A 498,531-nucleotide genomic window follows, 5' to 3' on the forward strand; every position below is an offset into this window, starting at 1 on the left:
TTAACATCTGAAAATCAAGCAATATAATTTACCATACTAACAGACCATATGAAAAAACATGATTATCCCAGTCAATGCAAAAAACACATTTGGGAGAAGCCAACACCTTTTCATAATAAAAACACTGAACAAACTAAGAATAGAAGGGAATTACATCCATCTCATAAAGGGCATCTCCAAAAAACAACCCATAGCTAACAGTATACTTCATGTGAAAGACTGTATGTTTTCTCCCTAAGATTGGGAACTAGACAAAGATGTCTGTTCTCACTGCTTCTATTCAGCTTTGTATGGGGGGTTCTAACCAGAGCATTAGGTGGAAAAAAAGGCATTCAGATTGAAAAGGAAGAAATAAAACTGTGTTTATTCACAGATGACATGGTCAAATATAGAGAAAATCTGATGGAATCTATTTTTAATAGCTACTAGAATAAGTGATTTTAGCAAAGTTACAGGATATAAGATTAATATACAACAGTCTACTGTATTTCTATATACTAGTAAGGAACAATTAGAAATTGGAATTTTTTAAATACTGTTTTCTTCTTTTTTTTTTTTTTTTTTTTGATATAGGGTCTTACTGTGTTGTCCAGGCCGGACTGCAGTGGAATGATCATAGTCCACTGCAGCCTCAACCTCCTGGGCTCAAGTGATCCTCCCACCTCAGCCTCCTGAGTATTTGTGACTTCAGGCATGCACCACCATGCCCAGCTAATTTTGTAAATTTTTATTTATTTTTTCTTTTTTCCCCTCTTTTGTAGAGAACACGGTCTCGCTATATTGCCCAGGCAGGTCTCAAACTCCTGGGCTTAAGCTATACCCCACCTTTGCTTCCCTAAATGATAGGATTACAGGCATGATCCACTATGCTTGGCTATTTTTATTTCTTTTGTAAAGTGGAGGTCTCACTATGTTGCCTAGGCTGATCTTGAACTCCTAGGCTCAAGCAATCCTCCTATCTCAGCCTCCCAAAGCCATGCTGGGATTACAGGCATGAGCCACCAGGCCCAGCCTAAAATACCATTTTCAATAACACTTAAAATATACTTAGGGATAAATCTGACAAAAATGTGCAAGATCTGTAAACTGAAAACTAGGTATGAACATGTATTGTGCAACTTGCTCTTTCCCTTGAACATCTGTTTGTGAAATTCATCCATATTGATACATGCAGCTCTAATCCATTCTTTTTCATTGCTACATAGTATTCCATTGTCTCAATAAACCACAATTTACTTAATCATTTTCTTATTGATGGACAGGCAGGTTATAGCCAAAATCTTACTACAGCACCATTGCTATAAACTGTCCCTCTGTACATATTTGTGAGTTTTTCTAAGGTATATCTCCAGGAGTTGCTGTGTTATATGTATACCCTATAACACAACAACCCCTGGAAAACTGCTTAGAAAAACTTAAAATATTAAATATTGCCAAATTGCTTTCTAAAGTGATTATAACAATTTACCTTCCACTCAAGAGAGTATAAAAGTTCTAATGTCCCCACATCTTTGCCAATACTTGGATCATCACACTCTTAAAGATTAGTCCATTAAAGAGATGTAAAATAGTATTATATTGGGGTTTTAATTTGCATTTCTCTAATTAGTAGTGAGGTTTTACATCTTTTCATATGTTCATTGATCATTTGAGTTTTCTCTTCTGATAATTGTTTATTCATATTTTTTGCACATTTTTCTATTAAGTTATTTTTATTTATATTGATTTGTAAGTGTTCTTTGCAGAATCTGGATACCTATCTTTTGTCAGTTAAGTGTTATGAGTAATTGTGTTTTCAATCTCTTTAATGTGTCTTTTGATAATCAAAAGTTTTTAAAATTTTAATGGTGTCAAATTCATAAATGTTTTCCTTTAAGGTTTGTGATTTTGTGTCTTATTTTAAATTTTTTTCATTACCATGAGGCCACAAAAATATTCCCTTCTATTTTCTTCTAAAAGTCTGTATTAGTCCCTTTTCACGTTGCTATAAAGAAACACCTGAGATGGCGTAATTTACAAAGAAAAGAATTTTAATTGGCTCACTGTTCTGTAGGCTGTACAGGAAGCATGGTGCTGGCATCTGCTCAGCTTCTGGGGAGACCTCAGGAAACTTATAATCATAGCAGAGAGCAAAGGGCGAGCAGGCACGTCACATGGCCAGAGTGAAGCAAGAGAGGTAAAGAGCTGCTACACACTTTTGCATGCCCAGATCTCACATTAACTCACTCACTATCATGGAGAACAGCACCAAGATGTTGGTGCTAAACTATTCATGAGAAATCCCCCTCCATGATCAGTCATCTCCCACCAGCCCTCACCTCCAACATTGGGGATTACAATTCGACGTGAGATTTGGGCAAGGACACAGATCCAAACCATATCATCTTAAATCCACTGGAACAGACTGATTTGTTTGAGGTAGAGATCCAGTTTTGTTTTTTTTCTCATATAGATGACAAATTGTACCAGCCCCATTTATTGACTACTCCATCCTTTTCCTGCATTACCATCTCTGCCATCTACAAAGTTTCTATTTATGTGTGGGTTTATTCTGGGATCTCTAACTCTGTTCCATTGGTCTATTTATTTACCCCTGTGCCCATGTGTCTTTATTATTTATTATAGCTTTACACAATTTGCTCCAATCAGTCTTTCACCCTTCCTACTCCAAAATCGTTCTTATCAAAGTCACCATGATCTGTATGTTGCCAATTTTGTTAATTCTTAATATTTATTTAACTTAATCTCCATTGTCAAATAATAATTATTTCAAAAAGTGAAATCATGGCTCACATACAAATATAAAATGAATACATGTAAATGATTTTATTTTACTCACTAATGAGGGAACCGGTAAGATGTTACAACCAGTTTAAAGAAGTTAATGAAACTCACATACAAAAGCAATAAGGAATGCTATTCTAAATTTACAAATACAGTTGCACATTGCAAAACAACATTTTGGTCAACAATGGACCCCATATATGTTGGTATTCCCATAGGGTATAATGGAGCTGAAAAATTCCTGTTGCCTTGTAACATCATAGCTGTCCTAACATCATAGCACAATGCATTACGCAATGTATTTGTGGTGATGCTGGTGTAAACCAATTCACCGTACTACCAGTTGTATAAACGCATAGCACATACAACTATGTACAGTGCATAGGACTTGATAATGATCATAAGCAACTGTATTACTAGTTTACGTATTTACTATACTGTACATTCATCATTATTTTAGAGTGTACTCATCGTACTTATAAAAAAAGTTAGCTGTAGGCCGGGCTTGGTGGCTCATGCCTGTAATCCCAACACTTTGGGAGGCCAAGGCAGGCAGATCACCTGAGGTTGAGAGTTTGAGACCAGCCTGTCCAACATGGAGAAACCCCGTCTCTGCAAAAAATACAAAATTAGCCAGGCGTGGTGGCGGGTGCCTGTAATCCCAGCTACTCGGGAGGCTGAGGCAGGAGAATCGCTTGAACCCGGGAGGCAGAGGTTGCGGTGAGCCAAGATCACGCATTGCACTCCAGCCTGGGCAACAAAAGTGAAACTCTGTCTCAAAAGAAAAAAAAAAGTTAGCTGTAAAACAGCCTAAGATAAGTCCTTCAGGAGGTGCTCCAGAAGATGGCATTGTTGTCATAGGAGACGACAGCCCCAAGGATATTATTGCCCTTGAAGACATTCCAGTGGGACAAGGAGTAGAGGTGGAAGGCAGTGATATTGATAATCCTTACCCTGTGTGGCCTAGGCTAATGTATGTGTTTCTGTCTTCATTTTTAACAAAAAAGTTTAAAAAGTAAAAAAAAAAAAATTTAAATTAAAAAAGTTTATAGAATGAGGATATAAAGAACAAATATTTTTATACAGCTGTACAATGTGTTTGTGTATTAAGCCAAATATTATTAGAAAACAGTCAACAAGATTGTTAAAATTTAAAAGTTCATAGGATAAAAATGTTACGGTAATCTAAGGTTAATTTATTATTGAAGAAAGAAAAAAACGTTAAATATATTTAATGTAGCCTAGGTGTACAGTGTTTATAAAATCTACCATCAGGTACAATAATGTCCTAAGCCTTCACATTTACTATCTCTCACTCACTGGCTCCCCCAGGGCAGCTTCCAGTCCTGTAAGCTCCATTCATAGTAAGTGCACTACATACATGTAGCATTTCAAATCTTTTTTACTGTATTTCTACTGTGCCTTTTAAATATTTAGATATGTTTAGATGCAGAAATATTCACCACTGTGTTCCAATTGCCTACAGCATTCAGTTCAGTAACATGCTGTTCAGGTTTGTAGCCTCGAAGCAATAGGCTCTACCCTACAGCCTGGTGTGTAGTGGGCTATACCATCTAGGTTTGTGTAAGCACACTGTATGATGTTTGCACAATGACAAAATTGCCTAACAATACCGCATTTCTTAGAACATATCCTTGTGGTTAAGCATCACATGATTATAGATGCAAAACTGGTTTATTCACAGGGCAATTGCATTCTACCAATTCCACCAGTGCAATTAATTGCATTGTACTGGACATAATTTGTTTTCATAGACAAGAATCATTTGCATTATTGTCAGTTTTCTACAACTTAAAAAGTTGTAAAATAGCTCAAAAGCAATGAAAAATAAATATAACCCTGAAGGGTATACTAGACAGAACACTCAATTTTTTTGTCCATTTCAGTGTATTTCACAACGTTTATTGGCACCATAATATTGGTTTGTCCTTCTTGAAACATCTTCCATCTCCCATGCCACCCCAATCTCTTAATTTGCCTGTTCCCTTGCTGCTTGTTATATCTCATTCTCTTAGATCCCTCTCCTCTTCCCAATTTCTAAGTGTTGGGTGCCCCAAGGCTCTGAGTTCTTCTCTTTTCTTTTTACAGTCTACCTAGGTAATACCACCTCGTCTAAGATTTGGCAAACTATATCCTATGGGCCAAAATCTGACCCACTATCTGCTTTCTAAAATAAAGTTTTATTGGAACATGGTCATGATCATTCATTCACATATTGTCTATGGCTGCTTTCATATTATAATGGCAGAGTTGAGTGGTTGGGACAATCCTAAAACACTTACCATCTTGTTCTTTACAGACAATCTTAATGGCTTTCAAAACATACATTGATAATCCCCAGAGTTACATGTCCAACATGACCTCATCCCAGCACTCTAGACTTGTTAACACCTCCACCTTCTCCACATCTCCACCACACATCCCAAAGCCACATTTCACCGTGGCCACCCTCACTCCTGTTCCTCTCCAGCACTTCCCATCTCGGTAAATGACATCCCTGTCCTTGAGTTGCTCAGGCCAAAACCCTTGGTGTCTTTTACTACTCCTCTTTTGCTTTCACACTCCATATCCTTTTCCATTAGAAAATTCTGGTTGCTCTTCCTTTATAATAGACCCCGATTCTGTTATACTCTGTCTCTCCCAGCTGCTCTCCTTGCTTCCTCCCTCACCCCACATAGCAGGAAATAGAATCCAGATCAAGTCCCTCCCTTGCTCAGCTGCTTCCTATCATGCTCAGAAAAAAATGCAAAGTCCGGCCACAGCTCTGGCTGCTTCTTTGACCCACCTCCCTACCACTCTTTCTCAACTCCTGCTCCACTCCAGCCACACTGGCATCCTTGCTCATCCTCAAAGACAGCAAACACAGTAAACACCCACCTCCCTAGTCTCTGGATTTTTCGCGTGCTATTCCTCTGCCTGAAACTTCTGGTCCTGGAGAGCCACGTGGCTCATTTCCTCACTTCAGTCAGGTCATTGTTCTCTGCTCCTCCTAAAATATCAGTCCTCATCATTTTCTAGCCCCTTACCATGCTACCTTGTTTTGTTTTTCTTCAACCTAATTATATATATATGTAATACATATATAATATGTGCATTCTGATATCATTACTCTCAAATACGAGCTCCACGAGAGCAAGCATTTTGACATATAATAGGTGCTCAATAAATATATGTTGAATAAATGAATGAATGGACATAGTCCAAGCAGAGGGAATAATAAAACAAACTGTAAGCAATTTCCTAAAAGCAGTTTCTCCACACATGAATGGAAGAAGACTGGGGTCCTGGCTCTAACCCCACCCAGCACTCAGGCAAGCCTTTCAGCTTCCTAAAAGGGAGCCTACCAACAACACACTTGCCCTTTAGAAATGCAATAAAGTCATCTTAACACAATACAGGGTGGATATATTTCTGCCAGTAAGTGGAAGGGAGGTGGGAAGAAAGGGAGGGGAGAAAGCAGGGGCCTGAGAGGAAACTATGTATGTGCATTCTTCTAAATCTAGAAGGTGTAGTTGTTCAGTTGGGTGACTTAGAGTCCCTGGCACGTGAGTAAATGTTCTGATGTCCAGTGGTCCAAGGGGCCTCCAGGCCCAACCCTCATCTCAGCCTGGCCTTTCTATTCAAAGTGTCCCTGGAACCACATCTAGGTCCATACAAGGTATCCAGAAAGTAGAAAGAGGACAGACAACAAACACCACAATTGAGTTAATTGATGGGCAAAGAGTGACCAAGAGCTCTACTTATAAAATGACAAGTATGCATCCGATTATAAGGTTAGCTATAAATGGACCGGAAGCATCCAGAGCTAAGAAATCATCAACAAAGTGGGAAGGGGAGTTTGTGTGGTGGGGGAGGGGGAGGATGGCAGCTCACTGAGTTATTGCAGTAAGAGTCTTGCAGCCATTCTCATAGGGTCTGCCCCACCCTGTCCTCCCCTTGGCCCAGGGAACCTGCTCCAGCTACCAAGCCGAAGTCCTTCCTCAGGAGAGCCCAGTCAGAGCCTGCCTGGGGAAATTCCAGAGTCAAGTTTGTCTCAGCACCCTCTCACTTCACTTCCCACACTTCTCTCCAATTCCAGACACCCCATCACCTGTGTCCCACCATGCATCAGGCTGGGGCTGGTTTCTAATTGCCACCCTCACCTGTACCTAGCACTCACTGTGTTCTACCCATCTGAAGGCTCCTGGTTCCAAATTACCTCCTCTCCATTTCTCAAAGTCCTGCTTTCCAGGGCCTGTGAATCTAGATGGAATTTAGGCTAATACTGGATTCTCTGTCGAAAAATTACCTTGGCTCCCCCACTGCCTTTGAATGTTGATGTCCCCAGCATTTCTTTTTTTCTTTTCTTTTCTTTTTTTTTTTTTTTTTTTTTTTTGAGATGGAGTCTCACCCTGTCACCCAGGCTGGAGTGCAATGGCGCAATCTTGGCTCACTGCAACCTCTGCCTCCTGGGTTCAAGCAATTCTCCTGCCTCAGCCTCCCAAGTAGCTGGGATTACAGGCACATACCACCACACCCAGCTAATTTTTTTTGTATCTTTAGTAGGGACGGGATTTAATCACGCTGGCCAGGCTGGTCCCAAACTCCTGACCTCGTGATCTGCCCACCTCAGCCTTCCAAAGTGCTGGGATTACAGGCGTGACCCACCACACCCGGCCGTCCTCTGCATTTCTTATCCCTGGCTCTTCTTCCCCTATTTCCTCTCTCTCTCTTTTCGTAAAATTAGAGACAGGGTCTCACTATGTTGCCCAGGCTGGACTCAAACTCGTGGGCTCAAGTGATCCTCCTGCCTCAGTCTTCTAAGTAGCTGGGACTACAGGTGCTCGTGCCACCATGGCTGGCTCCCTCTTCTGATTGAGCAGATTCTCCAGGTCCAGATCCCAGAAAATACCACCCAAACTGTAACAACCTAATGGGTTCGTCTTGCCCACTGTCCAGAAAAGCTAATGCACTAAGAACATCAGGTGTTGCAGCAAATAAACAGTTTAATTAGCTGGGCATAGTGGCTCACACTTGTAATCTCAGCACTTCAGGAGACCAAGGCAGGAGGATCACTTGAGCCTGGGAGTTTGAGACCAGCCTGGGCAGCATAATGAGACCTCATCTCTACAAAAAATAAACAAAATTGTCAGAGGTGTTTGAACCAGAACAACTCCATTTTGAATAGGAGCTGGGCAAAATAAGGCTGAGACCTGCTGAGCTGCATTCCCAGCTGGTTAGGCATTCTAATTTACAGGATGAGATAGGAGGTTGGCACAAGATACAGGTCATAAAGACCTTGCTGATAAAACAGATTGCAATAAAGAAGCGAGCTAAAACCCACTGAAACCAAGATGGCCATGAGCGTGACCTCTGGTTGTCCTCACTGCTACACTCCCACCAGCGCCATGACAGTTTACAAATGCTATGACTATGTCAGGAAGTTACCCTATGTGGTCTAAAAAGGGGAGGCAGGAATAATCCACCCCTTGTTTGGTGTATATTTTAGAAATAACCATTAAAAAGGGTAACCAGCAGCCCTTGGGGCTGCTCTGCCAATGGAGTAGCCATTCTTTTATTCCTTTACTTTCTTTATGTACTTATTTTCCCTTTATAGACTCACCCTGAATTCTTTCTTGCACAAGATCCAATAACCCCCTCTTGGGGTCTGGATCAGGACCCCTTTCCAGTAACAACTTTCTGGAGAGCCATGAAAAGACTACACTGAGGAGACCCTCGACTCAAAGGAAATAGACTAGCACTGACTGACTGATTTTGGGTACATGGTGGAGTACCCGGGTCAAGGATGGGATTGGGTTAGGGGCCCAACTTAGGGGAGTTAGAGTCTCTCCTAAGACAGAGAGGGTTAAAGACCCCTCTTAAGAAAAGGCAAGGATGCTTGACCAAACCTTGGTTCACGGCCCAACTTAGGAAGATTAGAGTCCTTCCTAAAATTTAGGGGGTTGGAGGCCTGTCTTGGTAAAGTCCCTCTCAGCTAAGAACAGGTTTGGCATTACAGGATGTTAACTGCTATTTCTTTGGATAAGTCTGCCTTGCACTCTTTGCTGGTGGCTGTGGGTGACAGAATTAGTCATGTACAGGATCATGGGACATGGGGAGCTTTTTCCTCCCTAAAGGAGGAAACTTGAGAGCTGGTGAAACTGCTGGAAAAGATCCCTTCGTGACTGACAAGAAGCCACCTGAACTTTTGATTCAGCATCGCTGGGATGGGTGGGTTTTTCTCTGGCCTCTCTGAGCTCTTCACCTTCCCCACCCTACTGCAGACTACGCTTCACTCCTTTTCTCTCCTTTCTCTTTCTTATCTTTTCTATTACCCAGGGCTACCATCTTGCCCAGAGACCACAAATTGAAACTCCTGGTTGGAGACTGGATTAACAATTATGGGGCCAACCGGGGGCAAGTTTGAGCTTTGCCAGTTTGATATTGGGTGCTAAGCAGAGTGGCTGATGTCTGTGTTTTGTCACACATATTTTGCTCCAGCCAGAATGGAAAAAGATAATTTTCCTTTGTGTTGAGGGTTGGCCCCCAGCGCTATGGTGCAGCAAGCCAGGTCACTAGGGCCACTCAGGCAAAGGGAACCCAGAAGCCTGGCATGCTGGCAAAAGGGTAAGAATTTCTTACCAGTCAGACTTCTGGCCTCTCTCTCTTGCTGTGCAAACTGATTGAATGAATGGTAAAAATCTCTGTTTATCTTCTGTAAAGTTTTAATTAATGAGAAAAAGGATTTGTGAGGGTAATCTTATGCTGTAGCAAATCTGGTGTGCTTTGTGTGTCTTTCTGTATTGTTCTGTCATAAAGATGGGTACCGTAGGATAGAATGCAAGCCTAGGACCCCTGTAAACCCACTGTTCAAGATGGTCCAGCAAACTGGTCAGTTACAAATTTTGCTGCAGGTCTCTGAAACCAAAAAAACTGGATAAAGTTTCCCTCTCATCTTGTTTCATGTCCTTGGGAGCTTGACCTTGTAACCATGTGGCAGTACTGTCTCTTGGTCTCTGCCATTTTACAATGATGGCCTGGGTTCAATTCCAGCTTAGGAGATGACCCCTTTCTGGTTTGATTTCTGCATGACCTTTAACATTTGTTGATTCTCTTCCCCTCCATGTACAATTTCTGGTTCCCTTCTTGAATCTTCCTTTCTTTTAGCTACCACTGGAGATTCTAGATCTTGTAAAAACTGCTTACCACCTTTTTGAAAATACCTCATACACTCGTGATTAAGCCATAACTTTAGTTAAGACTTGTTGGTTTCACCTGTGAGGTTGCTTTTGGTAAAGTTCAAAAGCCAGGAATCTTGGCCGTTTGGCCTGGCTAAAGTCTGGTAATACGAGATTTAAAAGGACTTTTTAAAAGAGCACTGTGGTTAAGTCAGCTTATTCAAGCTCTAACAGCCTGGAAATCCTTGGGGAAAACATAGGAGGAGCCACAGATCCCATTTTGGGAAAAACCTCTGTTTTCCTCATGGAACCCCAGGGATTAAAAAGTGGATAGATTCCTCTCAAAATCTAAGGCTTTGTACTGTTTTGCATTGCATTAACTGACATTTTTTACTTTTGGGGGTATTAAAAATTACTTCCCATTATGAGAGAGCTTTGGTGTATAATAACTAGGTAGGCAAATATTTTGTCAGAAAAATAAAAAGTGTGATGCATTTTAGTTCACATGACTTGAGTAATCTTTGAGAAATAAAAATGGTTTTAAAGATTACTGGTAAAATAAAAATATCTTCAAAAATGTAGACATTTGGTCTAAATTATGCAGGTCATATATTAGGTTTGCTAAATGCTTTAAGGTAATGAACTGCTTCTTTGACTTTTTGGAAGGTTTCTGAAAAATTGGTCTTACAAAAGAAATTATGTGTGTGAACATATTGGCTAAAGTTAAAGGAATTAATCTTCAGTTTTTCAATAAATTGAATATTGGAATAAAAGCACAACCGGTTTTTCTTAGAGCACTGATCTGCTCTTTAACAAAAATTATAAATTATGTCTTTTTCTGACTTAATTAATCTTTTAAGATATTAGGTTTCCTAAAGTCCAAAAATAACATAATTTGGCTTATTTGGCATAAAAATTATACAGGAAGCATTGTCAAATATGAAATAATGTTTGACTTTCTTTGGGCTGTATTTGTAGAAGTATCTTACTGGTATGTGTTCAAAAGTTATGTGAAACTCCTATAATTCTGGTAGGACTTAGTATACATTATCAGTAATAACTGTTACGTTAAATTATTGTGTGCTACAGAGGTAACAAATTTCTTTGTCAACCGTGGTTTTTTGTTTTTGTTTTTGTTTTTGTTTTGTTTTGTTTTGTTTTCTTGAGACAGAGTCTTGCTCTGTTGCCCAGGTTGGAATGCAATGGTGTGATCTTGGCACTGCAACCTCTGCCTCCCAGGTTCAAGTGATTCTCCTGCCTCAGTCTCCTGAGTAACTGGGATTACAGGCGCACACCACCACACCCGACTAATTTTGTATTTTTAATAGAGATGGGGTTTCACCAGGTTGGCCAAGCTGGTCTCAAAATCCTGACCTCAAGTGATCCAAGTGATTTTTTTAAAAAAATTAGAAAAAAAATGTTAATTATCACCAACCGAGCAGAAGTACAGGAAACATTTCTCAAATTCACCTCCCCAAAAGCTCTGAGGCTAGGGTTTTTAGGTACAATTTGGCAGGCAGGGGGCTAAGAAATGGGTGCTGCTGATTGATTGGGAATGAAATATGTTAGTGTCCGAAGTGTCTTCGCATGCTGAGTTTGTTTCTGGATGGGAGTTTCTGTGTGGGTGTCATGTTCCTTGGTATGAGTCACGGGTCCAGGTGGAGTCAGTTGGTTGCCAGAATACAAAAGTCTGAAAAATATCTCAAAGATCAATTTTAGGTTTTGACAATAATGATGTTATCTGTAGGAGCAATTGGGATTGGGGAAGTTACAGATCTTGTGCCCTTCAGCTACCAGCTACGTTACTCTTGAGCTGTAAGGATTTACAGAAAAGCAAGCTAGGGAACAATAGCTGTTAATCATTTAACTACGCCTACATTTTAGCAGAATTCAGGCCCCTCCCATAATCCTAATCTTGGGGACTTTCAGGAGTCTTACAAAGACTGTTTCAGTTCCTGGGCAAGGAGAATATTAGTTTTGGCTGTTATTAGAAGAGGCTGTTATTCTCTTTGTTTTACAGTTAACAAAGGGGATTAGCTTGTGAGGCTAGAAGCCAGATGACGCCAGCTATATCAGATTTCTCTCACTGTCATAATTTTTGCAAAGGCAGTTTCACTACTACTTGATAAAGCCAAGCCTCACAGCAGTAAGGGAAACTACTTACTTGCCAGAGTCTTAATAGTGTTCAGAAAGCAGAGGACGAAAGGAGATGAGGTTTTGGAGTCTGGTTCCAGGCAGGTATTTCAACGGAGGGGCTGGATTGGGGTTTGATAATGATCTTGATATGAGTTTAGGATTGGAGGACACAGTGAGGTGGGGATTTTGAGGCAAGGGGTTCAAAAGATTCTGGGGAGCAAACTGTTGTTTCACACTTTCTACTGAAAAGTTTAACCATTTGATATTCATTTAAATGAGTTTGGGAAATTCCTGAAATGAACCACAAGGTATTTGTAACATATATCTTTCTGGGAAAGAGTTTCCTGGAATAGTAAAGTCATGTTAATGAAGACAGCGCAATAGTAAAATGATGTCAATGTAGAAAGCCAGCTGTGTGGAGGGAAATTGTTTCAGTTCTCATCACACACCTACAGGCTCCTCAGCCCACCTCTTCCTCATCGGCTTAGATCCTAAGCCCCAGCTCTCCACCGAATGAAGTAACTCTCTAAGATTCCCATGCGAATAGGTCACCCTGTCTAATATCCTCCCATGGCTCCTTGGCTTTCAGAATTGCGTCATCTCCTCATCATAGCTTTGAAGGACTCCCAGGACTAGATTCCTGCTCCCCTCTCAGGTATCACCTCCAGTCACGTTCCCATACAACTCCTCTGCTCTAGAACTGCAGGGCTCCGTCAGTTCCCATGATGCATGGTGCCCACTCACACCACCACACCTTTGTCCATGTCAGCCTGTCAGCCTGGAAATCCCTCCCTACCTCACTGGATAAATCCTATTCATTCTTCAGGATGCAGTTACAGTGCCACTTGATGTTTGGTCTCTGATGACAACCAAATAATTTCCAACTCCTTTCTCCAGCTTCAGAAAGTGAGCTGTGGAGTCAGAAACACTACCTAACAGCTATGTAATCCTGAGGGATTCATTTAGCCTCTCTTTCTCTTGAAGGTAACAATAGTGCCTACCTGGTTATGATTATTAAATAAGACCAGTGTTTCCCACACTTCAGCATCCCACCACTGATGACCACCTTCATATCTGTCATATCGCTATAATTTTCTAAATAAATTGACTCACATTGTAAAATTCCTTTTTTAAAAAGAGATGGAGTCTTGCTCTATCACTCAGGCTGCTGGAGTGCAAGTAGCGCTGTTACAGGTAGTTAGACAAGCATGAGTGGGGCTGGAGAGGGCTCTTCCCCCACCCGCTAGGAATGTCAGGTGATGTTTTGGCAATGATCACATTGCCTCTCTAAAAGGGATACATTGGCAGCCTGCACCAGGGAGAAGCCATGTCCTGATGGCCTGCACCTGTTGCACTGAAGTGTTAATTGAGCGCAGGCACCAGGGAGACACAACTTCCTGGGCATGTGCATTAAGAGATAAAATGGAGGCCAGGCACGGTGACTCATGCCTGTAATCCTAGCACTTTGGGAGGCCAAGGCGGGCGGATCACCTGAGGTTGGGAGTTCAAGACCAGCCTGACCAACATGGAGAAACCCCATCTCTACTAAAAAAAAAAAAAAAATACAAAATTAGCCGGGCGTGGTGGTGCAAGCCTGTAATCACAGCTACTCGGGAGGTCGAGGCAGGAGAACCACTTGTACCCGGGAGGCGGAGGTTATGGTGAGCCAAGAGCGCACCACCGTACTCCAGCCTGGGCAACAAGAGTGAAACTCCAACTCAAAAAAAAAAAAAAAAAGGGAGACAAAATGGCAAAGGATGACCTTCTGAGGGCACTCCACCAGAAAAGGGAAGAAAGCCTCAGATGGGCATGTGTACAACTTCCTAAGCACTGTGAATGCTCATCTCCCAAGGATAAGGAGGGCACTGTGCATGCGGGCAGCCCACTCTGAGAGAAGAATCATGGGAAAGGGGCCAGCCTATAAAGTCCTAGGATCAAAGTTCAACACTGCACTTGACCTTCAGGTGCCTGTTTGGGTGCAAGTGAATTTTCCTTTCTTTCCTGTTCTAAAGCCTTTTTTTTTTAAATAAGCCTTTTTAAATAAACTGCTCTGAAACTTGCCTCAGTTTCTTTTTCTGCCTTATGCTCCTCGGTTGAATTCTTTCTTCTGAGAAAGGAAGAACTGAGGTTGCTGCAGACCCATACAGATTCACCAGTAACTCTGATATCTTCCACCGGTAACAGTGCAATCATAGCTTGCTGCAGCCTCAAACTCCTGGCCTCAAGCAATCCTCCCACGTCAGCCTCCTGAGTAGCTGGGACTATAGCAGTGTGACCATGCCCAATTTAAAACTAGTATTTAATATGCTTGTTTTTATATGCTATGTGTATTCATCAGAGCTAAGTAGTGGAAACAGAAACCCCTCTAAGTATTTCAAGCAGAGAGGGATATAAGTAAGATAATTATATGCTTTCAACATTGTTGGAAGAGCTGGAGGAGAAGTCAGGGGTCATAACATGAGTACTGGTTTCAAGGTCACACCACCAGAGTTTCAACCCAGAGATCAGGAAGCTGCTGGGCAGCTGCTGTTACCGCCATGGCAGCACCACCACTGCACCACTGCCTCACTCCCGCTTATGAGGAAGATTGAACTGGGAACACTGCACAATTCCAAAAGGAACAATGCAGCCTATGTCATTGGTCATCTCACCCTGTGTCCTCTAAGAAAAGACAAAGTAAGGAATGAAGCGTGGGTCATCTAAGGAACAAAGCTAACCCTGGTTCTTGCCTCGCTGGAACACCTGCACTGCTCTTATGATGGCCTTTCTTAAAAGGACGTTTATTTTCTGACTCCCATTTCCCTCCACCTCTCTTCCATCCTGCTGCTTCCAATTCTCTTTAGCTTCTTTAAGCAACTACAAGTGGCCAGTTGCTATCAAAGACTAGGAGAAGGTTTAAAGGAGGGATATTCATAAGATTTGGTCCTTCATTTAATAAGTACGTGTGTTACCTGCATCTTCTCTGCGTGCAGGGGCAAAAATGAGTTTAAGATGTAATCCTTTATGTAAAAACATACATACATGGCACCAGACACTGTGCTAAGCCCTTAGCATTCATTATCCCATTTACTTCTCTCAGATCTCTAAGATCAACACTGCTGTCATCCTCATATTCAGATAAGAAAAATGAGACTCAGAGAGAATGGGTAGTCTTTTTAATGTCACCCAAGCTCTAGAGTTGCAGAGACAGATTCAAACCCAGCCCTGTCTTACCCCAAAGCCACTGCCCATTCCATGACAGTGGCATTTCTTGTTATCGAAAAGTGTGGTGTTTTGCCGAGATGCCATCAAAATAACTAGAACCTAAATCTGGTAACTTCAAACTGTCAGTTCCCCACTCTCCCTAAGAAATGCCTACAAGTTCCTGTGCCATCAGCGCTCAAAGGCAGCCGACTGGCCTGGGGGTCAAATCAAAAGCCTTAAGACTCCAGGGAGGAAGTACTTGCTTCTGAGTATGGTAGACTTCCAGAAAGACTCAACATTTGATCCAAGATTGGAAAGATAAGTAAACATTGCCAGGCAGAGGTGGGGCAAAGAGCATGTTCCAGGTAAAGATGCAGATGTGGGAAAACCCAGGACCTGTTTGAGGGGCGTGTGGAACACGCTGGAAACAGCAGCAGATGAGGAGAGGACAAGTGTGTGGCGCTTAGCCTAGTGCCCGGCACATAGGAAGTACCGGGTACATTTTCCTGGAAGGCCTTGGAACTCATCGTTAAGAGAGCAGCCTCGGAGTCAGAGGCCTGGCTGTAAATTCTGTCTCTACCACTTAAAAACTGTGAGGCCTTGGGCACTGGCTTATCTCTCAGGTGTCACTTCCCCATCAAAATGGTGAACTAACAGTCTTGCCTCATGGTGGTCATGAGGATCAAATGACATAGGCCCTCTTAAGTGCTCTCTCTGGCGTCCTAATTAGGGAAAGGGAGTCAGGCTGGTGGGAGCAAGGGAAAGCAAAAAGAAGAAGCAGATAAGCTACAAGTCTGCCTTTCTATATGCTCCAGGACACACAGCCCTCCTACACAAATAACTCACAATCTTCCTACACCGAGCTATCACCAGACCTTCAGCTGATACGAAAAAATGCAAGTTAGCTCCCTGCAACCTTGGCGTTAATCAGTACTGAATGAGACACTCTGCAGCCTCAGAACCAACCTATAAAACCTCCAGCAAGCCTTTGTTTCTTTGCAGTCAGCGCCTCTTCTGCTGAGCCTGCCCGTTGCTTCCTGGAAAGGTATTTTCATACTTTCTCTAATGAATCTGCCTTTTTCTACCTACAACTGCCTTGGTAAATTTTTTTTTTTTTTTTTTTGAGACGGAGTTTCACTCTTGTTGTCCAGGCTGGAGTGCAATGGCGCAACCTCAGCTCAGAGCAACCTCCGCCTCCCGGCTTGAAGCGATTCTACTGCCTCAGCCTCCCGAGTAGCTGTGATTACAGGCATGCGCCACCATGCCTGGCTAATTTTGAATTTTTAAAGAAGCAGGGTTTCTCCACGTTGGTCAGGCTGGTCGCCAACTCCTGACCTCGGGTGATCCGCCCGCCTCAGCCTCCCAAACTGCTGGGATTACAGGCGTAAGCCACCGCACCCGGCCTGTCTTGGTAAATTCTTTTATCTCCCCGCCACCTGTCCAGATAGTCGTCGCTCGCCTCCGACACTTTCTTCATGGCTTCAGCTGCAAGTAACAGCAAACCCAACTCAAACAGGCCGAAGAAAACAAGGGACGTTTTTGACTCACTCTGGGAAAAGTCCAGAGGTGGAACAAGCCCCACGTGCCATGGGATCCAGAGAGACAGTGTCATCAGGTCTCCCTTTCTCTCTCATTCTCCATCACTTCTCCTCTCTGCTTCTCTGTGTAGATTTCAAACCCAGAAGAGAGAAGCCCCCTCTCCACCACACCTACACATCACATTTCAGAAAGCTAAGGATGGGGCCGGGCGCGGTGGCTCAAGCCTGTTATCCCAGCACTTTGAGACGCTGAGGCAAGAAGATCACCTGAGGTTAGGAGTTCGAGGCCAGCCTGACCAACATGGCGAAACCCTGTCTCCACTAAAAATACAAAAATTAACCAGGCGTGGTGGCACTTGCCTGTAATCTCAGCTACTCTGGAGGCTGGGACAGGAGACCAGCTTGAACCCAGGAAGCAGAGGTTTCAGTGAGCCAAGATAGTACCACTGCACTCCAGCCTGGGCGATAGAGCAAGACTCCATCTCAAAAAAAAAAAAAAAAAAAAAAGAAAGAAAGCTGAGAGTGGCGGTGGGGCGGCAGAGAGTAGAATGCTCGGATTGGCTGGCCTGTGGCCAGGCTGTGAAAAGCTCTCATTGGCTGGCCCATGGCCAGGCTGTGAAGGGTTCTGATTGGCTGGCCTGTAGCCAGGCCGTGAAATGCTCTGACTGGCTGGCCTGCATCATATGCTCATCTCTCATCAATAGCAGCGCAACACTTCAGAGACTGGGAGAGGAAGTGGGGGAGAAAGCACATTCCTGGAAAGGGATTTTAGATGGACAAATTAACATTTAGATGCTTTTAACAGAGTACCTGGCTTGTGATAAGTCAATAAAGTTGGGGCCACAAGGAGGAGGGGAGCCTTGAATTCTAGGCCAAGACTACTGAGCTTTAGTTAATGGACAGTGGGGAGCTTACTGAAGTTTTTGTCCAGAGTGGTGCTGTCAGAAGATTGGTCTGATAATGGGGTGTAGCAGAGAGTGGAGGAGGGTGGAGAAGCTGATGGCAGAAAGATTCTCTGGGAGCCTAGTATTCACCATCCAGGTTAAAGAGATGATAGTAGATACAGAATAAAGGGCTTCACTCAATGATGGAGAAGAATGACAGGCTATGGGAACCTACTCCCTGGGGTCAGCAAATAAACGTGAGGAGGGGAGAGGAGGTTACAAGCCTGAGTATCTGACAGGATGGTGGTCTGACCTTTCCAGCTTCTCTCTTTCCTCCTCCCTCTTTTCCGCCTTTCCCTCCCTCCCCACTCTCTTTCAAAATGATGCATGTTTCCCTCTTATCCTGGACAGCACAGTCTTTCTCTGATGTATTTCACGTGCACACCTGCTGAGGGCTCTACCTGGAGCAGTTTTGAAAGGATTGGTTCCTAAACAAATGCAGTGAATTAAGAAAGGTTCCAGTGAATGAAATGTTTTCCCTCTTAGCATAAAAAAAAGAAACAAACAGGGGATCTGTAGAATGTGCAAAAGACCTGGAATACCTACTATCAGTCTCTTTCAAAGAACATGAAATGGATAAAATTTTGGCCTAGGAACCTTGAGTGTTATAACATGTTGATGTTAGAAATGCAAAGAATGTAGCAGAAGATGGGTTCTGCCAGCATCAGTAGAGAGGTGAAAGGTGTGTGTGCATCTGTGTGTGTGTGTGTGTGTGTGTGTTTACAGGTCTGTGAGTGAGCTGAAGAATAACAACTAACACCTTCGAGATAGCTAGCTGCTTCCCACAGTGACACTGACCAAAGTTATCAAAAAAATAAGGAGCAGGTCTGAGGAAGGCAACAGAGAAATTTTTCGAGCTCTGCTTCCAAAGTGTATTTCTTAAGGGGCTGGGGTGTGAAGCAGACGGTTGCGGAATGTGATGCACTGAAGCTACCTGGAAGCAACCTGTCCCTGCTCCACGGAGCCCTCAGCCCAGGCAGAGGCCACAATACATTTTTTTAAAGCAGTGATGAAAATTTGCTCTTGTGTTTCGCCTTTGAAACTTGGGTGTGTTACTGAGTCTTTTGACAATCTCAAGAGGAATGCTAATCCCCCTCTTCATAATCTGGGAAGTAAAACCGACTATAAACCACCCAAAGAAGTAGTTATGGCATGGCCTATTATTTGTCTGCCAGCTTCAATCTTTCACAACATAGCCTCTTGCATAAAGACCACATAGGGGATGGCAGAACAGCAAGTTAGAAGGTGCCTATGACTCTGAAAATCTGATAAAGACATTAATAGGGTAGTGACAGTTGGGAGCAGGCCCCCCAAAATCTGGCCATAAACTGGCCCCAAAACTGGCCATAAACAAAATATCTGCAGCACTGTAACATGTTCATAATGGCCCTAATGCCCACACTGGAAGGTTGTAGGTTTACGGGAATGAGGGCAAGGAACACCTGGCCCACCCAGGGCGGAAAACCGCTTAAAGTCATTCTTAAGCCACAAACAATAGCATGAGCGATCTGTGCCTTAAGGACAGGCTCCTGCTGCAGTTAACTAGCCCAACCTACTCCTTTAATTCAACCCATCCCTTCGTTTCCCATAAGGGATACTTTTAGTTAATTTAATATCTATAGAAACAATGCTAATGACTGGTTTGCTGTTAATAAATATGTGGGTAAATCTCTGTTCTGGGCTCTCAGCTCTGAAGGCTGTGAGACCCCTGATTTCCCACTTCACACCTCTATATTTCTGTGTTTGTCTTTAATTCCTCTATTGCCACTGGGTTAGGGTCTCCTCGACCGAGCTGGTCTCAGCAAGTGGCATCCATCGTGGGGGCTCAAATCTAGGTCAAAGGGTCACCAGAGCGACAGTTGGAATGGAAAACTAGCTGGAGGATACCCGAGTACTCTTAAAGCAATCACCGTGGTGAGTAAGAAGGGGAGCTCAGAAGCGTCAGGGTAACAATGGGACAGATGTGGGGTCTGGTTGGTTTCACCTTGGAACTTTTTCACACTGATGATGAGGAGGAACAAGAGTATAGAGTATAGCGAAGTAACAGAAGAGGTTACAGAGCATGTTTATTTACCAGCTAAAGCTAAAGTGGCAAAGGAGGGAGAGGTTCATCCCTACCCTTCTGCACCCCCTCCTTATTATTTTGAAGAAAATGACCCTCCAGATCTTTCTTTTCCAGAGGACACTGGGCAAAAATTAGTTGCCCCAGTGACTGTTCGAGCAGCGCCTTGAGCAACCACTCTTAGTTCTATTCAGGCAGGAATCCAGTAAGCTAGACGAGAGGGTGATTTAGAGGCTTGGCAGTTCCCTGTTAGAATACAGCCCCCAGATCAACAGGGAAATATTATAGCTACATTTGAGCCTTTTCCTTTTAAATTACTCAAAGAATTTAAACAAGCTATAAATCAGTATGGACCACGTTCTCCTTTTTTAATGGAACTGTTAAAGAATGTTGCTGTTTCCAGTCAGATGATTCCTACTGACTGAGACGCTCTTACTTGAGCTTGTCTAACTCTTGCTCAGTTCTTACAATTTAAAACTTGGTGGACAGGTGAAGCTACCATTCAGGCTGCTCACAATGCCCAGGCCCAACCTCAAATTAATATAACTGCAGACCAACTTTTAGGGGTTGGTGGCTGGGCTGGTTTACATGCACAAGTGGTCATGCAGGATGATGCCATAGAGCAGCTTAGAGGAGTATGCATTAGAGCTTGGGAAAAAATCACTTCAGGTGGAGAACAATACCTTTCCTTTAGTGCTATAAAACAGGGACCAAGAGAACCATACATTAATTTTATAGCTCGGTTTCAGGAGTCTCTTCGAAAGATGATCGCAGATTTGGCTGCTCAGGATATAGTGCTGCAGTTATTAGCTTTCGACAATGCTAATCCCAATTGCCAGGCTGCTCTGCGACCTATCAGAGGGAAAGCACATTTAGTTGATTATATCAAGGCCTGTGATGGCATCAGAGGTAATCTGCATAAAGCTACTCTGCTAGCACATGCAATGGCAGGACTGAGAGTGGATAAAGGAAATACTCCATTTCCTGGAGCTTGTTTTAACTGTGGGAAGCATGGTCATACTAAAAAAGAATGTAGAAAAAATCAGCGAGTCAGGCCGTCAGACAGGGGAGAAAAGAAAACTGCTGATCCTGAAATATGTCCAAAATGTAAAAAGTGAAAACATTGGGCTAATCAGTGTCACTCTAAGTTTGATAAAGAAGGGAACCCAATTTCGGGAAACGCCATGAGGGGCCCATCCTGGGCCCCATTCTAAACTGGGGCATTTCCAGCTCAGGCCATTCCCTCACCCCTGTACAATGTCTGTCCCTCTCCACAGCCAGTAGTGCCACAGTAGATTTATGCTGCACAAAAGCTGTGAGCCTTCTACCTGGGGAACCCCTGCAAAAGGTCCCAACAGGAGTCTGTGGACCCTTGCCAGCAGGGACAATAGGATTACTTTTAGGAAGGTCTAGTTTAGGTTTAAAAGGGATACAAATACATACAGGAGTCATTGATTCAAATTACAATGGGGAAATTCAAATTGTTATATCTACTTCTGTTTCCTGGAAAGCAGAGCCGGGAGAGCGCATAGCACAGCTCCTGATCGTGCCATATGTGGGAATGGGAAAAAGTGAAATTAAACGAACAGGAGGATTTGGAAGCACAAATAAACAAGGCAAAGCAGCTTATTGGGTAAATCAAATTACTGATAAACATCCTACCTGTGAAACAACCATTCAGGGAAAGAAATTTAAAGGTTTGGTAGATACAGGAGTGGACATTTCGATCATTTCTCTGCAGCACTGGCTGTCCACGTGGCGAATTCAACCCACTCAATTTAACATAGGTAGAGTTGGTAAAGCCCCTGAAGTATATCCAAGTGGTTATATTTTGCATTGTGAAGGGCCCGATGGACAACCTGGGACTATTCAACCAATTATAACTTCTGTACCTATAAATTTATGGGGAAGAGATTTATTACAACAATGGGGAACACAAGTTATAATTCCAGAACAATTATATAGCCCTTGAAGTCAACATACAATGGATGAAATGGGGTATGTCCCTTGTATGGGACTAGAAAAAAATTTGCAAGGTTTGAAAGAACCACTTCAAGCGGAAAATCAAAGTTCCTGCCAAAGATTAGGAAATAAGTTTTGATGGTTGCCATTGTTAAGCCTCCAGAATCTATACCTTTAAAATGGTTAACAGATAAGCCAATTTGGATAGAACAATGGCTGCTAAGTAAAGAGAAACTGGAGGCTTTAGAGAAATTAGTTACTGAACAATTAGAAAATGGGCACACAGCTCCAACATTTTCCCCTTGGAATTCTCTAGTTTTTGTAATTAAGAAAAAATCAGGTAAATGGAGAATGTTAACTGACTTAAGAGCTATCAATTCAGTTATACAACCTATGGGAGCATTACAGCCAGGATTGCCTTCTTCTGCTATAATTCCAAAAAATTGGCCTTTAATAGTCATAGATTTAAAAGACTGTTTCTTTACTATCCCCTTAGCTGAGCAAGACTGTGAATGGTTTGCATTTACAATTCCTGCAGTAAACAACCTGCAGCCTGCTAAGCGTTTTTATTGGAAAGTGTTGTCACAGGGCATGTTAAACAGTCCCACAATTTGCCAGGCCTATGTGGGGCAAGCAATTGAACCTACTCATAAAAAATTTTCACAGTGTTAAATTATTCACTATATGGATGATATATACTTTGTGCTGCCCCCACTCAGGAAATATTACTCCAATGTTATGATCACTTGCAAAATTCGATTTCTCATGCTGGTTTAATTATAGCTCCTGGCAAAATTCAGACTACTACTCCTTACTCCTACTTGGGGACCTTAGTAAATGACACTACCATTGTGCCACAGAAAGTAACCATACGTAGGGATCAACTGAAAACATTAAATGACTTTCAAAAATTACTAGGGGATATTAATTGGATACGACCTGCTCTAGGCATTCCTACCTATGCCATGAGTAATCTGTTTTCTATCCTTAGAGGAAATCCTAGTCTCACTAGCCCTCGGCAATTAACAAAGGAGGCTGAGGCAGAGTTACAACTGATTGAGAAGCAAGTCCATAAAGCTCAAATAAATAGAATAGATTCAGAGAAGACTCTAGACTTGCTATTTTTTTCAACTCAGTATTCACCTACTAGTGTTTTCGTCCAAGAACAGGACTTAGTAAAGTGACTTTTTCTTCCACATACTAATTCATGGACTCTAACTCCTTATTTAGATCAAATCGCTACTATGATAGGGATTGGGAGAAATTGTATTGTTAAATTACATGGATATAATCCTGGAAAAATTATTATCCCTCTCATGAAGGCACAAATACAGCAAGCTTTTATAATTAGTCTTACTTGGCAAACCCATTTAGCTGACTTTGTGGGTATTGTTGATAATCACTTTCCTAAAAAGAAGCTGTTTCAGTTTTTGAAATTAACTAATTGGATTCTCCCTAAAATAACTAAATTTAAACCAATTGAAGGTGCTGAAAATGTTTTTACAGATGGGTCTACTAATAGCAAAACTTCTTATTCTGGATCAAAAAGTAAAGTGTTCCAGATGCCCTATATTTCAGCTCAAAAAGCAGAGCTTGTAGCAGTAATTGAGGTATTGACTGCTTTTGATATGCCTATTAATGTGATTTCTGATTCTTCATACGTAGTTCACTCCACACAATTAATTGAAAATGCTCAGTTATGATTTCATACAGATGAACAACTGATGACTTTATTTACCCAATTGCAAACAGCAGTTAGGAGTAGAATGCACCTTTTTTATATCACTCACATTAGGGCTCATACACCTCTTCCAGGACCTTTGACTGAAGGGAATCAAATGGCTGATCACCTAGTTGCTAATGCAATATCTAATGCTAGACACTTTCACAATTTAACCCATGTTAATGCCTCTGGTCTCAAACACAGATACAGCATTACCTGGAAAGAAGCTAAAAATATTATCCAGCGATGCCCAACTTGCCAAATGGTACATTCCTCATCTTTTAGAGGAGGAGTTAATCCTCGAGGACTGGAACCTAATTCACTTTGGCAAATGGATGTCACACATATTCCCTTGTTTGGGAGACTAGCTTATGTACATGTATGTGTGGACACCTTTTCTCACTTTGTCTGAGCTACATGCCAGCCAGGAGAGTCTTCTGCCTGTGTTAAATGTCATCTTTTGCAGTGTTTTGCGGTGATGGGCATTCCAGCTTCTACTAAAACAGATAATACCCCAGGCCATACTAGCCAAGCTCTAGCTACATTTTTCTCTATGTGGAATATTAAACACATTACTGGTATCCCATACAATTCTCAAGGACAAGCCATAGTGGAAAGAATGAATCTCTCCCTAAAACAGAAGTTGCAAAAGCAGAAAGGGGAAGACAGACAATATGGAACCCCCACAGATGCAACTGAACCTAGCATTATTAATTTTAAATTTTTTGAGCCTGCCCAAAGGCCAGATGTCATCAGCAACTGAACAGCATCTACAGAAACCAGCTGCAAAGACAGAAGCAGAACAACTGATTTGGTGGAGAGATCTGATAACAAAAAGTTGGGAAATAGGTAAAATAATAACTTGGGGTACAGGCCAAAATCAACAGCAAATTTGGATACCATCAAGACACTCAAAACCTTATCATGAGCCAGATGCTGAGGAAGAGATTTCGGGAGGATCCCAAGGACCCCCCAGTTGCAGCCATGTCAAGGCTGACGCTGAGGAGGACCCCAACTGTCAATGAGTAACTCCCGTTGAACACAGTCACCCACCTGGGGACAGATCAAGAAGCTGTCACAGATGGCGGAAGAAAACTTGAGGAAAGCGGGACAACCAGTCACAATGAATAATTTAATGGTAGCTATGATAGTGGTTATCACCACTGTCATGAGTATTCCTTCAATAAGGGGTGACACAGAGAACAATTATACTTACTGGGTCTATTTATCAATCTTGGCTGGCAATAATGCCTGGATGCAATCACTTTATGACACAGTTACACATGCTTTCTGATCTCAGTATTTACCATAATCAATCTGCTCCTATAATTGAGGCATACTGCCCTCAAAAACCTATTTGTAAACAGGATTGGACCCAGTTAGAAAAAATGAACATACTTGTTTAGGAAGATTGCATTGCAGAACAGGCAGAGGTGTTGCACAACGATTCCTATGGAATCATTAGTAGTTGGTCCCCTAAGGGGATGTTTAGCTCAAATTGCACCTCTCAGTCTGTGTGCCATGGCCACACTATGTTCAGCTGGTCTGAACAAAACGGTCAGATGGTAGATATAATAATAAGTATAGCAAGAGTTCCTATTATCTGGAACCATGGCAGTATAGTGGCACCTCAACCTCAAAAGATATGGCCCACTCTAGGAGCTTAGCGTAAGGATTTAAAATTAAAAGAACAAATATTTAAAGCATCCCAGGCACACCTGACCTTAATGCCAGGAACTGGTGTGCTTCAAGGAGCTGAAAATTGATAAAAACACTTGGAAGCTCTGTGATTTCAATGATGATTGTGCTTTTAATCTGTGTTGTTTGTCTTTGTATAGTCTGCAGATGTGGATCCTGACTCCTGCAAGAAGTAGCTCACTGTGACAAAGCTGCCTTTGAGTTTATTGATTTGCACATCAGAGAAGGGGGACATGTTAGTAGCAGGCCCCTCAAAATCTGGCCATAAACTGGCCCCAAAACTGGCCATAAACAAAATATCTGCAGCACTGTAACATGTTCATAATGGCCCTAACACCCACCCTGGAAGGTTGTGGGTTTGTGGGAATGACGGCAAGGAACACCTGGCCCACCCAGGGCGGACCACTTAAAGGTATTCTTAAGCCTCAAACAACAGCATGAGCGATCTGTGCCTTAAGGACATGCTCCTGCTGCAGTTAACTAGTCCAACCTATTATTTTAATTTGGCCCATCCCTTTGTTTCCCATAAGGGATACTTTTAGTTAATTTAATATCTATAGAAACAATGCTAATGACTGGTTTGCTGTTAATAAATATGTGGGTAAATCTCTGTTCTGGGCTTTCAGCTCTGAAGGCTGTGAGACCCCTGATTTCCCACTTCACACCTCTGTATTTCTGTGTGTGTGTCTTTAATTCTTCTAGCGCCACTGGGTTAGGGTCTCCCTGACTGAGCTGGTCTCAGCAGTGACAAACAATCTTAACCAAAAAGGGTTGAAAGATCCCTCTACCCAAAAGTTTCTGTCTCCCAGTCTACCACAGACAACTGACATGGCACCCTAAGTATCCCACTTAAGGATGAAATATTGTCTCCTGAGAGCACAGGCCTTCCCTTTCTTTATACCAAATACCTATTCATCCTTCCTCGTTCAGCTTCAGTGATGGGCCTTTTCCAGGAAACTTGCTCTGTCCCCGATACTGTTTGTCCTCCTTCCTCCATCTCTGTTTCCAGCAGGGAGCTGACCATGAGGCTCTGTAAGCATTCATTTTCTCCAGCCACTGTCAGCCCCTGGAGGGCAGGAGGCTTATCTTTTTGGTTTTGCATCCCCAGCACGCAGCATAATACCTTGTACTCAAAAGACGAATGAATGTGTATGAGACAGTGGAAAGGCCACTAAACTTGGAGTTAAGTGCCCATGCTAAACAGGCTCCTTGCCTGGTGCTATGGTTTGAGTGATCTCCTCCAAAATTCATGTGTTGAAACGTAATGGTTCTTGTGATAGTATTGAGAGGTGTGGCATTTAAGACGTGATTATTTTTTGTGAATGGGATTAAAGCCCTGAGGCTCCATGTAGCACTCAGTCCTTTTTTGTTCTTCTCTCTTCCACTATGTGAGGGGACAGCATTCATCCCCTCTGTAGGATACTGCCCCAAGGTGCCTTCTTGGAAGCAGAGGAACTGAGACCTCATCAGCTGCCACCTTGATCTTTGAATTCCTAGCCTCAAGAACAGTGAGAAATAAATTCTGATTTTTTATAAGTTACCCAGTCTGTGGCATTTTGTCATAACAGCTCAAATGGATTAAGATAGCTGGTGATCATGGAACTCTTGAATCTTGGCTTCCTTATCTGACAAGTAAGAAAAATAGTCTCCCCTGTCCTTCCTGCCCTTCCCAGGTTTTCCATGGGATGCAAGTGAGATAAGGGATTTGAAAAATCATTTAGCCAGAACAGAGCTCTGAAGGAAGGAAATCTGAGGACACACTGGTCCAGCTCACTCGTTTTACAGATGACAAAACCGAGAGAATGCGTGTGGTGGCACATGCCTATAGTCTTATCTACTTGGAAGGCTGAAATGGGAAGATCCCTTGAGTCCAGAAGTTCAAATCCAACCTGGGTAACATAGTAAGACCCTGTCTTTGAAGAAAAAAACAAAGATCCTCAGATCATGTGTGTGTGTGTGTGTGTGTGTGTGTGTGTGTGTGTGTGTAGAGACAAGGTCTCCCTATGTTGCACAGACTGGTCTCAAACTGCCGACCTCAAGTGATCCTCCCACCTTGGCCTCCCAAAATGCTGAAATTATAGGCATCAGCCACTGAGCCCACCCCTCAGGTGCTTTGTTTTTTAAATCAAAATTTATTATCCCTTTGTAAACCAAAAAAAAAAAAAAATTCCAAGACCCCCCAGCCACTTGAATGGACTTCCTACTCAGCCAGGGCTCTTTTAAAATTTACCCTGAGAGATTGTTTCAGGCCATGATGGGAAGTAGTGGTTGGACATGGCTCATTATACCTCTCCAGCATTAACATCAACACAGACTTTAAGTCACATAAGAAACATTTTACAACCTATTCTCTCTGAAGCCGACTACCTGCAGGCTTCCTCTGCCAATAAGAAATTTGGCCTCCACAACCTGTTATCTTAATCCAAACATTATTTTCTATTGATCCCAGGTCTTTAGATAAACTCAACCAACTGCCAACCAGAAAATTTTAAAATCTACTTATAAGCTGGAAACCCCTGCTTCAAGTTGTCCTACCTTTCAGGACCAAACCAATGTATTTCTTTTTTTTTTTTTTTTTTTTTTTTGAGACAGAGTCTCACGTTGTTGCCCAGGCTGGAGTGTGCAGTGGCGCAATCTCGGCTCACTGCAACCTCCACCTCCTGGGTTCAAGCGATTGTTGTGCTTCAGCCTGAGGAGCCAGGATTACAGGCACACACCACCACACCCAGCTAATTTTTGTATTTTTAGTAGAGAGGGTTTCACCATTTGGCCAGGCTGGCCTCGAACTCCTGACCTCAGGTAATCCACCCACCTCAGCCTCCCAAAGTTCTGGGATTACAGGCATGAACCACAGCACCTGGCCTCCAATGTATTTCTTAAATGAATTTGATTGAAGTCTCATGTCTCCTTAAAATATATAAAACCAAGCTGCAGCCTAATCATCTCAGGCACATGTTCTCAGGACCTCCTGAGGGCTCCTTCATAGGCTATGGTCACTCAAAGTTGGCTCAAAATAAATCTCTTAAAATATTTTACAGAATTTGACTCTTCATCAACCACTTGTCCCATTTCTGTAGGAGCCTGCTGTTAGAATCTGACCTGCAAGTAGGAATCTGATAAATTCATTTTTTCAGGAGTTAATAATAGTTGTTGACAGTGTAAGAGTGATATGGACAGGAGACAGAGAAATACTGGGTAGAAGAGGGTGGTTCCCCAGCAAAGGCCCCATCCTCAAGCCTGGATACTCATGGCCCTAAATGGGAACAGGCATTCCTGTTTTCATGCCCCAAAAGTTGTCTTTTGACCCCCCTATCCTGTACCCATATAAACCACAGACCTCAGGTTCCAGAAGCAGATGAGCAGACAAGGAGATGAGAAGATGAACAGAAGAGCAGAAGAACAGCAGAATGATGTGGCAGAGAAGAGAAAGAGCATCTAAACTCCAAGGGAAGATCATCTTCCCACACCATCTCCCTTCTAGCTCCCCATCCATCCCACTGAGATCCACCTCTACCACCCGATAAAACCCCCACATTCACTACCCTTCAAGTCCATGTGTGACCTGATTCTTCTGGGATGTTAGACAGGAGCTTGGGATACAGTAAGCTGTCACACTGGCCCTCTGCCCTTGCAAAAAGGCAGAGGATCCACTGAGCTGGTTAACACTTACACCATCTGTGGACATCAAAGCTAAAAGAGTGCACTGTAACACATGCCATGCCCACTTGGGTTTTGGGAGTCACAGGCACCCACTCCAGATGCTGCTATGGGGCTGGAGCCTCAAAGCACTCGCCCCAGCTCCTGTGCCTGCCCTGCTGTGTGCTCCCACTCCTGTTAGGGGTTTGAGTGTGTGGTGACCAAACACATGAGCCATACCCCTGTTGCATGTCCTTTAAGGGTGGTCAGGGAACTCTCCCATTTCAAGAGCACTTCTCCTAGAAATATTTGCAATTTACTTAAGAGATACTACACAGTAGTGGGATTTCTTCTAAGTTTTCTTTCATATTTCTTTGAGCAGATTAATAGATGAGTACTTTTGGATGGGACAGTTTCCAAGTCTTTCTCAATTTGCATGATATACATGGTTGCCTCTCTATATACCATATCTTGCATTGAATATTGGAGAAAAATTGCATTAATGTGTGAGGAAATATCATTGACCTCCCACAAGTGGCCCCCATGCCCCTAAATCTAAAGGATTCCCCTTTAGATATTGAAAACTAGAATACTCAGACATTCTGAAGTCATGAAAGCAGTAAACATCTTCAAAGAGATGAGAAAGTAATCACAGCATATTGGAAAAAACCTTCAAACAGAAGTAAGGAAACCTGAGGTCCATCTCTGACCATGGCAAATTATGTGAACTTGGGTAACTCAGTCTTTCTGAGCATCCCCCCAACTCTCAGTATTACTCAGTATTAATACTTCTGTGTTTGTGTGTGTGTGTGTGTGTGTTTGTATACATAGGTCAAAATTCAAAAGGTACTGTTGTCAGAGGCATTCAAACCAGAGCAACTCCATCTCAAATAAAGGCTGGTTAAAATAAGGCTGAGACCTACTGGGCTGCATTCCCAGGAGGTTAGTCATTCTTAGTCACAGGATGAGATAGAAGGTCTGCACAAGGTACAGGTCATAAAGACCTTGCTGAAAAAATAATGTGGTAAAGCCAACTACATCCCACCAAAACCAAGATGGTGATGAAAGTGACCTCTAGTTGTCCTCACTGCTCATTATACACTAATTATAATGTATTAGCAAGCTAAAAGACACTCCCACTAGTGCCATAACAGTTTATAAATGCCATAGCAACATGAGGAAGTTGCCCTATATGGTCCAAAATGGGGAAGAACCCTCAGTTCCAGGAATTGCCACTCCTTTCCCCGGAAAACTCATGAATAATTCATTCCTTGTTTATCATATAATCAAGAAATAACCATAAAAATGGGCAACCAGCAGCCCCAAGGGTTGTTCTGCCTATGGAGTAGCCATTCTTTTATTCCTTTACTTTCTTAATAAACTTACTTTTACTTCACTGTATGGATTCACCTTGAATTCTTTCTTTCATGAGATTCAAGAACCCTCCCTTTGGGTGTAGATCAGGACCCCTTTTCCTTAACACTGTGGTAAAATATAATAGAAAATATATACTGAGTCTTTGTCCCTGGTTCATGACACAGAGCTCCTAAAACACTTGGAGTTTTCCTCTGTGATAGGGAAAATTGGAGCATCTTTTACTGTTCATAACAAGCCCCTTTCAACTGTACCTGAGTTTATGCTAATAAAGTGACTCCTGGAGGACCTCTGGATAGCTTGAGGATAGGGGCCCTTCTCCTGAAAGACCAAGTCTTGATTAGATGATTGGAACCTTCACTCTCCAACCTCTAGAAAGGGAAAAGGGGCTGGAAATTGAATCGGATCACCATTGGCCAGTGATTTAATCAATCATGCCTATGTAAGAAACTCCATAAAAACCCCTTAACAACAGGGTTTGGAGAGCTCCTGGGCTGGTGAACACATCCAACCCACGCTGGGAGGGTGGCTGGCTCCAACTCCACAGGACAGAAGCCTCTGCTCTTGGGACCCTGCTGGGTCCTACCCTCTGTACCTCTTCCTCTGGCTGTTCACTTGTGTCCTTTATAAAAAACTGGTAAACATAAGTAAAATGATTTCTTGAGTTCTGGGGGACATTCTAGCAAAATACTCAAAATGAGGAGGGATTCATGGGAATCACCAATCTATAGCTAGTCAGAAGTATGGGGCCAGGCGCAGTGGCTCATGCCAGCACTTTGGGAGGCTGAGATGGGCGGATCATGAGGTCAGGAGTTCAAGACCAGCCTGGCTAATATGGTGAAACCCTGTCTCTACTAAAAATGCAAAAATTAGCTGGGCATGGTGGTGCATGCTTGTAATCCCAGCTACTCGAGAGTCTGAGGCAGACAAATCGCTTGAACCCGGGAGGCGGAGGTTGCAGTGAGCTGAGATCGTGCCACTGCACTCCAGCCTGGGCGACAGAGAGAGACTCCATCTCAAAAAAAAAAAGTATGAGTGGCCCATGACTTAAGACCAGCATCTGAAGTTGAGGCGGTTTTGTGGGGCTGAGCTCTTTAACTTATGGAATCTGACAGTAACCCTAAGTATATATGAGGTAGAATAGGAATGGGATGTGGCTCCTCCTACATAATGTTTAACTATGCCTTTTACTTAAAGAATTCTAGGAATTGCCCTTAGGAAATCTACACATCAAACCAAGGTTGTGGAGTGTCCCACCTGGGAAGGAATGCTGAACAATGGATTACAGCCTTGTTGCTGCTGGCCAGACCACCAGGTGGTCCATTACACAAGATAACCATCCTAAGCAGATAATGCTGACCTGCATACCCTACCCTTCAACCTGCATAATCTACCCCAGTGTCTCTCTCTCTCTCTCTCTCATGCTGCCTTCCTGTCTGGGCATAAGCTCCAATGAAGTCTTATCTGGAAAAACTCTTTCAGCCTCATGTTACTTTCTATGGAGAGTCCAAGAACATGTGGTCAGTGACACAGTGGGTCAGAATTGAATTGAATTGTTGGACACTCGGTTGATATCAGATAGAGAATTACAGAGGTACAAAGAGCAAACAATGAAAAATCACCTTTCCAATTCTATTCTCCTACATCTTGCTTTCTTCCCTGGGCCCAGCAGCAACTACTATGATCAAATAACTTGGTACTGTGGACTGAATTGTGTCCTCCTCAAATTAATATGTTGAAGCCCTAATTCACAGTGTGATGGTGTTTGGAGATGAAGGCTTTGGGTGGTAATTAGGTTTGGATGAGCTGATGAGGGTGAGACCCTCATGATGGGATTAGTACCTTTGGAAGAAGGGATACTGGGCCGAGTGCAGTGGCTCACGCCTGTAATCCTAGCACTTTAGGAGGCGGAGGCAGGCAGATCACCTGAAGTCAGGAGTTCCAGACTAGCCGGGCCAACATGGTGAAACTTGGTCTCTAATAAAAATACCAAAAGAATAGCCGGGTGTGGTGGCACACGCCTGTAATCCCAGCTTACTCAGGAGGCTGAGGAACGAGAATTGCTTGAACCCGGGAGACGGAGGTTGCAGTGAGCCAAGATTGCGCCACTGCACTCCAGCCTGAGTGACAGAGCAAGACTCCATCTCAGAAAAGAAGAAGAATAAGAGGAGGAGGAGGAGGAGAAGGAGAAGGAGAAGGAGAAGGAGAAGGAGAAGAAGAAGAAGAAGAAGAAGAAGAAGAAGAAGAAGAAGAAGAAGAAGAAGAAGAAGAAGAAGAAGAACAAGAACAAGAACAAGAAGAACAAGAACAAGAAGAACAAGAACAAGAAGAACAAGAACAAGAAGAAAGAAGAAGAAAAGACACTGAAGAGCTTTCATACTCTCTCCCCCTCAACAGAACCCAACCATGCTGGCACCCTGATTTTGGACTTCCAGCCACCAGAACTGTGAGAAGATAAATTTTTGTTGTTTACACCACTTAGACTATGGTATTTTGTTATGGCAGCCCCAGCTAACTAAAGTATTTGGATATCCTTTCAGAAATATTTTATGCATAAATAAGCAAAAAAATCAATATATTTATTTCCTTCTTTGTTTTACACAAATGGTTCTGCAACTCACTCTACTCTCTTAGAGGACAGTTCAAACCACTATATTTCTCTTTCTGAATAGTTGCACAATATTTTTCCATTATTTAAAAAAAGAAACAGTAACCAAAAACATTGTAACCAAACTTCTATTGTTGAACATTTGGATTGTTTCCAGTCTTTCACAATTACAAATAAAGCTACCATGAATAATTTTGCCATAATAATATGTGCTATTTGCACATGTGAGAGCTATTGTTGGCTAAATTCCCAGAAGTGAATTGCTGGGTGAAAGTATATTTATATCTATAATCTTGATGGATATTGCAAAATTACTCTTCATAATCATTGTGCCAATTTACACTCCATTCAGTATGTTGTAATACTGTTTATTTTTCTCTCACTTTCACCTACACAGCATGTTAGCAAACTTTTGAGATTTGCCAAATTGGCATGTAAAATGTTACTACTTTATAGTTTGTATTTTCTCATACTTTCTTATGTATGTAATTGAGCATCTTTACATATGCTTAAGACCCTATTGTGCTTTTCTTCTACAGTTCACATCTCTTTTTTTTTTTTTTCATTTTTCTGTTGGTTGTTGGTATTGTTCACTGTTTGTAGGAGTTTTTTATATAAGGAATATAAAACCTTTATATATGATGGAAATTGTATACTTCCCCCCAGTCTGTTGTTTGAATTTTCACTTTCCTTATGGTTGTTTTTGTCATATTGAATTATTTTATTATTATATAGTCCAATTGATCAAATTTTTCTTTTCTTTTCTTCTGGGTTTCATATTATGCTCAGAAATTTCTTCCCCATTTCATGATGAAAACATTCCATATTTTCTTCTACTTCTCTTTACTTCCTGTATTTAAATATTGGACCCATCTGAAATGTATTTTGGTATAAGATGTAAAATATGAATTCAACTTATTTCCAGAGAGTATCTGGTTTTTCTCACTTCCATTAACTAAGTAATCCACTTTTTCCTTCTGTATTTGAAATGCACCGTTATCATATTGCAAAACAACAGTATATATCATAAACGATGTCTGATATGCATTTCAGGATTTTATACCCTGTTCTGTCAAGCTGCCTATAATATGTCAGCACTGTGCTACATAAATTATTCTGGTTTTATATAATAATATGCTTTAATACTTGAGAGGCACCTTAATTGGTCTCAAAAAAAAAAAAAAAACTCCTTACAGAGTTTTTACTGAGATTGCATTAAAATAAAGACAGTTGACATGATTATGATGAGTCTTTCTACTCAAAAGCAGAACCTTCCAATTGTTCACATTCTCTCCTGTATTTCTCAGTAGGGTTTAAATGTTTTTGAACTGGAACTTCTATATTTCTCTTAAGCTTAATCTACTTTTTCAGCTACAATGTAAGTAGGATCCTCTATTCCATCTACTCACTGATTATTGTTTTTGTATTTAAAAGGCTATTTCTGGGCCAGGTGTGGTGGTTCACACCTGTAATCCCAGCATTTTGTGAGGCCAAGGCGGGCAAATCACTTGAGGCCGGGAGTTTGAGACCAGCCTGGCCAACATGGTGAAACCTAATCTCTACTAAAAGTACAAAAATTAGCCAGGTGTGGTGGCACATGTCTGTAATCCCAGCTACTTGGGAAGTTGAGGCATAAGAATCGCTTGAACCTGGGAGGCAGAGGTTGCAGTGAGCCAAGATCACACCACTGCACTCCAGCCTGGGTGACAGAGTGAGACTCTGTCAAAAAGTAAAAGACTATTTCTCTGTATTTATTTATTTTTACCAAGCCAAATTACTTCCCATATTGTTTGACATAATTTTTCAGATGACTCTTTTTAAGTTTTCCAGATATATCATGATATCATCTGCAAATGATGGTTATGTGACTTTTTTTTTTTGAGATGGTGTCTCTCTGGAGTGCGGTGGCAGCATCATGGCTCACTGTAGCCTCAATCTCCCCGGGCTCAGGTGATCTTCCCATCTCGGTTTTCTTATGTTTAGTAGAGATGGGTTTTGCCATGTTGCTCAAGCTGGTCTTGAACTCCTGGGCTCAAGTGATCCATCCACCTCAACTAGTGCTAAGATTACAGGCATGAATCACCACGCCTGGCCACTTCCTCTTTTTTTAATTGATGCCTAGTTTCTTTTATCTAATTGAATTAGCTAGTATCTGCAGAATAATGTTAAATAATTGCAGTGTGCCTGGACACCTTTGCCTTGTTTCTGACTTTAATGGAAACATATGGTGTTCCTCCATTCTCCATTATGCTCAATGCTAGGTTTTAGACTAAGATAGATATATTTACTCATGCCGAAAGTATCCACCTACTGCTGGTTTACGAAGTTTTCACCAGGAATGAATACTGGATTGTATCAAATGCCTTCTTAGTACCTGCTGAAAAGATAATATTAATTTTCTCATGTCGTAATAAAAGAGTTCAAAATAAAGAATGGTCATTGGCTAGACACAGTGGCTCACATCTGTAATCCCAGCACTTTGGGAGGTTGAGGCGGGCGGATCATGAGGTCAGGAGTTTGAGACCAGCCTAGCCAACATAGTGAAACCCCCATCTCTACTAAAAATACAAAAAATTAGCCAGGCGTGGTAGTGGGTGCCTGTAACCTCAGCTACTCAGGAGGCTGAGGCAGGAGAATCGCTTGAACCCAGGAGGCAGAGGGTGCAGTGAGCCGAGATTGTGCCATCGCACACCAGCCTAGGCAACAAGAGTGAGACTCTATCTCAAAAAAAAAAAAAAAAAAAGAATGGTCATTGCATTCCTGTAATAAACTCTAATTGTTAATTTTATTATCCTTTGACGTGCTGTTGAAGTCTGGTTGCTAATATTTTATGTTAGATTGTTGTACTGATATTAATAAATGAGATTGTCTAGAATTTTCCTGTGCAAACATTGTTGCACACTGTTTTCAATGTTACGTTGGCTTCCTATAAAATAACTTGGGTATTTTCTCTTTTTATGCTCTGAAACAATTCAAATAGCTTTGAAGTCATCTGGGTCTTTCATAAAATTTCTTTTTTTATGATTCTTTGCTTTACCAACTTTTTCAGTTAATCGACTATCTACTGGTCCTAATTGCCTCAGATAAAAGTATTTTTATTATTTTTGTATTTTCTATAATAAATACTGTATACAGTATATTACCCCTATAATCACAAGGGTATTAAAATGAGGAAATAATCAGAGAAATGTGCAATTGTCTATGTGCAGCATTTTCAGTATAGTATTATTTATAAGAAAAGCAAAAAGGAAGCAACTTAAGGGCCAAATGTTCACAGGGGACTGGTTAAGTAAATTATGGTGTTTTCTATATAAGAAAGTACTATGCAGCTATTGAAAAGTATATTTTGGCATAGGGGAATATACAGCCCTGAATCGTCTGAGGTTTTTATACTAGGATGTTATTACTTCTGTAATAAATAATGTATATTTTTTCTTTTTTTTTTTTTTTGAGACAGAGTCTTTGTTGCCCAGACAGGAGTACAGTGATGCAGTCTTGGCTCACTGAAGCCTCTGCCTCCCAGGTTCAAGCAATTCTCACGCCTCAGCCTCCTGAGTAGCTGGAACTACAGGCGTGCACCACCACAGCTGGCTAATTTTTGTATTTTTAGTAGAGACAGAGTTTCACCATGTTGGCCAGGCTGGCCGTGAACTCTTGGCCTCAAGTGATCCACCAGCCTCGGCCTCCCAAAATGCTGACATGATGGGTGTGAGCCACTGCGCTTGGCCAATAATATATAATTTTAAAATTAAAGTAAAAATGGTGGCCTAGTTGCATATTTATTAACATGGAAAGATGTTCACAATATATGACAATGCATACACCTGTGTTTAATAAACCCCAGGTATTCTGAAGCACACTAACCACTTACTTAAATATCCTTAATCCAAAATGATTGTCTGAAAGGATGGACAGACTGCTGGTAGGGAAGAAAGGTCTCTTCCCTCTAAGAAATCTTGAAAAACACTACTTGTTCCCAGAAATTTCTAGAAAAGTTTAAAATCAGTACTTTAACTTCTTTAACAGTACAGTACTTTAACCTCTAAGTTTTGAGGAACTATTTCCCATGTTAACCAAGCCTTTTAACATTTGTCTGAAAGTATCTGTGTTCCTGAAAACAGAATCCTAGAATAAGAGAATGTTGCAGTTAACTGGACCTCAGATTCATTCTGAAACAACCCCCTGGTTTTTACCAGGGGACACTGCTAAAAAAAAAAAAAAAAAGAGGACACTCTGCTGAGAGAGGTGATTTGACAAACAGCAAAGCACGAACAAGGCAAACAGAAGGTAGATGCCAGTTTATTTGGATTTGTTCCCAACAAACTCCAAGAGGTCAAACTACAGTTACTTAATAATGTACCAATGTGTCACCCAGTACTGCCAAATGAGGACATTCTGGAAGAAGACAAAGATTCTACGGGAGTAAGATCCTTCCCTCTCCAGACCAATGACAACAGTCTCTGGACAAACCTGACAAAATCCCAAAATCCATTCTCAACACGCTTTCTCACTGCAAATGAATTTCAATTTACAGCAAAACCTAACATGAAACCCAAACCTCCTGGAAAGGCCAAGGGGAAGAGTCTAATTTAACTATTTACCTCCCAAGTAAATGCACATTAACGTTTCCTAAAACTCATTTTCCAGATTAACCTTTAAAACAAATATATGCTCCTCAAGGATGTTAGAAAACACTGAGTTACATTTAGCAATTCTTAAATTAATCATAATCTTTCATCAGGCAAGATTTCTTACTGTAGCTGCAGTTCTGTTCAACAAATACTAGAGACGCAGCCAATAGATAATTATTTGAAATTAGTGGGTCCACGTCCAAGACTTGAGTCATTGTTTTGTTCTGCAAACATGTTTTGCTATTGTTGTAATAATCTTTCTCTATACAGCCTTTTGAGTTTATGATGTAACTCCTTTATGGAATTTGGACTCCTCCATGAAAATTTTATGTGTTCAAGTAAAAAAAAGTACAGTCGACCCTTGAACAACACAGGTCTGAACAGCACAGATCCACCTATACGTGGATTTTTTTCAACCAAACGTGGATTGAAAATACAGTACTTGAGGGATATGAAACCCACCTGTACAGACAGCTGAGTTCTCCTATGTGCAGGTTCGACATGGCTGACTGTGGGACTTGCCTTGAGCATGCATGGATTTGGTATATAGGTGAGGGGGTGGGTGAGGCGGAGAGGTCCTGGAACCAATCCCTTGTGTATACCAAGGGACGACTGTATAATCACTTTGAATCACTGTACTGGAAAGAAGTGTTAATATATCAATATGTTCTTCCATACAAGTTAGTTCGCTGATTACTGGGTGCACAACCAGAGAGGTTTAACACATAATCCCTGCCTTAAAATAGCTTCATTGCCAATTAAAAAATTTATCAGCCTCATAGAGGCAGAATTCAAAGCAAAGAAAGTTCAGAAAAGGTTTAAAACTTTACTGGTCATGCCCTGTTTTTGCCATTAGGTGTCCTTTCTCCTGCGTGTGCACAAAATCTTTCCTCTGGGAGCAACCTCACCCTTTGCTCAGCAGAGACAGATCCAGGTTTTGTGAGACTTAAAGTTTATACAACTTGGGGGAACCATTTTAGAAAATTAAAAATTATAAATACAAAGTTATTTAGAATAAGAAAAGAAATCACAATATTTTGCACATTTTAAAAAGCTGACAAATACATATGTGAAGTAATGCATATGTTAATTAGCTCAATTCAGCCATTCCACAATATGCGCGTATTTCTTTTTTTCTTTTTCTTTTTTTTTTTTAGACGGAGTCTCACTCTGTAGCCCAGGCTGGAGTGCAGTGGTGCGATCTCGGCTCACTGCAAACTCCGCCTCCAGGACTCAAACGATTCTCTTGCCTTAGCCTCCCAAGTAGCTGGGACTACAGGCCTGTGCCACCACACCCAGCTAATTTTTTGTATTTTAGTAGAGACGGGGTTTCACCATGCTGTCCAGTGCGGTCTCGAACTCCTGCGCTTACGCAATCTGCCTGCCTCAGCCTCCCAAAGTGCTGGGATTACAGACGTGAGCCACCACGCCCAGCCATAGGTACATATTTCAAAACTACATGTACACAATAAATACATGCAGTTATCATTTGTCAATTTAAAAAATTAATAGGGCCAGGAGCATCACTAATGCCTGTAATCCCAGCACTTTGGGAAGCCGAGGTGGGCAAATCTCTTGAGCCCAGGAGTTTGAGACCAGCCTGGCCAACATGGCAAAACCCCATGTCTACGATACATACAAATATGAGCTGGGCATATTGGCATGCGCTTGTGGTCCCAGCTACTCAGGAGGCTGAGGTGGGAGGATTGCCTGAGCCCAGGGAGATTAAGGCCCCAGTGAGCTTTGATGGTGCCACTGCATTCCAGCCTGGGCAACAGAGTGAGACCCTGTCTCAGAAAAAAAATTAATTAATTTAAAAAATATACATAATGTTAAAATTTTAAAAAAGAACACAACATGAAGGTAGAGGCACACAGAACCTGCAAACCAATTCAGATGCACACATGTGGACACACGCCCACCTGCAGCAAAAAAAAAAAACAAATGCTGACAAATAGTATTTAAAAATCACACAATCTCAAAAACTAGCCTAATATTTGTATTAATGAATGTCCTGGTCCTCTATATAACATTATAACATTTTTATCCTACATAACATTGTTTTCTGGATCAGACCTTATCTGAGTTCAACTACCTGTGAATTTTCTGTTATAGAAACCAATATGTTTCTTTGTTATTTGAACTACTTTGAGTTATTTATTCATGCACAGATATACGAAGAATTCATACTAAGCTTTAAGGATAGATAGACCTACAATCATGAAGAAAAGCACTTCAAGATTTATCCCAGCTTACAAAATACAGAATGATTTGCTCAATCACATACCAATTTCTTCCAACAGCAGAAAAAACTTAGAATCACTTAATTTTTAGCACTGTGTGATTAAATATCATTGAACTATACAAGAATACATGGGAAAATAAGAATATTTGTAAGGCCAGAACAAGAAAACAAAACATTATTATTGCCTTTACCAACTATTTAGTAATGAGACCTTAATAGAAAGTGCTAATACAGCTTCTTTGATGTGGTTGCCTAGAATTAATGATTGCCAAGTACTGCTTTGTGTCCAGTGGAATAAAGAAATAATCAAATATCCAAAAAAAAAAAAAGATAGAAAAACGTTTGACAAAAAACTGTACTTTCTAAAAATTCATTAAGGAAGGGCATTTATAAGAAGCAAATGAAAATCATAACGTGCAGTAAGCATTAGGTAATGTACCTTTGAGATATAAATGTGCCATGGGAAAACAATAGCGGCTCTTAGAAAATGCCGCCCCACTTTCTGCAGTGTGGGGAAACAGTCGTTTTGAAAGTGTGTGAGCTCAGTGGGATTCTGTTTGCAATAATGAAAGAAAGGAGTCAGAACAATAACTGCAGAATATGATTTGGAACGGAGTCCTGCTGGGGTTCATTGTTTTATTACTGCCGGCTAAAGAGCAGAGGCGGCCAAGCACACTAAGTCTTAGCATGTCTTTTATAATTGGGGCTTATTTAATGATGACCTTCTTGGATTTACTTGGAAACATAAAAGAGGAAAGGGACAGAATGACTTAAGAGGTTTATAAAAACGGTTAATATTTGGGATGGATTTTCTTTATGTCTATTTTAAAAACCAACTTCTCCCATTATTGCTCAGGAAAAATAGGTCCCGTGGCAGAATCACTGGGCTGTGGGCTGGGGCCTCAGAAAGCACCTCTTCCAGGACGTGCTTTGCACATAAAGGGACTTGTCAAAGTCCACCCAGGCACCTGGTAGCACAGTGTGTGGCAGCTAGCTCTGCATAACTCAAGTAAAAAGGAGAGTTGATCCTAACGAGGAGAGCGCATGTGTGTCCCAAGCTGTAAAAATTGTGCCTCCCATTTTCCTGCAAATTCATTCTTCAGTTCTCCCAACCTCCCTTCTCTCTTCTACCTGCTCTCACCAGATACCTGAGGATATCATCTTTTTCCCCCCAGTTATTTCGATTATAAAAATCAGATTTATTCTTACAGAAAAATATATCTCCATAGATTACCCAGTCGAAGAAGGGGTGGCCTGTCTCACCCGCAATCACACCTCACCATCCTAGCCTAGTGCCGGCTCTCAGCCGGTGTTTAAGGGAGTTGTTCAGTAAAGGGGCCCTCCCCGGCACCGCACCGCCCAGCTGGCCTTATGCTTCATTGGTTTTTGGTTTGCTAGGACAGCTTACCAGCTTGCCTTGCCAGGGGACATGACGGTCTTCACTTGCCAATTCAGGTTCTTCTATGGCACAACCGTGACCATCTGTCCTTCGTCATAGGCAAAACTTAACATTCACCCCTTACGTGACCGCCTTTCATCACCTAGCCAGTCGGTCTCAGCTGATCCTAACTTCCTATTGCGCCATGAAAATAGAAACAGTACAGAACTTCTACACGTTCCCAGCTCTACATTTAACCCCTCTCCTGCGTTTATGCTCATGTATTTTGTTTTCCCATTGCTATGAAGGACAAACTCTTGTGCTCCTACCTAAGGCCAGCCCTACAACCTGTGCGCTGGATCCCTAGCTTCTCTCACATACTCAAGGACATCAATCCTCAGTTGAATCCTTAGTGCCTTTCTTCCCTGCATTTTCCTCCTCTCGACTTGGAATCTCCCAACATCCTACAAGAATGGTGTGATCTTAGCATCCTCACTTGATTCCACATACATCCCTTCAAGCCACTGTCCCTTTTTTCCTGTTCCCCCTTTTTTTTTTTTTTTGAGACAGAATCTCGTTCTGTTGCCCAGGCTGGAGTGCAGTGGCACTATCTCAGCTCACTGCAACCTCCGCCTTCCAGGTTCAAGTGATTCTCCTGCCTCAGCCTCCCAAGTAGCTGGGACTACAGGCACGCGCCACCACGCATGGCTAATTTTTGTATTTTTAGTAGAGAAGGGGTTTCACCATATTGGTCAGGCTGGTCTCGAACTCCTGACTTCGTGATCCGCCCGCCTCGGCCTCCCAAAGTGCTGGGATTACAGGCGTGAGTCATCGCGCCCGGCCTCCTGTTCCCTTTTAAAGCAAAACTCTCCAAAGAGTTGTAATTCTAATGACTGTCTCTAATTCTTCTTCTCCCATGTTCCCTTGAACCTACACCAGTCAGGCTTTTGTCCACATCGGTGAACTCCACTTTGCCGATTCCTGTAGTGCTTTGTACATCTTCTCTTATTTTACCTGTCAGCAGCATTTAAGAAATTAGATCACTTCCTTTCCCTGGAAACCAGGACTCTATGCTTCCTTGGTTTCCTCCTGTCTCACTGGCTGCTTTTTCTCAGTGCCTGTTCCTGGATCTTTTCCTTCTTTCTTAGTTTCTTGACATCTCACTGGGAAGTCTGATTGGCAACCTTAATATGTCCAAAACAGATTTTGTGACATGGATCCTGTCCCCAAAGCTGCTCGTCTCCCAGTGTCCCGTATCTTGGTAATTGGTAACTTTATTTTCTTGGTTGTTTAGGCCCCAAACTTTGGAATCTTCATTGATGTCTCTTTTCTGCTCACACTCTACACCTAAGGGTCAAGAAATCATGTTACCTTACCTCCAAAATGTGCCCCATTCCAACCACTTGTCACCACCATCCTTGCCACCACTGTCTAGTACAAGCCACTTAGTCACTTATCTGGACTATTTGCAATGGCCTGCCACTGTCACTGATTTTGTTCTTGATCCCCGATGCCATGGCTATTCTCAACACCATAGCCAAGGTGATCCTTTGACTGTATGAGAACTGCTGTCTTAGGGAAATTTTCATAAGAGGACATGTACTAGAAACTATTGTTTGTAATAGAGAAAAGTTGGAAACAACCTGTCAATGGACTAATACGTTGTGGTATATTCCTAGAGTGGAATAGTATGCAATAGGACAAAATAAGGTAGAGGTATCTCCCATAATGAGATCCATATGGGCTATATGGGAAGACCATGAAACATTGCCATATGAGAAACGCAATTTAGGAAAGTGTTTAAATAAATATGATGCCTCTATACAGTGAGATACTAGGCAATCATTAACAATGAGTTGATAGAACAATATGTACTAAGTGGAAAGATGTTCAATATATTAATATTTTGCCAAAAAAGTGAATAGAATAATCTTGTCTATCCAATAGAATGTCTTTTAATAAAAGTATACACATATATGCTTAAATATATACAGAATATCTCTGGAAGGACATGCAAGAATCTGATAACTTGTTTTCTCCCTGGGAATAGAACATGAAGGTTGGGTGAAGAAGGGGACATTTATTTTTTACTTTACACCCTTGGGTGCTACAAAATTTTTACATGAGTACATGAATATATGTATGTGTGCACATGCACATATGTACACATACATATATATGGGTTTATTCTGTTGCTTTTAGGTTTGTGTTTCTTTGTGTTTTACATATAAAACTTCATCTGTGATATGGTTTGGTTCTGTGTCCCTGCCCAAAACTCATCTTGAATTGTTATCCCCACGTGTCAGAGGAGGGGCCCAGTGGGAGGTGATTAAATCATGGGGCAGACTTCCCCCTTACTGTTCTCATGCTAGTGAGTGAGCTCTCATGAGATCCGGTTGTTCAAAAGTGTGTGGCATCTCCCCCTTTGCTCTCTGTCTCCTGCTCTGCCATTGTAAATGTGTGCATACTTCCCTTGACCTTCTGCCATGATTGTAAGTTTCCTGAGGCCTTCTAGTCATACTTCCTGTTGAGCCTGCAGAACTATGAGTCAATTAAACCTATTTTCTTTATAAGTTACCCAATCTCAAGTAGTTCTTTATAGCAGTGTGAGAACAGACTAATACAATCTGGAATTTTTATTGGTAGAAAGAGTAAGATCACAAGGAGCAGTGGCTCACACCTGTAATTCCAGCACTTTGGGAGACTGAGGCGGGAGGATCACTTGAGCCCAGGAGGTCAAGGCTGCAGTGAACTATGATTGTGCCACTTCACCCCAGCCTGGGTAACAGAGTGAGATCCGACTAAAAAAAGAAAGAAAGAAAGAAAAAGGTAAGGATACATAGATTACATTCTTCCAAATAATTGCCAATTGTCCCAAGACTGTGGAGTGACACTAACCCATTTTTTCTCCATTGATTCAAATGCTGCCTTTATCATATACTACATTGCTATTGCTACTATTTTAATTATTACCCTCATCATCAGGTTTTTAAAACTCAAGTAAATTACCAGTTTAAAAAATTTTCCCCTGGGTTTAAACTACAAGGTTATAAAAAATATCGACCCCAAACAAAGGTACATATGTATATACACATCATCAATTATGTATTAATTTATTTTAATAAAAAATGTGTCTCAAACTATAAAGACATTCAAGCATAAATATTGGCCTTTTCCTTTAAAAAAAAAAGTGAAGGAGATCCTGTATTTCTTTTATAGCCATATTATTAACTGTGCTCATTGCCTGACTACGTGCTTTCAGTCCACTCTGTGGGGGTGTAATTGTGTGTTTTACAAGCACTCACCTGGATTTATATAGTCATTCTGCAGGAAAGTGCCTCGGAACCAGCATGTGGTTAAGATTGTTCATCTCCCATTTAAATGCTGCTATGTAACATTCCCCAGCTGGGAGGTTTAGTACTTAGTACTCACAAGAGCTACATCTAAGTATTGAAAAGGACCTAGAAATGTTCAGATTTTACTGAGATCTGAGCACTTTTCTTCTTCCCAATATATTCAAAAGGCAAAGTATTACTCTATTTCTTCTGCCTCCCCAAAAAGGATAGTTCTGTGTTCTGTGACAAGATTGCACTACAGAGAAACAATTTGTACATTCCATATGATTGATCGATAACTATAATGGTAACAGGAAGAAAATAGCAGCAATAATGGGTAAGCAAATAATTGCAAACTTCCGTTTCTGGGACTATTGCAAACTCAACTCCCTGAACATCCCTTCCTCTATAAAACAACTAAAAATTCTAGATGAAATTATCTAAACGTGTAACATTTAAATTTAGATGAGTAACAAAACATTGAATTGGAAGTGTTGAGTGAAACACCAAGACGTGATAAATATTGGACACAAAGCAAATTTTGAGACAGACCAAGATGAAGACATTCAATGCAAGTGGCCAAGAATACAGGCCACATAGAAGGCACAAAACAGTCTCGTGGCTCTCCCCTTGGAACTCCACTGGGAGTGGGCTTACGGGAAGAGTTCCTGGTGAGAGCTGCTGCTACCCTGTGAGGGGTGATGACACTTTCTCACCATAAGTCTGAAGAGGAGCTTCAAGGAAACCTCTCAGAGAGCTTGACACATGTCCCCTGAAATTGTGAGCCACGGGACAGGTTATCCAGGGTTGAGGAAACTAAAGCAAAGAGGCTATGGCTCTTGGCCTGGGACAACAGGGCAGAAAAGGGGATGCTCTGGCGTGGCAATGAACTTGCATTCTAATATTTTATGAAAATGTTAAGCATCTAGAATAGCCAAATATCTTTGGTGAAAAAAGAACAGATGAAGTTGGAAGACTTATTCTATCTGATTTCGGGAATTATTAAAAAGCTACAATAAGTAAAACAGTGTGCACTGGCATAAAGGCAGATACATAGATCAGCTGAGCAGAGAGCCTAGAAACATGAGGCCAGACACAGTGGCTCATGCCTGTAATCCCAGCACTTTGGAAGCCCAAGGTGGGTGGACTGCTTGGGTCCAGGAGTTGGAGACCAGGCTGGCCAACATGGTGAAACCACATCTCTACTAAAAATACAAAAATTAGCTGGACATGGTGGTGCGTGCCTGTAATCCCAGCTACTCAGGAGGCTGAGGCACAAGAATCACTTCAACCCCGGAGGTGCAGGTTGCAGTGAAATAGACATATATATGGCCAATTGTCTTTTGACAAAGACTTTGATATGGTTTGTCTCTGTGTCCCCACCCAAATCTCATCTTGAATTATACTCCCATAAATTCCCACATGTTGTGGGAGAGACCCGGTGGGAGAGAATTGAATCATGCGGGTAGTTACCCCCGTAATGTTTCCGTGGTAGTGAATAAGTCTCATGAGATCTCATGGTTTTATAAGGGGCTTCCGCTTTCGCTTCTCTCGTTCTCTCTTTCCACCACCATGTAAGAAGTGCCTTTCAACTTCCACCATGACTGTGAGGCCTCCCCAGCCACATGGAACTGTGAGTCCACTAAACCTATTTTTCTTCCCAGTCTCGGGTATGTCTTTATTAGCAGCGTGAAAACAGACTAATACAGATGCCAAGGCAATTCAGTGGACAAAAGATATATTTGCAACATTGGTTATTGGAACAATTGGATACCCATATGCCAAAAAGAGAAAAAAGTCAAAAAAAAAAAAAAAAAAAAAGAGAATGTCAGCCTGTACCTGACAGTGGGAAACTTGCACCATCTATAAAAATTAACTTGAAATGAGGCCAGGCATGGTGGCTCATGCCTGTAATCCCAGAATTTTGGAAGCCCAAGGTGGGCAGATTGCTTGAGTCCAGGAGTTGGAGACCAGCCTGGCCAACATGGTGAAACCACATCTCTATTAAAAATACAAAACTTAGCTGGACATGGGTGGTGCATGCCTGTAATCCCAGCTACTCAGGAGGCCAAGGCACAACAATCACTTCAACCCCAGAGTTGCAAGTTGCAGTGAGCTGAGATCCTGCCACTGCACTCCAGCCTGAGTGACAGAGCAACACTCTGTCTCAAAAAAAAAAAAAAAAAGCAAAAAGCAACTTGAAATAGATCAAAGACCTAAATGCAAGATTTAAAATTATAAAACTTTAAAAGATAAATGTACTAGTTATCTATTGTTGAGTAACAATGTTACTGCTCAACTAGAGGCACTTATTGGCAGAATTCAGTTTCTCATAGTTTTGGGACTAAGGACTTCAATATACTGCCCTCAGCTCCTAGACACCACCCACACAGTTCTTTGCCACGTGTTCCCCAACGTAATCACTTGCTTCCTCAAAGCCAGAGAGAAAGAGACCCCAGCAAGATGGGTACTAATATCTTATGTAACATAATCATGTATTCACACATAATCACACACATCCCAACAGCTTTGCCGTATTCTATGGCTTAGAAGCAAGCCACAAGTCCTGCTCACACTCAAATCCAAAAGCAATAGGAGAGTAACTGCAGAAAGTATATAGCTCTACTGCTCTGAAGGGGAGAAGTGTACATGACTATACAGATCTTTTGTGTATTTGTTTAAAAAATAGTTCTACATGGCCGGGCGCGGTGGCTCATGCCTGTAATCCCAGCACTTTGGGAGGCCGAGACGGGTGGATCACGAGGTCAGGAGATCGAGACCATCCTGGCTAACATGGTGAAACCCCATCTCTACTTAAAAATACAAAAAACTAGCTGGGCGTGGTGGCGGGCCCCTGTAGTCCCAGCTACTCGGTAGGCTGAGGCAGGAGAATGGCGTGAATCCGGGAGGCGGACCTTGCAGTGAGCCAAGATCGCTCCACTGCACTCCAGCCTGGGCAACAGAGCGAGACTCCGTCTCAAAAAAAAAAAAAAAAAAAAAGTTCTACATGGATATTCCTTGTATGCTGCCTCGTATGGCAGTTTCTTTTGCGTGTATGTTTTTATTTCCCTATTTACGCCATAAGTTCCTGAAGGATAGGAGTATATTACTTACACCTTGTCAATTCCAGGGGACCCAGCAACAGAGTCTCACATGTATTCAGTATTCAGGAAATATTTGTCTAGAGAGTCAGCTTGGCAGAATGGAAAGTGCATAGGCTTATGGAAACATGGGAAGTTAAATCAAATCCCAGCTCTTCCATTTACTAGTTAGGTAAACTACAGCATTAGTTAATATCTGCGATCTTCAGTTTCCTTATATTACCTTATAGTTTTGAGATTAAATGAGATACTGTGCATCAACTGCCTGTTTCACTAAATAATAGCAATTACTGTTATTTATAGATGAGGATAACTAGTAATAAAATATTTTAAATGAGCAAGTGTAACATTAGACAGACAATTGAAGCAGCATTCTGTGATGGGTATTTCTTAGCATGTGTTAAAACATCAGGAAACCTTTTGACAGCTGCTCCCCTGGCTAAGAACGGCCCCTTCCAGGTGTGCACCCTCTAGAGTGCCCCAGAAACAACTCTTTGCCAACTACCTTCTGCAAACCATCTTTTCACTTGAACTGACTTCCCCCAAACAAACCTGATTAATTACTGAATAAAATACACCAGGGCGTGTCCTCGGAGCACAACAATATTTCTGCCACAAGAGGGCACAATGTGACTGTGTATACTGTAGTTTCTTAACAATTACAATCCTAAAAGTTCATATTCATTACAGGATACACTGTGTTCCAGTAATTGTTTTTATTTGAATATTGTTTTTTATATACTTGAATTAATTTTATTTCTTAAGGCAAAAATAATGGAGAGCAGGAAATTTCCACAATTTCCTTGTGGAAAATTGTTCTCAGGCTATAACTGGTTAAGTACAAACATAACATCATTATTTTCTGTTTAAAATACTGTGATTCATCTGCTTTCTGGGAGTCATTTCCTGTAGGGCCTTAAGAGGCTTTCTAGCTCCAAATTACTCTACATTCCTAGTTCTTGTTATGTTTCCTGCAGGCCATCAAGTTCATGGATTTTATTATAGCCTTGCAAATTAGTAGAAAAAATTTACTAGCCCATAAATATTTTATCAGCTTCATCTTGCTCCTGGGGGCAGATTGGTAATGAAATCGCTGAAAGCACTATTATTCATAACTTACTCAGCTATAAAACTAATGATTGTTACATAACCAGTTTCTAGCTTTTTTTTCCCTCTCCTTGGGAAGAGTGTGCATGTCTAGTGGATGTGGGCATGAATGTAGCCAAATAAACCTGTTGCCCAACATCACATGCAAACCATGGTATGGATGGCAAGAGTGATACGTACACAGTCTGGTTTCATTGACAAATGGAAGTCACTCTCTGCTATGACCTGAATATTTGTGTCCCCCTCAAATTCGTATATTGAAATCCTAACCCTCAAAATGACGGTATTAAGAGGCAGAGCCGTTGGGAGGTTGTTAGGTCGTAAAAAGCCCTCATGAATGGGATTAGTGTCCCCATAAAACAGGCCCCAAGAGACCCCTCACCCCTTCCGCCTTGTGAGGTTACAGTGAGAATTTGGCCATCTATGAGGATCAAGGCCCTAACCACACACCGAACCAGCTGGCACCTTGATCTTGGGGGTACCAGCCTCCAGAACTGTGAGAAATAAATTTCTGTTGTTTGTAAGCCCCCTAGTCTATGGCATTTTGTTATGACAGCCTGAACTAAGATACCTTCCTTTGAGAAGTCCTGCTGGCAACAATACTCATCCCGTTTGAGAGAATTACTGGCCAGAACGCGCCTGTTTCCTCCTCCTCCTCCTCTTTATCCTCCAGCCACCCATTTCCCCGGACACCTAGTGGGAAACTGGGCAGAATCTTGTTACACTGTTTTACAAACATTTCTATCGCTGGGCTGGAGATGGATGTTTCTGTGCTCAGGAAGCTGGTGTGCTTCTGGTATGGTACAGTTGTCTGAGTCACTGTCCATCTGTCTCTCTTTGCAAAGTCACATGTTTCCTTGTGGTTGCCATATCCATTTCAACTAAGACTTTATGTTCCATGCCAGCCTCCACCTGGCTAAGGGGAAGTGCCCTTCCCCTTGTACTTTGGGGGTGCCTGCCTTTTTCTGGAAGAATAGCTGTGGGTCAGCATCCTTCTTCACGCATTATGTCTATGCCCCGCTCCAACTGGTCCACAACTAGAATAGGATGGCAAAATAACTATACAGTTATTAATAGTGAAAGCAAATGTGCCACACAAGAGAAGCAGCCCCCTGTAGGCAAGAGGGTGGGTGAGGACAATCATGGAGAAGAGGCAGCTTTTCCCTCCACCGTCAGCTCCCCTCCCCTCTTAGTTTAAGCTCTGAGAAAGTGTGTGGGACCCTGATCTTCCCCATTATTGAGCCCTGTCCCATAAACAAAGGGAGTCGGTGAGGATCAGTGGAGAGAGGGCAGCAGCAGGATGGGGCAGCTGAAACCAGGATTCCCGGTGGGTGAATATGCCTGAGGATGCTGAAAATTTGAACTTCAAGACAGATTTCAGGACATGTTTTCCTCATGACTGTACTGAGAGAGGTTAATAGATGTCCTGTGAAAACAGAGTTCCACAAAATGTCTTTGTCACAGGACTTCTTGGAGCCTTTAATATGCCAAAACTCTTATCTCCCAAAGGGAGGTATTATTTTAACCACAAAACTTGTTTTTGAAATAGTGTCATACAAACCTACTGTTTTGAGTTACATCTATGGGAACTATTTTTCTAATTATCTAATTTGGACCAACTATTCTAAAAGCAACAATCACAATGTGTTTTTCCCTTATTAAATAAGAGCAAAATGTGTTTAGTTATGTGTGATGCAGAATAAGACGGAGGAGTACTTTGGGGAGGGTTGTTGGGGGATTGGAGGTGGCATTGTCACTATAGATTTGCAAATTCCTAGAGTCTCTGTGAAGGGTACAAAGCTTGTCTGTTATCCAGGTATATATTTATTTCAACATGTAACACCCAGTGAATTCTTCTTGCCCACTGCCCAGATAAAGCCGACTTACCAAGGCAGGGGAATTGCAATAGAGGAAGAGTTTAATACACATAGAGCCAGCTACATAGGAGACCAAAGTTTTATTATTACTCAAATCAGCCTCCCAGAAAATTTGGAGGCTACGGTTTCTCAAGGAGAGTTTGGTGGTCAGGGGGCTAGGGAACAGGTGCTGCTGATTGGTTGGGGATGCACTCATTGGGGTGTGGAAAATGGTCCTCTTGCTCTGAGTCCACTTCTGGGTGGGGCCACAGGACTGGGTGAGTCATGAGTCTCGGGTCCAGGTGGAGTCATCCAGTCATCAGAAATACAAAAGTCTGGAAAAACATCTCAAAAGGGCTACAATAGTGAGGTTATTTATAGGAGTAATTGGGGAAGTTACAAATCTGGTGACCTCTGGAATGATGGCTGATAATCCTTTATGCCTACATCTTAGCAGAATTCAAATCCCTCTCATAATCCTAAACTTGTGAACTTTTATTAGTTTTATAAAGGCAGTTTCATTTTGGGAAGAGTTATTATCATTTAAACTATAAACTAAAATTCTCCCAAAGTTAGCTTGGCCCATGCCCAGGAATGACCAGGGCAGTTTGGAGGTTAAAGGCAAGACGAAGTTGGTCAGGTCAGATCTCTTTCACTGTCATAATTTTCTCACCATTATAAGTTTTGCAAAGGCAGTTTCTAACAAGCTTGCAGTGCTTCCCTGGTGTCACCTTGTAAGAATTCCCAAGTTCATCAGGTGTGGTGGCTCACGCCTGTAATCCCAGCACTTTTGGAGGCTGAGGTGGGAGGATCGCTTGAACCCAGGAGTTTGAGACAAGCTTGGGCAACATGGCGAAACCCCATCTCTACTAAAAATACAAAAATTACCTGGGTGTGGTGGTGCATTCCTGTCACCTGAGCTACTTGGGAAGCTGATGTGGGAGGGTCACCTGAGCCTGGGGAGCTAGAGGCTGCAGTGAGCTGTGAGCTGTGATTGTGACACTGCACTTCAGCCTGGATGGCAGAGTGAGTCCTTGTCTAAAAAAACAAAAAAAATTCCCAAGTCCTAGAAACTGGTTTAGAGGTGGCCCAGCCCATGGTGTGATGGATGGGTAAATGAAGGGGCTCATGTTCGTTAGGCAGGATTTGAATGTCTAAGATCTCAGGGAGATATAACCAGCCCCTGTGTCTTCTTAGTGAGGTATAAGAAGCTGTCTTTTCCAGAAATCACAGGTTAGACTATTCCCCCATATGTAAATCAATACAAGTTGATGATCTGAAAGAACAGAAATTGATTAAAAGGAGGCAGACTGCAGGCAAATAAAATCCCAGGAAAACCTGGTATAACATGTAACTTGATGGTGTTACCATTGTCTTATATAGTAGGAATTGCTATGGCAGCACACAGCACAAGAGTGCTGAAAAACATTTTGGCTGGTTCCTTTTGCAGGCTAGGGAGTGTTTTCACTCATGTGCAATATGTCCCTGAGCCCTGCTGATCTTGCTTGCTTGGGACCATGAGGATAATGAGCAATGGCAGTGTCCTCAGAGCACGTTCCAGGATGAGGGGATTGGAAAGCACTATCTTCTGAATTCCTAATAGAGGAAAGCAAACCAACGATGTTCAGGGCTCGAGAATAGAGAGCAATAACTACGTCTATATCTAATTCTGCCCATGCCATCTAGCCACAAACCATCAACACTTTGCACCTATAGAAGCTTCCTCTAGAGTGTCTTCTGTGAATACCTGTGTAGAGTTGGCCCAGAAGGATTCTGGCCTGGGACTAAATTCAGCCATCTATTCTGAGAGACCAAAGTCTGAATTCAAAACCAAAAACCAGAAACTGAAGAAAGGAAGAAAAAAACAACAACCCTTAGTCTCCTGAGAAACCTAGGGAAAGGGAGGAGGTGCATACAAATACCCAGGGCCACACCGAGAGAGGACTTAACTGGCCTGAGAAAAAATGTGCCATTGTAAGTGGAGAAGAAAACAGCTATTGTCTAACACTTAAATAAAAAATACTCTATAAACAGCTAACAGCTGTTTTTCAGCCTTTGCTTTTTAGAGCAAAAGCCAATAAAAGAGAAGACATGTGCTTTCAAATGTGGTTTTTGTTCAGAGCCCAGATTTTCTACAACTAATTTACAACCCAGAAGTAGACCCTGTTTCAGATAGTTTTGTTTTGAAGAATAGAGAAAACTACAAAGTTCAGTAGAATGCCACAGGCCCAGATGGAGGTTGAGCCAGACAGACTTTGCTGTACCAAGGAAAGACTTTGCTGACTTGATGGACAAGTCAGCGGTGATTTTAGTGTTAAAAGACAGAAACCAGAACTCTCAAACCCCACCTCAATAAGTGGACAATGAAAGGAAAAAACAGCAACTTTGCATGCAAAAGTAGGAAACAAGGTGCATCTCTCTGAGATGCTGTTGCTTGATTGATTTCAGCACCCTAGCTACCATGATCATCAAAGGAGTAAATAATACAGTCCTTACATTGTCCACATGTAAAAGCCACCTGATAAGACTATGAGGACTTTAATGGGCATCCATATTGTAAATAAGGAAATTATAGGGGACTCTCAAAAGGGATATTTGTATACAAAATTACTAGCTAAATTCTGCAATTATGAAGCCAGAAGGATAACAGTGAGGCAAGGCCCTTGTTATAAACAGAGACACAGAGATGATCCCATACTTATTCCCTCCTAGTGCCTCTGTTCATGCTGTTTCCTCCACCCTGAGTACCAGCTTCAGGCCCTTAAAGGAAATCCTACACTTACTCTGGGTATCAGTTCTTCACCCATCTCTACCTTTGTATTACATGTGAGGACATTTAGATGATACAGCTGTAGATATAGACATAGATAGACAGATGCAGACAGAGAAAGAGAGATAGAGCTTTGAAATGTGCTCTAGTTCTTTCCTATGTCTATGTCTTATTGTTTCTAAAATTTTGAAGTGTGGGCTACACCTACTTGTGCCTGTCTAATTCTTGCAGTTGTGTTCATATGCCTTGAACATTACGAACACACACCATCCATTCTCACTATTCTGACAAAACTGATCCTTTGAAGGCCTCCTGCTATAATTCTACTACATTCTGGATACAACATGTTTTTTAATGCGCAGCTGGGCTTGCAGCAATGGCAAACAAACTCTCCAAGCAAAGAAACAATGGCAGTGAGCTGAAATCCAGGAAAGAGCTAAAAGGTAAGTGTGGGACAAAATCTGACACTAAGCCCCAAGCCCATTACAAGGTGCAAAAGTCAACTTCAGGTCTCCCACTGTAAACCATGACCCCTGAAGGAGGCTCAACCAGTCCTCTGGGCCATGGAAGAAGCAAGTGACAACCTCTTCTGGAGTACATAACTTCAACTTAGGACCCCAAGACTCCCAGTGATCAAGCACAATGTGTTCAGGATCAAAGACCACCACCAAACAGCAAGAGAATAAGCCAGCATATGGAAAAGAAAGCAAAAATAATAAACAATAAATTTACACTCCCAAGACTTTGGTATTAGAATTATTAAATGCAAAATAGTGCATTTTAAATGCAAAATCATGCATACCAAGTGTTGTATAGGAAATATTTAAAGAAATCCAAGATGAGATCATAAATGTATGGAAGTAACCCAGATACTATGAAATATGACCAGGCAGATTTGAAAAAGAGCCAAGTAAAACATTTATAAATGAAAAATATAGTTGTTGACATTAAAAACTCAATGACCAAATTAAACAGTATATAAGAAACAACTGAAAAGAGAATTATTTAACTAATATATCTGAAGAAATTACCTGGAATATAACACAAAGAGACAGGAAGATAGAACATCAAAGAGGGGTCAAGACATAGAGGATAGAATAAGATTTAATATAATAGGAGTGGCAGAAAAGACTAGAGAAAATAGATGAAAAACCAATATTAAAAAAGATAATAAAAGAGAATTTCCAGAACTGATAAGAGATGAGTTCCCAGATATAGAAAGTTAAACTACCCTTGCAAAAATTACAACAGTGAGAAAGTTATGACAGTGAAAGAGATCTGACCTAACTGACTCCATCCTGCGTTTAACCTCCAACCTGCCCCTCTTCCTTCCTGGGCATAGGCTGAACTAACTTTGGGAGGAATTTAGTTTATAGTTTGAAACAAAGACGATAACAGCCCCTCCCTGAAACAAACCTCCTCCTTGTGTGGGGACCAAACTGCCTCTGTAAAACTAACAGATTAACCACAAGATTAGAAATTATGGCTTAGGAGTTATACAGCCAGAGGGCACCAGATTCCTAACCTTCTAATTGCTTTTGTGAATAACATCTAAGATTGGTGTTTGGAATATTTTTCAGACTCTGCACTCTGATGGATCCAGTGGCGCCACCCAGACCAGTAAACTGGCTCCTCTGGTCTTGTGGCCACCATCCAGGAGCTGACTCAGAGCAAGAGGACAGCCTGGACTCCCTGTGATTTCATCCTCAACCCAACCAATCAGCACTCCCCATTCCCTAGCCCCCTGCCTGCAAGACTGTGTTTCAGGGAGGCTAATGTGAGTAATAATAAAGCTTCAGTCTTCCATTTAGCCTGCTCTATGTGTATTAAACTCTTCCATTCAGCCAACTCTGCACGAATTAAACTCTTTCTCCATTGCAGTTCTCCTGTCTTGATAAATTGGCTCTATCTGGGCAGCAGGCAAGAAGAACTTACTGGGCAGTTACAGATGCACACCATATACCATGCAAGATAAAGCTTTTAAAATCCACACCCAGTCTGCAAAAGATAGTAATAAAATTGCAGAATGCTAAACTCAGAAAGATCTTAAAGCAGAAAAATGACAGATCATCTACAAAAATTATTAGCAACATACCTTTATACAGCAACAGAAACTAGACAATTGTGGAACAATATCTTCAAAGTGATAAGCGAAAATAAATGAGAATTGCATGTGCAGCAAAACTACTTTAAAAAAAAAATAGGGGAATAGATGGCCAGGCACGGTGGTGCTCGCCTGTAATCCCAGCACTATGGGAGTCTGAGGCAGGTGGATCATTTGAGGTAAGGAGTTCGATACCAGCCTGGCCAACTTGGTGAAACACCATCTCTACTAAAAATATACAAATTCACCAGGTGTGGTGGGCACCTGTAATCCCAGCTACTCAGGAGGCTGAGGCAGGAGAATCGCTTGAACCTGGGAGGTGGAGGTTGCACTGAGCCAAGATCACGCCATTGCACTCCAGCCTAGGCTACAGAGGGAGTCTCCGTCTCAAAAATAATAATAATAAATAGGGGAAAAGGTATACAAACTTATTTAGTGTGTACACATGGGAACCTTCAGAATGAAGACCCAACTTCTCAATGTGGTACAGCAGCTTACCTGCTATCTTGAGGTTACAGAAAGAATGGGGGCTTGAATCCGGATAGAATGGGTTATGGGAATGGGGAGGAGAATAATTGTATTGAGGGGCAATAAATGATCACCAGGGAAAATGGTTGGATCAGGGAGCAGAAATTAACTTGTAAGTAGTTCTTGGAATGTAAATGATCCTTAGAGACAGTCATTATCTCAAAAAGGTTCCGTTCAGGTGTGGTTACATTCTTGGTCTTCTTTCCTGTAATGGATAATGAGATAACGGAGGAGAACAAGAGCAATTGTTCTCCTCGGTGGATCATTCCTATCTTTATGTAGGTGGGAAAAGCCTCTTCTAGTGCTTGTTGATCTCTAAGGGTGTTGAATTCAACATACTCACTATACCAGGGAGCCATATTTTGGGGTGAAATATTTCAGTCATCACTTTGAAACTTAAAAAAATTCACATATTAAAAGACAAGCAGATAGCTTTGGAGAAATTTGTTTTAGAGCTTGTTAGAGATAGACAAAGAAATGGAAAGACAAATTGGAAGGAACAGAAAAGAGCAAATTTAAATATATCATCCTCGTATCTTCTTTAGTCAGTCTCTTAGTCCTGAGAATAGATCAGTTAAACAGCTGTGTCTCATTCTAGGAGGTGGCATTGCAGACAGGGTGGGCCACTATATATGATGCAGGCAAACAGATCTTTAATAGGAGGCATTTCTACAGAAACAGAAGGAAAGCAAAGGTGAATGTCCTGGAGCAGTTGATAGACTAGTTTTTCTAGAGTCTCTCAAGCATCTTCAGGTTGCAGTAGCAACCTGACAGATTTTTCTGGATTGTGGCTCGAATCGGGTGTTCAAGTGAACTTTCTGAGAAGTCCATACATCATCAGGCAGGCACAAAAGTTGTATATATATATATATTAATTACATATGTTGCTATTGTTTCTCCCGAAGTTTAAGTTGCTAGCTTCAGTTTATAGAGCTTTAAGAAAAGCACAGTTTTAATTTCTAGTGATTCCAAGTCAGAAAAATGGAAGAAAATTTTGAAAACAGTTGTTTGGAGACTCAGCAAAATTACTTTTAAGAATAAGTGTGAAATAAAGAATTTCCAGGTAAACATTATGTATGAACAAGAAAATGAACAATACAGGGGGTGCTATGCTTAAGCTTCTTTCTGGGCTTTATACCAGGAACACTTTTATGTGAAAAAGAAAAAGATTTAAGTATGAGATTAACATTTACTCCACTGAGTGACAAAGAAGGTTTTTTCATGTTCTCTGACTCTCTGGGAATTCAGGAAACAATTGAGTTATTGGTGGTTTAAAATGTCAGAGAGCAGTAATCACTTGCACAATGTGCTTCCCACTCTCAATTACTTCAGGCATTGTCTGATTTTGAGGCTATTCTTGAGAACTAAAATGTTTTTCTAGTGTATATTGTGTAGTTTCCACGTGCTCAGTATGACTAATGCATTAGTCACAGGTTACACTATGAGAGACTGAAGAAAAGACAGTCTTGATCTCTAGAACGACCTTGCTTCCCAAGTCTAAATTCCTCCTCTCCAACCAATGATTCCCCTCTGCCTCCACCTCTGAGACTGGTTCTTTTCCTGGCAGGAGATACTTACTGAGCAGGTATTTGCCAATTCTTGAAGCCTTTAGTTCAGTAAGAAATCTCCACCCTCCTTCTTATGCAGACATTCTCTCTGGATTCCTCACCCCTTTTCTGGTAATCTCTTGTCTATCGGTGGGAAAATATGTGAGCCCAACTGTTAGAGAATCGAGAAAGGAAGAAACAAGAGAAAAAATTAGGTGGGGTTGATGCAACTTGAACAAAAATATTTTGATCTGTGCTTTTTGTAATATGGAAAAGCATGAACCAACCCATGTATCCCACAATCAGGAACTAGCTTAGCAAATTTGAGCACGTGAAGAAAATGGAATATTATATTGCCTTGCCTGATGACAAATGCAAGGACTATGTGACCAGTGGCTACTTGGGGACTATAGGGCTATCAAACTGCTTACGTAAGCTAAAGTCAACTCATAAACTTAGAGTGCAGACTCAATTATGCACGCAGGTTACAAATACGGAAAAATCAGACAGATAGCCAAGAACTGAAAGAGAATATAGAATCTTCTAACTTAGTAAATTAATAGTGAAAGTGTTTTCATATTGTTTTTGTTGCTTCCATGTTTCTTGCAGTGTTTTTCATGTAAAGGGAGTTACATTTTTATTTTAAATGGTGGGCTGAAAAAATATGGTGAATGTACTAAACTCTGAACAGGAGACAAATCAGTAATTTCTACAAGAAAATTAACTATAACAAATTAGTAACAGGGGATTGAAGTGATGAAAGACTGGCTAGTAACCGGTAAAGAGAGCTCTAAAGAATATAGGAATAGCTGATACAGACAGCAGCTATCTCCCCTAGGACTGAGATAGAGCATTCAAGGAAGAGCTGAGATCCAGGCCTCATGGAAGAGGGTCTGGCCAGGGCTTTCAGGATGGGGGAAAAGTTCATGAGGGGCCTCACTGCTGAGGCTGTCCAGAAACCTGTCTCTGGAGTGCTTAGGAAGGCACCCACTGCAAAGCTGCCCAAGCGGGTGCCAGGGAAGCCATCCAAGGGGCGGTACCCCATTTTGTGCACCCTACTGCAAAGCTTCCTGAGGGGGATCTGGCAGAGGTCATTCACAGGGAGGTGCCCAGGGAAGCTGTCTGCAGGAAGGCATCTCAGGCTGCTGGCCACCTGGGGCTGCAGAGAAAGCTGTCCAGGCTGCAAGAGCCTGAGAAAGCAAGCCCCCTGGAACTAGGAAGAGCAGCCATTTTCTCTCACAATGTCCCTCCAGGACTTCCTGCTGACAAAGCCTAACCCTCATCATTCTCGAAGAGCGAGTAATGAAGGGTGAATTTGGAGCTGAGAGGCAACCAATTGATAATTGTCACAGTGAATTAAGCTGCTGGTGGAGCTTGGGCCATACATATGTTCATTCCAGGCTCAGAGCCCTGGATTTTCCTATCAGAAAGCCAAGCTCATGCAGAAAGCCTGAGCTAGTGATCAGACAGCCCAGCAAGCTGGTTCTTAACTTTCCTTGTGTGCAATATCTTATGAAAGCTCGCTGGCTTTCCATATGAGTCATTAGTATCATGTGCCAGGCCCTAAAATATATATACTTTACATATAATATATATGTTTATATATATTCTTTTTTAAAAATATCAACTGTTATTTTAGATACAGGGGGTACACATGCCAGTTTGTTACATGGGCACATTGCACCTAGTTTGTGAGCATAGTGCCTAATAGGTAGTTTTTCAACCCACATCCTGCTTCTTCCCTCCTCCCTCTAGTAGTCCACAGTGTCTGTTGTCCGCATGTTTATGACCATGTGTGCTCAATGTTTAGCTCCCACTTATAAGTGAGGACACGGGTATTTGTTTTTCTGTTCCAGCATTAATTCATTTAGGATTATGGCCTCCAGCTCCATCCACATTGCTGCAAAGGACATGTTTCATTCTTTTTTATGGCAGTATAGTATTCCACGGTGTATATGCACCACACTTTCTTTATCCAGTCCACTGCTGATGGGCACCTACATTGTTTCCATGTCTTTGCTACTGTGAAGAGTGCTGTGATGAACATACAGGTGCATGTGTCTTTTTGGTATAATGATCTGTTTTCCTTTGGGTAGATACCCAATAATGGGATCGCTGGGTCAAATGGTAGCTCTGTTTTAAGTTCTTTGAGAAATCTCCAAACTGCTTTCCACAGTGGCTGAACTAGTTTACATTCTCATCAACACTGTATAAGCACTCTCTTTTCTCCACAGCCTCACCAGCATCTGTTGTTTTTTACTGTTTCATAGAAGCCATTCTGACTGGTGTGAGATGGTATTTCACTGTGGTTTTGATTTGCATTTCTCTGATGATCAGTGATGATGAACTTTTTTCATATATTTGTTGGCTGCTTGTATGTCTTCTTTTGAGAAGTATCTGTTCATGTCCTTTGCCCATTTTTAATGGAGTTATTTGGTTTTTGCTTGTTGATTTAAGTTCTTTATAGATTCTGGATATTAGACCTTTGTCACATGCATAGTTTGAGAATATTTTGCAACCCATTCTGTAGGCTGTCTGTTTTACTCTGTTGATGGTTTCTTTTGCTGTGCAGAAGCTCTTTCATTTCATTAGGTCCCACTTGCCAATTTTTGTTTTTTGTTGCAATTGCTTTTAAGGGCTTAGCCAAAAATTATTTGTCAAGGTCAATGTTGAGAAGGGTATTTCCTAGGTTTTCTTCTAGGATTTTTATAACTTGAGGTCTTATATTTAAATCTTTAATCCATCTTGAGAAAACTTTTGTATACGGTGAAAGGTAAGGGTCTAGTTTTATTCTTCTGCATATGGCTAGCCAGCTATCCCAGCATCATTTATTGAATAGAAAGTCCTTTTTTTTTTTTTTTGGTCAGCCTTGTTGATCAGATGGTTGTAGGCACACAGCTTTGTTTCTGAGCTTTCTATTCTGTTCCATTGGTCTATGTGTCTGTTTTTGTGCTGGTATCATGCTGTTTTGGTTACTGTAGCCTTATAGTATAGTTTGAACTCAGGTAGAGTGATGCCTCTGGCTTTGTTCTTTTTACTTAGGATTGCTTTGGCTATTTGGTTCCATATGAATTTTAGAATAGTTTTTTCTAATTCTGTGAAGAATAACATGGTAATACGATAGGAATAGCTTTGAATCTGTAAATTGCTTTGGGCAGTAGGGGTATTTTAATGATACTGATTCTTCCAACCCATTTGCATGGAATGTTTTTCCATTTATTGGTGTCATCTCTGAGTTCTTTCAGCAGTGTTTTGTAGTTCTCCTTGTAGAGATCTTTACCTCCTTGGTTAGCTGTATTCCTAGGTATTTCATTTTGTTCATGGCTATTGTAAATAGGACTGTGTTTTTTATTTGACTCTCAGTCTAGATATTTTTAGTGTATAGAAATACTACTGATTTTTGTACATTAATTTTGTATCCTGAAATCATACTAGAATCATTGATCAGTTCTAGTAGCCTCTTGGCAGAGTCTTCAGGGTTTTCTAAGTATAGAATCATACAGTCAGTGAAGAGAGGTAGTTTGACTTGCTTTCCTATTTGGATGACTTTTATTTCTTTCTCTTGCCTTATTGCACTGGCTAGGTCTTTCTATATATATATTCTTATCTTCCCCAAGGCAGACTGAACCAAATGGGTCTTTCCATTCTTGTGATTTCAAACATGCTATATAACAGTACAAATATGCCTTTCAGGTATTAATATACTATGTTAAGGAAAATAATGAATAAAGAACACTGTAAAAATATTTAGTGTCTGCATAAATGCACATGTCATGGTTTTAAAGTTTCTGTCCCATACTCTTTGACAATGGAGTGATCAAGCACGTGGGCCCTCAGCTACTTACTGTGTGACCTTGGGCAAACTATGTACCCTTCTGTTCCTCAATTTCCTCGTCTGTAAAGTGGATATAATAATAACATTTACTTCACAGGATTGTTGGGAGGTTTAAATGAAGTAATATATGTAAAGCTGTTAGGACAGGGCCTAGAGAGAGTAAGCACTCCACATGTTAGGTATTTGTATTAATATTTGAGAATGTCAATACGCAGACCCTTCTGTGCCCAGACCCCTCTCGAGTCCCCTACAATCTCTGCCAGTCTCCTTCCTTAGAATGTTCACCTTCCTCACAAACTGTGTGGCTTCTAAACATTGTGTGCCTCCTAAGGGGCACCTGGGCATGGTGCCACCACCAAGCCATGCTGATAGCCCATCACTGGCCACGCAGGACACAGGCCCACTCTTCTATCATCAATGCTGAACAGAAAGGCTGAAAGCCAAAACAAGTAAACTGGCCTCCACACAACCGATCCAAACAGCCTGGGGCCTGGCAGTGCCAGGGGAAGAGCTTGAAAGGAAAAACAACCAAAAACAACACACAAGCTTATCTTTGTCATGGCTGACCCAGCTCACAGCCAGGCACGGAAACAGAGTGGCTTTATAAGAAAATGCCTTTCTTTCCACGCAGTAATTGAATCCAGTTGTGGCTTGAGGTTATACATTAGTGGGGTTTTAAAAAGGTTTGTCTCTTAGACAATTCTGCTCCAGCTGAGCAATCTTATATTTCTGTTAAATTCCTGTGAAGCAGCGTGCTAAATCATCCATCATATCATATAATCCTTTGGGATCTGACTCTCACACTCACCCAACAGATAAGCCAGGAATCCTTTAGGCTCTTTAAAAGCTAAACCTCTTGAGTGGAGTCCAGGACAACCCCTCTGGATACAGAATTCTGCTTTGCAGTAAATAGCATTTGGGGCAGTTCTAGGGCCGCTGAATTTTCAGAAGGCTTCAGGTTGACTTTAGCACCATTCCTCTTCAAGAGGGCTCTCTCTCCTTGTCCAATCAATACTCTTCTGGCGACCCCCTAAGGGGGAAGAGCTCAGCGGTGGCTAGGACAGGATGTTTCAGAGTCAGATTGGGTTGCATCTTGTCCCATGGCTATCACTGCCGGCTGACAGCACACTTCACTGCTAATGAAATGAAACAGTCCCTCTTCTAGCAACTGCCACCCACATCAGGACAGCAAGTCTTACACCACCAGTTGGAGTCCTGCCCTGGAGCCCTCAGGGGCACAGATTCAAAGGCCGTCGCCAGAAGCTCTTCACTAAAGCAGGCTTTTTACGAAGTTTTAATGACTTTGGTCATCCTGCAATGATAAAAAGATCCACATGGGCACTAGAGTGGGATATGGGTTGAATTAAGAAGAGTGAAGTGTCTTTTGTAGACATGAGTACGCACTCTGTGCACTGGACTCTGGTTGTGTGAAAGCTACAAAGAGTGTGCAGTCTCTCCTGTCCTCGGCACCTTATGTGCCTCTGTCCTCCAGCTTCTCCCTGGTTTCAAAACACTTTCACTCAGGGTGCTGGGCGGAAAGGAAATGGCACATATAGACACTTGGGAGAGTTTAGTAAAGACGCTATTTGCAAAGGTGTGAGCAGGGTATGGGGTTGGGGGCTGGGGGGAGGGCTCCACCCCTGGCCTGAGGGTGAAGGGAACAGGCACTAGATCCAGAGACAGCAGAGTGGGAACTAACAGGAATCGTGACACAGCCGACAGGGTGACCCCACAGCGAGGTGCAGGGGAATCCAGCCCCTGCAGCTTCAACCTCTGCTCTCCTGGGGGGGGCTCCCTAGCCACAGCCCACCAGAAGCCAGAGGGCAATGGGGCCTGTGGATGGCGCCATACGAGTCAGCCTCTGCCCTGCTCATGCCAGCTCTCCCCTGGCACTGCCAGGCCCCAAGCTGTCTGGTTTGGTTATAGGGGAACCAGTTTGCTTGTTTTGGCTTTGGGCCATTTTGCCCAGGGCATGAGCAGAGCAGAGGCTGGATCTGGAAGAGCCAGTGGGAGGCACGCAGCATACACACCACACCTGGAGACGTCTAGAACTCAGGGACTAGGTTTTACTCATCTTTATATTCTAGAGCCTGGTGCATAATGGCACATGATGTATTTTTTTCAGAACAAATGTTAGAAAGAAAGAATGAATGAAAGCGTACATACATACGTGGACATGTAGCAGCACCAGGTGGCAGGTGAGGAAGTTCCAGAGGCGATACTATTGCACAGGAAGGAAACTGTCACGGGAGAGAGAACTCTGTGGCCTGGAGCAAGTGGAAGTGGCTCTATGGGGGAAGAAGGAAAGTTCGTTCTTAAAGGAGTGTGTGGTAGGTCAGCAGAGAGGGCATTCCAGGTGGAGGAAGCAGGAGCATGGAGGCAGGAGTGGGTGCCGTGTGTCCAGGAAACAACAGTGCAGTGTGGTCAGAGTGGGAGGTTCATGCAGAGACCAGGAGGTATTAGGGGGAGCAGAATACAGAAGGGTCTGGGTGGTGGCCAAGGAGTCCAGGATGTCCCCTGAATATGGTGGGCAAGCACTGGGACCCAGGCAACGGAGCAGCTGAGGGCAGGCCAGGAGGTACAAAGACCAGAGGTTCCAGATAAGGACTCTTGGGCAAGCCAGCTCGAGAAAGAAGGGCAGAGGTGCATGAAGTGAGAAAGAAGCAAAGGACTCAGTGCCTCGCTGGCCCGGGGAAGATGGAAGAGAAAGGCAGGCACCAGGACCAGTGAGGCTGGGTCTGGGTGGCTGGGAAGTGACAGTGTTGGCAGCGCAGAACCCTGCTGCAGTCTCTCCCAGGGCCACCCTGCCCAGCAGTCTCCCCTAGGGCTGCCAGACAACAGCACACAAGAGGACTGGAGCGGCTCCTGGAGGTTCTTACACCTTGAAAGTCCCCAAGGAAAAATGTTTCCCAGGCACAGGAGGGAGGGCAGCTATGTCAGCTCTCCCTAGACCAAGATCCCTCACCTCCTTTGGTCCTCAAAAATAGAACCTCAGGTCTGGCTTGGAGGAGGATCTCAGCCAGAGCAACACCTATCTCCACCCAGGCAGAGTCAGGGGGAAGACAGGGATCGCCATTCCTCAGGTGCCTGGCCCTGAGGTCCCCTGTGCAGTCCAGTCTCCCTGGTTGCTGAGAGCTGACACCTCATGACCCTTAGAAGGGTTGGGACAATCCCCATCAGCAGCTCAAATGCACAGCAGTTATCAGAGGGAGGTCTCCCTGGCACCCTGCCCTTTGCCACATGCTGCCCTGCTCGGTCACAGGCCCCCCGTCACCTGGTCTGTGTGCCAGGGCAGGAGTGGGACTCCAGGGAGGAGCTCCCCTTGCAAGCCCTGGGCCCCGCTGGCGCCAATGTCCCAGCTTAAAAAATGAAAGTAAAAGAGAAAGATATCAGTACGAAAATATTTGTTGACTTTCTATCTTCTGGGGTAAAAGTGTGAGAAAAAAATTTAAAAAGAAATAAAATATCTGTGGATTTTCTAAAACCCACTGGGAACGAGACAGGAAAAAAATGAAGACAAAGTTATCACTATGAGAGAAATACTGTCCTGTGAATTTAAGCCCCAAGTGAATAAACTCATAATAAATGATTGTGTTGGCCCCGGGTGGGGTGTGGAAAATGAGAAGCCTGAGACACAGCCCCACTGCTCAGGACCTCAGACTGTGGCCAAGCTCCCCACCCCTGTTAGATTCCTAGGGCTGCTTTAACAAATCACCACAACAAATATGGTGGCTGCAGACCACAGAAATACACTCTCCCACGGTTCTGAGAGGGCAGAGGTCTGAAATCAAGGCGTCAGCTGTGCCATGCTTCCTCCAAAGGCTCTAGGGGAGAATCCTTCCTGTCCTTTCCAGCTTTTGGTGATACCCAGCTTTCCTTGGCTTGTGGCTGCATCGCTGCCAACTTTGCCTTTATCTTCACATGGGCTCCTCCTATTCTCTCTGTCTTCTCCTCTTCTGCCCTTTATAAGGACACTTGTCATTGGATTCAGGACCCACCTGGATAATCCAGATGATCTCATCTCAAGATCCTTATGAATTACCTCTGCAAAGATCCTCTTTCTAAATAAGGTCACATCCACAGTTCCAGGAGCTAGGACGTGGACGTACCTTTTTGGGGGCCATCACTTACCCACCACCTGGCCCCCATCTTCAGTCTCACCTTCACCGTGTTGTTTCTAGGTTGAGTTGTTTCCAGGTTGAGTTGAGTGTGAGACTCCACAATGAAGGCGGGAACAAAGGTAGGGGGCAGCTGGTGGGTAAGCGATGGCCCCCAGAAAGATAAACAAGTTGCCTCATCGAAACAAACGAAAAAACAAGTTCTTTCTTTCCTGTTACCCGTTAAGCTGAGTCACTCATGCTTTCCCTCCTTCACTTAGCTATCACATTTCTCCAAAGTGTGGTTTGTATCAATACTTCTGTTTTTGACCTACCACTTACTTTTCAAAGCAATTTATTATGTTTTAAGCATACAGAAACATGTAGAGAACAATATGATTTTTTTAAATGTTAATGTTTTTCTCTCATTTACTCATTTATAGAGAAATATAACATAGAATTTTCCATTTTAATCATTTTGAAATGTATGGTTCCATTAATGATTCCCACTCACTTTTAAATGTTTGGAATTGAGAGAACTCTTACTGGACAGGGATGAGGGTAAAAGCCAAAGTCTGCCAGTGTCCATCCTCAACCTTCTCAGCCCTTTACTAAATCAGATACTGCTAACCACACCACTCTTTTTTTTTTTTTCCTGAGACAAGGTCTCATTATGTCACCCAAGCTGGAGTGCAGTGGTATGATGGCTCACTGCAGCCTCGACCTCCTGGGCTCAAGCAAGCCTCTTGCCTCAGTCTCCTGAGTAGCTGGGACTACAGGTGCCCACCACTGCCCCAGATAACTTTTTTTTTTTTTTTTTTTTTTTTTTTTTTGTAGAAATGTGGTCTCAGTATCTTGCTCAGGCTGGTCTTGGACTCCTGGCCTCAAGTGATCCCCCTGTGCCTTGGCCTCCCAAAGTGTTGAGATTACAGCCACCACACCTGGCCCACCCTTTTCTTAAAACTCCTCCCTCAGCTTCGCAGATCTCTGTCCTTTCCTTTCTCTACTATTTCTCTAGCCCCCTTCCTCTACTATTTCTCTAGCCCCCTTCCTCCTCATCTTCCTGGACTTGTCTGAGTTCCACTGAAGGCTGGACTTGTCTCTGAATCCACATTTGTATTTCCAACTGTCTTCTACGCATCCCTACAAAGATGTCCTATTGAAACCTCAAACTCAGTATGTTCAAAAGTGGACCCATGATCCCTTCTTTCAACACTTGTGCTTCCTCCACGTTCGCCCCAATCTGTACACAGCACCACCACCCATGCAGTCACCCAGTGCAGCACCATCTTGTCCTTCGTTATCCACTCTGACCCATAACTTCCATCTCTATAGTAGCTTCTCCCTCCTGACGTCTTTTCCATTCTGACTCTTGATGCTAACGCCTGCCTTCCAGTGTCAGCCTGGGACTCTATAGTAGACATCTCACAGGCTTGCCTATGTCCACCCTCTGTTTCTGTTCTATTTCCTATATTGTTAATAAATTGTTCTCCCTAAAACAGTTCTGGCCAGGCACAGTGGCTCACACCTATAATCCCAGCACTTTGGGAGGCTGAGGTGGGTGGATCACTTGAGCCCAGGAGCTCAAGACCAGCCTGGACAACATGGCGAAACCCCCTTTTCTACAAAAAAAAAAAAAAAAAAGTACAAAAATAAGCCAGACTTGGTGGCATGCACCTGTGACCCCAGCTACTCGGGAGGCTGGGGTGGGAAGATGGATGGCTTAAGCCCAGGAGGCAGAGATCGCAGTAAGCTGAGATCGTACCACCGCACTCCAGCCTGGGCAACTGAGAGAGACTCTGTCTCAAACAAACAAACAAACAAACAGACAGACAAACAAACAGAAAACACAATTCTGATACATCTAGTCAAAAACCTTCATTAACTCCCACTACTTTGAGAATAAAGCCTGAACTCCATGGCTGAACCTTCAATGCTCCCTGAGGTGGCCCTGTCCCTCCACCCCCATGCCACATTTCCTTTGCTCCAGTCAAACAGCCATGCTGCCTTTTCTCTGCACACATCCCAGGCTTCCCTCCTTACCTGTCCCCATGCAGAGTGTGAGTTTCACATTATTCTAAAAGACCTCTTTTCTTTCTGTTAAAATAAGCATAACAAAATAAGAGATACTGACTGAACAGAAGACTGTCAAATTCCACAAACTGGAATCATCCACCTCTTATTTCCTGTACCAAATAAAAAACACATCCCAGATTCTTCTTCTGTGACAGGGTTACAAACAGAGCTTTGTATGCTCATGGAATTCACCAGCTAAGAGTGGAACCATCGCCTTTTGAAGACTCAAACATTTTCTTGGTGACTCACCTGTGGGGGAATGCATCAACCTTCCTGCTTCTAATTTCTTTGACAGAAAAGGGGCTCTGGTAGCAAACACTATCACTTCAAACTTGAAATCTTGTGAATGAGGTTTCTAGGATGTCCAATAGTGCTAAAGATGTGATGCAAAAATTAAATGGAAACTTCAGCCTGCAGAAATGATGGGAGACACAAAGAGGATAGACTCTCAGGTGTTTCACTGCATGTTTATTTCTTGTACATTTCAGTTCCCAAGCCCTAGGCTTTACCAGGAGATGACATCAGAATGCTTTTAAGAAGCCCCTACATCTCACCAGTTCAGCCACACCAAAAGGAATGAATTCTTTGGAAAACCTAGGTGTGGCATCCTTTCATCCATTTGGAAAGACCTAAGTAGTATATCTTTGTGTCTATATAATAGCTGAAGTTTTAGATTCTTCTTTTGGATCCTTTTTCCACTTAGTGCTATTTCTGTCCCTGCAGTCGCTGAGATGTTCAAAAGCAGCTGAAGCTGCAGCTTTTGAAGCAGCAGGAGCACTCTGGGCACTCAAAGCCCTCAGAAATTCAGCCAAACACAAGTTAGGGAATTTTAGGTTTTCTTAGCCAAGAAGGGCACTCCGGTACATACAACCTGGGCTTGACCACTTGGTGGGCACTACTAGTGCTGTCACTGTTGGAAGGTTATACAATCTCTCTCAGCCTCTTTTTCCTCCTTTGGAAATGAAGAGTACTAAGATTGCTTTGTAGAGTTGTTGTAAGGATTAAAAATAACAACACATCAAGAGCCTAGCTCAGGATCTGGCACTGAAAAGGTTCTCAGTTAATAGTAAAATTGTTTATTTATTTATTTATTTATTTATTTATTTATTTATTTATTCATCTATTTATTTTATTTTTTTGAGATGGAGTCCCACTCACTCTGTCGCCAGGCTGGAGTGCAGTGGCAGAATCTTGGCTCACTGCAACCTCTGCTTCCCAGTTTCAAATGATTCTCTTGCCTCAGCCTCCTGAATAGCTGGGATTACAGAAGTGCTCCACCAAGCCCAGTTAATTTTTGTATTTTTAGTAGAAATGGGGTTTCAGCATGTTGGCCAGGCTGGTCTCAAACTCCTGACCTCAAGTGATCCTTCCACCTCGGCATCCCAAAGTGCTGGGATTACAGATGTGAGCCACCACACCCGGCCATAAAATTATTTTTAACACTGTAAATTTTGGGTGAAAAGGAAGACTAGGTTGTCCTTCCTTAAGAATCCCTTGTGTATATATAAGATATAAGGGATTTTTCTTTAAAGAAAAATAACCCGTCTATTAGTTAATGTATACCCTTCAGATTTGTGTCCTGGGAACACACGTTTGCAGTTGATCTATTTTAACACTCTTAAATTTTTAATATTATTTTCCGTCATTTCTTAGGTATGACACTGACAATTCTTACATTTAAAAGCAAAATCTTCACGTTTGTCATATCCTTCCATAGGCAAGGAGAGTTTCACTGTCTATGGGAGATGAATGCCTCAAGGATATTCCCACTATTCCCAGAACAGAGCTCGACCTTCATCCAAGGGCCCTCCTCTGCCCCCACTTTTACTTCCTGTGGGCTGGGTGAGGCTTCATCCCAACTCCAGGGATCCACCAGGTGGCCCAGATGAGGCCACAGTGAAGATCGGGCATAGTCATTGGTTCAGAGATGGGCATGTGACCTACACCAAGCCAATCAGAGAGTCCCTAGGGCATTGTGGGAGCCACTAGAAAAGACCTTCACTCTTCCCTGCAGGACACAAACCTGAGAGGGCAGGAAGTCCACGCTGCCACCACGGGGTCACCACAGGGAGCCTGGTGGGGACACAGGTAGGAAGGCAGGCCAAGCAGTGAGCGACATTCAATGAGGGACATTCAATGGAACAGAATGAGGTTTGAGCACTGGAGGAAAAATCCAGAGTTGAAATAGCAGAAGGGGCAAAGGGTGAAGGAATTAAAGGATGAAAGAGAAGACCAGGGGAAGAGGAGCCTGAGAACGGAGGGAAGGATTAAACAGGGAAACCGAAGGAGGCAAAGGAGAGGAGCAGCCTCCCGAGCCTCCCCTGAGGCCCAGCTCCTCCCATGCCTCCACCTCCTTCTCAAGGTCCTCCTCCTCCACCACTACTAGCTAGAAATTCAGCTACTAGAGTTTAAAAACTTGCAACTTCCCTGGTATAGCTTCCTTTTGGGAAGTTATTCGAAGGAATTATAAATTATGCACAAAAAATTATGAGTAAAGGTGTTCATCACACCTTATTTAAGATAACAGAAAGTTGTAAACAATATAAATGTCCCACATATGCGTATGGAATATTAATCCATTTTGTTTGTATATACATATATATATGTATATATATAAATATTTCATACTCGATCTTAGAGGAAATACACAAAAATGTTATTAACAGTGGCTGTTTGGTAGTGAGATTATGAGAAGTATTTGTTTATTTATTTGCTTATTTGTACATTCTACCTGATTGTATAACGAACATGTATTATTTGCAGAGTAAAAAGAATAGAAAATAACCAAATGTCAAGACTGCAACTGGGGTGGAGCCAAGCTGCTGCGGATGTTGCCAAGGGCCCTTCCCGGGAGAGCCAGGTGGGGTACCCACATGCCACCTTCTCCTCAGGTGGAGCCACCGCCTGTGGCCTCCTGTGGGGCCAGCCTGGACTGCAGCTGCCAGGACCTAGTGATGGCCCCAAACCTGAGAGTGGGCCCAGAGTCCCACCCCGCTAACCATGCTGAAAAAGGCCACAGGGCACATGAAGCCTTTGCTCCCTGGATCAGGTCACGCTCTCCAGTTTTCCTTCCAGGAGGACAGGCCATGCACTAAAAAACAGCTGCAGAGGAAAGGCTGGACCAGGTGTGCTGGGAGTCACCAGGAGCAAGGTGGTGAAGGTGAGTTTTCTCCTGAGCCCCTCCTGGGACTCATTAGCACCTCACCATCTGCTGGGAACCATCTTTACAAATGTAATTGTGCCTGTTGGGGGAAGACAGGTTTTTTGTTCTTTTGTTTTGTTTTTTTTTGTTTGTTTGTTTTCTTAAAGACAGAAAAGGCTTTTTCATTTTCTGAAGCCCTTTCAAATGTGCTCAACCTTATCCAGAGGGTAGCAGATCTGTTAATTACATCTTGGGCGGGTCCAAAATTTTACCACTGTTTTCAGGTATTAACCCTCAGTCCACTTTAAAACATTAATTCCAAACGATTCTACTCTCACCTCATCTCCCAGCGCCACTGCCCTCTCCCGGTCCAGTGCAAGCTTGGACCTGGACCCTGAATGAGGGAGGTCTATTTCTGGGACACTCCTCCACTCTCGCTTTCCGCTTTGGGAAATAGTTCCTCTAGTGCGCTGGGCTGAGAGGTAGGACAGAGAAAGGGCAGAGGGTCGTAAACTAACAGGGCAGCGGTAGCCTTCTCTCTAGTGGTAGCCTTCTCTCTAGTGGTAGCCTTCTCTCTAGCGGTGTCCCACTGGGACTGGCTGTGAGGCAGGCATCGACGTGCTAGCCTTCTCTGGAAGACACATCTGGGTTCTTTTAGAGAGACTTGCAGGGCACGGATATGGTAAATCCAGGCTCAACCACCTCCATGCCCCTCAACTCCCATGACTGGATATGTACTCTACGGACTCTTTGAGCTCCCCGGTAAATAGGAGAGAGAACCCTGTTGGGGTAGGGATGGAACAAATCCAGCTGCCTTCTAAGTAGCATCCACTTGAACTGCAGGAAATGCGTTTTCTGGCCCTGACCAACTGGGTGAGTTCAGACTGCCCCTGCAGCTCTTCTTTGTGCCCTTTCTTCTTTCTCCAAGACCCTCCTCTATCCCTAATGATGTATGAATAAGCCAGCAAATCCTTTTCCTAATCAAATGTCCAACAGGGGAGCTACTTTACATTCCAATATTTGTGGAATCATTTTATTAGAACCTTACTAGGGAGGAAAGCACAGCCACCCCATTTCCCATAACCACAGGAAGGGCAGGAAGTCCCCTCTCCTCACACGTCCTGTGCTCCAGTGACCCTTAGACTTATTTCTCTCTCTCCCTCCTTCCCAGTCTTACTGGGTAGAAGGTGGAGTTGGCGGTAACACAGCCACATATGTCACCTCTTAGGAATCCTTGGTTCTCAGCTCTGGTGGGTGTCAGCTCAGGCAAAGAGTACTTCTCTGTCCTCACTTTTGGGTCCTGGAAGCCTCCACAGAAAGACTCCCCATTCATAGCTTGTTGCATGTTTAGAGTAGTTGAAGTTCCACTTCCAGAACTCTTCATTCTTTTTGTAGAGCCAGAATTTTATCTGGTATCATTGTCCTTCTGCTTGAAGGACATCCCTTAACATTTCTTATAGTATAGGTCCTCAGAGGATCATTTTTTAAGCTTTTGTATGTTTGAAAAAGTATTTTGCATTTGTTTTTGAAAGACATTTTTGCTGGGTATAGAATTAGTGGCCATTTCATGTGAAAGACAAAAAAAAAAAAACACCCAAAAACCTAGAATTCTAGGTTGACAATATTTTTCTCTGATTACTTTAAAGATTATTGTTCCTCTGTCTTCTCACTTGCTTGCTTCTGACATGAACTCTGCTGCCATTCTTATCTTTGTTCTCCTGTTTCTAACATAATTTTTTTCCTGTTGTTAATTTTAAGATTTTCTCTTTATCACTGGTATTGAGCAATTTGATTATGATGTGTCTTGTTATAATTTCCTTCATGTTTCTCTTGCTTGAATTTTATCTTGCTGAGTGCTGGATATTCTTTTTCTTTTTATTTTTTTGAGACGGAGTCTCACTTTGTCTCCCAGGCTGGAGTTCAGTGGCGTAATCTCAGCTCAGTATAACCTCTTCCTCCCAGGTTCAAACGATTCTCCTGCCTCAGCCTCCTGAGTAACTGGGACTACAGCACCTCCCCCACCACACCTGGCTAATTTTTGTATTTTTAGAAGACACAGAGTTTCACCATGTTTGAGGCCAGTCTGGTCTCAAAATCCTAACCTCAAGTGATCCACCTTCCTCGGTCTCCCAAAGTGCTGGGATTATAGGTGTGAGCCACCATGCCTGGCCTGGATATTCTTTAAAAAACAAACAAACACACAAAAAAACTTTTGAGTGTTGTTCTAGAACACAGTTAATTTACTTGAAAACAGTTCGATCCTTTCATGACTTGTTTTTTGTTTGTTTGTTTGTTTTGTTTTTTAGATGGAGTTTCCCTCTTGTTGCCCAGGCTGGACAGCGATGCGCGATCTCCATTCACTGCAACCTCTGCCTCCTAGGTTCAAGCGATTCTCCTGCCGCAGCCTCGCGAGTAGCTGGGATTACTGGCCTGTGCCACCACGCCCGACTAATTTTGTGTTTTTAGTAGAGACAGGGTTTCTCCATGTTGGTCAGGCTTGTCTCAAACTCCCGACCTCAGATGATCTACCCACCTCGGCCTCCCAAAGTGCTGGGATTACAGGGTTGACACACCGTGCCCGGCCTTTTTTTTTAAAAAAAAAAAAAAAAAAAAAAGATACAGAATCTCACTATGTTGCCCAGGCTGGTCTTGAACTCCTGGCTTGAACAGTCGTCATGCTGCCTCAGCCCTCACCCTCCTGGATAGCTGGGACTGCAGGCACGCACCACCGTGCCAGCCAAGACTTGCTTTTAAGCCTTGTCAGGAGGGACCACAGGAGACTTTAGAGTAAGCTGAATTGGGCTGCATTACTGAGACAATACTCAGAGTGTTCTACTCAGTGCCCGATGAATTAGAAGGTTTTCAACTGTGGTTGGTGGCCACAGGGGCTATTCTCTGGCTGGTGGGAGCTCTAGGAATGGTTCCCTCTAATCTTTTTGGGTGATTCTTTTTCTGGCCTCATTTCTTTTCCTCACATGCATGTGCTGATCAATACTTTGCTGAAGACCCAAAGATGACACTCTGCAGAGCCCAGAGTTCTCTCCGTGTGCAGCTTTCTTCTCTCCAGTATTCTCTCCTGTGAGTTCTAGGTGCACAAGTGTCCCTGGGACCCCAGCCCCATCCTTCTACACAGGGATATGGCTGTGCTCCACCTGTATTCCATGTCCCTGTTCCATGGCCTGGAAAGTCTCTCCAGGCAGCAAGCTGGGGCAATCACAGGACTCACCTCACTTGTTTCCTGTGCCACCTGTGCTCCAATGTCTGAAAATCGTTGGTTCGAACATTTGGTCTGTTTTTTTACTTGTTTCAGAACCTTAGTTTTAGTGTGCATTTCCTGGAATTCCTGGAATTGTGGATGTTAGCTCTGAGCTTGGCTTTAAAAATCATCTAATTGTATACCTTCCATTTGCCAGTGAAGAAACTGAGATAGGAGAAGGGATGGTGCCTGAGTCTGCGGCAGACCCTGAACTGGGCCACATCTCCCAACTTGAGATTGAAGTCGCTTTGAAAGCAGTGAGTGCCTGGGAGAAAAGAAGGAGCTTGGGGAACTTCAAGTCAAGACTCTTTTGGGTCAGAGATTAAGGAGGCTCTGTTGCTGCCTGTGTCTCACTGTCTTCTTCATTCCAACATCTGCCATGTTTTGTGCAATAATGTTGGCCTCTTGCCTCAATTTCTGCATTGATAATGTAGAGGCTTCCATTCCCTCTGATGCCTTCTACTAAGTCAGTCCCACAATAATTGAAGGATATCATGGAATCTCAGCACCAAGAAGAGGTAGATAGCAGAGCTAGGGTTTGAGCTGAAGCCTCAAGGACCTCCCAAGGGAGCCTGAAGATCATCAGAACCAAGCTATCATTTTATAGAAAAGGAAACTAAAACCTGGGCAGGTTCACTGGTACACTCAGGCAGGCTAAGATCTGGGTGATGCACCTAGACACTCATCTCTGAAAGATACTGGGCTTAAGTCTTACCCAGTCAGCTCTTAAGGGTTTGTATTTTTAATGTATGTTCAGCTCACTGCATCCTTTGCCCGCAAGAACCACTCCAAACCCAATGGAACTCGATATCAGCTTTTCCATGTGTTTTTTGTCCATGTTATCTGAACACTTTTAACAGTTGCTTTGCTTGTTCACCCACACAGTGGGTGAGACTTCCCAACAGGAGCCTGGGGTCACTATGAGGGGAAGTTTTTAGAGAGGAGGGCCAAATGTCAGAGAAGGAGGAAGAAGAAGGAAGGAAGCAATGAAAGCAATAAACCTATTTCTCAGGTCATTTTAAAAACTTCTACTCTGGGACATTGAGCAGATAGTATCTATTTTTCTTTGCTTTGGGTATTTTTAAAGACACTGCCCCTCCCCATTTACTTTAATACAATACTAAGCACACATTTCTCAGCACGTAACAAGTCAGGATGTTCCAGGTTTTGATGCACGGGTCAAACTTTGCTTTGCCTTGTTGACCAGCCTTGTTGACAATAGGGCCTTTCATTGCAGGAGCACATGAATCCGGGCAACGTGACTTAAGAGCTGGCTGATGTTCCAGGACAGCACAAAAGAACGGAACTTGTTTTCATGCTATGAGTGCGCAAACCAATGGGCAGTTTTTGGGGTTACTCGTGATTGCTCCTCGGTCCAGAGTTCAGGCAGCAATCTGAGCCACTCAACTGCTCTTCTTTACCCCTCTACCTCTGCAGTTCATTGGGGGACAGAGCTGGGCCAGGATCCTGGGACAGAAGGAGGAGGCGGGCCCAGGAAAGTCCACTTGGGGTAACACACAATTTGTACATAAAAAAGAAATGTTCACCTCTTTGTATGTACCGTAGTAATTATTTCACCTTCTTTTATGAACTTGCACATTTTCAGAGAGAGTTAAATTAAGCAGAGTCTGAAAGTGGAGAATTCTCACATAGATAAAAGAATGGGGACCTGAAATTGGGTCATCAGGAAGTGTCTTGTGGCAAAATACACTTAGTATCGAACTGAAGGAAGAAATATTTCAAACATTTTCTTTAAGGAAAACTTAATGGATGTGACTTAATATTGTCTAGACTGACCTAGCAGCACAAGGTGGTGCGTTCAAGGACTTTTCATCTCAATCCACAGGAAAAGGGTTCGATTTAGATGAGAAAGAGGGAGCGGGGCACAGCTAGACTGGAGAGGCATCCTGTCCACGGATTAGTCTTCACTCTTCATGTGGGCAGTAGAATGGTAAACGGGACCTTCTTAAAACAGCAGCTCCCAAACACTGGGAGGTTGATGTGCTTCCTAAACCCTCACTGATTCATGATGTTCGGCACAGTGTGGGGCCTCCCGAAAACGGTGCTGATCATATGGAGTTTGTGGAACATCTCCTATGTGTACTACCGGGACTCTACTATCCTCCGTGATCACAATTTCACTGGGGGCCAGTCGCCTAGAAGATCTCACGGGGTGTCCAATCTTTTGGCTTCCCTGGGCCACATTGGAAGAAGACGAATTGTCTTGCACCACATATAAAATACACTAACACTAACGATAGCTGATGAGCTAAAAAAGAAAATTGCAAAAATATCTCAATGCTTTAAGAAAGTTTACAAATTTGTGTTGGGCTGCATTCAAAGCCATCTTAGGCCACATGTGGCCCGTGGGCCATGGGTTGGACAAGCTTGAAGATAGCCATGAGACTACTGATGACAAGAATAAAGGTGGTTTATTGAATCCGTACTGTGTACTAGACTCTTCACATGCAGAGCCTCATTTAATGCTCGTAACAATCTCTTGAGGCTGAGACAAGCATATCCCCCATCTTACAGAGGAAGAAGCCCACTCAGAGAAGCTAAGGAACTAACCCAAGATCACACAACTAGAGTAGGGATTCAAACCCAGACAATGTGGAACCACAGACCACAACTTACCCACCAGCTGTTGTAAGTACACAGGGAAACCAGAGCAGGAGGGCAGAAAAAAGGAGGAGATATATGGGGGTTATAAGCAAGGTGTGGGTTATATGGAAGGTCAGTTGACATCTTCTATGAATCCCCTGAAACCAGGATGAAGAATTTCAGACCAAAAGACTATAGAGAGAGAAAAAAACTCCTGCTCCAAATGAGAGAAGAGAAAGAGTGTTGACGGTAAAATATCAGTGAGACGCTGTGATTTGTGCCTTTTGTCTTTTTCTATCTGGCTCCCCTAGCAACAGTTAAGTAGTAATGAATGTAAATGCTCAGTAACACGCCGGCGAGACTGTTCCACCAGGCGCAGCATCCCTGGTAAACAGAAATGCATGCTAATTTCTGCTCCGTGAAGCATAGGAAACATCACTAGGGGCTGCCCAGTGGAAAGGAACAAAAAGCAGATGGAAAAAATGTTTAAATCTCAAGTTTATGTGAGAACAGAAAAGAAGGAACATGTTGTAAATTATTTTTTGAAATATTAAGCTACTAACAAAATCCTAACACCAAGACAGACAACAGGGGTGGTAAAAGGGGAAGGAGAGACGGAGTCACAATGGAGACGGTTTTGCTACAGCACATCATTAACCGCCACGTTTTTCTGCAGTATCTGAAAATATCAGTCTTGGAAATACCTATGCATTATTTTTTCAGAGGTGTGTGTCTATGGCCTCGGGGCTGGAGCTGGAAAACAAGCTATTGCCATGAGCTCATGCTGGAGTCTGTGTAAATTGTTTCCTCTCCTTATGTATAATGTTTCTAATTAGGACTGTTACAGAGGATGAGCTCTGTGGGCTGTTGAATTGACTCTTTGTGCTCACTGCAAATCTAGGGCTTTATGCCTGCCCATGCTTGGGCCGACCTGCTTCTTAGAGGCATCGCTAAATGGGGAAGGTGACCCTGTCCTGCTTCCTGATGTCTGATATCAGGGCTGTTGGGGAAACACCCAAGAGATCTGCTGTCACCCCTGGAGTGAATAGATACATGACTCTGGTTTCTAGATGCATAACTCTTGTTTCTAGTTGGCCCTTTTATCCAATTATACCTTTAATAAACAAAAGTCCATTTTGAGGTCCTTTCTCTAAGAGACAACTATTTACCTAAAAGTTGTAGGGTGAGCAGTAGACACTAGTTCCTCCCTCTGCATCAAGAATTTAAGAAATGGGCTGGGCACAGTGGCTCACACCTGTAATCCCAGCACTTTGGGAGGCCAAGGTGGGTGGATCTCTTGAGATCAGGAGTTTGAGACCAGCCTGGCCAACATAGTGAAACCCCGTCTCTACTAAAAATACAGAAATTATCTGAGTGTTGTGGTACATGCCTGTAATCCCAGCTACCCGGGAGGCTGAGGCAGGAGAATCATTTGAACCCGGAAGGCGGAGGTTGCAGTGAGCCAAGATTGTGCCACTGCACTCTAGCCTCAGTGATGGAGCGAGACGCCATCTCAAAATAAATAAATAAATAAATAAATTTTAAAAGAATTTTGGAAATGTTTAGGGAAAGTGGAGTAGGACTCTGCTTCCCCAAGATGCTGAGGCTTTGCAGAGAGGATGTGACCCAGAGGGTATGAGTCTCCCCGGCTTGGACCCACTCCTGCTCCCGACCTCTGACATGTTTCTAGGTCAGACACACTTAGAAAATTAATCCTCAGCCATCTGAGTAGCTGATTGTCAGCAGGCAATTCCCTTCCACCGGTAAAACTTCAGTCAGCTACGCTGGGCGATGCATAGAAATACAGTATTGGCTTGGCTTAGAGGTCTCCAGACACTTGGTCCCAGAGGACCAAGTAAAGGTTGCTTGTTAATCTAGTACGACATTCCCACTGTGGGACCTGTTAGGCTCCACACTGAAGAGGTGCCAGGAATTCAAGGAGAGTGGAGGCTGGTGCTGAAAAGCTTCCCCCAGTGATTCTGATATGCTCAGAGGGGGTGATGGTGGTGGTCTTGGGCAGGCTTCCCATTGTGTCAGGCCCATGGTCACTAATTCTTGTCCAGACCTGCAGAGCCAGAATAGCCCAGCCCACAGAGCAGAAGCCACAGTGTAAGAAGCCCGACCTGGGCCAGAAAGCCTGACGATGTCAGAAAAAAATCCCCATCAGTGTGATGCCATGGAAACCCTAGACAGCAGGCAGATCTTTCTTCCTACGAGCCCATTGGCACCTCCCTGGGAACTGGGAGCTGAGTAGGGAGGTAAATCCCAGAAGCCAACAGAACACAGGTTTCATGGAGAGCCTGGATGCAAACCAGCAGTAGAGGACTGCTGCTCGGCACTGCGGAGGTGCTCATGCCTTGCACCTGGTGGTTTGCCAATGGACAATTTCTCCATGACCTAGTTTTCTACCTGGTCTGAAATGAGAAAAAATAAGTACAGCATAGCAAGTTTTTCATTAAGCTAAATTTGTTCTATTTAAAGAACTGCCATTTGTTCTGGAACTATGTCCTTTCTACTTTTTTTGGTGGAAGAAAAGTACTTTTAAGAAACAGATGTGACAATGTGGTAGTGGATGACAACATTTTTTGGTGTTGCTTTTTAATATTTCTATTTTTCAAAATAAAACCTGGCAACACTGTGTTAGTCCTCTGTTTTGTTTGTTTGCATGCTTGCTTTTGCTTCTGTGTGTGGCGGATTAGGGATGGACACAAACTCTTTGGAACTTTTCATACTGAAAGGTGCACCTAATTTGCCTTCTCTTAAATCTGGGCTGGCCTTAGTGACTTACTTGACTAATAAAATGTGGTGCGCATGACCGCATAGGTCTTCTGAAACTAGATCACGGGAAACCCTGCAGCTTCCTTTCCAGGCCTCTTGGAACACTTACTCTTGGAACCCAGCTGCCATGCTGTTAGGAAGCCCAAGTGGCCAAGGCAGAGGCCCAGACAGAGAGGAAGCAAATACCTACATGTTTTGCTTTGGTTAATCACTCCAGTAAAGTTACTAAAAGACACAAACCACAACAATTTTTTTTCTTTCTGAGACAGAGTCTTGCTCTGTCACCCAGAGCTGGAGTGCAGTGGTGCAATCTTACCTCACTGCAACCTCTGTCCCCCTGGGTTCAAGCAATTCTCCTGCCTCAGCCTCCCGAGTAGCTGGGACTACAGGCACTCGCCACCACACCTGGCTAATTTTTGTATTTTTAGTAGAGATAGGGTTTCACCATGTTGGACAGGCTGTTCTCAAACTCCTGACTTCGTGATCCGCCCACCTCGGCCTCCCAAAGTGCTGGGATTACAGGCATGAGCCACCGTGCCCAGCCCACAACATTTTTAGAGACAAAAATATCTACATTACATATTCTACTTTACAGATTATGTGGCTTTTAACAATGCTCTATTTTTAAATCTCATCATTTCCTTTAATTACACATTATTATGTTTTCATATGCGTGTGTGGTACAAAATTCAAAAGGTACAAAAGAATACAATGAAAAGTAAGTTTACTTTTCATCCCAGCCACCCAAAGGTAACCAAAGTAGTCAGGTTCTTGTGTATTCTCCCGAAGATACCAAGCCATATAAAAATATATATACATCTATTTTTTATTTTTAATGAAGGCCAGCCCCTGCGCTGTGGTTGTTTCACCAGTAATACTATCCTGTGAGGCCTCTCAAGAAACAGCCACCTTTCTGTTGGCCAGGTGAGAGCATGTTTCCTTGTATAATACTTTTTTTATGCAAATAGAAATTTACCATACCCAGTGTTCTGCTCCTCACATTTCTTACCTAACAATAAATTTGGGAGATAAATAACTTATCATCTCTCTTGTCATAACTATATTCCCTATCACAGCACCTTCTGCATGCAACAGGTGCTCAGTAAATGCTTTTTAGCTAGTGGTAATGACAGTTTCCTGTTGAGAATTGAAGTATGGAAAAGCTGTTTACAACCATAAACCACCATAGAAAGGTAAGCAATTGTCACGACTGTGTGTAGCTGCTATGAAATGAAGTAGGTCCTGTGTTGATCAATGTTCCTTCTGTTTTAATGGCCAAACTCAAACTAGAGTGTCCACTTCTTCCTCTGGGTTCTACACTCAGCAAAGCGGAGGCTGTCAGTCCAGACAATACTATTTAACAGAAGCCAGAAGGTGAACTTCCTGTTAAGTCAAGCTCATAAAGACACAGAGAAGGTGAAATGGTTGGGGCAGAAAAGGACCTCAAGAGAATTGTTTATTTACTCTAGAGGAGACGCTGCAGAGTGACTTTTATACCCTAAGGGAGCCTCAAACAGGAAGGAAAGGGCTAGAACCACAGGAAAAGTAGAGTGAGCTTCAGAAAGATCTCTGAGCCAGGTGCGGTGCAATGCGCCTATAGTCGCAGCCACTGGGGAGGCTAAGGCAGGAGGATCTCTTGAGCCCAGGAGTTCAAGGTTGCAGCAAGCTATGATCACTCCACTGCACTCTAGCCTGGGTGACAGAGCAAGACCCTGTCTCCGAAAATAAAAAATAAGAATAAAAAGATCTCTGGGATAGCACTATGGACTGCAGCCTCCACCCCAACATTTTGGCAGGATCCCCCTACCTCTGCTAGCACATATGGCCCTTTTGTAGGATTGAGGCAGACCCAGCTGAGAGGACTCGGGTATTCAGTGGAGGAAGGCTTTGTCCCAGGACAAGACTTCAGTGCAGGGCGCCAGCTGGATTTCAGCCCCACTCGCCCCATCCCTGTGCAAAGTGCAAACTCCCACCCCTAGGCAAAGGGTCGTGTCCCTTCCCCCAGGTGTCATTCATGTGTTCATTAGATATATATGTATTGATACCCACTACATGTCATGCACCATACTAGGTACTGGGAACACAGCATGAACAAGGCAGGCTCCCAGCTCATAAGGAGTTTATTTCCTAATGGGAAAGATACAACAAATCTGCAAGAAAGGCAATTTCAGAGTGAAAAGTGCAAAGAATGTATATGGGATAACCTGAGAGTGATGTGAGGGTGGTGGGCAGTGTTTGGCCAGAGTAGTCAAGAAAGGCCTTTTTGAAAAGGAGACCCCTCAATTTCCAGGCTCCAGGCTGGAGTCCTTTGAGACTCTTTCCCCTCCTTTTCCATCCCTCAAGTGGGTTTGAGCCAGGGTCTTATGTTTCCTGGTGGAAACAGCCTCCAAGATAGCCCCTAATGAACTTCCTTCTTGGTGTCCATGCCCTTGAGTAGTCTCTTTCCACATAGACTCAGGGTTGGTCTGTGTGGCCAATAGAACACAGTAGAAGTGATGGTTGTCACTCCCAAGGCTAAGTCATCAGAGACTTCATGCTCCCCTGCCCTGCCCTCTCTGTCTCTCTCTCTCAGGTTGCTTGCTCTGGGGGAAGTGAGCTGCTGTGTTATAAACAACCACATGGCAAGGAACTGAGGCCTCCTGCCAACAGCCATGCACATGAGTGAGCTTGGAAGCAGATTCTGCAGCCCCAGTCAAGGCTTCAGATAACTGAAGCCCCAACTGACAATCATGATTACAACCTCATGAGATTCCCTGATTCAGAACCATCCAACTAAGCTGCTCTCAAATTCTCTTTTTTTCTTTAATGAATGAAGCAATTTATTAACCCAGGATCATTTGTTTTAATGCTTCTTGTTGGCAGCTGCCACCTATCCAGTGATTCTGTCCAGATCTTTCTGACCCTGAGGTGTCAGTTTATGGCCCCTATCTTGGTCCTTTTCCACCATTTTCAGCCCCTCCAGGGCTTGGAGGACCCAGTGGGCCACACTCTTGGAGACTCGGCTGACGTGGCTGGGCAGGACACCATTTATCTGACATTCCCCATAGATCTTGGTCATGGAGCCAACCCCAGCGCCACCTTGGTGGTATAGGTGCTATGTTGTGGAAGCAGCTCATGTGTAGAACCACTTCTCATCTCAGAGAGTAAGCTCTTTGCGCTTGGCCAGTTTGGTGGTATCCACCCATTCAGGGACTTTCAGCTTCCTGGACTTTTTGAGGAGGGCTACCAGAGCTCTGATGAACTCCTGCTGATTCATGTCTTCTACAGTAACTCCAGGAATCATGACACCTCTGCGCTGCCAGCCAGGGGAACAGCTGTTCTCAAATTCTCAAAAGAACACTTGTTATTTTAAGCCACTAAGGTTGGAGGTTGTTTGTTACACAGCACTAGATAACCAATACACAACAGATAGCCCTTACACATCGATCTCACTGCACCCTGCAATCCAGACTTCCTTGTCTCCTGTGTCCTGTCCAGCATCTAGCCTGCCCAGTACTCAACTACAGCATCTAGCCTGCCCAGTATTCAACTGTGACACCATCCCAACCCCCTCAAAGACCATCCCCCACCCCATATTTCTCAATCACCTCCAGGAAAAAGGTTAAATCAGCCTGGTTTCTAAGTCTGTCCATAAATCTAATTCCGCAAGCATTTATTGCAAATTTTTGATATGTTTAGCTTAGTGTTTCATGCTGCAGGGAAAACACAAGAACTAGTTATTATAGTCCCTGTCCTTGGTGTTGTTGGTAAGATAGACTAATGTCTCTGAAACAATCAGAAGACAGTGCAGAATAGTTAATCAAAGGCTTGTGGGGTTGACAGAAAGTGTTAAGTGAGAGGTTGGAGAGCTCCATGTTGGCCAGAGGTGGGGAGCAGGGAGAAGCTGGGGCCTGGGTCAGTCCAGCACAGGCAAGGGAAGAAGGGTAGGGCCCAGACAAGCAGAGGGGCTGAGAGCAGAGGTCGGTTTAGGGAAACAAAGCCTGGGCCAGCTGAAGATGTAGAGGGCCTTGAAAGCCTGGTGGAAGAACCCAGCAGGTGGAGGTTGCAGAATTCACTGCAACCTCCGCCTCCTGGGTTCAAGCAATTCTCCAGCCTCAGCCTCCCTGGGTTATAAATTGGGTGGATTTATAACCCAAACCAGTGGGCAATAAACAGTGCTGTGAACCTATTTAGATCGATGAGATTAAAGGTAGGGAGTGAGATCGAAAGAAGATGGAGAGGAAAAGAAGGTGGGAAAAGAGATCGGGGCTGGGGCAAAATGAATTTGGAGTGATTTGCCATCACTGAGATGTGAGCACCTGAAGCTAGACAGCAGGAACAAAACCAGGGGCATTGCTCTGATTTGAGGCTGAACAATTGAGGTGTCACCCCCACCCCAGGCCTGGCAGCCACCTCTTACCTGGGGGAGCATAGATTCTATGAGACTGGAGTCAAGAGCAGGTCAGGCTCCTGCTGAGTCTATAGCAGAGGTGCTTAACGCTCTATGGACACCTGGGGAGATGTGTAAGTGCACTTGGGGGCCAATTTGAAGCACTTTAGCATAATAGTCTAGTGCAGAAACTGACAGACCACCTGGCTCTACCCCTCACAGACTGAGGGACCTTCAATCAGTCACTTAACTCCCCAGAGCCCCATAATCCTTATCCAAACATGAAGGTAATGAGAGTACCTACTCCATAGGGTTGTGGAGATTCAGCAAAATGAAAAGCACTTAGAACGGTTAACTTCTTTGTTATGCAAATGTTCTTGCACTGACCTGGGTTGCAGTTTAGGCATAAACATTTTTAGATTCCTGGGTACAGCCAAGATTAAGAATCAAAAATTCAGCCAAGTACATTGGCTCAAGCCTATAATGTCAGCACTTTGGGAGGCCAAGGCAAGAGGATCACTTGAGTCCAGGAGTTTGAAACCAGCCTGGGCAACATAAGGAGACCCCATCTCTATGAAGAATAAATAAATAAACAAACAAACAGAAATAAAAATGTAGCCGAGCATGATGGTGCTTGCCTGTAGTCCTAGCTTCTTGGGAGGCTGAGACGGGAGGATTACTTGAGCCCAGGAGGTCAAGGCTGCAGTGAGCCATGATTGCACCACTGCACTCCAGCCTGGGTGATAGCACAAGACACTGTCTCAAAAACAAACAAACAAACAAACAAAAATAAAAAACAACAACAACAGGCCAGGTGCAGTGGCTGGTGCCTGTAATCCCAGCGCTTTGGGATGCCAAGGTAGGAGGATCACTTGAGCCTTAGAGTTCAAGACTAGCCTGGGCAACATAGGGAGACCCCGTCTCTACAAAAAACAAAAATAATTTTTTTTAAAAAAAATCAGAAATCCACAAGGACAAAGAACTCACCCCCCCCCATCCTTCCTACCATCCTCCCTACCATCAGAATAGGAAGTTAAAACTATCACTTCAGACATGCTCTTTGATTCAGATGAAGGTGAGACTTGGCTAGATTATGGCTTTGACTCAGAACCATGGGCAAAGTTCATGGTTTGGGAGTTTCTGCAGGAAGCTTGGGGACGTTCAGCTGTTTTAGCTGAACTTGACTCTGAGTTCCAAGTCTATGAAATTCCAAAACTCAAAGCAAAACAAAGGCACCCTCAAGGTTAGGGATCATATGCTATCCATCTCCACCCCCTGGCACCCAGCGTGGCACCCACACTTGCTGGTTGGCTGGAGGAGCGAGGCAGGCCTTAACTCGGTTGGTGTACAGAGCTGACTGGTCTCAGATATGGACCACAGAGGGCAAATTTGATGAAACAAAGACAAAGCCATAAAGGAAACAGGCTTTGTGCCATTTAGGAATGCAAATTAGATTTTCTTCATTGCTGAAGAATTCTCATACTGCTAAACCAGGAATATTCAGACACCCACCTTCCACCCCCAGTTTAGGATATTTATGTTAACGGAAGACTCAGAGGGAGATGACTTTTTGGGTCCTTTGAGTTGGTACAATGCAGATACAGGTGCCATATTTAAAGCACACCTGAAACAGGTGGGCAGCCTCCCAACACCCTTCAGGCCAGTGCTTCTCAAACACTGATGCACACGCCACTCACCAGGGGAGCTTGTTCACATGCAGAGTCTAATGCGGTAGGTCTGAGGGAGAGCCTGAGATTCTGCATTTCTTTTTTTTGTTTTTTTTTCTTGAGACAGAGTCTCGCTCTGTCATCCAGGCTGGAGTGCAATGGCGTGATCTCGGCTCACTGCAACCTCCGCCTCCTGGGTTCAAGCAATTCTCCAGCCTCAGCCTCCCGATTAGCTGGAATTACAAGCACCCCCACCACCACCACGCCCGACTAATTTTTGTAATTTTAGTAGAGACGGGGTTTCACCATGTTAGCCAGGCTGGCCTCGAACGCCTGACCTCAGGTGATCCACCCACCTTGGCCTCCCAAAGTGCTGGGTTTACAGGCATGAGCCACCCCACCCAGCCGAGGTTCTGCATTTCTAACAAGCTCCCGGGAGATGGTGATGTTGCTGGCCCAAAGGCCAGCACGTTGAGTGGTGAGGCATCAAAGTCCACTTTGGGGCGGAAGCCAGCCCAGGTTTGGCGTATCGCCTGGACAGTAGCCCCGACTTGGGTTAAAAGAATTAACAAATCCCTGCCCACTGGTCACATATTTGTCATTTTTTCTGCCTTAAAAATATCCCCGCTGGGTGTGGTGGCTCCAGCCTGTAATCCCAACACTTTGGGAGTTTGAGGCAGGAGGATCGCTTGAGTCTAGGAGTTGGAGACCAGCCTGAGCAATATAGTGAGATCCTGCCTCTACGAAAAGTAAAAAAATAAAAAATTAGCCAGGCATGGTGGCATGCACCTGTAGTCCCAGCTACTCAGGGGGCTGAGGTGGGAGGATCACTTGAGTCTGGGAGGGCAAGGCTGCAGTGAGCAGTGATCGTGCCACTGCACTGCAGGGTGGGCCACAGTGCAAAATCTTATCTAAAAAAAAGAAAAAAAAGAATCCTTAAAGTTGAGAGTCTGAATAGTTTTAATTATCTAATGCGCTCACTGGATTTTTAAATTGTCCTTGTCACTTCTGGTGTGGTTTGGCATTTTGAGCTTTGCTGACTCTGAAATACTCTCTGTAACTGGGAAGGACATATCCATGAACACTCACCCTGCTTGCTGCATAATCAGGGGTCTCCTTGGGCTCCAGGGCTAGGACAGACCTCTGGGTTGATGATTTAACTCCAGGGCTGGTTAATAAAGGCCCAGCTGAATCTGGAGCCTTGCCCCATGTCTCACAGCTAGTGGAAGAGCCAGGAAGATCTGAGTTGTGTTTTCCTGGTATGCTGTTTGTGGTGGTGGTTTATATAATATCCTGCTTCCATCTCAGGGCACTGGTTTAGTTCAGGAAGCAAACTGGCTCCTTTTCAGGGACCAGAGTCCAAAGAGTAGCCAGTGATTATCTCAAAATGCCAGGTGAGAAGATGGGAAATGAATGTCTGGCCTCAGACATTTCACCCCACCCTGGGTGAGATCTATTAATATTACACTCTCTCAGCACCGCACTGAAAGCACTCTCACAGGGTTAACGAGAATGTCAAGCCAGGCTCTAGGCAGAGTTATAGCTAGGCACTGACCAGGGTGTGCTGGTGCACTTTGACCCACTTCCCTGCAGTTGCTCGCTAACCGAGAGTCACGTAGCACACGGACCACCTGCTCCCTCATTGTTCCTATAGAGAGAATCTGTGACACTGGACCTTTTTACTAAAAAATTGCTTAAGGTATTTTTCAGATCCTGCATTCCAGCAGAATGCCTGATGTCAACGAGTCTGCAGAACCCCAGCCCCAAGGTGCCAATCCAGCACAGAAATGTGATTCCTTCATCTCCTTGTCCCATAACTGCACGCATCACTTCTCGACCAATCAGCAATCCCTAGCTCCTCAGCCCCCTACCCACCAAAATTCACTTAAAAAGTCCAGTCTAAAACTCCTTAGGGAGGCAGATTTGAGGTTCCCTCCCACCCCCTTGTTTGGCTGCCATATGATTACTACACTGTTTCTCTGCTACAACTCCCACCATTTCTGTGTATTGGTCTGTTACTGTCCAATGTGCAGTTGAACCTGGTGGTCCTATAACAGCACCTCTTCTTAAAGCACTGTGTACCGTTATTTACAGTACAATTATTGATTAAAGTCTAAATGTCCCTCATTTAGACTAGAAGCTTCCTGAGGGCTTCTTTGTATTCACCATTGCATCTCCATCACTTGATGCAGCACATAGCAAGTGGGTGTTCAGTACACATGTGCTGAATAAATAAATAAATGCACAAGAGCCAAGCCTTATGCCATATGCCAGTCATTATTCAATTGTTTATATGGGCCGGGCGCGGTGGCTCATGCCTGCAATCCTAGCACTTTGGGAGGCACTTGAGCCCAGGATTTGGAGACCAGCCTGGGAAACATGGCAAAACCCTGTCTCTACAAAAAGCTCAAAAAATTAGCTGGGTGCAGTGGTGCACACCTGTAGTCCCAGCCACCTGGGAGGCTGAGGTGGGAGGATCTCCTGAGCCCAGGAGGTCAAGGCTGCAGTGAACTGTGATCACACAACTGCACTCCAGCCTGGGCAACAGAGTGAAACCATGTCTCAAAAAATTGTTTATAAATATTTACTCTTTCTATTATTACAAGCTTATGAAAACAGGTGGTATTATTATCCCTTTCACATAGAAGGAAACTAAGGCAGAAGGTGCGTAAGTAACTTGCCCATGATTGCACAGCTAATAAACGCCTAGCACCAGAGCCTATCTTCTTAACTGCTGCATGATTCATTGCCTTTAGACAATTGAATTTAGACAGCTGCCTGAAGAGTGAGGCTCAGGTGGCAAATAAAGCAACATGCGCTTGCAGAGCCCAGAAGACAGAAACATATGCAAGACCAAGGACACGGAAGCAGAGTGAAGAAGCAGGAAGACCAGTCTTGGCTCTGTGAACAAGGACACAGGTGCTGGAATCGGAAGACTTGACCTTTAAGCCATCTCAGTTTCTTCATGTGTGTCCTGGCCATGGCAAAACCCTAGCTGAAGAGATTCTGAGGTGACAAGGGGTGGGGAGTGATATTTAGGACTTGCAAAGAGAGGCCAGAAGGAAGTCAGGCAGCCTCAAGGGAGTCAGGGCCTTCTCCACCACCACAGCTGGGCTCAGGGAAACTGCTGACACACAGGCACACTAGTGACTCCAGGCCCTGCCCTCAGCAGCTTCCACATCCTCCTTGCGGGCACCTTGTCACCTTGTCATCTGCTGTCCCAGGGCAGCTCTCAGTCTCCCTGCCTGCTTCCTCCCGCCCAGTGCTTCTCACCTCTCTGACTTTTTATTTTATTTTTATTTTTTAAAGACAGGGTCTTGCTCTGTCATTTCACTCTGTCACCTAGGTTGGAGTACAGTGGCATGATCACAGCTAACTGCAGCCTTGACCTATTGGGCTCAAGTGATCCTCCCCTCTTAGCCTCCCAAGTAACTAGGACTATAGGTGTGCATCAACACGCCTGGACAATTTTTTTAATTTTTTATAGAGACTGGGCCTCACTATGTTGGCCAGGCTGGTCTCAAACTCCTGGGCTCAAGCAGTCCTCTCGCCTCAGCCTCCCAAAGTGCTGGGATGACAGGCGTGAGCCACTGCACCCGGCCTAATTTTGTTTTTTGGTAGAGACAAGGTCTCAATATGTTGGCCAGGCTGGTCTGGAACTCCTGAGCTCAAGCAATCCTCTTGCCTCAGCCTCGTAAAGTGCTGGGATTATAGCTGTGAATCAACCACACCTGGCCTCATTCTGACTTTTGTCCGAGGGACATCCTTCACGTTATTGTTCCTCCTGCTGAATCAGGCCTGACACCTTCTCACTTATAAGTGGGAAGCTCACTACTCTTGTGGTGCTGAAGGGGCCCTGCAGTGTGGTACCTTGTGTATGAAGTCAGCCATATCACCTCATAGAATTGCTTATACTGCCCAGAGTCCCCAGGAACCTTAACCTGTTCTTTGGCAGAAATATAGACATGGGTTTTAGGTCTGATGAAAGATGGCATCCAAACACAGGCAGAATCGTGTAGGCAGGAGGCCTCCGTTCAGACACCTAGAACTCTCAGCAGGCTGCTCCCTGAACTGGCTCTGTATCAATCGCTGCATTTTAGTTTGAACCCCAGCCTATGGTTCTCCTCTCCTGCAGTTAGCATTTTAGACTTTCTGTCTCTAATGTAAGTAAATACTTTTTGTTAAAGGAATTTGGGGCATCGTCAAGTACGTGAGGAGGCACATAGGGCCCAGGGAGGGAGGGATCCCACATTGCTCAGGCCCAGGGATACCCAAGCCTGTGACTGCGGGTTCTCACCAGCATCAGCTCAGTGAGTTCTGCCTCAGCTGTCCCAACACTAAGTCTCTACACCTGCCCACTCTGTTACAGACTGAAGCAGGGGAAGAAGTTGTGTCACCAGAGCTCTGAGCCAGAATTTTGGGAAAGATGGCAGATTGGTAAGGAAATAAATTGCTCAGTTTATATCACCCATCATTTCCTTTTTCAAATTGCAAAATAAAATAGGAAATAGAATAGAAAATTAAATAAAATATCCCTCTTGGTGATTTTGAAGGTAGACCAGTTCTGGTTTCCTGCCAGCGGAGATTACCCTTCCCCGTGGCACAATAGTCTCATTCAGCTTTTGGTACTAGAGTAACTATTTAGAATAAAGTCCGAGGTCCCAGCTAAGAACAGAGAATGAAGAAAAACTTACAAATTTCTTTTTTCTGCACATGCCATGCCATTTACAAACATGGCCACTTTGATGACTTCCTCACTGCTTTGCCCTTGAAAAAGGAGTTATTATAACATACCTTGCAAATGACAAAACCTGATTGTGTCCTTGTGCAAATGTCCCTGTCATGCAGGGGAGGTGGTTCCTCTGTGTGATTGGGGCCTCAGAGGCCCCTGCTTGTCACTGAGGACTCTGCTGGACCCCTGCTTGGTCATGGGACAGATGAGGGGGCATCCTGCTACATTTGCTGTTTTTAATTTCATGCTTTCATCTTTTCCTTATGGATCACGAGGTCAAGAGATCAAGACCATCCTGGCCAACATGGTGAAAGCCCATCTCTACTAAAAATACAAAAATTGGCTGGGCGTGGTGGTGCACGCCTGTAGTTCCAGCTACTCGGGAGACTGAGGCAGGAGAATCACTTGAACCCAGGAGGCGGAGGTTGCAGTGAGCCAAGATCGCACCACTGCACTCCAGCCTGGGTGACAGACCAAGACTCCATCTCAAAAACAAAAACAAAAACAAAACAAAAAAGAGAGAGAGAGAGAGAGAAATGTGTTCTCTTTTACCGAAATCAGCATTTCCACTCACTGTGGAAAATATTGGAAGAAATATTTGGAAGAAACATTTCTCCAGAAAATATTGGAACTCCAGAAAATATTGGAAGAAAATTCATTGTATTTCTTTTAAATTGCAATATTTAAATTATCATTAAAGAACTAAACCATGTTCATTATTGAAAATTTGGAGGAAAAAGACTCCCCATAATCTCATCATCCAGAGACAAATTATTCATAATTTAGATTACCAAGATAAACCCCTCTAGGTTGTGATGTATTATCTTTTTATTTATATTGCTGAATTTGACTTGTTAATATTTTGTTAAGGATTTCTGCATCTATGTTCATGAGGAATTTGGGCCTATAATTTGATTTTTTTTTGTAATATCTTTTTGTAGTTTTGGTGTTAGGGTATCATTGCCCTAATTAATTGAGTCAAGATGTGTTTCTTCTGCTTTTATATTCTGGGAAAGACTGTAGAATTGGCATTATTTTTTCCTTAAATATTAATAGAATTTACCAGTGAAAACATTTGGGCCTAGAGTTTATTTTGTCGGAAAGTTTTTAGCTACAAATTCAATTACTTTACTTGTCATAGATGAATACAGAATTTCTGTTTCTTCTTGAGTTAGTTTTGGTAATTCATGTCTTTCATAACCGTCCCCTAAAATCCTTTTAATTTGTTTTAAATTAGTAGTGATGGCCCTCATCATTATTGATTTTGATCATTTGTGCCTTTTCTTTTTTTTTTCTTATTTAGTCTAGCTAAAGGTTTATCCTTTAAAAATATTTTCATACTTTTCATTCAATTAAATTGATTTTCTGTATTGTTTTTCTGTTTTTATTTTACTGATTTCTACTATAATTTTTATTCTTTCTTTCCTTCTGCTTACTTAGAGTTTCATTCGTTTTCTTTTTTTAATTGCTTAAAGTGAAAGCTGATTTGTAATATTTTAGTAATTTTTTTCTTTTTTGATATAGGTGGTCAGTATTTATGAGCTGTGCTAAACGTTGGTTGGTCTGGAACTCCTGGTTTTAAGCAAACATTTTTATTTACTTTTTATTTATTTTATTTTATTTTGTTTATTTATTTATTGAAACAGGGCTTTGCTCTGTTGCCCAGGCTGGAGTGTAGTGGCATGATCACAGCTCATTGAAGACTCAACTTCCTGGGCTCAATTGATCTTCCCATCTCAGCCTCCCAAGTAGCTGGGACTAAAAATGGACACCACCATGCCTGACTAATTTTTGTGTTTTTTATAGAGATGGGGTTCCACCACGTTGCCTAGGCTAGCCTTGAATTCCCCAGCTCAAGCAATCTGCCTGCCTTGGCCTCCCAAAATGCTGGGATTACAAATGTAAGCCACCATGCCTAGCAGCTATTTTAAAATTTTATTTTAGTAATGGTTGCTCGACAGATGAATATATACATCTTACCTTGTCACAATCTACTTCAAGTTAATACTGACTTAGTTCCAGTAAAATATAACAACTTTTCTCCACTATAACTTTATTTCCACCTTCCTTTATGTGATTGGTATTTAGATGTTACACATATATGCATTACAAGTTTAAAACTGAGTTGTAATTATAGTTTTACAGAATGTTATGTTTTTCAAAGTAATCATGATAAGAAAAGATCAATGTTTATATATCTTTACATTTATCCACATATTTACCATTTCCTGCATTTTTTATTTCTTTATTTTTTGTAAACAGGTCAGTTAGCAACAAATTATCTCATTCTTTCTTTATCTGGGAATATATTTTACCTTCATTATTAAAGATTAGTTTTTCTAGATTTTGAATTCTTGGTCAACAGTTTTTTGTTTTTTGTTTTTTGAGATGGAGTTTCACTCTTGTTGCCCAGGCTGAAGTGCAATGGCACGATCTCAGCTTACCACAACTTCTGCCTCCTGGGTTCAAGCAATTCCCCTGCCTCAGCCTCCCAAGTAGCTGGGATTATAGCCATGTGCCACTATGCCTGCTAATTCTGTATTTTTTAGTAGAGATGGGGTTTCTCCATGTTGGTCAGGCTGGTCTCGAACCCCCGACCTCAAGTGATCCACCCGCCTCAGCCTCCCGAAGTGCTGGGATTACAGGCATGAGCCACCACCCCCAGCCAGTTTTTTTCTTTTTCTTTCAGCAATTTGAATATATCATTCTACTGTCTTTTGGCCTCCGTGGTTTAAAGACAAGAAGTTGACCATTAATCATATTGTCCCCTTGTATGTGATGATTTGTTTTTCTCTTACTAGATTTAAGATTTTCTCTTGTCTTTGGTTTGGCTTCCAGTGGTTTGACCATGATGTGTCCAGGTGTGAATGTCTTTGTATTTATTCTACTTAGAGTTTCTTGAGCTTCTGGAGTTTGTGAAATGATTTTTTAAAGTCAAAACTGGGGAATTTTCATCCATTATGTCATTAAACATTTTTCTTTCATTTTTCTGGAGTCCCCTTCTGGGATTCCAATTACATGTATGTTGGTATGCTTCATGTTATCCCACCAGTCTCTGAGGCACTGTGTATTTTTCTTCTATCTTTTCCTCTCTTTTTTCCACACTGAGTAATTTCTAATGATCTATCTTCAATTTCACTGACTCTTCTGTGACCTCCTCTAGTACTTTTATTTTTGCTATTATTTATTGCAACTCAGAATTTCCACTGGGTTCTTTTTTAAAAAATAATTTCTGCATTTTAAGTGAGATCATCTATTTGTTGAATCATTGTCATTACACTGATTTAGTCATTCTTAAGCATGGTTTTCTTTAGTTCTTTGAACATATTTATAATAGCTGCTTTGAAATCTTTGTCCAATAATCTAATTTCTGGAACCACTCATAGTATATATTTGCTTTTTTTTCCTGAGTATGGGTCAGATTTTGTTTCTTCATGTCTCATAACGTTTTTTGAAAACTTGACATTTTAGATAATATACTCTAGCAACTCTGGACTCTGATTTCTTTTCCTGAGGCAGTTATTATTGTCTTTATTTGCTTTCCCAGAGGTAATCTGCAGAATCTTTGCCTCCTGCAGTACATGGCCACTAATGTCTCTGCTCAGCTTTTTTGTTTTTAAGTCTTGTGTTTAACTTTCAGCCTGGCCTTCTAAGAGTAGTCCCTGTAGCTTAGTTTAGTGGTCAGCCAATGATTGGGCAGAGGCTGTGCTCAAACACCTTAAGCCTACAAGATCCATCCTCTGCTAATGGATCTGTGTGTGGGATGAAGAATACATTTAAAGTTCACTCTGTTTTCAAGTCTGCCTAACTTTTACTTTTGTCAAGGCACTCGTGGCTTTCCCCTGTGCATATGCATAGTTTCCTGGTCATTCGGGGTCTGTGGAGAGATTTCATAGCATTTCTTTTTTTTTTTTTTTTTTTTTTTTTTTTTGAGACGGAGTCTCGCTCTGTCGCCCAGGCCGGACTGCGGACTGCAGTGGCGCAATCTCGGCTCACTGCAAGCTCCGCTTCCCGGGTTCAAGCAATTCTCATGCCTCAGCCTCCCGAGTAGCTGGGACTGCAGGCGCCTGCCACCATGCCTGGCTAATTTTTGTATTTTTAGTAGAGACGGGGTTTCACCATGTTGGCCAGGATGGTCTCGATCTCCTGACCTCAAGTGATCCACCCACCTCGGCCTCCCAAACTATTGGGATTACAGGTGTGAGCCACCACGCCTGGCCAGTAAATTTTCAAACTAAAAACTTCTTAATTCCTTGTTTCCTTTTGGTTGATTTCCATAGCCCTGAAATTGTTTTTCACAATGTTGCCCAGTTTTGTGGTGAGAATTTGTCAACCTCTTCACTCTGCAATAGCCAACAGTCCCACCCTATATGTACTTTATAAATGCAACCGCACAGTATATCCTGTTTTCTACACTAAAAAAGTCTATATATTCTAGATTTTGTTTGATTTACAGATTTGATAACTGGGCTTTTTTTTTTTTTTTTTTTTTTTTTTTTGAGACGGAGTCTCACTCTGTCACCTGGGCTAGAATGCAGTGACTCGATCTTGGCTCACTGCAACCTCCACCTCCCAGCTTCAAGCGATTCTCCTGCCTCAGCCTCCCGAGTAGGTGGGATTACAGGCGCCTGCCACTATGCCCAGCTAATTTTTTGTATTTTTAGTAGAGACTGGGTTTCCCCATGTTGGCCAGGTTGATCTCGAATTCCTGACCTCGTGATTCGCCTGCTTCAGCCTCCCAAAGTGCTAGGATTACAGGCATGAGCCACCACGCCCAGCTGATAACTAGGCTTTTTTTAGTTGATTTTCTAAATTCTCACATTAAACTTTTGGGATCATTACCTCCTATTAAATAAAATTTATAGGAGGCCACTGATTTGGACTAGGTTCCTGCACTAGACCCCATCAGACCAAACCAAAATGGAGTCACTCATGCTAAAGTTTCATATCACCAAACTGAAACTAAGTTGTTTATCTAACCTTCCAGATAAATCAGGGGAGAGATAATAGCCAAATCCTCGAACAGGCCAGTTTTAGCCAGCATAACAAGGAAATCCCCCCCCCAGCTTTAACCCTTTCAAGGAAAACAACTTTGAAATGATCACTCCATCTTTTATTCTTTGATTCTGCATTCTTCAGCCTTTTCTTGTCTATAAATACTCACTGGCCACATTGCAGAGCAGAGCTCTCTGAATCTCTTCAGGTTGTGAGAGCTACCTGATTCTTGAATTATTATTTGCTCAAATAAACTCTGTTAAATTTATTTTGTCTAAGGTTTTATTTTATTAGATGTATGGTCAAAAGCAATGGTTCAAAGGAGATCCACATTGATGAACTCCAGGATTAACAAGCAAACAGACTGGCTACTCTGCTGAGTTACTTGTGCTCACTGCTTCTCTTTGCACATTTGGAGGGTGTCACTGGTAAGTCCCCCTTGGATATGAGCTCCATTATTTGTGTCCAATTTTATATGAACAGTTTTGATCCAGACTATCTGTGGAAGTCACAAGAGAAACTGGATTAGGTTCTATAAGAAGGCTTTAGGTATCCGACTAAGTTAGACAAAAACCGAACCGGGTTTAGTAAAAGACCTCTAGTAGGAAAGGTTTCAGGAAGACAGAAAATAATGAGTTCATTTAAATTCAGGGAGTCTGGGACTCTGTTGGGGCAAGAGAAAAGTTCTCTTTGGCCCCTGAAGATTTGCTGAAAAATCAACTCACAGAAGATAGAGTAATTGGATAAAAGGCAAACAAATTTATTCAACAGGTATACATGGGAGCCTTCAGAATGAAGACTCAAAGATACAAGGGAAATTTCTGTTGACCAAGAATTCAAGTGAAGTTTTATGCTTAGGTTCAACAAAGTAGGAACAGCTATGTAGAAACATGATTGGACAGAAAGGGTATGATCTGATGCTAATAGACTGAGCGGGGAAACCCAGCACGGCCCGTCTAGATTCCTGTTGGCCTCTCTGAGCACGCATTCCTGCCTCTGGGTGTGGGGCAGGACCCCCTCTGGATTGAGGGTCTCATGACCTACAGTCAAACAAGATGGATCAGATCATTTCTTTACAGCCAGTTTTTACACAGAAAGGTGGAGGGAAAGGCAGAGTAATATGTTTTGTTTTCACAGCTGGCTTTGAAGAAAAGGGGTTCTGGTTTCTATGACCTGCCTTGGGGAAGAGTGATTCTAGTTTTTATAGCTACCCTTGGGGGAGAAAAGGACTGAAGCAAGAGGGGAGAAAAAGTTCAGAAGAAAACTTTCGTTTCTGAGGCTGCTTCTGCTGCCTTCATTTTGGGGTATTGTTTTCTGAGCCCCAACATGTGTATTTATGTATGTCTGTTTATATGTTATGTATATCATATTTTCCTACCTCAGATACTATTTCCAAATTAATTTATAAAATCTCTTAAAGAAGATCCATTTGATTGGCTTAAAGGAAAAGATGTACTCTTATGAATTAAGGATTCCTTAAACTCTTTGGAAGTTCAGAAACTAACCCAAATGCTTTCAGAGTTTACATGACTTTGGTAAATAAGATTTGTTTAATATTGTTGATTTTTCTAAGATAATTGTTGTAAAAATAAAGAGAATTTTTAAAAATATTTTTGGGTTAATGATAAACAGCTGTGTCTCCTCTCCTGACTTACATGTAAAAAAACATGCATGTAACTTTTAGTTTCTTGCTTTGATGATAACTGCCTAATATGCACATGCTGTAAAAATAGTTAACAGGGAAATGACTTAAGATAATGGCTAGTTTTTGTTTGTTTGTTTCTGAGACAGAGTCTTGCTCTGTTGCCCAGGCTGGCATGCATTGGTACCATCTCAGCTCACTGCAACCTCCGGCTCCCTGGTTCAAGAGATTCTCCTGCCTCCGCCTCCTGAGTGACTAGGACTATAAGCGCATGCCACCATGCCCGACTAATTTTTGTATTTTTAGTAGACATGGGGTTCCATCATGTTGGCCAGGCTGGTCTCAAACTCCTGACCTCAAGTGATCCACCTGCCTCACCCTCCCAAAGTGCTGGATTACAGGTGTGAGCCACCACACCCAGCCTGATAATGACTAGTTTTGTTTAATGTCTTGTGAAAATTTTCATGAGCAATTCAAGCATAACTGTTAAGAATAAGGGAATTAGGTGAATGTAAGTGAGATAAAAGTTTATAAGTAAACTTTTCATAGTTTCAAAATTCTCTTTGGTAGCTCAAAAGCTTTAAAGTTATGGTAAGTTAATTAGGTAATAGGTATTCATTAAATGCCTGGGTCATTTCTAATTAAGTTTAAATAGGCCAGGCACAGTGGCTCACACCTGTAATCCCATTAATTTAGGAGGCCAAGGCAGGCAGATCACTTGAGGCCAGGAGTTCAAGACCAGCCTGGCCAACATGGTGAAACCCCATCTCTACTAAAAATACAAATATTAGCAGGGCGTGGTGGTGCATGCCTGCAATCCCAGCTACTTGGGAGGCTGGGGCACAAGAATTGTTTTAGCCTGGGAGGTGGAAATTGCAGTGAGCCAAGATCACACCACTGCACTCCAGCCTGGATGAAAGAGCAAGACTCAGTCTCAAAAAAAAAAAAAAAGTTAAAATACTGAAGCATTAATGACTAAATGTTAGTTTATGTTTAAATATGGGGAGAAAAGAACCAAGTTGGGAAACATACTTCAGGATATCATCCAGGGGAAGTTCCCCAACCTAACAAGACAGGCCAACATTCAAATTCAGGAAATCCAGAAAACCCCAGTAAGATATTCCATGAGAAGATCAACCCCAAGACATATAATCATCAGATCCTCCAAGGTCAAAACAAAGGAAAAAAATGTTGAGGGCAGCCAGAGAGAAAGGCTGGGTCACCCACAAAGAGAAACCCATCAGACTAACAGCAGACCTCTCAGCAGAAACCCTACAAGCCAGAAGAGATTGGGGGTCAATATTCAACATTCTTAAAGAAAATAATTTCCAACCCAGAATTTCATATCTGGCCAAACTAAGTTTCATAGGCAGAGAAGAAATAAAATCCTTTTCAGACAAGCAAATGCTGAGGGAATTCATCACCACCAGGCCTGCCTTGCAAGAACTCCTGAAGGAAGCACTAAATATGGAAAGGAAAAACTGTTACCAGCCACTGCAAAAACACGCTGAAGTGCAAAGACCAATGACACTATGAAGCAACTACATCAACAAGTCTGCAAAATAACCAGCCAGCATCATGATGACAGGATCAAATTCACACATAACAATATTAACCTTAAATGTAAATAGGCCAAATGTCCCAGTAAAAAGACACAGAATGGCAAGCTGGATAGAGTCAAGACCCATTGGTGTGCTATATTCGAGATCCATCTCAGTGCAGACACGCATAGGCTCATTATAAAGGGATGGAGGAAAATTTGCCAAGCAAATGGAAAGCAGAAAAACGCAGGGGTTGCAATCCTAGTTTCTGGCAAAACAGACTTTAAACCAACACAAATCAAAAAAGACAAAAAAGGGCATTACATAGTGGTAAAGGGTTCAATTCACAGGAGGAGCTATCTTAAAAATATATGCACCCAATACAGGAGCACCCAGATTCATAAAACAAGTTTTTAGAGACCAACAAAGAGACTTAGACTCCCACACAATAATAGTGGGAGACTTTAACACACCACTGTCAATATTAGACAGATCATTGAAACAGAAAAGTAACGAGGATATTCACGACTTGAACTCAGCTCTGGATCAAGTGGACCTTGATAGATATCTACAGAACTCTCCACCCAAAAATAACAGAATATACATTCTTCTCAGCAACACATGGGACTTACTCTAAAACTGGTCACATACTTGGAAGTAAAACACTCCTCAACAAATGCAAAAGAACTGAAATCATAACAAACAAACAGGCTCTCAGACCACAGAGCAATCAAATTAGAACTCAAGATTAAGAAACTCACTCAAAACCATACAACTACACAGAAATTGAACAACCTGCTCCTGAATGACTCCTGAGTAAATGATGAAATTAAGGCAGAAATCAAGAAGTTCTTTGCAACCAATGAGAACAAAGAGACGACATACCAGAATCTCTGGGATGCAGCTAAAGCAGTGTTAAGAGGGAAACTTACAGCACTAAGTGCCCACATCAAAAGGCTAGAAAGATCTCACTTTCTAGCTTTTGTTAGAGAATTGACACCCTAACATCACAACTAAAATAACTAGAGAACCAAGAGCAAACCCCAAAGCTTGCAGAAGACAAGAAATAACCAAAATCAGAGCAGAACTGAAAGAAATAGAGATATGAAAAACCCTTCAAAAAAAATCAGTGAATCCAGGAGCTGGTTATTTGAAAAAAATAAAATAGATAGTCCACTAGCTAGACTAATGAAGAAAAGAGAGGAGAATCAAATAGACACAATAAAAAATGAGAAAGGGGATATCACCACTGACCCCACAGAAATACAAACAATATTATAAACACCTTTATGCAAATAAACTAGAAAATCTGGAATAAATGGATAAATTCCTGGACACATACACCCTCCCAAGACTGAACCAGGAAGACAATGAATCCCTGAATAGACCAATAGCAAGTTCTGAAACTGAGGCAGTAATAACTAGCCTACCAACGAAAAAAGGCCCAGGACCAGATGGATTTACAGCTGAATTCTACCAAAGGTAAAAAGAGGAGCTGGTACCATTCCTTCTGAAACTATTCCAAACAATTGAAAAGGAGGGACTTCTCCCTAATCCATTTTATGAAGCCAGCATCATTCTGATACCAAAACCTGGCAGAGATACAACAAAAAAAAGAAAACTTCAGGCCAATATCCCTGATGCAAAAATCCTCAGTAAAATACTGGCAAACCGAATCCAGTGGCACATCAAAAAGCTTATCCACCATAATCAAGTCGGCTTCATACCTGGGATGCAAAGCTGATTCAACATATGCAAATCAATAAATGTAATTCATCACATAAACAGAACTAAAGACAAAAACCACATGATTATCTCAATAAATGCAGAAAAGGCCTTCAATAAAATTCAACATCCTTTCATGTTAAAAACTCTCAACAGACCTCAAAATAATAAGAGCAATTTATGACAAACCAACAGCCAATGTCATACTGAATAGGCAAAATCTGGAAGCATTCACCTTGAAAAACTACACAAGACAAGGATGCCCTCTCTCAGCACTCCTATTCAACATACTATTGGAAGTACTGCCCAGGGCAATCAGGCAAGAGAAAGAAATAGAGGGTATTCAAAAAGGAAGAGAGGAAGTCAATATATAATATATACATTATATACTATATGTAATTATATATAATATGTAATATAATATGTAATATATATTATAAATTATAATTAATATGTAAATACAAATATTACAAAGACACATGCATGCATATGCTCACTACAGCACTATTCACAATAGCAAATACATGGAATCAATCCAAATGCCCATCAATGATAGACTGGATAAAGAAAATATGGTATATATACACCATGGAATACTGTGCAGCCATAAAAAAGGAACAAGATCATGTCCTTTACAGGGACATGGATGGAGCTGGAAGCCATTATCTTCAGCAAACTATGAAGGAACAGAAAACCAAATATCGCATATTCTCATTTATAAGTGGGAGCTAAACAGTAAGAACACATGGACACATGGAGGGGAACAACACATACTGGGGCCTGTTGGTGGGGAGAGTCGGGGGAAGGAGAGCATCAGGATAAATAGCTAATGCATGCAGGACTTAATACCTAAGTGATGGGTTGATAGGTGCAGCAAACCACCATGGCACACGTTTACCTACTTAACAAACTGGCACGTCCTGCACATGCATCCTGGAACTTAAAATTCAAAAAAATTTTTTTAAGTTTTAGAAGGCTTTTGAAAGAGAAATTTTATATGTGGTCAAGATGGTCAAAATTGAATAAAATTATTTAAGGGTTTTAAAAAAACTGAACCTTATATCAAAAGTACCTTGGTACAAAACTTGAAGCCGGTTTCTCTAAGTTAAAAAAAAAAGTTTTATTGGAAAAACGTTTTCTTAAGTGCTCTGCCTAGAAAACAAAGAATTGATGTTTCATCAAAATGATTTCCTGTGCTTTATGCTGTCTTTTTTTTTTTTTTTTTTTTTTGCATACGTATGAACAGTTTATTTCAGGCATAAGGCATGCACACATATTACAGCTTCATGGAAGTCCACACTACCTCAGATTTATTCAACATTCAACAAGTTTTCTACTGAGCTTCTACATGTGCTGGGCTCCAGTAGACCTCATGAGGAAGGACACAAAATCCTGAGTAGGATATTTTCAGATCCTATGCCTGGGGCCAGACTAGCTACATAAGTGTCCCTCAAGCTTCCGACTAACGTCTGAAACTAGAAGTGATTAAAATGACATAGCTCTTCTCCAGTATTTAACTTTTCTTGTTTAAATAATTATTTATCCATATGAGATAAAATTCACTATTTCACCAACAATTGATAAGGAAAATCTAACATGAACTAGTTTAAGCAAAAGGGGAAATTTTGCAAAAAGTTCACAAGTAAATTTGACTTCTGGCTTGACAGGGTTCAGGAACTTAAATTATGTTCTCAGATCCAAGTGTCTGATATATCAGCTCTGTTGGCTTCTTTCTTAGACTCCACATGTTTAGCAAGATGGCTGCCCACAGTGCAGTTTCTTATATTTTCTTCTATAAATGTTCTGTACCTGACTCTTATTGGCCTATATTGGGTCACAGGCCAGGGGAATGACATCTCTGATTGGCCAGTCTGAGTCACATGTTCATCCCTGGAATCAGGGATAGAGTTAAGTCTAGTTGAAGTACTTAGGGTGGTTCTCCTAGAAGTTCAAATTATTAATAGCATTAACTAAAAGAAAGGAAAATATATACTGCTTAGCCAAAAAAGAGCATATATGTTCACCACATGATACACTTATGTCTCTCAGGAGGTAAAAATTTCTATCTGTAAACAGGGTGCTTCAACAGAAAGAACTAAAAATTTTTTAGTTCTAATGTTAGCTTAACTGCTTTTAGTTTCATGACAGAGTTCTTGTAAGAAGTAAATGAGTATGCAGTGAAAGTATTTCATTAACATCTGAATAATGCTTTATAATTAAATACCATCACCATTACTCGAGAGGCTGAGAATGTATCTGTTGGAGAGGTATCTTTTGAATATCTGAATCTCATCAAAGCCACCCAGTAACAAAGTTTATGAACATAATGAAGAAGTTGTAGAAGATATTTTGTATTGCCCATTTTGTCTTTTATTAGAACTTTTAATTAAGAAAACAGAGCATTCTCAATGTTAAATTTTTTTTTTTCAACTGTGTAACTTTTCTGTATTTGTCTTTAAAATCCTTTGTCATTCTGGTACTGTCCCATAATGATCTGTGATCCTAGTTAATGAAGTGTTTTGATATTTTTGACAAACTTTCCAAACCAAGCCTTTGATATTGATAAAAATCAAACCTTTAACATTGCTATTAATATTGACAAACATTTTGGTATTTTTGACAAACTTTCCAAAATCAAATTCTTAAAATTAAGCCTTTTTTACCCCACATTGACTTTGGAACCTCCCAGGGGCCCTGGAAGGTCTTCTTATAAAAGAGAAATGTTAAGCTAATTAGGCTTAATTGATACATTAAATTTGCAGAATAAACATTGTCAAATAAGCAATCATGATTGAGTGTTTACGTGTTCCAGAAATTATGTGAAATTCCGAGAAGTCTGATATGTCCTGGCATAATGTTATCAGTCATAATTCTGGTTATTATGTTAAAATGTTGTATGTCACAGAAATAATGATTTTACCTGTCAGTTGTGTCATTATCATAATAAACTCTCATTAGATCTTTAACCATGACCTTTTTTTTTTTTTTTTTTCAGATGGAATCTCACTCTCTCGCCCAGGCTGGAGTGCAGTGGCGCCATCTCAGCTCACTGCAGTAGCTGGGACTACAGGCGCCCGCCACCACACTCGGCTAATTTTCTGTATTTTTAGTAGAGACGGGGTTTCACCATGTTAGCCAGGATGGTCTCAATCTCCTGACCTCGTGATCTGCCCGCCTCGGCCCCCAGAGTGCTGGGATTACAGGTGTGAGCCACCGCAACCATGACCATTTTAAGTCTTGTCATCCATAGACAGTAAATTGTTTCACTCTGATGCTCTCCTGAAAGGTTTTGCAAGCAGCTATAATCCTAAAATAGTGTATCTCTAAGGATAAGAACTTCCAGAACTCTAAGTTCTTACACAGTCCAATAGTATATTCCTATGTTACCGGAAACCTGTACTTGTCAGAGTTCTTTCCATAAATTTCCTAGGAATATACTATTGGACTGAGTAAGAACTTCCAGAACTCTAGTGGCCGGGTGTGGTGGCTCATACCTGTCATCCCAGCACTCTGGGAGGCCGAGGCAGGTGAATCACAAGGTCAGGAGTTCGAGATCAGCCTGGCCAACATGGTGAAACCCTGTCTCCACTAAAAATACAAAAAAAAAAATTAGCTGGGCGTGGTGGTGGGCGCCTGTAATCCCAGCTACTTGGGAGGCTGAGGCAGGAGAATCGCTTGAACCCGGGAGGCGGAGGTTGCAGTGAGCCAAGATTGCACCACTGCACTCCAGCCTGGGCAACAGTGTGAGACTCTGTCTCAAAAAAAAAAAAAAAAAAAAAAAAAAAGAACTTCCAGAACTCTTATGAAGAAACAAATTGGTTCATAAGTTGCTAGCCCAACATCAAGCAAAATGAGAATTAATTATGTGGAACTAAATGAACTGATGAAAAAGAATCAGGCTGGGTGCAGTGACTCATGCCTGTAATCCCAGCATTTTGGGAGGCTGAGGCAGGCAGATCACTTGAGCCGAGGAGTTCAAGACCAGCCTGGCCAACACAGCAAAACCCTGTCTCTACTAAAAATACAAAAAATTAGCTGGGAATGCTAGTACATGCCTGTAATCCCAGTTACTCAGGAGGCTGAGGCATAAGAACCACTTAAATCCTGAAGGCGGAGGTTGCAGTGAGCCACGATTGTGCCACTGCACTCCAGCCTGGGTGACAGGGCAAGACTGTCTCAAAAAGAGAGAGAGAGAGAAATAATTCAGTTTTTGTTTTGTTTTGTTTTTGTTTTAGAGACATGTTGCCCAAGCTGGCTCGACTCAAACTCCTCGGCTCAAGCAGTCTTTCCATCTCAGCCTCCTGAGTAGCTGGGACTACAGGCATATGCCACCACATCCAGCAGTAATTTTTTAAAATTATCTTTTGCATATTTGTATTTCAGATTTAAGGGATTTTTAAAATCTATCTATAGTTTACAAGAATTTGGTAAATTATACCTTTGTAACATAATTGAAACAATCCCTTTTTTCTCCCTACTTGATCTCTCCATAATTCAGAAACTGTTAGTGAGAAAGGGTTGTGCTCTGTCGCCCAGGACAGAGTACAGTGCCATCATCATGGCCTCCTGCAGCGTTGACCTCCCAAGCTCAAGTGATCCTCTTACCTCAGCCCCAGGTAGATGGGACTACAGGCATGTAACATGATACCCAGCTGATTTGTTTGTTTTTTGTAGAGACAGGGTCTCACTATGTTGCCCAGGCTGGTCTTGAACTCCTGGGCTCAAGAAATCCTCCCACTGAGTGTAAACTAGTTCAACCATTGTGGAAGACAGTGTGGCAATTCCTCAAAGATCTAGAACTAGAAATACCATTTGACCCAGCCATCCCATTACTGAGTATATACCCAAAGGATTATAAATCATGCTACTATAAAGACACATGCACATGCATGTTTATTGCGGTACTGTTCACAATAGCAAAAACTTGGAACCAACCCAAATGTCCATCAATGATAGACTGGATTAAGAAAATGTGGCACATATACACCATGAAATACTATGTAGCCATAAAAAAGGATGAGTTCATGTCCTTTGCAGGGACATGGATGAAGCTGGAAACCATCATTGTCAGCAAACTATCACAAGGACAGAAAACCAAACACCGCATGTTCTCACTTATAGGTGGGAATTGAACAATGAGAACACATGGACATAGGGAGGGGAATATCACACACCGGGGCCTGTTGTGGGGTGGGGGGCTGGGGGAGGGATAGCATGAGGAGAAATACCTAACGTAAACGATAAGTTGATGAGTGCAGCAAACCAACATGGCACATGTATACCTACCTAACAAACCTGCACATTGTGCACATGTACCCTAGAACTTAAAGTATTATAATAATAATAAATAAATAAAATAAAATAAAAAGAAATCCTCCCACCTCGACCTCCCAAAGTGCTGGGATTATAGGCGTGAGCCACCACACCTGGCTGAATATTCTTATTTTATGACAATATAGTTATCTGCATAAGTTCAATAAGAATTTGTTCTCTTTATAACAGAATACAATTGGAAACATTGGTTATTTTACCAAGGCTTTGGCTGGAGCATCATATTTGAAAATGTGCATAGACTACTGGGTTTTTTAGCCTTATGAAAAGAAGGCCCAGAAACTTTAAATATATTTTAAAGATCTGAAGAAGAGAAGAATTCATCCAAACCTATTGGCATTACAGGTATGATGGCATGAGAGATGAGTCCGTGGCTTGGCTTCCTAGTCTGGAAAGGTGATATAGTTTGGATATTTGTCCCTTCCACACCTTATGTTGAAATATGATCCCCACTGTTGGAGGTGGAGCCTAGTGGGAGGTGTTTGGTTTATGGGAGTGGATCCCTCATGAATGGCTTGATGCCCTCCCTGAAGTAATGCGTGAGTCTCATTCTATTAGTTCATACAAGAGCTGGTTGTTTAAAAGAGCCTGGCGCCTCCTCCTCTCTCTTTTCTCTTGCTCCCTCCCTTGCTATGCGACACATCGGTTCCCCTTGCCTTTCACCATGAATTAAAGCTTCCTGAGGCCCTCACCAGAAGCCAAGCAGATGCTTGCACCATGACTTTTGTATAACCTGCAGAACTGTAAGCCAAATAAACATCTTTTCTGTGTAAATTACCCAGCCTCACGTATTCCTTTAGAGCAATGCAAAACAGACTAGACAAAAGGCTTTTAAAAGTCTAATCTGAGATTCCTGACCAAATGTTTCAGTAAAGTAGGCATAAAAAGAGCTTGTGTGGTCAATCACTATTCTTGTTACACTTGTATAGCTGATCAGCCCATGTTAATGAGATTAGACTTGTTTTGCAGGCTGATTGATCTTCCCATGATTGACTTTGGTGGGGATGGGGATGATTGAGAGAATAATTATGTTTCAGGAGAAAAACTATTGTGCACTCATTATTAGATTCTAGCTCTGTTCATTTTGTAAAGCTTTTACTTGTAAACTGGACTAGATCCTGGATTCTTTTAGTTTCCTTCAATATCTGGTTGTAACTCTTCAAACTAACATTTCCAATTTTCTCCTATCTTTCTGACTTGGAATCACTAAGAACAAAAACTGCCCTTTTCCGGAAGCCCTGCAAGCTGAAGCTGGACAACTTAATCTAGACTTAAAGAGAACTCACCACCACAGCTTACGTATGGACAACTTTTGTGCCTGTTGCTGTGAGCTGCTCAGACATCACTGGAAACATTCAAACTGCAAAAGATGCTTCAAAGTCAGGTATGATGGCTCATGCCTATAGTCCCAGGTACTCAGAATGCTGAGGTGGGACAATCACTTGAGGCCAGAAATTCAAGACCAGCCTGGGTAACATAGTGAAACCCCATATCCAAAAATAATAATAAGAAGAAGAAATAAATAGCTAGGCATGGTGGCATGTGCCTCTAGCCCCAGCTACTCAGAAAGTTGAGGCAGGAGGATCCCTTGAATCTAGAAGTTCAAGACCAGCCTGGGCAACATAACGAGATCCTGTCTCTGAAAAAAAAAGGTTAAAAAATATAAGATGCTTCAAATCCAACATCTGGTAATCTTCTTGACTGATTGCCCTCTGGACTCAGAGACCATGTTTCTAGCCATTAACCTTTGTTTTTACTTTGTCTGTTTTAGTTGGTTTGGTGCATGGGAGCCCTGGCTAAGGGGCATACACCACACTCTTGGTATTATCTTCCTGACAGTCATAATAGTAGTCTCCCTCTCAAAAGGTCTAAAACGTTTGCGTGCAGCATTAGTTGAATGGCAAATGGTCTCTATGTGATTGGAATGATTTTTAAAAATCAAAGAAAAGCATGATATCAAGGTCACCAGGACCTATGAGTGACATGTTGAGGTCAAGAACTGGGAATGATGGTGAATGAGAGTAACACTGGTGCCCTAAGTTTTGGTCACACTCACCTAGGTGATAGCCTGACCAAAATGGGAGACTATTGTTACATAACATTTATAGGAGGCCGTTAATTTGGACTGAGCTCCTGCACTAGGCCCCATCAGACCAAACCAAAATGGAGTCACTCATGCTAAAGTTTCATGTCACCAAACTGAAACAAGAAATCAGGAGAGAAACATAATTAATGCCAAATCTCCAAACTGGCCAGCTTTAGCCAGCATGATAAGGAAGTCCCCTCTGCTTTAACCCTTACGAGGAAAGTAACTTTGAAACAACCAATGCACTTTTTGTTCCTTGTTTCTGCTTTCATCAAGCATTTTCCTGTCTTAAATACTCACTGCCCATGTTATAGAGCGGAGCTCTCTGGACCTCTTCTGGTTGTGAGTGCCACCTGATTCATAAATTGTTCTTCACTCAAATAAACTCTGTTAACTTTATTTTTTCAAAAGCTTTTCACTCCCTGGACCTAGAATCTCTTTAAAAACCTGAAAAAAACTTTAAGCAGTCCTAACAAGACCTAAGGGTGGGAGAAGGTAGTAATAGAGACAGGGAACAACACTGATAAGTTATTTTCAATATTTGAAAGATGCCACATGGAAACTGTACAATTACTAGAGATAAGGTGCTAAGCTAACCATAATGTCCTGTTTCTAAGTTTGGGTTGGAACTACTTCAACTCACTATAAGAATTCTGATAATCGTATGCTGATCAAGGGTTTTTGTTGGTAGTTATAAATAGCCTTCGTTAACAAAAGTGGGAGGGTAAGCCAATCATTACCTAATAAAGCAGTTCATTTCCATCATGGGTGTGGGTCCAAGAGAACAAAGACACAATCACAGGGACCCTCGGAGATAAAGTAGATGGAAACCTCTGATGTGACTGAACCTCCCTGGTACAGAGGAGGGAATGTAAAGCCAGTCAGGTAGGCTAATAGCAAGTTAATAAATAGGATTCAAACCTACATCCATGGACAACTCAACTTACCCTTTAAGCCCACAAACATATTACAGCACAGGGAATACAGCCACTGTCTGTCTACTAAGTCCTGTGACTTAAACAATAGAAAATACAGACCCAGAAACGTCTAACAGAACTTTCTGTAACTGAAGCTGCCTTTGCAAAAATTATAACAGAAAATTATGACAGTGAAAGAGATCTGACCTAACCAATTCCATCTTGCCTTTAATCTCCAAACTGCCCTTGGTCATTCCTGGGTGTGGGGCAAGCTAACTTTGGGAGAAATGTATAGTTTAAATGATAATAGTCCTCAAAACTAAACCACCTTTGTAAAACTAATCGAAGCTCACCAGGTTAGGAGAATGAGAGGGGCCTGAACTCTGCTACCATGTAGGCATAGCTAAATGATTACCAGCCATTATTCCAGAGGTTACAAGATTTGCAGCTTCCCCAATTACTCCTGTAAATAACACCACTGTTGTAGAACCTAAGATTGGCCTTTAGAGATGTCTTTTCAAGCTTTTGCCTTTCTGACCAGATGGACCCACCGGGACCAGCAACTCTTCCGTGGCTCCCACCCAGAAGCCAACTGAGTGCACCAGGACCAGCTTCCACACCCCGATGGTTGCATCCCCAACCAATCAGCAGTACCAATTCCCTAGTCCTCTGTCTGCCAAACTATCCTTGCAAAACCCTAGCTTCCACATTTTCGAGGAGGATGATTTGAGTAATAATAAAACTCCCATCTCCCCTTTAGCCAGTTCTCTGTGTATTAAACTCCTTCTCTTTTGCCATTCCCCTGTCTTGAAAAATCTGCTCTCTCTGGGTAGTAGGCAAGATGAACACATTGAGCAGTTACCTAATGATAAGAATGTTCATATCTGTGCTGCCCAAAGTGGTAGCCAGTAGCCACATGTGGCTGCTGAGTACTTGAAATATGAACAGTGTGGCTGAAGAACTTAGAACTGAGTTTTTAATTTAATTGTAATGGCTAATGTTTGGGACAATGAAGATGGAGATAGACATTTGCATCATTCATAAAATTAAATTCCTCCTCTAAACTATTCAAAGCATAGGCAGTTATTTTCAAACTTTTTTTTTTTTTTTTTTTTTTTTTTGAGACAGAGTCTTGCTCTGTCACCCAGGCTGGAATGCAGTGGTGTGATCTCGGCTCACCGCAACCTCAGCCTCCTGGGTTCAGGTGATTCTCCTGCCTCAGCCTCCTGGGTAGTTGGGATCATGGGTGTGTGCCACCATGCCCAGCTAATTTTTTGTGTGTATTTTTAGTAGAGACAGGGTTTCACCATGTTGGTCAGGCTGGTCTTGAACTCCTGACCTCAGGTGATCTACCCACCTCGGCCTCCCAGAGTACTGGAATTACAGGCGTGAGCCACCATGTCCAGCCTATTTTCAAACTTTAAATCACAGAATTCCTTCTTCAAGGAAGAAAATATTATTCCTATACCAATTTAAATGCAAACTAGCAGTGTGAACATAGGGGCAGGCCTAGAGCCCAACTCATCCCACTCCCCCACTGTCCACTCTTATCAGTTCTCACCTACCCTTGCTGGCTTCACCCACCCTGGCCCACTTGGGCCCTCAGGCACCTCGTCAGAACTCCTAAAACTGCACTGAACACAATGTGAAAGCCACCAATTAAAAAAGCAGAAGAGACCAGCATCAGGTAATTCCCCTAATAAATATTTACTGAGCAGCAACTGAGAACCAGGAACTGGGCTAGATGATGTAGGGGTGCACGGGAAATAAGGCCCCTGCCATGAAGAGACAGGAAAAGGTGATCATGTTTGTCAATAACATCTTAGCTGGATGCTGGATGATCCTTAGCTCATTTTGCCCTGGCATGAGCCCTGTGGTCTTCCTTTCACAGTTTAATACACACTGGGCTCCAAAGAGCTCACCGAGGGGCATACACACCATGCACCAGGGAGGGGCTGGGACCCAGATCTTCCTGACCAGAGCTGTGCTGTGCCCTCCAGAGCTCGCCATCAAGATGGGGAATTTCTCTGTACCCAGATACGCAAACACAGGCCCTCGGGAGCTGGAAATGTGAGAAATAACATGACTCTCTGAGGGTTATGCTGTCAATAGATCAAAGAGAAGATATTCACAAGTAGCTCCCAGGCTGAGGGCCTCTACTATAAACAGATAGAATATAGGCAGTGTTTAACTAAATAGAGTTGTTAGATGCAGGGGCGGTGGGGGTCAGCCACGAAAGGACAGGAAAGGAAAGGCCGAGGCAGATGTATACAAGGTGGACACAAGCACAATAGGGGACCAGAAGCTGGCTGAGGAGTTAGGTATGTCTAACCCATCCCAGGCCCCCATGGCATCCTGACTGTGGGATGAATTCATCAGCTCTTGAGCTTGAAGCCAGAGAGTCTTGTGTCTTTCCAGCTCCTATGTTCTGAGTCCAGGCCCGCTGCATCCTCTCTCTCTGCTGGCAAGAGGAAGAAGTGCTAGTGGGAGGGGTCTTCTTTCTTCCTGGAGATGCCCAGCATTGCAGTGCCTCCAGAAGGCCCGGACCACCAAGCCAGGCCACCCAGCCCTGCTTAATACTTCTTTCTCAGCCCAGAGTCATCTCTCCTCAGCTGTTCCATCATCAGAGGTTTCTCTCCTTGGACAGGGATTTCTCATGATGAATTTTAAAAGTGGTTATGAACAATGATGTGGTCTCCCACGAAGTTTTGACCACAGGAAGTGAATGTGCTGACTGAACCCTGAGATATGAGGTTCAGATGAGGGACCAGCAGTACTCATTGACCCTGCGTGGGCCCAGAAGTTAGTTTCAGCAAAGACTTCAAAGCAGCTATTACATATATGTTCAAATAATTAAAGAAAACTATAATGACAATGACTCAACAGACAGGGAGTCTCAATAGAGAGGTGGAAACTATAAACAAGAATTGAATTGAACATTCACTTCTGGCATGATGGGGTGAGAAGATAAACATGTCCCCTCCCAGAAAGGCAATTATAAAGCTGCACACAACTGCCAAAACATATGTAACACTTCTTAAAATGGAGGAACCCTTTGTTCAAACAGAAGTATGCATGGGAACTCAACTGCTGCATGGAACAAATGGAAACCTGAGGGGGAAGCAGACCATCCTTCTCTCCTAGTTTGACCTGCTGTCTCCTTTGATGGGTCTCAGCACCCCCTTGAGAACCAGGGCAGTGAACCGGTAAACTGGCATTTGGGGGCTCACCTTAGGCCCTTAGGGTAAAGCTGGATTATATGGTAATAATCCTATCTCCAGGGGGTCTTGGTTTAGGTCAGTGGATCTTACTATAACCATTACATCCCAGGAGCCTTTCTAGAAATTTGTAGGGACTTTTGAGGTTATCTAAAAATAGGGGGTTAGTGTTGGCCTGTAGAGGGTGAGGGCCAGAGTTGCTGGGTGTGCCAAAATACGCCAGACTGTGCCCCACAATGAATTATCCTGCAGCCTTTACAACTTTTGAATGTCCTGAAATCTGTTTATAATTTTATAAACTAATAAAGTGAACCTAACTCACTTTTCATATAAACAAAATATACTTTTTGCATAGTTTTAATATATGCTGAATTGCTAGAAATAAGACTACCACATAAATCAAGCTAAGCTGATTGGCTTCTTTTTTTCTTTAACGTCACCAAAAGTTGATCCTCGTTTCAGAAAGTTGCACCATGACCACAGAAAAGATCTACAGAAAAATCATAATAAATAATAAAGCCACATCACTGATAGTACCATGGCTTGTGGCATCTGAGTTGCCAATACAATACCTCATATCAATCTGCATTTTCTTACTAGTTAGTAGTAGCTTCTAATGAAGTCATGCCAAACATCTATACAATGAAATACACATTGTAGACGGTCTCCAACTTATGATAGTTTGACTTACAATTTTTCAACTTTATGATCCTGCAAAAGTGATATTTACTCAGTAGCTCCTAGATTTGTGATGGATGTAATCCTGTCATAAGCTGGGGAGCATCAGCATTTTATCGTAAGTTACTTTCCTTTTATTCTCTCTTATAATATTAACACCTAGAGTATCGTATCAATGTATTTGGAAATTGCATGTGGAGGTCAATTATATTATCTATGATTTTCATGATAGATAAAGGGCATAACAAAAATATTTCTTGTAAAAAGGGGAGGAAGGTCTGACAGAGAACTACTGACTTAAACAGTACTCTTATCATTTCCACCATCTCTACTACTTTCTTTCAATGGGGTGGGGTAGAGAAAACATGAGCTAATATGAGAAAAATATAGGTGTATACAATTAAATGCCAAACCACATGGTTCAGCCTGGGTATCTAGGATAAATTCTTGAAAAAGGTTGCTCAATGGGAGCTGGAGTAATTAGGGAGGCTTCATGGAGATGAGGCTTAAGCAGGACTTTTGGGGTGGGGGATTAGGGTTTGGAGGGCAGAAGAGAGGAACCTCTTCTAGTGCCTTGCAATATAGGAAGGACTCAGTGCAAATGTGTTGAAGGTGAAGGGGAGAATAGTCTTAGCCTAGGCACTGCAGCACGCGAACAGACAGCCGTGCAGAGGCACAGGGCTGCTAAACGTGTTCTGCCTCCTCAGAGGCTCCAAGGGAATTCAGCACTTAGTTACGGATTTCACTGTTACAGTGCTTTGAGAATTGTTTATCATTACAGCCTGTCACTGCTGCTAAGGAATAAATGTTTAATTTCCTAATTCAGAGGCACTAGAAATAGTAATATTAGAGTCATTCATCTAAACATAAAGATGGCAGCCCTTAGTAATAATAGCAGGAGACACTCAGTTTGTAATCAGCCACTGCTTTGTAACAATAAAGATTTCCAAACAAAATGCTTTGAATGTTCTGTAATCATGCTAATGGCATTAAATAAGTCTCTGACTGGTTAAACTCCCCGTATCTGAATGATTTTGACTGCTAGTATCAGAAAATCTAAATAAAATTTATTTTTAAAATAAGGTCATTTATAATCTCCCAGAAAGGAAATCCAGAGATAGGGCAGTTCCAGGACTGATTAGATCACAGATTCGATGCTGTTCTTAAGGATCCCAGCTCTTTCCACCTTTGTTCTCATTGGTTCTCACGTTTCAGCTTGGCCTTTGAGACTAGCTCCCTTCATGGCCCTGACATGGCTGTCACAGTTCCTTAGCTCATTTACAGATATCCACAGGTAGAAAAGGGAATTTTGGTGTCTTGGTTATCTTTTTAAGCTGAAACAAACCCTACTAGAACCCCCCTAGAAGATTTTCCCTCCAATTTTATTGGCCAGAATTTTATTACATTCCCTGTGATATGGTTAGGAGGCTTGCCCCCTCTAAATCTCATGTTGAAGTGACCCTCAATGTTGGAGAAGGGGGGCCTAGTGGGAGGTATTTGGGTGATGGGGGTGGGTCCTTCATGAATGGCTTTGTGCGCTCCCCATGGACATTAGTTCACACAAGAGCTGGTTGTTTAAACAGCCTTGGACACTGCCTTCTTTCTCTCCCTCTCTCTCCCTAGTCATGTGACACAACTGCTCCTCCTTCACCTTCTGCCATGATTGAAAGCTTCCTGAGACCTCCCCAGAAGCAGATGCCAGTGCCATGCTTCTTGTACAGCCTGCAGAACCATGAGTGGTATAGTTTGGCTCTGTGTCCCCACCCAAATCTCATATAAAATTGTAATCCCTATGTGTTCAGGGAGGACCTGGTAGGAGGTGATTGGTCATGGGGGTAGTTTCCCCTGTGGTGTTCTTGTGACAGTGAGGGAGTTCTCATGAGATCTCAGGGTTTAAATGTGGTATTTTCCTCTGTGCTCTCTCTCTCTCTCCTGCCACCTTGTGAAGAAGGCACCTGCTTCCCCTTCCACCATGGTTGTAAGTTTCCTGAGGCCTCCCCAGCCAGGCAGAACTATAAGTCAATTAAACCTCTTTTGTTTATAAATTACCCAGTCTCAGGTAGTGTCTTTATAGCAGTGTGAAAATGGACTAACACAGTGAGCCAAAATAAACCTCTTTTCTTTATAAATTAACCAGTCTTAGATATTTTTTAATAGCAATGCAAATGGACTAACACACCATGCTTAAACCAATAGCTTGGCAAAGAAAACATGATGCTGCAGTTTGAATGTCCACTCCAAAACTCATGTTGACATTTAATTGCCATTGTGATAATATTAAGAGATGGGTTGGCCAGGCATGGTGGCTTATGCCTGTTATCCCAGCACTTTGGGAGGCCGAGGTGGGCGGATCATGAGGTCAGGAGATTGAGACCATCCTGGCTAACGCAGTGAAACCCCATCTCTACTAAAAATACAAAAATTAGCTGGGTGTGGTGGCGGGCACTTGTAGTCCCAGCTACTCGGGAGGCTGAGGGAGGAGAGTGGTGTGAACTTGGGAGGCAGAGCTTGCAATGAGCCGAGACAGCGCCAATGCACTCCAGCCTGGGTGACAGAGAAAGACTCTGTCTGAAAAAAAAAAAAAGAGAGATGGGACCTTTTAAGAGGTGATCAGATTATGAGGGCTCTGACTTCATGAATGGACTAATGCCATCTTCACAGGAGTGGGTTAGTTATGGCAGGAGTGGGCTCTTGATAAAAGGATGAGTTCACCCTGTTTCCTCTCTCTGTCTCACGCACTCTTGCCCTCTTTGGCCATGTGATGCCTTCTACAATGTTATGATACAGCAAGAAGGGCCTCACCAAACATGGCTGTTTGATTGTGAACTTCCTATCGTTTAGAACCATGAGCCAAATAAATTACCCAGACTGCACTATTCTACTATAGCACAGAAAATGGACTATGACAGAGTTCAGTGTATTTGGTTAGGTCCAATCAGTATTTATCTGGAGCTGAGGAAGGGGCCCACCCTTCTCAGAAGGACATGGCCACTCTGGACAGAGTGAACAAATCAAGCTTCTGACAGCAAGGAGGAAGCAAAGGATGGCTGGACAGGAGGCAACAACAGCATCTGTTGCAACCAGGGATTTCCAAATTGTTTCATCAGAGCATTCTTTGGAGGTACAAGAAAAAAACAGTTCTTTGGCCAAGTAAGCTTAGAAAGGTTGCACTATATCACCTTCCTGGAAATGCACAATGTTATCAGCATATTAAAGGCTTGGCCGGGCACCATGGCTCATGCCTGTAATCCCACCATTTTGGGAGGCTGAAACGGGTGGATCACTTGAGCTCAGGAATTCGAGACCAGCCTGGGCAACGTGGTGAAACCCCGTCTCTATGAAAAAAACAAAAATTAGCCGGGTGTGGTGGCACACGCCTGTAGTCCCAGCTACTTGGGAGGCTGAGGTGGGAGGATCACTTGAGCCTGGTAGGCAGAGGTTGCAGGGAGCCAAGATCATGCCAGTATACTCCAGCCTGCATAACAGAGCAAGACTCTGTCTGAAAAAAAAAAAAAAAAAAAAGGGCTCTGATGAAGTCCTATTCTTTTTGTTTGTTCTGAAACTGGGTCTTGCTCTGTTACCTAGGCTAGAGTGCAGTGGTGCCATCACAACTCACTGCAGCCTTGACTTCTAGGCTCAAGGGATCCTCCTGCCTCAGCCTTCAGAGTAGCTGGGACTACAGGCATGAGCCACCATGCCTGGCTATTTTTTTTTTTTAACTTTTTGTAGAAATGGGGTCTCGCTTTGGTCAGGCTGGTCTCAAACTCCTGGGTTCAAGCAATCCTCCCAGGTCAGCCTCCTAAAGTACTGGGATTACAGGCGTGAGCCACCACGCTGGCCTGGTCCTGTTCTTTTTAATGGTGTTAACCCACAATTTTCCAGATGTATTTGGCCATGTAATTTTTTGCTTGTGAAAATCTGTGAACAAGACAATAAAAGCAGTGTTTCATGAAACATTCATTTGTGACACACTAGGATGGATATTGAATATTTGTTTGGCTTTCTGAACAATATTTTAAGTTGGATTTAGATGTTAATAAGTTTCATGTGCAGATACATTGATAAGGAGGATTTTAGGTAGTTTTAACTTGAAATGTTTTGCTGATTTTTTAAAACAGCGTAAAATGTTGCAGAATCCATTTGCTGCTTTCTCTGAATTAGAAAGGGTGTGGTGGCCGTGGCAGGCTGGAGATTGGCTTGTTTGCTGAAACTATATCTGATGAAAAGATCTAGATTCTAGAGCCATTGTTTTTATTCCTTAGCCTTGGGAGCAAACAAAAGTTCATTCTGTTGGCCAGGGCAAGTCCCAGATAAGATGTTCAGCCTTTCTATTATTTTTTTTTTTCCACAGAACATAGGGACAGGAACAATACAAAGAGCCTGTCAAAAGCCACGTAGTATGTAAACCACCCCAAGGGCAACGGAATGGTTGATGGTTTCCAACAGTGAGGTTACATGGCCTTGTGTAGATTAGTAACCAATTAGAAAAGTTTCAATTTAGGAAGTTATTCCATATGCCCAATCAATCTTCTATAGCTCACGTAAACAATGTAATTGGACATTCATTATATGTACAGGGCCCTGGGGAGATTCAAAGGTGAACAAAAACAGAAATACGGTACTTGCTCTAACAAGTACACTATTTAGTTCATGTCAAGATACAAGCCTAAATGTTAAATGAGAATAGAACAACTAAATAATGCAGGGCAATTATACGAGAAAAGTCACCAGGCAGTTGTAAGACTACATGAGGCTGGGCACAGTGGCTCACGCCTGTAATCCCAGCACTTTGGGAGGCTGAGGTGGGCAGATCACTTGAGGTCAGGAGTTTGAAACCAGCCTGGCCAATATAGTGAAATTCCATCTGTACTAAAAATATAAAAATTAGCCAGGCCTGGTGGTCGGTGCCTGTAATCCCAGCTACTGGGGAGGCTGAGGCATGAGAATCACTTGAACCCGGGGGGGGTGGAGGTTGCAGTGAGCCAAGATCGTGTCACCGCTGAGCCAAGATTGTGTCACTGCACTCCAGCCTGGGTGACAGAGCGAGACTGTGTCTCCAAAAAAAAAAAAAAAAGACTACATGAAACACACACAAGAATTTCTGCTTCAAAACCTATTTTTCCTCATTGAGAATTTGCTAGAAAAAAAAAAGAACGTGTTACAAACAATTGCAGGAGAACTTTTCATACCATTTAGTTGGTAGAAGCCTCCATTTGGCCTGTAATTCTTTTTTGAGTCATCTTGTTCAAGTTCCTATTAAGCAAATAAGTAATTATATATGAAAATATGTATACTCATATATTACAATTAATGCTAAGCTCCTTGCTCAGGTCAAAAAAGCTTTTATAAACATAGTATGAGCAGAAAAGCAAATACAAATATATTCCTTGCCTATGTGAAAATATGTGTGGATTTTTTTAAGCCATTGGAAAATTGAGAAAGTGTTTTTTAGAAGATGTTTAGATATGTGTGGGTAGAATTGAAATGCTCCTGGTTAGAAAAACTTAGAAAGTTTCTACAAATTCTCTAGGGAGAAATATGCCTTTGGGTTTTCTGGATCCACCTCTTCTCCCTTTTCCACTTGCATTTGAACCTTCTCTTTCCTTTGCCCTGCTCAATTGGGATGATGCTTCCAGCAGTTTCTCCTAAGGGCAGGACTTTGGAAGGGAGCCCTGTTTTATTGGTTTAGAGTTTATAGACCTTGACTGCTCCAACTCCATCAGGCCTCACCGAGTGGTGCTTACCAGCTAACTGAAATCTGAGAGTTCCTACTCCCACCCACTCGTGCACTAGGGGCTGCTGTAATCAGAGGGACCCCTTGTGCTGTCTACTTGCAGATGGATGATCTCTTTTTCTCTCAAAATTCACAAGTTATTTTTGTTCCTGGCTGTCTTTCTCATATAAACGGTACAAAAGTACTGGCAACTGAGAAGTTTTGTGAATCTCTAGGCCACGCCTTATAAGATATGATCACTTAGGAGTTGGAAGTACGGATGGTAATTTATGAGAACCACAGTGTAGAAATAGAGGAATTATGTTCCCTTTAGAATCTCAGATGCAGGTGGATCCAGACTAGCTGGGTGGCTTCTTTTTAATGTTGCAATTGAACGTCCAGAAAAGATAGTTGCTCCTTGGTAGAACCACAGCTATAAATGGTATAGAAATACAATTTAGTGAACTTTTCCTTGCTGATGTAGGAGGAACAAAAGGAGGTGATGGGTGATGTCACCAAAACACAACAAAAGAGTGCCTCATTTTTTCAAGAGTTTCGTTAATGAAGCCAGGTCCTGGTGCTTGTTGGACAGCCCGCTGCTTGTGGGAATGCCTCCAGGCACGAGGAGTGGTGCCCTTCTTGGCATTCACTCATGCAAAATGGCTAACCCAGTCATCTGTACAGATACAGATGTCATCCTCTGTCAAAAGAGTGATCATCAAATGAAGGAGATAAAGAACATTGAACTTTGTATTTATACTAGAAACACAGATTCAAACACAGAAGTTGGAGAGGAAAGTGCAAACCAAAGGAAATCATATTTATTCAGAATCTACTTTGGGGCAGGCACTCTGGTCAGCACTCATCTCATTTATTCTGTAAACTCTGTGAGGTAAATAATATTTTTGGCATTTGACAAGGACTAAAACAAGATCACAGAGGTTCAGTAACTTATCTAAGATCACACAGCTCAGAGCCCTGTGTATAGAAAGGGCTGGGCATCAAGCCTAAGTGTGTCTAGTCTCCAAAACCCGTGTAATTTTTGTCATGCTGTGTTGATACAGCTGAGGCAGAGGTGAATATCACAACTCAATCATTACTAGGAAGTATAAGTAGAAATCATCCCTGTGAGATTTAAGCAGCTCAATGTTTATGGTCTTTTCTGCAATGTGGGAAAAATACAATGGGAAATGCCATGAAATCAACTGATAGGGGCCCTGGGTCAATCAACTTTTTCCTGTTCTTGGTCATAAGAAAGGTAACCACCCTGAAAAAAATGTTGGGATCAGGGAGTAGTTTTCCCCAAATACTTGAGAGGTTATCCCTTGGTGCTATGGTTGGAATGTATCCCTCAAATTTCATGTGTTGGAAACTTAATCTCCAATGCAACAGTGTTGAGAGGTGAGATAAGAGGTGATTAGGTCGGCTGGGCGCGGTGGCTCACGCCTGTAATCCCAGCACTTTGGGAGGCCGAGGCGGGCGGATCACGAGGTCAGGAGATCGAGACCATCTTGGCTAACACGGTGAAACCCTGTCTCTACTAAAAATACAAAAAAAATTAGCCGGGCGTGGTAGCGGGCGCCTGTAGTCCCAGCTACTCGGGAGGCTGAGGCAGGAGAATGGCGTGAACCCGGGAGGTGGAGCTTGCAGTGAGCCAAGACAGCGCCACTGCAGTCCAGCCTGGGCGAAAGAGCGAAACTCCGTCTCAAAAAAAAAAAAAAAAAAAAAAGAGGTGATTAGGTCATGAAGTCTCTGCTCTCAGGAATGAATAGACTAATGTCTTTATTGCAGCATGGGTTTGTTACCACAAGACTGGATTTGTTATCAAAGCAAATTCTGTTCCCTCTTGCTCTCTCACACTCTCTGGCCTTTCTGCAGTCTGCCATGGGATGATGAAGCATGCAGGCCCTTGTCAGATGCCAGCACCTTGATCTTGGACTTCCCAGCCTCCAGACTGTGAGAAATAAATTTCTTTTCTTTATAAATTACCCAGTCTGTGATATTCTGTTATAGCAGCACGAAATGGACTAAGACACTTGGGATGACTTCAAAACTCCTCTGCTCCTCTACCTATGATCTTCATTCATGTTCAGCAGCTGGCACTCATAAGTACACAAAGATCTAAGAAAAATGTACAATTTAGAAAAAGATTTTCATTGACAAAAGTTGAACTAAAAAAGATGTTGTATTTTATGCTCAGCAAACAAAATGAGATTTTTGTATTTATGTAAGATCACCTATTTTCTTCTCCCTACTCCCAAAGACTAAGATTAATTTAGTGCTCAAGCACCCATAGTTGCCTGTCAAGGTTAGTAGTGTTAAAATTGAGAATCCTCAGTGGAGCCAGAGACTAGGAAGGAAAGGAGGCCCAAGCAGAGGTAGGAGAAGGGACAGAACCTGACTCTCTCATTAGAAGGAGGACCAAAATTTTTTTTTAAGGCACAGGACACACTACTTTTTGCCAATCAGATTGGTTCGTAATTTAAAGATTGCTCACAGTGAGTTTTGGTAAGGCCAAAGGATATGGGCATTCTCATACACTGTTAGTGGGGGTGTAATTAGTACAGCCATTTTCGAAAGTAATTTGGGAGAATGTGTGAGAAGAGTACTCATAAGTCACTGGTTCTTAAACTCCAGCATGCATCAGAATCACCTGGAGGCTCATTAAAGCAGATTGCTGAGTCCCACCCCCAGAGTTTCAGATTCAGTGGTTTAGAGTGGGGCCTGAGAAGATTTAGTTCTAAAAAGTTCCCAGGTGATACTGATAGCCAGAATCTACAAAGAACATAAACAGATTTACAGGAAAAAAACAAACAACCCCATCAACAAGTGGGCGAAGGATATGAACAGACACTTCTCAAAAGAAGACACTTATGCAGCCAAAAGACACATGAAAAAATGCTCATCATCACTGGCCATCAGAGAAATGCATATCAAAACCACAATGAGATACCATCTCACACCAGTTAGAATGGCGATCATTAAAAAGTCAGGAAACAACAGGTGCTGGAGAGGATGTGGAGAAGTAGGAACACTTTTACACTGTTGGTGGGACTGTAAACTAGTTCAACCATTGTGGAAGACAGTGTGGCGATTCCTCAAGGATCCAGAACTAGAAATACCATTTGACCCAGCCATCCCATTACTGGGTATATACCCAAAGGATTATAAATCATGCTGCTATAAAGACAAATGCACACTTAGGTTTATTGCGGCACTATTCACAATAGCAAAGACTTGGAACCAACCCAAATGTCCATCAATGATAGATTGGATTAAGAAAATGTGGCACATATACACCATGGAATACTATGCAGCCATAAAAAATGATGAGTTCATGTCCTTTGTAGGGGCATGGATGAAGCTGGAAACCATCATTCTCAGCAAACTATTGCAAGGACAAAATACCAAACACCGCATGTTCTCACTTATAGGTGGGAATTGAACAATGAGAACACTTGGACACAGGAAGGGGAACATCACACACTGGGGCCTGTTGTGGGGTAGGGGGAGGGGGGAGGGATAGCATTGGGAGATATACTTTATGTAAATGACGAGTTAATGGGTGCAGCACACCAACATGGCACATGTATACATATGTAACAAACCTGCACGTTGTGCACGTGTACCCTAGAACTTAAAGTATTAAAAAAAAAAAAATTAGCCAGGCCTAGTGGCACACACCTGCAGTCCTAGCTACTTGGGAGACTGAGATAGGAGGATAACTTGTGCCCAGGAATTCAAGGTTGCAGTGAACTGTGATCATCCCACTGCACTCCAGCCTTGGCAACAGGGGCAAGACCCCCATCTCTAAAAACAATAACAATAATAATAATAATTTAAAAATTTTTAAATGGGGATAACCTGGGCAATAGCAAGAACCCCATCTCTAAAAACAAAAAATAATTGAAATAAATTTTTAAGAAATGGGGATAATAATAGTGTCTACTTCATACACTTGTGAGAATGAAATGAATTAATATATATAAAGTGCGTATCAGAAGTGCTCAATAAATATTAGCTCCATAAATGTTATCATAATTAAAGGTGCTCATTGCCTTTCAGTTGGTAATTTCATATCTACGTATATATCTTATGAGAAATATTTATATTACAACATAGATGAAGGCATTCCTTGCCTTGTGGTCTCATCATTCCAATCTCTGCCTCCACCTTACCATTGCCTTATCCTCTGTGTTTCTCCCAGGAATGAATGCAAGGTTCTTCCAGCATTCAAAAATCAATGTGATTCATTACATTAACAACATAAAGGAGAAAAAAGTTATGATCATTTCATATATAGAAAAGGCATTTAACAAAAGTTAGCATCAGTTCATGATGAGAACTGTTATCAAAATAGGAGTAGAAAAAAACTTATTCAATTCAATAAAGGGCATCAGTGAAATTTTTTTTTTTTTTTTTTTTTGAGATGGAGTCTCGCCCTGTCACCCAGGCTGAAGTGCAATGGCACAATCTCGGCTCACTGCAACCTCCACCTCCCAGGTTCAAACGATTCTCCTGCCTCAGCCTCCTGAGTAGCTGGGATTACAGGCACCTGCCACCATGCCCAGCCAATTTTTGTATTTTTAGTAGAGACGGGGTTTCACCATGTTGGCCAGGCTGGTCTCGAACTCCTGACCTTGTGATCCACCCGCCTTGGCCTCCCAGAGTGCTGGGATTACAGGTGTGAGCCACCTCGCCCGACCAAAAAACTTTTATCGAACACCATACCTAATGGTGAAATATGAAACACTTTCCCTCCAAGATTCAGACCATTACAAGGTATTCACTCACACCAATTCTTTTGATATTGTATTAGGAGTACTAGCCCATGCATTTAGGGAAAATAAATAAATAAATAAATAAAAGTTATACAGATTGGAAAGGGAGAAGTACCAGTGTCTTTTTTCACAGATGACCTGTTTGTGTATGTAGAAAACTAAAGGAATCCTTCCTCACACACACATAAACACTTCTAGAACAGTGAATTTAGCAAGGTTGCAGGCTATAAAGGCAAAATGCAAAAAACAATTGTACTTCTATTTACTGGCAACAAATAAGTAGAAAACGAAATTTTAAAAGTGCCATTTCTAGTAGCATCAACATCTAGGAATAAATTTAACAAAAGATCTGCAGACCTCTACACTGAAATTTGCAAAACATTGCTAAGAAACATTGAAGAAGACCTAAATAAATGGAGAGATACATCATGTTCATGGACCAGGAAACTCTATATTATTAAGATACCAGTTCTCTCCAAGTTGATTTATAGATACAAGGAAATTCCAATCAAAACATAGCAGGTTTTATTTGTAGAAATTGACAAGCTGATTTTAAAATATATATGGAAACGTGTAGACTCTAGAGTAACCAAAATAATCCTGCAAATAAGAACAAAGTTATAAAGCTTACCCTATCTTGTTTTAAGACTTATTTTAAAATTCCAATACTTAAAATAGTGAGGCCAGACGTGGTGGCTCATGGTTGTAATCCCAACAGTTTGGGAGGCCGAGGCAGAAGATTCACTTGAGCCCAGGAGTTTCAAATCAGGCTGAGGAACATGGCAAGACTTCATCTCTACAAAAAATAAAATAAAATTAGCTGGGCGTGGTGGCACATGCCTGTAGTCACAGCTACTTCAGAGGCTGAGGTGAGAGGATCACTTGAGCCTGGGAAGTTGAGGCTGCAGTGAGCTGTGATCACACCACTGCACTCCAGCCTGGGCAACAGAGTGAGAGCTTGTCTCAATAATAATAATAATAATAATAATAATAATAATAATAATAATAATAGTGGCTTAGGATAGACAACAGTTAAATGGAACAGAATAAGAAGTCCACAAATAGATTCACACACATACAGTCAATTGATTTTTCAACAAAGACACAAATGCAATTCAGTGAGGCAAAATGACATAGTTTGGTTATTTGTCTCCTCCAAATCTCATGTTGAAATGTGATTCCCAGTGTTGGAGGTGGGACCTGGTGGGAGGAGATTGGATCACGGGGACCAATCCCTCATGAATGACTTAGCACCATCCCCATGGTGATAAGTGAGTTCATGTGAGACCTGGTTGTTTAAAAGCCTGGGATCTCCCTCCTTTCTTTCTTGCTCCCACTCTCGCCATGTAATGTGCCTGCTCCCACTTTGCCTTCTGCCATGATTGTAAGCTTCCTGAGGCCCTCACCAGAAACCGAGCAGATGTTGGTGCCATGCTTGTATGGCCTGCAGAACCATGAGCCGATTAAACCTCTTTTCTTTATAAATTACCCAGTCTCAGGTTTTCCTTTATAGTAACGCAAAAATGGACTAATGCAGAAAGGAATGTCTTTTTATCAAATAGTAGCTAGATAACTGAGTATTCATATGAAAAAACTGATCCCTGACCTCCACCTCACATATTACACAAAAATTATTTCGAAATGGACCTGAGACCTAAACAAAAATGCTAAAACCATAAATCTAGAAGAAAGTAAAGGTATCTTCATATGATAGTCAAGGGTTTCTCAGAATACACACAGACACAGAAAAAAGGGATGAACTCTACCTCATCAAAATTAACATTTTGATGTTAAAATTGACATTATTAAAACAATAAAAAAAATTTTACGCTGCATGCATCTGACATAGGACTTATATTCAAAACATATAAAGAATGCTTACAAATCAATAATAAAACTTTTAAAAGTGGAAAAAGTCTTAGACACTACAGAAAAAAAAAGATAATACAAATGGCCAAAAAGCACGTGGAAAAGTGCTCAACCTCATTAGTTAGTTGGGAAATGTAAATTAAAGCTATAACGACATACCATTACAGACCCATTTGAATTGCTGAAATTAAAAACATTGACAACATTAAATGTTATTAAAAATGTAAAACAATTGAAATTCTTATGCACTGCTCGTAGATTATAAAAGGATACAATAATAATATTGGAAAATGCTAGACATTTTTTAAAGATGAAGTATACAGCTGTCCTATAACTCAACAATTCTAAGTATACCCAAGAGAAATGGAAACATTTGTCCACAAAATTTATACAAAAATGTTCACAGCAGCTTCATTCATAATAGCCCCAAACTGGAGACAACCCAAATGTCCAGTAACAGACAAATGACTAAACAAATTGTGGTATATTTATGTAATGGAATATTATACAGCAATAAAAAGAAACAAATCACTAATATACTCAACATAGATAACTGTTAAAAACAACATTTTGTACAAAAGAACCTAGACAAAATGAGTACAAACTATATGATTCCATTTGTATGAAATTCTAAAAAGGCAAAATTAAAATATGATGGTAGACATCAGAACGGTGGTTGCCTCTGTGGGTGAGGAGGTATTGACTACAAATGACAATGAAGGAATTTGAGGGGATGGTAATGAAAAGATTCTATTTCTTGATTTGGATTTTGGTTATATGGGTGTGCACATTCATCAAAATTCTTTGAACTGTACACTTAAGATCTGTGCATTTTACTACTTATAAAATATATCAATAAAGAAAAAAGAAAAATTTAATCAGACGTTTACAACCCAAACACGGCATCTGCAGCTGAATTCAGTGAAATCTGGCACCATCTGGTTTATAACTTAAGGCCTACAAGTTTGAATTAATGTAGGTTAATCTTCCAACCAAAGAGGAAAGTTCAGTATAGGATAGCATTTGCTTGGAGGACCCAGATCTTTCATTCATTCATTCATTTGAGACTGAATCTTGCTCTGTCACCCAGGCTGAAGTGCAGTGGTGTGATCATAGCTCACTGCAGTCTAGAACTCTGGCCTCAAGCAATCCTCCCACCTTGGCCTCCCAAAACACTGGGATTGCAGGTGTGAGCCACTGTCCCCAGCCTATGGGCCCAGATCTTTTTTTAAAAGAGGATTTTCTCAGGACCAGCGAATTCATGTAAGAGAATAAATGCAGAGGACAAGGCTGGAGGAAGGTACAAGTCTGAAATATTTGAAGCTTGTCTGCCTAGTCTCCAGTCTGCCTTCTGATATGCTGTGAGTTGGACCTATTCAGCCCATCCTCCCCACCACCATGAAAGAGATCTTCCTAAGATGCAAATTTGAAATTCATGTGGTCTTTCCAGATTCATCTCCAGCCTTTCTTCTCTCCCCCACCCAGACACACATACACACACATCATTCTCAAGTTCTTGCTGTTCTCACATACACCTCACTCGTTCATGCTTCTTTCTTTGCCTGGAGTCCTTACCCTCTGGTTCACTCTGTCAAACATCTGTCTTTGACACACGCTGTGACCCCCCAGGCAGCTGTCCCACTCCTCCATGCTCTCTTGTTTAGTCCTTATCGCACTGTCTTGTTGTCTCATGACCTGCCTTAGGTCTTTGCCCTTCTTCAACTCTAGTTACAGGGCTGGGAATATCTTACACACATTGGCCATGTTGGCGTCTCCAATTTTCCAGCATAGTGCCCAGTTCACAGTAGGTATTTATGGACTGACGATCTGGACAGGGGGTGATGGGGACACATTTACAGTTGTTCTTCCCAGGAACATTAGTAATTTTTAGGAAGACAGAAGAATAATCTCCAGGTGTGTGCAGTAGGTGCATGTACCTGTTCAAATGTGAGGATAATCTTTGGGCAGGAGACTCTTGGAGACCCTTTGAATTCACACCAGATTGGTAGGAAAGAGGGGTTCAGAATTCAGTTAAAATTAAGTCAGCAAAAACCATGTTGGAAAAGACAGGAAACAGAAGGTAAGGACTGTCTTACCAGTTCAGGGACAACTGACCTCTATAGAGGAGGGAGAGAAGTCAGAGACCGAGCAAGGTGTATTACTCCATTCTCACACTCCTATACATACCTGAGACACGGTAATTTATAAAGAAAAGAGGTTTAATCAGCTCATGGTTTTTCATGCTGTACAGCCTTCTGATTCTGGAGATGCCTCAGGAAATACAATCACAGTGGAAGGTGAAGGTGAAACAAACGCGTCCCACATGGCTGGAGCAGGAGGAAGAGATCGAAGGGGGAAGTGCTACACAGTTTCAAACGAACAGATCTCGTGAGAACTCACTATCACGAGAACAGCAAGGGGGAAATCTGTCCCCTCCACCCAATCACCTCCCACCAGGTCTGTCCCTTAACACTGGGGATTGCAATTCAACATGAGATTTGGGTGGGGACACAGAGCCAAACCATATCACAAGGGTAACTGGTTTTGCTAGCTAAAAGGTAAGATGTCACATCAGTCAGCTCGGGCTGCCATGACAGAATACTATAGACTGGGTGGCTTAAACAGCAGAAATTTACTTTCTCACAGTTCTGAAGGCTGGAAACTTCCAAGATTTGGTCTGGCAGAATCCGCTGTCTTCCTGGCTTGAAGATGCCCACCTTTTTGTTGTGTCCCCGAGGGAAGAGGGGAGAGGGAATGAGCTCCCTGGGGTGTCTTCTTATAAGGGCACCAATCCTGTCAGTTCAGGGCCCTACCCTTATTAATCCTACTTACCTCTGTAAAGGCCCCATCTCCAAATATAGACGCATGGGGGGTTAGGGCTTCGTGCGAATTTGGAGAAAACACAAATATTCAGTCCACAGCAGCTTCATCGTGCAAACTCAGCAGCAGTTTTTGAAAAAGCTTGTGCAGCAAAGAATGTGCTGAAGAGATACATTTTGATGTTTTAAGTCAACATTTTCATTTCTTTCCCCGATACTATATTCTCTCATTTAGATAAACAAAATTTCCTTTTAGGTTTGTATGTTGCTTGTCCAAGCTGGTTTCCTATTGCCTACTAGATAAAATGATGCTATACAAGGCTTTAAAATGCCTACCTCTAGGTAGCCAAAACAAAGACGGCTTCTGGCCGAGTGTGGTGGCTCAGACCTGTAATCCTAGCACTTTGAGAGGCCGAGGTGGGCGGATTGCCTGAGCTCAGGAGTTGGAGACCACCCTGGGGGCAACGTGGTGAAACCGTCTCTACTAAAATACAAAAAAATTAGCCGGGCTTGGTGGTACATGCCTGTAGTCCCAGCTACTCGAAAGGCTGAGGCAGGAGAATTGCTTCAACCCGGGAGGCAGAGGTTGCAGTGAGCCAAGATTGCACCACTGCACTCCAGCCTAGGCCACAGAGTGAGACTCTGTCTCAAAAAAAAAAAAAAAAAAAGATGGCTTCTAAAGAAGAGTGGCAAGTATGGCTAATTTATCTTTTTTTTTTTTTTTTAATAAGACAGGGCCTCATTTTGTTGCCCAGGCTGGAGTACAGTAGTGCGATTACAGCTCACTGCAGCCTCAACCTCCCAGGCTCAAGTGACTCTCTCACCCTAGCCTCCCAAGTAGCTGGGACTACAGGTATGTGTCACCATGCCTGGCTAATTTTTTTTATTTTTTGCAGAGATAGGATCTCACAATGTTGCCCAGGCTGAGCTCAAACTCCTGGGTCTGAGTGATCCTCCCACCTCGGCCTCCCAAATTGTTGGGATTACAAATGGTGTGAGTCACAACACCTGGCCTTACTTCTTTTATTCAAATGCAATTTGAATTGTTTGTTTGTCCCTTTGGGGTGAATTTTATTATGACTCTGCAGTCAAACATAGAAATAAACCTATTTTAAGAAAGTGAACCAGGCCAAGTGCAGTGGCTCACACCTATATCCTAACACTTTTTATAGAGACTCCATCTCTATAAAAATTTTTAAAAAATAACCAGGTGTGGTGGCATATGCCTGGATCCCAGTTACTAGGGGGGCTGAGGTGAGAGGATTGCTTGAGCCCAGAAGGTTGAGGCTGCAGTGAGCTATGATCAGGCCACTGCACTCCAGCCGGGGTGACAGAACAAAAGACCCTGTCTTAAAAAAAAAAAAAAAAAAAAAAAAAAAGCAAGCAAGCAAGCAAGCCAGACATAGTGGCCTGTGCCTGGGAAGCTGAGGAAGGAGGATCCAGCGAGGCCAGGAGTTTGAGGCCACAAAGTGTTATGATCACACCTGTGAATAGCCACTGCACTTCAGCCTGGACAACACAGATGCCATCTATCCAAAAGAAAAAAAAGGTGATGCCTGTTTCTAGTATTTTTATTATTCATGGAACAAAATTATGTTCATCCTTATCCATAAACAAATATTACATGACCCAGGAATTCTATGCAAGTGTACAAGTGATGCTATGACTTACCATATTAAGCAACTGCTCTGTGTTGGGCATCTTGACAGCTGCTGGGCAAGAGGGGAATAAAACTCAGGCCCTGTTCCCAAGAATTTACAGTCTGTTAAGGTGATGGACATCACCTTCCCAGTTCTCCCAGGAGTGGTAAAGGGTTTGTCCAGTCATCTGCTTTGTCTTACCCAGATGGCTGGTGAGAAACGCAGCCGAGGCCAATGAACAGCTTTGCAGAAGATCTATCCTACAAATAGCACAGCACTGAGTATGAAATCTGTGCCAAAAAGAGAAGCAGCCAAGTGGGATGTGATTATTTTAAATAGAAATGAAAGCTCTGTATTCATGCCACTTAAACATTGTTCAGTTCACTCTGTGATGCCTTTGGATATTGGAGTAACAACCATAGAAGATTCATCAAACAAATTATAGAAGGAGCAGCCAGGTACCACAGAGTGCTCTTATAAAACAAGAAACTCCCAATCCAACCCCATCCACAAAATGCTTATTAGTCTTTTCTAATTCTCATTTATATTTTTTTAAAAAGATGTTTCTCCTAAAGATGTATAAAAACCTGCAATTTTACTTATGAGGTATTTGCAGGCCTTGCTTGCTTTGCAGTATTATGACATCATAGCATCCTGAACAAAATAACATATTAGAACTCACAGAAAGACTTCGTATCTCTGCAGGAAAAGTGTAATTATAAAAGCTTCTAGGCACACAGATAAAATTTTAACGCTAGATGGGGTCTCACTATGTTGTCCAGTCAGGTCTCCAACTCCTGGCCTCAAGCAATTCTTCTACCTCAGCCTCCCGAAGTGCTGAGATTACAGGCATGAGCCACTGTGTCCAGCCACTAAGCCTTATTATAAGATTTTTTTTATATTTAAAAAATCCACACAGAAGCAAAGTCAATTAAATTTTATTTCAACCAAGAATATAAAATAAATGCAATGTAATTTATTTTAGTTTTAACAGTCATTTCAAGAAGGAAGTCAGGTCAACTCAAAAGCAGGAAACCCTCGCTCCAAAGCAGTAGCTCGTCCTGCACTCCATGGAGCAGGCCTCGCTGGGGTGCAGCGGCTCTGAGCACAAACCTCGCAGTGGAGCACGAAAAGCTACAGTCATCTCTATAACCATATAAAGGGGGATGCGTGCAGAAAATGACTGAAAAAAGAGACAAGAACAGGTACACTTCACAAATAGGAATTATAGGAATATACAAACTAGGCAGTTTAGAAAGGATATACTACATAACATATATAAAAAGTACTTTAAATTGTTGTTAAAAAGGACACCTTCAGTCCAGATTTTGTGTAATACTTTTAGTGTCTACACAGACAAATCTTTAAAAAAATTAAATAGTATTAATTTACTAAATATTTAGGAGATAACAGTGCATTAAGGGTTTTTTTTTTTATATAATACATACATATCACCCCTTTGCAGTGATAGCATAGAAGAGTAAGTATGGCCTTAGGTACAACACGTTTTTTAAAAACCCTAAAACAATGAACTTTGTTATATTTGTGACTATTTTTGAGGATTATGGGGACCTAAACTGCTATGTTTTATACAAAATATTACTTGTACTTGAATCCTTCAAGCCTCTGTTGGTCTAACTGCCATTTCACTGCCTTTCTCTACTCCCTAGGAAGACATCATCATAGAGTTTTGGATTTGTAATTTCCATAGAATTCTTCCTTCATTGTATAGTTTCTGCTGCATAAATTTACTCAAAAGCACATCAAGTTGCATGTCTTATTTTCCAACTATTTTTTTCTTTTCTTTTACCTTTAGCAGAGAAAACAGCATCATTTTAGAGGCATAGAGAACAAGTAGCAGTTGCTTCACCAGGAATGAGGCAGCACACATAGGTAAATGTCATCCCTTTCCATTCTTAAGAGTCCATTATGTTCGTAAGAGCAAAAGAGTAGTGCAGAAGGCCAAAATTCTAAGTACTAAAGTTTCAAAACCACAGAGATATAAAAATATACATAATCCTTGGTCTTTGTATGTCACTGCATGATCTACTTCATCACAAGGATTGTTTCAGCCTCATAGTATCAGCCCTGCTGCCAAAGCTACCTTACCTTGAGCTCATCTGTCCTGCAACACTTGAATTCCTTTCACAAACACACACCTCCCCAGAAAGCTAACTCTGAAACTGGTTTGTAACACGAAGAGCAGAAAGCCTTCACTTGGATTCATTCCTTCCTGTCAATAACCCCTCCTAGTTTGGGTGTTCCCATAGGCTGAGGGATGCCCCTCCTGTACCCTTGGGGGACATAACAGTATCTAATAAATTTCAAAGAGAAATGCCATCATTTGGGGACCACAAAGGTAAAGTTTGCCCTCAAAAAGCTTCAAAGGTCTCCTTAGAGGTCCCACGGTTTGAGGGCCCTTACGTGTGTTAAAAAGGCTTTGTTCCCAACTGGGTGCGGTGGCTCACACCTATAATCCCAGCACTTCGGGAGGCCGAGACAGGCGGATGACCTGAGGTGAGGAATTCAAGACCAGCCTGACCAATAGGGTGAAACCCCATCTCTACTAAAAATACAAAAATTAGCCAGACGTGGTGGTGCGTGCCCGTAGTCCCAGCTACTCGGGAGGCTGAGGCAGGAGAATCACTTGAACCTGGAAGGTGGAGGTTGGAGTGAGCCAAGATCGTGCCACTGCACTCCAGCTTGGGTGACAGAGCAACACTCCGTCTCAAAAAAAAAAAAGGCTTTGTTCCCCTTTAAAGGAAAGAAAATGATCCAAAATTATTACTAAGGGTAAAGGGAATCAGTGGGTAGCACGAACCCTGAGGCAAGGAAAGAGGAGAAAAGAGCCAGTACCAGTGCAGGGATAGGAACTCAGTCATGTGTGGAATGGAGATTTCTGGCTATGTCCTGGAGGATATTGTATACTGGGAGCAACTGACGAAATCCCCTTACAGTTTATATTTCAGTTCTGCCAGCAAAAGTCATTATATACAAGGAAAACAGGGTAGTTCTGTGAATGTATAAGCGTAAGAACTATTTAACAATGCTGCTTATAAAGTATTAAGGGGCATAGTATTTTGGTTTACATATCTATCTGGGTTTGTCTTCTTTTATTAAAGGTAACCTCCTTGAGAGCAAGAACAGACCTTCTATTTTCCTTGCAATTTCCTACAACCACTTAGGAGAGTATGTTCTGCCTACAAGGACCACCCAGTTGTTGTTAAAAGGCTGCTGTGAACATTTCAAAGATACGTCAATGCCTTTTGTGATATTGAATCACTGGCTTTCTCTAAGGTAGACTGACATAGAAACCCTTCCATAATATTATTTACAGAACAGATTTGGGGATAGTAACTACCCAAGTGGGTTTAGAAGTAAACAAAAAGACCTTCATATTATAAGACAGTTTCACTTGTAAGTCAATCACATGGCACAGACATCCCAGGAGGGCTTACTGTCACAGATCACAAGCTCCTTAAGGACAAGAAGTATGCCCTGTCCTCTGTGTTCTCTACCCAGCAGGGCACCAGGCACATGGTGAGGGTGCAATAAGCATCTGATGACCAACAGCTCTGGACAGTGAGGCTTTAGGGCACAGGATAAAACTGCATATAGGCAGCTACATTATGCAGAGGGCTGCTAATTTCTTATTTTAAAAAATGGAAGGGGTAAAACAGCAGGAGACTATCAGAAACTCCTTCCAATGGAGCACGTAACCTGCTTCATCTTCAGTCTTGATGAGTGTCACTATGCAGACTTCATTATTAGTGAGCATTATTATGCTGAGATCAGTAAGGTCCTGGCTGGCTACAGTATCACATCAATAGTGCAAAATGTATACTGGCTTCTGTCTAATCTTATTTTACTTGTGTATGGACCCACAGTATCATAACCAGGTAGATAAGTTCAGAAAGAATAGTTTTTAAAAATGCATGTAATTTGCATATACAATAATCAGCTATTTCTTCTAGCTCAAGAAAACATTTAAAACAAGGCTGGTGCTGCTAGTAGCATTCAGAAGAACACAAATTTCTTGCCCCTTACATTACAATGGGAGCTCTAAGTTTTTACATTTCCTTTTGACTCTGGGGAGTGAGGGGCTCCTTAAAGCAGCTAAGAAAGAACTCAGCCACTAATTCATAGATAATGGAAATGCAAATATTCACTTTGTCTAGTATAGTCTTATACTATCCGCCCATAGTTTTTAGGCACAATTATTAAGTTTTCTCCTAGGGGCAAAAGAAATCATTCAGTGCAATGAAAAAGATTCTTGATAGAATTAAGTTTCAGTAACAACAGCAAAATTATGCATACATAATACATACTTTAAACATGAATAAAACCTAAATTTTTAACATGCTTTAAAAATAGTCACTCTATATCTAATACAAATACGAATGGAGAACACTGCTCTTTATTTTAAAAGCAGATTAATTTTCAGGCTTCTACTTGAGTAACCTTGATTATGCAAGAAAGTTACTCACGCAGACCCAGATGTGAAGAAACCAATGGTTCTTTAGAGAAGCCGACTTTATGTACAATACACACTAAAAACTTTTCCTTCAAAGGGAAGTAACACGTCTTTTGATCAAAATTACTCCTTACAGAAATCCTAGTGCAGTTGTTACTCTCTTCAGCGTTTTGGTGTGGGCCATCGAGACTGTACAAAGCTCTTGAAACCCTTTTTAAGGTAGACTTAGCTACATGAAGGTTAAAATTGTAATTCTTAATTACTGAATGCTATTCAGAATAAGATGATGCTGGGAACTCAGTTCCATATGAATGATTCTATAAAAATTACCACATACTTCAGTTCTTCGTGGCATAAAGCACATAACTGCAAAGATCTAGGCAGTTTTTGGTTGTAGGTTCCCTCTGTCCCACCGCTTGTCTTTTTATTAGACCTTCCCTGAAACTAGATAAATACGAACGTAATAGTAAAGTACTTTGGGACAGTAACAGTTTCTGTTTAAGACTTCCATGAGCAGAACAGTTATTGTCTGTGAAAACGTAGTGCTTTAAAAGGTGCATTTTTACCTGTGTTGCTAAATCAGTTCATGAAGTATAAAACTATACACCACTGGAATCCTGTTTCTAAAACATTAAAATCCTATTAAAAGAGCTTTGAAAAGATAAACCATAGTGATTGCTACAGCATGAGAAAGGTGCACCAGGAAATCCTTCAAAGAAATGCTGAAGGTTACAGAAGTGCTGGGATTAGATCAGACGCTTTATCAGAGAAGTCACAATGGAACACATGCAGGGAAGGGGTGCTGGGGAAACTTCACAAGAATCTTCTTTAAGTCAATAAAGAAGAGCTATCAGTCCTGCACAATGCTCAGTATATAAGGTTTTCCTCCCATGTGTATGAGTTTTAAATGGCATCATAGTTTGCATTTTTTTGGTTCTTTTCAATGCAGACATATTGCTGGAGCCTGTGCTCTGGGCTGGGCTGGCCTGGCCCAACGGGAGCTGGTCAGTACCGGTGGGCCTGGTGAGATGGGTGGTACTGTGAGCTCTGCTGAGACGAGGAAGAGTAGCCAAGTGTGCTCTGGGACTGAGAGGATCCCTGAACGCTGCTTTGGTAATTCAGGCGAGAACTGGAGTGCTAGGAGAAGGAAACAGGAAAAGGGAATTACTGATGGAGGAAGAGGATGACTCAAGATGCTCATCACAGTAGGATAGAGATATAAGCCGTTTTCATTAGGTTCCTGGTTCAGACACACATAGCTGACAGCTAACTTAAGTTGTTAACACATTTTGCTTATTTGAAATCACAGCCTGCCACCACTGTAACCACACATTCTGGCAGGCATGAAATTTGGCTAGATTTTTGTGGGAGATAAGCTACACTGGAAAGAAAGGAAAAGGGGAAATTTCAGCGGACCCATTTCTCTTTATTCCAATTCTGGGGTGTAACAATCCTTTGCATAACTGAGACGTGCAAACAAGAATAATCAATTTGGCATACTGAAATCAATAGTATTCATAATGTATACTGACATGCTATTATTTTTCCCATTATAAATAACAAAGCTGTGATTAAGAAATCATTATTTTAGAGCAAAGGGTTTTCAGAGGTAGAAGCTAGGGGTATCAGGAGTTCTACCTACGAGACAAAGTAAGGCAAGATTAGGTGGGGTGCGGCAGCAACATGTGGGTTTTATAAACTTCAGGTAACATTTAGAATAAAGCAATTTTCACATATGATTGTCTTCAAGAGAAGACAGAAAAATGCATTTCAATTCAATGTATTTTTATTACATTAAATGAAACCTTCATCTTCATAGTACCTAACGCAAATACAAAAAAAATGTGTAAAAGGAAAAATCATCTATAGAATAAGAACAGTATGTAAGAGACAAGCATAGCTGGAAGTAGTATCTTTGGCTATATTCAGAAGGCTGGTTTTTCTTGTAAGCAAAGTGGGAAAGAATATATGTAATAAAGCTATTACTTTTGAAACTTCCTTAGCAAAAATTAAACAGCAAGAAAATTATGACAGTGAAAGAGATCTGATTTAACCCACTCCATCTTGCCTTTAACCTCCAAACTGTTCTTGGTCATTGCTGGGCATGGGCCAAGCTAACTTTGGGAGAAATTTAGTTTATAGTTTAAACGACAATAGTCCATCCCAAAACTAAACTGCCTTTATAAAACTACTAAAAGGCCACAAGTTTAGGATTATGAGAGAGGCCTGAATTCTGCTAAGATGTAGGTGCAGTTAAACAATTACCAGTCATTGTTCTGGAGGTCAATTGGCTACTCCCCAATTACTCCTGTAAATAACATCACTATTGTCAACCTTTTCAGAAGGCTTTTCAGACTTTTGCATTTCGGATGACTCCACCCAGACTGAGACTCATGACTCAACCAGTCCTGTGGCCCCCACCCAGAAGTGGACTCAGCACAGGAAGACCATTTTTCACACCCCTTTGATTGCATCCCCAACCAAGCAGCAGTAGTCATTCCCTAGACCCCTGCCCACCAAAGTATCTTTGAAAAATCCTAGCCTCCAAATTTTGAGGAGGCTGATAATAAAACTCTGATGTCCCATTTAGCTGGCCCTATGTGTATTAAACTTTCTCTATTGAAATTCCTGTCTTGATAAATTGGCTCTATCTGGGCAGCGAGCAAGAAGAACCTGTCGGGCGGTTACACTTTGAGTTAAACATGTAAATTATCTTGAGGTGGCACTGGGGGTTTAGGAAAGAACAGATCAGCAAGGTCCTCCTGCTCAGTGCTCAAAGGCTGCCAAACGACTTGGAATATCTGGTCCAAGATAACAGGGCACTAAGGTAGTTTTGGTTAAAAACAACTCAGTTGTGGCTAGGCACAGTGGCTCACACCTGTAATCCCAGCACTTTGGGAGGCTGAGCTGGGCAGATCACCTGAGGTCAGGAGTTCAAGACCAGTCTGGCCAACATGGTGAAACCCCATCTCTACTAAAAATACAAAAATTAGCCAGGCATGGTGGTGGGTCCCTGTAGTTCCAGCTACTCGGGAGGCTGAGGCAGGAGAATCGCTTGAACCCAGGAGTCAGAAGTTGTAGTGAGTCAAGATTGGCGCCACTGCACTCTAGCCTGGGCGACAGAGGGAGACTCCATCTCAAAAAAAAAAAAACAAAACAAAACTTAGTTTTGCCCCTTCCTAAGTTGCACAACTGAATAGTCACATTGGTTACAGAAGTCTTTAAAAATTCCAAATTTTAATTACGTGTTTTATTTTGAAGTTTATTATGAAAAATGTTCTTTCAACTCATACGTTATTTGGGGCAATTTTGCCATAAAGTATAATGTAAACATGTAAGAATCTAATGTGCTGTAACATAGCTTTTTTAATGACAAAGGGTTTTTTAGACAGAAAATAAGCCAATGTCCCGCTTTTCAAAGCGCTAATTGTACTTGCTTACAATACATTGATGAAGCAGCTCAAAAGCCTTGAAACTCTACTAATGGAACTGTTGGGGCACAGAAAACAATACCCCAAAATGAAGGCCTCAGGAGCAAAAGTTTTTCTCTGACCTTTTTGTGCCCTCTTGTCTCACAGTCCCATTCTCCTCAGAGCCAGCCATAGAAACTAGAATTCCCCTTCCCTAAGGCAAGCCATAGAAACCAGAACCCCACTTCCCCAACACCAGCTGTGAAACCTAAAAATATTACTCTAACTTCCCCCTACCTTTCTGTGTAAAAACTGGACATAAAGAAATGATCTGGCATATCCTGTCTGACTGTAGGTCATGAGACTCCTGTCCCAGAGGGGGTCCTGCCCCACACCCAGAGGCAGGAATGCACGCTTAGAGAGACCAACAGGAACCTAGACAGGCCATGTTGGGTTTCCCCCTCAGTCTATTAGCATCAGATCATACCCCTTCTGTCCAATCATGTTTCTACATGGCTGTCTACACTTTGTTGACCCTAAACCATAAAAATGGACAATTTCTGGCCGGGCACAGTGGCTCACGCCTGTAGTCCCAACACTTTAGGAGGCCAAGGAAGGTGGATGACTTGAGGTCAGGAGTTTGAGACCAGCCTGACCAACATGGCGAAACCCTGTCTTTACTTAAAAAAATAATAATAATAATAAAATTATTTATATATATATACACACACACACACACACACACACACACACACACACACACACAAATTAGCCGGGAGTGGTGATACATGCCTGTAGTCTCAGCTACTTGGGAGGCTGAGGCATGAGAATCACTTGAACCCAGGAGGTGGAGGTTGTAGTGAGCCAAGATCACGTCACCGCACTCCAGCCTGGGTGACACAGTGAGACTCTGTCTCAAAAAAAAAAAAAAAAAAAAAAAAAAAAAGACTACATGAAACACACTTTGAATTTCTGCTTAAAAACCTAGGACATCATTATATGCTCATTAACATTCTAAATCACACACTCACCAGCACCATGACAGTTCCAAGAACATCCATATTTGGCATAAAAATGGGTGGCACCACAGTTCCAAGAAATCTCCCCCTTTTTCCAGGAATTTTCATGAATATTCCACCCTTTGGTTAAAGAAACCCATAAAGATAGAAACCCAAACCAGACTGCATGACTCTCTATTCATTTATTTTTTTTCAGATGGAGTCTCACTCTGTCACCCAGGCTGGAGTGCAGTGGCGCGATCTCGGCTCACTGCACCTCTGCCTCCCAGGTTCAAGCAATTATCCTGCCTCAGCCTCCCAAGTAGTTGGGATTACAGGCTTGCACCACCACAACCAGCTAATTTTTATATTTTTAGTAGAGACGAGGTTTTGCCATGTTGGCCAGGATGGTCTTGAACTCCTGACCTCAGGTGATCCACCCGCCTCAGCCTCCCAAAGTGTTGGGATTACAGGCATGAGCCACTGTCCCCAGCCAGATTCTCTCTTGCGTATACCCACACTCCCCTTTCTTGAGTTGTGTACTTTTCCCTCTGCAATAAATCTCCATACTTTTGCTATTTTTGACTCATCCTTTAATTCCTTCTCCCGATGGTGTTAGGAGCCTGGACACAGGGTGGGGTTGAGGTCCCACCAGCATCTGGGGACCTCCCTCAGCCCACTGGTATCAAAGTTGTATGCCTTTCTGTCCTGATAAGTAAGCAACAAGGAGGAAGGGGCTCCAGGTGGGGAAAAACAATGAACAATTGTTCTGAGACACTGCTAGTCACAAACAACTGGTGGGCACAATGACCTCATTTGGCACATAGCTCCCTCCCGCAAGACCCTGTAAAACTTCCTTCCAGCCCCTGCTCTTTGCAGACAGCCCCTCCCTCTGCTATGCTGTCTGTTGCAACAACATGTTTTCATACATTCTGTAATAAATCTGCCTTTCTTTACCCAGAACTCTTAGTAAAAACCTTGACTGCCTGAGACACTGGCCCTAGCTAGTCACACCCATGACATTTTCTCCAATTAACCTGCCTTTTGTGAGTTGATTTTTCAGCGAACTTTCAGAGAGTGAAAGGAAAGTTTTTCCCTTGGCCCCTAGATGGTGTATGAGTTGCAAGTTCGGTGTAATGGGACACCTGACTGCCCCTCATGCCAGTCTCTCCAACTAAATAGCTGTATCTATTCATTTAATAGATATGTTGGAAGGTTTATTATTTTTTTCCACAGACATCAGGACTCAGCTATGAAAGGTTTATTTTTAAGTCAACAGAACAATATGGACATAGAAAAGCATTTCAAAGAATGTTTGAATTTGGGGAAAAAAAGAAATACAGTAATCTGTCTATAATTGACTACAATTGGGTGACAAAGACTCTTTCCTTTGACAAAAACTGCAGTCAGGCTGCTCTCAGGCAGTCAAGGTTTTAACCAAGATGGTTTTGGGTAAAGAAAGGCAGGTTTATTACAGAAGGTATGAAAACATGTTGTTGCCTGGGGCAGCACAGTAGAGGAGGTGTTGTCTGCAAAGAGGCTGGAGGGAAGTTTTACAGGGTCGTGTTGGAGGGAGCTCTGTGAGTCTTCTGCTTGACTAGGCCTGACCTTGGGCTTTCCTCTGTCCTTGGAGAATCCTGTTAGAGCAAGAATCTTGCTAAGTTGGCTTGGCAAAAATCCCCCACCTTTAAAAGCTTATTACCCAGGCCTCCCTTCAGCCTAATACTATGCAGTCAGTTTAGCCAGAGACCTTTTATCCTGGATGTTTCCTCTTGGTAACTTTCCATCCACTGATCCCCACCCTGCTCTTTGGCTATACCTCTCCACTTGTCATGTAGGAGTCTGAATTGAGTCCAGTCTTCCTCCCCAACTGCCAGCCCCTGTTGCAGTGGTCCCTTTATGCACTAACATGGCCCCGCCTTGAATAAAGTCTGCCTTACCAACTTTAACAAGTGTTTAGGCAAATTATTATTATTTTTTAACACAGGTTAATATAATTCAATCAGACACACAAAGATGAACCAGTATATAGTAAGCATTTGTTGCTCATATAATGGAGGGGAAACAGATTTTATAACAAAATTCAAATATGCTCATGCTACTACCCAGCTAGCAAGCTGTTTTTAGTAGATCAAACTGAAGCCTAAATTTGTTTAATTGGAACCAAGTGGAAGTATTATGTACTCTTCTGCTTGCAGGGATATTCTGAAGAGAAGTTTTTCAGAGTAGTTGTGTGGAAACACATTAGTTTGTTGAGCTATTCAAAATGTGAAGGCAGTTTATGCAGCTATTTGTTATGTCTTTCTTGTTAAAGTTTCTCTTTATTGCAGTTCCTTATCAGTGAGTTTATGGTTCCCTTGCCAGAGGTTTTGTTTTCTATTATCTCTATCCTATGCACTCATCTGCAAGAGTTCCCGGAGGGACTGTGGTTCTAAACTTAAAACAAACAAAAAAACAAACAAACAAAAAACTTAAGTTTTCCCTTCTTCCTAGATGGTTTCTTAACTTGTTACTACCTTGAAAAAAAATTTTTTTTTCAAAATTTCCTATGGTTATCACAATGGGTATTTTTACCTCTCTCCAAATACCAATCCTTAGACTTAGCTCCTTTAATTTCCTGAATTAGCACTGCAATTGGTGTTCTCTTTTTATCTGAATAACAAAAAGTATTTTCTAGTCTCAAAATTATTTCTAATGAGACTTAACAGTTATTTCAGAAAAGCCTCAGTCTTAGCCCCCTTCTCTTCTTTATCTATGTAGCTACTTCCTCCCAGAAAGAGCATATCTTTCTAAAGAATGCAATTAATTTTGTCCAAAGTAAGACACCACTCCCCTTCCCTTTTCAACTGCGTATCTACGTATCTTTTTCTGATACACCAGAACTGCTAAGGCAGCTATAAGGGTAAAATGATGAAATTTTCTTTAAGGATGGGGGCACTGGCCTCCCTACCTTCCTCTCCTCGGGTGTCAGGATAAACAAGTCAGAATACGAGATATCTTACAATTACATGAAATATGATGAAAATCTTCCTCTTCATAGAATGCCCTAGAAACAGGATTGCACAGTCAAATGTAAGAGTTAAGTGTTACTTAACTCTAAAAGGATCTAGGATAAATCTTTTCCCCACTTCATAAAGCATATGAACATTAGACATTCAGGGAGTACCTGATAATCCGAGGGCATCACAGGTCCACCTGAGTTTGCGCCTGAAGGCCCTAGCCGTGGCTTCTTGTTTGGAGGCACCTGGTTCAGGCTGGAGTCCTGGCTGTGCTGCAACCCTGCTCCGGTGCCCCCGACCCCGGCCCCAGCCCCACCTGCGGTCCCGTTGGTCTGGGTGCTGTTCTGCTGTGGTGGGGGCGCCTGTGGAGGGGCTGCTGCCTGCTGTGGAGGGGCTGTGGGCTGCTGATGCTGGTTCTGCTGCTGTTGCTGATTCTTTTAAGGGGAAAAAAGCAAGCTTGGTATGAAACCAAATTAACAGGAGCTTTCTTTAATTATTTGATATGCACATGTGGCTGCTGACCAACCTGGGGGAGCAATCTATGTGGGACACTAGAGTGATGGGGAGGACTGGAGAATGGAGCAGCCAGGGAACACAGTGTTCCCAAAGGGCAAGGCGCTGAGCCCCAAACAGGACTCTTTCCCTGAAGTTCATTTAGACTGCACAGTGATCCTCCAAATCAGTCACAGACATCTCACTGAAGGCCACAGGCACATTAGAAATACATTTCTTATAGCTCATTAAAACAGCTAGAAGAAATCTTTTCAATCGTGATTCTGGAAAGGCAGAGCGGTCTGGAGAGTGAGCCAATATATCCAGTTAAGACGAAAGAACAGAGTGATGCTAGCAAAAGCCAGCCTGCATAAAGGGGTGGTAGTGACACCAAACAAACAGAAAGAGCAAGAAGTGGGAATCCGGGAGTAGAACTGGCTGTAACACACACCGGAAGCTCAGGTATCTGTGAGCTGGTCATACTTCAAACTTCAAGGTACCTTTACAATCCCCAAACTTCCACAGAAAATAAGATACATTCAAATTTAATTAAATATTAGAAAAGGTGGTTAAATGTATAGGAATTATGGAACGATACCTAAACTATCTTTTTGCCTCCCTTGCTCTTTGGAAGTGAAAGTATACCGTGCAGTTTATACCTTGTCACCTTTTTCTTCAGGATCATCTTCATTAAGGAATTCTCGTTTGGGGTATGGAATCTGGCAGCCGGCAAATACACTAAAAATCATTAAAAAGAAAAAACATATCATGATCTAAAATCTGTAATATCATTACCTTGTTAATTTAAAATTCCAATTTGTTTTTCTTCACTTATTTCCTACTCTTCATCTGTGGCTAGTGTTCAAATCTTGACTGCTGCTAGCTAGTTGACATATAGGACACAGAAGTTTCTCTATACTAACTTCATTAGCGCCAAAAATAACTTAATTTGTATTTGCCTTAACAAGAAAAACTACACCTCTTATAGATGAAAACACAAAGTCTATACTTGGGGTTAAGAAGGATGAAGGAGTAGAGAGGTTTTGTAGTGCAGTGGACATGCTCTGAAAGACAGATTAACTTCTGTTGCCTACTGGTTTGGCTGAATTTCTGATCTGGCCAATTGGTCTGTAAAGGTCTTATCTGTTATCAGCTTTAGTTTTCATCTGTAAAACTGACAAATGGTCGTTCCTAAAATACTTGTTTTCATTCATCCCTCTCTGCAGCTTTGCCTGTTTCAAAATGTGGAAGCTTGCTCTTGAGCAGTCTTTAGGTGGTATCATTGAAAAAGTTAAATACTTCAGTAGCAAGTGCTTCCCTTGCTTTCAACCACCATGCAGCCTCCTCAGCCTGGAGCAAAGGACACAGAAAAGACAGGATACATACTCTAATGTTGGCAAAGGGTCCTCCTGAAAATAGGGATCCTGCAGAGCTTGCTCCGAGGTAATTCTCTTGGTTGGATCCATGGTCAGGAGTTTCTGAAGCTAGAGTGACACACAGGAAATGTACAGCACATGAAAAGGTTATTTACAAGTCAACACCTTGTCTTTTGTATTACTGTGTAACAGGATTAATATAAAATACATTTGGTGTAGCTCACTGCAGATTATGCATACTACATACTTTTATGTGAAATTGGCAGAAATCATCAGCATTAAAGCCCTTATAAAGTTCATTTTCTGCTGATAAATCATTTAAAGTGAAGGCTGAAAGACAGGGTGACATCTCAACAAAAAAAATATTTAATTTTACCCCAGCATCCACTAATTTCTTTTGTTTCTAAAGAGGAGGAATAGCTGAGTAAATAGAAGGCGAGATTTGTGCTGAGAATCAGATTTTAGTCTGGGAGAGAAGCACCTACCAAGAGGAACACTTTGCTGTCAGGCTTGACCTTGTGTTTCTCCATGTACTTTATGAGGCTACTGTTGGCATACCTGCAAGGACACGCACAGTCACACATCACTGGGAACACTCATCCAATTGATATTTCTTAATGATAAGCTCCAGGATTGGCTTTCCTATAAGGTATGTGTTTAAGTCATTGTTTTTTCTGAATAAGAAGAAACACATTACCAAATATTAGCAAATGTGTGAAGAAATAGGAACTGTCACACACAACATGAGAGTTTATACTGTTACAATCCCTTTGGAAAACAGTTATGCATTAACCATTAGTGTTGAAAATGTGTATAGCTTATGACCTAGCAACTCCATTTCTAGGCACATACCTGAGTCAAAGAGATGATTTTGTACATGTATATCAGGATACAGGGATAAAAATGTTCTTAGCAGCCTTTTAGTAATGGCCAATATATATATATATACATATATATATACACATATATATACATATATACACATATATACACACACATATACACATATATACACATACATATACACATATATATACACATATATACATATATATACATATATAGTATATATACGTATATATATATGTGTGTGTATATATATATACGTATATATATATACGTGTATATATATATATGTGTGTATATATATATAGACAATCCAAATGTCCATCAACTGAAAAATGGGTACATTTTTATACATTCACAGAATGGAATGTTATACAACAGTAAAAATGAATATGCAAGGTTCAGTGAGGAGAAAAAGCAAGTTGCAGAAGAAAATACATAATATGTTACCATTTATAAAAAGTTGAAAGACAATAAACTGAACAATAACTTTTAGAGGTACATAAACATGTGGACTAGAACTATAATAAAAACTGTGGGGATGATAAACCCAAATGCAGAACACTCAGAGTCTACCCTCTGGGAGGGATGTGGATAGGGAGGTGGGGCACACAGGGTACTTTAGTAATCTTAGTGATGTTCTAATTCCTAGGTTCAGAGGTGAGCAAAGGGGTATTCATTTTATTATTCTAAATATACTAGATATTTTTTCATTATATATTCTTTCCTACATATGAAATATTTCAAATTAAAAGGTCTAAAAATAGGTAATGTATGTTCATGATAAAAAGAATTACAGAATATAGAAAGTATAGAAGAAAATTAAAATCACTCACAATCAAGCCACTCAGTGACAAAAAAACCACTGACAAAATTTTTATAATGTCCCTTTGGTGTTTTGCGTGTGTGTGGCATATACATATATGGTATAAACACAGGAATTTTTGCTTTGTTTTTATAAAATTGGAATCCTACTAAAAAATTGTCTTAGCTTTTTATTTAATATTGTTCCATAAACATTTTCTTTTGTCAAATAATCTTCAAACTTATTATTTTGAGTGGCTGCCTATCTCCTACTGGTACGGGTATTACTTGTTTCATAATAGCTGTGGCATACAAGTCCTTGTAGCTAAATCTGATGTGCATGGCAGGGAGCCAATACTGCCTAGCAGGTGAGACTCAGAGACCCCTACTAGACCCTGATTGTCATTCACCAATTGTGTGATCTTGGGCAAGTTAGTTAACCTCTAAGAAAGCCTTAGGTTCTGAATCTGAAAAGTGGAAATTATAATTATGCCTATCCTATAGATTTGCTAGGAAGATCATATGAAAAAATGTAGGTAAAGGGTTTAGCACCACCCTGGTATATAAGAAGTACTCATCTATTTGTGGCAGCTCTGATTACTTCCACAGGATAAATTCCAGGAATTATCAGGTCAAAGGGCATACATATTTTAAAGCCTTTTTTAGGTGCTCTAGAATCTCGCTACACAAATGTAGCTTTTACCAGCAACCTGAGCATCACCTGAGAGCCTGCATTAGAAATGAAGGTTCTCAGTTCTCACCCCTGATTCTGACTCAGAATCTACATTTTTAACAAGGTCTCCAGGTGATTTGTAGGTACACTGAAGTTTGAGAAGTACTCATCCTCACCAGTAGCATATGCGTAATAATTTTTTTTTTTAATAAAAATAGAGATAGGGTCTAACTATGTTGCCCAGGCTAGTCTCAAACTCCTGGGCTCAAGAGATCTTCCCACCTCAGCCTCCCAAAGTGTGAGGATTACAGGCGTGAGTGAGCCACTGTGCCTGGCCAGAATGTCCATTTTATTGTACCCTTGCGAACAAGGGTACAATAAAATGTTAAATGAAAATAACTAGTTTGGTTTTGAATGTTTGAAGAATTTATAGAACATTCAGGTTGGGATTCCATAAGGCAATTAGATAAATGATTTTGAAACTTGGAAAAGTGAACTGAGTAAGATACATATTGGGAGTTATCCACATAATTGATGGTAAATTGTGGCCATCAAAATCATAGAGTCTGAATGGGAAAATACCTAGAGTGAGAAAAGAGCCCAGGATAGAACCTTGATACCAGCACTGTCCTTAAGAGATGGATACAGGCAAAGGACCCCACCAAGGACTGTGAGAAAAAGGGGTTAGAAATGATCAATGCCATTCTCTATTTCTCTTTATGATGTCTGATTTTGTTCCTATAAGCCATCCTGTCCTGAAATTTTCCTGGTAAGTTGCCCATAGAGAAGCTCTTCCACAATTTTCGGTAAGTGTGCATATTTATAACAAACACCTCACATGCCATCACCCTTAATCTCATTTCTGCTCAAAGTAAATGCCTTCATCAGTTTGTTTTACTCATATTCCAGGCCACGTGTTCTTCCTTCTGCCAGCCTTCCAGGTTTCCTAGTCCAGCATGTCAGTCACCAGTCATTACTCAGATAAAGATAAAACCACAACTGTGGCCTAGAACTGAGAACTTTATTCATGCTAAAACATAGCAGATATAAACTACCTATTGACCCTTAAATTCTTAAAAGTTTTTAATACTGCAGCCTAAACCTGAACTATATATGTTAACAGTATCTGGAAAATCTTCTTTAAATCACAGGCATAATTAATATGCTAAAATCTCAGTTTCTAGTTTAAATAACAATCTACATCTGTTTTTTAAAAAGATTAATTTAACTATTCTCATTGAAATTACTACCTATAATTAATGTACACTATGGTTTGAATGTTTATGTCCCCTCCAAAATTCATGTTGAAACTTAATTCTCAATGCAACAGTATTAGAAGATAAGGCCTTCCAGAATTGAGGGCTTTGCTTTGAGGAGTGGGATTAATGCCTTGTAAAAGAGTAAAAGAGGCATCACACAGCATCTGCCCCTTTTTGCCCTTCTACCTATGTGAGGACACAGCAACAAGGTGTCACCCTGGAAGCAGAAAGCAACCTTCATGGGATTACAAACATGCCAGTGCCTTGACCTTGGACTTTCCAGCCTCAAGGACTGGGAGAAAACAAATTCCTGTTGTTTATAAATTACCCAGTCTAAGGTATTTTTTTATAGCAGCACAAAAAGACTAAGACTGTGTGGAATTACTTACGTTGTTCTTCTAAAGTCTTTTTGAAGTGTGGGATATTCTGGCATCTTTCTAATATCTTCCCAGTCTTTATCTTACAAAAAAATTAAATATTGTTATAGAAAATAATGTGTTAATTTAAAATCTCCTAATTATGTTAGTTTATAAATATACATTAAAATATGCTTTTGAGAAGAAATGATTTTGAAATATGACTCAAAATATGACTTTAAAAAGGAAAATAAATTACCTGCAGGAAACCCCATGACACTAAATATCCGATCCAGTTGATCATGATGAAAGGGATTGCTTGTTTTTATATCTTCCTGACGACAGTGAAAAATAGGTTCCGAAGTCAACAATTCAGCAAATATACAACCTATTGCCCATATATCTGGGAAGGAAGAAACATAAGTTTTTGTATATATTTCCTTGGTTATAATTCCTAGATATAATCCCAGCCTACTTATAAAAATACTTTTCAGTAAATCAATATACAAAGTACAATAAGTACATTAAGAGAACATTATTGTACTTTGTATTTTGACATATGTGTGGGTATGTGTGTATATATAGGTATGTATATATATGTGTGTGTATGTGTATATATATATACATGACATGAAATAGCTATATCATCATGTAACAAATTGAAAGCCAAGTAATAAAAAACATTTACTTGTAAATTTTCTGATGACAATAAATGGGGACAGTCAATTTAGCAAGCAACAAATTCTTTAGATTTAGGCAAAGGTCTTTCTAACCACTTTTTTTGTTGTTGTTTTTAGGGTCTCTGTCACCCAGGCTGGAGTACAGTGGTGTAACCATGGCTCCCTGAAGCCTTGACCTCCTGGGCTCAAGGAATCCTCCTGCCTCAGCCTCCAGAGTAGTTCAGACTATGGGTGTGTGCTACTTGTACCTGGCTAATTTTTTAAAAAATTGTTTTGTAGAGACAAGGTCTTACCATGTCTAACCACTGTTAATAATTTAATCATTAAAGTACTCAATTGATAATCTAATACCAGGCGTAATACACAGATCTGATATACTGAAACAATATCATCATCAGACATGGTGACGTAATTCTTTTAAAGCCATCCAATGTATAATGATAGAGTAGAATTTATAAGTTTTGAGTCTAGACAGACAGTATAGACCATATAAAAGAATTGGGGAGGCTGGGTGCAGTGGTTCATGCCTGTATTCCAAGTACTTTGGGAGGCTGAGGTGGGCGGATCACTTGAGGTCAGGAGTTCGAGACCATCCTGACCAACATGGTGAAACCCTGTCTCTATTAAAAATACAAAAAATTAGCCGGGTGTGGTGGCACACGCCTGTAGTCCCAGCTACTGAGGAGGCAGATGCAGAAGAATCTCTTGAACCCAGGGGACAGAGGTTGCAGTGAGCCAAGATCATGCCACCGTACTCCAGCTTGGGCGACAGAGTGAAACACCATCTTGGAAAAAACAAACAAAAAACTATGGTATAGCATAAAAAAGTACTGTGTTTAGTAGCCTATTAAATATGTGAATCACATTCTGCAATAAGCTAAACAAGGAAAAAGGTTAATTACACTATTCCTTCCTCATCTAAGTTTTTGCCCTCCAGTTTCAGTTACCTGCAGTCAACCACTGCAGTTCGAAAATATTAAATGGAAAATTCCAGAATAAACAATTTATAAGTTTTAAATTGTGTACCATTCTGAGCAGTGTGATGAAATCTCATGCTACGCTCTCCATCTTCCTGGGATGTGAATCATCCCTCTGTTCATCCACACTGTATACTCACTACCCACTGGTTAGTCACTTAGTGGTCGTCTGGGTTATTAGATCAAAAAAACATAGTATATACAGGGTTCGGTGCTATCTGCAATTTCAGGCATCCCCTGGGGGGGTCTTGGGACATATTCCCAGCAGATAAGTGGGGACTACTGTATATCCATTAGCTAGAAGACGCATCAGAATGCTCTCTCCTAAAACAAATTGTCAAATGGAAAAATCCATACAGTAATGCCTTACTTATTTGACCACATTCAGGTACAGTTTCCTTCCACATAATTTAGCCTTCTGGATAATGGAAACATATTCCTTTGACGACCATTTTTTAATTACACCATTGCCTGCCACCATAAAAGGCTATAAAAAATGTAATCCTCCTTAATGATGCAGCAAGGTCATCATCATCATGAACATCCATCACTACAGAGTAGAGTAATAATACTGCTCAGCATCCATTTCTGAATTCTTTTCTGTCTCCCATGTCATACTGGTTGTCACTCTTCCCCCGATATGGCTGCCTCTGATGGTCCCATCTCTCTTCCTCATTACCACCTCTACTATGCAGTATACCAGGACTACTACTGCATGTGCCTGGTCATGCCAATTCCTGGTTTGTCCTCCATTCAAAGGACAAGAGCCAGGGTCTTGAGTTCCCAGTGAACTGCTAACATAAGAAACCTCAGATAGCAGGTGGCAGTACATTCAAAGGTTTTCTGCCTCATATTAGCCTATAATTTCAAAAGGCCATCTGGCTCCTGCACCATCTGTAGCTACTTCTCAGGTTTCTTTCCTCTATCAATGATTTGTTCTCCTGACACACCCATAAACACACCTGCCCCAACACTGCTTGTCACCATCACTGCCACTCCCCTCCCCAACTGTCACTCCACAAACCTCCACTGATATCAAATGCCTCCCGGGTTCAAGGGGTTCTCTCACCTCAGCCTCCAGAATAGCTGGGATTATAGGCACACACCACCATGCCTGGCTAATTTTTGTATTTTTGGTAGAGACGGGGATTCACCATGTTGGCCAGGCTGGTCTTAACTCCGGACCTCAAGTGATCCACCTGCCTTGGCCTCCCAAAGCGCTGGGATTACAGACATGAGGCACCTTGCCCGGCCCTAAGTACTCATTTCTAACATGGACCATGTATGGAGAAGAGTACGAAAAAGTGAATAAGTATGTACTTATAAACATCTGCTATTAACATATTTGAAGCCCTAAGATAACTGATTTGGGGATTATTCTTTCTTTCTGTCTTAACTTTCTCCTACCTTCTATCCAGAATGGATAATTGGGAATTGACTAAAATTAGAAATTAGTGATTATGTTTTTATCTTTAAGCGGTAAATTTCATTTACCAAGCAAGTGAGTTGCAAGCTGGTTAAAATTCAATTTCATTTTTCCTTACCCTGAGGAAATAAGAAGTATAATTGGTTTTCAACTCATATCCGATTTCATTTATTTAAAAAAAAGCATCTATTTTCATTTCAACAAGAGAAAAATAAATCAGAAAATATTCATAAAATTGTGCTTCTCAAAGTGTGGGCTCTCAAAGTATATGGGTCCCGCACAACAGAATCACCTACCTAAGGGCATGGACCCGCTGTGTTAGCTTCTCTGAGAGTGGGACAGACATTGGTGGGAAGTCATTTAGCTTAACAGAAGGTTTTGACTGAATGTGTCTTTTCCTAAAGGAAATCTCCCTTCTAGAGCTAGACTGTCCTAGTGTTTGGATTAAGTCTAAGGTATATGGATTTCTATGGAGATTGCATCCTCTTCTCCCTTCCTCGTGTCCTGGGTTATCTGTCATTAACCTGTTCTAAGGCATCACCTTTTACTTTCAACTAACACTCTTCCCTTCCCTGGCTTACTTTCAGTCTCTTCCTATCCTCTGGTTCCTTCTGAGGTTGTCTAAGGGATATGACTGTTTTCAATAGTGGGTAAGGAGAGACCTAAATGACAGAAAAAACAAACTTATGATTCTAAAAGTCTCAAAAATACAGCTCCATAGTAAAAGTCACTGGTTGGAATGTACACAGGCAGGATCACAGGGCCACTCCATCCCTTCCACTTGCTGTCTGTAGTTCTTCCCTCACCTTTTGCAGACGGCTGCCACTGTCCACTGATGACAGCCTGGCCTTGGTAGCCTCTGATCTGCTGCCTTACCAGAGGCCCAGCTGCACAGGTAAGGGTTTTATGTCACTCTCACATTTCTCTACTGTCAAACACATACCAGTTTACTCAGAGGCTTTTTCACTAATTTAACAAAACTATTCAGCAGTATTTATCAATAATTTACAATATTGCAGCACTGTGCTAGAGTCTGTGTCTCTGGACAAAATCTAAATGTGTTCTGGTGTCTGAGTTTTGCAGAAATCAGACGTCTTGATGAATGAGGACTTACTATATTTTAATTTTTGTGTTCTTTTTTAACCCATGAGTAGGCTAATTATCAGTCTAATCTTTCCAAGTGTGAGAGTTTCCTTTGTAGCTCTTTGGGTATCACCAGGTTTTTCATAAGCTTGTTTAGCAGAGAAAGGATTGTGCTTGTCTATTTTTAATAATTTTATACTTGCAGTGCCTTTATTAAATAGAATTCAACAAAAGCAGCTAAAGGTAGCCAAAACTGATATGAGACTAATGCCAGTAAACAGAAAATTCAATAAAAGGAAAATTTAAAGAAATATACTTAGGAAATTTGGATACCTTGTAGAACTATCCCTTCTAACAGCTACAATGTACTCTCCCCTACTCTCTCCTTTTCCTTCCTTTAAAGAAATCTCTAGGTTTGAGGAGGGCCAGCTCCTACTGACTCCCTCCATTCACAGCTGGGCCGTGTGAGGATACTGCAGTCACCAGGTAGCAAATCTCTGAAGCCACTGTTCTGAGGCAGACTTTAAATTTTACACAGTGTGTTTATAACAGATTTTCTTACTCAGTTTTTTTAACTTGATGAGATGGCAAGACGCTGAGCACAGCTAATCTACCCAGACTCTATTTCCTACCTTAATGGAGAAACTGCCATTCTCATAACTGTAATGGCAAGAGAGAAAGATTAGTTATATTGCTTCTTGCTTAGGAAACAATGTGACTAACTTTTCCCCAAATAGAAGGGGTTCTTTCCAATACTGCACTACTCCTGTTTTTGTTTTTCATTTTGTGAAGAAAACAATTCTCAACTTCTCTCCAGTTCTTCTGATCAACAGCTACTAAGTACAAAATAAAATGTGCATGTTATTGTTTCCATAGCAACTCAACAGGATCAGATACTGATACCTCTATTCTCTGAAAGAAAATGTTTTCTTCTTTTAAAATAACCATATTCTCCTATACAGTTAACAATCTAAATCTACCAGAAATCTAGGAATACAGAAGACAATAGGACTTTTACAAAAATGTATAAAATGGTTTTTATCAAGTAGCTTTATTATTATACCATTTTATATTTATGATCGTTAGATGACAAGATAGTAAATCATTTTAGACCAACTTACCAATGGCCTTTGTATAATGCCTTGCACCAAGCAAAAGTTCTGGAGCCCGATACCAAAATGTCACAACTACTGGATCCAAATCTGCTAGTGGCTTTAGAGGAGAATTGAATAATCTGGCAAAACCCATGTCAGCTAAAAAAATAAAATAAATTAACATAAAATTCAGTTTGATTGTTTCTCGTCCTTTTGGCTAAGATCAAGTGTAAAATTCAGTTTGACATGCTATTAGAACCATGCAAGGTTGACAACAATAGCTGCTGACCTTATAAAGCAATCCTTTTCCTCCCTTTTTAACCAGAGGTCTACACCAAGTACCAGAAAGGAATTAACTTCATTTACCTTTATTATCTACCATCAGAAGGACATACTATTATTGTGCCTGTTTTACTGATGAAGGAATTGAAGCTTAAAGATATTCTGGGCTGGTGGGGTGGCTCACACCTATAATCCCAGCACTCTGGGAGGCCGAGGTGGGCGGATCACCTAATGTCAAGAGTTAGAGACCAGCCTGCACAACATGGTGAAACACCATCTCTACTAAAAATACAAAAATTAGCTGGGCATGGTGGTGCGCACCTGTAGTCCCAGCTACTCGGGAGGCTGAGGCAGGAGAATCGCTTGAACCAGGGAGGCGGAGGCTGCAGTGAGCCAAGATCACACCACTGTACTCCAGCCTGGGCAACAGAGTGAGACTCCATCCCCTGTCCCCCAAGAAAGATATTCTGATTTGCCTAAGGTCACACAGCTAGTAAGTGCAGAGGCAGAATTAGAATCCAGGTCTGACTTTAGATTCCTGGCTTTCAGAGAGTTACAAAAACATTCTTAAGTGTTTTTGAAATCTAAAATAGTTCAAAAGTATCCCTGATTAATAATGACTTCTGTATGCTTATACATTTAAAAACTGACTATGGCCAGGCGCGGTGGCTCACGCCTGTAATTCCAGCACTTTGGGAGGCCGAGGCAGGTGGATCATGAGGTCAAGAGACCAAGACCATCCTGGCCAACATGGTGAAACCCAGTCTCTACTAAAAATACAAAAATTAGCTGGGCGTGGTGGCGCGCACCTGTAGTCCCAGCCACTACGGAGGCTGAGGCAGGAGAATCACTTGAACCCAGGAGGCAGAGGTTGCAGTGAGCCGAGTTCGTGCCACTGCACTCCAGCCTGGGTGACAGAGCAAGACTCTGTCTCAAAACAAACAAACAAGAGACAGAGCAAGACTGTCTCAAAACAAACAAACAAACAAACAAAACCTGACTACGTCTTAGTTCAGTGTGTGCTGCAGCCAGATCCAACAAACTCACAAGAGCTGACATATATATATCTTTTCCCAATTCTGCATTCAATGACAGCATACTGATGATTTGGAATTGGCTATGGTAGGAGTATCTACAACATGGAAAACAGCAAATGCTACAAATTGGGACATTTTTTGCTCCAGAGAGCCAGTTGCTGAATGGTAATCAGCACATTACATGCATGTTTTCAAGAGCATACACAGAACACATAAAAGATAATTTGTTATAATTCGGCATTTAACAAAGGTCTAAACCAAAGCTAATCAATTGAAATATTGGGGGTATATAAAAGTAATAAAAAAAATTACTACTGCAATAAGATCCTGGAAACTAATTTTCTTAAGATATCATAAATAACCAACATCTTTTATCTACAAAGTCCTTTGCAGTTTACAAATGGCTTTCATATACATCATATTTCACCTCATTGAATCCTCATAAGAACACTGGTTTAATCAGTATTTTGCTCCCTATTTCAGAGATGAAGAATCTAAGGCCCAAAGCAGTTAAATGACTTGCCTGTGGTCACAGGGATAGTAAATAAACATGCCAGTACTCAAACAAAAACCATGTTATAATTTAGGAGCTACCTCCTTAACTACTAAATCTGACATCCAACAAATTATACATATGATAATTGCAAGTCACAAAGGCAAAGTCACAAGAATAAGCCTCTATAATTTGAATACATAATATACATAACAAATGTTGATTGTATAAGGGGCCCCAATGTACTATAAAATGCATAAATGCACATAAAACTTTCAACCACAGAATGTCATTTAATCTAAAACTAATGTGCTACGGTATAACATATTAAAATTTTAATTTACATTTACATAAGCAGAACAGGCAAAAAATCTTTTTAATTTATAGAAATTTCGGGTCTTTGTCTTGTGTTTTTGTTTTGAGATGGAGTCTCGCTCTGTTGCCCAGGCTGGAGTGCTGTGGTGCCACCTCAGCTCCCTGCAACCTCTACCTCCTAGGTTCAAGCGATTCTCCTGCCTCAGCCTCTAGAGTAGATGGGATTACAGGTGCGCCACCACCATGCCTGGCTAATTTTTGTATTTTTAGTAGAGATGGGGTTTCACCATGTTGGCCAGGCTGGTCATGAACTCCTGACCTCAAGTGATCTGCCTGCCTCAGCCTCCCAAAGGGCTGGGATTACAGGCATGAGCCACTGAGCCCGGCCTGTAGTGATTTTGTTTCTTTGGATTTTGAATAATTTGTAAGACTTTTTTGAGAATGCTTTGGAGTATCCAGCTCTTAAAAACTAAAGCTATCCAAAGGAAGCCTGTGCTGATACCTACTCTTTTTAAACTACATTTCCCTACAGCAAACAAAAATATTCAAATTCATTCTACCAATATTACACCTATTATTCTACAATATTACACAATATTCAAGGCACTGTTTTATATATTTAATAGATGCCAATTGTTGTTGATGACAAAGTAATATGATGGAATGCTGTTTCATCCATTGAAAAACATTCTAAAGTAAAGTTAGCTAAAGCCAGTATTTCTCCCCTTATTCTCTACCTCCTCAGTTTTACCTAAGCCTCATCTACTCACTCGCAGATGCAATCAAGGCCAGAAGGAAAAAATACATACTTTTAAAAACAATTCCCATCTATTTTATGAACTTTAAAAGAGTTTCAAACTACTTTTCAAATAAATACTGATTTAGACAAAAGGTAATTAGCCTAAAGATTACTGTAACAGTTGACTTTCTAAAATTACACATGGATGAAATTGTTCCAGTTCACAGATAAGGTTAGTAAAATTCTGGTGTGAGTGCTAATTAGTATCAAATGAAAAGCAGCAACAAACAAGGTCTACCACTAAGGAGTTTACAGGAAGGTGAGATGACAAAATATACAGAGTAGAAGCAAAAAAGTGATAAGTACTGTGAGAATAAAGGAAGTTGTTACCGGTTTCTACTAGATGCTAAGTCCCCTGGGGGAAGGTCTATTTCTCTTTTATTATGTTATCTGGAACAATGTATAATAAACATTTGTAAAAGCAGACTAAATTGAAAGTGGGACTTGGGCTGGATCCTGCAGGATGAATTATTTTGAATAGCAAAAGAGGAAGGCAATAAGCATTTTAGGTAAGACCTGGGAAGTTTTTAGGTTGCTGAGAATGGGAAGGCTTAGATACAGCAAAGGGCAAAATGTGTTTTCCATGCAAGTATCCTTTTCTTACCCACTCCCCCTCCCCCACCGCCTCCCATATGGAGTCTTGCTCTGTCGCCCAGGCTGGAGTGCAGTGGCATGATCTCGGCTCACTGCAACCTCCGCCTCCCGGGTTCAAGCACTTCTCCTGCCTCAGCCTCCCGAGTAGCTGGGATTACAGGCACGCACCACCACGCCCAGCTAATTTTTGTATTTTTAGCAGAGACGGGGTTTCACCATGTTGGCCAGATGGTCTCGATCTCTTGACCTCATGATCTGCCCGCCTTGGCCTCCCAAAGTGCTGGGATTACAGGCATGAGCCACTGTGCCCAGCCCAACTATCCTTTTCTTTTAAGCAAAAAACAACACTGTATCAAAGCATTAGGCATAGGCATTGGTATTACTAATGTTTAAAAAACAATAGTGGCTACTAAAACAAAATTTAAAATCTATTTAATAAACTATCTTGATTGTCCATTAGATCTTTATCATTAATTATTACTTACTTTTAACCCTAGTTTTATCCCTAATCTTGGCAGAATTACAATCTTAAAACTCTTAATAGTAAGGTAACTAACTGGCCTGGCCAGAGTACAGAATTTTGCTAAGGAGTACTAAGAGAACAAATTAGATTGGGGTGACTGGGAGAAATGTGACGAATGGTACAAACAAGGGGAATACAAGATGATGATGATGAATTTGGTTTGGGACAATGGAGGATAAGTTACCACAAGATATCCAAATAGAAATAAAGACTTCGGCTAGGGTGAGAGATTAGACTCTGGTATCAAGATCTTAGAATCATTTTCATAAATCCATGATCCTGAGGCCATAACTTATCAATTTCCTAAAGAAGTAATTTTAGAGGGAAGCCATGTCCTAAGCCAGTGCCTTGAAACAATAGGTTAGTAGAAGTAAGAGGCAAGAATGAACAGAAGGCAAAGTCACAGCAAAAGTGGGAGGCAGAAAAATGGAATTATGGTATGCCATATAGACCAGCGGAGAAGACACCCTCAAAGCCAGGACTGTCAGAAGAACAAATGGTTTACTGCAGTAAAGGAGAAAGTTGATTAATACAGGCCACTTGATTTGGTAAAGTAGAGGTCACAGGTGTCCTTTCAGAGAGGACTTTTGATAGAGGGATGGAATTAGAGGCCAGGTTATAACAAATTAGAGTAAGTGGAACCAAAGAGTGAACATCATGTGTTCTAAAAGTAGAGGAACAAAAAGGGAAATGAATAGAGCAAGTGCTAAAGAAAAACAAGATGGATATAAGATGTATTTTAAATTGGGAAAAGGACGATGAAGGTTTAAAGGTGAAAAAGAGAAACTTGAGAAGGGGAAATAGCAATATTGTACTATGAGGTAGGAAGACATTTAGAAGCTAGGAAGGGCACTAGTAGATAGGACTTAGGAAAGGAAAGTCTGTCTTTCACAGAGGCTTTCTCAAGGGCAGGGCTGTACAGCCAAAGAGTAGAGGTCAGTGAGATCACACCAGACAGCTCTGATATCACTAGGCAGGGATGTTTGTAGGGAAAGAGCCTCAGGACTTAGAATTCAAGTTCTAGCTTTGACAGGCTGAGGAAGCTACAACCTCTCTAAATCTTGTCTTCCTTATTTTCAGAGGGTGGTTGTGTAAAATAAATGCGGTAACATCAAAGTACATATTGCAATGTATAGTAAACTGTTCATTTTACTGTCTCTCACAGAAGGGACCATCCTTTATCTCCCTTTCGCCTGTATCTGGCAAAAAGTAGGCACTCAATAAATGCCTCTAAGAAAAGGAGTGCAAGAGTAAAATAAAAATAGACAAGTGAGAAATTATGGTGGAAGTGGGGGAGGGAAGAGAAGGAAAGCTACCAGCTACTTAATTAACATCAACAAACTTCTGAATGAATCTGATAATCTCAGCAAACTTAGGCTAGAGGTGTTTAAAGAAAAGGAAGTTGGTTTAGAACAGCTTATTTAGCAACTGGGCTAGGGAGTTAACTGAAAAAGTAGAAAACTAAACAGCAGGGTGGGCTTGAAATAGGGCAGCATGAATTTGTAGTGGGTCAAGTGAGCACAATTTTGCATCACCTTTAGCATGGTATATTCTAATAGCAAAGAAACCAGGCTGATTAACACATTTTAACATATTTCTAAAAAGCATTCAACTTTCAATAAATATAATTTCTAGTAAAAGAAACCAGAATAGGCCTAGCGTGGTGGCTCATGCCTGTAATCCCAGCACTTTGGGAAGCCAAGGCAGGCAGATCACCTGAGGTCAGGAGTTCGAGACCAGCCTGGCCAACATGGTGAAACCCCATCTCTACTAAATACACAAAAAAATTAGCCAGGCGTGGTGGCGGGAGCCTGTAGTCCCAGCTACTTGGGAGACTGAGGCAGGGAGAATTGCTTGAACCCAGGAGGCGGAGGTTGCAGTGAGCCAAGATCGCGCCATTGCACTCCAGCCTGGGCAACAGAGCGAGACTCCGTCTCAAAAAAAGAAATTAGAATAAAGCATTTCTTAGCTCATCTTCTCCCCAAATATGTAATAGGTATAAATGATGCTGATTTTTTTTTTTAGAACATTCAGGATTATAAAGGAAATCTTAATATACAAATAAGAATCCTGCCAGTGCCTCAATCTAAGAGAGGCAGCTAAGAGAGTCTGTAAACATATATATCTATTTGGAAAAGGTATGTTAGTACTTGGTGCAAGACATGCAGGCCAGGTGTGGTGAAGTAGGGAGAACCTGTGAAGGTTTAAATATATTCGCTCAGGGTGGGGAGGAAAATATTCAGGAAGAGAATAGTTGGTAAACCTGAAACAGAAGTGAGATTTAGAGGATTATATTTAAGGTGGCTGTGCAGGACAGTGGTGGTGACATAAACACATGCTTGGGTTACTGTATGGGAATGAATGCTTTTGTGAACTAGCTTGTCAATTTCCAGTGATGCCTCAACTTAGAACTAAAGAATCTTATTTTGGGAAAAAACCTAGGAGTTTTGTAGACTATCTATCTACATTTTCCAATATCTTTTCTAAAAATAATGAGAAAGTAATTTTAAAATTAACTACCTAAATAAGGGCATTAAAAAGGGAAACCATCTTTGCAGTTAACTTCAGTTTTTAAATAAATTATTTTAGGAATAATTACCTACCTATTTTGACTCTCCCCCTCTCAGGACCTTCTCCCATTACTAGGATATTTGCTGGTTTCTAGAAATAAAAATAGAGCATTCAAATTACCATGTTTATTCTTTTGACATGCTCTAAAATGGAGAAAAGTTCTTATCATATAAAAAATCATTTCTGTATTTTCATCAAAAGTAAATCAAATATTAAGCACCCTCTACATAGTTAAAGCATTTGACATAATTGAAGTCAGCACTAACTTTATATGAACATCCTTGCTATGGAAACACACCTTATTTTCAAAATTATATCATACAAATAATTACAAAGCAATTAAAGCTATCATTTCTAAATAGATTCATCCCGCAGAAAAAACTAATAATAATTTTTAAACCTGCACAGTTTATGTGCTTGAAAAATTTTATATAAAATTTCAAACCACAACATAATCGCCTTCATATGAATAAGTTGAATGGAATATTCCTTCCTAAATATTTCTAAACTACCGTAGAAAAACATGATCAGCATTCAACAACTCTATTAAAATTCATGCATCAGCTATCATACATGCAAAAGTAGGAAATTCCAAATATAATTTCAAGATGTAGGAAAATAAAAACCAAGGCTAATACAGAACTATAAAAAGAAAAGAGTAGGCTGCAAATGTATCTACCATATTTTCAGTCACCCTTATCTGTAGACACTTGGAAACAGAGAAACTGTTGAGATAGGCTTTGGAAGGGGGAGAGAGTGAGTCTCCTTTGTAAAGTCTTTGAAGGAAAATGTATGTGTTATTAACTTACTGGATTCATTTATTCAATCAACGAATGCATTTTTTGTATCTTCTAAGGATAAAGAACCATGCCAATCTTTAAGAGGGAAAACAAAAGCACAGTAAAAACCAAGTTCCTAACCTCCAGACGCTTACTACATAAGTAGAAAGAAAACTAAGAAGGATTGTATAATATTAGAAGCTAGTGCTATGTATGAGTTATAGAGAAGACTGAGGTTTTGTGTTCAAGATTAAACTGGATTACTTTAAAGATCCCTTTCAATTTGCTGATTGTTAAAAATGTTTCAATGAAAACAAAAAGCACTTAAAAAACAAATTCAAAGGAGGAAGTGATGAATTAAAGATTCCACTGTTAAGGGAAATGCTCACTGGGGATGGAAGTGGGAATGGTGTCCATTAGACGGATATGAAAATGAACAGGAACCATCATGGCAGAGTAGAGGAAGGGCAAGGACACCATAGGAAGTGGAAAAAGGATATGACCAGGTATGCATAAGACGCAGAAGTCTGACTTGGGCCAGGTGCAGTGGCTCACACCTGTTATCCTAGGACTTTGGGAGACCGAGGCGGGAGACTCACCTGAGTCTAGGAGTTCAAGGCCAGCCTGGGCAAAACACAAAATAGTAAGATTCTGTTTCTACAAATAATTTTTTAAAATAGCCTAGTGTGGTGGCATGCACCTGGAGTCCCTGCTACTCAGGAGGCTGAGGCGGAAGGATTGCTTGAGTCTAGCAGATTGAGGCTACCAGGGTACTACTGTGAGCCATGATTATGCCACTGCACTCCAGGCTGGGTGACAGAGCAAGACCCTGTCACAAAAAAAAAAAAAAAAAAAAAAAAATCTGAAAAGGGCTCATGTTGAGGGTAGTAGGATGAACCTAGACTCTGGATAGTCTTAAATGCCAAGTGAAGTAATCAGACCGTTATATTACAGTCAGTGAGTTTACAGGAGAGGATGAGGGAGTGGAATTGGATGTGAGGTGGTAAGAGCTCTGTCCAATGTCTTGTCAGCAGAAATGGCAAGGGAGGTATGGAGCTGAGAAGCATTTTAGAGGAGAAAATTAACAGGACTTTGTGACTGGCTTAAGCTAAAAGATTAAGAAAAAGGGTGGTAAAGATTTTACCAAGGTTTTAAGTTTATGTGACTGGAAGAATAATGGTGCCTTTCATGGACACAGAAAAGTTATAAGAGGTAATGGTTTAAAAATAAGGAACAATAAAGAGAAGGCGACAACATATTGAGTTTGAAAAATGGTTAGGCGTGGTGGCTCAAACCTGTAATCCCAGCACTTTGGGAAGTCGAAGCAGGAGGATCGTTTAAGCCCAGGAGTTTGAGACCAGCCTAAGCAACCTGAAGAGACCCTGTCTCTATAAAACATAAATTAAAAAAAATTATCCAGGCATGGTGGCACATGCCTGTGGTCCCAGCTACTTGGGAGGCTGAGGTGAGAGGACTGCTTGAGCCCAGGAGGTCGAGGCTAGAGTGAGCTGTGAGCGTGCCATTGCACTCAAGCCTGGGCAACAGAGTGAGACCCCGTCTCAAAAAATATTAAATAAAATGAAAGAGTTTGAGAAATGTGAAATGCCTAAGTCATACTAGCCAGAGGAGTGAGAAGAGGAAGATTTGGATTTGAAAGTTATTATCACCAGAGTGTGATACCTGAAATGAGATTGGTTCACCATACTAGAAAGAAAAAGAAAAAGATTGGTTCACCATATGAGATGAGATTGGTTCACCATACTAGAAAAAAAAAACTATTTATCAAAGGTCCATTATGTAAAAAGTGTTGTACTTCAGGCCTTTAGGAAACAACAGGAAATAAAACATGAAGATCTTGACTTTAAGGAGCTTAAATCCAGGAGGAAAAGACAGACAGCTTTTAAGACTACAAGGAAGAGGCTGGGTGCAGTGGCTGACACCTGTAATCCCAGGAACTTTGGAAGGCCGAGGTACGTGGATCACCTGAGGTCAGGAGTTCAAGACCGGCCTGGTCAACATGGTGAAACCCCATCTCTACTAAAAATACAAAAATTAGCCAGGCATGGTGGCAGGCACCTGTAGTCCCAGCTACTTGGGAGGCTGAGGCAGGAATCGCTTGAACCCAGGAGGTGAATGTTGCAGTGAGCTGAGATCGTGCCACTGTACTCTAGCCTGGGCAACAGAGTGAGACTCCATCAAAAAAAAAAAAAAAAAAGAAAAAGAAAGGAGAGGAAAGGAGGAAAGGGAAAGAAAGGAAGGAAGGAAGGAAGGAAGGAAGGAAGGAAGGAAGGAGGGACAAGGCAGAGGGCAGATTATGAAAACTATCAATATAGAAAGAAAAATTGCATGGAATGAATGATTCTTCTCATTGAACATCAGAATAGTCTTTAGGAAGATGACTCTGGATGACTTTAAGTGAGGATAACTAAGATTTGGATAAGCATAAACAACAAAAATGAAGAGTTTTCAGGCTCATGGAACCCTACAGGTAAGGACATAAAAACACAGACATGGCATATTGACAGCCTAGACATATTTTGATGTGACAAGAGCAGTGAATGTTTGGTGTAGAAATGCAACTGGAAAACAACTTTGGGAATAAAATACCAGATTAAGGAAATTGGAGGCTGGGCGTGGTGGCTCACGCCTGTAATCCCAGCACTTTGGGAGACCGAGGCGGGTGGATCACGAGGTCAGGAGTTCGAGACCAGCCTGACCAACATGGTGAAACCCCGTCTCTACTAAAAATACAAAAATTAGCTGGGCGTGGTGGTGTGCACCTGTAATCTCAGCTACTCAGGAGGCTGAGGCAGGAGAATCGCTTGAACCCGGAAAGCGGGAAAGCGGAGGTTGCAGTGAGCTCAGACTGTGCCACCGCACTCCAGCCTAGGCGACAGAGTGAGACTCTGTTTCAAAAAAAAAAAAAAAAAAAAAGGGTTCAAGACTTGGCATTGCCTTTTCACACTATCTTCTCAACCCTCATTCATTCAACAAATATTGTTTGATCACAAACTAAGTAACAGGCAGTGATTTAGATGCTACAGAAGCAGCAGAAAACAAAAACAGGAAAAATCCTTGCCCTCGTGGAGCTTACAGTCTAGTGAGAAGAGAAAGGCAATAAATAAATAAGTATACAACATATCATATACTGATAAGTACCATGGAAAAGAAAACAAAAAGAGAATACAAGAGATTGTCAAATCTGCTATTATGGCTGACTAAGTGCTCTGAGGGACCCTCCCCTTAACAGAACAGCTATATGCTATATAAGAAACAAACCAGGCACGGTGGTCCACACCTGTAATCCCAGTTACTCCAGAGGCTGAGGTGGGAGGATTGCCTGAGCCCAGGTGTTCAAGGCCAGGCTGGGAGAAACCCTGTCTTTGATAGGAGGGGAGGGGAGGGGAGGAGTCAGGAAGGGGAAAGGAGAGTAGAGGAGAAGGGAGAAGGAAAGGGGGAAGAGGGAGAGAGACAGCAGAGGAGAGGGAAAAGAGAGAAAAAGGAAAAAGAAAGGAAATATTCCTTGAAGCATCCCAGATTGCACAAGAGATAACAAACTTTACCCTCACTCCAAATAAGGTATCCTTATGGCTGGAGAGTTAAGGAAAGGCAAGGTAGGCCTGAGAGCAGCTGCCAATAATGCACTTCAGCAAGGACACTGAGCCTTGGGCCACCAGCAAGGTAAGGAAGCTGAGCCTGCTACCCCACAATCACTAAGACCTTCAAGGGCACTAAAGGAAACCTAGATGCTACCAGTAGAAGCCAAAGCAAACCCCTTCTGGAGGAAACACTTACCAACTTAGGCCTGACGAGTAAAACAATACATTTTCCAGCTAAAAGACACAGGTATTTCCATAGTGGATTAAAAACAAAATCCATGCTATTTAAAAGAGGTCCACCTAAAGGTAAGAACCATAAAAGCTGAAAGTAAAAGGCAAACTGCCAAAGGAAAGCTGAGTCAACTATGGTAACATCAGATAAAATAGCTTTTAACACAAAAACATTATTAGGATAGAACTGGAGATCATCACATTAAATTAAATAAACCAGGCATAGAAAGACAAACTTCGTATGTTCTCACTTATTTGTGGGAGCTAAAAATTAAAACAATTGGCTGGATGAAGTGGCTCAATAAATAAAAAAGGGATACTAAGATTTTGGGGTTATAGCTAAGGATAACTAAGATTTTGATAAGCATAAACAACAACAACAACAAAAAAGTTTTCAGGCTCATGGAACCCTACAGGTAAGGACACAGTCACATAAAAACACAGACATGGCATGTTGAGAGTTTATATATATTTTGATGTGACAAGAGCAGTGAATGTTTGGTGTAGAAATGCAACTGGAAAACTATCTTGGGAATAAAATACCGCATTAAAGAAATTGGAATTTACTCTATAGGCAAAGCCAAGACAGGACAGTGATCCCAGCACTTTGCAAAGCTGTGGCAGAAGGATCACCTGAACCCAGGATTTCAAGACCAGCCTGGGCAACATAGTGAGACCCCATCTCACTATTAAAATTTAAAATTTTAATTAAATTAATTAAAAATTAAGTTAATTTAATTTAATTAAACATTATTAAAAATTAAACTTTTAAAAATTAAAACAATTGGCCAGGCGCAGTGGCTCATACCTGTAATCCCAGCACTTTGGGAGGCCAAGGCGGGCAGATCACAAGGTCAGGAGTTTGAGACCAGCCTGGCCAACATGGTGAAACCCTGTCTCTACTGAAAATACAAAAATTAGCCGGGCATGATGGCCCGTGCCTGTAGTCCTAGCTACTTGGGAGGCTGAGGCAGGAGAATTGCTTTAACCCCAGAGGCGGAGGTTGCAGTGAGCCAAGATGAGGCCACTGCATTCCAGCCTGGGTGACAGAGCGAGACTTCATCTCAAAAAAAAAAAAAAATTAAAAAAATTGACTTTATGGAGATAGAGAGTAGAAATATGGTTACCAGAGGCGGGGAAGGGTAGTAGGGGCAGGAGAGAGGAGGAAGTGGGGCTGTAATGGGCACAAAAAATAGAAAGAATAAATAAGAAGTAGTATTTGATAGCACAACAGGGTGACTACAGTCAATACTAATTTAATTGTACTTTTAAAAATAACTAAAAGAGTATAATTGGATTGTTTGTAACACAAAGGATAAATGCTTGAGGTGATGGATACCCCATTTACCCTCTTGTGATTATTACACATTGCATGCCTTTATCAAAATATCTCATGTAACCCATAAATATACACATCTACTATACACCCAGTCCCTCGCAGGCTGGAACCTCGGCACACTTCTTGCCCCCGACCATGGAACAGAAAGCCATGATGTTTTTAAGCAGAACCAGCGAAACCCAAGTCCCTCCTTCCTCTGGTGTTTTAGAACTACAGAGGAGGTGAAGGGGGCCAGGGGGAGGGGAGGCAGGGGGGAAGATAAAGGACAGGAATCTACTATGTGTCTGTAAAAATTAAAAAATTTCAAAACAAATTAGGGGTAGAGATGATCACTATATAATGATACAAAGTTCAATTCACCAGGAAGAGGCAATAATCCTAAACCTGTTATGTACTTGAAAAATATATATATGAAGCAAAATAAATATAACTTCAGGGAGTAAAAAGGCCAATGATAACATACTTTCCTCAATTATTCATATGTCAAACAGACAAAAGATTAGTAAAATATAGACTATCCAAAGGATACAATTAACTAGGATGATCTAGAGAGCATATACACAACTTTCTATCCAGTAATTAGAGAGTACACATTTTTCTCAAGCACACATGGAACATTTACAAATACTGATCATATACTAGCAGGTCTCAAGAAATTTCAAGAAATTTTTTATCAAACAGACTATGTTCTCTAACCACAATACAATTAAAACTCTACATATTTGAAAATTTTTAAATATTTCTAAATTACTCAGAGTAAAAGGAGAAACCATAAAAGTTTAAAATATTCAGAATTGAAATAATGAAAATACTATCTACAAAAACTTTGTGGAAGACATCTAATACAGTACTTACAAGGAAAATGTATAGCCTTAAATATGTTAGGAAGAGAAAAAGGCTGAGAATAATGAGTTATGTGCTCAATAAGTTTAAAAAATAGAGAAAGAGAAAAGGTCAACAGAATAAACCAAAAGAAAGTAGAAGTAGAAAGATAAAGGGTAGGATGGGTGGGCAAGTGGAGGGGACCGTTCAGATGCACATCATCCTCGGTCCCTCGGGACTACAGGGACTCACGAGCCGGAGCCCAGAAATCCAGGGGTGGATAAGACACTTTGTCCCCTCCAATTTCCGAACTCTTGACGACGGCTGGAGGCCAACAGAGTCCCTACAGGTGGTGTCCACGGTAATGCATGGACAATGAGCGGCTGTTTTCCAGTTTCTGGCCTCTGGTGCCTATCTAGAGACGGAGGGATGGCCGCGCACGACGCGCCGCGCTTCCTCCTGACCTTCGATTTCGAAGAGACTATCGTAGACGAAAACAGCGGCGACTCAGTCCTGCGAACTGTGCCGGGACAGCAGGTGCAGGAGAGCCTGCGAGCCACCGACCGCGAGGGCTTCTACAACGAGCACATGCAGCGCGTCTTCAAGTATCTGGGCAAGCAGGGTGTGCGGTCGCGGGACCTGCGTGCCATCTACGAAGCTATCCCTTTGTTGCCAGGCATGGGCGACCTGCTGCAGTTTGTGGCTAAGCAAGGCACCTCCTTCGAGGTGATTCTCATCTCTGATGCTAACACCTTCGGCATGGAGAGCACGCAGCGCGCCACCGGCCACCAGAGCCTGTTCCTCCGCATCCTCAGCAACTCGTCGGGGTCCGACGCGCAGGAGCTGCTGGCTCTGTGGCCGTTCCACACACATAGTTGCGTGTGCTGCCCCGCCAACATGTGCAAGCACAAGGTGCTCAGCGACTACCTGCGCGAACGGGCCCACGACGGCATGCACTTCGAGTGCCTCTTCCATGTGGGCGACAGCGCCAACGACTTCTGCCCATGGGGCTGCTGGCGGGCGGCGACATGGCCTTCCCGCGCCGCAGCTACCCCATGCACCGCCTCATCCCTGAGGCCCAGAAGGCGGAGCCCAGCTCGTTCTGTGCCAGCGTGGTGCCCTGGGAAACCGACGTGCGCCTCCACCTGCAACAGGTGCTTAAGTCGTGCTGAGTACGGCCACCTGCAGGGGGTCAACCGGGCCAACGGCGGAGGGGGCGGGGAGGGGGGATTCGGAAAAGACAAAGTTAGTTTTACTACTCCCTTTTCCCTTTGGCTTTGCTATATGTCTCTCTGGGAATTTCTGGAATCTCGTTCATCATCCCTATCGATGCAGTTAACCCACCTCGGCTGCCTCCCCTGTTCCACTGCGCACGGTTGAGTTCTGGCGTCTGACTCATCGTGGGGTGGCGGGCAAACCTTGGAAGGCAGCAGTGTTTCCTGGTCCTCCCAAGTGGGAGGAAGGGGCTCCCCGGCAGGTGAGAGAAGGAAAATCTCCCACTGCTGTAATTGCTGCCTCGGGCCGCGTGACCGCCCGCCTCCAGTCTTTTGTGGAGGGAACCCAGGATCCTGAAATCCTCGTGGCTGCAAGGACTCCCCACAGAGACAGAGGAGGGTCTCCACCTATGCCCCAGGCCTTCGCGATCTTGCTTCACCCACCACGACCCGACACTATTTCTGCGCTGTCTACACCCTCCTGCCTCCCGACCCCTGCACTCCCCTCTATCACCCCCAAAGGAAAAGCCAGAGGGAACAACCGCCTCCTGGTGGTGGTACGAGGTAGCGCACCGTCCAGCTGGGGTCCGGCCGGCCAGTAACCTCGAAGCATGCGACGGTGTCTCTCTCCTTGCACCCCAGCCTTGTCTATGCAGCAAGAGACCAGCGACTTCACCAAAATCCCCCAACAATGGAACAGAAAGCCATGATGTGTTTAAGTAGAACCAGCGAAACCCAAGCCCCTCCTTCCTCTGGTGTTTTAGAACTACAAAGGAGTTGTGAAGGGGGGTGGGGGGGAGGGAAGATAAAGGGTAGAAATCCATGAACCAGAGAGAATTATGAAGCCTTTGGGACGACTGGAGCAAGAAGAGAGAAAGTGCAAATAAACTACATTAGATCCAGTAGAGGACAGAAAAATCTAAAAATCCCATGAATAACTTCATATCTATTAATTTGAAAATGTAAAGTCAAAAATGTAACCTACAAATTGATTCACAATGAATTAGAAAAACTGAAGAAACTAAGAAATGCTAAATAAACTAAAACTGTAGTTAAAAATCTTTCTGAGAAAACACCAACCACAGATGATCTTAGAGGGGAGTTCTCAAAATTTTCAACAGATTGTTTCAATATGATTCAAACACTGTCAAATAACAGAAAAAGATTAAATGCTCCAAACATATTCTAGAAGGTCAATATAATGTTGGTTGCAAAACCAAAGAATGAAAAAGAAAAACTTCAGGCCAACCTTACTCATGAATATAGTTGTAAAAATATTAAACAAAATATTAGTAAACCAAATCCATCCAGATGGCTTAACATGAGAAAATCTATGGAAGTTTATCACCATATGAACAGATTAAGAAGAAAATTATAAAATCATCTTGATAGATGCTGGGGAAAAAAAACAGCTGATAGAATTTAACACTCATTCATGATAAAAATTTTCAGCAAGTTAGGCTAGAAAAAATCTACCTTAACCTGACAACAGGCACACACTAAAAACTAAGAAGGAAACATTAGAAGTATTTCCTTTAAAATCAGAAATAATACAAGGATGCCTACTATCACCACTTATAAAATCAACATTGTAATATAAACCCGGTACTATAAAACAATAATTAAAGGTATATAGATTGAAGGGCAGAAACAAAAGTATTATTATTTGCAGATGCTATAATTATCTACATAGAAAACCAAAGTATTTACAGACAAATTGTTGGCAATAGTAACAGAGCTTAGCAAGATGTCTGGCTAACTGAATAATATGAAAGAGTCAACTGTTTTTCTATATACCAGGAAAAAAAGAGCTAGGAAATATAATTTTTCAAAGGTAACACTTCTATAGCAAGAAAAACCATACAATGCCTAAGAATAAATATATCAAAGAATGTACAAGATTGGTATGCAGAACACCATGAAATCTTTTTTCTTTTCTTTTTTTTTTTTTTTTTTTTGAGAAGGAGTCTCGCTCTGTTGCCCAGGCTGGAGTGCAGTGGCACGATCTTCGCTGACTACAACCTCTGCCTTCCAGGTTCAAGCGATTCTCCTGCCTCAGCCTCCTGAGTAGCTGGGATTACAGGCATGTGCCACCACACCTGGCTAATTTTTGTTTTTTTGTTTTGTTTTGTTTTGAGATGGAGTCTTGCTCTGTCGCCCAGGCTGGAGTGCAGTGGCGCGATCTCGGCTCACTGCAAGCTCCACCTCCCGGGTTCACGCCATTCTCCTGCTTCAGCCTCCCAAGTAGCTGGGACTACAGGTGCCCGCCGCCATACCCGGCTCATTTTTTGTATTTTTAGTAGAGACGGGGTTTCACCATGTTGGTCAGGCTGGTCTCGAACTCCTGACCTCGTGATCCGCTCGGCCTCCCAAAGTGCTGGGATTACAGGCATGGGCCACTGTGCCTGGCCGAAACCTTATCTTAAATGACATTTTGAAAGTCTTAAATAAATTAACCCATATATATAGATAAGAAGATTCGATACAGTAAAAAAAAAAATCAATTCTCCCCATACTTATTTGTAAATTCCATTTACAGTCATTTCCATCAAAATCCCATCAGGGATTTTGTTCCTATGGAACAAATTGATCAGTGGGATAGAGCAGAGACCCTCAATGGAATCATGATACCAAGAGAAAGGAAACCTGAGATCAGTAGAGAAAGGAGGATCTGTTCAATAAATGGTGTTGGTACAACAAGTTATCTAAATGTGGAAAAAATCAATTAAATGAATCTTCACCTTATACCATAAACACATCAATTTTAGGCAGATTAAAAAAGTAAATGTGAAAAAGCAAAACTTTAAAACTTTTGGAAAAAAATATAGAACATCTTTTTGATCCTAAGTTAGGGAAGAATTTCTTAAACAAGATACAAAAAAATCCTAATAATAAAAGAAAAGACTGATAAATTTGGCTGTATTAAAATAACTTCCAATTATCAAAAGATAAAGAAAATAAATGACAAAGCACAAACTGGCAGAAATATATGCAACACATATAAGCAACAAAGATTTAGTATCCAAAATAAAGAACTCCTACAAGTCAATATGAAAAACAACAAAATAGAAAAATGGGCAAAATGTCTGAACGGGCATTTAACTAAAGTACAGACAGGTTTAACCAATACACATATTAAAAAATGTTCAACCTCATCAATAATGAGGGAAATATAAATTAAGATCACAATAACATACCATTTTATACCTACTAGATGGGTTCAAAATTTAGAACTACTGAATAGGAAGTAGGTCAGTCAGAATTCCAGTACATAGCTGGTGGCAGAATAGTTGTTGGTACAACTTCTTTGGAAAACAATTTGGCATGACCTTGCAAAAGGAACAACTATATATAGCCTTTGAATCAGTAATTCCATTTTTAAAAATGCCAGATTACAATTTTTTAAAAAAATTGTGGTAGAGTCACACAATGAATTTTAAAACAGCAATAAAAAAATCACTGAATTACAAATAAATGTAAAACCATGTTCAAATCTTAGAAGCATTATGTTGGGTGAAAAGAAAGCAAGATTTAAGACTATATAGAACAGGATGCCATTTCATAAAGCTTAAAACCAGACAAAGCTAAAGAATATACTGTTTAGACATTTATAAAAATGTGATAAATCTATCTTTAAGTAGAAGAAAGTAATAGATTCAAAATCCAGGATATATGTTACCTCTTGGGAGGAGCCAGGAGGATAGAACAGGGGAAACATAAACATAAGCATGCTACTGGTAATCTTCCACTTACTGGGTAAGTGACAGGTTCTCTTATGCATGCTACTGGTAATCTTCCACTTACTGGGTAAAGTGACAGGTTCTCAACAGTTCACTGTATTTTTATGCTTTGTAACATCCATAAATATTTCAAATATTCTTGTATATGTATCATATAATAACAAAGACAAAAAATAAAGCAAGGCATGGGGACAGGCATTGTTGGGAGTGGGATGGGAGGGTATAATTGTCAGCATTATTTAAGCATTATTTTAAATTCTTCGGAGAAAGCCTCTTTGAGAAGATAACATTTGGGATAACACCTGAGTCAGCTGGGTGTCTAAGGGAAGGGCAGTCCTGGCAGAGGGAGGAGCAAGCTGGAAGGCCCAAAGCAAAACGGGGGATATCTGGAGACAAGACTAAGGAGAATAGAACGGGTCAGGAAAAATAGAGTGACACAGCAATAGTAATTATAAAGAGAGGAAACCCAAGGAAGGGCTTGCTTGCTGTTTCAAATGGTTCTGTTTTCATCCAAGTCATTTTAGTACCAGAATTGGGCAGGTTCTCGAGCACCTTCTGGCCTGTGCTTTGGCAGTTGGGGAGGACTGCTACTGCTACAAGGTTTGCAGGAGGGCAAGGGCAAGGTCAAGGTCATGGTGTTTAGAGTGGTTAGGAAAAACTTGGGTGAGCGAGCAGACTGGCTAATGAGAGAAACAGCAAAGAGGTCAATGTAAGAACAGGAGAGTAAGGACCGGAAATCAAGAGCTCAGGCAAAGGGTTGGGAAGGGGGTTGTCAATTATACAGAATCACATAACTTGGAGAGACTTCGGGTTTTACATGACTAGAATTATCATCACTTGTTATATTATCTTCTGTCTTATCCATAATTTTTAAATAGTTGAAATAGATCTACTATCTATCTATCTATCTATCTATCTATCTATCCGTCTAACACCTATTTATGTATCTGTCTGTCTAACTATCTTCCTCCTGCCCAATTTCTGATGGCAGAGGATTTGAAGAGACTATCACTTCTAGTACACTAAATATTTCTCTAATGTTTGCTTTTGTCTATTTTGGTATTGCTTATAATTAGAGAAATGGCATTTTAAAACACATAATAAAAAATAGGCCGGGCACGATGGCACAACTCTGTAATCCCAGTACTTTGGGAGGCCGAGAAGGGCAGATTGCTTGCGCTCAGGAGTTTGAAACCAGGCTGGGCAACATGGTGAAAACCCCATCTCTAAAAAAAATACATTCGTATTCCTGGATTTGGTTTACTAGTATTTTAATATTTTTACAACTACACTCATAGGTGAGGTTGACCTGAAATTTTTATTTTTCATGCTTTGTCTGGTTTTGCTATCAAGATTATACTGGCTTTCTAGAATATGTTTGGAGCATTCCCTCTTTCTCTATTATTTGACAATGTTTGAATAATATCAAAACAATCAGTTGAAAATTTTGAGAACCTGCCTCTAAGATCATCTGGGGTTGATGTTTTCTCAGAAAGATTTTTAACTACAGTTTTAGTTTATTTAGCATTTCTTAGCTTCTTCAGTCTAAGAAAGAAATAATAAATAAATAAATAAAGCAAGCAAGCAAAGGAGAATAAAGGGAGTTGAAGGAACAAGAGTCGATGAAAGATTCTGTGAAGGGAGAATCACTTGAACCCAGGACATGGAGGTTGCAGTGAGCTGAGATCACGCCATTGCACTCCAGCCTGGGCAACAGAGCAAGATCCTGTCTCAAAAAAGAAACAAACAAACAACAACAACAAAAACAAAGAAAAAAAGAGAAAGATCCTGTGAAGGAACATCAAAGGTAAGAAAACCAAGAAAGTAAAAAATAAATAAATAAGCTAAAAAAGAAAACAAAGGTAAGAAAACCTAGATAGCACAGGGTTCTCGAAGCTAAGAGAACCTAAAAAGTAGCCATCAGGTGCAACATAATGAAAGCTGAGAAGGCTATTGGAATGGACAATTGGGTCATAGGTGATTCCAAAAAAATAATTTCTGTGCATTTACAGAAGCCAGACACAGTAAATGAGATCCAAATAAATGGGGAAAAGGTAAAGGCAGATTTTAGAGTACATTTTTGAAAGCCTTAGTGAGAATGGGATCTCTAGGGGACATAACAATTTTTTAATTGTAAAATTATCAAATAAGCTATCTTATTTTTTAATTATTTTTCATTCCTTAAGTTTGAGCTTAAACCCTTTAAAAATAAAGATAGTAAGATAAAAACACTACGAAGTATGAGATCTGAGAGCAAAAATTGCTTCATGTAAGAAATGAACATAGATTATAAGCTGCTGAACGCAAGTAGTACAGGAAGGTGGTTTTAGATCACTCAGCTATCTCTTGATAGAAGTTCTTGCAGTCACACTATGTCGAAACAGAGAATATGAGCAACACAATGGAATGAAGACACAGAGAGAGAAAGGAGGAATATCTCTTTTCTAGTACTGAAGTTAGTAGAGAATACCTTTGATTTAACATACTTGAAGCCTATGGAAGCTCTAAGTGTGGACTCTCCATGTAAAGTCTGAGATGAGGGCAGAGGCAGTGACATCGTTTAAGGGAGTAGTAGCTTATGAGCTCTTTTGCACAGTTTGAGAACAGAACCTAGAGCTTGGGCAGTAACCACAGAGAAGGGCTCCTGTAGTCAAGTTAAGACCTGGAATTGCAGAAGGAAGTCATTTTTAAATGTGCATTTCTTTACTGGGATTGCCTGTTCCCTTTAGAACAAGTAAATAAATGTTAAGGTCTCAAGATACTTGATGTTTCAAAATATGAATAATAACAAAATGAATAATATAATCACCATCAAAGTGTGTTTAATTTTTCAAAGCATTTCACATCCATCATTTCATCTTTCTTAATGGAAATATTCAAGGGTATACAAGGCTATGGGTCAAGTCTCAGGGCAACTCCATCCAATCCTCAAGATTCTATATTAAGTTGTGTTTGCAGATGTTATGCTTAATTTTCAAAAGACTAATGGTGATTAATTTTAGTGAAAGTATATGCTCTTTTTTAAAAAAAAGAAAACTACAGTTCATGCATACACACCTTCACCCACATAAAAAACCTAAAAGGATGAAGAAAGGATACCAAAATTGTTCTGACCTAGTTACATCCCAAGTAACACAGACTATGCTTTACTAAAACTCCTCTTCTTACTGTGAACACAAAATGCCAGCTGTGAAAGAAAGTGATACTGCTGGGTTTGCACACTTTGGTTACCATAGAAACAGTAGAAATGGCAAGAGTTGGATGCCTCACATTTAAGTTATCGGCAATAAAATCAGATAGATAAACCAATGCCCAGGGTTCATTTTAGTTAAATTGTATTTTAAAGGCAAAAGTCAGGGAAATAATGTGATAAGTAATATGATTACTCAGAAGCTACTCCTGAAATATCTGCATTTTAGCAGAATTTACTTAATGCTTTAATTTATATTCATGATACTTAACATGTACTCCAGATTTGCTTTTTCCTTCTATAGAATCAATTTTTTCACAGGGTTAAATATATTTCAGTTAATTGGCACATTATGAGTAGCACAGCCTAAAGATACACAATCTTCCTACTACATTTGCTTTCTCCCACCCCAAGACATTTGGGACAAAAATATGAAACTCATAATATGACTCTTATCAGTACCAATAAAGAGAGAAAAAGACAAACACAATTGTCTACAATCCTGAATAATAGGAACAGAGACAATCAGAATATCAATTGGAGTAGTTTCTGAAACAATGAACAGTGCCGGCTTGATATTAATGGCTACAACTATACTTTTATTTAAATATTGTTAGTGGTGACACAACTTTCCTCACATTTGATACAAACATACATTCCCAGGAAAAAACCCTCAGTTCATGCTCCTTTCTTTACACTGTTCTTCATTGTTTACCCTGAACAAATAAGATTCTGCACTGTAACAAATAGGGCAAAGAACTACCTAAGAGTAAAATCTATGCCTTTTTCTTCTTTTTTTCTTAAGCAGTTATTTGCTAATAGCATTAGTCTATCATAACTGCTTACCCCTTAAAACAACTTCATTGATTAGATAGTAGATGATTTAAAATATGGAGAATCTGATCATTGTGGTTGCAACTTCCTAGAGGGCAGGGAGAGTCATTCTGTCACAACTTTATACGTCTGCTGAGAACTAGGTACATACTGTGTTTAATACATATTTGTTGAATGAGTAAACAAATAAGTGAATGAGCTAAATTGCCAGTGGTTTGTACTCATAATCCATCCAGCTATGGGGTAAGGTATAAGTGTCCTCTGAGAGGCAAGTTCCCAATTTGAAAAGAAGATGGCTGCGTGCAGTGGCTCATGCCTGTAATCCCAGAACATTGGGAGGCCAAGGCGGGCAGATGACCTGAGGTCAGGAGTTCGAGACCAGCCTGACCAACATGGAGAAAACCCACCTCTACTAAAAATACAAAAAATTAGCGTGCATGGTGGCGCATGCCTGTAATCCCAGCTACTCGGGAGGCTAAGGCAGGAGAATCACTTGAACCCGGGAGGTGGAGGTTATGGTGAGCCAAGATCATGCCATTGCATTCCAGCCTGGGCAATAAGAACAAAACTCTGTCTCCAAAAAAAAAAAAAGAAAGAAAGAAAGAACAGAAGTTGAAGGAAACTAGAATAAATACTCCAAAACATGCCAAGCTCACTTCTGAATAACGGTTTTTAAAAGTTATTATTTTACTTTATTCTGGGGTTTCAAAAATCCTCGATAGGCCGGGCACGGTAGCTCACGCCTGTAATCCCAGCACTTTGGGAGCCTGAGGTGGGTGGATCACGAGGTCAGAAGTTCGAGACCAGCTTGGCCAACATAGTGAAACCCTGTCTCTACTAAAAATACAAAAATCAGTCGGGCATGGTGGCACGCACCTGTAGTCCTAGCTACTTGGGAGGCTGAGGCAGGAGAATTGCTTGAACCCAGGAGGCAGAGGTTGTGGTGAGCCGAGATCGCGCCACTGCACTCTAGCCTGGGCAACAGAGCAAGACTCCATCTCAAAAAAAAAAAAATAAATAAAAATAAAAATCCTCTATATGCTAATGGCACCAAAATCTATACCTCTAGGTCTCTAACTTTCCATATATCTCAGAGATATGTTGACAGTAGCCATTACCACAGTCACCTCAAACTCAACTTGTCCAAACTAAATTTTTACTTTTCCCTGTCAAAACTCCTCTTTTTTTGGTTAATCCTTTCTCAGTCACAAAGTCAACAAAAGCAGAAGTCTGAACTTGCATTGACGCTCTCTTTTCTCCCTCAAATCTAACCAATCCTCAGATCTGACTACTTACATCCTACATTTTTGTCAACTATCTCCCCTCCTCTCAATTTGGATCACCTCTGTCATAGTTCAAGCCTTCCTTATTTCTCCACCAGCTGACTTCAACCACCTGATAAGGCTACTATCCCTGTGTCCTCAAACCAACTCTCCATAGCCCTGTCTGAGTGGTCTTTCTTTAACAAAAACCTGACCAGCTCAGGAAACTGGACACAGGAAAAATCCACACTTCTAAACAGGACAACTAAGATCCACCATAATCTGGTCCTCTTTCTCCTGCCTCTTCTTTTACTACTTCTTGCCTTGTCCCAGTAATATAAAGTGCTTGTACTTTCTTCTCTATGCCCTTATTCATACTCCTCTGCCTGGAATGCTCTCCCCACCCACCTCTCTTCATCTTACCAATTTCTATGAATCCTTTCCTATTCAGCTCAGTATGAATTATCCAAGGTACTTAGTACCTTATGCTTAGCTCATCCTTGAATGTACCTCATAATTTCTTTTGTAAACCTTGTTGCTTTATGATTATGTTTGTTGGCTCTTCCCCACCATGTACTCGTTGGGGGAAGGGATCGTATTCATTAACTCTGTATTCCCAGTACCCAGCATACTATCTGGTACATATTAAGAAGCCAAATATGTTTGTAATGCAAATATTCTGTATTTTGTCTGTAAACCACTACTTCCCCCCACAGAAATCCAGTAATAAATAAATAGCTAAAAATGACAATTAGGTTCCATAATTACATTAGTGTCATAACTTTAGGTACACTATAGGCTAAATAGGTCTTTCTATTCAGAGACTCTAACTACTGTTTAAAATGTTATTTCTAATGAAAATGCCTTTCCAGTTTGAAATTATGTATTTACAACTATATGTAGGCTATCTGTAAATCAGGAGAAACCTGTAATATTAAATGCTATGACTAATTTCATTTTAGCTTAAACTGGTTTAACAGTATCTGTAATATAACACCTATGTTAATCAAACTTCAGTATTCACAGTAAACAATGCTTGCCAACCCAGCACTGCCAACAGTTAACAATGTGTTTCTTTGTCTTTCAGGAGTAGTTACTGGCCTGGACAACAGAGATAAGGTTTTCTTTTCTCTAACAAGAACCAATAAAAAGCAACCATTATAAAAAGTTCAATGTAAAACAAATACATGTATGTAGAAGGCTATTTACCTAACTAACTTAAAGGTCATTATGCGAGTATAATCGCGATATATTCCACATTAACATCCATGGTAGGAATAATGCTACAAAGGTATTTGGATTTATTCCTGTTCATTAATAAGTACAATTCATCCTTAGAGAAGCAACACTGGTAGAGAGTAGCTTTCTATTTATGTTTGGAATACCCACATCCAGATCAAATAATTTGGTCTTATTATCATGAGAAATTAAGAATGTCAGAGATAGAAATTCTCAGACTGAGCTCTCTTGTTTTACTGATGAAGAAAGAGAGGCCTAGAGAAGAGAAAGACCTACAACTTGACCAAGTTCACTCTGTGCGGAGAGTAGCAGGTCCAGATGAAAACCCAGTTCTCTCAGAGATGCACTCCAAGCCAGAGTTGTGACAGCCACAGCACCCTGGGAAAATGAACAGTACTTAACTGATTATGGCCCTCCCTATAGAAGACTTCTACCTGATGTGTGCTTAGTTGAGGATATGATCCCACAAAATAACTATCATATGTAATCTCTTGGTAAAATGAATCATCAGTCCTTGCATGCAAGATTCCCTTATTCTTATAAGGTATCTATGTTGCTAGTCTAATAGAATACCTGTGGTGTTAATTGCCCAGGTATATATTTATCAAAACTCATCAATTTGTAATTAAAATGGGTATACCTTACTGTATATAAATTCCACCTCAATAAAATTAATTTAATAAAATAGCGTGCCTAAATTGATTCTTCAGTAATAGCCAAAGGCCTCAAAGTACTGGGGCTCTGTCTGTAGCCTTTGGTTCTCAACTAGTTCCTGCCATTGCTATCAATGTGGGATGTATCTTAATTAGACCCTCTTAGTGACCTTGAAGTTAGTTTGGTAAATAGTCTTCTTAATACATGTGTTTGTCAGCACAGGCCACTAAAACTTTATGCTTAAGTCAGTGATTATCAAATGAGCCCTGACCCTGAGTTAAACCTTAAGAGAGTTTGTATGTCACTGTGAGTCAAACCATGGCTCCTTGCAAGCTGGCCCTCTTGGAAGTGGGATTCTTGGTGTGTACCCTCTCACTATGGAATAACTGGTGAAGCATTAATTCAAACTGACAGATAGATGTGCAGGACTCTGTTGAAAGCTCCAACTACAGGGCTATGAACTCAGATGATGAAAAAAACTGTCATGCCAAAAAGAAAAATCATAGCCCATGTCTAGAAAACACATCAATATTACCTTCTTACACATGTAAGGTGTGTGTCACCATATCCAGAGCACTGTAAGAAACATTGTGTCTGATCTTCACAAGGCCTGTGTAGAGGCAGCAAGACAGGAGCATGGATGGCATCACTACCATCAAAGGCCTCCAGACTGCAGACATGAATGGCTAAGCCCTAGACTATCAAGGACTCAGCTTTAAGGAACTTCTTAGGAACCAGAGGTCACTGGCAGGAACACTAGTATGATTCTTCAGCATGACAAGATTTGCAATTGTCCAAAATCACCTAAAATAGCAGGTCAGAAGATATCCAGGCCATACTTTGCTTTCTGATTGCTAACTATGCATTTTAAAAGAAATCAGAATGATTAAGTCATATTAAAAGAAATACTACTTCTTGTCATAATCCTCTTTAAGTAGAATGTTAACTGATAAATCAAATAAAAATAACAAATAATTAAGTCATTTGACTAGCATGGAATTGCTACCTCCAAAGCCTCTCTTAGTAATATATCATTCAAGAAGGAAGAATGAAAAGTACATTTGAAGCAGTTGCTAATTGTGATCTCATTTAATCAAGCTTTTTAAAAACTTCCATATTTTAAATATGAAGACTTGGCAAAAATATTTGTAATATTTAAATATAAACAGGATAAAACACAGCCTACTTTTTTTGTTTTAACACCAGGAGGCATATTTCACATATTTACACTAGATCTCTGCTTTGTAAAGCTGAAGGGGCTAGGAAGAGTATGAGACGACAGGCATTCTGGGGGGAAAAAGAGGTTAAAGAAAGGGCATCTTTGGATTACTGGCAGGATCAAGAAAGAATGTACAGAAGCTTCTGCAGAAAGAAAATGAGATATTCAGGAACTCTGGAGCTACATTCAGGAACTTTGGTGGAACTGAGGGTCAACAACCATATAAATTACTTCTCAGTATTCCCCATTTTACAGATGAGTAAACTAAGGCTTAAGGATCAAAATCTTAGAAATAATTTTTTAAAGTGTAGGTTCTCAAAGTTTCTATATCTTAAGGACTAAGTAAGGCTAAAACTCTAGAGAACGATATTAAATGCCTGCAAAATGCTGGCATAATGGTTACAGTAAGATTTTAAGGGTTTTGCCTTATCAGGCCCTATTTAGCAGAGACAAAATTAAAGACCTGCTGTATCTCCTTGTCAGACAACTTATGAAGAGAAGCTATGCTGCATGCAGAGATTTCTAAGCACTTATTTTTAATCAAATGTTCAGAAAGATGAACAGTACAGCATTTTTCTTACAGCTGAGTGAAAACAGAGGGTGGTCTTTGACTTTTGCATACATAGTATTAGACTTTCATACAGAGATATCTTCACTCTCTTCAGCTAAAGGTCTTTTTCATGTTTCTGCATAGTGTCCTTTCAATGCCTCTTGGCTAGCTGTTACAATTCAGCAGAAATACCAGCTTTGGAAAACAATGTTTTGCCATTATTTAAATTTTTCTTCGCATTTTTGCCTCTGCTTTACACAAAAGAGTAGAATATAGAAATAAGAAAGTACTAATACTAGTGATAAGCACAGGCCTCAGACTGCATAAAAAGATGGAAATGTCTAGGTATGTTCAAAGTGATAAATTCTGGACCTCAATTGAATATATCCTCTGAACTTAAGTGGATTAAATCTGTGGTTCGACAGCAGGGAGGGGAAGAAGAGAAGGGGAGAGGAGAGGAGGGGAAAATTAGGAAACATATTTTGAATTCTGAAAATCACTGAACAATGTTTCTAAAAGGGAAGAGATAACTAGTACATTATAACTATTTTTTAGCTCTTTCCAACCAGAACCGCCGCTAGATCTTACCATCCATGTAACTTTTACACATGAAAAAATTATATATGAAAGGTGGGGACTTTTTGCATTTTCTTCATTGCATTTCCACTAAATAAAAAATGACAATAACAGGATCCAGGTATCATTTAATTTTTGCTCTGTTTTGTTTTTTAGAGACAGGGTCTATGTTATGCAAATTGGACTGGAACTCCTGGGCTCAAGGTATCTTCCCACCTTATCCTCTTGAGTAGCTGGGACTGCAGGCATGTGCCATCACAGCTAGCCCCAAATATCATTTAAAACCTTCCTCAACTCTGATAGTGAAACAGGATATTTCCCTGACCCCTTCGCAGGCTGGAACTGGAGTGCATGGGTGCCAGCAGGGGCAAACTCCACTCACTCGACCTGCTCTCAGGAGGGGAAGCATGCAGGCGAGTGGGTACAGGAGCCGGGGCGAGTACTTTTGGGTGCCAGCAGGAGCAAAACTCTGTGCGGGGCCCATGGCAGTGTCTAAGGGGTGTGCCCATGACCCCTTAAGCCACAGAAGGAATGGTACAGTGCCCTTTTAGCTTTGCCATCTGTAGACAGCTTAAGTGTTAACAGCTCAGTGGAGGGTTGGTGTGACAGCCTTTTGCACCTGCACTCGTGGCACCCGAGTTCTTGTCCAGCATCCAGGAGGAATGAGGTCGCCTGGGCAAACTGAAGATGGTAAATGTAGGGGATCTGATTGCCAATAAAAGTGGCTCTCAGCAGGAAGGGGAGCTGAAAAGGGGATGGAGCAGGAAGCTAATCTCCCCCAAAGTCCAGCCATCTCCAACTAGACTCTTCTCCAAAGCTACACCATCAAGCTGTCCTTCTGAAGTCAAGCTGCTTATCTCCAATATGCAACCAGTCTCCAACCTCCAGCTGCTTCTCCTCTCTGCCGGCTGAGCCTGAGGTTTTTATGGGCACAGGATGGGGAGCAGGGCAAGTCATGGGTGGTTTTGGAAAAGGCAACATTCAAGTGGGAAAACAGGGATGTAAGTTCTCACTTTGGGCCACAGTATCAGGCCTTTAGGCTTGAGGGTAGGAACTTCACCAGGGACCCACCCTCTTCTGCCCAGAATTTCCCTGCCTCCTGTCCCTATCAATAGGTAGCTTCAGACATAGTTTCCAATCTTTCCCACCTCCTGGTATACACACTATTGTGTAAACTCCTCTCCTTGAGTGTGGACTATACCTAATAACTTGCTTCTAATAAGTATGAAAAAATATCCAAAGTCATATAATATATAGATGGTTCCCAACTTTCAATGGGGAAAATTAGGAAACATATTTTGAATTCTGAAAATCACTGAACTTACAATGGATCAATGTACTGATCTTTCGACTTTAGGATGGTGCAAAAGCAATACACATTCAGTAAGCTCCTTAACTTACAAAGAGGTTACTTCTGGATAGGCCCATTGTATGTTGAAGATACTAGAAGTTAAAAACATACTTTTGCCTTATAATATTTTCAACTTATGATGGTTCCAATGAGATGTAATTCTATGAAAAATTGGGGAATATCTGTACTTTCCTCTGCAACTAGAATATCTATTGCAACATTTCTTTTTTATTTTATTTATTTAGAGATGGGGTCTCACTATGTTGCCAGACAGGTGTATAGTGGCTATTCACAGATACAAACAGCGCACTACAGCCTTGTACCACTGGCCTCAAGCAATCTTCCCACCTCAGCCTTTGGAGTAGCTGGGACTACAGGTATGTGCCACCCTACCCAGTTTGCATCATTTCCTTTAATCAGATGAAGAAATCATATCTGACTCAAAGTATTGGCAAGGTTTTTTGTTACTTCATTCGGATAGACCTCTAATAGAATAAGTTTTTACTTCTGTGACAGAAGTAACAGCTACTAGACATTTTAATAGCTGTTAATTAACAATAAAAGCCAAAAGATTCCTGGATACAAAATTATTTTCTCTCTCAACTGGATCTCACAAAATTTTGATATACTGTACCATGTTTGCAGATCATATACTTATTTGTGCCCACAGACTTCAAAAGACTGCAAATTCACCCACTAATGTGAAAAGAGCTTTGGGATGGCAACTCCACACATTTTATTTATTTATTTGTATTTTTATTTTTTGGGGGGGGAGACTGAGTCTCGCTCTATTGCCTAGGCTGGAGTGCAGTGGCACGATCTCGGCTCACTGCAATCTCTGCCTCCCAGGTTCAAGCGATTCTCCTGCCTCAGCCTCCCGAGTAGCTGAGATTACAGGCATGTGCCACCACACCGAGCTAATTTTTGTATTTTTAGTAGAGATAGGGTTTCACCATATTGTCCAGGCTGGTCTCAAACTCCTGACCTCAGGTGATCCACCCGCCTTGGCCTCCTGAAGTGCTGGGATTACATGCATGAGCCACCACACCTGGCCTCCACACATATTTTTTAAAAGACAGACCTAAGGTTGAGACCCTAAAGCATTCATTCAAATCCTTCATTCAATAAAGACTTCGTGCTTATTGTGTACTAGGTTCTGGGATATGATAATGAAAAAGAAATAGTCTAACTGATAGTTCAATTTATATCACTGATCTAGTAGCAAGATTCTGAAATGAAGGAGTCATAAATCCACTTAATAATATTATCATTTAGCTGGCATTTCTCTATCATTGCTAAAGAATAATGTGAAATTGCCAGATGCCTTGCTGAAATTCAATTCAAATAACTTATGAGCACAAACAATATGCCAATGCTGGGACTACAAAAATTATTGAGATATGAACCTTGCTCTCAAGAAGCTCATAATTTTGAAAAAGAGATAAACTATATCTTGGCATTCTTCCAATCTACCAAAATAGTAATCCCATAAAAATGAGTCATCCTATATTTCATTTTCTTACTCTTAGCTATATCCTGCTATAAAATTAAAATACATCTTTTCTCCCTTGGTGTTTACAAGTTCCAAATATTTATAGACTTATGCCTCTACTTCACTGTCTCTCAGCCAAGATGAACATATTTAGCTCTCTTTCTCCTTTCCTTTTAAAGCAATTCTTCATTTTAAGTTATTTTTGGTGACTTTATTTACATTCTCTATTTCTGTATTAAATTCTAGGATTCGAATGACATAATTAAAATATTGATTCAGATATAAAATCAATCATAATGAAAAACACCAACCTTTATGATGATGTAATGCCTCTGTGTGTGATGTCCAAAACACTGACTTTTATTTACTTTAAATTTTTTATATTATACTGTAAATTTATATTTACTCTAACACATTTAATTATATGGATTTTCCAGGTTTCTCACATCAAATGAAATTTAGAGATGGTGAGCACTCAGTTGTGACTATCAAATAGTGTCAAGCCAAATTTCTTACAGCAATAGAAAATGAAGCATTAAGAAAAACAAAACTAGTCACTGACTACAACAGCAACTCTTAAACTCACAAAACATAATTTTTCAAATGTCTCCATCATCCTCTTTTTAAGACCATATTCATATTTCATATACTTTATATTTCTGTATCTACTACAGAATGTATTTATAAAGCAAGCATACAGTTTAAATCTACTCCTGAAAGTACTTTGGCAAAACCATGACAATATGGCACAGATATCAGGACTCAAGATTAGTGAATCAAGAATTGAAGAGGCTATCACAGACTAGATTCCTGTTGGTTCAAAGTTTCTTTTTCTTCAGACAGGGTCTCAATTTGTTGCCCAAGGCTGGAGTGGAGCGCAGTGGCACAATCGTGGCTCACTGCAGCCTTGACCTCCTGGGCTAAAGCAGTCCTCCCACTTCAGCCTCCTCAGTAGCTGAAACTACAGGTATGCACCACCACACCCAGTTAATTTTTTATTTTTTGTAGCGATGGGGACTCACTATGTTGCTCAGGCTACTCTTGAACTCCTGGGCTCAAGTGATCCTCCTGCCTTGGCCTCCGAACATGCTGAAATTACAAGCATGAGCCACCATGCCCAGTCAGTTCAAAATTTCAAATCTTATTAGAGTTACTCACTTGAGGAGTTGGAGGCATTCAGTAAATGTGTGGGTAAAATATAAACCAGTGCTATACTACGTAAGAACCATATTCAGAATGCATTTTCAACATTGTGTTCATGCCATTGATGAGGTAATAATAATCAGTGGTGGCTTTTCTAGTGGGGGAAAAAATCATTCTGTTGCTCACAAACTGTCAGTACTTAAACAAACAAAAAGACCCCAAAAACTCTCTAACTCTAGTAGGCTCCAACCCATATCTTCTGAGCATGACCTCACATTACTGCAATTCAGCTTATCCATATTTGAGCCAACCAGAACTGCACATCCTTTCTGAGATAATCCAAGTGCTTCTTTACCTCAGAAGTTTTACATCTAAAACTCCCTTGGGTTACCCTCATCACCCAAGTCTCTATTTAAATTCTAGTCATCCTTCAAAGTCCAGCTCAAATGCAACCTGCTCTTTCAAACTTACCCTTATCCCCTACTCAGAAGCTCTTCTGGCCTTGCATAGATTCAGTCTGTACTTCTCATGTAGCTACAATCACATTCTCTCTCATCTATCTTATAGTATAATTGTTTGTGTGTATGTCATATTTCTTCAAGGCTCCTTGAGAAGAAGGTGTTTGACATGGTCATATTTGTGTTGTTCCCATCCCTCTGTGCTTTACACATACAAGAAAACAAAAAATGTTCATTAAGGATAGTGTATTCAAATGCCTGATCCCCAAAATGTCAGTACTATTCTCCCTAATACTCATTCACTGAGGAAATACTTCCTCAACACCTATTGTGTACAGGGGCAGTAGTGTACAAAAAGAGTCAGACATAGATCTTGCTCTCTCAAGAAGTTCACAGGCTACGAGATGTTCTAAGAGATCTCTAAACTGCTATAATACTAATAGATAAATGCCATAACAGAAGTAAAGATGCAGTACAACAGGAACCAACAACAAGAAGAGATTGGTTCCAAGTAGACATGGATATGAGGGTAAGTTTTAATTAACATTTGTGTTGGGCCCTGAAAGACAGATAGTATTTGAATATGTTGAGACAGGGATAAGGGGTTTTAAGATAGGGGAAATAAAGGCCATTAAGGCAGGAAATCCCAGGAGGAGACAGGGAACACTCAATAGTTCAGTAGTAAAGTATACATGAAAGATGACAGGGATAGAGAAAAATTTTAAAGGCAGTTAAAGTTATAATTGGTAAAACTCTGAAAGCCAAATAAGGAAGTAGAGTTTTAGTCTGTAAGCAATGAGGAACTATTTCAAAGTTCTTGAGCAGGAGCTGAGTAATTAGTCAGAAGGTCGAAAGTAGATTGGAAGGGAAACAGATTGTTGACAACAGACAAGTATAGAGGCTAGTATCACAATGCAAGAAAGAGGTAATAAAAGCCTGAACTAGGAATGAGGACTAGAGATGAAAATAGATGAGTGCAAGGCATATTTTAGAGACAACACTGAAAGAACTTGACAAGTTCTGAATGTGGAGTGCAAAGAAGGGTCTGCAAAGAGGTAAAATAAATTTCTAGGCTAGGAAGAGGGTGGTGCCATAACCAAAAGAGAGGACACTAAAGCAGCAGCAAATCTGAATGGGAGGAAACTGAGTCCTGGGCATACTAAATTTTGGTATCAGTGGACATTCAGGTGACAATATCATGAATAAAATATGTTAAGCTATGCTGTTTAGAACAAAATATAGAATTTTATGAAAAAGAGAGAGGAGCTCAGATAAATTAATCTTCAATAAAAGATTCTGATCAATGATTCAAACATGAACATAACCTCAAAAATATAACCTGCATAAGTTTCATTAAGTGCACAGCAGATTAAAATCTAAAAGCCCGTTTATGAAAGAGTTCTTCTCATGATCTAGAACAACATCATGTACCCAATAATCTTTTTGTTTATTTGTTTTGAGATACGGTCTGGCTCAGTTGCCCAGGCAGAGTTTGCAGTGATCTCAGCTCACTGCAACCTCCACCTCCCAGGCTCAAGCCATCCTCCCACCTCAGCCTTCCAAACAGCGAGGACCACAGGAGCACACCACGCCCAGCCAATTTTTCTATTTTTTGTTAGAGATGGGGTTTTGCTATGTTGCCCAGGCCGGTCTCGAAGTCCTGAGCTCAAGTGATCCACCCACCTCGGCCTTCCAAAGTGCTGGGACTACAGGCATGAGCCACCACACCCAGCCCAATAATCATTTTAAAACATGCTGATTCAGAGCTAATAGTAAAGTGGACACATGGAAGCCTCAAAGAATCTTACAGTTAAAAATTATGAGAGGCTGGGCACGGTGGCTCACACATGTAATCCCAGCACTTTGGGAGGCCGAGGAGGGTGGATCACGAGGTCAGGAGTTCAAGACCAGCCTGGCCAAGATGGTGAAACCCTGTCTCTACTAAAAAATACAAAAAAAAAAAAAAAATTAGCCCAGCATAGTGGTGGGTGCCTGTAATCCCAGTTAATTGGGAGACTGAGGCAGAGAATTGCTTGAACCCAGGAGGCGGAGGTTGCAGTGAGCCGAGATGGCGCCACTGCACTCCAGCCTGGGCGACAGAGAGAGACTCTGTCTCAAAAAAAAAAAAAAAAAAAAAAAAAAAAAATTATAAGGAGAAATGCTTCCATTAATATGGTAAATGCATCTTTTGTGGTCACTATCATTTAACCCCAATTTATACAATATCACAGCAAGAATGGTCAAGTCAGATGAGTAGCCCTGACTGACAAGGTCCCAACGGATACTAACTAGATCCTTTCGTCAATAAACACTGCTCATCAGTTAATAAAATGGAATTTACCTAGATGTATCCCTACCATATCCCCAGAATTCTCAAAAGCCTAAGAAACAAAAGATCATGAAATCACGTTGTGGGGCCAAAATAAAACCTCCAACATAAACTGAGGAGAAAATGAGGATTACAGCTATTCCATAACCATATCTTCTTAAGAACAAACAAAAGAAACTTGCATCAACATAAACTAAAATAACAACAATGTGAAGATGAATATCTAGCAATATAATCTGATATCAGTAAATAATGGTTACATGTATACTGAATAAAAAAAAGTAAAATCAAACACTAACTTGCAGCTAATTTGCCTAATAAGTATATACCACCTGTTAGATTTATTTATTCATTTGTTTATTAATATTGATAACATTCTTTTTACTAGATGCAATGTCATTATTTCAGTTTAGATCTTAAGGGAAAGAAAAATGAGAACTCAGTATTAATTACATTTTTACTAATGATGAGCAATAATATGAAGAACAAATTGGATTGAAATGTGCATGCTTCACATGTGACTACTCCATTAAAATTGTACAGTAATCATTTGTTCAAAATCACACTGATATTTTACAGCTATGCATAAATATAATGGAATGATACCCACCAAATGTTAAATAGTGTTAATCTTTTTATTATAGGTTTATGGGTGATTTTTATCTTCTTTTTTGCTTATGTATATTTTCAAGTTTTTCTATAATTAATGTTTTATTATAATGGTACCAAGAAGAAAATATATTTTTTAAAAGAGTAGGGAAAAACATATTGATGAATTTAAAAGAAAAATACTTACCAAGTCTCTGTGAAGCACCCAATTTGCATGGAGGTAATGGATACCATCAAGAATCTGGTAAAGTAAGGATTTAACCATAGATCTTGGCAACTGCATGGGCTTTTTATTTGCTTTTGATGCACGGTGAAACTTAATAATATGCTAAAAATTAAAAAAAAACATAATAATATAGTCTTTGCTAATATCTATGCCAATAAAACACAATCAATGCTGTAACAAATGCTCTATATTTTAAAATTACTTATTAAAGGCCAATAATGACACAAAGAAAAATAATTTGAGTAATAAGTTCAACCAAAACAATCTATTTTGAGGGTGACTGTGACCATGTTAATGAGGGGTTATAATGACTAAATTTACTGAAACCATTAAGATTTTCATTAAATAGGACCAAAAGGTAAAAAGGACTGATATTGAAACAGCTGCTGAAGAAGAGTATTATATTCTCTACTGACAGAATGAAAGATTTAAAAAAGAAAGAAAAACTGTAAATCTTCACTTTCTATAAAAAGTTAGCACTTAGTACACTTGGGTAACATCACTGATCAGGTGTATATTTGAATTATTGGAAAAGTTTCATCTTTGGCACAGAATAAATTAGAATATATTCCTAGGAGTTAATGTTAAATATGAAATTGCTAAAAAGGAAGAGAGAGAAAAAATAGGAAATTCGATCCCATTGAAATAAATACAACTGGGTCACCATATTCAAATTTTTATATCCACGTTATATTGTGGGTTATAAAAACATTGTACTGAAAGGGAAAAAATGCTACCTGCCCCCGCAGTGCTCCCACCTCCACCTCCATCCCTACCCCACCCCTGCCTCTGTCCAAAACATAAAATGGACACTGAGGACCATCAAAATCCTATGCAAACAATACTGATGAAATTGTCAATAGCGCTCCAGTAACTTTAAGATGACCAAATGGTATGTAAAATTATTAAGCTATTTATACAGCTTTTTTATTTTTATAAACTGTTCAGTAATAACATTGATTTGATTTTAAGAAATAATAGAAAAATAGAGTTTATACTACAGCAGTGATTTCCAGTAGAAATATACTGGGAGCCACATGTATAACTTTCCACTTTTTAACAGCTACATTAAAAAAGAGGCTGGGTGTGGTGGCTCACACCTGTAATCCCAGCACTTTGGGAGGCCGAGGCAGGTGGATCACCTGAGGTGAGGAGTTCAAGGCCAGCCTGACCAACACGGTGAAACCCCGTCTCTACTAAAAATACAAAATTAGCTGGGCGTAGTGGTGTATGCCTGTAATCCCAGCTACACAGGAGGCTGAGGCAGGAGAATCACTTGAACCCAGAAGGCGGAGGTTGCAGTGAGCTGAGATTGCATCACTGCACTCCAGCCTGGACAACAAAAGTGAAACTCCGTTTCAAAAAAAAAAAAAAAGAAACAGGTAAAATCAATGTGTGCACTTCAGATACTTCTGAAGTGAATTTTCTAAATATTACAAATACTATCTTCTCAGTAAAATGTCAGTTTATTGCTTAAGTTCTTTAAAATCAACATTTATGATTATATTTATTTTGAAATATGGTATTGGACAGTACAGTTCTACAGGATCTGACTATTCCAATGTACAACATCATCTTCTTTCATCACCCCACTGATGTTCAAAGTAAAGTACATACACTGTCCAGTAAGCCTTGGTTGACATATAGGGGAATATAGAAAAATGGAGAAAATACAATGTCTGTGAATATCCATGAAAAGAATTGAACAAAAAAAACACACTGGAAATTCTTGTCCATATCTGCTATAATAGCATACACTCTGAAAGTTTCTTTAAGACCTGAGTCTGTTAAAGTTATTCCTCAACAGATTTATAACTTATATAGATGACAAACCACATTATATTAAATCAAAATTTATTAGTCAGGTGTGGTCATGCACCTGTGGTCCCAGCTACTTGGAAGGCTGAGGCAGGAGGATCGCTTGAGCCCAGGAGGTCAAAGGTGCAGTGAACCATAACTGTGCCATTGCACTCCAGCCTGGGTGATAGAGCGAGACCCTGTCTCAAACAAACAAACAAACAAAAAAGGCTGGGTGTGATGGCTCATGCCTATAATCTCAACAGTTTGAGAGGCCAAAGTAGGAAAATCACTTGAGCCCAGGAGTTCAAGACCAGCTTGTGCAAGGTGGCAAGACCTTGTCTCTATAAAACATTTTTGAAAAATTAGCCAGGCATAGTGGTGCTAAATTAATTATCCATAATTTTAACTTAGTGCCAGATTTGAAGTTTGTTACTTTTAGCAGTTCCTCAGATAAAGTGTTTAAATGTTCTGATTCCTAATTTGAAAAGACAGGAATTAGAATTTTTTGCTTCTTTCATACGTTGATAAAAACATCCTTAAAGCAATCTTCACTATACATATTAGTAAACTGCCATTAATTACTTGCATAAAAGTATAGTCTCCCGCCAGGCATGGTGGCTCACGCCTGTAATTCCAGCACTTTGGGAGGCCGAGGTGAGCAGATTACCTGAGGTTGGGAGTTCGAGACCAGCCTGACCAACATGGAGAAACCCCGTCTCTACTAAAAATACAAAATTAGCCAGGCATGGTGGTGCATGCCTATAATCCCAGCTACTAAAGAGGCTGAGGCAGGAGAATCGCTTGAACCTGGGAGGCAGAGGTTGCAGTGAGCCAAGATCGTGCCACTGCACTCCAGCCTGGGCAACAAGAGCAAAACTCCCTTCCCCGTTCGTCTCCCCCGGGCCAAAAAAAGTATAGTCTCCCATTCATTAAAATCTTTCTGAAGTAAAATTTCTAAATATTACAAATACTATCTTCTCAGTAAAATGTGAGTTTATTGCTTAAATTCTTCAAAATCAACATTTATGTTTATATTGACTTTGAAATATGGCTAACAGAGCAAGCTTTCCTTTCTGTGCATTAACAATATGTATTTTATATAAATATGCTCCATACCTATATAAAACAATCCTAGAAATACAGTGAGATTATACTTACCCACAAGTCATGCTCTGCATAATCAAACAGCAGCCATACCTTCCTGTCACTGTGAGAAAGGAACACCTTCTGCAATGCAATCACATTAGGGTGCTTCAATTCTCGCAAAAGCTGAATGCAAAAGAAAGAGAGGGGTCACTGTTGTGTTAGCAAGGAGGGGGAAATGATGAATGTCTTATAACTTCAAAACGAAATTTCTGAAAATCTAGAGAATCCAGGTAAGCAAAATGAAAGAAAAAAATACCACCCAAAATACTGGCATTCAGAGATAAGCTCTGTCAATATCTTGGTGCATATCTTTCCAATCCTTTTTCTATGTGCTTAGGTATATCTGTTTTGTTTTGTTTTACTTTCTTTCTTGTCAGAGACTGCAAGCAGGAATGTGTTTTTAAAAATAGGATTTTAAATGGTAAAATGTAAAACAGCAAACAAAAGTAATATCATATCATTAAATAATTAATTACATTTTTGTACATGCATATCTTTTTTACTAAAGAAACTGTTCCTTGGGAGGCAGGACTCATGTATTAATACTGCTTATATCTACCCTAGCACTGTATTGGTGCTCAAGAAACAGGCGACAAAACAAGGAAAGATATTTAACAATCCCTGTACTTATCCATCCCTAGAGTATGTGGTTGAGGGTTTTTTTTTGAAGAGTAGTGAGTATAAGGGAATGACTGTCATGCCCACTTATAAAAACTGAAGTTGAGAACAGGTCCTGTAAACAGAAAAAAAGAAATAGGACTTCACAAAGTAAAAGCTTTAAGCTGGACTCTGACGATATGTAGGAAAGATAGACCAGAGCAGCAAGCAGAAACAGCACTTTGCGCATAACAGACAGCTGTTTGATAAAATATTTAGCAACAATGACATTATTGCTCAAGGTAAAAGCCTTAGAAATATGCCTCCCTCAGGCTGTCCTTAAACAGGGTTCAGATTTCACAGGTAAAGAGAAACATATTCAATTTAATAAATATTTTGAATACCTTTTAAATGTAAAGCTCTGTGAAAGATGCAAAAAGGGAAAGACAAAACTTCCCTTGAATATTTTATATGTGCAAGATGATTATATACAAATGTTTTTCTCTCACTTAATCTTTAGAACAATTTTATGATGCACACAGAACCCAAGGCTCAGTGTGATAAAAATAACATGACCAAAGTCAAATAGCTAGAAAGAGAAGGGGTTTGGACTTAAATAGATCTGCCTGATTGCAAAGTCCATGCTTTTTCCACTACAGCTAAAGTTCATGTCTTCAATTCCCACAATGTGGTAAGGAAGACAGACATATAAATAGATCAATGAGGCAGAGAAAAATAAACTGCTTACCCATTCTAATAACTTTAGTAACTTTTTTTTTTTAGACAGTGTCTTGCTCTGTTGCCCAGGCTGGAATGCAATGGCACAATCTCAGCTCACTGCAACCTCCGCCTCCAAGGTTCAAGCAATTCTCCTGCCTCAACCTCCTGAGTAGCTGGGATTACAGGTACGCACCACCATGCCCGGCTAATTTTTGTATTTTTAGTAGAGATAGGGTTTTACCATGTTGGCCAGGCTGGTCTCAAACTGCTGACCTCAAGTGATCTGCCCACCTTGGCCTCCCAAAATCTAGAGAGTTTGCCATTTTGAACACTTCAGGATCTCTGGCTCTGGCAAACCCTGTTTTTAATGACCCCATTGCTATGGCCAGCCTTGAAGCACTTACACTGTGGCAAGAGACTTCACCCCAGGCACAATGACTGTCTCCTTCTTTCTGACTCCTTGATATTGATGAACGTAGAGAGTTTGCCTTTATTACCTATGCAAAATATGTTCTCTTTGCAGCCTGAAGTAGATGGGAAAGTAGAACTCCACTTCCGCATCTAAACCAGGCTCTTGAAACACCCAACACTGGCACAGATCCCTGATTCCTGGACCTCACTTGTCTGGGAAAGTGGTTGTCACAGTAGCAATATTTAATCAACACTTCTAAAAAACTACATTTTCTGTGACTTCCAATTGTTGATCCCACTAGAATAAATTCATTTTAAGTCCTGTGTTAAAAAATTTGTTTTGACTAGATAATACATTCATATGGTTCAAAAATCAAAGTATATACAAGGTTATATATTGAAATGTCTCACTACCACTCCTCTTGCTTCCCTGGAGGTAACAACTTTTATTAATTGCTTATTTTCCTTGCAATGTTTCTTAATGCAAATAAAAACAAATATGAATATATATTTTATCCTCCATTGTTTACACAAAAGATAGCATAATATACACACTGTTCTGCACTTTGTTTGTTTTCTTACCCTTACTCTATCTTGGAAATCTCTTAATATTAGGACAATATCAATATTAGAAATACTTCCTTCAGGTGAGAAGTGATTTGGCATAAAAGAAAAATTTTTTTAAAGAAAAAAATAAAAATAATATTTCTTGTTCTTTTTTACAGTAGCATGGTATTTCTAGATCACCTCTTTTAATGTGGTAAAATATATACATAATGTAAAATTTACCATTTCAACCATTTTTAAGTATACTAGATATACTTAGTATATTTACTTAATCCCACTACTTATACTAGTTCAATGGGATTAAGTACAACCATCATCACTGTGTATTTCCAGAACTTTTTCATCCCAAAATGAAAATCTATACCATTAAATAATATCTCCAGGTTGCCCCCTACCCCCAGCTCCTGATAACCATTATCTAATTTATGTCTCTATGAATTTGACTGTTCTTGGTATGTAGCTCATATAAGTGGAACCATACAGTGTCTGCCCACTTGTGTCTGCCTTTTTTTCACACAATATAATGTCTTCAAGGTTCATTTGTGTTGTAGCATGTATGAGAATTTCATTCCTATTTAAAGCTGAATACTATTACATCGTATGTATAGACCATATTTCGTTTGTCCATTTGCCCCTCAACAGACATTTAGGGTGTTCTACCTTTTGGTTATTATGAATAATGTTCTCTATATATTGGTGTATAAATAACTATTTGAATCCCCACTTTCAATTCCTTTGTATATATACCCAGAAGTGAAATTGCTAGATCCTATGGTAACTCTATGTTTAATTTTTTGAGGAACCACCATATAGGTCATTTTTGTAAAAAAAAAAAAACTTTTTTTGTAGAGATAGAGTCTCACTACGTTGTCCAGGCTGGTGGAACAGCTGGTGGGTGAGGCAATCAGAATACACACAACATTTATAGATTAAGTTTGCCATTAATATTAGGACAATATCAATATTAGAAATACTTCCTTCAGGTGAGAAGTGATTTGGTATAAAAGAAAAATTTTTTTAAAGAAAAAAATAAAAATAATATTTCTTGTTCTTTTTTACAGTAGCATGGTATTTCTAGATCACCTCTTTTAATGTGGTCTCGAACTCCTGGCCTTAAGCAATCCTCCCACTTCAGCCTCCCAAAGTGCTGGGATTACAAGGTGTAAACCACTGTGCCTGGCCTAGGTCTCCTTTCCATATGTCATACAGATAGTTACTTCGTTGCTTCACAGATACTGTGTTTTTCCCAAGTAGAAGGTTTGTGGCAACCCTGCATCAACCAAGTCTACTGGCACCATTTTTCCAACAGCATGAAGCTCACTTAATGTCTCTGTGTCACATTTTGGTAATTCTTACAACATTTAAAACTTTTTCAGTATTATATCTGTTACAGTGATCAGTGATCTTTCATGTTACTATTGTAATTGTTTTGAAGCATCACAAATTGCACCCACATAAGATGGCAAACTTAATCTATAAATGTTGTGTGTATTCTGATTGCCTCACCCACCAGCTGTTCCCCCATCTTTCTCCCTCTCTTCGGGCCTCTCTATTGTCTGAGAAACAGTAATATTGAAATCAGGCCAACTAATAAAACTACAATGGCCTCCAACTGTTCAAGTGAAAGGAAGAATCTCACATATCTCTTGCTTTAAATCAAAAGCTAGAATGATTGAGCTTACTGAGGAAGGCACACTGAAAGTTCAAACAGGCTGAAAGCTAGGCCTCTTGCACCAGTTAGCCAAGTTGTGAATGCAAAGAAAAAGTTCTTGAAGGAAATTAAAAGTTCTACTCTGTTGAACACACAAAGATAAGAAAGCAAAACAGCCTTATTGTGGATAGGGAGAAAGTTTTAGTGATCTGGATAGAAGATTAAACTAGCTGCAACATTACCTTAAGACAAAGCTGGCTGGGCGAGGTGGCTCACGCCTATAATCCCAGCACTTTGGGAGGCCAAAGTAGGTGGATCACGAGGTCAGGAGTTCAAGACCAGCCCGACCAACATGGTGAAACCCCGTCTCTACTAAAAATAGAAAAAATTAGCTGGGCGTAGTGGCAGGTACCTGTAATGCTAGCTACTCGAGAGGCTGAGGCAGGAGAATCACTTGAACCCAGGAGGCAGAGGTTGCAGTGAGCTGAGATTATGCCAATGTACTCCAGCCCGGGCGACACAGCGAGACTCTGTCTCAAAAAAAAAAAAAAAAGACAAAGCCTAATCCAGAACAAGGCCCTAATTCTCTTCAATGTGTGAAGGCTGAGAGAGGTGGGGAAGCTGCAGAAGAAAAGGCTGAAGCTAACAGAGGTTGGTTCATGAGGCTTAAGGAGAGAAGTCACCTCTATAACATAAAAGTGCAAGGTGATACAGCAAGTTATCCAAAAGATCTAGCTAAGATCATTGATGAAGATGGCTACACTAAACAACAGATGTTCAATGTAGACAAAAGAGAATTCTATTGGAAACAGATTCCGTGTAGGACTTTCATAGCTAGAGAGAAGTCAACGCCTGGTTTCAAAGCTTCAAAGGACAGGCTGACTATCTTACTAGGGTTTAACGCAACTGGTGATTTGAAGTTGAAGCCAATGCTCATTTACCATTCTGAAAATCCTAGGACCCTTAAGAATTATGCTAAATGGCCGGGTACAGTGGCTCACGCCTGTAATCCCAGCACTTTGAGAGGCCGAGGCAGGTGAATCACCTGAGGTCGGGAGTTCGAGACCAGCCTGACCAACATGGAGAAATCCTGCCTCTACGAAAAATACAAAACTAGCCGGGTGTGGTGGCGCATGCCTGTAATCCCAGCTACTCAGGAGGCTGAGGCAGGAGAATCACTTGAACCTGGGAGGCGGAAGTTGTGGTGAGCCAAGATCGTGCCATTGCACTCCAGCCTGGGCAACAAGAATGAGACTCCATCTCAAAAAAAAAAAAAAAAAAAAAAGAATTATGCTAAATCTACTCTACCTGTGCTCCATAAATGTAACAACAAAGCCTAGATGACAGTGCATCTGTTGACAGCATGGCTTACCGAACATTTTAAGCCCACTATTCGGACTGACTACCTAGAAAAAAGATTCCTTTCAAAAGATTACTGCTCATTAACAATGCACCTGGTCACCCAAAAGCTCTGATTGAGATGTACAAGGAGATTAATGCTGCTTTCCTGTTTGCTAACACAACATCCATTCTGCAGCCCGTGAATCAAGAAGTCATTTTGACTTCCAAGTCTTATTCTTTAACAAATACATTTCATGAAGCTATAGCTGCCATAGATTGTGATTTCTCGGATGGATCTGGGCAAAGTAAATTGAAAACCTTGTAGAGAGGATTCACCATTCTAGATGCCATTAAAAACATTCATGATTCCTTCAAGGAGGTCAAGGCATCAACATTAACAGGAATGTGGAAAAAGTTGATTCCAACCCTCATGGATAATTTTGAGGAGTTCAAGGTATCAGTGGAGGAAGTAAATGAGATGTGGTAGCAATAACAAGAGAACAACAATTAGAAGTAGAGCTTGAGGATTAACTGAATTTCTGCCATCTCATGATCAAACAGGTTTGGATAAGGAGTTGCTTCTTATGGATGGGCAAAGAAAGTGATTTCCTAAGATGGAATCTACTCCTGGTGAAGATGCTGTAAACACCACTGAAGTAACAACAAATAATTTGGAATATTACATAAACTTAGTTGGTAAAGTAGTGGCAGGGTTTGAGAGGACTGACTCAAATTTTGAAAGAAGTTCTAATATGGGTAAAATGCTATCAAATAGCATTGCATGTTACAGAGAAATCTTTCAAGAAAGGAAGAGTTCATTGATGCAGCAAACTGTATTATTGTCTTACTTTAAGAAATTGCCACCCCAGCCTTCAGTAACCACCACTCTAATCAGTTAGCAGCCATCAATACTGAGGCAAGACCATCCACCAGCAAAAAGATTATGACTCACTGAAGGCTTAGATAATCATTAGCACCTTTTAGCAATAATGTATTTTTTAATTAAGATATATACATTTTTATACATAATGCTACTGGACACTTATAGCAGTGTATATTTATACTGTAAACTATAGTATAATAAATATGACTTCACTGGGAAACCAAAAACTTTGAGTGACTTGCTTTATTACAATATTTGCTTTACTGCAGTGGTCTGGAACCAAACTTGCAATATCTCTAAAGTCTGCCTGTGTAAGAGGGAAGAGTGTAAAGTTTATAACTACATGCATTTACTAGAAATTCTTCCCTAATCCCCAAATTTGCATTTTCTAGAGCGTCAATATGCACTTTCTATTTCTGTGTACCTCTTATGCTTTTTCTACCCTATGGGTTTCTATAAGTCACTAAATATCAACATGAAGGCCGACTGAGGCAAAGAAATAGCAAACTAATGTTACCTATATCTATTTTGTTACTTCTTCTAATTCACCTTTCACTCTGCAGCCAGGAGTGATATTTCAAAAATCCTTAACTGATCATCTGTCACTATGAACAGGTCTAAGGAATCAAAGCAAGAGATGAGGCAAAGACCATATAAAAGGAGCCTTGTAAGCCATGCAGAAGTGTCACCATTGGCAGGGCGCGGTGGCTCATGCCTGTAATCCCAGCACTTTGGGAGGCCAAGGCGGGTGGATCACGAGGTCAGGAGATCGAGACCATTCTGGCTAACATGGTGAAACCCCGTCTCTATTAAAAATACAAAAAAAAATTAGCTGGGCGTGGTGGTGGGCACCTGTAGTCCCAGCTACTCCAGAGGCTGAGGCAGGAGAATGGCATGAACCTGGGAGGCGGAGCTTGCAGTGAGCCGAGATCGCGCCACTGCACTCCAGCCTGGGAAGCAGAGAGAGACCCCATCTCAACATAAAAAAAAAAAAAAAAAAAGGAAGAAGAAGAAGAAGTGTCACCATTGAGGTTCTCTAGTATCACTGGCAACATGGTAGGGTAAATGGGTCAGTGGAGAAGCCAGCTGTTAGAAAAGGTACCACCCTTTGATTACCTTCTGTACATGTTTTATGACTCTCAGATTTGGCCTCACTGAATTATATTAGAGTATCTTTCAATGTTTTAACTGTTTGCATCTCTCCCCTGCCCTCCTCCTGCATTAGACCATAAGGTTCTTGAAGACAAATACAATTTTTACTTACTAACTTATTTATTTTGAGACAAGATCTCACTTTGTCTCCTAGGCTGGAGTACAGTGGCACGATCATAGCTCACTGCAGCCTCAAACTCCTGGGCTCAAGCCATCCTCCTGCCTTAGCTTCAGTAGCTGAGACTACAGCTGTGAGCCACCATGCCCAGCTGATTTTTTTATTTTTTTGTAGAAATGGGGTATCACTTTGTTGTCCAGGCTAGTCTTGAGCTTCTGGCTTCAAGTGATCCTCCTGCCTCGGCCTCCCAACATGTTAGGATTCCAGGTGTGAGCCACCACACTAGCCCAGAAAGACATTTTAAAATTTATTTCTATATTCCTAGGGACTAGCACAATGCCTGACACATTGAAAGAGCTCTTTAAGTGATCTCATCTAGTCTGCGGGCTTTAAATGTCACCCATATGCATTAACTCCCAAATGTTTACCTCTAGTCCACCCATCTCCCCTGAACACCAGCTATGTGTATCCAGCTGCCTCAAGAGCTCCATTTGAATGTCTAAAAGCCAAAACTGAGGTTGCGCTCTCTACCTCCACTACCCTCTATTCCAGTACCTCCAGTACCTCTATTCCCACTGCTCTTCCCTCGCCTCAGTTAATAGCAACTCCATCATTGCAGTTATTCAGGCAAAAACCTCATCTACTTTAACTCTTTTCCCAAATATCTCCTCCTCAGTGAGTCTTCCCTAGCCTTTCTATTTAAAATCGCAACCACCATTCTGCACTTTATCTTTCTGCAAGTACTAACACTTTCAAACATACCATAACTCTATATCCCTTATCTACAATTCTAAAGAAACTGTAGAAAATCAAAAGCTTTCTAGTAACTCAGGTAGAAAAATTATTTGTAATTCAATAGAAAAAAATGCATTGTTAGGGGCACATCCTTTCAGTTACCTGATTCTGATTCTAGAGAAGCTATTTTACAACTCTGTACATTACACATAACTGATAACGATGCAGAATAATTCTCAACTATAAGCATACAAATTATGTGCTGTCCGGTAGAGGTTCACTGACTTCCCTCCCCAATAGTGGAAGAAGCTGGTTTTGCCTCAATTTGCATATCCATTTCAATATTCCTGATCTGTACACGTACCTGTTTTAAAGTTTCTCCTTTGAATGGGCTATAATACCAGCTTGGTTCCTTCATTCAAAAAGTTAAATAAGCTGGATGTAGTGGCTCACACTTGTAATTCCAGCACTTTGGGAGGCCAAGGCAGGAGGACCACTCAAGGCCAGGAGTTTGAGACTAGTCTGGTCACACAGCAAGAGCCCTATCTCTACAAAAAAATAAATTAAATTAAATTATCCAGGCATGGTGGTGCAGGCCTGTAGTCCCAGCTACTAGGGAGGCTGAGGTACGAGGACTGCTTGAGCCCACGAGTTCAAGGCTGCAGTGAGTTATGATCGTACCACTGCCCTCCAGCCTGGGTGACAGAGTGAGACCCTGTCTCTAAAAAAAAAAAAAAGTCCAGGTACAGTGGCTCATGCCTGTAATCCCAGCACTTGGGGAGGCCAAAGAGGGCAGATCACCTGAGGTCAGGAGTTTGAGACCAGACTGGCCAACATGGTGAAACACCATCTCTACTAAAATACAAAAATTAGCCAGGCGTGGTGGTGGGTGCCTATAATCCTAGCTACTCAGGAGGCCGAGGCAGGAGAATCCCTTGAACCTGGGAGGCGGAGGTTGCAGTGAGCCAAGATCACACCATTGCACTCCAGCCTGAGCAACAAGAGCAAAACTGTCTCTAAAAACATAAAAAATTTTTTTAAAAAAAGAAAGTTAAATAAAATCATTAAAATGTGTTCATCTTATACCTGTATAACAGTCATAATTTTACCTTTTTTGAAAACAATCATTTAATACTCATTGTACAGAAATATGTCACTTAAACTGACAAGAAGCTGTTTATTGTCTGACATGAAGCTATTAAATGGACATGAAACTGTTTATATGTTATTTATTGTCTGTCTCTCTCCACTAACATATAAGCTCCATGAAGGCAAAGGTATTTGTTGACTTTATATCTCCAATGCATAAAATGGTACCTAGCACATAATAAGCATTCAATAAATATTTGTCAAATAAATTAAATCTACTCAACCGGTTCTTACTCACAAAATAACCAGTAATGGCCTGTAACCTAATAAAACTTTGCTACCCTTTCATAAGTTATTCTTTTTCAAAAGGTGTTTTAAATGATTTTGTTTTCAACAAATTGAATAGACAATATCTAAAATAATTATTCCAGGGACGCTAAGCCTCCACAAGCTCCATTTACTTTAGGCTTAAAAAGGAAGACTTCTTTAAATTAGCACCTACTCTACCAGAAGAATAAGAGTGCTGGCTTGAGGTAAAGAGCAGCAACACAGCTCTGAATATCTCAGGATGGGATCTTTAACCTGGTGTATAATTCGAAGAGCAAAGGAGTGCTATGAGGGTATTTCCTGAAAGGGCTGTGAGCACAATAAGTGCTACAAAATCCTAAAGAAAATAACACAAAGGAACAGGGGACACAGGGGAACACAAGTGAAGCAGATATTAACCTTATTAGTAGTTATGTCCAAGGCCAGTTTACTAAGAAAATGCTAGGCTCTAGATAAACATCACACAAGAGTGTATTCACTACCTCTGTTTACTGAAAAAAACAAAGAAGTTAACTTTCCTACTGTTGTTTACTGAAAGAAACAAATGAACAACAACAGTAAACAACCTAAATGTTCAATAATAAGAAAACTGATAAGTAAATTATGGTAAATAGCCACATATTGTAGCCTCAAATATATATACTAAAATATTTTAATTACTCGAGGAAAGACTATAACGTTGTGATATAATGTAAAAGGACCACAGGCTGGGTGCAGTGGCTCACACCTGTTATCCCAGCACTTTGGGAGGCCGAGGTGGACAGATCACTTGAAGCCAGGAGTTCGAGGCCAGCCTGGACAACATGGCAAAACCCCGTCCCTACTAAAAATACAAAAATTAGCCACGTGTGGTGGTATATGCCTGTAATCCCAGCTACTCAGGAGGCTGAGGCAGGAGAATCACTTGAACCTGGGAAGCAGAAGTTGCAGTGAGCAGAGATCGTCCCACTGCACTCCAGCCTGGGCAACAGAGTGAGACTCTGTCTCAAAATAAATAAATAAATAAAATAAAATAAAATATAAAGAGATATAAATAACAGAAAATGGGCTGGGCGTGGTGGCTCACACCTGTAATGCCAGCAGTCTGGGAGGCCGAAGCAGGCAGATCACTTGATGTCTTGAGATCAGGAGTTCACGACTGGCCTGGCCAACACGATGAAACCCCGTCTCTACTAAAAATACAAAAATCAGCCGAGCGTGGTACCGCATGCCTGTAGTCCCAGCTACTCGAGAGACTAAGGCAGGACAATCGCTTGAACCCGGGAGACAGAGGTTGCAGTGAGCCAAGATCGCACCACTGCACTTCAGCCTGGGCACCAGAGTGAGACTCTGTCTCAAAAAAACAAAAAACAAACAGAAATATGCCAAAACATTAACAATAGTTATTTCTGGGTGTGAGATTATGCATAATTTATATTTCTATTTTTTCTATTTTACAAGTTTTCTTCAATGAGCATTACTCTTATAATTTAAAAACAAATACATACACACACCAGAAGACAGAACTTTCCAGAAATCCACCTACCAAAATAAGACACTATCATACTATCTCAGCTTCTTTTTACATGGTTATCTGAGAAGGGACACAGTGAAAGGAGATGGCCATACTTGTACTTTCCCCATCTCTTGGCAAAATCAGATTTTACCAACGGACTTTAATCTCTTGTCTAACAAATGTTTGTTCAACATGACATCATACAACTACAAATACGTGTAATCATACTTAAACAGCAATTAAGTAGACCATTATTTTCCTGTGTCTCATATTATATGATAACATCTTCCATGCCAGATACTCACAGCATAGTAACATGATCCCACTGGAGCCTAATGAAGAATGTTCAATGAACATGCCAATATTTTATCTGAGCTCCTTTCAAAGCATGTAAGTAGCTATTTTTAAAGTGTCCACTTTTCACTGTCCTAAATGTAAAATAATCTACAGTTAGAATTCTAAACTTTCTCTAGATCCTGACTCAATTTAGAGAGTCTGTACTAGACTAAAAATTCCAGAATCCATTCGTATTTTTATGTATACATCTTTCTTCCCTTTTCACTTTCTGTTCTCCAAGTCTATGATGCCCTCATGGGTCCCTGACTCCTTTTTCAAGGGCATTCTGAATGGAAAGATCCTCTTATACTTCAATTACTCACTTATCTCAAAGTAAATCCAATTTTCTATTCTTTTTTGATCTCTTTTAAGTAACAGTGTGATTCATTTGACCATCAATCTTTCCCCTCAGTGAGAACAGTATCACCGACTTTATTTTAGAAAGCACTGAGTATCATTTTTTAAAATGTCTTAACACCTCTTTCCCCTTCCCAAAGAACTGAAGGTAAATGAAGTAGGGTGTTTTATGGCAAATAGGAGATTTGCCTAATTCCAAAATGTTCCAATACTCCTAAAACTGTAAATTAAGAATTAGTATTTGAAAGTTGACACTTTCACACCTACGACAGGCCTTTTGGAAGCTGCTCTTTATAAACACATGAGATTCATCATAACCTTCCAGCAGGTGGCACTCATACTCTGAAAAGGGGTCTGTACAGACTAACACAGCTCTGGTTCAAGGTGGCCCTAAATCTTCTGCTTCATTTTACTTCAGTGACACTTCCTGGTTACCAGTCATAAGCTCCAGGGAGGTCAATGTTCCCCTTTGCCACCCAGTTGAAATGACAGTGAGGCAGTAAGTAAAATGCAAAAAATATAGGTTTTAGAATCAGAGGCTGAGTTTGAATCCTGTCTTACTAGCAGCAGTTAAGACATAAGGCAAGTTGCTTAACTCTTCTGAATCTCATAGAAGAATAAGATGTCTACTTACAAACATAAACAGTTTCCACAAAGAATAAATTAATATAAATAGATTAAATACACAGCACAGTGGGCCAGGCACGGTGGCTCACACCTCTAATCCTGGCACTCTGGGAGGCCAAGGCAGGTGGATCACCTGAGGTCAGGAGTTCGAGACCAGCCTGGCCAATATGGTGAAACCCAATCTCTACTAAAAATACAAAAATTAGCCAGGCATGGTGGTGGGCGCCTGTAGTCCCAGCTACTCGGGAGGCTGAGGCAGGAGAATCACTTGAACCCAGGAGGCGGAGGTTGCAGTGAGTCAAGATGGTGCCACTGCACTCCAGCCTGGGCAACAGAGCAAGACTGTCTCCAAAAAAAAAAAAAAAAAAAAAAAGTACATAGCACGATGCTTGGAACGAATTAAGCATTTGACAAATTATAGCTTTTATTATCATTTTTAACCACCACTATTTGCAAGAATGTTATGAAGAGTAAATCGGATAATCCAGGTAGAATGCCTGGCATTGTTCTTGATAAACAGTGGCTGTTGTCATTGTTGTACTTAAGTGAAAATTTCAATGCTAACCACTCCGGTTAGCTTTGACATCAGAGATACTTAGAGAGTGAGGCTGAGTTGGAAAATGCCACAGCATTTCCTTGCCAAAGTCCATGAAACACCCACTTAGTAGTTTCTATAATAATAAAATGGCTATATGAAAGTTATTTCCTTTCCCATTTTTCAACAATCTGGTTTCATTTTCTCTCTGACTTTTAAATTCTGCATGTACTTGGTCTAAGAGAGATATCTGAAACCAAGTAAGCTTTGCGATAAATAAGAAATTCACATCTCCTTGACTATGAGAGCATACCTATTCTTTTTTAGTATAAGTATTTAATCTTTTTTTTTTTTTTTTTTGGAGACAGAGTCTCACTCTGTTGCCAGGCTGGAGTACAGTGGCGTGATCTCAGCTCACTGCAACCTCCACTTCCCGGGTTGAAGTGATTCTCCTGCCTCAGCCTCCCGAGTAGCTGGGATCACAGACACATGCCACCATGTCTAGCTCATTTTTTGTATTTTTTTTTTTTTTAGTGGAGATGGGGTTTCACCTTGGCCAGGCTAGTCTCAAATTCCTGACCTCAGGTGATCCACCTGCCTCAGCCTCCCAAAGTGCCGAGAATACAGGCATGAGCCACCATGCCCAGCCTTAATCTTTTATTAACATATCCCATGAGAAAATTGGATATACTTCTTATAAATCAAGGGCACTCTGAATATACACAATTTAAATATGAAAAATGAAACAGATACAAACTAAAACAAAGAGTTTACAAAGTAAAATCTTAATTACCTGGAATTCTGAGGGGTATTCTAACTCATTTACTGATTCATTAAGTAAACTTTTGCTTGCAACCCTCCTTGTCAAAAACCTTCCTACCTTGACAGTTAAACAAAATGAAATTTGCATTTGACTCTATGTAGTCTTCTTTATTTATTTTTGTTGTTGTTGTTGATTTTGCATTGCTATAAGACCCTAGGCAGTCTTTCAGTCCCTTGGGATTTCGATAATCAACTACTAACAAATGTTTATGTCCTTCTTATTTATCCTTTTCTCTCCTTGAAATAGAATGGTGGGGTGGGGGGTGGGGAATAAGGGGTGGGGGACGTGGGTGAAACTAACCTAAAATTCCTTATTTAGATTCTGGCTTAAAAGAAAAAAGTATCGACTTATTCTCCAAATTCTGTCCCTAGTTTTCTTGTCCTTCTCCATTCCACAGTTTTTCTTAACATCTTACCCATGGACCTGAGCTTTAGCTGCTCCTTCTATGGAGAATCCCAAATCTCAATCTCTAGCCCTAATGTCACTCCTAAACTGACATCAATTTCCCAAGATGCATCATACAATACAACCAAGAGAATATCCCACTGTAACTCAAAATCCACAGATCCAAAACTGAGTATCACTTGCCCAACTTTACCTCCTAGTGTGTTTACTATACCTGCAATGATGCCAACATTTCCCAATCATCAAGGCAGGCTGAAAACCTTATCATCAGCCAGGCACAGTGGCTCACACCTGTAATCCCAGCACTTTGGGAGGCTGAGGCAGGTGGATCACCTGAGGTCAGGAGTTAGAGACCAGGCTGGCCAACATGGCGAAACCCCATCTCTACTAAAAATACAAAAATTACCAGGCATGGTGGCTTGTGCCTGTAGTCCCAGCTACCCAAGAGGCTGAGGCAGGAGAATCTCTTGAACCTAGGAGGCAGAGGTTGCAGTGAGCCAAGATTGTGCCACTGCATTCCAGCCTGGGCGACACAGCGAAACTCTGTCTCAAAAAAAAAGAAAAGAAAACCTTATAACCAGTGTTCACTCACCAAGTGCTACATACTCTGCTTCTTAAATATCATTCATTAATTCTCACCTTAATAATTAAAATAAACCCTTAACTAGTATATACACAGGTGCTCTTCTCTCTGCCTAGAAAGGTACAGAAACATATTTCCTATCTTCTTTGCCTGATAAATGCCTACTTACTTTTTAGAAAGAACTCATTTATCACTTCTTCTAAGAGGCCTTCCCTGAAACTCTTCTTCTGAAGTGTCTCTTCTATGTTCCCATCCATACTGAATTACCCTTAACACACTGCTAATTAAATAAAGTTATGACATAGTATAATTGTCTCCCCCTAACTGATTGTAAGATGCAGGGACTGTGTCTTCCATCTATACATTTCCATTGTCTTGCACAAGCCAAACACATGTAGATTTTCAACAAATGTTGGCTAAGTGATAATCCATCTCCTATCTCTTCTAATATACTCTATGTATTGACATCAGAATATCTTCCTAAGATAAAAAGTCTGATAAATTGTTAACTCTCCTACTTCGAAATTTTAGATGGCTTCAAAGTTAAAACTCCTAAATAGACCATTCAAAGCTATTCACCCCAAAGGCTAAAACTATTTTTCCTGTAAATAATTTATTTTGGAGGACCTGAGGCTCAAGCTAAAACTATACTGTAAAGATTTTAACCAAAAATATGGCAGGTGACTAAGATCAAGTTAAGGACAAGTGGGCTTTCCCCTGCAAAAGGGAGTATCATAATTGGCGTATGTATGGCCTTTACCTTCAGGATGCTCCATATGCAATCATCATGAATTGGCTTCTAAGTCGTCACTGCACAGAATTCTGCCCATTACGTCCCATGAAGCCTTGCCCTGGGACATGGGAATGAGGCAGAAGCATGATGGAAAATACCCAGCAGATAGCAATGGGAAAAAAAAGTCTAAAAATCTACCATTAGAAAACATTTGAGTGCCAAGCATATTTGAGGCACTGAGAGCCTTGGGGACTTTACAGCCTAAAAGGAACTGAAGAGGAGACAAAATGGACAATTTTTAAATTACAGTTATGGTGAGGCTATTAAGGAAAAATACAGAGTGCATATGTAGGAAACCTAACCTAGTCACGAAAGTCAGAAAAGATGCTCCTTAGGAAGTGTGCCTTATTGGAAAGAAGAGGAAATTGAGAATTTGAGCATTAATCAGCAGAAATGAGTGCTGGCAGTTATTTTCATTATATCATGAATACACAGACGCTAAAAGAACTCCTTAACTATTCATCTTCTGGGTGCAAACATCAGATAAAATCCCTACTTTATTCTAAATTTGCTATGGCAGATTTCCATCACTACATGATAGGGTGTATCTCTTATCTTTCCATATGAATATTAATAAAATCATCTAGCACAGGACCTAACAAAGTAGAGACTCAACAAATTTTAGATGAGTAAATGAAAGTAACAGTACATGAACTGGTTTTCAAACACGTTGGTTAAATGAAATTTATTCCATATTGAGAAAATATTATTTTCAAAACTGCCATTATCAAGCACCTACAAAAATATTCAAAAAAATTAGATTTCTCAAGGAAATAATCATAGGTTTGAAAAATAATCTGAAATTGACATTTGATTAATTAAGCATAATAAAGTGTAATTTTATCCTATGTGGCCATAGTAAACCTTAGTTTTATGTCAGTGCAAACTTGGGCTATTTGGTTTTATACCTAACCCATATCTTTATAACTTACACTTCTAAAATACATAGTTTCGGCCAGGTGCGGTGGCTCGTGCCTGTAATCCCAGCACTTTGGGAGGCCAAGGCAGGAGGATTGCTTGAGCCCAGGCATTCAAGACCAGCCTGGGAAACATGGGTGAGACCTCATATCTACATTTAAAATTAATTAATTAAAAATAAAATATATAGTTTGCATTTTCTGCTTTTACTAAACAAGCTATCAGGTAAAGCCCCCTAGAATTCATACCTTTCTCTACCTCCCAGATGGCACTGGCTGAGGATCTGAAGGGAGAGGAGGAGGTCAGCTTTCTGATGGAACTTACCTAACACATGTTGAAAGTTCCACTTTTCAGGACATTGGGCATTATCAGTGGTCAGACACCCCACCCCAGACACAAGAAATGGTACTAACTTTAACAAATTACAGCCAAGGGTTTTAATTATTAATGGCTAAATTACCAGTACCAATGATTCAATGTATTTTAGATCACTATGCTTCTAGAGAAGATAAACACAGTGAAGTCAAGGCTCAGACAAATTATCCATTTGTAGTTCCTGAAGACCTCACAGGAATTTTAACAGTAGTAATAAGGAAAGCAGCTAAATGATCTGACCCAAATACAGTCCAGGAAATAGTTACTGTATTGTTTCCATTAAACAAAAATGCCACTTCCTTCCCACTCTGCTAAGAAAACTGGGTACGTGTTATGAGAAAACACAGAGGGGGATGAGCTTCCACAATGAAGTAAATGATTTCTTTTATACTAAGCATTTACTAATTTTAATCAATAAATCCTAAAAATGGTATTTCCACTAAGAGTGATAACTTTAATTTTTTAAAAGAGCTATATTATTACATGTGTGGCTTTTATGTAAATGTTAAACAATGACTAGAAAAAGAATCTAGAAATCACTAAATTATAATAATGAAGAATAAGTAACACCATAACTTTCGATAATTTTGTGTTTTGCAGTGCACCTAAGGACAACATTAATCTGAAAGTAAGCTTTCCTTGAATTTCTAAGCTTTGATATTTACTGTCTATTCAAAGCTGCTTGAAAATAAATTATGTACATATTTTTTGCAGGGAGGGGTCAAATCTCACATACACTCTCCTCTTTGAAATGTTCTCCAGTGTAAGTTCTGGTCACATACTTCGATACACTTCAAACAAACACCCACAACGGGGAAAGGTTCTTTTAAATAAAATACACAGGGAAGGCCGGGCATGGTGGCTCATGCCTGTAATCCCAGCACTTTGGGAGGCCAAGGTGGGCAGATCACTTGAGGTCAGGAGTCTGAGACCAGCCTGGCTAACATGGCGAAACCTCATCTCTACTAAAAATAAAAAAATTAGCCAGGCATGAATCACCTGAACCTGGGAGCCGGAGTCGTGCCACTGTACTCCAGCCTGGGCAACAGAGCAAGACTCCATGTCCAAAAAAACAAAAAACTATATATATATATATAAAATGCAGGGAAGTTTTTTTTCCCAAGATGGCAGATTGGAGGCAGTGTTAGCATGCCTCTCCCACTAGGAAAGACAAAATAGTGTGTAGAGACTCACTCTGGGAACTTTTTTCCAAGAAGCAACGCAGGAACTTAGGAAACCTGAAAAAATCCACAGACCCTTTGAAAGAAGTGTCAGGCTGCAGCCTACACCGTGAACCAGGCAAAAAACTGTAAGTCTCCTGAGTGTGAGAAGGGGAAAGACTGCCTCCAAGATATACATCCCCACCAGGGAACCTGGAAATCCAGGCCACAGAGAAGGGCCTTAACCCCACCCAGCACAGGAGCTGATTTAGGGAGTGGTGAGGAATAGAAAGGTAGGAGCAGCAGTGGGAAGAGCCTTGCATGCATTCTCCAATGCAGACTGAGGGAAGCCATTCTACCTCACAGGGGACCTCGTGGAAGTCAGCCAGCTAACTCAGGCAGTGGCTGCAGGTTGAAAGAAGCCCTCAACTGAATTTCACAATGTAACCTCAAGTGGGGACAAACCCCCTTGGCCAGAACTAGGCGACGAGTGGGAAGTGTGCTGCAGCCATGAGTGCAGGAGCTGGGTGCCCTGGCTTTGCCAGCAGACTGGGAGGGGCAGTTGCTATCTCCAGGTAAGGCTTATACCCTGGGGCAGTTTTGAGTTCTGAGCATACACAGCCTGAACTTAGCTCATTGCTGCTAGCAGAATACGGTGGGTGTCAGATCTGCCTTGCCAAGTGCATGGGAACTGGGTGGGGCTTACTGCCGCATACTACTCCCCACTCCCTGCATGAACTCTTCTGTGCAGCAGAGGCAGCTATGTTCCTCTCTGGAACATTACCCCAGAGGCCAGAGAACCACCTCCTGACTCCCACAGAGGCCGCTGCTTTCCTTGCATGCAGGGAATCAGAGCACAGACCTACCTGACTGAGCCCCCACCTGGCTTTGCCCCTCCACCCACCCTGGTAGCTTAACACAAAAGACAAAAACTTCTGGGAGCTTTTCGGCCCCACCCATCACCTGAAAAATCAGAGTACCTCCCCTGGGTAACACAAGGCAAGTAAAAATCCCACCACTACTACCACAGGTGGTGCTCTCTTGCAAGCGTCACTTCCTGGCTAGAGGCCAATCAACACAGTCCATTAAAGCATCTCCAGGTAGAATAACATTGACATTGTGGCCAGGAAGGAAAAAACTTGTGCATCACCACTGCCTGTACCACTCTGCCTAACCAGGAGGTCCTGAATCTGCCCACATGACAGGTTCATTACTATTACAATCAGCATTTGAGAAAGCCAACATACTAAGGCTATCTATATCTAAGGAATCTCGGAGTCTGCGTCACTCCCCGGCCACCCTCATCAGACTTGGTGCTGGTACCCACTGCTGAAAGACTTGAGGACAGGTCACATCACTGGATTCTTTGCAGACATTCTGCAGCACCAGCCTGGAGTGTGGCAGCCCCACTGGGCAGCTAGACCCACAGGAGCAACAGCATTCACAGTAATCTGGCTCTCAGGGACTCCTACTCCTAGGGGAAGGGGAAGTGCACCATATCAAAGGAACATCCCGTGGGACAAAATCATTGCGACAGCAGGCTTTGAGTCCCAGATCTTTCCACTAGTGGTAAATTTCTTTCAGCAGAGGCATAGTTGCAGTGCTGGGCTCAGTGGGGAAAGTCTGCAGCTCTACCCCAACAGTCAGGTGGCCCTGGTGCTCATGAAGGGTCTTGGAGAAGGGGACTTCTATTCCCCCTCGTTCAACACTGCAGACAGTTAGGGCTTCCCCCACAGGAGCTCAGTATGTGTGCACCTATAGACAGCCTTTCTGGAACTCTTCATGGTGACTGCATCCCCACAGGAGGAGTATCTGCCAGGTTCAGGCTTGCATAAGAGGTAGAGTCACAACTCCTCTCTACTCAGAACATCAACATTCCTGCAGATGAAGAAGCGCCCATCTGATAAATAGCCAGACTACTGGGTCAGAAGTGGGTCTAGGAGATAGATAGCTTCCCTGCTGACCTGGCAGGGGAGCTGAGATGGCTCCCACCTTTCCCCCGTAAGACCTCAGTGCATTCCACTGAAAGCTTCCCCAGCCACCTCTGACAAGGCTGTGACTTCTGCCCATCATTGGCTATTGCATTTACCCAACTGCTTGAGCACAATGGGTTTCTACCCAAGGACACCTCCCCTACTGGCCTGAAGCTTAAAATAGTCACCCTAGTAAATAAAATACTGGGGAAAAAATAAATAAGTAAGTCCACACCACAAAGGAATAAGATAAGCTTCAAGAGACCACTGCCATTCCAACCCTATAGGAGACAATGAATTTGCTCACACACTGAGCACATTGCTACTACAACCAGCATCTGAGACAGTCATCAAAGACTCTCTATAATGACAGAACTCATATAGAGTCATCACCCCTGAAAATACCAAAAGCCAAATTAGGCTATAATAAACTATAAACATTAAAGTCACATCCTTAAGGAAGGGAAAAAGAAATTTTATAAAAAGTCAAATAAAAAATAAATTCAAGAATAATTAGGAAAGATAGTTTACCCAAATGACAAGGAACCAGAAAAATAATTCTGGTAATATGATAAAACAGAGCTCAGCAACATCCACAAAAGATTACACTAGCCCTCCAGCAATGGATCCAAACCAAGATGAAATATTCGAAATATCAGATAAAGAATCCAAAAGGTTAATTATTAAGCCACTCAAGGAGATTCCAGAGAAATGTGAAAACCAACATGAAGAAATTTTTTAAAAAAAATCCAGGATATGAATGAAAAATTTTCTAAGAGATAGACATCTTAAAGAAAACCCGAGGCCAGATGGGGTGGCTCACACCTGTAATCCCAGCACTCTGGGAGGCCAAGGTGGGCAGATCGTGAAGTCAGGAGTTCGAGACCAGCCTGGCCAACATAGTGAAAACCCGTCTCTACTAAAAATACAAAAAATTAGCCGGGTGTGGTGGCAGGCACTTGTAATTCCAGCTGCTCAGGAGGCTGAGGCAAGAGAATTGCTTGAACCCAGGAGGTGGAGGTTGCAGTGAGCTGAGATCATGCCATTGCACCCCAGCCTGGGCGACAGTGCAAGACTCCGTCTCAAAAAAAAAAAGAAAGAAAACCTAGGCCAGGTGCAGTGGCTTACACATGTAATCCCAGAACTTTGGGAGGTCAAGGCAGGCTCCCGGTTCACCTGACCTCAGGAGTTTAAGACCCACCTGGACAACATGAGAAAACCTCATCTCTATTTTATTTTATTTTATTTTATTATTATTATTTTTTCTTTTTATTTTGAGATGGAGTCTCGCTCTGTCGCCCAGGTTGGAGTACAATGGCATGATCTTGGCTCATTGCAACCTCCGCCTCCTGAGTTCAAGTGATTCTCCTGCCTCAGCCTCCTGAGTAGCTGGGATTACAGGCACATGCCACGATGCCGGGCTTATTTTTGTATTTTTAGTAGAGACGGGGTTTCACCATGTTGGTCAGGCTGGTCTTGAACTCCTGACCTTGTGATCCACCCGCCTCGGCCTCCCAAAATGCTCAGATTACAGGCGTGAGCCACTGTGCCCGGCCCCCCATCTCTATTTTAAAAAAAAAAGAAAGAAAAATCAATCAGAACTTCTGGAAATGAAAGACACACTGGCTGGGCGCGGTGGCTCATGCCTGTAATCCCAGCACTTCGGGAGGCCAAGGCGGGCAGATCACAAGGTCAAGAGATCAAGACCATCCTGGCCAATATGATGAAACCCAGTCTCTACTAAAAATACAAAAATTAGCTGGGCATGGTGGTGAGCGCCTGTAGTCCCAGGTACCAGTGAGGCTGAGGCAGGAGAATCTCTTGAACCCAGGAGGTGGAGGTTGCAGTGAGCTGAGATCATGCCACTGCACTCCAGCCTGGTGACAGAGTGAGACTCCGTCTCAAAAAAAAAAAAAAGAAAGAAAGACACTCTTACAGAATTACAAAATGTAATGTAGTAGAAAGTTTTAACAATAGACTAGAACAAGTAGAAGAAAGAATTTCAGGCTCGAAGCTAAGGCTTTTGAACTAACCCAATCACAAAAGGAAAAAAAAAAGAATTTGAAAAATGAACAAAGTCTCCAAGAAATATGAGATTATGTAAAATAGGCAAAGGTAAAAATAACTGGTGTTCCTGAGGGAGAAGAGACAATAAAAAGTTTGGAAAACTTACCTGAGGGAATAATTGAGGAAAACTTCCTGGCCTTTGGCTAGAGATTTAGATATACAAATATAAGAAGCACAAAGAACTCCTGGAAAATTCATTGCAAAAAGGTCATCATAAAGGCATATAGTCGGTCAACAGGCTCTCTAAAGTTAACATGAGACTGGGCGCAGTGGCTCACGCCTGTAATCCCAGCACTTTGAGAGGCCAAAGTGGGTGGATCACCTGAGGTCAAGAGTTTGAGACCAGCCTGGCCAACATGGCAAAACCCTGTCTCTACTAAAAATACAAACATTAGCCAGACATGTTGGTGGGCACCTGTAATCCCAGCTACTTGGGAGGCTGAGGCAGGAGAATCACTTGAACCCGGGAGAAGGACGTTGCAATGAGCCAGGATCACGCCACTGTACTCCAGCCTGGGCAACAAAGCAAGACTCCATCTCAAAAAATAATAATAATAATAAACCCAAGGTAAAGGGGTGAAAAAAGATATTCCACACAAATGTAAAGCAAAAGTGAGCAAAAGCGTTAAAATCTGACGGATAGGAGACAGGACTAATGTGGAACTCCCACTTGGACAGACAGAACAGCGTGTGGAGACTCACACCGTGAACTTTTGCTCCAAGAACCACTCACTGCAGGAGCGTACCAGGAAAACTGAAAGAATTCACAGACCCTTTGAAAGAAGCAGCTGGCCACTGCAGTTCCAAAAGTGTGAGAGAGGGAAAAGTCTGCCTCCAAACACATATCCTCACTGGGGAACCTGAAAATCCAGATCATGGGAGAAGGATTTAGCTTTACCTAGAGCCGAACTGGATTTAGTGAGCTAAGCAAAATATAAAAGTAGAAGAAGCAGTGGAAAGAGCCCTGCAGGCACTCCCGGTCTCCGGCAGGTGGGAAGGGGCAAGGCTGGAAAGCCCTGCTTGCTTTCTCAGTGGAGTTATGCCCTGGGGTGAGAGTGCAGCCCTATAGGCTGGCTGCCTGGATATAAACTTGGTGCTGTTAGTGGGGCACAACAGGAATGAGGTTGGCCTTGCTGGCTGTGTGGGAGCTAGGTGAAGCCTGTCATTGCTGGCTTTCCCCTACTTCCCTGGTGACCTGAATGACACAACAGAGGCAGCCATAATTCCCCTTGGAACATAATCCCATTGGCTTAAGAACCACCCCATCCCCCATACTGGCCACAGCAAGTCCTGCCCTGAGCTCAGACCCACCTAACCCTGCCCCTACCTGATGGTTTTTCTCTACCTGCCCAAGTAGCTGAAGACAAAAGACATAAATGCTTGGGAGCTCAATGGCCCCACCCATAGCCTGAGAAACCTGAATATTTATCCATAAATGAAGGGGAGATAAAGTATTTTTCAAACAAGCAATTGCTGAGTGAATTCGCCACTACCAAGCAAGCACTACAATAAATGCTAATAGGAGTTCTAAATCTTGAAACAAAAACCTCAAAATACACCAAAATAGAACCTCCTCATAGCATAAATCTCACAGGGCCTACAAAACAATAACACAATGAAAAAAAAAAAAAAAACAAGGTGTTCAGGCAACAACTAGCATGATGAATGGAACAGTAACTCACATCTCCATACTAATGTTGAATGTAAATGGCTGAAATGCTCCACTTGAAAGATACAGGATGACAGAATGCATAAAAACCCACCAACCAAGTATCTGCTGTCTTCAAGAGACTCACCTAACACATAAGGCCTCACATAAGCTTAAAGTAAAGCAGTAGAAAAAGATATGCAAAAGGAAACTATGTTTCCATGCAAAAGGAAACTAGAAGCCAGCAGGAATAGCTATTCTTATATCAGACAACACAGACTTTAAAGCAACAACAGTTTAAAAAGACAAAGACGGACATTATATAATGATAAAAGGATCGGTCCAACAGAAAAGTATCACAATCCTAAAGATATATGCACCTAACACTGGAGCTCCCAAATTTATAAAATTACTACTAGACCTAAGAAATGAGATAGATGGCAACACAGTAATAGTGGGGGACCTCAATACTCCACTGACAGCACTAGACAAGACAGAAAGTCAACAAAGAAACAAGGGACTTTAACTATACCCTAGAACAAATGGACTTAACAGATATTTACAGAACATTCTACCCAACAACTGCGGAGAATACGTTCTTTTCATTAGCACATGGAACATTCTCCAAGACAGACCATATGATAGGCCCCAAAAAAGTGTCAGTAAATTTAAGGAAATCGAAATTATATCAAGCACTCTCTCAGAACATGGTAAAATAAAATTGGAAATTGGCTGGGCATGGTGGCTTATGGCTGTAATCCCAGCACTTTGGGAGGCCAAGGCAGGCAGATCACCTGAGGTGAAGAGTTCGAGACTAGCCTGGCCAACATGGCAAAACCCCATCTCTACTAAAAATAGAAAAATTAGCCAAGCATGGTGGCAGGTGCCTGTAATCTTAGCTACTCAGGAGGCTGAGGCAGAAGAATCACTTTAACCCAGGACACAGAGGTTGCAGTGAACTGAGATGGCGCCACTGCACTCCAGTCTGAGCCAGAGAGTAGGACAAGGAAAGGAGAAAGGGTAAAGGGGAAAGGGGAAAGGGGAAAGGAAAGAAGAAAGGAAAGGAGAAAGGAAATTGGAAATTAATTCCAAAAGGAAGCCTCAAAACTATACAAATACATGGAAATTAAATAATCTGCTCCTGAATGACCTTTGGGTCAACAATGAAATCAAGATGAAAATTTAAAAATTCTTTCAACTGAACGATAATAGTGACACAACCTAGCAAAACCTCTGGGATACAGAAAAAGCACTGCTAAAAGGGACATTCATAGCATTAAATGCCTAAAAATGTCTGAAAAAATCACAAACTGACAACCTAAAGTCACACCTCAAGGAGCTAGAGAAACAAGGACAAACTAAACCCAAAGTTAGCAGAAGAAAACAAATAAAGATTAGAACAGAACTAAATAAAATTGAAACAAAAAAATTTACAATAGATCAATGAAACAACTGGTTCTTTGAAAAGATAAACAAAATTGATAGACCATTAGCAAGATTAACCAAGAAAAGAAGAGAGAAGATCGAAATAAGCTCAATTAGAAATGAAACTGGAGATATTACAACCGATACCACAGAAATACAAAAGATTATTCAAGGCTACTATGAACACCTTTATGCGCACAAAGTAGAAAACCTAGAGGATATGGGTAAATTCCTGAAAATATACAACCCTCCTAGATTAACTTGGGAAGAAATAGAAACTCTGAACAGACCAATAACAAGTACTGAGATTAAAATAGTAATTAAAAAAAAAACTACCAACAAAAAAAGTCCAGGACCAGATGGATTCACAGCTGAATTCTATCAGACATTCAAAGAAGAATTGGTACCAATCTTACTGAAACTATTACAAAAGATAGACAAAGAGGAAATCGTCCCTAAATCATTCTATGAAGCCAATATCACTCTAATATCAAAACCAAGAAAGGATATATTGAAAAAAGAAAACCACTGACCAATATTCCTGATGAACACAAATGCAAACATCCTCAACAAAATACTAGCTAACCAAATCTAACAGCATATCGAAAAGATAATACACCATGATCAAGTGGGTTCATAACAGTGATACAGGGATGGTTTAACATATGCAAGCCAATAAATGTGATACATCACATAATCATAGTTAAAAACAAAAATGATATGATCATGTCAATAGATGCAGAAAAAGCATTTGAAAAAATCCAGTATCCCTTTAGGATTAAAACCACCAACAAAATCAGCATAGAAGGAACATAGCTTAAGGTAATAAAAGGCATCTATGACAAACCCACAGGCAACATGATACTGAATGAGGAAAAGTTGAAAGCATTTCCACTGAAAACTGGAACAAGACAAGGATACCCACTTTCCCCACTTCTATTCAACACAGTATTGGAAGTCCTAGCCAGAGCAATCAGACAAGAGAAAGAAAGAAAGGGCATCCACATTGGTAAAAAGGAGGTCAAAGTGTCGCTGCTTGCTGATATGATTGTATACCTAGAAAACCCTAAAGATGCATCCAAAAAGCTCCCAGATCTGATAAATTCACTAGGCCGGGTGTGGTGGCTCACGTCTGTAATCCCAGCACTTTGGGAAGCTGAGGCAGGCGGATCACCTGAGGCCAGGATTTCGAGACCAGCCTGGCCAACATGGCAAAACCTCGCCTCTACTAAAGATACAAAAAATTGTCAGGCGCAGTGGCTCATGCCTGTAATCCCAGCACTTTGGGAGGCTGAGGGTGGGGCGGATCACTTGAGGCCGGGAGTTTGAGACCAGCCTGGGCAACATGGCAAAACCCCGTCTCTTCTAAAAATACAAAAATTAGCCAGGTGTGGTGGTGAGCACCTGTAATCCCAGCTACTCGAGAGGCTGAGGCAGGAGAATTGCTTGAATCCAGGAGGTGGAGGTTGCAGTGAACTGAGATCACGCCATTGCACTTCAGCCTGGGTGACAGAGCGAAACTCCATCTCAAAAAAAAAAAAAAAATACAAACAATAAGCTGGGCATGGTGGTGGGTGCCCATAATCCCAGCTACTCAGGAGGCTGAGGCAGAATTGCTTGAACCCGGGAGGCGGAGGTTACAGTGAGCTGAGATTGAGCCATTGCACTCCAGCCCGGGCAACAAGAGCGAAACTCTGTCTCAAAATAAATAAATTAAATAAATATAAATAAAAATAAAAAAATAAATTCAATAAAGTTTCAAATTACAAGATCAATGTACACAAATTAGTAGCACTGCTATGCACCAACAGTGACCAAGCTGAGAATGAAAGCAAGAACTCAACCCCTTTTATAACAGCTGCAAAAAAATAAAATAAAAATACTTAGGAATATAGCTAACCAAGGGAGAAATATACCTAACCAAGGAGGTGAAAGCTCTCCACAAGGAAAACTACAAAACACTGCTGAAAGAAGTCATAGATGACATGAACAAATGGAAACACATCCCCTGCTTATGGGTGGGTAGAATCAATATTGTGTAGATGACCATATTGCCAAAAGCGATCCATAAATTCAATGCAATTCCCATGAAAATACCGTCATCATTCTTCACAGAACTAAAAAAAAAAAGCAATCCTAAAATTAATATGGAATGAAAAAAGAGCCCACATAGCCAAAGCAAGACTAGGCAAAAAGAACAAAGCTGGAGGCATCACATTACCCAATTTCAAACTATACTACAAGGCTATAGTTACCAGAACAGCATGGTACTGGCATAAAAATAGGCACACAGACCAACAGAACAGAATAGAGAACCCAGAAATAAAGCCAAATACTTACAGTCAACTGATCTTCGACAAAGCAAACAAAAATATAAAGTGGGGAAAGGACACCCTATTCAACAAAAAGTGCTGGGATAATTCACAAGCCACAGGTAGAAGATGAAACTGGATCCTCATCTCTTACCTTATACAGAAATCAACTGAAGATGGATCAAAGACTTAACTCTAAGGCATGAAACCATAAAAATTATAGAAGATAACCTTAAAAAAACCCTTCTGGACATTGGAATAGGCAAAGAATTCATGACTAAAAGCCCAAAAGCAAATGTAAAAAAAGCAAAAATAAACAAATGGGACCTGATTAAACTAACAAGTACCTGCACAGCAAAAGAAATAATCACGAGTAAACAACCCACAGAATGGGAGAAAATATTTGCAAACTATGCATCCAACAAAGGACTAATATCCAGAATCTACAAGGAACTCAAACAAATCAGCAAGAAAAAAAAAACAAATAATTCCATCAAAAAGTGGGCAAATGACAGACATTTCTCAAAAGAAGATATACAAATGGTCAATAAATATATGAAAAAAATGCTCAACATCACTAATCATCAGGGAAATGAAAATGAAGACCACAATGAGATACCACCTTACTTCTGCAAGAATGGCCATTAAGAAAGCCAAAAAACAATAGATGTTGTTGTGGATATGGTGAAAAGGGAATACTTAACACTGCTGGTTGGAATGTAAATGAGTACAACCTCTATGGAAAACAGTATGGAAAATTCTTAAAGAACTAAGCATAGATCCACCATTCAATCCAGCAATCCCACTACCAGGTGTCTACCCAAAGAAAAAGAAGTCATTATATCAAAGGCAGCTGCATACATATGTTTATCACAGCACAATCCACAACTGCAAAGATATGGAACCAACCTAAGTGCTCATTAACCAATGAGTGGATAAAGAAAATGTGGTAGATAGCCAGGTGCAGTGGCTCACACCTGAAATCCCCGCACTTTGGGAAGCCAAGGTGGGCAGATTTCCGGAGCTCAGGACTGACCTGGGCAAGATGATAAAACCCCATCTCTACAAAAAATTAGCCAGGCATAGTGGCACATACCTGTATGTTAGGGGGTTGAGGTGGGAGGATTGCTTGGGCCCAGGAGGTCGAGGCTGCAGTGAGCCATGTTCATGCCACTGCACTCCAGCCTGGGTGACAAAGTGAGACCCTGTCTCAAAAAAAAAAAAAAAAAGTGGTATATATACACCATGAAATACTACTCAGTCATAAAAAAGAATGAAATAATGTCTTTTCAGAAACTTGGGGCTGGGCACAGTGGCTCACACCTGTAATCCCAGCACTCTGGGAGGCCAAGGCAGGTGGATCACCTGAGGTCAGGAGTTCAAGACCAGCCTCGACAACATGGTGAAACCCTGTCTCTACTAAAAATACAAAAATTAGCTGGTTGTGGTGGTGCATGTCTGTAATCCTAGCTACATGGGAGGCCGAGGCAGGAGAACTGCTTGAACACAGGAGGCGGAGGTTGCAGTGAGCCAAGATCATGCCACTTCATTCCAGCTCGGGCAAGAGAGTAAGACTTCGTCTCAAAAAAAAAAAAAAAAAGCATGGATGAAGCTGGAGGCCATTATTTTAAGTGAAATAACTCAGGAATGGCAAACCAAATACCATATGGTGGGAGCTAAGCTATGGATACACAAAAGTATTCAAAGTGTTATAATGGATATTGGAGATTCAGAAGAAGGGAGGGTGGGAGGAGATAAAGAACTATATATTGGTTATAATGTACACTACTCGGGTATGAGGTGCACTAAAAATCTCAAAATTCACCACTATATAATTCATCCATGTAACCAAAAACTACTTGTACCCCACAAGCTATTCAAATTTTTAAAATATTAAAAATATAATACACAAGAAAAGGGTCAATAAATTTGACTACAGAACTATCTTGTACAGAAAATACATCCTGAACAAAGTCAAAAAGCTAACAAAATGTTTGGAAATCATCAAGTCATAAGAAAGTAGACGGCTAATTTGCTGACTTACAGCAGGGGTCCCTAACCCCTGGGCCATGGACCCATACTGGCTCATGGCCTGTTAGGAACAAGCCACACAGCAGGAGGTGGGCAGCAGGTAAGTAAGCGAAGCTTCATCTGTATTTACAGCTGCTCCCCACTGCTCACATTACCACCTGAGCTCTATCTCCTGTCAGATAAGCAGCAGCATTAGATTCTCATAGGACCACGAACCCCATTATGAACTGCATGTGCAAGGGATGTGGGCTGTGCACTCTTTATGAGAATCTAATGCTTGATGATCTGTCACTGTCTCCCAGTACCCCCAGATAGAATCATCTTGTTGCAGGAAAACAAGTTCAGAGTTCCCACTGATTACACACTATGGTGAGATGTATAATTATTTCATTATATGTTACAATGTAGTAATAATAGAAATAAAGTGCATAATAAATGTAATGTGTTTGAATCATCCAGAAAGCATCCCCCGAACCCCGGTATGTGAAAAAATTGTCTCCACAAAACCAGTCCCTGGTGCCAAAAAGGTTGGGGACTGCTAGCTTATAGAGCTTATAAAATTCAGCTTTTTTTTTTGAGAAAGATGTGGTCACAGGTGCTGGAGAGCTCTGGTCTGCCACTCCCGCTCATGACTCAATGCTGTTCACTCTCACTGAGGAACAGGTCAGTAAGGAAGCTGTGCCACATCCATGGCCTTTAAAGATACCAGAAAAACAGCTGTGGAGCCAGGGGTGGTGGTTCATGGAATTAGAATAAAACCCCTGGAGAAGGTGTGTGCTGACTTGATCACAGGCAAAAAGTTTAAAAATCTCAAGTAAAAGGACCAGTCTGTATGCCTACCAAGACTCTGAAAATCACTACAAGAAAAACTCCTTGTGGTGAAAGTTCTAAGGCACTGGGATGGTTTCCAGATGAGAATCCAAAAGTGACTCACTGACTTGCACAGTCCTTCCAAGATTGTCAAGCAGATTATTTCCATCAGTGTTGCGCCAGGAATCGATTCTGAAGTCACCAATGCAGATGTTTAAGTCAACTATTTTAATAAATTAATTGGCCGGGCGCGGTGGCTCATGCCTGTAATCCCAGCACTTTGGGAGGCCAAGGCGGATGGATCACAAGGTCAGGAGTTCGAGACCAGCCTGGCCAAGATGGTGAAACCCCGTCTCTACTAAAAATAAAAACTTAGCCAGGCGTGGTGGCAGGCGCCTGTAGTCCCAGCTACTCGGGAGGCTGAGGCAGGAGAATTCCTAGAACCTGAGAGGCGGAGGTTGCAGTGAGCCGAGATCGTGCCACTGCACTCTAGCCTGGGTGACAGAGCGAGACTCCATCTCAAAAAAAATTAATTAATTAATTACCAGTTGTTAAAGAAAAAAGAAAAAGAAAAATGGAGCCGGGCGTGGTGGCTCAAGCCTGTAATCCCAGCACTTTGGGAGGCCAAAGTGGGCAGATCACGAGGTCAGGAGATTGAGACCATCCTGGCTAACACAGTGAAACCCCATCTCTACTAAAAATACAAAAAAAAAAAAAAAATTAGCCGAGCATGGTGGCGGGCGCCAGTAGTTATAGCTACTTGGGAAACTGAGGCAGGAGAATGGCGTGAACCCGGGAAGCAGAGGCTGCAGTGAGCCGAGATTGCACCACTGCACTCCAGCCTGGGCAACAGAGCAAGACTCTGTCTCAAAAAAAAAAAAAGAAAAATAGAAAACCCTTCAGAGTCCAATGCGCAGAGAATACGAACAGACATTTCACAAAAATAAATATAAATTAAAATAGTCAAAAATTATCTAACAATATGACTATCTCAACTGAAGAATGCAAATTGAAGCAATGGAGACATATTTTTCACTGATCAGATTGGGAAAAATTTTAAAGCTTAAGAGCATCCAGACAGCATCAATAAGGAACTGGTTGAAGAAATTAAAGTCCATCCCTACAGTGGAATATTATATAGCCATTAAAAAAGAATGCAATAAGAGGCCAGGTGGATGGGCCAGGCACGGTGGCTCACGCCTGTAATCCCAGCACTTTGGGAGGCCGGGGCAGGTGGATCACAAGGTCAGGAGTTCGAGACCAGCTTGGCTAACACAGTGAAACCTCATCTCTACTAAAAATACAAAAAGTAGCCAGGCATGGTGGCACACACCTGTAGTCCCAGCTACTCGGGAGGCTGAGGCAGAAGAATCACTTGAACCCGGCAGGTGGAGGTTGCAGTGAGCCGAGATTGTTCTACTATACTCCAGCCTGGGTGACTGAGCAAGATTCTGTCTCAAAAAAATAAAAATAAAAATAAATAAGAGGCCAGGTGGCTCATGCCTGTAATTCCAGCACTTTGGGAGGCAAAGGTAGGAGGATTGCTTGAGCCCAGGATTTTGAGACCAGACTGGACAACATAGTGAGACCTCATCTCTACAAAATATAAAAAATTAATTAGCTGGGCATGGTTGCTCATACCTGTAGTCTTAGCTACTCAGGAGGCTGAGGCTGGACAACTGCTTGAGCCTGGGTGGTTGAGGCTACAGAGTTGTGACTGTGCCACTGCACTGCAGCCCGGGCAACATAGTAAAACCCCAGCTCTACCAAAAAAAAAAATTAAAATTAAAAATATTAGCCAAGTGTGTTGGCATGTACCTGTAGTCCTAGTTAACTTGAGAGGCTAAAATGGGAAGATTGCTTGGGCCCAGGAGTTTGAGGCTGCAGTGAGCCATGATCGCATCACTGCACTTTAGCCTGGGAGACAGAGAAAGACTCTGACCAAAAATAAAAATAAATTTAAAAAATGACCTTTGACTTGGGGGTTAAAAAAATAAGATCTGTATTGTCGATATGGAAAGATCACTAAGACATAATATTAAGTGATAAAGATGGAAAAGAATATATATATCTATCTCTTTGGTATTTTTAAAAGATACATATGTAATGGTACATGCACAAAAAACGTCATTATAAGAAGCCATTTTTACTAGCTACTTTTGTGCAGAATGACCAGGTGTTAAAGAAGACAAAGGTTTAACATTTTTCATTTTGTATCTTTCTGTATTAATATAACAAATAGCAATTGTGATATTGTTTGAATTCTTATTATGCATATATTTCTATTTCTGAAATGTCAACAGGAGTTAACTGGTGAATCAAATTTGGTTTGCTACTTTATGTTGCTCTGTATTTTTCAAATTATTTTTTGTAAAAGTCTACTCTAAGGTATTGTTTTTCAAACTGCATCTTATGACCCATTAGTGAATCATGAAATCCATCTATTCAGTTGAAACCAGCATTTCCCCCACCCTACCCCCGGCAAGTGAAATAACCTGAACTGGACTAAAATAGAAAATAATTGAAAACACCAGTGCACATCATAGATTATGAGCAAGAAAGAGCCAGACCAAGAATAGGCAAGCTGACTCAAAGTTTGAAAACCACTGCTCTAAGATATTATGTTAGCAGTACTTTGAATAGGGTGCTTAGGGAAATATATTAATTATGTTATAATTAATATTTCAAAACCAAGAATGATTTTATGTTAAATGGAGTTTTTATATGTCAATTCTTAGTATGACCAATTTCAAAAAATACTATTAATTGAAATGATAATGGAGAAAATACATAATTTCTGAAAATTCAGAGGCAAAACTCTAAAAGGACAGCTATACAACATACACTGATTTGAATGAAACTGAAAAAATGAACCTGCCAGGCACAGTGGTTCACACATCTAGTCCCAGCACTTTACCAGGCCAAATAAGGAGGACTACTTGAGCCCAGGCATTAAAAACCAGCCTTGACAACACAGGGAGACCTTGTCTCTACAAAAAAATTTTAAATTAGCCAGGTATGGTGGCATGCACCTGTAGTCCCAGCAACTCGGGAGGCTGAAGTGGGAGGATTGCTTGAACCCAGAAGTTCAAGGCTGCAGTGAGCTATGATCACACCACTGCACTCTAGCCTCATTGACAGAGCAAGACCCTGTTTCTAAAAAATAAAAATTAAAAATGAACCTATATACATATATTTAGAATAGTCCCACATTATAAATTATACACATTCATGTCTTTGGAATAGATAAGCTTGAAATTAAAGTTAGAGTGTTTACCTATGAAGAGGTCACCAAAATAATAAATTTTTAAAATGCTAGGCTATCTGAAAATTCCAGAATATTGACAGAAGACCACATAGTTCAAATATACATACAACAATAATCAGGGCATGCATTTTAAGTTGTTGTTTTTGGTGTCAAAGGATGTGTTTGTTCTGATTACAACACAATCTATTGCCCAATCTCCTGTTTGGTCAAGACAGATAACTCCAAAATGACTAGCCAGGATTGGGAACATAGTTCAGTCAATAATTAAGTAAAATTAAAGGACTAGTGGAGTATGAAATCAAAAGACTTTATTTTCATTAACACAGCAACCAAACCATGTACTGTGTATTTTGCAGTCAGAGCAGCCTTGGGAAGCCCTATCTTTTTTTAATTTCATGAACCCCAATGTCATGTATCTTTACTACTTACCTTACATTATCTTTTTCTCCCTTTTATCCAACTCTCCACCCCTCCTCCCCACCAACCCTTGTCTGCTTTTTACTTCCTTTGTTCCTTTCCATTCATTAAATCCATTACTCTTAATGATCTCTCACTCTTCCAAATCCCTATGGGGATTATCTATACCACTCATTTGGAAGTCAGCAAATGATCTCTTGTATTATTTATCTTTTTTATACATAACCTATTTTTACATACACTTATATTAACTATTTGGTAAAGTGTAAAGTCATTCCATGTTATGAATGCAGTCAATATCAACAAATCTTTTTAGTTATCTTTTTAAGTTCTCATATAACCCAGAAGTCAAAAGTTGTTCAGGGCATGTGTTCTACAACTATATAGATTCAGGTAATCTACACGTGCCCCAGGACTGTGGGATCATAGGCCAAGGCTAATTCTGGAAGCAATGAGAGGGAGATGGAGGGAGGGAGAATAGGACCTGGCATGGGCAATGGCAATAAAAATAGAAAGGAGGGGTTAGATAAAAAGAGGGCAAGAAAGAGTGAATAGGATTTAGTAATTGATAGGCTGAGGGAAAATGACCCAGGATGGTACAAGCAACCAAAAAGATGGTGGTACAATTTAGAGATAAGGAAAAGCATTACAGGTTTAAGGTGTGAAGAAATGTAGTTTTTTTTTTTTTTTTGGAGATGGAGTTTCACTCTTGTCACCCAGGCTGGAGCAATGGCACAATCTCAGCTCACCGCAGCCTCTGCCTACCAGGTTCAAGCAATTCTCCTGCCTCAGCCTCCCGAATACCTGGGATTACAGGCATGCGCCACCACGCCCGGCTAATTTTGTATTTTTAGTAGAGACGGGGTTTCTCCATGTTGGTCAGGCTGGTCTCAAACTCCCAACCTCAGGTGATCCACCTGCCTCGGCCTCCGTAAGTGCTGGGATTACAGGCGTGAGCCACTGCGCCTGGCCAGAAATGTAGATTTTAGTATCAGATGTGATGAGCTCAAGATGTTCATGGGGCATACAGTTAGTGATCCTGGTTATCTGGATCTGAAGCTCAGGAGAGAGTGCTCAACTGCAGGTAAAGAACTTGGGAGTCATAAACATAGAGAAGAGATTGCCCAGAAGCATTGTAAGGGAGCAAATGGGAAGGGCATTCAGGAGAGAGCTCTTTTGGAAAATAAAAACATTATAAGCGTCTGAAAAAGAGCTATTTAAGGCACAGGATTACACAGACTCCGAAGGTACGTTCACAGAAGCGAAGCATCCTTCTCTCAGGAGAGGATATTGTTATGAAAACCAAGAAAGATTACCTTCCTCCCAGAAGCGGAAACAGATAACAATTTCAGTATTAAGAGAAATATCTCAGCAAATTAACACAGGAACAGAAACCAAATGCCACATGTTCCCACTCATAAGTGAGAGTTGAACAATGAGAACATATAGCCACAGGGAGGGGAACATCACACACTGGGGCTTGTCAGGGGTAGGGAGCAGGGATAGCATTAGGAGAAATACCAGATGTAGATGATGGGTTGATGGGTGCAGCAAACCACCATGGCACATGTATACCTATGTAATAAACCTGCACGTTCTACACATGTATCCCAGAACTTAAAGTATAATAAAAAATAAAAATAATAATAATAAAAAAAATCTGGACCTTAACCTGTTTTGTTTTCTTGTTTGTTTGTTTGTTTTTGAGACGGAGTCTTGCTGTCGCCCAGGCTGGAGTGCAATGGCGTGATCTCTGCTTACTGCAGCCTCTGCCTCCTGGGTTGATGTGATTCTTCTGTGTCAGCCTCCCGAGTAGCTGGGATTACAGGCGCCCACCACCACACCCAGCTAATTTTTGTATTTTTAGGAGAGAAGGGGTTTCACCATGTTGGCCAGGCTGCTCTCAAACTCCTGACCTCAGGTGATCCACCTGCCTCAGCCTCTCAAAGTGCTAGGATTACAGAAGTGAGCCACCGTGCATGCCCAGCCAACCTGTTGTTTACAACAATGTCAACAGCATGCTGGGTAACACTGTTGTTTTTTTTTTGTTTGTTTTTTTTTTTTTGAGACAGAGTCTGGCTCTGTCGCCCATGCTGGAGTGCAGTGGCGTGATCTCAGCTCACTGCAAGCTCCGCCTCCCAGGTTCATGCCATTCTCCTGCCTCAGCCTCCTAAGTAGCTGGGATTACAGGCGCCTGCCACCACGCCCAGCTGATTTTTCTATTTTTAGTGGAGACAGGGTTTCACCATGTTAGCCAGGATGGTCTTGATCTCCTGACCTTGTGATCCACCTGCCTCGGCCTCCCAAAGTGCTGGGATTACAAGCGTGAGCCACCGCGCCTGGCCCACTGGGTAACACTGTTGATAGACTCTTCCAGTTTTGCCAGAGTAACATTGTGGGACACTCCTGTTTGAAATTTTTGAATAGTACCCATACCCTTGATGTCTACAATATCACCTTTCTTGTAGATTCACATGTATGTGGCCAAAGGAATAACTCCACGTTTTCTAAAAGGCTATATTTTTAAAGAAAATATAGCAGTGCTACTCCTCTTTCCCTTTGTCAATTTGGCAAAGTGGAAGATGGCAGTTCTGGCCAGAAGACATTATTTTTACATCTCTCTTTTACAGTTAAAAAAAAAAAAAAAAAAACTGAGAAGGCAGCCGGGCACGGTGGCTCACACCTGTAATCCTAGCACTTTGGGAGGCTGAGGCAGGCCGATCACCTGAGGTCAGGAGTTTGAGACCAGCCTGGCCAAACAATGACAATCTTTTAGTAGAGACGATGGTGAAACCCCATCTCTACTAAAAATACAAAAATTAGCCAGGCGTAGTCACACATGCCTGTAATCTCAGCTACCTGGGAGGTTGAGGCAAGAGAACCACTGGAACCCGGAAGGCAGAGGCTACAGTGAGCCAAGATCTTACCACTGCACTCCAGCCTGAGTGACAGAGGGAGCCTCTGTCTCAAAAACAAACAAAACAAAACAAAAAAACTGAGAAGGCTGAAAGGCTAAGTACACAGCCAATAAATGGCAGAACAGGCATTAAAACACATCTTTGGATACCTGGATACCTGTATCCAAAGATGTGTTTTACCAGGATACAGATCATATCATCTATCTGTATATGCACACAAACATACAATATTTTCACTAAAAAATGGGAACACACTAACCACATAGTTTTGTAACCAGCCCTTTTTCACTTAGCATATTGTAAACAACTTTTCTGTCAACAAATACCTATCTACAACAGCAGTTTTAACAGCTGCATAGTACTCCACTGCCAGGGTATGAAATTGCTTTAAATAGTATATTTCAGCCAGGCGCAGCAGCTCATGCCTGTAATCCCAACACTTTGGGAAGCTGAGGCAGGTGAAATCACCTGAGGTCAGGAGTTTGAGAGCAGCTTGGCCAACATGGTGAAACCCCATGTCTACTAAAAATACAAAAATTAGCTGGACATGGTGGCAGGCACCTGTAGTCCCAGCTACTTGGGAGGCTGAGGCAGGTGAATCTCTTGAACCCGGGAGGCAGAGGCTGCAGTGAGACGAGATCATGCCACTGCACTCCAGCCTGGGCGACACGGTGAGACTATGACTCAAAAATAAATAAATAGTATGTTTATGTTACTCTAATATTATAGTATGTTTTTTAATATTATAAACAATGCTATAATGAATAGTGTGTACATCTGCATGATTAACTCCTTAAGATAAAAATACCCAAAAGAGGAAAGCGCTCTTTTCAGGCTTTTGGTACTGATTCAGTTTCTAGCTACATTTCAAGTGTTCAAAAGCCCTTGTGACTAGTGACTACCACACTGGACAGTACAGATACTTTCCCTCATTGCCAAGGGTTCTATTCAACGGTGCTGGTCCACACTGTTCCAGACCATGCAGATCACTGTTGAATCTTGGGGCATGGCCTCCCACTTCAGCCTGATATTGGAGCCCCTCTCTATCCTACTCCTGAAGGCCACCCTCCACAGTGATTTCTGCTAACCCTGCAGCTGCAGCACATAGGATGTGCACTGGAGAGCTGGTTCCCTCCCCCTATAGCTCCACCTAGGCTAGGAGAATAGAGATTTTACCTACAGAGATTTTACCTGCAGACATCATTGTTCCTACTCTTGTTTCCAGCCCCAGCTCCCAGCCTGCATATGTTACTAGGTTTGTATGGAAGGGCAGGCTCTCCGACCAACCTCTAAGCAAGTTTCCCTCAAGTGTGCTGGCTAACAATGGGCAGGCTGATGTGTAACTTCCCTCTACTCTTACTTTACTGTTTTCTACCAAAGCTCTTCAACATGACACTGTGAGTGAAAACTTTTTTTAATTTTGCAAGGGTGATGTAAATTCTTCTGCATTCTATCATTTGGGTGTTTCAGCAAAAAACTGGTAAGAGGGTGAAAGATGACTCACCACCTTGGACTAAGAAGTAAAAGCTTTTAAAGCTTATAGGCATTTCAAATGGTTTTAAGTAACAACTTGATATCTCAACTGGCTCTCTTTACTTTTCCATTTGAAATCTGCTTAAGAAATAAGCACCTAGAAAAGGTTTGCCTAACCGAATCCAGCAGCACATCAAAAAGCTTATCCAAAGCTTATCTACCATGATCAAGTCGGCTTCATCCTTGGGATGCAAGGCTGGTTCAACATACGCAAATCAATAAATGTAATCTATCACATAAACAGAACCAATGACAAAAACCACATTATTATCTCAATAGATGCAGAAAAGGCCTTCATACTAAAAACCTCAATAAACTAGGTATTGATGGAACCTCAAAATAATAGGTATTGATGGTATCTCAAAATAATAAGAGCTATTTATAAAAACCCACAGCCAGTATCATACTGAAAACTGGAAGCATTCCCTTTGAAAACCGGCACAAGGCAAGGATGCCCTCTCTCATCACTCCTGTTCAACAGAGTGTGATATACAGATGAATGGAACAGAATAGAAGCCTCAGAAATAACACCTATCGAGGGGTGGAGGGCTGGGGGAGGGATGGCATTAGGAGAAATACCTAATGTAGATGACGAGTTGATGGGTGCAGCAAATCACCATGGCACATGTATACCTATGTAACAAACCTGCACATTCTACACATGTACTCCAGAACTTAAAGTATAATTAAAAAAAAAAAAAAAGAAAGGTTTGCCTTAGTTAAGGGTCACAATGTAATAAGCAAGAAATAGCAAACTGTTACAAATTTATTATGTAAATAGCAAATAGACTTTCTACAGGATCTTTAGTCATGGAAATGCAATTTCTTTGAGGTAGAAAGGAAAAATGTATTTTCCATTTACATTTGCAAGATAATAAATAACAACCCACATGTAATTACAGAATGAATAAAGACTAAAAAATAGAAATTCTAATGTAATTCTAATTCACAATCATGCTAGAAACCCTACTTTAAGAAGCTGTAGTATTCTTGAAATGTTTACACACCATCAAAATATATATACAAGGGTAGAATCTAACCTAATAAAATTAAAATAAAACTTCTTATACACAAATCATCTATGTGTTAGTGACACATCTGAATATCACTATGTATTATTTTCCCAAGCTAATAAATAGGTTTGACTTTAGAAATTTATCATCACAAAAAAGACTATAGTATCAATTATAATTTCATACTCAAACTCCCTCTTTTCAGTCAATAAAATATATACAGAATTGAAAGTATGGTATATAACTGGTAGATCACACATAACAATGCAAAGTACTAAACACCATTTAAGAAGAAAGGCGGCTCATGACAAGAAAAAGTAAAAGCAATAGAAAAGTAGTCATTTATAACAAACTAATCTTGAAGCCAACTCAACCAAACACAGTTTTGTTATATGAGCCTTCACTTCATGCTTTGTCGAAGTGTCAAGACTCATGTGAGAGAAGATCTGTTCTGGCTCTTCAGCAACTCACCGGGGAGTCATTTTTGTCTTATGTGGGAGAGGCTCTGAAACCATTATGTTCTATCACTGCCAGAATTGGCTGACTTGTCTAAAGGATCAGGAGCCAAACACAGAAACAACTATGAAAGAACCTGGGATCATCAGTCAAAAGACATAGCAAGCCTAAATGGAAATATAATAATACCCTTTGTCTCAGTCTGTTTGGGCTGCTATGGCAAATTACCATAGAACGGTTAGCTTATAAACAAAAGAAATTTATTTCTCACATTTCTGTAGATCAGGAAGTCCAAGATCAAGGCACCAGGAGATTTGCTGTCTGGTGAGGGCCACTTCCTCAGAGACTGCCATCTTCTCACTGTAACCTCACATGGTGGAATGGGAAAGGGTCTTTCTGTGGTCCTGTTTATAACGGCACCAATCTCATTCATGAGTGTGAAGCTGTAGTGACTTAATCATCTCCCAAAGGCTTCACCTCCTAATATCATCATCTTGAAGGCTAAGATATCAACATATGAATTTTGGAGGGACACAAACATTCAGACCATATCCTCCCTCCCGTAGAAGACACAAGGGTAATCTAATCTACAAGGCTACAGACTTCATTTCTGCATTAGATTCTTATATTGCATGTAAAAAACAACAAAAAGGGCAGAGGGGTTAGCCGCAACTGATCTAATCTCATATCGTCTATAATAAGAGCTTACAATCAGTTATGAATATTAGAGACATCCATTAAAAACTATAAAGTTCTCAAAAGCAAGAAAAGCAATGTAATAAATGAGTTATTTTATGGAGAAAAAAAATTCAAGTACACGAAAAAGCCAAAATCCTACACTAATAAAACCTAATGAAAAGAGGAATGATACCTACAATAGGTTTCTTAGGAATATATTGTGATATAAAATATTAATGTCTACATATTTCTTTGTTAAGAATGGTTAGACACTGAATGTCAGCTATTTTCTGTAGAGAGGGGTTAACAAAGAAATAAATTGTGCTTATTTATTAATTATACCTTCAACATTTAAAGCTAATTACTTTCTTAAAGAAGAGCTTGGCTTGACAATATCCTTAGTAAATGAAGACATTATTTGGATTTCAAAAGGGTATTTGAATTATTTAAGTCTTACATTTTATACCAGGATCAACAAATGTACTCTTACATACAACAGTTTTAAAAGAGGTAAACAAATTTACGTATCAATTAAAACCAGGAATGTCCTAGTGCTTTATTCAAACCTCAAGAAATATTTTTGTGTAGCAAAAAGAAAAAAAAAATCGCTGGAAGACAACAATATGACACTTGTAAGTCAAAGGAAAATATCAGGTCTACCTTGATGGAGAATTTATATATGAACTAATATATAACATGAATAGTAAATAGATTACAATGGGTTGGGCACAGTGGCTCACGCCTGCAATCCCAGCACTTTGGGAGGCCAAGGCGGGTGGATCACCTGAGGGCAGGAGTTTGAGACCAGCCTGGCCAACATGGCAAAACCCTGTCTCTACTAAAAATACAAAAATTAACCGGGCGTGGTGGCGGGTGCCTGCAGTCCTAGCTACTTGGGAGGCTGAGGCAGGAGAATTGCCTGAACCCAGGCTGGGGGGCGGAGGTTGTAGTGAGCAGAGGTTGCGCCACTGCACTCCAGCCTGGGTGACACTGCGAGACTCCGTCTCAAAAAATAAATAAATAAATTACAACGAACTTCAGGTAGTTTTTGGTACTAGCTAGTAAGATTGGCTACTTTTTTAACTGCAGTGACACAAATTTACAATGCTCTAGGACAGTGTCTCCCCAAATGATGTTATGTAGGCCATTAACAGACAGGCTACTCCTCCTGTAAAAAAAGTTCTGAGTTCAAATAAGTTTGGGAAATGCTGACTCCAACAGGTTTCTTGACTGAGTAAGTAATACAGCACTTAACAGGCTAAGGTGTTATGGGCCTCCAAGAACAGGTAAGCAAACTTTGCTAAATATATTTGAGCATAGAATCTTCTCCTCTCTTCCAAAGCAGAGCTTCTTTTCGCATTTCCAGGTACTAATACTCTATGGAACATAATTTGGGAAAGAAACACCACCCTCAAGATAGTCTATATGTTCTACGTTGGATAGAAACATCAATTTACTAGATAAAGATACTGAATCAGCATTAAATAATGTTTGATCTTTAGAAAAAGCAGACTTCTATGGAACTATAGTACTAACTGCTATGGACAATTTCTCTTCTAGTGGATTTCACAAAAGAAGTCTGGGCCTTTGCCTTATTAGATCTCATTCTCATTCCCCATCCCACTTCACTCTTGTCTTTGGGGTTCTTGCCGCCCAGGTTTCCTTGCTAAGGCAGAGGATGCAGAGATGCTGAAACGTAAAAAGATCTAGGGAAGCCAGCAGGAGTGTGGCGAAGCAGGATAAACAGGATATTTATCCACAGTGGCTAGAAACCATGTCATTAAAGGAGTAGGTTAGCTAAAGAGAGTCAAAAATTAGTGCCAATAGAACAGAATAAAGTTTCAGGTCAGAAAGGCATGTATGAAACTAACGGTAAGAAGTTAAGTAGATTCAGAATAAGATGGCAGGGAAAGTGTAAACAGTTTGAGACATACTGTTCATCACAGTTAAAAAGCAACATATGGCCGGGTGTGGTGGCTCACACCTGTAATCCCAGCACTTTGGGAGGCTGAGGCAGGCAGATCATGAGGTCAGGAGATTGGCCAACATGGTGAAACCCCGTCTCTACTAAAAATACAAAAATTAGCTGGGCGTGGTGGCGCGCGCCTGTAATCCCAGCTACTTAGGAGGCTGACACAGGAGACTCGCTTGAACCAGGGAGTTGGAGGTTGCGGTGAGCCAAGATCGTGCCACTGCACTCCAGCCTGATGACAGAGTGAGATCCCATCTCAAAAAAAAAAAAAAAAAGCAACATACTAGGCACAATAAAATACCCTGCATGAGACTACCTTGTGGTGATTTATCCTAGGGTTGTTTGTAACTAGCAAAACTCCTAGCTGGGTATGATGTTGCATGCCTGTGGAGGCTGAGGCAGGACAATGGCGTGGACCCGGGAGGCGGAGCTTGCAGGGAGCTGAGATCGCGCCACTGCACTCCAGCCTGGGTGACAGAGAGAGACTCTGTCTCAAAAAAAAAAAAAAAAAAATCCTGGGCTCAAGTGATCCTCTTGTCTCAAAAAAAAAAAAAAAATTCCTGGGCTCAAGTGATCCTCTTGTCTCAGCCTCCTGAGTAGCTAGGACTACTACCACACCCAGCTAATATTTTCATTTTTTGTAGAGATGGGGTCTACTATGTTGCCCAGGCTGATTTCTATATATTTTCACCAAACATAACGTTTTGTAATTTTTCTAAGCACAAAACAACAATATTGAAATAAAATTCCCTTTAGTTTTAAATTTTTTACTTTGGTAATATTTTACTAAGAAAAGAATTATAGGCTGGGCACTCAGGCCTGTAATCCTAGCATTTGGGAGGTTGAGGCAGGAGGACTGCTTGAGGGTAGGAGTTCAAGACCATCCTGGGCAACATGGCAAGACCCCAATCTCTACAAAAAATTTTAAAATGTTTTAAACTTAAAAAAATTTGTCTTAAAGAAAACCTTACTGAGTATTCTTTCTTTTTACTGAGGTAAAATTTCACATAACATAAACTTCACCATTTTAAAGTATGGAATTCAGTGACTTCCAGTATATTCCCAACGTTGTGTAAGAATCACAATTATATAATTCCAGAACATTTTTATCACCCCCAAAAAGAAACAGCATATCCATTAAGCAACAACTCCCCATTCTCCCTTCATCCCAGCCCCTGGCAACCAATAATCTGCTATGTCTATGGATTTGCTTACTCTGGACATTTCATATAAATGAAACTATACAATATATAGCTCTTGGTGTCTGGGTTGTTTCATTTCACATAATGTTCTCAAGGTTCATCCATGTGTGGCCAGTATGGCTGAATAATATTCCCTTATATGGATATAGCACATTTTGTTTATCCATTCATCAGCTGATGGATACGACAGTTATTTCTAATTTTTTGTTATTGTGAATAATGCTGCTATAAACATTCACATGCAAGTTTTTGTTTCAACATCTGTTTTCAATTCTCTTGGGTATACACCTAGAAGTGGAACTCCTGGGTCATATGGTAACTTTTTGAGGAACCACCAAAATGTTTTCTATAGTGGCTGTACCATTTTACATTCCCAACAGCAATGGGTGAGGGGTCCAATGTCTCTAAATCCTCACCAATAGTTGTTATTTCCCTTTTGTTATTATTATTACCATTCTAATGGGTGTGAAGTAGTATCTTGTGGCTTTGATTTGCATTTCTTTTCCTAATAATTAATGACGTTGAGCATCTTTTCATGTGCTTAAAGGTGATTCATATATCTTCTTTGGAAAAATGTCTTTTCTTTTTTTTTTTTTTTTTTTTTAATTTTTTGAGATGGAGTCTCACTCTGTCGCCCAGGCTAGAGCACAGTGGCACAACCTCGGCTCACTGCAACCTCTGACTCTCAGGTGCAAGCAATTCTCCTGCCTCAGCCTCCCAAGTAGCTGGAATTACAGGCATGCGCCACCACGCCCGGCTAATTTCTGTATTTTTAGTAGAAACGGGATTTCACCATGTTGTCCAGGCTGGTCTTGAACTCCTGACCTCAGGTTGTCTGCCTGCCTCGGCCTCCCAAAGTGCTGGAATTACAGGCGTGAGCCACCATGCCTGGCCGAAAAATGTCTTTTCAAGTCCCTTGCCCGGTTTTTAATGGGGTTTCTTTTTTGTGAATATTCATTTTTAAATCTATTAGGCAATCACCTTTTCTTGAATTCTTCAAGTCTGCAGACTGGTTTTAGCCACATTTTGCTAACGTTTAACATTTCCTCACCCTCCTCTGAATTCACATCTTATAATGCTCTCTAGGACACTGAGGACCAGCTCATGATACCTAACATACCTAAAAGTAGCTTAATCATTAAGTGAAAAAGACAACATTATGCTAATAGACTAATAGGGTCAAAAATAACTTGGTCATTTAAACTAAACCAACATTTTCTGAACACTCCTATATTTAAGGCGCTATATGGGGCTTTGTTTAAATATTTAAGAATCAGACAGAAAATGAGTCTTTAATGTCTTTACAATGGTACTAACTACTCTGTCATTCATTTTGTGTATTCAGTTCTTTGGCAGAAACTTTTTTTTTTGAGACTAGTCGCTCTGTTGCCCAGGCTGTAGTGCTGCGGGGCATCTTGGCCCACTGCAACCTCTGCCTCCCAGCTTCAAGCGATTCTCCTGCCTCAGTCCCCCGAGTACTTGAGATACAGGCGTGCGCCACACACCTGGCTAACTTTTGTATTTTTAGTAGGGATGGGGTTTTGCCATGTTGGTCAGGCTGGTCTCAAACTCGTGGACCTCACATGATCCACCTGCCTCGGCCTCCCAAAGTGCTGGGATTACAGGCGTGAGCCATCACACCCTGCCATCTTCGGCAGAAACTTTTTGTAAATGATCATCAAAGTCTCTGAATCCTAAAACATCAAGCAGTTTGCATTTCAAAACATTTTTATATGATTTAAGTAACAGAAAACAACGGAACATCCTTCTTTTATAAGCACCCTAAAATAGTATGGCACTACTTAATGGCATTCTTCATGAACAAAAGCATACTACATTTACTAACAAAGCACGCATTTTCTGTCTGGAAGGAAGTGTAACAATGCTAATTATGTTTTAAATCCATGAGGCTCATTAAGAGGAATCACATAACTAATATTATAATTTCTCTTCTGAGCTTAGGGTAGGCAGATTATTTTTAAAATAAGATAATTAATTTAAAGATATAACATATTTCTTTAATTCCATATCTAACATTTAACTTTAAAAAATGTTCTTTTAAAAATGAAGGATGCTCAAGTATAAGGAAAACATAAATATGCAAACACATACATAATTTTTATTAGAGTACGTAGCATGATATTACACTGTAGAATTAATAAGCATTTCTATATATAAAAAAAAGCAAGCCACAAAACTCATACTTTCTATTTATTAAAAGTATTAATCACTGGACCACCTATGAGTTCAAATATTTTATCAAACTTTAATTGAAAAATTGTAACAAAGAAAAAAAAACCTAACAAATGACTTAGGAACAGTACACACTGTATGATCCCAGGTGATGCTGGTGCTGAGGACTCGGAAACCACACTTTGAAAACCACTGTCTTAGATCATGGCAAAGAATCTTTCTACAAAAAGATTATAGAAGTATTAAATAATCTTTCTAGAATATTCAAACATTATCTGAACATGCCTAGAATAGTCCCAGGCTTTGAAAAATTCCTCAAGTTAAACATGAAACAGTGCTCAGGTAATTTCATAAGGGATATATAGATATAGATATATAGAGAACAAAGAGAGAGAAAGAGATCTACGTGTATCTCTACTCTCTATATATTCTTCTCTGTATATCAATATATCAATAAATATATATATTGGTCCAGTGATCCAGTGGTCCAGTGATTGACACTTTTAATAAATAGAATGTGGCAGGGTGCAGTGGCTCACGCCTAAAATCCCAGCACTTTGGGAGGCCGAGGTGGACGGATCACGAGGTCAGGAGTTTGAGACCACCCTGGCCAACACAGTGAAACCTCGTCTCTACTAAAAATACAAAAATTAGCTGGGCATGGTGGCATGTGCCTGTAGTCCCAGCTACTCTGGAGGCTGAGGCAGGAGAATCACTGGAACCTGGGAGGCACAGGTTGGGGCTGAGATCATGCCACTGCACTTCAGCCTGGGCAACAGAGCAAGACTCTCTCTCAAAAATAAATAATAAATAAATGAATAAATAGAACGTATGAGTTTTGTGGCTTGCTTTATTTTTTTATACAGGAGTGCTTATATGATATATATCTATATATCACATATATAGATACATATGTATATATCCCTTATGAATGATATACTTGGGCCCCTGTATATACATTGATATATTTTGATATATATATCTCAAAATACCACTTTAAATCTTTTTATGGAATAAAGCAGACAATCAGTCAATGAGCCCTTAGAGCTGTGGACATATTATATATTTCAACTGACAGGTAGTACATACATTTGTAGTATATACATTTATACTAACGCTCCAGAAATCTCATGAGATAGAGAAATAAATTCTCCATGTTTCAAAGGTCTCTAATTCCATTATGACTCATCTTTTCAAGACTGTCTCATTTTCTTTATTTCCCTCATTAAACACATTTTAAACGGTACATGTGAAAAGTCAAAAAGGAAAATTCCTGGTTACTATGGTTTTATTAAGAAGTGGGGCCTTTCGGGGGTGATTAAGTTCAGAGGGTGGCATCCTCATGAATGAGATTAGTGCCTTTGTTTTTTTGTTTTGTTTTGTTTTCAGGTGGAGTTTTGCTCTTGTTGCCCAGGCTGGAATGCAAGGGCACGATCTTGGCTCACCGCAACCTCTGCCTCCTGGGTTCAAGCAATTCTCCTGCCTCAGCCTCCCACGTAGCTGGGATTACAGGCATGTACCACCATGCCCAGCTAATTTTGCATTTTTAGTAGAGATGGGGTTTCTCCATTTTGGTCACGCTGGTCTCAAACTCCCGACCACAGGTGATCTGCCCGCCTCGGCCTCCCAAAGTGCTGGGATTACAGAGATTAGTGCCTTTGTAAAGCAGGCCTAAAGGAGCCTGTTTGTCCCTTCTGCCACGTGAGGCCACCATAAAAAGGCTCCATTTATGATGGCAGAGAGCAAGCCCTCACCAGACACCCAATCTGCCGGCACCTTGATCTTGACCCCAAATTTCTGTTGCCTGTAAGTTACCCAGTCCAAAGTGTTTTGTTGGAGCAGCCCAAATGGACTAAGACACCAGGTACCAGGAACAAATGAAAGCCAAAATAATGCAGTGGGCTGATGTATAAAGCCCAGGAGGATTTGAAATTTGGATATAGGCCCTAGAAGCTGGGGGTCTAAACCGCCACTCAAAAACAGATGACGACGCCTTAGGTGTATATATTCGAGGTGTGGAATTAGCCTCCTGCAGAGTCCAGAGCCCTAGGAAGAGCTACTATGTCAGTGAAAACAAGACTAGGAAAACTCTATCAACTGGCCTGGCCTGGGGAGGCAGTAAGGAAGCTTGTTGTATGTCCTGGGATTGTGTTGTGTATAGTGTGTAGAACAAAAGCAAAGAGAAAACCTTAAAATCACACACAGAGAGAAAAATTTACCTAGAAAGGCAAGACTATTACACTGATGGCTGACATCATATCAGCAATAACCAAAGCCAGAGAACCACGGAGAAATCTTCAAAGTCCAAAAAAAAAAAAAAAAAACCCTTCTAATTCTTTATCAAGCTAAATTATATTTTTTAAAATGAGGGCAAAATAAAGACATTTTCAGGCAACAAGTGAAAAAAATTGCCATTCACAGATAGTTGCTGAAAGAATCACTAAAAGATATACCAAAATAAGGAGTATATGCAAAAAAGCAAAATCATATACGTCAATCCAAATAAGCCCTGACTGTAAAGGAACTAAAATATATAAAGTTGGGGTAGAGTGTGGAGCAGTTAAGTGAAAACAAGGTAGAGCTAAAATAATAGAAAGAAATAGCAGGAGGGAAAGATATGAGGTAAAGAGTTCTAAAGTCCTTGTACTACTCTGGCAGAAGCTGGGAGGACTCGAATATTTAAGTCAAATATGTATGTAAAAATGCAAGCGTAACTACTAAATTAGAAAGAGTATAAGTCATTTTCAAATCATTAGTTCAGGGAGAAAAAAGAAATAAGAAAAATTCAATTAATGTTACACAAGTCAGAAAAGAAGGTGGAGGGAAAGCATGAGACAAAAAACACCACAAGATAGCAGAAATAATTCTAGGCCAGGTGCGGTAGCCCATGCCTATAATCCTAACACTTTGGGAGGCTGAGGTAGGAAGATCACTTGAGCCCAGGAGTTTTGAGACCAGCCTGGGCAACACAGTAAACCCTGTCTCTACAAAAAATTTTAAAAACAACCAGGCATGGTGGCTAATTTTTAAATTTTTGGTAGAGACAGGGTCCCACTATGCCTATGCCTGCAGTCCCAGCTATGTGGGAAGCTGAGGTGAGGGGAGCACTTTAGCATGGGAGATGGAAGCTGCAGTAAGCCATGATCTTACCACTGCACTCCAGCCTGGGTGACAGGGTGAGACCCCAACTCAAAAAATAAATAAATAAATCTAAACATATGAATAAATACATTCATGTAAACAGATTAAACTCTCCTAATGTAAAAAAGATGCTTAGACTAGAAAAGATAATACAGTTAAAGGAAAATAAAAACAGATTCCACAAAAACCTATTTCAATTAGAAAGCTGCTACTGTTTCTCTTAAATAAAGAGTTAGAATAGTAAGCAGTATGGTTTTTTTGTTTTGTTTTGTTTTGAGACAGAGTCTCACTCTGTCACACAGGCTGGGGTGCAGTGGCGCAATCTGGGCTCACTGCAACTTCCGCCTCCCAGGTTCAAGCGATTCTCCTGCCTCAGACTCCTGAGTAGCTGGGATTACAGGCATGCGCCACCATGTCCAGCTAATTTTTGTATTTTTAGTAGAGACGGCGTTTCACCATGTTGGTCAGGTTGGTCTTGAACTCCTGACCTTGTGATCCGCCCCCCCCCCCCCACCCCCCCCCTGCTTCGGCCTCCCAAAATGCTGGGATTACAGGCATGAGCCACTGTGCTCTGCCATGGCAGTGGGTTTAACAATCCAACTGATTGCCCCAAGTGTTCTGAAAACCCTGATTCATGAAGTCATGTAGCAGCAAAGAGAACCAGAATTCCCAGTACTTTGATACTTGTTCTTTACAGAATCAATGAACTTCTCTGCAATAGAAAATAACCTCATAATCCTCTCCTATTTCTCAAGAGAAGTTCTTGACAAGGCAGTGATTCAAAGCCCTGACTAGGTTAAAATGTGACTTTAGAGACCTTAGACAAGACTTCTTTCACGATCTTTGGCAGAGTCTTTGATGCCAATGTAAAAGCAATGATTCATAGTGGCTCGTGGAGCTTCTCCCTTCACCAAAGCAGCAAAACCAGATGTGCTGTCAGGTACTCAATCAGTTTTGCTGGCAAGCCACTTTTCACTGTTTTACGTCTCAATGGTCTTTCCAGTTTCCAAAATGTGTTCACAAAACAGTAATTATTTGATGGCATTAGCATGCTGTTAAACGACAAAAAAGAGAAGCTAGCTTCACTAAGATACATCAGAATTTCATTTGGGCCAGGCAAGGGTGGCTCATGTCTGTAATCCCAACACTTTGGGAGGCCAAGGCAGGCAGATTACCTGAGGTCAGGAATTCGAGACCAGTCTGGCCAACATGGTGAAACCCTGTCTCTAACAAAAGTACAAAACTTAGCAGGGTGTGGTGGTGCACACCTGTAGTCCCAGCTACTTGGGAGGCTGAGACAGGAGAATCGCTTGAACCCGGGAAGCAGAGGCTGCAGTGAGCTGAGATCACACGACTGGCACTCCAGCCTGAATAACAGGGCTAGACTCTGTCTCAAAAAAAAAAAAAAAAAAAATTTCATTTGGTTACATGCTATACACGTCAAATGTCACAGTTGCCAATTCCTGTAAAACCTTGATTTGGGGTCAGGCGTGGTGGCCCACACCTGTAATCCCAGCACTTTGGGAGACCAAGGTGGGCAGATCACCTGAGGTCAGCAGTTTGACACCAGCCTGACCAACATGGTGAAACCCCGACTCTACTAAAAATACAAAAAAATTAGCTGGTCGTGGTGACAGGCGCCTGTAGTCCCAGCTACTCAGGAGGCTGAGGCAGGAGAATCGCTTGAACCCGGGAGGCGGAGGTTGCAGTGAGCCAAGATTGCACCACTGCACTCCAGTCTGGGTGACAGAGTGAGACTGTCTCAAAAAATAAAAATAGAAATTAATTAATTAATTAATAAAACCTTGATTTGAGAGACTCCAAGGAAATAAAAAAGTCAACAATTCTAGAGGAGTAATATCATATGTTAGAGGCCTTCATTTTTCCCCTGCACCCAACCACAAACCATCCAGAGTTTGGAGGACTTCACCAAGGCCTCTCCAACCATATCACTTCTTTTGCTTGCAAGATTTTCTAAGATAACTTTTGTGGGGGCGCAAATTCAAGTTTAGGTAAGGTTCCCAGCCTTTTCAAATTAAGTCACCTTCTTACCAGATAAAAGGATTCCCAAGGCCCATTAGTTTCTGGCTAGGCACATAAAAGGGTTTCTTCAGCTTTGTTGGCCTCTTGCTTCCATTAATAAAACCCTTGCCAGATAAGAAAAACATGACTTGTGTTTCCTTGCACATTCATTCTTAAGAGTAAGATCAGGCCGGGCATGGCAGCTCACGCCTGTAATCCCAGCACTTTTGGAGGCCGAGGCAGGCAGATCACAAATCAAGGATTTGAGATCAGCCTGACCAACATGGTGAAACCTCGTCTCTACAAAAAAATACAAAAATTAGCCAGGCGTGGTGGTGCGCGCCTGTAATCCCAGCAACTCGGGAGGCCGAGGCCGGAGAATCACTTGAACCAGGGAGACAGAGGTTGCAGTGAGCCGAGATCACGCCATTGCGCTCCAGCCTGGGCAACAGAGTGAGACTCCATCTCAAAAAAAAAAGAGTAAGATCAAAGGACACACAAGTTTATCCTACTTTTTCTTTTCTTCTTATAATTTCTCTTATCTGTGTATGTGTAGGATTTTTTTAGATTTAAACTAGAACCTGCATAAATAACATATGACATGGCAAATTTTAAACGATTCCTCTCAATGGAAAACTGTTTTATACAGTCTTCACATAAAGCAATAATTAAAACTGCACATAATCTAAATGGATATGCTAGCAATCCACAATACCCTACACTTGTGGAGTTTTTAAATTTTTATTATTTTTTTTTAAATATGGAACTCTTCACAAATTTGCATGTCATCTTTGCACAGGGGCCATGCTAATCTCTGTATCATTCCAATTTTAGTGCTGCCAAAATAAGCAACCTATACTTATTTAAAGTAAGAGATGGGAAACAAATTCCTAAGCAATTTTGACTTAAAAAAAATGTTTTGGCCGGGTACGGTGGCTCATGCTTATAATCCTAGCACTTTGGGAGGCCAAGGCAGGAGGATCAGTGGAACTCAGGAGTTTGAGGCCAGCCTAGGCAATATAGTGAGATCTCATCTTTGTTTAAAAAAAAAAAAAAAAGTTTTAAATATTTAATTTTCAAATTAATAGGAAAATACATTTAAAAAATACTTTCTAAAAAAATACTGTCAAATTTCAGTTTACAGACCTCTCCTCAAAGTCCTGGAATAAGATAAAGAATTCCTAGCCTAGGCAACATAAGGAGACCCAGTCCTTACAAAAATTAGCTAGGCATGGTGGCACATGCCTGTAGTCCCAGCTACTAAGGAGGCTGAGGAGGGAGGATCACCTGAGTCTGGGGAGGTTGTGGTGGCAGTGAGCCATGATCGTGCCAATGTACTACAGCCTGGGTGACAGAGTGAGACCCTATCTCAAAAAAAAAAGGATTCCTGATCTTCTATCTCTAATGTTATTATAAAATACATATTCAAAACAAACAACAGTGGCAACTATTTAACTATTGTGACAGAATGTCTTTTCTAAAGATGGTCACAACAGTATCTTTGTACCACAGGCTCTTCCAAAACCTTGTCAACTCCCTCAGCAAGAGGTGAAGTCTAATTCCCCTCCTCTGTCTGAGTGTGCACTTGTAACCAATAGAAGGCTGTGGAAATGACAATGCTCAGCTTTCAAGGCTTTGTCAAAAAAAACAAAAAACAAAAAAAAAAACGCAGATTTGTCCTTGTTCACTTTAACATTCGAGGCCGCCAGGTTATACACAAGCAAGGCCACATGAAGGCAGTCTGGTCAACAATGCTAGCCTAGGTACCAGACATGTTGGTGAAAAAGCCATCAAACTATTTTGGCCCCCAGGAGTCAAGTGTGTCAATCTCAACTTTCCAGTCTTCCCAACTGAGATCCCAGTCACCACATGGCTGAGAAAAATCTATCCCCACTGTGCCCTTTCAGAGGGCACAACTTGCAGAATCGATGTGCATAATAAAAAGTGTTTCATGCCACTAAGTTTTGGAATGAGTGTTAAACAGCAGTATTAACAATAATAAATATATTAGGGGAAAAAGTTAACCCCATCTCTAAAATTGGATATTTTTTAGTCTAAACAATGCTAGGTTCCTGACCTACAAAATACCAACAAAGTAAATGCAATAAAATTACATACGGATTTTCTCTTGTGTCCACCACCAAAAGTTCTAAATAAAACAAACTTACACTAATCACTCCTGATTTTCACAAATGACAATTAAAGGCCTTTTTATACTTCAGCTCTTAAATAAGTCTCACAGAAATTATATGAACAAAGCCATGCCCACAGGCTTAAATGCTAGCTAGCTAAATTGTTAATACAAATTGTGATGTTTCTTCCCTTGCTGAGTATTAGAATATTCTCATCGCTTCTCGGCCTTTTGGCTAAGATCAAGTGTAGAATATTCTCTTCCCGTTATCTAGAAAAAAATGATTAACAAAATCCAATAATACTGAATATATCTTTTATATGTGGTCTACAATTGATAGTAATCATTTACTGCACAAGCTAAGACTGGAAAACATACCAACATTCTTAAAAAAAAAAAAAAAACTAGTTTAAAAGAAAGTAATTTTAAAAACTAGCCATTATAGGGCCAGGCACAGTGGCCCATGCCTGTAATCCCAGCACTTTGGGAGGCCGAGGCGGGTGGATCACCTGAGGGCAGGAGTTCGAGACCAGCCTGACCAACACAGAGAAACCCTGTCTCTACTAAAAATACAAAAATTAGCCAGGCGTGGTGGCGCATGCCTGTAATCCCAGCTACTTGGGAAGGCTGAGGCAGGAGAATCACTTGAACCCGGGAGGCGGAGGATGCAGTGAGCTGAGATCACGCCATTGCACTGCAGCCTAAGCAACAAGAGCGAAACTCCACCTTAAAAAAAAAAATACCAACAAAACAAGTACATAATGTGGTAAGGGAGTATGACTGACCGCACTGCCCTGCTCATCCTTAGGGACACCAAGGTGGACTGTCCAATCTTCCTCCCCAAATTTTACTGTATGGTTCTCGGTCTACCTGGAAAAGTTCTGGAGCAGAATAGTGACACAACTGTATCTAAAATTTGAGATCAGTCCAGTGGCTTTGTTTAGGATAGGCTGGCAGAGAGGCAAGGAGAACAGACACTAAAGTTTAGGCACAACAAGATAATAAAGGTGCACTAAAAGTAAAAATGAAAAAGCTAAAGTTGAAAAGCTTTTTGAAAGAAAAAACATAGAAGACTTGGCAATCAAGTACGGTGAATCTTCAACTATTACATAAAAGATCTCTTCTAAATTTATTAGATAGCTAGATAAGATCTTTTTTTTTTATTGTTTCTGTGCCGGAATTAAGTATGTCTAAAACTACAGTGCAATATCAGAAGTATTAATATATAAACACCTAGGTGGAAAATGAAATATACAAAATTACTCAGAATTCTAAATTATACAGATATGGGAAGGGTACCAGCTATTGGAGTCTTTCAAAATGGCACTGTGAATACAGAAATGAATACAACCAAGTAAGCAAAATCAAAGTGTCTCCAACTGATACCTACTATGTGAGCTCCAAAAGTACAGAATTATTATTGTATGCATTTTTCACTATTATATCTCCAGCATCTGGAATTTGTTGAATGAGCAAATAATTAAAGTACATTAAATCTCTAATCTCCATAAAATATAATTTATGTTAGTTTCAAAGGATATCTTATGGCTCTGTAGCTTTCAAAAACCACAGCAACAAAGGATAGAGAACAGTAGCCAAACTAGAATATGGAATAGATAATGCTTTTGGATGTTAAAAAATCCCAAAAGACTGAGGTAATAGAAATTAAACTAAATTTAGTGAGAGAGAACTAAGCAAACAGAAGAGGAAAACATGGGATTAATAATTTTAATTATAAATATAATATCTTCCCTAAACCCTCTCAGAAAAATAATGACTCAAATGTTGAGATGAAACTGAATATTACTAAACACAGATAGTAAGAAACAGCATAAAATGGGTAACACAATTTATATAATTTAAATGCAAAAAGATTTAAAATATCTTAGCATTGATTTTACAAAATCAGTAGACAGAGAGAGAGGGGCAGAGAGAGAGAGAGAGAAACAGATCCTGAACAAAATCCATCATCCCTCGTGCAGCCTAATTGGCTGAGAAATCATCACAAGGGTAATATGGGCATTGCACTAACAGTCTCATAAGCAGCCAATCAGCTTCTGGGTACAGACAATAAGCACCTTTAAATAGAACCTAGAAATTATTTCACTAAAATTTGGCAGTACTTAAGTTTTTTATTTAAATTGTTCAAGTCTAATTATGAGAGGGGAAATGTTGACTTAATACAAATTCAAAGATAAACTTTTACATAAGCAAGATAGGAAACACACTTTATTTACATCAAAGTGTAAAATCCTTTGTTACATTCTGCTTAACAATGCTTCTAAAAGAAATAAACAGTTATGTTCTATGGGCTTGATTTTATAAATAAACTCTTTCAGAAAGCATTTCTTTTTTTTTCAATCCAACTTGTAAAACACGCCATGTTTTCCATAAGAAACTAGTAGGGTGTTGCTATGGGAACAACATTTTAATACCATTTTTAAAACACCAGTAGCTTCAAAGAACAATAAGGTAAAGAAAAATGAAAGGAAACTATCTTATCTGATTGGGAAAAAAAGATAATCCTAGTATTTCATGATGCAACTGTTATAATCATGTTATAATCATGCAGCAAAAGCATTTCACATACTTTTTCTGTAGATGGGAAGGAAAGTATTAGGGAATACTTTAGGAGATAATTAGCAAAGGTAAATTAATGCAAGCATTTTGAGTAAGAATAAACAGATGTTACCAGGTCCTTGTCCCAGAAAATCAGAAAGGAAAGGACACTGATGTGTGTTGAAACTCTGAAACACTATCTCTATTCATAGTCCTAGAAAGCCATCTGAATCAAATATAAGTGTTCTTTCAACTCAAGCCTAAAGAAAATGGGGGGATTATTAAGTAATAATTGATATACAAGTAATGCCTGAAAAGGTTCCATTTAGAAAATGGCCCCAGTTATAGATACCTAAGTGAATAGGGTGGGGAGGGATCTTAAATCTTAATTAATTTAGAAAAATATTTTGAACTAGTGGTTTGGACTTATAATTTTATCTGTTAACAAAAAAACTATATTTTTGTTAATAGCAAACAAAACCACAATTGAGTGGGAAAGATAGATCACTACACACTTCCAAAAATGAACCTGGCCTACAGAGAGCTGGGCTTTTTAGACTCCAGACTTTACAAAGGTGCTGGAAAAAAGTCCACTGATTGCAGTCATTTTGCTACAGAGCAAAAAATATTTACTTCTAAGTTCTGAAGAGTAACATGGAATATATGGAAGGATTAATAATAATACTTTGCATTTTCATAATCCCATAAAGTCTACAAGGTACTCTCGTATAAATTAAATCACATGCCATTTTTCCTCTAAGATAATCAAGCTGGAAAGAACAACTATTATTCAGTGGCACATCTTCATAACATTCTGTCAGAGAATAATATTTATAGTTTTATTATAGGTCAACAATAGAATACTGGGTTTCAATAATATGAACTTTTCAATAAGTAGGAAAGACAGAGACATAAGACAGAATTAGGTTATATAAGACCATTTCTCATGAGATATATGAAAACACATTATAAAAGTCAAATTATTACATACAAAAGATTCTTGGTTGAGCTATGATGAATACTAAATTGCTCTATAACTAGTAACTAACCACCCAGACCCTCGCCATACCCCTTTCACTAACTACCTATTTTTCCATTTACTGTTAGAGTGCTTTTCCCTCCCTCCCACACTACTAATCCTTTAAAGCCCATCTTAAGTATTTCCTTATCTTTGAAACTTTGAGATCATCATGTCCAAAGTGGCCTCACTCCACTTACTGTACCTACTCTTTCAGAATGCCTTCAATCACAGTCTTGTAGTATTAATTATATTCAAAAATGTGTCTTATCTTCTGGACCAGCATATAAGGTTCATGATGGAAAGAAGCATGTCATATATTGCTCTTGTATAATCCTCTTCATTACTGAGATCATAATTGTCTCTTCCTCCTCTTAAATGTTTCAATGGACTCTCAAACTCAAGATGTCTTTTTTAAAAGAAAATCTCTGTCTGCCCTCTCCATCTTAGTTCTCTTCTAGAATTCCTCTCTCAAGAAGAGCGACTGGGCCAGGTGCAGGAGCTGACACCTGTAATCCCAGCACTTTGGAAGGCCAAGGCAGGCAGACTGCTTGAGCCCGGAAGTTTGAGACCAACCTGGGCAACATACCGAGACCTCATCTCTACTAAAAAAAAAAGAAAGAAAGAAAGAAAATTAGCCAGGCATAGTGGTAAATCCCTATTGTCCCAGCCCAGCTACTCAGGAAACTGAAGAGGATCATTGGAGGCCAGAAAATCGAGGCTGCAAAGCACTATTATCCTGCCACTGCACTGCAGCCTGGGCAACTGAGCAAGACCCTGTCTCAAAAAAAAAAAAAATGAGAAAGGCCAGGCATGGTGGCTCACACCTGTAATCCCAGCACTTTGGGAGGCCAAGGTGGGGGATCACGAGGTCGGGAGTTCAAGACCAGCCTGAGCAACATGGTGAAACCCTGTCTCTACTAAAAATACAAAAATTAGCCGGGCATGGTGGCGTGCACCTGTAATCCTAGCTACTCAGGAGGCTAAGGCAGCAGAATTGCTTGAACCTGGGAAGCGGAGGTTGCAGTGAGCTGAGATTGCACCACTGCACTCCAGCCTGGGTGACAGAGCAAGACTCCATCTCAAAAAAAAAAAAAAAAGAGAGAGAGAGAAAGAGCACATGCTATCTATTAGAAGTCAAATTAGCTGCCAAAGCCAGAAAAAACGGAAATCTTTGCCACCTCTCTCCCTTGCTGCCTATATCCAATTCATCAATTTCTACCCATCTGCCCTCAGGAAAAATCTCTAAGTTTTTTTCCACTTCTGTCTATCTTCCCTAGTCTGATTGCTGCAGAGGTTTTCTAACTACTCTCCCTACATCTTCTCCTCTATCTTTACTCTCATCTATTGATACCATAGTCAGAGTGGTAAAAAAAAAAAAACTAATTTGACTGTGTCATTTCCCTGCTAAAACCCAAGATCATTAACACAGCCCACACAGCTGCATGTGACCTGGCCCTGTTAGGGGGTCTTCCCCTCTCAGGTCACTTTCATCCTCACTCATCACTTCAGGCACACCAGCATCTCCTATACTCTCAAATGTGGCATGCTGCGTCATGCTTATACACAATGTTCCCTCTACTCTGCCTAATGAGCTCCCACTCATCCTTCAAATCTCTGCACAAATGTTACTTTCTTGGGGAAATCCTCCTTGATGCCCTAAAGTTAGATAATCTTTCTCTTGTTATCCTGCCATGATACTAGCTTTTCCTTAGCTCTTATCATCTTGTGTGAATATTCGTGTGAATATTTGTTCATTAACAATCTCTTCTGAAAGACAGTGCCTAGCACATAGAATAGGCAATGTATACCTCCTGAATGATTAATAATAATAGTCTAATATTTAATGAACCCTATATGCCAGGCACTATGTTAAGTGCTTTCCACAGATAAATAATTATTATTCTCCCTATTTTTACAGGTGAAAAGAGATTAGTAATTTATACAAGATCACAGACCTAGTAAGTAAAAGAGCTAGGACAGGAACCTAAATCTGTCAGGTACTAAACCCATGCTTTTTACCGTTAACTGAATTTGCTCCCCCAAACCATTGCTTGTAGAACTAAATAAATATATGTTGATTATTTAAAATGTCTACCTTCTATTGGACAAGAGGTTACTGAAAAAAACTGTGTACTCATACTATGATAAATATTAAGACACTTTTACACTAAGATAAAGAACAGTGGAAAAATTAAACGGAGTTTATTTTATGTTATTTTGTTGTTTGTTTATTTATTTTTGAGACAGAGTATCGCTCTGCCAGCCAGGCTGTAGTGCAGTGGCACAATCTCAGTTCAGTGCAACCTCTGCCTCCTGGGTTCAAGTGAGTCTCATGCCTCAGCCTCCCAAGTAGCTGGGACTACAGGCACATGCCACCAGGCCCAGCTAATTTTTGTATTTTTTTTTTTTTTTTTTTAGTAGAGATGGGGTTTCACTATGTTGGCCAGACTGGCTTGAACGCCTGATCTCAAGTGATCCACCTGCCTCCCAAAGTGCTGGGATTACAGGCGTGAGCCACCACGCCTAGACTTTATTTTTATTTTTTGAGACTAGGTCTTGCTATGTTGCCCAGGCTAGAGTGCAGTGTCTATTCACAAGCACAAATGTAGCACACTGCAGCCTCAAACTCCTGGGCTCAAGCAATCCTCCTGCCTTAGCCTCCCAAGTAGCCAGGACTACAGGAGCACAATACTGTACCCAATTCAGTTTTATTTAATTTGGAAATATTAATCCATTGAGTTATACAACTGGGTTGTATAACTGGGTCTCAGACTGAGAGTAATAGATGGCCCAAGACTAAATAGCTACATACCTCCACTGTTATAAGCAAGGCTCTGTACTGGTATAAAATAAGCCTTGCTGTAGTTTGCTATGTCCCCATTTCTGCCTTCATTGGAGTACTAACAGCAAAATCCAGAGCCTATCTTGATTGGATTTATTATACTCCAATTGGAGAGTAGGGAAGAATTTTAATGAAATCTCACGAAGTTTTTCTACATTAAGCTTAACTTGAATGACTTGAAAAAGGAAGTAGCTATAGTGGCTATTTTACTTCCTGGCAATCCTAATCAACCCAAAGACAATGCAAGGAAGCCATGCAGAATTGGATGGTTAGAGAACTCATTTGAGACTACCAGTAATCTAACACAAAATCTGTAGAAAAGTTTCTTTCAAAAAGGAATTAGAGCTGAATATCAGAAGAAGTTTAAACAACAAAGTTATACTTGTGGAACAGGTTCTAACTCAGCTTTCTTTACTATTTGATTTCACTAACATAATTATGGATACAAATAAGCCCATAAACTGTCCCATAACATGTAGATAGTTACGATGTAGGGGAGAAGTAATCACTTTGAAAGGCAATTAACAAAGAAACACTATTAAACTCAACAGATTGGAATAATTTTTCTAGATTAGTACCAGCTGCTATTCAACAATTCATGTATGTTTGTAATTAAATTTCTTCTTCTTCTGAGGCATCTTTGAACCTCAGTAGTCAAAGTGTCACCTTTGGACCAGCAGCATCAGCATTACCTAAGAGCTTATTAGAAATTTAGAGTATCGGCTGGGCACAGTGGCTCACACCTGTAATCCCAGCACTTTGGGAGGCCAAGGCAGGCCTATTACCTGAGGTCATGAGTTCGAGGCCAGCCTGGCCAACATGGTGATACCCCATCTCTACTAAAAATACAGAAATTGGCCGGGCATGGTGGCGCATGCCTGTAATCCCAGCTACTTGGGAGGCTGAGGCAGGAGAATCATTTGAACCTGGGAGGCAGAGGTTGCAGTGAGCTGAGATAGCACCATTGCACTCCAGCTTGGGCGACAAGAGCAAAACTCCATCTCAAACAAAAAAAAGAAAGAAAGAAAGAGAAAGAAAAGGAAGGAAGAAAGAAAAGAAAAGAAAGGAAAAGAAAAGAAAAGAAAAGAAAAAAGAAAAGAAAAGAAAAGAAATTAATTTAGAATATCAAGCTCTTTCCCAGGCCTGCTGAATGAGAATCTGCATTTTAGCATTTTAACAAGATCCCCAGGTGATACGTAGGGCCATAAAATCTGAAAATCACTGGATTATAGAATGACTCAAGGAAAAACAATCTTCACAACCTTCAGTGTGGGATCACTGGCTGTGATGATGCTGGAGACTGGCTAATTGAAAAAGAATACTGGATAGGCAAATCCATAGAGGCAGAAAGTAGATTTAGATTAGTGGTTGCCAAGGGCTGAGTTGGGGAGGGGAAGGGGTAATGGGAAATGACTACTACTGGGTACAGAGTTTCTTTGTGGGATGATGAAAATGTTCTGGAATGAGACAGTGGTGATGGTTGCACGACGTGTGAAAACACTAAAAATGAATGGATTATATAACTTAAAAGGACTGATTTTACGGTATGTGAATTGTATCTCAATTTTTAGAAAGGAAAAATATACTAGCACTGGGTCTTTTCCAGTCTCTCTCATGAAAGAGTCTAACTGGCTATTTCAATACTACATGACTGGCCATTAAAATTAAATATGGAGACTTATACTGACAGTCATTCTCTTGAATAAAACCATTCAATCTATCCTATTTGCATAGACTATCCTATTTGCATAGACTATCCAATGTTCAATAGTTGTATTTTGTATAGACTATGAATGGCAAATCATGTATCTCTTCATAAAGACAAATGAGAAGGGATAATGAATAGCTGGAACAGAAGGGGACACACAATAATTTACACAATAATAATGCCTTGAAAGGTGATAGTACTATTATATTTCTAGTTGTAATATTACTATTATATAATCTTCTATATCTTTCCCAAAACTAAGTAATCAGATCTGTGAAATTCAGGTCACCATTTTTACCCAACCCTCCCATCCCACCCACCTTGGCTCTTTTGCTCAGTAAACTGCGCCATCTAGCTAACAGAGAAATCATCACTAAAAGGTTTGTTTCCTAAATCTCTCTTAAATCTCAAATACTTCTCACCAATTCCTCCATTTTTACAAAGTCATTCAAGGTAGGGCCGGGCATGGTAGCTCATGCCTGTAATCCCAGCACTTTCGGAGATGGAGGCAGGTGGATCACTTTAGGTTAGGAATTTGAGACTAGCCTGGCTGTCACGGCGCAAAACCCTGTCTCTACTAAAAATACCAAAAAAAATTTAGCTGGGTATGGTGGTGCATGCCTGTATTCCCAGCTACTCAGGAAGCTGAGGCACAAGAAGCACAAGAATCGCTTGAACCCAGGAGACACAAAACATTTGAATCTGGGAGGCAGAGGTTGCAGTGAACAGAGATTACACCACTACACTCCAGCGTGGGCAACAAGGCAAGAAAAAAAGTCATTCAAGATGGCCCCAGGCTAACATTTTAACCTTTCTACCCTCAACTCTTCCTTGCAACCATATTAGACTTTTCCCATTCCTTTAAAGAACCAATCTCTCTAGTCTTTATTTTGTATTTTTTATATTACTAGTATTTTATTGTGGCACAATTTACATACAGCAAAATGCACAAGTCTTAAGTGACCAGCTTGAATTTTGACAGATATAAACACCTGTGTAACCACCAACCAAGATATACAACATTTTGTCCAGGAAGGGTGGCTCACACCTGTAATCCCAGCACTTTGTGGAGGGCCGAGGCAGGCGGATCACTTGAGGTCAGGAGTTTGAGACCAGCATGGCCAACACGGTGAAACCCCATCTCTATTAAAAACACAAAAATTAGCCAGGTGTGGTGGTGCACGCCTGTAATCCCAGCTACTTGGGAGGCTGAGAAAGGAGAATCGCTTGAACCCAGCAAGGTGGAGGTTGCAGTGAGCTGAGATGGCGCCACTGCACTCCAGCCTGGGCAACAGAAGACATACAACATTTTCATTACCCTGTAAAGTTTCTGTGAACTCCTTTCCACTCAACCCTCCTGCCCACCCAAGGCAATCACTATTCTGATTTCTATCACAATACGTATTTCTGTCTGCTCTTAAATTTCATATAAATAAAACCATACCCATATGTGTTATTTTGTATCTGGCTTCTTTTATTTAAATTAATGTTTCTGAGATTCATCCATGTTATTAAGTACATCAATTTTCTTTTTTAGAGTTTAATATTAATGCAGTCTATGGATACACCATAAATTATTGATCCACTCTCCTATGGCTGAACATTTGGATTTTCCCTTGTTTGGGGCTATTATGAATAAAGCTGTTATGAACATCCTTGTACAAGTTTTTTGTAGTCATGTGCATTAATTTCTCTTGGGTACAAATTACTTAAAAATGGAATTGCTGGATCATGCAATAGGTATATGTATAAATTCATCAGAAACTGCAAACTTTTTGCCCAAGTGGCTATACCGTTTCATGCTTCCATCAGTACCAGTTACTCCATAACTTCATTAACAATGGTATTATCAGTCTTCTTCATTTTAGCCATTCTGGTGGAGGTATAGTATATTTTTAAAATCTAGTTCAGTTTAATTATTAAATTATTTTAATATATTTTATATATATCGCTAAAACACAAAAAACATAGCAGAGATTATAATCAAATAAATAATCCTCTGACCCATACTTCACCTTTCCCATATGCAACTATTAACTTTTTCTGGTTTTTGTTTGAGTATTTTCTATCTTCAAGTGTTTATACCACTATTCTTGACTTACCAACTTTAAGCATTATTGATTTTCCGGTATAATGGATGAAACTGTAGCTCATTTACCTTCCATTTCCAGCATTCCTCTCCTTTTGATCATTTTTAGTTCATCTACTGTTTACTTTAAAAATTATTATTCATATAAGTTTTTGTTTCACCAACTTTGGTTTTTTTGTTTTTGTTTGTTTTTTTGAGACAATCTCCCTCTGTCACCCAGGCTGGAGGACAGGGGCTCACTGCAACCTCCACCTCCCAGGTTCAAGCAATTCTCGTGCCTCAGCCTGCCAAGTAGCTGGGATTACAGGCACCCGCTACCACGTCAGGCTAATTTTTGTATTTTTAGTAGAGATGGGGTTTCGCCATGTTGCCTAGGCTGGTCTCCAACTCCTGAGCTCAAGTGATCCACCCGCCTCAGCCTCCGAAAGTGCTGGGATTACAGGCGTGAGCTACCACACCCAGCCATTTCATCAACTTTTAACGGTACCTCTATTCTCCACACATTAGTGAGGGTAACCCTAGTTGCAGCAGTTAAATAAGCCCCAAAATTTTACTTGTGGAACACAACAAAAATTTACACATTGCTGTTTTAATAACTACAGTTTGGTAGGCTTAAAGGAATTAAAACAGTCAACTCCTCAAATACTATTGATAAAACTAAGAGGGTGAGCACTGCTCTCTCTCTCTCTCTCTCTCTCTCTCTCTCTCTCTCTCTCATGTCTGGGCTTTCCTCCATGCTGTTTCAGACCAAATATCCTTCTACATTCTCCCTTCTCCACCTGGCTAGCCCCTATTAGGCTTTGAAATTTATGCTACCACAAAATCCCCAAAGAGTCTTCCCAGACTGCCAAGTATGAGCTGGATGCTTCTCCAGCACACTGTGCTTAACTTTGTCACAGTCTTGATTATACAGTGTTGAAAATGGCTTTCTTGTCTGTCTCCTCCAAAACTATAAACTTCTTGAGGGAAAGGGAAAAACTGTATTCACTACTACATCCTCAGCATTTAGCACAATGCCTAGATTATAATAGATACTCAAATATTAAATGCAAAATTAAATTACTTGAATAGTAATTGGTACAATAGTAAATATTATTCAAATAATTACTTGATTAGTAATGACCTCAAATTCCTATTCAAGTAATGTATATTCAAATGACTATTTTCCACCCCTTATTCATTAAATCACACATGGTTATGGAAAGGAAAATCAGAATGGATCAAAAATTTTAGATAATAGTCCACAAAATTTAATTTTTAATCTTCTTTTTTTTTTTTATTTAATGAGACTGGGTCTTGCTATTTTGCCCAGGCTGGTCTCAAACTCCTGAGCTCAAGCGATCCTCTTGCCTCAGCCTCCCAAAGTGCTGGGTTTACAGGCATCAGCCACCACGCCCAGCACACAAATTTTAATTTTATATTTCAAATAAGAATATGCCTGAACACAAAGTTTAAAATCTTCTACTACAAAAAAAAACTTTATCAAAACAAATACCACTCCCTTATAATGTTACTAATATTGTTAAAGTAACAATTTCAAGTAAATTCTTGCATTTATTTAATAATTTATTAACAGCCCACTTTGTTCCAAGCACCATATAGACAGATTCCAAGGATTCAATAGTGAATATATCAGATACAAACTCTGAGCTAAATTTCATGAAGTCATAGTGAATCTATGCCAAAAATCCCCCATTTTAGACATGAAGAAACTAAGATTCACAGGAATTAGATACATTCTATTGACAGTTGCTTATGGGATTAATAATTCTTCTAAATCAAGAAACTAAAAAACAGGTTGCACAGACTGAGATATTTAATTCCAAACCGAAATTAAGCAGAATAAGTAGCCTGAAGAACAAACTAGAATAAAAGTAGAACTCATCCATATTGTAATCCAAGAGTTTATATATAGTATATATCACTAAAATATATGCAAGAGTAAGACTCTGCCCTGACAGGCAACCACTTCCTCCTGGTAACTCAGAAGATTTTTGACATCCTTGGAAAGAAGTGCTTCGCCAAAACATTTCATGAGATTCAGTTGATACTGCAGTTAGAGGGTGGAGCTGAGAATGACCGGAAAGTTCAGCAAGGAAAGAGATTCTGAGAATCTGAGGAACCTGTGAACTGCTGCACGGCATACTCCCTCAGCAGTGCCAGCCTTACTAGCAAATCAAAACATACCTGATTCCCCTTTAAAATCTTCATCTCAGCCAGGCGTGGTAGTTCACGCCTGTAATCCCAGCACTTTGGGAGGCCTAGGCAGGTGGATCACCTGAAGTTGGGAGTTCGAGACCAGCCTGACCAATATGGAGAAACCCTGTCTCTACTAAAAATACAAAATTAGCTGGGCGTGCTGGCGCATGCCTGTAATGCCAGCTACTCGGGAGGCTGAGAGAGGAGAATCGCTTGAATCCAGGAAGCAGAGGTTGAGGTGAGCCGAGATCACGCCATTGCACTCCAGCCTGGGCAACAAGAGCAAAATTCCATTTCAAAATAAATAAATAAATAAATCTTCATCTCTATTGCTACCTAGCAAATGGGTCCAGGTACTAATAGTAACTTGCCAAAGATGTACAGGATAATAGTGGAATCCAGATACAACCCCAAGTCTATCTGAATCCAAAGTTCAAGTTCTTTCCCACATTACGATCTGAAGCCAAAGGCATATTTAAAAATATATCTTTTTTTAGTTTTATCACTTCAATCTCCTATTTTTAATCTAGAATTACTAAGTTTATGTTAAATTTTATAGTTTGGTATCTTCTATAAGAACACATTTTAAAATGAAATTTATGGTCTTAAGAATAACTTACTTTGACCACAGTGAAAACAAGTTAAGCTATTTTCTTTGCTTAGAGTTTAAATGGGAAAAAGTTATTACCAATAATAATACCAACAACAAAAACCAGCACCATTTACTGCACATTTATATTCAGACTCGGAGCCAAGCCCCTCACATACCAGTATCAGATTTATTTTCAGTCTTTCTTCACTCTGCATTTATATCACTAGCACAACTTTGCTTCAATATTATTCAAGAGAAAAATAAACACTAAAAATAGGGAATTAATGGCCAATTAAATCTAACTGCTTAGAGCAAGAATATTAAATTGATAATTTTTATATTTTTAGGAGAACTAAAATAACTCTACTGATGTACTCAGTAGGGAGGGATACTGACACAGCAGAAAGCCAACTTTTCCATCATAAGCCACCAATTCTTCAAAGAAGGAAAGCATCTGCAGCTACCACAAGAGCCTAAAGGTTGTGCTAACAGCTAACTAGTCTATTCCCTTAGGGTGGCGGAAATGGAAAAGTTTTCAGCTACATCTATGACTTGTGTTACCACACCATCCCATCTTCCCTTACCATAACACACACACAAATACACACACACATCAGAAACTGATGAGCAAAGCTGATATCTTTTTTCAAACTGTTCCTTCTCACAAAAGTGAGTAACACAAAAGTGAGAAGGAACAAAACCCCAGAAACCTGTATGGCCCACCTCTTTTCTATTACTGGCAATAATCGGTGTTTAAATCACCTTCTGACAATACAAAAATATGTCACTTAGTCTTCTCATAGGAAACATAGTAGCTTGAAAAATAGTCCAATAGGTGTATACATACACACACACACACATCTTCCAAGAGTCTCATGACTTAACAGGCATAGTAGAGCAGACAACAGACAGATACACGATAGGACTGGAGGTTCTATTTGCTCGCTGGCTCCTTGTACCTTTTCAGGTCTTAAAAGGAAATAAAAAATGCTACAGTGTAGTTCCTCCCTAGGCACTGACCTTGTATTAGTTTCCCAGAATCCTCCTAAAATAATAGCAAACTCCAATCCCAAACTCTTACAAGATTTCATTTTTAAGTATAGGAGTTGGCAGAAAGTCTTTATTTTGCCAAGGAAGCTAAATATATATTTGAGAAAAATATTAACTATCACCATATATTGCAAGGAAAAAAAACCCACATTTTTCATAAGGAAATATCCATGCTGAGTCTTCAACTCCAAAAGTAAAATTTTTGTTTGTTTTTAAGGAAAACACAAGGATCACACCAAAGAACAGATCTTGCTCAAGGGAAATTTCACATTTACTTAGTTCTATTCTCTTAACACCATACCAAATTTTAAAGAAAATAACTGTTACAGAACATCATGTTAAAAGTCTGAAAAAAAAATTCTTTTTCTACTTTGAGTGTTTTTTACAAAAATCTCAGTACTAAACTTTGATTTTGTCCCTTTCACAGAAAAGGTAAAATACTTGATTCACACATCTATTTCCACTAATCTATACTTTCATAAAGTTGCACGCATATTTAAAAAGAAAAAGAAACTTGCACTCAGTGTAAAACATAAAAACAAGCCAGGTGTGGTGGCTCATGTCTGTAATCACAGCACTTTGGAAGGCCAAGGTGACCAGATCACTTGAGGTCAGGAGTTCGAGACCAGCCTGGCCAACACGGTGAAACCCCATCTCTGCTAAAAATACAAAAAAAAAAAAAAATTAGCCAGGGATGGTGGCACATGCTTGTAATCCCAGCTACTCAGGAGACTGAGGCAGGAAAATCACTTGAACCTGGGAGGCGGAGGTTGCAGTGAGCCGAGATCGCGCCACTGCACTCCAGCCTGGGTGACAGAGCAAGACTCTGTCTCAAAAATAAATAAATAAACAACCAAACAAAATATAAAAACAACTGAGATAATGTAATTAAATAATCTTAATAAAACTAAATAGATATTTCTCACTATACATATAATTTAATAAAATAATTTTAAGCTTGGTAGAAATTAAATTAAAAAGAATTAGAGCCTTGGCTTATAGACATTTTAGAGTTTTTCTCAGAGGAATCCTCAGCAAACATACATTCTATCAATTCCACTTCATAAATTTAAAAAAGCAAAGGTTTATTCCTTTATGCCAAGAGGAAAGTTCCAAGGATTCCACTGAAGTTTACAAAGCAGCCTGCTACACCACCATGGTGGCAAGAGAGGAAAAGAAAGAAAGAAGGAAAAGTGCTGCTCCACTCCACCCTGCCTGCTGGGCACTATGTGGAAGAACTGCAAGTGACAGCCCCTTTCAGCTGATCCTGCCTCTCACCACAGAAACATCAATGCTGGGATATTGATGGATATATACACTGAGAAAGAACTGAGCAGAGGTGAATGAGGAAGTGGAGTTAATCAGCAACCCAAGCCAGACTGCTGCTGCCAGCAGTCTGAAGAAGTCAGTATTTCCCTATTTCTCTTCCCTCCTCAATAAACTGAATGTTTATGCCCCTTGCCCTCCCAAATTCGTATGTTGAAATCCTAAACCCTAACCAAAGTGATGATATTAGGACATGAGGCCTCTGGGAGGTGACTAGGTCACGAGGACAGAGCCCTCATGAATGGAATTAGTTCCCTTATGTAAGAGAGCCGAGAGAAATGGTTGGCTTTCCACCATGTGGAGACACAGGGAGAAGACAGCCGTCCATCTGTGAACTAGGAAGTGGACCCTTACCAGACACTGAATGGGCCAGACACTGAATGGGCCTTGATCCTGGACTTCCCAGCCTCCAGAATTGTTAGAAATAGGTGTTTATAAGCCACCAAGTCTATGGTATTTTGTTATGACAGCCCAAACAGACTAAGACACCTCCTCAACCTATGCCCTTCACCCTACTTCCCCCTAATTTTCCCTTCAGCCACTCTTCACTTCATTTGGAAATATCTCGATGTTGTTAGAAGTACTCAGGAGTAATAATATTTTATTGTATTTTATATATATACATTTTTTTTTTTGAGATGGGGTTCTCACTCTGTCACCCAGGCTGGAGTGTAGTGGTGCAATCGTAACTCACTGTAACCTCTAACTCCTGGACTCAAGCAATCCTCCCACCTCAGCCTCCCAGGTAGCTAGGACTACAGGTGAGTGCCACTATGCCCAGCTAATTATTATTATTATTATTATTATTATAGAGACAGGGTCTCACAATATTGTCCAGGCTGATCTCAAACTCTTGGCCTCAAGCAATCATCCCACCTCAGTCTCCCAAAGTGCTGGGATTACAGGTGGGGGCCACCACACCTAGACTCAAGGGTAATAATCTTATAATCTTTATATCCTACAAAACTAGAATGATTAATAAATTTGAAATTTATATTTGTATTATTCCAGATTAAATTATATTTCATGAAAATTAATGGACTCTCTGCTCTTGTGGGGGGAAAAATTCTCTGTATTTTTGCAAAGAAAAAAGTCTAGAAGAATATACAAAAAAAAAATGATTACTTTTGAGTGTTGACATAACAGGTACTTTTACCAGCCTTTTTCTATATTGTCTGCTAATTTTACGACAAACATATTTTAATCTCATAATCGCAAAACAAATTAATGGTTGAATTAATAGCATTTACCACGTTTTCAACCTACCAACCTTAAGATCACAGAGGCCACAAATGTAATAGACTTCATATTAGAACTTCCCTGTAATCCCAGGCTAAAAATGCTGACGTTCACATGATCCTGGTATTTTAATCACCCAGAATTACTTCCTGTTGTGGCATAATGTAAAGTGTAAAGCACTGTACAAAGGTATGAGGTTATAATTAGCCTTTGGTCAATAAGGTTCAAATGAAATTAAAACGTGACATGACATTCTTTTTTAGTGAGACGAGGTAATAACACATTTCATTCTTAAACGTTTTTCCTTTCTGTAAACTTGTACTTCTTCCAAGTTTATTCCATGATTACAAGCTCTTTAACTTATTTTCCCAGCATCCCACTATATCCTCAACAGTTATTCTGCAATCATAGTCCCAAGTTTTAAAGTAATGAGTGAAATGTTCATTCCTAATTATTTCCGCCTTAAAATCCTCTCAGCTATGTGTGCCTATATGAACTACAAAATACTAGGCATTAGGTAATATAATGGTATGTAGAAGGAAGATGACAGAGAACAAGCCCTATCTACTCTTTATGGTGTTGCCTCCATTCTCCCCAATCTATCAGTCCCTCTTAGCCTCTCTGACTCTCAATTCCCTTATATACTCTGTCCTTCCACCACCAGGAAAACTAAACAAATAATAACTAAAATGAAAATTTCACCAGAGGGGCTCAACAGCAGAAGAAAGAATCAGAAAACTTAAAGACAGACAATTAAGAGTATCCAGTCTGACCAACAAAAAGAATGATGAAAAATGAACAGAGCCTTGGAGAGAGATCCATGGGACACCATGAAGCCTATAAACATATGTATAATGAGAGCTGCAATAAGAGAAGAGAGAAAGGAAAGGAAAGAAAGATTATGTGAAGAAATGATGACTGTGGTGGGGTGCAGCGGTTCATACATGTAATCCTAGCACTTTGAGAGGATGAGGCAGGAGGATCACTTGAGCTTAGGAGTTTGAGATCAGCCTGGACAACATAGTGAGACCTCATCTTTACAAAAAATTAAAAAAAAAAAATTAGCTGAGCATGGTGGTGCATACCTGCAGTCCCAGCTACTTGGGTGGCTGAGGTGGTAAAATTGCTTAAACCCAGCAGGTCAAGGCTGCAGCGAGCATGATTATGCCACTGCACTCCAGCCTGGGCAACAGAGTGAGATCCTGTCTCAAACAAAATAAAATAAAATAAATTAAAAAAAAAAAGAAATGATGGCTGAAAACTTTTCAAATTTGATGAAAAACATTAATCTACACATCCAAGGAGCTCAACAAACTCCAAGTAAGATAACTCAGAAAGCCGCACCAAGACACATCATAGGCAAACTGTCAAAGCCAAAGACAAAGACAGAATCTTGAAATCAACAAGAGGGAAAAAAAAAACCCTCTTCATATACAAGGGATTCTCAAGATTAACAGTTGATTTCTCATCAGAAACCACGAAGGCCAGAAAGCAGAGATGACACAGTCAAAGTGTGAAAGAAAAAGACTATCAACCAAGAATTCTACATCCAACAACACTAATACTGCAAAACTCAAGAAGAGCTGGGTAAGACAGAAAAAGAATTACGACATTCCCAGATACAAAAACTGAAAGAATACATTGCTGGTATACCTGATATACAAAAAAATACTAACAGGAGGCTTTCAGCTAAAATGAAAGGACTCTATACAGTAGCTCAAATCCACACAAAAAATTAAGAACACCAGTAAAAATAATGACATAGGTAAAGAGAAAAGAAATCATAAATGTATTTTTGTCTGTAACTCTTTTCTTCAATATGATGTAAAGGACAAATACATAAAACAATGTTGCGGGAAGTCAGGGACCCCAAAAGGAGGGACCGGCTGGAGCCGCAGCAGAGGAACATAAATTGTGAAGATTTCATGGACATTTATCAGTCCCCAAAATTAATACTTTTATAATTTATTACACCTGTCTTTACTGCAATCTCTGAACATAATTGTGAAGATTTCATGGACATTTATCAGTTCCCAAATAATACTCTTATAATTTCTTGTCTGTCTGTACTTTAATCTCTTAATCCCGTTATCTTCGTAAGCCAAGAATGTACATCACCTCAGGACCACTATTGTACAAATAGATTGTAAAACGTGTGTTTGAACAATATGAAATCAGTGCACCCTGAAAAAGAACAGAATAACAGTGATTTTCAGGGAACAAGGGAAGAAAACCACAAGGTCTGACTGCCTGCGGGGTCAGGCAGAATAGAGCCATATTTTTCTTCTTGCAGAGAGCCTATAAACGGACGTGCAAGTAGGAGAGATATTGCTGAAATCTTTTCCCAGCAAGGAATACCCTGGGGAAAGAATGCATTCCTGGGGGGAGGTCTATAAACGGCCACTCTGGGAGTGTCTGTCTTATGCAGTTGAGATAAGGAATGAAATACGCCCTGGTCTCCTGCAGTACCCTCAGGCTTACTAGGATTGGGAAATTACAGCCCAGTAAATTTTGGTTAGACCGGATCTCTGCTCTCGAATCCTGTTTTCTGTTGAGATGTTTATCAAGACAATACGTGCACAGCGGGACATAGACCCTCATCAGTAATTCTAATTTTGCCCTTGCCTTGCGATCTTTATTGCCCTTTGAAGCATGTGATCTTTGTGACCTACTCCCTGTATGTATACCCCCTCCCCTTTTAAAACCCCTAACAAAAACTTGCTGGTTTTGCGGCTCAGGGGACATCACAGACCTACCGATATGTGATGTTACCCCCGGAGGCCCAGCTGTAAAATTCCTCTCTTTGTACTCTTTCTCTTTATTTCTCAGACCGGCTGACACTTACGGAAAATAGAAAGAACATACGTTGAAATATTAGGAGCTGGTTCCCCCAATAAAACAATAATTATAAAATTGTGTTAGTGGGCTTAATGTATAAGACATATGTGCACAGTCACTGTGCAATACCATCCATGGTAAACTTGTGTGAAAATCCCTATCATGTTGGGGTTAAGTATTTAGAGTACTGATAAAATGCTATTCAACCTAGAAACTGCACACTTTCTAAAGTTCTATTAGGCAAACTCTCAATAAGAATATGAAGGCTATGGCTGAGAGTGGTGACTCATGCCTGTAACTACAGCACTTTGGGAGGTTGTGGCGGGTGGATCACTTGAGGTCAGGTGTTCAAGACCAGCCTGGCCAACTTGGTGAAACCCTGTCTCTACTAAAATACAAAAAATGAGCTGGGCATGGTGGTGCACGCCTGTAATCCCAGTTATTTGGGAGGCTGAGGCAGGAGAATCATTTGAACCCAGAAGGCGGAAATTGCACTGAGCCAAGATTGCACTACTGCAACCCAGCCTGGGTGACAGAGTGAGATTCTGTCTCCTACAAAAAAAAAAGAATGAAGGCTGTAACAGATTTTAAGAGTTAAGTTTCTCCATCACATTCCAAATTTATATAAAGACACACATGCCCATGGATTCCCTGGCACATAGAAGTCTCTGTTTCAAAAAGGACATTTATAATTGAGTTATCACTTCCTATTAATCAATACCTAAAATTTCAGCTATTTACCCAATTAATTCATGGAAGGTAGGGCTGAAAATGCTGTGCTAAATTATGGTACTCTAACATAGAAAAATAGCCCACCAATAATATTTATATTGGTTGATATAATAACATGTAAGGATTTTAAAATGTGACAAATCACTTACCAAATGCTTATCTGGTAAAACATTACAAATACCTCCCCACGTTTTTTTTTTTTTTTTTTTTGAGACAGAGTCTCGCTCTTTCACCCAGGCTAGAGTACAGTGGCACAATCTCAGCTCACTGAACCTCCTAGGTTCAAGCAATTCTCCTGTCTCAGCCTCCCGAGTAACTGGGACTACAGGCGCATGCCACCACACCCAGCTAATTTTTGTATTTTCAGTAGAGGTGGGATTTCCCCATATTGGTCAGGCTGGTCTCGAACTCCTGACCTCAGGTGATCCACCCCCCCAACAGCCTCCCAAAGTGCTGGGATTATAAGTGTGAGCCACCATGCCCAGCCACAAATACCACTTTATAATCAATGGAAAATCACCAAATTAGAATTTTTTCAAACAATTTGCATCCTAAAGCAAACATAGGTCCAAGCATGGTGGCTCACGCCTGCAATCCCAGCACTTTGGGAGGCCAAGGCAGGATTGCTTGAGGCCAGGGGTTCAAGGTTACAGTGAGATATGATTAAGCCACTGCACTCCAGCCTGGGTGGCAGAGCAAGACCTTGTCTCTAAAAAAAAATTTAAAAATAAAAGTAACACAAACTTAGAATTGTGGACCACTGGTAGAATTTTTTCATTCTGTTCATTCATTTATTTATTCAAGAAACATTTATAGCACACTTGCTATGTCAGACACTATGGTAGGAACTAGAGATAAAAAGACAAGGTCTGCCCCTCAAAGTACACACAGTCCAGGGAGAGGCTCCCATTCTAGAATTAAAGAAGGTATGATTAGAAGAGACCTAATAGTTCCCTTATTTAACAGATGAAACTGGAACTGATCACTACTTAGCTACTAAGGCAGACAGACATCCAGGTCTAGAGATTTCCCACCCCATGTGTTCTTTGCACCACACTTCTTATGACTAAAAGCGATGAAGGAGTGTTTCCATGCAGGTGAAGCAGAAACATGGAACTGTGGGCAATATATGTAATAGTTATTAAATTAGAGAGAGAAATCCCTAATGGATACGGACAATATAATTATTTAACAATTATTAAGTAACAATTATTTAAATAAATTTCTAACAATTTAGAGACAAACATCTCTAATAGATGTGATATTATGGTAAAGCCCTAATTAGCAATCTTTACTGAAGAACTAAAATAAGGTAATATAATAGTAAGCCTTCTGAGCTATAATTAGTTTTGCCTCTGTTTTCTGATCTGTAAAATGGGGATATTAAAATTTTATTTCACAGATTGTTGTGAAAATTAAGTGAATTAATACTTGAAACCATTTAGTAAGCCTGGTATCTAGTACACACTCATTAAATGTTTAGTATTCTTGTGAACAATCATTTCTTAAATGTACTAGTATGATATATAAAGACCAAAACAGGGAACTATTTTCTTTAAGGGATTATCCTATTATTATAATGGTCTTATTTTCTGGTGACTAATAACATCTCACTATATTATATATTTCAGAAATAGTATTTAAAATGAATAAGATTTAATAGTATGACCCCTTCCTCTATAAAGACCTTATCAGTCCTAAAGCTACAGAAAAATAGACATTAATTAAATTACTAATTAAAATAAAATTCCATCACAATTTTAATAAATTAAATCATTTTGTTCAGTATTTCTGAGATCACAAATCTTAAATATCATTAAGAGGATATTCAAAGATGACTTTCAAGTAACTAAAAAGTTTATGGGCTACATATGGTGGCTCACACCTTTAATTCCAGCAATTTGGGAGGCCACGGAGAGAGGATCATTTGAGCCCAGAAGTTTGAGACCAACCTAGGCAACACAAGGAGACCTCTTCTCTACAAAAAAATTAAAAAATTAGCCAGGTGTGGTGGCACATGCCTGTAATCCCAGCTACTCGAGAGGCTAAGGCAGGAAGATCGCTTGAGCCTAGGAGGTTCACGCTGCAGTGGACTCCAGCCTGGGCAACAAAATGAGATCCTGTCTCAAAATTTAAAAATAAAATAAAAAGTTTATGCAGATTTTCTCACTCTACATAAAATATTCTTAAACTAACATATGTAAAATAAACATTCATTATATATATTAATGAAACTTTTATATTAAAATAAATCATCACCCAATATCAATAATAAAATAAATAACTGTATTTGTATCCACTTACTGCAATCTCTCTACAAGCCGACATGGATATTCCTGTGCCTTCAATTTGCTTCAATGCATATTCCTTTTCATCTTTTCTGCACATAAACAAAAAAACATCATTTTTCCATATATCACTTTCAGATTCAAAATTATAACTACAAAAACAATGGAAATGCACTTAATTTCTCAGTGATATGTAAACATTCTCATTATACCATGTATTGCTTATTATTTTTGATAATATTTCAACTACAGAAATATGAGATACCAAAAGAAATTCATGTCACAATGAAAACATCAGACACAGCGAAAACACAAAATTCAAAATTGAAACAGAACAGGATACTAAACACAGCACTAGTTTCAAAGAGTAAACAAGCATAAATATAAACTCAAACATATTGCAAGATAATTCCACTCCTGTCTTAATTACCTGGAGTCAACAAAAGCATTCTGTTATAGACATTCACTATAAAAAACTGACAGACATAAACTCCCAGATTCATTTAAAGTAATTTCATAGTATAAGAAGCTTTATAGGAATCATAACCCACTAAAACACACTGTATCTCACCTAGCATGGGGACATTCAAAAGCCCGAGGACCTCAATCAAAAGCCTTTTAAAGATTTCAAAGCTCTAGCCACCAACATGTCATTCTCAGGAACACTAGGAGAAACCCAGTAGTTAAAGTGGATTTTTCAAACAATGGACATAGTATTAGGAATCCTGGGAAATCCCAACAGTTACTAAGTTGCTTAACCAAGAGAATACAGCAGTTCAAAATCTGGTGAAACATTCTGTTAAAATATTAACAGTATGAGATAAGCAGCTAGTACAATACAGTAAGTACAGTAAGCATTCTCAAGGGTGCTGATACCAGAACCAGCCACACAAAGGTCTCAGCTGAATGTCATAACTATAGTTCATATTGTGAGCTGTTCTTATAAGAGAAGTTAAATCCATGCCTTCCAAGTTTTGTCTTTTGATCATATTAGAGCCTCAGCAAAGTATCACCATGTCATGATGTTTTTGTCAAATATAGCGCCAAAGTAGTGCCACATCTGTCTTAGCTATTCCTCATTTTCCCCATTCTATGTTTACCTGCAGATAGAGCAGTTTAGGATGTTATTCAAAATCCACATTTTAAAACACCATTTTAAATCCCTTTTGAAGATTTTCACAATCATCTTCAAGCAAATAATTGAGTTATGGTTACTTTCCCTCACAATGAGTTTGAAAATTATATCCATTTTTCTTCCAACAGATAGCATTCAGGAAATAATTAAACAGTATTTTGACAAATAAAACATACTAGGTATGTCAACAAGATGGACTATGATGCAATTTTTTAAATGATGGCTAGAAGGTCATTAGAAACATGGAAAATATTTACCATATACTACTGAGAAAATACACAAATTATACTATATAAAAATATACATCTACAAATATGTTGAAGGCAATACAAAAAATTAACAGTTACGTTAAGATATAGGAAGTTATGTCAACTAACTTTAGTGCTAATATTATATTGCCTTTAAAAAGCCAAAATAAATTGATACTCTGAGAATACCTACTAAAACAATCTTTAGTATTTTCAAAGTGATAGCTCAGGCATGTTTTAAAAAGCAAAGTCAAAAATAAGGAAAGTTTAAATGATCATTTTTTCCTTTTTCTCCATCCTGTTTTTTGCCCAGACATAAAACCAGACTTTTTCAGACCACTCAGAAGCCATTAAGAAGCATAAACTGCAGGTGATTGAATGTAATCAAAGCCAAGTGTCCCTCCTGTGCCTTAAATGTATTTGTGGGTACAGAGTGAGAGCACATGTGCCTGAGAAGCTCAACACAATGCTTACGATGTAAATTTTATACATTTAATAATTAAGTTATCTATCAGGTATCTATTGCTAAATATTTAAGTTTGATGTATTCTTGAAACAAAATTATAAAAGCTTTCTAAAAAATTTTTCACATGAAACTATAATTTTTTCAACAGAAACATTTCAATCCTCAGTTCCCCTAGACAAAGTAGTCCAGAAGCTCATGTAATTGCATAGTTTTATTTTTAATACTGTAAAGAATATTACACAATCTGGATAGGTTATAGTTGCTATGGAAACTATAAGATCTTTGCAGTAAGTCAAAAAGTGCAAAATTAACACATCAAATTAATGGCTTTTGAATTTCACATCCAGGCTGTCAAAGGAATTTGAAAGCTTGAACAGAAGAGACTGAGCATAGGCCTTTTACTCTAAATTATGTGGACAGGAACAAGGAACAAACCCAGTAATTATTTCACTTAATAAGTTTAAATATAACTTCCACCTGCTAAAATAAAATACTAAAAAATTTGCAATTTTAAGATTTATTTGCAACATTTAAATTGAGAATGAAAGAAAGTACATATATCATTACTATTTCTCTTTGTAAACTAACTGTCAGATGGTAAGTGATGATGCAGCATCTCTAAGGTTCACCATATGAAGAAGTTGCAAGGTCCCAGAGGGCATATGGGACTTCTTGGCACTGTACTACGTGAATGCCAATCTTTGGGCATATGCCAACACCTTAGTCTGAAGACAAAACATGCATCCTTTAACACAACGTCTAGAAATATTTCAATGATTAGGCACATGAGACAGGGAAGCTTTATTGCTCTCATCCCACGTGAGTGCCCCTCTCCAGGAGTTCCTCCAAGTAGAGGAATTCATACCTCACAGCTTAGATGTTTCAGGCACATGTAATATTAAATATCATAAAAGAACAATTTTTTATTTTACATGACAAAGCTGAAAAGCAGGTGAACCTGCCTAGCCTACACTGCTATGATAATCCAGCTTTTAGAGGCAGCTTAGTTCCTCCTTAAAACTATTTCATTTCCAAATTACTTTTATTTCTAAATAACATAAAGATAGACAAAGCAATTCCAAAGCCTTCAGAGAAACTGTTTTCTACATTTTCGTGTATATTAGATAGTATGATTAGAGCAACTGCATATTGAAATTAATCAGAGGAATTTACTAAATGCATCCAGAAGAATTAAAAATACATGTATTTGTACTATAAACATGGATAAATGCTATATAGAATTTTTAAATATCAAGATGTTTCTTCTATATGTCTATAACATGTAGCAACACCATGAAAACTTCACTCTCAGCAGTCACAATGAAAAACAATTGTTTGATGTGAACATTACGTAACAAAATAGAACAAATAAATTTGACACAGACCAATTCTATTAGGTCTTCCATCTGAGACACTATGTTCCTTTTTTTTTTGAGACAAATGTGTCCCCCAAGTACAGTAGCACGATCTGGGCTCACTGCAGTGTCAACTTCATGGGCTCAGATGATCCTCCCACTTCACCCTCCCAAGTAGCTGGGACTGCAGGCACATACCACACACCCAGGTAATTTTTGTATTTTTTGTAAAGATGGGGTTTCGCCATATTGGCCAGGCTGGTCTCGAACTCCTGAACTCAAGTGATCCGCCCACCTCAGCCTCCCAAAGTTCTAGGATTACAGGCCTGTACCACCGCGCCCTCCTGGCTCTGGAAAATTTTTGATGCAAACAATTCTATAGAGAGTAGAAAATATAAAAAGCACACATCTGTGCAAAAAACAGAAATCATTATTTTGCCTCATCATATGAATGACCACACTATTTTTTTTTTTTTTGAGACAGAGTCTTGCTCTGTTGCTCAGGCTGGAGTGCAGTGGCATGATCTCAGTTCAGTGCAACCTCCGCCTCCCAGGTTCAAGCATTCTTCTGCATCAGCCTCCAGAGTAGCTGGGACTACAGGTGCCCGCCACCACACCCAGATAATTTTTGTATTTTTAGTAGAGATGGGGTTTCACCATGTTGGCCAGGCTGGTCTCGAACTCCTGACCTGGTGATCCGCCCGCCTTGGCCTCCCAAAGTGCTGGGATTATAGGCGTGAGCCACTGCGCCCAGCCAAATGATCACACCATTAACCAAAGAAATGATGACATGACCTAAATGAAGACCTGGAAACCTAAGATTTTATCCTAAAAGCAATGAAAATTACATATGAAGGTTAATCTTATTAGAGAGGACTAAGATTAAAGGGATGAAAAACAATTAGGAAGTTACTGTGATGTAAGTGTGAGAAGGTGAAAACCTGGATGAGTAGAACAGAATGTTAGCTCTGAAAGGGATCTAAGACAATCCTGTATAATCTGTTCACTTCAGTGATGAAGAAACTAGGCCAGCAGCCAGAGGCAGAGCTAAGACCAGCTCTTCCAATTCTTCATGACAGAGGGGTAATAAGACAGGAGAAAAGAAGGGACACCTGTGATAGTCATTTTAAAGGAGGAATTGATGGGACCAAATGAACAGAAAAGATTGAGAAGGAAGAGTCAAAGATGAGTCTGAGGTTTTGAGCTTGGCTGATGCAAGGATGATGCCACTAAGAACAAGGTTCATATCAGATCTCAGAAGATTCTGTAGCTTATAAATGATTCCTTTACATAGAAAGAAACCCCAACCAAAAATGAAAATATCTCGGAAGTTCAAAAAGGAGATGTCCTGAAGATATTTATTTACTAAGCGTCTACTATAGCAGAGTTTCAGACTGAAAGGTTTGAATCCATAGATGTGATGATATTGCCTAGAGGAAGTAGCACATAGATAAGAAGACTTTTGAGTGCCCAGGAAAGAACTGGAGGGAGGGAGGAAGGGAAGGAAACAGTTCTGAAGATACTTCTCTTTTTCTTTTCTGAGACAGAGTCTCACTCTGTCACCCAGGCTGGAGTGCAGTGGTGCAATCTTGGCTTCACTGCAACCTCCGCTTCCTGGTTCAAGCAATTCTCCTGCCTCAGCCTCTGGAGTAGCTGGGATTACAGGCGCATGCCACCACGCCCAGCTAATTTTTGTATTTTTGGTAGAGATAGGGTTTCACTATGTTGCCAGGCTGGTCTCGACTCCTGGCCTCAAGCGATCCACCCACCTTGAACTCCCAAAGTGCTGGGATTACAGGCATGAGCCACCACACCCAGCCCAATACTTCTCTTTCATATCCCTTAGAACAGGGTCCTCAACACTTGGCCCACAGATCCCTACCAGTTGGTGGCCTGTTAGGAACAGGGCTGAACAGCTGGAGGTGAGTGGTGGGCGAGCAAGCAATGCTTCATCTGTATTTACAGCTACTCTCCATCACACCCATTACCACCTGAGCTCCACCTCCCGTCAGATCAGTGGCGGCATTAGATTCTCATAGAAGTGCAAAACCCACTGTGAACTGCACGTGCAAGAGACAGGTTGCATGCTCCTTATGAGAATCTAATGCCTGATGTTCTGTCACTGTCTCCCATCACCCCCAGATGGGACCATCTAGTTGCAGGAAAGCAAACACAGGACTCCTGCTGATTCTACGTTATGGTGAGTTGTATTTCATTATATACTACAGTGTAATAATAACACAAATAAAGTGCAAAATAAATGTAATGCACTTGAATCATCCTGAAACCATCCCCACCCTGCTGGGTCTGTGGAAAAACTGTCTTCCACGAAACCCGTCCCTGGTCCCAAAAAGGTTGGAGACCACTGCCTTAGAAGACAAACAATTCTATGAAGTTTGCTTTTTCTAAACCTTATGAGTCAAATTCAAATCATGAAATCATCAGAAATACAGTATCTAAAATAAGACAGTATTACCAGTTTTTACAACTAGGTGTTACTAGTAAGACATTCTTCAAACTATGTGATGTGCATCCATTGGTCAGATTAAAAAAAAAAAAAAGACATTCTTCAAATCATATGACATCTGAGCCAACTATTTTTTTCTTCAAGAAGAATGATGAAATAAATCAATGTTGTATCCCTTTCCTTTATTATGTGATGATTTGGCTTAGCCGAGTAGGAGGCTTCCACAACATGGAAAAATAATTTTAAAACACAATGTGGAATAAAAATTTGAAATAACAAAAAAAAAAAGATCATCTTGTTTCATATGGGTATCATTCTGAATTATTCAGTATCATCATGAGCCCAATATTCAGCCAGCCTAGTAGTAATGATCCCTTATTTGGAAACAGTATTCTTTATTACATAATAACATATTTAAATTTTTTATGATGAAATTTTTCAAAAATAAATAAATAAATGACAGTAATGCTGCATGTACCCATCCCACAATTATCAACTCGTGGACAGCCTTATTTCTACTGCCTCTACTTTTCTTAATTATTTTGAAACAAATCCCAGACATCTTTCCATTTCATTTATAAATAGTTCAATGTCGTAACACTTTAATATCAAGAATTTTTCTAGTTTGAATAGTCTTTTAAAGTAATTCTGAAACATTTAAAATCTTCCAACATAAGGTACTGCTATTATTTTGTTTTCTTCTTATTAATGAATGATGTCAGATAATACTAGCACACTCTTTATGCTTTCCTTTCCTTTTCTGACAAAAATGTGCTTCAAAAATTATGCTTTCATCCACCAAATATTTCACCTATTCTATCTCTAAACATCACCAAAATACAGTACTATTCTTCTTTATTCAACTTAAGAATTCCCTCGCAACATGAAAATGTGACAACAGTTTGATTATGTCTTTGCTTTCATTTCTTAGAAAGACTACCTTTATTTACTCCTGTTTTTGTGTATGTATGGAGACAGGGTCTCACTATGTTGCCCAAGCTGGTCCCAAACTCTTGACCTCAAGCAATCCTCCTTCCTGGCCTCCCAAAGTACTGGAATTACAAGTATGAGCCACTGACCTAGCCTACTCCTTTTTCTTACAAACTGATTGACTAGTTATCTCGGGTTTTTTTTGTTTTTGGTTTTTTATTTGTTTGTTTGTTTGTTTAGACAGAGCTTCACTCTGGCACCCAGGTTGGAAGGCAGTGGTACGACCTCAACTCACTGCAGCCTCGACCTCCGGGCTCAGATGATCCTCCCACCTCAGCCTCCCAAGTAGCTGGAATTACAGGCATGCTCCACCACACCAGGCTAATTTTTTGTACTTTTTGTAGAGACAGGGTTGTGCCACGTTGCCCAAGCTGGTCTCGAATTCCTGGGCTCAAGCAATCCGCCCACCTTGGCCTCTCAAAGTGCTAGGATTACAGGCGTGAGCCACCACACCTAGCTAGTTATCTTTCTCTTAAAAATGATCTTCATTATATACTATTTCCTTCATTTAGAATTCCAAGTCAGATAAATATTTAGTATTTTAAAAGCTCTAAAATTATAAAATTTTAGAAATCTCTATTAGTTTAGCCAAAAAAAACTTTCAAAACAACTAGAATAATTTTTTATTTTTTTTTTAGACAAGGTCTCTGTCACTCAGATTGGAGTGCAGTAGCGCGATCATGGCTCACTACAGCCTCGACCTCCCAGACTCAAGCAATCCTCTCACCTCAGCTTCAGAGTAGCTGAGGCTATAGGTGTGCACCACCACACCTGGATTTTTTTTTTTTTTTTTCCTGTAGCGATGGGGTCTCACTATGTTTCCCAGGCTGGTCTCAAACTCCTAGGCTCAAGAGATCCTCCTGCCTTGGCCTCCCAAAGTGCTGGGATTAGAGGGGTGAACCACAATGCTTGGCTTAGAATAATGTTTTAATTGATGAATTAATTGTATAATTTCTTTTTTTTTAAGGTGTTCATATTTATTTGACATTTGTATGCAACCATATCTTGGAGAGTTTTAATGAAAAACAATTTACTGAATTGAATTTGCACATCAATATACTTCACCAGTGGTCCACTAATGCTTCAAATCTTATTAATTAGGATATGTTGATAATATTTCCCCAAGCTTCTTACTTTTTAGTCAACAACTACTTGAACTGTCAGTGCACTTCCAAAATCTCAAGTTCAATGTTGCATTGGTAAATATATTACTACATATCATCAATATTTAATGCTTAATTTGTTTCTAAAATTGGCAAATTCTTTTTTTTTTTTTTTAGACAGGGTCTTGCTCTGTCACCCAGGTTGGAGTGCAGTGGTGTAATCACGGCTCACTGCAGCCTCAACCTCCCAGGCTCAAGCAATCCTCCCGCCTCAGCCTCCCAAGTAGCTGGGATTACAGGCACAGGTCATCACACCCAGCTAATTATTTATTTTTTACTTTTTAAGACAGGGTCTCGCTATGTTACCCAGGTTGATCTCAAACTCCTGGACTCAAGCAATCCTCCCATCTCCACCTCACAAAGTGTTGGGATTACAGGCCTGAGACATCGCACCTGGCCTAAAAATGGCAAATTCTTATTGCTGGGAAATGAATTTTTAAAAAATGTATCTGCAGTAATGCTTAAGACTTCAGGCATTGCTTTTAAGGCTTAGGCTTAAAACATTAATGATTAATAGACTGCAATCATTAGTAAATATTTAGTTAAACTAATTTTTTTTTTTTTCAAGACGGAGTCTCGCTCTGTCACCAGGCTGGAGTGCAGTGGCTCAATCTCAGCTCAATGCTACCTCTGCCTCCTGGGTTCAAGCGATTCTCATGCCTCAGCCTCCCAAGTAGCTGGGATTACAGGCACGCGCAACCATGCCCAGCTAATTTTTTTGCATTTTTAGTAGAAACAGGGTTTCACCATGTTGGCCAGGATGCTCTCGATCTCCTGACCTCGTGATGCACCCGCCTTGGCTTCCCAAAGTGCTGGGATTACAGGCGTCAGCCACCCTGCCTGGCCTAAACTAAATTTTTTATAGAAAACATTATCTTACTTTGAGAATTCATGAATCTTAAGTCAGACTTACTTGCAACAGAAGGTAATATAATAAGTGATGTGAGGCATTTATTTCAGAAATATGTTACTAAGCACATAACATGTGTCAAGCACTGTGCTAGGTTCCAGGAACAGGAGGAAGAAAGAGCTGATCCCTTCCCTTGTGAATTTTTTTTTTTTTTGAGATGGAATTTCAGAAAGAGCTGATCCCTTCCCTTGTGAATCCTTTTTTTTTTTTTTTTGAGATGAAGTTTCGCTCTTGTTGCCCAGGCTGGAGTGCAGTGGCACAATCTCAACTCACTACAACCTCCGCCTCCCAGGTTCAAGCTATTCTGCTGCCTCAGCCTCCTAAGTAGCTGGGACTACAGGCATGCACCACCATGCTCAGCTAATTTTTGTATTTTTGGTAGAGATGGGGTTTCGCTATGTTGGCCAGGCTGGTCTCGAACTCCTGACCTCAGGTGACCCGCTTGCCTCACCTCCCAAAGTGCTGGGATTATAGGCGTGAGCCACCATGCCTAGCCCCTTGTGAGTCTTTATACAGAGAGACACACAAGCAAAGGGTACAATCTAATAAATGCTATAACAGAAAAACATGCAAAGAACATCAGATAATGAGTGAATAGAAGGGCTTGGTTGTGGTGGAGGGGATAGACAGGGACTGCTATCAGGTAAACAATTTTCAAAGGAACATTTGAGTGGGTCCCGAGAGATAAGCAGGATTTCACTGAGCAAAGGAGGAAAGGACAGGGCCTTATAGACACCAGAAACGTGTGGACAAAGTCCAAAGATTAAGATCCATGCTATATCCAAGCAATTAGCCAAAGACAAATACAGCTAGAATACAAGAGGTGAAAAAACACAAGAAAAGAGCAAAGCAGACAGAATCAGCATAGTTTTGTATGGTATGCTGAAAACTTGGCACTTTTCCTGTACTATCGAAAGCCATCAGAGGTTTTCCAGCAAGAGAAACATGATCAAACAGGTATTCTCAGTAAGCAGATAGTATGCAGGGTAGATCAGAAGATTTAAAGCCAGAGGCAGGGGGATCAATGTAGAAGTTTGAGGAGGGTGGATGAGGGCCAAAATTAGAGTAAATGTAGTCAGAATGGAGGGAATGGACTCAAGAGGCATTTCAGAGAAAAAAATATATATCTATTATGGCCAGATGCGGTGGCTCATGCCTGTGATCCCAACACTTTGGGAGACCAAGGCAGGCAGATCACTGAGATCAGGAGTTCAAGACCAGCCTGGGCCACATGGTGAAACTCTGTCTCTACTAAAAATACGAAATTAGCTAGGCGTGGCACACACCTGCAATCACAGCAATTTAGGAGGCTGAGGCAGGCACATCACCTGAGGTTAGAAGTTCAAGACCAGCCTGGCCAACATAGTGAAACCCTGTCTCTACTAAAAATACAAAAATTAGCTGGGCATGGTGGTGCGTGTCTGTAGTCTCAGCTACTCAGGAGGCTAAGGCAGGAGAATTACTTGAACTCGGGAGGCAGAGGTTGCAATGAGCCGAGATTGCACCATTGTATTCCAGCCTGGGAGACAGAGCGAGACTCTGTCTCAAAAAAAAAAAAAACGTACAAAAATGAGCTGGGTGTGGTGGCTCGCCCCTTGGTCCCAGATACTCAGGAGGCTGAGGCTGGAAGATCACTTGAGCCAGGAAAGTGGAGGTTGCAGTGAGCCAAGATTGCGCCACTGCACTCCAGCCTGGGCAAGACCCTGTCTTAAAAAAAAAAAAAAATTATCTACTGTGGCCAAATATATTTAGGTACATTGTAGGCATTCAAGAAATATTTAATGAATATGTATGCATATGTGTGCACATGTTTGTGTATATATGTATGTGTATATTTACGTGTGTGTGTGTGTATGTGTATATATATGTTTCTTGGGCAGACAGCCAAAAGAACAGCTGAAGGTAACTGAGATTTCTAGTCAAAGTGTTGTCTCAGTGAAATTAAGTCCATTTACAAAAAAGAAAAAATAATACTGACAATGGGCTAGTTTGGAAGTAGAGAATAAATTCGTTTTGGACATGTTGATTTTGAAGTAGCAACTGAAGAGGCAGTAGAATATGAATGAAAGAAAATAACAGAACTGGAGTTCAGAAAAGAGAACATCTCCATAGAGGTGACTGTTAAAACCACAGAAGTAACTGTGATCACAAAGGGAAAGAACACAGAACCAAAGGGCTAAAGATAGTGGTCAGTGCAACCAAACCTCTTTCACATGATGGCACTCACATAATGCTATTATTTCTACTCTGGACACCAGGGTAGAAACAGACAAAACCACACACGGGCAGAGAGAAAAGGACCCATGGGCTTCCACTGCCCTAAACCCCACTGGTTGCCAAAGAATTTAGAGGATTAATTAACAGGACCCATAACCCATTCACAGCACCCATGCCACAGGCGCCCTTCTTCAGTAAACACCATCCTACAAAAGGCTGAAGAAAGGGAAACTATTAAAATTCCCCGATAGTAGCAAATCTGGATGTGGGATATGCTAAGAAAATTGGGTTGACTCCCCTCCCCTTAGAAAAGGAGAGCCATAAAAAAGGATAACCTAGATGAAAAGAGACTCAAAGCATATAACAATCAAATACTATGCACGAAACACTTGACTAAATTGTGGTTCAAATAAAAATAGCTATAAAAGTTTACTTGTGGGACACCTGGGGAAATTTAATTATGAACCAGAATTTACATAATATTATTATGATATGGTTAATTTTATTTTTTAATTTTTATTAACTGTCAAATATAGGATAATGGTATGGTAATGCAAGCAAATGTTCTTATTCTTAAGAGATATAGGTTCAACTATTTGTGTGTGACATGTAATGACAACAACAAATTAATTTCAGGTTGTTCAAGTACATCAAAAACCATTCATATATGTACATAGAAATAAAGCACTTATAGAAAGATAATAACAATTGAACCTAGGCATTCAAGGCAGCTGAATGTAGGTGTTCACTGTTCTAAAGTAAACTTTTCTGCTTTTACAGAACTTTTCTTAATAACAAAATTGAAGAGAGAAATAACGAATAAGCAGCAGTTAAAGAGTTAAAGAGAAGGCCGAGTATGGTGGCTCACATCTGTAATCCCAGCACTTTAGGAGGCCAAGGTGGGTGAATTGCTTGAGGCCAGGAGTTTTGAGACCAGCCTGGGCAACGTGGCAAGACCCCATCTCTAAAAAAAATTTAAAAATTGGCTGTGCATGGTGGTGCTCACCTGTGGTCCCAGCTACTCAGGATGTTGAGGTTGGGGACCGCTTGAGCCCAAGAGGTTGAGGCTGCAGTGAGTCATGTTTGCGCTACCACACTCCAGCCTGAGCTACAGAGCAAGACCCTGTCCCCCACCTCCCCGCAACAAAAAGGAGTTAAAAAGAAAAACAATGAAAAACAATAAGAAAGGGGTGTACAGAAGCAAAGAAACAAGCATTAAAGGGTAGGTGGGCAAAAGTGTCAAATGTAGAAGCAAGGTCAAATAGGAGAGAATGGAAAAGAGCTCATCGAATTTAACAGTTAATGACATTTGTGAGAGCATCACTAGTAGAGCAAGCGCTTTGTTCAATACTCTCTCAAGGACCTTACCATACTTTATTATAATTAGTTAGAATTGATTCATCTCCCTTACCCCATCCCCAAATGAGGAAGGAGACTATCTTGCTCATTTCTGTATATTCTCTAGGAGCTAAGTACTTTGCAAACAGTAGGAACTAAACATGTTACCAAAATAAACTTGTTCATTAGTCTTGGTCATTTTAAAAAATATTTTCACAGTAATAAGAAAATCTAGAAAACTGTCTTTTAACTACACTCCAAAGATAAAAATATATATATTCTGAAAAATAAAATTAAAATGACAGTGATGATCAAACATCAGTATTTTTATTGTAAAGGTAATTATATCTAGAAATTCACCTAAAAGCAAGTACCTCCTTCTGGAGGGAAGGAGAAAAATATAAATATTTTGCCATTCTTAAATCCCACCCTGTCAGATCAGATAGAGCTAGATCATCAGATCAGACAGTACTGAATCAAAAATCTTCTCCCCTTAGGTGCATTTTAAGATTTAAGTCTTCATGAAATCATCTCAAATATAAATATCAATGAAAAATAAATACTTAAAAAAAAAAATGATGGGCCAGGTATAATGGCCCATGCCTGTAATCCTAGCACTTAGGGAGGCCATGGCAGGAGGATCACTTGAGCCCAGGAGTTTGAGACCAGCCTGGTCAACGTAGCAAGACCCTGTCTCTACAAAAACTAAAAAAATATTTTGGCCAGGCATGGTGGCTCACGCCTATAATCCCAGCACTTCAGGAGGCCAAGGCAGGCAGATCACGAGGTCAGGAGATCGAGACCATTCTGGCTAACACGGTGAAACCCCATCTCTACTAAAAATACAAAAAAAAAAATTAGCCAGGCATGGTGGCGGGTGCCTGTAGTCCCAGCTACTCGGGAGGCTGAGGCAGGAGGATGGCGTGAACCCAGGAGGTGGAGCGTGCAGTGAGCCGAGATGGCACCACTGCACTCCAGCCTGGGCAACAGAGTGAGACTCCGTCTTAAAAAAAAAAAAAAAAAAAAAAAAATATATATATATATATATATATAAATTAGCCAGGCATAGTAGCACATGCCTGCAGTCCCAGCTACTCAGGAGGCTGCAGCAGTAGGATAGCTTGATCCTGGGAGTTCGAAGTTGCAGTGAGCTATGATCGCACCATTGCACTCTAGCCCAGCAGTTCAAGGCCAACCTGGGCATTATAGCAAAACCCAGCTCTAAAACATAAATAAATAAGTAAAATAAAATATTAACACTGGAGATAATTTTATTTCCTTCTTTATGCTTATCTATACTTTTTGATTTTTCCATAATGAATATTAACTACTTGTATAATAATCATTTTCTTTTAAAAGTTTCCATATAAATTGACCTGAATTCACCTGTATGAAAGGTCAGGTTAACCTGACCTCGTTAAATGATCCATTTCATAGAAATGCCAACCCAAGACCAAATTCTAGTCACTAAAAAGCTGAAAAACAAGAAGTTAGGAAAAGAAAGCTACTGCCAAAGCAGAATAAATACCAATAATAATGAGCCAATCAACTGGGAACTTATGGAGGGCAACAGCATTTTTCCATTTACCATTAAATCAACATTAAAACAAAAAGTAATACTATCCAATACAACACATTTACAATAAGATTTATAATAATAGCTACACTTGTATGGTACTTACTATATGGCAGGGACCGACTAAAAGCCTCAACTAGGCCAGGCGCGGTGCATCACACTTGTAATCCCAGCACTTTGGGAGGCCGAGGCAGGCAGATCACTTGAGGCCAGAAATTCGAGACTAGCCTGGCCAACATAGTGAAACTCCATCTCTACTAAAACTACAAAAATTAGCCAGGCATGGTGGCACGTGCCTTACAGTCCCAGCTACTCAGGAGGCTGAGGCACAAGAATCACTTGAACTTGAGAGGTGGAGTTTGCAGAGAGCCAAGATTGTGCCACTGCATTCCAGCCTGGGCCACAGAGCAAGGCTTTGTCTCAAAAAAAAAAAAAAAAAAAAAAAAAGCCTCAACTATATTAACTCTTTTAGGCTGGGCACAGTGGCTCATGCCTGTTAATTCAAAACTTTGGGAGGCTGAGGCGGGAGGATTACTTGAGCCCAAGAGTTCAAGACTAGCCTGGGCAACACAATGAGACCCTGTCGCTACAAAAAAATACAAAAATGAGTTGGACATGGTGGCACATGCCTGTAGTCCCAGTGACTCAGGAGGCTGAGGTGGGAGAACAGCTTGAACTGAGAGGTCAAGGCTGCAGTGAGCTGTGATCACATCATTGTACTCCAGCCTGGGCGACAGGGCGAGACCTTGTCTCAAAGCATACAAAACTCTTACAATCCCTACAACGTGCTATGAAGCAGGTACTATTAACCATCCCCATTATACAGATGAGGAAACTGAAAGCAGGTAGACTAAGTAACTCGCTCTATATCACAAAGCTCATTAAGTGGCGATCCAGAATTCAAACTTAAGTAGTCTGGCTAAAGAGTCTGTGCTTTAATCGCTATAGTGATTATTTCCCTTCTCAGACGGGGAATATGCCTGTCCAGTCTCACAGGCAAGACAGCACGATACATCTGAAGTTCAGTAAGGCTGGTTTCAAGTAGGGGAAAGCAAGTTAAAGCTGGAGAAGCAAGAAGGCCAGATGAAGCAGAACAAGTAGGAACACAGGTAAGGATTTTAAGCAATCTGGGTTGGTGTTTTCGTTTGTTTTTTGATAGGAGGGGGTCTCATTTTGTTGCCCAGGCTGGTCTCGAATGCCTTGGCTCAAGTCATCCTCCTGCCTCAGCCTCCAGAGTAGCAGGGACCACAGGTACATGCTACCCTGCCCAGCACACAATCTGTGATTTTTGTAGTCTGAAGGTGTGAAGATAGCACAGGCAACTGGTTAAGAGGCCTTTGCAAATAATTTAAATGAGAGGTGGCTATAGTCTAAATTAGGATAGTAGCAGAGGCAATAAAAAGAAGTGGATGGATCTTACAGGTAATTAGGAAACAGTGTCAACAGAACATGTGGTGAAGAAACAAGAGAAAGAACTGCAAAAACTTGATTCCCAGTGTCTAGCTCGGGCAATGGGTGATGGTGATACCATTCACTGAGTTAAGAAGAGCAGATTGGGCAAGTTTTAAATAAGTTGAGAAGACTGTGGTATTGTGCAAACCAAGACGTCCAAAAGGCGTCTGGACACACATATAGTTTAGACAGGAGATGTGGACTAGAGATAGAGATGTGAAAGTATTTAGAAATTGAAGTCATGAGACTAGGAGAAAAGAATCCTGAAAAACATCATTTAAGGATGTTTTTCATTTAAATTTCACTTAAGGATGCTCAGTGGTTTACCAATTATTTTACTTTACTTTTGTCTTTCCAACTAAATACTAAGTTCATTGAAAGCAATGATGCCTCCTACAAGCCTCTGTAACTCCACAGCTTTTCACATATTTATGGGTATTTGTGAGGTACTTAACCAACTGAGATATGGAGAAGGGATAAATAAAATACACTTGACACTAGGAAAATCCTTTTCTTAGGATTCCTTTGATCTTCCATTTTCCCCCCAGGCTTTTGCTCCCTCAATTACTGCTGCCCTGACTGTGCTAATCCAATGGAAAAAGATGAATTTGGGGACTGATAACTCTGGAGTTATGCAAAGGTTCTGTGATCTACTTTCTCATACCCAATACCCCATAAGCAAATTAGGGAAAAATTATTTTGTTTAACAGAAAAATGGAGAAGAAGGATCCTCATTGAAAATAAAAGACAAAATTTGTTCTAGTGTATTTTACTGCCACAGTAGAAATTTGTATACTGTCAATCACAAAATATTCACTGTTTTTGGCCCTCCATCTTCTTCTCACTGATTGATTTCCCTGATCTCTCTTTCCTCCTATTCCTCCTATCAGACAAGATTAAGCTTTCCAGAAATTTTGTGAACACCCTAGCCTGAGGTCAAAGCTCTCTTCTCTGCATTCACCAAGCATGTGTATGCACTATACAAGTAGCATTCATCATATACCACTTTGTATGGTAACTTTTCCATAGTGTGTGACATAAAGAACTTGGGCTATGGACTTATATACCTCATATACCTATCCCACTAAGTCACACAGCGAATAGGTTACTTATACCTTCATATTATCGTTTTTGCACCTGTAAATTAAGAATATTTACCTTATTCAACAGCTTTGAAGATAAATGAGATAAGGCAGAATACGTAAAGCACCTAGCACAGTGTCCAGCACCTATTATAGGTTCATTAATATCAGTTCCTCCAACAAAATTGTAAACCTTTTAGGGACTATGGAAGAAGTTCACACATAGGCATTTCAATTAGAATACTTGGGAAGAGATACAGGAATATGAGTTTTTGACAAATACATATCAGTAAAAATGGAACACAGCACTTGAAATTATTCTTATATGAATAATAAGTTTCCAGAGAGGAAGTATCATTATCATGTGTATCTTTGTAGCCAATGTAATACCTTGGAGCTAACAATCAAATATTTGATGAATTGATTAACCGATTAGATGACTGACTTCACTGGCTATCTGCCTTTTCAAATAAGATAGAGGTTTACAGTAAGAGTCTAGAATTAGGTTTTACATTCAACAGGGCATTGTAGTACATATTGGGAACTACAACGCTTGCAACAATATACTGAGGTATAGTCTTTGCCCTCCAGAAGTTCAGAATAGAGAAACTAAAGAAAATAGAAGGTATTATATATTAAAACTGCCTGAATCCCATAATTTAAAAAACTTTTATGACCATCCATTTAATCCCATCTTTCTCATAAAAGTTAAGGCAAAGTGAAGGAATGGAGGGAAAGAGAATGGAGTGCTCCTATGATCTGATATAAGCAGTACTTGACAATTTTTATACTACCAAATATAGAATAATATATTGAGATTATTATAATTCGTGGAGAGAAACTAAACACGTTCCCCCTAAAATCAGAAACAAAGCAAAGATGTCTGCTCTCACCACTCTTATTATGTTTTTTTTTTTTTTTTTTTTGAGAAGGAGTCTTGCTCTATCACCAGGCTGGAGTGCAGTGGTGCGATCTCAACTCACTGCAGCCTCCGCCTCCCAGGTTCAAGCAATTCTCCTGCCTCAGCCTCCCGAGTAGCTGGGATTACAGGCATAAGCCACCACACCCTGCTAATTTTGTATTTTTAGTACAGAAGGGGTTTCTCCATGTTGGTCAGGCTGGTCTCAAACTCCCAACCTCAGGTGAACCGCCCGCCTCGGACTCCCAAAGTGCTGGGATTACTGGCATGAGCCGCCACGCCCAGCCTGCTCTCACCACTCTTAATCAACATAGACTGCAAGTCTTAGCTAATATAAGACAAGAAAAGGAAATAAGAGGTATACAGATTGGAAAGGCAAAAATAAAACTTTGTTCACAGACGACGTAATTGTCTACGAAGAAAATCCCAAAGAATCAACAAAAAAGAACTCCTGGAACTAATAAACAATTATAGCAAGATTGCAGGGTACAAGATTAATATAAAAAGTCAATTGTTTTATTATATACCAGCAATAAAAAATTGCAGTTGGAAATTACAAATACAATACCATTCACATTAGCAACCCAAAAAAGAAATATTAGGTATAAATCTAACAAAAGTATAAAATATATATAAGGAAAACTTAAACTACAAAACTGTGATAAAACAAATCAAAAAAGATCTAAATAAGTGGAGAGATATTCCACATATAAGTCTAAGAAGACTCAATATTGTCAAGAGCTCAATTCTTTCTAACTTAATCTATAGATACAACATAATCCCAAACAAAATCCCAGCCAACTGTTTTGTGGACATTGACAAACTGATTCTAAAGCTCATGGGGAAAGACAAAAGACCCAGAATAACCAATGCAATATTGAAGGAGAAGAACAAAGTTGGAAGACTGATACTACCCAACTTCAAGACTTATTATAAAGCCACAGTAATCAAGACAGTGTGATATTGGTGACAGAAAAGACAAATAGATCAATGGAACAGAATAGAGAGCTCAGAAATAGACTCACACAAATATACTCACATGTTCGTTGACAAAGGAACAAGGAACAGCAATGGAGAAAGAAGTTGTTTCAACATACAGTGCTAGTTCTAGCACTGGACAACTGGACGTGCATATGCTAAAAAAAAGAATCTAGACACAGACCTTACACCCTGCACAAAAATTAACTCAAAATGGACTGCTGACTTAATATAAAATGGAAAACTATAAAATTTTTAGAGAAGGCCGGACACGGTGGCTCACGCCTCCAATCCCAGTACTTTGGGAGGCCGAGGCAGGTGGATCACCTGAGGTCGGAAGTTCAAGACCACCCTGGCCAACATGGCAAAACCTCATCTCTACTAAAAATACAAAAATTTGCTGGGCGTGATGGCAGGCACCTGTAACCCCAGCTACTCAGGAGGCTGAGGGAGGAGAATTGCTTGAACTCAGGAGTCAGAGGTTGCAGTGAGCCAAGATCGTGCCACTGTACACAAGCCTGAGCAACAGAGCAAAACTCCATCTCAAAAATAAATAAATAAATAAATAAATAAATAAAAATTTTAGGGGATAACATAGAAGAAAACCTAGATGACCTTGGGTTTACAGTACTAAAACACAATTCATTTTTTTTTTTTAATTTGGGAAGTGGGACTTGACTAAAATGAAAAACTTAGGCTCTGTGAAAGGCACTTTAAAGAAAATAAAAAGAGCCAGGCATGGTGGCTCATGCCTATAATCTCAACACTTTGGAAGGCTGAAGTGGGAGAATTGCTTGAATCCAGGAGTTTGAGACCAGCCTAGGCAACATAGCAGGACCACGTCTCTACAAAAAATTAAAAATTTTTGACATTTTAGGAAGAAGGATCACTTGAGCCCTGGAGGTTGAGGCTGCAAATAGCTATGATCACACCACTGCACTCCAGCCTGGGTGACAGAGTGAGAATCCATATCAACGAAAAGAAGAGAACAGGTCAGACGCGGTGGCTCACGCCTGTAATTCCAGCACTTTGGGAGGCCGAGGCGGGTGGATCACGAGGTCAGGAGATTGAGACCATCCTGCCCAACAACATGGTGAAACCCCGTCTCTATTAAAAATACAAAAACTTAGCTGGGTGTGGTGGCACGTGCCTGTAGTCCCAGCTACTTGGGAGGCTGAGGCAGGAGAATTGCTTGAACCCGGGAGGCGGAGGCTGCAGTGAGTCGAGATCACACCACTGCACTCCAGCCTGGTGATACAGCAAGACTCCATCTCAAAAAAAAAAAAAAGACAAGGAGGGGAGGGGAAGGGAATATTATATATATAAATATAACATGGGGAGAATTGAACAATTTAACACCCAAATCCAATTAAAAAATAGGTAAATGATCTGAATAGACATTTCTCAAGGAAAGATATACAAATGACGAACAGGTATACGAAAAATGTTCAACATCACTCATTATCAGAGAAATGCAAAACCCCAATGATATATATCATCTCACACCAGTTTAAAATGGCTATTATCAAAAAGAGAAAATAACAAATGTTGGCAAGGAGGCAGAGAAAGGGGAACTCTTATATACTGTTGGTGAGAATGTAAATTAATACAGCCATTATGGAAAACAGTATGAACATTCCTCAAAAAACTGAAAATAGAAATACCATATGATCCAGCAATCCCACTACTTGGTATATACCCAAAGGAAAGAGAATCAGTATGTCAAAGAGATAGCTGCACTCCTATGTTTATTGCAGCACTATTCACAATACTGAAGATAAGGTATCAACCTAAACATCCTTCAAGAGATGAATGGATAAAGAAAATGTGGCATATATATAATGGAAAATTATTCAGCTACAAATGAATGAAATCCTGTCATTTGCAGGCCAGGCATGGTGGCTCACACCTGTAATCCCAGCACTTTGGGAGGCCAAGGCAGACGGATCACTTGACATCAGGGGTGCAGGACCACCCTGGCCAATGTGGTGAAACCCCATCTCTACTAAAAATACAAAAGAAATTATCTGGGTGTGGTGGCAGGCCCCTGTAATCCAAGCTACTCAGGAAGCTGAGGCAGGAGAATCCTTTGAAACCGGGAGGCAGAGGTTCCAGTGAGCCCAGATTACACCACTGGACTCCACCCTGGGCAACAGAGCGAGACTCTGTCTCAAAAAAAAGAAAGAAAAAAGAAATCCTGTCATTTGCAGCATCATTGACCCTGCAGGGCATTATTTTAAGTAAAATATGCAATGTATAGAAAGACAAATACCACATTTTCACTTATGTGTAGGAGTACAAAAAGTTGATCCTACCTAGTGCAATGGCTCATGCCTGTAATCGCAGCACTTTGGGAGGCTAAGGCAGGAAGACTGCTTGAGCCCAGGAGTTCCAGACCAGCCTGGGCAATATAGTGAGACCCTGTCTCTAAGAAAATAAACAAATAAGGCTGGGCATGGTGGCTCATGCCTGTAATCACAGCACTTTGGGAGGCCGAGGTGGGCAGATCACCGAGGTCAGGAGTTCGAGATCAGCCTGGCCAACATGGTGAAACCTTGTCTCTACTAAAAATTCCAAAATAAGATGGGCATTGTGGTGCGTGTCTCTAGTCCCAGTTACTCGGGAGGCTGAGACAAGAGAATCATTTGAACCAGAAGGTGGAGGTTGCAGTGAGCCAAGATTGTGCCACTGCACTCCAGCCTGGGCGACAGAGTGAGACTCTGCCTCAAAAATAAATAAATAAATAAATAGGAAAAAAAAAAAAGTTAACCTCATGGAAGTACCAAGTAGAACAGTGGTTACCAGAGGTTGGGAAGGGCCAGGGGATGGGGAGAAAAGGAGAGGCTGGTTAACAGGTACAAAATCACAGATAGGAGGAATAAGTTCTGGTGTTCCATAGCACAGAAGAGTGACTATAGTTAATAATAATTGGCCAGGTGCAGTGGCTCAAGCCTGTAAACCCAGCACTTTGGGAGGCTGAGGTGGGCAGATGACCTGAGGTCAGGAGTTCGAGACCAGCCTGGCCAAAAACCTCCGCCTCCCAGGTTCAAGCAATTCTCTCACTTCAGCCTCCCAAGTAACTGGGACTACAGGCATACGTCACCATGCCTGGCTAATTTTTTGTATTTTTAGTAGAGATAGGGCTTCACCATGTTGGCCAGGCTGGTCTCGAACTCCTGACCTCAGGTGATCCACGCTCCTCAGCCTCCCAAAGTGCTGGGATTACTGGTGTGAGCCACAGCACCCAGCCATGAAGAGAGAATTTTGAATGTTCCCAACACAAATAAATGATAAATGTTTGAGGTGATGAATATGCTAATTATCCTGATTTGATCATTACACATTGTATACATGTACTGGAGTATCACATGTAACCCCATAAATATGTAAAATCATTATATATCAATTAAAAATATTTTTTAAATTTGGGAAGTTAGACTTGAGTAAAACTAAAACTTTTGCTTTGTGAAAGATATTTTCAAGAAGGCAAAAATACAAGCCATTGACTGGGAGAAAATAATTGCAAAACAAATATCTGATAAAGAAGTGGTATCAAAAATAAACAAAGAACTCTTAAAACTCAACAATAAGAAAACAGACAGCCCTCCTTTCTTGAGAGGAGCTCTGAAAAGAAAATAAAAAGAAAAAGAAAACAAACAACTCAATTAAAAAATAAGCAAAAGATCTGAACAGACACCTCACCAAAGAAGAAATGCAGATGGGAAATAGGACACATGAAAAGATGCTCAACTCTCATGTCATTAGAGGTTGCAAATTAAAACACACCACTGTACACCCACTAGCATGGCTAAAATCCAAAACACTGACAACATCAAATGCTGACAAGGATGTGGAGCAATAGGAATGCTCGTTCATTGCTGGTGGGAATGCAAAGTAGTACAGCCACTTTGGAAGACAGTTTGGCAGTTTCTTACAAAACTAAACATGTTCATGCCATGTGATCCAGCAACTGCACTCCTTGGTATTTACCCAAAGAAGATGAAAACATGTCTAAAGAAAAACCTGCATACAAATGTTTATAGCAGCTTTACTCATAATTGCCAAAAGCTGGAAGCAACCAAGATATCCTTCAGTAGGTGAATGGATAAACTTGATATGTCCAGAAATAGAACATTATTCAGCACTAAAAAGAAATGAGCTATCAAGCCATGACAAGACATAGAGGATTCTCAAATGCATATTACAAAGTGCAAGAAGCCAACCTGAAAAAGCTACATACTCAACTCTATGACATTTTGGAAAAGGCAAAACTGTAGAGACAGAAAAAGATCAGTGGTTGTCAGGGGCTTGCAGGGAGGGAACCAGGGATGAAAAGGTGTAGCACAGGTGATGTTTAGGGCAGTGAGCTACTCTGTATGATACTGTAATGGTTAAATACATATCATTACACATTTATCAAAACCCATAGAATATACCTAATGTGTAGAGAGCAAACCCAAATGAAGGCCAGGCATGGTGGCTCAAGCCTGTAATCCTAGCACTTTGGGGGTCCAAGGCAGGTGGATCACCTGAGGTCAGGAGTTTGAGACCAGCCTGGCCAACATGACGAAACCCCATCTCTACTAAAAATACAGAAAAATTAGCCTGGCATGGTGGCACGTGCCTGTAGTCTCAGCTACTCGGGAGGCTGAGGCAGGAGAATTGCTTGAACCCTGGAGGCAGAGGTTGCAGTAAGCCAAGATTGTACCACTGCATTCCAGACTGGGTGACAGAGAGACTCTGTCTCAAAAAAAAAAAAAAAAAAAAAAACCCTAATGTAAACTATGAACTTTAGTTAACAATAATGCAACGATACTGAATTATTGATTTTAACAAATGTGTCTCAGTAAAGCAAGATGTTAATAATAGGGAAAATTGGCCAGGCACCGTGGCTCACACCTGTAATCTCAGCACTTTGGGAGGCTGAGGCAGGTGGATCATCTGAGGTCCGGAGTTCGAGACCAGCCTGGCCACCATGGTGAAACCCTGTCTCTACTAAAAATACAAAAATTAGCCGGGCATAGTGGTACATGCCTGTAATCCCAGCTACTAGGGAGGCTGAGGCAGGAGAATCGCTTGAACCCGGGAGCTGGAGGTTGCAATGAGCTGAGATGGCACCACTGCACTCTAGCCTGGGTGAGAGAGCAAGATTCCATCTCAAAAAAAAAAAAAAATAATAATAATAATAATAATAGGGAAAACTGGGGAGCAGGGGGTGGTATATGGGAACTCTACTTTCTACTCCAGGTTTTCTGTAAACCTAAAACTGCTCAAGAAAATAGTCAATTAATTTTTTTAATATTTTCATAACCATCCATTTAATCTCATCTTTCTCATAGAAACTGAGTTGGAGTTGGGAGCTGGGTGAGGAGTATTCCTATGTCTTGATACAGATACTCTATTGAGATTCTCAACTGGTAGCAAAATACACCACAGTCAGATTAGCTAAACAAATATAAGAATGCATAATTCAACAGTGATGAAAATGGCCAACTAGCCTGCAAATGTATGAAAGGCTTTAAATTGCTTCCAACCTATTATTGGTAAAGAGAAAATATCCTCAAAATAGCCACTGAAAAAAGTAAAATAAAGGCAAAAAGGTTTGGGAAGTAAAATTGTAGCTTACCCCAATAAATAGCCTGAAATTCACCTATCTCTTCTAGTTAAAAAAAATAGCTTCTCTGAATAGGAGGAAGTGAAAGAATAGTGAAACTTGGTTCATTGTAAAATGGTGTGCTCCTGTGTTGGGCACACAGTAGAGATTTCATAAATACATACTATCCAACTTCACATAAGGTGTATATCCTAAATATATGATATAATATGCAGCTACTTTGTATTAGTCCGTTTTCATGCTGCTGATAAAGACATACCCGAGATTGGGAAGAAAAAGAGGTTTAATTGGACTTACAGTTCCACATGGCTGGGGAGGCCTCAGAATCATAGCAGGAGGCGAAAGGCACTTCTTACATGGTGGCAGCAAGAGAAAATGAGAAGGATGCAAAAGCAGAAACCCCTGATAAAACCGTCAGATCTCATGAGACTTATTCACTACCACAAGAATAGTATGGGGGAAACTGCTCCCATGATTCAAATTGTCTCCCACTGGCTCCATCCCACAACATGTGGGAATTATGGCTGTAGAATTCAAGATGAGATTTGGGTGGGGACACAGAGCCAAACCATATCATTCCACTCCTGACCCCTCCAAATCTCATGTCCTCACATTTCAAAACCAATCATGCCTTCCCAAGAGTCCCTCAAAGTCTTAACTCATTTCAGCATTAACCCAAAAGTCCACAGTCCAAAGTCTCATCCAAGACAAGGTAAGTCCCTTCCACCTATGAGCCTGTAAAATCAAAAGCAAGCTAGTCACTTCCTAGATACAATGGGGTACAGGAATTGGGTAAATACAGGCATTCCAAAGGGAGGAACTGGCCAAAACAAACGGGTTACAGGCCCATGCAAATCCGAAACCCAGCAGAGCAGTCAAATTTTAAAGCTCCAAAATGATCTCCTTTGACTCGAGGTCTCACATCCAGGTCACACTGATGTGAGAAGTGGGTTCCCATGGTCTTGGGCAGCTCCAACCCTGTGGCTTTGCAGGGTATAGCCCCCCTCCTGGCTACTTTCACGGGCTGGTGTTGAGTGTCTGCAGCTTTTCCAGGTGCATGGTGCAAGCTGTCAGTGGATCTACCATTTTGGGGTCTGGAGGTCTTCTCACAGCTCCACTAGCCTGTGCCCCACTAGGGGCTCTGTGTGGGGGCTCCAACCCCACATTTCCCTTCTGCACTGCCCTAACAGAGGTTCTCCATGAGGGCCTCGCCCCTGCAGCAAACTTTTGCCTCAGCATCCAGCATTTCCATACATCTTCTGAAATCTAGATGGAGGTTCCCAAACCTCAGTTCTTGACTTCTGTGCACCCACAGGCTCAACACCACATGGAACCTGCCAAGGCTTGGGGCTTCCACCCTCTGAAGCAACAGCCTGAACTGCACTTTGGCCACTTTTAGTCACAGCTGGAGTGACTGGGATGCAGGGCACCAAGTCCCTAGACTTCATACAGCACAGGGACCCCTAGCCCAGCCCACAAAACCATTTTCTCCTAGGACTCCAGGCCTGTGATGGGAGAGGCTGCCTTGAAGATCTCTGACATGCTCTGGAGACACTTTCCCCATTGTCTTGGGAATTAACATTCTGCTCCTCGTTACTTATGCTAATTTTTACAGCTGGCTCCCATTTTCTGGGTTTTTCTTTTCCATAACATTGTCAGGCTGCAAATTTTCCAACCTCTTATGCTCTGCTTCCCTTGTAAAACTGAATGCCTTTAACAACATCCAAGTCACCTCTCGAATGCTTTGCTGCTTAGAAATTTCTTCCGCCAGATATCCTAAATCATCTTTCTCAAGTTCAAAGTTCCACAAATCTCTAGAGCAGGGGCAAAATGCCACCAGTCTCTTTGCTAAAACATAACAAGAGTCACCTTTGCTCCAGTTCCCAACAAGTTCCTCATCTCCATTTGAGACCACCTCAGCCTGGACCTTGTCCTTATCACTATCAGCATTTTGGGCAAAGCCACTCAACAAGTCTCTAGGAAGTTCCAAACTTTGCCACATTTTCCTATCTTCTTCTGAGCCCTTCAAACTGTTCCAACCTCTGCCAAAGTCACTTCCACATTTTCAGGTATCTTTTCAGCAGCGCCCCACTCTACTGATACCAACTTACTATATTAGTCCGTTTTCATGCTGTTAATAAAGACATACCTGAGATTGGGAAGAAAAAGAGGTTTAATTGGACTTACAGTTCCACACGGCTGGGGAGGCCTCAGTATTACAGCGGGAGGCAAAAGGCACTTCTTACATGGCGGCAGCAAGAGAAAATGAGAAGGATCCAAAAACGGAAACCCCTGATAAAACCATCAGATCTCATGAGACTTATTCACTACCATGAGAGCAGTAGGGGGGAAACCGCCCCCTTAATTCAAATTATCTCCCACCGAGTCCCTCCCACAACACGTGGGAATTATGGGAGTACAATTCAAGACGAGGAGATATGGGTGGGGACACAGAGCCAAACCATATCACACTTACTTGGTATCTAAACAACTATAATTTCCAGAAGCCCCTAAGAAAACCATTCCTCTGATTCCCATTCAGAATCTATCTAAAAACTAGTCACATTACTAACTTTATGTCTAAGAGTACATTGTTAGCTGCTATAGATCTCTTTCTAAAAATAAAAAACAAAACTGCCAAGGCAGGAGGGTTGTTTGAGGCCACAAGTTCCAGACCAGCCTGGGCAATAAAGCAAGACCCTGTCTCTACAAATAACTTAAAAAGTAGTCAGGTGTGGTGGCGTGAGCCTGTGGTCCCAGCTACTTGGGAGGCTGAAGTGGGAGGATTGCTTAGGCCTGGGAGGTCAAAGCCACAATGAGTTGTGATGGCACCACTGCACTCAAGGCTGGGAAATAGTGAGTCCCTGTCCCAAAAAAAAAAAAAAAAAGAGAGACTCATTAAGAAGGTCTCCATAGCAGGGCGTGGTGGCCAATGCCTATAATCTTAGCACTTTGGGAGGCTAAGGCGGGCAGATCGCTTGAGCCCAGGGGCTCAAGGCCAGCCTGGGCAACATGGGGAAACCCCGTCTCTTAAAAAAAAAAAAAAAAGGTCTCTATAAAAACATATTTTACAAGTGTGTGGGATGAGAACTAACTACAGGCAGATCACGAGGTCAAGAGATCAAGACCATCCTGGCCAACATGGTGAAACCCCATCTCTAATAAAAATACAAAAATTAGCTGGGCGTGATGGTGCGTGTCTGTAGTTCCAGCTACTTGGGAGGCTGAGGCAGGAGAATCACTTGAACCCAGGAGGTGGAGGTTGCAGTGAGCCAAGATCGCACCACTGCACTCCAGCCTGGCAACAGAGCAAGACTCTGTCTCAAAAAAAAAAAAAAAACAAGTTATCAAGAGACAGGTAACTAGCATATTGGAAACTAACATTTCTGGCAAATGGGACCTATAGCATGAATGCCTATCTTCCAGTCATGAGTCATGGATTAGGCTGCCCCTCTATTGTGAAGCAATTTTTCAGTAAAAGGAGCAGCATATGAATTATGACTTGGACAAGTTCCCACGAAGAAATCAGAGTAAAGCTAGGTCTGAGAAAATTACATGGTATATAGCATACATTATACTAATGCTGTTTTCCTACTCACTCCTACTATTTCTTAATGGCAAAGAAGTGAAATTTAGAGTCTTTAGTTCTATCTAAATGTTACTTTTTTTAATGAATTTTAGTAATACTGAATACAATTGTACGGGTATTATCTTGGTTTTAAATTTTATGAAAGTGAATCATTTAATGCATCATTATAAATTACTTAGTGATTACACTTGTGAAAAGCTCTCACCTGTCACATACCCACCCCAGCACACACACACAATGACACCAGAAGGCAATACTCTGCTTTACCTTCTGCTGAAAAGTCTGCTACCTCCAACGCTTGAGGTCCATACACGAAGCCCTCCTGGAATCTATGAACACAGCAGAGGCAAAAGGCAGAGAAGTTTATGTAGATTTAAAGTTACACTGCCCAAAACATAAAATGCCAAATGCCTATCACAAGTCTACATATCTGCCAAGGAACTCAGATTTTAGATTTGACAATGAGCATATCAACAATATATAGGTAACATTCACAATTAATTATATATAATGCAGCTTATTGTATGAAAAGACCAAAAGTTGAGCCTTAACTAATTATATTCTTACGAAAAGAACCAATTTATACTATTGGAAAAACTAATGCAGCAATAAAGTATGAATTTATATACACTGAAAGTAACAATTCAACTTTTTAAATTATGTGAGAGCCAATACATATGCAGTAGTCCCCCCTTATCCATGGGGAATACGTTCCAAGACCCCCAGTAGCTGCCTGAAATCTGGGATAGTACCAGACACCCTATACACACTGTTTTTTAATCTAATAACTAAAATGGCTACTAAGTGACAGGTAGTGTCTACAGCATAGATATACTGGACAAAGGGATGATTCATGTCCCCAAAGGGACAGAGGAGGACAGCGCTGGACAGCACAAGATTTCATCACACTACTCAAAATGGGTACAATTTGAAACACGAAATCTTTATTTCTGGAATTTTCCATTTAATATTTTCAGACCACAAGTCAGTAACTAAAACAGCAGAAAGCAAAACCACAGATAAAGGGACAATTATATAAAGAATATAAAACAAATTAAAGGCTGGGCACAGTGGGTCATGCCTGTAATCCCATCACTTTGGGAAGCCAAGGCCGGTGGATTGCTTGTGCTCAGGAGTTCAAGACCAGCATGGACAACAGGGCGAACCCCATCTCTACTAAAAATACAAAAACTAGCTGGACATGGCAGTGCACACCTGTAGTCCCAGCTACTTGGGAGGCTGAGGTGGGAGGATCACCTGAGTCCAGGAGGTTGGGGCTGTAGTGAGTCCTGATCACACCACTACACTCCAGCCTGGGCGACAGAGCAAGACCCTATTTCAAAAGAAATACAAAATAGGCTGGGTGCGGTGGCTCACACCTGTAATCCCAGCACTTTGGGAGGCCGAGGCAGGCAGATCACAAGGTCAAGAGATCGAGACCATCCTGGCCAACATGGTGAAACCCCATCTCTACTAAAATACAAAAATTAGCTGGGTGTGGTGGCATGCGCCTGTAGTCCCAGCTACTCGGGAGGCTGAGGCAGGAAAATTGCTTGAACCCTGGAGGCGGAGGTTGCAGTGAGCCAAGATCACACCACTGCACTCCAGCCTGGCAACAGGGTGAGAATCCATCTCAAAAAAAGAAAGAAAAGAAAAAATAAAAGAAATTAGGTGGAAAAATATACTTCACAAAATAGAGAATGGCAAATCCTGCAGCTCAAGGTACATTCTCTTCTTAGAACCAGAAATTATTGGGAATATTGGAGAAAAGCAATTAAAAACAGACCTAGAAGAGGACAACGTAAAAGAAAAAAGGAGAAAGTAGCACTGTAAAGCTATTCTAGTGGCAAAATTTAATTTAATTCTGACAGTAATGTTGAAATAAGCAAGGTACTACATATGCTAGGCAGTATGGGAGAAATCTACCTTGTTCCAATATCAAAATAAAAATAATCATGAAATATGAAAGGCTTTTCAGAAAACATTCATGTAAAAAATTAAGGATTTAATCAGGTAAAATATTTAGATCTCAGATTTTATTTCATTCTTTTCTGGTAATAGGGATAAAAGACTACAAAACATAGCTGATGTATGAGAAAAATGAATCAGATAAATTTTATCAGCTGTTAAATTTAAAAGAGAGAGGCATATTATCTTCATGGAATATTTAGAAATCTTTAAAAGTATCATCAAATAATTAGGAAAGAAGGAACAAAGTATTGTCTTAAAATCTGATGACACGTCAAGGAAAAAACAGTATTTTAAAACATTGGCCCTGAAGCCAGGTGACTTGAGTTCAAATCCAAGGTAGCTCATTTAATTGCTTTGTGACATCAGGCACTTAATCCCTCAGTATAACCAGAGTTGTTCAATGAGGACACCTTCACCATCTCTCAGATTTATACTGAATATCAGTGAAACAAGGTTTTTAAAAATGTTATAAATCACAGAGTGCTATTTTATGCAAAAATTTAAGCCAGTGCATTCTATTTAAATTAGCGACTTAACAAAAGCTGTTAACTAAGAACCAGAGAAAATAGCCAGGCGCAGTGGCTCATGCCTGTAATCCCAGCATTTTGCGAGACTGAGGCAGGTGGATCACCTGAGGTCAGGAGTTCAAGAGCAGCCTGGCCAACATGGCAAAAACCCGCCTCTACTAAAAATACAAAAATCAGCTGGGCGCAGTGGCATGCAACTGTAATCCCAGCTGCTCGAGAGGCTGAGGCAGGAGAATCGCTTGAACCTGGGAGGTGGAGGTTGCAGTGAGCCGAGATCGTGCCACTGCACTCCAGCCTGGGCAACAAGACTGAAACTCTGTCTCAAAAAAAAAAAAAAGAACCAGAGAAAAATATTCTTTGCCCAGCCAAATAATCTGGGGAGCTGTGTAAGGAAGCCTGAAGAAGCAATCAAAAGTTTGAGCTGGCCAAAAGAGCCTAGAATAGTTAGTTGTGAAAGCTAAATGGCAGCCAGAAGAGCACAGTCCCCAAGAGATGATTATATCAAATTACTAATTTAGCAATATGCCCAGCCTCAGCTGTATCTTCTCTTAATTCCCAAACAGCCTTCTAGACTGCACCCTCCTCTAAAGCAGTGCTTGTGACATTCTAAGTTAAGTGCATTTGACATACTATGTTGAAACACAGTGACTACTTGAATATTACATATAATCCTGAAAACCAAAGAGATAAATTCCCATCCATTAAAACAATAATAGCAGCAAAGCCTTACATAGAATGTTTGATGTGCCAGGCACAGTTCTAAGAGTTGTACAAGCACTAACTCATTCGGTCTTCACAACTCTGAGATAGGTACTATTATACTTTAAAGATGAAGAAATGAGACACAGGGAATTTAAGAAACTTGCCCAAAAGCAAGCAGCCAGAAGTGGCAAGTTAAACCCAGACCACTCCCAGAAACATGTTCTTCGTCACCACATCATCCAGCCTATGAAATTAAAATCATACAAACCGGCATCTATCTATATGTCAGAAGCCAAACAATTATATGTGTTCTCAAGTATTCAATCATGCTATATATTCCTCAGCATATGCAACATTTTCTCAGAAAATTCCAATTAAAATGATGTTGTATAAAATATGTAACAAAATGAGAAATGTGATATGAAACTAAAAGAATTAGAACTTTTTCAAAACAAAAGGCCTTAAAATTTAAAATCAATATATCCGAATAACAAATAATATTGGTGTAAGAGTAGCAAGACTAAGTATTTCAGTTTTTTAAACTTGCTGTCATTTGGTTACATAACTCACTCAAACATTTTGTAAACTTTAAAATCTCAATACAATAAGATACGACCTCATACCTTATGATGGTTACTATCAAAAAACTAAAAAAGGAAAAACTAAAAAATAAAATAAAATAAGAAGGGTTGGTGAGGACGTAGAAAAACTGGAATCCTTGTGTACTGTTGGCAGGAGCATAAAATGGTGCAGTTGCTATGGAAAATAGTATAGTGGTTCATCAAAAAAATTAAACAGAGAATTACCATATGATCCAGCAGTTCCACTTCTGGGTATGGAGTCAAAAGAACGAAAAGCAGGGACTCAAGGAGATACTTCTATACCCATGTTTGTAGCACCATTATTCACAGTAGTCAAAATGTGGGAGCAATCCAAGCTTCCCTTAACGGATGAGTGGACAAACAATTGGTAGCATATACATGTAACAGAATATTAGCCATAAAAAGGAGGGAAATTCTGACACATGCTACAACAAGCTTGAAGGCATTATGCTATGTCATATAAGCCCTCACAAAAGGACAAACACTATAGATCCCATGTACATCAGGTAGGTACAGTAGTCAAATTCATAGAGACAGAAAGCAGAATGTGGTTGCCATGTGCTGGGGGAAGGGGAGAATGGGCACTTATTCTTTAATAGGTCCAGAGTTTCAGATTTGTAAGATGAAAGAGGTCTGTGGATGGATGGTGGTGATGGTAGCACAACAATATGAATGTACTCAATCCCACTGAACTGTATACCTAAAAATAGTTAAGATGGTAAATTTCTTGTTATGTTTATCACAATTTTTAAAAAAGTAACATGTGCTAAGTATAGAAAATCTAAAAAAGGAATTGCAAAAAAGAAAAATAAAATTATTTCATCTCCCAAAAAACCACTGTAAACCCGTTTAATGTATATTGTCATATAGTTTTTAAAAATCATACTACACACTTTTTTAAAAAAGGAATTCCTATCAATGTCTTTCTTAAAAACATTAATTCTCTTTAGTACTGATTTAATTTTACTAAAAGTTTAATTGGAAGTCTTTTAATTCAAAGGTTAAAATAATTAAAGTACAATTTTTGCCCCACTAAAACAGTTATGTCATCAAAATAACCACTGGAGTCCTCTAGGTTTCCCAGCAGAATGGCTTTTACTCAGAGTTAGTACAGAGTTTCAATTCTTGCATTATTAACCAAACCAGTCTTGTGTAAGCAATCACACGTATTACTACTTGGGTAAATTGTACTAAATTGTTCTCCCTAACTCCATTATCCATCCTCTTTGTGGCAACACTACTGGCTGCCTAGCATACACCCATTCTCCCTTTCTTCCTTAGGAACAGACCATGGTTTTATTCTGGGTGGCATGTATCCAGGTGAAGTGTACATTTCCCAGCCTTCCTCGCTGCTACGACTGGTCAATTAGCTAGAAGTGGAAGTCACTGGATGAGACACTTCCAAGATAGCTACTTAAAGGGAACTTAGCTAGAAGTGTGTCTGTAGTTCAAATATGGTGGATGGCACTCCAGCAGTCATTCTGGACAATAAGGGTAATGGAAGCTGTGCCAAGGGACAGTCAAGCAGACAGAAGGAACTCAGGTCTTTGATGATCCTACAGTCATCATGCCAAAACTGGACTTCAGTGTGAGAAATATACCTCTATTTTGTTGAGACCACCTGTTTTGTACTGTAGGTGAACCTAAATCTAATATACCCACCTTTACACTGCTGTATCAGTGATCTTTCTAAAATACAAATCAGAATCGTTAAATTCCTTATCTTGGCACATGATTCCTTATCTTTCATGATTCCTTTGACCTCTGCTTGTATCTGCAGCCTTACCTCCAGCCATAAAGAACCAATTATAGACTTCTAATACCACCCTGCCTTTGCACAGGTATATACACTTTGCTGGGAATAAATGCCTTTCCCCAGTCTTTCTCCATGTATCCTTCAAGTCTCAGCTCCTCCAAAAAGCTTTCCTGCTGCACTCACCCTATACACAGGCATAAACAACAAACTCGTGTACCAAATATGAATGGACAATGTTCCTTTGTGCTTACCTTACCTATGAAACTATAATGTAATGTGGAGATGTTTTGGTCTTCCTCTGTCATCAAAGTGAAAGGTCTTGAGGATAGGAAACGATTTGTAACTCTTTGACTTTCCATAGCCCTTAGCACAAGGTCTAGACTAGGGCATAAAGAAGAACTCAATAAATGTTAGATGAATAAATGAAGTTCAGAGAAACAGTCATTCTTAAGTACTTCAAAGACCTTGGCTGGGCACGGTGCCTCACGCCTGTAATCCCAGCACTTTGGAAGGCTGAGGCAAGAGGATCACTTGAACTCAGGAGTTTGAGGCCAGCCTGGGCAAAACAGTAAGACCCCATCTCTACAATAAATAAATAAATTTTTTAAAATCTCATATTCTCAAGCACTTAAAGGAGGCTGGGCGCTGTGGCTCACACCTGTAATCCCAGCACTTTGAGAGGCTGAGGTGGGCAGATTACTTGAGGTCAGGAGTTTGAGACCAGCCTGGCCAACATGGTGAAACCCTGTCTCTACAAAAATACAAAAGTTAGGCCAGGCGCAATGGCTCACACCTGTAATCCCAGCACTTCAGGAGGCCGAGGCAGGCAGATCACAAGGTCAAGAGATTGAGACCATCCTGGCCAACATGGCAAAACCCCGTCTCTACTAAAAATATAAAAATTAGCTGGGTGTGGTGGCACATGTCTGTAATCCCAGCTACTCGGGAAGCTGAGACTGGAGAATCACTTGAACCCAGGAGATGGAGGTTGCAGTGAACAGAGATGGCGCCACTGCACTCCAGCCTGGGCGACGGAGTGAGACTCCATCTCAAAAAAAAAAAAAAATACAAAAATTAGCCGGGCGTGGTGGCATGCACCTGTAATCCTAGCTGCTCGGGAGACTGAGGCAGAAGAATCACTTGAACCTGGGAGGCAGAGGTTGCAGTGAGCCAAGATCGCACCACTGCACTCCAGCCTGATGACAGAGTGACACTCTGTCTCAAAAAAAAAAAAAAAAAAAGTCACACTGTTGCCTTCATTTCAAATCACAACACAAAATCTTCTATCAAGGTATATATCAGAAGACATCAGAATTTATTTTTTTTTATTTAAATTTATTTTAAGACGGTAATACTTAAACTTCCTAACAAAATACCATTTTTCTTCCAAAACAAACCAAGCTTCTGAGTGGATAAACAAACCTATTTTTTTCAGTACGGTTGTTCAGCTGTTCAAGAGAAGGCAATGGAGAACATTTTATCTCATTTCAAGACATCTCTACAACAAATATTTATTGAGGATCAATTATGTGCCAGGCATTGTACTGCACAATTAAAATACTGAATGATGAGCTGCTTGAAAGAAGAATGTTCCAAGGTACTATGAGTGCAAAGGAGGAGTATCATGGACATTTCTCATCTCTGGAAGATTTCCCATCTTCCAGAGATGAGAAAGCAGACAGGAGGTGGCATTTAGATATACTTTTAAAATTTTTTAAAGGAAAAATGAAACTTGCAAGAAAGAGATTTTAACTTTTCATTTTTTTATAATCTCAAGTTTGTTCTTAGGTAAGATAGAAGAAGCCAGTGTCTTTTAGTGCCTACTACATAGCATTATGTAGTTCTTTATGCACATTATCTTGATTAACCATCCAAAAAGTTGTAAGGACAGAAAATGTGTGAGATATTAGTGTATTAGTCCATTTTGCGTTGCTATAAAGGAATACCTCAAACTGGCTAATTTATAAAGAAAAGAATTTTATTTGGCTCATGGTTCTGCAGGCCATATAAGAAACATGGCACCAGCATCTGCTTCCGATGAGGGCCTCAGGAAGCTTTCAATCACGGCACAAGGGGAAGGGGAGCCAGTGTGTCACATGGCAACAGAAGGAGCAAGAAAGAGAGGAGGGATATCCCAGATTCTTTTTGAACAACCAGATCTCCCTGGGAACCGATAGAGCAAGAATTCACTCATTACCTAGGACAGCACCAAGCCAGTCATAAGGGATCTGCCCCCATGACCCAAACACTTCCCAGTTAGCCCCACTTCCAACACCGGAGATCAATTTCCAACCTGAGATTTGGAGGGGACAAATATCCAAACTATATCAGACAGTTGCCTGTTCCCAGGAATAAGAAACATAGCAGAACTTGGTGAAAGCAAGACCCGATTCGGGCTGGGTGCAGTGGCTCACACCTCTAATCCTAGCACTTTGGGAGGCCAACACAGGCAGATGGCATGAGCTCAGGAGTTCAAGACGAGTCTGGGCAACATTGTGAAACCCCATCTCTACAAAAAAATACAAAAATTAGCCAGGCGTGTTGCCACATCCTGGTAGTCCCACCTACTCAGGAGGCTGAGGTGGGAGGATTGCTTGAGCTCAGGAGGTGGAAGCTGCGGTGAGCCAAGATCATGTCACTGCCTAGGTGACAACGTGAGACCCTGTCTCAAATGAAAAAAAAAAAAAAAACCTATTCAGAGATACAATCAGCTCTTACTTTAGAGTCAAAGAATCTCTGTCAATAACTTGCCAAAGTGGCTCCCTCACCGCAATCCCAATTCCCCAGAATAAAATTGTAAAGATTCCAAGATAAACTTTGTGAAGTTTAAAAGCTCATGCTATAATTACACACCAAAACAGAAGCAACTTCTCAAAGAAATCTGCTATACTCAACTAATAAAAGAAACAATTAGAGATAAGGGCATGATATAATAGCTTTTATCTGTCCAAACAAAATTGAATTCTTACTTGTACCCTCCCCTTCTAAATAAACCCAGAAACACAGGAGGAAAATAAGAACAAAAGGACAGACTTTCCACTCTGAAATTATGCTGCTAGCAACAACTGCTATTTGTCCCTTTTATGCCTGCTCAAATGATGTCACAGTTTGGTCCCAGGTTCTGGGAAATCCAATCAACTCTCATCCTGGCCACTTATCAGTCCTTCACTCAGTTGCCAAACTGATCACTGAATCCTAGCTCCTAAATAAATCCCTTGAACTTTTCCCCAGTTCTGCACCTTTTCTACCCCCACAGCTACCACTAAGAAACAGGTCCTCGTCATTCCTATTTGGACCTAACAGCCATCTACTTCCAATGTCATCCAACTTTTGTCCTTTCCACCAACCACACTGCTGCAAAACTGATCACAAAATTCTCCTCTGTAAAACTATACAGCAAACTGTTAAGCAGTGGTTATCTCTAGTGAATGGGATTACAGGGACTTTTCACTGCCTATTTTTTTATTACTTGTTTGCATGTTATGACAAACATGTATTCCCTTTACAATCAGAAAAAAAAATCACTATTTCCATTTTGGGAACTAAAATAATTTATTCCACTTGGAATCTATTACTCCCTTTCTCCATCAGGTTAAACACCAAATTCTATAGCCTGGCACACATTATCATGCTCTCCCTCTCTCTCAAACGCATCTCCAACCTCCATCCTGAGTATTTGCTCTAGACATCCTGAATGACTTGCTGTTGTTCTTTCCTCCACAATTTTATACATTTTGCTTCCTCTGCATAGACTAAACAATAATCTTGAGTCTGTTCCATATAAGCAATCTATCTCCCACTAATAGCTATCATAAATTATTAATCTAAGAATGAAGTTTCACTTGCTCACCTGCAGCACACTATTCCTACAGTCTGCGGCCTACAGTCCCACCATTATACCAACATACTAAATTCTTTCCTTCTGGTCAGGGTAACTGATGTTTTTAAAAGGATAAAATAAAATGACACTTTGCATCCATAGCCTGAGAGATGACATGGGAGGAGGCAGCACAATGCAGAGTACTAACTTTGGGTAGGGGCAGGAACAGCAGACAAATATAGGGCAAGGACCATCATTAAATTTGCTGCACAACTTTTCGGAGTGTAATAGCTTTACTTCAAGTGTTGCAAATTTCCACATCAAGTAAAAGCACAACAAAGTTAAATTTGAAAACACTAAGAATATCTGAGCTGGGTGCTGTGGCTCACACCTGTAATTTCAGCACTTTGGGAAGCCAAGGCAGGCAGATCACTAGAGGTCAGGAGTTCGAGACCAGCCTGGCCAACATGATGAAACTCCATCTCTACTAAAAATACAAAAGTTAGCTGAGCGTGGTGGCACACACTTGTAATCCCAGCTTCTCCAAAGGCTGAGGCAGGAGAATCGCATGAACCCAGGAGGTGGAGGTTTCCGTGAGCCGAGATCACACCATTGCTCTCCAGCCTGGGTGACAGAGTGAGATTCTGTCTCAAAAAAAAAAAAGAAAAAAAAAAGCACTTCCAGATCTAAATATAAGAGCTTAAACCACAAAACTCTAAGAAGAAAACAAAGGAGTAAATCTTTGCAACCTTGGATCAAGCAGTGGTTTCTTAGCACAAGCAACAAAAGAAAAAAAAGAGATGGATTGGACTTCATCAAAATTAAAAACTTTTGTGATTCAAAGTGAATCACAAAATCAAAGAAGTGAATCATCAAGAAATTGAAAAGGCAGGCTGGGCACGGTGGCTCACGCCTGTTATCCCAGCATTTTGGGAGGCCGAAGCAGGTGGATCACCTGAGGTCAGGAGTTCGAGACCAGCCTGGCCAACATGGTGAAACCCCATCTCTACTAAAAATACAAAAATTAGCCGGCATGATGGTGCACACTTGTAATATCAGCTACTCGGGAGGCTGAGGCAAGAGAATTGCTTGAGCTGGGGAGGCAGAGGCTGCAGCGAACCAAGATCACACCACTGCATTCCAGCTTGAGTGACAGAGCAAGACTTCGTCTCAAAAAAAAAAAAAAAAAAAGGAAAGGAGAAAAAGAAAGTGAAAAGGCAACTCAAAAAAAACAAGAAATATTTGCAAATTATACATCACATAAGAGCACAATGTTAAGAATATAAAAAGAACTCTTACAACAATAAAAATACAACCCAATTTTAAAATGAGCAAAGAATTTGAATAGGTATTTCTCCAAAGAATATATGCAATGGTCACTAAGCACATGAAAAAATGCTCAACATCATAAGTTATTAGGGAACTGCAAATCAAAACCACAGTGAGCTACCACTTCACACCCACAAGGATGACTAAAATCAGAAAGATAGACAATACCATATGCTGACAAGGATGTAGAGAACTGAAACCCTCATACATTTCAGGTGGAAATGTGAAATGGTACAGTTGCTTTGGGAAAGAGGCTGGTAGTTCTTCCAAAGGTTAAACATCAACAGCTAACATATTATGCTGCAATTCCACTCCTAGATATATACCCAAGAGAACTGAAACATATGGCCCAACAAAAACTTCTACAAAAATATTCATACCAGCATTAATCATAATAGCCTAAAAGTGGAAACAATCAAATGTTCATCAGTTGATGAATGGATAAATACAACGTGATATATCCACACAGTCATCTGAAAGAATGATATACCCATACATGCTACAATATGAGTGAACTTTGATTATGCTGAGTAAAAGCAGCAAGACACACAATAACATATATAGTATGATTTCATTTTTACATATGTCCAGAATAAACAAATCCATAGACAAGCCACAAAAAGTTGATTAGAGGATACCAGGGAAATGAGGAGTGACTGCTAATGTGTACAGAGTGTTTGTGGTGATGAAATGTTCTAAAATTAGATAATGGTGATAATTATACAATCCTGTGCATATGCTAAAAACCACTGAATTGTCAAAAAAAAAAAAAAAAAAAAGCCCCTGGCTAGAGGGCCCTAAACAAACATTTATGGAAAATGCACTAATTCATCAATCAGTCAATATCCTAGAATGTTTATAGAAAAGTACATTCTGACAATTTTTGATAGCCAATTTGCCTTCATCAGTCTCCCTTCATTAGAGATCATTGCTTGCTCCACAGGCAAACAGTTGATCCTTGAACAACACAGGGCTTAGTGGCGCTTACCCCACACACAGTCAAAAACCCACATGCAACTTCTGACTCCCACAAACTTAACTACTCATAGCCTACTGTTGACTGGAAACCTCACTGATAACATAAATAGTCAATTAACATATATTTTGTATGTTATTTTTATTATATACTGTATTCTTACAATAAAGTAAGCTACAGAAAAGAAAATGCGAAGGAAACCATAAGACAGACAAAATATATTTACTATTCATTAGTAGAAGTGGATCATCGTAAAGTTCTTCATCCTCATTGTCTTCACATTGAGTCGGCTGAGAAGAAAGAGGGGAGTTGGTCTTGCTGTCTCAAGGATGGCAGAGGCGGAGGAGGTAGAAGGGGAGACAGAAGAGGCAGGCACACTTAGTGTAACTTTATAGAAATACATCATAGGCCGGGCGCGGTGGCTCACACCTGTAATCCCAGTACTTTGGGAGGCCAAGGCAGGCAGATCGCCTGAGTTTGGGAGTTGGCGACCAGCCTGACCAACATAGAGAAAACTCGTCTCTACTAAAAATACAAAATCAGCCAGGCGTGCTGGCACATGCCTGTAATCCCAACTACTCGGGAGCCTGAGGCAGAAGAATCGCTTGAACCGGGGAGGCAGAGATTGTCGTGAGTCGAGATGAAGCCATTGCACCCCACCCTGGGCAACAAGAGCGAAACTCCATCTCAAAAAAAAAAAAAGAAAGGAAAATAAAAAGAAATACATCATAATTTCTGCCTGACTTTTTTGCTTTTTCATTTCTCTAGCAATGTTTTGGTATGGTACCATTCCTTCTTCCGTCTGCTTTAGTTTCAGTGTCTGTATCATAGAAGAGGAGATGTTGTAAAAGAAGTCCAAAGCAGCCTAAATAATCAGAACCATTTTGCCAGCTTGTCTAACATCAATTTGTTTCCTGACACTGCTTCTTGTGTGTCTTTTTCCTCATCATCTGGTACTGGTTCGGAAGCACTCATCTCCATCAAGTCATTTATTAATTCCTCTGGTGTGCCATCTATTAGGTCTTTAATTCTCTCGGATCTGTATTTTAAAACCCTTCACTCCATCTTTTTTTCCATACCCCCAATTTCCTTCATGATTTCCTTAACTGGCTCTGTCATAAACCCTGTGAAGTCATGCACAACATCTGGGCACTGTTTTCTCCAGCAGGAATGTATTGTTTTGAGCTTGATGGCTTCTGTGGCTGTAACAACAGCATCTTAAATGGTGCAATCCTTCTAGACCTTCATGATGTTCTCCCTATTGGGTTTCTCTTTCATAATGTAGACAATCCTTTCCATAGGGTACCGCGTGTAATGAGCCTTAAAGGTCTTATGACCCACTGATCTACAGGCTAAATTAGAAATGTGTTTGGGGGCAAATAGATCACTTCAACACCTTTAGTGTTGAACTCATTGGGCTATGGGGAATCACGGCATTGTCTAATACCAAAAGAACTTTGAGAGGCAGTCCCTTATTGGCAAGGTACTTCCTTAGGGAACAAAGCATTGATGGAACCAATCAAGATAAAGGGTTCTCATTGTCCAGACTTTCTTTTGTAAAATGAAAAGACTGGCAGCTGGTGTTTATCTTTTCCTTCCAAGGCTCAGGGGTTAGCAGCTTTATAGATAAGGGCAGTCCTAATCATAAACCCAAACTGCATTTGCACACAATGGTACAATTCTATCCTTCTATCCCTTCTTGCCTTAAATCCTGGGGCTTGCTTCATTACTAATTAATGTTCCTTGTGGCATTTTTTCCAGAATAAGGCCCTTTTGTCCACATTAAAAACCTATTCAGGGCCAGGCGCGGTGGCTCACACCTGTAATCCCCAGCACTTTGGGAGGTCCAGACGGGCGGATCACTTGAAGTCAGGAGTTCGAGACCAGCCTTGGCCAACATGGTGAAACCCTGTCTCTACTAAAAATATAAAAATTAGCTGGGCATGGTGGTGCATGTTTGTAATCCCAGCTACTTGGGAGGCTGAGGCAGGAGAATCGTTTGAACCTGGGAGGCAGAGTTTGCAGTGAGTGGAGATTGTGCCACTGCATTCCAGCTTGGGTGACAGAGCAAGGCTCTGTCTAAAACAAACAAACAAACAAAGACCTATTCAGGCAGATATCCTTTCTCCTCAATGTTTTTTTTGTTTTGTTTTGTTTTTTTGTTTTGGAGAGGGGAACAAGGTCTCACTCTGTCACCCAGGCTGGAGTGCAGTGGAACAATCACAGCTCACTGTAGCCTCTACCTCCTGGGCTTAAGGGATTCTCCAACGTCAGCCTCACAAGTAGCTGACACTCTAGGTAACGTGCCACCATATTTTATTTTATTTTTTTGTAGCAACAGGGTCTGACTATGTTGCCCAAGCTGGTCTCAAACTCCTGGGCTCAAGTGATCCTCCTGCCTTGGCCTGCCAAAGTGCTGGGATTTATAGGCGTAAGCCATGACACCTGGCAGGTTTTGAGCTTCCATAATTCAGTGATTTCCTTATTGGCATCTGGGAACTTATCTGCTGCATTTACTGTTATCTTGACTGGGTTTTGCGGTTTTTTTGTTTGTTTGTTTCGTTTTGAGACGTAGTCTCGCTCTGTTGCCCAGGCTGGAGTGCAGTGGCGTGATTTCGGCTCACTGCAACTTCTGCCTCCCGGGTTCAAATGATTCTCCTGTCTCAGCCTCCTGAGGAGCTGGGATTACAGTCGTGCGCCACCATACCTGGCTAATTTTTGTATTTTTAGTAGAGACAGGGTTTCATCATGTTAGTCAGGCTGGTCTTGAACTCCTGACCTCACGTGATCTGCCCACCTCGGCCTCCCAAATTGCTGGGATTACAGGTGTGAGCCACCACACCTGGCCTGTTTTTTGTTTTTTTGTTGTTGTTGTTTGTTTGTTTTTGAGACAGGCTCTTGATCTGATGCCCAGGCTGGAGTGAAGTGGTGCAAGATTATAGCTCACTATAACCTCAAACTCCTGGGATCAAGTGACCCTCCTGCCTCAGCTTCTCAAATATCTAGGACTACAGGTTTGCATCACCATGCCTGGCTAATTTTTTTTTTAAGAGACAGGGTCCCATTATGTTGCCTAGGCTGGTCTCAAACTCCTGGTCTCAAGAGATCCTCCTGCCTCAGGTTCCCTAAGTGCTGGGATTCTAGGCATGAGCCACCACATCCAGCCTATCCTGACAATTTTAAAGCCATCTCTTTCCAAAATTATCAAACCATCCTTGGCTGCCATAAAATTCTCCAGCTTTAGATCCTTCACCTTTCTTTTGCTATAAGGTGTCATATGAATTCTTTTTTTCTCAAATCACATTAGAATCTATAGGTATGCCTCTCTTATAGCAATCCTGCACCCACAGAGAAGCTGTATCTTTTCAATACAAGATAAAAAGTTATTTAGCAAAAAGTGCAAGGTTTTTACACCTTTTGGCATAGCTGGAGAAATGGCTTCACAAATTTCTTTTTCTTTTTTTTTATGATCCTTATGCTGTATTCATTTATCTTGAAATGGTGAGCAACTGCAGCTGCAGACTTCAATCTACAGTACATATCAAGGAACTGAACTTTTTTTTTCTAATGTCATGACTTCTCTCTGCTTCTTGGGAGCACTTCTGGCATGATTAGTGGCACTCCATATGGGTGCCATGGTGTTATTCAAACTTTACAGTATTCCACTTAACATGATGAAAAATACACAAGAACCACAAGTGATCACTTTTTACTGCTACATCCAACTTACCAGAGAGACAAATTGCTTATGTGGAGATGATTAGCATCACATAGCATTTTAAGCGTGTATCTGCAACACTTGAGCTCACAGCAATAGCAAGAAGAATTGGCTATGAAATTATTATATTAAGTAGTACAGTATGTACAACAGTGAATTTTATGTAGTTATGATTCAGTACTATACCTTTACATTTGTTTACATTTCTCTGGACTGCAAATGGCATCATGTGTGGTCTTTAAGTGTTTCTGTGCCTAAGTTTTGATAAATTTTAACTTTTTTTTTTTTTAAGTGGAGTCTTGCCCTGTCACCAGGCTGGAGTGCAGTGGCACAATCTTGGCTCACTGCAACCTCCACTTCCTGGGTTCAAGAGATTCTCCTGCCTCAGCCTCCCAGATAGCTGGGACTACAGGCATGCACCACCACGCCCAGCTAATTTTTGTATTTTTAGTAGAGACGGGGTTTCAGCATGTTGGCCAGGATGGTCTCAATCTCTTCACCTTGTGATTAATCCGCCTCGGCCTCCCAAAGTGCTGGGATTACAGGCGTGAGCCACCATGCCAGCCAAATTTTAACTTTATTTTTAGACAGGGTCTAACCATGTTGCTCAGGCTGGTCTCAAACTCCTCAGCTTAAGGAATTCTTCCAGCTTGGCCTCCCAAAGTGCTGGGATTGCAGGAATGAGTCACCATGCCTGGCCAAATTTTAACTTTTTATAATAGATTTGTGTCTATTTTATGGTAGTAAATGATAAAATAGACTAGTATCTACATACATTTTATACATTTATGACACACCTAATTTTTTCTTAATTTTTTCCATATTTCTAAGCAATGCAATTCATTTACCAATTTATTCCAATTGTTGCAAATCTCCAAAAAATTTTTCTACATACTTATCAGAAAAAGTTCAGGTACAAGTGGACCTGCACAGTTCAAATTTTGTTCAAAGAGCAACTGTAGTTCTCATTATCTTTATAAATCCTGTTACAGACTTAAACGTTGGGGTAGGAGTTAGAAAAACCAATATATAGCTATTCATGTACTCAGCACCAATATATCAGATGCTGAAACATATTATGTGATATTAAGGAAGGCATTGTATATTTCTGGACTTCTTCTGAGGCAAGCAATTTGAACCAGATAAGATTCCACATAGCTCTAAACGCTTATGTTGTATTTATACTGCTACCCGTAAGTACATCCAAGAGGAGATTTTTAAGTTTTTAATTATATAGGTTCTTAGGCTGGTCATGGTGGCTCACGCCTGTAATCCCAGCACTTTGGGAGGCGGAGGCAGGTAAATCACTTGAGGTCTGGATTCAAGACCAGCCTGGCCAACATGGAGAAAACCCATCTCTACTAAAAATAGAAAAATTAGCCCAGCGTGGTGGCAGGTGCCTGTAATCCCAGCTACTGGGGAGGCTGAAGCATGAGAAACACTTGAAACTGGGAGGCAGAGGTTGCAGTGAGCCAGGATCACACCACTACGCTCTAGCCTGGGTGACAGAGCAAGACTCTGTCTCAAAAAATAATAAAATAAAATAAAAAATAAATTATATAGGTTATTAAAACTCCTACTTTATGTAAACCAATATAGTAATAAGAAATTGATCCACAGATTCACTTTGAAATTTTATAGTAATTATCATGACAAATTAAAGTACATTTTGATTTACATACTCTTTCCTATCCCTCTACATATTTCTACTTTAGAAAGTTCTCTCTTTCAGAAAAACAAAGTTTTAACTGGACATCTGTTGATCACAGTGCTATTTATAATAATAAAAAGTTATAAATAAGCATCAATCAACAGAGTAACTGGTTAAACAAATAAAGGTACATGTATACAGACTATAGTTATTAAAAATGTAGAACAAGGGCCGGGTGCGGTGGCTCACGCCTGTAATCCCAGCACTTTGGGAGGCTGAGGTAGGTGGATCACGAGGTCAGGAGTTCAAGACCAACCTGGCTAACATGGTGTAACCCCGTCTCTACTAAAAATACAAAAAATTAGCCGGGCATGGTGGCAGGCACCTGTAGTCCCAGCTTCTTGGGAGGCTGAGGCAGGAGAATAGCATGAACCTGGGAGGCGGAGGTTGCAGTGAGCCAAGATCGCACCACTGCACTCCAGCCTGGACGACAGAGTGAGACTCCGTCTCAAAAAAAAAAAAATTTAATTCATTAATTAATTAATTAAATAAAAATGTAGAACACTGGTTCTGATCTGTCATGGAAAAAAAGAAAAATAGAATCAAATTTTAAAAGTAAAAGAAAAGAAAAATGTAGAACAGTGATTTTGGGAGGAAAGAAGGTCAGAAAGCAGATTTTTACCCATACTCACAAGAATAACTGCATATAATTAAAGATATTATTGATGGAAGGGTTGTAGATGTAAATGGTATAGATTTTCTTTAGGAAAAAAGGACAGAACACAACTATTGGAAAAGAAGGTTTAGTAAAATGGAAAAATATTCATTATATATTGTAAAATGTAAAATACAGGCTACTAAAAAGTATGTAGAATATGATTGCATTTTGGAGAAAAGTAGGTATTTCCTGAGAAAGAAGTGTAGAAAAACATACCACACCATTCATAATGGTTATCTATGAATAACTTTACTTCTTTTTGCTTATCTTTGTTTCCTAATTTTTCTTTTTTTTATAGAGACAAGGTCTCACTATGTCGCCCAGGCTGAATTCAAACTCCTGGGTTCAAGCGATCCTCCTGCCTCAGCCTTCTGAGTAGCTGAGACTGCAGGCACACACACTGTGCCCAGCTTGGTTTTTTAAATAATAATAATTACTATTATTATTTTTAGAGATAGGGTCTCGCTATGTTGTCTAGGCTGATCTTGAACTCCTGGCCTCAAGCAATCCTCCCACCTCAACCTCCCAAAGTGCTGGGATTACAGGCATAAGCCACCAAGCCCAGCCACCCAGCATGTTTTCTAATTTTTTCTTAAACTTTTTTTTTTTTTGAGACGGAGTCCCATTCTGTTGCCAGGCTGGAGTGCAGTGGCATGATCTCAGCTCACTGCAACCTCTGCCTCCCGGGTTCAAGCAATTCTCCTGACTCACCCTCCCAAGTAGCTGGGACTATAGGCACGTGCCACTATGTCCAGCTAATTTTTGTATGTTTAGTAGAGACAGGGTTTCACCATGTTGGCCAGGATGGTCTCGATCTCTTGACCTTGTGATCCACCCACCTCGGCCTCCCAAAGTGCTGAGATTACAGGCGTGAGCCACCGCGCCTGGCCCTTTATTTATTTTTTTAATTTAATTTGAGAAAAGATAAGGTCTTCTCCTTTACCTTTTTTCTTTATTTTCAAGGCTAAAGTAAAAGAGCCCATCATCAAACCAATTTTTCTTTCCTAATATAATAAACTTTTTTTGTTGTTGTCTTGCTCTGTCACCCAGGCTGGAGTGCAGTGGCACAATCTCGGCTCACTGCAGTGGCACAATCTCAGCTCACTGCAACCTCCGCCTCTCAGGTTCAAGTGATTCTCTTGCCTCAGCCTCCCGAGTAGCTGGGATTACAGACGCGTGCCACCACGCCCGGCTAATTTTGGTATTTTTAGTAGAGACGGGGTTTTGCCATGTTGCCAGGCTGGTCTCGAACTCCTGACCTCAGGTGATCCACCCGCCGCGACAGGCGAGGGATGGACATTCATGGCGAATACTTTTTTATAACAATTCATTACAGATGTGGATAAAATTCTATCTTCCTGCTGAATCTAACCAGATTAATCCTCACTCTCAAAAAACTGACTATAATTTTTACTCAATATCTACCCTTTTTATTTACTAACTTAACCTTCAGGGAAATTTATCATTGAAACCCCTCTATACAGATTTAGCGAATAAATAAACTAATGCTTTGCTGGAGACTTTTATACATTTTGACTCAATTACTCCTCGCAACAATCAGTGAGGAGTATTTTGTCATCCAACAGATCTTACAGATGGGGAAACTGAGATACAGAGAGATTATTTAACTACCAGAATCCCACTGCTAGACAGTATTTATTAGCTGAGATTTGAAATAGGTTTTCAAAAGATTTTGGTACATCACAGTTTGTTTTTCCTTTGTATGTATATTTACTAGGAATCAGGAGCAAAAATCCTTCCCCGAGAACGGAAAATATGAGTAGTTTGTTAAGAGGGAATAAACATTATTCAAATCATTTAGTCCCCAAAAAATACTGTTTATTCAAATGCTGAAAAAGAAAATGTCTTTGTGACAGTAAACTAAACAAGGAGGCTTGGCTAATTGGCTTAGAGCAAAGGTAAAATCTAATATGACTCTGTTCTCTTCACTATTATAAATACCAAATTTCTCTGTGGTGTTTTCCTATCACTTATCTAAAAAGATAAGGACAACATCAGCATTATAAGGCTTTGCTTAAAAAAAATTATCCTAAATGTTAAGTCTTTATACTTACATGGACATGAAAGTCAACAAAATGTGTTTTGGTTGATTATGAAAAGTCTTTACACAGTGTGGGAGACAGTTATAGTTCATAAATTGTACTTATCATTAAGAATGTGGGTTTTAACTGCTTAACATTAACTCAAAGATTTCTTTCCCACCTTTCATTGAACCCTTTGTTCCACACTGTGGCAGAGACTATTACTGACTGGCTTCCCCAGAGCCATTCACAACCTGTTTTCCCTTGTGTTCCTCTAATCCATAGAAGGCATTTGCTTACCATTTGGTTGGCACAGTCTCTTTTGCCTTTCAGCCTTTGCCTCTTCCCCTTCTTCCTGACTAGAATGTGAAAGAAATACCTGGAGGCATAACAATCATTTGGGACCACATGTACAAAAACCACTGAACAGACAGAGGAAAGGAGGTGAATACTTGTTAATATCCTGGCACAACTGCACCAGCCCAGCATGCCCCATCTCTGGACCTTTCATTACAAGAGGAAAATAAACATCTTATTTGTACAATATTGGTTTTTCTGTTGCACAAAGCCAGAATGACAAATCCACACACGATAAACAGCATAGTTGTGTTCTTCCCAGTTTTTTTGTTTGTTTGTTTGTTTTAAGATGGAGTCTCGCTCTGTCACCCAGGCTGGAGTGCAGTGGCGCAATCTCAGCTCACTGCAACCTCTGCCTCCCAGGTTCAAGCAATTCTCCTGTCTCAGCCTCCCAAGTAACTGGGACTAAGGGCGTCTGCCACCACGCCTAGCTAACTTTTGTATTTTTAGTAGAGATGGGTTTTCACCATATTTGGTCAGGCTGGTCTCGAACTCCTGACCTCAGGTGATCCGCCCACCTCGGCCTCCCAAATTGCTAGGATTACCTGTGAGCGACCGCGCCTGGCCTGTTCTTCCCAGTGTTAAATGACAGCTAGATTTGCACTCTCCTCTCTCCAGTAGTTTGAAACTTTTTTTTTTTTTTTGAGACGCGTCTCACTCTGTCACCAGGCTGGAGTGCAGTAGCGTCATCTTGGCTCACTGCAACCTCTGCCTCCCAGGTTCAAGTGATTCTCCTGCCTCAGCCTCCCGAGTAGCTGGGACTACAGGCGCCCACCACCACGTCCAGCTAATTTTTTTTGTATTTTTAGTAGAGACAGGGTTTCACCATCTTAGCCAGGATGGTCTCGATCTCCTGACCTCGTGATCCACCCGCCTCAGCCTCCCAAAGTGCTGGGATTACAGGGGTGAGCCACCACGCCTGGCCTGATATTTTTTAAAATGCTTTTAACAATTTCTATACCAAAACACAACATGAAACTTTGTTTATTCTTCACTACTTTTCAGAATAATATATATATATCTGTGAAAAAAAAAATCACCCATTCTTCCAATAAAAATTAAGAGTAGGAAATTAAGATGACTAGAAAACTTCCTGGTAAATTATATTGTAGAACATATCTTTAACATAAAAGTAGAAAAATGTGGATGACAAGATTAGATAAATATAAAATATTCCAAGGAAAACTTGCTGCTGTCTTGTTTTGTTTTGGTGACAGGGTCTCAGTCTGTCGCCAAATCTTGAGTGCAGTGGTGCGATCACAGCTCACTGTAGCCTCAACTTTCCCTGGCTCAGGTGTTTCTCCCACCTCAGCCTCCTGAGTAGCTGGGACTACAGGTGCATGTCACCATGCCTGGATAATTTTTGTATTTTTTGTAGAGACAGGGTTCCCCCTTGTTGCACAGGCTAGTCTGGAACTCCTGGACTCAAGCAATCCACACACCTTGGCCTCCCAAAGTGCTGGGATTACAAGTGTGAGTCACCATGCCCAGCTTAAACTTCCTGCTTTTTAGTAAGTCAAAAATAATTACCAACTATAAAATGGGTAAAGACTAGTGAGGTTGGAAGAGGGGTGGTACCTCAACCATGAACTACAGGTCCTAGGAGCTAAGAGAGATGTAAATTGTAAGACTGGTAAGATCTTTAGCTCAGATGTAGGAAAATCATAGAGAAACAGCTCTAATTACTATCATGCTAAAGCAGAAACCATTTCAACTGTCAAATTGTGATAAAGAACATTCACAGCCACTGAGGTTGAGATGAGGGGCACTTTTTATATATTGTTAGTAGTAGTGGAGAAAACTATATATGAAAAAATTAGGTTATAAATACTAAGAGCCTTAAACAACTAATACCCTTTGACACAGCAAATTAACTTATAAGACGCTATTTTAAGGAAAGAATTAGATATTAAGGACCAAGATTTAGACACAACAACAGCTATTAGTATTACACATATTATCAAAATATTAGGAAAAACTTAAATGTTCAACAAGCAGAGAGAGTTCAGTAAAGCATTGCATATTCATATAAGAGTATAAACATCCACTAAAAATCAAGTTCTTAAAAAAAATTGATAATATAGATAAACACTGATCATATCTACAGTTAGAGGATCTTAAACTCATTCACAGAACCCTTAGTATCTTAGTAATTTGTTCACAGGACCCTACGGCAAAGGAAATACCTAATGATTCCATTTATTACATAATTAGGTAAAGTAATTTAGTAACTACTTATGTCCAAACAACACATAATTATTCAAAAATAAAATACAGACTGCTGGGCACGGTGGCTCACGCCTGTAATCCCAGTACTTTGGGAGGCCAAGACAGGCAGATCATGAGGTCAAGAGATCGAGACCATCCTGGCCAACATGGAGAAACCCGGTCTCTACTAAAAATACAAAAAATTAGCTGGGCATGGCGGTGCACGCCTGTAGTCCCAGCTACTTGGGAGGCTGAGGGAGGAGAATCACTAGAACCAGGAGGCAGAGGCTGCAGTGAGCCAAGATTGTGCCACTGCACTCCAGCCTGGCAACAGAGTGAGATTCCGTCAAACAAACAAACAAACAAATAAATAAATAAAAATACAGGCTGGGAGTGGTGGCACATGCTTGTAATCCTAGCACTTTGGGAGGCTGAGGTGGGTGGACTGTTTGAGCTCAGGAGTTTGAGACCAGCCAACACAACATGGTGACACCCCCATCTCTACAAAAACTACAAAAATTAGCTGGGCATGGTGGCATGCACCTTCCAGCTACTCGGAAGGCTAAAATCAGAAGATGGCTTCAGCCCAGGAGGCAGAGGTTGCGGTGAGCTGAGACCGTACCACTGCACCCCAACCTGAGCAATATAGTGAGACCATTTCAAATAAATAAATAAATAAATAAAAATAAAATACACATAAATTGATCTTTGCCTCAGCTGTGAGAAAAAATATACATATATGGCCAGGCACGGTGACTCACGCCTGTAATCCCAGCACTTTGGGAGGCCAAGGTGGATGATCATTTGAGGTCAGAAGTTCGAGACCAGCCTGGCCAACATGGTGAAATCCCGTCTCTACGAAAAATACAAAAAAATTAGCCAGGCGTGGTGGCACACACCTGTAATCCCAGCAACTCAGGAGACTGAGGCACGAGAATTGCTTGAACCCAGGAGGCAGAGGTTGCAGTGAGCCAAGATTGTGCCACTGCACTCCAGCCGAGGCAACAGAGCAAAACTCCATCTCAAAAAAAAAAAAAAAAATACACATAAATTGAAATAAGAAATTGGATTTTTGGCTGGGCACGGTGGCTCACACCTGTAATCTCACCACTTTGGGAGGCCAAGGTGGGTGGATCACGAGGTCAGGAGTTCAAGATCAGCCTGGCCAAGATAGTGAAACCCTGTCTCTACTAAAAATACAAAAATTAGCCAGGCACGGTGGCAGGTGCCTGTAATCCCAGGTACTCGGGAGGCTGAGGCAGGAGAATCACTTGAACCTGGGAGGCAAAGGTTGCAGTGAACCGAGATCGCGCCACTGCACTCCAGCCTAGGCGACAGAGGGAGACTTCGTCTCAAAAAAAAAAGAAAAAAAAGGCTTTTTCTGTATTCAAAAAACATTTGTCAGTAATTTAACATCACTACAAAGAAGAGTTTGTGACTACTCTGATCTCATGTTTTGAACATTTACTAGACTTTGATTTCCTTAATAACCCATTTCTGTTAACCTCTTATTAAGAAAGAAAAAAAGAAAGAAAGAAATGAACGGAAGAAAGAAAATGGAGGGAAGGAAGATAGAAAAGAAAAAAGGAAGAAAGCAGCAATGAAAACAAACAAAGACATTCTTCCCACTTCTTGGATTTTTAAACCACAATCTGAAGCAATAGCTACTATAGAAAGGAAACAGACTTTGTATGAACTCTAAGTTGAAAAATATATAGGCAGGGCGCAGTGGCGCACACCTGTAATCCCAACACTTTGGGAGGCCAAGACGGGTGGATCACCTGAGGTCAGAAGTTCGAGACCAGGCTGGCCAACATGGTGAAACCCCATCTCTACTAAAAACACAAAAATTAGCCAGGTGTGGTAGTGCATGCCTGTAATCCCAGCTAGTCGGGAGGCTGAGGCAGGAGAATCACTTGAACCTGGGAGGCGGAGGCTGCAGTGAGCCAAGATTGCGCCACTGCACTCCAGCCTGGGCGACAGAGCAAGACTCCGTCTCAAAAAAAAAAAAAAAAAAAAAGAAAGAAAAAGAAAGAAATATATATGGTTTGGATGTGTGCATTAATTCAGTTATAGAAATTAATACCACTACCCATGAATTATATGGCCTGACCATATGAGTCAGATGTACCGTACTAAAGAACAGTACTCCACAAACATGAGTGGTAACAAGAGTTCCATCCCAGGATGCCACCCAGTGTAACAGAAGGGTAGATTAGAAGCTATTAAGAAGGCACTTAATAGTACATTATGTAAGATGGCAACTGTATTAAAGAAAAATGAGGAAAACAAAAAAAGTAAAAAATCCTAAGAGATTCTGGAGAGGAAAAATACAAGTTTGAAAAAAGAAACTTCCTGGCCAGGGATGATGGCTCCTGCCTGTGATCCCAGCACTTTAGGAGGCCGAGGCAAGTGGATCACCAGAGGTCAGGAGTTTGAGACCAGCCTGGCCAACATGGTGAAACCCCATCTCTACTTAAATACAAAAATTAGCTGGGCATGATGGCAGGCACCTGTAATCCCAGCTACTCAAGAGGCTGAGGGCAAGAGAATCCCTTGAACCCGGGAGACAGAGGTTGCAGTGAGCCAAGATCGCGACATCGCACTCCAGCCTGGGCAACAAGAGTGAGACTCTGTCTCCAGAAAAAAAAAAAAAAAAAAAAAGAAAGAAAGAAACTTCCCAGGAACAACAAGATATACCAGAAGACATGAAGCAATAGTTTTGAATGCTGAGAAAAAAAAAAATTCTTAATATTTAAGTATTAATTCAGCCAAACTATCAATCAAGTATGAGAACAAAATACATTATCAGACATGCAAGAACTCAGAAAATCTACACATCCTATATGAAAATGCTACTTAAAAAGACATCCTCAGCCAGGCACGGTGGCTCACGCCTGTAATCCTAGTACTTTGGGAGGCTCAGGCAGGCAGATCACCTGAGCCCAAGAGTTCAAGACCAGCCTGGGCAGCATGGCAAAACCCTGTCTCTACAAAAAAATACAAAAATCAACCAGGCGTGGTAGTGGGTGCCTTTAAGCCTAGCTACTCAGGAGGCTGAGGTGGGAGAATCACCTGAGCCAGGAGGTTGAGGTTGCAGTGAGCTGTGATCATGCCACTGCACTCCAAACTGGGTGTTAAGAGTAAAACCCTGTATTTAAAAAAAAAAAAAAAAAAAAAAAAAATTCCTCATCTAAAAACAACCAAAAGAAAAGAATCCAAGAAAAACCACACATAGAATACAAAGAAAAACTACTAGCTGAATATGACCCAGAAGACTTGAAGAAAAGGCAGAATAAATTATCATCAACAATTAGGCCTTAATACCTGGAACACTGTTTCAAGCAGCACTTATTTAATACAGTCATCCCTCAGTATGGTGTGGGGAGGAGTATGCGGACCATGTGGTTGGTTTCAGTTCCTTCCAAACCAAAATCCAAGAATGCTCAAGTCCCTGATATAAAATGGCACAGTATTTGCATATAACCTATATGTATCCTCTCGTATACTTTAAATCATCCCTAAATTACTTATAATACTTAATACAATGTAAATACTTTATAAATAGTTATGCTGGGTTTATTTGCATTATTTTTTATTGTTTTGGAGTTTTTTCTAATTTTTTTTTTGGAGACAGGGTCTCACTCTGTTGCCAAGTCTGAATGGCAATGGCACAATCTCGGCTCACTGCAGCCTCAACCTCCCCAGCTCAAGTGATCTTCCCACCTCAGCCCCCAAGTTAGCTAGGACCACAGGCATGCACCACTATACCCAGCTAGTTTTTTTGTTTACTTTTTTGTAGAGACGAAGTCTCACTATATTGCTTAGGCTGGCCTTGAACTCCTGAGCTCAAGCAATCCACCCGCCTAGACCTCCCAAAGCGCTGGAATTATAGGTGTGAGCCACAGCACCTGACCTTGAATATTTTCAACACACAGTTGATTGAATCTGTGGATGCAGAACCCATAGATAGAGAGGGCTGACTGTACTAAAGATTACATTTCCTTCTCCACGAGTCTCAACATATTCATCTACTCAGCAGTAAATAAATTTTAAAATCATAGTATTTTAATGCTGTTGAATGCTTAAGTGTTCACTTTTTAGAATCAACCCACGGACAAAAGAGCACTGAATACACCAAAATACTACAAACATTATTACAAACATTATACTTTAAAAATTGGGAAGTAGCAATAAAGAGTGGGAAAGGTGTATTACTTCCTTTAACATTCATGTTAGAAAGACACAATCTCTAAAGATTGAACCAGGAAGAAACTGAAACCCTGAACAGACCAATATCAAGTTATGAAATGGAATCAGTAATTAAAAGCCTACCAACCAAAAATAGCCCTGGACCAGATGGATTCACAGTTGAATTCTGCCAGACGTACAAAGAAGAGCTGGTACCAATCCTACTGAAACTACTCCAAAAAATCAAGGAGGGAGGATTCCTCCCTAATTTATTCTACGAAACCAGTATCATCCTGATACTAAAATCTGGCAAAGATACAACAAACGAAGAAAACTACAGGCCAATATCCCTGATGAACATAGATGCAAAAATCCTCAGCAAAATACAAACCAAATCCAGCAGCACATTGAAAAGATAATTCACTACGATCAAGTGGGCTTTATTCCTGGGATGCAAGGATGGTTCAACACATACAAATCAAGAAATGTGATTCACCACATAAACAGAAATAAAAACAAAAACCACACGATCATCTCAATTGGCACAGAAAAAGCATGTGACAAATCTAACATTCCCTTCATGACAAAAATGCTCAACAAACAAGGCACTGAAGGAACATAGCTCAAAATAATAAGAGCCATCTATGACAAAGCCACAGCCAACATCATACTGAAAGAGCAAAAGTTGGATGCATTCCCCCAAGAACTGAAACAAGACAAGGATGCCCACTCTCACCACCCCTATTCAATACAGTATTGGAAGCCCTAGCCAGAGCAATCAGGCAAGAGAGAGAAATGAAAGGCATCCAAACAGGAAAAGAGGAAGTCAAATTATCTATTTACTGATAATATGATCCTGTACCTAGAAAACCCTAAAGATTCCTTCAAAAGACTCCAAGACCCGATAAACGACTTCAGTACAGTTTCAGGATAAAAAATCAACATATAAAAATCAATCGCATTTCTATACACCAATAACATTCAAGCTGAGAACCAAACCAAGAATGCAATATTGGCCGGGGGCTGGGGGAAGGAGCTGGCTCACACCTGTAATCAGCAGCACTTTGGGAGGCCAAGGTGGGAGGACTGCTTGAGCCCAGGAGTTCAAGACCAGCTTTGGCAACATAGTGAGACCCTGTCTCCACAAAAAATTTAAAAAGTAGCCAGGCTTAATGGTGTACGCCTGTGGTCCCAGCTACTCAAGAGGCTGAGGTGGGAGAATTGCTTAGGCCCAGGAGATTGAGACTGCACTGAGCCATGATCATGCCACTGCACTCCAGCCTCAGTGACAGAGCAAAACTCTGTCTCAAAAAAGTAAAATAAATTACAGGTTTTTTTGTGTGTTTTTTTTTTGAGACAGGGTTTTGCACTGTCGCCCAAGCTAGAGTGCAGTGGCGTCATCTCGGCTTACTGCAAGCTCCGCCTCCCAGGTTCACACCATTCTCCTGCCTCAGCCTCCCGAGTAGCTGGGACTACAGGTGCCCACCACTGCACCCGGCTAATTTTTTGTATTTTTAGTACAGACAGGGTTTCGCAGTGTTAGCCAGGATGGTCTCGATCTCCTGACCTCGTGATCCACCTGCCTTGGCCTCCCAAAGTGCTGGGATTACAGGCATGAGCCACCACACCCAACCTTAAAGTTATTTTAAATTTTTTTAAATAAGAAAAAGACAACCCTATTAAAAAGTGAGCGAAGGACATGAATGGACACTTCTCAAAAGAAGACATACAAGTAGCGAAAAAACATGGGAGAAAACACTCAACATCACTAATCATCAGAGAAACACAAATTAAAATCACAGTGAGATACCATCTTACACCAGTCAGAATTGCTATTATCAAAAATAAAAAGCAAGAGATGTTGGCAAGGTTGAGGAGAAAAGGGAATGCTTATATACAGTTGGTGGGAATATAAATTAGTTCAGCCCCTGTGGAAAGCAGTTTGGAGATTCCTCCAAGAATCAAAAATAGAATTACCATTTGACCCAGCAATCCCATTACTAGGTATCTACCCAGAGGAAAAGAAATCATTCTACCAAAAAGACACCTGCACTCGTATATTTATCATAACACTATTCACAATACAAAAGTCATGGAATCCTCCTGGGTGTCTATCAACAGTTAAAAAGAAAATGTGGTATATATACACCATGGAATACTATGCAGCCATAAAAAAGAATGAAATCATGTCCTTTGCAGCAACATGGGTTGGGCTGGAGGCCATTATCCTAAGTGAAATAAGTAAGAAAACAGAAAATTAAATACCGCATGTCCTCACTTATAAGTGGGAGCTAAACAATGGGTACACACAGACATAAAGATGGGAACGACAGACACTGGGGACTCCAAAAGGGGAAAAACAGAGGAAAAAGGGTTGAAAAGCTGCCTACTGGGTACTATGTTCACTATTTGGTGATGGGTTCAATACAAGCCCAAACTCAGCATTATGCAATATACCCATGTAACAAACCTACCCATGTAACAAACCTGCACATGTATCCCCAAATCTAAAATTTAAAAGAAGAAAAAAATTCACATTGACATCAGAGATAGTATCTAAATTGACACATAATGAAAAAGAAATTTAAGTTTATAATTTAAAGCCATAAAAGTATTTACTAGAAACAAATTAAAATAGAAGCAATAAATTTGAAGGTTAGGATGAGAAAACAAAAGGGGGTAGTATGATTTCACAAAATTGCTCAGCTTCTCTGATGGAAACTTAACAAAAATTGCCTAAAGTTGATAAATCAAGAAGCAGAATTATATGCATATTATTTAAAGTTATAATGGTAAGCAACAGTAAGCAACAGCAAAACTTAAACAGAAATGGTTAACACTGGTTACCTCTGAGATGTGACAAGGACAGCCTCCGGCACAGACAGTAAGAAGGAAGGCTTTGACTTTTTTTTTTTTCTTTTGAGACAGAGTCTTGCTCTGTAGCCCAGGCTGGAGGGCAGTGGTGCCATCTCGGCTCACTGCAACCTCCGCCTCCCAGGTTCACGCCATTCTCCTGCCTCAGCCTCCTGAGTAGCTGGGACTACAGGAGCCTGCCACCATGCCCGGCTCATTTTTGGTATTTTTAGTAGAGACGGGGTTTCATTGTGTTAGCCAGGATGGTCTCGATCTCCTGACCTCGTGATCCACCCGCCTTGGCCTCCCAAAGTGCTGGGATTACAGGCGTGAGCCACCGCGTCCAGCCTAGACTTTTACTTTTCATTTTATATACAACTATACTAAGTTTTTTTACCATGTGTAACCATTGTTTCATAATTTTAATAGCATAAAATTATTTCCACTTTGATACAAATATACAACAAAGATCAACAGATTGCTGAAAAATCAGTTAATAGAATTCTGGTTTTGTAAGTAAGACAAGATCAAATTACATAAAACCTTTCAGAAAACAGAAAAGTCCTTTTTTAAATTTGCACCTAAATCCTAAAATAATAGGATTTACTCAGTGTTTAAGTCACTCTTAAAATGCAATTACAATAACTACACTGAGGTTGGGTGCAGTGGCTTACACTTGTAATCCCAGCACTTTGGGAGGCCAAAGCGGGTAGATGGCTTGAGCCCAGGAGTTCGAGACCAGTCTGGGCAACATGGAAAAATCCACTGTCTCTACAAGAAATGCAAGAATTAATCAGGCATGGTGGTAACATGCCTGTAGTCCCAGCTACTCAAGAGGCTGAGATGGGAGGATCATTTGAGCACAGGAAGTCCAGGCTACAGCGAGCTGTGGCTGCACCACTTTCAGCCTGGGTGACAAGAGCAAGACCCTGTCTCAAGAAAAGAAAGAGAAGAAAGAAAGAAATACAGAACGAAAAGAAAAGAAAAGAGAGAAAGGGACGGAGGGAGGGAGTTTTCCAGAAACCATGGACTTACCTTTCTGTCCAAATTTAAATATCTACAAATATCAGCAAAACACTTTGCCATGAATAGGTTTTGTTCTATAACTACAGAACAAAACAAAGTTAACTGGCCTACTTGGTAAATAAATCCATTCCCTAATCACATTCAGCTTAGTAACTGAGATCATCCATCACAAACCCTCACTGAAAAAAATGTTTTTAAATAGAAAATACACAATAGGTTTAAAGCCTCTATAAGAAGAGTGTATTTTTCCTTTAGCAAGACATATTATAGTTCAAGTTAAAGATTCTTTTTTCTTTTTTATTTTTGAGATGGAGTCTTACTCTGTGGCCCAGGCTGGAGTGCAATGGCGCGATCTCGGCTCACTGAAACCTCTGCCTCCCGGGTTCAAGCGATTCTCCTGCCTCAGACCCCTGAGTAGCTGGGACTACTCAGGGTAGGTGCGTGCCACCACGCTGGGCTAATTTTTGTATTTTTTAGTAGAGACGGGGTTTCACCATATTGGCCAGGCTGGTCTCGAACTGACCTCGTGATCCGCCCACCTCGGCCTCCCAAAGTGCTGGGATAACAGGCGTGAGCCACCACACCCCGCCAAGTTAAAGATATTTTATAAAGACCTGTTGCCGGGCGCGGTGGCTCACACCTGTAATCCCAGCACTTTGGGAGGCCGAGGCGGGCGGATCACGAGGTCAGGAGAACGAGACCATCCTGGCTAACACGGTGAAACCCCGTCGCTACTAAAAATACAAAAAAATTAGCCGGGCGTGGTGGCGAGCGTCTGTAGTCCCAGCCACTCGGGAGACTGAGGCAGTAGAATGGCGTGAACCCAGGAGGCGGAGCTTGCAGTGAGCCGAGATCGCGCCACTGCACTCCAACCTGGGCGACAGAACAAGACTTCGTCTCAAAACAAAAAAAAAAAGACACCTGTTATTTGAGGACTTTACAGGTTTTTATTTCTCTTTGATCACTCACTTCTGGATAAGAACTCAAACCCTCAATAAATAACTACTGCTGCACACTTGTATCCTGAATTACATCCTGTCTTCTCTCGTGAGACTCTCTTTTATCCTGTACAGTGCACATTCAAAACAGCTATTACAGGAAGTGTTGGACTAATCAGCTATTTGTAAATGGACAAAAATCTTTAAATAGCTTTGTCTGCTACTCCTTTATGGTTCTAGATACTACTGGTTTTAAAGAAATTGTCATGCTAGTTGTTCATCTTGTCCCTTTGTTTTAGAATCCCAAAGTACCACTAATATTATATAGTCACAACATTATAACAAGTTGATCTTTAAAAAAACACATTAGTTTTTAAACATCCAAATACTCTAATAGTTTACCACCAAGAAAATTACAAATTGTAATATATTGCTTTAAAATCTTCTATATTGTCATCTAACCCTGCACTATAGAATAATTTTTCAAAACAAATAGATGTCCCTCAGTATACCTAAAGGGTTGGTTCTGGGACCCCTGCATATACCAAAACCCACATATACTCAGGTCCTGCAGTTGGCCCTGGAGAACCCACCTATACAAAAAGTTGGCCCTCATATACGCAGGTTTCACAAATCTGCGTGTAAGTGGACCCACACAGTTCAAACTCCTGCTGTTCAACAGTCAACTGTACACAATTTATAACACCACATATGAACTTATTTGTCTAGCATATTAAGTTCAAAAATGTAGGACACTATATTTTATATACTTTAAAAAATAAAAATACTTAATTCATCAACACTGACATAGATTGCATTAAAAACCTTTCCATGGATCTACTCTTCCTATGTAAAACTCAGAGACATGCCTTTTCCATGCTCCTAAAACAGTAGCCATGAGAAAGTAGCTTAAGCCCAGGAGGCAGAGGTACAGTGAGCCAAGATCGTGCCACTGCACCCCAGCCTGGATAACACTTCTCAAAAAAAAAAAAAAAAAGTAAGTAACTTGTACTTCCTTTAACAAATGATTTATAGCTCATTTTTATGTGTTAATTATCACTGTCAGCTGGGTGCAGTGGCTGACGCTTGTAATCCCAGCACTTTGGGAGGCCGAGGTGGGCAGATCACCTGAGGTCAAGAGTTTGAGACCAGCCCGGCCAACATGATGAAACCCCGTTTCTACTAAAAAATACAAAATTAGCTAGGCATGGTGGCGCATTCCTGTAATCCCAGCTACTTGGGAGGCTGAGGCAGGAGAATCGCTTAAACCCGGGAGGCAGAGGTTGCGGTGAGCCAAGATCGTGCCATCACACAACAGCCTGGGCAAGAAGAGCGAAACTCCATCTCAAAAAAAAAAAAAAATTATTATTGTCTTAACATTTCACTTCCTTATTCTTAGCCAACCCCCCCATCTCCAGTCTTCAGATATTTCTATCTTATACATCACCATATTAGTAAACCATTCCAAGCCATTACTTCCAAAGGTAAACAGCTTCTAGGACTTTAACTTACAGACACATTAATAGGTACAAAATGCTGTGCTTACTAGGATATTCACTTCAGTGTTAGTACTAGCAAGACTGGAGACAGCCAATGATGTAAGTCAATACAATGAGATACAACAAAACTATTAAGAGAAACAAGGCATCTCTGTATATAGATATGTCATAATGTTTAAGCAATGTTTAAGATTTAAAATATGGGCCAAGCACTGTGGCTCACGCCTGTAATCCCAGCACTTTGGGAGGCTGAGGCAGATGGATCACTTGAGGTCAGGAGTTCGAGACCAGCCTGGCCAACATGGTGAACACTGTCTCTACTAAAAATACAAAAAATTAGCCAGGTATAGTGGTATATGCCTGTGGTCCCCGCTACTCAGGAGGCTGAGGCAGGAAAATTGCTTGAACCTGGGAGGTGGTGGTTGCAGTGAGCCAAGATCTTCCCACTGCACTCCAGCCTGGGTGACAGAGAAAGACTCCGTCTCAATAAATAAATTAAATAAATAAAAATAAAAATAAAAATAGGGCCAAGCATGATGGCTTATGCCTGTAACCCCAGCACTTTGGGAGGTCAAGGTAGGAGGATTACTTGAGGCCAGGAGTTCAAGACCAGACTGAGAGACATAGCAAGACCTCATCTCTACAAATAATTTAAAAAAAAAAAAAAAAGCTGGGCATGGCCCACATCTGTAGTCCCAGTTACTCAGGAGGCTGAGGTGAAACAATCGCTTGAGCCCAAGAGACAGACTTGCTTGAGCCCAGGCAGCCAAAGCTGCAGTGAGCCATGATCTAAAAATAGAAAAGTGTGCAGCACACTAGCATGTCATATTTAATGACATCTTTAAGTTAACACACATGCACATACCCCAAAAGAAAATCCTCTTAAAGGACAACCAAGAATGACTGCCCCTAAAAAAGGGAAAGAATGGCTGGGAAAGGGATGACTTACGTTACACTGGTGGTTTTTTGTTATTTTTGTTTTATTGAAACAGAGTCTCACTCTGTCACCCAGGCTGGAGTGCAGTGGTGCAATATTAGCTCACTGCAGCTTCCACCTCCCAGGTTCAAGCAATTATTGTGCCTTAGCCTCCCGAGTAGCTGGGATTACAGGTGTGTACTACCACGCCCGGCTAATTTTTTGTATTTTTAGTAGAGACGGAGTTTTCGCTGTTGGCAAGGCTGGCCTTGATCTCCTTGCCTCAAGTGATCTGCCCACCTCGGCCTCCCCAAAGAGCTGGGATTATAGGCATAAGCCACCGCGCCCAGCCACATTGTATATTTTTACGCACATATACTATTTACAAACTTTTTTTTATAATACCTTTTTTTTTTTTTAAGAGAGTCTCGTTCTGCTGCCCATGCTGAAGTGCAATGGCATCATCATAGCTCACTATAGCCTCAAACTCCTGGGCTCAAGCAATCCTCCCACCTCATCCGGCCATAAAATACTTTTTTGAAAAAGTAGTTAAATATCCTTGATTCCATTCATAAATTGATAGTTCTTCAAGTATTGGTTTGCTTTATCAAGCTATTTCAGCCTTAATATTTCTCCTGTAACTTGAAAAAAGACATAACAGTTTTCCTATTTATCCACACCCTGATTTAAACATTTTTATTGAAAGGTCACTTGATGGATCAGAGAATTATTTGTTGCTAAGCCACTCATCCAAAGACTCTAAACCTACACAGTCCAATGTGATAGCTACTAATTAGTTTCTAATCACACTAACTACATTCCAGTAATCGATACCTATGTGTGGCGTGTGGCTTGTGGCTAGCATATTGGACAGCACAGATGCTAAACATTTTCAGATCACTGCAGAAAGTTCTATTGGACATCACTGCTCTACACCAGGAGTCAACAAACTATAGCCTGCAGACTAAATTCAGCCAACTGCTTATTTGTATAAATAAAGGTCTACTGGAACACAGCCATCCTTATCCATACTGGTTTACGTATTATCTGTCGATGCTTTGGCACTACAATAGAGTTGAGTAATTGCACCAGAGACAGTAAAGCCCAAAAGGCCTAAAATATTTAGTATCTGCCAGAAAAAGTTTGCTGATCACTGCTCTAGATTATCAAATTTCATTGAAAAAGAACACATTAATTTCCCTTAGGCCTCAAAAAGTTTTTGAAGGCTTGCATTACAAAAATGACAAACCAGTTAAACATAAACAGATGTCTACTTCATTTACTAAGTGTTAAAGATACTTAATTTTTTACCATAAACCCATAAAACCAAAATTTGTCCTAAAATGTATTTAAATACTGGTATTTTCTAAGCATCTCTATAAAATAGCTAGTAAAAGCACAGAAGACAGATTACTAGTCTAGCAATTCTAAAAGAGCTGGCCTAAGAGAAAATATTTATTTCTCAAAAATATGCCTATTTTCCTTAGCAATATCTAATATCTGTTCAAAGAAATGGGGCCAGGCGTGGTGGCTCACACTTGTAATCCCGGCACTTTGGGAGGCCGAGGCAAGTGGATCATGAGGTCAGGAGATTTAGACCATCCTGGCTAACACGGGGAAACCCCATCTCTACTAAAAATACAAAAAAAAAAAAAAATTAGCCGGGCATGGTGGTGGGCGCCTGTAGTCCCAGCTACTCGGGAGGCTGAGGCAGGAGAATGGCATGAACCCAGGAGGCGCAGCTTGCAGTGAGCCGAGACTGCGCCACTGCACTCCAGCCTGGGAGACAGCGAGACTCCATCTCAAAAAAAAAAAAAAGAAATGGGCCAGGCACAGTGACTCATGTCTGTAATCCCAGCACTTTGGGAGGCTGAAGCAGAAGGATCACTGGAGCCCAGGAGTTCGAGACCAGCCTGGGCAACACAGTGAACACAGTGAGACCTCGTCTCTACAAAACAACAACAAAAATTAGCCAGCACGTGCATCTGTGGTCCTAGCTACGCAAGAGCCTGAGGCAGGAGGATCACTTGAGCCCAGGAGTTCAAGGCTACAGTCAGCTACGACTGCACGACAGCACTCCAGCCTTGGTGATAGAGTGAGACAGTCTCAAGTGAAAAAAATGAAAAAAGAAATTTATCAACTGTTTGGAAAAGCAGTACATTTCTTAGAAAAAATACATTAGAAGTATTTACATCTAACCACCTATTTCATATAACATTACTGTATTTCAGGCTTTCAAAGCAATTACTAAAAACTTCGTTTTTTAAGAAAAGTAAATAAACTTGCGTTTTTAAAGGAATTTGGTCTGCTTTTAAAATCAGTGGAGCATCTTTACCAATTAAAGGCATTTTTAATTGAATATAATTTTGTGTATTATGTGACCAACTCTGTACAAGGCACTGGACAGAATGATGATCCTTTTGCAGCTAGTAATTTATGAGGCATATTAGTATCACTTACAGTGACTTTACATATGTAAGAACAAAGGGGTAGAAACACAGCTGAGGAGTACACCGAGTGATTAAGAGAAGGCTTCAAGGAGGAAAGCTATTTGAGTTGGGTATTGAAGTATGAGTTTTACAGGTTTGTAAGGATAAGGGAAAAGGGGGAGGGAAGAATGGCACAGCAACACCATTCTAAAGTGAATGTAGAACAAAGAAAATGAGACATGAAAGGACTTAAGTACCAGAAAATACGAGTTCAATGCTACAGAAGTATATAGCTTAAATGCAACTGGAAAAAAGAAATGGTGGCAGGTATAAAGACTACAGACTTCAGGGTCTGAATGTAAATGTCTTTACATGACAAACTAAGGAATTAAAATTGGATCTAAGTCTCAAGTATGAATCATGCAAGGAGAGAAGAGAAAGAGATGAGATTGGATCTGATAGTATAAGCCATAGCAAACGTATAGCTTTCCAAAAAGAGATATGACATGATTGATTTTATAGGAAAATGACACTAGCAGCAATTTGGATCTTGGACTATAGTGAGAGACCAACCAGCTACTATCCAAATCAGAAATAATGGCCAAAAGTGTTGACAGTGAGGATGAAGAAAAAAACAGATGAAAAGCAGCAGCATGGCCAGGTAAGGTGGCTCACGCCTATAATCCCAGCACTTTGGGAGGCCGAGGCAGGTGGATCACCTGAGGTTGGGAGTTCGAGACCAGCCTAACCAACATGGAGAAACCCCATCTCTATTAAAAATACAAAATCAGCCAGGCGTGGTGGTGCATGCCTGTAATCCCAGCTACTCAGGAGGCTGAGGCAGGACAATCGCTGGAACCCAAGAGGCGGAGGTTGCAGTGAGCTGAGATCGCACAATTGCACTCCAGCCTGGGCAACAAGAGCAAACTCCATCTCAAAAAAAAAAAAGAAAAGAAAAAAGAAAAGCAGCAGCTACATGTAGTAGAATCTACAGTCCTGCACTCCCACTTTGTAAATGTCCTGTATATGTGATAATTTCCCTTTTCCATATTTTTTTTTGGTATAAATGCACTTTTGGCATGCAAAAAGGTTTATACAGTAAGTTATCAAGACTGGAGGTAAGATGGCCTTTTTTTGTTTTTCCTCCCATGGTATTAGGAAGGAAAATGCAAGAACTCTTGAGTTAGATGTGGATTACAGGCTATCTCTGCTGTGACACTATGAGCATGACAGTTAACCTCTCAAAGCTCTAGGTTTCTCATTTGTAAAAAGAGGAAATTGAACTAGATGATCTAAAACTTTGGAAAGTTCTAATCCTCTGATGATACTGACAAATCTTTAATCTTCTGTAAGTGTCCAACAAAAATGCAAATACAATAATCTAACTACAAACCGATTGTGAAAAACCCATCAAACACAGGCAAATACTATTGTACCTATTAGCTATATGCATCTACATGTACTCATTGTGAAGAATTTCATGACATACATTAAGTTATGTAGTCATCAACCACTCATTTGAAACCCTGACAAAACAAACTCTGTAAGCTGTGTCAGCCATGCAAGGCACCACGCTCGGCTAATTTTTGTATTTTTAGAAGAGACGGGGTTTCGTCTTGTTGGCCAGGCTGGTCTCCTGGTCTCAGGTGATCCACCTGCCTCGGCTTCCCAAAGTGCTGGGATTAAAGGTGTGAGCCACGGCGCCCGGCCAACAAAAGAACTTTTTAACAATATTCCTTTATCGATCAAATTTTTAAATGTTTCTAACTGGAAAAATGCAGTCTTGAAATTTGTAACCATAAATTGTCATGTGCGACTTCTTAATAATGAAGAAAATTTATTTTATGAATTCTTGCTTGTATTAAAAAGTTCAGAAATATTCTGAACTTGTTTCTCTTCAAGAGTAACATTTGGCTGGGTGTGGTGGCATGAGCCTGTAATGCCAGCACTTTGGGAAGCCAGGAGTTCAAGACCAACCTGAACAACACAGCAAGACCCTGTCTGTAAAACGAAAAAACAAAAAAAGAACAACTTTTAAACCGGATTTTTTTTTTTTTTTAAAGTAAAAGAGAGTTGGAGGTCCAGCATGATGGCTCACACTTGTAATCCCAGCATTTTGGGAGGCTGAGACAGGAAGATCACTTGAGCCCAGGAGTTCAAGACTAGCTCTGGCAACACAGCAAGACCCGGTCTCTACAAAAAATATTCAAAAGTATAAATATTAAATAAAAAGGAGAGTTGGGTCAAAAGCCTCTCTTCCTGCAAAACAAAAAGGTGAACAAATAACTTTTTTTTTTTTTTGAGACAGAGTCTCGCTCTGTCGCCCTGGCTGGAGTGCAGTGGCGGGATCTCGGCTCACTGCAAGCTCCACCTCCCGGGTTCACGCCATTGTCCTGCCTCAGCCTCCCGAGCAGCTGGGACTACAAGTACCCGCCACCATGCCCGGCTAATTCCTTTTGTATTTTTAATAGAGACGGGGTTTCACCATGTTCACCAGGATGGTCTCGATCTCCTGACCTCGTGATCCACCCGCCTCGGCCTCCCAAAGTGCTGGGATTACAGGCGTGAGCCACCGCACCCGACCCAGAGAATATTTTTAATTAAAGGTGAAAAACTCAGATGTAAATCTTGCATTTCCAGCCTCTTATAAATTTGTGATATAATTAATATTGCCTAAAGTCATACTTCAAGGGAAATAACATTTTGCTAACTGTAGTATTAAACTTTTCTAATGATATTTTATTTCTTCTAATGTTTCTTCTAAAGACCTGAACAATGTTTTGGTTATATACTACATTATATATACCAGAATCATTTATCTTTAATGTAACCTATGTGATTTCTGGCTCCCTAAAATAGCATTATGCATTTTCTGAGTTAACCAAAATAAAATCTAGAAAGAGCTAAACTGTAATCTACCATGATCGGAGTGTAAAATCCTTTACTATGCAAATCTGCCCACTGTTTAAAACAGTAAAAAAAAAAAAAAAAAAAAATTTAACATGAACCCAAAGGACACAGATGTTCTTTCAAATTGCTGGTATCAATGAACATAAAATTAATCCCACTACCAACCCACAAGAGACGTGGGTGTTTACTGTAAAGTTGCAAATCTCAACCAGATCTTTCATCCAGGAAAAAAGCCTTTATTACGGTTTTTCTTATACGTAATACAGTGATTTAAACTAATGCTTTCAGATCCTGAGAGGTTTTTTTTTTTTTTAGAAAAAAAGCATTATATTTTGAAGACACACAAACTAATCTTACTCTAGTAAAGAAGCTTTATTAATTCTAATTAACAAATTTCACTCAAAAAGGAAGTGTATTCGAATCAAGTACTTTATTAGAGGGGAAAAATATTCAAAAAGAATAGAAGCAAGAATTATCTGGTTTTTGTTGTAAGCCCATACTATTCAAATACAATTCAGAAGCAGAATTTTTAACTTCTCAAAAGTTCCCTAATAAAAGAAAGCTATTTTAACAAAAAAAACACTAAGATACATTTTTTAAAACCAAAAGTATACCACAAAGTTAGCATGAGGAGTATGGGAAAAACCCACCTCAGATTTATTAACAATGTCCAAACGGAAAACTGGATGTGCTTTCCCCAAATATAACTGATAAAATTCCCACAAGAACACTAGTATAACAGGTGGAGTGGATATTCCAAAACCAAAATATGTTAATTATAGTATCTCACATTCCATGATAAGCATTCAAGGACACCTGGTAATTAAAGGAATTATGAGAAACAACTGAGTACCTTAAGGCCTGTTCAGTTACAAAAGAAAAAAAAAATTCTGCAATAATAATAATCCTTTACACTTGGATAGCACTTTGCAATTTTCACGATACCTTATGACAAAACACTTTATAATAGAGTTGTTTTATGAAGTTAGTGCATACGCACACAACGTACTTTAGTCCTAGAGTTCATATACCAACCACATCAAATTATAACAGCACGCACAAAGATAAGCGGCACTTCAAATTTTACTAATGTCATTGTGGCTGATCATCACTTTATTCAGAAATGGTCCGTTACAATCCTCTTCCGTAGAGTTTGACTCTCTTTAAAGTCTATGCTGGACAGGGCATCTTCCTGGGTCCCTAGCTTTGGGGGAGGGTAATTCCTGCCAGGAAGCTGGTTCCACCAGTCCTGCTGTAGCTGCTGTCTGCCCTCCAGGACCAAGAAAGGACAGGTATTCTCAGTACATTATCCAGCTCTTCTTAAGAGGACAACCAGTAAAGGCTTCCCAAGGTGTTCCTACAGTTCTCCCTCAACTCCTAGGAAAACAAAGGTTCAGGCCCAGCTCTGTCACTTCGTATTCCGTTCTTGATAATATAGGTACTCCATAAGCCCCAGCCCACAGTCATCTGGCAGAGGATGGAGTGGAGGACATAATACCCAAGATACCCAAGGGGCTGCAAGGTAAAGGGTGGGTAGCAGAGAATTCAGCCAACTCTTAAGTTGCCGCTTGCGAAACGCAGCTAGCCCATCAGGTCTCCTTCGAAGGGGGAAGGTACGCAATTCAGAATGTGAGAATGAGAAACCCGGGACGCCGGGCATACAACAGGGATGGGAGGACTGCATAGAGAAGCCAACGGGCCGGCCAGCCCGAAGGGCGGAGATCGCTGCTGGGGGCGGCGGTGCCCAGCGGGTCAGAGCCGTGGGGCTGGCGAGGACCCCAGGCCGCGTTCGCCCGACAGGCTCCCCGGCGAGGTTTCAAACCGCCGCCCCCGCGAGGCGCTCAGCCGATTGGAAGTTCCACAACGACCGTCACTACCCAGGGCCGGAGCGGCAACTCCGCAGCGGAGCTCTGCCTGCCCGCTGCGTTCCCCCAAGAGACTAGACCCCACAAACTCCTCCTCCACCGCGGTCCCAACTCGAGTCCCCCCGCCGTCTCCGAGCACTCGGAGGGCGCCCCTCTGGGACGGGACCGACGCCTCGGACCGGGCTGCGCCGCGGGAGTTCGAGGTACGCGACGGGGCCGCGCGGGGGAGGCGGGCGGAACGGGCGCCCCTCGGAGTCGGTGTCCGGACGCAACCCCGCGACCCCCTCCGCCTCGCCCCTCGGGCACGGCCCGACTGGGATCCGACCCACCCATCCCGCCAGGTCGCGGGCAGGGCGAGGACCCGAGCGAGCCTACTCCTCCCGCCCCTGCTCTTACCCATCTTTCCGCCTCGCCTTGTAGACGTGACCGTAGGTGCCGCGTCCCACTTTGCACCCTTCGTACTCAAACAAATCCTCCACCCGCTCCCGCTCCGCCGCCAGCTTCGCCTTGAAATCATAATCCATTGTCTGCTTCCCCCATAGAGGCACGGGACGCGGGGGCCGCCGCCGCTCAGTCCCTCCTCCTCCTCCCCCCGCGACCGCCGCTCCACTTCTCCAACAGCCGCCTCTCGCGCGCGCGCGCGCGCCGCCCGCCGCCCGCCGCTCCGCGGTCCGCCTTCAGCAAGGGACTCCTCGGCGGCCACAGCAGCCACCTCCTCCACCTCTTCCTCCTCCTCCTCCGCGACGGCGGCGGCGGCTCCCGCAGGCACCCCCAGTCCCGCCTCCCTCCTTCATTTCCTTGTTTTGGAACCTGGTGGGCCGCGCCGTGGCTTCCTCGAGCTCATTAGCGAACTCACTGGCCCGCCCCATGGTCGCGGAGGCTCCTGGGAAATGAAGTCGCGAAGGCCTCAGCGGCCTGGGCGGTTTTGCCGGCGTAAGAAATACAGCTCCCAGGTTACCTCGGGCCACCACAGCCTCGCCCCCACAAAGCATGCGCGCCTGCGTACCAGGGCCGCCCCTCCCCCTCAGGTAGCGCACGGCTCCCGGTTCCTGTGAAGGTAGAAAGCTCGAAGTTCCAGTGTGCTTTCTGCGGTTCTCGGGGAGACACTGGAAAGAAGTGCCTTACTCTAGTGGGAAGGGGATACTTCACTGTAACTAGCCCCACGCAGAGAGTATGGAAAGCATTAAATCAGCACCTTGCTGAAGGGTTGGCTGCAGTGACTCGGGAGGCGAGGGCTGGTGAGGACAGTTGTACCGCAGCTTGTTTCTTTTCTAGGGCAGTGGGTCCGCCTATTGCCCCGCCCCCCGTCCCGCTGCTCATTGGCGGGGGCTGGAGAATGACGTCCTCGTTGGTGCGTGGGTATCCCCAGGCTTTGGCTTCTTTCCCGCTCTTGATTGGTGATTGGATGTGCTCGGTTCTTCCTGATAGGTTGATCTTTTTTCTTTACGATGCAAAAACCGTATTTCAAAAACTGAACCTTCAGCAGTTTCCTAGAGCCTGCCTTGGCCAGAGGAGAACATGCAACTTCTGAGCCCCAGCAGCCAATCATCATTTTCTTGGCGCTGTAGTCAGCTTTCTCTTAGCATATGCGGTTCCCATAACCAGGCTTTGGCCATCTGTCTAAGGACAATTAAAAGTGCCTGGAGGAAGCCGCGTTTACGATCCTTTGGGTTGAATTGTAAAGGATTTTTTATGGTCTATGCATGATGTGAGGTTCTAGAATGTTTAAGAAAGCCCCTTTAGTTAGGGTGAACGTTGATTGATTTCATTGTGTTGGGGCTCAGGACACACTACCCCAAATTATAACTGAAGGAGTCCAGAATATGCCACCCCAAAATACGCCACTCTGGCATATTGATGTCTTTTAGCAAAATAAATTAAGATCCAGCCAACACAGGAAAATGCTTCACTTATCCCACTACTGCCTAAAATAAAGAATAACTCTTCCTTTGTAAAGAGAAATTTACATTTCTAAAGGAAATTTTCGTAATTAAAGGAATCTTACCAGAAAGAGAGCTGCTGCTAGTCAACTTGTATCATCTGAGATACTTTTATCTGCATAAAAGTCAACCTTTATTCACCTTAGACATTTTTTCCTCTTATCCTCTCTTAACTTGTCTCCACCACTCCTGGAAGCCCCAAACCCCACTTTTGTTTTGAAGAGACTGGCCTTGCTGTGTTGCCCAGGCTGGCGTCCAACTCCTGAGCTCAAGGATCCTCCTGCCTCAGACTCCTGAGTAGCTGGGATTACAGGTCCGTGCCACCATGCCGGGCCCCACTTCCTTTTTGAGGTCAGGATGTAATATAAGTGTCAAACATCTGGCCCTTCTTTGAGTCTCATATTTTGTGGGACTCTTGTGCATACATACGTAATTAAAACTTTTTCTCCTGTTAACCTGACTGGTATCAATTTAGTTTATAGACCAGCTGAAGAACCTAAGAGGGTTTCCTCCCCTGTAATGGTGAGCCTAATGTCCCAAATGTTTGGGATACACACTTAAACATGATTGGTGCTAGGATAGGACATAACACATTCATTAGGAGGACAAAGAAGGGAATTGTCAATTCTACCCAAAGTGGTAGATAAGGAAAGAATAGTGAACTGCCTGCTAGGTTTTGAAAGAAACTTGGAAAACTAGTGGGAGGGGGAATGATTTACCTTATTTGCTACATCACCCACTCCTGGAAAACTTCCTTAGACCTTGAGTCTCTTCAGGCTGGGTGCAGTGGCTCACACCTGTAATCCCAGCACTTTGGGAGGCCAAGGCGGGTGGATCACGAGGTCTGGAGTTCAAGACCAGCCTGGCCAAGACAGTGAAACCCTGCCTCTTATTAAAAATGCAAAAATTAGCCAGGTGTGGTAGCATGTGTCTGTAGTCCCATTTACTCGGGAGGCTGAGGCAGGAGAATCCCTTGAACCCGGGAGGCAGAAGTTGCAGTGAGCTGAGACCATGCCACTGCACTCCAGCCTGGGCAACAGAGCAAGACCCCGACTCAAAAAAAAATGGTATCTTTAATCAAGAAAAATCTCAGTTGCTCTTGTTGCCATGCACTATAATAACTGCTGGAGATAGCAGGAAAAAAATTAGTCTTTTTCCATTGGGGAATTAAACCTGAAAAAACAAATATGCAAGCAAATTAAAAATAAACTGTGGTTTAAAAGAGCACTGGTAGAATAGGCGGGGTTCTAAGTGAGTCAGGGTAGACTTCATGAAGTAGGTAGGTTTGAGCCAAATTTTTTTTTCACTCCAGCCCCATCTGCTGAGTGAGAGCCAAAATTTAAAGCATGAGTAAGCCTTTACTTGAAGGACAAGTCGAAGAGCAAGAAACAAGGAATTATTTCAGGTAGAACAGCATGTACATAAATCATGAGAGAACATCATATATTCTGAGAAATGCAACTAGTTTGAATATTACAGATTAAGACAGGAAAAAGTAATGGATAAGAAAATACTAAACAGATAAGCAGAGGTCAAATTATGAAAAGCTATTTATGTCAGGGAGAGGTTTTAGGTTTCATTATTCTGTCGACCTAAAAGGAAAAAGCTGGGGCAAAATTAATATAAGTAGAGAGTTTATTTGAGCCAAGCTTTAGAATTGCAACCCAGGAGTATAGATACAAGTTGCCCTGAATGTACACTCCAATCAGGAGCAGTTGCAAGTAGATTTTTAAAGGCAAAAAAAGGGGGATAGGAAGTGGGCTCAAAGTTGTTTGTGAGGAATTCTCATTGGTTTACAGGAATAACATTGATTAATGAATGAGCTATACATTGTTAAGATATAGGGTGTGGGTTATAGCATCTGGTGCAGCATTATTGGATTAATTTGTAGCTACTTGTGGCAATAGCAAGCATTTCAGGAGATGAATACATAGCTCAAGGGGAAAGTATCACCTGATTCCAGTATCTTATTTATATATATATTTATTTATTTATTTATTTATTTTGAGACAGAGTCTTGCTCTGTCACCCAGGCTGGAATGCTGTGGCGCGATCTCACCTCACTGCAGTCTCTGCCTCCTGGGTTCTAGTGATTCTCCTGTCTCAGCCTCCTGTGTAGCTGGGATTACAGGCATGTGCCACCAAGCCCAACTAATTGTATTTTTAGTAGAGACAGGGTTTTGCCATGTTGGCCAGGCTGGTCTTGAACTCCTGGCATCAAGTGATCCGCCCACCTTGGCCTCCCAAAGTGTTGGGATTATAGGCGCGAGCCTAATTCCTGTATTATTTTAATGTCTCTCTGTGCCTTATAATTTAAAAGGCCTCACATTCCTCAAATGAAAGTTTTTTTCTTTTCTCAATTCTGTAGGCAATAGGAAGCTATTACACACTTTTGAGCTAAGGAGAACTATAATCAGCCCTGAGTATTAAGCAAATTCTCTGACAAAAGTGTTCAGGTTCAATTGGAGGAAGGTGAGACTAGCAAAGAAGCTATTGCAATAGGACGGTAAAAACAACGATCTGGGCCGGGTGCAGTGGCTCATGGCTGTAATCCCACCACTTTGGGAGGCCGAGGTGGGCGGATCACCTCAGTCCAGGAGTTTGAGACCAGCCTAATCAACACGGAGAAACCCCGTCTCTACTACAAATACAAAATGAGCCGGGCGTGGTGGCGCATGCCTGTAATCCCAGCTACTCAGGAGGCTGAGGCAGGAGAATCACTTGAACCTGGGAGGCAGAGGTTGCAGTGAGCCAAGATTGCACCATTGCACTCCAGCCTGGGCAACAAGATCGAAACTCTGTTTCAAAACAAACTAACAAACAAAAAACAAGGATCTGAACCACGGAAGAGCAGCACTATAAGAAAAAAGCACATACTATAATTATTTAGGAGTAAAATTTAACAAGACTTAGTAATTAATTAAATGTGGGACTAAAGGAGAGGGAAGAATCCAAGATAACTTTGAGAATTTTGACTTCAGCAATATGGTAGAAATTTCAGAAAGTTAGGAAACACAGGAATGGGAGCAATTTTTGAGAGAAAGATAAGCTTGGTTGGGGCATGTCGAATTGGAAGTACCTATGGGGGCATCAAGATAGAAATAACTGTCAGGCATTTGAACCACAGTGACTCCATCTTGAATAGGGTAGAATAAGGCTGAGACCTGCTGTGCTGCATTCCCAGGAAGCTAGGTGTTTTTAGTCACATGGTGAAATAGGAAGCCTGCACAAGATACAGATCATAAAGACTCCACTGATAAGATGCAGTAAAGAAGCTAGACAAAACCCACCAAAACCAGGATGGTGACCTCTGGTCTACTCACTGACCCCTGGTCTCCTTGTTGCCCATTATATGTTAGTTATAATGCATTAGCATGCATTATAGGAGACATCCTACCAGTGCCATGACAGTTTACAAATGCCATAGCAACTTGAGAAGTTACCCTATAGAGTCTAAAAAGGGGAGAAGCCCTCAATTCTGGGAAATCCCCATGTCTTTCCCAGAAAACTTGTGAATAATCCACCCCTTGTTTATCATGTAACCAAGAAATAACTGTAAGTATACTCAGTGGAGCAGCCCATATCTCTGCTCTGCCTATGGAGTAGCCATTCTTTTGTTTACTTCTCCAGTAAACTTGCTTTCACTTTACTCTATGGACGCACCCCAAATTCTTTCTTTCTTTCTTTCTTTTTTTTTTTTTGAGATGGACTTTTGCTCTTGTTGCCCAGGCTGGAGCGCAATGGTGCGATCTTGGCTCACCACGACCTCCACCTCCCAGGTTCAAGCGATTCTCCTGCCTCAGCCTCCCAGGTAGCTGGGATTATAGGCATGCACTCGCATGCCCGCCTAATTTTGTATTTTCAGTAGAGATGGGGTTTCTCCATGTTCATCAGGCTGGTCTCCAACTCCCGACCTCCAGGTGAGCTGCCTGCCTTGGCCTCCCAAAGTGCTGGGATTACAGGCATGAGCTACCACACCCGGCTGGTAGTAAATCGTTTTTAGGGGAAATGAGTGGGCCCAATGCTCACAAAATGGTTAGTAAATGATTATCATTAGAAACTAAATGGGCCAAGCGTGGTGGCTGATGCCTGTAATCCCAGCACTTTGGGAGGCCAAGGTGGGCAGATCACTTGAAGTCAAGAGCTGGAGACCAGCCTGGCCAGCACGGTGAAACCCCCATCTTTACTAAAAATACAAAAATTAGCAGGGCATGGTGGTGCATGCCTATAATCCCAGCTACTTGGGAGGCTGAGGCAGGAGAATCACTTGAACCCGGGAGGCAGAGGTTACAGTTAGCTGAGATCGTGCCACAGCAAGATCGTGCCACAGCACTCCAGCCTGGGCAACAGGGCAAGACTCCGTCTCAAAAATAAATAAATAAAATAAGAAACTAAATGGGACCAGACAACAGAACATAGTGTGGGACAAAGTTCATCTGGTCTCTACTGTGGTGTTTAATTTTCAGTGTCTTCCTTTGTGATATGAGTTTTAATCTTCGCTGGTTAATGAAATTCCAGGGAGAGAATTAAAAGTTGTGTTCTTCTACAGCAGTTTCAGTTTCTATGTAGATAAGAGAACTTCAGAGAATAGCCTCATCCTGTGCTTTGGGAGGAACAGAGGATTGAGAAATGGTGGCGGCATGGAGGCAGCAGCTGGAGGCTGCTGCTTTAGTTCAACATGCCAAAGTGCCATATTTTGGAGTTCTGTTTTCTGAGACCCAACATGTTCTATTTTTCCCATTTACATATAAACACACTGAGACAAGCCGGGCACAGTGGCTCACGCCTGTAATCCCAGCACTTTGGGAGGCCGAGGCGGGTGGATCACTAGGTCAAGAGTTCAAGACCAGCCTGGCCAAGAGACCACCCTAGTCAACATGGTGAAACCCCGTCTCTACTAAAAACACAAAAATTAGCCGAGTGTGGTGGCGGGCACCTGTAATCCCAGCTACTTGGGAGGCTGAGGCGGGAGAATCACTTGAACCCAGGAGGCAGAGGTTGCAGTGAGCCAAGATCATGCCGTTGCACTCCAGCCTGGGAGACGAGCAAAACTCCATCTAAAAAAAGAAGAAGAAGAAAGAAAAGAAAAAATCTGCAATAAAAGAAAAATGTAATGCTTTTAACAGTTTGTTCAAGTTAAAAGGAAAGGTGGGTGTGGGCAATGGAATGAGACCTTGTCTCAAAATAAAATAAAATAAAATTATTTGAAATGAATAATAGTGACATAAGTTATCAAATATCAAAACCTTTGGGATACAGCAAAAGCAGTTCTGAGAGGAAAGTTTTTAGTGCTAAATGCCTACATCAAAAAGTCTGAAAGGTCACAAATTGACAACCTAACATCATACCTCCAGGAAATAGAGATACAAGAATAAACCAAACCCGAAGCTAGCAGAAGAGCAGAAATAACAAAGATCAGAGCAGAACTAAATGAAATTGAAAGAAAAATACAAAAGATCAATGAAACAGGTGTTTCCTTGAAAACATAAACAAAATCAATATTCCATTAGCTAGAATAACCAAGAAAATAAGAGAGAAGGCCTGGCACAGTGGCTCACTCCTGTAATCCCAGCACTTTGGGAGGCCAAGGTGGCAGTGAGCCGAGATCACACCACTACACTGTAGCCTGGGCAGAAAGGGAAAAAAACAGGAAAATAGAAGATTCAAATAAGCTCAATTAGAAATGAAAATGGAGACATTACAACTAACACCACAGAAATACAAAAGATCATTTGAGACTGCTATGAACAACTCTGTGCACACAAACTAGAAAGCCTAGAGGAAATAGATAAATTCCTGGAAATATACAACACTCCTAGTTTGAATGAGAAAGAAATAGAAATCCTGAACAGACCAATAACAAGCAGTGAGATTGCCAAGAAAAAAAAAGCCCAGGCCAGAAAGATTCACAGCCAAATTCTAGCAGACATTCTTGGTACCAATCCTACTGAACCAATTCCAAAAGATTGTGAAAGAAGGAATCTTCCCCAACTCATTCTATGAAGCCAGTATCACTCTGATACCAAAGCCAGGAAAGGACATTTTAAAAAAAAGAAATCTTATCCTATTTAAAAAAACAATGAAATCTATAGACAAATATCCCTGATGAACATAGATGCAAAAATCCTCAACAACATATAGCAAACTAAATCTAATAGCACATCAAAAAGATAATTCTCCATGACCAAGTGGGTTTCAGCCCAGGGATGCAGGAATGGTTCAATATACACAAGTCAATAGATGTGATTCACCACAGAAACAGAATTAAAAACAAAAACCAGACTGGGCACAGTGGCTCATGCCTGTAATCCTAGAACTTTGGGAGGCTGAGGCAGGCAGATCACCTGGAGGTCGGGAGTTCAAGACCGGCCTGACCAATATGGAGAAACCCTGTCTCTACTAAAAATACAAAAGTTAGCTGGGCGTAGTGGCGCATGCCTGTAATCCCAGTACTCAGGAGGCTGAGGCAGGAAAATCACTTGAACCCAGGAGGTGGAGGTTGTGGCGAGCCGAGATTGTACCATTGCACTCCAGCCTGGGCAACAAAAGCAAAACTCTGTCTCAAAAAAAAGCATACAATTATCTCAATAGATGCAGAAGAAGCATTTTCTAAAATCCAACATCTCTTTATGATAAAAACCCTCAAAAAACTAGGCATAGAAGGAACATACCTCAAAATAATAAAAGCCATATATGATAAACCCACAGCCAACATCACACTGAATGGGGAAGAGTTGAAAGCATTTCCCCTGAGAGCTGGAACAAGACAAGAATGCCCACTTTCACTTCTTCTACTCAACGTAGTACTGGAAGTACTAACCAGATCCATCAGGCAAGAGAAAGGAATGAAAGGCATCCGAATTGGAAAAGAGAAAGTCAGACTATCTCTGTTTGCTATTGATATGATTGTATACCTAGAAAACTCCAAAAGACTCCTAGTTTGATAAATGAATTCAGTGAAGTCTCAGGCTACAAAATAAATGCACACAAATCAGTAGCAGTCCTATACAGCAACAATGATCAAGCTGAGAACAAATCAAGAACTCAAGAAAAAGAATTTTCTTCTGTTACCTTTAGGTTTGGTTTATTCTTGTATCTCTAGTTCCTTGAGAGCTAGAGATGTGTTTTAGAAAAGAACTCAATGCCTAAACTAAACTATTTAATAGGGTGTCTTTTCCCTATTGGGTTCTTTTCTAGAAGAACTCAATCCCTTTTACAATATCTGAAAAAAATAAAATAACTAGGAATATATTTAACCAAGGAAGTGAGAGATCTCAACAACAGAACTACAAAACATTGCTGAAATAAATCATAGATGACACAAACAAATGGAAATACATCTCATGCTCACAGATTAGAAGAATCAAGACAATGAAAATAATGTGGTGAAAAGGGAATGCTTATACACTGCTGGTGGGAATGTAAATTAGTACAACCTCTATGGAAAACAGTATGGAGAATTCTCAAAGAACTAAAAGTAGATGTACCATTCAATCCAACAATTCCTGTACTGAGTATCTACCCAAAGGAAAATAAGTTATTATATCAAAAAGACACCTGCATGCCTATGTCTATCACAGCATAATTCACAATTACAAAGATATGGAACCAACCTAAGTACCCATCAACCAACCAATGAATAGATAAGGAAAAGGTGGTATATATACGCCATGGAATACCACTCATTCATAAAAAAGAATGAAATACTGTCTTTTGAGGAACTTGGATGGGGCTGGAGGCCATTATTCTAAGTGAAGTAACTCAGGAATGGAAAACCAAAATACTGTATGTTCCCACTTACAAGTAGGGCTAAGCTATGGGTACACAAAGGCATAAAGAGTGATATAATGGACACTGGAGACTCAGAAAAGGGAGGGTGAGAGAGGATTAAGAGATAAAAAATGACATATTGGGTACAATGCATACTACTTGAGTGACCAGTGCACTAAAATCTCAGACATCTCCACTATACTATTCACCAATGTAACCAAAAGCCACTTGTATCCTAAAAACTATTGAAATTTTTAAAATGTATGTTTTTAAAAAAGTTATTTAATGAAACCAAATTATTTTAATAAATGATAGATTTAAAGTTTTTGGTAACATTCAAACATCATAGCTTAAGGCAAAAAAATAAAAATTAAATTTTATAAAGAGCATAAAGTTTTTGGTAACAAAAAAAAGCACTGAAGGTAAGGGCAAAGGGCTTGAGGAAAGAAACAATGGCTTTGGTATGTTTCTTGGAAAGTAAGTAGAGTGAACATGAGAGCTAACTTTTATTGAATCCTAGGCATACGTTAGCTAATATAAGCCTCATAGCTGCCCTATGAGGAAGGTATGTTTTATCTCCTTTTTACCTATATGAAAACTGAGGCTCCAGGAGGATAATTTTGTAGTTTTATGGTTAGACAGTGATAGGATTTAACCTCAGGTCTGTAAGACTATAGAGGGCAAAGACTGCAATACCCAGTATAGTAGTCCCACCTTGTCCTTGGGGGATACACACCAAGACCCCCTGAAGCCCAGATAGTACTGATCTTCAAATACATATACACACACTGCTTTTTCCTATACATGCATACCTATGATTATAAGGTTTCATTGATAAATTAGGAACAGTTAAGAGATAAACAAGAGTAACTGATAATAAAATACAATTATCACAATGTCGTATAACAGAAATTATATGAATGTGGTCCTCTTTCTCTTCATCTCTCTCTTTCTCTTAACATCTTATTGTTCTGTATTATGGGTAACTAGTAACTAATTGAAACCATGGAAATCAAAGCTGTGGATAAGAGGAGACTATTGTATCGATTTTGCCATTTATCAAGATCAAATGATCCCACTGAAACATTCCATCCTCTTTGTCTTAAATCTTACTTTGTATATGTTAAACCACCTCTGCTTTCTTTTTTCCATATTTGATTGATAGTCATTTTTACCCCTTCTCCATGTATGCAAGAGTCACGGGGCTTATGAAATGCAGAGAACATGTAGGTACCACTGCCACTGCCATTGACATGTTCATTGCCTCAGTAAGTATAAGAGGGCTTCCTTGCCTTTACGCTTTCTAGTCTGCCAGTAACAGTTATCTAGTCAATCAGATTTCAGAGCATTTGCTGCCAAGTAAAAACCTGTTACTCTTCCAGGAGTGATATTCAGACTACTTAAACATTGATTAAAAGTCTGAGAACAAAGCTCCCTTAAATAAGGATGATTTAGGCTTGAAGAGTGTTCAGAAAACAGATTCTAGTCTACTTAGTACAGAGCTGCTGTCAGGACAGCTGAGGAGTAGGACTGGGAGGCAGTGGGATTAAAAATCAGACATCTAGACAGGCACAGTGGCTCACACCTGTAATCCCAACATTTTGGGAGACTAAGGTGGAAGAATTGCTTGAGACGGGAGTTTGAGACCAGCCTGGGCAACAGAGTAAGACCCCGTCTCTACAAAAAAATTATAAAATTAGACAGGCATGGTGAATGGCCCTGTGATCCTAGTTACTCAGGAGGCTGAGGTAGGAGGATCACTTTAGCCTAGGAGTTCGAGGCTGCAGGGAGCTATGATCACACTACTGCACTCCAGCCTGGGCAACAGAGACCCTGTCTCATTAAAAAAAAAAAAAAAAAAATCGCTTGAACCCGGGAGGTGGAGGTTGCAGTGAGCTGAGATTGCACCACTGCACTCCAGCCTGGGCAACAGAGGGAGACACCATCCCAAAAAAAAAAAAAAAAAAAAAAAAGAATCAAACTTCTCTCTGTAGGATGAGGATGCAGCCCAGACTAAGGAAGGGTTGCCCGCCTCCTTCTGATAGGGTATGAGAAGGGCTTGATTGATGCCTGTGTCAGTTTCCTCAGGCTGCTGTGACAAATTGCCACAAACTGGGTGGCTTTAAACAACAGGAACTGATTAGCTCACAGTCCTGGAGGCCAGAAGTCTGAAATCAAGATGTCTGGAGGGCCATGATCTCTCTGAAGCCCACAGGGGAGAATCCTTCTGTGCAGATTCCAGGTTCTGGTGTTGCCTGAAAGCCTCGGCAGTCCTTGCTTTATGGCAGCATAACTCAAATCTCTGTCTCCACATGGCCGTCTTCCCTCTGTATTTGTGTAAACAAACTTCCCTTTTCTTTTCTTTCTTTTTTTTTTTTTTTTTGTGAGACGGAGTTTCACTCTTGTTGGCCCAGGCTGGAGTGCAGTGGCGAAATCCCGGCTCACTGCAACCCCCGCCTCCCAGGTTCAAGCAATTCTCCTGCCTCAGCCTCCTGTGTAGCTGGGATTACAGGTGCCCACCACCAGACCTGGCTAATTTTTGTATTCTTAGTAGCGACAGGGTTTCACCATATTGGCCAGGCTTGTCTCTAACTCCTGACCTCAGATGATCCACCTGACTCGGCCTCCCAGAGTGCTGGGATTACAGGCCTGAGCCACTGCACCAGGCCCAAACTTCCCTCTTCTCATTCCACAGACACTAGTCATAATGGATTTAGGGCCCTCACTAGTCCAGCATAACCTCATTTTAACTTGAGTACATCTGCAAATAGCCTATTTCAAAATAAAGGTCACATTCACAGGTTCCAGGTAAACATAAATTTTACGGGAACAGCATTTAACCCAAAGCTGTGTCCAAACTTTGACTCTGTTACTGAATGAGGGGCCATCCTGAAAAAGCCATTCAGTGGGAATTGGAGGGCATCTTTGATATCCATGGACAGGACTTTCTTATTCATATTTTTCTTTCTTTTTTTTTTTCAGTTTTTTTTGTTTGTTTGTTTTTTAAGGTGGGTTTCACTGTGTTGCCCAAGCTTGTTTCTAACTCCTGGGCTCAAGCAATCCTCCCACCTCAGCCTCCCAAAGTGCTAAGTTTACAGGCATGAGCCACTGCACTGGGACCTCATGTTTTCTTTCTATAAAGGAGAGTCTAACTACAAGAGGCCGGGTGTGGTGGCTCACGCCTGTAATGCCAGCACTTTGGGAGGCCAAGGTGGGTGGATCACCTGGCGTCAGGAGTTTGAGACCAGCCTGGCCAACATGGTGAAACCCCGTCTCTACTAAAAAGGCAAAAACTAGTCAGGCGTGGTGGGGGGCACCTGTAGTCCCAGCTGCTTGGGAGGTTGAGGCAGGAGAATTGCTTGAACCTGGGAGAAGGAGGTTGCAGTGAGCTGAGATCGTGCCACTGCACTCCAGCCTGGGCCACAAAAGCAAAACTCCATCTCAAAAAAAAAAAAAAAAACACTACGAGAATGTTGCTAAAACACACCCTCTCCATCTTTTAGTGGTATTACTCTACTCTGATGGTGAAAGCATAACATGTTAGACAAATTTCATTCTTAAACATTAGGTTAGTGTTTTCTGTCAACAGATTATAAGAACTTTTATTGTTTTTATTGTCATTTTTTTCCTAAATCGTGTGTGGAAAAATATTGAATGTCTTCAAATGTATAATACACACAGTAACACAATAAGCTACAAAACAAAAACAAAGTTGATTAACCCACTATCAAGCTGATGTTAATTTCACAGAGCTTGGGCATTTTAATTTTTATTCAGAAAAGAGATTTTGAAGTGAACTATGGGATGATTTTAAAAAAGAGAGGCTGGCCAGGCCCGGTGGCTCACGTCTGTAATTCCAAAACTTTGGGAGGCCAAGGTGGGCAGATCACTTGAGGCCAGTAGTTCAAGACCAGCCTGGCCAACATGGCGAAACCCCGTCTCTGCTAAAAATACAAAAATTAGCCGGGTATGGGTGGCAGGCACCTGTAATTCCACCTACTCGGGAGGCTGAGGCAGGAGAGAATCGCTTCAACCCAGAGGCAGAGGTTGCAGTGAGCTAAGATCACGCCATTGCACTCCAGCCTGGGGGACAAGAGTGGAACTCTGTCTCAAAAAAAAAAGAAAGAAAGAAAAGAAAAGAAAAAGAAAAAGAAACCTGCAATAAAAGAAAAATGTGATGGTTTTAACAGTTTGTCCAAGTCTAAAGGAAAGGTGGGTGTGCCCAGCATCAACGGATTAGTCATGAGGAGAACTGAGCTGCAAATCTTGCAAGTCAGGTTCACTGCATATGTGATGGGAATACTAAGCAAAATTATGACTATATTTAAATGCTTATGCCCTTCATCATAAGTTTATGAGCAATGTGGAAGTCAAATTTGAATCTGGAGGTAAAATTTCTCTTACCACAGTCTAATCTAGATCAGGGAAATTTACTGAAGAGATTTACCAAGCTGTTTGCTCATGGTCTAAGGTGAGCTCAGGATCATCTCCTTCAGGAAGTCTTCTCTTACCTCCCCTCAACTAGGTTGGGTGCCTTTCATCTGTCCTGCTGTTAAAGCCCTATGCTGGCTGGGCGCGGTGGTTCACGCCTGTAATCCCAGCACTTTGGGAGGCCAAGGCGTGCAGATAACAAAGTCAGGAGTTCAAGACCACCCTGGCCAACATGGTGAAACCCTGTCTCTACTAAAAATACAAAAATTAGCCAGGCATGGTGGCAGGTGCCTGTAATCCCAGCTACTTGGGAGGCTGAGGCAGGAGAATCATTTGAACCTGACAGGCGGAGGTTGCAGTGAGCCGAGATCACACCATTGCACTCCAGCCTGGGCGACAAGAACAAAACTCCGTCTCAAACAAACAACCCCTGTGCCGACCTCTTTACAGTTGTGCCTGGCCTGAGTATAGAATCCTAAGTGAAAAATGAATTTTCGGCTGAGTGCAGTGGCTCACACCTGCAATCCCAACACTTTGGGAGGCTGAGGCAGGCGGATCCCTTGAGCCCAGGACTTCGAGAACAGCCTGGGCAACATGACAAAACTCTATCTCTACCAAAAAAAAAAAAAAATTAACCGGACATCGGCCGGGCATGGTGGCTCATGCCTGTAATCCCAGCAGTTTGGGAGGCTGAGGCGGGCAGATCACGAGGTCAGGAGATCGAGACCATCCTGGCTAACACATCTCTACTAAAAATACAAAAAAATTAGCCAGGCGAGGTGGCAGGTGCCTGTAGTCCCAGCTACTCGGGAGGCTGAGGCAGGAGAATGGCGTGAACCCAGGAGGCAGAGCTTGCAGTGAGCTGAGATCGTGCCACTGCACTCCAGCCTGGGCGACAGAGGGAGACTCTGTCTCAAAAAATAATAATAATAATAATTAAAAATTAACCAGGCATGGTGGCACGAGCCTGTAGTCCCAGCTACTTGAGAGGCTGAGGTAGGAGAATCACTTGAGCCTGGGAAGTTGAGGCTACGGTGAGTCATGATTGCGCCACTGCACTCTAGCCTGCATGACAGAGTGAGACCCTGTCTCAAAAATAAATAAATAATAAATAAATTAATTTTTCTGAGAACCCTGAAGGCTTTAATCCAGTATTTTCTAACATTCAGTGGCTCAGACGTGTTGTAAATCTGTTTAACCTCACTTTAAGTGTCCTATTTTTCCCATAGAAATGTTAAGGATCTTTGTTTTTGTTTGTGTGTTTGTTTGTTTGTTTTTTTGAGACAGAGTCTGGCTCTGTCACCAGGCTGGAGTGCAGTGGCGCGATCTCGGCTCACTGCAACCTCCACCTCCTGGGTTCAAGTGATTCTCCTGCCTCAGCCTCCTGAGTAGCTGGGACTACAGGGGCACGCCACCATACCCAGCTAATTTTTTTGTATTTTTATTAGAGATGGGGTTTCACCATGTTGGCCAGGATGGTCTTGTGGCCTGACCTCATGATCCGCCCACCTGAGCCTCCCAAAGTGCTGGGATTACAGGCATGAGCCACCGTGCCCGGCCAGGATCTATTTTTTGTTTGTTTCGAGACAGGATCTCACTTTGCTGCCCAAGCTGGAGTGCCACTCAGGTCGGAGGCAGGACTCAACTCCAGACCAGATGGAAGACTGGCTAAAACAAGGAAGAAGTACCAAAAGCATTCCTCCATAAGACATGCCTACCAGCACAATGGCAGTTTACCATTGCCATGGCAATACCCAGAAGTTACCACTGCTTTTCTGAAAATTTCTAAATAACCTGCCCCTTAATTTGCATGTGATTAAAACTGGGTATAAATATGACTGCAGAACTGCCCCTGAGCTGCTACTCTGGGCACACTGTCTATGGGGTAGCCCTGTTCCGCAAGGAGCAGTACCTCTGCTGCTGCTATACACTACCGCTTCAGTAAAAGCTGCTGTCTAACACCACCAGCTTGCCCTCGAATTCTTTCCTGGGCAAAGACAAGAACTATCCCAGGCTAAGCCCCAGTTTGGGGCTCATCTGCTCTGCGTCATCAATGCCTGATGGTAGTTCATTGCAGCCTTGACCTCCTGGGCTCAAGCAATTCTCCCACCTCAGACTCCCCAGTAGCTGGGAGTACAGGCACATACCACCATGCCTGGCTAATTTTTATTTTTAATTTTTTTGTAGAGATGGCATTTCACTATGTTGCCCAGGCTGAGGATTCTTTAATCTTGGAGACTTAATGTTTCACAAGCATGTGTCTGGGTGTGGGTATTTTTAATTCGTTTTGCTCTGTTATTTTCTCTGATATTTACTTTCTTTCTCTCCATGATCATTACTTTACTACTCAATTTTGCAACTCTTTTGAGGACTCTCATTTTTATTTTTTGAAATGTATTTTTATGGCCAGGTGCAGTGGTTCACGCCTGTAATCCCAACACTTCAGGAGGCCAAGGCGGGCAGATCACGAAGTCAGGAGTTCAAGACCAGTCTGGCCAACATAGTGAAACCCCATCTCTACTAAAAATACAAAAAATTAGCCAGGCGTGGTGGCAGGCACCTGTAATCCCAGCTACTCAGGAGGCTGAGGCAGGAGAATGGCTTGAACTCGGGAGGCAGAGATTGCAGTGAGCGGAGACCGTGGCATTGTACTCCAACCTGGGCGACAGTGCAAGACTCCGTCTCAAAAAAAAAAAAAAAGTATTTTTATTATTTTTTGTTTATAGACACAGGGTCTCACTATGTTGCCCAGACTGGTCTCTAACTCTTGGGCTCAAGCAATCCTCCCACTTTCACCTTCCGAAGTGCCGGGATTATAGGCATGAACCACCACGCCCAGCCTTGAGGACTCTCATTAGTCAAAGGTTGGACCTCTTTGATTCTTAAGGCCTCTTGTCAATTCCATCTTTCACTTTCCTCTGAGGAGCCAATGTTTGCATTGGGAACCTTAGCATTTCTCGTCTTACAACACCACTCCTGTTTTCAGCTTGATGCTAAATGTCTAATGGCTTTGCTTTGACAACACTTTTCCCATAGGGGAAATGGAGTGGATAAGAGAAAATCAACTGTTTTATATGCAATTCTTTTTTTAATTTATTTATTTTTTTTTAGACAGGGTCACAGTTTGTCACCCAGGCTGAAGTGCAATGGCATTATCACAGCTGACTGCAACCTCAAACTCCCAGGCTCAAGCGATCCTCCCACCTCAGCCTCCCAAGTAGCTGGGACTACAGGTGCAAGCCACTATGCCTGGCTAATTTTTTTTTTTTTTTTTTTTGAGATGGAGTTTCTCTCTGTCGCCCAGGCTGGAGTGCAGTGGCAGGATCTCGGCTCACTGCAACCTCCGCCTCCCCAGGTTCAAGCGATTCTTCTGCCTCAGCCTCCTGAACTACAGGCGCATGCCACCACACCTGGCTAATTTTTTTGTATTTTTAGTAGAGACAGGGTTTTACCATATTGGCCAGGGTGGTCTTGAACTCCTGACCGCATGATCCACCTGCTTTAGCCCCCCAAAGTGCTGGGATTACAGGCATGAGCCACCGTGCCCAGCCCATGCCTGGCTAATTTTTTAATTTTTTGTAGAGATGAAGTCTCACTATGTTTCCAAAGCTGGTCTCAAACTCCTGGACTCAAGTAATCCTCCCACCTTAGCCTCCCATTGTGCTGAGATAACAGGCATGAGCCACCACACCTGGCCTACATGCAATTCTTCAATTGATGTCCCAACTCTGAAGTCTATTCCTGCACTCCCTCCTGTGCCAACTCTGATAGCCCCAGAACTTCTCAGAGGCCTGTGACAAACCACCTGCATCTCTCCAACCTTGTAGACAAGACCTATAGCTGCCTATACGCTACTACAAACCTATCAGCAGTGTTATAGACATAATTTGTCTTTATTTTTATTTACTTTTTAAATTTTAACTTATCACCACTCAGAATAGTAATTTTTAAAAGCTCATCCTCTAGTGTTCTCACTCTTAGATTACCCCTCTTTGTACTTCTGAATCTATTTCAGTGATACCTTGAGAAACACAGGAAATGTTTGTTCCATCCACTTTTTGTTTTTTAGGTTTTGTTTTGTTTTTGAGACAGAGATTCACTCTGTCACCCAGGCTGGAGAGCAGTGGCACGATGTCGGCTCACTGCAACTTCTGCCTCCCAGGTTCAAGTGATTCTCCTGCCTCAGCCTCCAAAGTAGCTGGGATTACAGGCGCCCACCACCACGCCTGGCCAATTTTTGTATTTTCAGTAGAGATGGGGTTTCGCCATGTTGGCCAGGCTGGTCTCAAACTCCTGGCCTCAGGTGATCCACCTGCCTCGTCCTCCCAAAGTGCTGGGATTATAGGCGTGAGCCACCGTGCCCGGCTGATCCACCTATTTTTAACCAGAAGCAAGAATCACAGTATAAAGGCAAAGGCTATGTCTATTTCATTCACCAAGAAATACATAGTGCCTAGCAGTTTACAGTACTCCATAGACATTCATAATTTGTGAAATAAAAGAATGCTTCAGTTGTCCAGAGTATTTTCCTGCTCTGATTTACCTTCTACAATGGCCAAGAGAATGTGGTGATAGAATTGGGATATAGCACTAGTTTTGATGATGCAAATACATCCAGAAAAATTAAACAAAAATGATTGTATGTACCAGGGGGAAAAAAAGAACACTTCAGGTAGACTAATTCCAAGAGCCAGTTAAACTGAAATGGAAACTAGGAGCCATGATCAGTAAGTCTGGAGAAAGAATTGCAATGTGCCTATTAAATATTCTCAGGAATAGTTTAGTTTAAAATCTTCTCAGTGACTTTATTATTTATTTCTCTATAAGTATAACTCAGCATATATACCTATATACTTTTATAAAAATTAATTTGATTAATTAAAGTTGTTTTTTAAAACAAAACTCACATAGTAGACTAACTCCTCTTAAACTCTTTGGCCTTTGCTTTTCTTTACCCTCTTAAAAGCTGAAGAATAAAGGCAGGGCACAGAGGCTCACGCCTATAATCCCAGCACTTTGGGAGGCTGAGGGAGGAGGATTGTTTGAGCTCAGGAGTTCGAGACCAGCCTGGGCAACATAGTGAGATCCTGTCTCTATGAAAAGAAATAACGATAATAAATAAAAATATAATATCAAAGACTTGTGGAACGTAAGAACTCTTGCTTATGTGGTTTATAGTTATCAGTATTTCGTGTATGAGGAAAAACAATTTTTTTTTTTTAGACTGTCACCCAGGCTGGAGTGCAGTGATGCAAACATGGCTTACTGCAGCCTGGACTTCCCGGGCTCAAGTAATCCTCCTGTGTAGCTGGGACCACAGGCGCCAGCCATCATGCCCAGCCAATTTGTCTGGTTTTTTTGTAGAGACGAAGTCTCACTTTGTTGCCTAGGCTGGTTGATAATTTTTTTGTTAATTATTAATTATTCAGAAATAACAAGGCCATACATGATAACTCATGCCTATAATCTCAGCACTTTGGGAGGCTGAAGTGGGAGGATCGCTTGTGCCCCGGAGTCCCAGGCTGCAGTGAACTATGATCACGCCACTGCACTCCAGCCTGAGTGACAGAGTAAAACCTCATCTCCTAAAAAATAATAATAATATTCTAGCATGTTTATATGAAAATAATTGTGCTTTCCAAAACAGAAATAAAAATAGTGAGAAATGTGTCATTGTTTTACATCTCTATATCAAATGTATAGACTACAGGTAGATTTCCTTATCTGCTTCTGCAGTCATTCTATTGCAATATGTTGTTTTGGTTAAGTATACATTTTTTTAAATCTCACTGAGTGTGGGGGCTTATGCCTATACTCCCAGCACTTTGGAAGGCCAAGGCAGGAAGATTGCTTGAGCTCAGGAGTTCAAGATCAGTTTGGGCAACATAGTGAGATCCCTGCATCCACCAAAAAAAAATCTGGCGGCCAGGCACTGTGGCTCACGTCTGTAATCCCAGCACTTTGGGAAGCCGAGGAGGGCAGATCACAAGGTCAAGAGATCAAGACCATCCTGGCCAACGTGGTGAAACCCCAGCTAATACAAAAATTAGCTGGGTGTGGTGGTGCATGCCTGTAATCCCAGCTACTTGGGAGGCTGAGGCAGGAGAATCACTTCAACCCAGGAGGTGGAGGTTGCAGTGAGCCAAGATCGCCCCACTGCACTCCAGCCTGGTGACAGAGAGAGACTCCATCCAAAAAAAAAAAAAATCTATAGTTAGAAAAGGGAAGGGCATTTTAATAGCCTTTTCAGATAATTATGCGGATACTATTTTTTTTTTTTTTTGAGACAGAGTCTCACTCTGTCGCCCAGGCTGGAGTGCAGTGGCACGATCTTGGCTCACTGCAAGTTCTGCCTCCTGGGTTCACACCATTCTCCTGCCTCAGCCTCCCAAGTAGCTGGGACTACAGGCGCCCGCCACCACGCCCGGCTAATTTTTTGTATTTTTAGTAGAGACGGGGTTTCACCGTATTAGCCAGGATGGTCTCAATCTCCTGACCTCGTGATCCGCCCGCCTCAGCCTCCCAAAGTGCTGGGATTACAGGCATGAGCCACCGCACCCGGCCTGTGGATACTATTATATGATACTACATAAAAACTCAACAAGTGCTGTGTTTCCCAAAAGTTAGTTATAATGTGGAATCTGAAACTATAGTAATGAAGTTTTTATATTTAGTTACTTTAAAATCCGTTGGTCTATCCTACACTTTGAATGAATCTTTTTCTTAATTTGTAGCATCAGACATCAGACATTTGTCATTGGAAAATATTGTGTTTCACTGAGTCATGCAGATCTTCCAAATCTTGGCAAATTCTATTATTTAAAAAATCAGGCCGGGCGCAGTGGTTCACGCCTGTAATCCCAGCACTTTGGGAGGCCAAGGCGGGCAGATCACCTGAGGTCAGGAGTTCGAGACCAGCCTGGCCAACATGGTGAAATTATGTCTCTATTAAAGTACAAAAATTAGCTGGGCATGGTGGCAGGCACCTGTAATCCCAGCTACTCAAGAGGCTGAGGCAGGAGAATCGCTTGAACCCAGGAGGCAGAGGTTGCAGTGAGCCGAGATCATCCCACTGTACTTCAGCCTGGGCAACAAGAGCAAGACTCCATCCCCCCACCCCACCCCCCAAAAAAAATCAGTCCCAGCTACTTGGGAGGCTGAGGCAGGAGGATCACTTGAGCCCAGAAAGGCTGAGGCTGCAGGGAGCCGTGATTGCGCCACTGCACTCCAGCCTGGGCAACAGACCAAGACCTTGACTCAAAAAAAAAAAAAAAAAAAAAAAAATCACTGAAGCTAGCTCGGTTTTCATTAAAGATTGGGAAATTGAACAATGTTATATATTCTCAAAGGGAAGATAAACCTATATAATCTTTCCTGAAGGCAATCTGGCAATAGGAATACAAAAATATCCCTTTTGACCTAACAGTTCCACTTTGAGAAGTCTTAAGAAAGTAATTAGACAAGTGTGCAAAGATACATGAACAACAACAAAAAATCAATGCTCATCTTTGGAGGTGTTAAAAAAATTTATGTATGATGTTGGCTATGACTGTTTTTATCATAAAAAATAGAAATAAATAAATAATAATATAACCTTTCAGTGGGCTACACTGGAGCCATGTAACAGAATGTTGTAGATCTAGTTTGTGTTGATGGAAAAAGATGTTCATTTATATTGTGAAGTTAAAAAAAATACTACACAACAGTATATAGATAACAGAGTCACTAAATACTGGAATATAAAAAATTTGACAAAATATTTTCATTTAGAGTATTTCCCAAACATTTCTGATCATTTATTTTTGTTTCAAGCTCTTAGGAAATTCACAGGAAACTTCTATGCTAATATTTTCTTTCTAAAATCTTAATAAAACATAAGTAAGACACAATTGGCTTGTTTTGTTTATTTGTTTTTTGTTTTTGTTTTTGTTTTTAGTTAAGAAAACCTTTTTGTACTTTTCTCTGTCCTGACCAAGGTTGTTTGTTTTGTTAGGTTTTTTAATGTACTTGTATTTATTTATTTTACTGGAAATGAACCTAGTGGGAATAGCGAGTTGAGATTATTTATAGGCTGGTGAAGAGTTGGTCTCTGTTGATAGATATGAAACAATGTTTTCAGGCTAGGCACCTTGACTCACACCTGTAATCCCAATGTTTTGAGAGGCTGAGAAGGGAACATGGCTGGAGGTCAAGAGTTCGAGACCAACCTGGGCAACATAATGAGACCTTGTCTCTACAAATTTTTTCTAAAAAATTAGCCAGGTGTGGTGGCAAGTGCCTGTAGTCCTAACTACTTGAGAGGCTGAGATGAGAGGATTGCCTGAGCCCAGGAGTTTGATGCTGCAGTGAGCTGTGATACCACCACTGCACTACAGTCTGATACCACCACTGCAGTACAGTCTGAGAAACAGAGCGTCTCAAAAAAAAAAAAAAAAAAAAAAAAAAAGACTCACACCTGTCATCCTAGCACTTTGGGAGGTCTAGGCGGGAGGATGACTTGAGCCCAGGAGATCGAGATCAGTCTGGGCAACATAGAGTCCCATCTCTATTTAAAACTAAAAAAAAAAAAAAAAGGAAAAGTATTTTCTTTCAGTTGTCTACATGCTTTCTATACAGGTTACAATAATTCTGGCAGAAGTTTTACCAGGTTCATAATTGATACATAAAATATTCTTGGATGGACACGGTGGCTCATGCCTGTAATCCCAGTACTTTGGGAGGCCGAGGCAGATGGATCACCTGAGGTCAGGAGTTCAAGACCAGCCTGGCCAACATGGTGAAACCCTGTCTCTATTAAAAGTACAAAAATTAGCCAAGTGTGATGGCAGGTGCCTGTAATCCCAGCTATTCGGGAGTCTGAGGCAGGAAAATCACTTGAACTCAGGAGGCGGAGGTTGCAGTGAGCCAAGTGTGTGACATTGCACTCCAGCCGTGGTGACAAGAGCGAAACTCCATCTCAGAAAAAAAAAAAAAAAAAAAAAAAAAAAAAAAAATATATATATATATATATATATATATATTCCTCTGGGTTAGGGGCGGTGGCTCACACCTCTAATCCCAGCACTTTGGGAGGCAGAGGTGGGTAGATCACTTGAGGTCAGGAGTTCAAGACCAGCCTGACCAACAAGGTGAAGCCCCGTCTCTACTAAAACTACAAAGTTAGCTAGGTGTGGTGGCACACACCAGTAATCCCAGCTACTCAGGAGGCTGAGGCAGGAGAATAACTTGAACCTGGGAGGCAGAGGTGGCAGTGAGCAGAGATTGTATCATTGCACTCCAAACCTGGGCAACAAGAGTGAGACTCCGTCTCAAAAAAAAAAAAAAAAAAATCCTCTGATACATGAAAGTTTTCTGGCCAGGCACAGTGGCTAACACCTGTAATCCTAGCACTTTGGGAGGCCGAGGCGGGTGGATTACATGAGGTCAGGAGTTCGAGACCAGCCTGGCCAACATGGTGAAACCCTGCCTCTACTAAAAGTACAAAAATTAGCCGGGTGTGGTGGCATGTGCCTATAGTCCCAGCTACTCGGGAGGCTGAAGCAGGAGAATCGCTTGAACCCAGGAGGTAGAGGTTGCAGTGAGCTGAGATCGTGCCACTGCATTCCAGCTTGGGCAAGAGTGAGACTCCATCTCAAAAAAAAAACCAAAAGTTTTTAAGAATTAGAGATAATCCACTTCCATAGAGCTTATCAAACTCTGGGTTTTAGCAATGAAAGAAGAAGAAAACAAATCAACCTCTTTTCCATCTATATTAGGTCTGCTAGTATGAAGCACCAGGGACCTCTTAAAAGTTGTATTTTTATTATGTTAACAACTACTTTCCAGCGGGGAGCAGTGGGTCACGCCTGTAATCCTGGCACTTTGGGAGGCCGAGGTGGGTGGGTCACCTGAGGTCAGGAGTTTCAGACCACCCTGGCCAACATGGTGAAACCCTGACTCTACTGAAAATACAAAAATTGGTCTGGCATGGTGGCAGGTGCATGTAATCCGAGCAACTCGAGAGGCTGAGGCAGGAGAATCGCTTAAACCTGGAGGGCTGAGGTTGCAGTGAGCTGAGGTCGCATCATTGCACTCCAGCCTGAGTGAAACAGCAAAACCTCCGTCTACTGGGTTCAAGGGATTCTCCTGCCTCAGCCTCCCAAGTAGCTGGGATTATAGGCGCTTGCCACCACAGCCAGATAATTTTGTATTTTAGTAGAGATGGGGTTTCAGCATGTCGGCCAGGCTGGTCTCAAATTCTTGACCTCGGGTGATCCACGAGCCTCAGCCTCCCAAAGTGCTGGGATTACAGGCATGAGCCACCGCGCCTGGCCCCTAACTTCTGTTTTAATTTAAACTTTTTTTGTATATCTCTAGTATTATAAACTGTGTTTCATCCTTCAAGGAAACTTATGATTTGTATCTTTTCTATTCATGTGCAAATGTTAACCATGTTAATATCTGACATTTCTCATGGATTTATAAAACACTGTTTTCTACACACTGAATGATAGGAAAAAAAGTTATTCTCTCTAGGCAAGGAGTGAAAAGGGAAAAGAAAGTCAACTAACATTTATTGCCTACCTACTATGTGATAGGCATTGCTTAAGAAAAACCTTCAATCCATGTTTTTTCTTTACTCTCATACCACAATAACACACGTTTCTGACCAAAGGTGTAGGTGCTTTTCCCCATAAACTAAGCATGGTGAAAACCTGTCTCTACTACAAATGCAAAAATTAGCCAGGTGTAGTGGTGTGAACCTGTAGTCCCAGCTACCTGGGAGGCCGAGGCAGGAGAATCGCTCAATCCCAGGAGGCAGAGGTTGCAGTCAGTCGAGATCATGCCACTGCACTCCAGCCTGGGGAACAGAGTGAGCCTCAATCTAAAAAATAAATAAATAAATAAAATAAACAAATGTTTTATGTATTCTATCCAGTATTTTAATTTTCCTTTTTTTTAGTGGGGGCATGGGAAGTTTATTCCTTGTATCTAATCTACCATGCTGCCAGAGTGGCTGAAATGCAGGAAGACAATTATAATTGGAGCTTAGGCTATTGTGAGCCACCTGAATAAATGCTGAGGGCTGTTCAACCTTTTGTTCTTTATCAAGGAGGCTATCAGGTTCGGAAAAGAATGTACTTAGCCAACATGGCTGGGAAATGAGGTTTTTCAGTTAACTGGGACATTTCCATAAAAATGTGCCTGCTTTGGGATTAATTAATATCACCCCCATATAAGGCTGTTATACACGGGAAGTAAGTTCTCAGGATTCTCTCTCTTTTTTTTTTTTTTTTTTTTTTGAGATGGAGTTTCCCTCTTGTTATCCAGTCTGAAGTGCAATGGTGCGATCTCGGCTCACTGCAACCTCCACCTCCTGGGTTCAAGTGATCTCCTGCCTCAGCCTCCTGAGTAGCTGGGATTACAGGTGTGAGCCACCGACCTGGCCGTTCTCAGGATTCTCTAAGTTGTTCATAGTTCCAGAGTTACATTTGCTTTTTTCTTGGCAATTTTATTTTATTAACCAGTTGGGTGTCCTCCAATTCAATTCCGACACTGTCTACCTGGAGATAGTGTCAGATCCCAGGGGTTGGGGGCTCAGTCCCCAAGACCACCACCCCCTTCACAAACCAGTCCCAAGTCCAGGCCTTTGGAACTTCTGATCGACTGGCTTCAAGGTGGGGTTCCAACAACCCACTCTTTGGGTTCAATGAATTTGCTGGAGCAGCTCACAGAACACTTACGTTTACCAGTTTATTATAAAATATAGGATATTCCAAAAGATACAGATGAAGAGATGCATAGGGCGAGGTGTGGGGGAAGGGGCTCAGAGCTTCCATGTTCACCCTAGGCCTGCCACCCTTCAGGAACATTCAGGAGTTCAGCTCTGGGAAGCTCTAGGAAACCAGTCCTCTCGGGTTTTTATGGAAAATTCATGATGTCAGTATTCACTCTCCCAGGGTATAGAGCAGGGCCCTCTCTGGTGAGGGTCTTAAGACCCACAGTCAGAAAGGGTTGGGGGGGTGGGGGAAGATTAGAGTCCCACTTCAGGGGGCAAGTGAAAGGAGGGCAGGAGGGCAGAGAGATTCCATTTCCTGAGGCCTGCCCAACACACTCAGCATTATAACAAAAACTATAACAAGGAATATGGGAGTTATGAACCAGGGACTGTGGGATAAAAACCAATATCTATTATACATCATTATACCACAGGCACTGTCATAGGCACTCTTTTATAATGTTTCCTTTTATTCCCTTAACAATCCTGCAAAATAAGAATCCTACTTTTTTATTTTTTGAGACAGAGTTTCACTCTTATTGCCCAGGCTGGAGTGCAATGGCACGATCTCAGCTCACCGCAACCTCCACCTCCTGGGTTCAAGCGATTCTCCTACCTTAGCCTCCCAAGTAGCTGGGATTACAGGCATCTGCCACCATGCCTAGCTAATTTTGTATTTTTAGTAGAGATGGGGTTTCTCCACTATAGAAAGTAAAAAGTTCCTCTTCAAAGTTTCCCTTCTTGTTAAATAATAAATCTTAAGTGTTATAAATGATAGTTTCTTTTAAAGACTAACTTCCTTCAAGCCTCCTTGCTTTGTGCTAATAATTCTTTGTTAAGCCCTAACCTATGTAGCTGTTAGATATAAGGGAATAAGTACATTCAATGTCCTTGTACTTTAACCAAGATGTCTGTGCTGGGCTTGCTCACGGGCATGTCCCAGCTCGCAGCCTATGCCCCTTCCTTATTTGGGAATTTTTATTACTTTTCTAAATCTTTTCGTAAGCAACTTCCTCTTTTCCTTTGTTCTCCATTGCCTCTACCTATTTAAGAAAATTTTAAATTTCTGGCCAGTCGAGTTAAGTTTAGATTGTGCGGTCTGGCTCCAGCCAATGGAGGCAAGACACAGTAGCAGGGACAAGCTGCGTAAGGGATAAAAATTGCTTCCCTCCTTTATTCAGGTGTGTTAGATACAAAGAATAAACTTCCCATGCCCCCATTAAAAAAAAAAAAAAGGAAAATTAAAATGCTGGATAGAATACATGAAACATTTGTTTTATTTTATTTATTTATTTATTTATTTATTTTTTAGATGGAGACTCACTCTGTTCCCCAGGCTGGAGTGCAGTGGCATGATCTCAACTCATTGCAACCTCTGCCTCCTGGGATTGAGCAATTCTCCTGCCTCGGCCTCCCAGGTAGCTGGGACTACAGGTGTGCACCACCACGCCTGGCTAATTTTTGCATTTGTAGTAGAGATGGGTTTTCACCATGTTGGCCAGGCTGGTCTCGAAATTCTAACCTCAAGTGATCCTCCCGCCTCAGCCTCCCAAAGTGCTGGGATTATATGCATGAGCCATCTAGCCCGGCAAAACATTTGCTTAAATACAAGCCTGGGTTCATAGCCCAGACTCAAACTACCTATTGATAGGAGACAAGAGAGTGTTCATGAGTCTCTCACATTTCTGCCCATCTGGTGAGCAGCAGTACTAACTGCCTTTGTTCCACACTATGTTTTTACCAAGTTGTATAGCAAGCAGGCTTGGAAGATAAAGATGGTATATCCCTCCAGACCAGGGGGCAGATATGCTTACAGCATTGGAAGACAGGGATAATGACTATCTATGCTGGGGAGAAAAAGGCAGCAGGCTTAATGTCCATTATAAAACATTCTTGTTCTCTAAATTTGGGGATCCTTTCCTATAACACAACCCTCTGCATATACAGATGTCACCTGCCCCACTTTGTGTTTGGGACTTGGAGAACCAACACAAATGCTGACACTCTGACTACTGCTATTGCTTTGAGTAATAAACTGTCATTTGTCTCTGACCAAAGAGTAGCTTAGCAGTAATAGTAGTAGTAGTCGTTTTCTGCCAACATTCAAGCAACTGTGGCAGGCTAACCATGGCAGAGTAGAATCTCAGACCCTTCATAGTTTTTAATGTCTATGTGGTCCCAAACACTTTATGATGAAAATTAAGTTGGTCTTAGGTTGGTAGTGCCCTAGACAGCTAGTATAAGGAAAAGAAAATCCTCTCTGGAAGAACACCCTTCAACCTAGACCTCAAACAATTCCCACAGATATTGAACCAAAACTTTTAGTCAAAAGTCAAAAAACCACCAGGTGTGGTGGTTCACACCTGTAATCCCAGCAATTTGGGAGGCCGAGGGGGATGGATCACAAGGTCAGGAGTTCGAGACCAGCCTGGACAATATCATGAAACCCCGTCTCTACTAAAAATACAAAAATTAGCCGGGCATGGTGGTGGGCACCTGTAGTCCCAGCTACTCGGGAGGCTGAGGCAGGAGAATTGCTTGTACCTGGGAGGTAGAGGTTGCAGTGAGCCGAGATCGGGCCACTGCACTCCAGCCTGGGCGACAAAGCGAGACTCCCTCTCAAAAAAAAGTCTAAAAAACATATGCTTTTAGTCAAAAGTCAAAAAATGGCTGGGGTATGGTGGTTCACGCCTGAAATCGCAGCACTTTGGAAGGCCTGGGCGGGCGGATCCCCTGAGGTCAGAAGTTGGAGACTAGCCTGGCCAACATGGAGAAACCCACCTCTACTAAAAATACAAAAAAATTAGCTGGGCGCAGTGGTGCAGGCCTATAATCCCAGCTACACGGGAGGCTGAGGCAGGAGAATCGCTAGAACCGAGGAGGCAGAGGTTGTAGTGAGCTGAGATGGCCCCACTGCACTCCAGCCTGGGCGATAAGAGTGAAACTCCATCTTGAAAAAAAAAAAAAAGTCAAAAAACACACAAGAAAATAAAGTACTATGAGTTGGAAGCAGCCTCAAAAACTTCAGATGCTAGAATTTTAGATACAGAATATAAAATAAATATGTTTAATATATTTATTTATTCATTTATTTTGAGACAGGGTCTCACTATTACCCAGGCTGGAGTGCAGTGGCGCCATCTTGGCTCACTGTAGCCTCCACCTACTGGGCTCAGGTGGATCCTTCCACCTCAGCTTCCTGAGTAGCAGACTACAGGCGTGCACCACCACACCTGGCTAATTTTTGTAGTTTTTTTTGTACCGGTGGGGTCTTGCCATGTTGCCATGCTGGTCTCAAACTCATGAGCTCAAGCGATCTGCCTGCCTAGGCCTCCCAAAGTGTTGCGATTACAGGTGTGAGCCACGGAGCTCGGCCCCTTTTCCACTTTTAAGGACCTTTGGGATTATATTGGGCCTCCCCAGATAATCTAGGATAATCTCCCTAAAATCAGCTGATTAGCATTCTTAGTTCCATCTGCAATCTAAATCCTCCTTAGCTATGTAACCTAACATTTACAGATTCTGAAGATTAGGACATTGATATGTTTAAGGATTCATTATCCTGCCTCCTATAAGCAGTAATCCACCTATACAAGAATCCCAGGTGCAGTGGCTCACGCCTGTAATCCCAGCACTTTAGGAGGCCAAGTTGGATCACTTGAGCCCAGGAGGTTGAGACCAGTGTAGCCAACATAGCAAGATCCTGTCCCTACTTCAAAAAAAAAGAAAGAAAGAAAGAAAGAGAATTATAATCTTTTTTTTTTTTTGACTGAGTAGCTGGGATTACAGGCATGTGCCACAATGCCTGGCTAGTTTTTGTATTTTTAGTAGAGACGGGGTTTTGTCATGTTGGTCTCGCTGGTCTCAAACTCCTGACCTCAGGTGATCCTCCCGCCTTGGCCTCCTAAAGTGCTGGGATTATAGGCATGAGCCGCCTTGCCTGGCCAAGTTTAGTATTTTTATGATATCTAGATGAAGGCTTCTTCTGGGCTGGGTGTGGTGGCTCACGCCTGTAATCCCAGCACTTTGGGAGGCTGAGGTGGGCGGATCACGAGGTCAGGAGATCGAGACCATCGTGGCTAACACGGTGAAACCCCATCTCTACTAAAAACACAAAAAATTAGCCGGGTGTGGTGGCAGGCGCCTGTAATCCCACCTACTCAGGAGGCTGAGGCAGGAGAATGGCTTGAACCCGGGAGGCAGAGGTTGCAGTAGGCCAAGATCACACCATTGCACTCCACCCTGGGCAACAAGAGCAAAACTGCATTTCAGAAAAAAAAAAGAAAGAAAGAAAGAAAGAAAAAAGAAATACCTGAGGCTGGGTAATTTATAAAGAAAAGATGTTTCATTGTCTCAAGGTTCTGCAGACAGTACAAGAAATGTGGTGCCTGCATCTGCTTCTGGTGAGCCTCACGAAGCTTCTAATCATCACAGAAGGTGAAATGGGAAGCCAGCAAATCACATGGAGAGAGAGAGAGAGAAAGCAAGCGCAAGCACGAGACAGTGAGGAGGGAGGTGCCACAGACCTTTTTTTTTTTTTTTTTTTGATATGGTGTCTCACTCTGTCGCCCAGGCTGGAGTGCAATGGCATGATCTCAGCTCACTGCAACTTCTGCCTCCCAGGTTCAAGAGATCTCCTGCCTCAGCCTCCCAAGTAGCTGAGATTACAGGCGTGAGCCACCACGCCCGGCTAATTTTTGTATTTTTAGTAGAGACGGGGTTTCACCATGTTGGCCAGGCTGGTCTCCAACTCCTGACCTCAACCGACCCACCTGTCTTGGCTTCTCAAAGTGTTGGGATTACAGACATGAGCCACCACACCTGGCCCGGTGCCACAGACGTTTAAACAACCAGAACTTGCCTATCACTAAGGGAATGGTGCTAGACCATTCATGAGAGATCTGCTCCCATGACTCAATTACATAGTAAGCAGACTATCAAAAAGGGAATTTGGAGATTGAGTTGCTTACCTAACATAGCATAAACATGGTGAAATGAGTATATTAGCAATTCATGCAGGGCTGGCTTCATGGGCATACAGGCCAGGCCTTAGTCTCAAAAGGGACTCATACTGAGTTTAATACCCTGCTGTTGGGTCATTAAACTCCTAATAATTTTCTCTATTTAAGCTCTTGGACTTATACCAGCGATTTGCCAGGGGTTCTCAGGCCTTAGGCCAGAGACAGAAGGCTGCACTGTCGGCTTCCATACTTTTCAGGTTTTGGGACTCGGATGGGCTTCTTTGCTCCTCAGCTTGCAGACAGCCTACTGTGGGACTTCGCCTTGTGATCGTGTGAGTCAATACTCCTTAATAAACTCCTATTCATATATACATTTATCCTATTAGTTCTGTCCCTATAGAGAACCTTGACTAATACACCAGTTTTGAAACCTGCTGCAACATTTCAAAGAAAATATTCACAGGCATACAAATAAAAACAGATTTTAGGCCGGGCGTGATGGCTCACGCCTGTAATCCCAGCACTTTGGGAGGCCAAGGAGGGTGGATCACAAGGTCAGATGTTCGAGACCAGCCTGGCCAACATGGTGAAACCCCGTCTCTACTAAAAATACAAAAATTAGCCGGTGTGGTGGTGCACGCATGTAATCCCAGCTACTTGGGAGGCTGAGGTAGGAGAATCACTTGAACCTAGGAGGCAGAGGTTTCAGTGAGCTGAGATCGCGCCACTGCACTCCAGCCTGGGTGACAGTGTGACTGTCTCAAACAACAACAACAACAACAAAAACTGAATTTAAAGATTGTCACATTTAACAGAAAAGAACACTTTTCATGTGGAACTCAGGTGAAAAAAACATTAATGAGGAAGACAAATCTAAAATTAATTTTTTCCTTTTAATTGAATATACAGTAGAATGCATAAATAGCTATCCTGAATTATATACATGAAGCCACTTTTAATTTCTTATATGACTGACATCTACAAGTTACAGAAACTATCAGAGGAAACATTAAATGCCATTGTATAAATTAACATTTACGATTAAATTCAGACTTACATGAAATGATGTAAATGTACAGTTAAATCTTTTTAGAAAAATTATCTCAAGTTGGCTTGGTGTGGCAGGTGGTGGCTCACACCTGTAATCCCAGCACTTTGGGAGCCTGAGGCAGGTGGATCACAAGGTCAGGAGTTCAAGACCAGCCAGGCCAAAATGGTGAAAGCTCGTCTCTACTAAAAATACAAAAACTAGGTGGGTGTGGTGGCGTGTGCCTGTAGTCCCAGCTACTTGGGAGGCTGAGGCAGGAGGATTGCTTGAACTCAGTAGGCAGAGGTCACAGTGAGCTGAGATCGCGCCACTGCACTCCAGCCTGGGCAACAGAGCAAGACTCTGTCTCAAAAAAAAAAGAACAATGCTTTATATTTTAGTATCTTAATTGCATTTTTTTCTGCTTTTTATACAAGGTCCTTACATTTTTCACTTTGCAATGCACCAAGCAAATTATGTAGCTATCTCTGAATGCATGGCATGCATATCAATTAGGATTCTACCAGAAAAAGAACTAGGAGAGTGTGTGTGTGTGTGTGTGTGGTGTGTGTGTGTGTGTGTGTGTGTGTATAAATTTATAAATTTATTGCAAGGAATTGTTTGTTACCTTTCATAATTGTGGGGGCTGGCTAAGCAAGTCTGAAATCTTGGGCAGGCTCTTAGGCTGGAAACTCAGGCAGAAGCTAAAACTGTAGCCCAAGGTTAGAATTTCTTCTTTCTAAAGACCGGGCACAGTGGCTCACGCCTGTAATCCCAGCACTTTGGGAGGCCGAGGCAGGCGGATCACAAGGTCAGGAGATTGAGACCATCCTGGCTAACACGGTGAAACCCCGTCTCTACTAAAAATAGAAAAAATTAGCCGGGCATGGTGGTGGGTGCCTGTAGTCTCAGCTACTCGGGAGGCTGAGGCAGGAGAATGGCGTGAACCCGGGAGACGGAGCTTGCAGTGAGCCGAGATCGCGCCACTGCACTCCAGCCTGGGTGACAGAGCGAGACTCCGTCTCAAAAAAAAAAAGAATTTCTTCTTTCTTAGGGAAACTTCCATTTTGCTCTTAGGCTATTTAACTGATTGAATAAGGTCCACCCAGATAATTAATGGATGATAATCTCCTTTACTTAAAGTCAACTGTAGATGCTTATCCTATCTACAAAATTCCTTCAGCGAATTTCCTTTGTTTTTGTTTTTTGTTTTTTGTTTTTTGTTTTTTTGAGATGAAGTCTTGCTCTGTCACCTAGGCTGGAGTGCAGTGGCACAATCTTGGCTCACTGCAACCTCCACCTCCCCGGCTCGAGCAATTCTCCTGCCTTAGCCTCCTGAGTAGCTGGGATTACAGGTGCACACCACCATGCCCAGCTAATTTTTGTATTTTTTTTTAGTAGAGACAGGGTTTCACCATGTTGGCCAGGCTGGCCTCAAACTCCTGACCTTGTGATCCGCCTGCCTCAGCCTCCCAAAGTGCTGGGATTACAGGCATGAGCCACCGCACCCGGCCAGCAAATTTCCTTCTAGCCACACCTAAATTAGTTTTTGATTAACTGGGTACTATAGCCTTGTGAAGTCAACACAAGTAACCATTACATCATGGGATGATGACATTATGATTCCTGAAAATATGAGCTGTGTTTGTTTGGAATGAAGAGCTTGAAAAGGACAAGGCTTTGAGAATTCAAGAACTTGTCTAATGTGATAATAAAGATAGCCAAAGACAAGATGATTTCAGCTGGGCTCGGTGGCTCATGCCTATAATCCCAGCACTTTGGGAGGCTGAGGCAGGCGAGTCACTTGAGGTCAGGGGTTTGAGACCAGCCTGGCCAACATGGTGAAACACTGTCTCTACTAAAAATACAAAAATTAGCCATGTGTGATGGCAAGCACCTGTAATCCCAGCTATTCGGAAGGCTGAGGCAGGAGAATCAGTTGAACCTAGGAGGCGGAGGTTGCAGTGAGCTATGATGCCACTGCACTCCAGCTTGGGTGACAGAGTGAGACTCCGTGTTAGCAAAAAACAACAACAACAACAAAACTGCACTTATGTATGTTTTTGTTTAACTTGTGGACAAAGACTTTAGGAAAGGTGCAAAAAATAAATCTTCTTTTGCAACCCAGAACTCATTGTTCAGTATGAGTTTTGATACATATCAGAATGGATACTATGATACCTGAGACAGTTAACTGATGGAGTATTGATAGCCATAAAGGTTGGTCCCAGGCCAGGCACAGTGGCTAAAGCCTGCAATCTCCACACCAAAGTGGGAGTATTGCTTGAAGCCAGGAGTTCAAGACGAGCCTGGGCAAGAACGTAACAAACACCTCATCTCCACAAAAATTTAAAAATTAGCTGGATATTGGGGCATGTACCTGTAGTTGCAGCTACTCAGGAAGGGGAGGCTAAGGCAAGAGGATTGAGCCAGGAGTTGGTGGCTGCACTGAGCCTTGATGGCACCACTGTACTCCAGCCTGCGTAACAAAGACAGACCCTGTCTCTTAATAAAAAATGATTGATTCTAGAACTGTAGAAGAGATAGTTAAACAGCATGGGATATGAGGGAAATCCTCAGCAGTATTAATTTTGCATTCCAATTTCATGTTGACGTGATACAGACAATGACTTTTTGTTTTAAAGGCTTTTATCTTGAGAACATGGTATCTGGAGTTAAAGGTATTGGCGTATTCCACACATCTGTACTATTCTTGAGTGTGATCGCTTAGGAATAAATATGATTTGAACTCATTCATGTTAAGAGAGGGTGTCAAATTGAGAACCAGGCAGATCCACCACCTACAGTAAAAAGGACTTTAAATTGGCTGAAGAAATTAGATCCCAAAGATTCTTGGTGAATTTTGAAGTCTTCATCAGTATATCCATATTAAAAGATGACAGAAACCAAAATAAAAGAATTATGGGCTGACAGGACAACTGAATTAAAATTAGCATTAGTTTCATTAAAAAGGGCTAACTTGAAGATCAATCTTTTGAATCCAGCTCTTTAGAGGATCTAAAGTCACCTTGATGGACAGTGGAACAAATCACAACATGGAATTCCTTGAATAAAGATTTATTGACTTTAAATAATTTAGCCTAATGTTACATTTACACAATTTTTTTTAAAAAAACCTCTTTACACTGTTTCTAAAACAAACAAACAAAAAGACAAGATGATTTCTTCTAGGAGCACTGGAGAATAGAAGAATATTTCAGTAAGAATAAGAAAATGTTGCCAAACATAGTGGCTAACGCCTGTAATCCTAGCACTTTGGGAGGCCAAGGCAAGAAGATTGCTTGAGCCCGTGAGTTCAAGACCAGCCTGAGCAACATGGCAAGACCCTATCTCTACAAAAAATTTAAAATATTAGCCAGGCATGGTGGTGCACCTGTAGTCCCAGCTACTTGGGAAACTGAGGTGGGGGGCGGGGAATCTCTTGAGCCTGGGAGATTGAGGCTGCAGTGAGCTGTGATCTTGCCACTGAACTTTAGCCTGGTGACAGAGCAAAACACTGTCAAAAAAAAAAAAAGAATAAGAAAATGACAGGGAGTTGAACTCTCAGTTCAAAGAATAGAGACCCAGAGAAGTTCCACAATAACGTTAAAAGAGCCGATCTCTTCATATATACAACCATAAATCATTAATTTACAATAAAATTAAACTAAAAAAAAGAACTGATTTCCTGCAACTTCCTGACAGACAAAGCTCCAAATTTAATTTTGCAGATTATAGAATTAAAACATAACATACAACTTCATCAAGTCTTTCATGTTAAGATGAGGGTATTGGGAAGGAGGTAAACTCTTAGACGTTGGGAATATTTGGGGGGACTCAGGCGAAGCTGGGAATCTTATACCCCCAAATTCCCTTGACCCTCCCTTGCCGGTGAAAACAGAACTCCTTCACTGTCTCAGAAAACTGGTTTCTCTGTTTAAACCTTTCCAAAGGCAGTAACCTTGCAAGAGGATGCCTGTTCTCCTGAAGACCCACCCCAACCATCCCTGCCTGCCTCCATAAACCAGTTCACTCCCAGAGTGCCTTGGGGAGAAAATTAAAATATGTGTTCCAAGTAGATAAGGCTTTACATACCAAAATAATTGCAAAATCTTGCAAGTTGTTATTAATAGGAACCTAGGAAATTTGTGGGAATGCATTGAAGTGTTAAAGGAATACGCAATGTAACACTGAATTGGGCAAATTTTACCAATACAAGGCTTTGACTAGAGATTCTGAGTTTAATGTTCAAAGCAGAGCAGCTGGAGGTAGCTCTAAGTATTTGCTTGATTAGTTCACTGAAGCCTAGACTGAGGACTGAGCGTGGTGATTACTTGGAAAGAAGGCATCTTGGTTCTAGTTCTATTTGAGATTAATTATTTAAATACTCAGAAATGATTTTTGAAATACAGAGGTAATATATGATCATTATAACTAATAAAAGGTTATATAATATTTAGAAGTTATTTTATTTTATTTTTTGAGATGGAGTCCAGCTCTGTCGCCCAGGCTGGAGTGCAGTGGTGCAATCTTGGTTCACTGCAACCTCCACCTCCCGGGTTCAAGCAATTCTCCTGCCTCAGCTTCCCGAGTAGCTGGGACTACAGGCATGTGCCACCATGCTCGGCTAATTTTTGTATTTTTTTAGTAGAGACGAGGTTTCAGCATGTTGGCCAGGGTGGTCTTGAACTCCTGACCTCAGGTGATCCATCTGCCTTGGCCTCCCAAAGTGCTGAGATTACAGGCATGAGCCACCACGCCCGGCCTTTTCTTTTATTTTTTAATAAAGAAGGGGTCTCATTGTGTTGCCCAGGCAGGTCTTGAACTCTTGGGCTCAAGCAATCGCCCTGCCTTGACCTCCCAAAATATTGGGATTACAGGTGTGAGCCACCATGCCAAGCCATAAGTACTTTTTTGAAAAGTTGTGGGGTTTTTTGTTTGTTTTTGTTGTTGTTTTCATTGTTGTTGTTGTTGTCGTTTTGATATGGAATGTTACTCTGTCGCCCAGGCTGGAGTCCATTGGCACAATCTCCACCCACGGCAACCTCCACCTCCTGGGTTCAAGCGATTCTCCTGACTCAGCCTCCTGAGTGGCTGGGATTACAGGCATGCACCACCATGCCCAGCTAATTTTATATTTTTAGTAGAGACAGGGTTTCTCCATGTTGGTCAGGCTGGTCTCAAACTCCTGACCTCAAGCGATTTGCCCACGTTGGCCTCCCAAAATGCTGGGATTACAAGTGTGAGCCACTGCACCTGGCCCTCAAAATTGGTTCTAATCACATAGTGTTTAACATCACCCCAGCTTGTATAAATTAAGTGCTTAATAAAGATCATTGTTCATTTATCTTAGACACATTATTTGCCAGGAGAAAAATAAAGGATATCCTAGACACAGAATAGTGAATGAATATGCAAAAAATAAGTAACAAGTGCAGCTCACCTTAACAATACGCTTTTTAAAATGTGCATAAATTGAATTATTTAAAGTAAAATCAAGAGCTTTGGTTTAAAACAGAACTCTAGCAATCTTCTGTAACATAACGAGATTTTTTTGTTTTTTTTTTTTTTGAGAAAGAGTCTCTCTTTGTTACCCAGGCTGGAGTGCAGTTGTGGGAACATGGCTCACTGCATCCTCAACCTCCCAGCCTCAGGTGATCCTCCCTACTGACTATAGGCATGCACCTCCACGCCTGGCTAATTTTTTTTTTTTTTTTTTTTTTTTTTTTTTTTTTTTTTTGAGAAGGAGTCTCTCTCTGTCGCCCAGGCTGGAGTGCAGTGGCACGATCTTGGCTCACTGCAACCTCTGCCTCCTGGGTTCAAGCAATTCTCCTGCCTCAGTCTCCCGAGTAGCTACAACTACAGGCACACGCCACCAAGTCCGGCTAATTTTTTGTATTTTAGTAGATACAGGGTTTCACCTTGTTGCCCAGGCTGTTCTCGAACTCCTGACCTCAGGATCCACCCATCTCAGCCTCTTAAAGTGCTGGGATTACAGGCGTGAGCCACTGCACCTGGCCCATAATGAATTCTTAATATTATGTAGCTATTCATGTTAAGACTTCCTGGTCACCTCCTTCAACAACTGGGAAACATCAGTTTTGGAACCCATAGTCATATCTAATAAAGGCACATTCTCTTGCCTTGTCTTAGAAATAAAATAAAACAATAATCAATACAAAGAATTGCTGTCTTTGGTCTCCATACTTTTCCATTTTTACAACAAACTTCTTATGCAAACCTCACAATATCAGCGTAAGAGTCAATTTTCATACTTTGACCCAACACTCTACCTTATAGGTAGTCAATGAATATTTTTCTGAATGAACAAACATTTTAATTCATTAATTAGTTAATTAAGTAGTTCTAAACCTAAGATTATTCTGGGGTGCGGAAGGAACTAACATGAAAACTTTAGAGATATAAGCAGCCATATCAGTCTTTCCCTTTTTTTTGAACTTGCATCATTGGCTAATTAAGCACTTTTTTTTTTTTTTTTTTTTTAGTGTGTGTGACTCACTTTATTGCAATATTCATTTTATTGTGGAGTGGTCTGAAATTGACTCTGCAATATATTTGAGGTATGCCTGCATACAACAGCATTTCTATTTTTTCTTTTCTTTCTTTTTTTCTTTTTTTTTGAGACAGAGTCTCACTCTGTCACTCCGGCTGGAGCGCAGTGGTGTCATCTTGGCTCCCTGCAACCTCCACGTCTAGGGTTCGAGCAATTCTCCTGCGTCAGCCTCCTGAATAGCTGAGACTACAGGTGTGTACTACCATGTTCAGCGAATTTTGGGGTTTGTGGGTTTTTTGTTTTTTTTTTTTTGAGACGGAATCTCGGTCTGTTGCCCAGGCTGGAGTGCAGTAGCGTGATCTCAGCTCACTGCAACCTCCACTTCCCGGGTTCAAGCGACCCTCCTGCCTCAGCCTCCTGAGTAGCTGGGACTACAGGCGCGAGCCACCATGCCCAGCTAATTTTTGTATTTTTTAGTAGAGACAGGGTTTCACCATGTTGACCAGAATGGTCTGGATCTCTTGACCTCATGATCCGCCTGCCTCGGCCTCCCAAAGGGCTGGGATTACAGGCGTGAGCCACCGCACCTGGCCATTTTTGTATTTTTAGTAGAGATAGGGTTTCACCACGTTGGCCAGGCTGGTCTTGAACTCCTCATCTCAAGCGATCCTCTCACCTCAGCCTCCCAAAGTGCTCAGCTTACAGGTGTGAGCAACTGCGCCCAGCCTAAACACATCATTCTTAAACTACCTGACCTTTCAGAACTAACAGTTGAAGCTAGGAATTCTCTATTTTGCCACTCTGTCTACAATCCTCCATTATCTACATAATATTGCAGCTCTTCCATTATATTGTGGAATGGCTGTGAAGTAGCACAAGGCTCAATGTCAAGTGTCCTCTAATACTCCATCGCACGACTAAACCCTATGTCACTTAGCAACATTTCCCTGCCCTGCTCTCCCAGCTCTTGTTGGGAAGCCTGTTCTGAGACGGTGGAACTTGGCAGGGGTGAAGGAAAATCCAGTGACTGATGCTTTATGTCCAGGAATTTTCAAAGCCTGTAGATGGCTTTTGGTTTTGGGTGGTGGTTTTTGTTTTTCTTTCTTACTTTTTTTCTTTACTAAAGGATTAGAATTTATAAATAATAGAGTGTACTGCACAATGGAAGATGCAGAACACAAACACGTTTAACTAGAATAGTATTCTTTAGCACTGGTGGTACCACACCTTTATTGCTAAAGACCTGTGTTGGGAAATGGGGACACTCCCCTTCTTACACTTCAGGTTACAGCCCTGTCCAGTTAAGCAATACACCACTTCACACTGGAGACCTTAATTTAAATGAGTTACAACTAACTTTTATGTAGGGCAGCAAGGTGCATGAAAAGGAAAACAAATGAGTACAAAGGATAAAAGAATCACTCCTTTCTTTTCTTTCTTTCTTTTTTTTTTTGAAACGGAGTCTCATTCTGTCGCCAAGGCTGGAGTGCAGTGGTACGATCTTGGCTCACTGCAACCTCTGCCTCCCGGGTTCAAACGATTCTCCTGCCTCAGCCTCCCAAGTAACTGGGATTATAGGCACCTGCCATTATGCCCAGCTAATTTTTGTATTTTTGTAGAGATGGGATTTCACCATGTTGGCCAGGCTGGTCTTGAACTCCTGACCTCAGGTGATCCACCAGCCTCGGCCTCCCAAAGTGCTAGGATTACAGGAGTGAGCCACCGCACCCGGCCAAATGTTTGTAATTCTTACATTCTCTGGAAAAAAATTCGTTAATTGAGTTTATATTGAAATGTAGCAACTCCTAGTTTCATAAATTTTATGTATGTAATATTTGAAGGATCCTGATTTTTTGCTTTCTTATTACATAGTGCTAAATACACAGTATATATGAGATTTTGCTGAGTTGAAAACTACAATTGTGGATTTCAAATAAATAATGCTAAACTAGTTATGTGGAAAATGAGAAGGTTAGGTTTATTTATAAATATCTACTTGGGTAGATTATCTTCACATTCTCTAATTGCATGGCTTAAAGTTCTCTCTCTCTCTTTTTTTTTTTTTTTTTTTTTTTTGAGAGAATTGTCCAGGCTGTTCTTGAACTCCTGGCCTTGTTGGATCCTCTGGCCTTGGCCTCCCCAAGTGCTAGGATTACAAGCATGAGCTACCATGCCTGGCCTATGCCAGCTTTTTAAGAACCTTGAGATCAAAGAAATAAATGAGAAATTTCTGAAAATTTCCACATGTACTTAAAACTCTGTAACTATATACTATATATTAAATCTACCAAAAAATTGATGGTTAGGAACCTGCAACCAGGATTTAATAGCCTTGTTTTATAAAAGTATACCAAAACAATTAGAAAAACATAGTTAATAGCTTTTAAACAAAATTTGCTTACAAATTATAGTTTGATACAATTATAAAGTAATAAATGGCATAAAGTTACATAGATTATGTATCACTTGGCTGACCATCTGGTGCCTTCCAAAGGCTGCCAAAACTGCTGCAAGCCAGGCTGAGGCTTGAAGAACCCCTGAATTCCTGCATCTAGAAGGATGCAGGTGTCTCTTGTCTAGGACATTTCAAGGAAATGTCTTCTCCCTATTTCCCTGCTCCCGACCAGTTTATACAGATTACAGGGAATCCGTAGGATCTGGAGGCTGAGAGAAAGGTGCAAAAAGGTAGAGTGACAAAAATGGACTTTTAAAAACTGTTCCATCAGGTATTCTTTGGTTACAAGTAAAAGAAAGGTATCCTAACCCAACTTAAAAGGGGATGATGAGCCAGGCGCAGTGATGCATGCCTGTAATCCCAACACTTTGAGAGGCCAAGGAGGGTGGATCACTTGAGTCCAGGAGTTGGAGACCAGCCCTGGCAACATAGCGAGACCCCAACTCCAAAAATAATTAAAAATTAGTCAAGCATCGTGGCACATGCCTGTAGCCCCAGCTACTCCGGAGGCTGCGGTAGGAGGATTAATTGAGCCTGGGAGGTTGAGGTTGCACTGAGCCATGCTTACACCACTGCACTCCAGCCTGGGCAACAGAGCAAGACCTTGTCTCAAAAAATAAATAAAAATTAATTAATTAAAAGGGGATGATCAGAAATCCAGAGGGGAAGATCACAGATCCCAAGTAGAGGTCACAGATGTCAAAGTTGTCAGACCACTACTCTCTCCACCTTTCTCTGGGATTGTACAGTTGCTGCATCTGTTGACACATCCAGGCTATGGCTTATCTCTGATGACTGGATTTCCTCATTTATGAGCATGCATACATCAAAAAAAATGGCTGCCACTCCTCACACTACCTGACTCTCCAGCTCTGGTGTCCTCCACTGAGCTAGTTACTCAAAGTCGAAGTCTCTGGGTTCAAATTAGCAAGCAAAAGAATTGGATTGGTGCTCGTATAAATGCACATATACTAAAATTGGACCAATACAGAGAAGATAAGCATAGTCACTACGCAAGGATGACACCCAGATTTGTGAGTCATCCCATGTTAAGGGGGGGAAAAGCATCTGAATGGATTAGGTGTTCTCTGATCCCATCAGCTGTGGCTAGGGAGACAAGGTCTAATGGTAAGTAGCATAGCTGCCCCTGCCAAGGACTCTGTGGCAGGGAAGATTTTCTGAGATGGGGAAGTGGGTAGGAAGAAGACAATTAGTATCTCAAATTCCTAGACACCAAATAGGCTGAAATGGACTTTCTAAGTTGGACTTTTTCAGTCTCTATCTCTCAAGTTGGAGGTTCAGGCTCTGGAGGGAAGAAGGGTCAGATCATATCAGCTAATTTTCCTTATTCCAAAAAAGGCAGGATTTGTGTGTGGCACATATAGTTTGGTTTATTAAAAATTTGAGTGGTCTGGCCAGGTACAGTGGCTCACGTCTGTAATCCTAGCACTTTGGGAGGCCAAGGCAGGTGGATCATTTGAGGTCAGGAGTTCAAGACCAGCCTGGCCAATATGGAGAAACCCCATCTCTACTAAAAATACAAAAATTAGTTGGGTGTAGTGGCGGGCACCTGTAATCCCAGCTACTCGGGAGGCTGAGGCAGGATAATCACTTGAACCTGGGAGGCGGAGGTTGCGGGGAGCACAGATTGTTGCCACTGCACTTCAGCCTGGGCAACAAAGAGAGACTCTGTCTCAAAAAAATAAATAAATAACCAACTAAAACCTATGTCCAGATAACAGAATAGCTTTTGTTCTTCAGCTCCACATAAAAATATCACTATAGCCGGGCACAGTGACTCATGCCTGTAATCCCAACACTTTGGGAGGCCAAGGGGGCGGATCACCTGAGGTTGGGAGTTCTAGACCAGCCTGACCAATATGAATAAAGCCCGTCTCTACTAAAAATACAAAATTAGCTGGGCGTGGTGGTGCATGCCTATAATCCCAGCTACTCGGGAGGTTGAGGCAGGAGAATCGCTTGAACCTGGGGAGGTGGAGATTGTGGAGAGCCGAGATTGTGCCATTGCACTCCAGCCTGGGCAACAAGTGAAACTCTGTCTCAAAAAAAAAGTTATATATATATAGATGGTATATATATATAATATGGTATATATATATAGATGGTATATATATATATGGTATATATATAGGTGGTATATATATAGATGGTATATATATATAGATGGTATATATATATACAGATGGCATATATATATATACAGATGGCATATATATAGATGGTATATATATAGATGGTGTGTATATATATATATAGATGGTATATATATATAGATGGTGTGTATATATATATATATAGATGGTATATATATATAGATGGTATATATATACATATATATCACTATAGATTGATTGATTGAATTAGAGACAGGGTCTCGCTCTGTCACCCAGGCTGGAATGCAGTAGACTGATCATAGCTTACTATAGCCTAGAACTTCTGAACTCAAGCTGTCCTTCCCCCTCAGCTTCCCAAGTAGCTGGGACTACAGGCGCTTGCCACCAGGCCCCAATAACTTATTATTTTTTTTTCTTTTTGGTAGAGACATGGTTTTGCTATGTTGCCCAGGCTGGTCTCAAACTCCTGGACTCGAGTGATCCTCCCATCTTGGCCTCCCAACGTGCTGGGATTACAACTGTGAGCCACCATGCCCAGACCACATAAAAATATCCCTAGAGGAGTGCGTCCCAGCCCCGCGCCTGCCAGGCCGTCTGTTTCGTCCCATCCCATCCTGCCGCAGCGCGCGCCAGCCATGAGCTCCACGCAGTTCAACAAGGACCCCTCGTACGGGCTGTCAGCCGAGATCAAGAACCGGCTCCTGTGCAAATATGACCCCCAGAAGGAGGTAGAGCTCCGCAGCTGGATCGAGGGACTCACCAGCCTCTCCATCGGCCCCGACTTCCAGAAGGGCCTGAAGGACGGGATTAGTTTATGGACACTCATGAACAAGCTACAGCCGGGCTCAGTCCTCAAGATCAACCGTTCCATGCAGAACTGGCACCAACTAGAAAACCTCTCCAATTTCATCAAGGCCATGGTCAGCTACGGCATGAACACCGTGGACCTGTTCGATGCCAACGACCTGTTTGAGAGTGGGAACATGACGCAGCTGCAGGTGTCTCTTCTCGCCCTGGTGAGTAAGGCCAGGACTAAGGGGCTGCAGAGCGGGGTGGACATCGGCCTTAAGTACTCGGAGAAGCAGGAGCCGAACTTCGACGACGCCACCATGAAGGCTGGCCAGTGCACCATCGGGCTGCAGATGGGCACCAACAAATGCACCAGCCAGTCGGGCATGACCGCGTACAGCACAAGGAGGCATCTCTACGACCCCAAGAACCACATCCTGCCCCCCATGGACAACTTAACCATCAGCCTCCAGATGGGTACAAACAAGTGTGCCAGCCAGGTGGGCATGACGGCTCCGGGACCCGGTTGACACCAAGCTGGGAACCGACAAGTGTGACAACTCCTCCATGTCGCTGCAGATGGGCTACACGCAGGGCGCCAAGCAAAGCGGCCAGGTCTTTGGCCTGGGCCGGCAGATACATGACCCCAAGTTCTGCCCAGAAGGCACAGTGGCCGACAGGGCTCCCTCGGGCGCGCAGGCTCGGGGGAGGTCCCTGAATATCCCCCTTACTACCAGGAGGAGGCTGGCTACTGAGGCTCCCAGCACGCTCTCTCCCCATATCATCTCCCCGTCTGAGTTTCTGGGTTTTTCTGTGTTTTCATCTTTTTTTTTCTTAACCTGTTCAGTGCTGCCAATCAACCCAGGGTCTGTGAGTGGCGGTGTGGGATCAGGGAGGTCTTTCTTCCCCCTTGCCTTGGTCCTTCGCAGGACTGAGCCACCAGGCTGTGGGGTAAGGGGTCAAAGCCGTATCCCCATACGTGTAGGGTAAAGGTCCCTGCTGGCACGTCCAGGCTGTGGGCCGAGCAGTGCTGGGGAGAAGAGACCTGGGCTTGGAGGGACCCAGTCCCCGAAGGTTTCCGGTTCCCTTGTCTCTTCCCCATTGTGTCAGCCAATCAGTTTGTGGTTTCTGTACCCGCAAAAGTTTCAGGAAGTATTAACAAAAGAAAAATACTTTTTTTTTTCCCCGAGGAATGGGGCGGGGACAGTGGAGAGGGTGCTGGGAAATGAGTGCCCTGGGAAAGGGGGCCTGGCCACAATGCTAAATATCTCAGGCTCCCAAGTGGCTGCATTTCCCTAGAACCAACAGACCTCAGACCCTCAGACCTGCCCTGGGGCCCGGTGAGGAAAGTGAGGCCCGTAGAAGGAAGTGGAATTCTGCGTTGTTGGGGCTAAGCCTGACTCCTTCTCCATGCTAACCACCCCCTCCACTGTGGCCTCAGTAGGTTTTGTTGTTGTTGATGTTGTTGTTGTTGTTGCCCAGGCTGGAGTGCAGTGGTGCGATCTTGGCTCACTGCACCTCCACCTCCCTGGCTCAAGTGATTCTCCTGCTTCAGCCTCCCAAGTAGCTGGGACTATAGGTGCTCCACCACGCCTGGCTAATTTTTGTATTTTTATTAGAGATGGGGTTTCACCATGTTGGCCAGGCTGGTCTCAAACTCCCGGCCTCAGGTGATCCGCCCACCTTGGCCTCCCCAAGTGCTGGAATTACAGGCATGAGCCACCATGCCCAGCCCCTCAGTAGGTTTTAAGGAGCCTCCAGCCCTCCTTCTCCCCTTCTGGGCCTGACCAGTTATACTGCTCCGTCTCCCCTGGCCACACGCCCCACCGAGTACTGCACAGGGACCCCCACCCAGGGGCCCTACCCCATGAGATAATGTGAAATACGACTGTGGACCAAACGCAGTAAAACCTCTGTTGGTAAGAAGAAAAAGATATATATATATCCTGAGAAATAATATATTTATACTCATAGTTTATTGTTCCAATTATTCCAGCTTTTATCTTTCTCAAATAAGAAGAGTGCAGAATAAGCCATAAACAGAAGTTAAACAATTCTTTAATATTTTCATTCTATTGCCCTAATTATAATACCATTCTATGTGATTAAAAAAAAACACACACATACTGGGCAAGGTGACTCATGCCTGTAATCCCTGCACTTTGGGAGGCCAAGGTGGGAGGATCACCTGAGGTCAGGAGTTCGCGACCAACCTGCCCAACATGGTGAAACCCCGTCTCTACTAAAAATACAAAAATGAGCCAGGCTTGGTGGCATGTGCCCGTAAGTCCCAGCTATTTGGGAGGCTGAGGTAGTAGAATCCCTTGAACACGGGAGGTGGAGGTTGCAGTGAGCCAAGATCATGCCACTGCACTCCATCCTGGGTGACAGAGCGAGACTCCATCTCAGAAAAAAAACAAAAACAAAACAAAACACCCACCCACACACACACACACACACACACACACACACACACACAGAGAGAGAGAACAATCACATTTTACTTCTGATTTTTAAATTTGTGGTGATCCCTTGCTTTTATTAATTGGCTGGTCGGGTACAGTGGCTCAGGCCTGTAATCTCAGCACTTTGGGAGGTCAAGGCGGGTGGATCACTTGAGGTCAGGAGTTCATGCAACATGGTGAAACCCAGTCTCTACACAAAACACAAAAATTAGCCAGATGGGCTGGGCACGCTGGCTCACTCCTGTAATCCCAGCACTTTGGGAGGCCAAGGTGGGCGGATCACGAGGTCAGGAGATCGAGACCATCCTGGCTAACATGGTGAAACCTTGTCTCTACTATAAACACAAAAAATTAGCCGGGCGTAGTGGCGGGCGCCTGTAGTCCCAGCTACTCGGGAGGCTGAGGCAGGAGAATGGCATGAACCCGGGAGGCAGAGCTTGCAGTGAGCCGAGATCATGCCACTGCACTCCAGCCTGGGTGACAGAGTGAGACTCCGTCTCAAAAAAAAAAAAAAAAATTAGCCAGATGTAGTGGCGTGTGCCTGTGGTCCCAGCTACTCAGGAGGCTGAGGTGGGAGGATCACTTGAACCCAGGAGGCAGAGGTTGCACTGAGCCGAGATCATGCCACTGCACTCCAGCCTGGGCAACAGAGTGAGACTCCATCTCAAAAAATAAAATAATAAAATAAAATACGATAAAATAGGCCAGGCACGGTGGCTCATGCCTGTAATCCCAGCACTTTGGGGGGCCAAAGTGGATGGATCACCTGAGGTGAGGAGCTCGAGACCAGCCTGGCCAACATAGTGAAACCCCATCTTTACTAAAAATACAAAAACTAACCAGGCGTGGTGGTACATGCCTGTGATCCCAGCTACTCAGGAGGCTGAGGCAGGAGAATTGCTTGAACCTGGGAGGCTGAGGTTGCAGTGAGCCAAGATTGCGCCACTGCACTCCAGCCACTTGCTCTTGCAACAGAGCAAGACTCCATCACACACACAAAAAAAAGATTAAATAAAACAAAATGAAAAATAAAGTAATAATTTTTACTCAAAATGTTAAAGGTGTTGCTCCATTGTCTTTAATCTTCCAATGTTGCTGTTGAGAAGTTCAATGCATTCTGATTCTTTGTTCTTTGATTGTGACCTATTAAAGATTTAAAATCTTTTTTTTTTTTTTTTTCGAGATGGAGTCTCACTTTGTTACCCCGGCTGGAGTGCAGTAGCGTGATCTTGGCTCACTGCAACCTCCACCTCCCAGGTTCAAGTGATTCTCCCAGGAGTAGCTGAGACTACAGGCAGGTGCCACCATACTTCGCTAATTTTTTTATTATATTGTAGAGATAGAGTCTCATTATGTTGCCCAGTCTCCAATTTTTAAAAAATCTCAGCAATCCTAGCTTTAATTTCCTAGCATTCTTTTTTGTTCTCTGAATTCTCCTTATTCATAGTATTCTGGTTTTGTGTGATTGTTCTGTTTTTTTTTTTTTTTTAATGGATAGAGTGCTTTCTCTTATTTGTATGGGGTATAATGATGGTCTTTTATCCTTGGAAGTTTCCTTCTACTTCCTGCATTATTTCTGTTTCCTCTGGTTTCCTTTTTTGCCTATTTACTTATTTTTTTTTTTTTTGAGACAGAGTTTTGCTTTGTTGCCCAGATTGGAGTGCAGTGTTGAGATCTGAGCTCACTGCAACCTCTACCTCCTGGGTTCAAGCAATTCTTATGCCTCAGCCTCCCAAGTAGCTGGGATTACCAGCTCGCATCACCACGCCTGGCTAATTTTTGTATTTTTAGTAGAGATGGTGAGGTTTCACCAAGTTGGCCAGCCTGGTCTTGAACACCTGGCCTCAAGTGATCTGCCTGCCTCGGCCTCCCAAACTGCTCGGATTACAGGCGTGAGCCACTGCACTCGGCCTATTTACTTTGATTTATCTTTCTCTCTCTTTAATGTTGAAGGCTCTCCTCAAATATCTGACATTAGTATTTAAGCTTGAAGCATTACAAACTGATTGCAGACTCTTGGCTTGTGGACTTGTGGTCCTCACGATAGGAAAACCAAGTTCAGTTTTTTGTTTGTTTGTTTTTGTTTGTTTTTGTTTGTTTGTTTTTAGACATAGTCTCACTCTGTCACCCAGGCTGGAGTGCAGTGGCGTGATCTCGGCTCACTGCAAGCTCTGCCTCCCGTGTTCACGCCATTCTCCTGCCTCAGCCTCCCAAGTAGCTGGGACTACAGGCACCCACCACCACGCCCGGCTAATTTTTTTGTATTTTTAGTAGAGACGGGGTTTCACTATGTTAGCCAGGATGATCTCGATCTCCTGATCTCGTGATCCGCCCGCCTCGGCCTCCCAAAGTGCTGGGATTACAGGCATGAGCCACCACGCCTGGCCCCCAAGTTCGTTTTTTTAAGTTGGAATGAGTCTCGATTGTAGATACATGTCTTTTACTTAGGGCTACTTCACTTCTACAAAGTAGAAGCTTCCTAACTCTGGGAAACATAAACCTGATTCTGCTTGCTTTTTTTTTTTTTTTTTAGACAGAGTCTCGCTCTGTCTCCCAGGCAGGAGTGAAGAGGCACAATCTCAGCTCATTACAACCTCCACCTCCTGGGCTCAAGCAATTCTCCTGTCTCAGCCTCCTGAGTATCTGGGATCACAGGCGTCTGCCACCACACCTGGCTAATTTTTGTATTTTTAGTAGAGACGGGGTTTCACCATATTGGCCAGGCTGGTCTTGAACGCCTGACCTCAGGTGATCCATCCGCCTCGGCCTTCCAAAGTGCTGGGATTACAGGCATGAGCCACCGCGCCCGGCCTGATTCTGCTTTCTATAATTACACATTAGACTTTGAGAAGGTAGGGTGTGTAGGGCTGATTTCTCCAAGAATTTATAAATTACATATTCTAAAGAACTTATTTCCCATAACACTTGACTTAAAAACTTACCATGAAACAAATGGCATCACCTGGAGCTTAAGAAGTTCATTGAAGGCCTGGTGAGAGACAATAGCCAAGAACAAATAAAGAGGGCAGAAGTCCAGGAATGTATTTCACATAGCCAACCAAAAAAACATGAAGGCCAAAAACAAAGCAAAACCAGTTACCACTAATCTTTTTTTTTTTGAGACGGAGTTTCGCTCTTGTTGCCCAGGCTGGAGTGCAATGGTGTGATCTCTGCTCACTGCAACCTTTGCCTCCTGGGTTCAAGTGATTCTCCTGCCTCAGCCCCCCAAGTAGGTGGGATTACAGGTGTGCGCCACCATGTCCAGCTAATTTTGTATTTTTATTAGAGACGGGCCAGGCTGGTCTTGAACTCCTGATCTCAGGTGATCCGCCCGCCTTGGCCTCCCAAAGTGCTGGGATTACAGATGTGAGCCACCACACCCAGCCTGAGTTACCACTAATTTTAAGAAGATAAACATTATAAATGACAAAAAAATTAAGAGTAAATAAAGCTTTTGTAAATATACAAAAGGAACCTGCACACTTCTCAAAAGTCCTTTTTAAAAAAATCTCTGCAGGAAGAACTAATTCCTCAGTGCATCATTAAAGTGAACCAGTTAATGTTGATGAAGCTACAAATAATGGCTCAGTTGTAATACAGTGGTGAAGCATCTAATTCCCCCAAAAGACCAATAAATTATAAATGTTTTATACAAAAAAATCTTACTATGAGCAGTAAACTCAGTAATTGAATTTGTATAAATATTTGTCCTCAGAAAACATGGGCTTTTAAATTTCAATCTGACAGATGTTTTGAGATAGTGATTGGTGGAACCCCAATCATGGGGTCGGACCCCAACAATAGTGATTAATGGGACCCCTTAACTTTCTAACTTTGTCTACCAGTGGCCTAGAAAGACTAGGGAAGTGTTGGGAGTTTCTGTGACTTCATTTTGTAAACTCTGACTAGCATCACCCCTAGACACAGCAAGAGGGGCCCCTGCCCTTAACCTGGCTTGTCACAAATAAATGCCAAAATGCGTTTATAAAATAACACACAGATACCTTTGTTACTTGGAATCCAGCATACAGGCTGGCATTGTATGACTTACAAACTTAAACATCCACTCCTGGAAATAACACCTATTAGACCCCAGGGAAACACTTCACATCACTTGCTCTATGTCTACAAAACAAAAGGCAACCGAATACAAATGCCATAAAGCTTTATGGTTTCTGCAGCTGTTGAAGTAGGAGAAAGACCTTGCTTTGGAATGTGGGGAGGATTCCAAACAGCAGAAACAGATAAAAGACAAAATAATTAGCTTGTCAAATAAGTTCTTCCTCTCAGTGTGAATGCAATAGCTTTTGGCTTAATAGAGTATCTTTTCCTAGTGTCAAGCATTTTCTTGCTTTTCTTAGGACACCAGAGATGCCCACAAATTAGGATGAAATTTCAGATGGGTAGCTGAGGAACATTTTGCAAAACTGAGCAATTTTATATTATTCTTAAATGTTTGTATAGATGTAACAAAGTATGATACTGATTCTTCACATTTGTAGCAAAAGGGACATGGAATGTTAAAATTGCAGATAGTTTTTTTTGTTTGTTTATTTTCTTGAGTCTCACTCTGTCACCCAGTCTGAAGCACAGTGGCGTGATCTTGGCTCACTGCAACCTCCACCTCCCAGGTTCAAGCAATTCTCCTGCCTCAGCCTCCCGAGTAGCTCGGATTATAGGCGTGTGCCACCATGCCTGGCTAATTTTTGGATTTTTTAGCAGACACAGGGTTTCACCATGTTGGCCAGTCTGGTCTTGAACTCCTGACCTCAGGTGATCTATCCACCTCAGCCTCCCAAAGTGCTGGGATCACAGGCGTGAGCCACTGAGCCTGGCCCAAATTGCAGATAGTTTAATTCTATTAAAATGTTTAATAAGCTTTCATTAAATTTTCTTTTTTTCTTTCTTTCTTTTTTTTTGTTTGAGATAGAGTCTCACTCTGTTGCCCAGGCTAGAGTGCAGTGGTGCAATCTCGGCTCACTGCAACCTCTACCTCCTGGGTTCAAACAATTCCTCTGCCTCAGCCTCCTGAATAGCTGGGATTACAGGTTCCTGCCACCATGCCCAGCTAATTTTTGAATTTTCAGTAGAGATGAGGTTTCACCATGTTGGCCAGGCTGGTCTCGAACTCCTGACCTCAGGTGATCTGCCCGCCTCGGCCTCCCAAAGTGCTGGGATTACAGGTGTGACCCACCATGCCTGGCCTTCATTAAATTTTCAAAAAATTAAATTAAAAAACTTCAGCCTTATCTACATAATTTTAATTTTAAGTTTTATTAATTTTAGTTCATTTATTGATTGTTTTAAAGTTTTAATAGATAATCAAGGTTACAGGAAATACAGCTTTTGGAAATATCTGAAAATAATTTCCTGATTATTTTACAATTTCCATAAAATAATGGAAATGTAATATAAAATGGAAATGTAAAGGTTTTTTAACATGCACCTTAATTCATATTTTATACACTGTAGGGATCAAAAGAGGGCTTTCCCCTTGGCCCTCTGAAGGTTCACTGAAAATCACTGTCATGAGGCAGTTTAATGGAAGAGCAGGCATACAAATTTATTTAACAAGTACACAACGAGCACAAGAGGAAAATCACAAGTCATCGCCCACCCCCATTGTGATTCAGAAGCTTACAGACCACGCTAGCAAAACAGGTTGTGGAAGTAGGGAAAATAATTCTATTACTAGGGAGAATGAATGGATTAGGGAACAGGGATTAAACTGTACATGATCCTGTGAAAAGCTATGTTCAGGTGTAGTTACATTCCTGGCCTTCCAGGGAGGAGAAAAAAATTAATTTTTTTTGATGGTCTGGATCTTAGGAAGATAAAGGAACTCCTGTTTTTCAGAGGGTGGGGGAAGGGAGGGGTGTAAGTCAGAGAGACTTTGAGACTTCCTCAGTTCACCAAGCCATATATGGTGGTATCGGTTTCTGAGCTCCAACAACACTTTCTTTTTTTTTTTTTGAGACAGAGTTTCACTCTTGTTGCCCAGGCTGGAGTGCAATGGCGCAATCTTGGCTCACTGCAACCTCCGCCTCCCCGGTTCAAGCTAGTCTCCTGCCTCAGCCTCCCGAGTAGCTGGGATTACATGCGCCCAACATCGTGCCCAGCTAATTTTTTGTATTTTTAGTAGAGACGGGGTTTCACCGTGTTAGCCAGGATGGTCTCGATCTCCTGACCTCGTGATCCACCCGCCTCGGCCTCCCAAAGTGCTGGGATTACAGGCGTGAGCCACCGGGCCTGGCCCAACAACACTTTCTAAACAATTACTTTTTCTTTTCTTTTTTTCTTTTTTTTTTTAGAGACTCTCTCGCTCTCTTGCCTAGGCTGGAGTACAGTGGCTCAATCATAGCTCACTGTAACCTCAAATTCCTGGGTTCCGAGCAATCCTCCTGCCTCAGCTTCCCAAATAGCTGGGACTACAAGCATGAGCCACTGTGCTAGCCCAATTAGTTTTTTAATCATTTAAATAACAGAATAAGTATAGTTGAGATTATAACATAAAAAGTAAATACAGGCCAGGTGTGGTGGCTCACACCTGTAATCCCAGCACTTTGGGAGGCTGAGAGGGGGGATCACTTGAGGTCAGGAGTTAGAGACCAGCCTGGTCAACATGGCAAAACCCCATCTCTACTAAAAATACAAAAATTAGCCAGGCATGTTGGCAGGTGCCTGCAGTCCCAGCTACTCCAGAAGCTGAAGCTCCAGAATCGCTTGAACCAGGGAAGTGGAGGTTGCAGTGAGCCAAGATCGTGCTACTGCACTCCAGCCTGGGCAACAGAGTGAGACTCTCACTCAAAACAAAACAAAACAAAAAAGTAAATACGAAAGCAGAATTCAAAAGCAGTTAAAAAAATTTCAAAAGAAAAAATAAATTTAAAAACATTCATAGAGGCTGTCTGGTTAAATATTTTAAAACTGAAATAATGAAAGTGTTCATGAACCACATAAAATCTGCAAACAGCACATTACAAATTCTTTGTTTACTGAATATTTAATTACTGATGAAAATGAGTAATTACTAATGGAAAATTACATTGGCATATTTTGCTAGGACAATGGTCAACCACATTGCTTATAAATGGCCTTGTCCATTTCCATTAAGTTCATTGTTCATCTTTTCTTATTTATTTATTGTTTGTAGAGATGGGTCTGGCTACGTTGACCAGGCTGGTCTGGAACTCCTGGCCTCAAGTCACCCTCCTGCCTCCGCCTTCCAAACTGCTGGAGTTACAGGTGTGAGCCACCACACCTGGCCTGTATTTTCTTATTTATTTTATTATTATTATTATTATTTTTGAGACAGAGTCTCACCCTGTCACCCAGGCTGGAGTACAGTGGTGCGATCTCGGCTCACTGCAAGTTCTGCCTCCCGGGTTCATGCCATTCTTCTGCCTCAGCCTCCCAAGTAGCGGGGACTACAGGCGCTCACCACCACACCTGGCTAATTTTTTTGTATTTTTATTAGAGACAGGGTTTCAACCTTTTTAGCTAGAGTGGTCTTGATCTCCTGACCTCATGATCTGCCTGCCTTGGACTCCAAACGTGCTGGGATTACAGGCGTGAGCCACCGGGCCCGGACGTCTTTTCTTATTTTTAATCTTATATCTGCTGTTAAATATTTAATTCATCCTGGGAAACATTATCACTAAATGTGTTATATTCTGAGCCTTTTATTCTCTCTTATTAGTTTCACTTCCTTCTGTTACTTGTCTTTCACCTATGTCTGATAAACTGAAATACAGTACTGAACATTGAGGAGAGTCTTATCAAATAAAATTATATTTTCACTTCTGGTATATCTCCTCTATCCATATTAGTTACACCAAAGAAGACAAACAGCTTTTGGGACAGATTATACATAGTTACTTTTGTTTCACAGTTAAACTTAAATTAATGTAATTCAAGGCCAGGCGCGGTGGCTCACACCTGTAATCCCAGCACTTTGGGAGGCCAAGGTGGACAGATCACCTGAGGTCAGGAGTTCAAGACCAGCCTGACCAACATGGAGAAACCCTGACTCTACTAAAAAAAAAATACAAAATTAGCCAGGTGTGGTGGCGTATGCCTGCAATCCCAGCTACTCGGGAGGCTGAAGCAGCAGAATCGCTTGAACCCGGGAGGCGGAGGTTGTGGTGAGCCAGATTGCGCCATTGCACTCCAGCCTGGGCAATAAGAGCGAAACTCGTTCTCAAAAAAAAAAAAAAATTTAATGTAATTCAATGTAATCTGAGGCATTACAGTGTTGTTTCTTTCTTCATTACTTTAGCTTCTTTTTTTTTGAGACGGAGTCTCTCTCTGTAGCCCAGGCTGGAGTACAGTGGCGCTATCTCGGCTCACTGCAAGCTCCGCCTCCCGGGGTCCCGCCATTCTCCTGCCTCAGCCTCCCAAGTAGCTGGGACTACAGGAGCCCGCCACCGCGCCCGGCTAATTTTTTTGTATTTTTTAGTAGAGACGGGGTTTCACCGTGTTAGCCAGGATGATCTCGATCTCCTGACCTCGTGATCCGCCCGCCTCGGCCTCCCAAAGTGCTGGGATTACAGGCGTGAGCCACCGCGCCCAGCCCATTACTTTAGCTTCTATTTCTTCTGTATTTTGCAGTAACAGTACTGTATCTTTACATGATGTTTTACAGTTTCTTTTTTTTTTTTTCTTTTTTGGACACAGAGTTTCACTCTTGTTGCCCAGGCTGGAGTGCAATGGTGTGATCTCAGCTCACCCCAACCTCCGCCTACCAGATTCAAGCTATTCTCCTGCCTCAGCCTCCCGAGAAGCTGGGATTATAGGCGTGCTCCACCACGCTCGGCTGACTTTGTATTTTTAGCAGAGACGGGGGTTCTCCTTTTTGTTCAGGCTGGTCTCAAACTCCCGACCTCAGGTGATCCACCAGTCTTGGCCTCCCAAAGTGCTGGGATTACAGGCGTGAGCCACCACACCTGGCCTACAGTTTCTAAAACATTTTTCTCACTTATAATCTCTGAAGTCCCACAACAGCCTTGGGCAGTAAAACTTGCATTGACATTAGAGAAAATCATGTTTTCTTTTTCTTTCTTCTTTTTTAAATAGAGATGGGGGGTCTCGCTATGTTACCCAGGCTGGTCTTGAACTCCTGGGCTTAAAGCAATCCTCCCGCCTCAGCCTCCCAAAGGGATGGGATTACAGGCATTAGCCACTGTGCCTGGCCAAGAAAACCATGTTTTTAACACCATCAATGTGACAGATTTGTGAAACCAGAGGCATGCTGGTAAACGTTTAACAACCGGTAAGTGTTTAACAATCACCCAGCTGAGGGTATGGAGAACCCTGATTGTAGTTTGCCAATTTCACTGATGTAAATGCTCACAACATGGCTGCTTTCAAACCACCACTGTGATGTCAACTGACTCCCCAAATTTCTGAGAGTGTAACGATTAGTTCTCAGAAACAGTAGGAAGCCAGTTCCAGCACACTACTTGGTCACTTTAAATTGAATCTAAGGCCAGGTGTGGTGGCTCACACTTGTAATGCCAGCACTCTGGGAGGTTGAGGTGGGCAGATCATCAGTCCAGGAGTTCAAGACCAGCCTGGGGAACATGGTGAAATCTGGTCGCTACTAAAAATACAAAAATTAGCCAGGCATGGTGGCACTTGCCTGTAGTCCCAGCTACGTGGGAGGCTGAGGTGGGAGGATCACTTGAGCCCGGGGAAGTTGAGGCAACAGTGAGTTAAGATGGAGCCACTGCACCCCAGCCTGGGTGACAGAGTGAGACCCTGCCTCAAAACAAAAACAATAACAAAACAAAAACAACAAAAAAAGTTTCCATATCTTGTTTTTATAAGGAAAGTGGTTTTTGTTCCTTTCTTTTTTTCCTCTTCTTCCAGGCTAGACTGTGGACAGATTAAGCCAGCTTCAATAATGAGAATAAAGACTTTACTCTATGGTCAAAATGGGTTAGAAGGAACCTGGTTCCCTGAATGATCTCATGGAACAGAGCTGCCTACTCACCCTAGACTACCTGTCTACCTCTGTACTGTTATGTGAGAGAGAAATAAACCTTAATCTTTGAGTTATTGTATTTGGGGATCTCTTTGCTATAGTAGCTTAGTGACTTCTCAGAAGAGGCAACATTTAAGCTAAGATCTAAATGACAAGAATGAATAAGCCATACCAAGAGGGAGAGAAAGAGCATTTCAGATAAATGAAAATGACCTAAAGGGAGACAGGTCAGTACGGATGGAGTACAGAAAGTGAATGGTAGAGATGAGGTTGGAGGATAATTAATTCAGGACCAAATCAAATAAGGGTTTGAAGGCCAGGGTAAGAAATTTTGATTTCAATTGTAATGGGAAACCCCTGGAGAATTTTAATAAGTGTCATAATTGGGCTTATTTTTTAAAAACATCATTCCATCTTGGGCTATGGAGACATTTAAAAAATTAAAACAAAAAAAATCACTCTAGCTGCTCTGTGTTAAACCAAGTGAGGTGGCAAAGTGAAGACAAACACTACTATAGTTAGAAAGCTACTGCAATAGTTCAGGGGAGCTAATTTTGTGCTCTGAACTAGGGTGGTGGTAGAAATGAAGACAGAGAGAACAAATTCTTGAAATGTTTTAGAAATATCAACAAGGCTAATGATGAGTTGGATGTAGGACAATGCAGGAAAGAGTGGAATCATTGATGATTTTGAGTTTAAGCAACTGCTGTATAACGAGGTGATTTGTTGTGTAAAGGGTGGACCATAAAGAGGTAAGAAGAGATAAGAGTGGAGACAAAGAGGTCAGTGGAAAGCTTGAGTTGAAGACAGCTGAGTTTTTGTAATTTGTTTTGCTTTTGTGGGGAGGAGGCAGATTTTGCTGTGAAAAGTAACAGCTCTTTTCTAATAATGTTAGCTTCTATATGCTTGTTAGGCATTCAAGTAGTCAGGCAAGTGTCTCAAAGGTTTGAAATTCAAGGGAGATGTCTGGGTTGGAGATATAAATTTGAAAGTCATTAATACTATGGGCAGGTCATAAAGCCATGGACTGGATGAGGTAGGTCACCTAGGGAGAAAATGTATGTAGAAAAGAGGACACAGGCATAGCCAAGAGCACTGCAGCATTGGGAAGAAAATTTCCAAGGAAAACCAAAAAAGAGAGATGTCACGAAAGCCTGGAGACTTTTTTCTAGAAGGAAGGCATAGTTAATTGTGTCAGAAGCCATTGAAAGATTGAGTAAATGGGGATTGAGACCATTCACTGGTCTCAATGGCTTTGGCAACCACTGGCTTTGGCAAAAAGTGGGCCTTGAGAATTGCCATTTCAGTCAAGTGCTAGGAATAAATACCCATTTGGAGAATTTGAAGGAGAGATGAGGAGGTAGGGACCACACATATAGACATGTCTTTACATCTTTTAGGGAGTTTTGCTGTTAAGGGAAGCAGAGAAATTCGGTGATAACTGAAGGTAGAAGTGGGGTCAAGTAAGGATTTTTTTAAAATTTGAGTAAGATCTTAATAGGAATGATTACTAAAGAGAATAAAGGGAAGATGTACAATCAGAGGTATCTTAAGAAGGCCTAGTGAATGGGAGTCCTTTAAGTGTTTTATGTGCAAAGTGCTATAGCCAATGAGGCATTTTTAAAAAACTGGAAATCTGGGGGAAAGATGGTCACTCTTGATAGAAATGGGGCTGAGAAGGGAAATCATTTTAGAAATAATGGTAAATGTATTTTGGACATATTGAGTTCAGGAAAATATTTAAGCAAAGATTAACCAACTTAGTACAAGGGATTTTTATTTTTATTATTTCTATGATCTGAAGAGAAACCAGAGTATACAAGGAATTTTGAGCTTCAAGATAACAAGAAAAATGATATATTTTACAAAGGACCAATCCAGTTGGTAGACTATTTAAATTATCCTATATCAAATTAATAAGGATTTACTTTGCCAAGATTCTTGGCACTTTTATATTAACTTAAATTGCACTGGGAAAAAAGCATAATAGTAGTTGAGAAGCAACTAATTATAAGCAATTATAAGCCAAATTATGTTTATACCACAATTAGTGTTTGAGGTGGTTTAGTAGGCAGATTCTTCAGTAAGAACCATCAAATAATTGAACAGCTTGTAAAACACAGAAATACTTCTTTTATCTTTATTCCAAGTAGAGTAACCACATTCTTTTATCATTATAAAATAAGCAACATTTATTATCTTTTGTCCCAATCCGCAGTTTGAGTTGGATGCTTATAAAACATGGCAAGAGGGCTGGGTGCGGTGGCCTCCCAGCACTTTGGGAGGCCGAAGTGGGCAGATCACCTGAGGTCAGGAGTTCAAGACAAGCCTGGCAAACATGGTGAAACCTCGTCTCTACTAAAATACAAAAATTGGCCGGGTGTGTTGGCATGCACCTGTAATCCCAGCTACTCGGGAGGCTAAGGCAGGAGAATCGCTTGAACCCAGGAGGCAGAGGTTGCAGTGAGCCGAGATCACGCCACTGAACTCCAGCCTGGGCAACAGAGCGAGACTCCGTCTCAGACAAACAAAACAAAGCAAGAGTAGTTTATGTACCTAGCTCACAACATAGCTTCTTTCAACAGGTTTCACGGAGACACGTGAACCACGTTCTTGTAAGACAAGAGCTATTCTACAGGGTATCTAGAGTGCAAACCCAAACCATGTCTTTTTCAGTGGATTTTTCATGTTGACATCATCTTATTTCACTTTGGGGAAAGTTTTTTTCTAAGGATGATAGCGAAAAGTCCTTTTGTCTTGTGACAATAGCAATTTTTATGTCAGCTTGGGTTTTTTTCCTCCCATATTCCCAAGTAAAAGTAATAACTTTGTTACCAGTTTTGCCATCTGAGGTTAAACTGTTTGACCATGGCTTGACGACTATTTTATACTTAACACTTATAAAATATTAGACTGATAGTTATTTAAGTTACCACCAGTGATAGCTCTGGAATCCCTGTTTTATTAATTTCCAGGTAAATCCTTCTTAAGCACATGGGAAGATAGCACTGTAAATTTTGGGGGGTAAGGAGAACCTCCATCAATTAATACATCAGCTTGATAAAATTCAAAGAAAAACATGATCAAATAAGTTCAGATTATATTTAACACATTCAGTTTCTAGAAGTAGTTTTGCTGAATAAATTCCCACCAGTTGAGCTAATGGAGCAACGGAGCTGCCAGTGCTTCCCGGAGGCTGCTGTGCTCAGCCAATTCGGAGGCATGGCGAGCCACACGGTGGGAGGTGGGTAAAGCCGGGGCCCTCCAAGGCTGGGCGCCACGTTGCTTTTCTCTTCTGAAATAGGAAGACAATGCTTCTGGCTATTGTATAAACCAGCCGAGGACTGCTTTCATTCGCACATCAGCCAAGGCGTGAGCAGAATTAAAGCGCCTTCTAATTCGACCCCTGGCAACGTGCGCGTCACGGACAAATGTTTAGTTTTAACGCCTGGCTGCGTTCGCCTTGGGAAAACACACTTTTAAGAATGGCCAAGTACCTCAGCAGTCGCGGTGAACTGCACAAGATCAAAACCACCACGCCAACCCAGCGCTGGCCACCGTCCCCGCTGAACCCCGCCAACACCCCTAAGGACCCACCCATGTTTTCTGCTAATCATTTTTTTTTTCTAAACAGCTCTGCACAGCCTTTCCTCATTCCGTTCCCGCTCTCCCCACCCACTCTGCGTTCGATCCGAGGTTTCTAGTCCCCAGCTGGACATCACAGCACCAACTCCCACTCAGGAGCCGGCCAGAGCCCGAGCCGCAGCGCAGTGGGCAGCTCCCCGCGCTCTCCGCCAGGCCCTCGGCCAGCCAGCCGCCACTCGGCCGCGAGTGATTGACAGGCGGCAGCAGCTATAGGCCGTGGAGGTGGGACGATGCGTCACTTCCTGGTCTTTTGGGGGGAGCCGGGATATATAAGGGCGGTGCTCACGCAGCGCTCTCGCTTACACAGTATGGCCGGCGACATTAGCTAGCGCTCGCTCTACTCTCTCTAACGGGAAAGCAGCGGAATACAAGAGACTGAACTGTATCTGCCTCTATTTCCAAAAGACTCACGTTCAACTTTCGCTCACACAAAGCCGGGAAAATTTTATTAGTCCTTTTTTTAAAAAAAGTTAATATAAAATTATAGCAAAAAAAAAAAGGAACCTGAACTTTAGTAACACAGCTGGAACAATCCGCAGCGGCGGCGGCAGCGGCGGGAGAAGAGGTTTAATTTAGTTGATTTTCTGTGGTTGTTGGTTGTTCGCTAGTCTCACGGTGATGGAAGCTGCACATTTTTTCGAAGGGACCGAGAAGCTGCTGGAGGTTTGGTTCTCCCGGCAGCAGCCCGACGCAAACCAAGGATCTGGGGATCTTCGCACTATCCCAAGGTGGGTCCCCGGGGCGCTCGCTGACATCCGGGCCTGGGGGCTGTCGCCGCCGCCGAGGCACCAGCCACGGGTGGAGCCCGAGTTCCCTCAGCTTTCAGTTGGGGGCAAGTCTGCGGCCTGGGGTCGCTTCGGCGGCCTTGGAAGGTGCGCGGTTTGGGGGAGAGCGGCCATGTCCACGCGGGCCGGAGCCGGCTTCTCCCGCCGTGGTTGCCGCGCCTGGCATTGCCCTGGGGGAGGGGAGGAGGCCGGCGCGGCCGCGTGCTCAGGTAACGTCCCGCGCTGGGCGGCGGGCGGCGCGGCCCGGGGTGGTTTTGCGGCCCGCGCCTCCCGACATTTCCCTCCGTAGTAGTTGGCGGCAGGGGCCCCAGGTGGGGGTCGGGGGCGCCTGCGCGGGTTGCCTCCGGCAGGTGTGGCTCGGCGGGCTTAGTCAGGCGCTAATTCGGGCGTGCCGGCTTCGGGGAATGGAGGGCGGGAGCGGCGCTTGTTCTTGCCTCGGGCGCGGATAGGAGGGGCCCTCCCGGCCTTGTCTGAGGGGCTGGCGAAGAGGCCTCCCACCCGCGGCGGCCGCGGGCAGCATGTGGCGTTCGGGCGGCGGGGATTGGGCGGGAGCAGTTATGTCGCAGTGGCGGGGCCCCACCGCTCCCCTAACATGCTCTGCGCCAGAGCCTTTTCGGGGCGGCTGGGCAGACGGCGCAGTCCCCGGGGCCGCCCTCGACACGGCCGCTGAGGCCGCTGGGGGCTGCTCCCCAATCTCTTGACCTTGGGTTGTGTAACCTGCTACGGAGCCGGCGGAGCGGGGCGGGAGAGGTGCGGGTGGAGGGAGGCCCGCCTGCCCCAGGACATAATGCCTCTAATGCCTTAAGCTTGAGCAAAGGAATCTGGGGCCCACTCCCACTGCGGGCCGTCACGCGAGAGATACTTGGGCTGACCGCGCCGAAGAGGCGTTTTAGTTGGTATTGCTGTGGAAATCCATGCTTATATAAAAGCCCAGAGATCCCGTGGATGCTTAGGCCTTGTTCCTGGCGGCGGTCGCACCGGTGGCCACCAATGGCCTTCCTAGGCCCTGCCACCGGATCCCTGGCTCCTCTGCGCACGAGTGCGGCTAGGGTGGCGGTGCAGCGGAGTAACTGGCGTGGCCAGCTTCATTGAGAGGCGGCGACCAATGGGCTCCTGGGCCGCACTCAGAGCCTGGCCCCAGGGTGTGGACCAATGGGCGTTTTAGGAGTGTTAGCTGTTCTTGGAGCTGTCCCTTGACAAAAAGCAACTGGAAAAGGGAATCCAGGCAGACACGTGCTACCGAGACTTTAAGGCACGACGGGAAACCCGGTTTCTAGCAGTGTATCTTGAACGATTCCATTGTAGAAAAAAATACTAGTCATAGCTAAAATGTCACACGTCTCATTTTTTTCAAGCTTCGTGTGACACTTAAAATGTCTATAGCGCTTACTACGTGCCAGGCTCACGTGAGATTATAGGAAGCGGACTTTGGTCATGGAGAAGCTTAGTATTTCCTTCATTTCACAGATGAGAAAGATGGTATTTGTGATAGACGTTTGGTAAAACGATTGTGATCAGGATAATTAACCTAGAAAATCTTGGCAAGAACCTAGAAAATCTTGGGTAAGAACAGTCCTAGAAAACGAATAACAGAAGTTGTCACTTTGGCTTTTTAAATGTTTGAGCCCTTAAATAATAGTAAGTACATGTTCTTAATAAAGGGAAGAAGATTTTGTTCTCCCCAAGTTCTTGGCGGTTTGGCTGTTTAGAGCTTCCTGAGTCAAAGTGGAGAGAGGAGGAAGAGGCTTTTTACAAAGCAGCCTGCTTTCTTTAAATGTTTAAGAACCCTTTTTACTTTGTACTTTAATCAGCCCAAATTGTTTTACTGCTCCAGTGTGGCTTTTAAAATCATGGCCAAAGTTAAACTTTGAAGGACAAAATATTCCCTTGTGTAGATGATTTAGTGCCATCCATTTTGTGGACATGTAACATTCATTGAACAACTATTGGTAGTACACTGCCACATTGTAACTGTTGTAGATAAAGCAAGTTAAGCAAGAACTGAAAAATATGTTGATTTAACTAAGGTCCCGTGATAACCTTCGTTGGAACATTTTTCAGTGACCACTCAAGTGGTTAGGTTATTTACCAGGATGTTTAAAAAAGCCTGAAATAGTAGGTGTTCCTTGAATCACCTAAAATCAACAGCCTAGCAAAGAGAGTATCATGGACGGAGTCCGGTCGGTGGGGACATGGGGCCAGCCCCAGAGACCCCAGGGAAGGATAATCGGTCATCTAGAAGAATAAAGCGTGACATGTTTTACTCAAATGACGTGATTAAGTGCATAGCCTCTGGAATAACAAGATTTGAATTCAAACAGCATTTAATAGCTGTGTGAGCTGTTTCCTCATCTGTAAAATGGAGACAATAATGGTACATAGCTCATGGAAGTTGTGAAGAATAAATAAGTTAATATGTTATATGTAGTACGTAAACTGTTATCTTTAACACTTTAAAGACAGGATCCCTCTATAGCCCAGGCTGGAGTGCAGTGGCAGGATCATGGCTCACTGCAGCCTTGACCTCCTGGGCTCTATTAAGATGTGAATAAACTAAAAGTAGGTTAAAAGATGAACAGATGGAATTAAACAAATCTGTTTATAAAGCATAATAAACATAGGGACATAAAAACGATTAAGAGAATGAAAGGCTTAAATGTCCAAAGAGAGCATTAGTATTGATGCTAAAGACAAGGATAACAAGATAAGGATATGAGGGAGAAAAAAATCCTGGAAAAATAGCTTTCCAAAACTAATGCAAGAAGAAATGGAGAACCCAAAACAGTCCTAGAACACCTAAATAACTTGAATCAGTCAATCATCTAGGCCCAGATGATTTCACTGGAGTGTTCTGTATAATTCAAGGGAGAAAATATCCAACTTTTTTCACGCATTCTTCTGGGAAACAACATACTTCCCTCGGTTTTCTCATCCCAAAGTCTGAAATATTTTTTTCTCCTACACGATATTTACCTTTCATATTTAGATCTGCAATCCATCTGGAATTGATTTTGTGTGTGGTGTGAGGGAATACACTTTAAACAAACTTGGCTCATCAGTCCAAGCTTTAATGCTTGGAATCTTTTCTGAATGTACACCTTTTTACTAAACACTGCTTCCCTCTTGTAGACCATTTAAGATATTTTATCTTAAGTGAACAAATTATGTAATACTGAGAAATTTAACAAAGAAAAATCTTTTATGATATAGCTTGGGTTAAACAATACTGTTGGAGAAAAGCAGCAGTCCAGGTATATCCAGATGAATAAAGGACAATTAAGGGAGAGGCGGTTTCTTAGGGGTAACCTGCAGTTTTCTCTGATTTTTCAGATTTTACGGATGTTGAATAAAAATCAGTGACCATTTAAAAAATGGTTTAGTTGTTGGATCAAAGTGCTGTAACAAACAAAAGCTTTTTATAAGACATGGCAGCTTTAGGGAGGGTGAGAGTAGTAAGAAGGAAATCTGTTAGAAAATAGAAAATTTTGCTGAGAAAAGAATGATTTTTCAGGACTGGAAATCCTATTACTGTGCTTTACTCAGATTTTATAAACTAAAACATAATTTTTAGTAAAGGATTGGGGCAGTTGTAAAGATAGTCATACCTCAGCTTAACTTTCCCCAAACTCATGACTTATTTGACTACATCATTATGCAGCATTATTGCAATATCAATAATTTACATTGAAGGAATTTACAACCCGTTGCCAAAAAACCTTTTAGTGTAATGTTTCAGAGTAGAAATGCTTCCTGCTAAAGAATAAAGCTTCTCGTTACATTCCTCCCAGCAGTTTCAAAAAGGTTTCATGGCTGGGCTTGGTGGCTCATGTCTAATCCCAGCACTCTGAGAGACCAAGGAGTTTGAGAGCCCAGTCTGGGCAACATAGTGAAATCCTGACTCTACAAAAAAAATTGAAAAATTATCTGTGCGTGCTGGTCCATCCTGGTGCGTGTCTGCATCCCAGCCACTCGGGAAGCTGAGGTGGGAGGATTTTTTTGAGCCATTGGGGGATCGAGGCTGCAGCGAAATGAGATTGCACCAGTGCGCTCCATCTGGTGGCAGAGTGAAACCCTCTCAACAACAACGAAAATATTTCAACTGTTGTTTACAAACCATGTATCTTTAAGAAGCACATGTTGAAAGTAGCAGAAAACTGAGAGGAGTATCCCGATTTGGGGTAAAAATTTGAGATAGAGAAACAATAATGTGATGATAATAGGTTCATATCTTTGAACAAAAGGGAGGAGGCTTATTTCTCAGGTTATCTGAATTCACTGCCGCAGGAAGGCACCCTCAGAATCTAACTTCTGGTCAGTCTAGCTTTACTCAAGAATGATCTGGTTTTAGGATGCCTTTTACCTAAAGACTGCTTACTACCTGGGGTAGAGGCACCCTGATGAATGTACTGTAATGAGAGCCTCTAAAACAGACCTAAAAATATGAGGTAAGAGCAGAATTGAGAAGCTGCAGTGACTTTGGATAAATTACCTGAACTCTGAAACCAGCTGGTTTTACATTAGGAAGTAATGAGTAATCTAATGACCTGGAAGCTTTTCAAATAAAAATTTGCAGGCATCATCCTCAGAAAGTGTCTGACCTAACTGGGTATGGGAATAGCATCTATGTATTGAGTTTTCAGGTGATTAGAGCATAACCCTGCACTAATGGGATCCTTCTGTATTTAAGTTCTTGGTCTTTTTTTTTTTTGGACAGTCTCAGTCACCCAGGTTCGAGTGCAGTGGTGCCATCTCAGCTCACTGCAACCTCCGCCTCCCAGGTTCAAATGATTCTCCTGCCTCAGCCTCCCTAATAGTGGGTACTACAGGTATGCACCACGATGCCTGGCTAATTTTTGTATTTTTAGTAAAAGACAGGGTTTCGCCATGTTGGCTAGGCTGGTCTTGAACTCCTGACTTCAAGTGATTGAGCCATCGCCCCTGGTCCCTTTGTCCATTTTTTAATCACTTTTTGTTGAGTTGTGTGTAGGTGTGTCTTTTGCTTTGGATATTGACCCCTTATGAGGTGACTTGCAAGTATTTTATTCTGTAGGTTGTCTTTTCACTCGTTTCTTTTGATGTATAGAAATGTTTACATTTTAGGTTTTCAAGTTCCATTTGTCTGTTTTTGATTTTATTGTATGTCATATCCAAGAAATCATTGCCAAATGTAATGCCCTGAAGCATTTACCCTATGTATTCTTCTAGGAGTTTTATTCGCTGTTAATGTTTAGGTTGTTGATCCATTTTGAGTTAATTTTTGTTTATGATGTAAGGTAAAAGTCCAACTTAATTTTGTTTGCATGTGGACATCCATTTTTTCCCAGCACTATTTGTGGAAGCGATGTTTTTCCCTGTTATGTAGGCTTGGGACTCTTGTTCAAGATAGTTGAGCTCAGTCATTTACTTCTTTTTTTGAGACACGCTTGTCTTGCTCTGTCTCCCAGGCTGAAGTGCAGTGGTGTGATTTTTGGTGCACTGTAGCCTCCGCCTCCTGGGTTCAAGTGATTCTCCTGCCTCAGCCTCACGAGTAGCTGGGACTACAAGCCTGCGCCACCACACCTGGCTAATTTTGGTATTTTTACTAGAGGCGGGTTTCGCTATGTTGGTCAGGCTGGTCTTGAACTCCTGACCTCAAGTGATCCGCCTGCCTCGGGCTCCCAAAATGCATTTAATCAGGCGACATAGAGAAGTCTTGTTATAATATAATTATCTTGTCCCTGTAGACATTTCTAAATTCTATTTTTATTAGACCTCAGCCTCTAAGAAAATGTTTTAAATATAAAATGTGGCATGCCACTAAAGTGTTGTTTTTCAGACATACAATTTGTGTGCTGTTATTAATATAGAACATCTATTTTTCTTTGGGATCATTTATCATGATCTCTGATTATATTTAATATTTTAGTATCTAGTCTTTAAGTGAAATTAGGGTATCTCAACCTCAGCATTCTTGACATTTTGATTCAGATAATTCACTGTTGTCAATGACTATCCTGTTAATTATACCGTGTGTAGCAGTGTCCCTGGCCTCTATCCACTGCATGCTGGCAACACCACCACCACCCCAGTTGTGATAAAAAATGTCTCCAAATGTTGCCACATGTCTTCTGGGTGGCAAAATTACTACAAGTTGAGAACCACTGAGTTAGATCAGAGAGGTGGCATTTAAGATGAGAAAAAGGAATTCAAATCAGGAAATACTCAATCTACATATTTCTTTGTGTTTTATAACCACCTAAGAATTGTGTGCTTCGGGCCAGGCATGGTGGTGCATGCCTGTAATCCCAAATCCCAGCACTTTGGGAGGCCGAGGCGGGTGGATTGCTTGAGGTCAGGAGTTCGAGACCAGCCTGGCCAGCATGGTGAAACACCTTCTCTACTAAAAATACAAAAAAAAAATTAGCCTGACATGGTGGCAGATGCCTGTAATCAGTCCCAACTACTCGGGAGGCTGGGGCAGGAGACTTGCTTGAACCTGGGAGGCGGAGTTTGCAGTGAGCTGATAGCATACCACTGCACTCCAGCCTAGGTGACAGAACAAGACTGCATCTCAAAAAAAAAAAAAATTGTGTGCTTGAATAGCTTTATAATAATTTCTAATGACTAGATCAGTATTACGTGAGCTGTAATGTGAACAAATCCCAAAATCATCTTGCTATCTTGCTTCTCTTGATTCTGCTTTATATCCATCAATTTGATTTATTGACTCTTTAAATAGCAAGGATTGCCAAATAGATCAGTTTTATAAATAGTTTATAATAGACTAGTGCTTCAAAGTCTCAGTTTGTAGTGTACTTGGGAGTGAAGCAGAGACAAGACCACTATCACTACTGAGCCTGATAAAACATTCTAGCTTAATACTATCTTTTCTATTTTTGACACACAGTCTCACTCTGTCGCCCAGGCTGGTGTGCAGTGGCACGATCTTGGCTCACTGCAACCTAATTTTAAAAATGGCTCTGTCGACTGTATAAAGCACTTTGTCTTTTCCATCATTAATTTGATCAGAAAGCAGACCACTGAAAACCTTTCCTCCAAAACAAGAGTCAGCAAACTTTCTGTAAAGGACTAGGGAGTAAATTTTAAATTTTGCAAGGCAGACAGTCTGTTGCAATTACTCAGCTCTGCCCTTATAGGGAGAAAATAACCATAGTCAATGTATAAATGAATGGGTGTGGCTAGGTTCCAGTAGAGCTTTATTTACAAAAGCAGGCCATTTTTTCCCACAGAAATGTGATAGAAATAATTTGTGCTGAAATTTTCAGCTGTTGCAGAGTTTTTCACCTCTTTTATGTACATGTATAGCATTGTATTGACTACTTTTTTCTTTCGTCTATTTTGCCCTCTGATTTATTTTTCTTGAGCTTAGTAGCTCTGGTAAATGCCTTTATCATCACTAGGTTGATAGACAGTTTAACTGTTTGTCCTAGGTTGCTTAAAGTAATTGCTTTCTTTTGATACTATGATTGAAAAATTCTGATTACCGGAGCATTACTATTAGTTGAGGAAAGGTTTGAATGGAGAATTTTATTAACTGATGATGAGTGAGTATAAGAGCATTTTGAAGCCAATGGGTTGGCACGTGCCTATAATCCTAGCACTTTGGGAAGCTGAGATGGGAGGATCTCATTAGCCCAGGAGTTTGAGACCAACCTGGGCAACATAGGGAGACCTCATCTCTACAAAACAATTAAAAATATATTAGTAAGGTGTAGTGATACATGCCCTGTGGTCCCAGCTACTTGGGAGGCTGAGGTGGGAGGATCTCTTTGAGCATGGGAGGCCAAGGCTGCAGTGAGCTGTGATTGTGCCATTGTTCTCCAGCCTGGGTGACAGTGAGACTGGCTCAGAAAACAAAAGGTTATTTCTCTGCCATTACAGAAGAAGCATGCTACACTGTCTTCTCTTATTAAAATGCAATTAATAAACCCTGGACAGAATGCATTGTTGAGCAGCTATCCAAGGACTCTGAGAAGTAAATTTTAGCAGGTGAAATGGAGAAGAAAGCCAGAACTTTAAATTCCACTGAACCAGCAGTGAATTTCCTGTTTTTTTTCCCCTGTGGTATCTCCTCGCTGATTTCTCCTGGGCTTGCCAGAAACCCAGAACTGAAAAGTAGGGGCAGGCAAAAATAGTTCCAAGAAAGGCTCTCTAGTTCTCCTCTGCAAAGAAAGAATGAGAGGCCCCTTTGAATCAGAGTGGAAGAAATCTCTTTTTTGCTTTTGTTTTGTTCTATTCTGCCCCAATCCTCTTGTAGGCCTTTAGCAGCTGTGGCAGTTAGGCAGATGTCTAAAACAACGAGAGAAGGGAATCATTTTTTGTTTGTTGTTTGTTTTTGAGACAGAGTCTTGCTCTGTAGCCAGGGCTGGAGTGCAGTGACACGATCTCGGCTCACTGCAAGCTCCGCCTTCCGGGTTCATGCCATTCTCCCGCCGCAGCCACCCAAGTAGCTGGGACTACAGGTGCCCGCCACCATGCCCAGCTAATTTTTTTTTTTTTTATTTTTAGTAGAGACGGGGTTTCACCTTGTTAGCCAGGATGGTCTTGATCTCCTGACCTTGTGATCCTCCTGCCTCCCAGAGTGCTGGGATTACAGGCGTGAGCCACTGCGCCCGGCCAAAGCCCTATTTTTATAGGTAGTGGATGAAGAAGAGTCCTTCCCCTATCCCCTATGTGAGTCAGGCATTGTCAGAGAGATTATGGAAGGTTGAAGAAAGTAAACCTATAAAGTTTTATATGAACACTCCTTAGCCATTTTGCATGGATCTGACCCTAAACAGCACATCAGAGGCTTTGAAAACTAGAATACACAATAGACTGCCTCTCCAGGGCCAGCCTGGCCATTGGGTGGCAAATAAGTGGGGCAGATGCAAATAACATAGCAAAGGAGTTCATAACAAACCTGACACTGGAACCATAACACAACCTAGAAACATTGAGTAAAAACTTGAAGCCTAAACCAAACCAGATTGTCTGCTGAAAGTTTTTAAAAATCAAGACCTAGAATGATGTAACATGTCAAAATATCCAGGATGCCATCCTAAATTAGTCAACATACTCAAAACCAGGAAAATCTTAACATCTCAAAGGAAAAGACAGCAGACACCAACCTCAAGGTGACATGGACCAAGACTTTAAAGTATCTGTGCTACAAGTTGTAAGGGTGAATACTTTGTTTTAAGAGAGGGTCTTGCTCTGTTACCCTGGCTGGAGTGTAGCGGTGTGATCATGGTTCACTGCACCCTCCATCTCCTGGGCTCAAGCAAACTTCCCACATCAGCCTACCGAGTAGCTGGGACTACAGACCTGCACCACCACTCCCAGCTGCCTTTTTTCTTTTTAAGAGACTGGCTATTGCTATGTTGCCCAGGCTGGTCTTGAACTTCTGGTCTCGTGATCCTTCCTTCTTGGCCTCTGAACCACAGTGCCTGGCCACAACAGCCTTTAAAAAAAGAGAAAACAAAAATAAGAAAGGAAAAGACTGTTACACTGTTTAGTTCAGCCATGGAACGTGTTTAAAAGTCTTAATAGAAATGGTGAATATAACTGAGAAAGGGAGGGTGGGATTTGTTAGTGCGTCCAGTGGGTAAAAAGGAGTATGTGCAAGAATAAGTTATAGTGGGAAGTCAGTAGGTGATGACTTAAGCAGGTAGCATTATTGATGGACCTGAATTAGATAAGCTCTTTAAAAATCTGAAATTGTAATGTTTCTAATACTTAAATCATAGTGGATATTTTTATTTACCTTCATATTCAGGAATGGGAGTCTTAATAGTAGATAATTTTTGCAAGGATTTTGTAAATTTATCTTAGTCAAGTGAAGCAGGATTTCATTCCCACGAGTAGTTTGTTTATTTTTTTGAGATGGAGATTCACTTTTGTCGCCCAGGCTGGAATGCAGTGGTGCGATCTCGGCTCACTGCAATCTCCATCTCCCGCATTCAGTCTCCTGCCTCAGCCTCCAGAGTAGCTGGGATTATAGACGCCCACCACTACGCCCAGCTAATTTTTTGTGTTTTTAGTAGAGATGGGGTTTCACCATGTTGGCCAGGCTGGTCTCAAACTCCTGACCTCAGGTGATCCATGCGCCTCGGCTGCCCAAAGTGGTGGGATTACAGGCATGAGCCATTGTGCCTGGCCAAGTTTTTGTTGTTTTTGTTTTGTTTGTTTGTTTTTGAGACGGAGTCTCCCTCTGTTGCCCAGGCTGGTATGCAGTGGCAAGATCTCAGCTCACTGCAACCTCCACCTTCAGGGTTCAAGTGATTCTTCTGTCTCAGCCTCCCGAGTAGCTGGGATTACAGGCGTGTGCCACCACACAAGCCAGGGGTAATTTCAAGGGTTGTCACAGTATATATCCCACATATGTATTCTTTCCATATATGAACAAATTGTTAGCACCCTTTTTAAAGAACCTTAAAACTTTTTAGTAGCTCTTTTAAAAAAGTTGCTTAGTCATGTTATAGTCTAATACAGGAACTCAGCTCTGTAATCATTAGCAAGCCTTTCACATTAAAGATTTTTGGATGGGTATTGGTACGCAGATGGGTCAGTAACAGTTTCTTGTAGCAAAATGGTGAGACAGGCACAAAATTCTACCAGGCATGTTTGGTGTTGTGTTTGCTTTTTAATACAAACGAATAAAAACATTTTGCTGTTGGATTTCGCTCAAAAGGTCTTATCTGGTTAACAAAAGATTTGCCGGCTGGGCACGGTGGCTCATGCCTGTAATCCCAGCACTTTGGGAGGCCGAGGCAGGCGGATCACCTGAGGTCAGTAGTATGAGACCAGCCTGGCCAACATGGTGAAACCCTGTCGCCACTAAAAATACAAAAATTAGCCAGGTGTGGTGGCACGTGCCTGTAATCCCAGCTGCTTGGGAGGTGGAGGTTGCAGTGAGCAGAGATCATGCCACTGGACTCCAGCCTGGGTGACAGAGCAAGACTCAGTCTCAAAAAAAAAAAAAAAAAGATTTGCCATTTTTATGAGTGTAGAGCAATGGCCTGTCAGATATCATAAGGCTTAAAAATTTTTCTTCTTTTTTTAAAGACCAGGGTATTACTCTATCGCCCAGCCTGGTCTCAAACTCCTGAGCTTAAGCCATCCCAATCCCAAAGTGCTAGGATTACAGGCGATTCTCCTGCCTCAGCCTCAGCCTCCTGAGTAGCTGAGATTATAAGCACCTGCCACCACGCCCGGCTAATTTTTGTATTTTTAGTAGAAACAGGGTTTCACCATGTTGGTCAGGCTGGTCTCAAACTCCTGACCTCAAGTGATCCACCGCCTTGGCCTCCCAAAGTGCTGGGATTACAGGCGTGAACCACCACGCCTGGCCTAAAAAATATTTCTGGCAAACAGCTGGGCATGGTGGCACATGCCTGTGGTTCTAGCTACCTGAGAGACTAAGGCAAGAGAATTGCTTGAGCCTGGGAGGTCAAGGCCGAAGTGAGCTGTGATTGCACCACTGCACTTCAACCTGGGCGACAGAGTGAGACCCTGTCTCAAAAAATAATATCTGTCATGTTAAGCTGTTCCATGGAATTACATTGTCTTTTTATAATGGGCACACTAATGAAAGAATGAACACTTTCCTAATTCTATTCTCAGGCAAATTAAGACTAGTTTCTTCATGTCCATATGACCTTCATTGCTATGGTTGCTTGTACTGCACATTTCCTGTTAAACGGGCTTTCTCATTGCATTTGGAGAGCTGCGTAGTATTCCCAAAATCTTCTAGGTATGCTTGTAATTGGCAGTCATTCCAGTTTTTTGTGAGTGCTATAAGAGTAACATCACTCACTGTGTCCCGACAGACAGGCTTTTAAATTTCTATGCCAATTAGATTGGTAAAATTATGCTCTTCTTTTTTTTTAAGTGTTTCTTAAGGTTAAAAATCTGCACATTTTATAGACAAAGTATCCCATTGAATTTCTGTAATCATTGATTAGTTAATGGTTTACCTTGGTTTATGGACCTTTGAACATTTTTTTGCCTATTTTTCTTTAAGTAATTTGTAAATACATAGTATAATGACCAATTTTTGTTTCATATATAGCATAATATACCTATCATTTATCTGGGTGTGTCAATATAGATTATTTTGAAAGAAACTAAAAGTTGGTGTACAATATTAATTAAAAATGTGGTCTTCATGAGAAAAAGTGTGAGCTTTGTAATTTTTATGAGTAGGTGGGTACTATTGTGGATTAATCGTAACTTTTTTGTTAAATGATAGATCTGAGTGGGACATACTTTTGAAGGATGTGCAATGTTCAATCATAAGTGTGACAAAAACTGACAAGCAGGAAGCTTATGTACTCAGGTAAGTCCTGTAAAACAAGTGTTAGGTAGCTAATTTCAGTCCTAATCATAATGTGAAACAGTTAAGTTCCTCTCAGTTGTAGTTCTGGGGGTTTTTTTGTTTTGTTTTGTTTTTTTGAGACGGAGTTTCAGTCACCCAGGCTGGAGTGCAATGGCGCCATGTCAGCTCACTGCAACCTCCGCCTCCTTGGTTCAAGCAATTCTCCGGCCTAAGCCTCCTGAGGAGCTGGGATTACAGGCACCTTCCATCATGCCCGGCTAATTTTTGTATTTTTAGTAGAGACGGGGTTTCACCATGTTGGCCAGGCTGGTCTTGAACTCCTGACCTCAGGTGATCCATCCACCTCGGCCTCCCAAAGTGCTGGGATTATACACGTGAGCCACCGCGCCCAGCCTTTTTTTTACATTATTCTTAAAAATATGGTATAAAAGGAAACATTTAGTGTAACGTGGATGTTTCTAGGACATAGGTTTTGAAGCCTCACCGGACAGTTCAAGGTGTTTGCCGTCTTTTCCTCCCAATTGGTAAAGAAGGACCTCTTAATTAGAAGTTCAGGCAAAGGGAAAGTTAGCTTCTCTATACAAATACAGTTGTCTAATTGGTATATAAAAGCTCATCACCTTTTTTGTAGTTGCAGAGTTAATTTATTCCATAAATACTTTTAATGCTTATAGTATATATTGTGATGGGCCTTGCTGGGGGATACTGGACTAAACAGCCCCTCCCCCCCTTTTTTTTTCTGAGGCGGAGTCTCAGTCTGTCCAGGCTGGAGTGCATTGGCGCAATCTCCTCTCACTGCAACCTCTGCCGCCCAGGTTCAAGCGATTTTCTTGCCTCAGCCTCCCAAGTAGCTGGTATTACAGGCGCCTGCCACTGTGCCCGGCTAATTTTTGTATTTTTAGTAGAGACGGGGTTTCATCATCTTGGCCAGGCTGGTCTTGAACTCCTGACGTGGTGATCCACCTCGGCCGCCTAAAGTGCTGGGATTACAGGTGTGAGCCACTGTGCCTGGCCTCTCTCTTTTTTTTTTTTAAACTAAGTTTATATTATGAATATACGAATGTTTATCAAAATGCTTACCATGTGCCAAGCCCTGGGGATGTTTTGTATACTAGAAAAGGAAAAGAATAATGTGTTACTTGCTTCCTTGAGATCCTAATATTTAAAAGTACTAGCCAAAATTGTAAATGATAATTAAATTGGTTGATTGCACCCTCAGTAGTACATTAGTATTGTTATAATATTGTGACTTTTTTCAACTGCAGTGAGAGTAGCATGTTTGTCTCCAAGAGACGTTTCATTTTGAAGACATGTGGTACCACCCTCTTGCTGAAAGCACTGGTTCCCCTGTTGAAGCTTGCTAGGGATTACAGTGGGTTTGACTCAATTCAAGTAAGTAAGCAAACATTTAAATATTTTTCAGGCATAAATGTTAGCGTTCTTATCCTGTAATATGCGAAGTAAATAAATTTATATACTTACTGCCTTTGTTACAATGCATGCAAACACGTGGTAAGGTGTTCATACCTTAGGAAGAGATCTGATTCTCAAGAACAGCAGAAAATAGGAAGCAGAGAATGAGTTAGGATGAAATTCAAATGGGAGAAAGAAATGAAGAAGCCAGACACTTCCAGTAGTTAATTTCTTAACATGGCTACTTATAATAATAGAGAAATGGTAAGAAAAGAAGGAAAAGCAAGAAAAATGTCGTTACTGAAATTGTCCAGTCTTTATAATGAAGAGTTAGGATGAAGAGCAACAGTCAGTATTGAGTTAAATTCTTATACTTTTCAAGAACTAAGGTGTTTTTACCTAGGGTATAATTTTCTGATTAGCAGTTGTTACATTTTATTTATTTTTTATTTTTTTGAGATGGAGTTTCGCTCTTGTTTCCCAGGCTGGAATGCAATAGCACGATCTCAGCTCACTGCAATCTGCACCTCCCAGGTTCAAGTGATTCTCCTGCCTCAGCCTCCCAAGTAGCTGGGATCACAGGTGCCCACCACCATGCCTGGCTAATTTTTTTTGTATTTTTAGTAGAGACGGTGTTTCACCATGTTGGCCAGGCTGGTCTCTTAACTCCTGACCTCAGGTGTTCCACCCACCTCAGTCTCCTAAAGTGCTGGGATTGCAGGCGTGAGCCACTGCACCCGGCCTGAATTTTAATCTTTAACTTCATAAGGAAAGGATGGATTGTCATTAGTACTCAATACAGTTTTTGTTGTTATGAATTGATCCTTGTAAGAAATCTAAAGCAATGTGTGCTTAACCGATGCTTAAAACTAATATGTTATTCCCCCCAAATTTTTGCTTATATGACTATTAATAAGCTCAGTTTAGAAACTACTGTTCTAGAAAGGAATATACTTGGTGTTAATAGTTGTTATGACCCATCATCACTAGACTGGGCTTTTTAAAAAAAAGAGAGAGAGAGAGAGATGGGGCCTCAGTATGTTGCCCAGGCTGGACTCCTGGGCCAAGTGATCCTCCTGCCTCCTAATAGCGAGACTACAGGCATATGCTACCATGCCAAGCTAAAATATTTGAGTTTTGATTTTGCCGAGTTTTTGATATGTGGACAATAGTTGATTAGCTTCGAAAAGTGATAGAATTCTACATCTAAAGTCATCTTTTTTTTTCTTTCTTTTCTTTTTTAATAAAGAGCTTCTTTTATTCTCGTAAGAATTTCATGAAGCCTTCTCACCAAGGGTACCCACACCGGAATTTCCAGGAAGAAATAGAGTTTCTTAATGCAATTTTCCCAAGTAAGTTTAAATAAAATATAAACCTGTTGTCTTCTTAAAGATAGAAAGTGCAACCTCAGAGATCTTTCTATATGAGAGCATACTTATGCATATATAGCATTCTACACACACTAATACTTGCTTTTCTTGTGGGTTTTTTGGTTTGTTTTAGACAGGGGTCTCATTCTGTCACCCATGCTGGTGCAGTGGTGTGATCACAGCTCACTGCAGCCTCAACATCCCAGGCTTAAGTGATCCTCCCACCTTAGCCTCCCAAGTAGCTGGGGCTACAGATGTTTGCCACCCCACCTGGCTAATTTTTTTTTAATTTTTAGTAAAGACAAGGTTTTGCCATATTGCCCAGGCCGGTCTTGAACGCCTGGGCTCAAGGGATCCACCTGCCTTGGCCTCCCAAAGTGCTAGGATTACAAGTGTGAGTTACTGCACCTGGTCCATATTTACTTTGACTTAGATGTTTTGGGAGTACAGTAGTGATCTTTATATAGCTTGTAATTCAAAATATGCAGAATTTATAAAGAACATTAAAATATCAGATAAAATATTTTTAGTTAAGATTAATAGCTTATTGCAAATTATGTATACACATGTAAAAATAATTGTGTATCATAAATCAGTGCTGTTTAAATGATGGAATTTTAAAATGTAGAATTGATCACCTGCCACCTCTGATTTTTCATACAGCATAGAGAGAGTTCATCTTCATCTGGCCATTCACTCTACTTTATGTCTCACTCAGTGGTTCTTTTTGCGTTTTTGTTTGAGACAAGTTTCACTTTGTCTCCCAGGCTGGAGAGCAGTGGCATCATTATAGCTCACTGCATTGTCAAACTCTTGAGTTCAAGCACCCAGCTAATTTTTATTTTATTTTTAGTAGAGATGGAATCTTGCTGTGTTGCCCAGGCTGGTCTTGAACTCCTGCCCTCTAGCAGTCCTCCAGCCTCAGTGGTTCTTAACATACAGATCATAATGTCCTTTGACAATATGAAGAAGGATATGATTCCCTTCAGAAAAATGCCTAGTGCTCTGCTCCAGCATTTTATATAATAATTGACCTGGCTTTTTAAAATTGCACAGTGTAAATTAGTGTTTCTTGAATGAAATTCGTAAGGGTTTCTTTCATCCATTTACTAAGCTTTTATTTATAGAGGTCAGGGAACAAAGGTTATCTGATAACATCCTTACTTCCTAGATAAGGCTGAAAACCTAAGATAATTTAGTAACTTTGCACAAAGTCGCTCATAAGCATGAAAATTGAACTTAGCACATCTACTAATATGAAACCAAACCAGGCTAATCAGAGTGTTGGGTATTTACTGCAAATACCCGCCAAGTCAGTCGATCCTGCTTATCTGGGAATTTACCTACTGTTTCCATTCCTTTCACTGATGACATTTCTTTTTTCTTGAGATGGCGTCTCGCTTTGTCACCCAGGCTGGAGTGGAGTGGCGTGATCTTGGCTCACTGCAACCTCCGCCTCCCGGGTTCAAGCAGTTCTCCTGCCTCAGCCTCCCAAGTAGCTGGGATTATAGGCATGTGCCAACACGCCCAGCTACTTTTTGTATTTTTAGTAGCGATGGGGTTTCATCATGTTGGCCAGGCTCGAACTCTTGACCTCAAGCCCACCTCTGCCTCCCTGCCAAAAGGGGTGGGATTATAGACATGAGCTACTATGCCCAGTCCACTGATGGATGACATTTCTAATAAGTGGCAAATAGTATCATTCTGCTTATTGTGGAAGGGTAGTAACAAACCATCCTATTAAATGGATGTGTTATATTTATTTTGCGTTCTCTTCCCTCAACAGATGGAGCAGCATATTGTATGGGACGTATGAATTCTGACTGTTGGTATGTTTAATGCAATTTTGTGGATTTTTGTTGTCCTATGTAAGATTTAAACTGCCAATTGTCATTTTTAGGAACTATTTTTAATTTTTATTTAGGTACTTATATACTCTGGATTTCCCAGAGAGTCGGGTAATCAGTCAGCCAGATCAAACCTTGGAAATTCTGATGAGTGAGCTTGACCCAGCAGTTATGGACCAGTTCTACATGAAAGATGGTGTTACTGCAAAGGATGTCACTCGTGTAAGCATTTTTAGTAATAATTGTTGCTGGACTCTTCTGCGTGGGGACTAAATTTTATTTTTCATTCTGTAACTTTTAAGTTCAGGGTAACAAGTGCTAGTTTGTTACATAGGTAAACTTGTGTCATGGGGGTTTGTCGTACACAGTATTTCGTCACCCAGGTGTTAAGCCTAGTACCCATTAGTTATTTTTCCTGGTCCTCTCCCTTCTCCCACCCTGGGACTAAATTTTGGACTCAATTGAAGTTTATTTGTCAAACCCTTGTTAAACTCGGTCTTTTTCCCCCCCCAGGAGAGTGGAATTCGTGACCTGATACCAGGTTCTGTCATTGATGCCACAATGTTCAATCCTTGTGGGTATTCGATGAATGGAATGAAATCGGATGTGAGTAGTTATATATTGCTTCAATAATTATTTAAATGTGAATAGTCTTTCCATTCTTAACACTGTGAACTTTTTCTCTCAGGGAACTTATTGGACTATTCACATCACTCCAGAACCAGAATTTTCTTATGTTAGCTTTGAAACAAACTTAAGTCAGACCTCCTATGATGACCTGATCAGGAAAGTTGTAGAAGTCTTCAAGCCAGGAAAATTTGTGACCACCTTGTTTGTTAATCAGGTAATTTTATATTTTATTATTAATCAGGTTATTTGATTTTTAAAATCTTAAAGGAAATGAGACAGTGAGGCCTAAGATGTATTCTGAGATAGCACATATACCAGCCACTCAGATATCCAGAAGTAATATTGTTTGAGGTTACTGGTAGCTGAGAAGCTTTGTTTCATTAGACCTGTGTCAGTCCTTGTTTTCTGTCTAGCCAAACTGATGGGTTCCTCCTGTCTTGCTATTGACAGGCCTCTGGTGGGAGGAACCATAAGATGCCCTGGCCCCTCCAGCACATAAGAAGGCAGCTAAAATAACTCAGATGTCTTAGTTTCATTAAGATAAAAGTCTGTCACTTAACTGTTTTGGTTGAAAATACTTCTCTGGATTGCAAACACTAACGGTTATTTAATTTTTTCCCCCAGAGTTCTAAATGTCGCACAGTGCTTGCTTCGCCCCAGAAGATTGAAGGTTTTAAGCGTCTTGATTGCCAGAGTGCTATGTTCAATGATTACAATTTTGTTTTTACCAGTTTTGCTAAGAAGCAGCAACAACAGCAGAGTTGATTAAGAAAAATGAAGAAAAAACGCAAAAAGAGAACACATGTAGAAGGTGGTGGATGCTTTCTAGATGTCGATGCTGGGGGCAGTGCTTTCCATAACCACCACTGTGTAGTTGCAGAAAGCCCTAGATGTAATGATAGTGTAATCATTTTGAATTGTATGCATTATTATATCAAGGAGTTAGATATCTTGCATGAATGCTCTCTTCTGTGTTTAGGTATTCTCTGCCACTCTTGCTGTGAAATTGAAGTGCATGTAGAAAAAACCTTTTACTATATGAAACTTTACAACACTTGTGAAAGCAACTCAATTTGGTTTATGCACAGTGTAATATTTCTCCAAGTATCATCCAAAATTCCCCACAGACAAGGCTTTCGTCCTCATTAGGTGTTGGCCTCAGCCTAACCCTCTAGGACTGTTCTATTAAATTGCTGCCAGAATTTTACATCCAGTTACCTCCACTTTCTAGAACATATTCTTTACTAATGTTATTGAAACCAATTTCTACTTCATACTGATGTTTTTGGAAACAGCAATTAAAGTTTTTCTTCCATGAGTTGAGTCCTTAAGAAAATGATTCCAGTTACTCATTTTGCATATTTGCTATTTTAACATTATTGGACCCTGCATTTATAGTCCTTTGATTTCTTCCCTCTCCCTGGTGTCTCCCCCAAGACCCCAAATAAAGCAATACACTGTTAACACTGTGGGTTTATATACTAATTCTATACCCCAGATGGGGAATGGGGGAGATGGTCCCTGGGCTTAATATTCTTTAAAGGGCATGGGAATTTAGCCTCTCTTTTATTGTAATGTGCTCTTTTGGAAAATAGTTGGTTAGCAGGGAAGACCCAGAGTTGTAGATTGAGATTAGGGTGTACTGGCTGAACTGTGGAAAACATACAATTCTGTGTTCCTCAGTAAATGAGATTAGCGTCTAATGAGTAGCACCCCTTTACTAACTTAGTAGTAGTATAAAATCATTTTTATTTAGTTAATTACCAGAGAGATTTAGCATAATTTTGTTCTGGATTCAGTAAATCAAGTCAGCTTGGATCATTCACCTTAACTTTTCCTTTAGCAGCCATTTCCACTAGTTTCCATTAAGTAGTGTTCTATAAACTTTGATCCAAAGCAGAATCAATGTCTTTTCCATCTCGTGACTTAAAGTTCTGTGACTGTGATGCATGTGAGTGTTCCGACTTCATCTGTTCCTCTTAACTACGGTGTTTCCCTTACCATGGCATTCATAGGATGAAATGAATGACTGCCCAGAATGAGAATTTGTCCAGATTATTCAGATAAACATCATAAAGCAGAATACATTATAAATAAGTAGAATATGAATAAATAGAATAATAAAATTCCAAAATACTCAATGGGAAATGACTAGTAATATAGGCTTTCAAGAGTTGGTACCTTTTAGCTATATTTGCAGATTCTCTGGGATTTTAAGGAACTGAGAAAACAGCAAAGTTGACTAAATTTTATATTTCTTGTCCTCTAAATATTTTGATAATTTCTGGATTGATGCAGTGATGTTTTTGTTCCTTCCGTATTTATAAATGAAACACCTTTTTTTAGTGTTTCTAAACCTAAAATCTACTTGGTTTGAAATCAAGTGGTTGGAACACTGTTTGACTTTTATTTGAAGCATGTTGTTGATTGAAAATTTCATTGAGGAAGTTTTCAATCAGTGTGATCAGTTTGATTCTGTAATGAGCACAGCACCTAATATTTTGAGGAGCTCTGTTTTGAGGACCAATGCTTAAGGTGGACTTTGTTCGTAAACAATATCCCAATAGATTTGTTGACTTGAGGTCTGGTTTGGTTTTGTTTTTGTTTTGTTTTGTTTTGTTTTGTTTCCAATAGAATTAAGAATTCTAATGTTGAAAAACTGCACAAATTTTTATGGGACAAAGCCTAGAAAAGAGAAATGTAGTTTGAATCATAATCTAAATCATCGTATGATAGAAGAGGGAAAGTTTTGGTGCCATAATTTCTCCTTTCACTGGTGTTGGACTTAAATCAGTTGAAATGTATTTCTGTACCACAATTTACGCTTCAATAAAAGTTTAATTGTCTAGTGACATTCAGAAACTTTTCTGTTGCCCTGTTTTTTAAGTAGCCTACTTGACCAAATACTACATGTCTGAAGTTTAAAATCAATACAACAATGTGTATTTATGAGTTTGGAGTTAGACAGAAGTTTAAAAGTGTTAGGTCCCAACCTTTATTATAGACTAGACTCTTAAAACATTGGTTGAGGATGATCAAACTCAAATAAGTTTCCTTATTTCATTCATGGTTATTTCTATTAAGTAGAAAAAAATTTATAACCTTGATCATTTTCTTTATTTTTTTTAATTTAGGATCTTGTTCTGTTGTCTAGGCTGGAGTGCCGTGGCTGTTAACAGGTGCGATCATAGCATACTGCTTCCTTGAACTCCTAGGCTCAAGCAGTCTTGCTGCAGCTTCCCAAGTAGCTGGGAATGCAGGGTTCTGCCATCACACTTGGCTTTGTCATTTTCTTTATTTGGCAACATTTTAGTTCCACAGTCAAATATGTAATAAGCTGAAAAATCTTATGAAAATGTATATTCTGATCTTTCTCAGAATATGCTTCCGTTAGAAAATATTTCCTCAATTTTCATTAAAAACAGATGGTGTTCCTAGAAAAGCAAAATATTACATATCTGTGCAATATGTAATTCACAAGATTCATTTGCCAAAAACAGGTGAGTGAATTTGGGGGTTCATTAGTAAGCAGTCACCAAGTTTCTGTCACAGACACATAACTGGAAATGTGATTTTATTCTCCTGGATGGACAATTGTGATGGATTTTTTGGGTTCCGGGCTTCAGGCTTTGCAATCTCATCTTCTTTGCCCTTCCTCTTGTCATAATGGAAGAGGTGCTGCTAATTTGGGTTCCATCCTTTCCTGCTTTCAGAGACTGTCCTGTGATTTCCTAAAACATTTCCATTAGTTTGTTTGAATTTTCTGATTTTCTTCCCTTAGGGCCCTCCACAGGCCTCTGTGCTAGTGCCTTGAATGATGGCAAGTGTACAAAAAAAATTTTTTTTCTTTTTAAGACGTTTTTGTTCTGTCACCCAGGCTGGAGTGCAATGGCGTGATCTCGGCTCACTGCAACCTCCACCTCCCAGGTTCAAGTGATTCTCATGCCTCAGTCACCCAAGTAACTGGGACTACAGGGATGTGCCACCACACCCGGCTAATTTTTGTATTTTTAGTAGAGACAAAGTTTCACCATGTTGGCCAGGCTGGTCTTGAACTTCTGTCCTCAAGCAATACGCCCACCTTTGCCTCCCAGCATGTTGGAATTACAGGCATGAGCCACTGCACCTGGTCAAGTGTCCAAATTCTTACTCCAAAACTGAACTTTGGGCTGGGCGCCATGGCTCACACCTGTAATCTCAAAAGTTTGGGAGTCTGAGGTGGGAGGATTGCTTGAGCCTAGGAGTTTGAGGCCAGTCTGAGCAACATAGTGAGACCCTGTCTCTACAATAAATAAAAGGAAATTGAGGCTGTAATGAGCTGTGATTGTACCACTGTACTCTAGCCCGAGCAAAAGTGAAACCCTGTCTCAAAAACAAAAATCTTGACTTGTGCAATAGCCACAGTTTTCCTGGATTCTCAATAGAACCCTATGGTGACATTTGAAACACAAAGCTAGAGGTATGTGACTTCAAGATGGTAAGAAAACCATGAAACAGACTTGTCAAGGGATGTCTGATAAATTGTTGGATATCTGGCCTAGGGGCCCAGACAATAGATTTTAGATTTGTAAACATCTTAATATGGAGGGTTTTGTGTGTGTGTGTATGTTTGAGACGGAGTCTCGCTGTGTCACCAGGCTGGAGTGCAGAGGCGCCATCTTGGCTCACTGTAACCTCTACCTCCTGGGTTCAAGTGATTCTCCTGCGTCAACCTCCTAAGTAGCTGGGATAACAGGCACGCACCACCACGCCTGGATGATTTTTTGTAATTTTAGTAAAGATGGGGTTTCATCATGTTGGCCAGGCTAGTCTGGAACTCCTGACCTCAGATGATCCGCCCACCTCGGCCTCCCACAGTGTAGGGATTACAGGCATGAGTCACTGCGCCCAGTTTTAACATGGAGAATTTTCAAACTTACAAAGTAAACAAAATGGTACACTAAACCTTTATATACAGTTTCAACAACACCATTCTAGTTAGGCATATCTGTCTACTAACTACATGCCCTTTTTAGATAAAATTTATTTAAATTGAAATATGTAAATCCAGCTGGGCACAGTGGCTCACGCCTGTGATCCCAGCACTTTGGGAGGCCAAGGTGGGTGGATTACCTGAGGTCAGGAGTTCAAGACCAGCCTGGCCAACATGGTGAAACCCTGTCTCTGCTAAAAATACAAAAATTAGTTGGGAGTGGTGGCGCATGCCTGTAGTCCCAGCTACTCAGAAGGCTGAGGCAGAAGAATCACTTGAACCCGGGAGGCTGAGGTTGCGGTGAGTCGAGATTGCCACTGCACTCCAGCTTAGGCGACAGAGTGAGACTTCATCTCAAAAAAAAAAAAAAAAAAGATATATATATATATATATACACACACACATCTAAGTTATAATTTTGGTAAGTGGTTCTCCTTTGCCCACACCTTACCAGGACAAAAGGAGCTTACTCTACCCAGGCAATTAAGCAATCTCCCACCACCACCAAGCTCAAATGTTTTCATCATAGACTAGGGTTCATTTTTATTTCCTTCCCTGGAGCTTTGTAATTCTTTCAGCGTAAACATTGTTGAGGTTCAACAGTCCTTATTGCTGAGTAGGACTCGATTGTATGAATATACTATAATTTGTTAATCTGTTTTCCTGTTAGTGAACATTTTATTGGTTTCTAGTTTTTGGCAAGTGTGAGTAAAGCTGCTATGAACATTTGCACACAAATATTGTGACTTCTGGGCATGTAGTGGTATCTTGTGGTTTCAGTCTGCATTTCTCTGACTAATGAACACGTTCTCGTGTTTATTGGCCATTAATATGTCTTTGAGTGTGTATTTTTAAATTAGGTTCGTTTTTATTACCAAGTTATAGGAACTCTATGTATTTTGAATAAAATTCCTTGTCAGTTATTTTGCAAATATTTTCCCCATTGTGTGTCTTGACTCTTGATTTTTTTTATAGTGTTTTGAGCAGAAGTTTCCACTGGAGTCTTAATTTATCAATTTTTAAATGGACTTTTTCTAAATAAATCTGCCTACCTCCAGATTGTTATGGTGGTATTGTTTTCTCATAAAATGTTTAAGCTTTTATGTTTTTAGGTCTATTATCAATCTCAAGTAAGTTTTTGTAGTGATGTAGGGTAGGGCTTGAGGTTCATTTTTCTCCCCCCGTCAAGTTATTCTAACACTGTGGGAAGGATTCTTTTCTCCATCTATTTCTGGAGTATATTCTCGCTTTTTTTTTTTTTTTTTTTTTTTTTTGAGACAGAATCTTGCTCTGTTGCCCAGGCTGGAGTGCAGTGATGCGATCTTGGCTCACTGCAACTTCTGCCTGCCAGGTTCAAGCAATCCTGCCTCAGCCTCCCAAGTAGCTGGGGCTACGGGCGTACGCCACCATGCCCGACTAATTTTTGTATTTTTATTAGAGACGGAGTTTGGCCATGATGGCCAGGCTGGTCTTGAACTTTTGGCCTCATGTGATCCGCTTACCTCAGCTTCTCAAAGTGCTGGGATTACAGGCGAGAGCCACTTTGGGTGTGTCCAGAAGGCACCTGGCCTTCTGGAGTGTATTCTTTTTCATTGATCCACTTTTATCTGTCCATGTGCCCATACAATACTGATTGCTGAGCTTTAAAGTCTTGAAGTCAAGTGGTCTACTTTTGTTAACGTTTGTAGATTACTTTGTCCTTTAGACGCTGATATAAATACGACAATAAACCTGTCAGTTTCAATTTTTTTTAAAAGCCTGATGGGATTATTTAAGTTGAATTGTTTTGTTCTGTTTTGTTTTGTTATATACAGTTTTGCTCTTGTGGCCCAGGCTGGAGCACAAAGGCGCGATCTCGGCTCACTGCAACCTCCAATTCCCCGGGTTCAAGCGATTCTCCTGCCTCAGCTTCCCAAATAGCTGGGATTACAGGCATCTGCCGCCATGCCCGGCTAATTTTTTTTATTTTTAGTAGAGATGAGGTTTCACCATGTTGGCCAGGCTGGTCTTGAACTGACAGGTGATCCACCCAACTCGGCCTCCCAAAGTGCTGGGATTACAAGTGTGAGCCCCCGTGCCCGGCTAGTTTTTTGTTAATTCCTGAGCATTTTTGGTTTCTGGATGCTAGTCTAAATGGAATTGGTTTCTTTTTCCAACTGGTACTAGTTTATAGAAAGGCAACTTTAAAAATGTTGACTTATGAGACTTTGCCAATAGTGGGTGGTTGGTTGGTTCCTCCCTTATTCCACTGGTTAGGACTTCCATGGTGAGAAGAGGTAAGAGCAGACTGTGACTAAAGTGAGGTATGTAATAAAATGTAAGGAGGCACCGTCAGGGCAGTGGAAGCGTAGAGTGGGCATCTGAGTGGGAGTACATCCTTGTACTTGCTCCCTCCCTTGCACTTGTACCTTACTTGCTTGGTCTCATGTGCTGTTCCTGTATTAAGGGCTTACCTCCTTGCCCTGTTCCCAGTTTGAGGAAGAAAGCATTGAATATTCCATCAAGAGTGTTTGCTAGTAGGTGTTTTTGTTTTGCTTTGTGGAGACAGTGTCTTGCTGTGTCACCCAGGCTCAAGTGCAGTGGTGCATTCACGGCTCACTGCAGCCTCAACCTCTCAAGTTCAAGTGATCTCATCTAAGCATCCCGAGTAGCTGGGACTATAGGCGCACACCACCACACCTGGCTAATTTTTGTGTTTTAGTAGAGACAGGGTTTTGCCATATTGCCCAGGCTGGTCCCCACCTCCTGGGCTCAAGTCTTAGCCTCCCAAGGTGCTAGGATTACAGGAGTGAGCCACCTCACCTGGCCTCTACTGGTTTTATGTAGATGTCTAGATCAATGCCTTTTATTAGATTGAGATAGTTCCCTTCTAGTTAGCTGGGTTCTTATGAATGGAAGATATCACATCCCTACCCCCCTCCTTTTTTCCCCTCCATTGAGATAATCATGGTTTGTATGCTTTTTTAGATACTGTTTCTGTCCTCAGAATGAAAGGAGTTAAGTAGTGGAACGTGATGACTGAAACAGGCCCTCTACCATTGGAGACAAGAAGGGAAGTGTATGGAGTAGCCATTCTTTTATTCGTTTACTTTCTTAACAAACTTGCTTTCACTTAAAAAAAAAAGTGTAAAGGCACCTGGGTAGTTCTCTGGTTTAAAGTAACTTTGTGGCCAGGTGTGGTGGCTCAAGCCTATAATCCCAGCACTTTGGGAGGCTGAGGTGGGCGGATCACGAGGTCAGAAGTTCAAGATCAGCCTGGCCAACATGGTGAAACCCCCATCTCTACTAAAAATACAAATTTAGCCAGGCATGGTGGCAGGGGCCTGTAGTCCCAGCTACTCAGGAGGCTGAGGCAGGAGGATCGCTTGAACCCGGGAGCCAGAGGTTGCCGTTAGCCGAGATCATGCCACTGCACTCCAGCCTGGGCAACAGAGGGAGACTCCGTCTTAAAAAATAAAAGTAACTGCCCAAGGTTAGAGAAACTAGAAATGATAGAGCCCAGATTCAAACTCTGGCAGGCTAGAGCTTGTTGTTTCAGTCACTGTTATCTCTCAGCTAAATCTTTTAATCTCCTTAAAGCTTCGGAATTCAATGATTTCATCTCCTATTTTATTTACCGTTTAAGAATTCCTCATCTTTGGTAGCATGTTTGGTTCTGTTGACTTCAGCCTCACCTTTAGCATTTTATTTTATTTGTTTATTTAAAGACAGACTGTTGCTCTGTCACTCAGGCTGGAATGCAGTAGTGCGATCTTGGCTCACTGCAGCCTCCGTCTCCTGGGTTCAAGTGATTCTCCTGCCTCAGCCTCCCGAATAGCTGGGATTACAGGCCCCTGCCACCATGCCTGGTTAATTTTTGTAATTTTAGTAGAGACGGGGTTTCACCATATTGGCCTGGCTGGTCTCGAGCTCCTGGCCTCAAGTGATCTGCCTGCCTCAGACTCCCAAAGTGCTGGGTTATCAGATGTGAGCCACCGTGCCCGGCCACCTTTAGCATTTTAGATGTAAGAGATACTCCTCGTATTTTAATTCCTGTGTTTATCTCACTGCAAACTGATATAGTCTGTGCGTGGTGGCTCATGCCTGTAATCCCAACACTTTGGGAGGCAGAGACAGGCGGATCACTTGAGGTCAGGAGTTGGAGACCAGCCTGACCAACATGGTGAAACTCCATCTCTACTAAAAGTACAAAAAAAACCCCAAGCTTGGTGATGTGCACCTGTAATCCCAGCTACTCAGGAGGCTGAGACAGGAGAATCGCCTGAACCTGGGAGACGGAGGTTGCAGTGAGCCGCGATCGCACCACTGCACTCCAGCATGGGTGACAGAGTGAGACTCCACCTCAAAACAAACAAACTGATATAGTTTGGGACTGCTACCAGTCAACAGACCACAATTGGTGGTAGAGTGTAGAAGCCGGGACATGGGAGAAGGGGAGACATGACGATACGGGTCACACAATCAGCTGCAGGCCAAGTCACCCTGATGAAACAGGAATCCAAATGGCATCTGGGGCCAGAGGCTTCCCCCACGACACAGCTCACTTATTCAAAGTTGTTCAAAAGAATTGACTGCCAGTACTGCCTCCTTAGGAGGTGAACTCTCTGCTAAGGCAGAATAATACTGTGTAATTTTTAGAAGTATGTATTAGACATAAAATATGTTAAAATGCATGTGAAATAAAGTACAATTCACAGCAGAACAAAGTTTTAGTTTCTTAGGGCTGAAATGTAGATCATCCTATTTGAAATCATTACTGTTAACTATATTAGGGCAAGACTCCTCAAGGACATAGAAACTAATTGAAGCAGTTGATTCACAATTTGACCTTTCTTGCAGTAGGCACTTAGGTTGATAAATCCCTAATCTAATAACTAACTGTTCTATGCTCTGGAAAGAAATTTGGTAAATTCCCGCTTACCAAAATGCCCTATGTTAACATTGTGAATTCTTTCACAAATACTGTATTGTGAAATGGGAGTACATATTTGTGATGTGCTGTTTATTATGTGGACATAATATAGGAAATTATCAAGAGTTGTCAGTAAACAAAAGGAAGCATCCTTTCCATTCAAAAGAGAGTAATTCAGTGGACTAGAGACTTTAAAATTTCTTTGTTTTTAGAGGTGGGGCCTCTGTGTTGCCTAGGCTGGTGTCCAACTCCTGGACCCCAGCAATCCTCTTGCTTTGGCCTCCCAAAGCTCTGGGATTACAGGAGCTAGCTGCCACGCCTGGCCTAGACTTCTGTTTTTACGTAGTAGAGGCAATTTATGAAGATAAAGTCCCAGCTGTAAAAGTGTGGTGTTAAAATTAAATTACTTCACATTTTTTCTTTTTTAAAAATATTGGTGCACACTTCACCTGGACTTCATTTTTTTTCAAAGTATACTTGTGAGTTATCTTAATGGTATTCCTTAGTTATTTGTAACTATGTAGTGTTGTCTGAAGGTTTCACTATGCTTTTCCTGCCTCAAAACATCCTCCCCACCTTCGGCTGCCTTGTCTCCTCGTGTCCCTGACCTGCTTCCTCCTTGCTCAGTCCTCTCCAGGAACTCTGGCTTCTTGCTCTTCCTAGAGCACACCACGCATGATTCTGTGTTAGGATTTCTGTGCTAGCTGTATTCTGGAATGTTCTTCCTTTAGACATCTACATAGCTCACTCCCTCACCAGTCTGTCTTTGCTCAAAGTCTTACTGAGACATACCATACCCTGACCATCATATTTTATATTGCAAACTGACCCCCAAACAGTCCTAATCCCCCTCATCTCTATTAGTGTGTTTTAGATACTAAGTATTCATCATGCTTACTTTTATTGTCCAGCTCCCTCTACTAGAATGTAAGCTTTCTGAGGACAGGGATTTATATCTGTTTTGTTTCTATTTCCCAAGCATTGAGGTCCAAGATAGCCCTAGTAATGACCACATACTGTGCTGTGTTCACAACCTTCTGTAGTCTCTTCCCACACTGATAGGGCTGACTTATGTGGCCAGTAGGTTGTTGCAGAAATAAGAGAGTATGATTCCAAAGATAGGTCATAAAAGGCATCTAAGGAATAGGTCCTCTAGACCCAGTCAAGCTTTAAATTACTGTAGATCTCTCCAACATCTTTGTATTTTTCATGCAGTCTTTTTTCCCCATTATCTTTAATTTTTCTTTCCTGAGAGCCATTATAGGTTTACAGCAAAACTGAGCAGAAGGTACAGAGATTTCCTATACATTGTCTTCCCCACACATGCATAACCTCCTTCATTATCAACATCCCCCACCAGAGTGGCACGTTTGTTACAATTGATAAGCCCACATTCCATTACCAAGGGTCTGTAGTTGACATTAGAGTTCGCTCTTACTGTTGCACATTTGATGGGTTTAGACAAATGTATAATATCATGTATTCACCATTATATTATCATGCAGAGTATTTTTACTGCACAGAAAATCCACTGTGTTCCTTCTATTCATCCCTCCCTCCTCCTCAGAATTATTTGTAAGACTCCAAAAACACAGAACAGAGGGGAGGTTCCAAGATGGCTGAATAGGAACAGCTCCAGTCTGCAGCTCCTAGTGTAAGCGACGCAGAAAACGGGTGATTTCTGGATTTCCAACTGAGGTACCAGGTTCATCTCACTGGAGCTTGTCAGACAGTGGGTGCAGCCCATGGAGCAGGGTGGGGCATCATCTCACCCGGAAAGCACAAGGAGTCAGGGAATTCCCTTTCCTAGCAAAAGGAAGCCATGACAGACAGTACCTGGAAAATCAGGACACTCCCACCCTAATACTGCGCTTTTCCAACGGTCTTAGCAAACGGCACACCAGGAGATTATATCCCGCGCCTGCTTTGGAGGATCTCACTCCCTCGGAGCTGTGCTCACTGCTAGCACAGCAGTCTGAGATTGAACTGCAAGGCAACAGCGAGGCTGGGGGAGCAGCGTCTGCCATTGCTGAGGCTTGAATAGGTAAACAAAGCAGACTGGGTGGAGCCCACTGCAGCTCAAGGAGGCCTGCCTGCCTCTGTAGACTCCACCTCTGGGGGCAGAGCATATCTGAACAAAAGGCAGCAGAAACTTCTGCAAACTTAAACATCCCTTTCTGACAGCTTTGAAGAGAGTAGTGGTTCTCCCAGCACGGAGTTTGAGATCTGAGAATGGACAGACTGCCTCCTCAAGTGGGTCCCTGACCCCGAGTAGCCTAACTGGGAGACATCTCACAGTAGGGGCCAACTGACACCTCATACAGCTGGGTGCCCCTCTGAGACAAAGCTTCCAGAGGAAGGATCAGGCAGCAACATCTGCTGTTCTGCAATATTTGCTGTTCTGCAGCCTCCGCTGGTGATACCCAGGCAAACAGGGTCTGGAGTGGACCTCCAGCAAACTCCAACAGACTTGCAGCTGAGGGTCCTGACTGTTAGAAGGAACACTAACAAACAGGACATCTACACCAAAACCCTATCTGCACGTCACCATCATCAAAGACCAAAGGTAGGTAAAACCCTAAAGATGGGGAGAAACCAGAGCAGAAAAGCTGAAAATTCTAAAAATCAGAGCACCTCTTCTCCTCCAAAGGAACGCAACTCCTCACCAGCAATGGAACAAAGCTGGATGGAGAATGACTTTGATGAGCTGAGAGAAGAAGGCTTCAGACGATCGGTAATAACAACTTCTCCGAGCTAAAGGAGGATGTTCGAACACATCGCAAAGAAGATAAAAACCTTGAAAAAAGACGAATGGCTAACTAGAATAAACAGTGTCGAAAAGTCCTTAAATGACCTGATGGAGCTGAAAACCAAGGCACGAGAACTACGTGATGCATGCACAAGCTTCAGTAGCTGATTTGATCAAGTGGAAGAAAAGGTATCAGTGACTGAAGATCAAATGAATGAAATGAAGCGAGAAGAGAAGTTAAGAGAAAAAAGAGTAAAAAGAAACGAACAAAGCCTCCAAGAAACATGGGAGTATGTGAAAAGACCAAATCTACATCTGATTGGTGTACCTGAAAGTGACGGGGAGAATGGAACCAAGTCGGAAAACACTCTTCAGGATATTATACAGGAGAACTTCCCCAACCTAGCGAGGCAGGCCAACATTCAAATTCAGGAAATACAGAGAATGCCACAAAGATACTCCTCAAGAAGAGCAACTCCAAGACACATAATTGTCAAATTCACCAAAGTTGAAATGATGGAAAAAATGTTAAGGGCAGCCAGAGAGACAGGTCGGGTTACCCACAAAGGGAAGCCCATCAGACTAACAGCGGATCTCTTGGCAGAAACTCTACAAGCCAGAAGAGAGTGGGGGCCAATATTCAACATTCTTAAAGAAAAGAATTTTCAACCCAGAATTTCATATCCAGCAAAACTAAGCTTCATAAGTGAAGGAGAAATAAAATCCTTTACAGACAAACAAATGCTGAGAGATTTTGTCACCACCAGGCCTGCCCTACAAGAGCTCCTGAAGGAAGCACTAAACATGGAAAGGAACAACCGGTACCAGCCACTGCAAAAACATGCCAAATTGTAAAGACCGTTGATGCTAGGAAGAAACTGCATCAACTAATGAGCAAAATAACCAGCTAACATCATAATGACAGGATCAAATTTACACATAACATTATTAACCCTAAATGTAAATGGGCTAAATGTTTCAATTAAAAGACACAGACTGGCAAATTGGATAAAGAGTCAAGACCCATCAGTGTGCTGTATTCAGGAAACCCATCTCACTTGCAGAGACACACATAGGCTCAAAATAAAGGGATGGAGGAAGATCTACCAAGCAAATGGAAAACAAAAAAAAGCAGGGATTGCAATCCTAGTCTCTGACAAAACAGACTTTAAACCAACAAAGAACAAAAGAGACAAAGAAGGCCATTAATAATGGTAAAGGGATCAATTCAACAAGAAGAGCTAACTATCCTAAATATATATGCACCCAATACAGGAGCACCCAGATTCATAAAGCAATTCCTTAGAAACCTACAAAGAGACTTAGACTCCCACACAATAATAATGGGAGACTTTAACACCCCACTGTCAACATTAGACAGTTCAATGAGACAGAAAGTTAACAAGGATATCCAGGAATTGAACTCAGCTCTGCACCAAGCAGACCTAATAGACATCTACAGAACTCTCCACCCCAAATCAACAGAATATACATTCTTCTCAGCACCACATCACACTTATTTCGAAATTGACCACATAGTTGGAAGTAAAGCACTCCTCAGCAAATGTCAAAGAACAGAAATTATAACAAACTATCTCTCAGACCACAGTGCAATTAAACTAGAACTCAGGATTAAGAAACTCACTCAAAATCGCTCAACTACATGGAAATTGAACAACCTGCTCCTGAATGACTACTGGGTAAATAATGAAATGAAGGCAGAAATAAAGATGTTCTTTGAAACCAATGAGAACAAAGTCACAACATACTAGAATCTCTGGGACACATTTAAAGCAGTGTGTAGAGGGAAATTTATAACACTAAATACCCACAAGAGAAAGCGGGAAAGATCTAAAATTGACACCCTAACATCACAACTAAAAGAACTAGAGAAGCAAGAGCAAACACATTCAAAAACTAGCAGAAGGCAAGAAATAACTAAGATCAGAGCAGAACTGAAGGAGATAGAGACACAAAAAAACCTTAAAAAAATAAATGAATCCAGGAGCTGGTTTTTTGAAAACATCAACAAAATTGATAGACTGCTAGCAAGACTAACAAAGAAGAAAGGAGAGAAGAATCAAATAGATGCAATAAAAAATGATAAAGGAGATATCACCACCGATCCCACAGAAATACAAACTGCCAACAGAGAATACTAAAAACACCTCTACACAAATAAACTAGAAAATCTAGAAGAAATGGATAAATTCCTGGACACATACACCCTCCCAAGACTAAACCAGGAAGAAGTTAAATCCCTGAATAGATGAATAGCAGGTTCTGAAATTGAGGCAATAATTAATAGCCTACCAACCAAAAAAAGTCCAGAACCAGATGGATTCACAGCCAAATTCTACCAGAGATACAAAGAGGAGCTGGTACCATTCCTTCTGAAACTCTTCCAATCAATAGAAGAAGAGGGAATCCTCCCTAATTCATTTTATGAGGCCAACATCATCCTGATACCAAAGCCTGGCAGAGACGCAACAAAAAAAGAGAATTTTTGACCAATATGCCTGTTGAACATCGATGCAAAAATCCTCAATAAAATACTGGCAAACCAAATCCAGCAGCACATCAAAAAGCTTATCCACCATAATCAAGTTGGCTTCATCCCTAGGATGCAAGGCTAGTTCAACATATGCAAATCAATAAACATAATCCATCATATAAACAGAACCAAAGACAAAAACCACATGATTATCTCAATAAATGCAGAAAAGGCCTTCGACAAAATTCAACAGCCCTTCATGCTAAAAACTCTCAATAAACTAGGTATTGATGGGACCTATATCAAAATCATAAGAGCTATTTATGACAAACCCACAGCCAATATCATACTGAATGGGCAAAAACTGGAAGCATTCCCTTTGAAAACTGGCACAAGACAGGGACGCCCTCTCTCACCACTCCTATTCAACATAGTGTTGGAATTTCTGACCAGGGCAATCAGGCAGGAGAAAGAAATAAAGGATATTCAGTTAGGAAAAGAGGAAGTCAAATTGTCCCTGTTTGCAGATGACATGATTGTATATTTAGAAAACCCCATCATCTCATCCCAAAATCTCCTTAAGCAGATAAGCAAGCTTCAGCAAAGTCTCAGGATACAAAATCAGTGTGCAAAAATCACAAGCATTCCTATACACCAATAACAGACAAACAGCCAAATCATGAGTGAACTCCCATTCACAATTGCTTCAAAGAGAATAAAATACCTAGGAATCCAACTTACAAGGGATGTGAAGGACCTCTTCAAGGAGAACTACAAACCACTGCTCAATGAAATAAAAGAGGACACAAACAAATGGAAGAACATTCCATGCTCATGGATAGGAAGAATCAATATCGTGAAAGTGGCCATACTGCCCAAGGTACTTTATAGATTCAATGCCATCCCCATCAAGCTACCAATGACTTTCTTCATGGAATTGGAAAAAACTACTTTAAAGTTCATATGGAACAAAAAAAGAGCCTGCATTGCCAAGAGAGTCCTGAGTCAAAAGAACAAAGCTGGAGGCATCACGCTACATGACTTCAAACTATACTACAAGGCTACAGTAACCAAAACAGCATGGTACTCGTACCAAAACAGAGATATAGACCAATGGAACACAACAGAGCCCTCAGAAATAATACCACACATCTACAACCATCTGATCTTTGACAAACCTGACAAAAACAAGAAATGGAGAAAGGATTCCCTATTTAATAAATGGTGCTGGGAAAACTGGCTAGCCATATGTAGAGAGCTGAAACTGGATCCCTTCCTTACACCTTACACAAAAATTAATTCAAGACAGATTAAAGACTTAAATGTTAGACCAAAACCATAAAAACCCTAGAAGAAAACCTAGGCAATACTATTCAAGACATAGGCATGGGCAAGGACTTCATGACTAAAACACCAAAAGCAATGGCAACAAAAACCAAAATTGACAAATGGGATCTAATTAAACTAAAGAGCTTCTGCACAGCAAAAGAAACTACCATCAGAGTGAACAGGCAACCTACAGAATGGGAGAAAATTTTTACAATCTACCCATCTGACAAAGGGCTAATATCCAGAATCTACAAAGAACTCAAACAAATTTACAAGAAAAAATCAAACAACCCCATCAAAAAGTGGGCAAAGGATATGAACAGACACTTCTCAAAAGAAGACATTTATGCAGCCAACAGACACATGAAAAAATGCTCATCATCACTGGCTATCAGAGAAATGCAAATGAAAACCACAATGAGATACCATCTCACACCAGTTAGAATGGCAATCATTAAAATGTCAGGAAACAATAGGTGCTGGAGAGGATGTGGAGAGACAGGAATGCTTTTACACTGTTGATGGGACTGTAAACTAGTTCAACTATTGTGGAAGACAGTGGCAATTCCTCAAAGATCTAGAACTAGAAATACCATTTGACCCAGCCATCCCATTACTGGGTATATACCCAAAGGATTATAAAGCATGCTGCTATAAAGACACATGCACACATATGTTTATTGTGGCACTATTCACAATAGCAAAGACTTGGAACCAACCCAAATATCCATCAATGATAGGCTGGATTAAGAAAATGTGGCACGGCCAGGCGCCGTGACTCACACCTATAATCCCAGGACTTTGGGAGGACGAGGCAGGCGGATCACGAGGTCAGGAGATCGAGACTATCCTGGCTTACATGGTGAAACCCCGTCTCTGCTAAAAATACAAAAAATTAGCTGGGCATGGTGGCAGGCGCTTGTAGTCCCAGCTGCTTGGGAGGCTGAGGCAGGAGAATGGCATGAACCCGGGAGGCAGAGCTTGCAGTGAGCCAGGATCGCGCCACTGCACTCCAGCCTAGATGACAGAGAGAGACTCTGTCTCAAAAAAAAAAAAAAGAAAAGAAAATGTGGCACATATACACCATGGAATACTATGCAGCCATAAAAAATGATGAGTTCATGTCCTTTGTAGGGACATGGATGAAGCTATAAACCATCATTCTGAGCAAACTATTGCAAGGACAGAAAACCAAACACCACATGTTCTCACTCATAGGAGGGAATTGAACAATGAGAACACTTGGACACAGGATGGGGAATATCACACACCGGGGCCTGTCCTGGGGTGAGATGGGGGGGAAGGCTAGCATTAGGAGATATACCTAATGTAAATGACAAGTTAACGGGTGCAGCACACCAACATGGCATATGTATACATATGTAACAAACCTGCACGTTGTGCACATGTACCCTAAAACTTGAAGTATAATTAAAAAAAAAGAAAGAAAAAAAATCACAGGACAGGAATTATAGCATTTTAACACAGATAAGAGCTCAGCAGCCAGGCACGGTGGCTCACACCTGTAATCCCCACAACTTTGGGAGGCGGAGATGGGCAGATCATTTGAGGCCAGGAGCTGGAGACCAGCTTTGCCAACATGGCGAAACTCCGTCTCTATTAAAAATACAAAAATTAGCTGGACGTGGTGGCGCACGTCTGTAATCCCAGCTATTCGGGAAGCTGAGGCAGGAGAACTGCTTGAATCTGGGAGGCGGAGGTTGCAGTGAGCCGAGATCACGCCACTGCACTCTAGCCTGGGCGACAAACAGAGGCTCTGTCTCAAAAAAAAACAAAAAAAAACTTCAACTATTGAGACAGGCTTGGATCAATTCATGGTTCTGATAATTATTAGCTGTGTTTCCTGAGGCAAGTATTTTTTTTTTTTTTTTTTGAGACGGAGTCTTGCTGTGTCCCCCAGGTTGGAGTGCAGTGGCGTGATCTCAGCTCACTGCAAGCTCCGCCTCCTGGGTTCACTCCATGCTCCTGCCTCAGCCTCCCAGGTAGTTGGGACTACAGGCGCCCGCCAACACGCCTGGCTAATTTTTTGTATTTTTAGTAGAAACGGGGTTTCACCGTGTTAGCCAAGATGGTCTCGATCTCCTGACCTCGTGATCCGCCCGTCTCGGCCTCCCAAAGTGCTGGGATTACAGGCGTGAGCCACCGCACCCGGCCGCCAGGCAAGTATCTTAAGCTGACTAAACCTCATTTTCCTTGATATCTGCAAAAAGTCTAAAATGAATGAAGGATAAAATGAAGAGGCACTATTTACTGCACCTGCTTTAAACACTGTGAGTATTAAATGCAATATTTCAAGTATAGTGCTTAACACAGTCGTTGGCAGATTATAAGCACTTTATAAATATTAGTTAATACTATCATTTCCTTGTAGATTTAATTGCTTTTATTGATTTTGAGATGCGTTTAAAAAAAAAAAAAGAACCACTAGGGCTTTCAACATATCTTTCTAACATGATATGGCTCATTTCTAACCAATGTTGGTTTTTTTTAAGAGACAGAATCTTAAAAAAAAAAAAGAGGGTCTCACTCTGTAACCCAGGCTGGAATGCACTGGCTCAGTCATGGCTCACTTCAAGGTTGAACTCCAGGGCTCAAGGGATCTACCTGCCTCACTCTCCCAAAGAAGTGCTGGGATTCAGAAGTGAGCCCCACCATGCCCTGCTCTTTGTGGTTTGGTTATTATTATTATTATTATTATTATTTTTAAGGCAGAGCCAACCAGGCGCGGTAGATCATGCCTGTAATACCAGCATTTTGGGAGGCTGAGGTGGGCGGATCACGAGGTCAGGAGATAGAGACCATCCTGGCTAACGTGGTGAAACCCCATCTCTACTAAAAATACAAAAAATTAGCCAGGCGTGGTGGCACCTGCCTGTAGTCCCAGCTACTAGGGAGGCTGAAGCAGGAGAATCGCTTGAACCCGGGAGGCGGAGGTTGCAGTGAGCCGAGATCGCACCACTGCACTCCAGGCTGGGCGACAGAGCAACAGAGTGAGACTCTGTCTCAAAAAAAAAAAAAAAAAAGAAAAAAAGCCTTGCTCTTTTACCCAGGCTGGAGAGCAGAGGCCCAATCATGGCTCACTGCAACCTCGACCTCCCAGACTCAACCAATCCTCCCTACCTCAGCCTCCTGAGTAGCTGGGACCACAGGCACATGCCACCACACCTGGCTAATTTTTATTTATTTTTATTTTTATTTTTTTGTAGAGACAGAGTCTTGCCATGTTGCCCAGGCTCGTCTCGAGCTTCTGGGCTCAAGCAATCCTCCCACCTTGGCCTCTCAAAGTGCTGGGATTACAGGCATGAGCCACTGATCCCGGCCATCAACATAGAATTCTTTACCCAACAAAAATATCTTTCAAAAACCTAAGTAAGATAGGTTTCAGACATATAGCATCATTAATAATTAGAGAAATACAAACTAAACCACAATGAGATTATCACTACACACCCATTAGAAGGGCTACAATTTAAAAGATGGGAGTGTGGAATCAACTCAAATGTCCATCAGCTAATGAGTGGATAAACAAAATACTCATACAATTAAATATTATTCAGCAATAAAAATAAAGTGCTGCTACATGTTACAACATGGATGAACCCTGAAAACCTAATATGTTAAGTGAAAGAAAGTCACAAAAGACCTTGTATCATATGATTCTGTTTAATGTAAAATGTATAGAATAGGCAAATCCACAGAGAGAAAGTATATTAGTGGGTGCATAGGACTAGGGGGAAAAGATCTGGGGGAAGAATGAGGTGTTACCACTAAATAGTATGGGGGTTTTCTTTTTTAAAATGTTCTAAAATTGGTTATAGTGATGCACAATTCTGCGAATACAATAAACAATGTTTTACTTTTTCTTTTTTTTAAATGGAGTTGCGCTCTTGTTGCCCAAGCTGGAGTGTAATGGTGTGATCTCGGCTCACTGCAACCTCTGCCTCCCAGGTTCAAGTGATTCTCCTGCCTCAGCCTCCCGAGTAGCGGGGATTACAGGAACGCGCCACCACACCCAGCTAATTTTTTGTATTTTTAGTAGAGACAGTGTTTCACCAAGTTGGCCAGGCTGGTCTTGAACTCCTGACCTCAGGTGATCCACCTGCCTCAGCCTCCCAAAGTGTTGGGATTACAGGTGTGAGCCACCGCATCCGGCTATTTTTTGTATTATTATTTTTTTTACAGACAGAGTCTTGCTCTGCGCCCAGGCTGGAGTGCAGTGGTGTAATCTCAGCTCACTGCAACCTCTGCCTCCCAGGTTCTAGCAATTCTCCCGCCTCAGCCTCCCAAGTAACTGGGACTAGAGGCACACACTGACAAACCTGGCTAATTTTTTTTATTTTAGTAGAGATGGGGTTTCACTGTGCTGCCCAGGCTGCTCTCAAACTTCTGAGCTCAGGCAATCCACCCGCCTCAGCCTTCCAAAGTGCTAGGATTACAGGTGTGAGCCACCGCACCCAGCCAATTTTTTATTTTAAATGTGCAAATTGTATGGTATGTGAATTATATCTCAATAGAACTATGTTTTTAGAAAAGGCTGGCATGTTGGAGAGAATATATACTGGAACTGGACCTCTCATACACTGCTGGTAGGTACAACCACTAGAGTTTGTCAGTTTCTTAAAAAGTTAAAAATACGGCCAGGCGCAGTGGCTCACACCTGTTATCCCAGCACTTTGGGAGGCCGAGGAGGGCGGATCACTTGAGGTCAGAGTTTGAGACCAGCCTGGCCAACATGGTGAAACCCTGTCTCTAATTTAAAAAATATAAAAATTAGCTGGGCATGGTGGCGGGCACCTGTAACCCCAGCTACTCAGGAGGCTGAGGCAGGAGAATCGCTTGAAGCCGGGAGGCAGAGGTTGCAGTGAGGCGAGATCACACCACTGGACTCCAGCCTGGGTGACGGTGCGAGACTCTGTCTCAAGAAAAAAAAAAAAAAAGTTAAAAATACATGTACCATATGAACCAGCCAATCCAGTCCTAGATATTTAACCAAGAGAAATGAATGTATATGTTCATATACAGACTTGCACATGAATGTTTATAGCAGCTTTATTTGTAATAGTTGAACTCTGGAAACAACCCAAAGTCTGTCAATAATAGGTAAAGAATAAACAAGTCATGGTATAATCCACATAATGGAATACTGCTCAGCAAGAAAAAGAAATAGACTCACATAAAGGGTGTGGTAGGCAGGTGGATGAAGTTAAAAGAGGGCAACATGAGACCCTTAAGATGACAAAGCCATTCTGTATCTTTCTTTTTTTTTTAGAGATGGGGTCTCACAGGCACAGTGGCTTATGCCTGTAATCCCAGGCAGTTTGGAAGGCCAAGGTAGGCAGATAGCTTGAGTCCAGGAGTTTGAGACCAGCCTGGGCAACATGGTGAAACCCCAACTCTACCAAAAAAAAAAAAAAAAAATACAGAATGGCTTTATCATATGAAGGGGAGGTCAAGGCTTCAGGAGCCATGACTGTACCACTGCACGCTAGCCTGCGCAACTGACTGAGACCCTGTCTCAAAATAATAATAATATCACACCTGTAATCCCAGCACTTTGGGAGGCCGAGGTGGGCGGATCACCTGAGGTCAGGAATTCAAGACCAGCCTGACCAACATTGTGAAACCCAGTCTCTACTAAAAAGACAAAATTAGCCGGGCGTGATGGTGTGTGCCTGTAATCCCAGCTACTCGGGAGGCTGAGGCAGGAGAATTGCTTGAATCTGGGAGGCGGGCCATTGCACTCCAGCCTGGGCAACAGGGGCAAAACTCCGTCTCAAAAAAAAAAAAAAAGTATTGGCCAGGCATGGTGGCACATGTCTGTAAACTCAGCTACTTGGGAGGCTGAGGAGGGAGAACTGCTTGAACTCAGGAGGCGGCGGTTGCAGTGAGCCAAGATTGCGCCATTGCACTCCAGCCTAGGCAACAAGCACGAAACTCCGTCTCAAAATAATAATAATAATACAGAGAGCTCTTCTGTACCATTTACCCAGTTTCCCACAATGTTAACATCTTACAAAACTAGAGTACAACATCGCAACCAGGATATTGACCTTGATACAATCTACTGATCATATACTCTTTTTTTTTTTTGAGACAGTCTCACTCTGTCGCTCAGGCTGGAGCGCAGAGGTGAGATCTCAGCGTACTGCACACTGTGCCTCCCAGGTTCAAGCCATTCTCCTGCCTCAGCCTCCCAAGTAGCTGGGATTACAGGCACCTGCCACTACACCTGGCTAATTTTTTTGTATTTTTAGTAGAGGCAGGGTTTCACCATGTGGGTCAGTATGGTCTCCAACTCCTGACGTCAAATGATCCACCCACCTCGGCCTTCCAAAGTGCTGGGATTACAGGCATGAGCCACTACCACACCCACCCCACGTCTGGCCCTTTGATATTATATTCTTTTTTTTTTTTTTTTTAAGATGGAGTTTTGCTTTTGTTGCCCAGGTTGGAGTGCAATGGCGTGATCTCAGCTCACTGCAACCTCCACCTCCCACGTTTAAGCAATTCTCCTGCCTCAGCCTCCCTAGTAGCTGGGATTACAGGCATGTGTCACCACACCCGGCTAATTTTGTATTTTTAGTGGAAACGGGGTTTCTCCGTGTTGGTCAGTCTGGTCTCGAACTCCCGACCTCAGGTGATCTGCCCGCCTTGGCTTCCCAAAGTGCTGGGATTACAGGCATGAGCCACCACGCCCGGCCTTGATCTTATATTCTTGTTTTAGTTCTATACAATTTTATCACATGGATTCCTGTATGCCACTGGACTTAGCAGCTCACACCTGTAAATTCCTACACTTTGGGAGGCCAGGAGGAACACTTGCGGCCAGGAGTTTGAGACCAGCTGGGGCAACAGAGCAAGAATCCATCTCTATTTAAAAAAAAAAAAAGAAGAAAAAAAAAAAAATACAGGAGAAAACTTTGGGAGGTGATGGATATGTTTATTATCTTGATTGTGGTGACAGCTTTACACATGCAAATTTATTAAGTAGTACACTTTTTCATATGTGTAATTTGTTGTGTGTCAGTTATACCTCAGTAATGTGGTTTTTAAAAATTCTGGGCAAGGCATGGTGGCTCACGCCTGTAATCCCTGCACTTTGGGAGTCTGAGGTCAGGAGTTTGAGATCAGCCTGGCCAACATGATGAAACTCCATCTCTACTAAAAATACAAAAATTAGCCAGGCATGGTGGTGGGTGTCTATAATTTCAGTTACTTGGGAGGCTGAGGCAGGACAATGTCTTGAACCCGGGAGGCAGATGTTCCAGTGAGCTGAGATTGCACCACTGCACTCCAGCCTGGGCAACAGGAGCAAAACTCCATCTCAAAAAAAAAAAAAAAAAAAAAAAAAAAAAAAAATATATATATATATATATATATATATATATATATATATATATATATATATATACACACACACACATATGTTGGGAACAGGCCCCCAAATCTGGCCATAAACTGGTCCCAAAACTGGCCATAAACAAAATCTCTGCAGCACTGTGACATGTTCATGATGGCCATGATGCCCACACTGAGGGTTGTGGGTTTACCGGAATGCGGGCAAGGAACACCTGGCCTACACAGGGCAGAAAACCGCTTAAAGGCATTCTTAAACCACAAACAATAGCATAAGCAATCTGTGCCTTAAGGACATTCTCCTGCTGCAGATAACTAGCCAGAGCCCATCCCTTTGTTTCGGCCCATCCCTTTGTTTCCCCGTAAGGAATACTTTTAGTTAATCTATAGAAAGAATGCTTATCACTGGCTTGCCGTCAATAAATATGTGAGTCAAACTCTGTTTGGGGCTCTCAGCTCTGAAGGCTGTCAGCCCCCTGATCGCACTCCACACTCTATATTTCTGTGTGTGTGTCTTTAATTCCTCTAGCACCACAGGGTTAGGGTCTCCACAACCGAGTCTCAGCAAATGGTGCCCATACGTGGGGCTCGAACCTGGGTCGAAGGGTTGCCAGAGCGACAGTTGGAGAACAAGGAACTAAGCTGGATGACACCTGAGTACTCCTAAGCAATCCCTCTGGTGAGTGAGAAAGGGAGCTCAGAAGCATCAGGGTAACAATGGGACAAGTGTGGGCTCTGATTCATTCCACCTTGGAACCTTTTCACACTAATGATGAGGAGGAAGGAAAGTATAACGAAGTAGCAGAAGAGGTGACAGAGCAGGTTTGTTTGCCAGCTAAAGCTAAAGCAGCAAAAGAGGAAGAGGTTCATCCCTACCCTTCTGCATCCTCTCATTATTTTGAAGAAAAAGAGTGGCCTGACCCTCCAGATCTTTCTTTTCTGGAGGACACTGGGCAAAAAGTAGTTGCCCCAGTGACTGTTCGAGCAGCACCTCGAGTGACCGCTTTCAGTTCTACTCAGGCAGGAATCCAGTAAGCTAGAAGAGAGGGTGATTTAGAGGCTTGGCAGTTCCCTGTTAGAATACATCCCCCAGATCAACAGGGAAATATTATAGCTACATTTGTGCCTTTTCCTTTTAAATTACTCAAAGAATTTAAACAAGCTATCAATCAGTATGAACCAGGTCTATGCCCGAAGTGTAAAAAAGGAAAACATTGGGCTAATCAGTGTCACTCTAAGTTTGATAAAGATGGGAACTCGATTTCAGGAAATGCCATGAGGGGCCTGTCCTGGGCCCCGTTCCAAACCGGGGCATTTCCAGCTCAGGCCATTCCCCCACCTGTGTACAATGCCTGTCCCCCACCACAGCCAGTAGTGCTGCAGTAGATTTTTGCTGCACAAAAGCTGTGAGCCTTCTACGTGGAGAACCCCCACAAAAAGTTCCAACGGGGGTCTGTGGACCCTTGCCAGCAGGGACGATATGATTACTTCTAGGTAGATCTAGTTTAAATTTAAAAGGAGTGCAAGTACATTCAGATTACAATGGGGAAATTCATCAATTCATCATTGATTCAGATAACAAATCAATTCATCATTGATTCAGATTACAATGGGGAAATTCAAATTGTTATATCTACTTCTGTTCCCTGGAAAGCAGAGCCAGGAGAGCTCCTGATTGTGCCATATGTGGAAATGGGGAAAAGTGAAGTTAAACGAACAGAAGGATTTGGAAGCACAAATAAATAAGGCAAAGCAGCTTACTGGGTGAATCAAATTGCTGATAAACATCCTACCTATGAAATAACTATTCAGGGAAAGAAATTTAAAGGTTTGGTAGATACAGGAGTGGACATTTCAATCATTTCTCTACAGCACTGGCCGTCCACGTGGCCAATTCAACCCGCTCAATTTAACATAGTTGGAGTTGGTAAAGGCCCTGATGTATACCAAAGTAGTTATATTTTGCATTGTGAAGGGCCTGATGGACAACTTGGGACTATTCAACCAATTGTAACTTCTGTGCCTATAAATTTATGGGGGAGAGATTTATTACAACAATGGGGAGCACAAGTTTTAATTCCAGAGCAATTATATAGCCCTCAAAGTCAACATATGATGCATGAATGGGGTATGTCCATGGTATGGGACTAGGAAAAAATTTGCAAAGTTTGAAGGAACCACTTCAAGTGGAAAGACAAAATTCCCGCCAAGGTTGAGGATATCATTTTTGATGGCAGCCATTGTTAAGCCTCTAGAACCTACACCTTTTAAATGGTTAACAGATAAGCCAATTGGATAACAGATAAGCCAATTTGGATAGAACAATGACCGCTAAGTAAAGAGAAACTGGAGGCTTTAGAGGACTTAGTTAATGAACAATTAGAAAAAGGATACATAGCTCCAATATTTTCCCCTTGGAATTCTCCAATTTTTGTAATTAATAAAAAATCAGGTAAATGGAGAATGTTAACTGATGTATGAGCCATTAATTCAGTTATACAACCAATGGGACATTGCAGCCAGGACTGCCTTCTCCTGCTATGATTCCAAAAAATTGGCCTTTAATAGTCATAGATTTAAGACTGTTTCTTTACTATCCCCTTAGCTGAGCAAGACTGTGAACGGTTTGCATTTACAATTCCTGCAGTAAACAACCTACAGCCTGCTAAGCGTTTTCATTGGAAAGTGTTGCCACAAGGCATGTTAAATAGTCCAACAATTTGCCAGACTTATGTAGGGCAAGCAATTGAACCTACTCGTAAAAAATTTTCACTGTGTTAAATTATTCACTATATGGATGATATATACTTTGTGCTGCCCCCACTCAGGAAATATTACTCCAATGTTATGATCACTTGCAAAATTCGATTTCTCATGCTGGTTTAATTATAGCTCCTGACAAAATTCAGACTACTACTCCTTACTCCTACTTGGGGACCTTAGTAAATGACACTACCATTGTGCCACAGAAAGTAACCATATGTAGGGATCAATTGAAAACATTAAATGACTTTCAAAAATTACTAGGGGACATTAATTGGATACAATCTGCTCTAGGCATTCCTACCTATGCCATGAGTAATCTATTTTCTATCCTTAGAGGAGATCCTAGTTTCACTAGCCCTCAGCAATTAACAAGAGAAGCTGAGGCAGAGCTGCAGCTAATCAAAAAGCAAGTCGATAAAGCTCAAATAAATGGAATAGATCCAGAGAAGACTCTAGATTTGCTAACTTTTCCAACTCAGCATTCACCTACTTGTGTTATTGTTCAAGAGGAAGATCTTGTAGAGTAGCTTTTTCTTCCACATACTAATTCACGAACTCTAACTCCTTATTTGGATCAAATCACTACTATGATAGGAAATGGGAGAACTCAGATTGTTAAATTACATGGATATGATCCTGGAAAAATTATTGTCCCTCTCACAAGGGCACAAATACAGCAAGCTTTTATAAATAGTCTTACTTGGCAAACCCATTTAGCTGACTTTGTGGGTATTCTCAATCATTTCCCTAAAACAAAATTATTTCAATTTTTGAAATTAACTAATTGGATTCTCCCTAAAATAACTAAATTTAAACCAATTGAAGGTGCTGAAAATGTTTTTACAGATGGGTCTGGTAATGGTAAAGCTTCTTATTCTGGCTCGAAAGGTAAAGTTTTTCAGACGCCCTATACTTCAGTTCAAAAAGCAGAGCTTGTAGCTGTAATTGAGGTATTGACTGCTTTTGATATGCCTACTAATGTGATTTCTGATTCTTCATACGTGGTTCATTCCACACAGTTAATTGAAAATGCTCAGTTACGATTTCATACAGATGAATAACTGATGACTTTATTTACCCAATTGCAAATAGCAGTTAGGAGTAGAATGCACCCTTTTTACATCACTCACATTAGGGCTCATACACCTCTTCCAGGACCTTTGACTGCAGGGAATCAAATGGCTGATCATCTAGTTGCTACTGCAATATCTAATGCTAGACACTTTCACAATTTAACCCAAGTTAATGCCTCTGGTCTCAAATGCAGATACAGCATTGCCTGGAAAGAAGCTAAAGCTCTTATCCAGTGAAGCCCAACTTGCCAAATGGTGCATTCCTCATCTTTTACAGGAGGAGTTAATCCTTGAGTATTGGAACCTAATTCTCTTTGGCAAATGGATGTCACACATGTTCCCTCGTTTGGGAGACTAGCTTATGTACATGTATGTGTGGACACCTTTTCTCACTTTGTCTGGGCTACATGCCAGTCAGGAGAGTCTTCTGCCTGTGTTAAATGTCATCTTTTGCAGTGTTTTGTGGGGATGGGCATTCCAGCTTCTATTAAAACAGATAATGCCCCAGGTTATACTAGCCAAGCTCTAGCTACATTTTTCTCAGTATGGAATATTAAACACATTACTGGCATCCCATATAATTCTCAAGGACAAGCCTTTGTAGGACGAATGAATCTCTCCCTAAAATGACAATTGCAAAAGCAGAAAGGGGGAAATAGGGATTATGGAACACCCCATATGCAACTGAATCTAGCATTATTGACTTTAAATTTTTTGAGCCTGCCTAAAGGCCAGATGCTATCAGCTGCTGAACAACATCTACAGAAACCAGCTGCAAAGACAGAAGCAGAACAACTGGTTTGGTGGAGAGATCTGATAACAAAAAGTTGGGAAATAGGTAAAATAATAACTTGGGGTGCAGGTTATGCTTGTGTTTCTCCAGGACCAAATCAACAGCTGATTTGGATACCATCAAGACACCTGAAACTTTATCATGAGCCAGATGCCAAGGAAAAGATTCCAAGAGGATCCCAAGGACCCCCCGGTTGCAGCCATGTTGAGACTGATGCTGAGGAGGACCCCAACTGTCATGAGCAACACCCATCGAACACAGCCACCCACCTGGGGACAGATCAAGAAGCTGTCACAGATGGCAGAAGAAAACCTGAGGAAAGCAGGACAACCAGTCACAACGAATAATTTAATGATAGCTATGATAGCAGTTATCACCACTGCCATGAGTATTCCTTCAATAAGGGCTGACACAGAGAACAATTATAGTTATTGGCTATATTTATCAATCTTGGCTTGCAATAATGCCTGGATGTAATCACTCTATGACACAGTTACACATGCTTTCTGATCTCAGTATTTACCATAATAAATCTGCTCCTATAATTGAGGTATACAACCCTCAAAAACGTATTTGCAAACAGAATTGAACCTGGCCAGAAATAATGAACTTACTTGTTTGGGAAGATTGCATTGCAGAATGGGCAGAGGTGCTGCGCAATGATTCCTATGGAATCACTATTGATTGGTCCCCTAAGGGGATGTTTAGCTTGAATTGCACCTCTCAGTCTGAGTGCCACAGTTGTACTATGTTCAGCTGGTGTGATCAGCTGGTGTGAACAAAATGGTCAGATGGTAGAAACGGTAGGAAGTATGGCAAGAGTTCCTATTATCTGGAACCATGGCAGTATAGTGGCACCTCAACCTCAAATGATATGGCCTGTTGTAGGAGCTAAACATAAGGATTTGTGGAAACTATTAATGGCTCTTAATAAGATCAAAATTTGGGAAAGAATAAAAAAGCATCTAGAAGGACACTCTACAAACTTGTCTTTGGACATTGCAAAAGCAAAGGAACAAATATTTAAAGCATCCCAGGCACACCTGATCTTAATGTCAGGAACTGGAGTGCTTGAAGGAGTGGCAGACAGATTAGCAGCTAGTAATCCATTAGAATAGATAAAGACACTTTTGGAGGCTCTGTTATTTCAATGACGATTGTGCTTTTAATCTGTGTTGTTTGTCTTTGTATAGTCTGCAGATGCAGATCCCAGCTCCTGCGAGAAGTAGCTCACCAAGACACAGCTGCCTTTGCTTTTATTGCTTTGCAAAACAAAAAAGGGAGACATGTTGGGAACAGGCCCCCAAAACTGGCCATAAACAAAATCTCTGCAGCACTGTGACATGTTCTTGATGGTCATGACGCCCACACTGAAGGTTGTGGGTTTACCAGAATGAGGGAAGGAACACCTAGCCCACCCAGGGCAGAAAACTGCTTAAAGGCATTCTTAAACCACAAACAATAGCATCAGCAATCTGTGCCTTAAGGACATGTTCCTGCTGCAGATAACTAGCCAGAGCCTATCCCTTTGTTTTGGCCCATCCCTTTGTTTCCTGTAAGGAATAATTTTAGTTAATCTATAGTCTATAGAAAGAATGCTTATCATTGGCTTGCCATCAATAAATATGTGGGTCAAACTCCGTTTGGGGCTCTCAGCTCTGAAGGCTGTCAGCTCCCTGATCCCACTCCACACTCTATATTTCTGTGTGTGTGTCTTTAATTCCTCTAATGCCACTGGGTTAGGGTCTCCATGACCAAGCTGGTCTCGGTATGCATATATATAAATTCCAAAAGTAGCTGCCTGCAGTGGTTCACAACTATAATCTCAGCACTTTGGGAGGCTGAGGTCAGAGAATAGCTTGAGCCCAGGAGTTTGAGATCAGTCTGGGCAACATAGGTGGACCTCATCTCTACAAAAAAAATTAAAAATTAGCCAGGTTAGTGGTGGCACATGCTTGTAGTCCCAGCTACTTGGGAGGTGGGGTGGGGAGGATCCATTTAGCCCAGGAGTTCAAGGCTGCAGTGAGGGTAACAGAGCGAGACCCTGTCTGAAAAAATTTTTTAAAATCCTGGCTGGGCGCGGTGACTCACACCTATAATCCCAACACTTTGGGAGGCCAAGGTGGGTGGATCACAAGGTCAGGAGTTCAAGACCAGCCTGACCAAGATGGTGAAACCCCATCTCTACTAAAAATACAAAAATTCCAGTTCTGGTGTCAGTTTGAGGCACCGCTGCCACCGCCGGAGCCATGATACCTAAAGGAGGGAGAAAGGGAGGCCACAAAGGCTGGGCGAGGCAATATACAAGCCCTGAGGAGATCGACACGCAGCTGCAGTCTGAGAAGCAGAAGGCCAGGGAAGAAGAGGAGCAAAAAGAAGGTGGAGACGGGGCTGCAGGTGACCCCAAAAAGGAGAAGAAATCTCTAGACTCAGATGAGAGTGAAGATGAAGATGACTACCAGCAAAGGCGCAAAGGTGTTGAAGGGCTCATTGACATCGAGAATCCCAACCGGGTGGCACAGACAACCAAAAAGGTCACACAACTGGATCTGGATGGGCCAAAGGAGCTTTTGAGGAGAGAACGAGAGGAGATTGAGAAGCAGAAGGCAAAAGAGCGTTACATGAAAATGCACTTGGCTGGGAAGAGATAGCAAACCAAGGCCAACCTGGCCTGGCTGGTCATCATCTGGAAACAGCAGGAGGACACTGCCCAGAAGAAGGAAGAGGAAAGGAAAGCAAAAGACGATGCCACATTGTCAGGAAAACGAATGCAGTCGCTCTCCCTGAATAAGTAACCGCGACCCATGGGAAGAGATGCTGGGGACCTGGGCTGCACTGCCAGGACCTCTGCTGTGTCTCGCCCACCCTGTGCCCTGGTGCTGCTGCAACAGCCCCTCACAGCCAGGAGCCCCCCCATGGCCTGGGGCCTCCTCTTCATCTTGGCACAGAAATTGTTTGAGGGATGTGGGGGTGGGGTGGGGGAGGGGCAGCTGTTATCTTTGACACAGAAAGATGCAGGACAGCATTTCATATGGAACCATTTTAATGTTTTTGCTGTTTTTAGAATTCAGAGCCCCTGCTCGGGGATGCCTGGGAGATCGGGTAAGAAGAGCTTTCATTTGTCTGGTAGATAGCACGTAATGGAGTGGTCGTGCCAGAAGGCAGCTGCTGACGGGTTTGCTACACCCAGCCCTGGACTGTGTTGCCTGGGAGCTCATTCAGAGAGGGGCTGTCATCTGGGAGCCTGCGCCCCTGGGTCCTTGAGGGTCATGGCTTGCCTCAGTCAGTCCTGTCTGACCAAGGCCTCACCTCTCTGCCCTTCCCCACCTGGTTCCTACCCACCTAGCCAGGGCCAGTGCCCATTTTTCACCCGACCCATTGATCATTTCAAGAAACCTCTGTTCTCCAGCCTGGACAACAGAGCAAGACTCTGTGTCAAAAAAAAAAAGAAAAGAAAAGAAAAGAAAAAAGAAACCTCTGTTTACTGTGTGGCACCTGGGAAAAACATGCTCCACAAATTCAACTTGTATATTTGGCAGATTAAACTTGACATTATCAAAAAAAAAAAAATTAGCCCAGCATGGTGGCAGGTGCCTGTAATCCCAGCTACTCGGGAGGCTGAGGCAGGAGAATCGCTTGAACCCGGGTGACAGAGGTTGCAGTGAGCTGAGACTGCGCCACTGCACTCCAGCCTAGGCAACAGAGACTCTGTCTCAAAAAAAAAATCCTGAAAGTTAAAATATCTCCAGAAATACAACTAAATTTTCTAATCGTGGTTCAACCAAATTGGCCCTCACTCTGCAAAAGAATAATAGGTTTCATCATCCAAATTTTGTTTGGAACCGAGGGGATCAATTCCGATTTAAAACACAGTACAAACTGTCATGTCAGGATTAGTTAGTTCTACAAGAAATCACAAAAACCCTGCAACCTATGGGTGGAGGTTGGCCACCACCTGAACCTGTTTCAATAGAGTGTCTATTGTAAGAAGTGAAACTGCCTTAGGCATTTTTTGAAAACTTATTTAGAGAATTTTGATAGCCGAGGAGTTTTTCCCACATTCACCAAATGCCAAAATATTTTAATTCTCTTATTTCCACAAACACCAAAGTTTTAATTGGTTTCCTTCTACTGCGCATGCACACACATATACTTTTTCTTTGCTAATTTTGGTAAAAGTTAAAACTTAAAGAAAAGCACGCTGGTATGTAAAATATTTCAAACTTGTGGGATTCTTTCTCCATAAAACCTCTATTAATTCCTAGGTTTCTGATTGCTATTTTTAAAACTCATTTGCTTTTATTAAGTAAATACTTGTACAAAGTATATTCAATAATTGAATTCATAAAAACACAAATGGTACAAAAGGGTAAAGTCTCTCACCTCTATTTCCACCCAATTCCCTTCCCCAAGGGGTCCAGTTTTGCCAGTTTCTTGTATGAATTGTCAGAAAGTCTGCGCGTATACAGGCGTGTGTGTGTGTGTGTGTGTGTGTGTGTACACAGCACGTAGTCTTAGTATCTCGGTTGGTTTTTTTTTTTTTGAGACGGAGTTTCACTCTTGTTGCCCAGGCTGGAGTGCAATAGCGCAGTATCAGCTCACTGTAACCTCTGCCTCCTGGGTTCCAGCGATTCTCCTGCCTCAGCCTCCAGAGTAGCTGGGATTATAGGCACACACCACCACGCCCAGCTAATTTTTGTATTTTTAGTAGAGATGAGGTTTCTCCATGTTGGTCAGGCTGGTCTCAAACTCCTGACCTCATGATCCACCTGCCTCGGCCTCCCAAAGTTCTGGGATTACAGGCGTGAGCCACCTCACCTGGCAGTATCTCAGTTTTTTTAAAAAACAAAAAACTATAGGCCAGGCATGGTGGCTCATGCTTGTAATCCCAGCACTTTGGGAGGCTGGTGGGGGCAAATCACCTGAGCCCAGGAGTTAAAGACCAGCCTGGCCAACATGAAGAAATCCCGTTTCTACTAAAAATATCAAAATTAGCTGAGTGTGGTGGTGCATGCCTGTAATCCCAGCTACTCGGGAGGCTGAGGCATGAGAATCCCTTGAACCTGGGAGGCAGAGGTTGCAGTGAGCCAAGATCACGCCATTGCACTCCAGCCTGGGTAACAGAGTGAGACTGTCTCAAAAAACAAACAAAAAACTACACATTTTTTACATCATGAGATCTGATTATATTTAAAAAGCCCTATTTTTAAAATAGTTAACATATTCATGTGTTAAAATTCAATGTTTCCTTTGTTCCCTCCGTGCCTAGGAGGGGAAAACCTTTAGACAAATTCTAATAGAACTGTAAAGTTCAACAGGTTTCTCTTCTACGTTTCTGCTTCCATCTAGTTCTCCTAAACAACCAGTGTTTCCAGTTTGTTGTGTTTTCTATGCATATAGAGCCTGTTTTCCACTAATAACACAATCTTGCTCCATAAATGCAGGGACTCTGTCTATCTGGTTCACTGTTTCTTAACCGAATACAGTACCTAACACAGTTCCTGGCACATAGTAAATATTCATTAATCTTTTGGGGGGCTGGGAGCAGTGGCTCTCGCCTGTAATTCCAGCAGTTTGGGAGGCTGAGGTGGGCGGATTGCTCGAGTCCAGGAGTTGGAGGCCAGCCTGGGCAACATAGATCCCATCTCTGCAAAAAATAAAAATAATAGCCAGATGTGGTGGGCACCTGTCTTCCCAGCTACTTGGGAGGCTGAGGAAGGAGGATTGCTTGAGTCCAGGAGTTCGAGGCTGCAGTGAGCTGTGATCACGCCACTGAACTCCAGCCTAGGTGACAGAGCAAGACCCTGTCATAAAAAAAAATAATAAATCTTTTTGGAATGAAATAATATCCTTATCTCCCTATCCCTTACCTCCATTTCCAAATATACCTAGCAAGTCTAATTCTCTCATGTGAATTTTCTCAGCTTCATCCCTTCCTTGCTTTTTCTGTGATCACAGTCCCACTCAGTCTAATCACTACATGCCTTAGACCACTGCTACCTCCTGATGAATCTCCTATCTGTCTCCCACATAGATACATAGCTCTATGGAAAGAGAAGCCATGTCACGAGATGGTTAGAAGAGACACCAGGTTTAGACTCAGACAGCCTGAGTTCATATTCCAGGTCTGCTATTTAGAAGCAATGGGGCCTTGAGGAAGCAAGTTACCCAGGATCTGTGCCTCAGTTTCCTTGCCTGCACAACAGAGATGACAGTGTCTTCCTCATGGGGTAGTTGTAAGATTAAATGGGCTAATATGTAAAGCACTTACATATAAGACATATAAGAAATGTTCAATAAATGTCATTACTATGGCAAGAATAATCTTCCTCAAACACTGTTTGAATATGAAGCCCTTTTTCATAAACCTTGAATTGCTTTTAGCAGCTCCTCATAGAAACTGTAAATTATTTACACTGAGCCCTAAATCTCCTTATCAATTTAGCCCCTCCTCCTACTTACTCAACCAGTTTTTTTCTTTTTTCTTTCTTTCTTTCTTTTTTTTTTTTTTTTGAGATGGCGTTTCGCTATTGTTGCCCAGGCTAGAGTGCAATGGCATGATCTCAGCTCACCACAACCTCTGCCTCCCGACTTCAAGTTATTCTCCTGCCTCCAAGCTATTCTCCTGCCTCAGCCTCCTGAGTAGCTAGGACTACAGGTGCCCACCACCATGCCCAGCTAATTTTTGTATTTGTAGTAGAGATGGGGTTTCACTATTTATATACTTTGATATATTTTCAATTGTGTGTATCCAGATTATTCCAGTAGATTATAATGTCTTCAAAATCTGCCTGTCTATTCTTTTGTTACATCTTGTACATTATATTCACAATGTACACAAATATATTTTCATTTCCTCCTTCCCTCCCTCCTTCCCTTCATTCCTTCTTTCCATTTGATCATCCTCCAAATCCCCTGGCTTCCAGGAAAATGAAGACAATAAAATACAGAAAAGGCTGCGCCTGGGTATGGTCTGAGACAGGCTGCGGGAGCCTGTACCTAGGTGAGAGCAAAGCTGTCACTCCCAAAGTGCGTTCCTTTTAGAAAATTTGTATCTGAAGTATTTTGGGGGGTTGATATAAGCAACTAGTAAACCTTTAACAGTAAATCACTTATTATTGATCATCAGGATCATCATCAAATATTTATTTAGCAACTTTGTTATGAAGGCACCATGCTTACAGGATAAAGGAGAAATTACATGCTTCTTCCTGTGCTGAACTAAAAATCTAACGTGCTGAGGTGGGAGGATCGCTTGAGCCCAGGAGTTCTAGTCCAGCCTGGGCAACATAGGGAGACACTGTCTCTGATAAATAAATAATAAGTAAATAAATAAAAATCTAGTGTGGTGATAGAGACCCCACCCAAAATACTTAGCCACCTGAATGGTACAATAAATAAGAAAACGCCATAATTAAGTGCTGTAACAACCAATTAGTACTTCATAGAGAAGGATGAACCTCATCTGACCCCTGAAGAAAGATCAAATATTTAATGAGCATGAGGAAAAGCAAATATTTTAGGTGATGGACATTATATAAGTGTTATATTATTTAATGTGAAATGCCATTTAAAAACCACGTTTCACATTTATTTACTAGACAAAGAGATCATCAAATGACATTTATTGAGTACCCACTATCTGCAAAGTATTAGACAAGGTAGAATGGGGTATAGACATGCATAGGATGTGATCCCTGCCCTCCTAGAGATTATAATATAGTAAAGAATACAACATGTAAATAGCTGACTAGTAACTTGCAGAATGAAGGAAGCTCAGAGATCTGGAACCCCAAGAGTAGCATAAAGGTTTCCTGACTGCCACAGTGTTGTGTAGTCTAGAACACAACAAATCCCTTTAACGGCAAATTCTGACAAATGTGATAATTGTGGAGACAGCAGGTGAATAACTGAGTGCCTGTGCTTTGCATTACTGAATGAATTATGCTATATTTTATTCTACCCATCCTTATCATTATTTTCATTGTAGCTAGTTGTTGTTGTTGTTGTAGTTGTTGTTTGAGACGGAGTTTCACTCCTGTTGCCCAGGCTGGAGTGCAATGGCGCAATCTCGGCTCACTGCAACCTCCGCCTCCTGCGTTCAAGCAATTCTCCTGCCTCAACCTCCTGAGTAGCTGGGATTACAGGCATGCGCCACCAAGCCCAGCTAATTTTTTGTATTTAGTAGAGATGGGGTTTGATTGAGTATCCACTATCTGCAAAGGCACCTTCGTCTCCCAAAGTGCTGGGATTACAGGCGTGACCCACCACGCCTGGTCTGTAGCTTGTTTTGGTCAGTTCCTGTCACATGAGACCTTTTTGTTTCTGAAAAAACATTATGATGTGTGGAAAGGACCTTAGTATTATCCAATCCAATTTTCTCATTTTATAAATGGGCAGCTGAGGTCTGTTAAGGAACTTGCTTAAGGTCATAAGGCTTTTTTTCTTTCATTCATTTCTTTAATAAGAAAGGTACCTATAGGCCAGACGTGATGGCTCATGCCTGTAATTTTGGCACTTTGGAAGGCTGAGCTGGGAGGATTGCTTGAGGCCAGGAGTTTGAGACCAGCCTGGCCAACATGGTGAAACACTGCCTCCACTAAAATTACAAAAATTAGCTGGGCATGGTGACGAGTGCCTGTAATCCCAACTACTTGGGAGGCTGAAGAAGGAGAATCGCTTGAACCCAGGAGGTGGAGGTTGCAGTGAGCTGAGATCTCACCACTGCACTCCAGCATGAGCAACAGAGTGAGACTCTGTCTCAAAAAAAAAAAAAAAAGAAAAACAAAAACAAAAAAAGTGAGAGAGGCATTTGTTACTTTTATATTACAACTTGTCATTTTAGACATTTCTTAAACTTCCTGTTTCATGACTAATCCAGGATGTAACATCTATGACAGAAAGTTAATGCTGACATAACTAAGTACTCTATGAAATTTCTGCTGCCCATCTCCACATCCCCATTAGTAGTATAAAACTGTCTTTCTTTCTTTTCTTTTTTTTAAGACAGAGTCTTGCTCTGTTGCCAGGCTGGAGTGCAGTGGTGAGATCTCGGCTCACTGCAACCTACTCCTCCCGTGTTCAAGCAATTCTCCTGCCTCAGCCTCCTAAGTAGATAGGATTACAGGCATGCACCACCACACTCGGCTAATTTTTGTATTTTTAGTAGAGACAGGGTTTTACCATGTTGGCCAGGCTGGTCTTGATCTCCTGACCTCATGATCCACCCTCCTCAGCCTCCCAAAGAGCTGGGATTACAAGCATGAGCCACCGCACCCAGACAAAACTTTCTTTTCATGCCAGTTAAAAAAGAACCTTTGTTATTTCTCCCAGGAGAACGTCAATACTATCAAACACAACAATATGTAAGAAATATAAAATTACTTTTTCTTTGTATATTTTATTTTTTCCAAGTTTCAACTTTAAATAATACCCCACTGGATTTGGTAATATGCTTCTGAATAGAAATATATGTGGTTTTAATGGTAGGAATATTAGAAGAACTGAAGTTGCTTTTCCCCGCCCAGTTAATTCTTTTTTGCCCCTATTTTGAATCTTTATCTGCAAACTGGATTTTGCTCCAACTCATCAAATATCTAACTCCTGCAATGTGTATTGTCTTATGCTTGACATCAAAGGACACAATAAGAAGACTGGTCTGTACTCTCATATTGCTTATCAGATAGTGGGCAGTGTTTCATGGAACAAAAGGTTCATGAAAGACAAATAGATCCTGTTAGTTTACTGAAATGCAGGTTAAAAAAAAATGTCTTCTTCCTAAAGTGTATCCAAAGTTATCAGGGGCTGGCCGGGCGTGGTGGCTCATGCCTGTAATGCCAGCACTTTGGGAGGCTGAGGCAGGCAGATCACTTGAGGTCAGGAGTTTGAAACCAGCCTGGCTAACATGGTGAAACCCCAACTCTTGTAAAAAAAAAAATACAAAAATTAGCTGGGCATGGTAGCAAACGCCTGTAATCCCAGCTACTCGGGAGGCTGAGGCAGGAGAATCATTTGAACCCAGGAGGTGGATGTTGCAGTGAGCCGAGATCGTACCACTGCACTCCAGCCTGGGCAACAAGAGTGAGACTCATCTCAAAAACAAAAACAAACAAACAAACAAAAATCACAAAAGAAAACAACACAAAGTTATCAGAGGCTTATGAAAAGCCACCAATGATGCCTGTTTGTGCTCCCAAGTTGACAGTGACTTCTATATAGAAAATTATGGATGAATTACTATAGGATACTGTGTTACTGAAGCAAGCACCTCCTTCCTTTTAAAAAAAATAAAAACAGCTGTGTAACACCTGAGAAAACAAATATAAACTGAAAAACAGAACATGAAGGAGTGGTGTTCACTGCTCATAGTAAAGACGTCCCTTTTTTTTAGACAGAGGATCTTACTCTGTTACCCAAACTGGAGTGTAGTTGCAGCCTCAACCTCCTGGGTTCAAGCGATCCTCTTGCCTTAGCCTCCCAAGTGGCTGGGACCACAAGCGTGCACCACCATGCACACCTAATTAAAAAAAATTTTTTTGGTAGAGACAGAGGTCTCGCAATGTTGCCCAGGATGGTCTCAAACTCCTGGGCTCAAGCAATCCTCTTACCTCGAACTTCTGAATAGTTGGGATTACAGGCATGTCCACTGTGCCCAGCTAAAACACTTACTCTTTAGTATTTATTGAGCTAAAAGAGTATATCAATTACTTTTTGTTTTTTTGTGTGTGTTTTTTGTTTTTGTTTCTGAGATGGAGTCTCACCCTATAGCCCAGGCTGGTGTGCAGTGGCGCGATCTCGGCTCACTGCAACCTCCGCCTCCCGGGTTCAAGCGATTCTCCTGCCTTAGTAGCTGGGATTACAGGCACACGTCACCATGCCTGGCTAATTTTTTGTATCTTTAGTGGAGATGGGGTTTCACCATGTTGGCCAGGATGGTCTCGAACTCCTGACCTCGTGATCCGCCCGCCTCAGCCTCCCAAAGTGCTGGGATTACAGGCGTGAACCACTGCGCTGCCCGGCTGACTATATCAGTTACTCCTATAGCTAGACTTTACCTACCATTGTTCAAGTTAGAAGATGCTACAATTTGAAAATGATGCTATCAACAATGATTATTATCTAATTGGGTGTTGCTGAAAAGACTGATACTTAGATTACTGTATAGTTAATTGGGTGTGGTATATTTTTTCCAGTTAAGAATTAAGGTTAGAAGGGCATTATGTCTGCAACTTACTCTTAAATTGCTCAGGAAAAAAAAGACATATATATGTATAGTCTAACCTATGTAAAATCTATAGGTTAGGTTTTCTACAATTAGGCTTTATAAAGAAATGTATATAATGTTATAACGTGAAGGCTATCTGGAAATTCATTGTACTGTTCCTGCAATGTTTCTGTATATCTGAAATTATATTTAACTTAGAATGAAGGTTCATGCAAGTGGATTATATATTTAATGAGTGACAGAAAATTAGAATTATTTTTAAATTGATAGATAATTCATATACCATGTCATTATTTTAAAAAAGAATCAAGATTCATTAAAACATCAACTAAAACTATTATGATCCTGACGGCCTGCTGTGCCCACCTGCAGTCCTAGATACTCAGGAGGCTGAGGGAGGATCGCTTCAGCCTAAGAGTTTGAGGCTAGCCTAGGCCAAATAGTAAGACTTAATCTCAAAAAAATTATTATGATCCAAAGTAATTATGAAAAATATTACATAAGCAGAATATGTATGAAAAAAAGAACAAAAAGAAAAATATGTATTCACAGGCACTTTATATCTTATGTTTAACAGCAAAGCTTCTATTGTAGTTTCATTAGATAAAACACTAGAGAATTATACTTTGTGGAGTTTTTGTGTTTTGTTTTGTTTTGTTTTGTTTGAGACAGGGTCTGGATCTGTCACCCAGGCTGGAGTGCAGTGTTGTGATCTTGGCTCACTGCAGCCTCTGCCTTCCAGGCTCAAACAATCCTCCCACCTCAGCCTCCCAAGTAGCTGGGACCACAGGCCTATGCCACCATGTCCAGCTAATTTTTTGTATTTTTGGTAAAGATGGGGTTTCACCAGGCCAGGCGCGGTGGCTCACACCTGTAATCCCAGCACTTTGGGAGGCCGAAGCAGGCGGATCATGAGGTCAGGAAATTGAGACCACCCTGGCTAACACGGTGAAACCCCGTCTCTACTAAAAATACAAAAAATTAGCCAGGCGCGGTGGCGGGCTCCTGTAGTCCTGGCTACTCGGGAGGCTGAGGCAGGAGAATGGTGTGAGCCGGGGAGGCGGAGCTTGCAGTGAGCCGAGATAGTGCCACTGCACTCTGGCCTGGGCGAAAGAGCAAGACTCCATCTCAAAAAAAAGAAAAGATGGGGTTTCACCATGTTGCCCAGGTTAGTCTCAAACTCCTGAGCTCAAGCTATCCACCTGCCTCAGCCTCTCAAAGTGCTGGGATTACAGGCATGAGCCACTGTGCCTGACCACTTTGTGTTTTTTATTCACTAGCTAGATTGTCAGAGAAATAATTAATACCAAAATAGAATATCAATGGCACTTAAATTTTTGGCCTTCAAGCAAAAATTTCAGTAATTCTCCAATTTCAGCTTCAATTATGTCAACTGCAAAATTAACTAAATCCTCAAGTTTTATTCCTGGCCCTACTACTTACAAGCTCTTTGGACCTTGAATAAGTCCCTCAACCTCTCTGAATCTAGCCTCTATAAAATGCAAGGAGTCATATTAAGTTGTCTTAGAAATTCCCTTTAGCACTAACATTCTATTACAAGTTCCTTTTTACAAATAGGGAAATAGAAATTCTAATTTTAAGTAACTTTGAAGAAGTCACGTGATAAAAGGAAAGCCTAATTTTAAAAGAGTCAATTATTAGCTACAAGTCAGTGACAAGTTAAAAAAAAAAAAGATAAAAGAGTCAATTAATCATATCCAGTCTGGATTCATACACCAAGAAGAAGCCCATTGTAGAAAAACCGTCTTAAACTTCCGAGGCACACCTGCTCTCAAGGATCATCCTCGAGTGATCAGTTGCCAAAGCTCATCTCATTCTATAAGGCATGGGGAATGGAAGTGCTAAACCTTCTAGTTTGCTCTTGGGAATGTTTTCCATCTATCAAAGGCTCACAAACCTCCTGGAGACAGGAGTAGGAAGGAAGAAGAGGCCCTGGAGTCAACAGAGTCTCCACAGAGACTTGGGACAGGAGATGACTTGGCCAAAGGATTGTTGCTACAATAGGCTTTGTGTTTTGTTATCCTTTGTAACTACCCCAACACTTTCTGGTAAGTGAGAAAACATATTAGGCTCATTTTGAATCCCTGCCCTTTTTATGTGATCTTAATTATGGGGAAGCGGTACAAAGATTGACCTCTGATCCTCTGGCTCATCAGCATATGGTAATCATCTTAGCTTTCTTTGTGCAGTTTGACCCCACAATAAGGAAATATTCTGGTTTGAAGTGTCCACTTCTCTAAAACAGAAAAGGACAAAAGAAGAAAGGACAAAATCTATAGGTTAGGTTTTCTACAGTAAAATAGGCTTTATAAAGAAATGTATTTTTTTTTTCTGAGATGGAGTCTCGCTCTGTCGCCCAGGCTGGAGTGCGGTGGCACAATCTTTGCTCACTGCAACCTCCACCTCCTGGTCCAAGCGATTCTCCTGCCTCAGCCTCCCGAGTAGCTGGGATTACAGGTGTCTGCCACCACGCCCGGCTAATTTTCGTATTTTTTAGTAGAGATGGGGTTTCACCATGTTGGCCAGGCTGGTCTTGAACTCCTGACTTCAAATGATCCGCCTGCCTTAGCCTCCCAAAGTACTGGGATTACAGGCGTTAGCCACCATGCCCAGACTGAGAAATGTACTATTTTGATAGAAAGTAGATACTTAAAATTCTGATAATGACAAATATATACATAGAGCTTACACTGTGTCAGGCTCTGTTCCAAATACCTTACATACATTGACTCACTTAACGTTCACAACAACCATATGAGGTAATTATGCTGTTTTGCCCATTTTGCAGATGAGAAAACTGACGCACAGGGAGGTTAGTGTGATCAGTTTGTACATTTAGTAAATCCTTAGTTAGATGAATCCAGGAAGTCTAGCTCCAGTGCCCATCCTCTTAACTGCTGAGTGGCTACCTTCCTAAGCCTTATTTATTTATTTATCTTTTTGAGACGGAGTTTTGCTCTTGTTGCCCAGGCTGGAGTGCAATGGCACGATCTCGGCTCACCGCAACCTCTGCCTCCTGGGTTCAAGCGATTCTCCTGCCTCAGCCTCCCAAGTAGCTGGGATTACAGGCATGTGCCACCATGCCCAGTTAATTTGCATTTTTAGTAGAGACGGGGTTTGTCCATGTTGGTCAGGCTGGTCTCGAGCTCCCGACCTCAGGTGATCTGCCCGCCTCGGCCTCCCAAAGTGCTGGGATTACAGGCGTGAGCCACTGCACCTGGCCACCTCTGAGCCTTATTTATTAGTCTTACCTTATACTTAGGGCAGTGGTGCTCAAATTTTAAAAAGCATCATAATTACTTGAAGCATTTGTTAAAAGTGCATATTTCTGGTCCATACACCAACCCTCCCTCCCCATTCTGATTCTAGTAGGTCTGTGGTTTAACTGAAGGATCCATATTTAATATTTTATATTTTTTTGAGACAGGGTCTCACTTTGTCACCCAGGCTGGAGTGCAGTGGTGTGATCTTGATTCACTGCAGCCTCAACCTCCTGGGTTCAAGTGATCCTCCCACCTCAGCTCCCAAGTAGCTGAGACCACAGGTGTACACCAACACACTTGGCTAATTTTTGTATTTTTTATAGAGATGGAGTTTCACCATGTTCCCCGGGCTGGTTTTGAACTACTGAGCTTAAGCCTCACTTTGGCCTCCCAAAGTGCTAGGATTGCAGGGCTGAGATCTATCTATCTATCTATCTATCTATCTATCTATCTATCTATCATCTATCTATCTATCTTTTTTTTTTTTTTTTTTGAGAGAGAGTTTTGTTGCTCTTGTTGCCCAGACTGGAGTGCAATGGCACCATCTCGGCTCACTGCAACCTCCGCCTCCCGGGTTGAAGCAATTCTCTTGCCTCGGCCTCATGAATAGCTGGGATTACAGGCATGCACCACCACGCCCGGCTCATTTTGTATTTTTAGTAGAGACAGGGTTTCTCCGTGTTGGTCAGGCTGGTCTCAAAGTCCCAAACTCAGGTAATCTGCTCACCTCGGCCTCCTAAAGTGCTAGGATTACAGGCGTGAGCCACCACGCCCGGCCTGGGATCTATATTTTTAACAAGCATTTCAGTGATTATATTACAGAGGGTCTAGCACCACATTGAGAAATACTGACTTAGCCAAAGAGGGTTCTTTCTTCTAAGGGAAAAAAATTTTTCTTTGTAATTTACTCACTCACTCAAGAAGTATTTATTAAGTACGCACTGTAAACTTACAATTGTATTAATTGTAAAGTTGGTATGTGTAGACTGAAAAGGACTTTTGGTACAAAACTGTTTGCAAAATACAAAATAAAGCAGATGGGCGGGGCGCAGTAGCTCACGCCTGTAATCCCAGCACTTTGGGAGGCCAAGACGGGTGGATCACCTGAGGTCAGGAGTTCGAGACCAGCCTGGCTGATGAGACCCTGTTCCTACTAAAAATACAAAAATTAGTCAGGCGTGGTGGTGTGTGTCTGTAGTCCCAGCTACCCGGGAGGCTGAGGCTCAAAAATCACTTGAACCCAGGAGGCAGAGGTTGCAGTGAGCTGAGATCACGCCACTGTACTCCAGTCTGGGTGACAGAGTGAGACTCCATCTCAAAAATAAAAATAATAAATAAATAAATAAAGCAGACGGCCAGCTGAGCCTGGATACCAGATTGTTCACATCAGTGAGTAGAGAAAGCTAATGAGACAAAGCATCAGAGGAGCATAACGAAGGACGCTGGATTTGGAAGAAGAACCTTCAGCATGAAAATCTCTTAGTGCCAGCCCTTCCTCTGAGGCAATAATCAAGATGTGTACTGAGTTACAGCAGAAAGTTAGATTTTAGGGTCAGAGAGATCAGAATTAAAATGTAGACCTTATGGCTGGGTGCAGTGGCTCATGCCTGTGATTCCAACACTTTGGAAGGTCAAGGGAGGAGGATTGTTTGAGGTCAGGAGTTTAAGACCAGCCTGGGCAACAGAGCGAGACCCATGTACCTACAAAAAATAAAAAAAATTAGCCAGACATGGAGGCACACACCTGTAATCCCAGCTATTTGGGAGGCTGAGGTGGGAGGATTGCTTGAGCCCAGGAGGTCAAGGCTGCAGTGAGCTGAGATCATGCCACTGCACTCCAGCCCAGGCAACAGAGCAAGACCCTATCTAAAAAAAAAAAAAAGAAAAATTAGACTTTGTCACCTACTGCCTACGTGAAGCCTTGGACAAGACACATTTGTCAGTCTCCATTCCTCCATCTGTAAACTGAGGGTGGTAATAATCTACCCTCAGGCTTCTTGTAAGAACTGAAGAAAAACATGAACATCAAGGATTTGACAAACTTCCTGGTTTATGATAGTTACTTAACTGGTGGTCATTATTATTAGGTGTCCTATTGGGAAAATAATGAGGTAACCCCACCCCACAAGATGAACAAGAAGAGACTGGAAGGCCAGGCAAGGTGGCTCACCCCTGTAATCCCAGAACTTTGGGAGGCTGAGGTGGGAGGATCACTTGTGGCCTCCCAAAGTGCTGGGATCCAGACCGGCCTGGGCAACACAGTGACAACGCTTCTCTATGAAAAAAATATTTTTTGTTTGTTTGTTTGTTTTGAGACAGGGTTTTGCTCTGTTGCCCAGGCTGGAGTACAGTGGTATGAACACAGCTCACTGCAACCTCGACCTCGTGGGTGCATGTGATCCTCCCACCTCAGCCTCCTGAGTAGCCAGGACTATAAGCGCATGCCACCGCCCTCGGCTAATTTTTAAAAAAAAATTTTTTTGTAGAGATGAGGTAGTGCCATGTTGCCCAAGATGGTCTCAAACTCGCTTGAGCAATCCTCCCACCTCAGCCTCCCAACATACTGGATTACAGGTGTGACTCACTGTGCCCAGCCTGAAAATTTTCTATTTTTAGAGACTGGAGCAGACACTACTAGCTGCCTTCCCTCAATTCATTGTCCTTTTATTTATTTATTTTTTTCTTTCTGAGAGAGCAGGAATATTGCTAACCACAGAACTACATTTTCCAACCTCCTTCACAGCCCAAGGGTGGCCATATTCCACAGTGTTGGTCAATGGGACTTACATGAAAGTCTACTGGATGTTCTTTTTGTAATTTTTTTTTTTTTGAGACAGTCTCACTCTGTTGCCCAGGCTCGAGTGCAGTGGCGCCATCTTGTCTCACTGCAACCTTTGCCCCCTGGGGTTCAAGGGATTCTTGTGTTTTAGCCTCCCAAGTGGCTGGGATTGTAGGTGCACACCACCACGCTCAGCTAATTTTTGTATTTTTTAGTAGAGACAGGGTTTCACCATGTTGGCCAGGCTGGTCTCTAACTCCTGACCTCAAATGATCCGCCTGCCTTAGCCTCCCAAAGTTCTGGGATTACAGGCGTGAGCCACCACGCCCAGCCTCTACTGGACTTTCTCTTTTTTTTTTTTTTTTTTTTTTTGAGATGGAGTCTCACTCTGTCTCCCAGGCTAGAGTGCAGTGGCGCAGTCTCGGCTCACTGCAACCTCCGCCTCCCAGATTCTCTTACTTCAGCCTCCCAAGTAGCTGGGACTACAGGTGCATGCCACCACACCCAGCTAATTTTTCTATTTTTAGTAGAGAAAGGGTTTTGCCATGTTGGCCAGGCTGGTCTCAAACTCCTGACCTCAGGTGATCCGCCTGCCTCAGCCTCCCAAAGTGTTGGGATTACAGGCATGAGCCACCATGCCAGGCAAGGACTTTCTATTTTATTTTCTCCTTACAGCTTTCTTCTACTTCCCTGGCACAGACACGTGGGGCTGGGGTGCAAAGGCCATCTTTTGATCAGGAGAGACAATGAGCAGAATAGAAGACAGAAAACATAAGATACAAGAAGAAGAGACACTGGTGACATGATGGAGACACTGCCGCTCAAGACTACCTACTCTAATTACCTATGTGAGAAGACTAAACCCATGTGGTGAAAAAAAAAGAAAAGAGAGACATAATCGTCAAAGACCGAGAAGCAAAAGTCAGCCTGGCAAAGAAAACAGCATTAGCAAAGGCCCAGTGGCAAAGAGAATATAAGGCAGGATGTAGAGTTTCAATAAATCATCTTGGTTGGAACAAAAGGGCCAGTTGGTGGGTGAAAAGGAAGAGTGTGAGGTTTGATAAGGTGTGGTGGGTTCTGATACAAGTCAAACTGTCATAACAAATGAAAACATTCATAACACCCTAAGTACAACAGTTTTGCTCTTATAACTTCCTTTCTTGAAATGTGTTGGTAATAAAACATTCTGTAAGACCAAGCTATTTATTCTTTTTTTATTTTTATTTTTGAGACAAGGTCTTGCTCTGCCACCCAGGCTGGAGTGCAGTGGTGCAAACACAGCTCACTGCAGCCTGGGCTCAAGTGATCCTCCTGCCTCAGCCTCTCGAATAGCTGAGGCCACGGACATGTGCCACCATGCTCAGCTAATTTTTAATTTTTTGTAGCGATGGGGTTTCGCCATATTGCCCAGGCTGGTCTCAAACTCCTGGGCTCAAACTCCCCTGGGCCTCCCAAAGGGCTGGGTTTATAGTCGTGAGCTTCCACACCCAGCCCTAGACCAAGCTATTTAAATAAGTAATATTTTGTAAATAGACTAAAGAGCAATGCCATCAAGATGATAGAGCAAATAAAATGGTATAGGCAATGTCACGGATGAAAAGGAATTTAGAGATATCTCTTTTAATTCAACCTCTCTTTTACCAGATAAGAAGTTAAGACTCCTGGCAATGTAGGGTCCTGTCTAAAGTTTTGACAATGCCAGACAACACTGCTGCCTCATTTACTAACAGTTGATGGAATCTTTGTGTTCACAACTCTACCCGAATTACACGACTGTTATTCTTTGAAGATCAATATGAAAAATATGAAACATATAAAAAATTAAAGAAAAGACAAAGACACTATACCCAGAAGATGTTGAAATTAAGGATGGGAAGTTTAGACTTGGATTGGGGCAGTGGTTGAGAGAAATAGAGGAGAGATCAAGAGACATTCCAGTTGAGAAAGTATTACCTGTACTACATTTTCAGGGTGACTGCCTGAATAAGGAGGCCATAAGAGAAGAGAAAAATAAAGATTTCCAACTGTGACCCCAGCATCAGAAGTGAAGGTTAATTTAGAAGTGGTGGTTGTTCAAGGGGAAAGGTAACAACACATTTCATCTAAAAGTAACTCTTGGCCAGGCACAGTGGTTCACACCTGTAATCCCAGCACTTTGGGCAGGCTGAGGCAAGAGGATCACTTGAGTCAAGGAGTTCGAGACTAGCCTGGGCAACATAGTGAGACCTCATCTCTTAAAAAAAAAAAAAAAAGAGTAATCCCAGCACTTTGGGAGGCCGAGGCGGGCGGATCATGAGGTCAGAAGATCAAGACCATCCGGGCTAACACGGTGAAACTCTGTCTCTACTAAAAACACAAAAAAATTAGCTGGGTGTGGTGGTGGGTGCCTGTAGTCCCAGCTACTCAGGAGGCTGAGGCAGGAGAATGGTGTGAACCTGGGAAATGGAGCTTGCAGTGAGCTGAGATCATGCCACTGCACTCCAGCCTGAGCGACAGAGCAAGATTCTGTCTCAAAAAAAAAAAAAAAAACAAAAAAACAAAGAAAGGTAATTATTTGAGGCCAGGTGAGGTGGCTCATGCCTATAATCCCAGCACTTTGGGAGGCCAAGGCTGGTGAATCATGAGGTCAAGAGATGGAGACCATCCTGGCCAACATGGTGAAACTATGTCTGTACTATACAGGTTTGAAGCTATACAGATTGAGTTATCCCTTATATGAAATGCTTGGGATCAGCAGGTTTTCAGATTTCTGGCTGGGTGCAGTGGCTCACGCCTGTAATCCCAACATTTTGGGAGGTCAAGGGGGGTGGATCCCTTGAGCTCAGGAATTTGAGACCAGCCTGGCCAACATGGTGAAACCCCATCTAGTAAAAATACAAAAATTAGCTGGGAGTGGTAGTGTGCACCTGTGGTCCCAGCTACTCAGAGGCTGAGGCAGGAGAATCGCTTGAACCCAGGAGGCGGAGGTTGCAGTGAGCCGAGATCACGCCACTGCACTCCAGCCTGGCAACTGAGCGAGACGCCGTCTCAAAAATAAAAAAAAAAAGTATTTGCAAGATGAAGTAGTTCTGGAGACCAGTTGCACAACGTGGATACATGTGACATTAATGAACTGTGCACTTAAAGTTGGTTAAGATTGTAAACTTTATTTTAAAAAAGAACTAAAAAGTACCTGTAATTTTTTTTTTTTAAAGACAGGATCTCACTCTGTCACCTAGTCTGGAGTGTAGTGGCACCATCTTGGCTCACTGCAGCCTCCCACCTCCCAGGCTTAAGTGATCCTCCTGCCTCAGCCTCCTGAGTAGCTGGGACTACAAGCCTGCACCACCATGCCCAGCTAATTCTTATATATTTTTTTGTAGAGACAGGGTTTTACCATGTTGACCAGGCTGGTCTTAAACTCCTGAGCTCAAGCAGTCTGCTCACTTCTGCATCTCAAAGTACTGGGATTACAGGTGTGAGCCACCTTGCCTGGCCATCTCTCTTTCTCTTTCTTTCTCTCTCTCTCTCTCTGTCTCTCTCTCTCTCTCTCTGTCTCTCTCTCTCTCTCTCTCTCTCTCTCTATATATATATATATATATATATATATATATTTTTTTTTTTTTTTTTTTTGTCCTTGAGATGGAGTCTCACTCTCTTGCCCAGGTTGCAGTGCAGTGGTGTGGTCTCAGCTCACTGCAACCTCCACCTCCTGGGTTCAAGCGATTCTCCTGCCTCAGCCTCTTGAGTAGCTGGGACTACAGGTGCGCACCACCACACCCAGCTAATTTTTGTATTTTTAGTACAGATGGGGTTTCACCATGTTGGCCAGCCTGGTCTCAAACTTCTGTCCTCAAGTGATCCACCTACCTCGCTCCCATAGTGCTGGGATTATAGACGTGAGCCATCATGCCCAGCCAAGCCCATGATTTTTTTTTTCTTTTTTGAGATGGAGTCTTGCTTTGTCGCCCAGGCTGGAGTACAATGGCGCGATCTCGGCTCACTGCAACCTCTTCCTCCCGGGTTCAAGCAATTCTCCTGTCTCAGCCTCCCGAGTAGCTGGGATTACAGGTGCACCACTACGCCCAACTAATTTTTGTATTTTTAGTAGAGATGGGGTTTCACCATGTTGGTCGGGCTGGTCTCGAATTCCCGACCTCGTGATCCACCCACCTCGGCCTCTCAAAGTGCTGGGATTACAGGCGTGACCCACCACTCCCGGCCTAAGCCCATAATTTTTAAAGTAATTGTTTTTATTAATTTAAACTTTTGCTCAATCTACTTTGAAGCTATACAGGTTAAGTATCCCTTATATGAAATGCTTGGGATCAGAAGTGTTTCAGATTTCTGGCCGGGTGCAGTAGCTCACGCCTCTAATCCCAACATTTTGGGAGGCCAAGGGGGGTGGATCCCTTGAGCTCAGGAATTCGAGACCAGCCTGGCCAACATGGTGAAACCCCATCTCTACTAAAAATACAAAAATTAGCTGGGGGTGGTAGTGTGCACCTGTGGTCCCAACTACTCGGGAGGCTGAGGCAGGAGAATTGCTTGAATGTGGGAGGTGGAGGTTGCGGTGAGCTGAGATTATGCCACTGCACTCCAGCCTGGGTGACAGAGCAAGATCCTGTCTCAAAAAAAGAAGTGTTCCAGATTTCTGTTTTTTTCAGAGTTTGAAATACTTGCATATGTATAATGAGATATCTTGGGGATGAGACCCAAGTCTAAACACAATATTCATTTATGTTTCATATACAGTTTATACACATAGCTTGAAGGTAATTTTATATAATATTTTAAATAACTGTGCATGAAATAAAGTTTTCTTTTTCTTTTTAAATTGAGATGGGATCTTGCTATGTTGCCCAGGCTGGTCTTGAACCCCTGGGCTGAAGTGATCCTCGTGCAACAGACTCCCAAAGCACTGGGATAACAAGCATAAACCATGTGCTGGTTGAAGTAAAGTTTTTTTCTTTCTTTCTTTTTTTTCTCCTTCCCCTCCTCTGAAACAAACAAACAAAAAAATTTTTAAGCATTCCAATCAAGGAACATGGGATGCTTTCCCATTTATTTAGTTCTTTTTGTTGTTCTTGTTTTTTGAGACAGAGTCTCACTCTGTCACCCAGGCTGGAGTGCAGTGGGGCAGTCTTGGCTCACTGCAACCTCTGCCTCCCAGGTTCAGGCGATTCTCATGCCTCAGCCTCCTAAGTAGCTGGGATTACAGGTGTGTGCCACCATGCCCAGCTAATTTTTGTATTTTTAGTAGAGATGGGTTTTCGCCATGTTCGCCAGGCTGGTCTGGAACTCCTGGCCTCAAGTGATCCACCTGCCTTGACCTTCCAAAGTGCTGCAACTACAGGCATGAGCCACTGTGCCCAGCCTGAAACAAAGTTTTGACTTTGACCCATCACATGAGGTCAGGTGTGGAGTTTTCCCTTGAGGCATCACATTGGCACTCAAAAAGTTTTGGATTTTGGGCCGGGCATGGTGGCTCACACCTGTAATCCCAGCACTTTGGGAGGCCGAGATGGGCAGATCACCTGAGGACAGGAGACCAGCCTGACCAACATGGAGAAACCCCATCTTTACTAAAAATACAAAATTAGCTGGGTGTGGTGGCACATGCCTATACTCCCAGCTACTTGGTAGGCTGAAGCAGAAGAATCACTTGAACCAGGGAGGCAGAGGTTGCAGTGAGCCGAGATCACGCCATTGCACTCCAGCTTGGGCAACAAGAGCGAATCTCCACCTCAAAAAAAAAAAAAAAAAAAAGCTTTGGATTTTGGAGAATTCTGGATTTTAGATTTTTGGATTAGGGTTGCTTAACCTGTATCAACTTTTCAAGTTTTAGGAACGCAGATTTACTCCTGCCATCTCAAGTAGTAGGAAGTCTCTCTATACACATATTTTATAAAGAGATGGGGGTCTTGCTATCTTGCCCAGGCTGGTCTCAAACTCCTGAGCTCAAGTGATCCTCCCGTCTCAGCCTTCTGAGTAGCTGGGAGGAAGTCTATTTTGAGGATACACATGACAAGAAAGATGAGAATATCATAGGAACTTAAGAACAGTCAAGTGGTTAGACTGCAGTTGGGAACTAAAATGAACATGGAAGTGGACAACAAATTCTATGCACACCTACAGATGGAGTTAAGTGTCACTCTCAGTGGCAGGAGTCATGCAGTACTCCCCAAACCTGAGGGTGTGTATCACCATTTCTCTCTGTCTCTATGACTACCAGCCAACTACCTCATTTAGTCATAGCTTCTGCTTAGTCATAATGCCAGTTTACTCATATCATGTCTCTCTATAACCACTTATAACCACTTTTAGCTTCTCTCCCCACATTCAACAGACTGATTCTCTGTATAATCAACTTCAAATTCTTTTTCTCTTTTTTTCTTTTTTTTTTTTTGACAGAGTCTCACTCTGTCACCCAGGCTGGAGTACAGTGGCGTGATCACAGCTCACTGCATCCTTGGCACCCCAGGCTTAAGCAGTCCTCCCACTTCAGCCTACTGAGTAGCTGGGACTATAGCTGTGCCACCATGCCTGGCTAATTTTTTTTTTTTTCTTTGAGATGGAGTTTCACTCTTGTTACCCAGGCTGGAGTGCAACGGCATGATCTTGGCTCACCGCAACTTCTGCATCCCGGGTTCAAGTGATTCTCCTGCCTCAGCCTCCCAAGTAGCTGGGATTACAGGCATGCGCCACCACGCCCAGCTAATTTTGTATTTTTAGTAGAGACAGGGTTTCTCCATGTTGGTCAGGCTGGTCTTGAACTCTCGATCTCAGGTGATCTGCCCACCTTGGCCTCCCAAAGTGCTAGAATTACAGGCGTGAGCCACCTTGTCCAGCCGCCTGGCTAATTTTTTAATTTTTTGTAGATACAGTGTCTCACTATGTTGCCCAGGCTGGTCTTGAACTGGTGGGCTCAAGCAATCCTCCTGCCTCGGCTTCCCAAAGCTCTGGGATCACAGGCATGAGCCACCATGCCCAGCCCAAATTCCTGAAAGAAAAAAAAAAAAAAAAAAACGCCGGGCGCGGTGTCTCATGCCTGTAATCCCAACACTTTGGGAGGCCGAGGTGGGCGGATCACCTGAGGTCAGGAGTTCGAGACCAGCCTGGCCAACATGGAGAAACCCTGTCTCTACTAAAAATACAAAATGAGCCGGGAGTGGTGGTGCATGCCTGTAATCCCAGCTACTTGGGTGGCCGAGGCAGGAGAATTGCTTGAACCCGGGAGGTGGAGATTGCAGTGAGCCGAGATCGCGCCATTGCACTGCAGCCTGGGCAAACAGAGCGAAACTCCATCTGAAAAAATATATATATATGACTGGGCTTGGTGGCTTACGCCTGTAATCCCAGCACTTTGGGAGGTCAAGGCGGGCAGATCACTTGAGGTCAGCGTTTGAGACCAGCCTGGCCAACATGGTGAAACCCCGTCTCTACTAAAAATACAAAAAAAAATTAGCCAGGCGTAGTGGTGTGTGCCTGTAATCCCAACTACTCGAGAGGCTGAGGCAGAAGAATCACTTGAATCTGGGAGGTGGAGGTTGCAGTGAGCCAAGATCATACCACTGTACTCCAGCCTGGATGACAGAGTGAGAGAGACTCCATCTAAAAAAAAAAAGAAAAAAGAAAAAAATTTGACTGGCTTAGTTCAGTTTTCAAAATTAAATGTGCATCAGAACCTGGCCAACATGGCGAAACCCATCTCTACTAAAAATGCAAAAACTAGCTGGGCATGGTGATGTGTGCCTGTAGTTCCAGCTACTCAAGAGGCTGAGGTGGAAGGATCACTTGAACACAGGAGGTCAAGGCTGCAGTAAGCTGTGATCACACCACTGCACACCAGCCTTGGTGTCAGAGCAAGACCCTGACTCAAAGTAATAATAATAATATGCATCAGAATCATCTGGAGAGCTTAAATCACAAGTTGTAGGACCCCTTCCCAGCATTTCTGATTTAGTCATCTGGGGTATAGCCTGCGAATTTGCATTTCTAACAAAATCCCAGGTAATGCTGACTACACTGATCTGGGGACCACACTTGAGAACCACTGGTCTGGTTAATCATCCTTTTATCTGTTTGGACAGAGCAACTGGGGCAAGCTACCTCATGTTGCCAGTACCATATTTCTGAACTGACTCTCAGGCTCATAACTGGAGATTTTTTTCCTCCTCATTTAGGCAGTCACCCAAGTCTTATGATTTATAAGTGGAATGTCTCTGATCTTTCCCTTTATCTTCCTCAGTCACTGCCCTCATCCAGGGTCTCATCTCCCCGTACCTGGACCACAGAAAAGTTTCCTGAGTCAAGCTGCCCTAGACCCACAGCTGCCAAATTACCCTTCCACTGACAGTCCTCAAATGCTTATGGTTTCCCTCAAGGCCATCGATCGGCCACCTTTGGTTATCACATTAAGTTAAATTTTGGAACACCTCTAAACTTTTGCTTTTAGGTCAATAATATTTATTTACTTTTATTTATTTGTTCATGTATTTAGAGTCTTGCTCTGTTGCCCATGCTGGAGTGCAGAGGCGCAAATCTCGGCTCACTGCAAACTCTGCCTCCCAGGTTCAAGCCATTCGCCTGCCTCAGCCTCCCAAGTAGCTGGGATTACAGGTACTCGCCACCACACCCAGCTAATTTTTGTATTTTTAGTAGAGACAGGGTTTCGCCATGTTGGCCAGCCTGGTCTTGAACTCCTGACCTCAGATGATCTGTCTGCCTGGGCCTCCCAAAGTGCTGGGATTACAGGCGTGAGCCACCGCACTCGGCCTTAAGTCAATATTTAAATGTCCAAATTTGTTTTTCCATATTGATATATATTTTTTTCTTTTTTCTCTTTTTTTGGAGACAGGGTCTTGCTCTGTCACCTAGGCTGGAGTGCGTGGGTGCCATCACAGCTCACTGCAGCCTCAATGTCCCAGGCTTTAATGATCCTCCTGCTTCACCCTTCCAAGTAGATGGGACCACAGGTGTGTGCCACCACATCCAGCTATTTTTTTAATTTTTTGTAGAGATCGGGACTATGCTACCCAGGCTGGTTTTGAACTCCTGGGCTCAAGTGATTCTTCCACTTTGGCCTCCCAAAGGGCTGTGATTACAGGCGTGGGCCACCAAGCCCAGCCTTATATTTCCTTTCTACCACGACCTCCTACCCCTTCCCTTAAAGAACCCACCTATCTGAACCTTAGGACCATGCTTTAGGAAAAGCTTCAACTTTTTTTTTTTTTTTAAATAAAGATGACTCTGGAACTGGAACTTTAAAAAAAAATTATATTTGGCCAGGTGCAGTGGCTCATGCCTATAATCCCAGCACTTTAGGAGGCTGAGGTGAGTGGATAACCTGAGGTCAGGAGTTCGAGACCAGCCTGGCCAACATGGTGAAACCCCATCTCCACTAAAAATAGCTGGGTGTGGTGGGCGCCTGTAGTCCCAGCTACTCGATAGGCTGAGGCAGGAGAATCACTTGAACCCGGGAGGCAGAGGTTGTAGTGAGCCGAGATAGTGCCACTGCCCTCCAGCCTGGGTGACAGAGTGAGACACTGTCTCAAGAAAGAAAAAAAAAAAAAAGTTATGCAGATTTTGCAATCTTCTCCATCTATTTTTGCTTTAACATAAAAGGAATGGGATGGGTGCAGTGGCTCATACCTGTTATCCCAGCACTTTGGGAGACTGAGGCGGGTGGATCACTTGAGGTCAGGAGTTCAAGACCAGCCTGGCCAACATGGTGAAACCCCATCTCTACTAAAAATACAAAGATTAGCCGGGCATGGTGGCAGGGCCTGTACTCCCAGCTACTCGGGAGGCTGAGGCAGGAGAATTGCTTGAACCTGGGAGGGGGAGGAGGTTGCAGTGAGCTGAGATCATGCCATTGCACTCCAGCCTGGGTGACAGAGCAAAACTCTGTCTCAGAAAAAAAAAGAAAAAAAAAAAACAAAACCTGCACTCACTGCAACCTCCGCCTCCCAGATTCAAGCGATTCTCCTGCCTCAGCTTCCCAAATAGCTGGGATTACAGGTATGCACCACCCCGCCCAGCTAATTTTGTATTTTTAGTAGAGACAGGGTTTCACCATGTTGGTCAAGGCTGGTCTAGAACTCCTGACCTCAGGTGATCCGCTGCCACAACCTCCCAAAGTGCTGGGATTACAGACGTGAACCACCACGCCAGCCAAGTGCTTTCTTTTGAATTCAAGGCCTTCAAAGACGGTAATTCCAGTCTTATTTCTAACACTACATTACTTTCTAGCAAACTGGAATACTTTACTTAGTGTGTTCTCAATATTTAATTGAATCTGATTGTTGGCAGGTGGTGTTGACGTCTACTGTCATCTAGCACAGTGGTTCTCAAAGCGTGTTCCTTAGACCAGGGCATCAGAATCACCTGAGACCTTGTTAGAAAGGCGTATGTTCGGCCGAGCGCAGTGGCTCACGCCTGTAATCCCAGCACTTTGGGAGGTTGACGCCGGCGGATTGCTTGGGCTCAGGAGACAAGCCTGGGCAACATGTCTCTACTAAAAATACAAAAAAAATAGCCAGGCATGGTGATGCATGGCTACTCAGGAGGCTGAGGTGGGAGGATCACTTGAACCCAGGGAATGGAGGTTGCAGTGAGTAGAGATCGCACCACTGCACTCCAGCCTGGGTGACAGAGTGAGACCCTGTCTCAAAAAAAAAAAAAAAAAAGGCATATTTTCTGTCCTCTCCTATATCAAACCTGCTGAATCAGAAACTCTGGGGGTGGGGCTTGAGCAGTCTGCATTTTAATTAGCCCTCCAGCTGATTCTGATACAGCTGAAGTTTGAGAACCAGTCGATTAACATTTAGTTTTCAATCTAAAACAGAATAAGATACATTTTTAAAAGCTCGTATTGTCCTTAAATGGAATATAAACTACTACGTAAGTGTAAAATGTTGATTTTTAAGACAAAGTGAGGTGGCACACAGTTGTAATCCCAGTGCTTTGGGAGGCTGAGGCAGGAGGATTGCTGGATCTCAGGAGCTCAAGACCAGCTTGGGCAGCATAGTGAGACTCCATCTCTACAAAAAAATTTTTTAAATTAGCCGGGCATGGTGGCATGAGCCTGTAGTCCCAGATACTGTGGAGGCTGAGGTGGGAAGATCGCTTAAGCCCTGGATATCAAGGCTGCAGTGAATTATGATAGCGTTTCTGCACTCTAGCCTGGGGGACAAAGCGACCTCCTGTCTCTAAAAAAAAAAAAATTCAAAAACAAATAAAAAAAAGAAAATGTGTTCTAAAAGAACAGGTTAAACAATTTTTAATTCATTTGTCTCCTCCTAGTGGCAGGCTTTTAAATATAGAGCACAACACTTGATTTTTCAGAAATCATATTTCTGAAATTTTTCATGATTCTTTTTTTTTTTTTTTGAGACGGAATCTCACTTTGTCGCCAGGCTGGAGTGCAGTGGTACAATCTCAGCTCACTGCCACCTCCAACTCCCTGGTTGAAGCGATTCAAAGGCTTTTACTGATATGGCAGGGTAATTTATGGAGACACTAATACCCTACATTCTCCCCCTTTATCCCTTCCAAGCAGGCAGGTAGGCAGTTTGTATTTCTTTATCTGTGATGTTTAAAAGAATGGAAAGCTGGCTGGGTGTGGTGGTTCATGCCTATAATACCAGCACTTTGGGAGGCTGAGGCAGGTGGATCACTTGAGGTCAGGCGTTCGAGACCAGCCTGGACAACATGGTGAAACGCCATCTCCACTAAAAATACAAAAAATTAGCCAGGCCTATTGGCTGATGCCTGTAATCCCAGCTACTTGGGGGGCTGAGGTAGGAGAATCACTTGAACCCAGGAGGCAGAGGTTGCAGTGAGTTGAGATTGTGCCATTGCACTCCAGCCTGGGTAACAGAGCAAGACTCTGTCTCTAAATAAATAAATAAATAAATAAATATTAAAAAAAAAAAACTGAAGAATTAGCCAGGCATGGTGATGCATGCCTGTAGTCCCAGCTACTAAGGAGCCTGAGACAGAAGGATTGCTTGAGCCCAGGAGTTCCAGTGAGCTGTGATCACCCCACTGCACTACAGCCTGGGCAACAGAGCAAGACCCTGTATCTAAAACAAAAAATAAAAACTACAGGAGGAGATGGAGATTTCCTTAGGCTGGGAAAGGACTGGTGTGTCTCTTCTCTCCCAGCAGTGTCCTGAAGTAGTGCCAAGACCTAAGAGGCTAGCCTCAGAAAGGCCTGCTCTAAACTTCAGGGTTTCCAAACAGCAGGGATTCCCATGCTTTACTGAAACATAGTGCCTGAAATTGAAGGGTCTGTGTGGCTTCAAGAACCATGGGAATCTCAGTAGTAACCAATATGGATTAAAGACTGGAGAGGCCTCTTCAAATACTATGCCTGATCTGGGAGTGTAAAGGAGAGGAAATTGAGATTAAATTTTCCTGCCAGCTTGATGTGACAGGGGCTCAGAGTCAAGCTTAATTTAAGGAAAATAAGGAAACACGGTTTTTCTTAAATATCAAAGTTTGTGGTTGCAGTTCACACCCCAGGAAATACAGTGAAAAACAAAGCAGAAAGAGATGAAGAACATAGCAATAGATGTGTTTACAGAACAAGGGTTATTGATCCTAATGTCATTAAAGTCTTACCATAGAATGATGTGGCTGACCCAGTTTAATCAGGTGTGCAGCTCCCTAGCTCTTTAACTCCTCTTCAACTCTATTAAGGCTGGATGCTCAATCTCATTCTGTTGACTCTTAACTAGCCTGATGCAGAGGTTGGCATCTCTACCTGCTTTCCCAGAAAAGACAATAGAGTGTAGTAAGTCAGATAAGTTTCCTAATTTTCTTTCTTTCTTTTTTGAGACGGAATCTCGCTCTGTCGCCAGGCTGGACTGCAGTGGCATGATCTTGGCTCACTGCAACCTCCGCCTCCTGGGTTCAAGTGATTCTCCTGCCTCAGCCTCCCGGCTGGGACTACAGGCGCATGCCACAACGCCCAGCTAATTTTTGCTTTTTTTTTTTTTTTTTTTTGAGATGGAGTCTTGCTCTGTCACCCAGGCTGGAGTGCAGTGGCACGATCTCGGCTCACTACAAGCTCCGCCTCCCGGGTTCATGCCATTCTCCTGCCTCAGCTGGGACTACAGGCATCCACCACCATGCCCGGCTAATTTTTTATATTTTTAGTAGAGACAGGGTTTCACCATGTTAGCCAGGATGGTCTTGATCTCCTGACCTCATGATCTGCCCGCCTCAGCCTCCCAAAGTGCTGGGATTACAGGCGTGAGCCACCGTGCCCAGCCTAATTTTTGTATTTTTAGTAGAGATGGGGTTTCACCATGTTGGCCAGGAAGGTCTCGATCTCTTGACCTTGTGATCCACCCGCCTCGGCCTCCCAAAGTGCTGGAATTACAAGTGTGAGCCATCGCTCCCGGCCAAGTTTCCTAATTTTCTAAGTGTCAGTTTCCCAAAGTGTAAAATGGAAGTTAGACTAATGAGGGCTGATATTTAGCTTGTATGCACTGATTAAAAACATACCAGTTGTTAAATTAGAGACATTTTTCCCGTATCAGCCAGTAACAAGCAACCACCGCAAGCCTTTAGCTCACTCCAGGCCTCCCCATGATCCAACTTTCCCAGGACCCTACCCCAGCATGGCTGAGTCGTTGTGCCCTGCTAGTTAATTGTTAAATAATCTTGATAATTCATTAAATGTCATTCTTGATAATAGTTATCTTTTGAGACTATCATGAGGCTGATAACCTATATGTCACACTTGGTAGTTTACTTTTAAAGTAAACTGGCTTCCAAATTAACTTGCCTTGGGGAGGTCTTGTGACTCATGGCAACATCCTATCCCTGAGTAAAGAATCTGTGCGCTCTTCAAATTGTTGACATACTGATTAATGCATAACTTACTGACAATGGAAAGGACACTGACTTCTGATCATGAAGTTTTACTGATTGTCTTGCACACAGACATTTTATCCTGCATGTTGCAATCTGTAGCCAATGACTGTAACTTCTGTACTGTCTGTACGCTCCAATAACTTTGGTATAAGGAGTACTCCTCCCTTCTCCTTCCCTCCCTCTCCTTCTCCTCCCTTCTCCTAAAAAAGGCCGTCCTTTTAAAAGCCTGTTCCAGTAACTTGTAACAGACTCCAGAACACTCCTAACTCTGGTTGGTGTGTCTTCCCAGTTCAATCCTCACATTTGGCTTCCAATAAATGTTTTTCAAATTATTTCTGCCTCAGCAGCCTTAGTTTCAGTAGACAAGGCTTAAAGTGGGTTCAGTTAAAGCAAACTAATAACACTTGACCCTTTCCAACTTTTCTTCCTCTCAGCCATGGGTCCTTAAGCCATCTTTTTTGGATCCAGAGCCAAATTATATTTCTATGCAGCCACCATGGTTCTAGCCCTTATCTAGCTTTCAAAGATTTTTCCTTGATCGCCCCAAGCAAATTTCCTCTGCTCTGTTCAGTTTAAAAGTGTTTCTATTCTTTTTTTAAACAAAAAACAAAAGGAAAAAAACAGCTTTATCAAGATATAATTCATATACCATAAAAATCACCCTTTAAAAATATACAGTTGGTTTTTTTTTTTTTTTTTGGTACATTAACAGAACTGTGCAACCATTGCCATTAATTTCAGAACATTTTCATCACCCAAAAAGAAACTCCTGGCTGCTCTGCCTATGGAGTAGCCCTTCTTTATTCCTTTACTTTCTTAATAAACTTGCTTTCACTTTTCTCAATGGACTCTCCCCAACTTCTTTCTTGTGTGAGGTCCAACAACCCTCTCTTGGGGTCTGGATCAGGACCCCTTTCCAGTAACATCTTCCTGGCAAACCATGAAGCAACTAAACTGAGGAGACTCCCAACCCAAAGGAAATAGACCGAAGCACCACAATTGGCTGACTTTGGAATCAAGAAAACTTTTCCTTTGAGCTATTTATAGCTTTTAAAAATTGAGTAAAGTATATTCCTGTGAACAAACTTTGGAGCATATTAGTCTCTCTCTACCTGTTTTCTCTAGAATTTGGAAACTATATCACCTTTTGTCAGAACTCAAGAGTTATGAGTGGCCCTCACCATACTGATGCTTTCTGACTAAGCTCCTCTCTACTCTGAATACAAGAGCCCCTCATAGTTAGGCAGGAATATAATTGCCCCTATTCATCCTGAAAAAGTGACAGAAAATGGATCTTCATCCCTCTACAACCCTTAGGATTAAGGGTTCCCTTGTAAAAGGGTGGGGGAATATGTCAGAGGCGTTTGAACTAGAGCAACTCCATCTTTAATAGGGGCTGGGTAAAATAAGACTGAGACCTACTGGGCTGCATTCCCATGAGGTTAGGCATTCTAAGTCACAGGATGAGATAGGAGGTCAGCACGAGATACAGGTCATAAAGACCTTGTGGATAAAACAAGATGAAGTAAAGAAGCTGGCCAAAACCCACCAAAACCAAGATGGTGACGAGAGTGACCTCTGGTCATCCTCATTGTTCATTATATGCTAATTATAATGCATTAGCATGCTAAAAGACAGTCCCACCAGCGCCATGACAGTTTACAGATCCCATGGCAATGTCCAGAAATTACCCTATATGGTCTAAGTCGGGGAGGAACCCTCAGTTCTGCGAATTGCCCACCCCTTTCCTGGAAAACTCATAAATAACCCACCCCTTGTTTAGCATATAATCAAAAATGAACTTAATTAAGTATTATCAGTAGAGCAGCCCAAACTGCTGCTCTGCCTATGGAGTAGCCATTCCTTTATTCCTTTACTTTCTTTTTTTTGAGACGGAGTTTCACTCTTGTCGCCCGGGCTGGAGTGCAGGGGCACGATCTTGGCTCACCACAACCTCCGCCTCTTGTGTTCAAGCGATTCTCCCACCTCAGTCTCCCAAGTAGCTGGGATTACAGGCACCCGCCACCACACCCAGCTAATTTTTGTATTTTTAGTGGAGACAGGGTTTTGCCATGTTGGCCAGCTGGTCTCGAACTCCTAACCTCAGGTGATCCACCTGCCTCGGCCTCCCAAAGTACTGGGATTACAGGCATGAGCCACCACACCCGGCTCCTTTACTTTCTTAATAAACTTGCTTTTACTTAAAAAAAAAAAAAAAAAAAGGAACTCCTCATCCAGTAGCAGTCGCTCCTCATTCCACCATCCTCCCAAGCCCCTGGCAACCACTAATCTCTCTCTCTCTTTAAAGATAGAGATGGGATCTCTCTATGTTGCCCAGGCTGGTCTCAAACTCCTGGCCTCAAGGGATACTCCTACCTTGGACTCCCAAAGAGCTGGGATTATAGGTGTGAGCCACCACGCCCAACCTACTATCTCTCTTTATAGGCTTGCCTATTCTGGACATTTCATATAAATGGAACCATTCAGTATGTGGTCCTCTGTGTCTTGACTTCTTTCACTTGGCACAATGTTTTCTCTTTTTTGAGACAGGGTCTTACTCTGTCACCCAGGCTGGAGTACAGTAAGTGGCATGATTGCAGCTCATTGCAGCTTCGAGATCCTGGGCTCAAGCGAGCCTCCCACCTCAGCACCCCCAAGAACCTGAAACTAAACACATGCGCCACCATACCTGGGTAATTTTTAAAATTTTTTGTAGAGACGAGATCTCACTACATGGCCCAGTCTGGTCTCAAACTCCTGGGCTTAAGCAGTCCTCCCGCCTCAGCCTCCCAAAGTTCTGGGATTACAGGCCTGAGCCACTGCACCCCGCTCCTTTTAATCTTTTTAGGAATTCTAAGTCATTGAGAGTAGACTGTATTAAGAATGGAGTCCCACTGTTAGATTGTGGAAATTCCTCCCAGTCACCAAAAGGCTTGTCTCCTTTCAAAGCTGATGCTGACGGGTGCCTATGGATGCTTATGGATGCTTATTGTGCCTAATAAGCTCCTGTTTTGAGCTGAGAGATGTTTCAAACTTTAAGCTTATTTTCACAGGGTACAAGCTCTAGATCATGGAGTCATTACTATGATGTCCTCCTTCCTTCCAAGGGAATGGTTTTCCAGTCTGCAAGCCACATTATAATATTAAAATTATTGGCTGGGCATGGTGGCTCACACCTGTAATCCCAGCACTTTGGGAGGCTGAGGCAGGTGGATCACCTGAGGTCAGGAGTTCAAGACCAGCCTGGCCAATATGGTGAAACTCTGTCTCTACTAAAAACACAAAAATTAGCTGGGCATAGTGGCAGGCGCCTGTAGTCCCAGCTACTTGGGAGGCTGAGGCAAGAGAACTGCTTGAACCCAGGAGGCAGAGGTTGCAGGGAGCTGAGACGGTGCCACTGCACTCCAGCCTGGGCGACAGAATGAGACTGTCTCAAAAAAAAAATTAAAATTAAAAATAAAAATTATTTCACAGATTTTATATACACGTGTTTTTGTAAACACACAGAATATCTTTGAAAGGATATAAAAGAAACTGGTACAAATGGTTGGGGGACAGGTGTAGAAGGCTCACTTTCTGGCTGGGCGCGGTGGCTCACACTTTGGGAGGCCAAGGCAGGTGGATCACTTGAGGTCAGGAGTTCAAGGCCAGCCTAGCCAACATGGTGAAACCTGTCTCTACTAAAAATACAAAAATTAGCCCGGTGTGGTATCGTACACCTGTAATCCCAGCTACTAGGGAGGCTCAGACACAAGAATTGCTTAAACCCAGGGGGCAGAGATTGCAGTGGGTCAAGATCACGGCACTGCACTCCAGCCTGGGCGACAGAGCCAGACTCCGTCTCAAAAAAAAAAAAAAAAAGGAAAAAAAAAAGCTCCCTTTTAACTGTGTATTCTTTTGTAAATCATTAAAAGTAAATAAAAATAATTACTTCATAAATACCAAACAATAACTTTTGCTAGAAGTATGAGGCTTGTTTATTTTAAAGGGACATCTTGAGTTATAACACACTAACCTTTCAAAACACACATATTTTCATTCCTCAAGCCTTTGTTTCTGCTGTTCCCTCAGCTTGGATTATCCACTCCTCCTTACTCTCCCCACATCTCCCTCAAAATCTGACAATTTATGTAATTTTTCAGTTTACCAAGTATTTTTAGATATACGATTGAATTTTTGCTTTCCAAGCAAAAAAGACACAGTAAGTATTATTATTATTTTTTGAGACGGAGTCTTGCTCTGTCGGCCAGGCTGGAGTGCAGTGGCACAATCTTGGCTCACTGCAAGCTCCGCCTCCCGGGTTCACGCCATTCTCCTGCCTCAGCCTCCGGAGTAGCTGGGACTACAGGTGCACACCACCATGCCCAGCTAATTTTTTTGTGTTTTTAGTAGGGACAGGGTTTCATCGTGTTAGCCAGAATGGTCTCAATCTCCTGACCTTGTGATCCGCCCGCCTCAGCATCCTAAAGTGCTGGGATTACAGGCTTGAGACACCGCACCCGGTGTTAAGTATAATTATTTTCATCCTCATATAATAAATAAGAAAACTGAGGTTGGAAAACTTCACAATTATTAAGCTTCAGAGCTAGAATTGAAATGTACTTCTAACAGGTCCAGTGTTCCTTCTACTTTTTTAAGCTATGAAATCCTATACATTTAATTAGGCAACTGGACAAAAATATACACAAAAGAGTGTTATTTACAATATCCACAAATTGTAAATAACCTATGTGTTAAAAAATAGAGGATCAAGTTATGGCACACTCATACAACCATTATGTAAAGACAGGCGCTGTGGCGTGCACCTGTAGTCCCAGTTACTCAGGAAGCAGAGGTAGGAGGCTCCCTTTGAGCCCAGGAGTTTGAGGGTACAGGGAGCTACGATGGCGCCACTGCACTCCAGGCTGGGCGACAGAGCCAGACCCTGTCACAAAAAAGAAAGGAAAGAAAGAGAGAAAGAAAGAAACAAACAATGAATAAAAGAAAGAGAGAAAGAGCATCATACTAAAAAATTTATATATTACTACTAATAATAGATTAAATGCACTTTAAATGCTTACTATGTGCTGAATACTGGGCTAAATTTATTTTATATGTATTGTCTCATTTAATCCTCACAACCACCAATCTGCCCAAAGCCTTGCTGTTAATAATGCAGCAGAACTTGACTGGTATTAAAATCCAAAGCTCAGGCTGGGGACGGTGGCTCACACCTGTAATCCCAGCATTTTGGGAGGCCCAGGCAGGGGGATCGCCTGAGGTCGGGAGTTCGAGACCAGCCTGACCAACATGGAGAAACCCCGTCTCTACTAAAAATAACAGAATTCGCCGGGCGTGGTGGCGCATGCCTATAATCCCAGCTACTCGGGAGGCTGAGGCAGGAGAATCGCTTGAACCCGGGAGGTGGAGGCTGCAGTGAGCCGAGATTGCACCATTGCACTCCAGCCTGGGTAACAAGAGCAAAACTCCATCTCCAAATAAATAAATAAATAAAAATCCAAAACTCACGATCTTAACCACTAGATCACGCTATCGCAAGTACGAAGACCGTTTCTTTCACAATCACAAACATCTATGGGATACTTCTGAAAATTCTGTTCAAACTTCTCTTGCCCAGGTCTCTGTGTTCCTATAACAATGTGTATCTCTTACAGCACTTGCTTGGATCCATTTATGTACCTCTCACAGATCTTATGCTCCTGCAGGCCTGAAACTTAAGCCCACTTTCTATTTTTCATAGCTCCTGGTGCAGTGCTTTTTACTGTGTAGGCGCTCATTAGTATTAAACTGAATGTGCCTTTAACTTGGCTTGGGGTACGTTGAATTGAGGATGAGCGCTCACACAATATTAAGAATTTCTTTCCAAGAAATGTGCTCGGGTCAAACACAAGGCCTTTCTGTCCATGATCCGCCTGAAACCATGGTTTCCTTGTTTTCGCCTTTATCCCTTCTGCCTTGCCAGTCCTCCCCGCCAGCGGGGCCGAGAGCCCGGCGACTCTTGCGTGACCGAGCGGGCTCCGCTGCCTACGGCAGCCCACCCCCAGCCCCTGCTCTGAGGCACCGAGAAACGAGGAGGCCCGTGGCGAGTCTCCACGTGGGTACCGGCGCTCTCGGCGCCCGTAGCCACCCGCCCGCCGGAAGCCGACATCTCGAGTTCTGGCAGAAGCAATTTGCGCGGCGAGGAGCGGAGCGGCAGGAACCCAATAAGCTGCTTCGCCTCGGAGCTGAAGCCCGTACTCAAGATGGCGGCTCCGGGCGGGCGTGGCCAGTGACTAGAAGGCGAGGCGCCGCGGGACCATGGCGGCGGCGGCGGACGAGCGGAGTCCAGAGGACGGAGAAGACGAGGAAGAGGAGGTAGTAAGCGCTACGCCAAAAGCCTGCACCGCAGTGGCGGTGATGCCTGTGCTGGCTGTGTGTGGGGAAGGGAGTTGGGGAGCTGCGGGCCGGAGGGAGGCCCCACTGCTCCTCACCGGCTTCTTGCTCCTGGGCGCGAGGAGCCGGGCAGCTTGGGACCTTAGCCCTAATCGTCACCCCGTACTTGGGATGGGAAGTACCGGGAAGTTACCTTAGGTAGCGTAGTTTCCTCTTGCTGAAAACAGGGTCCGGTTTTCACAAATGTGGGAAATTTGGCTTCTTTTGCTAATTGCTCCCTCTTGGCCGCTCGCGTGCTAGCATGTTAACCCCTCTTTCTTTCACCAGGAGCAGTTGGTTCTGGTGGAATTATCAGGAATTATTGATTCAGACTTCCTCTCAAAATGTGAAAATAAATGCAAGGTTTTGGTGAGTTTTCTAGACTTGGGGGGATTGTTCTAGAGTGTCTTAAATGTAAAACAAGAATCAATGGTGAAATACCTATCCGCAAGTATTGATATATTTATTTCACCTTACAAAGTAGTGAACTCTAAGGATAAGAAGTATACTAAGTATAATTAATTAATATGTAATTAAGTATAATGTAGAAGTACAGCGGGGACTATGGGAGCAGATAGGAGAAAATGGCTAACTTTGCTTGCCTGTTTGAATGTGTGGCTGAAGAGAAAGTTACAGATTTGGAGGAAGTAACATTGTGATATGGAACCGTACATATATTCCTGTATTCTCAGCACTTTGGGAGGCAGAGGTGGGAGGATCACTTGAGCCCAGGAATTGGAGACCATCCTAGGCAACATAACGAGACCCCTTCTCTAAAATAATAATAAAAAAAAATGGCCAGGCGCGGTGGCTCACGCCTGTAATCCCAATACTGGGAGGCCGAGGCGGGTAGATCACGAGCCCAGGAGTTCGAGACCAGCCTGGCCAACATGGTGTAACCCCGTCTCTACTGAAATACAAAAATTAGCCAGGCATGGTGGTGGGCGCCTGTAATCCCAGCTACTCGGGAGGCCGAGACAGGAGAATCGCGTGATCCCTGGAGGCAGAGGTTGCAGTGAGCCGAGATCGCGCCACTGTACTCCAGCCTGGGCAACAAAGGGCAAAACTCCATCTCAATAAAAAAAAAAAATAATAATAATAATAAATTAGCTGGGGATGGTGGCATGCGCCTGTGGTCCCTGCTGCTCAGGAGGCTGAGGTGGGAGGATTGCCTGAACATGATCATGCCACTGCATTCCAGCCTGGGTGACAGAGCTAGACACTGTCTCAAAAAATAAATAGATGACAGATAGACTCTTTGCACTACTGTTGACAAAACTTCCTCTGTTTTTAGCTTACTCTTGAACAGGATGTTGATTGAAATAAACCTTGTTACTTGAGTATGAATTAAGTAGTCTTCAGGTTGTAACTGCTGTGATCAGAGCAGTTGTAGTTTATCCTGTACTTGGTAGGACAAGATGCTCTAGAGGTTCCCCAGTTTTGGAGATTAGTTTCCTTGGTAGCAAGGTTACAATGTTGAAGCCTTTTTCTAATTATGTTTTTTTTTTATGATCCTTTATTCTGTTGTAGGGCATTGACACTGAGAGGCCCATTCTGCAAGTGGACAGCTGTGTCTTTGCTGGGGAGTATGAAGGTAGGAGGATGTCAGATAGATGGAACTCTTTCTGATATGGGCTTTTCAGAGATGGTAGCTCTTCTCAACAATTTGCCTTTGTATTTTTCTGCAGACACTCTAGGGACCTGTGTTATATTTGAAGAAAATGTTGAACATGGTAAGTGATTGCTAGCCCAGCCCTTTTTAATACGAACTATTTCAATCATACTTAAGCATAATAAATATCTCATGTATCCACTGTCTAGCTGTATCATATCCTATCATTTTCCCAAACGTGACTCAGATTATAGTTAAAAAAAAAAAATGCCAGGCTGGGCCAGGTGGCTCAATCCTGTAATCCCAGCACTTTGGGAGGCCAAGGCAGGCAGGTTACTTGAGGCCAGGAGTTCGAGACCAGCCTGGCCAACATGGCAAAACCTCATTTATACTAAAAATACAAAAATTAGCTGGGTATGGTGGCATGTGCCTCCCAGCTACTCGGGAGACTGAGGCACGAGAATTGCTTGAACCTGGGAGGTGGAGGTTGCAGTGAGCCGAGATCGCACCAGTGCACTTCAGCCTGGGCAACAGAGCTAGATAAACTGTGTCTCAAAAACAAACAAAAGAACCCATTCCAGATACATTTGAAGTCCTTCTATCCCCCTTTCCAAACTTACTTCTTTCCCTCTGTCTTCAGAGATGATCACTCTCCTGAATTCTTTTTTTTTTTGAGACAGAGTCTCACTCTGTCACCCAGGCTGGAGTGCAGTGGTGCAATCTTGGCTCACTGCAACCTCCACCTCCCAGGTTCAAGCAGTTCTCCTGCCTCAGCCTCCCGAGTAGCTGGGATTACAGGCGCCTGCCACCACGCCTAGGTAATTTTTCTATTTTTGGTAGAGACAGGGTTTCGCCATGTTGGCCAGGCTGATCTCAAACTCCTGACCTCAAGTGATCTGCCTGCCTCGGCCTCTCAAAGTGCTGGGATTACAGGTGTGAGCCACCACTCCTGGCCAAGGAATAAAAGAAGGGCTACTTCATAGGCAGAGCAGCCTACTTTCTAAAGTATGGTATCAATTTATACTCACAGTAGCAATGTATGGAAGTGTCTGTGCTTCATATCCTTGGCTCAAGGGCCTTATCCTCCGTCCTGCCTAGGCATACAGTTTTCTGAAAGTTTCAACTCCAGGCAGCAGGTTGGCAGCAATTTTTTTCCTCAGGCTTTCATGATTGAGAATGTCCCTACTCCATACTTTGGCTTCAGGTAGTAAGTCTGACTTTGGTCCTTAATTTGATTGGTAGAATTTTAGATCCCAATACGCTGTAGGGTAAAATTCCTGGCCCCAATTTCCATTTCAAGGATGAAGCCTGTTAGACCTATGGGTTTAATCTCACTCATAACTCTGTGTTTCTGTCCCTTGAAGATGTTTGTTACTTTTGAATCCAGTTGTGCTTTCAACTGTTAACGTATTTTTTTTTTTTTCTTGAGACAGTTTTGCTTTTGTTGCCCAGGCTGGAGTGCAGTGGCACAATCTCTGCTCACTGCAACCTCCGCCTCCTGGGTTCAAGCATTTCTCCTGTCTCAGCCTCCCGAGTAGCTGGGATTACAGGCGTGTGCCACCATGCCCAGCGAATTTTTTGTATCTTTAGTAGAGACGGGATTTCATCATGTTGGCCAGGCTGGTCTCAAACTCCCGACCTCAGGTGAACCACTCGCCTCGGCCTCCCAAAGTGCAGGGATTACAGGTGTGAGCCACCGTGCCCAGCCTGTTAATGTATTTTATCTATCATTTTTCTATGCTTGGAGCAGGAGGGATGAGTTATACCTTGAATTTACTACACTATCTTGACAGGAAGTAGTTTAATCTGACTCCCTACACTGGAATTACTAAGGCTTCATCTTTGTTTTATTTGATGGCATAAGAAGTATAATAATGTTGTTCATTTCTGTTCCAGCTGATACAGAAGGCAATAATAAAACAGTGCTAAAATATAAATGCCATACAATGAAGAAGCTCAGCATGACAAGAACTCTCCTGACAGAGAAGAAGGAAGGAGAAGAAAACATAGGTTAGTTCCATTATTCTCTGAAAACAGGTGATCCAGTACTGGCTTTGACAATGATACATTGATGCCAGGATAGTCCTTGTACTTTTTAGTAATAACTATACATGATTTTTGTTTTTTCAGACAGTCTTGCTCTGTCACCCAGGCTGGAATGCACTGGCACAATCTCGGCTCACTGCCACCTCCGCCTCCTGGGCTCAAGCAATTCTCTTTCCCCAGGCTCCTGAGCAACAGGGATTACAGGCACCCACCACCACGCCCAGCCAATTTTCTTTTTTTTTCTTTTTTCTTATCCAGACGAAGTCTCGCACTGTCGCCCGGGCCGGAGTGCAGTGTCGCGATCTCGGCTCACTGCAACCTCCGCCTCCCGGGTTCAAGCGATTCTGCTGCCTCAGCCTCCGGAGTAGCTGGGACTACAGGCACGCACCACCAGGGCCAGCTAATTTTTGTATTTTTAGTATAGACGGGGTTTTACAGTGTTGGCCAGGATGCTCTCAATCTCTTGACGTCATGATCCGCCCGCCTTGGCTTCCCAAAGTGCTGGGATTACAGGCGTGAGCCACCGGTGCCTGGCCACGCCCGGCTAATTTTTTTTAGTAGAGACCGGATTTTACCGTGTTGGCCAGGCTGGTCTTAAACTCCTGACCTCAAGTGATCCACCTACCTTGGCCTACAAAGTGCTGCAATTACAGGTGTGAGCCACTGTGCCTGGCCTCATAATATGTTTAATATATTAAAATTGAGGGTACTCCATCTAAAGTACCAAGCAGAGTTAAAATTCAGTTGAACTCTCATATAGCTTAGGGCACTGGGGACATAGAAATCTTTTATCTGCTTGGCACTGGAAATGACTGAGGAGTTTTTGAAGAAACTTGGTATCTAAGCCCTAGGGAATTCAGTAGTGCTTCTCTGTCTCTCTCTTCTCCTTCTCCCTCTCCCCTCTTTAATTAAAAACTTCCTTGTATCTTTTTGTAGTTCATAAGCATGATGATTATGTTTTTACATTCATGTGTAAGATGTGCCTCCCTCAAACCTTGTTATGATGTCAGCATATTACCTGTCTGATGTGTGGGGGGAAAAAACTTCCTTGTGAGCAAAGTGGATATGATCACAATAGTTCTGAATTCCCAAGGTGAAATCCCCTGGAAACTTCTGGCAGCTGCAGCAGCCTTCAACAGGCTCACATCTGGAAAAAGCTGGCTTTTTTTTTTTTTTTTTGGAGACAGTCTCGCTCTGTCACTCAGGCTGGAGTACAGTGGAGCCATCTTGGCTCACTGCAATCTCCACCTCTTGGGTGCAAGCGATTCTCCTGCCTCAGCCTCCCGAGTAGCTGGGATTACAGGCATGCACCACTAGGCCTGGATGATTTTTGTATTTTTATTAGAGACAGGGCTTCGCCATGTTGGCCAGGCTGGTCTTGAACTCCTGACCTCAGATGATCAACCTGCCTCGGCCTCCCAAAGTGCTGGGATTACAGGTGTGAGCCACCGCCCCTGGCCAAAAGCTGGCTTTAAATGTGGGGGAGACTGTAGGACCACAGTTGTTAGTCCTCAGTCTAGTTTTTGTTATTATTATTAAATTATTTTATTTGAGACAGGGTCTCACCCTGTCACCCAGGCTGGAATGCAGTGGTGTGATGTTGGCTCACTGTGACCTCTGCCCCCCATCCCCCTACCTCAGCCTCCCCAGTAGTTGGGACCACAGGCGTGTTCCACCATGCCTGGCTATTTCTTTTTTTTGTTTTTGTTTTCTTTTTTTTTGAGATGGAGTTTCACTCCGTCGCCCAGGCTGGAGTGCAGTGGCGCGATCTCTGCTTACTGCAACCTCCACCTCCCAGGTTCAAGCGATTCTCCTGCCTCACCCTCCTGAGTAGCTGAGACTACAGGCGCATGCCACCATGCCCAGCTAATTTTTGTATTTTTAGTAGAGACAGGGTTTCACCATGTTGGTCAGGCTGGTCTGGAACTGACTTCATGATCTGCTTGCCTCAGCCTCCCAAAGTGCTGGGATTACAGGCATGAGATGCTGCACCCAGCCTTTGTATTTTTAGTAGAGACGGAGTCTCACCCTGTTGCCTGGGCTTGCCTAGAACTCCTGAAGAGACCACTGTGCCCAGCCTTTCTTTTCCTTTTGACGTTTTTCTTTTTTTCTTTCCTGGAGACAGAGTCTTACTCCATCCCCCAGGCTGGAGTGCAGTGGCGTGATCTCAGCTCACTGCAACCTCTGCCTCCCAGGTTCAAGTGATTCTCATTCCTCAGCCTCCTGAGTAGCTGGGATTACAGGTGCCCACCACCACGCCCGGCTAATTTTTAGTAGAGACGGAGTTTTTTTTCTTTTTTTTTTTTTTGGAGACGAATTTCGCTCTTGTTGCCCAGGCTGGAGTACAGTAGTGCGATCTCGGCTCACTGCAACCTCCGCCTCCTGGGTTGAAGTAATTCTCCTGCCTCAGCCTCCTGAGTAGCTGGGATTACAGGCACGCACCAGCACGCCCAGCTAATTTTGTATTTTTAGTAGAGAGATGGGGTTTCTCCATGTTGGTCAGGCTGGTCTCGAACTCCCGACCTCAAGTGATCCGCCCACCTCAGCCTCCCAAAGTTTTGGGATTACAGGTGTGCACCACCGCACCCAACCTTTTTTTTTTTTTTTTTTTTTTAAATAGAGACAGGATCTTACTATGTTACCCAGCTGGTCTCAAACTCCTGGGCTCAAGTGATCCTCCTGCCTCAGCCTCCCAAAGTGTTGGGATTACAGTGATGAGTTCTTAATTTGCATCCACTTATTCTTCTTCACTTGCTAGTCACCACATACTAGAGACTTTTAGACTAGTGCTTCTTTCACCTGAAGCAGACACGTTTGTGGAGTTGAAAAAATAATAATTTGATGGTTTAAAAGTTCACTGCTCAACAACATATTTGAAACTCTAGTAAATAAGATTCTCATGATGAGTATAGCTTAACAAGGAATAAACATTTGAAGGTACATTGATCTTATAAAATTAATTGTATCATCTATATACAACTATATAATAAACCCTTGTTCCTATTATGTATATCCCTGAACTATCCCCTTTTTTAGGCACCTTGTAATAATTATAAGAAGAAAGAGGTACTAGGTTCTAGAATAAACTTGAAAGGCTGACTTGTATCATAAGCTTAGCTATCATTGGGATATTCTTATTAGAGTGAGTTTCCTCTTCCTAGTCTTTAATAATCTGACAGATCTTTGGGAATATTTGGGTGTTTTGTTTAGTCAAGTAAATGAGCAACCAACAATTCGAGTCTGCATTGGTTACCTACTGCTGCATAACAAATTATCCCTAAACTTGACAGCTTAAAACAACAACAAAAAACCAGTATCTTACAGTTTCCGTGAATCAGGAATTTGGGAGCAGTTTAGGTAGGTGGTTCTGGCTCCAGGTCTCTGATAAGGTTGCAGTCAAAATGTTATCTAGGCTGCAGTCATCTGAAGGCTTGACTAATGCTGGAAGTAAAATGGCTTATTCATATGGCTTGTAAATTTGTTTTGGTTGTTGGCAGGAGGCCTCAGTTCCTTGACATGTTGTCCTCCTCACAAGACTGTTTGAATGTCCTCCTGATATGGCAGCTGGCTTCTCTCAGATAAAGTATTCCAAGAAAACAAGGTAGAAGCCACAGTGTCTTTTATGAACTAGCCTTAGAAGTCACAGTCTTGGCTAGGCGTGGTGGCTCACACCTGTAATCCCAGCACTTTGGGAGGCCAAGGCAGGTGGATCACTTGAGGTCAGGAGTTCAAGACCAGCCTGGCCAATATGGTGAGACCCCCCATTTCCACTAAAGATACAAAAAATTAGCCAGGTATGGTGGCATGCACCTGTAATCCCAGCTACTCGGGAGGCTGAGGTGGGAGAATTGCTTGAACCCAGGAGGCGGAGGTTGCAGTGAGCCGAGATCATGCTACTGCACTCCAGCCTGGGTGACAAAGTGAGACTCCATCTCAAAGAAAAAAAAAGTCACAGTCTTGTCATTTCCACAATATCCTATTCAGTATGGGACAGGACTACACAGGGGCATGAATACCAGGAAGGTGAAGATCATTGGGGACCATCTTGCAGTCTGGCTACCAAACACGGCTACATGCTGGAGGCAAAACAGGACAGAGGAAGTGTGACCGTTACCTTCTAGGAACTTGCATTCTAAAGTAAATTACATTGAAACAGACATGGATGAATAAGAGTGAACATCAAATTCATTCTATTTTAAGTACTGTGCTAAATAACAGAATAAAGGAAAGCTTCAAGATTTTGAGTCTGGCTGACTAGGAGAACGATGTTATTGCGGGAAAAAAATATGAATATCTATAGTTGAAGCTGAATTGGAAGAAAAAGGACTAATAACCAGGCGCAGTGGGTCATGCCTGTGATCCCAGCACTTTGGGAGGTGAGGCGGGTGGATGGCTTGAAGTCAGGAGTTCGAGACCAGCCTGGCCAACATAGTGAAATTCCGTCTCTATTGAAATACAAAAATTAGCCAGGCATGGTGGCACACACCTGTAATCCCAGCTACTCGGGGGGCTGAGGCACAAGAATCGCTTGAACCAGGGAGGCGGAGGTTGCACTGAGCCAAGATCGTACCCACTGCACTCCAGCCTGGGTGACAGAGCGAGACTTTGTCTTAAAAAAAAAAACATTGTAGGGAAGTGATAAGTTTCCTTGAAGGCATGAGATGGCAGAGAGTGCTCAAATTATTTCTTAGAATGAGCTGAGAACTGAACTCTGGAAAAAGGCATGGAATAGTAATCAAAGTTGGTAACGTAGTGATTTTGATGGTACCTACCTAATAGGCATTCCAAGGTCTCCAGAGAAGATGCAAATTATATTTTATCAGTAGTTACAGACACCATATTCCTTGGTTTATGTTAGGCTTTCAGTTTGACATGTATTCATAGGATAGAAATTTAAATTAAAGAAAAATATACTAAAATTCATTTTTTGTTTCTTTTTTTGTTTATTCCTCATCCCCTCCAAATTAGGTGGGGTGGAATGGCTGCAAATAAAGGATAATGATTTCTCCTATCGACCCAACATGATTTGTAACTTTCTACATGAAAATGAAGACGAAGAAGTGGTAGCTTCAGCCCCAGATAAATCTTTGGAATTGGAAGAGGAAGAGATTCAAATGAACGACAGTTCAAACCTGAGTTGTGAACAGGAGAAACCAATGCACTTGGAAATAGAAGATTCTGGTCCTCTTATTGATATACCTTCTGAGACAGAAGGTTCTGTTTTTATGGAAACTCAAATGCTGCCTTAGAAATCACTCCTAGATGAAATGTTTCTCATAATAACTTGTCAAGAACTTTTTAGAGTTGTTACATAAAAATAATTGCTGTGTAGCTTTCAGTCTTTTAATATTTTATTGCATTTTATTGGCTATACACACATATCCAGTCATAACACAACTTATTGTACCAGAATCATTTGGGACCAGACATGAGTTGGATTTTTAAAATACAGTTTAGGCTGGGTGCAGTGGCTCACACCTGTAATCTCAGCACTTTGGGAAGCTGAGGTGGGAGGATCACTTGAGCAGCCTAGGAGTTTGAGACCAGTCTGCGTAACATAGGGAGGCCCTGTCTCTACAAAAAGTTTTTTAGAATTAGCTGGACATAGTGTCGTGTGCCTATGGTACCAGCTACTGGGCAGCTGACGTGGGAGGATGGCCTGGGACTGGGAACTCGAGGGTGCAGTGAGCTGTGTTTGCACCTCTGTACTCTCGCCTGGGTGACACAGTGAGACCGTCTCAAAAAATAAGTAAAATGAGGCCGGGCGCGGTGGCTTACGCCTGTAATACCAGCACTTTGGGAGGCTGAGGTGGGTGGATCATGAAGTCAGGAGATCAAGACTATCCTGGCTAACACGGTGAAAACCCGTCTCTACTAAAAATACACAAAATTAGCCAGGCGTGGTGGGGGCGCCCGTAGTCCCAGCTACTTGGGAGGCTGAGGCAGGAGAATGGCGTGAACCCGGCAGGCGGAGCTTGCAGTGAGCTGCGCCACTGCAATCCAGCCTGGGCGACAGAGCAAGACTCTGTCTCAAAAAAAAAAAAAGTAAAATGAAATATTTTTAAATGACTTTAGGGACCCTTCTGAGTCCTTTAAATTCAAGGTTGTATTAAGGTAAGTATATAAAGTTTTCCTTTGAGGCTGTTACAAATTACTACAAACTCAGTGACTTAACACAAATGTACTCTCTTATAGTTTTGTAGGTGAGAAGTGTGACGCGGGTCTTACCTGGGCTAAATTCAAGGTGCTGGCAGGAATGCATTCCTTTATGGAGGTTTTGGGGTAGGGGGCAAATCCATTTCCTTGTTTATTTAGTTGTTGGCAGAATTCAGTTCTTTGCAGTTAAAGGATCAAAGTCTCCTTTCCTTGTTGTCTGTTAGCTGAGGGTCATTTCTAGCTTCTGAAGGCTGCCTTCATTCCTTGGCTCATGATCCCCTTTTCTTCAGAGCCTGCAATAGTGGGTGAAGTCCCTCTCCCATTTTGAATCATTCCTGTTACTTCTATCATCCCTCTCTCTGACCTACCCTTCTGTCTTCCATTTCCACTGTTAAATGTCTATTTGATTACTCTGGGCCCACTTGGATAATCTCCCTTTTTTTTTTTGAGACAGTCTCACGCTGTTGCCCAGGCTGGAGTGCAGTGGCAAGATCTCTGCTCACTGCAAGCTCCGCCTCCCGAGTTCACGCCATTCTCCTGCCTCAGCCTCCCGAGTGGCTGGGACTACAGGTGACCACCACCATGCCTGGCTAATTTTTTTTTTATTTTTAGTAGAGACGGGGTTTCACCGTGTTAGCCAGGATGGTCTCGACCTCCTGACCTCATGATCCACCCGCTTCTGCCTCTCAAAGTGCTGGGATTACAGGCGTGAGCCACCGCGCCTGGCCTGATAATCTGCCTATTTTAAGGTTGATAACTTTTTTTTTTTTTTTTTGAGACAGAGTCTCGCTCTGTTGCCCAGGCTGGAGTGCAGTGGCTCAATCTTGGCTCACTGCAAGCTCTGCCTCCCGGGTTCACGCCATTCTCCTGCCTCAGCCTCCTGGGTAGCTGGGACTACAGGCGCCTGCCACCACGCCCGGCTAATTTTTTATATTTTTAGTAGAGACAGGGTTTCACTGTGTTAGCCAGGATGGCCTCGATCTCCTGACCTCATGATCCACCCGCCTCAGCCTTCCAAAGTGCTGGGATTACAACCGTGAGCCACTGTGCCCGGCCAACTTTTTTTTTTTTCTTTTGAGACAAGGTCTCGCTCTGTCACCCAGGCTGGAGTGCAGTGGTGTGACCACAGCTTACTGCAGCCTTGAACTCCCAGGCTCAAGCAATCCTCCCACCTCAGCCTCCTGAGTAGGTGAGACTACAGGCACGCACCAACATGCCTGGCTGTGTTTTTTTTAATTTTTTTTGAAGAGATGGGGTCTCATTATGTTGCCCAGGCTGGTCTTGTACTCCTGGGCTCTAGTGATCCTCCTGTCTTAGCCTCTGGATGTGCTGGGATTACAGGCATGAACCACTGCACCCAGCCAAAGGTGTATAACATTAATTCTGGCCAGGTGCAGTGGCTCACACCTGTAATCCCACCACTTTGGGAGGCCGAGGTGGGCAGATCACAAGGTCAGGAGATTGAGACCAGCCTGGCCAACATGGTGAAACCCCATCTCTACTAAAAATACAAAAATTAGCCAGGTGTGGTGGTGCACACCTGTAATCCCAGCTACTCAGGAGGCTGAGGCAGGAGAATTGCTTGAACCTGGGAGGCGGAGGTTGCAGTGAGCTGAGATTGCACCACTGCACTCCAGCCTGGGTGACAGAGTGAGACTCCGTCTCAAAAAAAACCCCAAAAAACCAAAAAACATTAATTCCATCTGCAAAGTCTCTTTTGCTAGGTCATTTAACATACACAGGCATTAATACTAGGGATTAGGGCATGGAAATCTTTGGGGCCTATTTTTAGTCTACAACAAAGTATTTTATCAAGAAAAATAATTCCCACTTGAGAAAGATTATTGGAAGTCAGCTGTATTAGTCATTTTATTATGGCAGTAAAATAAATCTGTGCTAGTTTATATTTTTTAAGTAAATTATTCACTCTTTGATACTTTGATACTTTGTTGAGCTGTGTAAAATTGCTAATATTTGATTGTTTCCAACTACAAAACAACAGCAATTTCCTATAGTTTAACCTAGTACCAGTAAGTTAAAACATACCTCATGTTAATTACATCTCACAATTGATGGAGATATAGCTATTTTAACAGATTAAAGAGCTAATGTTCTAGGATGAAGAATTTTTTTTTTTTTTAAATCAAGTTCTGGCTCTATCACCCAGGCTGTAGTGCAGTGGCACAATCTGGGCTCACTGCAACCTCCACCTCGTGGGCTTAAGCCATCCTCCCACCTCAGCCTCCCTAGTAGCTGGACTACAGGGGTGTGTGACCACACCCAGCTTATTTTTGTATTTTTTGTAGAGATAGGGTTTTGCCATGTTGCCCAGGCTGGTCTCAAACTAGTGAGCTCAAGTGATCCTCCTGCCTTGACAAAGTACTATAATTACAGGTGTGAGCCATCATGCCTGGCCCAAAGAATTTTTTCTTCAAAAAGTTTTGTATTTAATTGGAAAATACCTTAATAAAAAGCATTTTCAAATCATAAGCAGATGATTATAAGCATAATCTTTCCAATGTCTGTATGACTTTTTAATTTTTTTACTTTTGAGATAGTCTGTCACTCTTGTTGCCCAGGCTGGAGTGCAGTGGCACGATCTTGGCTCACCACAACCTCGGAGGTTCAAGCGATTCTCATGCCTCAGCCTCCCAAGTAGCTGGGATTACAGGCACATCCCTCCATGCCCAGCTAATAATTTATGTGACTTTTTTTTTAGTCTCAGCTTTTAGTGAACAGCTTATTGTTCCCCCTATATGTATGTATAGGAGAGAATGCTAATTGCCTGACCCAATTATCTATTCTCCCTTTTTGGCTTTGTATCAGAATCCCAGAATGTATTCAGGTTAGCAACGTGCCTAGCTTTCCTTGCAGATATATGTGGTCATATGACTAAGTTCCGGCATTGACATGGAATAAGAAGTGCTGAGTGATGGAAAAAAAAAAACAAAAACAAAAAACCAAGAAAAAAACAAGTGCTGACTGGTGCTTCTGGGAAGTTTCCTTTAACTTAAAGGCTTAAGAGGAAGCAGCAGGGCTCATCTGTTCCTGCTGGAACATGGATGTGGTAGCTAGAGCTCCATCCAGCAGCATTCTTGGACTTCAAAGTAACTTTGGAAATAGAAGTCATGAATGGCAGAGCAGCAATATAGAAGACTGGGTCCTGATACTGTGAGATTACCCAGTACTGCTATGAGTAAAGGGTTAATAAAATCCTTTCTCTCTCCCTGGTGAAATGACCTCGAATTTGGCTTTCAGCACTGTTTCTCTGGAAACCTACTAGGCAAGGTAATAATGGAATGTCAGCTGTAATATTAGGCAATATTGTTTATGATTAAAAATGAGCCCTTAGCTGGGCACGGTGGCTCACACTTGTAATCCCAGCACTTTGGGAGGCCAAGATGGGTGGATCACTTGAATCCAGGAGTTCGAGACCAGCCTGAGTGGCATGGCAAAACCCTCTCTAAAAAAACACACAAAAAAGTAGCTGGGCATGGTGGTGCATGCCTGTAGTCCTAGTTACTTAGAAGGCTGAGGCAAGAGGATTGCTTGAGCCTAGGAGGTGGAGGTTGCAGTGACCCGAGATCACACCATGCCACTGTACTACAGGGCAGGACTGTGTCTCAAAAAAAAAAAAAAAAAAAAAAAAAAAAAAAAAGACACCTTATTGGTAAACTATCTGGACCAGGAAGACTAACACGTACTACAAATGCCCATTCAAAACATGGGCTTTGGGATTCCTTAAGTGTGGTGTTCCTTATTGCAAATATTTCTGGAAGCAATACTCATGTACTGTTTCAACAGGAATTGGTTTTTCTGGAGCATAAAGCTTCTAAGCCAGGTGGCTTCTGCACCCACCGAAAATGATCTTGTTTCTTTACCCCTCAGCTGACACTTGGGAGGCTGGAGTAAAGACTCCTGCAGAAATAAGTCTCATGCTGCTGTGTTGCTGTGCTGTTCCTTGTTCTGTATCCTGGAATACTAAGTGAGCTGGGTGCCAGATTGGGTTCCACAAGGCTTGTTGGGGTCCTGTGATTGTGAATGTCTTTCCAAACCTGTAGCTATTGCTGCTGTTTAGGCAGAGAAGGCAGAGGCTTTGCCACTTTCTACCTAAGAGAGAAATAAGCTACTCTCTTCGTTAGGTCACTCTCTGTAATAGCCAAACATAATACTAATTGATACATATGTATTTTATTTATTTATTTTTATTTTTTGAGATGGAGTCTTCTCTCTGTCGCCCAGGCTGAAGTGCAATGGCGCAATCTCGGCTCAGTGCAACCTCTGCCTCCTGGATTCAAGCAATTCTCCTGCCTCAGCCTCCCGTGTAGCTGGCATTACAGGCGTGCACAATCATGCCCGGCTAATTTTTTGTATTTTTAGTAGAGACGGGGTTTCACCATGTTGGCCAGGCTGGTCTCCAACTCCTGACCTCAAGTGATCCACCCGCCTTGGCCTTCCAAAGTGCTGGGATTACAAGCGTAAGCCACCACACCCGGCCTGATACATATGTATTTTAGAAAACATGAAAAATATTAAAAAGTAGGCCAGGCGTGGTGGCTTATGCCTGTAATCCCAGACTTTGGGAGGCCAAAGCAGGAGGACTGCCTAAACTAGGAGTTCAAGACCAGCCTGGGCAAGATAGCAAGACCTCATCTCTATTAAAAGTATAAAGAAGTGGAATATTCTTGAGATTTGTAATCTTGCAAAAGAAACTCATCTACACGATAGTGTAGTTCTACCTTAAATTGAAGAGGAAAATAAAATCTTAAATTCTGACGAAAACATACATGTTAAGCTCCTTACCTATTTATAAGTGTTTCAAATTTAGTAAAATAAAGTCTTATTTTTTAACTATGTAATATTTTGTGAGACTAGAATTTCATTTATGAATTTCTTTGCCATTTAATTGCCTTAGTAACTCACTAGGATTACTTAAAAGCTAATGTTAGAACCAGAGTCCCTGTATAGCTATCACACTAAGTACTACTTTTAAAAAAAAATTAAGTAATATTATTTTTAAAAAATAGAGAAGGGGTTTGGCCAGTTGCCCAGCCTGGTCTTGAGCTCCCGGGCTCAAGCCATCTGCCTGCCTCAGCCTCCCACTAAGTACTACTTTTGACACTGAATGCAGTGGATTGCTTTTGTTGACAAATAATACTTTTCAATTTAAAAGGATCATATCGTTGCCTGGGCGCAGTGGCTCACGTCTGTAATCCCAGCACTTTGGGAGGCCGAAGTCAAGGTAGGCAGATTGCTTGAGCCCAGGAGTTCGAGACCAGCCTGGACAACATGGAGAAACCCCATCTCTACAAAAAACATAAAAATTGGCCGGGCGCGGTGGCTCACGCCTGTAATCCCAGCACTTTGGGAGGCTGAGGCGGGTGGATCACGAGGTCAGGAGATCGAGACCATCCCGGCTATAACGGTGAAACCCCGTCTCTACTAAAAAAATACAAAAAATTAGCCGGGCGTAGTGGCGGGCGCCTGTAGTCCCAGCTACTTGGGAGGCTGAGGCAGGAGAATGGCGTGAACCCGGGAGGCGGAGCTTGCAGTGAGCCGAGATCGCGCCCCTGCACTCCAGCCTGGGTGACAGAGCAAGACTCCGTCTCAAAAAAGAAAAAAACATAAAAATTAGCTGGGCGTGGTGTTGCACACCTGCAGTTGCAGCTACTCAGGAGGCTGAGGTAGGAGGATCACCTGAGCCCAGGGAGGTCAAGGCTGCAATGAGCTGTGATCATGCCCCTACATTCCAGCCTGGGCAATAGAGCAAAACCTGTCTCAAAAAAAAAAAAAAAAAAAAAAAAAAAGCCGGGCGCAGTGTCTCACGCCTGTAATCCCAGCATTTTGGGAGGCCGAGGCAGGCAGATCACAAGGTCAGGAGATCGAGACCATCCTGGGTAACACGGTGAAACCCCGTGTAAAAAATACAAAAAAATTAGCCGGGCGTCATGGCAGGTGCCTGTAGTCCCAGCTACTCCGGAGGCTGAGGCAGTAGAATGGCGTGAGCCCGGGAGGCAGAGCTTGCAGTGAACCGAGATTGCGCCACTGCGCTCCAGCCTGGGCGACAGAGTGAGACTCCGTCTCCAAAAAAAAAAAAAAAAAAAAAAGATTGTATTGTTAAGGTGCATCATGGAGAATTATTCCTTAAGCCCATTATAAAAAATGTTTGCAGCTGGGCACGGTGGCTCACGCCTGTAATCCCAGCACTTTGGGAGGTCAAGGCAGGTGGATCATGAGGTCAGGAGATCGAGACCATCCTGGCTAACACAGTGAAACCCTGTCTCTACTAAAAATACAAAAAAATTAGCCGGGCGTGGTGGCATGCGCCTGTAGTCCCAGCTACTCAGGAGGCTGGGGCAGGAGAATCACTTGAACCCAGGAGGCGGAGGTTGCAGTGAGCCAAGATCACGCCACTGCACTCCAACCTGGGCAACAGAGCGAGACTCCATCTCAAAAAAAAATGTTTGCAACTCCACTCATTTATTCATTATGTACTGCACAGCTGATCATAAATTTATGGATAGACAGCCAGCTCAGTGAAACTACTGACGATATATACTTTTCTATTTGTATAGCAGCAGTTTTTAATTTTTTAGAATCTCTTATTTCCTCTTGTTCCAATAGCTTATGTGAAAATATTCAACTTTCCTAATATGTCTAAGGTTTACATGGAATTATCTTCCAGAAATGTTTGTATTGATTTTGGAGATGAATTTGCTATATTTTATGACTTTGACCATTATTTCCCTGTGGAATGAGAAAATGCTGTTTATAAAATTGCCCATAAGTACATTTTACTTTATTAATACAGTACAAAGTAAATATACACCTTTGTTAATGTCAATTTGTAGCTGGTAGTTACTGATAGTTGGTATATGGGTTCAAGGCAGCCATACACATGCATCTTTTTTTTTTTTTTTTTGAAACAGAGTCTCACACTGTCACCAAGGTTGGAGTGCAGTGGCACAATCTCTGCTCACTGCAACCTCTGCCTCCCAGGCTCAAGTGATCCTCCTACCACAGCCTCCCAAGTAGCTGGGACCACAGGCACATGCCATGACGCCCAGCTAATTTTTTGTATTTTTTGGTGGAGATGGGGTTGCACCATGTTGCTCAGGCTGGTTTTGAACTCCTGAGCTTAGGAGATCCACCTCCCTCAGCCTTCCAAAGTGCTGGGATTACAGGTGTGATCCACGGAGCCCGGCCATACTTGTGTATCATTAATAAGAAGGTGAAAATAGTAGAGGTTCTAGTTTTCTCAGATGCAAAATAAGATCTCTTTTACTATCATGTATGAAAAATTTTATTTTGTACTCTTATTTCATGCTCCCATTTGGGAACTGTATTATTTTCCACTATTGCTGTAACAAATCACCACAAACTAGTGGCTTAAAACAACATCAATTTATTATCTTACAGTTCAGGAGGTCAAATTCTTAGTTCAAGGCTGGGCGTGGTGGCTAACGCCTGTAATCCCAGCACTTTGGGAGGCCAAGGTCAGGAGTTTTGAGACAGGCCTGGCCAACATGGTGAAACCCTGTTCTCTACTAAAAATACAAAAAAAATTAGCTGGGCATGGTGGTCTATGCCTGTAATCCTAGCTACTCAGGAGGCTGAGGCAGGAGGATTGCTTGAACCCAGGAGGCAGAGGTTGCAGTGAGCTGAGATCATGCCACTGCACACTCCAGCCTAAGCAACAGAGTGAGACTCCATCTCAAAAAAAAAAAAAAGACAAAAAACAATTGTAAGTTCCAGTGTTATGGGGCTAAAATCAAGATCTCTTTCCTTGCTTTTTCCAGGTTATAGAGGCTGCCTGAATTCCTTGGTTTGTAGCTCCTTCCTCCATATTCAAAGCCAGCTGCATTACATCTTCTCTCTCTCACTCTGACCTCTGCTTCCATTATCACATTTCCTTCTCTGACTCTTAAACTTCTGCCTCCCTCTTATAAAGTCCATTGTCATTAGATTGGTGCTCATCTGGAAAATCCAAGATAATCTCCCTATTTAAAGATTCTTAGCTGGTCCTGCCGCAGCCTCCTGGGTGGCTGGGATTACAGGCTCCTGCCAGCATGCCTGGCTGATTGATTTTTGTGTTTTTGGTGGAGGCTGGGTTTCACCATGTTGACCAGACTGGTCTTGGACTCCTGACCTCAGGAGATCTGCCTGCCTCAGCCTCCCAAAGTGCTAAGGACCATGTACTTTCTTATAGGGGGTGCTGCTCTAGTATTTGTTTGTATTAGCTTCTTTCAAAAGAATTTGTCAAGAATAACTTGACCTATATTTAGATTTATAAAATGTAACAATATTTTCTATACTTTTACTCAACTGTATCATACATTTTTTTAAATGGTGATTAGTAACTTTGTACTGTTAAATACTCATTTGGAATTTTTTCATGAGAGGCCAGTTCAAATTACATGTATATATCAAAACAACTACAATTTAAGGATAAATGAAATACAATTGTATTAACTTACAACAATTACTGAACATGTCAGTACAACATGTTACTGAAAAGTTATTAAGGGGAGAATGATAGGGACCATGCTATTCACAAATTATTTTCACGAAAATAAATACTTGAATTAATCAATTTAAGTGTGTGACACTTCTGAATATTTTGTTCATGTCATTCATTTGCTATGCAAATTCTTCACTGTGCAGTGTACTCCTATTTGTATTCTGATAATAATGAGTGGGTTAATAAAGTTTTACTGAAAAAAAAAATTCTTAGCCAGGTGCGGTGGCTCACGCCTGTTATCCCAGCACTTTGGGAGGCCGAGGCAGGTGGATCACAAGGTCAGGAGTTCAAGACCAGCCTGGCCAATATGATGAAACCCTGTCTCTACTAAAAATACAAAAATTAGCCAGGTGTTGTGGTGGGCGCCTGTAGTCTCAGCTACTAGGGAGGCTGAGGCAGGAGAATCGCTTGAATCTGGGAGGCGGAGGTTGCAGTGAGCTGAGATAGCACCACTGCACTCCAGCCTGGGTGACAGAGTGAGACTCCATCTCAAAAAAAAAAAAAAAATCCTTAATAACCGCTGCAAAATCTCACTAACATCACCACCAGTCCTGCCACTTAACAGCAGACATCACAAACTTTTCCAAAAAACTAAAGAGGAGGGAATACATCCCATCTGAATCTATTAGGCCAGTATTGATCCAATACCAAAGCCAAACAAAGATTCCACTAGAAAACTACAGGCCAATATGATGAATATAGACACAAAAATCCTCAGCAAACTATCAACAAACTGAACCCAGTAACATATAAAAAGGATCATACACCATGACCAAATAGGATTGATTCCAAGAATATAAGGTTGGTTGGACATATGAAAATCAGTGTAATACAAAATGTTAATAGAATAAAGGAAAAAACAACATGATCATCTCAATAGATGCAGAAAAAGCACACACAAAATCCAACACACTTGCATGATAAAAAGCATTCAACAAACTAGGAAAAGAAGTCAGGCCGAGTGCTGTGGCTCACTTCTATAATCTGAACACTGGGAGGCTGAGGCAAGGGGATTGCTTGAGCCTAGCCGTTTGAGATTAGCCTGGGCAACATGAGACCCCATCCCTATAAAAAATTTAAAAATTAGTGAGACGTGGTGGTGCATGCCTGTGATTTCAGCTACTCGGGAGGCTGAGGTGAGAGCACTGTTTGAGCCCAGGTCAAGGCTGCAGTGAGCTGTGTTCACACCACTGCACTCCAGTCTGGGCAACAAAAGGAGACTGTATCTCAAAAAAAAAAATCAATTGATAAAATAACATAAAAAAAAAGAAAAGAAAAATCCAAGCTGCCTTTGTTGCAGAAATTGAGAAATTGACCCTAAAATTCATATGGAAATTCAATCTTGCAAAAGAGAAAAATCATAAAAGTCACATTTCTTAGTTTCAAAACTTACTACAATGCTATATGGTAATCAAAGCTGTGGATCTAG

At 41.6% G+C, this 498,531-nt stretch overlaps 3 protein-coding genes, 3 long non-coding RNA genes, 2 other non-coding genes and 10 pseudogenes across 38 annotated transcripts, besides 25 other annotated features; 14 read left to right on the top strand and 4 right to left on the bottom strand.

Annotated features, from left to right (window-relative positions):
- Positions 13,296-13,496: a silencer, noted in NCBI's record as "peak6024 fragment used in MPRA reporter construct". NCBI's record gives its function as "represses an SCP1 promoter by STARR-seq MPRAs in K562 erythroleukemia cells {active_cell/tissue: K562}" and the evidence as "EXISTENCE:reporter gene assay evidence [ECO:0000049][PMID:32103011]".
- Positions 31,140-31,853: an enhancer, noted in NCBI's record as "OCT4-NANOG-H3K27ac hESC enhancer chr6:110832459-110833172 (GRCh37/hg19 assembly coordinates)". NCBI's record gives its function as "activates a minimal SCP1, AML or CMV promoter by ChIP-STARR-seq in naive H9 embryonic stem cells {active_cell/tissue: H9 hESC(naive)}" and the evidence as "EXISTENCE:reporter gene assay evidence [ECO:0000049][PMID:30033119]".
- On the bottom strand, positions 50,566-69,285 carry LOC105377940 (uncharacterized). Its single transcript, XR_007059703.1, has 7 exons — positions 69,112-69,285; positions 67,686-67,847; positions 67,404-67,457; positions 63,434-63,551; positions 62,072-62,575; positions 57,460-57,600; positions 50,566-50,826 (listed from the first exon to the last, which is right to left on the bottom strand). It is a non-coding gene; the product is annotated as an uncharacterized LOC105377940 (long non-coding RNA).
- A 161-nt stretch (positions 69,286-69,446) lies between these two features.
- Positions 69,447-75,393, top strand: LOC105377939 (uncharacterized). Of its 4 annotated transcripts, XR_007059704.1 has the most exons (4): positions 69,447-69,524; positions 70,200-70,596; positions 75,072-75,158; positions 75,272-75,393. It is a non-coding gene; the product is annotated as an uncharacterized LOC105377939 (long non-coding RNA). The 4 variants fall into 4 exon arrangements; XR_942862.3 differs by having other exon boundaries at positions 75,072-75,393; XR_001744293.1 differs by lacking the exons at positions 75,072-75,158; positions 75,272-75,393 and adding an exon at positions 72,885-72,926.
- On the bottom strand, positions 82,024-82,527 carry RPS19P5 (ribosomal protein S19 pseudogene 5; annotated as a pseudogene).
- Positions 85,140-85,641: an enhancer, noted in NCBI's record as "H3K4me1 hESC enhancer chr6:110886459-110886960 (GRCh37/hg19 assembly coordinates)". NCBI's record gives its function as "activates a minimal SCP1, AML or CMV promoter by ChIP-STARR-seq in primed H9 embryonic stem cells {active_cell/tissue: H9 hESC(primed)}" and the evidence as "EXISTENCE:reporter gene assay evidence [ECO:0000049][PMID:30033119]".
- Positions 85,642-86,141: an enhancer, noted in NCBI's record as "H3K4me1 hESC enhancer chr6:110886961-110887460 (GRCh37/hg19 assembly coordinates)". NCBI's record gives its function as "activates a minimal SCP1, AML or CMV promoter by ChIP-STARR-seq in primed H9 embryonic stem cells {active_cell/tissue: H9 hESC(primed)}" and the evidence as "EXISTENCE:reporter gene assay evidence [ECO:0000049][PMID:30033119]".
- On the top strand, positions 95,302-108,980 carry LOC105377941 (uncharacterized). 3 transcript variants are annotated; one of them, XR_942866.3, is made up of 4 exons: positions 95,302-95,407; positions 105,390-105,563; positions 106,430-106,602; positions 108,763-108,980. It is a non-coding gene; the product is annotated as an uncharacterized LOC105377941 (long non-coding RNA). The 3 variants fall into 3 exon arrangements; XR_942865.3 differs by lacking the exon at positions 95,302-95,407 and adding an exon at positions 104,193-104,230; XR_942867.3 differs by lacking the exons at positions 95,302-95,407; positions 105,390-105,563 and adding an exon at positions 105,826-105,961.
- Positions 110,747-110,806: an enhancer, noted in NCBI's record as "active region_24935". NCBI's record gives its function as "activates an Ori minimal core promoter by ATAC-STARR-seq in GM12878 lymphoblastoid cells {active_cell/tissue: GM12878}" and the evidence as "EXISTENCE:reporter gene assay evidence [ECO:0000049][PMID:35858748]".
- On the top strand, positions 117,988-118,573 carry LOC100420531 (abhydrolase domain containing 10, depalmitoylase pseudogene; annotated as a pseudogene).
- On the bottom strand, positions 129,862-335,739 carry CDK19 (cyclin dependent kinase 19). 18 transcript variants are annotated; one of them, XM_047418468.1, is made up of 15 exons: positions 299,307-304,957; positions 293,760-293,821; positions 266,565-267,093; positions 266,010-266,085; positions 190,315-190,425; positions 187,318-187,458; positions 158,533-158,590; positions 151,914-152,045; positions 146,886-147,029; positions 146,660-146,729; positions 143,174-143,246; positions 142,699-142,796; positions 141,972-142,050; positions 140,988-141,254; positions 129,862-134,550 (listed from the first exon to the last, which is right to left on the bottom strand). In XM_047418468.1, the coding sequence occupies exons 4-15, from the start codon at positions 266,031-266,033 to the stop codon at positions 134,419-134,421; spliced, it is 1,329 nt and encodes a 442-aa protein (XP_047274424.1). In that variant the 5' UTR covers positions 266,034-266,085; positions 266,565-267,093; positions 293,760-293,821; positions 299,307-304,957; the 3' UTR covers positions 129,862-134,418. The 18 variants fall into 18 exon arrangements, with proteins under 18 accessions (XP_047274424.1, XP_024302144.2, NP_001287892.1 ...); XM_024446376.2 differs by lacking the exons at positions 266,565-267,093; positions 299,307-304,957 and adding an exon at positions 335,692-335,739; NM_001300963.2 differs by lacking the exons at positions 266,565-267,093; positions 299,307-304,957 and adding an exon at positions 335,455-335,521.
- LOC100129155 (phosphoethanolamine/phosphocholine phosphatase 1 pseudogene) lies at positions 165,450-166,639 on the top strand (annotated as a pseudogene).
- Positions 166,458-167,394: an enhancer, noted in NCBI's record as "H3K27ac-H3K4me1 hESC enhancer chr6:110967777-110968713 (GRCh37/hg19 assembly coordinates)". NCBI's record gives its function as "activates a minimal SCP1, AML or CMV promoter by ChIP-STARR-seq in primed H9 embryonic stem cells {active_cell/tissue: H9 hESC(primed)}" and the evidence as "EXISTENCE:reporter gene assay evidence [ECO:0000049][PMID:30033119]".
- RPS20P18 (ribosomal protein S20 pseudogene 18) lies at positions 220,328-220,807 on the top strand (annotated as a pseudogene).
- Positions 242,134-242,232, bottom strand: RNU6-957P (RNA, U6 small nuclear 957, pseudogene; annotated as a pseudogene).
- On the top strand, positions 243,726-243,889 carry LOC124901502 (uncharacterized; annotated as a pseudogene).
- Positions 275,190-275,484: a silencer, noted in NCBI's record as "tiled region #10405; HepG2 Repressive DNase matched - State 5:Enh, and K562 Repressive non-DNase unmatched - State 7:EnhWF". NCBI's record gives its function as "represses a minimal TATA promoter and a strong SV40 promoter by Sharpr-MPRA in HepG2 and K562 cells {active_cell/tissue: HepG2 | K562}" and the evidence as "EXISTENCE:reporter gene assay evidence [ECO:0000049][PMID:27701403]".
- Positions 276,936-277,075: an enhancer, noted in NCBI's record as "active region_24936". NCBI's record gives its function as "activates an Ori minimal core promoter by ATAC-STARR-seq in GM12878 lymphoblastoid cells {active_cell/tissue: GM12878}" and the evidence as "EXISTENCE:reporter gene assay evidence [ECO:0000049][PMID:35858748]".
- Positions 304,217-304,306: a silencer, noted in NCBI's record as "silent region_17467". NCBI's record gives its function as "represses an Ori minimal core promoter by ATAC-STARR-seq in GM12878 lymphoblastoid cells {active_cell/tissue: GM12878}" and the evidence as "EXISTENCE:reporter gene assay evidence [ECO:0000049][PMID:35858748]".
- Positions 334,104-334,213: an enhancer, noted in NCBI's record as "active region_24937". NCBI's record gives its function as "activates an Ori minimal core promoter by ATAC-STARR-seq in GM12878 lymphoblastoid cells {active_cell/tissue: GM12878}" and the evidence as "EXISTENCE:reporter gene assay evidence [ECO:0000049][PMID:35858748]".
- Positions 334,448-335,000: an enhancer, noted in NCBI's record as "H3K27ac hESC enhancer chr6:111135767-111136319 (GRCh37/hg19 assembly coordinates)". NCBI's record gives its function as "activates a minimal SCP1, AML or CMV promoter by ChIP-STARR-seq in naive H9 embryonic stem cells {active_cell/tissue: H9 hESC(naive)}" and the evidence as "EXISTENCE:reporter gene assay evidence [ECO:0000049][PMID:30033119]".
- On the top strand, positions 334,501-415,597 carry AMD1 (adenosylmethionine decarboxylase 1). 9 transcript variants are annotated; one of them, NM_001393406.1, is made up of 10 exons: positions 394,669-395,099; positions 407,389-407,475; positions 408,220-408,290; positions 408,741-408,867; positions 410,138-410,240; positions 412,045-412,087; positions 412,183-412,327; positions 412,619-412,711; positions 412,794-412,949; positions 413,360-415,597. In NM_001393406.1, exons 4-10 carry the CDS (start codon positions 408,751-408,753, stop codon positions 413,498-413,500), a joined length of 798 nt encoding a protein of 265 aa, NP_001380335.1. In that variant the 5' UTR covers positions 394,669-395,099; positions 407,389-407,475; positions 408,220-408,290; positions 408,741-408,750; the 3' UTR covers positions 413,501-415,597. The 9 variants fall into 9 exon arrangements, 7 of the variants coding, with proteins under 7 accessions (NP_001274144.1, NP_001274143.1, NP_001274145.1 ...); NM_001287215.2 differs by lacking the exons at positions 394,669-395,099; positions 408,220-408,290 and adding an exon at positions 334,501-334,699; NM_001634.6 differs by lacking the exon at positions 408,220-408,290.
- Positions 334,624-334,933: a silencer, noted in NCBI's record as "silent region_17468". NCBI's record gives its function as "represses an Ori minimal core promoter by ATAC-STARR-seq in GM12878 lymphoblastoid cells {active_cell/tissue: GM12878}" and the evidence as "EXISTENCE:reporter gene assay evidence [ECO:0000049][PMID:35858748]".
- Positions 335,574-335,653: an enhancer, noted in NCBI's record as "active region_24938". NCBI's record gives its function as "activates an Ori minimal core promoter by ATAC-STARR-seq in GM12878 lymphoblastoid cells {active_cell/tissue: GM12878}" and the evidence as "EXISTENCE:reporter gene assay evidence [ECO:0000049][PMID:35858748]".
- Positions 346,297-346,497: a silencer, noted in NCBI's record as "peak6028 fragment used in MPRA reporter construct". NCBI's record gives its function as "represses an SCP1 promoter by STARR-seq MPRAs in K562 erythroleukemia cells {active_cell/tissue: K562}" and the evidence as "EXISTENCE:reporter gene assay evidence [ECO:0000049][PMID:32103011]".
- Positions 368,430-368,557, top strand: SNORA40C (small nucleolar RNA, H/ACA box 40C). The gene has a single exon (NR_145728.1). It is a non-coding gene; the product is annotated as a small nucleolar RNA, H/ACA box 40C (small nucleolar RNA).
- Positions 376,301-376,406, top strand: RNU6-1115P (RNA, U6 small nuclear 1115, pseudogene; annotated as a pseudogene).
- CNN2P9 (calponin 2 pseudogene 9) lies at positions 378,088-379,328 on the top strand (annotated as a pseudogene).
- RBISP4 (RBIS pseudogene 4) lies at positions 383,744-384,335 on the top strand (annotated as a pseudogene).
- Positions 386,290-386,584: a silencer, noted in NCBI's record as "tiled region #678; HepG2 Repressive non-DNase unmatched - State 2:TssF". NCBI's record gives its function as "represses a minimal TATA promoter and a strong SV40 promoter by Sharpr-MPRA in HepG2 cells {active_cell/tissue: HepG2}" and the evidence as "EXISTENCE:reporter gene assay evidence [ECO:0000049][PMID:27701403]".
- Positions 395,091-395,806: an enhancer, noted in NCBI's record as "H3K27ac hESC enhancer chr6:111196410-111197125 (GRCh37/hg19 assembly coordinates)". NCBI's record gives its function as "activates a minimal SCP1, AML or CMV promoter by ChIP-STARR-seq in naive H9 embryonic stem cells {active_cell/tissue: H9 hESC(naive)}" and the evidence as "EXISTENCE:reporter gene assay evidence [ECO:0000049][PMID:30033119]".
- Positions 395,091-395,843: a biological region, named in NCBI's record as "H3K27ac hESC enhancer GRCh37_chr6:111196410-111197125".
- Positions 395,244-395,493: a silencer, noted in NCBI's record as "silent region_17469". NCBI's record gives its function as "represses an Ori minimal core promoter by ATAC-STARR-seq in GM12878 lymphoblastoid cells {active_cell/tissue: GM12878}" and the evidence as "EXISTENCE:reporter gene assay evidence [ECO:0000049][PMID:35858748]".
- Positions 395,554-395,623: a silencer, noted in NCBI's record as "silent region_17470". NCBI's record gives its function as "represses an Ori minimal core promoter by ATAC-STARR-seq in GM12878 lymphoblastoid cells {active_cell/tissue: GM12878}" and the evidence as "EXISTENCE:reporter gene assay evidence [ECO:0000049][PMID:35858748]".
- Positions 395,654-395,843: a silencer, noted in NCBI's record as "silent region_17471". NCBI's record gives its function as "represses an Ori minimal core promoter by ATAC-STARR-seq in GM12878 lymphoblastoid cells {active_cell/tissue: GM12878}" and the evidence as "EXISTENCE:reporter gene assay evidence [ECO:0000049][PMID:35858748]".
- Positions 395,807-396,521: an enhancer, noted in NCBI's record as "H3K27ac hESC enhancer chr6:111197126-111197840 (GRCh37/hg19 assembly coordinates)". NCBI's record gives its function as "activates a minimal SCP1, AML or CMV promoter by ChIP-STARR-seq in naive H9 embryonic stem cells {active_cell/tissue: H9 hESC(naive)}" and the evidence as "EXISTENCE:reporter gene assay evidence [ECO:0000049][PMID:30033119]".
- PDAP1P3 (PDAP1 pseudogene 3) lies at positions 443,413-444,192 on the top strand (annotated as a pseudogene).
- Positions 458,236-458,436: a silencer, noted in NCBI's record as "peak6032 fragment used in MPRA reporter construct". NCBI's record gives its function as "represses an SCP1 promoter by STARR-seq MPRAs in K562 erythroleukemia cells {active_cell/tissue: K562}" and the evidence as "EXISTENCE:reporter gene assay evidence [ECO:0000049][PMID:32103011]".
- Positions 464,731-464,950: an enhancer, noted in NCBI's record as "active region_24939". NCBI's record gives its function as "activates an Ori minimal core promoter by ATAC-STARR-seq in GM12878 lymphoblastoid cells {active_cell/tissue: GM12878}" and the evidence as "EXISTENCE:reporter gene assay evidence [ECO:0000049][PMID:35858748]".
- Positions 469,810-470,104: a silencer, noted in NCBI's record as "tiled region #5639; HepG2 Repressive non-DNase unmatched - State 13:Ctcf". NCBI's record gives its function as "represses a minimal TATA promoter and a strong SV40 promoter by Sharpr-MPRA in HepG2 cells {active_cell/tissue: HepG2}" and the evidence as "EXISTENCE:reporter gene assay evidence [ECO:0000049][PMID:27701403]".
- Positions 478,463-478,912: an enhancer, noted in NCBI's record as "active region_24940". NCBI's record gives its function as "activates an Ori minimal core promoter by ATAC-STARR-seq in GM12878 lymphoblastoid cells {active_cell/tissue: GM12878}" and the evidence as "EXISTENCE:reporter gene assay evidence [ECO:0000049][PMID:35858748]".
- Positions 478,590-487,756, top strand: GTF3C6 (general transcription factor IIIC subunit 6). The gene is made up of 6 exons (NM_138408.4): positions 478,590-478,710; positions 479,056-479,136; positions 480,298-480,361; positions 480,456-480,500; positions 482,276-482,389; positions 487,394-487,756. Exons 1-6 carry the CDS (start codon positions 478,654-478,656, stop codon positions 487,672-487,674), a joined length of 642 nt encoding a protein of 213 aa, NP_612417.1. The 5' UTR covers positions 478,590-478,653; the 3' UTR covers positions 487,675-487,756.
- LOC124901533 (small nucleolar RNA U13) lies at positions 483,350-483,453 on the top strand. The gene has a single exon (XR_007059964.1). It is a non-coding gene; the product is annotated as a small nucleolar RNA U13 (small nucleolar RNA).
- Positions 487,757-498,531: the final 10,775 nt, after the last annotated feature.

Source organism: Homo sapiens, chromosome 6 (genome assembly GCF_000001405.40).
Source record: "Homo sapiens chromosome 6, GRCh38.p14 Primary Assembly".
NCBI lineage: Eukaryota > Metazoa > Chordata > Mammalia > Primates > Hominidae > Homo > Homo sapiens.

Excerpts from the sequence above, each read along its gene's own strand:
- CDK19 (NM_015076.5), bottom strand. The coding sequence starts at position 335,020 with ATGGATTATGATTTCAAGGCGAAGCTGGCGGCGGAGCGGGAGCGGGTG. Across the intron at positions 190,426-266,009 it reads CGGCTTGTAGAGAGATTGCA|CTTTTGCGAGAATTGAAGCA; the intron begins GTAAGTGGATAC and ends TTTTGCATTCAG. Across the intron at positions 147,030-151,913 it reads GCATTATACAAAGGCCATTG|ATATATGGGCAATAGGTTGT; the intron begins GTAAGTTGGTCT and ends CTTCCTTCCCAG.
- AMD1 (NM_001634.6), top strand. The coding sequence starts at position 394,990 with ATGGAAGCTGCACATTTTTTCGAAGGGACCGAGAAGCTGCTGGAGGTT. Across the intron at positions 407,476-408,740 it reads CAGGAAGCTTATGTACTCAG|TGAGAGTAGCATGTTTGTCT; the intron begins GTAAGTCCTGTA and ends TTTCAACTGCAG. Across the intron at positions 412,950-413,359 it reads CCACCTTGTTTGTTAATCAG|AGTTCTAAATGTCGCACAGT; the intron begins GTAATTTTATAT and ends TTTTTCCCCCAG.
- GTF3C6 (NM_138408.4), top strand. The coding sequence starts at position 478,654 with ATGGCGGCGGCGGCGGACGAGCGGAGTCCAGAGGACGGAGAAGACGAG. Across the intron at positions 478,711-479,055 it reads GAGAAGACGAGGAAGAGGAG|GAGCAGTTGGTTCTGGTGGA; the intron begins GTAGTAAGCGCT and ends TTCTTTCACCAG. Across the intron at positions 479,137-480,297 it reads AAAATAAATGCAAGGTTTTG|GGCATTGACACTGAGAGGCC; the intron begins GTGAGTTTTCTA and ends ATTCTGTTGTAG.